Source organism: Carcharhinus amblyrhynchos, chromosome 6 (genome assembly GCF_965287045.1).
Source record: "Carcharhinus amblyrhynchos chromosome 6, sCarAmb.v2.hapA, whole genome shotgun sequence".
NCBI classification, from domain to species: Eukaryota; Metazoa; Chordata; class Chondrichthyes; order Carcharhiniformes; family Carcharhinidae; genus Carcharhinus; species Carcharhinus amblyrhynchos.
Genome location: NC_137329.1, coordinates 118,078,718 through 118,603,245, shown reverse-complemented (window position 1 = coordinate 118,603,245; position 524,528 = coordinate 118,078,718). Strand labels below are relative to the sequence as shown.

Below are 524,528 nucleotides of genomic sequence, written 5' to 3'. Positions count from 1 at the left end.
AACCCCACCCTATGGTTCCAGACAAGGTAATTCTAAAAGAATCCAGGGACTGATTACCATCTCTGGTAAAGACAAAGGAATGTAATGGCTCTTTCATCCAAAGGCACTGGGGTATAATTGCCTCGACCGACTAGTGGATTCCAATTTGAATGCACAAAAACAAGGTTAAAAGCTACCGGAGAGAGCTGCCCAGGGTCTTCTGTCAATTTGTATGTGTGTGCTATGAGAAAAATGATTAGAGGTCTGCCACACTGATGGTGATCTTGAAACTGAGGCAAGGCCCCTGCAAAAATAGTTATATTTTGCAGGAACATTTAAAACGCTCTCTCTGACTGTGAAAGTTGATCAGTCAACAGACATCACGGCAGGAAAAAGAACTGGCACCTCTCTATCAAGCCATTGAACGTCTGAACTGTAGAATCAGCTATTTGCCAGCAGAAGACAGTTACTGGAATCAACCTGAATTGACCGCAAACTACTCACAATTCAAGGACTGTTCAGTATAACTCTTTATTTACTTACTATTGGACTCAACTCTTACTCCTAATCCATGTGAATGTAGAAGCATGTGTTTAATATTTTTTCTAACCTTATTAGCAGTTAATAAACTTCATCTTAAGTCAAGAAAGCCTAGTTAAAATGGTTCATTTGGGCCTAGAAAAGGTATCCAAGGCAAAGGGAACCTTGATATATTAAACCCTTTGTTTCTACCAACAGAGAGTGGATTGAGTAAAGACATGGAGCCAGTCATTTTCTCCTCACCCAAGTTTGTAACAATTCGGGGGGTAACCCAGCCAGACATTTGATTTGATTTATTATTGTCACATATATTAGCATACAGTGAAAAGTATTGTTTCTTGTGCACGATACAAAGCATACCGTCATAGAGAAGGAAATGAGAGAATGCAGAATGTAGTGTAACAGTTATAGAGTGAGGGAGAAGTTTTAGAAGCTTAGAATGAGAGTAAGAGATAGAATTTGAAGATATGTAAGCATAGCTTGCAAGAAGTCATCTTGCTCCGGCGCTATCTTGGAGTTTGCAATAAATCGAGGGACCTCACCTAGATCAATCTCTTTTGGGGAACTTCACTTGGAGCTAGTTGTGATACTATCAAAATCCTTAATCATTTTAAGAACCTCTATTGGATCCTCCTCAGCCTTTTTTTAAGACAAAAAGACTCAACTCGTTTAAATAAAAGCAAATTACTGCGGTTGCTGGAATCTGAAACCAAAAGAGAAAATGCTAGAAAATCTCAGCAGGTCTGGCAGCGGAAGAGAAAAGGGGAGAAAAGAGCTGCCGTTTCAAGTCCAGATGTCCCTTTGACAAACCCAACCCATTTCCATCTAACTTACACAGCTTGGGACAATAAAGAGTCATAGAATCCTACAGTCAGAAGGAGGTCATTTGGCTCATCGAGTCTGCACTGACCACAATCCCACCCATAACCCCATGCATTTACCCTAGCTTGTCCCCCTGACACAAAGGGGCAATTTAGCATAGCCAATCAACCTACCTGCACATCTTTGGACTGTGGGAGGAAACTGGAGCACATTGAGGAAACCCATGCAGACATGGGGAGAATGTGCAAACTCCATACAGGCAGTCACCTAAGCCGGGAATGGAACCTGGGTTCCTAGTACTGTGAAGCAGCAGTGTCACCATGCTGCCCGCAAAGGGGCAATTTTGCATAGCCAATCCACCTAACTACACATAGAATCGGCACCTCCCTCTGCACCTGGATTCTGAACTTCCTAACTCACAGATCACAATCAGTAAGGATAGGCAACAACACCTCATCTATGATTATCCTCAAAACCGGTGCCCCACAAGGGCTATGTTCTTAGCCCCTTACTATACTCCTTATACACCTATGACTATGTGGCCAAATTCCCCTCCAACTCGATTTTCAAGTTTGCTGATGACACCACCATAGTGGGTAGGATCTGAAATAATGATGAGACAAAGTACAGGAATGAGATAGAGAATCTGGTGAACTGGTGCGACAACAATACTCTTTCCCTCAATGTCAACGAAACAAAGATTGTCATCAACTTCAGGAAACATGAAGGAGAACGTGCCCCTGTCTACATCAACGGGGATGAAGTAGGAAGGGTCAAAAGCTTCAAGGTTTTAGGTGTTCAGATCACGAACAACCTGTCCTGGTCTCCCCCCCCCCCCCCCCCCCATGCTGATGCCAGAGTTAAGAAAGCCTATCAATGCCTCTTCTTTCTCAGAAGACTAAGGAAATTTGGCATGTTAGCTACAATTCTCATCAATTTTTGGAGAAATACCATAGAAAGCATTCTTTCTGGTTGTATCATAGCTTGGTATGGCTCCTGGTCTGCCCAAGACTGCAAGGAATTACAAAAGGTCATGAGGTATCCCAATCAATCATGCAAACCAGCCTCCCGTCCGTTGACTCTGTCTACACTTCCCGCTGCCTCGGCAAAGCAGCCTTCATAATTAAGGACCCCACCCACCCCGGACATTTTCTCTTCCACTTTCTTCCATCAGGAAAAAGATACAAAAGTCTGAGGTCACGCCCCAGCCGACTCAAGAACAGCCCCTTCTTGGCTGCTGTCAGACTTTTGAATGGATGTACCTTGCATTAAGTTGATCTTTCTCTACACACAGCTATGACTGTAACACTACATTTTGCACTCTTTCATTTCCTTCCCCATGAACAGTATGATTTGTCTGTATAGCATGCCAGAAACAATACTTATCACTGTACATTAATACATGTGACAATAATAAATCAATCATGGAATTCCTGCAGTGCAGAAAGAGGCCATTCAGCCCATCACGTCTACACTGACAACAATCCCTCTTAGGCCCTATTCCCGTAACCTCACATATTTACCCTGACATTAAGGGGCAATTTAGCATGGCCAATTAACCGGCACATCTTTGGACTGTGGGAGGAAACCAGAGCAGCCAGAGAAACCCACGTGGGAGAACATGCAACCTCCACACAAACAGTGACGCGAGGCTGGAATTGAACCCAGGTCCCTGGCGCTGTGAGACAGGAGTGCTTGCCACTGTGCTGCCCAGCCCTTGGACATCTTTGTTACACAACCAGAAAGAATGCTTTCTATGGTGCATCTGTAAAAGTTGGTGAGAGCTGTAGCTGACACGCCAAATTTCCTTAGTCTTCTGAGAAAGTAGAGGCGTTGGCGGGCTTTCTTAACTGTAGTGTCGGCATGGGGGGACTAACTAGGACAAGTTGTTGGTGATTTGGACACCTAAAAACTTGAGGCTTTCCATCCTTTCTGCACTGCGGGGATTCTATGACTCAAAACCATTCCTTGCTTGCTCCAAAAAGAAAACCAAACTCAAAATCTAATTCCATGGTCCCCAGTAGAAACAAAGGGAGATCCAAGCTGCCAAACTCTTCAGTCAGTCTAATTTAGTGAATGGGGGGGCGTGGCTGCGTGGCTGAGCTCGGCTTGCGATTGGCGCTTGTTGCCTTTGTGACGTCACGAGGGGGGTTCCCCCGAGGCGCGCGCCGGACGCGAGTAACCAATTCAAGAAAATTGGCAACAACTGAAAGTAGCAATTCCAGGCTGAAGGTGTCAAATCTTCCCCGGCGCGGTGGTTCCCCCCACCTTCCCTGTCGCTGACAAGCCAAGCCTAACTTTCTGAAACAACTGCCGCCCCATGGCGAGGAGTGAGCTGGACGTACTCCCCCCCAAGCGGCAAGACAAGCTGGACTTCTTCCTCAAGAGACACTTGGAGGAGAGCGTCTTCAACAAGATCCGAATGTACGAGGCATGCATCGTGGTGTCGGAGAGGAAGCAGAAGAAAGCCTTCGAGTATGTCGTCCTCACGGACGAGTGCATCTACTTGACGCAGAACCCACCCAAGACCATCCAGGAGGCGGTCCACCTCAATGATGTCGTTGCAATTGAGCTGGTGAGGCTGTCACTTTTCGTGTCCCTCTTTTTTAAAAAAAAGAGGCGACCGTTCTTGTTGCAATTTCCAAACTTTGCTGTGATTTTTCCTTTTTCACTGGAGGGAGGGGATTGAGATTTGCAATCGACTGTCAGCAAATCGCAGGACTTTCCACTCCACGAATATTCTGTAGATGAATGTGGTTCCCCGGGGGCTGTGATGTGGGAAGTGTGTACTTATGAACATCAGGGTTCCAGCGGTCGATCGGTTCTCCCATTGCTTTTGTGTGAATAATGGTGACATTCTGCCGACACAAAAGTTAGTAACTTGCAATGAGAGATTGAAAGACGGGGTGGGGCGGGGAGTGGGGTGGACCCAGAGTATTCTTCCAAGGTTTGAAACAAAAATAGGCGTTCAAAGCCACCACACATCATGACACCAATTTTTCAACCTGAAGTTTCATCTTGTCTATTTGCACAGATGATTAGAACTAATTACAAGTGATTACACGAGCTGCATCTCTCGCACTTTACACAATAACAGAATGTTCTGAAATTCAGAAAATAAAGGAAATACTCAGCAGATCAGGCAGCATCTGTGATTTGATTTTGATTTATTACTGTCACATGTATTAACATACAGTGAAAAGTATTGTTTCTTAGTACTTTACAGACAAAACATACCGTACCTAAAGAAGGAAACGAGAGAGAGTGCAGATTGTGGTGTTACAGTCATAGCTAGGGTGTAGAGAAAGATCAACTTAGTGCGAGGCAGGTCCATTCAAAAGCCTGATGACAGCAGCAGGGAAGAAGCTGTTCTTGAGTTGGTTGGTACGTGACCTCAGACTTTTGTATCTTTTTCCCAACGAAAGAAGGTGGAAGAGAGAATGTCCGGGGTGCGTGGGGTCCCTAATTATGCTGGCTGCTTTTGCGAGGCAGCGGGAGATGTAGACAGAGTCAATGGATGGGAGGCTGGTTTGCCTGATGAAGAAAGACTGAGTTAGGGAAAGGTCTTGAATCACTGACTGCTCTTTCTCTTCAGGGAGAACTGTATTTCCAACTCTTTCCATTATATGTGACTATCTTCCAATGCTGCATCAAATCTTGATGTGAATAGAACTTACCTGACGAAGGAGCAGAGCTCCGAAAGCTAGTGGCTTTTGCTACCAAACAAACCTGTTGGACTTTAACCTGGTGTTGTGAGACTTCTTCCTGCATCAAATCTTAACAGAATAGAGGAGGCCATTCATTTCATTGTATGTGTGCTGCCTTGCCTAACTAACTCCAACAGTGAAGCCAGTTATGTCTTTTTCGAGGATGTTGGCTACAAGGAGAGGTTAAATAAAGTAGGATTGTTTTCACTGGAAAGACAGTGGCTAAGGGGAGACCTGATGGAGGTCTACAAAGTTATGAGGGGCACAGACAGGGTGGATAGTCAGAGGCTTTTTCCAAAAGTGGAAGTGTCAATCACAAGGGTGCACAGGTTCAAGATGAGAGGGGGAAAGTTTGAGAGATGTGCAGGGGGAAGTTTTTCACACAGAGTGATGGGTGCCTGGAATGTGCTGCCAGAGGAGGTGGTGGGAGCAGGCATATTAGCAACATTTTAAGAAGCTTCTGTTAACACAGAATAGAATCCCTACAGTGCAGAAACAGGCCATTTGGCCCATCGAGTCTGCACTGAAAGCAATTCCACCTTGGCCCTAATCCCTCTTATTTACCCTGACACGAAGGGGCAGTTTAGCATGGCCAGTCCACCTAACCCACATATCTTTAGACTGTGGGAGGAAACCGGAGCACCCGAAGGAAACCCATGCAGACATGGGGAGAATGTGCAAACTCCATTTAGATAGTGACCCGATGCTGGTGAAAGAAGGAAATGTTAGCCTTGTTCTTGTGAACAAAACCCCTTTCAATGCCGCCGTTACTTGTTTCTGGTGATTATCCACAAAACTGAGAGATACTTGTGTTGTAGGATTGAAGCAAGTCTGTCAGCCAGACAGGGTAGCAGTGGCAAGTGGCTCACTGACAGCTGGCTAGACTTTCTGACCAAATAGCAGATTTAGTGCTTTGATTTATTTTCTGGAGCTAATGTGCAAGTTACCAGATTCTTGTTACCAAACTCAACACATTTCCCAACCTCAGAGTGACTCAAAGTGTTTTGAAGTGTTGTAATGTACACCCACAAATAGCTGTAAGATAATGACCAGACACTGCTGTTGGGATGTTAATTGAGAAATCGATATTGACCAGGGCACCGAGGATAACTCTTGCTCTGTGATGCTGTGGGATTATTTAGAACTTCAGAGGGCAAATAGGGGACTCGGTCTAATGTCTCAACAGAAATGTGGCATCTCTGACAGTGATGGGAACCTGCAGTTGAATTTCCTGATGTTTGTGTGTCCCTGCATGAGGTGCCTCCATATCAGGAGTTTGAAGTATAAACTCCCCAGGGCAGCACGGTGGCACAGTGGTTAGCACTGCTGCCTCACAGCGCCAGGGACCTGCGTTCGATTCCTGGTTTGGGTCACTGTCTGTGTGGAGTCTGCACATTCTCCCCCTGTCTGCGTGTGTTTCCTCTGAATGCTCCAGTTTCCTCCCACAGTCCGAAAGATGTGCTGGTTAGGACGCATTGCCAATGCTAAATTCTCCCCCAGTGTTTGCAAGCAGGCGCTGGAGTATGATGACTGGGGAATTTTCACAGTAACTTCATTGCAATGTTAATGTAAGCCTACTTGTGACACTAATAAAAAAACATGTCCCCTCTCTGACCCTAAAAAAACTAATAAATAACTTAAACAACCAATGGCCTCTGCCTCTGAAAAATACATCAAGAGGGAGGGGGATGCCGGAGTGTGGCGATGAGAGGATTTTCACAGTAACTTCATTGCAGTGTTAATGTAAGCCTACTTGTGACATTAATAAATAAACTTTAAAAAATTTTATTGCCATGAGTTTATCCTTCTGATGAATTGCACATTGGGCAGCCAGAGTTAGAACGAAACTGAGTGTTTCCAGAGTCATAGAAGTTTACAGCGAGGAAAGAGGCCCTTCGGCCCAACTTGTCCATGCGCTTTTTTTTTAAACTTCTAAGCTAATCCCAATTGCCAGCATTTGGCCCATGTCCATCTATACCCATCTTACTCATGTAACTGTCTAAATACTTTTTAAAAGACAAAATTGTACCCCCTTCTACCACTACCTCTGGCAGCTTGTTCCAGACACTCTCCACTTTCAGTGTGAAAGAATTGCCCCTCTGGACACTTTTGCATCTCCTCCCTCTCACCTTAAACCTCTAGTTTTAGACTTCCCCTATCTTTGGGAAAAGATATTGATTATCAAGCTGATCTGTGCCCCTCGTTGTTTTATAGACCTCTCTAAGATCACCCCTCAGCCTCCTACACTCCAGAGAAAAAAGTCCCAGTCTATCCAGCCTCTCCTTATAACTCATTCCATCAAGTCCTGGTACCGTCCTGGTAAATCTTTTCTGCACTTTTTCTAGTTTAGTAATATCCTTTCTATAATAGAGTGACCAGAACTGTACACTGTATTCCAAGTGTGGCCTTACCAATGTCTTGTAGAACTTTAATAAGACATCCCAACTCCTGTATTCGGTGTTCTGACCGATGAAACCAAGCATGCCGAATACCTTCTTCACCACTCTGTCCACCTGTGACTCTGTCCACTTGTGACTCAGAATATCCTCTGCTCTTGTTTCAGATTCCAGCATCTGCAGAGTTCTGCTTATTTTAGTTTTATTCTAGTTGTTTCTTTAAATGATACGATTCATCAGATCAACAGTGTACAAGGTGACAAATGTCTGAATCCACACAGGGATTATGGATCCATTAAAGAACTGTTAGAGTACCTATTGCTTTTAATTATCAAACCGTTTGCAATCATAATACTATTGTGCAAACTTTAATGAAGAAATAGTGGAAACAAATTTCCGTAGTGTGGTCCTTTAAGAGGTGGGGGAGAGAGGGCCCTTTCCTGAGGATCACCCCCTAGAACTGAGATGAGGAGAAATTGTCTACACTTCCCACTGCCTCCCAAAAGCAGCCAGCATAATCAAGGACCCCACACACCCCTGACATTCTCTTTTCCACCTTCTTCCATTGGGAAAAAGATACAAAAGTCTGAGGTCACGTACCAACCAACTCAAGACCAGCTTCTTCCCTGCTGCTGTCAGACTTTTGAATAGACTTGCCTTGCATTAAGTTGATCTTTCTCCTCGCCTTAGCTATAGCTGTAACACTACATCCTGCGCTCTCTCCTTTCCTTCTCTATGACTGGTATGCTCTGTCTGTATAGTGTGCAAGAAACAATATTTTGTCACATGCATTGGGATACAGTGAAATAATAAATCAAATCAAAGTTTCTTCAGCTTGAGGTGAATCTTTGGAATTCATTGCCACAGGAGGCTGTGGAGGCCAGGTCACTGAGTATATTTAAGACAGAGATATAGATAGATTCTTGATTGGTAAGAGGAGCAAGGGTTGTGGGGAAAAGGCGGGAGAATGGGGTCGAGAAATTTATCAGCCATGATTGAATGGCAGGGCAGACTTGATGGACCGAATGGCCTAATTCTGCTCCTATAGTATATGTGGTCTTATTTAGCCTAAATTTATTGTGAAAGTTATTCCTTATTTGGCAATAAAGCTTTTTATTATTTAAAGCCATATCCAGTCACCCTCGATCTATTACACAAATGTTCTGCCTCTTGTGTTTTATTTTAAGAGTTGAGGAACTCTGAAAGTTTTTTTTTGAGCCAGGAGCCAGAGAGTGCTTTCACTGACTTGTCCGCTTTGAATAATTGATACCCCCGATCTGCGTGTTTACAGTTACTGTGAGAGGCAATAAAATTTTAATGCACAACTTGAAGGTCCCCGAGAAACCGAAATTACACCAAAAGTGCGGGGGGAAGAGAGATTGTGACTGACCCCACCCCACATCCCCCCCCAACCACCACCCTATCCCCACAACCACCACCCCCACCCCCACCAGCCACCAGCGGAATCGTGGAATCTCTACGGTGCAGAGAGAGGCCATTCGGCCCAGCAAATCTGCACTGGCAACGATCCCACCCAAGCGTTATCCCCGTGACCCCACATATTGTGATGACTTCAGCCAGGCTAATGAGGTTGGCTTGCTAGAGTATGACCTAGTCCTCATAGAACGCTGACAGAATCGTGGCAAGACAGAGTGGAGGGAAATGGCCAGCATGAAACAAACAGCCCGCAAGTCCACCGGGGGCTATCAAAGTGGCTCGCAAGAGTGCCCTGGCAACTGGCGACATGAAGAAGCCTCATGTCTACCGCCCCAGCACCGTAGCCCTGCAGGAGATCCGTCGCTACGAGAAGTCCACTGAGCTGTTGATTCGCAATCTGCCTTTCGAGCGCCTGGTGCGGGAGATTGCCCAGGATTTCAAGACTGGCTTACGCTTCCAGAGCTCAGCCCTGCAAGAGGCCAGTGAGGCTTGCTTGGTGGGGCTCTTCGAGGGCACCAACCTGAGTGCCATTCACGTCAAGCGGGTCACCATCACGCTGAAGGACGTTCGCCTGGCCTGGCGCATCCGTGGGGAATGCGCCTGAATCTGGTGTTAGTTGCATAGAAATACCTGATGAGATCTGATTGATGGTTAAATCAGGGAGCCTCCTGCTCCCTATTTAAAGCAGGTGTGTCAGACTCCCAGCCTGCTTTCAGCAGGGAGCAACTGGAGAGCCGACTGTGTACAAATGTGTGGTGTAAATAAAGTAACTTTGTGACGGGACTTTCGCCTTTGTGGAATTATTACACATATTTACCCTGCTAATCTCCTTGACATGAAAGGACAATTTAGCCAGTAGCCAATATACCTAACCGCACGTCCTACGGACTGTAGGAGGAAACTGGAGCACCTGGAGGAAACCCACACAGACACGGGGAGAATGTGTAGACTCCGCATAAACAGTCACCCAAGACCGGAATCGAACTTGGGTCCCTGGTGCTCTAAAGCAGCAGTGCTAACTGCTGTGTCGCCCCAATTTTCCAGTCCCGCCCCAAGTCAGTGGCCATTTGCATTATTTGCCAGCCCCGCTACCGGAGAACCTACTTCTGAGGGGGAAGGGGGCTTTGGCGGGACTGGAAGATCTCGCTGGCAGGAAAGGCTGGAAAATTTAGTCTTGTGTTTATTTTGCCTCTTTCCCGACCTCGTGACAACTCAAAAGTCTTCACAGCCAATGCAGTGCATGTCTTCTGTGAAGTTCAGTCACCGTTGTGATGTGGGAAACATTGCGGTCAATTTGTACACAGCAAGCTCCCACAAACAGCAACGTGATAATGACCAGATAACCTGTCTTTATCGATGTTGATTGGGGGATAAATATTGGCAAGGGCACTGAAAACTGCCTGCCCCATTTTTGGAATCCAGCCATGGGATTTTCCACACCCACCCGAGAGGGCAAACAGGGTCTCAGCTTAACCTCTCTTCCGAAAGGTGGGATCTCCCAGTGATGCTGCAATCCTGCAGTATTGCATTGGAGCATTAGCCTAGATCTTTGTGCTCAAATCTTTGGCAGGCGACTAGAATCTGCAGTCTTCTGCTCTGAAACAGGAGTGCCACACGGCTGAGCTAGAAGCCAGGATATACTGACACGGGAACGGGTGCAGAGGAGATTCACTAGGTTGGTTCCGGAGTTGAAAGGATTGGCCTATGTAGAGGGACTGAGTAGACTGGGGCTATACTCGTTGGAATTCAGAAGAATAGGGGCATAGGCAAGATAAAGGGAATAGACAAGATAGAAGCAGGGAGGTTGTTTCCATTAGCAGGTGAAACAAGAACTAGGGGTATGGCCTCAAAATAGCAGGGGGGCAGATCTAGGACTGAGTTGAGAGGAACTTTTTCACCCAAAGATTGTGAATCTGTGGAATTCCCTGCCCAGTGAAGCAGTTGAGGCTACCTTGTTGAATGTTTTTAAGGCAAGGACAGATACATTTTTGAACAGTGAAGGATGAGCAGGCGGGTAAGTGGAGCTGAAAAGATCAGCCATGATCTTATTGAATGGCGGAGCAGGCTCGAGGGGCCAGATGGCCGACTCCTGCTCCCGGTTCTTATGTTCAGGGTGTAAACATGAGTAGGGCTTGGGCTGGAGCTGAGGTCAGGAAGATACCGTCACAGGTTGCTTGCGCTTGTAGTTCATTTCAATAGAATATGAAATGCAGTGAGAAGACCTGTTGCTGAGTGTCTCTGGAAGCCTCTGTTTACATACAAAAAAGCATTTCTTAAATGCACTTCCAGAGTGAAATAACCAGCAAATGGTTAGCAGTCCTCAGCCTGGTTACGTATTTCAATTGAAATTCACCGGATACGAGTGCCTCCTTTTGTGAATCTAGTGCGGTAGAAAGTAGGAGCTGAGTGTTCCGGGCGCTGTTTCTGGGCATCCATTCTATTCCAACCTTAATTTATTCCCATTTGCGCATAATTACTTCTTTTTTGTTAGGTATCACTGATCTATGATATGTTAATCAGTAAAGAAAAGGTGGATTACTCAGTAACGTAAGTGCGGTTGTATCCATTTCCTCACCTTTTTGTTCCCAGATATTTTAAGCCTTAGCGATTATTTCCGACATTTCGAAGAATAAAAGAAGTTAGCAATGTTGAATCTTACTTTGGATTATTTTGCCTTTTACAATCGCCATGATGGCAGCAATTAAACAAACAATCTCAAAACCACTCAGCTTCTTTTAATAAAGATATTAGAGAATTGGTGCAGCGCAGAAAAGACCATTTGGCCCAGCTTCACTCTCTACAAATGAACAGTCTATTTAGTGCCATGCTCCCACCTTCTTTCTCCCACTATTCCTACACATTCTTCCTCTTCAGTTAACAGCCTAATTCCTTTCCGGACACAACATAACAAATAGGAGCAGGATTAGGCCACCAGGCCCTTTTTTTGAGCCCCCCCCACCACCCACCACCCCCCACAACCCCCACATCTTCATCTGTCACAGTTTACCCTCTGATTTCGGCTTCTCTGCCACTTGGCCATTCGCACCTTCTATTCTCTCTACGGGCTGCCATTAGCAGCCTTTCCCCCTTGTTTTTGTAGCTGTTACTCATCTTTTATTCCCTCACCCTGCAGTATAAATATCTCCCACTTTCTGTGCCTTTTAGCGTTGACAAAGGGTCACCTGGACTCGAAAGGTCAGCTCTTTTCTTTCCTTACAGATGCTGCCAGACCCGCTGAGATTTTCCAGCGTTTTCTCTTTTGGTCTCAGATTCCAGCATCTGCAGTAATTTTGTTTTTAGGCCTTTGAGCCTGTCCCACCATCCAGTACAATCCTGGCAGAGCAATGCCGGCCTCAGCTCCCTTTTCTGGGCCATTTCCCAGAGCCCTCTATTCTTCGATCAGTCAGATATCTATCCACCTCCACTTTAAATCTTTCTAATGATCTGTTAGGGCAGAGAATTCCAGAGATTCACCACCCTCTGCAAGAAGAAATTTCTACACACCTCAATTTTAAATAACTGGCCCTCTATTGTGTAGCGATGCCACCTTGTACGAGACTCTCCCACTCGTGAAAACACTTCACCATCTACCCTGTCAAATCCCCTCAGCATCTGATATATTTGAGCTCACCCCTCATTCTTCTAAACTCTAAGGAATACAGACCTGGACTATTTAGTCTCTCATGATAGGACAGTCCTCTCATCCCAGGAGTTAGCCTGCTGAATCTCCTTTGGGTTGCCTCCAATGTTACTCGGTAAGGGGACCAAAACTGTACGCAGTTTTCCCAGTGAGGTCTCACCTACACCCTGTAGAATTGCAACAAACCCTCCCTATTTTTAAACTCCAATCCCTTTGCAATAAAGGTCAAAATGCCATTTGTCTACTTCCCTACTTGTTGGACCTGCTTGTTAGCTTTTAGTGAATCATGCACTAGAACACCTAGATCCCTCTGTACTTCACTCACCTGTAGTCTCTCTCCATTTAGATAATAATCTGACTTTTGATTCCTCCTACTGAAGTGCTTGACTCATACTGGTTTGACAATGTCTCAGTTGAACCTGCTTCCTCTATACACTCAGGCAGTGTGTTCCTCTCCTTTAACCACTCGCTGCACGGAATGTTTTTTTTCTCGTATAGCTTTTGCTTCTTTTGCAAGTTATTTTAAATCTGTGCCCCCTCGTTCTTGGTCCTCTTACGAGCAGGAACAATTTCTCCTTAGCCAATCTGTCCAGCCCTCTCATGATTTTCAATATCTCCATCAAATCTCTTTGTTGCTTTCTTTTCTCCAGTTCCAACTTCTCCACTCTATCCACATAACTGAAGTTCTTTTTCAGAAGGCATTTGACAAAGTACCTCACAAGAGGTTATTGCAGAAGGTCAGGGGACATGGAGTTGGGGGTAGGGTGTTAGCGTGGATAGAGGACTGGTTGTCAAATAGGAGGCAGAGAGTGGGGGTCAATGGGTGCTAATCGGATTGGCGGTTGGTGACTAGTGGAGTGCCTCAGGGGTCGGTGCTGGGGCCTCAGCTATTTACCATTTATATAGATGATCTGGAGGAGGGAACTGAGTGTATGGTGTCAAAATTTGCTGATGACACCAAGATTGGTGGAAAGGCAAATTGTGTGGAGGGTGTGGAGAGTCTGCAGAAGGATCTAGATAGGCTGGGCGATTGGGCCAGGAACTGGCAAATGGAATTTAATGTTGGCAAGTGTGAGGTGGTCCACTTTGGTAGGAATAATGGTAGGAAGGATTATTACTTACGTGGAGAAAAACTGCAGCAGGCGACGGTGCAGAGGGACCTCGGGGTCCTTGTGCATGAGTCGCAAAAACCCAGCCTGCAGGTGCAGCAGGTGGTCAGGAAGGCGAATGGGATGCTGGCCTTCATAGCGAGGGGGATTGAATATAAAAGTAGGGAGGTCTTGCTGCAGCTGTATAGGGCACTGGTGAGGCCGCAGCTGGAGTACTGTGTGCAGTTTTGGTCGCCGTACTTACGCAAGGATATTTTGGCCTTGGAGGGAGTGCAGAGGAGGTTTACTAGGCTGATGCTGGAGTTGAGGGGGTTGAGCTATGAGGAGAGGCTGAATAAACTGGGCTTGTACTCATTAGAGTTTAGAAGAATGAGGGGAGATCTCATTGAGACGTATAAGATGATGAATGGGATGGATAGGATAGAGGTGGAGAGACTCTTCCCGCTCAGAAAGGACAGTAGGACTAGGGGGCACAGCCTCAAAATAAAGGGGGGGCGGTTTAGAACGGAGTTGAGGAGGAACTTCTTCACTCAAAGGGTGGTGAATCTCTGGAATTCTCTGCCCGTTGAAGTGGTGGAGGCTACCTCGCTAAATGTTTTTAAGACACGGGTTGATGGGTTTTTGATAAGAGAGGGGATTAAGGGTTATGGGGAGAGGGCGGGAATGTGGAGCTGAGCCACAACACATCAGCCATGATCTTATTGAATGGCGGGGCAGGCTCGAAGGGCCAGATGGCCTACTCCTGCTCCTATTTCTTATGTTCTTTGCCCCTGGAATCACTCGTGCTTCTCTTTTGCACTCTCTCCAATGCATTCACATCTTTACTAGAGTGTGACGCCCAGAACTAGAGACGGTATCCCAGCTGAGACTGACTGGTGCCTCTCACACCTCCTTGCAGTTGTACCCTATACCCCTATTAATAAAGCCTTTCTGCTTTATTAACCATTCTTCCCTCAACCTGTTCTACCACCTTCACTAACAGAAAGAATGCTTTCTATGGTGCATCTGTAAGAGTTGGCGAGAGTGGTAGCTGACATGCCAAATTTCCTTTGGACTTCTGAGAAAATAGAGGCGTTGGTGGACTGACTTAACTGCAGTGTTGGCATGGGGGTGATCAGGACAGGTTGTTGGTGATCTGGACACGTAAAAACTTGAAGCTCGATCCTTTCTACTTCATCCTCATTGATGTAGACAGGGGCACGTTCTCCTTTATGCTTCCTGAAGTCAATGACATTCTCCTTCATTTTGTTGACATTGAGGGAGAGATTATTGTTGCTGCACCAGTTCATCAGACTCTCAATCTTATTCCTGTACTCTGTCTCATCGTTGTTTGAGATCTGACCCACTACAGTGATGTCGTTAGCAAATTTGACAATCGAATTGGAGACAAATTTGGCCACACAGTCATTGGCGTATGAGGAAGATAGGAGTAGGGGGCTGAACGGGGCACTGGTATTGAGGATGATTGTAGAGGTGGTGTTGTTGCCTATCCTTACTGATTGTGGTCTGTACGTTAGGAAGTTCAAGATCCTATCACAGAGGGAGGAGCCTAACTCAAGCCATGGAGTTCGGAGATGAGTTTTCTGGGAATAATAGTGTTGAAGGCTGGGCTGTAGTCAATAAATAGGAATCTGAGGCAATAAATAGGAGTCTGTGTCCTGTGCCCTGCACACCATGATCAAAATCATTTCCTCTAGCCTTCCCTCTTCCTTCAGGTGCTGGGTCCAAAGATGGCATTGGCAAACATGGACTGGTCTGTATTTTGCTTGGCAAAGTCCTTGCCTTCTGCAGTCTGACTGACCAGAAAACTCTTCCATTACCAGTTGCCGTCAGGTGTATTGGAAGGCCTGATAATCAACTGGTTTGGCTGCAATGTGAAGATTCCTTTCATGGCCAGCAAATCCCTAAGTGGATGTGGAACCCAGAGCTTCTGGTCTAGAGGCAGAGTGGTATTACTGTGTCACAAGAGCACTGCACTAATCTTTCTAAGTATAATTGAGTGCTATAACAATGTGAAAACCAAATGTTTTCTGTTGTGTCAATTTTTATATTTCTATTAATTGATGAGGTATGGGCATTGTTGGCTAGGACATCATTTAGACAGGGTGGTAGTGAGATGTAAGTGATGATATTGTGTTTTGAGAAATATATTTATGTCATTTTTTTTGTACTCAGTTCTATGTATCAGTGCCACTTTGTGTATAGAGTCAGAGTCAGAGGTTTACAGCATGGAAACAGGCCTTTTGGCCCTACTTGTCCATGCTGCCCTTTTTTAAATGCCTAAGCTACTCCCAATTGCCCGCATTTGGTCCATATCCCTCTATACCCATCTTACCCATGTAACTTGTTTTTAAAAGGAATATTGTACCCGCCTCTACTACTACCTCTGGCGGCTTGTTCCAGACATTCACCACCCTCTGTGTGAAAAGAAAATTGCCCCTCTGGACCCTTTTGTATCTCTTCCCTCTCCCCTTTTACTGTGTACAGTTCTGGTCACCCTATTACTGAAAGCTTTTTATTAAACTGGAAGGAGAGTAGAAGAGATTTACTAGGACGCTACTGGGGACTTTAGCTTATTTCATGAATAATATTTATATATGTCCTCCCTTTGTTCTATTTCTTTCATTTATCATTTGAATTCAGCCATTCACACGGCTCCTGCGTGAAAGATAGGATGTGCCTTTTCCCGAAGCAGGCAAGGTTTTACACGTGCAGGAGGAATTTAAAAACATGCTTTGATATCAATATCAGGCAAATATTCATTTGTTTTCATCTTTTCTGGTTAACAAGCCATGCTCCAAACCAGTTCTCATTCAAGATTAAAAGCAGAACTTGCTGGAAAATCACTTGGCAGATCTGGCAACGTCTAAGGAGAGAGAAGGTATAGAGGGAAATGGGCCAAATGCGGGCAACAGGGAGTAGCTTAGTGGTTTAAAAAAAGGGGTGGCGTTGACAAACTGGGCCGAAGGGCCTGTTTCCATGCTGCAAACATCTATGACTCGATGGCCCCATGAACAAAGTTGACATTTCGGGTCAATCACCTTCTTGTGTTTGAACTGGAAAAGGTGAGAGATGTAATAGGGGGAGGGGCGGGGTGGGGAATGATGGGAATGGGAGAATTGGAAATGAGGTATGTTGGGGGTTGGAAATGGTGGGAATTGGGGTTTGGGAATGGGGAATGGCGGGAATGGTGGGGTGGGGAATGGGGAATGGCAGTGTGTGTGTGTGTTTAGTGCAACCTGTGTAGGAAGGAGGCTGGCGGGGTTTTGTGGGGGTGGTAAACACTTTCTCTGACTTCCTCCAGCTCGGATTCTGCCGTCTCCAGCATTTCCAGCCCTCTCTCTTCTTAATTCCAATTCCCAGCGTCTACAACAGGATTCTTTGGGCCAAATTCAAGTTTTCTTGGACAGTACTGGGGTGAAAGTGTCAAGCCCTAAGTGGTAGAAAACAAGCCTTTGTTCTGTTTATTTTACTGCAGTGACAATTAACAATGCTGAGTCTGGCTGATGGTCCAGAGTTTGATCAGACTGGCAAATTTCCGAATTTGATGAATGTGCCTTTCAGCCTGAGCACCATGTTTGGAAAGCTCGATTCAACGGGGCATAAATACCAACTCCAGGCTTCCTTACTTTATTACCAATTCAGCGAAGTTTCGATGCTTTAACTGATGGTGTTAAGCTTTAATTTTAAATGTGCTATGATGCAAAAAGCAGCATCACTGCCAGCCCGTACTAACGAGTTCACGATTCTTGTTTGTGACTGATTTGAGCAGGAAACGCACAAGACAGAAAGGATTCCCAGTTAGTTCCTCTGGGAGAGAGCCTTGCAGGAGAGGGGAACAGACTGGTTCGCAAGCCCAAATTGCGGCTCTCACTTAATATTCAGCTTGTTCACTCTGTATCCAGTTTACCAATTCACCCTCTCCACCCGGATAAAACTCTCGCTCTGAACACAATGTTTTGTGAGGCAATGGAACGTTCCAGAAATGGCACTTTCCTCGTGTTAATGACTGACTATCAATGAGAAGGATTCAAACACTTTGCTACTCTACATGGAGTTTACTTTTTCAGAACTCCTAAGATGGCACAGAATAGTATGTTGAGGTATCGTATCGCATACAGAATATTATTGGTCAGTATGTTGAGGCAAAGGAGCTTATTCCACACAGCGAGGGAGCATCTTCGCCCAACTTGCCAAATTCAAAAAATGCGCCTTATCCCATAGCATTTTCCCCATCTCCCTCACCACACAGCCATCATGGTGACCCAATCCCCCCTCCCCCCACCTCGCAATCTCTGCACCCACCCTCCACAAACCACGTCTCCACTCATAGGACCGTAAAACACAGGAGCAGAATTAGGCCACTCGGCCCATTGAGTCTGCTCTGCCGTTCAATCATGGCTTTTCCCCATTACCCCCTGATCCCCTTATTAATCTACCTCTGTCTTAAAGACACTCAATGACCCGGCCTCCACAGCCTTCTGCGGCAAAGAGTTCCACAGATGCACCAATCTCAGGCTGAAGAGATTCCTCCTCAACCCAACCCAATACATGCACGACCCCACCTCCCCATCTATGGTCACCCCCCCCACCCCCCATATGAGAGTGCAACCCAAGGACCCAGCCCAGCAGTGCTAGCCTGGTGGTGCCAGGTTAGTGGTGCCAGGTCAGCAGTGCCAAGTTGGCGATGCCAAGTTACTTCCTGTCTATGTCCCTTAGCACTCAGGGGCTAAATTCACCTCCACCACCACGGGATGGCCACCAGGGGGGAGCAATCAACGTGGCTGGATGTTACGGTGTAAACAATGTAGAGATGCCGGCGTTGGACTGGGGTAAACACAGTAAGAAGTCTCACAACACCAGGTTAAAGTCCAACCAGTTTATTTGATAGTAAACTCATGAGCTTTCGGAAACGGTGTTGCCTTCGTCAGGTGCGTTCCTTCCGCGAGAGAATCTTCCGCACACCTGACGAAGGGACACTGTTTCCGAAAGCTTGTGGGATTACTATCAAATAAACTGGTTGGACTTTAACCTGGTGTTGTGAGACTTCTTATTGTGTTACGGTGTAAAGCCATTCCATAATATTAGAATGTATTGACTTGAACACGAATCATATTCACGGCCAAAATCGCATCGCTGGTGGGTGGGGGGAGAAGATAATGTCCTGAAATCACACCAGTGCAAATCCTATTACAGCCCTCTCATCAGATTTTGGGGCCACATTTGCATGCCTGGTGAACGGGCCAGCTAAATTCCACCCTGTGTTCTTTAAGAAGCTAAGCCTCAGACATAGAGAGCTGTTGCCTTAACAACTGGCCACTGCAGTCAGAATGTCACACGTGGTACCCGGTCTGACGGCCCAGTGCAGTGCTGAGGGATTGCTGCATCAGCGGGGGTACCTTCTTTCTGCTTACATGTTAATCTGGCCTCTCTGTAAAATATCCCATTGCGTTATTATTAAAGGACGGTGCAGCCTCTTCCGCCCCCTCCCCCTCCCCACCCCTGTGTCCTGGCCAATTTTTAATCCTCACCCCCAAAAACAGTGAACCTGCTCGTTAGATCATTGTGGGAGCTTGCTGTGCACAACGTTTCCTGTATTATACATTTCATAACACTGCCGACGTGACTTTGTCGGCAGTGAAACATTGTGGGACCTCCTGGGGGTGTTGAAGGATGCCGCATAAATGCAAGATTTTCTTTCATTAATTCTGACAAAGGGGTTTATATCCGCAATGATAACCTGTTTGTTTTCTCTGCCGGGATTGTGTTTGGAGAACTTGACGTGTAACTTCCACGTAACATGGGGCGGCACAGTGGTTAGCATTGCTGCCTCACAGCGCCAGGGACCTGGGTTCGATTCCCGGCTTGGGTCACTGTCTGTGCAGAGTCTGCATGTTCTCCCCATGTCTGCCTGGGTTTCCTCTAGGTGCTCCAGTTTCTTACCACAGTCTGAAAGATATGTGGATTAGATGAATTGGCTGTGCTAAATTCTCCCTCGGTGTACCCGAACAGGCGCCGGAGTGTGGCAACTCGGGGATTTTCACAGTAACTTCATTGCAGTGTGAATGTAAGCTACTTGTGATACTAATAAATTAACTTAAAGTACAGAAAGAGGCCCAAATGGTATATGGGTTTGTACTGCCCATGCCTCTTAATACATCATTACAGGAAGGATGTGGAAGCCATAGAAAGGGTGCAGAGGAGATTTACAAGGATGTTGCCTGGATTGGGTGGCATGCCTTATAGGTTGAGGGAGCTCGGCCTTTTCTCCTCAGAGAGACGAAGGATGAGGGGTGACCTGATAGAAGTTTATAAGATGTTGAGAGGTACTGATCGAGTGGATTCTCAGAGGCTATTTCCCAGGGCTGAAATGGTTGCTACACGAGGACACAGGTTTAAGGTGCTGGGGAGCAAGTACAGAGGAGATGTCAGGGGTAAGTTTTTCACTCGGAGAGTGGTGAGTGCGTGGAATGGGCTGCTAGCAACGGTGGTGGAGGCGGATTCGATAGGGTCTTTTAAGAGACTTTTAGATAAGTACATGGAACTTAGTAAGATAGAGGATTATAGGTAAACCTAGTAATTTCTAAGGTAGGGACATGTTCAGCACAACTTTGTGGGCTGAAGGGCCTCTATTGTCTGTAGTTTTTCTATGTTTCTATCCCACCCTATTTAGATATTTTTCTGTTCCTTCCTCCCTCTTATTCATATTTAATCGGCCAGTTTTTATATATATATTTGGATGTGGGCATCACTGGCTGGCATTTATTGCCCATCCCTAATTGCGCTTCACCTGAATGGCTCGCAAGGCCATTTCAGGGGGCATTATAGGGTCAACCAATGTTCTGTGGGCCAGAGCAGGTAAGGATGGCAGATTTCCTTCCCTAAAAGTCATTAGTGAAAAAGACATCATTAGACTTTTAATTCCAGATTTTTTTTATACTGAATCCAAATTTCACCATCCTCCATGGTGGGATTTGAAACCGGCTCCCCCAGGGGATTACCCTGAGTGACTGGATTACTAGCCCAGTGACTGTACCAAGACTCCACCGCCTCCCCTTGCAAAATTATTGCAGAGGGATTATTGCTTTACGAAGGAATTAAAAATAATGGTGAATTTTTCAGCCATTCGTGGCCCTTTTTAAAGGAGGATGGGAATTTGGCGCTCAGCCAAATCTCTGTTCGCCGCAGCGGGACTGGAGAATCCCGCCGGCGTGAACGGCTGGAAAATTCCAGCCAACACCACTGCTCATAAACAATTAAGTAGATCAGCATGAACGGTTTTGTCACTGGTATAATCTTTATACTCCTAGGTCGACGATTATCCGGACTTTCTGAGCGGACAAGATCGTGAGTCGGCGCAGCACATCCGCATTGTTTATATTTCACGGGCAGAAAAGAAACGTCAGAAGATCCAAGTTAGCCGCAATAAATATCTACCCGCCCTCATTAGCGGCAGACGGAAATTTGGTGCCCTTGTCCAGGAGGAAGGTATGTTGTAATAGTCGCCCTGAGCAGATATTGCTGTGATTAACCCCCCTGTACCTGGCCCATTTGAGCACACTGGGCTCTGCAGGATCCAACAGCACTGAGTGCGACAATATCTCATTGTTAAAATTACACTTCTAAAGCATTCTTTTAAAATTGCCACGAATCCATGTCTTGTAAAACTCTGATGTGGGGATGCCGGCATTGGACAGGGGTAAACACGGTAAGAAGTCTCACAATACCAGGTTAAAGTCCAACGGGTTTATTTGATAGTAAACGCCACTAGCTTTCAGAACACTGTTCCTTCCATTCACCTGACAAAAGAACAGCGTTCTGAAAGCTTGTGGCGTTTATTATCAAATAAACCTGTTGGACTTTAACCTGGTGTTGTGAGACTTATAAAACTCTAACAGGACGAGACAGGGTAGATGCCGGGAAGCTTATTCCCAATGGTGGGGGAGTCCAGAACCAGGGGTCACAGTCTGAGGTTTCAGGATAGACCATTTCGGATGGAGGTGAGGAGGCATTTCTTTATCCAAAGAGTGTTGAGCCTGTGGAATTCATTACCACAGGAAGTATTTGATGCCAAAACATTGAGTGTATTCAAGAGGTGCTGGATGTAGCACTTGGGGTGAATGGGATCAAAGGTTATGGGGAGAAAGCAGGATTAGGCTATTGAGTTGGACAATCAGCCATGATCGTAATGAATGGTGGAACAGGCTCGAAGGGCTGAATAGCCTCCTTCCGCTCTTATCTTCTACGTTTCTGTGTCTCTTGTCCTGTGCCTGTGTGACCTTCTCTCTGTATGTCTCCCCTCTTTCCCCCCATTTACCCTCATTCACTCTGTCTGCTTTTTAATTAATTACTACACTTCACGTGTCTCTCTCTCTCAGTCTCAGCAAATTTTCCCTTGAGAAGGCAATTAGATTTGGACTTCAAACCCTGGCCTAGCTAGTAGTGCCCGTATCCCAGGAAAGGACTCTTACACAAACGATGAAAGTGCCCTTCCACTTCCCCGTTGGATCGAGCTGTCCTGCCTTGTTAACTACACATGGTGGAATGCACCATGATTATAGGCAGCATGGTGGCTCAGTGGTTAGCACTGCTGCTGTAACACTACATTCTGCACTCTCTCCTTTCCTTCTCCATGAACAGTATGCTTTCTCTGTATAGTGTCCAAGAAACAATACTTTTCACTGTATACTAATACATGTGACAATAAATCAAATCAAATCACAGCACCAGGGATCCGGGTTCAATTCCTGGCTCGGGTGACTGTCTGTGCGGAGTCTCAACATTCTCCTGTGTGGGTTTCCTCCAGGGGCCCCGGTTTCCTCCCACAGCCCAAAAGATGTGCTGGTTAGGGTGCATTGGCCATGCTAAAATTCTCCCTCAATGTACCCGAACAGGCACTGGAGTGTGACGACTAGGGGATTTTCACAGTAACTTCATTGCAGTGTTAATGTAAGCCTACTTGTGACACTAATAAATAAACTATATGACTGGACAACCCTATCGCCGCCCCATAAGACTTACTTAATCCTGTGGATTTTTTTTAATGAATTCAAATTCCACCATCTGCTGTGGTGGGGTTTGAACCCGAGTTCCCAGAACATTAGTGCTCAGGCTCAAATCAAACGATGTCCATCCCCACAGAAACATAATCAACTATCACCCAGTAGCACAGATGGCAGTATAGTGGCACAGTGGTTAGCACTCCTGCCTCATAGTGCCAGGGATCCAGATTCGATTCCCAGCTTGGATTACTGTCTGAGGGGAGTCGGCATGTTCTCCCCGTGTCTGTGTGGGTTTCCCCTGGGCGCCTCAGTTTCCTCCCACAGTCCAAAGACATGCTGGTTAGGCACATTGGCCGTGCTTAATTTCTCCCTCAGTGTACCCGAACAGGCGGTGGAGTGTGGCAGTGTAACAGTTTGAATCAGAGCCAATCAGGGAACCTCTTGCTTTGTATTTAACCAGGCGCGTCAGTTCCTCTGGCACTCCTAGTGCAGAACGTTAACTGGAAGACTCCGTGTGCTGTTGCCGGACTTGTAAATAAAGGGATTTTGGTGAAGGGACTTCTGCCTCCGAGGACTCTGGGAATGGGGGGTTACGAACGAATGGTCTAGTTGGACCAATGAGTGGCACAGGCTTGGAGGGCCGAAGGGCCTGTTTCCTGTGCTGCACGGTCCTTTGTTTCTTGACTTACTACAGGCGACTAGGGGATTTTCACATTAACTTCATTGTGGTGTTAATATAAGCCTACTTGTAACATTAATAAATAAACTTACCCTGATCACACCTCTAGCCATTGTTTGGGGTTAAAAATTAGCCTCATTGTGTCCATGCTGCACCTTTGAAACAGCTTTCCAATTACTCACCCCCCCACTCCCTTTACCCCGAGCGCAAAACTGACTGCTAGCATTCGATAAATGTGATTGGTTTGGATACTAGCAATGTTTTTTGCGATTTTACATTTACAAATAAAGCCCAGCTTCACGCAGTTAAAATCCCCGTGCTGTATTTGCAATAAATAAATCCCAGCTTTGTGGATTTGGTTGTGACAGCACAGTAAAATGCGTAAGCATCAAAAAAAAAGCCAACGTGCTGAACTTTAGTAATCTCTCACCACCATTAAACCAATAAAACTCTGCATTTTATCACCTATTTTCTCCTTGTCAGTGGTTTTTCTTTGAAAGAAGATGGTTTATTGGAAGGGATTTTTGACAGCTTTGCGCAGGACCAGAGAGTCAGGGTGACACAGTGGTTAGCACTGCTGCCCCACAGTGTCAGGGACCTGGGTTCAGTTCCCAGCTTGGCTCACTGTCTGTGTGGAGTTTGCACATTCTCCCCGTGTCTGCGTGGGTTTCCTCTGGCTGCTCCAGTTTCCTCCCACACTCCAAAGATGTGCAGGTTCAGTGGATTGGCCAGGCTAAATTGTCCCTTAGTGTCAGGGGGGACTAGCTAGGGTAAGTACATGGGGATCGGTCCTGGTTAGGATTGTGGTCAGTGCAGACTCGATGGGCTGAATGGCCTCCCTCTGCACTGTAGGGTTCAACGATTCTATAGTACGGCATGAATACTTTAACAAGACTTCACTGTTCCAATGCAAAGTGGAAAGCTCATTTCCATAGTCTCTTTGCTTCAAATAAAAACATCCAGCATATGCCAAGAGCAGTCAGAGTGGGAGTTTGATCTATTACAGTCCGTGCACATTTATCTGTGGTCGATTTATAGAATCATCGAACCCTGCAGTGCAGAAGGAGGCCACTCAGCCCATCGAGTTTGCTGCGACCACAATCCCACCCAACCCCTATAACTCCATATATTTACCCGAGCTAGTCCCCCTGAGATTAAGGGGCAATTTAGCATGGCCAATCCACTGGCACATCTTTGGAGTGTGGGAGGAAACGGGAGCATCTGGAGGAAATCCAGGTAGAATGTGTCTGAGTGGAGTTTGCACGGTGTCCCAAGCAGGGCATCGAATGGGAATTGGGGCGAATGGGATCTAAGGTTATGGGGAGAAAGCAGGATTCGGCTATTGAGCTGGATGATCAGCCATGATCGTGGTGAATGGCAGGGCAGGCTCGAAGGGCCCAATGGCCGCCTTCTGCTCCTATTGTCTACATTTCTTAGCACCAGGGGCCCAGGTTCAATGCGGTAGCGGTGCTAATCACTGTGCCACCCTCTATGATACTTGAAGACTGGATGGATCAGGTATGCTTGAACAGGCACAGTCTGAAGGGACACTTTGTGTGGAGGACATTGAAATTAGGTGCTACTGGGAGAGCCCATTTGAAGGAACTTCCTCCAGCCCATGCAACTCTCCAAGATAGCTACACTCCTTCAATCCGGGCCTCTTGCGTATCCCCAATTTTCCATCTCTCCACCTGTCCTTCAGCTGTCAAGGCCCCGAGTTCCAACAGTCCCTCCTGAAACCCCTCCTCCTCATTTTAAGGTGTGTTCTAGTTCATTGAATAAAGGAGGAATCCGGAGTCGGTCTTTCCTTAATGTGGGTTTTAGTCACAAAACCCAGACAGCACAGGTTTGGCTATTCCTTTCCCACCACAGAGTTGGAACCGGTTCTTGTGTAGAACCGTAGAATCCCGACAGTGCGGAAGACCCTCGCAGTCCCACCCCACACCTCTGCTCGTGCCCCTATCCCCGTAACCCCAAGCATTTACCATGGCTAATCCACCAAACCGTAAGACCTAGGAGCAGAATTAGGCCACTCAGCCCATCGAGTCTGCTCCGCCATTCAATCATGGCTGATATTTTTCTCATCCCCATTCTCCTGCCTTTTCCCCTATAACCTCGATACCAGAACTGCACGCGGTATTCCAAATGTGGCCTAACCAAGGTTTTGTATGACTGCAGCATGATTTTCCGACTTTTGTACTCTTTTTCCCGAATGTTACCCAGTCCAATCTATCTCTTCCCCTCAATCAAGTCACCCCTCAGCCTTCTTTGCTTCAAGGAAAATAACCCTAATCGATCCAATCTCTCCTCATATCTATACTTGTCCAGCCCTGGCAACATTCTTGTAAACCTCCTCTGTTTTCTCTACAGAGCAATTACATCCTTCCTGTAATGTGGTGAGTAGAATTGCGCAGAATACTCCAGTTGTGGCCTCACCAGTCTTTTATACAATGCAAACATTCTATCCTTACGTTTATTTTCTCTCCCTCTGCCAGTGAAGGAGAGAATTCCATATGCCTTCTTTACAACCTTGTCTATTTGAACTGCCTTGAGGGACCTGTGTACTTGTACGTCAAGATCACTCACTTCATCTACCCCTTGGTTGGTATGTTCCCATTTATTGTATATTCCCTATGACTGTTTGACTCCCTAAATGTATTACCTCACACATCTCCATGTTAAAACCCAGCTGCCACTTTACCACCCCTCTACTAACCCATCAGTATTTTGGATATTATAGTTTTCCTCTACATGGGCAACTAGTGTGGATAGAGTAGAGGATAGCTATAATCAGTAAGGATTCCTCAGTTTCATTGGTTAATGAGACACACCCTACTTGCCATGTCCCAGATCCCGAGTAGAGAGGGTGTGCTGTTTTGTTTCTAATCAATACACATTGCAAAACTCTGCAGAAAGTCTTGTGTTAATGTAGTGAATATCTGGTATTGTTTGTTTGCCACTGACTACAAAATCCAGATCATTATATGTCGAATAAAAGATTTATATATTCATATATATATACCCCAAGATGTGTCAGTTAGGTGAATTGGCTATGCTAAATTGCCCCTTAGTGTCACAGAATGTGCACATTAGCTGGATTGGCCATGCTAAATTGTCCCTTAGTGTCCTAAGATTTGTAGGTTAGATGGATTGGCTGTGGTAAATATTTTGGGTTATGGGGATAGGGCAGATGAGTGGGCCTCGGTAAACCGCTTTGACAGAGGGTTGGTGCAGACTCGATGGGCCAAATGGCCTTTTTCTGCACTATAGGAACTCTACGATTCTGTGATTCATCGAAGTACCAAAGGACTGTTGCAGGTGCCAATCCTTCAGGTGAGACATTAAACTGGGGTATCTGCCCCCGCAGCTTTCTGTGGCAAGGAGTGCCAAAGACTCTCAACCCTCTGAGAGAAGAAATTCCTCCTTTATCTCAGTCTTAAATTGGTGCCCCTTTATCCTGAGACTGTGCCCTCTGGTCCTGGACTCACCCACGAGGAGGAAACATCCTCTCAACATTTACCCTGTCAAGCCCCTTAATATTCCTGGATATTTCAATGAGATCACTTCTCATTCGTCCAAATTCCAATGCGGAGAGTCCCAACCTGTTTAACCTTTCCTCAGAAGACAATTCCTCCATAGAAACGGAGAAGGTAGGCGCAGGAGAGGTCATTTTGAGCCTGCTCCGCCATTCATTATGATCATGGCTGATCGTCCAGCTCAATAGGCTAATCCTGCTTTCTCCCCATAACCTTTGACCCTGTTTGCCCCAAGTGCTACATCCAGCCGCCTCTTGAATGCACTTAATGTTGTGGCATCAGTTATTTCCTGTGGTAATGAATTCCCCACAGGCTCACCACTCTCTGGGTGAAGATATGTCTCCTCACCTCCGTCCTAAATGGTCAGACTGTGGCCCCTACCATACCGGAGATCGTCCTAGTGAATCTTCTTGGAGTTGCCTCCAAGTGGAAAAAAAAGGGTGGGATTTTATGGCCTTGTTTGTCCTGAAACTGTAAAATCCCACCCAAGGTCAATGGGCCTTTCCATGGCCTGCTGATCCCCATGGTGGGCAGGGCGGTAAAATTCCGGCCAATATCCTTCCTCAAGTAAGGGGATGAAAACTGCTCACGTTACTCCAGGCTGGGTCTACAGGAGGAGAAATAGGGACAGAAATCCCTCCATCCCCGCCCAAAAATACCCCACCAAAAAGCCTACATGTGAAACGTAGAAAATAGGAGCAGGAGGTGGCCCTTTGAACCTGCTCCGCCATTCATTATGATCAAGTATGTGGGGTTATGGGGATAGGGCTGAGGTGGGACTGTGGTCGGTACAGACGCGATGGGCTGAATGGTCCCCTTTTGCACTGTAGGGATTCTGTGATTCTGTGGCTGTGAAATAGTATGTAGACCTGTTCCACAGGATGGGAATTGATAAAACATACGTGACTGTTTCATTCAAGTATTAAAATTAATTTGACAAATGCTGCTTTCTCTAAGAATCAACAAGGTTTTTTTCTCTCTAGTTCTGGTAAGTAGCAACACCCAGGAGGGCATCAGCACATCGGACATACCGAACACAAAGCAATTCAGACCTCTGAATGAATTCTCTCTCAGGTAGGAATTATTACAATCCTTCTTATTACAATCCTTCTTATTACAATCCTTCTTATTACAATCCTTCTTATTACAATCCTTCTTATTACAATCCTTCTTATTACAATCCTTCTTATTACAATCCTTCTTATTACAATCCTTCTTATTACAATCCTTCTTATTACAATCCTTCTTATTACAATCCTTCTTATTACAATCCTTCTTATTACAATCCTTCTTGATGCAGATTAAGGGACTAATCAAACATGTAGATTGTTTAAATAATATTCCCTGGGGAGACCTTTTCATTAATAGAAACATAGAAGAAAGGAGGAGGCCATTCAGCCCTTCAAGGCTGCTCCGCCATTCATTACAATCATGGCTGATCTTCCAGCTCACGAGCCTAATTCTGCTTTTTCATCATAACCGTTGATCCCATTCATCACATGTCTATACCCAGCTGCCTATTCAATACATTGAGTGTTTTGGCATCAACTACTTCCTGTGGTAATGAATTCCAGAGGCTCACCACTCTTTGGGTGAAGAAATGTCTCCTCACCTCCGTCCTAAATGGTCTACTCCAAATCCTCAGACTGTGACCCCTCATTCTGGACTCCCCCACCCTCAGGAACAACCTCCCTGTCTAATCCTGTTAGAGTTTTATAAGTCTCTGAGATTCCCCTCTCATTCACTTGAATTCCAGTGCAAACAATCCTAACTTTGTCTATCTCTCCTCATACTTCAGTCCCACCATCCCCGGAATCAGCCTGGTAAACCTTCGCTGCACTCTCTTGAGAGCAAGAACATCCTTCCTCAGAAAAGGAGACCAAAACTGCACACAGTATTCTAAGTGTGGCCTCACCAAAGCCCTGTATAATTACAGCAACACATCCCTGCTCCTGTACTCGAAACCTCTCGCACTGAAGACCAACATACCATTTGCCTTCTATGACCGCCTGCTGCACCTGCACGCTTACCTTCAGTGACTGGTGCACAAGGACACACGAACGGTATTCCGACTTGGAGTGGTTCTGGAATCTCTGGACAAGGGAAATCAGAGCAGGAATACACTAGGTGGTCCTTTAACACCTCTGCTTTTCAGTAAGACCATAGTTGATCTCCTGCCTAGACCCCTTAATCCCCTTAGTTTCCATAAATCTTTCCTCTATCTTGAACACATTCGATGATTGAGCATTCACACCGCGAGGGGGTAGATAGATAATTCCACAGATTCACAACAGCCTCTGAAGAAATTTCTCCTTGTCTCAGGCCACTTGTTCTGAGACTGCGACCACTCCAGCCAGGGGAAAATAAGCCTCTCGGCACCTAACCTGTTCGGACCCTGTAGATGCTGTCAGACCCGCTGAGATTTTCCAGCTTTCTCTGTTTGTGCAGTAGTTAGCCCCATAAAGGGGTGTGCATCAGAAAGGTCACGTGATCCGACCAGCCAAAGGGGAAAGGGTGCGGGGGGATCTTGGGGCAAAGTGCTGGTTTTTGCAGCCAGATTGATCTTGGAGCTGAGAATGAATACATCGACTGTTTGGAGTTTATCTATTGGTGTCACAAATAGTTTAACACTTCAATGAAGCGAAAATCCCTTAGTCGCCACACTCCGGCACCTGTTCAGGTACACTGAGGGTGAACTCAGCCTGGCGAATGGGTACCTACCCCGCACGTCTTTTGGACTGTGGGAGGAAACGGGAGCACACGGAGGAAGCCCTCGCAGACACGGGGAGAATGTGCAAACTGCACACAGACAGTGACCCGAGCCGGGGATCGAACCCGGGTCACTGGTGCTGTGAGGCTGCAGTGCTAACCACCGTGCCACCATAGTCAGCTCTTTGACGTGTCCGCTAGCAACGAGATGCGTTCGTGTAGGGGCGCATGCCTACTTTCATTGGAGTGTCGATACAGTGTGAGCTGAGGTTAGGCTGAACATTAAGATAAAAGCAAAATACTGCAGCTGAAGAGAGAAAAGAGCTGACCTTTCGAGTCCAGATGACCCTTTGTCAAAGCTTTGAGAAAGGATTGTCTGGACTCGAAACGTCAGCTCTTCTCTCTCCATCCAGAGGCTGCCAGACCTGCTGAGATTTTCCAGCATTTTCTCTTTTGGAAGCTCTCTCTCTCTCTCTCTCTCTCTCTCTATCTCTCCGATTCTACCCAAGCTGAAACGTCTGTACATTTTTGAAGGCAGTGCGACCGATGGTGTCGCTACATATTTGATCAAAGCGACGCTGGTTTTACATTTTTAAACCCATTTTAAATAAATGCAAATCGCTGCTATTCAAAGTTGGCTTTTCAGTTCAAAACGAAATGTGTCGCTGAATAAGTTTGCGCCTATTGCTGACGATCCTGTGAAGATGTTGTGATGGAAACCCTTATCTCCAACAGGCAGCACTGCCTGGCGACAACCGTTACTATAGCAGGGATATCAAGGCCCTTACCCTTTGGCACCAAACTACCCCCGAGATGCATGAATTATGTTTGCGTTCTTGTTCGCAACCCCCAATGTCAAGCTCTACATGTCGAGGCAATGTTAGTCTTTCTCCTTGTTGCTGTGGAAACCAGGCTTATCCTCTCAGGAAGCCCCATTGATCACGAAAGAAAGAAAGAATCCTTAATGTGATAACGCACACATACATAAGCACAAATCACCGTGATCCCTCAGTATCTGTAGATAAGGCAGCTTCTGGTTGCTAAGCAGTGCCTGGTTTAAAATGTAGAATCCTGGAGTGGTCTTTTATATTAATTTAAGCAAAATACTGGATAGATGGGCACTTCAAATTTTTTGTCATTTAACATTTGTAATATAACAGAGTCCTAGAGGTTTTCAGCATGGAAATAGGCCCTTCAGCCCAATGTCCATGCCAACTGTTCCTTTTAACAACTAACTTAGTACCAATTGCCTGTGTTTGGCCCAAACGGGTGGCAAAGTGGCACAATGGTTAGCATTGCTGCCTCACAGTGCCAGGGTCCAAGGTTCGATTCCCGGCTTGGGTCACTGTCTGTGTGGAGTTTGCATGTTCTCCCCGTATCTGCCTGGGCTTCCTCCAGGTGCTCTGGTTTCCCCCCACAGTCTGAAAGACGTGCTGGTTAGGGTGCATCGGCCGTGCTAAATTCTCCCTCAGTGTACCCAAACAGGCACCGGAGTGGGGCAACTAGAGCATTTTCACCGTAACTCCATTGCAGTGTTAACGTAAGCGCACTTGTGACACTAATAAATAAACTTAAACTTTAGACTGGTAAGGGGAACAAGGGTTATAGGGAAAAGATGGGAGAATGGGATTGAGAAACATTTCAGCCATAATTGAATGGCGGGGCAGACACGATGGGCCGAATGGCCTAATTCTGCTTCTGTATCTTATGATCTTGAGCCTCTTCTGTCACTCATGACTTATTGGTATCTTAACTCTTAAGGTGACCTGATAGAGGTTTATAAGACGTTGAGAGGTATACATTGGGTGGATTCTCAGAGGCTATTTCCCAGGACTGGAATGGTCGCTACGAGAGGACACAGGTTTAAGGTTCTGGGGAGTAGGTACAGAGGAGATGTCAGGGGTAAGTTTTTCACTCAGAGGGTGGTGAGTGAGTGGAACCGGCTGCCGTCGGTGGTGGTGGAGGCGAACTCATTGGAGTCTTTTAAGAGACTTCTGGATGAGTATATGGGATTTAACGGGATTGAGGGTTATAGGTAAACCTAGTAGGTAGGGATATGATCAGTGCAACTTGTGGGCCGAAGGGCCTGTTTGTGCTGTGGTTTTCTATGTTCTAACTCATTTATTTCCTTTTGTTCCATGTCTATTAATACTTTCAACTAACAATAATCTCAACGGTGACAATGGTAACAATCACCTCAACTGAGTCCAGCAGTCTCAATAGCTATTGCGTGTGTGAAACAGTGCTTCCTGACATCAACCCCAAACAGAATGGCTGGGACTTTACAACCCTTGCCCGGGCGAAAATCCTGCCAATGGAGAATTAAATTGGGGCGGTAAAGTTCTGGCCAATATCTCAGGGTATTCCACCTTGAACTCCTTTTATTTTAACACATTAGAGAGCTGGTTGATAAATATATTCAAAAAGGATTTGAAGCATTTGACCATGCAGAGAAGCAGGGTCAGCTTTTCCCTAACTAGCCTCAGAAAGGCCTTTCTAAAAGGGGAAAGTGGAGACCGTAACCCAAATCCAGATTAAGCTGACACGTACTTTTCTCACCGCACTATCTGAAAGGTAAGTCAATGATTCACGTGACGGCGCTCAGAGAAACCCAAGTCCTCTCCGCCTGGATTACCGTCCAGAGACACGGCCACTTTTCAGATTAAATTGGCTCTGTTTACAAAGTCGTGTGAATCCAGCCGTGTCACTGAGCACAGACACTAATTATGCAAAAGGTCGCAGGCATCAAATGCCAGCTAGTTATCCGTTGCGCACAACGTGGAAGAGACGGACACTGGTTTGAGGAAGAGTACTTCAAAACCTGATTATTGGCCACGCTAATCGTAATATTCACTGCACACCCACTTTCTTTTGTTGCTCTGAGTTTGATGCCCTCCCGTCCCCTCCCCTCCAAGTTAAACGCTGACAGGGTGATTTCTTTAGAAACCCTACAATGCAGAAAGAGGCCATTTGGCCCATCGAGTCTGCACCGACCACAATTCCACTCACACCCGACCCCATATCCCTACATATTTTACCCGCTAATCCCCCTAACCTATGCATCTCGGGACACTAAGGGACAATTTTTAGCATGGCCAATCAACCTACATCTTTTGGACTGTGAGAGGAAACCCACGCAGACACGAGGACAATGTGCAAACTCCACACAGACAGTGACCTGAGCCGGGAATCGAACCCAGGTCACCGGAGTTGTGAAGCAGCAGTGCTAACCACTGTGCTACCGTGCCGCCCAAACTTTCCCTTAGTGTCCCAAGATGTGTAGGCTTTCTTTTGGAAAATCTTGTAAACTTCAGCCTTTGCATCATACTTCCGTGTCTGACTGATGGTTTCTCACTATTAGAATCATAGAATCCCTACAGTGCAGAAGGAGGCCATTGAATCCACACTGAGTCTCCGACACAGCATCCCATCCAGGCCCTATCCCCATAACCCAACATATTTATCCTGCTAATTTCCCTTTGGACGTTCTAGCATGGCCAATCCAGCTAACCCGCACGTGTTTGGAGTGTGGGAGGAAACCGGAGCAGCTGGAGGAAACCCACGCAGACACAGGGAGAACGTGCAAGCTCCACACAGACAGTGACCCGAGGCCAGAAGTGAACCAGGGTTCCTGGTGCTGTGAGGCAGCAGTGCTAACCACTGCGCCACCCTTGTTCAGAGAAGATTCTTTTTTTTTCCCCTCCTTGGAGGGAAGGTTTTGTACCCCCCACATGAGAGTGTGCCTGGAGCCAGGCTGTTGAGAAAACTCACACGGCTGGCTAGTTTATTGTATCCAAATAAACTTACCAGAAGGTAGGAACGGCAGCCAAGATACGCAAGCGGCACGGTAACCAATGGAGGATAGTTGGAGTTTTCCGGTCAGCCTGTGAGTCTCCTCAGGGTGTCGTGCAGGAACTAGGCCACAGGCTGTGGGGCCTAGCATTTCAGGCCCACTTTGAGGCCCTCCACACTTGCCTGGCCCCAGCTGCGTCCACAGATGGTGGATTGGCTGCTGCTGAGGCCATTTTCTAAATTATATTTTTTAGAGGTAAATACAGCAACTCGAGAAGCAAGGTTCCCTCCACGTGGTGTACAAGGCGGGAAAAGTGATGTGTAGCCTGCCGGCCGCACTTCCGCCGAATTTCTTTTCCTGCCGAACTTTTAGAACACTCCGGAAAACAAACCCCGGAAGCAGGTCCCACGATGTCATGATGGAGGGGTGGACTCTGAATGAGGTTATGGAGCGGGGCTGGTGGGGTGATCAACACTCCTGGTATCCACTCCTGGTATTCTGTAAATTTCAATACGATCCTCCCCTCATCCGTCTAAACTCTATCGCGCACAGACCCAGAGCCCTCAAATGTCCCTCATACGTCATGGGGAATGGTCAACACCAGTGGTTAGCACTGCTACCTCACAGCGCTCTGGACCCTGGGTTCGATTCCCGGCTGGGGTCATTGTCTGTGCGGAATATGCACGTTCCCCCCATGTCTGCATGGGTTTCCTCCTGGTGCTCCAGTTTCTTCCCACAGTCCGAAAGACGTGCTGGTTGGCCACGTTGGCCATGCTCATTCTCCTCAGTGTACCCGAACAGGTGCTGGAGTGTGGCGACAAGGAAATTTTCTCAGTAATTTCATTGCAGTGTTAACACAACTCTAATAAATACACTGAGGGACTCACCTCCTACTGAAGAAATTCTCCTTCATCTTGGTTCTAAAGGGTTGTCGCTTTATTCTGAGACTGTGCCCACAGATCCTAGTCTCTCCTACCAATGAAAACATCTTCCCTATCCACTCCTGGTATCCTGTAAATTTCAATAAGATCCTCCCCTCATCCGTCTAAACTCTATCGCGCACAGACCCAGAGCCCTCAAATGTCCCTCATACGTCAAGCTTCTCACTCCCAGGATCATTCTGGTGAACCTCCTCTGCACCCTCTCCAAGGTCAGCACGTCCTCCCTTAGTTACGGGGCCCAAAATTCCTCGCAATATTCCAACTGTGGGCAGTTTTCAGCCCTGTACCAAGGGGCTGAATGGCCTCCTCCTGTTCCCACGCTCCTTCCTGAGGAATATTCCTCTTAATTGACCAGCCTGTTTCTCGCACGCAGGGAGAACGCAGCAGAATCCGGGGAGCCGTATTCCACCCGGAAGCATCCGGCCTCCTTCCCGACCTCCGCCTTGAAGAATTTGAAACTGTCAGATCAACGCAGCGCAGAGCGCTCCGTATCCGCGCCTCCGAACGGCCGCCCGCTGCCAGAACCCCCGAAGGAAAGTTCGGCAACCGTGCCAGCACCGAGAGCTCCTCCTTACAGCTCAGTGTCCACGGAACAGTTAGCAGGAAGTCCTTACAGCTGGCACAGGAAAGCTAAGGAACATCGATCGGATGCAAGCGACACCACACCAGAGCCAGACAAGAGGATAACCAGACAACACAAGCAACAGAAGTCCGAGCTTCACCTCTACATCATCTCTATGTCCTCGCTGATCTTCCTCCATTTAAAAAGTGCGTGGAACAATTATATGATTGTAAGTACAGGGGAGGCTCTGGTATTTTGCTGCCTTAATTCATCTTCATCTTCATTAATGCTTCGTTTCTTTTAATGTACGCCACAGCGGTCGACACTAATGCAGGATCCAGCGTATGCAAGAATAAATGCAACATTATCTCCGGCTCGAGGGCCCAAATCGCACAGGTAACTCCTGCTGTTTTTGGTTTGATTTTATTATTGTCAGGTGTATTAACATACAGTGAAAACTATTGTTTCTTGCGCGCTATACAGAGGAAACATACCGTTCATAGAGAAGGAAATGAGAGAGTGCAGAATGTAGAGTTAATCATAGCTCGGGTGTGGAGAAAGATCAACTTAATGCAAGGTAGATCCATTCAAAAGTCTGATGGCAGTGGGGAAGAAGCTGTTCTTGAATTGGTTGGTGTGTGATCTCAGACTTTTGTATCTTTTTCCTGATGGAAGAAGGTGGAAGAGAGAATGTGAGGGGTTCTTAATTACACTGGCTGCTTTGCCAAGATAGTGGGAAGTGTAGACAGAGTCAATGGATAGGAGGCTGGTTTGTGTGATGTATTGGGCTACATTCATAACCTTTTGTAGTTCCTTGCGGTCTTGGGCAGAGCAGGAGCCCATACCAAGCTGTGATACAACCAGAAAGAATGCTTTCTATGGTACATCTATAAATGTTAGTGAGAGTCGTAGTTGACAGGCCAAATTTCCTTTGTCTTCTGAGAAAGTAAAGGCGTTGGTGGGCTTTCTTAACTATAGTGTCAGTATGGGGGGGACCAGGACAGGTTGTTGGTGATCTGAACACCTAAAAACTTGAAGCTCTCAACCCTTTCTGTTTCATCCCCATTGATGTTGTGAACAGCTGTGGTCCCCTTATTAAAAAGAAAGATATTCTGGCATTGGAGGCAGCCTACGGAAGGTTCACCAGGTTGATCCCAGGTTTTCATACATGGAAAGGATGAGTAGGTTGGGCCTGTACTGATTGGAGATTAGAAGAATGAGAGGTGACCTTATTGAGACATATCGGATTTTCAGGGACTTCACAGGGTCGATGCTGAGAGGCTGTTTCCCCTTGTGGGAGAGTCTAGGACCCTGAGGGCAGAATCTTAACAAAGGGATCATCCATTTACGACAGAGATGAGGAGGGATTTCCTCTCTGAGGATAGTCAATCTGTGGAATTCCTTGCGGTAGAGAGCGGCGGAGGTGATAGTGGATGCCTTGGTGGTTATTTTCCAGACGTCGCTGGATTCCGGGGAAGTGCCGGATGATTGGAAAACGGCTAATGTTACGCCGTTGTTTAAGAAGGGTGCCAGGCAAAAGGCAGGGAATTATAGGCCTGTTAGTTTAACGTCTGTGGTAGGTAAAATGTTAGAATCCGTCATTAAGGAGGAAATAGCGAGGCATCTTGAAGGGAATTGCTTGATGGAGCAGACGCAGCACGGTTTCATTAAAGGGAAGTCGTGTCTGACAAATTTACTGGAGTTCTATGAGGATGTGTCTAGGGCGGTGGATAGAGGAGTGCCGGTGGATGTGGTGTTTCTAGATTTTCAGAAGGCGTTTGACAAAGTACCTCACAAGAGGTTATTGCAGAAGGTCGGGGGACATGGAGTTGGGGGTAGGGTGTTAGCGTGGATAGAGGATTGGTTGTCAAATAGGAGGCAGAGAGTGGGGGTCAACGGGTGCTATTCGGATTGGCGGATGGTGACGAGTGGAGTGCCCCAGGGGTCGGTGCTGGGGCCTCAGCTTTTTACCATTTATATAGATGATCTGGAGGAGGGAACCGAGTGTAGGGTGTCGAAATTTGCTGATGACACCAAGATTGGGGGAACGGCAAATTGTGCGGAGGGTGTGGAGAGTCTGCAGAAGGATCTAGATAGGCTGGGCGAATGGGCCAGGAAATGGCAAATGGAATTTAATGTTGGCAAGTGTGAGGTGGTCCACTTTGGTAGGAAGAATGGTAGGAAGGACTATTACTTACGGGGTGAAAAACTGCAGCAGGCGACGGTGCAGAGGGACCTCGGGGTCCTTGTGCATGAGTCGCAAAAACCCAGCTTGCAGGTGCAGCAGGTGGTCAGGAAGGCGAATGGGATGCTGGCCTTCATAGCGAGGGGGATTGAATATAAAAGTAGGGAGGTCTTGCTGCAGCTGTATAGGGCATTGGTGAGGCCGCAGCTGGAGTACTGTGTGCAGTTTTGGGCGCCGCACCTGCGCAAAGATATTTTGGCCTTGGAGGGAGTGCAGAGGAGGTTTACTAGGCTGATACCGGAGTTGAGGGGGTTGAGCTATGAGGAGAGGCTGAATAAACTAGGCTTGTACTCGTTAGAGTTTAGAAGAATGAGGGGAGATCTTATTGAGACGTATAAGATGATGAATGGGATGGATAGGATAGAGGTGGAGAGACTCTTCCCGCTCAAAAAAGACAGTAGGACTAGGGGGCACAGCCTCAAGATAAAAGGGGGGGCGGTTTAGAACGGAGTTGAGGAGGAACTTCTTCACTCAAAGGGTGGTGAATCTCTGGAATTCTCTGCCCGTTGAAGTGGTGGAGGCTGCCTTGCTAAATATTTTTAAGACGCGGGTTGATGGGTTTTTGATAGGAGAGGGGATTAAGGGTTATGGGGAGAGGGCGGGAAAGTGGAACTGAGCCACGACAGATCAGCCATGATCTTATTGAATGGCGGGGCAGGCTCGAAGGGCCAGATGGCCTACTGCTGCTCCTATTTCTTATGTTCTTATGTAGAGGCTGGGTCATTAAGTATGTTCAAGGTTGCGATGGACATCAGTAAGGGAATCGAGGGTTATGGGGATAAGGTGAGAAAGTGGAGTTAAGAATGGCCATATCGGAATGACAGGGCAGACTCAATGGGCTGAATGGCCTCTGTCTGCTAAATCATAGAATCCCTACTTTGCAGGAGGAGGCCATTCTGCCCGTCAAATCTGCACTGACCACAATCCCGTCCAAACCCGATTGTGATAAGCCCTCATATTTATCCTGCTCGTCCCCCTGAAACTAGGATTAATTTAGCATGGCCAGTCAACCTAACCTGCTCGTCTTTGGACAGTGGGAGGGAACTGGAGGAAACCCACGCAGACACGGGGAGAATGTGCTGACTCTGCACAGACAGTGACCCAGACCGGGAATCAAGCCCGGTTAGGCACTGCTGTGAGGCAGCAATGCCTAGTCACTGTGCCCCTAGTCTTAGTCACATTGCCTAAACACACTAATGTATCTGATGTAATCCGTAGTGACGTTGATTTTGAGAGTTTTCCTGAATAATTTCAATCACCATTACTTAAAATATAAATAAAAAGTTTCAAATCTGAATTTTAAATCATATGCTAAAATAATTCACACAGTGTGACACCTGCTATAGAAATGTCACACACTGGAGAAAAATAAGGTTTACAGATCATCATAGAAACCCTACAGTGCAGAAAGAGGCCATTCGGCCCATTGAGTCTGCACCCACCACCATCCCACCCGGGCCCTACCCCCATATCCCGACATATTTACCCGCTAATCCTTCTAATCTATGCATCTCAGGATTCTAAGGGCAATTTTTTAGCATAGCCAATCAGCCTAACCCGCACATCTTTGGACTGTGGGAGGAAACTGGTGCGCCTGGAGGAAACCCAAGCAGACATGGGGAGAATGTGCAAACTCCACACAGACAGTGACCCAAGCTGGGAATCGAACCCAGGTCCCTGGAGCTGTGAAGTAGCAGCGCTAACCACTGTGCTACCGTGTCATGCCTAATTTAATCTTTCAGGGATTCCCAAGGGATCTTCAGACCTCAGTTATTCATTTAACCAAAACTGTGTATTTTTGGGGGAAATAAGAATATTCAAATATGGGTAACATGGTGGTTAGCACTGCTGCCTCACAGAGCCAGGGACCCAAGTTCAATTCCCGGCTTGGGTCACTGTCTGAGCAGAGTCTGCATGTTCTCCTGTGTCTGTGTGGGTTTCCTCCGGGTGCTCTGGTTTCCTCCCACAGTCTGAAAGACGTGCTGGTTAGGTGCATCGGCCATGCTAAATTCTCCTTCAGTGTACCCAAACAGGCGCCGGAGTGTGGCGACTAGGGGGATTGTCATAATAACTTAATTGCAGTGTTAATTTCCTATTTCCTATTTCTTAATGTCAGCCTACTTGTGACTAATAAATAAACTTCTTAACTTTTTCAAATTAGGAGCAGAAATAGGCCATTCATTTAGGGGAGCTGATGGCCTAGTGGTATTATTGCTAGACTATTAATCCAGAAACTCAGCTAATGTTCTGGGGATCCTGGGTTCGAATCCCATCACGGCAGATGGTGGAATTTGAATTCAGTTTAAAAAATAATCTGGAATTAAGAATCTACTGATGACCATGAAACAATTGTCGATTGTCAGAAAAACCCATCTGGTTCACTGATGTGCTTTAGGGAAAGAAATCTGCCATCCTTACCCGGTCTGGCCTACCTGTGACTCCAGAGCCACAGCAATGTGGTTGACACTCAACTGGCCTCAGGCAACCGGGGATGGGCAATAAATGCTGACCCAGCCAGCGATACCCATGTCCCACAAATGTATAAAAAAAAGTAATTGAGTTCCTTGAGCCTACAGTGCCATTCAATAAGATCAGGGCTGGTCTGAATGTGGCCTCAACTCCATATTGCATCTACCCGCCCCCACCCCCGCCAGAACCTTTGACTCCTTGTCAATCAAGAATCTGCTTTGCAAATACTCTTTGACGCTGCCTCCAAAACTCTCTGAGGAGAGAGTTCCGAACGGTCACGATCCTCTGAGAGATAAATAATTCTCCCCCTCTTCTCTGCCTGAACTTGGAGATCCCTTATTTTTAAACCGTGTCCCCTAGTTCTAGCCTCTCCCACAAAGAGAAACATCCTCTCAGCATCCGCCCTGTCAGGTCCCCTCAGGATCTTATTTGTTTCAATAAGATCATCTCTCATTCTTCTAAACTCCAATGGATACCTAGAAACATAGAGGATAGGAGGAGGAGGAGGCCATTTGGCCCTTCCGGCCTGCGTCACCATTCATCACGATCATGGCTGATCATCCAATCAAAGGCTTGCTTTCTCCCCATAATCTTTGATCCCATTCGCCCCAAGTGCTATATCTATCCGCCTCTTGAATACATTCAACGTTTTGGCATCAACTACTTCCTGTGGTAATGAATTCCACAGGCTCACCAGTCTTTGGGTGAAGAAATGTCTTCTCGTCCCCATCCTAAATGGTCTACTCTGAATCCTTGGACTGTGATCCCTGGTTCTGGACACTCCCACCATCGAGAACATCCTCCCTGCATCTACCCTGTCTAGTCCCGTTAGAATTATATAAGTTTCTATGAGATTCCACCCTCGTACATCTGAACTCCAGCAAAAACAATCCTAACCTAGTCAATCTTGCCTCATATTTCAGTCCCGCCATCCCTGGAATCAGCCTGGGAAACCTTCGCTGCACTCCCTCGAGTGCAAGAACATCCTTGCTCAGAAAAGGAGACTAAAACTGCACACAATACTCTGAGCGTGGCCTCACCAAGGCCCTGTATAATTACAACAACACATCCCTGTTCATGTACTTCAAACATCTCGCGATGAAGGCCAACATGACATACAGTACCAATCTTTCCTCATTAAGCAACCTTCCCCTCCCAGGAATTAGTTGAGTGAATCTTTCTTGTGCAGTTTCTCATGCATTTATATCCCTTCCTTAAATGAGGGCGGCACAGTGGTTAGCACTGCTGCCTCACAACACCAGGGACTGGGGTTCAATTCTGGCCTCGGGTGACCATCTGCGTAGAGTTTGCACATTCTCCCCGTGTCTGCATGGGTTTCCTCCAGGTGCTCTGGTTTCCTCCCACAGCCCAAAGATGTGCAGTTTAGGTTGACTGACCATGCTAAATTGTCCCTCAATGTTACAGAGACTAGCAGAGTGGATATGTGGGGTTATGGGGATAGGGGCCTGGGTGGGATTGTTGTCGGTGAAAACTTGATGGGCTGAATGGCCTCCTTCTCCTTTGTAGGATTCTACGATTGAAAACAGTGCCTGATATTTTGGATATAGATTTATACATAAATGCCTGACATTTTCCATTGAATTCCTTATTGGCGGATTATAACTCTGCCACAAAAATGGAAAATGCTGGAAAATCTCAGCAGGTCTGACAGCATCCGTGGGGAGAGAATAGAGCCAACGTTTTGAGTCTGGATGACCCTTTGTCAGAGCTCTATTCCCTCTCTGCAGAGGCTGTCACACCTGCGGAGATTTTCCAGCATTTTCAGTTCTTGTTTCGGATTCCAGCATCCGCAGTAGTTTGCTTTTGTTTTTCTTCTCATCCGCGGCTCCCTTGATGATGATGCGCTCCCTGTGTTAGCCTGTTAAGTTGACTGGATTTGACAGGGCGTTGACAGCTTTCTGTGCACTCTCTCTGATGAGCTCGATCTGTCTTGTGCCAGCTCAGAGGAAACGAATAAGCTTTTCAACCAGCTGACTGCGGAGTTACTGCACAGCAATAATCTCCTGGAGCGCAGCATCTGTCTGGTCCAGGAGCTGAAGACAGCAGCACGCAGGAATTTCACTATTAAAAAACTCTTCTGGAAGGTAAGACTTTTCTGTCATCCCCTCAGCTTTCCTTCACAACAGCTGTATTTGTAAAGTACCCAGTGCCTTTTTGTTTTAGTGTCATTCGACAAGAGGACAGCACTGGTACAAATTTTAAAATGCTTTTCTTTTATTGAACAAGAACTTAAAAGAATTATAGAATCCATCGAATCCCTACAGAGCAGAAGGAGGCCATTCAGCCCATCGAGTCTGCACCGACCACAATCCCACCTAGGCCCTATTCCCCTAACCTCATGCATTTGCTCTAGTTAGTCCCCCCTGACACCAAGGGGCAATTTAGCCATGGCCAATCCACCTAACCCGCACATCTTTGGACTATGGGAGGAAACCGGAGCACCCGGAGGAAACCCACGCAGACACGGGGGAGAACGTGCAAACTCCACACAGACGGTGACCCAAGCCGAGAATCGAACACGGGTCGCCTGGCGATGAGAGGTAGCAGTGCTAATCAGACAGAAGCAAAAAAAAAAGCAAACTTGGAGACTAGTTTCTCAGCCAGTCCCTCTACAGCGGAATTTAAGAAGTGAACTGAACTCGAACAAATACACCAAAATCAAAAATATATTTCAGTTCTTAGCTCGTTATTGGGAGTGTTTCTCACGTGCTGTCTCCAACCCTTATCTCATTATTAGCAGGCTCCATCGAGATGAGCAATCCTCACAGCTGCTGTTATGGGAAACTGTTGTTTGCCTGTATTGTGTACCCTTCAGGAATGCAGCCATTTTTTAGCTAACCCATCATGCCTTCTGATTCTACATGTAGTCAAGTTAGCTACAATTGTTCAGCCTAACCCCTACAGCCTTGCAGTTAAATGTAATTGTGCCTCGGCAGAAAGACCTTAAAATGAAGCCTTTGTGTAGACTGAAGCATACACAGGATCCCTCATTCAGCTGGACGGCTGGTTTGTGATGCAGAGCGACACCAACAGCGTGGGTTCGATTCCCAAACCTGCTGAGGTTATTCGTGAAGGCTCTGCCTTCTCAATCTTACCCCGTGCCTGAGGTGTGATGATCCTCTGGTTAGATCACCACCAGTCAGTGTATGGTTATCTGGGACTATGGTGAATTTGTCTTACCTTTTACTTATGTATTTTTAACAGCCCTCTCATGTTGCCCTGCCCCCTTTAGAGACTTCTGAGACCGCCCCCCCCCCCCCCCCCCCCAACCAAGATTCTTGGGGCGGGATCTCGTGGCTGCACTCACCCCAAGGGTCAGAAAATCTCTCCCCAGGTCAATGGACCTCTCCGTGGTCTGAAGGAAACCAGCGATGATTCTTAAAAATACAATCTTATAACCCATTCTGCCTTTTAAATCCTCAGGATTTCCCTCTGCATTTTGGAGCCTGCGACTTAGCTGGTGCAGGTCGTTACTGCCTCCTCGAGAAAGAATGCGCGTTTATTTAGTGTCTGCCCTGACCTGTGTATGAGCCAAAGCCTACAGCTAGTTGTTGCTGTAATGTAGGAAGTGCAGGAACCAATTTGCGTGCAGCAAGCTCCCACAAACACCAATGTGAGGATGAAAAGATCATCTTTATAAAAGTGGTCTTGATTGAGGGCTTGGTCAGGACTCCAGGGGTAACTCCCTGACCCTTCTTCAAGATCTCTCCATGAGATCTTTTATACCTGCCTCAGAAAGCAGACTGGATCACCGTTTTAGTGGCCAGAATTTTCAGGATGGCGAGCGCCCGGCACCTATCACCATGAGAGATTTCACCCTTTCCACAGTTCTTCCTCATCATCGGTATATACTTTTGCTGAGCGCCGTGAAAAAGCACCTTGAAAGTTCTCTGTTTCTCAATTATCCCAGTATCAAGTTTTTGCTCCCAGTCTACCTTAGCCAACTCAAAGAACAAAGAAAATGACAGCGCAGGAACAGGCCCTTCGGCCCTCCAAGTCTGCACTGACCATGCTGTCCAACTGAACCAAAGCCCCCTACCCTTCCGGGGACCATATCCCTCTATTCCCATCCTATTCATGGATTTGTCCAGACGCCCCTTCAAAAGTTACTATCGTATCTACTTCCACCACCACCCTTGGCAGCGAGTTCCAGGCACCCACCACCCTCTGTGTAAAAAAAAAACTTGCCTCGTACTCCTCCCTCATTCCGTTGTAGTCTCCTTTGACACTGATATTGGATTTTACCTCCATCTGTATTTTAAATTCTAGACACTGTGACCGCCTCTTTTGAGAGGATCCCTAACTGTAAGGTCATCAATTATTCCTGTCTCATTACAGAGGACCAGATCAGGCTGATTTTTAATAGTCAGGGAATCAAGGGTTACGGGGATAAGGCTGGAAAGTGTGAGGTTGTCCACTTTGGTAGGAATAATAGTAGGAAGGACCTCTACTTACGTGGCGAAAAGCTGCAGCATGCTACGGTGCAGAGGGACCTGGGGGTCCTTGTGCATGAGTCGCAAAAACCCAGCTTGCAGGTGCAGCAGGTGGTCAGGAAGGCGAATGGGATGCTGGCCTTCATAGAGAGGGGGATTGAATATATAAGTAGGGAGGTCTTGCTGCAACTGTACAGGGCATTGGTGAGGCCGCAGCTGGAGTACTGTGTGCAGTTTTGGGTGCCGCACTTACGCAAGGATATTTTGGCCTTGGAGGGAGTGCAGAGGAGGTTCACTAGGCTGATACCGGAGTTGAGGGGGTTGAGCTATGAGGAGAGGCTGAATAGACTGGGCTTGTACTCGTTAGAGTTTAGAAGAATGAGAGGAGATCTCATTGAGACGTATAAGATGATGAATGGGATGGATAGGATAGAGGTGGAGAGGTTCTTCCCACTCAGAAAGGATAGCAGGACTAGAGGGCACAGCCTCCAGATAAGGGGGGGTGCAGTTTAGAACAGAGTTGAGGAGGAACTTCTTCACTCAAAGGGTGGTGAATCTCTGGAATTCTCTGCCCATTGAAGTGGTGGAGGCTGCCTCGCTAAATATTTTTAAGACGCGGGTTGATGGGTTATTGATAAGAGAGGGGATTAAGGGTTATGGGGAGAGGGCGGGAAAGTGGAACTGAGCCACGACAGATCAGCCATGATCTTATTGAATGGCGGGGCAGGCTCGAAGGGTTAGATGGCCTACTCCTGCTCCTATTTCTTATATTCTTAAGTGGAGTTGAGGATTATCACATCAGATCAGTCATGCAGACCTGATGGGCCGAATGGCCTATTTCAGCTCTTATGTCTTATGATGTAATGTTGTTGCGGTCCCTTCAGTCCCTGGAGCAGGGCTTGAACCTGTTACCTTCTGACTCTTTGAGACGATCGTTCTGCCAATTGAGGCACAGTTGACTCCCGTGGATAAATAAGAAAGCGTGTTAGCCCCGAAGTATTTTGCATCTTCCTTTTTGTTTGAACGTTAGATTTTCACTAAAAGGCTTTTGTTCTGTTTTGACTTGTCCGCAGTCAAACGACGTGTATCCCTTTCTTATCAGCAAACTTCAGGAGCACTTACCAAAGTCCGAGAACTCCGGCACCCATCAAGACAAGCGCAAACTGGTAAACGACCTACAGTGAGTAACTTGAAGCCAATCCTTTCCTCAAACATAGAACAAAGAACACACAAAGAAAATTACAGCACAGGAACAAGTCCTTTGGACCTCCAAGCTTGCACTGACCACACTGCCCGCCTTAACTAAAACCCCCTACCCTTCCAGGGACCATATCTCTCTATTCCCATCCCATTCATGTACTTGTCAAGACGCCCCTTTAAAATCACTATCGTTTCTGCTTTCACTATCGTTTCTGCTTCCGCTACCACCTCTGGCAGAGAATTCCAGGCACCCATCCATTTGCAACAAATTCTCATTACTCTTTTTCAAATAAAGATGTGTGGGTTAGGTGGATTGGCCATGCTAAATTGCTTCTTAGTGTCCAAAGATGTGCGGGTTAGGTGGATTGGCCATGCTAAGTTGCCTTTTAGTGTTTCAAGATGTGTAGGTTAGGTGGATTGGCCATATTAATTTGCCTCTTAGTGTCCAAAGATGTTCAGGGTAGGTGGATTGGCCATGCTAAATTGCCCCTTAGTGTCCAAAGATGTGCAGGCTGGATGGATTGGCCATGCTGAATTGCCCCTTGGTGTCCAAAGATGTGCAAGTTAGATGGATTGGCCATGCTAAATTGCCCCTTAGTGCCCAAGATATGTAGGTTAGGGGGATTAGCCATGCTAAATTGCCTCTTAGTGTCCCAGGATTTGTAGGTTAGAAGGATTAGCGGAGTAAATTTGTGGCGTTATGGAGATAGGGGGAGGGTAGGCCTGGGTAAGATGCTTAGTTGGAGATTCGGTGCAGACCCGATGGGCTGAATGGCCTCCTTCTGCATTGTAGGGATTCGGTGATACTATGAAGCCATAGCTCATTATTGAGGGAAGACATAAAGCAACAAGTCTTGCTGTAATAGTACATGGCCCCAGTGAGAGTGTGCTTGGAACGATATGTACCATTTTGTATACGGCAGTGGGTTTTAAACCGATAGGCCAGGCTCCGCACGGTTGCAGATCTCAGAGTGCCTGTGAATAATGTCTTGGGAAAGAATTGGTAATCTGAAATAAACATAGAAAACACTGAAAATACTCGGCAGGTTCTGGCAGCATCAGGGGAGAGAGAAATAGAGTTAACTTCAAGGTTTAACACAGATGTCAGAGGGACGTATTTTACACAGAGGGTGGTGGGGGCCTGGAATGCACTGCCAAGCAAGTTGGTAGAGGCAGACACGCTGGGACCGTTTAAGACTTATCTGGATAGTCACATGAACAGACTGGGAATAGAGGGATACAAGTGAATGGTCTAGTTGGACCAATGAGCGGTGCAGGCTTGGAGGGCCTGTTTCATGTGCTGCATTGTTCTTTGTTATTGTTTCATCAGAAATAAGAGAGGTAACAGGTTTACACGTTTCTATAGACAGCGTAGAAACAGAAACAATGTTCCCGATGGTGGGGCATCCAGAACCAGGGGTCGTAGTTAGAGGATAAGGGGGTAAACCTTTTAGAACTGAGGTGGAGATGCCGGCATTGGACTGGGGTGGGCTCAGTAAGAAGACTCTCATCACCAGCTTAAAGTCCAATAGGTTTATTTGGAATTACGAGCTTTCGGAGCGCTGCTCCTTCCTCGGAAGGAGCTCGTGATTCCAAATAAACCTGTTGGACTTTAACCTGGGGCTGTGAGGCTTTTAGGACTGAGGTGAGGAGTTTCTTCACCCAGAGAGTGGTGAATGTGTGGAATTCACTCCCACAGAAAGTAGTTGAGGCCGAAACGTCTGATTTCAAGAAGAAATTAGATAGAGCCCCTGGGCCTAAAGGGATCAAGCGATGTGGGGGCAAGGCAGGGGAACCAGGATATTGAATTCGATGATCAGCCATGAATGGTGGAGCAGGTTTGGAGGGCCGAATGGCCTGCTCCTGCTTCTCGTTTCTATGGACGGGATTTCCTGACTGCGCTCGCTCCGAGACCAGAAAATCCCACCCCAAGGGCAACGGATCTTTCTATGGTTTGCCCCCTTGCCCGCTCCGATTTCCGTAGCGGGCGGAATGGGAAAATCCATCCCGATATTTGTAAAGAAGTACAGAGGCGGGAAATAGGGGAAAAGAACGGAAGGGATAATGGCACAAGGCCAAAGAAAGTGGCAGTGAGAGAAGTAACAAAATGAAGGATGGGTCTAAAGGAGATGGGAATGGGAACATTATTACCGCCATCTGATGTCTGAACCGATGGGGGAAGGGCTGATGAACATGATGTGGTCGGAACGCTGTAAAGTGTCTGGCGGAGAGATTAGGTGCTGTACCTGAATCATTGTGCTGAGCTTCCTCGGAAAAGGGTGAGGACGGAGAGCTCAGAGCGGGAATGGAGCGGAGAACTAGAATGACAAGCGGAGCTGAGGTTCCGAGTCACGTTCGCAGATTGTGCGGAGGTAGTTCCACCAAGGGGACAGGTTCACTGAAATACGATTTCTTCTTGTCTGCTTAGGTTGTGTATCTTGATCGTAGAGACATTAGGCGTCATGTTCAGGGAGACGGAAACAGAACCAACGCGTCTGACCCTTCTCAATGCTAAACGGTATGTTTGACACCAGCGAGTTACACCCAGTGAGAAGAGAGCCGGATTGACAAAAGCCCACATTCGAATGGGTTTCCTATCTGAAATTTATGTCACCTTTAAGTGATGGAAAGCTTCCCACTCCTCTGGATGTGAAGGTTGTGGCGCAGTGGTAATGTTACTGGATAATTAATCCTGAGGCCCAGATTAATGTTCTAGCAACGTGGGTTCAAATCCCACCAGGGGAGCTAAATTTAAATTTTATTCATAAAAATCTGGAATCAAAAGCTAGCGTGGGTAATAGGAAAGATAAGGTAGCCCCAGATGACCATAGGCTGGTGATGATTTGCCCTGAGGGTCACCACACCTCAGGTGAGGGGCAAGGTTGAGAAGGCGGAGTCTTCATGAATAACCTCAACTGGTACGGGAATTAGCTTCCTGTCAGGACTATTTGGGGGTAGGCGTGATTGGGAGCTCGGAACTGGCCAGGGAGTGAGGACATTGGGACTTGTCTGGGAGGCCAGCAATCGGGGGGGGGGGGGGGGGGGTGTAGGGAATGGGGGGTTGGCAAGGGCAGCAATGAGGAGTCGCAGGGCTGGCCGGCGATTAGGAAGCCAGCAATGTAGGGCTACTGTGCATGCATCAATCCCAGCACTGACAGGTCAGCACGTGCACGGTGGCGCACTCCGCACTAAGCTGCTGGCCTCTTGAGCGAGAATAGGCTCCGCTCCTGGATTTTCACCATGAGTCCCACGAGGGCGCTCTGCAGTGCTCAGAGTGTGGGAGATTCAATCTGAAAATTCCGCTGAGAAAAACAGCAGGAGTTACTCCCGTTTTCAGGAGAATTTTTTTGGGAGAATCCCAGCTGATATATTTCTAACTGAGTGCTCTTTTGTTCTCACTTACCAGAGGTATGTCTGTTATGAACTTGCTGAAGATTTTATTGAATGGACTGCAGATTCCCAAATTGCCGGGTATCAATATGCCAACAGCATATGAAATCTCTGCCAACTCTCAAGATCTCGAGGTAAGCCTTAGTGGTTTCTAGCCTTTGAACTCTGCGCTCCTCCAGTGCTGGTCTCTTGTATTGCTTGATTTTAATTGCTCCAACATTGGCCTGGTTTTCAACTAACTAAACCCCTTAAGCTCTGAAATTCAATCTTTAATCCTCTTTTGAAATGCTTCTTAAAACTTATGTCAGGAGGTTTTTGTTTTAATTTATTCATTTGTGGGACACGGGTGTTGCTGACTGGCCAACATTTATTGCCTATCCCTAGTTGCCCGAGGACAGTTGAGAGTCACATTGCTGTGGTTCACATGTAGGCCAGACTGGGTAAAGACGGCAGATTTCCTTCCCTGAAGGACATGAGTGAACCAGATGGGTTTTTCCGACAATCGACAATGATTTCATGGTCATCAGTAGATTCTTAATTCCAGATTTTTTTTTAATGGAATTCAAATTCCCCAATCTGCCGTGACGGGGTTCGAACCTGGATCCCCCAGAACATTAGCTGAGTTTCTGGATTAATAGTCTAGTGATATCACTGGGCCATCGCCTCCCCTTGTGTTGCAGTGGGTAGTGTCCCTGCCTCTGTATCAGAAGCTCTAGGTTCAAGCCCAGGACTTTATGTTATTAAATATTAAACAGGTTGAGTCTCAACTTGTAAATCCTTCCAACGCACACCAATAGCAGGCGGTAAGAGTGGGTGAGAATCCTGCTAAGCCGTGTGATGGAAAGAAATTGGAGTCCCAACCAACACTCTTCGTAGTTCCCGACTGTAAAGGTGGATGTTGCCACAGCGATGGCCGAGTGGTATTACCACAAGGCTATTAATCCAGAAACTCAGCTAAACTTCTGGGGATCTGGATTCGAATCCCACCACGGCAGCTGGTGGAATTTGATAAAAAAATCTGGAATTAAGAATCTACTGATGACCATGAAACCATTGTCAATTGGCAGAAAAGCCCATCTGGTTCACTAATGTCCTCCAAGGAAGGAAACCTGCTGTCCTTACCCAGTGTGGCCTACACGTGACTCCAGAGCCACAGCAATGTGGTTGTCTCTTAAATGCCCTCTGAAATGGCCCAGCAAACCACCAGTTCAAGGGCAACTAGGGATGGGCAATAAATCGTGGCCAGCCAATGATGCCCATTTCCCTCAAATGAATTTAAAAAATGGACCTTTTGGGGCCAGGCCTTGTTGGCTGCATGACTGGTGTGGATCCCAATGGTGACAACAGTTCGGGGGTTCAATACCTGCTCTGGCTGGGATGGATTTGGAACATCTCCTTGCCCTACCTACGGCAGAGGTTGTGATGCCATGGGCCGGGCCTGCCTTTGAGCAGAGAACTGAAGAACAACAACAGGTTTTTTCTTACCCATCGGAGCTAGTGTCTCCTTGCGTGATTCACTGTTAACTTGCCCCTGCCAATTGGGAAGGTGCAATAGAAATGAAAGCGTTTGTTGTTGTTGTTGTTGTTATCGAAAGGGTGGTGTCCAAGGTTCCACTCTTTGTGCCAGTAATCTCACTGGAATCGGGCTGAACACAGCAGGGAGTTTTAAACCTCAGCGAGTTACGTGCCAAACTACACGTGAGAGTTTCCTCCACCCTAGACGCTGGTGCAGGAATGCTTCACCCAAATCAGGCTCCATTCCCAGGTCATCATTGAGAGATTCCGCCCGAGGTGCAGGTTTGATGGCTAGGCCAGTTTACTAGGCCCATGGACACTCATTGGCACATTCCAGAAGTTTCCACACATCAACAATTTCAATTTACAAAGAAACTCCCCTAGTGTATAGAGATGGATGTTGGAAAAAGGGGGGTTTGGGGGGAGTTGTCTTCTGAGTCACTAAATAATTTTGCAATCAGGTTACAGACAAGTGAAGGGCTCTTATTGTTGTTAATAATTTATAGCTGCACGGTGGGAGGGGTAAACCCATTCTCGGCTGTATTAATAAAATTACACCAGGTTACCGCTCCCAAATACACCGGGCGGGATTTTACAACCTCCCTCAAGTGAGACCAGAACTTCCCGCCCGAGGTCAATGGTCATTTCCGTTGTCCGGCCCTCGCCCACTCCGATTCTGAGGTGGGCGGTGCAGCTCCCACACTCAAATCATACCTTTTCAAAGGGGAAAAAGAAACAGTTTTTCGCTGCCTGATTGCGTTGGGTCACCGATTGTGATTATTTTTTATCACGAATGTTTCCCGTAACCCAACCAGCACAGCGTTTTAATTACTTGCAGAGGGCAATGGTTTTAACATACTTAATAAGTTGGAACATAAGAACTAGGAGCAGGAGTCGGCCATCTGGCCCCTCGAGCCATTCAATAAGATCATGGCTGATCTTTTTGTGGACTCAGCTCCACTTACCCACCAGCTCATCGTAACCCTTAACCCCTTTACTGTTCAAAAATGTATCTATCCTTGCCTTTAAAAACATTCAATGAGGTAGCCTCAACTGCTTCACTGGGCAGGGAATTCCACAGATTCACAACCCTTTGTGTGAAGAAGTTCCTCCACGACTCAGTCCCAAATCTGCCCCCCCTTTATTTTGGGGCCATGCCCCCTGGCTCTAGTTCCAAGATCAGTTTGGCCGGAGGGCGGGAGCAGTTAAAGGTGTGATTGTGTACGTGCAGACAGGAGTGATGGCCCCAGGGTGGGGTGATGCTCTACGGTTAGATTGCCGAGCTGCTTATGATGGAACTTAACAGTATCCTGGGCCTTCACAGTTACAGAGACTACTGCTGGAGTACAGTGACGCAGTGACAGCCGTTGTGTATGAAACGTTCCTCATAACTCACCAGGTGAGTGTGTGACGTCAGACTATCCATAAGGCCATACGATACAGCGGCAGGATTAGGCCTTTCGGCCCATCGAGTCTGTTCCACCATTCAGTCATGGCGGATTTGTTTCTCAACCCCATTCCCCCACCATTTTTCCCCCAACAAGGAACAAAGAAAAGTACAGCACAGGATCAGACCCTTTGGTCCTCCAAGCCCATAATGCCCTAACCAAACTATAAAAAACCACCTGCCCTTACTCAGTCCGTATCCCTCTATTCCCTCCCTAGTCATGTACCCATCCAGGTGCCTCTTAAATGCTGCTAATGTGCCTGCTTCCATCACCACCTCTGGCAGCGCGTTCCAGGCACCCACCACTCTCTGCATGAAAAACATCACCTGCAAATCTCCCTTAAATTCCCCTCTCTCACCTTGAACCTGTGCCCCCTTGTAATTATCACTTTCACTCTGGGGGGGGAAAAAGCCTCTGACTATCCACCCTGTCTCAGCCTCTCCATAGTTTTGTAGGCCTCTATTAGGTCTCCCCTCAGCCTCTGTCTTTGACCCCTTTGCCAATCAAAAACCTATCCGTCTCTGCCTAAATACATGCAATGACCTGTTCTGAATTCCACAGATTCACCATTCTTTGGTTGAAGAAATTCCTCCTCATCTTGATTCTAATAAGTTGTCTCTTTGCTCTGAGGCTGTGCCCTCGGATTCTAGTCTCTCCGACTAATGGAAACATCTTCCCCACATCCACTCTATCCTGACCTTTCAGCATTGTGTAAGTTTCAGTGAGATACCCCCCCCCACCATCCTCCTAAAATCCATTGAGTACAGACCCAGAGTCCTCAAATGCTCCTCATACGTCAAGCCTTTCATTCCCGGGATTATTCTCATGACCTATCGAAGCTGTGTATCTCCAGTGATATTCATTATCTCAGCCTCTCACTTTACCATCTGTATATCTATGATGTGAATGCACACACATGTATCTATGATATGTATACACACGCAAACGTATATGTATACAACACACGCATCTATGAAATGTATAAGGACACATGTTTCTATTATATGAATACGCACAAACATATTTGTATCTATAATATGTAGACGCACACACATGTTTCTATACACGTACATGCAGACATGTGTATATATGATATATGTGTGTGGGCCTTTAGTTTCAGCTCCTGTTGAGTTTTTTCCTGCTCACTTACATTTCTGCACAAAATGTCCTTTTACCTTCAATCCTGCTCCATATTCAGAAAGCAAACTAATTCCAAAGCTTGACTTCTCCGCTTAATGTAAGGGCATAAAGCCAGAATACTCACGTCAGTTGCTGTGGCAACCTGGGCAATAATATCTGTTACTAGGAGAGATGTAACAGACCCTCTACTCTCAGAAGTCTTTATCCTCTGGACAGCTATTTGATCTGTCGCATTTGGAAAGAATTAGAATCAGATTTAATTGTAGGAAAATAGTGATCCGTTGCTGTTAAAATTGGCTAAAAGACACAAAGTAACAACTGTTTTGTTTCCAAAACGAAAGGATTTTGTTTCAAACTTATTTATGATTTGTTGTAATTCAACATTGGCGAACAGCAAATAACTTTTATTAAAGCTGAAACTGTTACATGCAGCAGTTCAACTCCATCTGTAATACTTTAGCTTGGATCAGTCTGGATCGAGCCAGCTGACAATTGAAGCAAGGATGTCTGTTAGTGGAAAGATGTTGAAGTTACTTGCCAAGTCCTGACCTGAATGCCAAGTAGAGTGTGTCTCCGTGTTCTTCTTCATTCCAGTGGGACAGGCTTGAGGGCTGACTGGCCTACTCCTGTTCCTCTGTTCCAGTGTCAGGGCGGCCAAGGTGGGGTGAGTGTGATTTTTGGAGCTTTTATGATTTTTACCACAACCCTAATCCCCACTCCCTGCCCCTCCCCCACAGACCTTGACGTTGGCTGCCCATCATGTCAATCATCGCGGTGTCCCCGCCTTCTCATGGACACTGGGACTGGGATTCCCTGACCCCGCCCCTGGCTGGGATTCTCCAGTCCTGCTACTGGGATTCTCCAGCTTTGTCTGCAGCTGGGATTCTCCAGTCCCACTGCTGGGATTCTCTGACCTCTTCCGTGGCTGGGATTTTCAGTCCTGCTACTGGGATTCTCCAGTCCCACTGCTGGGATTCTCTGACCTTATCCGCGGCTGGGATTCTCAGTCCTGCTACTAGGATTCTCCAGTTCCGCTGCTGGAATTCTCTGACCTCATCTGTGGCTGGGATTCTCCAGTCCTGCTGCTGGGATTCTCCGGTCCCGCGGCTGAGATTCTCCCACCTCACCTGTGGCTGGGATTTTCCAGTCCCGCTGCTGCGAACGGAAACTTGACTCAGTGCCAGCTGCGTTGGCCGTGCTAAATTCTCCCTCAGCATACCCGAAGAGGAGTGTGGCGACTGGCGGATTTTCACAGTAACTTCATTGCAGTGTTAATGTAAGCCTATTTGGAACACTAATAAATAAGCCCTAAATACTGGCCCAGCCAGCAGTGGCCACACTCCGTAAAATGAACAAAACAAATGAAATTATGTTTCTATGAAAAAGGAACATTTTTCTAGTAACTACAGGAAATGCTGGAAAGCCTGAGCCTGTTCCTGATGCTTAACGATCTCCAGAGTGTGAAGATATAGTTTGTAGATCAGATTGTGGGGTTTGTATGAGTTACTCCTCTACGCAAATGGCCAATAATTGTTGGTTATCTTTACAACAGCTGATGAGGGAGATGCTTGATTGTTGGCTGAACAGTCACTGGGGAAGGGACACCGGTTTAAAGTGATTGGCGACAGAACAGGAGGTGACTCAAGGGGAAACTACTTATCCTGAATGTGTCGGCAGGATTTGGAATGCAGGGTGGGGGACACAGATTCAGCAGAAGCTTCAGGATGGGAGTCGGTTGTATTCTTGTGTGAGGAGAGATTGACTAGGTTAGGGTTGTTTGTGCTGGAGTTTGGACAAATGAGGGGGGGGGTATGTCATAGGGACTTATAAAATTCTAACAGGACTAGACAGGGAGGATGTTCCCGATGGTGGGAGTGTCCAGAACCAGGAGTCGCAGTCTAAGGATTCGGGATCGACAATTTAGGATGGCAATGAGGAGACGTTTCTTCACCCAAAGAGCGGTGAGCCTGTGGAATTCATTACCACAGGAAGTAGCTGATGCCAAAACATTGAATGTATTCAAGAGGTGGCTCAATGTAGGTTGTGGGGAGAAAGCAGGATTAGGCTATTGAGTTGGACGATTGGCCATGATTGTGATGAATGGCGGAGCAGGCTTAAGGGACAAAATGGCCGCCTCCTGCTCTTCTATGTTTGAACGAGAAAACATGGAGAATGTGAATTGTGAAGCTGATGCTGAGAGACTTCGGAGGGACATTGACAAGTTGGCCAAATGGGCAGATACCTGACATGAATTTCAATGCAGTGAAATGTGAGGTGATGTGTTCTGGAGCAAGAAACATGGGGAGACAATACAGTCTCAATGGTACAACTGTGAGGGGAGTACAGGAGCAGAGGGATCTGGGGATTCAAGTGCATCATTCTCTGAAGGCAGCCACGCAAGTTGAAACAGTTGTTGAGAAGGGTTATTGGGTTTATAAATTGAGGCTTGGAGTATAAAAGCAAAGAAGTGATGCTACACCTCTACAAATCATTGGTCTGACCATATCTGGAGTATTGTGTTTAGTTCTGGACACTTTATTTAAGGAAGGATATTAAAGGCCCAGACAGAGAATGCAAAGGAGATTTGCTAGAATGAGACCAGGAATGAGGAATTTTTGACACAAGGGAAGATGAGAGAAATTATTCTCCTTGGAACAGAGGAGATTAAGAGGTGACATTGAGGTGGTCAAAATGATGAACAATTTTGACTATTGAGAAGGGGTATGTCAGTGACTAGGGAATCACAATTTCAAGATGGTCAGCGAGAGAGCTCGGAGTGACCTGAGGAGAAACTTCTTTACTCAGAGTTGTTGGGATTTGGAATGTGTTGCCTGGGAGATTCCATCAGAGGTTTCAAAAGAGAGCTGGACGCATATTTGAAAGTGTTTAATTTAGAGGATTACAAAAGTAGGGCTGGGATTAGCTCTTTTGGGAGCCCGTGCAGACACAATGGGCTGAATGGTGTCATGTGTTGTTAAATTCTATGATTCCATAAAATAAAATACAGGAAGATGGGGAAAGAGAGGGACACTAAATAGACTGGTCTTCCAAAGAGCTCGCACAGATTCAGAGGGCAGAATGGCCTCCTTCTGTGTTGACCTGTTTCACAATTCTATAAAAGCACAATGAAGTCCCACTGATGGGCAGATTCTAGGTTGGTTTGTTCTCTTGGTTTGAGTGGGCTTCTATCATGGCAACAGTCAGCACCACGTTTAGCCTTGGGCTGGCAATAGGAGAACGGGTAAGGTTCCCTCTTCGTCTGCTGGTCTTTGTATGCTGTCCCGTAACTTGTGCTGGTACAGATCATACACAACAAGTAATGAGTTGGACCAGATACTGAACAGGAGCCAACACCCCTCAGGAGAAAGGGGAAAGAAAATGGACAAGATCATAACTTTTGTTTCTCAATCTCAATCGTAATGCATTTTGGAACAGGTTTAACTCCACTCTCTTAACTTTCCCTTTGCAGGGAAACTGGGGGTTGACTTCGGGGAACTTGATGACAGTCGGATGGTTGATGGCTGCTCTACAGAAACTTCCCTCCATGGTAAGCATTGCTGGGTGTTTGTTATAAGCTCCAGGGACACTAATCCCTCCCAGGTGGTTTGAGTGAAAGAGCACACAACACTCTATTGGCAATGGATGTTCCGAACATGATACAAACAAAATGCTTGAGTTAGTGGATTGGTAAGAGAAATTATAGGAACTGCAACATGTCTGATTTTTGGAAGAGATTCTGGCCTGTTCCGTAAATGATATCTGCATCATTTTCAAAAATAATAAAGCTCAGGAAATTAAATCTGGGGACCTTACCTTGAGGCTATAATGTTTTTGAGAAAATGTGGATTCATCATAGTAAGACATAGTCAGAGAGATATTTTGACATAAGCAAACTATCTTTATTTCCCAAAGTTTCCCTGTTGTACTCCAAGATCTTCCATCTCATAGGCTCCCTCGTACACGCTTATGCACTCCCCGTGCACTCAAGCTCCTCATACACATTCTTCCCCACAGCCTTCCTCCACAAAGCAATGGAGATCAATAAACGTTAGACCCAAGTACATTTAACATGTTCTCGGCAGGAGCAGCAGACAATCAAAGACTAAGGGAGTGCTGACCCTTGTGCCTAGAATACTGGGAGGTGGTGGCATAATGTTATTGTCACTGGCCTAGTAATCCAGAGACCCAGAGCAATGGGTTCAAAATCCCACCAATGTAGATGGTGAAATCTGAATTCAGTTCAAATCTGGAATTAAAAGTCTAATGGTAACGCCAGGTTAAAGTCCAATAGGTTTATTTGGAATCACAAGCTTTCCAAAGGAAAAGCTTGTGATTCCAAATAAACCTGTTGGACTTTAGCTTGATGTTGTGAGACTTCTTATTGTGGCCATCCCAGTCCAACGTTGGCATCGCCACCTCACGTCTAATAATGACCATGAAACCATTGTTGATAGTCATAAAAACCCATCCTGTTCATAAACATCCTTTAGGGAAGGAAATCTGCCATCCTTACCTGGTTTGGCCTACATGTGATCTCCAGCTCCCACAGTGCCTGTTAGTCACAGATATCTCTCTTTATAAGTACTCTAAGTACTTCATTAAACAGTGTCCTTTACCTGTGTAACTGCACAATATAGTTAACGTGCCATTAACAACACACTCCCTCCTGTTCCAGAAAGAATTTTTAAGTGTAAGTTTATTTATTAGTGTCACAAATAGGCTTACATTTAACACTGTAATGAAGTTACTGTGAAAATCCCCCTAGTCGCCACACTCCAGCACCTGTTAGGGTACACTGAGGGAGAATTTAGCACGGCCAATGCCTCTAATCTGTACATCTTTCGGATTGTGGGACGAAACTAGAGCACCTAGAGGAAAAGTTCAAAGTTTATTTACTTGTCACAAGTAAGGCTATGTTAACACTGCAATGAAGTTACTGTGAAATTCCCCTCGTCACCACACTCCTGCACCTATTTGGATCAATGCACCCTAACCAACACATTTTTCAGACTATGGGAGGAAACTGGAGCACCTGGAGGAAACCCACACAGACACAAGGAGAATGTGCAAATTCCACACAGACAGTGACCCAAGCCAGGTCCCTGGCACTGTGAGGCAGCAGTGCTAACCAATCTGCTAAGCAACTTTAGAGATAATTCTTGAAACATTACTAATAATGTATATATTTGTGATAATGTGTATATATTGTAATTATGCACATATTGTTATAATGGTTATTTCCACATGTATATTTCTGCTGTGTATATACTTCTATTGTAATATATTTCTATTGTAACAAATCCATTTCTAGAGCGTATATGTTTCTGTTCCAGTTGCTTTTCATTGACCACATGGTGAAACACATCATTAAGATGGTGCTGCCCCCAGTGTACATCATGAGTCCCACTCAGGCCTTGCTCCTTTTCCAACAATTCTACATCCTCAACACCTGCATCCAGTATAGCAGCAACTTGGTGGAACACATCCGGAATAAATACAGTGAGGAGTTCAGGTAAGGGAAGGACCCAACTCGTCTCTCCACTCAGCACATCCTCAATGGGGCTGCAATTCCTTGTTGGACGTGCTATTGGGAGTTTGCGATTGCCAACAAAACCTGGAGTTGCACTTCTCAAAACCACACCCTCTTATTAATGGGCCTTTCATTCAGAAACAGCCTTCATAGAATCCCTACAGTGATGAAGGAGGCCACTCGGCCCATCAAGTGCGCACCATATTGGGGCAGCACAGGGGCGCAGTGGTTAGCGCTGTTGACTCACATCTCCCGGGACACGGGTTTGATTCCGGCCTTACTGTCTGTGTGGAGTCTGCACATTCTCCCTGTGTCTGCATGGGTTTCCTCCAGGTGCTCTGGTTTCCTCCCACAGCCCAAAGATGTGGGGGTTAGGTTGATTGGCCATGCTAAATTCTAATGTCAGGGGATTAGCGGAGTAAATATGTGGGGTTACGGGATTAGGGCCTTGGTGGGATTGTGGTCAGTGCAGACTCAATGGGCCGAATGGTCTCCTTCAGCACTGTGAGGATTTTATGATTCTATCACCAACAATCCCAATCCCACCCAGGCCCTTCCTCCATTGTCCCACTTACGTACCCTTCAAATTCCCTTGATATTAAGGAACAATTAAATATAGCCAATCAACGTAACCCACACATTATTGGAGGGTGGGAGGGAACTGGAGCACCCGGAGGAAACCCACGCAGACGCGAGGAGAATGTGCAAACTCCGCACAGACAGTGACCCAAGGCCAGGAATCGAACCCAGGTCCCTGGCACTGTGCCGCCGCGGCGCCCCATGAAGCCAACCTGTTGTTTGCCTGATTCAGGCACGGCACAGATCCCCAGTAGCGAACCGGGCTGCACCACAGTCCCAATGTCAGGGGTCTCCTCTGTAAAGCCCACAGACTCTGTGGGCAGCCGTATCCAAGTGCTGTCCCTTCAGCGACAGTTGCAAACAAGCTGCATTTTATATAACACAGTGCAAAACATTCCAAGGCGTGCTGCCAAACAGAATCCGACACTGAGTCAAATAGAGAGAGTCAGACAGTTGACCAAAATCTTGGGCTGGGATTTTCCACTCCCGCTTTTGTCTGGCGGGTTCGGCAACAGGAACGGAAAATCCCGCAAGGTGTCCAGATTCCGTCTGGCGCCGAATGTAAACTTGTGACATGATTGTCCCTTCCCCCTGCCAAACCAGTCTCCCATCCATTGACCCTGTCTACACTTCCCGCTGCCTCGGCAACGCAGCCAGCATAATTAAGAACCCCAGGCACCCCGGACATTCTCTCTTCCACCTTCTTCCATTGGGAAAAAAGATACAAGGGTCTGAGGTCACGTACCAACCGACTGAAGAACAGCTTCTTCCCTGCTGCCATCAGACTTTTGAATGGATCTAAGCGATCTTTCTCTACACTCTAGCTACGACTGTAACACTACATTGTGCACTCTCTCATTTCCTTCTCTATGAATGGTATGCTTTGTCTGTATAGTGCTCAAGAAACAATACTTTTCACTGTCTACTAATACATGTGACAATAATAAATCAAATCAGTGACGTAGCGTATTTCCCAATGTTGATACATCTGCATATCAGGCCTCTGAATGGCCACACAGTTAGAGGTGTATAAGGGATATGGATAGAGGATTGAGGACACAGCCGCATGGGGCACCAGTGCTGAGGATGGTCACGGAGGAGGTGGTGTTGGACGCTGCTCCTAAATCAGGTGAGTCGCCTGATGAAGGAGCAGCGCTCCGAAAGCTTTGTGATCCCAAATAAACCTGTTGGAGTTTCATCTGTTGCTGTGAGACTTCTTACTGGGAAAATGTTGCCCTTGGTCAGAGAGATGGATTTTAAGGAAGGAGTGGGGTGGGGGGTGGGGTGGGGTGGGGTGGGAGGGGGTGGGTGTTTGAAGCTTAGGGAGGGGCTCGAGATGAGGCAGCTGAACGGACGGTCTCCAGTAGCGGCGAGCTAAGGAAATCGGGCCAGAGGCCAGAATTGGGAGAAATTTAATATAATATCCAAATCAGGATGGCGTGTGATCGGGAAATCAAGGGAATGATGTTGGGATTGTAATGTTTTACTGATTTGTTTCTTTCTCTTTGCGTGCTTGTTGTAGGTATTACATCCAGAGTGCCACAGTGGAAGCAATGCTCCCAGACCATTACGCTGTTACCCAGCCCACTATCTGCCTTGTCTGCCAAGTGCTGAGCTCCATCCTCCACAAGCTGGTCTGAGCATCCGTAAGGATTAAGCCGGCATTCGTAATGAGCGCTGGATCCTAATGAAGCAGCTGTCAGTGTAAAAAGTAGCAATATTTTCGCAGGTACTGCGAATGCGACTGGATTTATTGAAGCCGATAAGGGTTTTTCAATCCCATCCGTAGATTGAGAGTTCTTTGTTAAACTGTTCTTTGAAACGTTGAATTATAAAGAAGACTAATTTATGAAATGATAAAACCTGTGATATCGTTGTTGTTGGCTGGGTGGGGAGGGGAAAATGCAAAAATCAAACTTCATCTAATAGTTAGGGACAACTCACAAAGTGCTACGTATTTTTACACTAAACGTAATATACATTGGTATTTTTAAAACTCAAAACCTTTTGGACATCCTGCAAGATTAAGCATAAAATAAGAGGCTTATTTTTGTGTTTTTTAAAAAAAACTCATGCAGTTTATCAAGTAGTGATGAGAAGGAAGATGGTTTGCCACGATAAATGTTCTCAACGTGAGAAAGGGGGCATTTTGTGAGCTTGTTCGACAAATCCCGTTATGGCAGTGAGTGAGATCTTTTGAATAGATTTATATATACCTAATCAGCATCACGCCATAGCTTCCCGAGGGGGGGATGGAGGGAATGGGGGATAAGGTGGGGCTGTGTCCTGGGGGCTGTTCCTCCCCCTGCCGGCATGACTCCATGCCGATGGGAATCAGTGCTGTTCTCCAGGAGTCAAGACTTATCATGGCGAAGCTCTAACTTTAAGGCTTTGTTCTGGAATCCCCTATCAGATGACTTATTTCCTACGCCACCAAACCCTTTAATCATTTAGACCTGGGACTTGCTGCCGGTGGGGGAAGCTATAGAAATGGTGTGGGGGAGGAAGGAAACAAAGTGTGAGCCTGCGAGAGTTTCATTGCCTCAGCGAATTCTCCCGTTTTTCTCGTTGGGACTGAGTTCAGTTTCTTGTTGGGAGCCATACTCGCTGGAGTCTAGAAGAGTGAACGATGATCTCATTGAAGCATGTAGGTGGAGAGGCGATGGCTTAATGGTATTATCACTAGACTATTAATCCAGAAATGTTCTGGATGGTGTTCTGGAGACCTGGGTTCGAATCCCGCCGCAGCAGATGGTGGAATTTGAACTCAGTAATTAAAAAAAATCTGGAATTAAGAATTGTCGATTGTCAGAAAAACCCATCTGGTTCACTAATGTCCTTTAGGGAAGGAAATATGCCATCCTTAGCTGGTCTGGCCTATATGTGACTCCAGATCCACAGCAAGGTGCAAGTGCTGTCTGAAATGGCTGAGCAAACCACTCAACCGAAGGCAACTGGGGATGGTCAATAAATGCTGGCCAACCAATGACACCCATGTCCCACAAAGGGGAAAAAAAGAGAAATTAGCAATGCTTGAAGTCAAACTACTCAAACCAACTTCTCCCCCTAACAAATATTTTTGTTAGGTCACCATAGAAAAACTTATAACATTTCTTACTTTACTCACTGATGGAACGTATTCTGGATGTAACGGTAAGCAAGTGCAGGAAGGCAGGTGTCTCAACCTTGGAGGTTAAGCATAACTTGGAGGGACAGGCGTAGAAGGTCTTGGGAAAAGAGAGATTTGCTCCGGCTGGCTGCATAACTTTGTCATGATGTAGAGATGCCGGCGTTGGACTGGGGTAAACGCAGTAAGAAGTCTCACAACACCAGGTTCGAGTCCAACCAGTTTATTTGATAGTAGTCCCACAAGCTTTCGGAAATGGTGTCCCTTCGTCAGGTGTGTGGAAGGTTCTGATCAGAGAAGAGCATATAAAGGCACACACAGTTTACAGAATACTGATTAGAATGAAAGTCTTTACAGCTAATCTGCTATTCAAGTCTTAAAGATGCAGACAACGTGAGACTCATATGCAGACAGTGGAGACTCATTGTCTGCATCTTTAAGTCTTGAATAGCAGGTTAGCTGTAAAGACTTGCATTCTAATCAGTATTCCATAAACTGTGTGTGCCTTTATATGCCCTTCCCGGATCAGAACCTTCCACACCCCTGACGAAGAGATACCATTTCCGAAAGCTTGTGGGATTACTATCAAATAAACTGGTTGGACTCGAACCTGGTGTTGTGAGACTTCTTACTGTGCGTAACTTAGCCCAGGGAGTGATGTACACAGTCAGTCCACACTAGAAATATGCCACGCACCATATTGGTTGAACTCAACAAGGTGTTTTGTATGGAATCGATGGAGGACAGGGTTTATTGGGCTGTGTTGCAGCCCTGGTTAAATAGCCTGCCAGCACCCATTGTACTGCCCAGGCCCACAAACAAATGGTTATCATTAGGGGGTGTTGGAGCTCTATTGCTGCTTGTGGGGCCTGTAACCCACTATAAATCACTGCCTCAGTGCAAGGTCAGAGATCAGCAAAACATACAGCACTTACAAAGATTGTGGTGTGTCCTTTACTGACTGCACATTGACTCTGTGTATCTTTTTATATCACTAAAATAATTGTTTTTGTTTTTATGCTCATTATGTACTGTTGAAGTAAATTTTTTTTAATGAAAACATGACACTTCTGTTGTTCAAACATTATTTTGTTGCAATAAAGATAATACAAAGACTTATCTTTAATGTACCTGTTGTGTGTTTGTGTAAGATTCTTCATTTGTGTTTAGCTGTGTGATACATGATCTTGTGTCACGTCACAGCCGGTTCCTGAGAATTTAGACACCTTTGCACTAATAACTTAAGTTCAGCGATGTGAAGAACATAATTGGACCGGGATAGGCCATTCAGCCCCTCGTGTCTGTCCTGCTGTTCTGTAAGACCATAGCTGGTCCTGAACCTCAGATCCACTTGCCTTCCCATATCCCTTGATTTTCTTAAGTGTCCAAAAATCTATATCAACCTTGAGTAGACTCCAAGGGCAAGTTAGAAACATAGAAAATAGGAGCAGGAAGAGGCCATTTGGCCCTTTGAGCCTGCTCTGCCATTCATTATGATCATGGCTGATCATCCAACTCAATAGCCTGATCCTGCCTTCCCCCCCATATCCTTTGATCCCCTCCCCCTCAAGTGCTATATCTAACTGCTTCTTGAAGACATTCAATGTTTTGGCCTCAACTACTTTCTGTGGTAGTGAATTCCACAGGCTGACCACTCTCTGCGTGAAGAAATGGATGGAAAGGGTTTGGTTTAGGTTAGATGGTCATTGCTTTTTAACTGGTCGGTGCAACATCGTGGGCCGAAGGGCCTGTTCTGCGCTGTAATGTTCTATGTTCTATGAAATTTCTCCTCATCTCTGTTCTAAACAGTCTGCTCTGTGTCCAGTGACCCTTGGTTCTGGACACCCCAACCATTGGGAACTTTTTCTTGCATCTACCCCGTCCTGTTTGAAATGTTCCAGTGCCATCTGCCATGGGAGTTGTAGTGGGCAAGTTGGAAAATCTGATGGACAAACAAAAGATCTCTTGGCTTTGGGCAGAAATTTCCAGTCCCAAAGTGGGCAGGGCCAAAAAGTCCTACTCAATGACAGAGATTCATTAATCCTCTGGTGTGGAGAATTTCAAAGTCCTACAGAACCATGGATCAAACGCTGGAAAATGGGATTAGGATAGATGCTTGATGGCCAGCCCAAACACGATGGGCTGAAGGGCTTCCTTTTGTGTTGTAAGACTCTATAATTTACTTCACCTCAGTCCAAAATGATTGACCTCTTATCCTGAGACTGTCTTTGCACAGCACAGTGGTTAACATTGCTGCTTCACAGTGCCAGGGATCCGGGTTCAAACCCCGGTTTGGGGTCACTGTCTGTGCCCCCATGGGTTTGCATGTTCTCCCCATGGGTTTCCCCCAGGTGCTCCGGTTTCCTCCCACACGCCAAAAATTTGTGGGATGGGTTGTTTGGCCATGCTAAATTGTCTCTTAGCGTCAGAGGGAACTAGTTAGGGTAAATGCATGGGGTCATGGAGATAGGACCAGGTGGGATTGTTGTTGATGCAGGTTCGATGGGCCAAATGGCCACCTCCTGCACTATAGGATTCTATAATTCAACCAGGGAAACATCTCTCAGTATCTATCATACCAAACCCCCTGAGAATCTTGTATGTTTCAGATTTGCATCAATCTAAACTCAGTCCAGAGAGTATAGGCCCACCTTACTCCGACTCTTTTACAGGACAAGCCAGCATATGAGGGCTAAATAATTGAATTGTCAGATTCATAGAACGTATAGCATGGAGACAGGCCCTTCAGCCCAAACTGGTCCAGGCTCACCAAAAAGCCCATCTAAGCTAACCCCATTTGCCTGCATTTGGCCCATATCCCTTTCAACCTTTCCTATCCATGTATCTGTCCAAATGCCTTTTAAATATTGTCAATGTCTATGTCTCTGCCTCAGCCACTTCTTCCAGCAGCTCATTCCACATTCATACCACTCTCTGTGTAAAAAAAGTTGCTCCTCGGGTTCCCATTAATTCTTTCTCCTCTTAAACCTATGCCCTCTAGTTCTCAATTCCTAATATTGGGAAAAGGATTAAATGCATTCACCCTGTCCACACCTTTCATGATTTTATACACCTCTATAAGATCAGCCCTCAGTCTTCCCATGCTCCAAAGAAAAAAGTTCTAGCCTGTTCAATCTCTTCCTATAACTCAGTCCTTCAAATCCTGGCAACATCCTTTTAAAACTCTTCCGCACTCTCTCCAGTTTAATCATATCCTTCCTATAGCAAGGGGACCAAAACGAAACATAATACTCCAGGTACGGCCTCACCAATGTCCTGTACAACTGCAATGTAACATCCCAATTTCTATACTCAATGCCTTGACTGATGAAGGCCAGCATGCCAAAAGTCGTCTTCACTGCCCTATCTACCTGTGACTCCACCTTTAGAGAATCTTTCACCTGAACTCCAAGGTCCCTCTGTTCCACGATACTCCCTAAGGTTCTACCATTCACTGTGAAAGTCCCACCTTGATTTGACTTTCCAAAAAGCAACCCCCCACATTTATGTCTTGAACTCCATTTGCCACTTCTCAGCCCACTCCCCCAGCTCATCAAGATCCTGCTGCAATTTTTGATAACCTTCCTCACTGTCTACAATACCACCTATTTTAGTGTCATTTGCAAACTGACTGATCATGCCTTGTACATTCTCATCCGAATCACTAAAATCGATTATTCGAATGGGAAGGACTCCATTCTGTTTACAAGGTTACTATGTACACTTTTATACCATTTATATAATTTGGGAGGAGTTTGAGAGAAGATGATCTGGTTATATTTCCAATAACACTCAGAAGTCTCACAACACCAGGTTAAAGTCCAACAGGTTTATTTGGCAGCACAAGCTTTTGGAGCACTGCCCCTTCACCAGGTGAGTGGGAATTGTGCTCACAAACTCCCACACAACTTCCCCTCACCTGATGAAGGGGCAGTGCTCCAAAAGCTTGTGCTACCAAATTAAACCAGTTGGACTTTAAGCTGGTGTTGTGGGACTTCTTACTGTGCTTACCCCAGTCCAATGCCAGCACCTCCACATCATATATTTCCAATGTCATACTCACCTCTCTTTGCCATGCTTGTCGGGAGATGACTTTATAGAATTAAGCTGTATCAACCACTGAAATGTGGTAATGATATTGACCCATTGTGTACTGTGCTAACATCAGCGTTCCTTAATAAAAACCAAAGATTTATGAAACACTATTGGGCTCTATCTCTGACTGACTTACTGCAGGGATGCCATGGTTACACTGAACGAGGATTAGACTGAGGAAACATCTCTTGCTTGTGTTCAATATCATTCTTCCACCATCCGATTCAGTCGCTTGAATTGGAAAGGAATTACAATGAAGTGCTTGGAATTGTAGATAAGTGCTGGATTCCTGCTTCCTGTCCTCCCACACAAGATCTTGTCCATCAATGTGCAGAGAACGCTATCTGCAAAGCTTCTCTAATGGAAGCTTAATCATTTCAGCAGAACAAAAGAGTCAGTAATGCATCCATGAATATTGGCCCATTTAGAGGCTGTGGACACTATCAACCAGTTTGGAATACTGAGAGAGATTTGCTTTCACTGATTCCTGAACAGGTCAATCTGATGCATTATAGAACAGTTGCAAGCTACACTGATGGTTCCTTATCATCCTGATTCCAGGGCTTAGAGGGTTAAATTCAGGTTGCATGAACTTAGTATGTACTCCCCTGGGGATGGAAAGTAGAGGGGTGATCTGATCGAGGTTTTGAAATGTTAAAGGGATAGGGTGGATAGAGAGAAACTATTCCCTCTGGTGGGGAAAGCAGGAATGTTAAAATTAGAGTTGGCTATTTAGCAACGTGTTACTAATCTAGAACTTGTAGCCACCACCTACAAAGGCAGGTGGGTGTTGCGGCAGCTGGAGTCTTCAGGACTGAAATTGATAGATTTCTATCAAAGAAAAGGGTAGAAAAACAGGGAGAACATGCAGACTCTGCAGAGAGACCCAAAACTGGAATAAAATCCGGGTCCTTGGCGCTGTGCTCATTTCCTTCGCCTGCAGCATGTTCTAGGGATCCTATTGTTACAACCAGTCCCAGGTGAGAATCCCCAATGGCTGTTGATCCAGGTGAGACCCCACGATTTGTCACCATTCAGCTGGGATACCCCCAGATAAACTTACCCCCTCGGGTAAGTTTATTCAAGATATGGAGATGCTGGCGTTGGACTGGGGTGAACACAGTAAGAAGTCTGACAACACTCTCCATTCACCTGACGAAGGGGCAAACCCCGAAAGCTTGCAAGTTTACTATCAAATAAATCCGTCGGACTTAAACCTGGTGTTTTCAAGTTTATTCAACCCACTCTCTGCTGGTAGCAACAACGTTTAATCTTTCCCTTGGGTACCTTTTCCAGATTCAATAGTTGGGTGGAATTTTCCAACTGCGCTCGCCCCAAATCCGGAGAATCCCACCCGAGGTCAATGGACCTTTGCGTGATTTCGTGGCGGATTGGACGAGAGAATTCCCCCATTATATTTAAAAAGGATCCAATTTAACCAAGCTTTCTTGAGTTAAGGTAAAAGTTAATTAACCACTAAAAAGGTCAGGTGAAATGGTAAAACACATGCATCTGCATTCATACAGATTAAGTTATGTACAATAGTAAATAAATATTTTTAAAAGGTTATACAGAACAATCCTTGAGTTGTGAGAAGTAGATGATGCTGGCTGATTCCGGGAGTTGACTTTTGTTGGCAAGTAGCTGATTCTCTGGTTCAGATATCCTGTGGTTTGGCAGAAAGATTTGTTATTTTTCCAGCCACGATCTTTCTTGCTGGCTGATTAACTCCCAAACTCAGAGGGTTTTAGATGTTCCTGCAAAATATGGCAATTTTGCAGGGATCCTGCTGCAGTTCCAGCATCAACTTCAGCGTGGCAAAATTCCAGCTGCTGTTTCTCACAACACACTCACTCAGACTGACAGACAGACACCGGCAGACAAGCAGCAGCAGGCTTTCAACCCCCTTCTTTGTACATTGCAAGAGGAAACTCGTCTGTCTGGGCAATTACACCCAGGGTCTTTGAGATGAAACAGTCCTTATGTTCCTTTCTCTTTGATGTAGAAATGCCAGCGTTGGACTGGGGTAAGCACAGTAAGAAGTCCTGGTGTTGTGAGAATCCTTTTTCTTTACCAGAGATAGTAATCAGTCTTTGGATGGTTTCACAAGTAGTTGGTCTGACAGCACAGGGAGGGGTTCCACTGTCCCTTAGAGAGAAACCCAGTAGCCATTTCTGTGGAGTGTACATTCTCAGCCATCATCAGGGTTTGAGGCCATTTTAAAATTTAAAAACTCAGGTCTTTTCTAAAGTCCAACATTTTCATGTATAATTCCAGGGTTTTTTCTTCATCATTGTGACACTATGCAGCATAATCTTACATTTCTCAGTGACAAAAGAGGTCATTTACAGTGTCACCAAGCGGCACAGACTTAGCAATAACCTGTTCACTCATGGGTTCCACCAGGTTCACTCAGTTCCTGACCTCATTACAGCCTTGGTTCAAACATGGTCAAAAGAACTAAACTCCAAAAATGAGGTAAGAGTGATTGCCCCTGACATCAAGGCCACATTTGACTAAGTGTGGGATCAACTAGCCCTAGTAAAACTGGAGTCAATGGCAATCGGAGGGAAACTCTCAACTGGTTGGAGTCATACCTGGCAGAAAGGAAGATGGTTGGTGGGAGGTCACTCATCTCAGCTCCAGGACAGCACTGCAGGGGCTTCTCAGGGGAGTGTCCTAGGCCCAACCATATTCAGCTGCTTCATCAATGACATTCCTTCTATCATAAGGTCAGAAATGGGGATGGTTGCTGATGGTTACATAGTATTCAGCACTATTCGTGACTCATCAGACAATGAAGCAATCAATGTCCAATTGCAGAAAGACCTGGATAATATTCAGGTCTGAGTGGACAAGTGGCAAGTAACATTTGTGCCCACAAGTACCAGGCAAAGATCAACTCCAAGGAGACAGAATCTAGCCATTTCCTCTTGACAATCAATGACATTAGAATTAGAGAATCCCTACAGTACACAAGGAAGCCATTTGGCCCATCAATGCTGCACCAACTATCCGGCAGAGTATCACACCAAAGTCCTTTCCCCTAATCCCATGTATTAATCCCTCTAACCTACAAATTATGGAATATTAAGAGGCAATTTATCATGGCCAATCTACCAACCTGTACATCTTTGGAGGAAACCCACGCAGACACAGGGAGAACATGCAAACTCCACTCAGTCACCCAAGGTTGGAACTGAATCCTGGTGCTGAGGCAGCAGTGCTAACCACTGTGCCATTCTTATTACCATCCCTGAACCTCCCACTATCAACATCTGAGGGTTACCACTGACCAGAAGCTGAACTGGATTAGCCATATAAATACTGTGGTTATTTAGGAGGCTAGGAATACTGTGATGAATAACTCACCTCCTGACTCCCCAAAGCCTGTCTACAATCTACAAGGCACAAGTCAGGAGTGTGATTGACTAATTTCACTTTGCCTAGATGGGTGCAGCTCCAACGCTCCAGAAGCTTAACATCATTCAGGACAAAGGAACCCACTTAATTGGCACCCTATTGAGAAACCGGAACACCCTCCACCATCGACACACAGTTGCAGCAGTGTGTACCATCTACAAGATGCACTGCAGGATCTCAACAAGTTTCATTAGGCAGCCCTTCCATTGCCATCTAAAAGGACCATTACCATCTAGAAGGACAAGAGACACATGGGAACACCACCATCTCCTTCAAGTCACTCAACATCCTGACTTGGAAATATATCACTCTTCCTTCGCAGTCACTGGGTCAAAATCCTGGGACTCCCGCCCTCACAGCCTACACCACATGGACTGCAATGGTTCAAGAAAGCAGCTCACCACACCTCATCCACTTACGTCGCCCTCTATCTCTGGTCTCTGACTTTCATTGACCACTGTGAAAGCATCTGTTCAATATCTCTGCCATTTCCCCATCCTTTTCATGATTTCTCCTTTCTCTGCCTCTAAGGGACTGATATTTACTTTCAATGAATCATAGAATTCCTACAGTGCAAAGGCAAACGCTCAGCCCATTGCATTAACTCAAACCCAGGCTTACCCCATAACCCCACATATTTACCCCACTAATCTCCTTAATTTGCACATCTTTGGACATTAAGAGACAATTTGGCAAGGCCAATCCACCTAACCTGCACATCTTTGGACATTAAGGGGCAATTTACCATGGCCAATCCACCTAACCTGCATACCTTTGGACATTAAGGGGCAATTTACCATGGCCAATCCACCTAACCTGCATATCTTTGGACATTAAGTGGGCAATTTATTCCGGCCAATCCACCTAACCTGCACATCTTTGGACACTAAGGGGGAAATTTACCGTGGCCAATCCATCTAACCTGCACATCTTTGGACACTAAGGGGGAAATTTACCGTGGCCAATCCATCTAACCTGCACATCTTTGGACACTAAGTGGGTCAAATTCCTGGAATTCCTAATAGCATTGTGGGTCAACCCACAGCACGTGGACTGCAACGATTCGAAGGAGGCAGCTCACCACCACCTTCTCAAGGGCAACTAGGGATGGGCAATAAATGCTGGCCAGCCAGTGATGCCAGTGTCCCATAAATTAATTTTAAAAATACTATGGGGCAATTTAGCATGGCCAATCCACCTAACCCGCACATCTTTTGCTACTCTCCCTTTATTCTCTTGTAAAAGCTCTCATAATTTTTTTTTATATTCCTTTTATGTTTTCTAAAGTACTCCCAATCCTCAGATTTACCACTATCCTTTACAAAATTATAAGCCTCTTCTTTTAATCTAATACAGTCTTCAACACCATTAGTAAGCCATGGATGGCTATTTCTTATTGATTTTAAGTGGAATGTATTTTTGTTGAACATTTTGAATTGTTTCTGTAAATGCTTCCCACTATTTACCTCAATACCTTTTAGTCTAATTACCTAATCAACCTTAGCATTTCCCTCATAACCGTGACATTGGCTTTGTTTCGGTTTCTTGTTTTTAGTTGGAGTATGTTGCTTTCAACCTTAACATCAAAACAGAAAATAGGAGGAGTTGGCCATTCGGCCCTTCGAGCCTGCTCCACCATTCATTATGACTATGGCTGATCATCTAACTCAGTAACCTGTTCCTGCTTTGCCCCCATATCCTTTGATCCCTTTTGCCCCAAGAGCTATAACTGACTCCTGCTTGAAAACACACAATGTTTAGGCCTCAACAGCTTTCTGTGGTAGAGAATTCCACAGGCTGACCACTCTCTGGGTGAAGAAATGTCTCCTCATCTTAGTCCTAAAAGGTTTACCCCGCTATCCTCAGACTATGACCCCTGGTTCTGGACACCCACCATGGGAGTGGCATGGTGGCCCACTGGTTAGCACGACTGCCTCACAGCGCCAGGGACCCGAGTTTGATTCCCAGCTTGGGTCACTGTCTGTGTGGAGTTTGCATGTTCTCCCTGTGTCTGTACAGGTTTCCTCCGAGTGCTTCGGTTTCCTCTCACAGTCCAAAGACGTGCTGGTTAGATGCATTGGCCATGTTAAGTTGTCCCTCAATGTATCCAACAGGCGCCAATGTATGGCAACTATGGGATTTTCACAGTAACCTCATTGCAGTGTTAATGTATGCTGACTTGTGGCTAATAAATAAATAAAATTGGGAGAACATAAGAACTAGGAGCAGGAGTAGGCCATCTGGCCCCTCGAGCCTCTCCAGCATTCAGTAAGATCATGGCTGATCTTTTTGTGGACTCAGCTCCACTTACCTGCCTGCTCACCATAACCCTTAATTGCTTTACTGTTCAAAAATTTATCTATCCTTGCCTTAAAAACATTACCTCAAATGCTTCACTGGGCAGGGAATTCCACAGATTCACAACCCTTTGTGTGAAGAAGTTCCTCCTCAACTCAGTCCTAAATCTGCTTCCCCTTGTTTTGAGGCTATGCCCCCAAGTTCTAGTTTCACCCGCCAGTGGAAACAACTTCCCTGCTTCTATCTTATCAATTGCCTTCATAATCTTATATGTTTCTATAAGATAGAGGGAGCATCCAACCTGTTAGAATTTTATAGGTTTCTATGAGATTCCCCCCTCATTCTTCTAAACTTCAGCAAATATAATCCTAACCAACTCAATCTCTCCTCCGCGTCAGTTCTGCCATCCCCGTATCAGTCTGGTAAACCTTTGCTGCACTCTCTGCAGAGCAAGAGTGTCCTTCCTCTGACCAAAACTGCGTACAATAATTCACGTGCAATTCGATTGTATAATGATTACTGTTTCTCAGCAGAACCTTTACGATGAAATTATTAATAAACCTTGCCTTGATGCGCACGAGCTTTATCCCTAGTTCTTTACTCAGAGAGTAGTAAGGTCGTGGAATGCCCTGCCTCCAGCAGTTGAGAGGGGGTTGAGCTATGAGGAGAGGCTGAATAAACTAGGCTTGTACTCGTTAGAGTTTAGAAGAATGAGGGGAGATCTCATTGAGACGTATAAGATGATGAATGGGATGGATAGGATAGAGGTGGAAAGACTCTTCCCGCTCAAAAAAGACAGTAGGACTAGGGGGCACAGCCTCAAGATAAAGGGGGGGCAGTTCAGAACGGAGTTGAGGAGGAACTTCTTCACTCAAAGGGTGGTGAATCTCTGGAATTCTCTGCCCGTTGAAGTGGTGGAGGCTGCCTCGCTAAATATTTTTAAGAAGCGGGTTGATGGGTTTTTGATAAGAGAGGGGATTAAGGGTTATGGGGAGAGGGCGGGAAAGTGGAACTGAGCCACGACAGATCAGCCATGATCTTATTGAATGGCGGGGCAGGCTCGAAGGGCCAGATGGCCTACTCCTGCTCCTATTTCTTATGTTCTTATGTTCTTATGTTGTGGACTCGCCAACTTTAAGGTTCAAATGGTCAGTGGACGGGCATATGGATAACATTGGAATAGTTTAGGTTAGAGGGTCATTAGATTGGTTCTACTGGTCGGCGCAACATCGAGGGCCAAAGGGCCTGTACTGCACTGTAATGTTCTATGTTCTAGTTGGGATTGTTCCAGCACATTGTTCCAGGAAACTGTCATGAAAGCATTCTGCAAACTTATTTTCCCGGACTAGCTTTGGCAGTTTGACTTCTCTATTCCATATGAAGATTAAAGTCCCCAGAATTATCACATTGCCTTTGTTACAAGTTACAATACTTTCTTGTTTAATATTCTTTCCAGCGATATAATTTGTCAGGCAGCCTATAACTATTCCACCAGCATTCCTGACCCATGCTATTCCTAATTTCTGCCCATGCTGATTTGACTTTCTGATCTTCTGAGCCTAGATCCTTTCTCATTATTGTCCTTACATCGTCCTTTACTATCTGGGATAGCCATAGAATCCCTACAGTGCGGAATGAGGCCATCCTGCCCATTAAGCCTACGGCAACAACAATCCCACCCAGGATCTATCAACATAACCCCACGTATTTACACTGCTAATCCTCCTGACGCAAAGGGTCAATTTACCATGGCCAATCTACTCAACCCGCACATCTTTGGAGTGAGAGAGGAAATCAGAGCACCCGGAGGAAATTCACGCAGACATGGGGAGAACGTGCAAACTCCAAACAGAGAGTGACCCAGGGCTGGAATTGAACCTGGGTCCCTGGCGCTGTGAGGCAGCAATGCTGCTCCTATTTCTTATGTTCTTATGTTTATGTTCTAACCACGCTTACACCACTCTATGTTTCTATTCTACATTCTGTTCCTCCTCTTCCATTTTGTCTTTCTTTTCAAAATGCTCTGTATCCTAGAATATTCATCTTTTAACCTTGGTCATCTTGTGTGACATGGTGAGTTAGGCAGAGTTAATTGGGGAGGGGGTGAGTGATGTTAATGAAGGAGCGGGAGGAGATGCCAGTGAGAGGAGATTAATCAGTGAAGGTTGGTTAATTTTGGTGAGGTCAATGAGGGGTGTTAATTCTTGGGGGTGAGGAATAATTTTCAAGGCACTGAAGGGGGTAATTTAGGTCACTCCCTCTCCCTGGGTACCCGGTCTCTGGTCTGTATTTTCTCCCCACGCGCCAGTCTCTCTCACTTTCTCCCCAAATCCTTTGGTTTGAGTGAGGGAGTGGGAGTTAATGAAGGATGTAATTTTAGTGGTATCACTGAGGTTGATTTTATCTGTATTAATATTGGGAAGGTCAGTGAGGGATTAGATTTTTTGGAGGGGGTTCATTGGGGGTTAAATTTTGGGAGGACAGTGGGGGGAGGCTAATTTTGGTAGGTCAATGAGAGACGTCAATTAGGGGTTAAATCTAGGTCAGAGGTTAATTCTGAGAGTTGATAATATTGGGAGTAAGACAAAAATGGGGGAAAATATTGGGGATAATTTTATTGATTGGCCAATTTGGGGGTGTAATTCTAGGAGATAATATTTTGTAGGAGGATAAGTCTGGGGACAGAGTAAATCTGTGGGAATTATTTGGTTGGGGTAATTCTGAAGTAAAACAGGGCAGGGATAATTCTGGGAGTACTTTTCGTGAGGGGGTAATTTGGAGAAGTAATTCTTTGTGCAAAGGTATTTTGGGGGGTGCAATTCAGGGGGACATGGTAAATTTGAGGGCTATTCTGAGGGGCATATATTATGGGATAAATTAAAGTGGGGGTACATTATGCAGGATGTTTTGGGGGTTAATTTTTTGTGTGAGGTGTAGTTTTGGGGGTTTTGTGGGATTATTTTTGGGGATGATTTTTGTAGGTTGAGTGCAATTTTGGGAGGAAGAGGTAATTTTCTGGGGCATTTCTTTGGGGAGGGTTATTTATTTTGGGGGTATTTTAGGGGAGGGGATAATTTTTTGCGTGGCATTTTTGAGGAGGGTAACTTTGAGGGAGTATTTTTGAGGATGCACTTTTGAGAGGGGTAATTTTGAGGGGGTAGTTTTGAGGAGGGCAATGTTGAGGGGGTAATTTTGAGGATACTTTTGGGGGTAATTTTAAGGGTTGGTTTTGAGGATACTTTTGGGGATAAATTTGAGGGGGGTAATTTTGAGGGTATTTTTGGGGGTAATTTTGGGGAGGGGGTAATTTCGAGGATACTTTTGGGGTAATTTTGAGAGGGGCAATTTTGAGAATACTTTTGGGGTAATTTTGAGAGGGCAATTTTGAGGATACTTTTGGGGTAATTTTGAGAGGGGCAATTTTGAGGATACTTTTGGGGTAATTTTGAGAGGGGCAATTTTGAGGATACTTTTGGGGATAATTTTGAGGAGGGGCAATTTTGAGGATATTTTTGGGGGTAATTTTGGGGAGGGGGTAATTTTGAGGATACTTTTGGGGTAATTTTGAGAGGGGCAATTTTGAGGATACTTTTGGGGATAATTTTGAGGAGGGGCAATTTTGAGGATATTTTTGGGGGTAATTTTGGGGAGGGGGTAATTTCGAGCATACTTTTGGGGTAATTTTGAGGAGGGGCAATTTCGAGGATACATTTGGGGGTAATTTTGAGGGCGAGTAATTTTGAGGAGGGGGTAATTTTGAGGAGGGGTAATTTTGAGGGTGATTTTTGTGAGTTTGGTGTAATTTTTTGGGGGGAGTATTTACATTTTGGGGGTATTTTTGGAGGGGTGATTCTGAGGGGGTAATTTTTTTTCTTGAGGGAGAGTTGAGGGTGCGCCCTGGGCGGGCTGCTCTCTGTCTCTGTCTCTCTCTCCATCTCCGGGCGGAGCTCCTCGGGCCTCGGGCTCTCCCGCTGCCGCTCCCCGGGATGGGTGAGCCCGCGGCCGGCCCGGTGCCGCTGGAGCAGGCGGTGCTGGAGACCTTCTTCTCGCAGCTGGGGATCTGCTCCCACGACCGGGCCAAGGACTACGTGGAGCGGGAGAAGGAGAACAGCCGCAGCGCCGGGCCCGCCTGGGCCGCCAGCCTCTCGGCGCTCGCACACCTGGCAGCGGCTGAGAAAGCCTACCAGAGCCTGGGCTTCCTGGGCCAGAAACTGGGTAAGGAGGGGGGGGGGCTAGGGAGGGGGGGAATGGAGAGTGAGAAAATGGGGGGGTGAGGGGGGAGGGAGAATATGGGGGGGGGAGAGGGGGAGGGAGAATATGGGGGGGGGAGGGGGGAGGGAGAATATGGGGGGGGAGGGGGGAGGGAGAATATGGAGGGGGGAGGGAGAATATGGGGGGGGGAGGGGGGAGGGAGAATATGGGGGGGGGAGGGAGAATATGGGGGGGGGAGGGAGAATATGGGGGGGGGAGGGGGGAGGGAGAATATGGGGGGGGGAGGGGGGAGGGAGAATATGGGGGGGGGAGGGGGGAGGGAGAATATGGGGGGAGAATATGGGGGGGGGAGAGGGGGAGGGAGAATATGGGGGGGGGAGGGAGAATATGGGGGGGGGAGGGAGAATATGGGGGGGGGAGGGAGAATATGGGGGGAGAGGGGGGGAGGGAGAATATGGGGGGAGAGGGGGGGAGGGAGAATATGGGGGGAGAGGGAGGGGGAGAATATGGGGGGGGAGAGGGGGAGGGAGAATATGGGGGGAGAGGGAGGGGAGGGAGAATATGGGGGGGGAGAGGGGGAGGGAGAATATGGGGGGAGAGGGAGGGGAGGGAGAATTTGGGGGGGGAGAGGGGGAGTGAGAATATGGGGGGGAGAGGGGGAGGGAGAATATGGGGGGAGAGGGAGGGGAGGGAGAATTTGGGGGGGGAGAGGGGGAGTGAGAATATGGGGGGGAGAGGGGGAGGGAGAATGTTGGGGGGAGAGGGAGAATATGGGGGGGAAGGGAGAATATGGGGGGGTGGGAGGGAGGGAGAGTATGGGGGGGTGGGGGGGAGGGAGAGTATGGGGGGGTGGGGGGGGAGGGAGAATATGGGGGGGTGGGGGGGGAGGGAGAATATGGGGGGGGAGGGAGAATATGGGGGGGTGGGGGGGGAGGGAGAATATGGGGGGGAGAGGGGGAGGGAGAATATGGGGAGGGAGGTGTGGGAGAATATGGAGCGTGTGAGGGGAGGTAGAATTTGGGGTGAGGGGGAGGTAGAATTTGGGGTGAGGGGGAGAATATTGGGGGTAAGAATATGGGGGGGCAAGGGGAGAGAATGGGTGTGAGGGGGAGAATGTGGGGTTGAGGGCAGGGGGAATGGGGACAGAGGAAAATGGTCGTGGAATTTTAAGCCTGTGTTTGCACCAGATTTTCATACAATTTTGAAAACTCTCATGCTGGAAGCTAGCCACTTCCCCAGTTCAAATTAATCATCGAATCCTCACAGTGTAGAAGGAGGTCGTTCAGCCCATCAAGTCTGCACCGACTCTCTGATAGAGGCTTGAACTTTCCTGTCCTGCCCGCCACGGGAATCATAGCGGGTGGGACACGGACCATGGAAAGGTTCATTTAGATCTGGCGGTAATATCCAGTTTTGCGGCGAACACAGCTGGAAACCCCACCCAGGCCCTCTCCCACGCCCTACCCTCCTAACCCAAGTATTTACCATCATAGATCCAGTGTAATTTTGGTTGCAGTTTGGGGACGCCACCCCAGTGTTGTTTAAGAAAGTGTCATTGGGTAAACTGGGGCAATGCCGGTGCCCATTGCTGACACTGGTTGTGTGTCCATCACATTTTCAGTTCCCTTGCTCTTTCACTGTTGACCTGCACGTGGGTGCTCGCGTAGTCTTTAACTCAAGAGCCACAGACCCACTTAGCACATGTCTGGAAAGAAAGTAAATTGGAAGGGATCTTTAATCCATATTTATTTTAATAATGTTTTGGAATTCGACAAATGAAAAATCTGAGATATGACAGCTGGTAAGTGTAGCAGGCTTGGGAGCAATAGGTGGATTTGGACCTGTGGTTTCCAAAGCAACTGAAGATCTGCCTTATGTCTCAGTCTGTTGTGGCTGATTGATTAGTCAGCTAGCTCTTTCTCATTGTATCATGGGGCTAAAGAGCTGAATCAGGGCAGATTAGATGGATTCTCTCTTATTTGCCTTGGTCTTTTTTGGGGGAGCAATTCATTAACTGCTCCACTGGTGTTTTGACTCAACTGTCGGATGTCGATTGAATATAATTCATCTATTTTGGGAAAGAGCATTTGAAGGCTGATAGCACTCAGTGTAAAAGCTGCAATCAGGTCCCGTCTGTAATGTGGGAGGTGAAGGAAAACCAATATCAGATTGACCGCAAATCACTTTGCCATTGACATGTTGCATTCACTTTCTGGAGCTAGCCAGTGGTTACTGTCTGAAACAGAGCTGTCCGCAGTCGGTGTTAAAGTACAGTAAAAAGTAAAGTTTATTTACTAGTCACAAGCACTGTCACCCTCTGGCGCCTCTTCAGGGTACACTGAGGGGGGAATTTAGCATAGCCAATGCATCTAATCAGCACATCTTTCAGACTGTGAAAGGAAACCAGAGCGTCCGGAGGAAACCCACACAGACACGGGGAGAACGTGCAATCTCCACACAGATAGTGACCCACGCCAGGAATCAAACCTGGGTCCCTGGCGCTGTGAGGCAACAGCACTGACCACTGAGCCACTGTGCCGTTTTGAAAAGGCCACCAGTACCTGGTGATTTCCTAATTCAGAAAAAAAAACTTTAAATGTAAATTTTTTTCTCAGAAATGTAGAAACCAGACAGTGCAGAAAGGAGGCCATTCGGCCCATCAAGTCTGCACTGACAACAATCCCACCCAGGCCCAATCCCCGTAACCCCACATATTTATCCTTCTCATCCCTTTAACCTACGCATCCGGGGACACCAAGGGGCAATTTAGCATGGCCAATGTACCTAACCTGCACGTTTTTTGGACTGTGGGAGGAAACCAGAGCACCCAGACGAAACCCATGAATCTCGGGGACATGCAGATTCCACATAGACAATGACCCAAGCCGGGAATCGAACACAGGTCTCTGGAGCTGCGCTATCTCCCCTAAGCAGTTGAAGGGAAATAGTACGTGGCTAGAGTCTTCTATAGAAGCAAGGAATGTGTTTGATATAATGCCTTATTGTGTCCCAAAGTGTATCATAATTTGCCATTATTTTTGACATGGCAGCTAATTTCCTACAAATGTAAGTTAGATGACTTTAAAGAAAAGAAAGACTTGAATTTACTGGATGTCTTCACAGTGAAGTACTTTTAAAGCTCAGTTAGCAGCCAATTTGCTCACAGCAAGCTCCTACAAACCTTAATATAATATTCTCCGAAGGAGGGTCATAGAATCCCGTAGTGCAGGGGGAGGCCATTCTGCCCATCGAGTCTGCACCGACCACAATCCCACCCAGGCCCTCTCCCTCTGAGAGTCAACCACATTGCTCCTAGCGAGTTCCCCTGACACTGTAGGCCATGCATTTACCCTAGCTAGTTCCCCTGACACTGAGGGGCAATTTAGCATGGCCAATCCACCTAACCCACAGATCTTTGGACTATGGGAGGAAACCGGAGGAAACCCACAGACAGTGACTCAAGCTGAGAATTAAACCCAGGTCCTAGAGCTATGAGGCAGCAATGCTAACCACTGTGCTACCTCGTTGCCCTTTTGTTTGGAGGCTGGGCCATCCAGAAACATTAGCTCTATTCTCTCTCCATAGATGCTGTCAGACCTGTTGAGATTTTCCAGCATTGTTGAATTTAATCCCTGATGCTGGCTGTTGGAGGAATCTTCTTCTGGACAGTGGGTTGAGATCTCTCGTGTTTATATTTGAGGTAGAATTCATTACTGCAAAATACTGAAAGGAAGGTGCAGAGCTATGAAGAAGAGGCATAATGTTAGGATTAGAATCAAACAGCACAGACAGAGGCCCAAGAGTTATCCAATTTGTCCCACTTCCTCTCGCTGTTTCCCCCATAGTCCTGCAGAATGTTCCTATTCAAGGATCTACCCAAATTGCTTCTGCCAGTCTAGGCAGTACATTGCAATTAGTTACAGAGAGCTGGATAGCCCCAGTGGATTGAACTGACTCCTTCTGTGCTGTGAACTCTTTTTTAATTCATTCGTGGGACATGGGCGTCGCTGGCTGGCCAGCATTTATTGCCCCATCCCGAATTGCCTGAGTCAACCCACATTGTAGTTGAGAGTCAACCCACATTGCTCCGAGCTAGTTGCCCTGACACTGTAGGCCAGACCAGGTGAGGACAGCAGATTTCCTTCCCTAAAGGACATTAGTGAATCAGATGGGTTTTTCTGACAATGGTTTCATGGTCATCAGTAGATTCTTAATTCCAGATTTTTTTTGTTGTTGAATTCAAATTCCACCACCTGCTGTGGGGGGTTTCAAACCAGGTTCCCTGAACACTAAGGGACAATTTAACGTGGCCAATCCACCTAACCCGCACATCTGTGGACTGTGGGAGGAAACCAGAGCATCTGGAGGAAACCCACAGAGGGAGAACTTGCAAACTCCAGACAGCCATGCGTGTACACACACTTTTAGGTGGGATTCTGACTTTGAGGCGTTCAGTCATAATCCCACAGAGGGTGGCTTCACACAATTGGCTCCTCAGCTAAGCACATACACCAAATGTCTGAACCTGTGGTTCTTGGAGTTGACGGGGTTGAGCTATGAGGAGGGGCTGAATAAACTAGGCTTGTACTCGTTAGAGTTTAGAAGAATGAGGGGAGATCTCATTGAGACATATAAGATGATGAATGGGATGGATAGGATAGAGGTGGAGAGACTTCCCGCTCAGAAAGGACAGTAGGACTAGGGGGCACAGCCTCAAGATAAAGGGGGGGCGGTTTAGAACGGAGTTGAGGAAGAACTTCTTCACTCAAAGGGTGGTGAATCTCTGGAATTCTCTGCCCGTTGAAGTGGTGGAGGCTGCCTCGCTAAATATTTTTAAGACGCAGGTTGATGGGTTTTTGATAAGGGAGGGGATTAAGGGTTATGGGGAGAGGGCGGGAATGTGGAACTGAGCCATGACAGATCAGCCATGATCTTATTGAATGGCGGGGCAGGCTCGAAGGGCTAGATGGCCTACTCCTGCTCCTATTTCTTATGTTATGTTATGTCATGTTCTCATACTGAGCAGGATTACTATTGCAACAACACTTTGTAGTCATCAGTAGGGTAAAACTAACCTGTCTCACGACAGTCTAAACATAGCTCATGTTTGTTATTAGTGGGTGAACAATCCAACGCTTGGTGAATTCTGCTTACTCTGACCTGTAGCATTATCACCAGGAGTTTGGTAAAGTGCACTGTTGGAGAGAAAAATGAAACAGTGGTGCAATCAGTACTGTGTGGCTTTGACAAATGCACCTTGCTTACAGTTATAAATCTTTCCCTTCTAAACTTGGGCAGTGTGTGAAATCAGCAGTTTGAGTTATTGGACAGCAGATGGAGTCACTTTAGGCAATGAATTAAAAGCATCACGTAAAGCACTCTGAATCTTAAATGTGGCATTTTTCTTTATTATATTGGTACCACTCTACTGCATGACAACATCTCTTAAGAGATTAAGAGCTTACGTGCAACACACTTTGGTCAAATTTGCTAGTTTTAGCTGTCAAGTTTAATTTTCTTTGTCTTATTCCACAGTGCAGAACAAAGTGGATTCAAACCCAGGCTACAGAAGTAAAAGGACCGTTGTGTTGAATCACTGCGTCATGCAAGAAACACACATATCCACGCCCCTCCCGTCCCCCTTTCCCCTTCCCCCAAACCCCCAAACTATGCTCCTAATACTGGCCAGTGCGTTTTAAGTCACAGCTTACCCTCTGATTTCAGCTTCTCTGCCTTTTGGCCATTCGCACCTTCTATTCTCTCTATAGGCTGCCATTAGCAGCCTTTCCCCTTGTTTTTGTGACTGTGGCTCATCTTTCATTCCCTCACCCTATACTACAAATATACAGTAAAGTATCTCCCACTTTCTATGGCTTTTAGCTTTGAGAAAGGGTCATGTGGACTCGAAACATCAGCGCTTCTCTCTCCTTACAGATGCTGCCAGACCTACTGAGATTTTCCAGCATTTTCTCTTTGGTTTCAGATTCCAGCATTTGTAGTAATTTGCTTTTATCCAGCATTTTAAGAATTGCTTCATGTTCTGTCCGTAACTGCATGGGTTTCCTCCGGGTGCTCCAATTTCCTCCCACAGTCTGAAAGAGGTGCTTTGGCCATGCTAAAATTTTTCCTCAGTGCATCCGAACAGGCACCGGAGTGTGGCGACTAAGGGATTTTCCCAAAAACTTCATTGCAATGTTAATGTAAGCTTATTTGTGGCATTAATAAATAAATTTCCTTGTGTGATTAGAGATATTGAGGTTGTTTTCCCCCCCCAAACCAGGCCAGGATAAGAGAAGATTTGATGGAGGTGTTCAGACATATAACTTCTTGAAGTGAAACCAAAACTCAGGTTGCTCCTTTCTTACTACAGAAGTATATATTATTCCTATTCCTAACACCCACAAATACAACTTACTTAAAATGATCTCTATTTCTGGGCATAGATAAACTTGGTAAGTTGACATAGTTCCTGATGACCATAGACTGTTCTTCCCTTTGAGCTGGTAATTTAACCTGGGGATCACCACACCTCTGGCAGGAGGCAAGGTTGAGAAGCTGGGGCCTTCATGAATAACCTCAGCCGGTACAGGAGTTGAACCCATGCTGTTGGTGTCGCTCTGCATCACAAACAAGCCATCCAGCCAACTGAGCACTCACTCACGCTCTCGCTCACTCACTCACGAGCTGTTTCAAAGGTTATACCTTTAGGGAAGGACTGAGCAGATTGGGGTCCTTTCCGGAAAACAGAATGCCGAGGGGGTGTCTGAATAGAGACCTATACAAATTGCAAAACGGTTTGGCAGGGTAGATGTAGAGAAGATGTTTCTACTTGTTGGTGGGAGCCCAAAACGAGAAGTGATAAATAGACAATAATCACAAATCAATCCAGCAGGGAATTCAGGAGAAGCTTCCTCATCCAAAGAGTGTTTAGAAGGTGGAACAGGGATGAGTGGCACGGGTATATTAAGGGGAAGGTAGACAAACACAGGAAAGAAAAAATGGAAAAATATGCTGATAGACTGGGATGAAGTAAGATGGAAAGAGGCTGATGTGAAGCATAAACACGAGTATGAACTGGATGGGCAGAATGGCCAGTTGCTGTGCTGCAAAATTCTGTGACATTCTTGATGTGATTTTTAAAATCATTTCCTCTCTTTGTTCCCCCACCCCCTTCCCTGGCTGAATCTGTAGGTGGCCAGTCGTTTTTTAGTCGGAAGGATTCCATTCGCTCCATCTACACATCCCTCCACAATGAGCTTCGCAAGCTGGTCACCACTGCACGGAACTCGGCAGCCGGCACCTCTCCACATCTGGAGGAGCTCCTCTCCCACCTCTCTGAGCAGCTCTGCTTTTTTATCCAAGCCCGAATGGAGATTGCTGACTTCTACGAGAAGATGTATTCCCTCAGCACGCAGAAGTCCATCCATTCAACGGAGGTGCTTCACACACTGGAGTCGATTCTGCAGAAATACAGCTCCAGGTCGGTGGTAGACAGCGGGTCTTTTTCTAACTAGTTTATTTATTAGTCACAAGTAAGGCTTACATTATCACTGCAATGAAGTTGCTGTGAAATTCCCCTAGTCGCCACATTCAGGCGCCTGTTCAGATCAATGCACCTAACCAGCACTTTCAGACTGTGGGAGGAAACTGGAGCACCCGGAGGAAACCCACGCAGACATGGGGAGAACGTGCAAACTCCACACGGACAGTGACCCAAGCCGGGAATCGAACCCAGATCCCTGGAGCTGTGAGGTAGCAGTGCTAACCATTGTGTCACCGTGAGACGGTGGAGGTGGACTGATGAACAATATAGAACCATTGGTGGAAAGATGGCACAGTGTTTAGCGCTGTCTCACAGCGCCGGGGACTCGGGTCTGATTGCGTCGTTGGGTGACTGTGTGGAGTTTGCATGTTCCCTTGTGTGGGTTTCCTCCGGGTGCTCCAGTTCCCTCCCACAGTCCAAAGATGTGCATGTTCAATAGCAACATTTAAAAACATTTGGACAAGTACATGGATGGGAAAGGATATGGGTTAACTGTCGGCAATTGGGACTAGCTGGGAGGGCGCCATGGTTGGCATGGACCAGCTGGCCCTAAGGGCCTGATTCCTTTATTGCTCTATGACTCTAGGTTAGGTGGATTGGCCATACTAAATGTGTGGGTTTACAAAGATGGGGTTGGGGGTGGATATGGACAAGATCCTCTGACAGAGGTCGGTGCACGCATGCTGGGCTCAATGTCCTCCTTTCTGCACTGTAGGGATTCTATGGAATCTATGATTCTATGGTAAGTGATTACCGATGGCTGCATTCGCACGAGAGTTTGATGAATAATAGAAAGATTAATGCAAAAATGAAAAATCGTCAATTAAAAACAATTAAAAAAAGAAAGATTAACACTTCAATTCTAAAGGCTGGTTAGACTTAAGCTGATGGCAAAAGAACCAGTGATGTTGTGAAGACAATCTTAATGTACAGTAATAGTTAAAAAAAAATGCTGGTAAAACTCTTCACTGTTCTAACCTGCTGAGTTTTTTCAGCAGTTTCTGTTTTTAATGGTGTGTCTCCAGCTGCCGTGGTATTTTGTTCTTTTCACAGAATGTATGGTTAGGATTTGGAATTTGTTGCATTGCGGTGTTAACGTAAGCCTACATTCATCTTTTAGCGTCCACCTGAAAAAGGTAGACGAGGTCTCAGTTTAAGCACTTACTCGGGAGTAGTCTATGTATTGAGGTCTCTGGGCAGTGAATTGAATCTACACCCTTCCAACTAAGGAGCAACATTGCCTCCCACATAGCCCTGGCTAATACTTACATAGTGGCCACCTTGCCACTCACGGGCGTAGCCAATTGCAGATAAGACTGGGCTTTGAACCCTTGGCGACCTGGTGGGATTTGCAAATCAGACTGATGGAGCTACTTGTTCAAGGGTTAATTTGATACAGAGGGAGGTTAAGTTGGTATTCCAGAGCTCTAGAGGGGTGAATCCATGTGGGATTTTTAAGTGTGTTCATTTTTATTTCCTTAGGTTCCATCACCCCATCCTGAGCCCTCTGGAAAGTAGCTTCCAGCTGGAGGTGGACGTATTAACACAGCTGCTGAAAGCTCAGGCTGAGATCAGTGAATGGAAGTTCCTCCCTTCACTGCTCAACCTGCACAGCGCCCACTCCAAACTGCAGAGCTGGGGCCAGACCTTCGAGAAGCAGCGCGAGACCAGGAAGCACCTGTTTGGGGGCCAGACCCAGAAGGCCCTTCAGCCCCCCCATCTCTTCCTGTGGCTGGGCAAGCTGAAGAACGCTCTCTTGGCCAAGTTCACCTTCTACTTCCACGAGGCACTGAGCCGCCAGACTGCTCCCTCAGAAATGAAGGCCTTGACCGCCAAGACCAACCCTGATTACTGCGGCAAGATCTCGAGTTTCATCCGGAAATACGACGCTGAAAATGTCTCCCTGATCTTCGACAACCGAGGGTCGGAGACCTTCCAAGGACACGGGTACCACCACCCGCACTCGTACCGGGAAGCCCCCAAGGGAGTGGATCAGTATCCGGCCGTCGTTTCCTTGCCCACTGACAGACCTTTAATACACTGGCCCAACGTGATCATGATTATGACGGACCGGGCGACGGAGCTGAACACGCTGGACAAAGTAGTCCACTTCTATGATGACAAGGTTCAGAGCACCTACTTCCTGACGCGCCCCGAGCCCCAGTTCACCATCGTGGTCATCTTCGACTCCAGAAAGTCGGAGAAAGACTCCCACTTTCTTTCCTTTCTCAACGAGCTCTCCAGCTCCCTGAAGAACTCCAAGCCGTTTGCGAGCTTGAAGCCAGGGTCAAAGGGCTGACGCCAACAGCTCTGGCCCAAATGAAAGCTGCTGCTGAGAAAAGACTGGCAGGAGGCAGATTCTGCTCCTGGTGAATTCCAGAGTAATCCACCACACTTGAGTCATGTCTCCATCCGTTACTAAGTGGAGGTGGAATTGCTGCTCCCTCCTTGTGTGCAACTGGGGGATGTTTCAGTCCATTATCTTGCACTCGGCTAAGAACTGCACAAGCTATTTACCAAGGACGATTGCTGTAAATTTAATGCTAACTCATGTAAGGATACAGTCCACTTAAACAAGTTATAGATGTGAAATAAAAGCACTTGAATCTGATGCCAAGATTGTGCTTTAATCCTAATTGATATTGGAACAGTTAATCAAATGTTTTTTTAATTCATTCGTGGGACACGGGTGTAGCTGGATACACCAGCATTTATTGCCCATCCCCCTAGCTGCCCTTGAGAAGGTGGTGGTGAGCTGCCTTCTTGAATCGCTGCAGTCCATGTGCCGTGGGTTGACCCACAATGCCGTTAGGGAGGGAATTCCAAGATTTTGACCCAGCGACTGCGAAGGAACGGCCGATATGTTTCCAAGTCAGGATGGTGAGTGGCTTGGAGGGGAACCTGCAGGAGCCGGTGCTTCCAGGTATCTACCGCCCTTGTCCTTCTAGATTGAAGTGGTCGTGGGTTTGGAAGGTGCTGTCCAAGGAGCCTTGGTGAAGTATTGCCAGGTCACTTAAATCTAAAACACACAACTCTATCCTGTTTCTATATGAGGCCTTGGACTAGACCCCACCCAAACCAAGGGTTCTCAAACATTTTGCTTCTGAAACACCAACTCCAATATTTTAAGAATTCTACAGGCCCTGAATCACAAGTACTTTTTCTGTCCAGAAACTAGTACCACAGTTAACCACATGGTTATAATTATTTTTTGTTTACTTACCTAATGGGTGACTAACTGGTTGAATGAAGATGGGTTGAGGGATCAAGCTCCTCAGTAATTATCCTGATCTCCAATCCCATTTTATTTGCACGGAATTAGTTTAGTCAGACGTGTAAGCTAGCAGACTGCAGAACAATAGAAGTGAAATCTGTCACTTTTCCACTCTTCTTTAACTCTGAAGATGAGTCATATGGATTTGAAACATTAACTCTGCACCCCTCGCTGCCAGACCTCCAGCATTTTCTGTTTTTATTATTTATGCACTGCAGAACAGTCCTGGCACGTTCTGACTGGAAAGTTTCTGAGCTTGTGGCAGGGCTAAACATCCCAAGGAATTAGTCCCAGCTTTCATCGTAATGGTGCCTTTTGAAACATGTGCCAAACGCAACAGGACTAGACAGGGGTAGATGCAGGGGGGATGTTCCTGATGGTAGGGGTGGGAGTTCCAGAACCAGGGGGTCACAGATTGAGGATTCAGGATAGATCATTTAGGACGGAGGTGAGGAGACATTTCTTTACCCAGAGAGTGGTGAGCCTGTGGAACTCATTCCCACAGGAAGTAGTTGATGCCAAAACATTGAATATATTCAAGAGGCAGCTGGATATAGCACTTGGAGTGAATGGGATCAATGGTATGGGGAGAAAGCAGGATGAGGCTATTGAGTTGGACAATCAGCCATGATCGTGATGAATGGCAGAGCAGGCTTGAAGGGCCAAATGGCCTCCTCCTGTTCCTGCCTTCTATGTTTCTATGTAAGCTGGTAAAAGCAAAATACTGCGGAATCTGAAACAAAAACTAAAAACACTGGAAAATCTCAGTGGGTCTGACAGCTTCCATGGAGAGAGAACAGAGCCAAGCTTTCAAGTCTGGATGACCGATTTGCAGCCAGTGGATGAATGGGCTTGTGTAGGAAACCCAGGCAGAGTAGAAGCAGATGGCAGTTCATTCTGCAGCAACAAAGTGAATGCAGCTTCTCCCACACTCACTTGAAGAATTATTAAATTGAAATGCAGTTTTAATAATAATATGCACCAGTGGCACAATGGCAAGCATGCTGCCTCACAGCACCAGGGACCCTGGTTTGATTCCCGGCTTGGGTCACTGTCTGTGTGGAGTCTGCACGTTCTCCCTGTGCCTGCATGGGTTTCCTCAGGTTCTATGGTTTCCTCTCACAGCCCAAAGATGTGCGGGTTAGGATGGTTGGCCATGATAAATTGACCCTTAGTGTCAGGGGGACCAGCCAGGGTAAATGCATGGGGTTATGGGGATAGGGTCTGGGTGGGATAGTGATTGATGGGCCAAATGGCTTTCTTCTAGACTGCAGAATTCGATGCTGAAAGTGATACAACCTGTAGCCCAATATAATGATCAGACTAACAATGTCCCTCGCCTTCTATCAGTATTATTAACTTCCAGGTGTTGCATCAATTTCCACATTTATTTATTAGCAGCTTTACGTGGAGATTATTTCATCCTCTTTGCTCCTGTTGCCAACTCTGGGCTCTAATAAATTGTCTTCAATTGACAATGTTCTCCTGCAGTATCAATTGTTATTGTTGGAAATTTGGCATTCTTGCATTTATTCTGATGAGTGCAAGGTGAAAAGCTCCAGTAGCATGCTGTTTTCAGTAGTACTCAAGTACTATATCGTCAAAAGCTATGATAGGTGTAGAGTTTAGCAGAAGATGATCATTTTCCCCAGGAAAAAGATATGAATGTCAGAGGTCAAGCTTTCTCTGGGCTGGTTTTGTGTACCTTCTAGTGACTACGCATAAAAGACAAAGGACTGAAAGGTCATTCTGGTGGGATTATATGAAAAACTGTAGGAATTCAATCCGCTACCATGGCCTAGATGGACAGAAAGTCCTGTTTTTGTGTTGTACAGGCAATTGTTAGGGTACCAGAGACTAGAAAGAGTGCAGAAAAGATTTACTAGGGATGCTACCGGGACTTGATGGTTTGAGTTATATGGAGAGGCTGGATAGACTGGGACTTTTTTCTCTGGGGTGTAGAAGGCTGAGAAGTGATCTTATAGAGGTCTATAAATTAATGAGGGGAGTAGATCAGCTAGATAGTCAATATCTTTTCCCAAAGATAGGGGAGTCTAAAACTAGAGGGCATAGGTTTAAGGTGAGAGGGCAGGGATACAAAAGTGTCCAGAGGAGCAATTTTTTCATACCGAGGGTGGTGAGTGTCTGGGACAAGCTGCCAGAGGTATTAGTAGAGGCGGATATAAAAACTATTTAGACAGTTACATGGGTAAGATGGGTATAGAGGGATATGGGCCAAATGTGGACAATTGGGACTAGCTTCGGGTTTAAAAAAAAGCACGGTATAGACAAGTTGGGCCGAGGAGTCTGTTTCCATGCTATAAGCCTCTATGGTCCTGTGACGATGATTCTACCAGATCAGAAACCCCAAGCTATATTATGAAGTCAGTCCAAACTCAATAATTTTTCTATTTTGGCATTAATGTGAGGGTACAATGTTTCACTCCGGGCGTGATTGTACTGACAAACCAAGGAGTTTTAATCAAAACAAATCCTACAACATTGTTATGTTTAACCATAACAAATGAAGTAACTTAACCTTTAACAATTGAACAATGCTTAAACATGACAAGATACAATTCTTAACGGCAATCCTATCACTATGAGTTCCAATCAAGCAGGGTGGCACGATAGCACAGTGATTAGCACTACTGTCTCACAGTGCCAGCAACCCGGGTTCGATTACCAGCTAGGATCACCGTCTGTGAAGGGTCTGCACATTCTTCCCGTGTCTGTGTGGGTTTCCTCTGGGTGCTCCGGTTTCCTCCCACAGTCCAAAAGATGTGCTTGTTAGGTGCTTTGGCCATGCTAAATTCTCCCTCCGTGTATCCAACTAGGTGGAGCTGGTGACTAGGGGATTTTCATAGTAACTTCATTGCAGTGTTAATGTAAGCCTACTTTTGACACTAATAAATAAAGTTTAAACAAAATTTCTCTTATAGACTTAAATCCCTCTTTACAATTAGTGAGTACAACTCAGGCATACTTGCTTGTGACTTAGGTTAAAAGTCCTTGAGCTTTAGAAAGTCTCTAGAGAGAGAGTGACACCCGTTTCTTCTAGCAGGTCCAGGCAGCAACTGCTTGTATTTTAAAATGAAAATGAAACTGCTTTTTTCTGCAAGCTTAGCTCCTCCCATTAGGGACATGACAATGTCCCTGTCAGTCAATCTAATCAAAACTCATATGACCTTGCATACCTACTCTAAAATCCCAGGAGAGCCTAAATAGACAAGAAGTCTATTAACTCTACAAAGTAATACATTCCTAGCTAAAATCAATTCCTAGCCTGCATTCTTAGTATCTGCTGCATACTTACCAGACGATCAATTCTTGTAATAAAAAACTTCCTCTTAAAGCAACCCACATTAAACATAAAATATATCAAAATAGCACAGTTTTATCGCAATGTAATTGTATATAATCATGTGAAGATGGCAAACACTATCTCCCCATGGATCAGCCTTCTTTAACTGAGAAGCTGTCAGTGATGGCTGCTGTTAATTTTATTGATCCCTGTATCTGCAGTATGACTGTATTTGGCATTACAAGGATCAATGGGGCACTGGGAACAGTACCGCCCATAGTCTGATGGAAAGGGTCAGATGACTTGAGACTAGAGTTAGTTGTGGACTGGACAGAGACCTGTGTAGAAGCAAGCATGGAGTTGGCTCATAGCTTGGGCTACTCCAAAGATAGGGGAGTCTAAAACTAGAGGGCGCAGGTTTAAGGTGAGAGGGGAGAGATACAAAAGTATTCAGAGGAGCAATTTTTTCACACAGAGGGTTGTGAGTGTCTGGAACAAGCTTCCAGAGGTAGTAGTAGAGGTGGATACAATTTTGTTTTTTAAAAACTATTTAGACAGTTACATGGGTAAGATGGGTATAGAGGGATATGGGCCAAATTGGGCAATTGGGACTAGGTTCAGGTTTTAAAAAAAGGGTGGTATGGACAAGTTGGGCCGAAGGGCCTGTTTCCATGCTGTAAACCTCTATGATTCTATGACATGACTCGACCAGATCAGATGTGAACATAGCTATGTGTTTTCAATAAAGGAAGTTCAGTTTTGCAAGACTCAGAATCTCTTCGTGTGACCGACTGAACAGGCATACAACAATTTGGTTTCTGCTTCATTAAAACCCGAGAACCCCCATTTACCCTTTTTAAACGTTAGACCATCTCCTGTACTTGCGGTCCTGATTTTAGAAACCTATTGCTTGTATTCAATCTTCCTGTTACCTCATTCTATTGGGAATTTTGCTTTTTAGCTTACACTTACATTTGTTTGCTTTTTTCCACAAATAGAGTACATCCATATCAATCCATCTATTCTAAGTGTGAGCTGTGTGGAATCATTTATTCATTAGGTTTCAGTCGTGTTTTGTGTTTGTCATAATATCACTTCCTTAGCGTGGTTAGAGAAACGGGCTATCCAGGGCAGGCTAAGAGAAGATTTGATGGAAGTGTTCAGATGTATAAGCAACTTTTTAAAGTCAAAACAAAACTCAGGCTTCCCCTTTCTTATACAGAAATATATATATATATTAAACTTAAAGCTATAGCTTATTTCTAACAGCCATAAATACTAGTTACTTAAAATGACGGAATGATAGCTGAGTCATAGCCACAGAAACAAGGGGAAAGGCTGCTAATGGCAGCCCATGGAGAGAATAGAAGGGGTGAATGGGCTAAATGGCAGAAAAGCTGAAATCAGAGGGTAAGCTGCGACAGATGAAGATGTTGAGGAGGAGGGAGGGAGATGAGCACCTTTGGTTTATACGCAGTCAGGACCCTGACCTTCCAGTTGCTTGCTATTTTAACACACGGTCCTGCTCCCATGTTCACATCTGTCCTTGGCCCCTGCTGCAATGTTTGAGTGAAGCTCAGCACAAACTGGCACCTCATCTTCTGGCGAGGCACTTTACAGCCTTCCAGTCTCAATGTCGAATTCAACAACTTCAAATGATTAGATAATTGACCCCTTTGTTTCCATTTTATTTATTTTTAACTGTTCTCTACCTTTTATTCCTTTATTGTCTTTCTTTAGTCCCCCCCCCACTCTTTCCCCCTATTTTATTCTCCCTTTTCCTTACCTTTTCTCCCCTTTTTCCCTTTTTTTTAATTGTACCTCTCTCCCATCCATACCTCCAGCCCCCCCCATCTTCATCCGTCACAGTTTACCCTCTGATTTCAGCTTCTCTGCCGTTTAGCCATTCACACCTTCTATTCTCTCTATGAGCTGCCATTAGCAGCCTTTCTCCTTTGTGGCTGTGACTCATCTTTCATTCTCTCACCCTGCAGTATAAATATCTCTCATTTTCTGTGCCTTTTAGCTTTGACAAAGGATCATCTGGACTCGAAACGTCAGCTCTTTTCTCTCCTTACAGATGCTGCCAGACCTGCTGAGATTTTCCAGCATCTTCTCATTTTGGTTACTTAAAATGATCTGTATTTCCGGACATCACAGTTAAACATGTGGAAATATAAATCAGGGGACAGACGAAGTGTTAAGCATCTGCTAGGACACTGGATATTCGCCACCAATTTCTATATTTTGGGATTTACTGCTGCCTGCGTAACTTGCCTTCAGAAAGTAAGTGGAAGGAAAGTAGAGTTATTAAAGAGAGTGCTAAACCAGTCACGTGGAACCCACCACAAATAGAAAAAGCTCCAGCTAATGGTCGGGGAAAGGACAAGTACAAACCTTTCAGTCAACCCTTGTTTTAGTGTGTGTATGTGTGCAGCTTATTGCAATTTGCTCAATCTCATGTGCTTTCCCACCATCTTAAAGAAATGTCCCAGGGTTGGGCTAATGGATTTTCACTGAGGAGCCTCCTCCAGTTGGAAACAAAAATAACTCCATGTAATGGCTGGTTCTGTCTGCCTTCAAGTCTGAAAATGCTACATCCTTAACATTCTCTGGAATGTTCCCAGCACACCCGCCACGGGAATCTTAGTGGGCGGGGGAGCGTGGGGTGAACCATGCAAAATCCCGTTGACCTCGGGTGGGATTTTGGGACGAGCGCAACCGGAAATTCCCACCCTCTGGTCTTGCTTTCAATTCCCTCCATGACCTATCTCCTCCCTATCTCTCTAGCTCTTGAAGCTTTTAAGATTGTTGCACTCTTCCAATTCTGGGCACCTCCCCAGTTATCAGTGCCCCACCATTGGCTGGTGTGCTTTCAGCTGTCAAATTGTCAAATTCATTTTCCTTTCCATTCTTGAACAAGGGTGAAAAATTTCAAATCTTCTATCCTTTTGTACTACCCCAGTGCCTAAGGAGGATCAGAAGATTGTGACCAGCGCCTCCGCCATTTCCACAGTCACTTCCCTCAGCGCCCAAGGTCTTATCACTAGTGGTGTATCCACCGGTGGGAGACTCTTCCATCCCCAGTTCTCTTGGCGCAATAGTTATACAGCTCACCAGTGGTGGGTGTTAAAAGCAAATGGTGACAAGCAGATGACCCATCGTGTTACTACCCATTGTGTTAGTACACGGTAGCACAGTGGTTAGCACTGCTGCTTCACAGCTCCAGGGACCTGGGTTCGATTCCCGGCTTGGATCACTGTCTGTGTGGAGTTTGCACATTCTCCCTGTATCTGCGTGGGTTTCCTCCGGCTGCTCTGGTTTCCTCCCGCAGTCCAAAGATGTGTGGGTTAGGTTGATTGGCCATGCTAAAGATTGCCCCTTAGTGTCCTGAGATGCATAGGTTAGAGGGATAGGGTGTCGAAATTTGCTGATGACACCAAGATTGGGGGAACGGCAAATTGTGCGGAGGGTGTGGAGAGTCTGCAGAAGGATCTAGATAGGCTGGGCGAATGGGCCAGGAAATGGCAAATGGAATTTAATGTTGGCAAGTGTGAGGTGGTCCACTTTGGTAGGAAGAATGGTAGGAAGGACTATTACTTACGGGGCGAAAAACTGCAGCAGGCGACGGTGCAGAGGGACCTCGGGGTCCTTGTGCATGAGTCGCAAAAACCCAGCTTGCAGGTGCAGCAGGTGGTCAGGAAGGCGAATGGGATGCTGGCCTTCATAGCGAGGGGGATTGAATATAAAAGTAGGGAGGTCTTGCTGCAGCTGTATAGGGCATTGGTGAGGCCGCAGCTGGAGTACTGTGTGCAGTTTTGGGCGCCGCACCTGCGCAAAGATATTTTGGCCTTGGAGGGAGTGCAGAGGAGGTTTACTAGGCTGATACTGGAGTTGAGGGGGTTGAGCTATGAGGAGAGGCTGAATAAACTGGGCTTGTACTCGTTAGAGTTTAGAAGAATGAGGGGTGATCTCATTGAGACATATAAGATGATGAATGGGATGGATAGGATAGAGGTGGAGAGACTCTTCCCGCTCAAAAAAGACAGTAGGACTAGGGGGCACAGCCTCAAGATAAAAGGGGGGCGGTTTAGAACGGAGTTGAGGAGGAACTTCTTCACTCAAAGGGTGGTGAATCTCTGGAATTCTCTGCCCGTTGAAGTGGTGGAGGCTGCCTCGCTAAATATTTTTAAGACGCGGGTTAATGGGTTTTTGATAAGAGAGGGGATTAAGGGTTATGGGGAGAAAGTGGGAAAGTGGAACTGAGCCACGACAGATCAGCCATGATCTTATTGAATGGCGGGGCAGGCTTGAGGGGCTGGATGGCCTACTCCTGCTCCTATTTCTTATGTTCTTATGTAAATATGTAGGGGTATGGGGCTGGGGTCTGGGTGGGATTGTGGTCGGTGCAGACTCGATGGGCCAAATGGCCTCTTTCTGCACTGTAGGGTTTCTAAGATTTGCTCCTACAATCCAAAGATGTGTAGGTTGGGGGAATTGGTGCTGACCTCGGGTCAGTAGTTTTAGCTGGGGGAAGGGTAATTATGAGGCCATTAGGAGAGAATTAGGAAGCATTGGTTGGACTAGGAGATTACAGGGACTAGGAACGTCTGAAATGTGGAGTTTTTTCAAGGAGCAGCTACTGCGGGTCTGTGATAGGTATGTCCCTGTCAGGCAAGGAGGAATTGGTAGGGCTAGGGAACCGTGGTGCACAAAAAAAGTTGATTTGTTGGTTAGGAAGAAGAAGGAGGCTTATGTTCGGATGAGGCTTGAGGGCTCGGGTAGTGCAGTAGAAAGCTTTAGATTGGCTAGGAGGGAGTTGAAGAGGGAGTTAAGAAGGGCTAGAAGAGGGCATGAGATGACTTTGGCTGATAGGATTAAGGAGAATCCTAAGGTGTTCTATAGGTATGTCAAGAACAGAAGGTTGGTTAGGGCAAGATTAGGGCCAGTTACAGACAGTAGGGGGAAGTTGTGTGTGGAACCGGAAGAGATTGGAGAGGCATTGAACCATTATTTCTCTTCGGTGTTCACGCAGGACGATATGAATGTAGCTGAGGAGGTCACTGGGGTGAAGGGGTGTAAAATAGAAAGTATTGCAGTTGATACAGAGGATGTGTTGGATATTCTAGAAGGGTTGAAAATAGATAAGTCCCCTGGTCCAGACGGGATTTACCCTAGGATTCTATGGGAGGCAAGAGAGGTGATTGCAGAGCCACTGGCTCTGATCTTCAGGTCGTCGTTGGTCTCTGGTATAGTACCGGAAGATTGGAGGACAGCGAATGTTGTCCCATTGTTTAAGAAGGGGAACAGAGACTTCCCTGGGAATTATAGACCAGTGAGTCTTACTTCTGTAGTGGGCAAGGTTTTAGAAAGAATTATTAGGGATAGGATTTATAGTTATTTGGAGAGTAATGAATTGATTACAGATAGTCAGCATGGTTTTGTAGCGGGAAGGTCGTGCCTTACTAACCTTATTGAGTTCTTTGAGAAGGTGACCAAAGAGGTGGATAGGGGTAAGGCAGTAGACGTGGTATATATGGATTTTAGTAAGGCGTTTGATAAGGTTCACCATGGTATGCTTCTGCAGAAAATGCAGATGTATGGGATTGGTGGTAATTTAGGTACTTGGATCAGGAATTGGTTAGCAGATAGGAGACAGAGGGTGGTGGTTGATGGTAATTATTCATCATGCAGTTCGGTTACGAGTGGTGTGCCTCAGGGATCTGTTTTGGGGCCACTGCTGTTTGTAATCTTTATTAATGATCTGGATGAGGGTATAGTTGGGTGGATTAGTAAGTTTGCTGATGACACCAAAGTCGGAGGTGTGGTAGATTGTGAGGAAGGGTGTCGAAGTTTGCAGGGTGACTTGGACAGGTTGCAGAGCTGGGCCGCGAGGTGGCGGATGGAGTTTAATGCAGAGAAGTGTGAGGTAATCCATTTCGGTAGGAATAACAGATGTGTTGAGTATAGGGCTAACGGGAGGACTTTGAATAGAGTGGAGGAGCAGAGGGATCTGGGTGTATGTGTACATAGATCCCTGAAAGTTGGGAATCAAGTAGATAAGGTTGTTAAGAAGGCGTACGGTGTCTTGGCGTTTATTGGTAGGGGGATTGAATTTAGGAGTCGCAGCGTCATGTTGCAACTGTACACAACTCTGGTGCGGCCGCACTTGGAGTACTGTGTGCAGTTCTGGTCCCCACATTACAGGAAGGATGTGGAGGCTTTGGAGAGGGTGCAGAGGAGGTTTACCAGGATGTTGCCTGGTATGCAGGGGAGGTCCTATGAGGAGAGACTGAGGGATTTGGGGTTGTTTTCACTGGAAAGAAGGCGGCTAAGAGGGGATCTTATAGAAACATATAAGATGATTAGAGGTTTAGATAGGGTGGATGGTGATAGCCTGTTTCCTCGGATGGAGAAAGCTAGCACGAGGGGGCATGGCTTTAAATTAAGGGGGGGTAGTTATAGGACGGATGTCAGGGGCAGGTTCTTTACCCAGAGGGTGGTGAGGGACTGGAATGCCCTGCCTGCTGCAGTTGTAAATGCGCCTAGTTTGGGGGCGTTTAAGAGATTGGTGGATAGGTTTATGGACGAAAAGGGATTGGTTTAGATTAGTGGGTCAATGTTTTTTTTTAAAAATAAGACTGGTCGGCGCAACATTGTGGGCCGAAGGGCCTGTTCCGCGCTGTAATGTTCTATGTTCTATGTTCTATGTTAAATTGTCTCCCTAGCATCCCAGAATGTGTAGGTTAGGGGGATTAGTGAGGATAAATGTGTGGGGTTATGGGGACGGGGGCCTGGGTAAAATGTTCTGTCAGACTCGATGGGCTGAATGGTCTCTTTCTGCATTGTAGACATTCTATGAAATGACCAGGTGATTCAAGATGTATTCAAGAGGTGGTACTGGGGGGGGGGGCGAATGGGATCAAAGGTTATGGGGAGAAAGCAGGATTAGGCTATTGAGTTGGATGATCAGCCGTGATTGTAAAGAATGGTGGACTAGGCTTGAAGAGCCGAATGGCCACCCCCTGCTCCTGTCTTCTACGTTTCTATGACGGAAAAGCGAGCTCGCCAAAAGAAAAACCATCAGTAAAACCTCGGGCTAAACTTTAATAACCTGCGCCAGCTGCTGACGGTATGACCACTCACGAGTTAGCCTCTGCAGCCATGACAGACTATGTTACGTGCAGAAGAGACATGCACCCCAGGTGCAGTCCATCACCACCCAGACAGACGGATTTATCCACATTAAGCGCTCCCAATTTTCCTGGAACACTTTAAAATCTGCACCCTTAAGAAACAGCTAATCATCTCATTCTCCACAAAGCCAGTTCGAAAAACAAAGCTAATATTTATTGAGATGTTTACCATTTAGCGGTGACTAGCTGTTGCCTTTGCACGCATTACAGCTCCCTGAAGCAGAGGGACAAGTTTTGCAACGGTCAATGTTTAATTAATCTCTCTCATTGAGTAAGTGGTTATTTCATGTTGGAACCAGCAGTGCTGTGGGTTCATCCGCAGTTCAGAGCACCACTAGTTATTCCTTTAAAATGGCATCATATTTCTCTACTTAACAAACTAAAAGCTAAAGGCTGTCACTACAGTAATAAAAATAGAAATCGATAGCAACATCCTATCTAGCAACATCAGACTCAGTTTACACTTTCATTACAGAACAGATTTGGAGTGAGTTGCTCAGTCTCAGAGCTTAAGTTGTACCTCCCTACTCACTCCCACCTCTTGAACGTGAGATTGTCTATTGGACACACAATGATGTCCAACATGTCAGCTTATATAGTTAGGATTGCTGACAAAAAGAGACAGGCTGTCAAAATTTGTCATCTTGCACTCATCAGGACAGCCTCAAATTTCAAAGGGAACAACAATCTATACTGCATGAGAAAAGCATGCTGGTTGTTTGGCAAGTTAGCTCTGATCTATCAAGGCAAGGGTAATGCACCAGAGAACTACTGTTTCCATTTTAACTTTAAAAAGCTCCAATGGCTGGACATATTCCTTATGCTTTCTGAGGACAGGCCCATGCATCTGACCAGAGCTAGTTTCTAGCAAGCATAAGTGAGCCTTATTGTGTGCACAACCGATAACTTTTGCCAACGAATCTCATGCAGTATAAATTGTGGCTCGCTTTGGCATTCATCAGGCCAGAAATTTGGTATTCTGACCTGATGAATGCAAGACTGAAAGCTTTGATGTCATGCTTCTTTTTCAGCAAAGCTCAAGTACTTCATTTGTGATTCCTCAAATACTGAAACAGTCCACGCATAGATGCAGCAAGACCTGGATAACACTCAGTCTTGAGCTGGTAAGTGACAACTAACATTTGCGCCTGACAAATGCTGGATCATGACTATCTCCAACAGGGGATAGCCTAACCATCTGTTTGTGGCATTCAATGGCATTACCATTGCTGAATCCTCCACCACCATCATCCTGGGGGGTTACCATTGATAAGAAACTTAAATGGACCAGGCAAATACATACCGCAGTTGTTCAAGGAAATCAGAGGAGGGAATCCAGCTCCCACTGACTCATCTCCTGACTCTCCAGAGATTTATCACAGTCTGCAAGGCATGGATTCAAGAGGTGACTCGCCCAACACCTTCTCAATGCCATCATAGAATCTCTACAGTGCAGAAGGAGGCCATTCAGCCCATCGAGTCTACACCGACCACAATGCCACCTAGCCCCATAACCCCATGCATTTACCCCAGCTAGTCCCCCTGATACTAAGGGACAATTTAGCATGGCCAATCCACCTAACCCGCACATCTTTAGACTGTGGGAGGAAGCCAGAGCGCCCGGAGGAAACCCACGCAGGCACAGGGGGAAGGTGTAGACTCCACGCAGACAGTGACCTGAGGCCTGATTTGAACCCGACTCTCTGTTGCTGTGAGGCAGCAGTGCGAACCACTGTGCCACCATGCCATCACATTAGCGATGCACACTAAATCATAACTTTGCCAGCGATGTCCACATCCAGTAAATGAATCAAAGCAATGCTCATTTCTGTTTGTAGCCTTCCAGGATTCTCAGCTTAGTCACTTATGGTCAAATGAATAAAATGAGCCATTCCTCTTCCGATGAGGGGAATTTGCAACAGATCCAGAAGTCATAGAATCCCTACAGTGCAGAAGGAGGTCATTCAAGTCTGCACTGGTCACAATCCCACCCAGGCCCTATTCCCATAACCCCACATATTTACCCTGCTAATCCCCCTGACACTAGGGTTAATTTAACATGGCCAATCAACCTAACCGGCACCTAAAACCATAGAAAACTTCCAGCTCAGAAACAGGCCTTTTGGCCCTTCTTGTCTGTGTCGAACCATTTTCTGCCTACTCCCACTGACCTGCACTTGGACTGTACCCCTCCACACCCCTCTCGTCCATGTACCTGTCCAAGTTTTTCTTAAATGTTAAAAGTGACCCTGCATTTACCACTTTGTCTCATTCCACACTTCCACTGCTCTCTGTGTGAAGAAGCCCCCCCCCCACCAAATATTCTTCTTTCACCCTTATCCCATGCCCACTGGTTTTTTTTTCCTCCTCTAGCCTCATATTTGGCATGCGCGAGGAAACCAGAGCACGCGGAGGAAACCCACACACACACGGGGACAACACGCAAACTCCACACAGACAGTGGTCCCAGGCTGGATTTGAACCCAGGTCCCTGGCTCTGTGAGGCAGCAGTGCTAACCACTGTGCCACCCAAGTCATCAGGGGCTCTGGCTGTGACTGCTGCTTTGGATGTGATTATTCAGAACAGGACATGATATAAATTAGAAGCAAACATTTGAACATTTCTAGTCGGTCATCGGAGAGACAGCAAATGTCAGGAGTTTATCGGCTGACGTCAGTGTTACAGAATTGATGCTGCCTCTGGGGAGAGACAAACGCTATTGATAATGCAGGAAAACAAACTAAAGACTGTGGACTGGCGATGTGGGACCATCAATCTTTTAAATGATGTCCTAACTTTTGGCCTGACTGGATTAATTCAGCTTTAACCATGTATTTTGTTAATGGTACATTGTGGAAGAGAAATTTGATACCTAATTTATTGATAAAACACAAGATTCATAAACAAACAAGGTTGAAGATGTAAAGATTTCAGTGCTGTGTTATTGTGTCAGTCAAGGTGAGGGATCGCATTCAAAACAGCCATATGGAAGCTGAGGTTTATCACAATTAGATGCAGAGTAAAGCTCACGCTGCTATTATCTCTGCATTGCATCTACATGTCAATTTCGGAAGATTAGACAACAGGCTGACTTGTGACCTCCCCGCAGCAAGTGAGATTGCCAATTAACGCAATGCTATGCTCGTTCCCTGCTCACTGCAAACTGGGTTAGGGTTGTACGTGAGGCCGTTACAATCAGTGTTTACTCCCACCAACCTTGGCTGAATTCAGGTTCTTATCCCAGAAAGAATGGTGCACTGTTGGCCTGCTCATTCCCCGCTGGAACTTCCGAGACTGGTATTGGTAAAACATTAATCACATGTGCTGGCAGAACTCTGGTTAAATTGGAGGCTTCGACCTTGAAAAAACTCAGTGACAGATTCATTTACTATTTGGTCCAAAGAGTGGGTCAGTGCAGACTTGATGGGCCGAATGGCCTGCTTCTACACTGCAGGGATTCTATGAATTTACTTATCCGGAAGCCATTTGAAAAGTAGGAATATATATGAAACAAATCATGGTAGATCATATGTTTAACCAGAATAAAGATAGAAAACCAACGTAAAATATTTTTCCATCACCAACATATACTGGGAACACTTTCTACTTGAAGAAGGTTTATTCCTTGGAACAGTAACATTAAACAATGGGTGTCCTTCCTTGTCTTCTGTATTCATGGTGGGACAAATGGAATTTAACTGGGTCAGAGCTATTGCGTAGGTTGTGTATAGTGTTGTGCATGTCTGGAATGCAGTAGATTCCATTCATTTGTGGGACATTGGCATCGCTGGCTGGGCCAGCATTTATTGCCCATCCCGTGTTGCCTGAGGACAGTTTAGAGTCAACCATATTGCTGTGGGTCTGTAGGCCAGGCCAAGTAAGGATGGCCGATTTCCTTTCCTAAAGGGCATTAATGAACCAGATGGGTTTTTCTGACAATCGACAACGGTTTCATGGTCATCAGTACATTCTCGATTCCAGATTTTTTTTATTGAATTCAAATTCCACCGTCTTTTTCTTACTCAATCCTGGGATATGGGCATCGCTGGCTGGCCAGCATATATTGCCCATCCCTAATTGCCCTTGTTCAGAAGGCAGTTGAGAGTCAACCACATCGCTGTGGCTTTGGAGTCACATGTAGGTAAGACCAGGTAAGGACAGCAGATTTCCTTCCATAAAGGACATTAGTGAACCAAATGGGTATTTCCAATAATCGACAATGGTTTCATGGTCATCAGATTCTTTATTCCAGATATTTTTTATTGAATTCAAATTCCACCATCTGCCATGGTGGGATTCGAACACAGGTCCCCAGAGCGTTAGCTGAATTTCTGGATTAACAGTCTAGCGATAATACCACTAGGCCATCACCTCCCCTTAACGTATGTTGGAATTTGGCTCAAGCCAAGAATTTGATTTGATTTTTAAAAAATTTGATTAATTATTGTCACATGTATTAACATACAGTGAAAAGTATTGTTTCTTGTGCACTACACAGACAAAGCATATCATTCATAGAGAAGGGAAGGAGAGAGTGCAGAATGTAGTGTTACAATCATAGCCAGGGCGTAGAGAAAGATCAGCTTAGCACAAGGCAGGTCCATTCAAAAGTCTGACAGCAGCAAGGAAGAAGCTGTTCTTGAGTTGGTTGGTGTGTTTATTTTGGTGGTAGGGCCTGGGTGGGATTATTGTTGGTGCAGACTTGATGGGCCAAGTGGCCTCCTTCTGCACTGTAGAGGCCCTGTGATTCTCTTTTGATGCAGTCCAAAGCCACAAGTGAGGCCTGTTTAATAGTGCTCGCAAATGCACATATAATAAACAACGAGGTTCTAAGGGATGAAAGAGGAGCCTTTGAATAAACAAAGTCCAGAAAGATGGAACCAACTTCCTTTATTAGAAAGATACATCTAGAACAAACCAGGAGATATACTGAAATTGGTAATGCTACATGCCAGATGTACAGTACTATACACAAAAGTGCATTGTCACAACTGATTAACAGTACATTGTCAACAAACTGCATCTCTCTCTTCTGAACTGCAGAGCTGGTCAATGAGTGGAAAATGGAGGTGCAACAGTACAGAACAAGGCTCAAGTTCCTCCAAGAGTTTAAAGGCACTTCCACATGTACATATCACAGGTGTGCACCACATGTACATGTTACAGGTGTACACCACATGTACATGCTACAGATGTGTACATCACATGTACATGCTAAAGGTGTACACCACATGTACATGTTACAAGTGTATACCACATGTACATACTACAGGTGTACACCACATGTACGTGCTACAGGTGTACACTACATGTACACGCTACAGGTGTACACCACATGTACACGCTAAAGGGGTACACCACATGCACATGCTACAGGTGTACACCACATGTATGTGCTAAAGGTGTACACTACATGTACATACTACAGGTGTACACCACATGTACATGTTACAGGTGTTCACCACATGTACATGCTACAGGTGTACACTGACACAATGGGTTAGCGGCTGACAATTAGGAAACTACCTGTAACTAAAATGGCAGCAAAAAGGTTCAGAGTTTGTCATGTCAGTGGTAGTTACCATTCCATGTGTCTGTAGCTGTTGTTTGTTACTAATCCACTTAAACTGCAGTGTTAAGAAGCTTGGCCTTGGATTACTCATTCCCTATAATTGCACCCAGACTGATCATCTCCATTGTACATTATTTTTGCTGAATTGAATCCATCGGGAGCATATCTCGCAATCCAGTATAATCGTTATTTGAATATACAAATCCTGGGGAGCAGTACAAAGTTGCAGCATCCACTTTGGCTAATGTACATTTTTTTTTCTTCTTAAATTAATTTAAGTAAACTCTATAACTACGTGTTCTTCAAAAGTACAATCGTCTTCTCTCAAAAGACCACGCAAGGTGGAAACTGTAAAAAGTCTCAAAAAAGTACTAAATTTAGTCAGTTAAATCAATGGCAGACAAAAAAAAATGAAGGTGCGAATAAGTTAAATATCTAGATCAGTCACTGCGGATTGGATTATACATAGCTTTTAATGACTTGTAATCTTTTGAGGTTGTTCTTGTAAAAAAGAATAGGCAGTATGTTGAAAAGGTTGAGTAGGCAGACTGTGGCACTGTTGGATTAATCTACCAGCGCACTGTGCCACAATGTGGTCGAACACTGGCAATGCTTTGGTGATTCCCAAGAGTAGCATCCCTGTCTGAAGTCACGATGTGGAGATGCCAGCGTTGGACTGGCGTGGGCACAGTAAGCAGTCTCACAACACCAGGTTAACGCCCAACAGGTTTTGTTTGGTAGAACGAGCTTTCGGAGCGCCGCTCCTTCATCAAGTCACTCACCTGATGAAGGGGCAGTGCTCCAAAAGCTCGTGCTACCAAATAAACCTGTTGGGCGTTAACCTGGTGTTGGGAGACTAGTTACTGAGTCTGAAGTCAGGTTTGGATTAGAGAGGCTTGATGGGGGGTTTCTTTTGCACCTTTCGCTTGGGAAGGAGCAGGCAGCAGTAGTGAGCCAGCTTTCCCATATTTAGCCGGCCATGGATGAAACGAGAGTGCAGGAAATGGGGAGATGTTGGCACCATCTCGGGAACAATTAGAAATGGATCGGAGAGGCCCTCCTGGTGGGCAAGCTGTGTTTGTGAACCTGTGCTACCCGGGCAGGACTGGGCACACTGAGCCTGGGACAGGGAGTGGGGACTTCAATCGTTTGCTGGCGGGGACCTGTTTGAAAATTCTAGCGATTATAAAGAGTCACCAGGCAGTACCCCTGGTAGCAGAACCCCAAGAGAAAACACTGCGGGGAAAAAGTACTGTGATATTAACAAAATTTACAAACGTGCAGTTGTAGAACGGTACTTATCGGTTGCTAAATTGCAGAAAGGCATTGGGCATGTGGCAAAGGTGAAGAGTGATGCATCCTCACCACAGTCAGCGCATGCTTTGGGTGGCACAGTGGTTAGCACTGCTACCTCACAGTGCCAGGGACCCGGGTTCGATTCCTGGCTCGGGTCACTGTCTGTGCGGACGTCAGCAAAGGTTTCCTCCGGGTGCTCCCATTTCTTCCCACAGCCCAAAGATATGCGGGTTAAGTGGATTGTGAAAATTGCCCCTTAATGTCAGGTATGGTAAACACATGGGGGTTATGGGGATAGGACCTGGGTGGGATTGTGGGTAGTGCAGACTCGATGGGCTGAATGGCCTCCTTCTGCACTGTAGGGTTCTATGATTTAGAACAGCCTTAATCCCAAGGCCAGCTAGTGGAGAAACACACTAATCTACTTAATATAACTTGGCTCTGCACCTTCTCCTTTCCTTCTCCCTGATGTACTCTATGAGCTGCTTTGTCTGAATAGTGTACAAGAAACTATACTTTTCACTGTATCCCAATACACGTGACAATAATAAATCAAATCGATTCAGTGCAGGGCACCAGCCCACATCTTCCCTGGCATAACCTGATGCCTTCAACATTCATCTCGTTATTCCCCTCTGGGTTATAATGAATTGGTACGCTTACCGGTGACGCATTGATGAATGTTAAAGCACAGGGAACAGAAAGCTCGGGGTTAGTGGGCGACTCTATTCCTATTGTTTGTAGGGATCCCTGTGCCTTGGTCAGCAAGTGTAGGACTTGTAATGGGGGCTGGAACAATTCCAAACCGTAAAATATTTATAACAAAATATAAAAAGAGTAATCACATGCACTGATTTGCCCGCAATGTGTGTGTGTGTGTGTGTTTTTTCTCAAATTATTACGGTTTATTTATTTGTGGGAAATAGGCATTGGGGCCTATACACTGGGCCAGCATTTATTGCCCAAGGGCAGTTGGGAGTCGATCACATTGCTGTGACTCTGGAGTCACACTTGGCCAGACCGGGTGAGAACGGCAGATTTCCTTCCCTAAAGGACATTGGTGAACCAGACGGGTTTTTCCGACAATGGTTTCACGGTTATCAGTAGGTTTTTAATTCTAGATTTTTGTTATTGAATTCAAATTCCACCATCTGTCATGGCAGGATTCGAACTCGGGTACCCCAGAACATTAGCTGAGTTTCTGGATTAATAGTCTAGCAATAAGACCACTAGGCCACCCCGGCATTATTTTCAGTTTTACCGCGGCTGGGGGTGTTTTAAACAGCTCGTCTCCTCTCACTGTCCACCCCCACCTTGATAAATATATTTATCCTCGCTAAATATATTTAAGACACGGGTAGATAGGTTTTTGGAAGACAAGGGGATTAAGGGTTATGGGGAGAAAGCGGGAAGGTGAACTGATCCACTTCAGATCAGCCATGATCTTACTGAATGGCGGGGCAGGCTCGAAGGGCTGGATGGCCTACTCCTGCTCCTATTTCTTATGTTCTTATAAGCAGCGCATCTCCAATGTGCTTCAGATTAAATGGATTGAGTGACACAAGTCACGCTGGAGGAAAACCAAACACTATTTCAGGTGGTGGGACAGAAGAAGAGGAAATATTGGTGCTAAAACGTAAACCCAGGAAGTCTTTTGTGACTATGTAAACATGAGCATTTATATATAAACAGGAGCAAAGTGGAACACAAGATCCTGTATCCTAACTGGAAACTGGAGGTCGGCTGCTCCCCTGTGGCAGAGAGGAGGCAACCTGAGATGAGGGGCAACTTGACGTCAGCCGATGGAATCGGTCGGCCATTTTCCATTCCAATGGAAATTCATGTGTAACATTGGCTAATGTCGCATGAGGAGTGGTTGAAGCCTCTGTACTCATTGGAGGTTAGAAGGATGAGTCTTATTGAAACTTACAGGATACTGCGAGGCCTGGATAGAACGGACGTGGAGGACTCCAGGTGACTTTGGAATGTTTCCAATTTGCCAGAGATAGGAGATGACATTAGTGGGGGGGGGGGGGGGGGGGGGTGCGGGGGGTGCGGGTGCGGGGGTGGGGGGCGTTGCTTGAAAGCAGACAGGTTGGGTGCTAACCAAAACCTAATTGTAGAGCTCGGGGAATGAGAATACAAGAGTGCGCCAAATTAACGATACCCTCAACGATGGTATCTGACATGGTTCAATAAAGAAAGTAACTTAGTGTGGGGCGTGGGCAATATGAAGGGAATAGATAAGATAGAGGCAGGGAAGTTGTTTCCATTGGTGGGTGATTCTACTAGAACTAGGGACCATGGTCTCAAAGGCAAAAGGGAGCAGATTTAGAACTGAGTTGAGGAGGAACTTCTTATCACAAAGGGTTGTGAATCTGTGGAATTCCCTGCCCAGTTGAGGCTACCTCATTGAATGTTTTTAAGGCAAGGATAGATGAATGTTTGAACAGTAAAGGAATTAAGGGTTATGGTGAGCGGGCGGGTAAGTGGAGTTGAGTCCATGAGAAGATCACCCATGATCTTATTGAATGGCAGAGCAGGCTCGAGGGGCCAGATGGCCGACTCCTGCTCCTAGTCCTTATATGTGTGAATTTACAAAGTGTTGGGAAGAAATGAGGCCGATATTGACCTCACCACAAGGGCCTCCACGTTCCATATTTAACTTGGAATATTTAACTTTACCGGCATTCTGATCTTTAGTCAACGACACATGCAGCTTGGGAGAGAAGGCCGAGGTGTGCAGATAGGCAAGGAAGTTGGCGGAGGATCTATGTTTGAAATTACCGTGTGGCCAGGAAAGGCGGCCAAAAGAGAAAACGCTGGAAAATCTCAGCGGGTCTGGCAGCACCTGTGAGGAAAGAGTTGACATTTCGAGTCCAGATGACCCCTCGTCAGAGCCCAGAGGGTCATCGGGACTCAAAAAACGTCAGCCCTTTCCTCTCCTCGCAGATGCCGCCAGACCCGCTGAGATTTTCCAGCACTTTCTCTTTTGCTCTCAGGTTCCAGCATCCGCAGTCATTTGCTTTCATCCAGGAGAGATGGCGGCAGTTTAACGGGCCGTTTGTCCGATCGACTCTCTCCCATTCGTTTCCGAAGCCGTAATAGCAAATCGTGGCAATAAGGCCGGAGGAATGTTAAAAAAGGGAAACGCAAACAAATGGAAAAAAGAAATTAGATAAAACAGGAAGAAGGCGTCATTAATAAAAATCAAGCGCCCAGCCACGCTGTGGCTGTTCTTCCAGGAATTGTAAAACTGAGGCGGAAACTCCTTCCGCCAGCTCCAGGCAACCAAAAAAACTATCACATTTCCCCCCCCCTCCTCCTTTCTGTCCAGAAGACGGGGAGTCCTTTCCTTTTTTTGCTAACTTTTTTGTATAAAAAAAGTCAACTGTTGCAGCATATGTTTTCAAGTCTAGTTAACATTGGTGTGAGTTCCACATACAAGTGGTCCAGCTTTAAGTGGAAGTCAAATGCCCTTGTTAATTTACTACTGAGACAGATATTCTAACACTGAAAGAATACATCTCCAATTATAAATGTTAAAATATCAACATTCTTATCCGTGTCCTTGGCCGTCCACGTTTATCCAAAGATGATTTCAAGTTACATCAGCTTCTTTACATGGTGCAGGATTTGTCCGTGGAGCCCTGGACAGTGGGGGGAGGCCCCACGCTGGGGTTGGTCTTGGGAAGAACCACGGGCTTGGGCCTCAGGGCGGGCGGCTTAAGCTGCAGGCCCATCCGCGGCGACAGCACGGGCTTGAAGGTGCTCATGGGGTCACTGGAGGAGCTGGTGCTCCGTCGGATGGAAGGGTCGACGCTCTTCAGCACCACCGAGTGGTGGGGGCTCCTCACCTCCGAGGGGCCGAAGGGGGGGGCCGGCGAGCTCTTCTTCTGCTCCAGGGTGTCCAGGACCACGTCGGGGGCGTGCTTCGCCGTGCTCTGGCGCTCCAGCTCCCGCAACTCGTTCAACGCGCTGTTCATCGTCTCTTCAATGTCCTGCCAGGGAAGCAAAGAGAAAGAGTTCTTCCTGTTAAAACGTTTTGAGAATAGCGTTGGCTTTTTTTTTGATAAAACGAAAGCTTCATTTACCATGCCGGGCTATCCGAAAGGTTGCAAAGGTTTGGTCACAGACATCTAAATGGCAACTGGGCCCATTTTTTGATGTCTGTGAATGTAACCCTCTGGATCATTCTTCAACAAGAACTTGCATTTACACAATTTAACGTAGTACGGTGTTTCACAGGAATGTTATTAAAAAATTTGACATGAATAGTGGAGGAAAGCTGCCTAAAAACTTAGTTCATGAGGTAGGGATTCTCCTTAATGGGCAAGAGAAGGGTTTAGAGAAGGAATTCCAGAGTGTCGAACCTTGGCAGCAGAAAGCCTGTCCTACAGTGGGAAATGTTTTAAAATGGGGATGCTTAGTGGACCAAAATAGGAGAAGCACAGAGATCATTAGGTTGCCACTGGGGCTTGGTGGATTGAATAGAGAGGCTGGATAGACTGGGACTTTTTTCCCTGGAGCGTAGGAGGCTGAGGGGGTGATCTTACAGAGGTCTATAAAATAATGAAGGGCATAGATCAGCTAGATCATCAACACTTTTTCCCAAAGTTCGGGGAGTCTCAAACTAGAGGACGTTGGTTTAAGGTAAAGGGGAGAGATACAAAAGGGACCAGAGGGGCAATTCTTTCACACAGACGGTGGTGAGTGTCTGGAACGAGCTGCCAAAGGCAGTAGTAGAGGTGGGTACAATTTGGTCTTTTAAAAAGAATTTAGGCAGTTACGTGGGTATAGAGGGATATGGGCCAAATGCGGGCAACTGGGACTAGTTTCGTGGTTAAAAAACAAAGTTGGCATGGGCTGAATGGCCTGTTTCCATGCTGTAGACATCTGTGACTCAATCTAAGCCACAACCATGCCTTGTCTTCTTTGATACCAGGATAAAGATAAAATCCACATCAGAAAGGTCAGGAAGTTGCAATCTGAGATTTCGCTATTAATCATAGAATAGAAACAGTACAGAAAGAGGCCATTCGGCCCATCGAGTCCGCACCAACCACAATCCCACCCAGGCTCTACCCCCATATCCCTCCATATTTACCCACTAATCCCTCTAACCTATGCTACTCAGGACACCAACAGCAATTCTTAGCATGGCCAATCAACCTAACCCACACATCTTTGGACTGTGGGAGGAAACCGGAGCACGCAGACACGAGGAGAATGTGCAAACTCCACACAGACAGTGACCCGAGCCAGGAATTGAACCCGGGTCCCTGAAGCTGTGAAGCAGCGGCGCTATCCACTGTGCCATCGAGAGAAGTAAAGTTCTCGAGAGAAAGTAAAATTCCAACCACACCAAGACACACTGGGCGTGAGGGAGTGCTATCAGCGAAAGTCATGGACGCTTGAGTTTCTGAATGGAAAATGGTGGTTTTTACATCAACTACTTCCGCACCAACAAAATTAAAGCCTCAGTGCACATTCCACAACTTCGGAGAAGGGACCAGAAGGGCCCTGTCTTCCAAATAGCACAGTTTTCGTACAGGCATTAAGTGTCCTGACCAAAACTGGTGCAGGATATACACAACAATCATGCGGTCATCAGCCTGGGAAATAAGATCGAAAGAACACAAGCGATAGTGTTAGAATGTAACCAGCGACAACCTTGTATTGGATGCAATGTGACCAATGGGAACAAGATGTAAGGGTCAGCTGACCCAGTAAACCATGGAACCAATTACAGAGTGATGTAATAGTCAGCTGACCTGCTGATTCACTCTAAATAAGGAAGTATGCAGAATTGTGGAGAGCTTGGATTGGCCCAGGGCGAGGCCCCAGGTTTGGAGTAATGCTGTTTCTTTATTAAACCCTTTCTTTGATTTATAAGTTGGAGTTAAGTTTTAGAACAAAGAACAGTACAGCAGAGGAAACAGGCCCTTCGGCCCTCCAAGCCTGTGTTGCTCATTGGTCCAACTAGACCATTCGTTTGTATCCCTCCGTTTGTTGTATTTTCATTAGCTGCACTTTGAAGAGTTCCTTCTGAAGAAGCGAATCAGAGCTTGAGAAGATGAAACAGGAGCTGGAGTAAACCATTCAGCCCCTTCAGGCTGCTCCTCCATTGGCAAAGATCATGGCTGATCATTGACTCGACACCACTTCCTTCCCCTATGCCCATATTCCTTGCTTCCCGCGGGTCCCAAAACTCCATCCATTTCGATCTTGAATATAGTCCACAACTGAGCCTCCAGAGCTCACCGGAGGGGCAAATCCCAAAGGTTCACGACCCTGTGAAGTGAAGACATTTCTCCTCTCCTCAGTCCAAAGTGTCCGACCCCTTTATCTTGAGGTCGTGACCCCGCCCCCTCCCTGGAACTTTCCAGTCAGGGAAACGAGGCCTGTGACAGAAGCCTTTGCCCAGGAAATTTCCATGACAACCTACATTCTTCAAAATTGGTGGCGAACACCCCCACCCCCTCCCCCTTCCTAAAGGATAAAATTGAGGCCTTTGATATTCTGAAATGAAAGCCAGGATCAAACAATATCCCTAATAGCTTCCTGGTAGATAGCGAAAGTCCCTTTGAATAAACATGTTTAGGTTGACTTTCCATTCACAACACTTATGTGTTTGCTTTTTGGCCAAGTGTCTGAAATAAGATCCAAAAGAACAGCAAACATTAATACGCATTTCAAGGTGGACATAATTATTTGGACTTCCTCTTGTCAAACTGGTTTTTGAAAGCTGTAATGGTTTTCAAAGATATTTCCTTCCCAGTCCTGTAATTGCCCTCCACCCATTCCATCCCAGTGAACACAGAATAACACATCGACACACTCCATCCCAGTGAACACAGAATAACACATCCACACAATCCATCCCAGTGAACACAGAATAACACATCCACACATTCCATCCCAATAACACAGAATAACACATCCACACATTCCATCCCAGTGAACACAGAATAACAAACCAACACATTCCATCCCAGTGAACACAGAATAACACACCAACACTTTCCATCCCAATAACACAGAATAACACATCCACACATTCCATCCCAATAACACAGAATAACACATCCACACATTCCATCCCAGTGAACACAGAATAACACATCCACACATTCCATCCCAGTGAACACAGAATAACACATCCACACATTCCATCCCAGTGAACACAGAATAACACATCCACACATTCCATCCCAGTGAACACAGAATAACACATCCACACAATCCATCCCAGTGAACACAGAATAACACATCCACACATTCCATCCCAATAACACAGAATAACACATCCACACATTCCATCCCAATAACACAGAATAACACATCCACACATTCCATCCCAGTGAACACAGAATAACACATCTACACAATCCATCCCAGTGAACACAGAATAACACACCAACACATTCCATCCCAATAACACAGAATAACACATCCACACATTCCATCCCAGTGAACACAGAATAACACATCTACACAATCCATCCCAGTGAACACAGAATAACACACCAACACATTCCATCCCAATAACACAGAATAACACACCAACACATTCCATCCCAATAACACAGAATAACACATCTACACAATCCATCCCAGTGAACACAGAATAACACACCAACACATTCCATCCCAATAACACAGAATAACACATCGACACTTTCCATCCCAGTGAACACAGAATAACACATCTACACAATCCATCCCAGTGAACACAGAATAACACATCCACACAATCCATCCCAGTGAACACAGAATAACACATCCACACTTTCCATCCCAATAACACAGAATAACACACCAACACATTCCATCCCAATAACACAGAATAACACATCCACACATTCCATCCCAGTGAACACAGAATAACACATCCACACAATCCATCCCAGTGAACACAGAATAACACACCAACACTTTCCATCCCAATAACACAGAATAACACACCAACACATTCCATCCCAATAACACAGAATAACACATCCACACAATCCATCCCAGTGAACACAGAATAACACATCCACACAATCCATCCCAGTGAACACAGAATAACACATCCACACATTCCATCCCAGTGAACACAGAATAACACATCCACACATTCCATCCCAATAACACAGAATAACACATCCACACAATCCATCCCAGTGAACACAGAATAACACATCCACACTTTCCATCCCAATAACACAGAATAACACATCCACACTTTCCATCCCAGTGAACACAGAATAACACATCCACACATTCCATCCCAATAACACAGAATAACACATCCACACAATCCATCCCAGTGAACACAGAATAACACATCCACACAATCCATCCCAGTGAACACAGAATAACACATCCACACAATCCATCCCAGTGAACACAGAATAACACACCAACACATTCCATCCCAATAACACAGAATAACACATCCACACAATCCATCCCAGTGAACACAGAATAACACATCCACACAATCCATCCCAGTGAACACAGAATAACACATCCACACAATCCATCCCAGTGAACACAGAATAACACATCCACACATTCCATCCCAGTGAACACAGAATAACACATCCACACATTCCATCCCAGTGAACACAGGATAACACATCTACACAATCCATCCCAGTGAACACAGAATAACACATCTACACATTCCATCCCAGTGAACACAGAATAACACATCAACACATTCCATCCCAATAACACAGAATAACACACCAACACATTCCATCCCAATAACACAGAATAACACATCCACACATTCCATCCCAGCGAACACAGAATAACACACCAACACATTCCATCCCAATAACACAGAATAACACATCCACACAATCCATCCCAGTGAACACAGAATAACACACCAACACATTCCATCCCAATAACACAGAATAACACATCCACACAATCCATCCCAATAACACAGAATAACACATCCACACAATCCATCCCAATAACACAGAATAACACATCCACACATTCCATCCCAATAACACAGAATAACACATCCACACATTCCATCCCAGCGAACACAGAATAACACATCCACACATTCCATCCCAGTGAACACAGAATAACACATCCACACATTCCATCCCAATAACACAGAATAACACATCCACACATTCCATCCCAATAACACAGAATAACACATCCACACATTCCATCCCAGTGAACACAGAATAACACATCCACACATTCCATCCCAGTGAACACAGAATAACACATCCACACTTTCCATCCCAGCGAACACAGAATAACACATCCACACATTCCATCCCAGTGAACACAGAATAACACACCAACACATTCCATCCCAATAACACAGAATAACACACCAACACTTTCCATCCCAATAACACAGAATAACACACCAACACATTCCATCCCAATAACACAGGATAACACACCAACACATTCCATCCCAGCGAACACAGAATAACACACCAACACATTCCATCCCAATAACACAGAATAACACATCCACACATTCCATCCCAATAACACAGAATAACACATCCACACATTCCATCCCAATAACACAGAATAACACACCAACACTTTCCATCCCAATAACACAGAATAACACACCAACACTTTCCATCCCAATAACACAGAATAACACATCGACACATTCCATCCCAGTGAACACAGAATAACACATCCACACATTCCATCCCAATAACACAGAATAACACACCAACACTTTCCATCCCAATAACACAGAATAACACACCAACACTTTCCATCCCAGCGAACACAGAATAACACACCAACACTTTCCATCCCAATAACACAGAATAACACACCAACACTTTCCATCCCAATAACACAGAATAACACATCGACACATTCCATCCCAATAACACACCAACACTTTCCATCCCAGTGAACACAGAATAACACACCAACACTTTCCATCCCAATAACACACCAACACTTTCCATCCCAGTGAACACAGAATAACACACCAACACTTTCCATCCCAATGAACACAGAATAACACATCCACACATTCCATCCCAATAACACACCAACACTTTCCATCCCAGTGAACACAGAATAACACACCAACACTTTCCATCCCAATAACACACCAACACTTTCCATCCCAGCAAACACAGAATAACACATCCACACTTTCCATCCCAATAACACACCAACACTTTCCATCCCAGTGAACACAGAATAACACACCAACACTTTCCATCCCAATGAACACAGAATAACACATCCACACATTCCATCCCAATAACACACCAACACTTTCCATCCCAATGAACACAGAATAACACATCGACACATTCCATCCCAATAACACACCAACACTTTCCATCCCAGTGAACACAGAATAACACACCAACACATTCCATCCCAGCGAACACAGAATAACACACCAACACATTCCATCCCAGTGAACACAGAATAACACACCAACACTTTCCATCCCAGTGAACACAGAATAACACACCAACACTTTCCATCCCAGTGAACACAGAATAACACACCAACACTTTCCATCCCAGCGAACACAGAATAACACACCAACACATTCCATCCCAGTGAACACAGAATAACACACCAACACTTTCCATCCCAGTGAACACAGAATAACACACCAACACTTTCCATCCCAGTGAACACAGAATAACACACCAACACTTTCCATCCCAGTGAACACAGAATAACACACCAACACTTTCCATCCCAGCGAACACAGAATAACACACCAACACTTTCCATCCCAGCGAACACAGAATAACACATCCACACTTTCCATCCCAGTGAACACAGAATAACACATCGACACATTCCATCCCAATAAGACACCAACACATTCCATCCCAGTGAACACAGAATAACACACCAACACTTTCCATCCCAGTGAACACAGAATAACACATCCACACTTTCCATCCCAGCAAACACAGAATAACACATCGACACATTCCATCCCAATAACACAGAATAACACACCAACACATTCCATCCCAATAACACAGAATAACACATCGACACATTCCATCCCAATAACACAGAATAACACACCAACACTTTCCATTCCAATAACACAGAATAACACACCAACACATTCCATCCCAGCGAACACACCAACATTCAGCCTCATAACGTTCACCAGATTGACTTTGGGGATGGAAGGGTTGACGTATGAGGAGAGATTAAACACTTGGACTTGTACTCGTTGGAGTTTGAAGTTTATTTATTAGTCGCAAGTAGGCTTACATTCTGCAGTTAAGTTAGTCGCCACACTTGGTTCAGGGACACCGAGGGAGAATTTAGCTTCTAACTCGCACATCTTTGTACTGTGGGAGGAAACTGGAGCACCTGGAGGAAACCCACGCAGACACGGGGAGAAGGTGCAGACTCCGCAACGACCCAAGCCGGGAATCGAACCCGGGTCCCTGGCGCTGTGAGGCAGCCGTGCCACCATGCTGCCCGTGCAAGGGTTAGAAGGATGAGAGGGGATGTGATAGAGGTATATAACATTTTAAAAGGGATTGATAGAGTAAATGTAGACCAAATGTTTCCCCTTGTGGGGCAATCTCGAACAAGAGGTCACAGGTATAGGTTGAGAGGCGATAGATTTAAAACTGAGATGAGGAGGAACTACTTCTCGCAGAGGGTGGTGAATTTGTAGATCTCGCTGTACCGTTGCCCGGTGAATCATAGAAGGAGATAGATATATTTCTGATTTAAAAACCAGGTTAAAGGGACCTGGGGAACAGAAGGGAGGTGGATTGGAGACGAGGGACAGATCAGCCACGATCAGATTGAATGGTGGAGTAGACTCGAAGGGCTGAATTTGCCGACTCCTGCTCCTAATTCCCACCTTCTTATAATATGAACCCCTTTATTTCAGAGACTTCTATAATAGGCAGCGTACATTCACTGCTGTTCCTAATTACAAACCCCTGTGAGTAGGAAGACCTGAGGAGTATTTTTATTCTTGCGTGTCGTATTCAAGGTTGTGGCTGACGGTCTGTGGAGTTGAAAGAATTCTTGATTAATTATCTAACGTTACATCAACTTCTGCCTCATCCCACCTGTTCCTAATTTAAAGTATACACGGTCTGATTTTTTTGTTTTGTGCCGTTAGAATGGGACCACAGAATCCCTACAGTGCAGAAGGAGGCCATTCGGCCCATCAAGTCTGCACTGACTCTTTCATAGAGCATCTTATCTAGGCCCACCCCTATAATCATAAACCCGGGCATTTAGCCAATCAACCTAACTTACATATCTTTGGACACTAAGGGGCAATTTAGCATGGCCAATCCACCTAACCTGCACGCCTTTGGACGCTATGGGACAATTTAGCATGGCCCATCTACATAACCTGTACATCTTTGGACACTAAGGGGCAAGTTAGCATGGCCAATCCTCCTAACCTGCACATCTTGGGACACTAAGGGGCAACTTAGCATGGCTAATCCACCTAACCTGCACATCTTTGGACACTAAGGGGCAAGTTAGCACAGCCAATCCACCTAATCCGCACATCTTTGGACACAATGGGGACAATTCATTATGGCCAGTCACCTAACCTGCACATCTTGGGACACTAAGGGGCAATTTAGCATGGCCAATCCACCTAACCTGCACATCTTTGGATGCTATAGGAAAATTTGGTATGGCCAATCACCTAACCTGCACATCTTTGGACACTATGGAACCAGCATGTTCTATGAACCAACATGGTAAAGGTTAAAACATATAAGCAGATGAGTAAAGTAACAATGCCTTGCACAGACCTGGGCGATCGTTTCAGGGTCTAGAGGCTTATGCTCAGTGAAGCTGGTGTATTGCCCGGAGGACGTAGACCTTCTGATTGGTGGACTCTCAATCTTTTTGAGTGCCTCGTGACGGCTGAGGTTGGAAAGGCTGCCAAGGCCACCTCGGCGACGTCGCTCCGGGCTGTCGACCGGTACGCCGCGATTCTGGAGGAACAGGCGGGAGCTGAGGTGGGGGGGCGTAACCAAGGGGCCACCGTCCCCCGAGCTACTTACTAAGCCATGGGCCGGGCGCACTGCACAGTGCCCATCGCTGACTCTCAACGGGCGTCGAGCCGTTGGCGGTTCCGGCCTCCTCTTCTGTCTAAGCAACAAAAAAAAGACAAAAGACAGGCCATTTTAGTCACTTTGCACAAACGGGGCTCGATGTGATGGGCGGAATTCTCCGCCCGTTCACACGGGTGGGATTCTCCAGTCCTGCCGGCATCAGACCCCACCGATGGGAGCAATGGGAATTCTCATTGATAGCAGCGAGACTGGAGAATCCTCCCACTAACAAACAATGCGCCACCTCCCGCTGGCAGGAAACATGCGGCTCGAAGGCCGAAGAATCTCGCCCTTTAATTTAGGTATTCTTCAGGTTTACAAATCCACTCTGGCCTTTAATAAACGGAAGTGATAGCCACTCCCTGCCAGAATCTTCATTTGCCTTTAGAACATCAAAACAATTCACTTGACCTCGAAGGACGTGGAAGGCGCTACCTCAATGTGGGTTCTATTTTGAAAGAATCCGAACGCGCTCAAGAAAAGGATTACGCTATGAAAGAAACGTCACACTGAAAAGGATTAATTACAGGGCAATTTGGGTTTTTTTTTTGAATAATTGTTGAGGGACATTCTCCGCTCTGGAGAACATTCACTCAAGTGCCAACAGAGTGTGGCTGTTACTTCCCCCCGTAATCCTGAGATATTTAAACATATGTCAGAGGGAGGCCTATCACCAGGAATTATCGCTAGGCTATTAATCAGCTCATGTCCTGGGGACCTGAGTTCAAATCCCGCCAGGGCAGATGGTGGAATTTGAATTCAATAAAAAATATCTGGAATTAAGAAGCTACTGCTGTCTAAAGATGTGCGGGTTAGGTTGATTGGCTGCGCTAAAATGGACCCTTGTGTCAGGGGATTGGCAGGGTAAATATGTGGTGTTTCTGCAATGGAGTGTGGGTAGGATTGTGGTCGGTGCAGACCCGATGGGCCGAACGGCCTCCGTCTGCTCTATGATGATTCTATGATGACCACGAAACCATTGTCGATTGTCGGAAAAACCAATCAGGTTCACTAATACCCTTTAGGGAAGGAAATCTGCCGTCTTTACCTGGTCTGGGCCTACATGTGACTCCAGGGCCACAGCAACATGGCTGACTTTCAACTGCCTTTCATGGGCAACTAGGGATGGGCAATAAATGCTAGGCCCAGCCAGCGACACCCATGTCCCATAAATGAAAAAAAAAATCAGGATTATAATATCCTGACTGAATCAGATGGGTTTTTACGACAATCGGCAACGTTTCATGGTCACCGTTAAACTTTTAATTCCAGATTTTATTGAATTTAAATTCCATCACCTGCTGCGGCGGGATTCGAAGCCGGGTCCCCAGTCTCTGGATTAGTATTCGAATGACAATACAACTCCTCCACTGCCTCCCATTTCCCAATGCTGCCAGCCAACGGTCAGAATGTTAACTCTGTTTCTCTCTCCACAGCTGCCGTCGGACTTTCATCTGTTTTAAATTTCAGATTTCCGGCAGGGAGGGCATTTTGCTTCCGTATCAATGGCATCCGACTAATTCGCTGGCGCAGGAACTCACCTCGCGGCGTAAACATCTGGAATCCGATCAGTCGGGGAGCTGGTGTCATTTTTGGAGGACAGCTTATCTTCGGCAGTTGGTCCACTGCTGGTCTCGCTGTCAGCTTTCTGGCTCAGTGCATCAGAGAAGGTGTCGTCCCTGAGAGATAAACAAGCTCAAAGTTTCGGGAGATGATACAAGAACAGTCCTCCAACAGTCACCTGATGAAGGGGAAGCACTCCGAAAGCTCGTGATTCCAAATAAATGTGTTGGACTTTAACCTGGTGTTATGAGACTTCTTCCCTGCTGCCATCAGACTTTTGAATGGACTGACCTCAAATTAAGTTGATCTTTTCCTGCACCTTCGCTACAACTGTCACACTACATTCTGCACTCTCTCCTTTCCTTCCCTATGAACATAGGACGTAGAATATAGAACATAGAACATTACAGCGCAGTACAGGCCCTTCAGCCCTCGATGTTGCGCCGACCAGAGGAACCAATCTAATGACCCTCTAACCTAAACTATTCCAATGTTATCCATATGCCTATCCACTGACCATTTGAATGCTCTTAAAATTGGCGAGTCCACAACTGCTGCAGGCAGGGCATTCCACGCCCTTACTACCCTCTGAGTAAAGAACCTACCTCTGACATCCGTCCTATATTTATCACCCCTCAATTTAAAGCTATGTCCCCTTGTGTTAGCCATCACCATCCCAGGAAAAAGGCTCTCGCTGTCCACCCTCTCTAATCTTCTGATCATCTTGTATGCCTTAATTAGGTCACCTCGTAACCTTCTTCTCTCTAATGAAAATAACCTCAAGTCCCTCAGCCTTTCCTCATAAGACCTTCCCACCATACCAGGCAACATCCTGGTAAATCTCCTCTGCACCCTTTCCAATGCCTCCACATCTTTCTTATAATGCGGCGACAAGAACTGTACGCAATACTCCAAGTGCGGCTGCACCAGAGTTTTGTACAGCTGCAACATAATCTCACGGCTCCGAAATTCAGTCCCTCTACCAATAAAAGCTAACACACCGTACGCCTTCTTAACAACCCTATCAACCTGGGTGCCAACTTTCAGGGATCTATGCACATGGACACCGAGATCTCTCTGCTCATCCACACTGCCAAGAATCTTACCGTTAGCCCAGTACTCTGTATTCCTATTACTCCTCCCAAAGTGAATCACCTCACACTTTTCCACATTAAACTCCATTTGCCACCTCTCAGCCCAGCTCTGCAGCTTATCTATGCCTCAATATATAAACGGTATGCCTTGTCTGTATAGAGCGCAAGAAACAATACTTTTCACTGTGTACTAATACATGTGACAATAATAAATCAAATCAAATCAGACAAGCATGGACAGGTTGGGCCGAAGGGCCTGTTTCCATGCTGTAATCCCCTATGACTCTATAAAACAAGTCAGACCCAAGCTTCTCCAGTTGATTGGTTGCCAGTTAGCCAATAAGAGCCATTGTTGGGGGAAGGTGAGAAGCATCACTTACGTGTCCTGCACCACGATGTATTGATGGGGGACTAGCCCATCCAGCCCGTTGTGTCTCCCTTCCCACCAGTCCTCGGAGGCTCTGTGGTACAGGAGTAACGAAGCGCCTTTCTTAAACGACAGCTCTCGAGCTGACCGCCCAGCGTAATCGAACTTGGCGATTGCTTCAATGGGCTCGCCTTCTGGAACAGAGCAGAATACAATGCCTCAGTTACGGCAAAGGTTAAATCATGACATGACACCCAATTGTCTTCCCCAAAGCTAGGGGGGTTAAGCAGGCATATGGGGTCACTTGCTTTTGCCAGTCATGAGTTTAAGTTTATTTATTAGTGTCACAAGTAGGCTTACATTAACACTGCAATGAAGTTAATGTGAAAATCCCATAAGATATAGGAGCAGAATTAGGCCATTTGGCCCATCGAGTCTGCCCTGCTATTCGATCATGGCTGATACGATCCTGATCCCCATTTTCCTGCCTTCTTCCTATAACACTTCAATCCATTCCCAATTAAAAATCTGTCTAACTCCTCCTTAAATTTACTCACTGTCCCAGCATCCACCGCACTTTGAGGTCGCGAATTCCACAGATTCACAACCCTTTGGGAGAAGTAGTTTCTCCTCAACTGTGTTTTAAATTTGCTCCCCCAATCCTAAGACTATGACCTCTCATCCTACAATGCCCCACACGTGGAAGCACCCTCTCCACATCTACTTTATCCATACCTTTTATCATCTTGTAAACCTCAATTTGATCTCCCCTCATTCTTCTAAATTCCAGAGAGTATCGGCCTAAACTGTTCAATATTCTTCATACGACAAACTCCTCATCTCCGGAATCAATCTAGCTGCCACACTCCGGCGCCTGTTCGGGGACACTGAGGGAGAATTTAGCACGGCCAATGCATCTAACCAGCATGTCTTTCGGACTGTGGGAGGAAACCGGAGCATCCAGAGGAAACCCAAGCAGATACGGGGAGAATGTGCAGGATCCACACAAACAATGACCTGAGGCCGGAATTGAACCCGGGTCCCTAATGTTGTGAGGCAGCAGTGCGAACCACCATGCCACCGTACCTTATAAGAGCAAGGAGGTAATGTTGGAGTTGTGTAGAGCGTTGGTGAGGCCACAGTTGGAGTACTGTGCACAGTTCTGGTCACCTAATTATAGGAAGGATGTATTGCACTGGAGGGGGTACACAAAAGATTTACCAGAGTGTTACCTGGGATGGGGCATTTGAGCTATAAGGAGAGACTGGATAGGCTTGGATTCACAAGGGGTGGGCTTCACTGTGTGGGCCACCATAGACTGCACATCCCTAACTGTCCTTGAGAAGGTGTTGATGAGCTGCCTTCTGAGCCGCTGTAGTCCATTTGCTCACAGCACTATTAGGGAGGGAGTTCCAGGATTTTGACCCAGTGGCAGTGAAGGAACGGCCGATATATATCCAGGTCAGGGTGGTATATGGCTTGCAGGGACACTTGCAAGTGGTTGTGTACTTATACATTGCCTGCATGGTGGTTAGCATTGCTGCCTCACAGTGCCAGGGAGCCGGGTTCGATTCCCGGCTTGGGTCACTGACTGAGTGGAATTTGCATGTTCTCCCTGTGTCTGTGTGGCTTTCCTTTGGTTTCCTCCCACGTTCCAAAGATGTGCAGGTTAGGTGGATTTGCCGCGCTAAATTCTCCCTCAGTGTCCCAAGATGTGTCGGTTAGGGGGATTAGCAGGGTAAAATCTTGGGATTACAGAGATAGAGTGAGGGATGGGCTTGGGTAAGATGCTCTGTTGGAGGATTGGCGCAACTTGATGGGCCAAATGGCCTCCTTCTGCACTTTAGGAGTTCTATCTGCTGCCCCTGTGTTTCTAGGTGGTAGAAGTTGTGGGTTTGGAAGGTAGTGTTGAAGGAGCCTTGTCAGTTGATGCAGTGATGAAGAGAGTGGGTGTTTAAGGTGATGGATGGGGTGCCAATTAAACAAGCTGCTTTGTACTGGATGGTGTTGAGCTTGTTAACTGTTGCTCACATTGAGGCAAGTGGAGAATATTCCATCACACTCCAACTGTACCTTGTAGATGGTGGACAGGCATGGTGCAGTTACTCACTGTGGAATTTCCTCTGACCTGCTCTCGACCAGCTGAGTTTCTTGTAATTGCCAGGATGTTGATAGGGGGGTACCAGTGATGGTGCAGACATTGAATGTCAAATTCTCCTCTGCGCTACAGCCCCATTGACCTCCTGTCTTCATCAGAGAAACTACATGCGTAAATATTTCACCAGGGAATCAGATCAGTAAAAATCCAGGTGACCCTCTTCCATCACTCTCTAGCCGAGTTAGCCTGGTTTGGATCTCTTACTCGATCTCAGTAGCACGGTGGCACAGTGGTTAGCACTGCTGTCTCACCAGGGACCTGTGTGGAGTTTGCATGCTCTCCCCGTGTCTGCATGGGTTTCCTCTGGGTGCTCTGGTTTCCTCCCACAGTCCAAAAGATGTGCAGGTTAGGTGCATTGGCCGTGCTAAATTTTCCCTCAGTGTACCCGAACAGGCACCGGAATGTGGCAACTAGAGGATTTTCACAGTAACTTCACTGCAGTGTTAATATAAGCCCACTTGCGACTAATAAATAAACTTTAAACTTTAAAACAATTATACACAGAGACACTAGGGGGACACGGCGACATTGTTACTCACACACGAACAAAGTAGTGTTAAAATGTTCCAAAAATAGGTAAAAGTCAAAAAGCAAAACTGGCATCTATTGATAGTCTATTATTTCTCATTCCCCAACATCAGGTACCGTACCTCACATCACTGCCTCAACAAATGGCAGCTCGGGAGGCACTGCAGAGGAGCAAGAGAGAAGTGGGGGTCAGGAAAAAGGGTGGGAGAGAGAAAGAGAGAGAGGGGGAAGAGAGAGAGAGGGGGAAGAGAGAGAGAGGGGGAAGAGAGAGAGAGGGGGAAGAGAGAAGGAAAGGAGAGATGAGGAGGGAAAAGAGTTGGGGGGGAGTTGAAGAGAGAGATACAGGGGAAGAGAGAGGGAAAAGAGGGAAGGAAAGAGAGGCTGCTTAGCATACAATGTTCCAACAGAGGTCACTTTCCAAACCGTTAGCTCACCAGAAGTGCGGTGGTCTGAATCAAATCAGATCAGACAGGAGAATGGGTCCAAAATGATGAAGGGTTATGAGGCAGGAAATAAGGGGAAAGGGCTTCCACTAGCAGGATTTCACAACCACAGATTGGAAATAAATGGCAAAAGGAACAGGGGGGAAAGTGAGGAGAAGGTTACAGGAGATTATGGTTGGGAATGAATTGCCTGCTAGAAACAGATTGAATCATAACTTTCAGAAGGGAAAGGGTTAAAGGTTTGAGAAGGGAAGGGTGGAGGGTAAAGGGGAAATGGAACGTGCAGGTGACTGGGATTCATTGGATAGCTTTTTCAGAGAGCTGGCAAGGGTGTGATGGGCCTCATGGCCTCTCTCCTGTGCTGCATCACTCTGTTTGTATCAGTCCTTTGTCCATTTGTGACTTGGTCTTTGGCGGGGAGGGGGAGTGCCTCACCAACCTGCCCGTTTTCTCCGTGCTGCCAACTAGCTCCAGCCTTCACGGGCACTGCTTCCGAAACCAGGGCCTTGCCGCTGGCCGGATCGAATGGATTTGCCATAGGAATTCCGCCATGGGGACGCCAGGAAGTCCCACTGATGGAGACCCATAAGCTGGTATTACTGGTACTTGCTGTTCTCCCTAATCGTTTTGTGTGTGTGTGTACGGTGCATGAACCTGGGCAGGAATCGGACGCCGGTTTCTCAGCGCCGCCTGTGTCACAGTGCTATCATCTTAAATCATCCTCGTGTGGACGATGGAGAAGGCTGTGCTTTGGCTGCAGGTTGTGGGGGACACTGGGGCACATGGGTGCTGGAGACAGCATCTTTTGGGGCTTCTGGCTGTTCGAGAAGCACGTGTTAAGAGTGGGTGCCGCTGGGGTAGAGTCAACAAGGAGATTTAGATTAAGATGCTGGACTAGCAAGGCAGAGGGTCACAAATTCCAATCTCTCCACATGGAACTTAATTCAATTAATCTTGGAATTAACATCGCAGAATCCCTACAGTGCAGAAGGAGGCCATTCAGCCCATTGCGTCTGCACCAACTCTCCAAAAGGAGAGTCCCACCACCTCGCCCTTTCCATGTAAGACAATGCATTTATCTCGGCTAATCCATCTAAATGTGGAGATGCAGCAACCGAAGAGGAAAGAGTTGAATTGGACTCTTCCGGAAGGCCGCTGCCCTCGACTTGACGTTTGCCCCAACCGTCAGGAGGTGGGTCAACCGGATTCCTCAACTGCACTCCCAAGACAGCCCCCAACATCATCCAAGCACAACGCAATACCATGCGTGTTCTCAAGACCAACCGCAATGTCATCAAACCAGCAAAGGAGGGGCCATCGTCATACTGAACAGAACGGATTACTGCAAAGAAATGTACTGACAACTGAGCAACGAGGAACACTACAGACAGTTACCCGCAGATCCGACCAAAGAACACACCCGTCAACTCAACAAGACCTTTGATCCGGACCTTCAGAGCACCCTCCGTGCTCTCATCCCACGTACTCCCCGCGTTGGAGATCTCTACTGCCTCCCGAAGATACACAAGACAAACACACCTGGCCGTCCCATCGTATCGGGCAATGGGACCCTGTGTGAGAATCTCTCCATCGAGGGCGTCCTGAAACCTATTGTACAAAGAACCCCTGGCTTTTATCGCGATACTATGGACTTCCTACAGAAACTCAGTGCACGTGGAACAAATAAACCAGGAGTACTCCTTGTCACAATGGATGTCTCGGCGCGCTACACCAGCATCTCCCACGATGGTGGCATTGCTGCAACTGCCTCAGTACTCAACGCCGACAACTGCCAGTTTCCAGATGCAATTTTACAACTCATTAGCTTCATCCTGGACCACAATGTCTTCACCTTCAACAACCAGTTCTTCATCCAGACACACAAAACTGCCATGGGGACCAAATTTGCACCTCAATATGCCAACATCTTCATGCACAGATTTGAACAAGACCTCTTCACTGCACAGGACGTTCAATCGATGCTCTACACTAAGTACATCAATGACACTTTCCTTCTTTGGACTCATGGTGAACAATCATTGAAACAACTATATGATGACATCAACAAGTTCCATCCCACCATCAGACTCACCATGGACTATTCTCCTGAATCAGTTGCATTCTTGGACACATGCATATCCATTAAGGACGGTCACCTCAGCACCTCACTGTACTGCAAGCGCACAGACAACCTCACAATACTCCACATCTCCAGCTTCCACCCTAAACACGTTAAAGAAGCCATCCCCTATGGACAAGCCCTCCGTATACACAGGATCTTCTCAGGTGAGGAGGATTGCAACAGACACATCCAGATGCTGAAAGATGCCCTCATAAGAGCAGGATTTGGTGCTCGACTCATCGATCGACAGTTCCTACGCGCCACAGCAAAAACCACACCGACCTCCTCAGAAGACAAACATAGGACATGGCAGACAGAGTACCCTTTGTCATCCAGTACTTCCCCGGAGCGGAGAAGCTATGACATCAACAACCTCTGCAAGACGTGCTGGATCATCGCCACTGATGCCATCATCTCACGTGAGAACACCATCCACCAGGTACACGATACATACTGTTGCGACTTGGCCAACATTGTCTACCTAATACACTGCAGGAAAGGATGTCCCGAGGCATGGTATATTGGGGAAACCATGCAGACGCTACGACAACGGATGAATGAACACCACTTGACAATCACCAGGCAAGACTGTTCCCTTCTTGTTGGGGAACACTTCAGCGGTCACGGGCATTTGGCTTCTGATCTTTGGGTAAGCTTTCTTCAAGGTGGCCTTCATGACACACGACAGCACAGAGTCACTGAGCAGAGTCAGGTTCCGCACACATGAGGATGGCCTCTACCAGGATCTTGGGTTCATGTCGCACTATCTGTAACCCCCATGACTTGCCTGGGCTTGCAATTTCTCACTTACTCTCCTGTCCGGAGACAATACACATCTCTTTAACCTGTGCTTTACACTCTCTCCACTCACATTGTCTGTACCTTTAAGACTTGATTACCTGTAAAATCTCACATTACAACCATTATTTTGTAAATTGAGTTTGTGTTTCTATATCCTGTATTTGTGAACTGAAATCTCACTCACCTGATGAAAGAGCAGCAAGTGCTCTGAAAGCTTTTGCTACCAAATAAATCTGCTGGACTTTAACCTGGTGTTGTGAGACTTCTTACTGCGTTAACCCATCTAACCCGCACAACCTGGGACACTAGGGGCATGGCCAATCTGCACATCTTTTGAGTGCGGGAGGAAACCGGAACACTTGGAGGAAACCCACGCAGACACGGGGAGAATGTGCAGACTCCACACTGACTGTCACCCCAAGGCCGGAATTGTTCCTGGATCCCTGGTGCTGTGAGGCAGCAGTGCCACTGTCCTTAAACATCTGTCACACTGTGGGTGTGGTGTGTGTAATCTGCATGAATCCTCACAGCATCTTAGAATCCCTACAGCACAGGAGGCAGTCATTCGAATCTGTACCTATCACAATCCCACCACAATCCCACCCAGGCCCCATTCCTGCACATTTACCCTGCTAATCCCCCTGACACTAAGGGGCAATTTAGCACGGCCAATCCACCTAATTTAGCCCGCAGATCTGTGGACTGTGGGAGAGAACCGGAAACACTCGGAGGAAACCCACACAGACACAGGGAGAAGATAATCTTGAAGATGCACTCCAACAATTGGCCAAGACTTCTTCAACAGCATCACCCAAACTCCCCAGGACAAAGGCAGCATCCTCGAATTCTGACCCAGAAACTGTGAAGGAAAGCTTCACCGGCACTGGGTCCAATTCCTGGAGCTCCCTACCCTGTGGGTGGGGATGGACACCGCGCTGACTGCAGTGTTTCAGGAACGTGACTCGCCATGCTCCCCCCCCGCCACTTCTCAAGGGCAGCTTGGGGTGGACAATAAGTGTCAGTCTTGCCAGGAATATCCCAGGAATGAGAACAAAAATTGTTGGCTGAGAAAAAGAAAGGTTTTTCCCAATACAAAAGTGCAGCGACCTCAGGATGAAGAGATTCCTTTGGATTTCTGCTTTGTGTTGTTCGTTTTGACAAAACACAATAAGTTAAATTAGACAAACCGAGGGACAAAGCAAGACGGGCAGCTGTTGAAAAGGGGGACAAAAAGCATAAAGGGAACGCAAAACCAAAAGGTGATTAAAAGGGTCAATATCACACTCCATGGCTGCAGTGTGCAATGAGTATGGAGGGACTGAATGGTGCCTGTGGGGGTCTGTTGTAGACTAATTGACGGAGGCAGATTACTATAATCAGAGCCAGAACTCCATTACTGCTGTATCGGGTAACTACCAGGACGGTGATAAGGACAGTCAATGGCCTTTTTGCCTCCAGCAATTCCGATGTTCAAAGTGCCTTTAGAACAAAAACAAACTGGCAGTTTGGCTGTAACGAGTCCTGCTTGTGCTGTATGAGTCAACGCAAGTTCAGCAGATGATGAGCAGCGAACATTAATGCGGGAGTGCTTTTTCCAATTTGGCACAGGTCCCATCAGATGGGATCAGGCCAATTCATCACTGCCGCTGGTCAGCAGAATGAATTCAGCTGCTGTCACTTCAATCAATACGGTTTTCAATTCCGCCCGGTGCCTCAATATCGCTACTCTGAGAGGGATCAATGAAAGGACAGGTCACCCATCTCAATCACTTCACATACAGTTCTCCTGAGTTCCTCTCTCTGGGTCCTTGGTGGTGTAACAGATACTCCCATCAACCAGCCCGCAAACCTCCTCCCACCCCCCCCAAAAGTTCCTGAACAAAAGGATTTATCTGAGGACATTAGAATCCGTCCGGAACAGGATCTGTCTAATAGTAACAGGAACCTGTCCACCACAACATTTTCTTGTTGGTAACTCTGGGCTCCTAAACTGTCAACTGCAGAGGAAGGAGGCTGCATTTTGGAAATGTGGCCCACGGAGACCGCAAACAACAGCGTTCAAACAAGATGTGAGCTAGTCATCTCCATCATCACTGCTGCCCCCTCACAGTGCCAGGGACTCGTATTCAATCCTGGCCTCGGGTGACTGTGTGGAGTTTGCATGTTCTCCCCATGTCTGCATGGGTTTCCTCCGGGTGCTCTGGTTTCCTCCCACAGTCCAAAAGATGTGCAGGCTAAGTGGGTTGGCCATGCTGAATTGCCCTTAATATCCAAAGTTGTGTAGGTTAGGTGGATTGGCCATGCTAAATTGCCTCTTAGTGTCCCAAGATATGTAGGTTAGCTGGATTGGCCATGCCAAATTGCCCTTAATATCCAAAGATGTGTAGGTTAGCTAGATTGGCCATGCTAAATTGCCCTTAATGTCCAAAGATGTGTAGGTTAGGTGGATTGGCCATGCTAAATTGCCCCTTAGTATTTTTTCATTCATTTGTGGGACATGTGCGTCGCTGGCTGGCCAACATTTATTGCCCATCCCTAGTTGCCCTTGAGAAGGTGGTGGCGAGCTGCCTTCTTGAATCGCTGCAGTCCACGTGCTGTGGGTTGACCCACAATGGCTTTAGGGAGGGAATTCCAGGATTTTGACCCAGCGACTGCCAAGGAACAGCGACATATTTCCAAGTCAGGACAGTAAGTAGCTTAGAGGGGAACTTGCAGGCGGTGGTGTTCCCATGTATCTGCTGCCCTTGTTCTTCTAGATGGAAACGGTCACGGGTTTGGAAGGTGCTGTCTAAGGATCGTTGGTGAATTGCTGCAGTGCATCTTGTAGGTAGTACACACTGCTGCTACTGAGCGCCGGTGATGGAGAGAGTAGATGTTTGTAGATGTGATGCCTTGGTGTCTCAAGCTGTGACGTGTAGGTTAGGGGGATTAGTGGGGTAAATACATGTGGCTTTGGGGATAGGGCCAGGGTAGGGTTAGGGGTTAGGTTAGGCCTCTCTGTTGGGAGAGTCAGTGCAGATTCAATGGGCCGAATGGCCTCCTTTGGCACTGTATGATTCCGCCATTCTATAAAACAAATGGTGACTGTATTTAAAAAGTGATCTCTTCATCCTGAAATGTTTAGGTGTCTGGAGAATGCGATAAGAACATGTATAAGGGCAAAACTGTTCTTTGGTGTGGGTTGAATCCCAGTCTAAGCCACTCCCTGTTGTCCCGTCGGAATCAAGGGCGATCATTTGGGTCACTCCCACTACTACAGCATCCAATGACGCGGTCCTGAATGTGGCCCCTGGCAATGGCAGGAAACAAAACTGGCTGTTTACATTCCATCCAATGTACATTTCCTGCACTCGAACTGCCTCGATCTGCCGTCCCCAGGCCTCGAGGCTCACCCGAGAGCGTCTGAGCCATTTACCATCAGAGGCCGCTAATTTCCAGCACGCTGAACTCTGCCTAAACGGGGGTTCGATTTCTTTTCCTGCCTGATTTACGTCCCTCCGTGGTTTGAGGATAAGGGTAAACCTTGAACAACTGAGGTGAGGAGAAATTTCTTCACCCAGAGGGTGGTGAACGTGTGGAATCCACTCCCACAGAAAGTAGCCGAGATCAAAAAACACTGTGTGATTTCAAGAAGGAATTAGATTTAGCTCTTGGGGGTAAAGGGATCAAGGAATATTTGGGGGAAATAGGGAGTCAGAATGTGGAATTCGATGATCAAGCCATGATCGAAATGAATGGCTCAGCAGGCTTGCAGGGCCGAATGGCCTATTCCTGCTTCTATATTTCTCCACCACCCCACCCCGCCCCCATGCCCATGTCAAACACAGGCTCGGACTTTGCTCTCCCGCACCTCAAATCAAAACGTGGCCTTCCTCTCAGCGTCGTCAACAACAACAACAACTTGCATTTACGTAGCGCCCATTTTACAGGAGCGTTGGGAAGCGAGATCCGACACCCAGCTGCATCAGGCCATTACGTGGCCATGTGGCCTCGGTCAAGCAGCGAGGTTTCAAAGAAGCCTCAACTGAAGGCCGCGAGGTGGAGAGTTGGGGAGGTTTAGGGAGAGAATGCCAGAACTTACGGCCTTGGAAGCCAAAGGTGCTTCAGTTAGCGGTGGAGAGGTTGGAATCGGGAATGCACAAAATGCTGGAATTGGAGGAGTGCCGATATCTGGGAAGGTTGTGGGACTGGGGGATGGTTAGTGAGAGATAGGGAGAGGGCAAGGCCATGGAGGAGTAAGAAGCCTAGCCTGTGATTTTAATTTTTTATAAATTCCCACTTTGGACAGAGTTCTTGTTTCATAAGAACTAGGAGCAGGAGTAGGCCATCTGGCCCCTTCAGCCTGCCCCGCCATTCAGTAAGATCATGGCTGACCTTTTTGTGGACTCAGCTCCACTTACCCACCCGCTCACCATAACCCTTAATTAGAACATAGAAAACTACAGCACAAACAGGCCCTTCGGCCCACAAGTTGCTCTACCTATTAGGCCTATCTATAACCCTCAATCCTATTAAATCCCATGTACTCATTAATTGCTTTACTTTTTTTTATTCATAGAACATGGGCATCGCTGGCAGGGCCAGCATTTATTGCCTATCCCTAGTTGCCCGAGGGCAGTTGAGAGTCAACCACATTGCTGTGGGTCTGGAGTCACATGTAGGCCAGATCAGGTAACGATGGCAGATTTCCTTCCCTAAAGGACATTAGTGAACCAGACGGGTTTTTCTGGCAATCGACAATGGTTTCATGGTCATCAGTAGATTCTTAATCCCAGATTTTCTTTTTTTAAGTAAAATTCAAATTCCACCATCTGCCATGATGAGATTCGAACCCAGGTTCCCAGAACATTAGCTGAATTTCTGGATTAATAATCTAGTGATAATAACACTAGACCATCATGTTTACTGTTCAAAACATTCAATGAGGTAGCCTCAACTGCTTCACTGGGCAGGGAAATCCAGATTCACAACCCTTTGGGTGAAGAAGTTCCTCCTCAACTCAGTCTTAAATCTGCTCCCCCTTATTTTGAGACCATGCTCCCTGGTTCTGGTTTTTACCCGCCAGAGAAAACAACCTCCCTGCTTCTATCTTAACAATTCCCTTCATAATCTTATATGTCTCTATACGACCTGCCCTCATTCTTCTGAATTCCAATGAGTATAGTCCCAGTCTACTCCGTCCCTCCAGGGAGTTTCGTCCCCCGAGAATGTAGGTTGGGAAGTCTGGCTTGGCGCTTAAGGGCACTGCCCCCCACTCCCCGACCCTCGCAATAGGACCTTTCTGCGCATTAATTTCGATGTTAGGAATCTGTCCCGCACTATGCAAAGAAAATCATGTCCCTTCCTTTATCGAACCCGAATTCATGTTACAAAACTAGGGAGAAGTGCCCATTAAAATTTGGCTCCCAGCTGTTCCCAAAAGCAGGTTTGCTAGGCAGGAACGTACCATCTTCGCTGGTGTGCGCCTCTGTGCCAGCGTCAAGGTCAACATCCTCCAGTGTGCCATGTTCACTGTAGGGACTGTCGCTGTTGGACAGAGTGGGGAAAACAAAACACAGGTTACTTGTGTAGGCAGCCGCAGAGTGGTCCTGATGATACAACCCAGTTACCTCAATCATTTTCATTCAATGTCTAATTTGAAGGTTATTTATTAGTGATACAAGTAGGCTTACATTAACACTGCAATGAAGTTAGTGTGAGAATTCTCCTAGTCGCCGCCCTCCGGTGCCTGTTTGGGTACACCGTGAAAGACTTTAGCATGGCCAATGCACCTAATGAGCATGACTTTTGGACTGTGGGAAGAAACCGGAACACCCAGAGGAAACCCACACAGACACGGGGAGAATGTGCAAACTCCACACAGGCCCAAGCCGGGAATCGAACCTGTGTCCCCGGCGCTGTAAGGCAGCAGTGCCGACCACTGTGCCACCCCTCAAGTGAGGAGATAGAACATAGAACATAGAACATAGAACATTACAGCGCAGAACAGGCCCTTCGGCCCACGATGTTGCGCCGACCAGTTTTTTTTAAAAAAAAACACTGACCCACTAATCTAAACCAATCCCATTTCGTCCATAAACCTATCCACAGATCTCTTAAACGCCCCCAAACTAGGCGCATTTACAACCGCAGCAGGCAGGGCATTCCAATCCCTCACCACCCTCTGGGTAAAGAACCTACCCCTGACATCCGTCCTATAACTACCACCCCTTAATTTAAAGCCATGCCCCCTCGTGCTAGCATTCTCCATCCGAGGAAAAAGGCTATCACTATCCACCCTATCTAAACCTCTAATCATCTTATATGTTTCAATAAGATCCCCTCTTAGCCTCCTTCTTTCCAGCGAAAACAACCCCAAATCCCTCAGTCTCTCCTCATATGACCTCCCCTCCATACCAGGCAACATCCTGGTAAACCTCCTCTGCACCCTCTCCAAAGCCTCCACGTCCTTCCTGTAATGTGGGGACCAGAACTGCACACAATACTCCAAGTGCGGCCGCACCAGAGTTGTGTACAGTTGCAACATGACGCTGCGACTCCTAAATTCAATCCCCCTACCAATAAACGCCAAGACACCGTATGCCTTCTTAACAACCTTATCTACTTGATTCCCAACTTTCAGGGATCTATGTACACATACACCTAGATCCCTCTGCTCCTCCACACTATTCAAAGTCCTCCCGTTAGCCCTATACTCAACACATCTGTTACTCCTACCGAAATGAATTACCTCACACTTCTCCGCATTAAACTCCATCTGCCACCTCAGATAAGACACCTCAGGTAAGATACCTCATAAGATACCTCAGGTAAGACAGATTAGGCAAAGAGGTAAGGAGCATTGTAGAGGAGAGTAAGAAGGGTGCCAGGCAAAAGGCGGGGAATTATAGGCCGGTTAGTTTAACGTCTGTGGTAGGTAAAATGTTAGAATCTGTCATTAAGGAGGAAATTGCGAGGCATCTTGAAGGGAATTGCTTGATAGGGCAGACGCAGCACGGTTTCATTAAAGGGAAGTCGTGTCTGACAAATTTACTGGAGTTCTATGAGGATGTGTCTAGGGTGGTGGATAGAGGAGAGCCGGTGGATGTGGTCTTTCTAGATTTTCAGAAGGCGTTTGACAAGGTACCTCACAAGAGGTTATTGCAGAAGGTCGAGGGACATGGAGTTGGGGGTAGGGTGTTAGCGTGGATAGAGGATTGATTGTCAAATAGGAGGCAGAGAGTGGGGGTCAACGGGTGCTATTCGGATTGGCGGATGGTGACTAGTGGAGTGCCCCAGGAGTCGGTGCTGGGGCCTCAGCTTTTTACCATTTATATAGATGATCTGGAGGAGGGAACCGAGTGTAGGGTGTCGAAATTTGCTGATGACACCAAGATTGGAGGAACGGCAAATTGTGCGGAGGGTGTGGAGAGTCTGCAGAAGGATCTAGATAGGCTGGGCGAATGGGCCAGGAAATGGCAAATGGAATTTAATGTTGGCAAGTGTGAGGTGGTCCACTTTGGTAGGAAGAATGGTAGGAAGGACTATTACTTACGGGGCGAAAAACTGCAGCAGGCGACGGTGCAGAGGGACCTCGGGGTCCTTGTGCATGAGTCGCAAAAACCCAGCTTGCAGGTGCAGCAGGTGGTCAGGAAGGCGAATGGGATGCTGGCCTTCATAGCGAGGGGGATTGAATATAAAAGTAGGGAGGTCTTGCTGCAGCTGTATAGGGCATTGGTGAGGCCGCAGCTGGAGTACTGTGTGCAGTTTTGGGCGCCGCACCTGCGCAAAGATATTTTGGCCTTGGAGGGAGTGCAGAGGAGGTTTACTAGGCTGATACCGGAGTTGAGGGGGTTGAGCTATGAGGAGAGGCTGAATAAACTGGGCTTGTACTCGTTAGAGTTTAGAAGAATGAGGGGAGATCTCATTGAGACGTATAAGATGATGAATGGGATGGATAGGATAGAGGTGGAGAGACTCTTCCCGCTCAAAAAAGACAGTAGGACGAGGGGGCACAGCCTCAAGATAAAAGGGGGGCGGTTTAGAACGGAGTTGAGGAGGAACTTCTTCACTCAAAGGGTGGTGAATCTCTGGAATTCTCTGCCCGTTGAAGTGGTGGAGGCTGCCTCGCTAAATATTTTTAAGACGCGGGTTGATGGGTTTTTGATAAGAGAGGGGATTAAGGGTTATGGGGAGAAAGCAGGAAAGTGGAACTGAGCGGCGACAGATCAGCCATGATCTTATTGAATGGCGGGGCAGGCTCGAAGGGCTAGATGGCCTACTCCTGCTCCTATTTCTTATGTTCTTATGTAAGAGGTTGAAGGATGGAATCCCAAAAGGATGGGTACAGAGCAAAGGGGGCCTTGCCAAGGGGGCATAACCTTCAGATTTGGATCAGGCTGTTCAGTGCTCATGCCAGGAAGCATTTGCTCACTCAAAGGGGAATGGAACTCATTCCCCTCCCTCCTCTCACACACACACCTTACACCCCCTCCTCCATTCTCTCCCCCTCCCGCCTTCCTCTTTGCTCCCCCTCCCTCATCCCTCCTTCCTCCTTTACTCCCCCCCCACCCCCCCCGCCACTTTCTCAACCAAACTGAAGAGAATTTGTTTGGCAGTCCCTGCATTTCAAACTTGCCACGGCCTTCCCCTCACCACTGCTTATCTCTGTCACCTCCTCCAGACCCATAATCTTCTCTGATCCTCCGACTCTGGCCTCTTGTACGTCCCGTCACTCTCTTTTCCCACCCTCATCTTCAGCTGCCTTCTCCAATAACTTACATTGACATTCTAAAAATCCATTTGTGAGGTGTGCCACTGGCTGGGCCAGCGTTTACTGCCCATCTTTAATTGCCCTCAAGTCAGACTAAAGGGATGTTAGTAAACTAGATACATTTTTATGACGATTGACAATGGTTTCACAGTCATTTGGCTTTTGAGTCCAAATTTTTATTGCATTCACATTTCACCATCTGCCGCAGTGGGATTCGAACCCGGGTTCTCAGAGCATTACTCTGGGTCTCTGGGTTACCAACCCAGTGAAACACCACTGTAAGGCCATCAGTCCCCAATAACACCTTTAACTAATAAAACATCCCAAGCCTTAATCAGTGCTGGGACCTTTGTTATTTGTAATATCTACAAATGACTTGGAAGAAAATATAGCTGGTCTGATTAGCAAGTTTGCGGATGATACAAAGATTGCGGATAATGATGAAGATTGTTAGGGTGGCGCAGTGGTTAGCACTGCTGCCTCACAGTGGGCAGGGACACGGGTTCGATTCCTGGCTTGGGTCATTGTCTGTGTGGAGTGTGCACAGAGAATGTGCACAGGAAGCATTTCTCCCTGTGTCTGCGTGGGTTTCCTCCAGTTTCTTCCCACAGTCTGAAAGACGTGCTGGTTAGTTGCATTGCCCATGCTAAATTCTCCCCCAGTGTATCCGAACAGGCGCCAGAGTGTGGCGACTAGGGGATATTCACGGTAACTTCGTTGCAGTGTTAATGTAAGCCTTACTTGTAAACTTTTAACTTTACATAACTTGGAATACAGCAGGATTGGCTGGGAAATTGGGCGGAGAAATGTCAAATGGAATTTAATCTGGACAAATGCGAGATGATGCATTTTGGTAGATTCAATTCAGGTGGGAGCTATAAAATAAATGGCAGAACGTTTCGGAGCATAGACACACAGAGAGATCTGGGAATACAGGTCCACAGATCCTTAAAAGTAGCAGCACAGGCGGAAAAGGTGGTGAAGATATGGCATGCTTACTTTCATTGACCAGGGCATCACGAATAAATGTTGGCAAACTATGTTTCAGTCGTATAAAACCTTGGTTAGGCCACATTTGGAATATTGTGTCCAATTCTGTTCGCCACACTACCAGAAGGACATGGAGGCTTCAGAGAGAGTACAGAAATGGTTTAGCAGGATGTTCCCTGGTATTAGCTATGAGGTGAGATTGAATAACTGGGATTGTTATTCCTGAAAAGACAGAGGCTGAGGGGTGAAAAGGCGATGAAGAAAGCATAAGCTGCCACTTTTAAGGATGTGTGGAGCTGTACTCCTAGAACCCTCCGTGTGTCTATGCTCCTGCTCATATTAACAATGATCTCATTGCTTAACACCGAACAGCAGGGTTCAGGGGAGAGAGACTGGGAAAGAATTGGAGGGGAGAGATTGGGAAAAGATTGAGGAAGAGATTGGGAAAGGATTGGGGGAGAGAGACTGGGAAAGGATTGGGGGAGAGAGACTGGGAAAGGATTGGGGGAGAGAGACTGGAAAAAGATTGAGGCAGAGAATGGGAAAGGATTGGGGAGAGAGACTGGGAAAGGATAGGGGGATAGAGGCTGGGAAAGAATTGGAGGAGAGAATGGGAAAGGATTGGGGGAGAGAGACTGGGAAAGGATAGGGGGATAGAGGCTGGGAAAGGATTGGAGGAGAGAATGAGAAAGGATTGGGGGAGAGAGGCTGGGAAAGGATTGGGGGAGAGAGACTGGGAAGGATAGGGGGATAGAAGCTGGGAAAGGATCGGGGGAGAGAGACTGGGAAAGGATCGGGGGAGAGAGACTGGGAAAGGATCGGGGGAGAGAGACTGGGAAAGGATTGGGGAGAGAGACTGGGAAAGGATTGGGGAGAGAGACTGGGAAAGGATTGGGGAGAGAGACTGGGAAAGGATTGGGGGAGAGAGACTGGGAAAGGATTGGGGAGAGAGACTGGGAAAGGATTGGGGAGAGAGACTGGGAAAGGATTGGGGGAGAGAGACTGGGAAAGGATTGGGGAGAGAGACTGGGAAGGATAGGGGGATAGAAGCTGGGAAAGGATTGGGGGAGAGAGACTGGGAAAGGATTGAGGGAGAGAGATTGGGAAGGGATTGGGGGAGTTGGGTGGTGATTTTAACTTACCAATAGTCATCGCCAGCCATACACTTTTCATACACGGGTCCTTCCAGGTCTTTCGAATCGGGGAAGATCAACTCATTGTGGATGATGATGGTTTTAATCAGCTCGTTGACGTGGGCTTGGCACGAGACCTGATCCTGCGAATCGGGGACAGGCATCAGTGTTGGGCCGAAGCAGATGGCCAGATTGTATGGATCCATCATATTCTCATCGTTGTATTGAGAGAGGCTGCCAAGAGACACAAGACAATCAGCGAGAGATCAGGCATGGACTTGGGAGATTGGCTGGAGTTATTGGAAAGACACTGAGTCGCAAGCACAGTTACTGGACCGTAGCTAAAGCTTATGTGACCGCAATCCACCCAAATGTTATGAAGCGGTCCCAAATTCACAAAGTCTATTCGACTCGGTTCAAAGGTTATTCTGCTTTCCCCATTCCTGCCCAAACCCTCTGATATTCCCGCATTCTTTCTCATTTGAGGAAAGCCCTCGACAAAACAAAGATACAAAATTGTCATGAAGCAAATTGCTTCTCTCCCAGCCAGCTTCAAAACGCTGGCAAGCACAACTCCTCCAACGGGGGATTTGCAAAGGGAGGGCACTCCACCAGGGGAGTCGCCAAGGGATTCCGCTGACAGGGGGGAGAAGTAAAGGGGTCCTCCATTAGGGGGAGCAATGGAGGGTCCTTCCACCAGGGGGTGCAGTAAAGGGGGTCCTCCATTAGGGGGAGCAGTGTAGGGTACTTCCACCAGAGGGAGCAGTGAGGAGGGGGGTCCTCCATTAGAGAGAGCAGTGAAGGGAGCAGTGAAGGGGGTCCTCCACCGGGGGAGCAGTGAAGGGGGTCCTCCACCATGGGGAGCAGTGAAGGGGGTCCTCCACCAGGGGGAGCAGTGAAGGGGGGGGGTCCTCCACTGGGGGAGCAGTGAAGGGGGTCCTCCACCAGGGGGAGCAGTGAAGGGGGGGGTCCTCCACCGGGGGGAGCAGTGAAGGGGGGGTCCTCCACCGGGGGAGCAGTGAAGGGGGGGGTCCTCCACCATGGGGAGCAGTGAAGGGGGGTCCCCCACCAAGGAGAGCAGCGAAGAGGGGGTCCTCCACCAAGGGGAGTCGCGAGTGGGTAGATCCTCTATTAGGAGGTGCCATGGAGGGGGGCGGTGTCCTCCACAGGAGGCGTCACGGGGGAGGGGAGACCTCCACCAGGGGAAGCTCTGGGGAGGGGGGATGGCCCTCTGCCAGGGAATGGGGGAATCCATGAGGGGTGGGCCCCCATCAATGGGAGCCCTGGAAGCGGGAGGGTGAAGGAGGGTGGGGGAGGCCACTGCTGGGGCGGGGGGGAAGTTACTGATGTTATAAATCCTCAGCCAATCACATTTGTGAGCAGGTCAGTGGCCAGTTTAAATGACCTTTGCACCTTAACCTGGTGGGGTTCATGTTCTCACGGTGGGTGCTCCATTTTTTCACACGATCGAACTGACTTCAAACCTCCCAGGATTCCAATATCCCACTGCGTTAAGGGTAAGATTGGGTGTGGCTGCTCTGTCTGTCACACGCACACACAGGTAAAGACTTTTCTAAATATCGGTTAAATAGGATGTGACAAAACAAAAAACAAAGAGCCATCCATACGAGACACACGCAAGGCAGTTGGAAAGATTGGCGTGCCATCTGGGGATTGGGTGAGAGGGAGCAGCTGTTTGTTACAGCGCTGTGTGTGTACATGAAGCTTCCAGTCTGCTGCGATATTGTGAAGCTCACAATAATTAGAACCAAACACTGACCGCTTCACAAAACCCTCAGTGTGCAACAGCAAAAGGATATCAGCTGCAGAGTCCCCATTCTCACTGGGCAGGTCAAGGGAATGGAGGTTCTCGAGGTCTGTTTTGTTTTTATAGAATCCCTACAGGTAAAGAAGGAGGCCATTTGACCCAACAAGTCTGTACTGACCACAATCCCACCTAGGCCCTATTCCCATAACCCCACATATTTACCCTGCTAATCCCAAGGGGCAATTTACCATGGCCAATCGATTTAACTCGCACATCTTCTACCGGAAGTTAATCTTTCTCTACATCCTAGCTATGACTGTCTTGCTACACTCTGCACCCTCTCCTTTCCTTCCCCCCCTGTGTGCTCTATGTATGGTATGCTTTGTCCATATAGCGCACAAGAAACAATACTTTTCACTATATGCCATTACATGTGACAATAATAAATCAAAATCAAATCAAATAATAGAATCATAGAATCCCTGTAGTGTAGAGAGGGGGGCATCTCATCAAAACTTACAAAATTCTAACAGGACCAGACAGGATAGATTCAGAAAGAATGTTCCCGATGGTGGAGGAATCCAGAGTCAGGGGGTCATAGTCTGAGGATAATCCTTTTAGGATTGAGATGGGGAGAAATTTCTTCATCCAGAGAGCATTGAAAGTGTGGAATTCACTACTACAGAAAGCAGTTGAGGCTAAAACATTGTATGTTTTGAAGAAGCAGTTGGGTATAGCTCTTGGGCGAAGGGGATATGGGAGGAAGGCGAGATCAGGCTATTGAGTTGGATGATCAGCCATGATCATAATGAATGGTGGCGCAGGCTCAAAGGGCCAAATGGACTTCCTGTTCCTGTGTTTGTGTCTCCTGTCGGACCAATCAAGGAGTAGGATGGGATATACTTTTATAAAGCATTGCACAGTACTTACAGCACAGAAAAAGGCCATTCAGCCTAGTTAGTCAATGCTAGCGCTCCACACAAAACTTTGCGCTTTGTAATCTTAAAATCTATCTGTACTTGTTGAAATAAGGGGGCACTGAAGGGGTATTGTATCATCATCTAATTTTTTCATGTTTATTAAATGTGTATTTCTTGTTGTTAAAGCTGATTAGTGTTTCTGTGACTCTGACCCTCCACTTTTTCTAAAATAAAGTTCAAATGAAGCTCTCTTGAGCCAGGGTTTCATTCTAGAAGCATCCCGTCCAGTTATTACATCAACTGAGATCGTAATGACGTTCAGTGACTCTCAGCCTCCACTGCTGTCTGGGGAATAGAATTCTAAAGAATAGCAATCCTTTGACGGAAAAAAATTCCTTGAGCGAGTGACTCATGGGGCGGGATTTCCCAGCTGCACTCGCCCCCAAACTGGAAAATCCCACCCGAGGTCAATGGATCTTTGCATGGTCATCATTCTGTCAAGACCAGGAAAATCCCGTCCCTTATAGAACAAAGAAAATTACAGCACAGGAACAGGCCCTTCGGCCCTCCAAGTCTGCACTAACCATGCTGCCCGACTGAATTAAAACCCCCTACTCTACTGGAGATCATATCCCTCTATTCCCTTCCTATTCATGTCTTTGTCCAGATGCCCCTTAAAAGTCACTATTGTATCCGCTTCCACTACCTCCCTCCTGGCAGTGAGTTCCAGGCACCCACCACCCTCTGTGTAAAAAAAACTTGCCTTGTACATCTCCTCTAAAACTTGCCATTTGTACTTAAACCTCTGCCCCCCAAACAATTGACTCTTCCATCCCGGGAACAAGCTTCTATCTACTCTCTCCATGCCATCTCTAAGCTGCTCTCCCCCTTGGAAGGAGCTCAGCATCCCCCCCTGTGTAGCCTCCTCATAATCTTACATATTTCATTAAGATTACCTCATCCTTCTAAACTCCAACAAAAATAGGTCTTTCCTCATAAAACAACACCTTCGTCCCAAGAATCGGTTATTTCACCACGCGACGCCTCATTAATGCCTCCCAGGCAGATCATTTACCAGGAAGCTGGCAGTCCCTCGGGAAATGAACCTCTCAGTAACTTTGCCAGAAACCTAAGGGGCATTTGTGAATGAGCAGAAGATAGCAGAGGCAATACTCACTGGTTTAAAAAGGCAAAGAGGTATCTCATCACAATAATCACAGACCGTGGCAGGGTCAGTAGGATCTTGCGGAGGTGGAGAGCTCTCTCGTAGAGACTCTCTATTCCTGGAAGGCAAAACAAGACTGTCTTGGCATTCTGAGCACGTAGCAATCCAAGAGAAAGAGACGGCATGACTGGTAAACATAATATTTTTCTAATATTTGTAGCCAGTGTCATAGAATCATATAGAATCCCATCGAGTCCGCATCGACTCTTTCACAGAGTATCTTACCCAGGCCCTCTCCTCCACCCTATCCCTGTAACCCCACACACGGCCAATCCATCTAACCTACACATCTTGGGAAACTAAAGGGCAATTTAGCGTGGCCAATCCACCTAACCTGGATTTTGGGAGGAAACCCACGCAGACATGGTGAGAATGTGTCAACTCCACACAAGGCTGGAACACAAGTCCCTGGTGCTTTGAGGCAGCAATGCTAACCACTGCGCCATTCTGCTGCCCAGAGATCATGGCCGGTCTGACTGTCACCTCAACCCCACATTCCGATAACCTTTTACCCCACCTTGTTAATCAAGAATCTATCCAGCTTTGCCTTAAAAATATTCAAAGCCTCTGCCTTTCGAGGAACAAAGCTCCAGAGACTCATGTCTTAAACGAGTGACTCTTTATTTTTAAACAGCGGCCACCCGAATTCTAGATTCTCCCACAAGAGGAAACATCTTCTCCATATCCATCCTGTCAATACCCCTCAGGATCTTGTGTGTTTCAGTCAGGTTGCCTCTCTTCTAAACCCCAGCAGATAGAAGCCCAGCCCTGTTCAATCTTCCCTCAGTAGACAATCCGTCCATTCCAGGTATTCATCTAATAAATCTTCTCTGAACTGCATCCAATGCAGTTATATCCTTCCTAAAATGAGGGGACCAATTGTTGCCATCATTATCATCTTTATCTGATGTGCAGTGGTTCTGTGTTCAACTTAAACTGGAATTTACAGACTAGAAACAGGTTGTTGGGCAAACTGGTCTGGGCTGTACTCATTCACTAAGGTTGCCTTATAGAGAATCATTGAATCCTATGATGTAGAAGGGGGCCATTTGGCCCATTGATTCTGCACCGACTATAATCCCAGCCAGGCCCCATTCCCACAACCTCATGCATCCTTGTGAGCTCGTTCCCCTGATACTTAGGGGCAATTTATCATGGCCGATGCACCTAACCTGCAGATCTTTGGTCTGTGGAACACAACTAAAGCATCTGGAGGAAACCCAGGGAGAACGTGCAGACAGGGACTCAAGCCAGGATTTGAACCCGAGTCCCTGGCACTGAGAGACAGCAGTGCTAACCACTGTGCCACCCACACCATTGTCACGTTGTCAGTTGTCACAGACATAACGATTTAGACGAGCTGTTTTTTAAATCCCAGATTAATTATTAATTGGATTTAAATTCCCCCCAAGGTGGGACACATCTCCCCAGATCTGTACCCTGGGCCTCTGCGTTACTAGTCCAGTCACATGATCACTACGTCGTCACCATGTCCTCCATAATGCTACCATACCCCCACAATCTCACTTCTGGCTCATCACCGAGTGTGGAATCAGAGATACTAGACTTTTTTATTCATTCGTAGGGCACGGGCGTCACTGGCTGGGCCGATATTTATTCCCCATCCCTAGTTGCTGGAGGGCAGTTGAGAGTCAACCACATTTGCTGTGGCTCTGGAGTCACATGTAGGCCAGACCAGGCAAGGACAGCAGATTTCCTCCTCTGAAGGACATTAGTGAACCAGATGGGTTTTTCCAACAATCGTTTCATGGTCATCGGTAGATCCTTAATTCCAGATTTTTTTTCTTGAATTCAAATTGCACCGTCTGCCTTGGCAGGTCCCCAGAACATTAGCTGAGTTTCTGGATTAATAGTCAAGCAATAATACCACTAGGCCATCAGCTCCCCTTGCGACTATTTGTACAGTTTGTTAAATTGCGCTCAGCCTGCCTCTTTTTGCAAAAGGATTCGTAATAGTTGATTAAAACCAGCAAGTTTAATTTTCACTTCTAATGCGAGCGCATTTCTTTGTATCAAACAGATTGCCTTTCTCAACACGTGCGGTTTTCAATTCGTTTTAAAATGTGTGGTCATTTCATTGTATATTTGTCGAGTTGGGAGTATATTTTCAAAGTGGAAAGAAGTTTCTTAAAACAACATATTTATTTAAAAACCTCTGCCTGTTTTCCCTTCCATCTGTTTTTATTTATATCTCTGGTGTATGTGGCACTCATACTGTCAGCTGAATAAATGAAAAGTTAATTTTAGTATCAAGGACATAAGTACTTTAATTCTTGCCTGTTTATGGTGTCTGAGGCCTCGTGTGGTGAATGCTCTGGAAGTGGTATTTATGGATTTTGTCCTGTGTTTAGAATGTTGCTTAATATAAAGGGAAGACCCTTTCTTCTTCGGCCTCTTGGACCAGCTTTGGTTGCCTCAGTGGGTCGTTTCCAGATGCTTTATTTTCCCCTCAGTTGGTTTAGTGTCTTTATTTAGCTTCTCCCACTTGATGCCCTGGCAGTTAATGAGCGAGGGGAGAGTGGGTGGGATTTTGCTTATCACTGCTGGGTAAGAGGGAGGCTGGTTTCTTTATTAATGTCACAAGTAGGCTTACATCAACACTGCAATGAAGTTACTGTGAAAATCCCCTCGTGGTGACACTCCGGCGCCTGTTCGGGTAACACTGAGGGAGAATTTAGCACGGCCAGTGCGCCTAACCAGCACATCTTTTGGACTGTGGGAGGAAACCCAAGCAGACATGGGGAGAATGCGCAGATTCCGCACAGACAATGACCCAAGCTGGGAATCGAACTTGGGTCCCTGGTGCTGGGAGGCGGCAGTGCTACCCACTGTGCTGTCTCCTCCAGCTCCGTACATGGTCACGGAGCTTGTACAGTGAGTATTGGAAATTTGGAGTGCTCATAACGGAAGCTACCCTCCCCACCATTTAAATTGAAGGAGCGTCCAATGTCCTTTGATCCGTAACCAAGCACGCTGGCCTTCCCACTATACTCGAAAGGAAAATTGGTTTGGTGGGTTTTTTTTAACACTTTTATGAGATATGGGCGTTACTGGCAGGGCCATCCCTAATTGTCCTTGAGCTGATTGCTAGGCTATTTCAGAAGGCAGTTAAGAGTCAACCGCATTGCTGTGGATCTGGAGTCACACATAGTCCAGACCGAGTAAAGATGGCAGATTTCCTTCCCTGAAGGGCTGTAATGAACCAGATGGGTTTTTATGACAACCAATGATAGTTACATGGTCACCATTACTGAGCTTCCAATTCCAGATTTTTTAATGGAATTCCAACTCCACCATCTGCCGTAGTGGGATTTGAACCCATCATAGAATAACAGATTTATCATTGAATCCCTACAGTGCAGACGGAGGCCATTCAGCCCATCAAATCTACATCAGCCACAATCCCAACTAGGCCCAATTCCCATAACCCCATCCATTTACCCTGCTAGTCCCCCTGACACTAAGGAGCAATTTAGCACGGCCTATCCATCTAACCTGCATATATTTGGAATGGGGGAGGAAACCGAAGCACCCAGAGGAAACCCACGCAGACATGGGGAGAATGTGCAGAGTCCACACAGACAATGACCCAAGCTGGGAATCGAACCCGGGTCCCTGGCGCTGTGAGGCAGCACTGTGCCACCACGCTGCCCATCCCCAGAACATTAGCCTGGGCCTCTGGAATGTCCTAACAGGTGGCTTTTTGACTGATAATGGCTTCTGTGAAGTGCCTTGCAACTTCTGTTTTCGCTACCTGGAAAGGCGCTACACAAATGCAAGCCAGCCTTTTTATGCTTGTCAATGAGGTATCCCCAGAGGTGGGTTTGGTCTGTGTGAAGCTGCAGTCTCACACTGCACGGGGATAGCCACAGGAACACAGAGTGTTGGAATAGAACTTGCTAAGGTTAATCAAGGAAGCACAGGATTATTTCAAAACTACTGCTTGCTATATTCCTGTGACGGATCTGCGTGACCAGCTGTGTCCCAGAAACATTCATTCCAAGAAAATTAGCCTCAGATATTTCCGTCACCCACAGCTTGTCACGTGACTCGGAGGATTAGGTTACCAGTGATATATTAGCTCCAGATGATATCTGGTCTGCCACGATAAATGTTAAATGGCATCTGTCTGTCTGAACCAGCCTTTTCATCAGTGCGTACAGTTGATCACCAAGTATACAAGATCACAGTTCTAGCCCTACATCTGGTAGTCTAACGTACAAGGCAAAGTTGATATGATTTGACAGGCAGACCATTTATATTAGGAGGATTGAAAGAAAGAAAAATAATCCCCAATTACGTTGCATGGTTTACAACTGGGCGACACGGTGGCACAGTGGTTAGCACTGCTGCCTCACAGGGGCCCGGGTTCGATTCCCAGCTCAGGCCTGTATGGAGTCTGCATGTTCTCCCTGTGTCTGCATGGGTTTCCTCCGGGTGATCCGGTTTCCTCCCACAGTCTGGACGATGTGCTGGTTAGGAGCATTGGCCATGCTGTGAAAATTCCCTTGTCGCTACACTCCGTTTGGGTACACTGAGGGAGAATTTAGCATGGCCAATGTACTGAACTGTAATAAGTCTTCGGATGCAGAAGTCCCTTCACTAAAATCCCTCTATTTACAATTCCAATAGCAGGACACAGAGTGCTCGCAGGCAGCAGTCTACCTTCGGGAGTTCCAGTGGAACTGACACCCCTAGTTAAATACAAGGAAAAGACTCCCTGATTGGCCCATTAACTGGAATTCATATTCCAATAGGCCAACCTCAATGGTCTGACTGACGTCATTAGAATAACCCGCACATCTTTTGGAGAGAGAAAGGGAGAGAGAAAGGGAGAGAGAGATAGAGAGGGAGAGATGGGGGGATGGAGAGAGAGATGGAGAGAGAGAGGGGGAGGGAGAGAGAAAGGGAGAGAAATGGAGAGAAAGATGGAGAGACATAAAAATAGAGATATAGAGAGAGTCTGGAGAGATAGTGATGGAGAGATAGATACAGGGAAGATAAGAGATTGATAGATAGAGATTGAGATAGAGATGGACAGAGATGGAGAGATAGATAGAGATGAAAAATCAGATAAATGGACAGATAGAGATAGACTGATAATTGGACAGAGATAGAGCGATAGATAGAGATGAAGAGACAGATAGAGATAGACAAAGAGAATTGAATCAGCATTCACTGCCATTTGAGAAAGAGAATTCCAGACCTCCCCTACTCTCGACACGGTGGCACAGTGGTAGGAAGAAACTGGAGCACCCGGAGGAAGCCCACACAGACATAGGGGGAGAATGTGTAAACTCCACACAGACAGTGACCCAAACCAGGAATTGAACCCAGGTCCCTGGCGCTGTGAGGCAGCGGTGTGAACCACTGTGCCACCATGCCAAGAGTCATGGAGGTTTTGGAACTCTCTTCCTCAAACGGGGACGGATGCTGGCGCAATGTTTAGGCGTGAGATAGACACGTTTTTACTGAGCAGGAGTGTCAAGGGATATGGGTCTTGGGAAGGTACATGGAGTTAGGCCACAGATCAGCTATGATCCTAATGAATGGCAGAGCGGGCTCGAGGGGCTACATGGACTATCCCTGTTCCTAAGACGTTCTGAGCACAGATGAAAATGGAAGGCCTGTATATGGGCCTGAGCACAGCACTGCTGAAGGTAAACAGCAGCAAGAAGGAAAAGGGACTCTCTGTGACTTAAGGATGGAAACAAAAGCAGACTTTGCCTCACTAATCACATGCTCCAGTGGCCTCGTGGCACAGAATCCTGGGCTGAATGTCAGAAGTGTAAACACTCTTTTATTTGGGAGGTCTCAATCTTGCTGCGCTTGGTGGGCGGGTATTTGTTGAGGGGGAATTACTCATTGTGAAAGGTATATTGCCCATCTCCAGCGCTGTGAGTCTCGCTTGTCTCTATAAAACCAACAGTAAAAGCCAAGGGGATGTTTGTTGTGAGAGAGGGAAGTGCTTTACAAGCCAATTGGAGGCACTCAGCTCCAGAGTGTGTTTGAAACCCTTTCTGCTGGGGACTTTTACAAATTTGAGCCTGGAGCTGTGAAACGCTGGATTGCTGTTGACCACTGGCACTGGAATACTTGTCTGGAATGTGCGCGCCGTTCAGGACTGTAGATAATCCCTCCTTTGCATGTTTCACAGCAGCTTTCGAAAAAAACATGCCAAGCCAGCGCTATCTGTGCACCGTGTGAACAAGTAACAACAATTTAATAGCGTGAGAGAGAGAGAGGGGGAGGGAGAGAGAAAGGGAGAGAGAGGAAGGGAGCAAGAGAGGGAGAGATGGAGAGAGAGATAGAGAGAGAGTGAGAGAGGGGGAGGGAGAGAGAAAGGGAGAGAGAGAGATAGAGAGAGAGAGGAAGGGAGAGAGAGAGGAAGGGAGAGAGAGAGGGAGAGATGGAGAGAGAGATAGAGAAAGAGATGGAGAAACATAAAAATAGAGATATAGCGAGAGAGAGAGAGTATGGAGAGATAGAGATGGAGAGATAGATAGAGGGATAGATAAGAGATTGATAGATAGAGATGGATAGATAGAAATGGAGAGATAGAGATGGATAGACAGATAAATGGACAGATAGAGATAGACTGATAGACAGACAGATAGAGATAGAGCGATAGATAGAGATAGATAGATGGAGAGATAGATAGAGATGGAGAGATAGATGGAGATGAAGAGATAGATGGAGATGAAGAGATAGATGGAGATGGAGAAATAGACAGAGATGGAGAGATAGATAGAGATGGAGAAATAGATAAGGATGGAGAGATAGATAAAGAGAATTGAATCAGTATTCACTGCCATTTGAGAAAGAGGATTCCAAACCTCCACTACTCTCGGCACGGTGGACAGTGGTTAGCACTGCTACCTCACAGTATCAGGGACCCACGTTCGATTCCCGGTTTGGGTCATTGTCTGTGAGGAGTTTGCAAGTTCTCTCCGTATCTGTGTGGGTTTCCTCCAGGTGCCCCAGTTTCCTCCCACAGTCTGAAAGATGTGCTGGTTAGGTGCATTGGCCATGCTAAATTCTCCCTCAGAGTACCCGAACAGGCACCAGAGTGTGGGGACGAGGGGATTTTGACAGTAATTTCATTGCAGTGTTAATGCAAGCCTACTTCTGACACCAATAAACTAAAACGTTGAAAATCCAGCAAATAGAAGTCCAGATCCCACATTGGCAGTTGTGAGAACTGGGTTTTGTTGTTTCTAAAATAAATTTATACGTTAAACACCATGAAGCGAGTTGGTTTCTGCAAAACCCCAAATGGGTTGCCTAATGTTCTATTATTCTATCCCTATCAGATACGGAAACCTGAAGTGTTTGATTCACACATGATAACAATACCACCAATATGACTGGCTCCTAATTACCCATTTGAGATTATGGTATATGATTTATTCTATCAAAACCTCTTCTAAGCACGGTGGCATAGCGGTTAGCACTGCTGCCTCACAGCGCTAGGGACCTGAGTTCAATTCCCAGCTTGACTCACTGTCTGTGCGGAATCGGCACATTCACCCCATGTCTGCGTGGGTTTCCTCCGGGTGCTCCAGTTTCCTCCCACAGCATGAAAGGTGTGCTGGTTAAGTGCACTGGACACGTTAAATTCTCGCTCAGTGAAAGAGAAAGAGAGGCAGAGAGAGAGAGAAAGAGAGGCAGAGAGAGAAAGAGAAGAGAGTGAGAGAGAGGGTCAGAGAGAAAGAGAGGTGGTGAGAGAGAAAAAAAGGCAGAGAGAGAGAGAAAGAGGGGCAGAAAGAGAGAAAGCGAGATGGAGAGAAAGCAAGACTGAAAGAGGTGGAGAGAAAGAGAGAGAGACGGAGGGATCGATAGAGAGCACGGAAGGAGGATGAGGATTAACAAATACTTACGGACACAAGGAATGAGCTCATTAAATCTTTCCTTAGGAAAGAGTGGGTTTTCCAATCCTCTGAAGTAGAGCTTCAGAACTCCAGCAACTGAGTTGATGTCATGTTTGTCCTGGTCATCTGCTAAAGGATCTTCACCTGTTCCAGAACAAACACAGGAATCAGTGCCAAGAGTACAGCTTCCACTGGCGAGCAGCTCTGTACAACACTCCAATATCATTCAAACTGTGGCCACTGTTCAGCTGGATGTTGAAGAATCCACAACGGTATTCAACAAAGAACAGGCCACTTGCCGGGTTTCTTGGCCAACATTCTTCCCTCAACCTTTAATAGCTAACTGGTCATTCGTTTCACTTGCTGCTTGTGGGATCTTGCTGTGTGCAGATGGGCTGTCATGTTTGCCTGCATAATAACTATTCCTACATTTTCATAATTGAAAATTACTGGGTTTAAAACACTCCTGAATGTCCTGACGTTGTGGTAAGGCATTTTCTGAATGTAGGTCTTTTATTTTATAACATTTCTAACTAAGCTGTCAGTTTGAATGTCAGGTGCCATGATCTTATTGAATGGCGGGGCAGGCTCGAAGGGCTGGATGGCCTACTCCTGCTCCTATTTCTTATGTTCTTATGTGTCCCAGCAGGTGAAGAAGGGACATATTAGTCAGAATATTGTAACAAATTCCTTTTGTCAGACTGGGTAAACTCGGCAGCAACTCGCTGCTGAAACATTGGAAGGTAACTATAACTGATGTCTAAATACTTTGTTAACAGGTTGATGAAATAGGGAAGCCCGGTAGCACAGTGGTTGGCACTGCTGCCTCACAGTGACAGGGACCCAGGTTCGATTCCTGGCTCGGGTCACTGTCTGTGCAGAACATGCACGTTCTCCCTGTATCCGTGAGTTTCCTCCGGGTGCTCAAGTTTCCTCTCACAGTCCAAAGATGTGAAGATTTGGTGGATTGGCCATGCTGAACTGCCCCTTAGTGTCCATAGATGTGCATATTAGGTAGATTCTCCATGCCAAACTGCCCCTCAGTGTCCATAGGTGTGCGGATTAGGTGGATTGGCCATGCTAAGTTGCCCCTTAGTGTTCGAAGATGTGCAGATTAAGTCGATTGGCCATGGTAAATTGCCCCTTAGCATCCAAAGATGTGCCGATTAGATGGATTGGCCATGGTAAATTGCCCCTTAGTATTCAAAGATATGCAGGTTAGGTGGATTGGTCACACTAAATTGTCTCTCAGTGTCTACAGATGTGTACGTCAGGTGAATTGGCTATGCTAAATTGCCCACTAGTGTCTGTAAATGTGTAGGTTAGGGGGATTTGTGGGAAAAATGCATGGTGTTACGACAAGAGCGTAAGGGGGTGTGAATGGGTAAGATGCTCTTTGGGAGAGTTGGTACAGAATTGATGGGCTGAATAGCCTCCTTCTGCACTTTAGAAATTCTCTCAGGTTGAACTTCGTAATATTTCAGAAACGTCACCCATTGAGAGTTCAGACAGTGTAACTTTCAAACCCTTGTGTTTGTGCGGGGAAGAATGCCCATTAAGATTAAAAGCAATAATGATAAGAAAGGACCTTTAACCCTCCTCACTGCTGGTATTACTTCAACTACTGAAGAAATCTCTGAATGACAAGTAGGAAAATAAACGGAAATGAATACACTCTGCATCAGAAAGGTGTGGAATTGCTTTTTGTTCCACTGGTGACACAAACGAAGCTGGAGATAATGAGGAGTAAAATTGGGCTGGATACGAAGTGAGTGGTTGGTGTGATTCAGCTCGATGGGTCAAGCTTAAAATGACCCAAGCCTTCTCTCGGTTAATAAACCGTAGCTGAGTTCTGAATGCTCTACAGCAGCAAGGGTGGCACAGTGGCAAACACTGCTGCCTCACAGCGCCAAGTTCGATTCCTGGCTTGGAGGTTTTGCCTCCCCGTGCCTACGTGGGTTTCCTCCAGATGCTCTGGTGTCCTCCCATGGTCTGAAAGACGTGCTGGTTAGGCGCATTGGCCGTGCTAAATTCTCCCTCAGTGACAGATGATAGATTTGAACAGGTGACGGAGTTTGACGACTATGGGATTTTCACAGTAACTTCATTGCAGTGTGAATGTTAACCTACTTGTGATACTAACAAATAAACTTAAACATCGCGGTTCCCAATCTGTGGTCCGTAATGATTGAAATGCGAGTCTTTTACAGGTGATCAAGTCTTAAAGGTACAGACAATGTGAGTGGAGACAGCATTAAGGACAGTTTAAAGAGATTGTGCTTAATGCTCTCTCCACTCACATTGTCTGTACCTTTAAGACTTGATTACCTGTAAAGACTCTCATTCCAACCATTATTTTGTAAATTGAGTTTGTATCTTTATATGCCCTGTTTGTGAATGGAACTCCCACTCACCTGATGAAGAGGCAGCACTCCAAAAGCTAGTGGCTTTTGTTACCAAATAAATCATTGGACTTTAACCTGGTGTTCTCACTGTAAATAGGATGCGGACAGATGGTTGCTATTGCCTTGCACTGAATCACTCAGAGTTTCTCACCTCGTTCAAAGGAATTTTTGATATCGTTGACTTCTGCCTGTGATCCAGGAACTCGGAAGATCCCCTGGTGTTGAAGACCTGCAGAGGATGGGTGGAGAGTGAAATGAAAATGTTGTCCAGTTGTGGCTAATGCAAGGGGGACAATATCACTGCTTCAGCAATAAAGAATAGGACCGGTAACTTGGTGACTACACTAAGAAAACAAGTCGAAACACGAGCATCATTGGGCTATTTCCCCCTTCAAACCTGCTCTTGTCATTCAACAAAATAAAACCATGGGTGGAATTTTATTTGTCCCAGGGGTTATGACCCTGCTGGGGAGCTATACTCACCTCCACGCCCTCTGGCGGGTTCAATCTGCCAAGGTCAGAAGTATGGCGTAAATATTATTCTTCAGCGTGGCACAGCGCCAGGGGCACGGGTTCGATTCCCGGCTCGGGTCACTGTCTGTGTGGAGTTTGCACATTCTCCCCATGTCTGCGTGGGTTTCCTCCGAGTGCTCCTGTTTCCTCTCACAGTCCGAAAGGTGTGCGGGTTAGATGGGTCAGCCATGTGTCAGGGGGAACTAACTAGGGTAAATACATAGGGTTGTGGGGATAAGGCCTGGGTGGAATTGTGGTCGGTACAGGCTCGATGGGCCAAATGGCCTCCTTCTGCTCTGAAGGATTCTACATTTCATCGTTAAATAGGCGTAAGCTAGAGTCCCAACTTTGAAAGTTATGTCATTGGTAGATGGTGGGGACACTCGATTAGGGAGGGAGAACTAAACAGTGACTTACCGTATAGATTGATAAATCGAACGCAACTTTCCACAATTAAAGGAATGGCTTGTCCAGAGTCCTGGAAAAGGAAGGTTTAAGGAGATTGTAATTCTCTATCGAGATTAGGTCTGATCGCAGAGCATCCTGTCTGCTCCCTGTACGTCACACAAACTGGGGCAGGTTATACTGATTTCTGGTTTCTCAGGTAGGTTTGAGTCTTTGGACAGACGCTGCCCATCAATGTGAACATCCTCACTGCAGAAATGCACAATTTCCACTTGATTTGGGTTCTGCAAAATGAGGCACTTTATCTGGGACACTTGAGTAGCAAAAAATGGGATTTTCCGAGCCAAATGCCATGATACCTGGCTAGCTCACCTGATGAAAGAACGGTGCTCCGAAAGCTCGTGCTACCAAATAAACCTGTTGGACTTTAATCTGGTGTTGTGAGACTATTTACTGTATCCGGGCATCAACAGGGCACGGGGTGTTGGTGCACACTTGCCCGCTTGGCACATCCTCAATCAAGAATGGGTCAACTTCATTTTTTCTCTAAAACGAGGAGCTGCTGAGATACTTCAGCATGCCCGAGGCTAAAGAGGCACAGAGAGGGGTGTCCCCAGACTCACCCGCGGCATGACTGGCGCAGGGCTGCAAAGGAGTGAGACACAACCGTGCACTCTCACAGCTGGAGCACTCTATGGGATGGGCAGGACCAAGTGGGATAGGCAAATAACAAAAGATGCCTTGTCGAAACAAAGGTCGGAATGACAATTGTGAAATAAAATCCCAGTCTCATCAATCTCCTTGATGGGCTTCTTTATTCATTCGTGGGACATGGGCCTCGCTGGCTGGCCAGCATTTATTGCCCATGGAGATGAGGAAACATTTCTACACCCAAAGAGTGGTGAGCCTATGGAATTCATTATCACAGGAAGTAGTTGATGCCAAAACATTGAACGTATTCAAGAGGCAGCTGGACATAGCACTTGGGGTGAATGGGATCAAAGGTTATGGGGAGAAAGCAAGATTACTATTGAGTTGGATGATTAGCCACTATCGTAATGAATAGTGGGGTAGGCTCGAAGGGCCAAATGGCCTCCTCCTGCTCCTATCATCTATGTTTCTAAAGGATATTTAGTGAACCAAATGTGTTTTTGCAACAATCAAAAATGGTTTCATGATCATCAGTAAACTTCCAAATATTTTTTATTGAATTCAAATTCTACCAACTGCCATGACAGGATTTGAACCCGAGTCCCTGGGATATTAACTGAGTTTTGGGATTAATAGCCTAACTTTAATACCACTTAGGCCACTGCCTGCCCAACTCTGTAGGCCAAGGCTCTTGGAAAAAGTGCACTTCAAATAACTGTAGTCCAAAAAAGCATGAGATACCAGATTCATTTGGCTTAACTCGCAGATAAGTTTGGGTTAGAAGTCTTGTTAATAAGAGAAGCAATGCAAGTAGGAAAATTAAGCTCAGTCAAAAGTCAAATGTTTGCAAGAGTCCTGTGATTGGGGACAATTTTCTAATTCCTTTCCACTTGGTAACGAATGGCCACCCCCAACTTTGTAAACATTTATCTGACAAAGCAACCTCGCCTGGAGACCTGAACATGGTTCCTCTCTCCATAGAGGTTGCCCGACCAGCCGAACACTTTCCAACATCTTCTACTCTTAATTCCAGATTTGCGGCAGCCGCAGTGCGAGGATTTTCATTTAAATATTTCTTGTGCGGGAATCTTGCCATCAAGCATCTTAAATAGGTGTTGAAGAGGAATGTGGCCCAATGTATTGTGCCTTTACTATTAGGTGGATTGGCCATGGGTAAATTGCCCCTTAGTGCCAGGGGGACTAGCTAGGGTAAATGCATGGGGTTATGGGGATAGGGCCTGGGTGGGATTGCAGTGCAGACTTGATGGGCTGAATGACCTCCTTCTGCACTGTAGGGATTCTATGATTCTATGAAGCGGAAAAACTCCTGTTTTTAACAAGTTGGGAGTTTTCGGAATTGAAAAATGGGCCATTGCCTGAACCAATATGAAGTTTGATGTATCTCCTGATTTCCCTGACAAGGATCCACCCCTTCAATTGCTTAGTTCTTGATCGAGTGTATCCATTTCATGGACAAGGTGGCTAAACCGTGGGGACAATAACATTGCTGTTACCGTAAGTGCTGAGAGAACAAGTCAGAGCGTTAGACTTGCTTCAATTATAAGAGACCCTTAGCCCCCCACACTTATCGTTCTGTCTCGACAACATGGAGGACGCAGAAAATTCACACTTTCCATAGAAAAGAAAGACAGTCTGGGTTAGGTGGATTGCCCATGCTAAATTGCCCTGTAGTACAGGGGGACTAGATAGGGTAAATGCATGGGATTATGGGGTTGAGCCTGGTTGGGATAGGGCCACCAATGGGGTTATGGGGATAGGGCCAGTGTAGCCTTGATGGGCCAAATGGCCTCCTGCACGGTAGGATTCAATGACTCTATGCAGCACTGAAAGGGACTATTTGGCCCATCTAGTCTGTACCAGTATTTATGCCTCACAGATGCCTCTTCCCACCCTACTTTGAACTATTCCTTCTTCTCAACAGAACAGAATTCAGTCGTGTAACATCTCCCACAACCCTCCTCACTGGACTGATGCAAACATTCTGGGTTATAATTTGCTCATTCGCCGCATTTCAAGCCCCAGGTGGATAACGGGAAGCCCGGCGGCTTTCTCCGGAGCACTATACCTGGTTCCTGGTGTGAGAGTTCCTGCGTCCTCTGCTAGAAGCAATGTTATGAGTGGAGGACGAAAAGAAAATAGTGAGACAGACAGCAGCAAATTCAGTGCAGATACAAGGTACAGGCCAGGGCCCCAGTCAGCCGGTTGAATATAATGGAACTCCTTGTGGGACAATTTCCTTGCCTTCTTTTTCAAAGGTTTAATGAAACAATCGGCCCCCACAATCCCCACCCCCACCGGACTCAGTTTACAGGAACAAACCATTATATTCGGATCGAGGACAGAGTAGGCAGTCAGAATATAGAGGGAGGTTCTTCCTCAAGTTCAAGAACATCATTGCTTTTGCAGTATCTGCGTTTAACCAGAGGTGGCAGTCACTCCACTGGCTGAAAGCTCGTTGGAAACCTCAGGATGGCGCAGTGGTTAGCACCGCTGCCTCACAGCGCCAGGGACCCGGGTTCGATTCCCGGCTTGGGTCACTGTCTGTGCGGAGTTTGCACACTGTCTGAGTGGGGTTTCTTCCGGATGCTCCGGAGTCTGAAAGACATGCTGGTTAGGTGGATTGGCCGTGTTTGAATTCTCCCTCAGTGTACCCGAACAGGGGCTGGAGTGTGGTGACTGGGGGATTTTCACAGGAACTTCATTGCAGTGTTAACGTATGCCTACATGTGACACTAATAAATAAAATTTTAAGTAATAATAATAAATACATTAATCGACTCCTGTTGCGAGTGGGTGGGCAAAATTCCAGCCACAATGTCCAAATCCATCTCATTTTTGTACAATGGGGTCGAACAAAAGCTGGGGGAGGGTATAGGGGAGTGGAGTGTGGGGGGAGGGACGGGCGGTGGGCACACATTGGCAGCAGCAGGTGGAGTCGCTCACAATTTCATCAACAATGACGTCTCCCCACGTCTGTGGTTTCTCCAGTTGGAAAAGCATGCAATTCTTGACTCGAGGAAGCAGATTACAAAACAAGAGACAGAGACGGGGCCCCAGCGAGAGAATTGAACATAATGGTGTCCCTCAAGCTTCTGGATCTCAACGGGCAAGCTTCAGGCCCAGAATGGCCAAACGTAACGTGCCCGCCCTGAGCAAAAGGTGAAACTTGAGGAACGGGGGAGGGGGGGGGCATTATGTTCAGGCCAATGAAGAAGGAAGGGCTCTCCGCCACCACCACCACCACCACCACCACCACCACGACGTCTTGTGCCAGTACCTTGACGAATGTTTCCAAATCCCCATTAAACAACTTAGCATTATATTCTGAGCGGGGTCGGGATTTCCTGGCTTTCTGAGGTTTGGGAGGCACGTTTGGAGGCCTGAGAAAGAGGACGGAACAAAGTTTTGAAATCAGCTTCAAGTACCTGCTTACTCACTGCGTCGCGGGGGTGGGGGGGGGGCGCAACTTAAACCAGCAACGTTGTACGTCATTGAGAACCATCCAAACGGGATCCAAACGGGGAGGGCAACCACGAGACATCCAGCAACCCACTGGCACGTGAAGCTTTAACGGTTTGGAAATGTACATTGGACACCGGGATACACTGGGACAAATCACTTAACCATCATTCTTTCAAAGCACCACAGTACAATATGTAAGGATTGCCCCTTCTAGTCTACCAAGCCATCCATTAAGCTGGTACATCCTAGTACTGGTACCTAACTGTCCCACATCCCGTTAACATAAGAAATAAGAAATAGGAGCAGGAGTAGGCCATCTAGCCCTTCGAGCCTGCCCCGCCATTCAATAAGATCATGGCTGATCTGTTGTGGCTCAGTTCCACTTTCCCGCCCTCTCCCCATAACCCTTAATCCCCTCTCTTATCAAAAACCCATCAACCCGCTTCTTAAAAATATTTAGCGAGGCAGCCTCCACCACTTCAACGGGCAGAGAATTCCAGAGATTCACCACCCTTTGAGTGAAGAAGTTCCTCCTCAACTCCGTTCTAAACCGCCTCCCCTTTATCTTGAGGCTGTGCCCCCTAGTCCTACAACAGTCATTAGACCAGCAACACTAAGTTGCTCATCAGAGTCCTGTACAAAAGCAAATTTATCCCCCTTTATCATTAAAGCCCTCACCAGATAGTACTGGAGAAAAATGGGGCAGGAATTTCCAGCCCTTTCCATCGCCGTCATAGAATTGCTACAGTGTCGAAGGAGGCCATTCAGCCCATCAGTTCGCAACCAATCACAATCCCATCCAGGCCCTATCCCCAAAACCCCCACATATTTACCCTGCTAATCTCTCTGACACTAAGTGGCAATTTAGCACGGCCAATCGACTTAACCCGCACATCTTTGGACTATGGGCAGCAGGTACAGAGGAGGTGTCAGGGGTAAGTTTTTCACTCAGAGGGTGGTGAGTGAGTGGAATCGGCTGCCATCGGTGGTGGTGGTAGGGGCAAACTCGTTGGGGTCTTTTAAGAGACTTCTGGATGAGTACATGGGATTTAATGGGATTGAGGGTTATAGATAGGCCTGGTAGGTAGGGATATGATTGGCACAACTTGTGGGCCGAAGGGCCTGTTTGTGCTGCAGTGTTCTATGTTCTATGAAACCGGAGCATCCCGGAGGAAACCCACACAGACACGGGGAGAATGTGCAAACTCCACACAGGCAGTGACCCGAGGCCGGGAATCGATCCCGGGTCCCTGGCGCTGTGAGGCAGCGGTGCTAACCACTGTGCCACCCCATAATCCTCCTTTCCCACTGAAGGCAACCCCTCCGCTACCATGACGGGTTCCCCGGCGGGCAGGCGGGGCAGCCACACGAAACGGCGTAGGATCCTTTGCTGCTGGAAAACATGCCACGAGGGCGGGTACGGAAAACCCAGCCTCACGGTTTTAACCCGGGGACAGGGGCTAACGGTACGGTGACGGGAAGGGTAAATGGTCTTCAAATTAGTGCAAGGCCATTCCGGGCTCATACCGGGAAGCACTTCATCGGAACGCCTTAGAAATTTGGAACTCTCCGGAAATCTGGAAGTCTTCCAGCCAAAGAGCTGCAGAGGCTGAAGGGGCAATTGAAAATTTCAAAACTGGGGATTTTGCCAGGCAACCTATTAAGGGGTGCCAAACCAGGAAGTTCCAGAACTGTCCCGGAGTGGGAGTGTTTCAGGCAGGCCTACAGGCCCTCCCAGCCTATCTGGGTGCTGGTGCCTCTAAAGACAGCCCTGTAGATGGATTCTCCCCCCACACAATGGTGGCCTATGCTACTTCCTCTGGTTATCGTCCAATTTTTTCAAAGATTTGGTGACAGAGTGTAATGGCTTCAATCAGGCCATTGAGGTTGGCCTATTGGAGTATGAGCTCCCTGATTAAGGATCCAATGGAAAAATCTAGCACGAGGGGGCATGGCTTTAAACTAAGGGGGGGTAGTTATAGGACGGATGTCAGGGGTGGGTTCTTTACCCAGAGGGTGGTGAGGGATTGGAATGCCCTGCCTGCTGCAGTTGTAAATGCGCCTAGTTTGGGGGCGTTTAAGAGGTCTGTGGACAGGTTTATGGACGAAAAGGGATTGGTTTAGGTTAGTGGGTCATTGTTGTTGTTTTTTTTTTAACTGGTCGGCGCAACATCATGGGCCGAAGGGCCTGTTCTGCGCTGTAATGTTCTATGTTCTATGTTCTATGTTCTAATTGAAGAGCCAATCAGGGAGTCTTGGCTTCGTACTTAACGGGGAATGTCAGTTCCTCTGGCACCCCCGGAGGTAGACCGCTGACTGCAAACACTCTGTTAGAGTCTGTAAATAAAGGGGATTTGGTGAAGGGATTTCTGCCTCCCCAGACTTATTAGAAATGCCCTCTCGGTTACCTACCCTCCATAGCAGGCTGTCGCTCTCTCGAACAGGCAGGCCTCTGAGTGGACCTATATCGAGAGCTCGCTTGCTGCCCTCAAAAGGTCAGGGGACCAATCTCCACGGCAACTGAGAAGGGGGAGAGGGGAGGGGAGGCCTCTTGTGAAAATCTCAGATCAGTGACTGTTCCTCCCCGGGTGTGGCCTCAGGATTCGGAAGGTTCCGGCTCCTGTTTCCTGCCTCCAGACTGAGAGTTCAGCAGCTGGGCTAGGCCCAGATTCTGAGACGGTGGCTGACGTCGCCTTCTCATTCACATTCACGTATGCGCAAACGGGCTACGGGACGGCGAGAATTACTTTTAACGAGTCGGAGAGGTGTTTTAATTTGGTGTTCGGTATTCTGTGGGAAGGTGCAAACTTGCTGCAGCTCGTGTCAGGAATAGTGAAAGGACGATGCCACGTCCCGTATTCCTGACATAAATCCCAACAAGCGATGGTGTTTTATCCAGTCACACTTTTTTACAAGCCTAAAATTTCATCTTGAGAATGGGCCAGGACTGAGAGGTTTAAGCTAGACATCGATCAGTTATCAGCAACATAGAAAATAGATGCAGGAGTAGGCCATTTGGCCCTTCAGGCCTGCTTTTTTTTAAATATAGCATCCCTACAGTGCAGAAGGAGGCCATTCAGCCCATCGAGTCTGCACCCAGGCCCTAACCCCCACATATTTACCACGCTAATCCTTCTAACCTACGCATCCCAGGACACTAATGGGCAATTTAGCACAGCCAACCCACCTAACCCGCACATCTCTGGACTGTGGGAGGAAACCGGAGCACCCAGGAAAAAAACCCACACAGACACGGGGAGAATGTGCAAATTCCGCACATACAGTGACCCAAGCCGGGAATCGAACCCGGGTCCCTGGAGCTGTGAGGCAGCAGTGCTAACCACTGGGCCATTTAATAGGATTATGACGAATCCTCAATTCAATACCATACCCTGTTCTCCCCCCATACCCCTTGATAACTTTAGTGGCTAGAAGCCTATCTATCTCCTTAAATATATTCCAGAATTACGTGCTAAGGAATGAGTATGTGGCTTTACATTGTATTTATAACTTGCCCCTAATGACTGAAGTGGTTTAGAAAGACAAAAATCTTGGACACTCATTTTAAAGGATGGAGGTTGGGGGTTTATCTGGATTTTGGTCTATTGGGCATCACCAATCACACTTCCTGATTTTTATTTTGACTTAATTTGCTCACTTGTACCTTCAGCAGACAGCGAGTCAGGTCCTTAGTACGCAAGAACTGCCTATCTCTCCCCTATACCAAACCACAGTCACTTCCTGGCCAACGTCACAGTGTGCATTTTATTAACCCAAGATTACGACGATATTCTGTTCTGGTCAGATGGAGAAAATCGTAGAATCCCTACAGTGCACAAGGAGGCCATTCGGCCCATCGATTCCATACCAACCACCCAGGCCCTATTTCTGTAACCCCGCACATCTACGCTGCTAATTCCCCCTGACACTGGGGTCAATTTAGCACGGCCAATCAATGTAACCAGCACATCTTTGGACCGTGGGAGGAAACCGGAGCACCTGGAGGAAACCCATGCAGACATGGGGAGGATGTGCAAACTCCACACAGACGGTGACCTGAGGCCGGATTTGAACCCGGGTCACTGGCACTGTGAGGCAGCAGTGCTAACCACTGCACCACCGTGCTGCCCTCAAAGATGTTTGCCGGCATTAGGTATCATTGGGAAGGGTTGTATTATCTGGCTCCTGTGAGGTGACAGCAGATACCAACATTGTGCTTCACATCAGAATCTGGCAACGAGAACACAAGGTCAGAAGTATGGCATAAATATTATTCTTCAGTGTGGCACAGTGGTTAGCACTGCTGCCTCACAGTGCCAGGGACCTGAGTTTGATTCCTGGCTTGGGTGACTGTCTATGTGGAGCTTGCACATTCTCCCCATGTTTGTGTGGGTCTCCTCTGGGTGCTCCGGTTTCCTCCCATAGTCCAAAGATGCACACATTAGGTGCACTGGCTGTGCTAACTTGTTCCTTGGTGTTCCAAGATGTGCAGGTTAGGTGGATTGGCCATGCTAAATTGCCCCTTAGTGCCCCAAAATATGTAGGTTTGGAGGGATTAGCTGGGTAAATGTGTGGGGTTATGGGAATATGGCAGGAGTGGACCTGGGTAAGGTGTTCTTTTGGATATTCGGGAGAATGGCTTCCTTCTGCACTGTAGGGATTCTATCATCTCTTACGATACCAACTGTCTCTGAAGGGATCTCCACCCAATGCTCATTAAGTGGTTGAGATGTCTGGTTGCGACTTGTTTGGCAATGGAATCGAGATAAATAGCCTGGGCACTAAGTCCACCAAAGATCATGAAGATTCACTTGCGATCATGTTAGTTCCCAGTATCCTTAAGAGTTCGAAGTGAGCTTTTCAGTGAGGTCTCTCTTCCCCGTCCTCTCCCTGCAGTGAGTGGGACTGCTCTCACCTGGTTCAACTCTTACCCATTGCAGTGCAAGAACCTCCGGAAATGGCTTCTCCCCTTGGCTCTGCACTCCTATATTTGGAGTCCTTGAACGGACTAAATCCTTGCCCCCCCACCCCACCCCAATCTTCCAGCTGGCCACATCACCCACAACATCAGACCGCAGATGGATACTGGTGGCAGTCAGCCCTGCTTCACTTCCACCTCTCTCTCAAGCAACATTGCTTCTTGTCTGAGGAACCATCAATTCCGACACTGAAACATTGGGAAGATCAAAGCAATTGCCTTCAGCCTCTGCCATTAGACTGTAAATCTACTAAAACAGTGGGTTGCCGTGCCAATGCTGGATGCTAACATCAGGAGACTCTCTAATTCAAACTCTGCTGCTATTAGCACTTCCTGAGCACTTCTTTTAACAGAGCTTTAAATAACATGCACACAAATACTCAGGCACAGGCGTGTCCGCATGCATGACAGATGTAGACGCATAGCAGTGTAGCTGACACACACGCACACAGACAGAAGGATACAGGCGCACAGACTCATACACACATGCTCAGGCACACATGCACAGACATGTATCCACAGATACACACATGGACAGACACAACATGCACATACGAACAGGCTCACAGACACAACATGTGTGCAGACACAACACACACGCAAATACAAGTGCTCACAGCCACATGCATAAACACGAGCGTTCATGGACACAGATGCACACAGACACGTGCGCACTTGCTGACACACAGACGCACGCACTGACACACACATGTGCACTCACACACACAAAAATGTGTGTGCATACAGACACACGCACAAATACAAAAGTCTGAGGTCACGTACCAACCGACTCAAGAACAGCTTCTTCCCTGCTGCTGTCAGACTTTTGAATGGACTTACCTCGCATTAAGTTGACCTTTCTCTACACCCTAGCTATGACTGTAACACTACAATCTGCACTCTCTCCTTTCCTTCTCTATAAATGGTATGTGTTGTCTGTATAGTGTGCAAGAAACAATACTTTTCACTGTATACTAATACATGTGACAATAATAAATCAAATCAACACACACACACAATTCACACACACACGCTCACATACACAGATGCATTGACACAGACATGGAAACAGATATGTGCGCTCACAGACACACAGATACACATATGCATGCCCACAGCAGACATGAACATACACATGCACACAGGCACACCTGCTCATGGGCACACACACATGCAGAATGCACATGCACAGACACGCATGCTCCCAGACACAGAGGCATAGGCACAGACATGGCCACATATGTGTGCACACAGACACACAAACACAAACGCACGCCTCTCACACACACAAGACAGTTTTAAATTTCCCCGAACACACGGCAGAACAGTTCCCTACCTCGTGGTCATGAAGTCACTCTTCTGGCCTGGAGGAAGAAGGAAACAGGTTTTGATTGTGGAGTTGTGTTGGGGGGGGGCAGCAGGAAGTTGTTGGCGAGAGAGTCCGGCAGGAGCAGGGCAAGCGGCCCAGACCCCCCTTCCTGCTCACCATGTTCGAATCCCCGACTCTGAGATGGCGACTTAAATGTAACACAGCCTCATTTAACACAGCAACAACTCTGACTGAGCGATAACAGAGAAATTATCCAAAATTAGTGGATAAACAAAGTTACTCCAGGAAAACAGCACTCGACAGATACACTGTCAGCCGAGTTTTATTGAGATACAGCACCACATTCTGGGTCCGGCCCACAGAATAGAAATATTCACCGAACCTGCTGCCCTGTGCTCTGCCTCAAGGGTAAGCAGCCTTGTTAAAAATACAAAGCTCCTTTTAAATTGGTTTCAAGGGGGCCTGTGATTGTGTCTGCGCCCAATACTTAGTATGCAATCCTTGGAGAACGCAAGGCAAAAGGTGGGGGGTGCGTGGGGGTTTAGAAGTGCAATGTTTAAGATGGTTAAAGGATTATCCTGATGTTGTGAGACTTTTTACTAAAGGATTTGAATGAAACTAATTCATAGGGTGGTTGGAGAAGTTAAACCGAAGGGGCAGAACCTCAAATTTAGAGTCAGGTGGCACAGTGTTTAGCACTGCAGCCTCACAGCGCCAGGGACCCGGGTTCGATTCCCGGCTTGGGTCACTGTGTGGAGTCCGCACGTTCTCCCCGTGTCTGTGTGGGTTTCCTCCATGTGTTCTGGTTTCCTCCCATTACGTTGGATAGATTGGCCATGCTAAATAGCCCCTTAATGTCCAAAGATGTGCAGGTTAGGTGGATTGGCCATGCTAAATAGCCCCTTAATGTCCAAAGATGTGCAGGTTAGGTGGATTGGCCATGCTAAATAGCCCCTTAATGTCCAAAGATGTGCAGGTTAGGTGGATTAGCCATGCTAAATGTGCAGGCCCATCCAGATACGAGGGGGAAGGGAAGATCCAGGCTAAGAAACTCTTTATCGTGAGGTCAGAGCTGACCTTATGGGCCAAATGGCCTCCTCCTGCCTGTAGGGACTCTATGTGGGATTCTAATGTCAGATTATTCAGCAGTGATATCTCAAAGTGGCAGGCAGTGGTGTAGTGGTATTGCCACTGGACTAGCAACCCAGGGTAACGCTCTGGGGACCTGGGTTTGAATCTCACCACCCCAGATGGCGGAAGTCTAATGATGACCGTGAAACCATCGTGATAGGAACCCAACTGGAAATCTGCCATCCTTACCTGGTCTGGCCTACAGCGATGTGGCTGACTTATCAACCACCCTGTGAAATAGCTGAGCAAGCCCACTCACTGGAAGGACAATTAGGGATGGGTAACAAATGTAGGCCTTGTCGGCCATGTTCCAAGGAAGTGCGTATTTTATAAATCAAATTAACTGGTGGAGCAAGTCCGATGGATCGGGTGGGTCCCCACAACCGCCCCCCCCTCACTCTTTATACAGATGCAACTTTGGAACCATTTTGGGAAGATTGTTCCAGAAGACAAAAATGGGCCTTGACTTATCTGGCATGTTGGCATTGAGGCTTCTGGTGGGTGTGGGTGAACACAGTAAGAAGTCTCACAACACCAGGATGTGGGTGAGCCAGACATTGGCAGTTGGTGGCACCCAACTAGCATAAAGGAGACTTAACAAAGCACAAGATAGGTTTGTAGGTCCACTGAAAAGTGAGTTACCTTCTCCTAGTGTCCGGTGTAACAAGTCGTGCTTTGCCTGAAGCTTCATGATGAGGTTGCTGCCCTCAAGGTATTCTTTAAATTTCTGTTGGGAACAGAATCCAGGAATGTTACACATGAGGGGCCTGGATTCCGATCGTTTCCGACAACGAGGGAGCCGGAATAAATACACACCATGAAGTAGAACTGTTCCGTCTCCTGCTGATTGGCCCGTCTCTTCGCGATGCTCGGTTTGCTCAGGTATGTCTCCGACACAGTGGATTTGACGGACTCTGTGGACCGGCTGTGCTGGAAACACTCTGAGACGTCGTAATCCTCGATGGTCACCATGTCCTGTATTGTCTGCAGAGTTGCTTCCATCGTCTTTTTAACCTGGAGGAAAGTTGAAAGAACCTAACGGTTACACGCGACTCCTTTTGGAAGCTCAGAGCTCCCAAAACGCTCGGCAGCCAATGAAATCCTTTCAAAGTGTGGTCACTGTCATGAGAGGCCATGACAGGATAGATAATGAGTTTCCAGCCGGGTGGAGAGGCTAGAACTAAGGAGGCAGAGTCTCAGGATAAGGGGTTAATCATAGGATGAGATGTTGGCCGTAGGATGAGGGATTGGCCATTGACCGAGCGGTTGGCCATAGGATAAAAGAGTTGGCCATCAGATGAGGGGTTGGCCATCAGATGAGGGGTTGGCCATAGAATGGCCATCAGATGGGGGGGTTGGCCATTGGATAAAGCGTTGGCCATAGAACGAGGCATTGGCCATCAGATGAGGGGTTGGCCATTGGATAAAGGGTTGACCATAGAATGGCCATCAGATGGGGGGTTGGCCATTTTGAATTGGGATAATCAGAAATTTCTTCATTCAAAGGATTGTGACCTTTTGGAATTCTCTACTGAATTATGGGTGATTATGGGTGCTCAGCTGTTGAGTTTATTTAAGGAGATCGATAGATTTTTTTGGGCATTATAGGGATCAACTAATATGAGAACAGGATGGAAAAGTGGGGTTGAGGTAAAAGATCAGCCATGATTTTACTGAATGGTGGTACAGGCTTGAGGGGCCAAATGGCCCAAGCCTACTCGTATTTCTCCAGTTCTTTGTGTAATATGACCCTGCTGCACCCTGGGACAAGGGCACAATTTTTAATTATGTGACAGGTTCCATAGTGTCCTCAGCTGCTTCACGGAAGCATGAGGTTCAGGGATTCCGAGGGGGGCAATGCCTGAGGGGCGGCACGGTAGCACAGTGGTTAGCACTGCTGACTCACAGCACCAGGGTTCTGGGTTCGATTCCCGGCTTGGGTCACTGTCTGTGTGGAGTCTGCACGTTCTCCCTGCTATTGAAGGGACCTGTGGCCAATTGCGAGCCCCACAATGCCCAGAAATATTGCCCTCGCCGCCCAGCCCGATCGATGGGCAGAGTGAGCCAGTAAAATTGCAGCCAGAGAATGCTTAGGGTCTGGAATGCACTGACTAAAAGGGGTTTCAAAAGGAAATAGGATAAGAACATGAAAGGAAAGCATTCAAAGGGTATGAAGAATGGGCCAGTGGGAGGGGTTGGGGGAGCCAAATTGCATACAGGGAGCCAGTATAGACTCAATGGGCTGAATGGCTCCTTCCGTGTCTGAACCACTTCATTTGGAAGACCACTCAATGTTATCTGGGGAAATAAAGTGCGATCACTGGTTATAGGCAAAGACAGAACATAGCAAGATCCCACAAACATCAGTGAGGTGATCTATTTATTAATGTAGTTGGTTGACTGGGACACCACGAGAAAGTTCTGTTCAACTCTGAATAGCGCCATGGGAAATTTGACATTCATTGGAGCAGGGAACTAGATCCTTAATGTTTCAGCCAAAGGACGGCATCTCTGACAATGCAGCACCCCCTCAAAACGGCACCGGGGCGTTCATATTGACCATGTGCTCAAAGCTCTGTGTGATGGCTGAACCCGTCAGCTCAGAGCCAAGCACGACAGCACTCGACACACCTTGCCTGGGATTTTCCAGCCCCATCGCGGTGGGCTCACCCCGTGGCAGAGGCAGCGAGCCAGTCTGCTGACTTGGGCGGGACTGGAAAATCTAGCTGATGGGAGAGGCCGGAAAATTCCGGCATTGCTTTTGCATCATTTCCTCATCTTTGGCCACCTTGGAGATGGGCAAGGAATGGGAGTGTTTGAGCAGTTGGGAAGGTGCCTCATTGGATGAGGACACTATGGATCAATGAGTCTTAAGGCAACAATCAATTTGGGGGAAGGGGATTCTTTTAAACTATCCTCGACTCTTTGAGATTTCCATACTGTGGGCAAAGAAAAAATGGCTACAACGATTTAACAACAATAATGGCAATAGTGGAGTGCGGAAAAGATTTACTAGGATGCTACTGGAACTTGATGGTTTGAGTTATAAAGAGAGGTTGGATAGACTGGGAGCATAGGAGGCTGAGGGGTGATCTTATAGAGGTCTATAAAATAATGAGGGGCATGGATCAGCTAGATAGTCAGTACTTATCCCAAAGATAGGGGAGTCTAAAACTAGAGGGCATGGGCTTAGGGCGAGAGGGGAGAGATACAAAAGTGTCCAGAGGAACATGTTTTTCACACAGAGAGTGGTGAGTGTAGTAGTAGAGGCGGGTATAATTTTGTCTTTTAAAAAACATTTAGACAGTTATGTGGGTAAGATGGATATAGAGGGATATGGGCCAAATATGGGCAATTGGGACTAGCTTCGGGGTTTAAAAGGAAGGGTGGCATGGACAAGTTGGGCCGAAGGGCCTGTTTCCATGCTGTAAACCTCTATGACTCTATGAGTGGCTTTAAAATGGCTTTTCAGACTGAGAGTTAAGCATGCTGGGATTTTTGGTCAACTTATAAAGTCAGATGCAGGTTGTCAAATTGCTCTGGTCTGGGAGCTGTGATCAGAAGCTTCCCAGATAAGGGAAGTTACTTATATTAACCGAGACAGTGTGGCTTTGATTTTTATGGCTATTATGTGTGGTACATGTCAAATGAACTAAGTATAATGGCAGCGTTTGTAAGTAATTTCACTGGATGTTCGAGCCATGTGGTTGGTTTCTGATTACACAGTTGGCTGGATGACAGAGAATCTTCTGGAAGCGAGTGGAGAATTGTGGATAAAAAGACATGTGAGCCTTTGTTTGCCAATGAAGATGCCTACCATCGCAAGAGGGCGTGTACCCTGAAGGATGCTTCAGAGAAGTAGAAGATAGATTCTATATCGAGGATATTTCTTGGCCAAGGTTTTCCTAAACTTGGTAGTATCAATTTTCAGTTAGATAGTTAAAGTTAATGTACAGTTAAGAGTTAAAGTTCAGTTGAAGTTCAGTGAAGAGTTAATAAGTCACAACTGTTTATGTTTGAGTTGGTACTAGAAGTAAAAAAGATTGTATTATTGTCCTTGTTTGTCTCATTAAACTGGAAGGTGTTTAAATTAAAGCTGCGTAACATTCTTGCTCATCCACTGAGCAAGGAACTGCATTCATCACCCTAAAGATATTTCCCCAACGGCAGAGGAAACTATTCAGGGTCTTTGACTATTAAGAGTTTGAAAGCAATTCCCAGGGGGTTTGGGCTTGAATCTGGAACCTTCTGCTCCAAGGGCGGGACACAGCCAAGCTCAGCACTCTGCAGAGTCAGAGCCACGGGACTGATTCATTCATAATCTTCCTCAATGCTGAAAATCTTCCACGGCAGTGATTTATATCAATGGAAACTGGCCTCTGACTGGAATGTGGCTGTACACACAGACACAGAGAGGGAGAGAAAGAGTGAGGAGAGACAGAGTTGGAAAAAGAGAGACGGAAGAGAGAGGTGGGGTGGAGGGTGTGAGGAGTGAAAGAGACATGGGGAGAGGGGGAGAGAGAGAGAAAAAGAGGGGGAGAGAGAGAGAAAGAGGGAGAGAGAGGCGGGGGGGAGAGAGAGAGAGATGGGGAGAGAGGAGGAAGGACAGAAAGAGAGATGGGGAGAGACAGAGAGATGGGGGGTGGAGAGAGAGAGAGATGGGGGGTGGAGAGAGGGAGAAAGAGAGATGGGAAGATAGAAAGATTGAGAGATGGGGAGAGAGAGAAAGGGAGAGAGAGAGGGTGAGAGAGAGAGATGGGGAGAGAGGGGGTAGAGGGAGGGTGGGGGGGTGGGGAAGAGGGGGAAGAGAGGGGATAGAAAGAGAAGGGGGAGAGAAGAAAGAGGAGAAAGGGGGAAAGAGAAAGAGAGAAAGGGGAGAGAGAGTGGGGAGAGAGAGAAGAGAGAGAGGGGAGAGAGAGAGAGAAGAGAGAAAGTGGGAGAAGAGAGAAGGGGGAGAGAAAAAAGAGCAGAAAGAAAAAGGACGGAGGGGGGAGAGACAGTGAGAGAGATAAAGGAGAGAGAGAAAAGGGAGATGGCAGAGAGAGAGAAATAAAGATTTGGGGGGAGAGAGAGGATGGAGATAGAGAGAGAAAAAGGGGGGAGAGAAAGAGACAGAAAGGAAAAAGCATTTTCAGAACAAGGCAAATGGAAGCAAAAAGCAGAAAATAAATTGCCAGAATAGCACCGGGATGATGAGAATTAGGGAAGGCCAAAAAAAATTGATGGCCGATTTTTCCAACAATTGGAGCTTCCATCTCCTTGTCCCCTGTGTGTATTTGTGAATCACAACTCCAGAAAACATCCTGGAAATAACTGCCCCAAAATGACTATTTAACAGAATTTCCACCAGACCCCACTCACTTGGACTCCACACAAATCAGCGTTACACAATATCTCGCCCATTGTTTCCTCATTTCCAGCAGATATTCCACATTCAAATCAACTTCCTTTGCTAAAATTGGCAACCCGCAGAAAATCTGAACAATTCTTGAGCCATCTCCCCAGATGTCCTGAATTATGTCCAGCTTGCAAAACATGCTGGAAGGGCTGTGAATGTTATCCGAAATTCTAAGAGGCAGCCTTTTCCAGATGAACAGATGTTCTAAAGGGACTTTCAGCACTCAACTGTTGGATTGAGTTTATTCAAAGACACAAAGGTAATAAAACAACATGAAGAAAGATTCCCCGCCATTTATCTCAGTGTATTTCTAAGAACCTACCTCCTCATTCTCGATCTTCAGTGTGGTCAGTCTGGACTGCAGCTGCTGATACCTCAGCATTAATTCTGCCTGGACAGGCTGCTGGGCACTGACCTGGCACACCTAGCAACACAAGCACAATCTCACCAGAAAGCTCCAATATTATCACTTCATCAATAAAAGCTTCAAGCATTCAGGCAAATTGAGCACTTTCCAACTGTGCAGAATTCTGAATGACACTCAAGGACTCCTGCCCTCCCTGGACTCTGACCCCCTCTCTTGTCCGACCCCCGACCTCGCTTGACCCCCGACCCCTGCCCTTGCTGGACCCCCATCCCCGCCCTCACTGTACGCCAATCCCTGCCCTCGCTGGACCCTGACCTCCCGCCCTCGTTGGGCACTGAACCCTGCCCTCGCTGGACCCCGACCCCTGCCCTTGCTGGACCCCCACCCCCGCCCTCGCTGGACCCTTACCACCTCCCCCCCCCCCGCTTCGCTGGTCACCGATCCCCACCCTCGCTGGACACTGACCCCCGCCCTCGCTGGACACTGACCCCCGCCCTCGCTGGACACCGACCCCCGCCCTCGCTGGACACTGACCCCCGCCCTCGCTGGTCACCGATCCCCACCCTCGCTGGACACCGACCCCCGCCCTCGCTGGACACCGACCCCCGCCCTCGCTGGACACTGACCCCCGCCCTCGCTGGACACTGACCCCCACCCTCGCTGGACACTGACCCCCGCCCTCGCTGGTCACCGATCCCCACCCTCGCTGGACACCGACCCCCGCCCTCGCTGGACACTGACCCCCGCCCTCGCTGGACACCGACCCCCGCCCTCGCTGGACACTGACCCCCGCCCTCGCTGGACACCGACCCCCGCCCTCGCTGGACACTGACCCCCGCCCTCGCTGGACACCGACCCCCGCCCTCGCTGTATCCCAACCCCCGCCCTCACTGGATCCTTACCCCCACCCTTGCTGGACCCCAACCCCTGCCCTCGCTGGACCCTGATCCCCCCCCCTTGCGGGACATCACCCCCACCCTCACTGTATCCCAATCCCTGCCCTCGCTGGACACCGACCCCTGCCCTCGCCTGACCCGCAACCCCTGCCCTCGCTGTATCCCAAGCCCCACCTTGCTGGACCCTTACCCCCGTCCTCGCTGGACACCGATCCCCGTCCTCACTGGACCCCCGTCCTACCCTTGCTGTACCCCAACCCTTGCCCTCGCTAGACCCTGACCCCTGCCCTCGCTGGACCCTGACCCCTGTCCTTGATGGACCCTGACTCCCGCCATCATTGGACCCCCATCGCACTCTCGCTGTACCCCAAACCCCGTCCATGCAGGACCCTGACCCCCGCCCTCGGTGGAACCCAACCCCCGCCTTGGTGGACCCTGACCTCTGCACTCGCTGAGCCCCAACGCCTGCCCTCGCTGGACCCTAACCCTCTGCCCTCGCAGGACCCTGACCCCTGCCCTTGCTGGACCTCGACCCCCATCCTCCCTGGATCCGGACCCCCATCCTCCCTGGATCTGGTCCCAGTTTTTGCCGAGGTCCACAATAATTCATTTTCCGACTGAGGTTATTCAATACTGATCAATCATCCTGCCTTACTCTCACCCCCCCTTCCCGCCTCCCACCTCCCTGTCTCCCTCCACTAGTCTCTCGCTTTCTCTCTCCAGCCCTGATCTGCCATCTGTACAGTTCACCTACACGAGCCCTGGTTAATCCAGCATTGGATTGGTATCCCTTACCTACTCTGACCTACATGTGACTTCCGACCCAGAACAATGTGGTTGACTCTTAAATGCCCTCTGAAACTCAGTCCAAGGGCAATTAGGGGTGGGCAACAAATGCTGGCCAGGATAAAAACAATGTTTGAACCTGCCTCCTTCTCAAACTCGGGGAGTACAATCCTGATCAGGAACAGGCCCCTTAGCCCACCAAGCCTGTGCCGATCACGGTGTCCTATCTAGACCAACCACCTGTATCCCTCTATTCCCTGTCTGTTCCTGTATCTATCCCGATAAATCTTAAATGTCACCAACATGTCTACCTCAACCACCTCACTTGGCAGTGCATTCCAGGCCCCAAAAACCCTCTGTGTAAAAAAAAAATCTCCCCCGCACACCTCCACCTCCCCCTTACCTTGAACTTTGTGCCCCCTTGTAATTGCCATTTCTGTCCTGGGGGAAAAGCTTCCAACTGCCCACCTTATCCGCGCCCCTCATAATTTTATAAACTTCTATCAGGTCGCCCCTCAACCTCCGTCTTTCCAGGGAGAACAATCCCAGTTTATTCAATCTCTCCTTATAGCTAATACCCTCCATACCAGGCAACATCCTGGTAAATCTTTTCTGTACTCCCTCCAAAGCCTCCACACCCTTCTGATGGAGTGGTGACCAGAATTGGACCGAGTGTAAAAAGACCAGTGTAAGATTCGCCCTGCGGGTGCCCACCTCATCTCCCATGTGTGGCTGGAAGTCAAATTTCACTGGTGGGCAGAAGGCGGTGTGGTACATCTCCATAAACCTCTGCTTGTCGCTGCGAGGGTCCAAGTTGTCCACAGCGTTCTCTATGATGTCCAGGCCCTCGTGCCTGGATGTCTCCAGGTTGTATTCAGCAGACAGGAACGTCCTCAGGGCCCGGTTTAGGCTGGCATGGTAACCCAGATCACAGCACTAACAAGGCAAGACAGCAAGAGAGAGAGAAAGAGGAGGCATTGTAATTCCAACCCAAATTCTGCACCTTGGACCCATAACAGGGGGCTTAAAACCACTTCACTAGGTGCTGCACTATCGAAGACCACTCTCTTGATGTCAAGCAACTTGTAGTGTAAAAATGGAGTCAAGTAGGCAGTCCTGTTAATCAATGAGGGAAAATGTTGAAGACGAGAGCCAGTTTATCCAACAAGCTCTCAACAAATTGATTTCTCTGTTATCACAAGTTGCAGTCAGAACTACCACTTCAAATAGAATAGGGGGGGTGATGGCCTAATGGAATTATTGCGAGGCAATTATTATTAACTGAGCTAATGTTCTGGGGACCCGGGTTCGAATCCCACCACGGCAGATGGTGGAATTTGAATTCAATAAAAAGTATCTGGAATTAAGAATCTACTGATGACCATGGAACCATTGTTGATTGTTGGAAATACCCATCTGGTTCACTAATGTTCTTTAGGGAAGGAAATCTGCCGTCCTTATCTGCTCTGGGCCTACATGTGACTCCAGAGCCACAGCGATGTGGTTGACTCTCAACTGCCCTCCAAGGGCAACTCGGGATGGGCAATTAACGCTGGCCAGCCAGTGACACTGGTGTCTCACCAATGAAAAATAAATTTACGCCATAATTCTACTGCCCCGCCCGCCATGGGAATCAGAGCGGGGGAGGGGTGGACCATGAGAAGGTCCATTGACCTCGGGCAGGATTTTCCAGTCTTGCGAGACCCACACAGACACGGGGAGAATGTGCAAACTCCACACAGACAGTCACCCAAGGCCGTAATTATACAAAATGCTGCAGCTGAGGGTCTATCAATAATACATCCCTACATATAGGGCTGAATTCTCCAGCCGCGCTGGTCTAAAAGCCAGAAATTCCCGTCAATGGGCTTTCACATTGCCCGCAAACCAGCCCGCCGATGGGAGAATTCCGGCCTCAGGTTTCCACGCTGACGTTGTCCAAAATTTCATGTTCGATTTTTCACATTGTTTATCCCACAGTTTCACAAATTCATACATCCTATTTCTAAACCGCGAACCCAGGAGGTAAGATCAAGGAACGCAATTCAGTCAAGCCCACTCTTATCGTAATGATTATCCATCGTGTAAATTATGGGTAAAATCGTCTTGCAGGAACACAGAGTATTGCAACACGTGAGCCAGTTTATGAATTCTAACCTGCATTCCTTCTAGTGCATATCCTGTGGACAGTGAGAGCGTACAGTCAGTTTCAGAATATTCATTTTTTCAATGTGAAGTAAAAATGTAATTATGAATCCAGAAGTTCCATTCATGCTAATACGCAATATTTATTTTTGAAAGTTAATTTTGGGGTGTGGGTACAAGGCTGAAGGTTTGTCTAGGACAGCTAATTCACTTCAAAGAATCCCATCGAATCCCTACAGTGCAGAAGGAGGCCATTTGGCCCATCGAGTCTACACCGACCCCAATTCCACCCCTATCCCCATGTATTTACCCTAGCAAATCCTCCTTACGCTAGGGGTCAATTTAACATGGCCAATCCACCTAACCCGCACATCTTTGGACTGTGGGAGGAAATAAATCGGAGCACGCAGAGGAAACCCACGCAGACACGGGGAGAACATGCAAGCTCCACACGGACAGTGAGCCGGGGCTGGATTCGAACCAGGATCCCTGTGAGGTAGCAGTGCTTACCACTGTGCCACCGTGCCGCCCTCTTGCGCCAGCCCTGTTTGGATCAGATACATTTTAATCATTAATCTACACCCACAAGAAAAATGTTAATCTTTACTTTGGGAAGGGGGAAGAGCTCGGGTAAATTTTGAAAAAAAAATTCTGTTCCCTGAATTTAAATAGACAGAAAATTGGGAACAGTGTAATTTGAATGGTCAAACATTTTGGTACAAAATTGTCTGAAAATGTACCCCAGTGTTCCTCCATAAGGCACGCAGTAAGTTAACGGGCTTCTACATGCTCTGGAATATTTTTTAAATGCAATCTCATTCAACGTACTGGATTGGGGACACTAGAGAGAATGTGCAAACTCCATGCAGACAGTGACCCAAACCAGGAATCGAACACCCGTCCCTGATGTTGTGAGGTAACAGTCCTAACCACTATGCCACTCTCATCCAAATCGACCATTGTGACCTTCTGTTCTCTGCTCCCTCATATGACAGGGCAGACCGGATGCAGGGATGCTGACTGGGGGAGGTATGGGGGGGGACAGGTGGGTGGGGGGAGGGTGTGGGGGTGGAGGCGGGGGAGGAAGTATGAGGGTATATCCTCTGGGTGGCCGTTTCCTCCCACAGTCCAAAGATTGTCCCTTAGTGTCCCAAAGATGTGCAGGTTACGTGGATTGGCCATGCTAAATTGTCCCTTAAGTGTCCCAAGATGTGTGGGTTAAGTGGATTGGCCATGGGTGAATGTGTGACTTATGGGGATAGGTGGGGTAAGAGAGCTTGGGTAAGACATTCTGTCAGAGGGTTTGTGCAGACTTGAGGGGCTGAATGGCCTCCTCCTGCCTAGAGATTCCATGATTCTTTAGGAAAATTGAATGCTGCAACTTTTAAGATGGGGGGAAGTTGCTGGGGTTGGTGTTGCTGGGGTAATAATCCAGAGGCCCAGGCTAATGCTCCTGGGACATGAGTTCAAATCCCACTACAGCCGGTGGAATTTAAATTTGAGCAATTAGTTCAAATATGGAATTGACAGCTGGCCCCAGAGAGGGTGTCATCGATTGTCATAAAAGCCTGTCTGATTCACTAAGGTCCTTTAGGAAGGGAAATCTGCTGTCCTTACCTGGTCTGGCCTACACGTGACTTCAGACCCACTCTCAGGTGTCCTTTGAAATGGCCGAGCGAGACGCTCAGTTCAAGACCACGGACAACTCAAGGGCACGGACAACTCAAGGGCACGGACAACTCAAGGGTATAGGCAACTCAAGGGTACAGGCAACTCAAGGGTATGAACAACTCAAGGGTATAGGCAACTCAAGGGTATGAACAACTCAAGGGTATAGGCAACTCAAGGGTATAGGCAACTCAAGGGTATAGGCAACTCAAGGGTATGGACAACTCAAGGGTATAGGCAACTCAAGGGTATAGGCAACTCAAGGGTATAGGCAACTCAAGGGTATGGACAACTCAAGGGTATAGGCAACTCAAGGGTATGGATAACTCAAGGGTATGGACAACTCAAGGGTATGGACAACTCAAGGGTATAGGCAACTCAAGGGTATAGGCAACTCAAGGGTATAGGCAGCTCAAGGGTGTGGACAACTCAAGGGTATGGATAACTCAAGGGTATGGACAACTCAAGGGTATGGACAACTCAAAGGTATAGGCAACTCAAGGGTATGGACAACTCAAGGGTATAGGCAACTCAAGGGTATGGACAACTCAAGGGTATGGGCAACCAGCTGGCCCAGCCAGTGACGTCTGTGAAAGAATTGTCAAAAATGGACTCGCAGCTCTAAAAGGAAACCTATTTGCCATTATCCGCTTTCAGTTGATATGCATTTGTAAATGGCACAATTGTCTCCCTCACAAACCTTTCATGACATTAAACTAGAAAGAGTGCAGAAAAAACTTACTGGGATTCTACCAGGACTTGATGGCTTGAGTTATAAGGAGAGGCTGGAGATACCAGGACATTTTTCCCTGGAGCATAGGAGGTTTAGGAGGTCTTAAAGAGGTCTACAAAATAATCATAGAATCGTAGAACCCTACAGTGCATAAAGAGGCCCTTCGGCCCATCGAGTCTGCACCGACCACAATCCCACCCAGGCCCTACCCCATATATTTTACCCACTTATCCCTCTAACCTACGCATCTCAGGACACGAAGGGGCAACTTTGTAGCATGGCCAATCAACCTAACCTGCACATCTTTGGACTGTGGGAGGAAACCAGAGCACCCGGAGGAAACCCATGCAGACACAAGGAGAATGTGCAAACCCCATACAGACAGTGACCTGAGCCAGGAACTGAACCCAAATCCCTGGAGCTGTGAAGTAGCGGCGCTAACCACTGTGCTACCGTGCCACCCCAATGAGGGGGCACAGACAATGAGGGGCACAGATCAGCTAGATGGTCAATATCTTTTCCCAAAGGTGGGGGAGTCTAAAACTAGAGGGCATAGATTTAAGGTGAGAGGGGAGAGATACAAAAGTGTCCAGAGGGGCAATTTTTTCACACAGAGGGTGATGAGCGCCTGGAACAGGCTGCCAGAGGTAGTAGTAGAGGTGGGTACAATTTTGTCTTTTAAAAAGCATTTAGACAGTTACATGGGTAAGATAGGTATAGAGGGATATGGGCCAAACATGGGCAATTGGGACTAGCCTAATGATAAAAACTGGGTGGCATGGACAAGTTGGGCCAAAGGATGGGTGGCATGGACAAGTTTCCATGCTATAAACCTCTATGACTCTATAACACTGGCAGGGCAACAGAGCACCCACTGACAGGGGAGATTTTATCATTGCGTTTCTCTCCTTCTCGACTGCATGCTACGAACCTAGGCTCCAATGGCAATTATCAAATTAAAGTTACTCCTCAGAATAGCGACTGAGTCAAAAAAAAGTGTGCACATCAGCAGTTTGGAACCACTTTAAAGAGAGATCAGGATTGGTGCTATTTATATGCAGCGTAGTGTGTTTAAAAGGGCTTCACATTACCCTGTCACTCAGAGCTGCTTAACTGCTGGGTAATTTACGCAAGATTTCACAAATGGATGCAAGCAAAGGCATTTTTTATATTGGCGCTGATTTAACTTGGAGATGGCTGAGAGGAGCTAAGTGCCATAAAATCTGACCTTCAACACTGATTTATTTTGTAACAAATACTTCCAGCTGGAAATAAAAAAAAAACTTAGTTCAGCACTGAGGGAACACTGCAGTGTCAGAGGTGCTGTTTTATAGTTCCACAGAATACAGTGAATCTTTTTACAGTGCAGAAGGAGGCCATTGGGCCCATTGAACCTGTACCAACTCTCCAACAGAGCACCCCACTCAGGCCCAACACCCCCCACCCCCAACCCCGTGCTATCCCCATAACCCCACACATTTAGCATGCCTAATCCACCTAACCTACAGGTCTTGGGACACTAAGGGGCAATTTAGCATGACCAATCCACCTAACCTACACATCTTGGGACACTAAGGGGCAACTTAGCATGACCAATCCACCTAACCTACACATCTTGGGACACTAAGGAGCAACTTAATATGACCAATCCTCCTAACCTACGCATCTTGGGACACTAAGGAGCAATTTAGCATGACCAGTCCACCTAACCTACGCATCTTGGGACACTAAGGAGCAATTTAGCATGACCAGTCCACCTAACCTACGCATCTTGGGACTAGTACTTAGCATAAGGGTCTGGCGCAGAGAGGGTTAATGTGGGATTGGATACCTCACTGCCCACAGTGTGAAGGAGCACATGAGGGCAATCTTGGACTGGACAAAGACGAGTGTAGAAGCAAGCATGGAAGCTCCGAACTTAGACCTTATCTCCTATATATGTACATAGCTGTGAGCGGTTAACAAACACTTGATGGATTACTGCACCAGACTAAGAACCTCTTGATGAAGCCTAGCATGAACATTGTACAACACCTAAGAGCAACTAAAGAGTAGTGAGTAAGAGCGCAAGATGTGGAGAAATGAGAGGAGGACCTCCCTTAGGCCGATCACTCTCCACTCTGCCTAGACCCCTCAGATTTTGATATTTCAGGCAATATTGTCTGGATCTCTTGTTTTTACCTGCTCAAGGCACCCTTGCTCCAACTCACGAATAATCTGTTCATTATCAAGATACATCAATACACCTGAAGAATTATAACCAGCTTATAACCAGCCTTGTAGATTTTGGCGAGGTGAAATAAGACTTGGGCCAGGATTCTCTGGCCTCCCGTCAGTGGGCTTCTTGGCAGCGGGAGGCAGCACGCCATTCGCTAGCGACGGGATCAAGGAATCCGCCATGAGCGAACAGCCGGAGAATTCGGGCCTAGGTAAAGATTTACCTACAAGGTTAGGCCATTCGCGTTGAATCAGACTCCAAATATATTTCGCTCCAGATGAATTTCAATTTCCTTACATTCTCTCTTCTGTGTACTCACGTCAATTACGTCAGAGAGGTCATGGATGTAATACTTGAAAACAGAATTATTGCTCGCTTCCAGTGTCAGCAGATATTCGTTTCGTGCCTTGATGGATTTCAGCTTATTTTCTGAGTACTTGGCTTGTCGCTATCCCACATAAAATGAAAAAGAAGAATGGGTTAACGGAAGGGCTTAAGATGAGGGTACAGTTCATCCATCAAAGACACACGCGCACACACAGACACAAAAAGCAGGACACAGAAAATCTTTAAGAGATTCCAATCAGTTGCTATGGCAACTGGATACCGCAGGGCCTAATTTTTCAGAGAAAAAGCCAGGCCTGGCAGCCAAACCTACAGGAGGCAGCACTGTCTATAACTGCCTAAAACGCCACACCCAAGAACCAAGATTTGGAGTTGTACAGAATGTTGGTTAGGCCACAGTTGGAGTACTGTGTGCAGTTTTGGTCACCTCACTATGGGAAGAATGTGTTAGAACTAGAGGGGGTACAAGAGTGGATTTACCAGGATGTTGCCCAGGATGGGGCATTTGAGCTATAAGGAGAGACTGGATGGGGCTTGGATTGGTTGTTGGGGGAGAGGTATGATTGAGGTGTGTAAGTTTATGAGGGGTACAGACAGGATAAATAGGAAACAGCTGTTTCCCTTGGTTGAGGGGTCAATCACAAGGGGCAGAAGATTCAGAGGGGATTTGGGGTAAAAAAAAATCACTCAGAGGGTAATGGGAATCTGGAATGCACTGCCTGGGAAGGTAGTGGAGGCCGGAAACCTTACAACCTTTACAAAATATCTGGATGAAACATCATAACATTCAAGAATATGGGACAAGTGCAGGAAAATGGGATTAGTACGACTTCATTGTTAGTGTGGATTCGATGGGCCGAAGGGTCTACAGAGAAGGGAGAGGGAGTTGAAGAGATGGACAGGTTTAGGGTGGGGAATTGCAGAGTTTGGAGCCTCAGAGGGTAGTGAATCCATGGAATTCTTGTCCGCAGAGGGCTGTAAAGGCTGGATCGTTAAGTAAGTTCAAGGCTGAGATAGAGAGATTTTTATTCATTAAGGGAATCGAGGGTCATGGGGAGAAGTTATCGGGAAAGCGGAGTTGAGGATTATCACATCAGATCGGTCATAATCTCGTTGAACGGCAGAGAGAACTCGATGGGCCGAATGGCCTACGTGTGCTCCTATGTCTTCTGGTTGTTGACACAGAAGCCGATGAGTGCCTTGCGATCAGTGTTGGAGATAAGTGTGGAAGGAGACAGGGAGAAGGGTTTAAGAAGAGAATAATGTTGAAGAAATACACTGGATTGATTGGCCGTGCTAAGTTGCCCCTCAGTGTCAGGGGGAATCACATAGTGCAGAAAGAGGCCATTCGGCCCATCGAGTCTGCACTGACCACAATCCCACCCAGGCCCTCCCCCCATATCCCTATACATTTACCCACTAATCCTTCTAACCCACACATCTCAGGACACTAAGGGGCAATTTTAGCATGGCCAATCAACCTAACCCGCGCATCTTTGGACTGTGGGAGGAAACCGGAGTACCCGGAGGAAACCCACGCAGACACGAGGAGAATGTGCAAACTCCACACAGACAGTGACCCAAGCTGGGAATCGAACCCAGGTCCCTGGAGCTGTGAAGCAGCAGTGCTAAACACTGTACTACCGTGCCGCCCAATAGTGAGGGTAAATGCATGGGGTTATGGGGGATAGGGCCTGGGTGGGATTGTGGTCAGTGCAGACTCAATGGGCCGAATGGCCTCCTTCTGCACTGTAGGATTCTACGGTTCTTCTCTGAAATGGAAGCTAGGATTAGTTTTGCTCCAGATGTGAGCTGGTTCTGACAGAGAATTGTAAGGTCAGCCTGACTCCTGCTGATAAGCCATGTCTGGCGATGGACGGTTAAACCAGCTACAATTAAACCTCTGCCTTTCGGATATCAGAGATTGGGGGATGTGAATCATACTGGGGGAATGGCCAGGACGGGTAAGAGTAGGTTTTATGCTGAGGTCAGCTGGAACTGACTGAATGGCTCTACAAAGAGCCAGGATAGACTCGGTGGACTGAATGGCCTCCTTCTTTGCAGTAATGACTTTATTTGGCTGTTTTTACAAGCGCCAGTGACTTGATGTTGCCGGCGTGGTAACTGGACCAGTTCCAGGTGATAACCACGCATGTGCCCACTGTAAAGATGGCAGCTGCGCACACAACTGCACGTGTGCAGGGTTGGCAACGTGTGCAGCCTTCCGGCAAATCTTTGGCTTTTATGCAACCTAAATGGAAAACTGTCTACCGAGGACTCTGAATAAAAAGCTGATCTACAAATGTATTAAAAACCGTCAACCACGCGGGGATGATGGTCAGTATACAGGAGGTGTTATGTACTGAGGTGGGATCTGCACCATTCACATTGCTGAGCTGTGCATTGGCCTGGTCCTAGGAGAACATGTCCCATTTTAGCAGGGCCCCTCTACAAAAGGTTGTGAACAAAGCCTAGTCCATCACGCAAACCAGCCTCCCACCAACTGATACTGTCCACACTTCCCACTGTCTTGGCAAAGCAGCCAACATAATTAAGCGCCCCACACACCCCGGACACTCTTTCTTCCACCTTCTTCCATTAGGAGAAAGATACGGAGGTCTGAGATCATATACCAACGGACACAAGAACAGCTCCTTTCCATCAGAGTTTTGAATGGTCCTACCATATATTAAGCTGATCTTTCTCTTCACCCTATTTGTAACTGCAACACTATGATCTTCCCCCTCTCCTTTCCTTTCTTCCTATGTATTCGATGGACGGTATATTTTGTCCCTATATAGCACGCAAGAAACAATACTTTTCACTGTATACCAATACACGTGACAATAATAAATCAAACCAAATCAGATGTTGCCCTACCTTCTCCTTCATTTTCTCGATCTTCTTCACTGAGCTTCGCCGCTGGTGTTTCTCTTCCAGCCGGATGCTGAAGACGGGGTCCCTCCCGATCTGTTTCTCCTCCTGTTTCTCAGCCTCCTTCAGCTTGCTCTCTGAGCTGATGCTCTCCGTGTGATACATGTGGTACGTCTTCATGACCTGTCGTGGCGACACAGGCAACATGAAGCAACACTTCCAACCTAAAGAGCATGCTCTTCGATAGCACTTCCCGCAATTCCTCGGGACATCCCAAAATACCTCACCGCCAACGAAATGCTTTGGAAATTTAGCTGCTGGTACAAAGCAGGAGGCATTTTACACACACACACACACACACACACACACACACACACACACACACACACACACACACACACACATGCACGGCAGATGGTAAGATTTGACTTCAATAAAAATCTGAAATTAAAAGTCTTAATGATGACCATGAAACCATTGTTGATTATCAGAAGTACCCATCTGGTTCACTAATGTCATTTAGGGAAGGAAATCTGCCATCCTTACCCGGTCTGGCCTACATGTAACTCCAGAGCCACAGCAATGTGGTTGACTTTTAACTGCCCTCTGAAATGGCCCAGCGAGTCACTCAGTTCAAGGGCAATTAGGAATGGGCAATAAACGCTGGCCAGCCAGTGACACCCGTGGCCCATGAAGGAATAACAAAAGACTTTGTAACCAGCCTAATTGATGCTTGATTACTTATTTAGATTTGGTGGGCAGACTGCTGATTGTGGCACCCATCCACACTCCATATTAAGGGGACCACCCCACGGGGCGTGAGTAATAAAAGACAGCCCATTGCCTTTCAAGTAAGATGTTTTATTCAGGTGCTGACTACCCTCTCAGGTGGGTGAAAAGGGTTGGGGGGACGGGGGCACTGGCCTAGTGGTATTATCGCTAGACTACTAATCCAGAAACTCAGCGAAAGTTTGAAGCATCCGGGTTTGTATCCCAGCACGCCAGATGGTGGAATTTGAATTCGCTTTAAGAATCTACTGACGAACATGAAACCATTGTTGGAAAACCCCATCTGGTTCACTAATGTCCTTTAGGGAAGGAAATCTGCTGACCTTACCTGGTCTGACCCACGTGACTTCAGAGCCATGGCAATGTGGTTGACTCTCAACTGCCCTCCAAGGGCAGCTAGGGATGGGCAATAAATGCTGGCCAGCCAGTGACACCCATGTCCCACGAATGAAAATAAAATCCCAGGGTACAATTTTGAAGAAGTGCACAGGGGTTTTACTCAGTGTCAATGCACGTCGCTCAAACAATACCCCAAAAACATCCCGAGTCCCTGAGTCCTTTCTGACTGGTGGCGAGAATTCAATGTGTGCATATTGTGGGTAGCACGGTGGCACAGTAGTTAGCATTGCTACCTCACAGCACCAGAGGCCCAGGTTCAATTCCCAGTTGGGTTACTGTCTGTGCGGAAACTGCACGTTTTCCCTGTGTCTGCATGGGTTTCCTCCGGGCGCTCCGGTTTCCTCCCACAGTCCGAGACACGTGCTGGTTAGGCGCATCGGCCATGATAAATTCTCCCTCAGTGTACCCGAACAGGCGTCGGAGTGGGGGATTTTCACAGTAACTTCAATGCAGTGTTAATGTAAGCCTACCTGTGACAATGATAAATAAACATAACTTATTGGGGCCAAGTTTTGTATCATAGAATCATAGAACCCTATAGTGCAGAAAGAGGCCCTTTGGCCCATCGAGTCTGCACCGAGCACAATCCCACCCAGGCCCTACCCCCATAAATTATACCCACTAATCCCTCTAACCTATGCAACCCTGGACACTAAGGGGCAATTTCTTAGCATGGCCAATCAACCTAACCCGCACATCTTTGGACTGTGGGAGGAAACTGGAGGAAACCCACGCAGACACAAGGAGAATGTGCAAACTCCACACAGACGGCAACCCGAGCCAGGAATCGAACCCAGGACCCTAGAGCTGTAAAGCAGCAGTGCTAACCACTGTGCTACCATGCCACCCTGTATTGCTATATTATGCAATGGTGGCTACACTCCAGAAATGCTTATTCAGCTCAAACGCACTTTGGGATTTCCCGAGGTTTTGAAGAGAGCGATACAAAATACTATTTTTTCCCTCTTTGCCAGGTTTAATAGCGCAGACATTGTAACATATTCGCTCTCAGAGGGAACTGATTCCAAAAACAACCATTTACAGACAGTGTTAGCACTGTTCAACCTTCTCAATGTTTTCCAGTATCTCTGGGCTCCAAGAGAATATCTTGGACACAGCGGTGACTAATAAAGCTCTGTGAAAATATTTACGCATATTAGCGTGTCAAAGGAGCGGTAATTAAACCATGCACCTTGGGCTCCCACCCAGATACAGAACAAGAAGGGAAAATAACAACAAACATTCCAACATAAAATGGCCCGGGAGTTAACTCTGCAATGTACTGGCGACAAGCCAAACTTTTCACTTTATTCATGCTAAAATTACAGCCACACACTTCATCTGCACTGGGTACAGTAAGGGACCCTTGCTCAGGATTCCGTAGTCCAAATTTAGAATCAGATCACATTTTCATGCTTTGATTCATCTGTTAAATCGGGAGATTTGTGGACTCAGTGTCTTTTCCCCCGATTGTTAGTGAACCAGCCACAGAGACAGCTCGGAATCAGCAGAAACGGCTACAGTGGGAGTACGGCGAAGGTTCCCCACGCTGATTCCTGAGATGGTGGGACTGTCATTTGAGGAGAGAGTAAGTTGGTTAGGAATACATTCAACGGAGTTTAGAAGAGGGGATCGCAAAAAAACTTATAAAATTCTGACAGAGTTAGACAGGGTAGATTCAGGGAGAACAGAGTCCAGAACTAGGGGTCATAGTTTGAGGATAAGGAGTAAATCTTTTAGAACTGAGATGGGGAGAAATTTCTTCACCCAGAGGGTGGTGAATGTGTGGTTGAAGTTGAGGCCAAACATCGTAAGATTTCAAGGAGAAATTAGATATAGTGCTCCAAAAGCTTGTGCTACCAAATAAACCTGTTGGACTTTTACCTGATGTTGTGAGACTTCTGATTATTGAAGATGGCAGTTAATAAAGCATACTGTATTCTGGACTTTATTAATAGGGGCTCAGAGTACATGAGCAAGGAGGTTACATTAAACTTGTACAAAACACTAGTTTGGCCTCAACTGGAGTATAGCGTGCTATTCTGGGCACTACACTTCATGAAGGACATTGGACAGTATGCAGAGGAGATTCATAAGAATGGATCCAAGAATGAGGAACTTCAGTTACACAGACAGATTGGAGAAATTGGGGCTTCTCCTTGAAGAAGGGAAGATAGCGAAGAATCCTGATAGAGATATTGAAAATCATGAGAGATCGGGACAGAATTGATAGGGAGAAACTGTTCCCATTGGTGGAATGATCGTGAACTAGAGGGGGCAGGTTTAATATGATTGGGAAAAAAGGGAATGGCGGGCGACCTGAGGGAAAATACCTTCACACAGCGAGTGGTTAGGATCTGGAATGCACAGTCTGAGAGTGTGGTGGAGACAGATTCACACAGCGAGTGGTTAGGATCTGGAATGTACTGTCTGAGAGTGTAGTGGAGACAGATTCACACAGCGAGTGGTTGGGATAGGGAATGCACTGTCTGAGAATGTGGTAGAGATAGATTCACACAGCAAGTGGTTAGGATCTGGAATGTACTGTCTGAGGGTGTGGTGGAGACAGATTCACACAGCGAGTGGTTAGGATCTGGAATGTACTGCCTGAGGGTGTGGTGGAGACAGATTCACACAGCGAGTGGTTAGGATCTGGAATGTACTGTCTGAGGGTGTGGTGGAGACAGATTCACACAGCGAGTGGTTAGGATCTGGAATGTACTGTCAGAGAGTGTGGTGGACACAGATTCACATGGTGAGTGGTTAGGATCTGGAATGCACTGTCTGAGAATGTGGTGGAGGTAGATTCATACAGCAAGTGGTTAGGATCTGGAATGCACTGTCTGAGAGTGTGATGGAGACAGATTCACACAGCGAGTGGTTAGGATCTGGAATGTACTGTCAGAGAGTGTGGTGGAGACAGATTCACATGGTGAATGGTTAGGATCTGGAATGCACTGTCTGAGAGTGTGGTGGAGACAAGTTTATTTATTTGTCACAAGTAAGGTTTACATTAACACCGCAAAGAAGTTACTGTGAAATTCCCCTAATTGTCACACTCTGGCGCCAGATTCACATAGTGAGTGGCTAGGATCTGGAATGCACTGTCTGAGAGTGTGGTGGAGACAGATTCACACAGCGAGTGGTTAGGATCTGGAATGCACTGTCTGAGAGTGTGGTGGAGACAGATTCACACAGCGAGTAGTTAGGGTCTGGAATGCGTTGTCTGAGAGTGTGGTGGAGACAGATTCACACAGCGAGTGGTTAGGGTCTGGAATGCACTGTCTGAGAGTGTGGTGGAGACAGATTCACACAGCGAGTGGTTAGGATCTGGAATGTACTGTCTGAGAGTGTGGTGAAGACAGAGCCAATAACGACTTTTAAAAAGATTTGATGTATTATCTGGAAAGAAAGCCCAGACAGGTGTTACTGAGAGATGGCGAGGGAATGGAACAAGGTGAACTGCTTCTATGGAGGGCCACACAGACACAGTGGGCCACACGGCCCCCTTCTGTGCTGTAACCATTCTCTGATTCAAGGTCATCCTTATTCTAGGGAAAGGAACTCCTGCCTCTTCAACCTTTCCTGACAGGTAGAGCCTCTGTTATCCCATTGTAAATCTTGATTGCACCTTCCCCAGTGCCTGCATATCTTTTTGATAATATGGACAGAGTACGTTGATATAGTTTGCCAGCTGACTGATTTAACATGGATTCAACCATTTCAGTCTGGGAAGAGAGGGTTAAAAATTAATCCAATCGATCTTAAACTGAAGACATGGCTTGAGATTAGAAAGAAGCATGAGATGTAGGAGCTGGAATAGACAATTCGGCTTTTCGAACCTGCTCCGACATTCATTTTGATCATGGCTGATCATCCAACTCTGTATCCGCTTTCCCGTCATATCCAATACAGTCATATTCAATTTTCCCTTTCATCCACGATGGATAATAAGAGTAATATTCCAGTATTTTCTCCTGATATGAGATTATACTGGAAGATTCAATAACTTTCTAATGATCTGAATATTTTTTGATTCATTCATTGGCCGTGGGCATCGCTGGCTGGGTCAGCACTTGTTGTCCATCCCTAGTTGCCCAAGGGCAGTTGAGAGTTAACCACATTGCTGTGGCTCTGGAGTCACGTGTAGGCCAGATCCAGTAAGGATGGCAGATTTCCTTCCCTAAAGGGCATTAGCAAACCAGATGGGTTTTTCCGACAATCGACAAATGGTTCATTAGTCGATTTTTAATTCCAGATATTTTTTATTGAATTCAAATTTCACCATCGGCTGTAGTGGGATTCGAACCCGGGTCCCCCTGGGCATTAGCTGAGTTTCTGGATTAATAGTCTAGCAATAATACTACTAGGCCATCGCCTCCTGTATTGACAGTGCTAGAGAAGTTTAAGAATATAGTTTAATCTCATATGAGGATCTCAATTTCCAACACTGAGTGAGGAAAACACGCTTAGCGATTGATACGATTTGAGGAATGAAGTGTACACATTCCTGACACATGGTGCTAGATTCTCAAGTTATTTTAAGATACGCAAGATTTAAATTGTTGCCTTCCGAAGATGGTGGCATAGTGGTATTGTCATTTGACTTGTAATCCAGAGACTCCAGGCAAGATCTGGGGACCAGGGTTCAAATCTCACCACGGCAGCTGGTGAAATTTGAATTCAATAAACAAAATCTGGAATTAAAAGCCTACCAATGACCATGAAACCATTGTCGGTAAAATCCCTCTGGTTCACTAATGTCCTTAAGGGAAGGAAATCTACCGTCCTTACCAGGTTTGGCCTACATGTGACTCCAGAGCCTCAGCAACGCGGTTTGACTCTCGAATGTCCTCTGATATGGATGGCAACTAGGGATGGGCAATAAGTGCTGGCCCAGCCAACGATGCCAACACCTCATAAATGAATTTTAAAAAATCCTACCACAAAACATTAGAATTCACGCTCTAAACCTTTGCTTTTCAAGTCACTTTCCTCCTTTAAGGCAATCCAAAAAATCTACCTCCTTGACTAAACCTGTTTCAACGTCTGCTTCAATTTGGTGTCAATGTCTGTCTGATGACGCTCCCCTGCATTGCCTTGGAATGTTGGGACTACTTCAAAGGTGCTATATAAATGCAAGCTGTTGTTCTTGTAAACACTGCTGTTTATGATTCCCCAGCCTGCAACGCCAAGGCAGGTGTTAACTCACTTCAGTTGGAGTTATATAAATGACATTGATTGACTATGTGGTGGGGGGTGGGTAGGGTTAGTGAGTTTGCAGATGACACAAAAATCGGACGGGTGGTTAACAGTGAGTGTCTTGGGCTACGAGAAGATATTGATGGAATGGTCAGATGGGCAGATAAGTGGTAGATGGAATTTAACCCTGGAAGGTGTGAGGTGATACACTTTGGGAAAAGTAATTTGACAAGAAAGTACTGAATGAGTAGTCGGACACTAGGAAGTTCTGTGGAACAAAGGGACCTTGGCGTGTTTGTCCACAGATCTCTGAAAATGAAGGGCACGTTAGTAGGATGGTGAAAAGGGCATAAGGGACACCAGCCTTTATCAATCAAAATATAGATTACAAAAGCAGGGAGGTCATGATGGAGTTGTATAGAGCTTTGGTGAGGTCACAGCTAGAGTAATGTGTGCAGTTCTGGTCACCACATTATCAGAAGGGTGTGATCACACTGGAGGGGGTGCAGAGGCGATCCACCAGGATGCTGCCTGGGATGGAACATTTAAGTTTTAAATAGAGATTGGATAGACTTGGGTTGTTTTTGTCAGAGTAGAGAAGACGGAGGGGCGACCTGATCGAGGTGTACAAGATTATGAGAGACATGGACAGAGTGGATAAGGAACAACTGTTCTCCTTAGTTGAAGGGTCAGTCACGAGGGGATACAGGTTCAAGGTGAGGGGCAAAGGAGGTTTAGGGGGGATTTGAGGAAAAGCTTTTTTACCCAGAGGGTGGTGACTGTCTGGAATGCGCTGCCTGGGAGGGTGGTGGAGGCGGGATGCCTCACATCCTTTACAAAGTACCTGGATGAGTACTTGGTACGTCATAACATTCAGGGCTTAGGATTAGGTGGGAGTTCAGGTGCTTCTAATGTGTCGGTGCAGACTCGATGGGCTGAAGGGTCTCTTCTGCGTTGTATGATTCTATGATTGCAACACCAAACTAAAGCAAGCAGGAATTCAATGTAACCGCAGGAAACGCCCACACAGGAGAAGGTTCAGTTCATTGTAATGTCGCTATACGGTGGCACAGTGGTTAGCACTGCTGCCTCACAGCACCAGGGACCCAGGTTCAATTCCCAGCTTGGGTCACTGTCTGTGTGGCATCCAGTTTCCTCCCACAGTCCGAAAGGTGCACTAGCCGTGCTGAAGTCTCCCTCAGCGACAGCTGCCCGAACAGGCGCCAGAGTGTGGGGATTTTCATTGCAGTGTTAATCATAGAATCCCTACAGTGCAGAAGGGGGCCATCCGGCCCATCGAGCCTGCACCGACCACGGTCCCACCCAGGCCCTATCCCCACATAATTATCCTGCTAATCTCCCTGCTAATGTAAGCCCACTTGTGATGCTAATAAATAAGTAAAAATAATATTTCTTTCACTGAAACGGGCCCATGTTCACAATTGAAAGAAGGATTCTGAATAACAAGGGCTTCACAATAAGTTCCAGCTCTCGCAGGCACCTTGCACGCAAATCGCCCTGACTTAGTAAAGCCCTCTCTGATGTCCATGAGTGATTTTAGGGAATGTTCTGTCTCAGTCAGTCTGTGAGCACGCACCTCGCTCTGCCATGCAGCATTCTATACAACAGCATGCCTCGGTGTTAAAAGGTTATTTTAAAAATGATTAACAGAAATAGGACACTGCGGAAGCAGGATACTATTTATAGACTCCAGTGGGTTCAAGAATTATTAATGAATTTCTATTTTAACCGGTTATACGGGGATATAGCCACTGAAGTCTCCCTTGTTTTACATTCTCAGCGTGTACACTCCGGGTTTTGTTTTTTGGGACGGGAGTCTCGCTGGAAAGGTCAACTCATCTCCGCTTGCCCTTGAGAAGGTGGTCGTAAGCTGCGTTCAGTCGCGACGCTGGATTTGTCAGGCTGCAATATGAAGAGATGCATGAACCTCAATCAAATGGCCGGACTTGGAATGTGCCCCTGAAGTGGGGAGGAGGGTACCATGGATTATTTAACGACGGATACATCGGTCATTGAGGTTGCCCCTCCTCCCCCCCCACCTCCACCCCAGTTCCTGTCCCCAACACTGACATATACATTGTCCAGTGGAGGTCACTTTGGAAAGGGGGAAGGGGAAAGGGGGGGTGCAATAAGGAGAGGCCACACTGGCCAATTTGCCCCTGTCTAGCCACAGGGGGTTAACCAAAACCACAGTGAAGTGCAGCATCAGCAATGATAGAAGACCCTGTGTCGTTATCTGAGGGAAAGTAGTGTCCTGGCCAACATTCCTCCCCAATGCCCCCATAAACAGGCCATTTGTATGCCATTCATTCGTTAGTTCTACAATTGTCCACTCAACAGCGACTTATTAAAGTCACTAATTATTAAACTTACAATCGTAGAATCCCTACAGTGAAAAAGGAGGCCATTTGGCCCATCGGGTCTGCACTCACTCTCGGAAAAGGGTCGCACCCAGGCCTTTTCCCATAAACCTACATATTTACCCCGCTAATCCCGCTAACCTACACATCCCGGGACGCTTAAGGGGCAATTTCCCATGGCCAATCCACCTAACCTGCACATCTTTGGAGAGTGGGAGGAAATCGGAGCACTCGGAGGAAACCCACGCAGATATGGGGAGAACGTGCAAACTCCGCACAGACAGTGACCCCCAAGCCAGGAATCGAACCTCAGATTCCTGGCGCTGTGAGGCAACAATGCTAATCACTGTGCCACCCACTGCCATTGTGCTCGCAGCACCTGGGGGTGGGGGGGGGAGGGTGCTAGTCACATTATCCAATCTGTGCAAACAGATTTCCAGCAGACTTTAGTGGACACTTGGCCTAACTGCACTGTATCTCTTCATGCGTCAGCTAATTTTAAAGTGAGCCTCGCCGCCTTCTCAGGGGCACCATTTACAAAAGTGGGCCGCACCACCCGAGTTTCCGACAATTCACCAAGACACGGGCCGGGTCCAAAAGAGTTCAGACGATGGAGAATCAAAAGGGTTTGCACACATTGAAAGCAAAAGGCTCAGGAATGAAAGCCTCTTAATTTCTTTCGATTACGTTGTCTTCCCTCCCCTCAGCCTCTGAGGGGGCTGTAGGGATTATCCATAGTGGACGAGAGCAGATACGTCGCAGAATCCCGGCAGCTGAGGAGGCCGGAGCCAACTCGACTTGGCTGCACAGCGATAAGATATTCGCTGAGGCTGCAGAAGCTTGGGGATCTTCTCGTTTGTTCCGGAATCATCATTAGTCGTGGAAATTTCCAGGAAATCAGTTTCTCTTTTGCTTACTCACTGTTTTTTTTAATTCCCATGGAATGTTTTCACCCCGAGCTTGTGCGCTAAACACGGACGATTTAGTTACATTAGGCAACGAGGACATTTGCAGAGAGAAATATCAAAACATTTTATCCTCTTGCAGTGGCGGCCTTCTGCCTCATAAAAGGATGGTGGGCGCCGTGGTTAAGGTTGTCATCGACTTCAGGAAGTGTAGTGTAGGGCAATGTCCCTGTCTACATCATGATGTGGGTATGCCGGCGTTGGACTGGCGTAAACACAGTAAAAAGTCTGACAACACCAGGTTTTAGTCCAACCTATTTATTTGATAATAGACTCACAAGCTTTCGAGGGGACTGCCTCTTCGTCAGGTGAATGGAGAGAACTCTCCATTCACCTGATGAAGAGGCAGTCCCCTCGAAAGCTTGTGAGTATATTATCAAATAAATAGGTTGGACTAAAACCTGGTGTTGTCAGACTTTTTCCTGTCTACATCAACAGGGATGAAGTAGAAATGGTCGAGAGTTTGAAGTTTTTAGGTGTCCAGATAATCAACAACCTGTCCTGGTCCCCCCCACGCTGACACTATAGTTAAGAAAGCCCACCTATGCCTCCACTTTCTCAGAAGACGAAGGAAATGTAGCATGTCAGCCATGACTCTCACCAACTTTTACAGACGGACCATAGAAAGCATTCTTTCTGGTTGTATCACAGCTTGGTATGGGCTCCTGCTCTGCCCAAGACCGCAAGGAACTACAAAAGGTCGTGAATGTAGCCCAATCCATCACACAAACCAGCCTCCCTCCACTGACTTTGTCTACACTTTCCTCTGCCTCAGCAAACCAGCCAGCATAATTAAGGACCCCACGTACCCCAGACATTCTCTCTTCCACCTTCTTCCTTTGGGAAAAATATACAAAAGTCTGAGATCACGTACCAGCCGACTCAAGAACAGCTTCTTCCCTGCTGCTGTCAGACTTTTGAATGGACCTACCTCGCATTAAGCTGATCTTTCTCTCCACCTTTGCTATGACTGTAACACTACATTCTCTCCTTTCCTTCTCTATGAACGGTATGCTTTGTCTGTATAGCGTGCAAGAAACAATACTTCTTGCTGTATATTAATGCATGTGACAATAATAAATCAAATCAAATCATTGTCAGCTGGGGTCCGATGACCCCGCTGTGACACGGCGATCTGTGTCACAGTTAATGCAGGGAACCAGAGTGAGTTGGGAAGATGCATGGTTCACTGGTCTTGGTGAAGGCCAATAGACCATTTACCTTCTTCACCGCCTGCTGCACCTGCATGCTTACCTTCAGCGACTGGTGTACGAATTCACCCAGGTCTCGTGGCACATTCCCCTCTCCCAATTTATGGCCACTCAGACAGTAATTTGCCTTTCTTTTTTTGCTACTGAAATGGTTACCGTCACATTTATCCACATCATACTGCATCTATCCACTCACTTCAACTTGTCCAAATCACACTGAAGCATCTTTGTATCCCCCTCACAGCTCACTGTTCCAGTTCTCCCTGCGTCCAGCTGGCTCCCAGCGCTGGTGAAAGGGGTGGGGGTTGGGGGGGAGTGAGTGAGTGAGAGTGGGAGGTAAGGGTGAGGGAGGTTGGGTGAAAGGTTGAGAATGGGAGGGGGGGGGAGCTGAGAGAGAGTGATGAGGGTTGAGGTGCGGTTGTCAGAGAGAGGGGATGAATGTGTGTGTGTGTGTGTGTGTCAGAAAGAGAGAGAAAGAGGGAGGGGGAGAGAGAGAGAGAGAGAGAGCAAAAAAGAGGGAATGAGGGAGGGGAGGAGTGAGGAACAGAGGGAAAAAGAGAAAGAGGGAGAGAGAGAGAGAGAGGTAGACAGAGAGAGGAGAGAGGGAGATAGAGGAAGGGAGGGAGGGAAAATGAAAGGGAAAGAGAAAGGGATGGGGAAAGGGAGAGAAAGGGGGAGGAGAGAGAGGGAAAGAGGGAGAGAAAGAGAGAGGGAGAGCAGAAACGAGAGAGGGAGAGGGAAATAGAGAGGAAGGGAGGGCAGGAGAGAGGGAGGGAGTGAGAGAGTGGGAGAGAGAAAGAGAGTGAGAGAGATAGAGTGAGAGAGAGTGTGAGGATGTGTTCTTGGCTCATTCCCACTCAGAGTTCCCATTCACCCTCAGCCCCTGCACACTCCCACCCACTCTCATTGAGAACCCTGAGACTAGGAGTGAGCAGGACACACACACACACACACACACACACACTCACACACTCACCCTTTCACACTCAAATATTCATCTAAATTTAAAGGAAAAATGAATTTTTTTGCTCAGCAAGTTTCTTTTTCCTCCACAAGTTCATGCAGTGTTAATGTAAACCTTACTGTGACCAATAAATAAACTTCAAAAACTTTAGTTAATTTGAAAGAGAGTTTGATGTTGTGCAAACCTCAAGTTTCTGCAGTTACTCAGCAACCCCCATCCGGAATAGGAGAAACATGGAAACGTAGCCCCTCATGTGAAAAGGCTGGATGAGCAATGTGTTAATGCAATCCCTCATCTGGGATTGGGGCTTTGTCTCTTATACAGAAAAAGAGGCTGAAGGATTTATACAAGAACATCTCAGGGAAAATGAGTGTAAAGGCACTTTGATTTTCATCATCTCCTACATACGCACCCTCAGGTTCTTTTATCCCAGCCGAACAATGCTGGATTCCCATTTCGAGTCTAACAGGCCATCTATTGCAATGGAAGGAAATTTATTCAGGATTTCCCTGCCGTCCAATAACCACGTAAGTCACTGTACTGCCTGCCCGAGGCAGGCACTTTCTCCAACTCTTGGGACTAGCAGTGGAGAGTAGGGTGTTTATCATTGCCTGCTCCCCAGTTGCCCAGTTACCTTCCCAGAAGACAGAGTGACTGCAGCTGAGAAGCCAGGCCAGAGTGTAATCCACTCTTTTCCATCATTATTAGTTAACACATGAACTTACACTGTGCACGTTCTGCCCAAGTATTTCCCTGTCAGCCCCGTGTGAATGTTGTGACATATTACACTGAGCAGAGAGAGCTTTATAATCCCTACAGTGCTGAAGGCGGCTATTTGGCTCATTGAGTCTGCAGCGACTCTCCGAAAGAGTGTTCTCCCCAGCTCGTATTGCTACTCTCCCAATTCCCAGCAATCCCCTGCATTTTACCATGGCCAATTCATCCAACCTACACATCTTTACACACTTAGGGGCAATTTAGCGTGGCCAATCCACCTAACCTGCATATCTTTGGACACCAAGGGGCAATTTACCATGACCAATCCACCTAAACTGCATATCTTTGGATACTATGGGACAATTTAGCATGGCTAATCCACCTAACCTGAATATCTCTACATGCTAAGGAACAATTTAGCATGGTCAATCCACCTAACTACATATATTCAGAGTGTGGGAGAAAACCAGATCACCCAGAGGAAACCCTTGCAGTTCTAAAGAGCTGACGGACAGTGTTTCTATGTCTAAACACACCACACGGTGTGGCACTGGGGAATTCAGACTAGGAAGGTGTAGCTCTAGTCTCTCACTAGCACTGGGGCAGTACGATGGCACAGTGGTTAGCTGCCATAGTGCCAGGGACCTGGGTGGAATTCTAATGTTTTTTTTATTACTGAATTCAAATTCCATGATCTGGCCTGGCAAGATTTGAAACCTGGGTCCCCAGAACATTTGGATTAATGGCCTAGCGATAATAACACTGGGCCATTGGCTCCCCAGATTTTATTTTCTGAGTTCTAAATTCTGTGGCGGGTTTTGAACCCAGTTTCCCGGGCATTAGCCTGGGCCTATGAATGACTAGTCCAGTGGCATTAGCACTGAGTCAACATCTTCCCAAGCTGGTGGGAAGCAGATTCAAAAGGAAATTGAACATAAACGTGTGGGGAAAGAGCAAGGGGAGTGTTTCATTGGAAAGAGCCTGGATAGACATGACGGGCCTAATGGCCTCCTTCCAAGTTGTGCTGATCTATGATATACAGCATGACTGGCCATTTCACAGTGCCGTTAAGGTGCAGAAGGAGGCCATTCAGCCCATCATGTCTGTACCGGCTCTCCAAACGAGCATTATAACTTAGTGTCATTCCCCTGCCATTTCCCCGTACCCCTCCCTCCACATTGTTTCTATTCAAGCAATCATCTAATGCCCTCCTGAGTACCTCGATTGAATCTTCCAGGCCGCGCATTGCAGACCTCAACCACTCACTGTATGAAGAAGTTTCTTTCTCACCTCACATTTGCTTCTCCTAGCGATCGTTTTAAATCTGTTCCCCCTTGTTCACGGTCCTTTGACGAGCGGGGACGGTCTCTATTCTATCCAGCCCCCTCATGATTTTGAACACCTCAATCACATCTCCTTTTAGCCTTCTTCTCTCCAAGGCGAACAGTCCCAACCTCTGACGGGAGGTTCCTGTTGTCTGCCTGAGGGACAAGGCTAGGGGAGGCAATGGCCTAGTGGTATTATTGTTGGATTATTAATCCAGACACTCAGCTGATGTTCTGGGGACCCGGGTTCGAATCCTGCCATAGCAGAATTCAATAAACAATATCCGGAATTAAGAATCTAGTGATGACCATGAAACCATTGTTGGAAAAACCCATCCGGTTCACTAATGTCCTTTAGGGAAGGAAATCTGCCATTCTTACCTGGTCTGGTCTACATGTGACTTCAGGCCCACAGCAATGTGGTTGACAATAGGGGCAATTTTTTCACACACAGAGTGATGAGTGTCTGGAACAAGCTGCCAGAGGTGCAGTACAATTTGTCTTTTAAAAAGCATTTAGGCAGATATATGGGCAAAATGGGTATAGAGGGATATGGGCCAAACGCGGGCAATTGGGATTAGCTTAGTGGTTAGAAAAGGGGGCGGCATGGACAAGTTGGGCTGAAGGATCTGTTTCCATGCTCTAAACCTCTATGACTCTCAACTGCCCTCGGGCAATTAAGGATGGGCAACGGGGGCAGGAGAATGGGGATGAGAAAAATATCAGCCATGATTGAATGGAGGAGCAGACTCGATGGGCTGAGTGGCCTAATTCTGCTTCTATGTTATAAATTCTAGCAACGCCCATGGCCTACAAATGAATAAAAAAGAAGGCCACGGGGCAAGCTTCTGCCTCCAGCATAGTAAACCAGGAAGGAATTTGAAAACGTGAGCAAGAATTTATGAATATTTAATTAAAAAAAACTTAGATAAACCAGCGCCCTGGTGCAAATGAATCATCCATGTATTTTCATTAATAATACAAAACACATAAATCCTCCCTGGCCCATTCTTTCAGAGATATTAATTATGCTAATAAGCTTAACACCAAGGAAATTACACTAAGCAAATCAGGCAATTTTCTTTCTCCCAAAGCAGCAAAATGAGATTTTCTTTTCCCCCCCGTAACAAAATTCGAGTATTTGATTTGTAATTATTATGTTTGATGACAATCGTCCTGATCAATTTCACAACGGCGCCTGAAATATACTCTTAATTGAAAAAAAAAACACCCTCTCCCAAACCGTGTGCTGAACGAAAAACGGTATTACACCCCCGCACATTTTACTTGTCGAGTCTGGTGTCTTTACACAGGTCGATGAGACAGATTTCCGTTTCAAATTAAACCACCGTGATCAGTGCCAGCAAAAGCAGGTCGAGAGCCACTGGGGCGGGGGGAGGAGGGTGGAGGGAGGGGGTGGGAGGGCTGGGGGGGGGGGCGGTGGTTGCGGAGACGGGAGTGGGGGGGGGTGGATTATTGGCGAAGGCAGAGTTCCGAGATCGATCTCGAGCGCCGAATGTTAATTTAGCATCGCTTGCAAAAGGTGCAATCAACATAATCGAAGCGCTGGAGCGTCGTAAATCAGCGCAGCTTCCCCCAGCGACTGTCTGGCCTTTGGATTTATTCATTCTCAGATGAGCCAGATCGCATCCCCTGACTCCCAGGCAGCTCCTCCATTCTGCAGGCTTGGCGTCGAAATTACAGCCCGTGTCTGGAGCCAGGAGCCGGAGTTGGGGGGGGGGGGGTAACTCAGAACCAGTAAAGAGGTGCTTTTCGGAAGGGGTGCCCGTCATGGGTTTACGCTGAGTTTTCAAGGTCGTTTCACAGGCCTGGCTCACTGCTGCGCTCAGCGCAGTCTCTATACGGCCACTGTGGCAGCAGTAACTGACCCTGAAGTTTGTTTAATGATGTGTGATTCAGGATACCACGCAAGGACTGGAAACCTAGCAACACTCCATAGGAGCAGTATATGCCCCATATCACCACCAATTATTTCTCTATAAGAGCCACTGGATTGGGTCATTACAATGACTACAGTAGCTTACATCTATATGGCGTCCTTAAGGTAGCAAAACATTCCGAGGGTCCCCACAATAACATTACCAAACAAAACGTGGCACTAAACCGTCTGAGTGGCACAGTGGTTAGCACTGCTGCCTCACAGCACCAGGGACCCGGGTTCGATTCCCGGCTTTGGTCACTGTCTGGGCAGAGTCTGCATGTTCTCCCCATGTCTGTGTGGGTTTCCTCCCACAGTCCAAAAGATGTGCTAGTTAGGTGCATTGGCCCTGCTAAATTCTCCCTCTGTGTACCCGAACAGGCACCAGAGTGTGGCGACTAGGGGATTTTCACAGTAACTTCATTGCAGTGTTAATGTAAGTCTACTTGTGACACTAAACCAATCTGATTAAGTGTCCCAGTGGTGGATGTTAGAATGTAACTGGTGATGACGTTGAACCTGTTGTAATGTGACCAATGATGACAAGCTGTAAGGGTCATCTGACCCAGTAACCATGTAACCAATGACAGAATGAAGTGATGATCATCTGACTCATTATAAATCAGAACCTGTTGGGAATCATTTGGAATTGCCCAGGATGAGGCCCCAAGTTTGGAGTAATGAAGTTTCTTTATTAAACTTTTTCTTTGATTTATAAGTAGGAGTAAGTTTTGTTATATTTTTATTGTCTACACTGGAAGAGTTCCTTCTAGATCTTGGTCTTCTGGATCAACAGTGGAGAGTGAGAACAGCGGGAAACCTGGCGGCTGACAGTGGCGGGGCTGGAAGATCCTGCCCTGAGCCAATGGCGGGCTGCCTTCATTCAAGGGGGGTGAGCAGAAAATCCTGCCCATTAGGTCAAATGTACTAAAATCTCCATGGTCAAAGAGGTAGGCTTTAAGAAGTGTAGGTAACGAGGAGAGAGAGAGGGATGGAGAGATGTAGAGAGGATAATCCTGAGCTCCAGGCCCCAGGCAGCTGAAGGCTTGGCCATAAATGGCGGAGCGATACAACATGAGAATGCTTCAGAGACTGCAATCAGATGAGTGAAGATATCTCGGAGGGTTGTGGGGCTGGAGGAGATTACGGAGATAGAGAAGGGGGAGGGTGTGGGAAGGGGGGAGTGTGAAAGCAAGGGGAATTTTAAAAATTAAATTGTTGCTTGATGGGGAGCTCGGGGTGTCACAGAGGAACAGGACGAGGTGCGAGTTAAAACACAGGCCGAGGATCTTCCACTCCTGCTTATAGCAGGCCATCATCAGAGACGGTTTGTGGGACCTGCCAAAGGACTGTTGACGTTGGGTGGGACTTTCCTGAACTGCTCAACAATCCTGGCCAGAGTTAGCAGAGTTCTGGATGACCTCGGGTTTACAGAATGTGGGAGACTGGCCAGTTCTGTGTCGGAACAGTCGAGTGTGTAAGGCATGGATGAGGCAGCCGGTGGGCTGAGTGAGACATTAATTGAAAGAAAGAGTCTTGTACTAAAAATATTGCTGGCAGAAATTAGTGGCCTAGTCAACTGGTTACATAATCGGGCACTTACACGAAATGCATTATTGCTGTAACAATTCCCACTTCCATTGACTTGGAGTTAATTGTCCCCATGTTCTTTCTGGAAACACTGGCCCGCTGACAGTCAAGAGTTGCATCAGAAGTGACTGCTAATTGCTGCCAACGCGATACGCAGCCCAAAGTAGACAAGAATCAGATGAACCAATGTCCCCGTCACTCACCTTGGGCAGGCCCACCACACCCGCGCTCCCCTCACCCCACACACACACACACACACACACACACACACACACACACGCCCCACCACCCTGCCCAGGCCAGAACAAGACGGATATTTGACGGCTAGTTTACCGAGGCGGATCTATCGCCACGAGTGTTCCTTACCGTGTACAGCTCATTCAGAACCTTCATTAAGTCTTCGTGTAGCTGGAACCCAATCTCTTTGCTCTGCAATGAAGAAAAGGGACATTTTTCATTCTCGGTTGCCGAGCTCGCAGGCGGTCACTTCACACGGACAGAAAAAATCAAGGCCAAAATTCATCCTCCGTCAGAACACCAAACACAAGCACTTCAACAAAGAGGTTCGTTAAATAAGTGTTAAAAAGGATCAGAAAATATTACACCATCAGATATTAGAATCATAGAATCCCTGCAGTGCAGAAGGAGGCCATTCAGCCCATCGAGTCTGCTCCGGCCACCACCCCATCCAGGCCCTATCCCCATAACCCTCACCTATTTACCCTAGCTAGGCCCCCCTGATACTAAGGGGCAATTTAGCATAGCCAATTCACCCAACTCATGCATCCCTGGACTGCGAGTGGGAACTGTGCCACTGTGCCGTCCCCAAATTCACTGACACAAACTACAATATGTTTCACATTTATCAGATCAATAGAAATCATTATTAATTGGGCACCATTATCATGGGCAGCACAGTGGTTAGCACTGCTGCCTCACAGTGTCAGGGACCCGGGTTCGATTCCGGCCTCGGGTGACTGTCTGTGTGGAGTTTGCACATTCTCCCTGTATCTATGTGGGTTTCCTCTGGCTGCTCCTGTTTCTTTCCAAAGATGTGCAGGTTAAGAGGATTGACCATACTAAATTGCCCCATGGTGTCTAATGATGTGTGGATTAGCCATGGTAAAGTGTGTGGGGTTATAGGGATAGGGCAGGGAAGAGAGCCTGGGTCTGTTTGGGAGTGTGTGCAGACCTGATGGGCTGATTGGCCTCCTTCGGCACTGTAATAACTCAATGATTATTATACGCTCAGCAATGCTTAACAAGGATGATGCTCTTGCTATGCTGATGAAGGTTCTACATCTTTAAGAGCTTGTCGCCACTGAAGCAGAAGTGCGTGGACAAATCAAGCAAATAAGAAAAGACACCCTTTACTCTCACTAATTGGAAGCATTCAATTAAATCACAGAGCAAGTCAGGTTGGTTTAATCATTCACATCATTTACATAAATGTGCACTTCCACCAGAATCAGAGAAACCCTACAGTGCAGAAGGAGGCCATTCGGCCCATCGAGTCTGCACCGACCACAATCCCACCCAGGCCCTTCTCCCATAACCCCACATATTTACCCTATTAACCCCCAGACACTAGGGTCAATTTAACATGGCCAACCAACCTAACCCGCACATCGTTGGACAGTGGGAGGAAACCGGAGCACCCGGAGGAAACCCACACAGGCACGAGGAGAAAGTGCAGAGTCCACGCAGAGAGTGACCCAAGCCGGGAATTGAACCCAGGTCCCTGGCACTGCGAGGTAACAGTGCTAATCATTGTGCCACAGAAGAGCTGCAGTGAATCAAGAAGACACCTTCTCTAGGGCAACAAGCCTTGCCCTTTAACAATGCCACTGCCTGCCCCGTTTAATCACAATACCACTTGTGGGACCCTACTGTGTCTCATTTGCTACACTGAAATAGTGACTACTCCCCAGGGTTGTAAAAGGATGAGGCGGCACGGAGGCACAGTGGTTAGCACTGCCGTCTCGCAGCGCCAGGGTCCCGGGTTCAATTCCCACCTCAGGTCACCGTCTGTGTGGAGTCTACACATTCTCCCCATGTCTGCATGGGTTTCCTCCGGGTGCTCCAATTTCCTCCTACAGACCGAAGATATGCAGGTTAGGTGGATTGGTCACGGCAAAAGTGTGGGTTCGCAGGGATAGGTTGATGAAGGCTGTGGAGGCCACGTCATTGAGTGTGAGTGTACTTAACACGGAGATAGATAGGTTCTTGATTTGTAAGGGGATCAACGGTTACGGAGAAAAGAATGGGGTTGAGAAACTTATCAGCCATGTTTGAATGGTGGATCAGACTTGACGGGCCGAATGGCCTAATTCTGCCCCTATATCTGAATGTTTGAATTCTGCAAACAGATTGCTGCTAACTCCCCCATCAGGATTTATGGTTAGTCATTCTGCCTGACACTAACAACATCAATATTCTAATAATTGGCAACATTGGCAGCTTTTACAGAAAGAACACTTGAATCTTCCATTAAGTTTCCTCACACCATTGGCAGCTGTGCCTACAGCTGCTTATTCCAATCTCCGGAATGTCCTTTCGTAAACCTCTCAGTTTCTCGCCCTTTTCCTCGCTCTCCACCTTTCAGCCGCTCCCTAAAACTTACATCCGGCTGCCTGTCTTAATATCTCCTCATGTGGCTTGAGGATAGAATCTCTACTGTTCAGTAGGAGGCCATTCAGCCCATCATGCCTGCACCGACTGCCATCCCACCCAGGCCCTATCCCCATTACCCCATGTATTTACTCTGCCAGTCCCCCTGACACCAAGGGCCAATTTAGCATGGTCAATCCACCTAACCTGCGCATCTTTGGACTGTGGGAGGAAACCGGAGCACCTGGAGGAAACCCACGCACACACGGGGAGAATGTGCAGACTCCGCAGAGACAGTGACCCAAACTGTGAATTGAACCCGGATCCCGAGACTTGTGAGACTGCAGTGCTAACCACTGTGCCACCGTGTCACCAAAAGACAGTAGGACTAGGGGGCACAGCCTCAAGATAAAGGGGGGGGTGCGGTTTAGAACGGAGTTGAGGAGGAACTTCTTCACTCAAAGGGTGGTGAATCTCTGGAATTCTCTGCCCGTTGAAGTGGTGGAGGCTGCCTCGCTAAATATTTTTAAGACGCGGGTTGATGGGTTTTTGATAAGAGAGGGGATTAAGGGTTATGGGGAGAGGGCGGGAAAGTGGAACTGAGCCACGACAGATCAGCCATGATCTTATTGAATGGCGGGGCAGGCTCGAAGGGCTAGATGGCCTACTCCTGCTCCTATTTCTTATGTTCTTATGTTCTTTTGCTTGTGGTCACTTACTGACTGATTATTTTGCTTCTTTTAATTGTCCACACTTAGAACACTACAGCACAAACAGGCCCTTCGGCCCACGAGTTGCGCCGATCACATCAACACCTACCAACCTACAGACCTATCTATAACCCTCAATCTCATTAAACCCCATATACTCATCCAGAAGTCTTTTAAAAGACCCCAGCGAGTTCGCCTCCACCACCACTGACGGCAGCCGATTCCATTCACTCACCACCCTCTGAGTGAAAAACTTACCCCTAACATCACTTCTGAACTTCCCTCCTTGCACCTTAAATCTGTGTCCTCTCGTAGCAACCATTTCAACCCGGGGAAATAGCCTCTGAGAGTCCACCCTATCTATTCCTCTCAACATTTTGTAAACTTCTATCAGGTCGCCTCTCAACCTACGTCTCTCCAGGGAAAAGAGTCCCAGCTCCCTCAACCTAACTTCATAAGGCATGCCTCCCAGTCCAGGCAACATCCTTGTAAATCTCCTCTGTACCCTTTCAATAGCTTCTACATCTTTCCTATAGTGAGGCGACCAGAAACATCATAGCTGATGTGTAGGAGTTTCTTCCGACTGTTAACGCTGCAAGCTATGGTGCTGATACCAGATTGTGTAACCAGGTAGCAGGTTAAAAAAAAAATTGAAATAAGCAAAATACTATGGGAACTAGAATCTCAAACAGGGGCAGAGGATGTGGAAAAAAACTCAGCCAGTCTGGCAGCAGCAGTAAGGAGAGAAAGCAGTGTTAATAGGGTGGGATTTTCCAACCTCACCCGTGGCTGGGGTTCTCCAGTCCCGCTGCTGTGAATGAAGATTTGGCTGAGCGCCAAATTCTCTGCTCCCACTGGCAGCAGGGCGTGCAAGACTGGAGAATCCCATGTTTTGAGTTCTTTTTTGGTTCTGGAGAAGGGCCAAAGGTTCCCGAGACGTTAATTCTACTTTCTCCCCCTTGCTGCTGAGTTTTTCCAAAGTTCTCTGATTTTGTTTTGAGGTTAAAAAGACTGACAGGGTCCGAAGAGAGCGAAATGTATTTTGCACAGCTTACCCACAAGGGATTGTTGAAAGGCCAACGAAGAGAAAGAAATGTGTTTTTTTTCAAGGTGCCATTTTTACCCTCAGGATGTCCCAGCCTGCTGCACACTCCATTGGGTCGCCAACCCTCCAGGATTGGCCTACGATCTCCAGTAATCGAAGATCAAACTCTATGACACCCTGGAGACAAACCATCATTTCCTCCAAATGTTTCTTTACCAGGTCGAAAAATATTGAAAATTAGGGGAAATAAGGTAGTTTGCAGGAAGACAACCATCATCCAATTGGGGAATGACTCTTTTTGCGTTCCAATTGGCGTAGGAAGGCAGTGCGTCACGAGGATCGATGTGCTGGCTGACTAATGGCTAGAACATGGAGGCAAATCACGTGACAAAACCTCCAGGAATACATTTTGTTGGCAATCCTACACACCCACCCTGGGGCGGCACGGTGGCACAGCGGTGGCACTGCTGCCTCATGGCGCCAGGGAACTGGGTTTGATTCCCGGCTTGGGTCACTGTCTGTGCGGAGTCTGCATGTTCTCTCTGCGTGGGTTTCCTCCGAGTGCTCCAGTTTCCTCCCACTGGCAGAAAGGCGTGCTGATTAGGTGCACTGGTCCTGCTAAATTCTCCCTCAGTGTACCCGAACAGAGTGTGGCGACCAGGGGATTTTCACAATAACTTCATTGCAGTGTTAATGTAAAACTATTTGTGACACTAATAAATGAACTTTAACCAATTGCTTTTGGAGTGCGGTCACATGTGACCAATTTGTGCATGGCAATGTCCTACAAACCGCAATCAATCCAATAAATAATCAGTTTTTCCATTTGGCTTAGTTTTGGTGACGTTGGCAGAAATCAGGCAGAACTCAACAGTAGTTCGTGGTCCCGGTACATTCGCCTCCACCTCGGCTCAACATGCAGAATATGGCAACTCTTAACAACTCACCATAGCTCTTGGGACCAAAGGGATGGGGGAATCTAGGATCAAGATACTGAATTTGATGATCATAATGAATGGTGGAGTAGGCTTGAAGGGCCGAATGGTCTCCTCCGGCTTCTAATTTCTCTGTACAGAACCTTAGTTAGGCCTCATTTAGAATATTGTGTACAATTCTGGTCGCCACCAGCAAGATGTGGATGCTTTGGAGATGTTCATCTTTGGATTGTACAAGTTAGATGGATTGGCCATGCCAAATTGCCCCATAGTGGCCCAAGATGTGTAGGTTAGGTGGATTCGCCATGTGTGGGATTATGGGGATAGGGAGGGGAAGCAAGCCTGGGCAAGATATCCTGCCAGAGAGCCCCTGCAGATGTGATGGGCCGAATGGCCGTCTTCTGCACCGTGGGGATTTTATGATTTGTGATCAAATGATCTGTCACTGGGTCTTCACGTATTCAAATTGCCGTGTGGCAGGAAATCTCTGCATTCCCGTACCCGCCAGTGGTATAATTCTCTGATTGCAGGGCATAGTCAAGGAACTGATCCTCCACAGCATCTCCCGACTGTATCAGAATCCCACCCACCTTGTTCCCGCCTCGTGTGGGTTGGCAAAATTCTCCCTGGTGGGCCAAACGGCCGGGTTCAATTCTTAACTGCATTCAACGCAAGTGTGGCAGTTCAACTTCTGTGTGTGCAGTGACCTAGATAAGAATCGCTTCCAACGAAGGCATAATCATTAGGATTCTAATTTACAACTCCGCAAATAAAATTCATCTGCTCGAGCCATCCGGGATATCTTTTCCCAATTATCGTTTTTTAAACTGACAGCACCCAAAAGGCCACTGCTTGACATGGATTCTTCTGAATAATAATTGTGTCGGGACGGTGGCACAGTGGTTAGCACTGCTGCCTCACGGTGCCAGGGACCTGGGTTCGGTTCCCGGCCTCGGGTCACTGTCTGTGTGGAGCCTGCATGTCCTCCCCGTGTCTGCGTGGGTTTCCTCCGGGTGCTCCGGTTTCCTCCCGCAGTCTGAAAGATGGGCTGGTTAGGGTGCAGTGGCCATGCTAAATTCTCCCTCAGTGTACCCGGAGTGTGATGACTAGGGGATTTTCACAGTAACTTCATTGCAGTGTTAATGTAAGCCTACTTGTGACACTAGTAAAGAAACTTAAACAAACAAAAAGAACATGATAAGTGAATACACTGTGAGGCGATGACTGAAAGCTGGGAATTGGTGGGATTTTGGGAAAACCTGTTGGAACACTCATCCCCATATGTCTCATTGGGCCTGGTGAGTTTGTGAATACTTTAAAAATACAGATTTTCATATATTTATATTATGTGTCTTTTTTTTCTTTATTCAAATGTGGGACATGGGGTATCACTGTCTGGCCAGTATTTATTGCCCATCCCTAGTTGCCCCTTGAGGAGGTGGTGGTGAGCTGCCTTCTTGAATCGCTGCAGTCCATGTGCTGTGGGTTGACCCACAATGGCGTTAGGGAGAGAATTGCAGGATTTTGACCCAGCGACTGCGAAGGACCGGTGATATATTTCCAAGTCAGGATGGTGATGGCGTTCCCATGTATCTGCTGCTCTTGTCCTTCTTGATGGAAGTGGCTGTGGGTTTGGAAGGTGCTATCTAAGGAAACTCAGGGAGTTGCTGCAATGCATCTTGAAGATAGTACACACTGTTGATCTTTGATATGTAAATATTAATAAATACGTACTCTCTGGAACTCTGAAACTTTCTACAGCCACTCTTTCCCAGAGCCTCACCCAGGCCCCCCAATCACAGCTTCACCTCTAACCCCTCAGAGCTCACTGGCTTTCCAATCACAACCTTGCGAATTTGCTCACCTTCCAACCACAATTCCCCCTTTCCTCCCTGTTGTCTGCCACCATTCACACATTTTCTTTTGAGTTTTGATGCTAAACCAACACCAACGCTTCTACCTTCTCAGAAGACTAAGATAATTTGGCATGTCTGCTGCAACTATCACCAACTTTTACAGATGCACCACAGAAAGCATTCTTTCTGGTTGGATCACAGTTTGGTACAGCTCCTGCTCTGCCCAAGACCGCAAGAAACTACAAAGGGTAGTGAATGTAGCCCAATCCATCATGCAAACCAGTCTCCCATCCATTGACTCTATCTACACTTATAGCTGCCTCAGCAAAGCAGCCAGCATAACTAAGGATCCTACGCACCCCAGACATTCTCTCTTCCACCTTCTTCTGTCAGGTCTGAGGGCACATACCAACTGACTCAAGAACAGTTTCTTCCCTGCTGCTGTCAAACTTTTGAATGGATTTACCTTGCATTAAGTTGATTTTTCTCTACACCCTAAGCTATGACTGTAACATTACATTCTGCACTCACTCCTTTCCTTCTTTATGAACAGTATGCTTTGTCTGTATAGTGCACAAGAAACAGTACTTTTCACTGTATGTTATTACATGTGACAATAATAGAACAAATCAAAGTCAAATAAACCCCGTGACTTCCTTCAGCCGCCTCGACTTAAGACTGTAGCGGGGTCCTTCCTCTCTTCTGCAGTGCAACACGAGAGATCGGAGAGTGAAAGGTGGAGCGGGGAGATGGAAAACCAGAGGGGGCTTCACCTGACGGATGGGGATGAGGGAATAGTGGTGAAACTGAAGTTCCCCACACACAGCCAATCCAGGGCGAGTGTGGGAGTCATTATTTCCACTTGGGTGAGAGAATCAGGTGACACAGTGGTTAGCACTTTCTGCCTCATAGCGCCAGAGACTTGGGTTTGATTCCCTGCTTGGGTCACCAGCTATGTGGAGTTTGCACATTCTCCCCGTGTCTGCGTGGGTTTCCTCTGGGTGCTCTGGTTTCCTCCCACAGTCCAAAGATGTGCGGGTTAGCTGGATTGGCCATGCTCAATTGCCCCTTAGTGTCAGGGGGACTAGCTCAGGCAAATGCATTGGGTTATGGGGATAGGGCTTGGGTGGGTCTGCGGTTGATGCAGGCTTGATGGGCCAAATGGCCTCTTTCTGCACTGTATCATTCTATGGTAACCACTAACAGATCAAATAAAGAATTTGGGAAGAATTTCCTTTACACTGAGATTAGCAAAGACAGGGGAAGGGTGTAATGGAATCTGGGGCAGGGCAGGGAGAGGTAATTAGAGAGCGCGGTGGCTAAAATGGTGTGCAAACACCAGTTGGGCCAGTTAAGAGTTTCAGTGCTGAGGATTCTAGGTAATTCTGAGGAGGAGATTGATTTTTTTCTGTAAGTGCTTTGGGACTGCCTGGTATCTAATGAAGCAGCTGGATTCTGGGTCTGATCCTCAACAGAACGTGAGCTTGAAGTGACACGTCTACTATTTTTAAACTCTAAAGTCGGTCACATGTGACCATCAGGTGCCCACCTGGGACCCCCGAGGCAGATTTGGAAACCACGATATTTCTACCCTTCCACTTTCAAGTAGACAGCTCCTTTGAAACAGCATATTTCTTTTATGACCCCATTACTTTGAGAACATAGCGGAAGACGGATGCCTTAAGTCTCTGATTCCCAGCGGGGAGGCCTCGCTCGGGGGGAGGGGGGGCCGCGTGGGCTGGAAGAAGGGGGTCTACAGTCTTTAAGCTGCACCCGGTCTTTTTCAACATCTCAGGAATGCACGTTGGCAGAGTACCCTTCACCTGAAAGGGACGGCAAGAGTGACCCAAAGCCACTCGACAGGGGGACATAACATTAATAACACTCTTGCGGCTATCGGCAATCCATTGTGTTGAGTGAGGATGATTCTTCCTTCCAGATGGCTGGGTTGAGAAGCTGAGCTGGTTTATCTTAGCCTCACTCAGGCACTCTCGCAGTGAGGACGTTCAGTTATAGAGGTGATGGTAGACGGTTGGCAGCTGCCCTCTCTTTCCATCTCTTTCTCTCTCTCTCAACGTCCCCGCTCGGCGGTCGATCTCGCTGTTTGTTTGAAGGTCTTGACCCCATTTTTGATGATGGATCACCACTTCAATCACAACTGGGCATCTTTATTGGCGTTGGGTGGCCCGACCCTCATGGGAGGCTATGAGGTAGCCTTTGAGACATTTTCTTTGCTCGCTGCCTCCCCTCCCCGTGTGAATGGACTCCCTGGCATAGCTCCGGGTAGAGGGCCAGAGTGAGCACATTGACAAACAACCCATCCATCTCAGCTGCTGTGAGGTTATCATGGCCATTTATACAAATGTATACAATAAATGGCAGAACCCTGAGAAGCATTGACATACAGAAGGATCTAAGTGTACAAGTCCACAGCATATCGTACATAGAGAAGGAGAGTGTCGAATGTAGTTACAGTCATAGCTAGGGAGTAGAGAAAGATCAATTTAATATATGGTCGGTCCATTTAAAGTCTGATGGCAGCAGGGAAGAAGCTGTTCTCAAGTCGGTTGGTATGTGACCTCAGACTTTTGATACAAACAGAACAAAGAACAAAGAAAATTACAGCACAGGAACAGGCCCTTCGGCCCTCCAAGCCTGCACTGACCAAGCTGCCCAACTGAACTAAAATCCCCTACCCTTCCAGGGACTCTATTCCCATCCTATTCATGTATTTGCCAAGATGCCCCTTAAAAGTCACTATTGTATCTGCTTCCATGACCTCCCCCAGCAGCAAGTTCCAGGCACCCACCACCCTCTGTGTAAAAAAACTTGTGTATCTTTTTCCTAACGGAGGAAGGTGGAAGGCAGAATGTCTGGGGTGCGTGGGGTCCTTAATTATAGAATCACAGAAACCCTACAATGCAGAAAGAGACCATTTGGCCCATCGAGCCTGCACTGACCACAATCGCACCCAGGCCCTACCCCATATCCCTACATATTTAGCCACTAATCCCTCTAACCTATGCATCTCAGGACTCTAAGGAACTTCTTTTTTAGCATGGCCAATCAACCTAACCTGCACATCTTTGGACTGTGGGAGGAAACCGGAGCACCTGGAGGAAACCCACACAGACACGAGGAGAATGTGCAAACTCCACACAGACAGTGACCCGAGCCTGGGATCGAACCCAGATCCCTGGAGCTGTGAAGCAGCAGCGCTAACCACTGTGCTACCGTGCCGCCCCATGCTACCGTGCCGCTGGCTGCTTTTCCGAGGCAGTGGGAAGTGTAGACGGAGTCAATGGATGGGAGGCTGGTTTGCATGATGGACTGGATTACACTTATGGCCCTTTGTAGTTTTTTGCAGTCTTGGATGCAGCAGGAGCCATACCAAGCTGTGATACATCCGGAAAGAATGTTTCTATGGTGCATCATTAGAAATTGGGTCGAGTCAGAGCGGACATGCCAAATTTCCTTGCGCTAAGTCCGTCACGCAGGCACGGGCCTCCGACAACATGGGCAGGAGTCTGGGCCTCACTCAAGCAAGACTGGAAGTTTCCGCCTGATGTCAATGGGCATTTCTGTTGTCTGTCCCTTGCCCGCTCCGATTCTGTGGTGGGTGAGTGGTAGAATTCCAGCATATAACTACAGTCTTGATGGCAGCTATTTCTGCTCAGAAGGGCAGTGGAACGTAAAGGTCTTGGCTATTTAAAGCAGTCTGTCTTTGGAACAACTTCAAACCAATATCGCAAAATGGATAGATTACAATTTGCAAACTATTAAATGGGTGATGAAGATACTTGAATGCAATTCACACCATATTTCAAAAGAAATATATAAAAATCAATACCTCGTAGGAAAATAACCGGCTTCAGCGAAGATTGGAACGAAAAGTCATTGACGAGGAGGTAATGGAACGGTTGATATTTTTGGTCCGCTCATTTTCAATCATAATCTAATTACATGCTCCAAGAATTGCATTGTCAAGAGATTCGGACTGGCTAGGATTAGATAGATCGACCCAATTCTCAAGGTCAGTTTGGAATGTCTCCAGTGCAATCCCATCTTGCACATCTGCCATCCGGAGCTCGGCTGCCCCCCTCCCCGGCCATTTTCCCCCCCATCGATGGTGTGCTCACCGACCCCCCCAGTTCGGCGCCTCCTCAATTTTAAAATTCTCATTCTGCTTTCCAAATCGCTCCAGAAGTGTAACCCCCTCCCACTCTTTGTGACCTCTTCCCAACCTTAGAAATATCCATTAGTAACCTCATCAATGGTGACTCTCACCAACTTTTACCGATACACCATAGAAAGCATTCTTTCTGGTTGTATCACAGCTTGGTATGGGCTCCTGATCTGCTCAAGACTTTAAGGAACTACAAAAGCTCATAAATGTAGCCCAGTCCATCACGCAAACCAGCCTCCCATCCATTGACACTGTCTACACTTCCTGCTGCCTCGGCAAAGCAGCCAGCGTAATTAAGGACCCCACGCAGCCTGGACATTCTCTCTTCCATCGTCTTCCATTGGGAAAAAGATACAAAAGTGTGAGGTCACGTACCAACTGACTCAAGAACAATTTTTTCCCTGCTGCCAACAGACTTTTGAATGGACCTATCTCACATTAAATTGATCTTTTCCTACACCCTAGCTATAACTGTAACACTACATTCCGCACTCTTTTATTTCCTTCTCTATGAACGGTATGCTTTGTCTGTATAGCGTGCAAGAAACAATAATAAATCAAATCGAATTATCTAGCCCTGAGCTCTGAATTCGCTCCTTAAACCTCTGCACCTCCTTTAAAACAGGCCTCAAAGCCTACACTGTTGACTGAGTTTTTAGTCACGGGTCCCACTGTCTCCTTATCTGGCCCAGTGTCACATTCTCCTCCTGGGAAACAGTTTAGAAGTTTTGTACAATGATAAAAACATGATATAAACGCAGGCTGTTAAAAGCTGTAAATCCCAACAAATATTCAAATGGTAGAGGATTAGTGTGGGAGGAGGTGGGGACTGGTGGTGTTGCCCTGGAGTTGACAGCATTCCAACTCTATATCCAAATGTGAGGCGAGTTTTTGAGGGATTATGGAGGTCACGGTGGTTAACACTGCTGCCAGGGACCCGGGTTCGATTCCCAGCTTGGGTCATTATCTGCGTGGAGTCCACACGTTCACCCCGTGTGCCTGTGTGGGTTTCCACCGGATGCTCCGGTTTCTTCCCACAGTCCAAATATGTGCTGGTGAGGTGCATTGGCCATGGTAAATTCTCCCTCAGTGTACCCGAACAGGCGCCAGAGCGTGGCGACTAGGGGATTTTCACAGCAACTTCATTGCAGTGTTAATGTAAGCCTTGTGACTAATAAATAAACTTTACTTTAGCTCTGTTCACATTATGTTGAATGTTCAAAATTCCATTGGCCCACAATCTGGTGCTTTATCAGATGGTCATATTTGACTTTGCGATTACGCTGTTGTTTTAGTAAAGATACATCGCAGGTTTGTGCAATTTCCCAGTCAGCTAAAAATCAATCATTTGTTTGCAGCTTTTCAAGCAAATAAAAGGTGGAAAACGCTTAAAATAATCAACAGGCCTGGCAGCATCTGTGGAGAGAGAAACAGAGTTAAAGCTTTAAGTCCATCACTTCCTTTATTCAGTTCAAAGACTCATACTGGACTCGAAACATTAACTCTGATTCTCTCTGGTTTGGCACGGTGGCGTAGTGGTTTGCACTGCTGCCTCACAGTGCCAGGGACGTGTGTTCAATTCCAGCCTCGGGTCACTGTATGGAGTTTGCACATTCTCCCCATCTCTGTGTGGGTTTCCTCCCACAGTCCAAAGATCCGTGGGTTAGGTGCAAAGGCCATGCTAAATTGACCCTGGTGTCATAGGGATTAGCAGGGTAAATATGTGAGGTTTGATTTGATTTATTATTGTCACATGTATTAGCATGCAGTGAAAAGTTTCTTGCACATTATACAGACAGAGCATACCGATCATAGAGAAGGAGAGGAAAGAGTGCAGAATGTAGTGTTACAATCATAGCAAGGGTGTAGAGAAAGATCAACTTAATGCGAGGTAAGTCCATTCAAAATTCTGACGGCAGAAGGGAAAAAGCTGTTCTTGAGTCGGTTGATACATTACTTCAGATTTTTGTTATCATTTTCTCAACGGAAGAAGATGGAAGAGAGAATGTCCGGGGTGCGTGGGGTCCTTAATAATGCTGGCTGCTTTGTCGAGGCAGAGGGAAGTGTAGACAGAGTCAATGGATGGGAGGCTGGTTTACGTAATGGATTGGGCTACATTCACGACCCTTTTGTAGTTCTTTACAGTCTTGGGCAGAGCAGGAGCCCATACCAAGCTGTGATACAACCAGAAAGAATGCCTTCTGTGGTGCCTGGTTTGCGTGATGGACTGGGCTACATGGGAATAGGGCCTGGGTGGGACTGAATAGCCTCCTTCTGCACTGTAGAAATTCTATGGTTCTTTCTCCACAGATGCTGCCAGATTTGATTTTGCTCCAGCGTTTTGTGGTTCTTATTTCCGATTCCCAGTATCCAAGGAGATTTGTTTATATTTCCATGAAAATATCCATGTGCCCTGTTGCAGCGAGCATCGAATACGCCAGCCAAGTGATTTCACAATGATTCAAGCTACCCTGAGAATCAGTGAGAGTGTCTGGCACGAGTCTCATTCTCCTTAACTGGAAGGATGAAGCAAACAAGCATCAGAAAATGCATCTCCGAGGAATCGCTGGTATAATGTTCACAGCTCTCTGTGCAGATGGTTTGACCAAAAATCGTTATCAGCGTTAATGAAAGATGACAGAGGCACAGAAAACAATCTATGACCGAGGGGGAAATGTCAGCAGGTCTGACAGCATCTGTAGAGAGAGAATAGAGTCAACGTTCCGAGTCTGGATGACCCTTCATCACTTCACCCGACAAAGTATCATCCAGACTCGAAACGTTGGCTCTATTCTCTCTCCACAGATGCTGTCAGACCTGCTGAGATTTTCCAGCATTTTCTGTTTCAGATTCCAGCATCCGCGGTATTTTGCTTTTATTAATAACTAAACTTGTTTGTTACCCGGGGCACGAATACCGCATGCCTATTAATTTACTTTACAGTTAGCTATTTACCCGTGAGAATGGAGAATTTCAATAACAGAAAAAAAGTTAATGTTCAGAAGAGAGGCGAAACATTGGTTCCATTCTCTCTCCACAGATGCTGGGAGAGGACGGCACGGTGGCACAGGGGTTGGCACTGCTGCCTCACAGTGCCGGGGACCCAGGTTTGACTCCAGCCTCGGGTCACCAGCTGTGTGGAGTTTGCACATTCTCCTCATGTCTGCGTGGGTTTCCTCCGGGTGCTCCAGTTTCCTCCCACAGTGAGAGCTAGGTTGATTGGCCACGCTAAATTGACCCTTAGCATCAGGGGGATTAGCAGGGTCATTTGTGAGGATAAGGCCTGGGTGGGATTGTTGCCAGTGTAGGCTCAATGGGCCAAATGGCCTCCTTCTGCGGTGTAGGGATTCTATGACCTGCTGAGATTTTCCAGCACTTTCTGTTTTGGTTTCAGATTCCAGCATCCGCAGTATTTTGCTTTTATCGATTTCAGCGGGGAGTGCCTTCACATGATGCACCTTTTCTGATGGCTGTAGATGCCAAGTCTTGCGAGGCAGGCTCTGCTTCAAGTGCCACCCATGATGCTCCCAAGTGGGCCTAGGGGTTGTTGTGACGTTGGTGCCTGCTACCAGGCCACTGGCCCACCGTGGTGCTGCACACAAGCCCACAGGAGGTGTCAGCGAGCTTCTCCAAGGTGTGATAATAGATGCCCTCGACCTTCATGTCACCAGATATGTATTATCATTAGGCCTGAGGGGAGGAGAAATTTCTTCACCCAGGGAGCGGTGAATGTGTGGAATTCACTATCACAGAAAATAATAGAGGCTAAAATGTGTGATTTCAAGAAGGAATCAGATATAGCTCTTGGGGCTAATGGGATAGGGGGGATATTAATTTGATGATCAGTCATGATCATAATGAATGGTGGAGCAAGTTTGAAGGGCCAAATGGCCTCCTCCTTGCTTCTATATTACCAGCTTTGGCCTAGCAATTGACACATAGCAGGTGTTTGGACATAGGAGAGGGAGATAGAGGAAAGAAATCAGTAAATCAATAGCAACCAGAAAATTACTTTGATGGGCTTATTCAGCGAGACCATTCAAGAATGATATATAAAAAAAATCATAAGAGTGAACGTACTTTATTCAACCTGATTTTTATGAGATTCCCTGCTGCAGAGAAACACAAAGGTACAAGCATTAAACACAGTGATTAGCACTGCTGCCTCACAGCACCAGGGGCCTGGGTTCGATTCCCGGCTTGGGTGACTGTCTGTGCAGAGTCTGCACATTCTCCTCGTGTCTCCCCGGGTGCTCTGGTTTCCTCCCACAATTCAAAGATGTGCAGGTTAGGTGGATTGGCTATGCTAAATTGCCCCTTAGTGTCAGGGGGATTAGCTAGGGTTAATGCATGGGGTTAAGGGAATAGGGCCTGGGTGGGATTGTGGTCGGTGCAGTCTCGATGGGCTGAATGGCCTCCGTCTGCGCTGTATGATTCTATGATTAAATGCCAATGGGTCTTCATGCTGTTGTGAACCATGTATAACTTTAAGTTGAATATATATGCATATTTGCATGTTAAGGGAGGTAAAAATGGTATCAATTTCATTTAGGCTTTGTATATGGACTGTAGTACCTGGGTGTCTGGATGCATTGGTGACTGAAAGGTCAAGGTCTTCTGGGTTTGTTGTATTTACACATTTTTAATGAGGTTTTACAACCCCTGTCGGTAAAGAGATGAATGTTCAGAAATTCACTGCAAGAAAACCATTTACAAGTGTGCCAGTCTCAAGTGAGAAGCCTTTGTGTCAAGCTAGTTGTGACCTTTCACAGGTTTTGTGCGTCCGTAGAGATGTTGCTCAAGTAGAGGATTGGTTTGGACATTGAATCACTTTCTTGTATTTGTATTAAAGTCTTTCGGAATGTTTCTTTTTTTAACCTGGTACAACACAGTTTGTTTTTCTTGCCTTAATGAATATTTTATTCTGCGTGTTAAAAGTTCATCAGCAGATTCCTGTGAATTTGTTCAATCATTTTCCTCCATAGTTTCTCATGAAGAAAGTGAGGATTTATTGAGCCAGGTTTTCCAAGAGGAAAAAGATACCAAAGTCTGAGATCACGTATCAGCCAACTCAAGACAGCTTCTTCCCTGCTGCCATCAGACTTTTGAACCTTATATTAAGTTGATCTTCCTCTACACGCTCGCTATGACTATGATACTACATTCTGCACTATCCCCTTTTCTTCTCCCCTTTGTATTCTATGAACAGCATGCTTTGTATAGCGTGCAAGAGACAATAATTTTCACTGTGCACTAATACATGTGACAATAATAAATCAAATCAAAACAAATCAAAAGGTTTCATTCTGGGATCTATTTGCTTTTTGTTGCTATTCGTTCATGGGATCTGTGTGCTGCTGGCTGGCCAGCACTTATTGTCCATCCCTAACTGTCCTTGTTCAGAGGGCAATTGAGAGCCAACCCACATTACTCTAATTCTGGAGTCCTGTGTAGGCCAGACCAGGTTAGGACGGCAGATTTCCTTCCCTAAAGGACATTCGTAAATGAGATGGGTTTTCCCCACAATCGACAATGGTTCCACGGTCATCCGTAGATGCTTAATTCCAGGTATATTTTTCACTGAATTCAAATTCCACCTTCTGCCGTGGCAGGATTCAAACCCGGGTCCTCCAGAGCAGCTTTAACTGAGATTGCAACAAGGCAAGAACGTGTGTTATCTGCAGCCAGATCACATTGGCAATGGTGTAGCAATCCTTAAAAAAGCGGCTGGTTCGCTGGCAGAGGGATAACCGCACTCGTATACCACAGTTACCAGTAACAAAACATCCAGAACATTAAATGTCACTCAAGCACATTAATTGCGCTTCACGAGTGAGAATGTAGCAACTTTAATTCCATCATTCACTGTCATCACTGACTATTATTAGGTTTCACACCATGGGCCCTGCTATTTAATTTCCTGGCTCCCTGCAGTAACTAATGAAGTAGACCGAGCCTCACAGAGTCTCATTCCATCTACGAAAATACATCACTGACAGAAATGAATTTCCTTCCAAACAAGGATGATCTCCTTCATGGAAAGTTTCCATCTGATCATTTTTATGAGATAACAACCCAAAAATTAGCCCCAGCATCATGACAGTCACCAGAATAACTAGACATCTCCGCTTTTGCTTGAAGCATTTAACAAGAGAATGCGCCTCTCCAGTGGCAGGTGGGGAAATCAGGGACGGCACAGTGGCTAGCACTGCTGCTTCACAGTTCCAGGGACCAGAGTTCGATTCCCGGCTCAGGTCACTGTCTGTGTGGAATTTGCATGTTCTCCCCGTGTCTGTGTGGGTTTCCTCCGGGTGCTCCGGTTTCCTCCCACAATCCAAAGATGTGTGGGTTAGGCTGATTGGCCATGCTAAATTGATTCTTGATGTCCTGGGATGTCTAAGTTAGGGGGATTAGTGGGGTAGCAGGGATAAGGCCTAGCTGGGATTGTTGTCAGTGCAGACTCGATGGGCAAAATGGCTTCTTTCTCCACTGTAGGGTTTCTATGATTTTATGAGGTTCAGACTTTGCAGCTCACATGAACTACTGCACATTTTTCCTGTTTTACCTTTGACAGGTAACTGGGGCAGCTACGAGGGCTGGTCTTGTAAGAGCAAAAGGAAAGAAAAATGCTTCTTTGATGAAACTGTTCCGTACATCTCACGCTATGAACAGGATCATGAATACTGGTATCTGGGTGATGGGGCGTGGATTAGCATGCTGCCCAATCAGTTTTCATTCCCTGGCTTCCAAGGATGAAAGGGTTGATGAATGAGGAGCGATTAAACAGTTTGGGCTTGTACTCATGAATCATCCACAGTCATAAAATCCTACAGTGCAGAAGGTGGCCATTCAGACCACTGAGTCAGCAATCCCACACAGGCCCCATCTCAAGCCCATGCATCTACCCTAGCTAGTCCACTTGACATGAAATTTAGCATGGCCTATCCATCTAACCTGCACATCTTTGGAATGTGGAAGAAAACCACAGCACCCGGAGGAAACCCACGCAGACACGGGGAGAACGTGCAAACTCCACATAGACAGTGACCCAAGCCTGGGGTCGAACCCGGGTCCCTGGCACTGTGAGGCAGCAATGCTAACCCGAGTTTAGGAGCATGAGAGGGGATCTTATCAAGGTACATGAAATACTAAAAAGAATTGATAAAGTAAACATAACCTAAATGTTTCCCCTTGTGGGACAATCTAGAACAGGAGGTCACAGGTATAGGTTGAGAGTCACTGGGTTTAAAACTGAAATGAGGAGGAACTACTTCTCACAGAGGCTGGTGAATTTGTGGGACAGACTTTTGAATGGACCTACCTCATCTGAAGTTGATCTTTCTCTACACCCTAGCTATGATTGTAACTGTACATTCTACACTCTCTCCTTTCCTTGTCTATGAATGGTATGCTTTGTCTGTATAGCACGCAAGAAACAATACTTTTCACTGTTTACTAATACATGTGACAAGAATAAATCAAATCAATTCCCTTTCAAAAGTATCGAATCCGCTTCCACTGCCCTTTCAGACAACGCATTCGAAACAAAACAATATGCCCAATTTTTAAAAAAATGATAGGAACATAGAAATTAGGGACGGTCATGTGAGGCGAGAAATGTCCTTCCCCGTACAAATCCATGCTGCCTGTCACTACGTACTGTCTCCTCATCTCAATTTTAAATCTCCCGCCTCTCAACTTCTACGCCCGACTTCCTCATTCCCACTCTGACTCATACACAATCTGTTTGACAATTGTTAGCACAGTGGTTAGCACTGCTGTCTTACAGTGCCAGGGACCCGGGTTCGATTCCCAGTTTGGGTCACTGTCTGTGCGGAGTCTGCACATTCTCCCTGTGTCTGCGTGGGTTTCCTCCCACAGTTGAAAGATGTGCAGGTCAGGTGCACTGACAATGCTCAATTGCCCCTTGATGTCGGGGAGCTGGCTAGGGTAAATCTATGGGGTTACAGGAATAGGGCCTGGGTGGGATTGTGGCCGGTGCAATGGGGCCAAATGGCTTCCTTCTGCACTGTGGGGATTCTATGATTCTGTGGATCGTGAGAAGTTTAATACTGGTAAACTCTGGACAATGATGTGTTACCTTTTTGAAGAGCCGAGTTGAATCCTCACTGATTTGCATGAAGCGCATGATAACATTGTTCAGGTAGATGTCACTCAAAGTTGCGTGATCTTTGCTTTCTCGCCTGACCTGGTTCAGTAGCAGATACCAGCAATTTACCGGGGACAGCAGATTCTGGTCCTTCCTAATTGAGAGAAAAGCAACACAGAAAACATTTCACTCAGCGATATCTCCACGTTTTGTTTAGTATTCACGCTACAGTAAGTGCGTGTGAATAGATAGACTTCTCCATCCTGTACTGCAGTGTTACAGCAGACATTTAATAATGAAGACATTTAACTTCCCTTGTTAGGAATCAAAAAAGCAGTAAAACCATTCCCTGCAGCAACAAAATCATTCTATTGTGCGCTGGGATAGCGTGCATCATCAATTGCCACTATTTAACTTCCATCCACATCAGACAGATTTTGGGAAAGGCCAATGTTTTTTGACTCAGGGCCAAATCCAAAGTGGCTCATTTGGGAGCAGTTCTGATTCAACAACATCTTGCATTGATACTGTGACATTAATAGAGCAAAACATCCCACGATGGCCTGTTCAACCAAACAATGCAAAGAGGGGGATGTTTGGAGCAGTGGGCAGCAGTTAGCTCAAATACTTGGGGTTGGATTTGAGTCCTGAAAGGAGGAGAAAGAGGCGAGGAGGCAGAGGGCTTTGAGCAGGGAAACGTCAAGAGTGCTCGGAGCCAGATGGGGAAAGGCAAGGGATGGTGCAAGAGGTCGGAGGAATGGAAAGTTCACTGGAATGAGAGTGGAGCAGGGCAGGAGGTTATGGGAATTAGGATGGGGGTGGGAGGCCATAAAGAAACACAAGGACAAGAATTTTAAACCATGTGGGGGTGGGGGGGGTGGGTGGGTGTGATCTTACAATCTTACCAGTTCATCATGGCAATCATCTCCCCAGAGATAGGGGTGCATGTGTAATAGCGCCCTCTAGCAGTCTGCAGCCAGCTTTCCAGTGTTCCCGGCATAAGGAGGCTCTATCCACTCTCCCTACTGGCGGGAATCACACTTTGCCTCATTTTTCTCCTAAGGGACATAAGATAGTGTCTGGAAGCTTGCCCAAAAAATGGGCATGATTCCCTCCCGTTTGCACACTTGTTTGGCACTCAGAAGTTTTTTGGTAAGATTGCCCCCATAGTGCTTTGGGGATTAGTAGCCATTGAAGGAAATTTGAGAAGGAGCATGTGGAAATCTTTTAAGCTTTAGTTAATGTTCCCTTCTTAAAGATACAAAGATGTGACCAAATGCGTGGGCAAATGACGCAGATATTGCTCAACCTAAAGTCAATGTAAAGAAGATTTCCATTGCGATGAAGTGGGTTTACAAAGTGCATAAGGGGTTTCTGCACTTTGCAGAAACATGTCACATGTTAGCCACATGTCAGTGGTGGGAGGTGTGCTGTCAAGAGGTGGCACCTGTCAGAAGAGCAGGGCTCCTCCTGCCTGCGCTCTCAGGTGGCCATAAAACCTCCCATGGGACTTATCCAAATTGACACAAGATCCAAGGTAATGCTGTAGAGGTCTGGGTTCAAATCCTACCACTGCAGATAGTGAAATTAGGATTCAATAAAAATCTGGAATTAAAAGTCTAATCAGGACCACAAAACCATTGTTGATTTGGTGTAAAAACCCATCTGGTTCACTAATGTCCGTCAGGGGAGGAAATCTGCCTTCCTTAGCCAGTCTGGCCTACTTGTGACTCCATAGCCACAGCAACATGGTTGACTCTTAAAATGCCCTCTCTGGGGCAATTAGGGATGGGCAATAAATGCTGGCCTGGCATTCATGAATATGAAAAGAAAATTCTTATTTTGGTACGACTTGCATTCAGTTTTTTTTTGAATGAAGTCAATTGTTTAAATGAATGTGCATAGGTGGCAAATATAGATACCAGAAATACCATTCTCTAAAACTGAAGTCAGATCGAGAAGAGGAATGTCTCCCACGCTCCCAAAGAATCAACAATGCTGACTTGTGCATTGCCCATGCTGCTTTCTCTCAATCTCACCCCTTTGGATACCGATACACCCTAAGCTTGACACACACTCAAGAACATTATTTGTGATTAATTTTATGACGTGTGGAATTTTATTACTGCTTGCACAGATCCTGCATTTGTTTCCCAGCTGTGGAAAAAGCTAACTTTTCTTTTAATATATGCGATGATATTAACTGTGAACTGCAAGAAATGATTCAACTTTACATTGTTTGGGGTTTCACCCTTTTAACTCCCCAGACGTCAGCACCCCGATACCTAGCCCAGTGGTCATTTCTCATGAATGTCTTTGAACGAACATTGTTAGAATCATAGAACCATAGACATTTACAGCATGGAAACAGGCCCTTCGGCCCAACTTGTCCATGCCCCCCCTTTTTATAACCACTAAGCTAGGCCCAATTGCTCATGTTTTGCCCATACCCCTCTATACCCATTGCACCCATGTATAATCAAAATGCTTTTTAAAAGATAAAATTGTACCCGCCTCTACTACTGCCTCTGGCAGCTTGTTCCAGACACTCACCACCCTCGGTGTGAAAAAATTACTCCTCTGGACCCTTTTATTTCTCTCCCTGTCTCACCTTAAACCTACACCCTTTAGTTTTAGACTTCCCTACCTTTGGAAAGGGTATAGGCTATCTAGCTGATCTATGCCCTTCAACAAGATGTCCCACCTCCTGTACTGAATGTTCTGATCAAGCATACCACTCTGTCCACCTGTCACTCTACTTTCAATGAGCTTTGAACATGTATCCCTAGATCCCTTTGTTCTATAACTCTCCCCCACACCCCACCATTAACTGAATAAGTCCTGCCCTGTTTCAATTTTCCAAAATGCATCACCTTGCATTTATCTAAATTAAACTCCATCTGCTATTCGTCAGCCAACTGGCCCAATTGACCAAGATCCCGTTGCAATCCTAGATGACCATCTTTACTCTTGGCGAGCGATTTGACCAGGATTCCCCTCAAGGTGGGGCCTGGAACTTTTCCTTCCACTTTTAGACGCATCCATAGCTCGGATAACAATCTGGAGCAGGAATCCCTGGTCAATTTGTCCTCCTTGCCCAGGGACACAAGGCTCGATATGGTGCCTTCATCATTACGGTAGCTAATGGTGGTGGCATGATGGCACAGTAGCATGCTGCCTCACAGCACCAAGGACCTGGGTTTGATTCCCAGCTGGGTCACTGTTTGTATGGAGCCTGCACGCTCTCCCCGTGCCTGCGTAGGTTTCCTCCAGGATGCTCCAGTTTCTTTCCATAGTCTGAAATACGTGCTGGTTAAGTGCATTGGCCATGCTAAATTCTCCCTCAGTGTACCCAAACAGGTGCTAAAGTGTGGCAACTAGGGGATTTTTCACAGTAACTCCATTGCACTGTTAATGTAAGCCTAATTGTGACACTAATAAATAAATAGAATCTCTACAATGTAGAAGGAGGCCATTCAGCCCATCGAGTCAGCACCAACTCTCTGACAGACATTCTTACCCAGGCCTTCTCCTTCACCTTATCCCGTAACCACACACATTTACAATGACTAATCCATCTAACCCACACACCTTTGGACGCTAAGGAGCAATTCGCCATGGCCAATCCACCCTAACTTGCACATCTTTGGATTGTGGGAGGAAACTGGAGCACCTGGAGGAAACCCACGCAGACACGGGGAGAATGTGCAAACTCTGCACAGACAAGTCACCCAGGGTTGGAATTGAACGCGGGTCCCTGGCGCCGTGAGGCAACAGTACTAACCACTGTGCCAACCTGCCGCACAATCCTCCGCCCCACTTAGCTATTGGGAACGTATTTAAGAGGAAGTTAAATAAATGCATGAGGGAGACAGGAACAGAAGGTTATGTAGCCGATATTTTGGCCTTGGAGGGAGTGCAGAGGAGGTTTACTAGGCTGATACTGGAGTTGAGGGGGTTGAGCTATGAGGAGAGGCTGAATAAACTGGGCTTGTACTCGTTAGAGTTTAGAAGAATGAGGGGAGATCTCATTGAGACGTATAAGATGATGAATGGGATGGATAGGATAGAGGTGGAGAGACTCTTCCCGCTCAAAAAAGACAGTAGGACTAGGGGGCACAGCCTCAAGATAAAAGGGGGGCGGTTTAGAACGGAGTTGAGCAGGAACTTCTTCACTCAAAGGGTGGTGAATCTCTGGAATTCTCTGCCCGTTGAAGTGGTGGAGGCTGCCTCGCTAAATATTTTTAAGACGCGGGTTGATGGGTTTTTGATAAGAGAGGGGATTAAGGGTTATGGGGAGAGGGCGGGAAAGTGGAACTGAGCAGCGACAGATCAGCCATGATCTTATTGAATGGCGGGGCAGGCTCGAAGGGCTAGATGGCCTACTCCTGCTCCTATTTCTTATGTTCTTATGTAGATTGAGCTGGATGAAAGGATGTGGGAAAAAGTTCATGTGTAGTTTAAACACTGGAATAGACCTGTTGGGACTAAGTAACTACTTCCTGCGCTGTAAACTTGATGTTGATCTGTGATAAAATATTGGATAGAATTAAAAATAGATCAAAGAGATGCTAAATTAGGTTGGCATTACTTCAAGTTTACAAGGCAGCTGGTCCAGCTGGGGCTGTACCCAAGGCCACTGAGGGAAGCAGGTGTTGGAGGTAGTACAGGTTTGATCACAATTTAGCAATCCTCTCTGGATGCTGTAGAGGATGCAGAAATGGCAGTGTTATAGCCTTATTCCAAAAGGGAGGGGAATGAAACCCTGGTAACTACCAGGTAAGCCAGTCTAATCTCTCCCTTGCTACCCCCTCCGTGACATTTTAATGATGCGAATACCCAGACCCTCAAATCTCATCGGTCTCCATCTGTTTCTAGATTCCCACCATTTAGAAAACATCGTTTTATCTTTATTGGCTTCCAAAGTGGGTGATTTTCACAGTGGGTTTTCACGGTAGCCTTACTGCAGTGTTAATGTAAGCCTATTTGTGGCACTAATAAATAAACAGAAACATTTGCCAACATTGAAATCCATCGACCAGGGTTTCTATTTATTTATTAGTGTCAGAAGTAGGTTTTACAATGAAGTTACTGTGAAACTCCCCCAGTCGCCACACTCTGGTGCCTGTTCGGGTACACTGAGGGAGAATTTAGCACGGCCAATGCACCCTAACCAGCATGTCTTTCAGGCTTTTGGCCAAGATCAAGTGTAGTTTTGTTGTCACTTGGTTGAAGTCAGTGAGGTTCCACTGATGCCCCATTTGAAGCAATTTTTTACAGTGGCGTCTCGGCCTTTTGGCTAAGATGCAAATGAGATCAAGCCTTGGAGGAGATGCTCCAACCACCTTGGATCATGTGGATCAAGCCCAAGACAGGAAGTCTTGTCCGCTTGGATCTGGAATGTCTCACTTGCTGAGACTTTGAATTGGACTTTGATTGGACTGTATTGGATATAAACAAAAAAACCAGCACGTCTTTTGGAGTGTGGGAGGAAACCGGAGCACCCGGAGGAAACCCACGCAGACACGGGGAGAATGTGCAGAGTCCACACAGACAGTGACCCAAGCTGGAAACTGAACCCGGATCCCTGGCGCTGTGAGGTGCTTACTATCAAATAAACTTGTTGGACTTTAACCTGGTGTTGTGAGACTTCTTACTGTGAGGCAGCAGTGCTAACCATTGTGCCCAACATCTCTTTGTAATCTGATGCTTTCAATCACACTGTGTGCTATACTGCCTTTCTCATCGCCAACTCTGAATCTGTGACCATCATGCCGTCTAAATTGTTGCTCAACATGGTAACTAGATGATGCCACAACACAGATCCTAGTGGGAGTCACCCCTATCCCTACACTCCGACACCATCCACTCAGTAAGAAGTCTCACAACACCAGGTTAAAGTCCAACAGGTTTATTTGGTAGCACAAGCTACAAGCTTTCAGAGCTCTGCTCCTTCACCAGGTGAGTGGGGGTTCTGTTCACAAACAGGGCATATAAAGACATAAATTTACAAAATAATGGTTGGAATGCGAGTCTTTCCAACTTGCATTCCATCTCAAAAGACTCACATTCTAACCATTATTTTGTAGATTGAGTTTGTGTCTTTACATGCCCTGTTTTGAACAGGACTCCCGCTTACCTGATGAAGGAGCAGCTTTCCGAAAGCTAGTGGCATTTTCCATCAAATAAACCTGTTGGACTATAACCTGGTGTTGTGAGACTTCTTACTGTGTTTACCCTAGTCCATCTCCACATCACGATCATCCACTTAGCCAGATTCCCAACAAGTGCATTAATTCGCCTTCAACTCCATAAGTTTTAACTTTGGCTAACACTCCTTATAAGGGATTTGATTTTTATGGGATGTGGGCGTCGCTGGGTAGGCCCAGAATTTCTTACCCACCCCTAATTGCTCTTGAGAAGGCGGTGGTGAGCTTTCCTCTTGAACCACTGCAGTCCCTACGGTGTAGGTACACCCTCAGTGCTGTTAGAGAGGGAGTTTTATGATTTTGTCCCAGCCACAGTGAAAGATATATTTCCAAGTCAGGATGGTGAATGACTTGGAGGGAAACCTCACTGCCCGAGTTGGTGGTGAAGGCAGAGACCCTAAACTCTCGTAGAAAGTATCTGAATCTGCACCTTAAGAATCCTAGAATCTCTACAGTACAGTAGGAGGCCATTCAGTCCATTGAGCCTGCACCGACAACATTCCCACACAGGCCCTATCCCCCCATAACCCCATCCTACTAACATTACAATCCTACTAATCCCCCTGACGCTAAGGGACAATTTAGTACGGCTAATCCACCTAAGCCACATACATTTGGAATTTGGAGGAAACCACAGCACCCGTAGAAAACCCACGCAGACATGGGGGGAGACAGTGACCCAAGGCTGGAGTTGAACCCGGGTCCCTGGCGCTGTGAGGCAGCAGTGCTAACCACTGTGCCACCACGCTGCCCCCTGTAGGTGCTATAAACCACACATGGGCTGGGTGAAGAATGGTGAGATTAGAAAGGACACCTGGATGTACTTGTGTTGGCATAGAAAAGATGGGCTAAGTGGCCTCCTTCTGTGCTGTATCTTGTCTATGGTTCTAAGAAAAGGCATGTTAGTCTTGAAACGTCAACTCTTGTTTCTCTCTTTCTATCTGCCAGACCTGTAGAGTATTTCCGGCATTGACAATATTTTGCGTTTGAATTAAGCCAATGTCTCCTTGTCCCTCGGGGTATTGGTCCAAATGAAACCGCCCTCTGCTTCTCTGAGTGGGAACACTCCTTGATTCGATCGCCTTGGGATGAAACAGCTCCTCAGCATTTGATGTTGGCGAGCCGCATTTCACATTCTGGTTTGTCGAGTTTGAATATGCATCCAATTAACACCCAACTCCTTGTCAGACAGTTAAGTGTTTTTTTCCTGTTTATTTATAGACTTCATTTGCCCAGATTCTCACCTACTTAATGGAAACATATTCCTTCTGGGACAACAAGGCTAATCAGACTATTGTACTGAAAAGCACAAGTCAGTTCATACGTCGCACTGCAAGGGGAACATGCATGGTAAATGAGGGTAAATGCATAGGTTATGGGGATGGTGCCTGGTAGGGACTGTGGTCGATGCAGATTCGATGGGCCGAATGGCCTCCTTCTGCACTGTGGGATCCCATGATCTTAGGATCATCGTTCCTGCAATGGGAAAGCTGAAAAAGTGCTGGATTCCCAAAGACTGGCGACCCAAGATTCGTAATAAAATATACTTTATCTACTGGCTGTGTAGTAACTCCATGCTTCTCTTCTGCTCCCTCTCCAAAGAGAGCTCCACAGCTCCCATCGCGTGACCCTTTAAGTAGCATCAACATGTGACCATTTGGTCGATAGAAATAAAAAAGGATTCGAAAGTTTTTATTTGTTAGTGTCACAAGTAGGCTTACATTAACACTGCAATGAAGTTATTGTGAAAATCCCCTAGTCGCCACAATCCAATGCCTGTTTGGGTACAGTGAGGGAGAATTTAGCATGGTCAATATACCTGACCAGCATATCTTTTGGACTGTGGGAGGAAACTGGAGCACCTAGAGGAAACCCACACAGACACAGGGAGAACGTGCAAACTCTGCACAGACAGTGACCCAAGCTGGGAATCAAATCCAGGTCCCTGGCGCTGCGAGGCCGCAGTGCTAACCTCTGTATCCCGGTGCTGCATTCTTTAATTCTGCCTCCAGGTTCACTTTGATTTGGTTTGATTTGATTTATTATTGTCACATGTATTAGTATACAGTGAAAAGTATTGTTTCCTGCGCACTATACAAAGCATACCGTTCATACAGAAAGAAATGAGTGAGTGTAGAATGTAGTGTTACAGTCATAGCTAGGGTGTAGAGAAAGATCAACTTAATGCAAGGTTCAGAAGTTTGACAGTGGCAGGGAAGAAGCTGTTCTTGAGTAGGATGGTGCATGACCTCCAATTTTTATATCTTTTTCCCGACGGAAGATGGAAGAGAGATGTCCGGGGTTAATTATACTGGCTGCTTTTCTGAGACAGTTCAACAGATACCAGTGCACAAAACACAACTGAGCTTGGCAGACCTAACAGACATGTCATATTTATTCTTGAGATGTGGGAATCGCTGGCTAAGCAAGCATTTATTACCCATCCCTAATTATCCTTGAGAAGGTGGCAGTGAGCTGACTTTATGAACCATTGCAGTCCACGTGCTGTTAGAAACATAGTTCCAGGATTTTGACCCAGTGACAGTGAAGGAATGGCGATATATTTCCAAGTCAGGATGGTGTACGGACTGGAGGGGAATCTACATGTGGTGGTGTCGACTGCTGCCCTTGTTCTTGTAAAACTACAACAAGTCCACACCTCCCTGGCCCTACACTCAACCCTGGAACATTTACATAACAAAGACACCTATGTCAGACTCCTATTTATTGACTACAGCTCAGCCTTCAACACCATTATCCCAACAAAACCCATCTCCAAACTCCTTGGCCTGGGCCTCGGCACCTCCCTCTGGGACTGGATCCTGAACTTCCTAACCCACAGACCACAATCAGTAGGGATAGGCAACAACATCTCCTCCACAATCATCCTCAAAACCAATGCCCCACAAGGGTGTGTCCTCAACCTCTCAATGTACTCCTTATACACCAATGACCGTGTGGTCAAATTCCACCCCAACTCCATTTTCAAGTTTGCTAATGACACCATCATAGCGCGTTGGATCTTAAACAATGATGAGACGGAGTATGGGAATGAGATAGAGAATCTGATGAACTGGTGCAATGGCAATAATCTCTCCCTCAACGTTAACAAATCAAAGAACCATAAGATATAGGAGCAGAATTGGGCCATTCAGTCCATCGGGTCTGCTCTGCCATTCAACCATGGCTGATATGATTCTCATCCCCATTCTCCTGCCTTCTCTCCTTAACCCTTGATCCCCTTATTGATCAAGAGCCTACATATCTCTGTCTTAAAGATGCTCAATGACCTGATCTCCATAACCCTCTGTGGCAATGAGTTCCACAGATAGACATTGACTTCAGGAAGCGTAGTAGAGAACATGCCCCTGTCTACATCAATGGGGACCTAGTAGAAATGGTCAAGAATTTCAAGTTTCTAAGTGTACAGATCACCAACAACATTCGTGGTCCCTCCGTGCCGACACTATAGTTAAGAAAGCCCACCAACGCCTCTACATTCTCAAGAGATGAAGGAAATTTGGCATGTCCGCTACAACTCACACCAATTTTTACAGATGCACCACAGAAAGCATCCTATCTGGATGTGTCACAGCTTGGTATGGGCTCCTGCTCTGCCCAAGCATGCAAGAAACTACAAAAAGTTGTGTATGTAGCCCATTCCATCATGCAAACCAGCCTCCTGTCCACTGAGGCGGGTACAATTTTAAAAAGCATTGAGAGAGTTACAGTGGTGAGATGGGTATAGAAGGATTTGGGCCAAATGTGTTAAAAAAAGGGACAAGTTGGGCCAAAGGACCTGTTTCCATGCTGTAAATCTCTATGTGGAAGACTTTGAAATGAAAAACAGGATAGATCTCATTAACAAGCTAACAGCGTGTGAACATTTATCTGTTAGCAAGTGTAATATCGTACGTTCAACGTAGTGTTTGAGACAGAAATGCAAAACAGCTACTGGATTCGAGATTTGGGTCAGGCTGACTTCAATGCAAATGAAACAGAAAATGGGCAAATCCATCAACTGGTAAAATGACAGATGATCAATTGTGTTATGGAACCAATTTACACTTCTGAGGGAATGTGCTCCGCTTGACAAATGGAGGGAGCCATGGACCACTAAAGAGGCAACACAAAATGAAAAGAAAAAGCGCAAAAACAAGGCAAATATCTTGGTGAATGGGTGCGACAAAAAGATCAGCGATAGTGACAAAACAAATAACTAAGGACCACAGGAAGGAAAGAAACACCACAACCAAATTCAAGATCAAGGAAAATATTTACAGATATAGTTGATAATGTTGATCCGCAACAACTGGGTTCTTTAGCCTCACAGCATCAGGGACCCAAGTTCGAATCGCGGCTTGGGTCACTGTCTGTGCGGAGTCTCACGTTCTCCCCCGTGTCTGTGTGGGTTTCCGCTGGGTGCTCCAGTTTCCTCTCAGTCAGAAAGACGTGTTTGGGTGCACTGGCCATGCTAAATTCTTCCTCAGTGTACCCGAACAGGCGCCAGAGTGTGGCGACCAGGGGAATTTCAGAGTAACTTCATAGCTGTGTTAATGTAAGCCTTACTTCTGACTAATAAATAAATAAACTTTAGGAAAAGGTGAAAATGCTGAATAAGTCCTGTGCGTACTTCCAGTCGAAGATGAGGTCACCTATCCTGAGGAAATTAATAGTGAATCAGGGCTCAAAATTGAAGTAAACAAGAAGAGAGCAGGACTAAGGACTGACAAACCCCCAGGGACCAGGGTCTTAACAGAGGAGAGATGAGAACACTGCAGGTGAGGGGAGATCTTATAGAAACATATAAAATTATGAAGGGAATAGGTAAGATAGAAGCAGGGAGGTTGTTTCCATTGGTGGGTGAAACTAGATCTGGGGGGCATGGCCTCAAAATAAGGGGGAGCAGATTTAGGACTGAGTTGAGGAGAAACTTCTTCACACAAAGGGTAGTGAATCAGTGGAATTCCTTGCCTGGTGAAGGTTACCTCCATTGAATGTTTTTAAGGCAAAAATAGATAAATATAAGGTATTAAGGGTTATGGTGAGTGGGCGGGTAAGTGGAGCTGAGTCCACAAAAGGATCAGCCATTATTGAATGGCGGAGCAGGCTTGAGGGGCCAGATGGCCTACTCCTGCTCCTAGTTCTTATGTTCTAATTCTCATATTCCAAAAGCTCTCTGATTTTAGGAACCATTCCTTTAGCTCGGAATGTCACTGGGCTATTTAAAGCAGCGTGACAGGGGCAAAGCAGGGAATTAAAACACAGGGAAATAGAGAGAGCCTACAATTCAGGACAGGGTGAACGTTTCAGCTGTTCAGCACTGACTTGTAAAGAGTGGGTGATGCCTGACAAACTCAACTGATATGTTTTAAGAGGTGTCTAAAGTGGTGTGTGGTGGCGTGGCCCCTTTAAGGGGCAATGCCTGAGGACCATGTGATTGGACCGGATCCTATGGAGAGGCGGCGCAGGAAGCGGAGCCAATTGGGAGCAAGCATGCGTGTACAGTGCCGGGAGGAACCTCAGTTGGAGTCGGGGAGCAGTAGACTGTATCCATCTCTTTATCTGACCATTGCTTCTAGGTATATACTGATAGTATTGCAATAAATCCTTTCTCGCTTGGAAGTCACAGCAAGTCACCCTCAAGTTATTAGACAGTGGATTGGGGGAATGTTGATGGATGGTATTTATCTGGACTTTCTGAAATTCCTCGTAATAGACTGTTGTCTAAAGTTAAAGATTGACCTAGTTAGGAAGATTGCTGAGTGCGGGTAGACAGGGGTTAGGGATGATGGACGGGCAATCTAATTGACAGGGAGTCCCGCAAGGATCGGGATTGGGGCCACAACTATTCATCACACTTAGCAATAATTTTGACGATGGAATAGTAAGTCACACATCCAAATGCACCAACATCAGAAACGGCAGCACTGTGAGCGAGCTACGATGGAAGCATAAAATCGCAAAGGTAAATGGTGACGTCAGTTCAATGGACAAAACTGTGGAAAATGGCTTTCAATGCAGGCAAATGAGAGACTATTGTGTACTCCAAAAGAATAGAGCAGGGTGTGCTTTGTGTGTGTAACACAAGAAACAATACTTGTTTCTTCAAAACGTAGAAAGAGTTATTAGGAACCGGTGAGTTATTAAAAGTTAGTAAGATAGGAAGAGGATTTTTGGATCAAGTTATAACATCATCACCAAATGGTGAACAGCTAAGAACAACTGAGGTACAGCGAGAGTTGGGGGTCCAGGTGCACAGATGATTAAAACCTCATGAACAAGTGCAGAAGACACTCAAAAAGAATGGAATCCTGACTATTAATTTTAAAGTTAATTTATTAGTGTCACAAGTAGGCTTACATTAACACTGCAATGAAATTACTGTGAAATTTCCCCGGTCGCCACACTTGTTTGGGTACACGGAGGGAGAGGTTAGCACGGCCAATACACCGAGCCAGCGCGTCTTTTGGACTGTGGGTGGAAACTGGAGCACCTGGTGGAAACCCACACAGACACGGGGAGAATGTACAAACTCCACACAGGCAGTGACTCAAGTTGGGAATTCGAACCCGGGTCCGTGGCACTAAGAGGCAGCAGTGCTAACCACTGTGCCACCATCAAGAGGACTGGAATAAACGGGGCCATTACGCTTCTCCTTCAATGCAACCATCACACGTGGTAGCAAGTTCCACTTTCTAACTATCCTGTGGATCAAGGCTTTTTTCCTGAACCCTTTATTGGTTGACTTCTGAAGACTCCTGTTTTTGATCTGAATGGTGCAACGATAGAATCCCTACCTCTGGGTGAGAAGCTCTGGGCTTTCAGTCCCACTTCAGGACTAGGTGGACATAGAAGGTATGTTTGTAATGTAACCAGACAGGGTGATTATCAGCCAGTAAATCCTGCCAAAATATCTGAAGGCAGGGTTCAGGGTGGGAGAAATTCCTGGTCAGCCGTACAGTGGAAGGCAATAGAAACCACTGCAATAATCATGGGCCAATCCAATGCAAGTCTTTGATCGTCAGTGCCCTCTTAGGGCACTTTTTTTATTCATTTGTAGGACACGGGCATCGCTGGCTGGCCAGAATTTATTGCCCATTCCTAGTTGCCCTTGAGAAGGTGGTGGTGAGCTGCCTTTTTGAATCATTGCAGTCCATATCCTGTGGGTTGATCCACTATGCCGTTAAGGGGAGGAATTCCAGGATTTTAACCCAGCGACTGTAAAGGAACAGCCGATATATTTCCAAGTCAGGATGGTGAGTGGCTTGGAGGGGAACTTGCAGGTGGTGGTGCTCCCATGTATCTGCTGCCCTTGTCCTTCTAGATGGAAGTGGTCGTGTGTTTGGAAGTGTCTATGGATCTGTGGTACCTGAAGGGAGCAGTTTTGGATCACTTTTGCTCAGTTTACTGTATAAATGCGAGTTGTTGCAGATGGAGTACGAGGTTATTGATTATCAATGTACTGACAGTTACAAAACCCCACTGGTTAATTCATTTCTGATCTACATTGGCCTTGTTGGTCCTGTCAGCTAACTGGAGATTCAAGACTTTGGGCAAGGCTCAAAGGATTCACGTTATCTTTCTCTCAATTTCCTTTTTTCTAATTAAAACATGATTTAAGTCTTTTAACATGTTCGACATGAATTTCGATACAACGCAGACTCTTAATCACAGTCCCAGAGACAACATGAATATAAAACTTTGAACAAGATGGGAGATCAAAAGGATTCTCCCTCCCTCTGGATAAGTGGGATCAATTTCCAGTGAAACTAGTTATGCCAATTAGCATATTCAAAATCATTCTGTACCAGCGTTCCGTAAAGAAGTCGCAAATTTGAATATAGAGGCTTAAGTCACAGCGTCACAGAATTATTACACTGCAGAAGGAGGCCATTTGGCCCATCATGTCTGCACCAGCTCTCCAAACGAGTATCGTGACTTAGTGCCATTCCCCTGCCTCTCCCCCATTCCCCTGCACGTTGTTCCTGTTCAACTAATCATCTAATGCCCTCCTGAATGCCTCGATGGAACCTGCCTCCACCACCCTTCCAGACGGTGCATTCCAGACCCGTATTACTCGCTGTGTGAAAAAGTTTTTTCTCTTACCACATTTGCTTCTTTTGAAAAATCACTTTCAATCTGTGCCCTCTCGTTCTTGATCCTTTTACGAGCAGGGACAGTTTCTCCCTACCTACTTTGTCTGACATTGGAGGTCTAGTGGCACAGTGGGTAGTGTCCCTGCCTCTGAGTTAGAGGCTCAGGGCACAGGTCCCATCCCAGGACCGGATGGCCGAGCAAAGTGCATTTCTAACGCGTTCAAATAGGTTGAGTGTCAACCTCAAAATCTTTCCAAACATGCCAACGGCTGGCTGTAGAAGCAGGAGAGATGCCAATGCTTGATATTGTTGTGAAGTTGAGTTTGTAAAGATATAAAGAATATTCGTAAAGATCTAAAAGAATTGTAAGAAAAAATGCTAGAGGAAAAGAAAGTAGTGTGTGGTCCCTTTAAAAGCTGGTTTTGAGTTCAGTGCTTGGATGCAGAGTACACACAGACTCTGAGCTGCAACATTTGTTTCGAGGGCCAAGCATCAGGATTGCCTTGGTAACAGGCTTTTGCATTTTAATAGCCACTCAATTTAAAAAAAAGAGAGTCAGTTATTAAGAGCCTATCAGATTTGAATTTGCTGTTGTTGATAACTTCAGACCAACTGTGCTGTAAGAAAATTATGAGGTCACTGCCAGTATAAAGGCCAGGGCAACAGCCACCTCAGATGAAAATCTCAAGAATCAGAGCCAGGGCCAGATCAATTGAAACAGATAAGGTAGTTAAGGGCAGTTAGTTTTTAATTCTGCCAGCTTCAGATATGTCTTGAGTGAACTCACCAAGAAAAGAACCAAATCAGGCAGTGCTTACAGATAGTGGACAACTATAGGAGAACTCTAAATCTAATCTAAATCTAAATCTAAATCTAAATCTGGGATGAAAGCACTTTATCTGAATGCACGAAGCATTCGGAATAAAGTGGATGAGCTGATGGCGCAGATCGACACAAATGGATACGATCTGGTGGCCATTACAGAGACGTGGCTGCAGGGTGACAGGGAATGGGAACTGAATGTACAGGGCTATCAAGTGTTTAGGAAGGATAGGCAGGAGGGAAAAGGGGGGGGCTTGGCTCTGCTGATTAAGGATAGCATCACGGTGGTAGCAAGGGATGATATTGGAGCCAAGGAGCAGAGGGTGGAATCGTTGTGGGTGGAGATTAGGAACAGCAAAGGGAGGAAGACGCTGGTGGGTGTCGTCTATAGGCCCCCGAATAATGATCTGGAGATGGGGCGGGCTGTTAACGCGCAAATAAGTGCGGCGTGCAGGAATGGGACGGCCGTAGTTATGGGGGATTTCAATCTGCATATTGATTGGTTGACCCATGTTGGACGTGGGGGGCTCGAGGAAGAGTTCTTGGAATGCTGCCGGGATAGTTTCCTCGAACAGTGTGTGTTGGAGCCGACGAGGGAGCGAGCTATCTTGGATCTGGTGCTATGTAATGAAGCGGGTAGAATTAGGGACCTTGTGGTGAAGGATCCTCTTGGGGAGAGTGATCATTGTATGGTGGAGTTTCTGGTGCAGATGGAGGAGGAGAAAGTGGGTTCCCGGACACGCGTCCTTTGTTTCCTGCTCCTATTTCTTATGTTCTTATGTTCTTTTCCAAGCCATCAGACCTGGTTGTATATAGTTTTTTTGAGACCGACTAAGATTCTGTTATTACTGTTTTAGTACTGAATGATCCTTGTCTTTATTTGAACAGCATTTCAGCTGAACCATCCTTTGATTAAAATATTACCGTTTTAGTTAAAGTTCTTGGTTGTTTGAAGACAATAGCTTGTTAATTATTCACTTAAAGTTTTTATATTAATGAGCCTCTAAATGTTACGGAAGAACAGTTAACACCTTACACTGTGAGGTGAAAGGGGGTTAACCTCTGCGTCGTACCAATGTGGGGTGGTGCCCTTCAAGCCAATGAGCCGCTGGCGACGGACTAGCGTGAAAGCTGAGGAGGCAAAGCTGCTTCCCCTTATTCCTGACTGTGGCCATTGCTGGAACCATCCCGCAGGAACTCAACACAGACGGAGTCAGCTCCCTACCCGGCCAGGAACAGCCACGACCTGTGGAAACTTGGTGTGGGACAGCTCGAGAGTAATTACAGTCGTCAGTGGAAATCATCGATGCGGAAAGTAAATTTCAACACATTCAACGCTTGATGCCAGAGCAGATAATGTGAGCGTCAGATTCCCTGAGTTCAAAACACTGATGAGAGGACACCACATTCGTGCTTCACACTCACCCCCCCACCCCACCCCCCCACCCACCCCACTCCCCATCCCCCCACCCACCCCACTCCCCATCCCCCCATCCCACCCCCAACCCCCTCACCCCCCCCACCCCACCCCCAACTCCCCCACCCTCTCCCTACCCACACCCCCACCCCGTACCAGGACTCAGTTTCCTCCGTAATATGGCAAAGGGATAGGTGCGATAGGCTAACTATTGCATCCATTTATCGAAGGGCAGCACGGTGGCACAGTGGTTAGCGCTGCTGCCTCACAGGTTCAATTCCGCACTCGGGTCACACTGTCTGTGTGGAGTCTGCACATCCCCCCCCCCCCCCCCCCCGTGCCCACGTGGGTTTCCTCTGGGTGCTCCAGTTTCCTCCCACACTCCAAAGATGTGGGGGTTAGGTGGATTGGCCATGCTAAATTGCCCCTAAATGTCAGGGGGATTAGCAGGGTAATTATGTAGGGTTACGGGGATAGGGTCTGGTGGGATTGTTGTCAGCGCAGACTCAATGGGCCAAATGGCCTCCTTCTGCACTGCGGGGATTCTATGTCTGAAGGTGGTACACGAGGAGGTGAAACAGGCTGAGTAAGGTTGTGACAATGCAACTATATAGAAATTTATTTCTGAAACCCACTCTCTTACCGATCCTGCACAGAAAAGTCAGGAAAGAGCCAAAGAGCTTGAGGCAAAAATAAACCTTCAAATTGTAAAGAACCCATCTCAGCTGAAGTCGAGGTCAGCCAGAAGTTCAACTCCATTAGGAGAGAACTCAAAAATTCATCCTTCCCAAATTAGTCAAAAAACTTCAATACTGCTTTTACCATGGTAACGTCAAGGGTACCTGAGCAGCGGCAAGTATTTAGAGACAAGAGTGATGGGGAACCTCAACAAGGAGATGAGGGGGGAAAAAAAAGTTGCCCATTTAACATCCACACAAATTGCCCCTGAACCTGATGTCAGCTGGGAACCAAATCAACTCTGCAGTATAGTGAGCGAAGCCCAGTCCATCACGCAAACCAGCCTCCCATCCACTGACTCCGTCAACACTTCCCACTGCCTCGGGAAAAGCAGCCAGCATAATTAAGGACCCCACTCCGGACATTCCCTCTTCCAGCTTCTTCAGTCGGGAAAAAGATACAAAAGTCTGAGGTCACGTACCGACCGACTCAAGAACAGCTTCTTCCTCGCTGCCGTCAGACTTTTGAATGGACCTCCCTTGCTGTAAGTACACCCTAACTATGACTGTAACACTACATTCTGCACCCTCTCCTTTCCTTCTCAATGAATGGTATGCTTTGTTTGTATAGCGCGCAAGAAACAATACTTTTCACTGTATGTTAATATAGGTGACAATAATAAATCAAATCAGATCAAACAGAGATCAGTAGATATTACAGAATAATCACTGCAGAGAAAGCAACTATTCATAGAGTTAGAGGGCAAAGTTTTCATGTCCCACCAGCCATGGGAAGCGTAGCAGGCGGGACACAGATCGTGCAAAGGTCCGTTGACCACTGGCAGGATTTTCCCACCTTGAGGCGAGCACTTGTGGAAAATCCTGTCCATGGAGTTTTTACAGCACAGAAAGAGGCCCTTTGGCCCATCATGTCTGCACTGGCTATCAAGCACCGATCTATTCTAATGGTCCATAACCAGGGATCCCGGTTCAATTCCGGCCTTGGGTGACTGTGTGGAGTTCGCACATTTTCCCCGTGTCTGTGTGGGTTTCCCCCCACACTCCAAAGATGTTCAGATTCTGCAGGTTAGGTGGATTGGCCATGATAACTTAGTGTCTAAAGATGTAATATATTAGGGGGATTAGTGGGGTAAATACATGGAGTTACAGGAATAGGATGGGGGTGAGGGTCGGGATAAGACATTTTGTCAACAGAGAGTCAGTGCAGATTCAATGGGCCGAATGGCCTCCTTCTGCACAGTAGGGATTCTATGCAACCATCAACAACGTAATAGTTCACCAGCCTTGCTTTTGAATTGGGTGTAGCCTCTGCAAAGAGTTGGCGCAGGCACAATGGGCCTCCAACTGCGCTGCGCAACTGGACCAAACACGGTGTTAAGTGTCACTAGATCCTGACTTGCTAGAATTGTAAGACAGAGGTGGCAATGCCAATGGGTCATCTGGTTATTTCCCCCTGGTGAAACAACTGCCCCATTTCTCGCTGGGTGTGTCCAGGTGGCAGGAAGGGTGGGGAATTCTGGCTAGTTCTGTATTTGCAGGCTTTCTGGGACCCATGCATTGGGAATCAGAGGAAAATTTCGTGCAGAGTGAAAAGGAGTTTTTGCTCCAACGTAGCACAAACTCCTGACTCTTTTCATACATGCTCCCAGAAGGGACATGTGCAACTTTAGTACACCATTTCTTAATGGTATTTACACTTCACTGGATGAATGCTTCCACCTACTCACGCAGTGAGACTGATTAGGAAAACGACTTGACACATACGCTTGTATAAAGTAATGCATTTCTCTTAAAATAGAATAAAGTACCTATAAATCATTTAGAAAGCTCTTAGTCAAAATAGCATTGCTACAGCAAGTGTAAGATTTTATATTTAAAAGGCACTCCAAACTTCAGCAAAACTTTGAGTCATCTCAACAACTTCAACCCATCCTGAAGCTCATTCTGGGGGCAATCTTGCTTCCGAGTTAGAGGCTTCTAGGTTCAAGTCTCACCCCAAACACTTGAGCACAGGCCAACTTTCCCAGAGCAGTCTTTCAGATGGGTGGCACAGCGGTTAGCACTGCTACCTGGTTCGATTCCAGCCTTGGGTGACTGTGTGGAGTTTGCATGTTCTCCCCCCACCGGATCTGCATGGGGTTTCCTCTGGGTGCTCCGGTTTCCTCCCATTAATTGCTGCTTAGCGTCCAAAGGTGTATCGATTAGGTTTTACAATCGTGACTACACTTCAGAAGTGCTTTATTGGTGCTTTGGAACAGCTTGAGGTTGTGAAGTGAGTTTTATGGATGTTGTTTATTTATCTCTTTTGTTTGCAATTCTCCCCATTTCCCTGAAATTCACAGACATAGCCCAGTCCATCACACAAACCAACCTCCCATCCACTGACTCCATCTACACTTCCCACTGCCTCCAAAAAATTCAGTTGTGTTTTGTGCATTGGTATCTGCTGAACTCTCTCAGAAAAGTAGCTAGCACAATTAAGGACCCCACGCACCCCGGACATTCACTCTTCCACCTTCTTCCATCAGGAAAAAGGTACAAAAGTCTGAGGTCACGTACCAACCGACCCAAGAACAGCTTCTTCCCTGCTGCCATCAGACTTTTGAATGGTCGTATCACATATTAATCCTCCTCTTTGTCCTAGCTGTGACTGTAACACTACAGAATCACAGAATGCGACACTGCAGGAGAGACCCTTCAGCCCATCGAGTCTGTGCTGATGCAGCAACAGCCCTGACCTGCCCGCCTAATCCCACTTGCCAGCACTTGGCCCATAGCCCTGAATGTTAGGACGTGCCAAGTGCTCATCCAGATACTTTTTAAAGGATGTGAGGCATCCCGCCTTCACCACCCTCCCAAGTAGCACATTCCAGACCCTCACCACCCTCTGGGTAAATACGTTTTTCCTCCAATCTCCCCTACATTTTGCATCCTGTCCTTTTCCCTATGTGATCTATGAATGGTACACTTTGTCTATATAGCACAAAACAAACAATACTTTTCACTGTATCTCAACACATGCGACAATAATAAATCAAATGAAATCTCAGGGGGCAGCATGGTGGCACAGTGGTTAGCACTGCTGCCTCACAGCGCCAGGGACCCAGGTTCGATTCCTGGCTTGGATCTCTGACTGTGTGGAGTTTGCACATTCTCCCCGTGTCTGCGTGGGTTTTTTCTGGGTGCTCTGGTCCCCTCCCACAGTTCAAAGATGTGCAGGTTAGGTGGATTGGCCATGCTAAATTATCCCTTAGTGTCCCGAGATGTGTAGGTTGGGAGGGATCAGCGGGGTAAATACTTGGGGTTATAGGGAACAGGTCTGGATGGGATTGCTCCTTAGTGTCAGGGGGATTACGTGGGGTTACAAGGATAAAGCCTGGATGGGATTGTGGTCAGCGCAGACTCGATGGACATGTTTGGACTGTGGGAGGAAATCGGAGGAGACCCACGCAGATACGGGGAGAATGTGCAAACTCCACACAGACAGTGACCCAAGGCTGGAATTGAACCCTGGTCCCTGGCGCTGTGAGGCAGCAGTGAATCATAGAACCCTACAGTGCAGAAAGAGGCCCTTCAGCCCATCGAGTCTGCACCGAACACAATCCCACCCAGGCCCTACCCCCATATCATACCCACTAATCCCTCTAACCTACGCATCCTTGGACACTAAGGGGCGATTTCTTAGCCTGGCCAATCAACCTAACCTGCACATCTTTGGACTGTGGGAGGAAACCAGAGCACCCGGAGGAAACCCACACAGGCACGAGGAGAATGTGCAAACTCCACACAGACAGTGACCCGAGCCAGGAATCGAACCCCGGTCCCTGGCACTGTGAGGCAGCAGTGCTAACCACTGTGCCACCGTGACGCTGGCAGGGGAGATAGTTTATTAGCCATGTCGGACAGCCCAAAATTCAACACAACCACTAAAACCGCTTCACCCTTAAGGCCCAAGGTTGGTGGCTTCATCAGAATAAAAATGTAATAGGATTTGTCGGATCTAAGCTTCCCTCTGCGGCAGGGGTGGCTGCTGCCCAGGAGAGCTACTCTGCTTCTGTGAAAACGATTCAGAGTCAGTTAATTCCACAATCCCCAAGTCAAATTTGCTGAGCGTAAAAGCCAATCAGCCTCGATTGTAAAACAGCTTACGAAACATAATGCTCTCTCGCGCTCCCGAAACAAGCTGCCTTTTCAGTTACAGAGCCGGCTATCGCGGTACAAGTCTGGGTAAAACGTACCTGGGTAAAGGATTTGCGTTAGGCAGAGATTGTTCGCCTTCGAGCGCAGGTGATTTGGGGTTTGGGGGGGTGGGGGGTAGAGGGGGGTTTGTTGGGGGAATGGGATGGGGGAGTGGAGGGGAATGGGGAGAACGCTTTAATAGCAATGTTCGAAACTGTGAAGGGTTTTTGCGGAGGAACCTGAGGAATTAAGATAATTTGGTGCCACAAAATTGGGGCGGCGCGGTGGTTAGCACGGCTGCCTCACGGCGCCAGGGGCCCGGGTTCGATTCCCGGCTCGGGTCACTGTCTGTGTGGAGTTTGCACGTTCTCCCCCGTGTCAGCGTGGGTTTCCTCCGGGTGCTCCGGTTTCCTCCCACAGTCCAAAGATGTGCGGGTTAGGTTGATTGGCCGTGTTAAATTGACCCTACTGTCAGGGGGACTAGCTAGGGTAAAATGCATGGGGTTGTGGGGGGGGGGGGGTAAGGCCTGGGTGGGATTGTGGTCAGTGCGGACTCGAGAGGCCGAATGGCCTCCTTTGGCGCTGTATGATTCTAAAACAAAAGTGAGGAGACAGGAGGAATGTTTTTTTGGATGCAGTGAGTTTTGAAGTGGAATGCAGGAGGTGGGATTTTTCGGCTTTTCCCGCGGATGGGATGCACAGGTCACAACCCCACTCCCCCCACCTCTCCTTCACCCCATGTAATTCTCCCACCCCTCCTTCCAGTTGAGGGGGGGTGGGGGCGCTGGTGGGCTGGCCATACAAAACAGCGGAAACATTGGCAGGACAGGAAGATCCCACCGGCGGCCAAATGACAAAGACACTTCCGCCATTCGAAAACCCGCTGCTGATAGGGGGAGGGGTTGGGTTCCAGTCCTGTGGTCTGAAAAGGCGGTGGAAGCAGACTGAATTGTAACTTTCAAAAGGGAATGGGATGTTCACATGAGAATTGGGATTACCGATTGGGATTATATTCACTGGAGTTTAGAAGAGTGAGAGGGGATCTCATTGAAGCTTGCAAAATTCTAACAGGGTTTTAGACAGGGTAGATTCAGAAAGAATGTTCCCAGTGGTGGGGCAGTCCAGAACCAGGGGATCATAGTTTGAGGATAAGGAGGTAAACCTTTTAGAACAGAGGTGAGGAGGAATTTCTTCACCTCGAGAGTAGCGAATCTGTGGAATTCACTACCACAGAAAGTAGTTGAGGCCAAAACATTGTCTGATTTCAAGAAGAAATTAGATATAAGTCCATGGGCTAAAGGGATTGAGGCATGTGGAAGGAAAGGGGGATCGGGATATTGAATTTGATGATCAGCCATGATCATAATGATTGGTGGAGTAGGCTGTAAGGGCCAAATGGCCTCCTCCTGCTTCCATTTCCTATTTATGCATGGAAAGGAGAATCAAACTACAGAGATATCTAGAAAAAGCGGGGAGTGTTATTAATTGGACAACTCTTTCAAAGAGTTGGCACAGGTACATTGGACTGATCGATTCTCCATTAGAAAGAAAAAGCAGCTGAATTCACATTGTGACTTGCACCACATAGAATATTTTCCAGCTAATGATGTCCCCTTGAACTACTATCCCTTGTGCAATGTGGGTAACACAACAGCAATGTGATCATAAGCCAATCATCTGCTCCTGTTTTAAATCGATTGAGGGGTGAATGTTGGCTGGGACACAGGGGATAATTCCCATACTCTGAGATAGTCCGTGGGATTTGCCAAATGTCAGGCAATGACCATCACCAATAAGAGACCTTTAACCACCATCCCCTGACATTCGATGATGTTACCATCCCTACTGCCCTTGGGGTTACCATTGACTAGAAACTCAACTGGACTTGCCAAATAAACACAGTGGCTACAAGAGCAAGTCAGAGGCAAGGAATACCGTGGCGAGTAACTCACCTCCTGACTCCCTAAAGCATATCCACTATCTACAAGGCCCAAGTCAGGAGTGCGATGGAACGCTGTCCACTTGCCTGGATTGGTGCAGATCCAACAATACTCAAGAAGCCCGACACCATGCAGGACAAAGCAGCCCGCTGGTACCACATCTATAAATATCCCTTCACCACCAAAGCTCACTAGCAGCAGTGTGTACCATCTACAAGATACACTGGAGCAACTCACCAAACCTTCATAGGCAGCACCTTCCAAACCCATGACCACTTCCATCTAGAAGGACAAGGGCAGCAGATACATGGGAACACCACCACCTGCAAGTTCTCCTCCAACCCACTCACCATCCTGACATGGAACTATATCGCCGTTCCTACGCAGTCGCTGGGTCAAAATCCTGGACTTCCCTCCCTAATAGCATTGTGGGTTAACCCACAGCACTTGGACTGCAGCGATTCAAGAAGGCAGCTCACCACCAACTTCTCCAGGGCAATTAGGGATGGGCAATAAATGCTGGCCTTGCCAATGAGGCCCATACCACATGAATGAATAACATTTTCCATGTCTGCCTGAGAGAACAGACATTTTAATACCTGATTTGACAGTGCAGCACTCTCTCTGTACCATACCATGCATCAGGTTAGATTTTTGTGCTCCAGGTCTCCACTGTGGGACTTGAACCCACAACTCTATGACTCAACTACACAGTTGCTTAAAACAAGCACTAAAGTTTGCTGCTAAGTGTGCATCGGTTCCCAAACAATTTAGAAATCAACAGACAAATTAGCCTGATTTCCAATAGCTTCAATGAATCAGCAATCACCCTTCAGTGTTCAGGGTGACACGGAGGTTAGCACTGCTGTCTCACAGCTCCGGGGACCTGCATTCGATTGCCTGCTTGGGTCACTGTCTGTATGGAGTCTGCACATTCTCCCCGTGTCTGCGTGGGTTTCTCCCGGGTGCTCCGGTTTCCTCCCGCAGTCCAAAGATGTGCGGGTTAGGTGAATTGGCCGTGCTAAATTGCCCCTTAGTGTCGCAGAATGTGTAGGTTAGAGGGAATTAGTGGGGTGAACCTGTAGGATTACGGGGATAGGGCCTGGGTGGGCTTGTGGCCGGTGCAGACTCGATGGGCTGAGTGGCCTCCTTCTGCACTGTAGGGACTGTATGAGTGTTACATTACCAGCAGGAAAGCAGTTGCCACCTTGAAAGAAGCCACGAAACTGCCGTGTGATTAACAGCGACAGCACACACTGAATGCCTGACTCTCTCTCATTGTTAAGACTCTCAGCTGGTGCACCGGCGAGCAGAAGAAAAGATAAATCAGGGTGTTTTTAACCCCGGGACCCTCACGCGAGGGTGGGGGGTGTGGGGGAAACGCTCTTACTTGTACTGCTGATGGTCCTTGGTGCTGCGTGTTTTAGCCATGAATCTTTCGGCCAGCTTCTCCAAGTTTCGGGAATACTCCATCTCGATTTCAGACTTCTTGCGAAAGAAATCCTGGAGGTCTTGGAGGAGCTGAACCCTCATCTCCGTCTGCTGCTCCAAGCATTTCAGCTGTTCGACTAACTGAGTGCGGATCTCTGAAAGATAACATGCAGGGAACCGGTTAACCAGTACATTTTTTTTTGTGCATCTCTAAACAGACAGCGGCACCGATGGGTACAGTTAGTACCGTAACCATCTACTGGGATCTTGGTTTTAAAGTTCCAGAGTAAGCAGTTTTGAAAGAAAAGACAGAGAGAACACAAAACAATTCAACTATTTTTTGCGCAAAACACATTCCCCCTTCCAACTCATGCTGCTCCTTTTGACCACCCGTGTCTCAGTGTGAAGTTATATTAAAACAACTCTCTCAACTGATACCATGCTCAGATGCTAATGAACTGCAAAATATCCTTCCACAGCAGCCCACAGGAGTGCCCGCAGTTGATAACTCCACTCAAGTAAGCAACTTTAGACTGGCGACTGTTATTCACTTTGCGGGAACATTGGTAGCAGCTTATTAAACATTAATTCCCTTGGCACAGGGGGTTACAGAACCAGCGATACCTTTAAGCTTCCCCGCAAAGTGTTTTGCGTGCCTCATTATCCTCTCTCTGCCAGTCTTATCCTGCAAACGGTGCTGGCTTTGACTCCAGCAAGCCCAGGCTCAGCTTGGCAACAGAGGAGAGACCAAATTAATAGAACACAATAAAACGAGGACTAAGGTTACTGGTCGGAGCCCAACACGTGACGGGGGGTGGCCGCGTACCAGAGGAAAGGAATGACTATTTGAACTCTCCAATTGCCGGGGCTTTTGAGATGAACTTCACTTAGCCGGTAATCTCCGAACAAAAAGGCAGACGGTCCAAGTGCCAGTCAACAAGCAGCTACGCGGCAGAGAAAGAGAAAGGGTGGACTGAGAGGGACAGCCCTCATTGCTAAAGCAGGCAATGGCCTTCCAAAGGCTGGGAATGCGCTGATGCAGCAACACTGTCTGAATTGCAATGGAGAACACAATAATTGAAGAGGAGGTTGTTGACATTGACAGTTCACGCTGGGCTGCCACTTCAAGTACAACTTTATCAAAGGAGGAAGACAAGTCTCGCACACGATTCACTTCTGTTCCAATTAAGATACAACACATCTTTATTCCAGCACAAGCAGCAGGTTTCGCTGCAAAACAACAAGTTATATAAGATAGACTTATGTCCTGGCCACACACGGTAACATTTCCTGCTCACAGTTTTCGCCAAGTGCACTCCGTTTTCAAATCGCCCGGTGCTACAAGCTCACTGAACGTGTTCGTCCCTTATTTGTTAGTGTCACGAGGAAGGTTTACATTAACGCTGCAATGAAGTTACTGTCAAAATCCCCCAGCTGCCACACTCCGGCTCCTGTTCGGACACACTGAGGGAGTATTTAGCACAGCCAATGCACCCTAACCAGCACGTCTTTCAGACTGTGGGAGGAAACTGGGCTACCCGGAGGAAACCCACGCAGACACTGGGAGAATGTGCAGACTCCACACAGACAGTGACCCAAATTGGGAACTGAACCCGGGTCCCTGGCACTGTGAGGCAGCAGTAATAACCATCATGCCACACTGCCACACTGAGCCATAGAAAAATTACAGCATAGGAGGAAGCCAATTGGTCCATCTTCTCCATGCCAACCCAAGGACACCTAGGTGCCCTTCCTAATCCCACCCTCCTGCACCTGGCCCATTGCCCTGTACTCTACAGCACTTAAGTTGCTGATCCAGGTAGTTTTTAAAAGAGTTTAGGTCTCTGTCTCCAGCAGTGAATTCCAGATCCCCACCGCCCTCTGCGTTCTTCCTCATGTCCCCTCTACACCTATTGCCACTTATCTTGAATCTGTGTCCCCTGGGAATTCGCCACCAAGGGAAAGAATACTATCCTGTCCACTCTTTCTTTTCCCCTTATAATTTTGTCCATCTCTATCAAGTCATCCCTCAGCCTTCTTTGTTCCAAGGAAAATAACTCCAATCTACCCAATCTCTTCTCACAGGGCACTTTTCTAACCCTGGCAACATTCTTATAAAACTCCTCTGCACTCTCTCCAGAGCAAGTCCATCCTTCCTGCAATGTGGTGACCAGAACTGCGCACAATACTCCAGTTGAGGCCTCACCAGTGTTTTATACAATCCCAACATTCCATCCTTACTTGTATATTCTATACCTCTGCCAATGAAGGAGACAATTCCATATGCCTTCTTTACAATCTTGTCTACTTGAGGTGCTGCCTTAGGGAACTGTGTACCATAGAACCATAGAATCCTACAGTGCAGAAAGAGGCCTTTCGGCCCATCGAGTCTGCACCGAACACAATCCCACCCAGGCCCTACCCCCATAATCCCTACACATTTACCCACTAATCCCTCTAACGTATGCATCCCAGGACACTAAGGGGCAATTTTAGCATGGTCAATCAACCTAACCTGCACATCTTTGGACTGTGGGAGGAAACTGGAGTACCTGGAGGAAACCCACGCAGACACGAGGAGAATGTGCAAACTTCACACAGACAGTGACCCGAGCCGGGAATCGAACCCAGGTCCCTGGAGCTGTGAAGCAGCAGTGCTAATCACTGGGCTACTATGCTGCCCATGTACTTCTACGTCAAGATCTCTCACTTCATCTGCCCCTCTTTGTATTTATTGTATATTCCCTAAGACTGTTTGACCCCACTAAATGCATTACCTCACATTATGTTAAAACCCAGCTGCCATTTTACCGCCCACTCCACCAACCCATCTACCTTGTTCTGGAGGTTACAGCTGTCCTCTACACTATCCACTACCTGGCCAATCTTTGCGTCATCTGCAAATTTTCCAATCATGCCCCCGACATTCATAGTTAATGTATAACACAATTCTCCAGCCTTGTCCACGGCTAAGATTTTCCAGACCCACTGAGCGCCAAATTCTCCATTCACGCTGGCAGTAGTAGAGGGGCATGCGAGACTGGAAAATCTCAGCCTTGAAGGGTAGCATTCTAAGCTGACCCTCCCAGTGCGGTACATCTTTCAGACTATGGGGGGAAATCGGAGCGCCTGGAGGAAACCCACGCAGACACGGGGAGAATGTGCAGACTCCGCACAGACAGTGACCCGAGCCAGGAATCGAACCCGGTTCCCTGGTGCTATGAGGCGGCAGTGCTAAACACTGTGCCACCGTGCCGCCCCCAAATCTCACAGAACAATGGGTAAATTAGAAACATCCTCATTCCAGAAAGCTCGAGTGAACTGCGTCTTTCATTAATAAAAAAGAAAGTATCACAAGTTAAAATGCCAGCCAGGACATTAAAACAGGTCATAGCTGAAGCCTCTGTATTCGCATTGTGACGGTGGGGGGGATACTAAATGTCAGGACTTTCTGCTGACATAGTAAATACTTGAGAAAAATGGACCAGACTCAGAGATTCGACACTGAGTGGAGTTCCTGCGAGGGCAGGGCAGAGGGTAAAAGCCACACTGCTGTCTAAACAAACATGGCACCATCATCCCTCTGTTTGCCTTCAGTGAATCACGTAAGTGGATCAACCCTAGCTGCTGAGCACGGACTCTGAAACAATTGCCCGGAGCTGATAATCGCAAAACTGATACATCTGTCAACTCATCAATGTTACATGGTCATCACCCCGACAGATTTAACTGCAGTGGCAATTTGTCTTCATTCATTTTGTGGGACGTGGGCAGTGCCGGCTGGGTCCAGTATTTATCGCCCATCCCTAACAGCCCCCCAGTTTCAGGGGCCGTTTGAGAGTCAACCGCACCATTGTAGCTCCGCAGTCACATGTAGGCCAGACCAGGTAAGAACAGCAGATTTCCTTCCTCTAAAGGGGAGGCGATGGCCTAGTGGTATTATCGCTAGACACTTAATCCAGAAAGTCAGCTAATGATCTGGAGACCCGGGTTCGAATCCCACCACAGCAAATGGTGGGATTTGAATTCAATTTTAAAAAAAAAGAATCTGGAATTAAGAATCTACTGATGACCATGAAACCATTGTTGGAAAAACCCATCTGGTTCACTGCTGTCCTTTAGGGAAGGAAATCTGCCATTCTTACTCGGTCTGGCCTACACATGACTCCAGAGCCACAGCAATGTGGTTGACACTTAGCTGCCCACTAGGGCAACTAGGGATGGGCAATAAATGCTGGCCAGCCAGTGATGCCCATGTCCGATGAATGAATGAAAAAAAAGAACGTTAGTGAACCAGATGGGTTTTTCCGACAATGGTTTCATGGTCATCAGGTGGCACAATAGTTCGTCCTGCTGCCTCACAGCGCCAGGGACTCGGGTTCGATTCCCGGCTTGGGTCAATGTCGGTGTGGAGTTTGCACATTCTCCCCACATCTGCGTGGGTTTCCACCAGGTGCTCCGGTTTCCTCCCACACCCCAAAGATGCGCAGGTTAGGTGGATTGGCCATGCTAAATTGCCCCTTGGTATCAGAGGACTAACTAGGGTAAATGCACGGGATAGGGCCTGAGTGGGATTGAGGTCGGTGCAGACTCGATGGGCCAAATGGGCTCCTTCTGCACTGTAGGGATTCTACGAATAGACTTTTAATTCCAGATTTTTATTGAATTCAAATTTCACCATTTGCCGCGGTGGGATTTGAACCCAGGTCTCCAGATATTGCCTAGCGTCTCTGGTTACAAATCCAGTGATAATACCACTACCCCACAGTCTCCCCTTCTGTACCATTCTTACAAACCCTCACAAAAATCGCCCAAAATTCACCAAAATTTGGGTTCAGCGCTCAGTAACATGGGATTGGTCCAATCAACTCCAACCCATACATTTCTGAGTCTCTCGCTAACAGCACTGCAGGTGTACCTACACCGCATGCAGCGGTTCAAGAAGGCGACTCATCACCACCTTCTCCGGGGCCAGTAGATATGAGTAACGAATGCTGGCCTAGCCATTAGTGCTCACATCCCATGAACATATAAAATACAAGGATAAGTAATAGCGGGCAATGTGCCAAAGGGCGGGGAATAGGTTTGCAGTCCAGGTGTTTACGAACACTTACAAATCGCTTCCTCGGTGGCAATCTGCTTTGGTTACATGGACTATCCAGCAAGGCAACAGGCCATTCTGCCCAGCAGACCAATGCTGGTATTTATGTTTCATGCAAACCTTCTCTCGCTCCTCTCCATTGGACTCAGTCAATATTCCCTTCATTATCCTTTTCCCCTAATCACACTCACCCAACGTGTCCATTTGCTCCTTTTTCTCTTGTCTGTTTATCAGGATTCCCCTCAAATGCTCTCATCTTCACTGGGCGGCACGGTGGTACAGTGGTTAGCACTGCTGCCTCACAGTATCAGAGATCTGGGTTCAATTCTGGCCTCGGGTCACTGTCTGTGTGGAGTTTGCACATTCTCCCCATGTCTATGTGCTCCGGTTTCCTCCCAAAGTCCAAAAGACGTGCTGGTTAGGTGGACTGGCCATGCTAAGATTCCCCTTAGTGTCAGGGAGATCAGCAGGGTAAAGACATGGGTATAAGATGATAAGGCGTGGGTGAATTGTGGTCAGTACAGATTTGATGGGCCGAATGATCCCCTTCTGTAGAGATTCTATGATCTCACGTTTACAGAGCATACCTTGGCACTATCATTAAGCGCAGCACCAAGAGCAGACAGTGTGATTGCTCCCACCCCCTCTGCTAACCCCCCTCCCACACCACAGCGACACTGGATTAGGGTTACCATGATTCTTCATCTTGCTTTTCTGTCAACATCTTTCATTGAAAGTTAACACCTTTTCCCGTTCAAGTTTGCTACCTCAGCCATTGTACTGCAATGATAGGCCTGGGGTGTTGGGTGGCACCATGCAGGAGAAGGTGGAGAATAAGACTCAGTGGCACCATGTGGGATGGGGGAGGGGCTGGGTGGCACCATGCAGGGTGGGGGGGGGGGGGTCTGACTGGGTGGCACCATGCAGGGTGGGGGGGGCTGGCGGGGTAGAACCATGTGGGTTGGGGGGGGGAGCGGCTGGGTGGAACCATGCAGGGTGGGTGGGAGCTGGGTGGAACCAAGTGGGGGGGGTGGGGAGGCTGGGTGGCACTCTGCTGGGAAAGGTGGGGAACAAGACTGAGCGGCACTATGTGGGGAGGGTAGGGCTCAGTGACACCATGTGGGGTGAGGGGGCTGGGTGGTACCATGTGGGGTAGGGGGCTTGGTGGCACCATGTGGGTTGGGGGAGGGCTGGGTGGCACCATGTGGGGTGGGGGAGAGCTGGGTGGCATCATGTGGGCTGGGGGGGACTGGGTGGCACCATGTGGGGTTGGGGGGGGGCTAGTTGGAACCATGCTGTGTGGAGGTGGGGGGGGCTGGGTGGCACGATGCGGGGAAAGGTGGGGAACAAGACCAAGTGACACCATGCGGGGAGGGTAGATCTCAATGGCATCATGCAGGATGGGGGGGGGTGCTGGGCGGAACCATGCGGGGTGTGGGGGGGTGCTGGGTGGAACCATGCGGAGTGCGTGGGGGTGCTGGGTGGAACCATGTGGGGTGTGGGGGAGGGGGGGCTGGGTGGAACCATGCGGGGTGTGGGGGGGTGCTGGGTGGAACCATGCGGGGTGCGTGGGGGTGCTGGGTGGAACCATGTGGGGTGTGGGGGAGGGGGGCTGGGTGGAACCATGCGGGGTGTGGGGGGGTGCTGGGTGGAACCATGCGGGGTGCGTGGGGGTGCTGGGTGGAACCATGTGGGGGAGGGGGGGCTGGGTGGAACCATGCGGGGTGCGTGGGGGTGCTGGGCGGAACCATGTGGGGTGGGGGGGAGGGGGGGCTGGGTGGAACCATGCGGGGTGCGGGAGAGCTGGGTGGAACCATGCGGGGTGTGGGGGAGGGGGGGGGGGGCTGGGTGGAACCACGCGGAGTGTGGGGGGTGGGGGGCTCTGATAATTCTCCACTGTTTATATATCTGAAGCCAGCCTGCATCAGCTGACTGTGGACCACTCCAAGGACACTTCCCTCGTGTAAGGAAGCAGTGTATCCAAAGCTACGACAAGCACTGCCAACGATTCCCACGGGAAATACCGAATCTCTCACACACGGACATTAATGAAAACGGGACAAGTAATCCTGGAGTGAAACTCAAACCCCGAAAACACGGACTCAGGGGCAAAAGTGCTGCCCGTTGAACCCTGGGTCGAGTGTGAGACTTGGTTTGTGATCACGGGAGTGTGAAAACCATGACTTTGCTCGCAGCAAGCTTGTGAGTAGATGAACGAGATTGAGTGGCCTCAACGCGGGCAAGAGGCAGAAAACTCTCACCTGATTCTGCTGCAATGTTCAGTGAGATACAACCTGGCAATCTAATGGTCCAGTCAGAGGGTGAGCTGCAGTGCTCCTTATACAAGCTGATTTAATCAGCGAAGGTTGTCACACATCACCATCCATCAACACGTCTCCTGCCAGCACCTCATTAAAACACTGAGTGAAGGCAGAATTAAATGTGGCCCCCATCCCCACCGAACTCCACCTCCCTGTCACACAGGATCCTTCAAGGACACAATCACACCTCGAGGTTTAGAAAGTGCCCATCGGCGCCCTTGAGGTTACGAGGTCACCTCGGGGACACTGCGCATGAAACACAGCTCAGCCAAGGTGTGAAAATGAGGGAGACGGAGAAGAAGGAGAAGGGTGGGAGTGAGAGAATCGGAGGAGGAGGAGGAGGGCAGGAATGAGGGAAGAAGAGGGAGGCAAGAGAGGGGATGAACAGAGCGAGGGAGGAGGAGTGAAGGAAGGCCAAGGAGTAAGGGCATGTTGGGATGAAGTTTATTTATTAGTGTCACAAGCGAACATTGCAGTGAAGTTATTGTGAAAATCTCCTAGTCGCCACACTCCGGCACCTGTTCGGGTACACTGAGGGAGAATTTAGCATAGCCAATGAACCTAATCAGCGTGTCTTTTGGACTGCGGGAGGAAACTGGAGCACCCAGAGGAAATCTACGCAGGGAGAACGTGCAGACTCCGCACAGACAGTGACCCAAGCCGGGAATCGAACCCAGGTCCCTGGCGCTACGAGGCAGTAGTGGGATCAGACAGTTCTGAAGAAGTCATGTTGGACTCGAAGCATTTACTTTGTCACTGAAAGTGAGTGCGCAGGTACAGCTGGCAATAAAGAGGCAAATGGTACGTTGGCCTTCATATCAAGAGGATTTGAGTAAGAAGATTTGAGTATGGGGTATGTTTGCTGCAACTGTACAGGGCATTGGTGAGGCCACACCTGGAGTATTGTGTGCAGTTTTGGTGTCCTTATCTAAGGAGGGATGTCCTTGCTATAGAGGAAGGGCAGTGAAGGTTTACCAGACTGATTCCTGGGGTGGCAGGTGTGTCATATGAGGAGAGACTAAATCGGTTAGGATTATATTCACTGGAGTTTAGACGAGTGAGACAGGATCTCAGAAACTTATAAAATTCTAACAGGGTGGGACAGGGTAGATTCAGAAAGAATGTTCCCAATGGTGGGGGAGTCCAGAACTAGGGACCATCGTTTGAGGATAAGGGGTAAACCTTTTAGAACTGAGCTGAGGAGAAATTTCTTCACCCAGAAGGTGGTGAATGTGTGGAATTCACTGCCACAGAAAGTAGTTGAGGCCAAAACATTGATTTCAAGAAGAAATTAAATATAGCTCTTGGGGTGAAAGGGATCGAGGGATATGGAGGGAAGGCGGGATCAGGATATTGTATTCAATGATCAGCTATAATCACAATAAACGGTGGAGCAGGCTCGAAGGGCCGAATGGCCTACTCCTGCTTCTAGTTTCTATGTTTTTCTCTCCACAGACGCTGTCAGACCTGCCGCGTTTTTCCAGCACTTCCTGTTTTTATTTAACGGCATGTTGGCATCAGATAACTCTACAAATCCGTCAACTTGGTTCCCAACCAAGACGTTCGAGTGCGGCGACTAAGGAATTTTCACAGTAACTTCATCGCAGTGTGAATGTCAGCCTACTTGTGACACTAATAAATAAACTCTCCAACTTCGAGAGTCAATACTGGGCAGGACACCAGAGAGTAATTCCTGCTCACCTTCAGCAGCGATGGCAGTGGGATTTGGTTTTACATCTCATCAAAAAAGGGGAAGGGTCCAAGGGTGAGGGAGGGGCACAGTGAGTGGGAGAGGTAGGGAGGGAGGTAACTAAAGCGGGTCGATTGGGTCGGGGAGAAGGTGGTGGTGGAGAGAGGGATACCCAGTGCAGGGGCTTTGCACAGTAACAGCAACCAGACAGCGACACAAAAATATCAGTGTGTGCAAAACATTAATCACGTAACAATATCTTCATAAATATTCCAGCCGTGAATCACAACCGAGTTTCATGAATCACCATTAAACAAGCTCAGGTGTCAGCACTGCCCAATGTCACATCAATACCAAGCAGCAATCAAGTTCCTCCATGGCAGGAGACTGAATCACAGCAGTTGTAAATAAAAGAGTTTAAAGTGCTTCCACTCTTCTTATAACCTCAGCATGGTTCCCAATGATTTGATCCGGATGTATTTTAACTCGCAATCTCTTTACAAAGACTTGTGCACATGCACTACATAAACATGATAAATGGCAGAAGTTTGATCATTGCGGAGTCAAAGTACAAGATTTTGATTTGATTTGATTTATTGTTGTCACATGTATTAACATACATGAAAAGTATTGTTTCTTGCGCGCTATACAGACAGAGCATACCGTTGATAGAGAAGGAAAGGAGAGGGTGCAGAATGTAGTGTTACAGTCATAGCTAGGGTGTAGGGAAAGATCAACTTAATGCGAGGGGTAAGTCCATTCAAAAGTCTGACAGCAGCAGGGAAGAAGCTGTTCTTGAGTTGGTTGGTACGTGATCTCAGACTTTTGTATCTTTTTCCTGACAGAAGAAGGTGGAAGAGAGAATGTCCGGGGTGCCCGGGGTCCTTAACTATGCTGGCTGCTTTGTCGAGGCAGCGAGAAGTGTAGACAGAGTTAATGGATGGGAGGCTGGTTTGCGTGATGGATTGGGCCACATTCATTGCTTTTTGTCATGATAGAGTTATGCTCCTCTGGTTTCTCTTGATCCTATAAATATTTTTGGGGAGGAGATACGGGTCCTTAGGTTTCTGTCTGTGGTTCGTTGCTCAACACTTAACCACTTCCTCAGCCTCTCTGACTGGGGAGGTGCGCCGTCTGATGTGGTATTCATTGCACAGATACACAAAGCCCGATGTGAAATGGAGTTTAATCTCAGCCAGGCAAAACAGAAGGTGCTAAAGTTGACATTAGTCTTTCTGGCTGAGTAAAGGGAGAGGTGGTTTATTAAGCTCAGGCCAGCTAGATATCTCTTTGCAAATCACTGCAGACAACGGGACGACATGGTGATACAGTGGTTAGCGCTGTGGTTTCCACTTCATCCAAGAGCAGATAGTCACTTCCTGTTTTGTACTTTTAATAGGCCGAGTTAAAAATACAGTCTTCAAGTGAATCCACAGTGGGAAGGCCGCTGACAGAGTTATTTCATTACAAGCCAAGACATTCAGTGTGGCCCTACTCCCCAATCAACAGCATTGTGGGTGTACCTCCGCCACATGCACTGCAGTGGTTCAAGAAGGCTGTGAAGGGACATGGAGAAGATGTTCCCACTAGTAGGAAAATCTAGAACCAGAGAACACAACCTCAGGCTAAAGGGACAACCCTTTAGAACAGAGATGAGGAGGAATTTCTTCGGCCAGACAGTGGTGAATCTGTGGAACTCTTTGCCGCAGAAGGCTGTGGGGGCCAGGTCATTGAGTGTCTTTAAGACAGAGATAGATAGGTTCTTGATTAATAAGGGGATCAGGGGTTATGGGGAAAAGGCAGGACAATGGGGGTGAGAAAACTATCAGCCATGTTTGAATGGCAGAACAGATTCAATGGGCTGAGTGGTCTAATTCTGCTCCTATGTCTTATGGTCTTATCACCACCTTCTCAAGGGCAGTTGGGATGGACAGCAATTGCTGGCATTGCCCATATCCCATGATTTTTTTAAAATCCTGGCCATGGGCACAGTGGTTAGCACTGCTGCCTCACAAAGCCAGGGACCTGGGTTCGAATCCCAGCTCAGTTCACAGTCTATGTGGAGTTTGCATGTTCTCCCCATGTCTGCATGGGTTTCCTCTTGGTGCTCCAGTTTCCTCCCACAGTCCAAATGACATGTTGGTTAGGTGCATTGGACATGCTAAATTCTCCCTTGGTGTACCCAAACAGGTGCCAGAGTGAGATTTCCACAGTAACTTCATTACAGTGTTAATATAAGCCTGTTTGTGACAATAATAAATAAACTTTAAACTTTTCCAAAGCCCTGTGCTAACTGGTATTGACTGGTTGGGCTCAAACTCAATCAAATCGCCGGTCAGAATTGGTCAATGTCCTGAAGAGGACGCATGGTTTGTGGAGCGCTACCTCCACTTGACCTTGGGGGCAACAGTGGTCTCATTCTCATTGTGAGTCTGTGGATTCAGGCGCCACCCAGGGACTGAGTGGAAAACCTAGGCTGTCTCTCCAGTGCAGTGCTGCGGGCGTGCCGTACTGAGGGAGTGCTGCTGTGTCAGAGGCACTTTCTTTCAGGCCAGAGGCCCCAGCTGCTCCGTCAGTTGTGTACAAAAGATCCCATGACTCCATTTCGAAGAGAATCTGGTGAATCACCCCCAGTTTCATGGCCAACAGTTATTCCAACAGTTATCACTAGTAGCAGGTTATGCATCCTATTGTTGTCGTGGGGCCTTGGGTACAACCTGCTGCCCCGTTTCCTACATTGCAAAAGTGACTACACTTCAAAAGCACAATGGCCAGGAATTTTAGGATGACCGGTTTCACTTCCCGCAATCCAAAGAGTTTGCGGAGAACACATCCCTACCAATGGCCAGCAGCCGTTTAACCCTCCAACAAATGATAATTACCTCGAGGTGAGACTCCCGTCCCTCACTTGAGAGGAAGTCCCACCTCAGAGGGCTCTCGAGCCCCCTACAGCGCCAGAAGCTGCAGTGGACAGGACTGGAACTGCAAGCTATCCCCCGAACCGAATTGCGGGATTTTTTCCAACCCTTCCTGCTGGTGCGATCTTCCGATTTTGCCTAAGACAACACCCCCCTCCCACCTAACACGCTGGTTTCCCCAAGGGTGGGAGGGCCAAGCCATGCAAAATTCCAGAAGTTCCCAACTTGCCAATGGCAAGTTGCCTCTGCCGCTGGAAGACATAGGCCGGAAAATCCCACCTTAAGTCACAGGAATCCGGAACGAGGCATGTCTCGGGAGTCTCTGGGCAGGAGGTGTGCAGAGGAGGCCCAGGGCAATGGGAGTGGGTGCGGGGGGGGGGGTGTGGTGTTTATGGAGAAGCTGGGGCGGATGGGTGGTGCACTGAGGATCGACAGGGGCAAGACCTCCTTGGGTGGTGGATGCCGGACGTTGTTGGAAGCCGTTGATGGAGGCCCACCGACCCCGCTTTCCTGTCCGAGACCTGAACAGGGTTAATTTTTAGCTCCCCCCTCCCCGCCCTAGAACTCCCCTCACCATCCTGAAAGTTGAGCCTGAGTAGGAAACAGCCTTTAGGTGGTCAATAATTGGCCATTTAAAGGCTTTAACTGTACTGAGAGTGGGCCGACCCAGGCCTCAACCATCCAAGAGCAACGTTGCGGGCAGATCATAGATCACAGAACCCTACAGTGCAGAAAGAGGCCTTTCAGCCCATCGAGTCTGCACCAACCACAATCCCACCCAGGCCCTATCCTACATCCCCACATATTTTACTCACTAATCCCTCTAATCTAAGCATTTTAGGACATTAAGGGGCAATTTTAGCGCGGCCAATCAACCTAACCAGCACATCTTTGGACTGTGGGAGGAAACCGGAGCACCCGGAGGAAACCCATGCAGACACAAGGAGAATGTGCAAACTCCACACAGACAGTGACCCCAAGCTGGGAATCGAACCCAGGTCCCTGGAGCTGTGAAGCAGCAGTGCTAACCACTGTGCCACCGTGCTGCCCAAATTTTGAATTCAACAAAATGAAAATCTGGAATTAAGAATCTACCGATGACCATAAAACCATTGTCAATCGTCGGAAAAACCCATCTGGTTCACTAATGTCCTTTTGGGAAGGAAACCAGTAGTCTTTACCTGGTTTGGTCACATGTGACTCCAGAGCTACAGAGATGTGGTGGACTCTCGACTGCCCTCAGGCAACTAGGGATGGGCAATAAATGCAGGCCCAGCCAGCGACGCACATGTCCCACGAATTATTAAAAAAAGCTGCCTACAAACCTGCTGGCAGGGGATGTAAAATTCTGCCTTATCTTTAAAATAAACTTTATCTAGTAATCAAAAATAGGCCTACATTCACACTGCAATTAAGTTACTATGAAAATCCCTTAGACACCACACTCCGGCACTGGATGGGTATACCGAGGGAGAATTTAGCATGGTCAGTGTACCTAACTAGCACATCTTTGGACTGTGGCAGGAAACTGGAGCACTGGGGGAAAACCCATGCAGACATGGGGAGAATGTGCAGACTCTGCACAGACAGTGCCCCAAGCCAGGAATCAAACTCGGGTCCCTGCCACTGTGAGTCAGCAGTGTTAACCACTGTATCAGCGTGCCCTAATCTAGAAACACTTTATTAATGGAAATCTTTAGTTCCAGCAGGGCTAATATAACAACCTTTCCAAGTCAGCCCACCCTTGGTTACTAAACATCACACAGAGAGTGGGTAGATTGAGAAAGAACCACAGAAAGACCATGATGATAGCTAACACATACGCAGACTAGGCTGCCCGGAGAAGCTTTGTCTTACGCTGAATTAAAATTCCACACAGCGAAACGGTAAACAGTTCTGCAAATAATGTTGCATGTCACTGGTGTCCTGGTATCTTTGTGTAATCTCTCAGGACCGTAACAGCCCTGATAACTTCCATGGAGACATTTTTGTGAACTTCACACTGCCATAGACAGATTCCCATTTCTTCACTTCACCCAAGAGCAGATGGACACTTCCTGTTTTGTATGTTTATAAATAGGCAGAGTCAAAAATACGGTTTTCAAATGAATCCACAGTGGGAAGGCCGCTTACAAAGATATTTCATTACAAGCCAAGATGTAAAATAAATTACCCTGACAATATTCAGTGTGGGTGTACCTACACCACATGAACTGCAGTGCTTCAAGAAGGGTGGCATGGTAGCACAGTGGTTAGCACTGCTGCTTCACAGCTCCAGGGGCCTGGGTTCGATTCCTGGCTCGGGTCACTGTCTGTGCGGAGTTTGCACGTTCTCCTCGTGTCTGCGTGGGTTTCCTCCGGGTGCTCCGGTTTCCTCCCACAGTCCAAAGATGTGCAAGTTAGATGGATTGGCCATTAAAATTGTCCCTTAGTGTCCTCAGATGCGTAGGTTAGAGGGATGAGTGGGTAAAATGTGTAGGGATATGGGGGGTAGGGCCTGGGTGGGATTGTGGCCGGTGCAGACTCGATGGGCCGAATGGCCTCTTTCTGCACTGTAGGGTTTATTTGATTGATTTCTAAGAAGGCTGTGAAAATCCCCTAGTCGCCACACTCCAGCACCTGTCCAGGTACGCTGAGGGAGAAGTTAGCACGGCCAATACACCCTAACCAGGACATCTTTCGGACTGTGGGAGGAAACCAGAGCACTCGGGAGAAACCCACGCAGACACGGGGAGAATGTGAAGTCTCTGCCGAGAGACCCAAGCCGGGGATCAAACTCGGGTCCCTGGCGCCACCTTTTCAAGGGGAGTTAGGGATGGGCAGCAAGTACTGGTATAGCCCATATCCCGTGATTTTTTTTTTCAATCCTGGCCATGGGCAGCGTGGCGGCACAGTGGATTAACACTGCTGCCTCACAGCGCCAGAGACCCGGGTTCAATTCCCGACTGTCTGTGTGGAGTCTGCACATTCTCCCCGTGTCTGCATGGGTTTCCTCCGGGTGCTCCGGTTTCCTCCCACAGTCCGAAAGACGTGTTGGTTAGGTGCATTGGCCATGCTTCATTCTCCCTCAGTGTACCCGAACAGGCACCGGAGTGTAGCGACTCTGGGATTTTCATTGTAACTTCATGGCAGTGTTAATGTCAGCTGACTTGTGAAGCTAATAAATAAACTTCAACTTAAAACTTATCCTTCCTCAAAAACATACACATTTTAATTAAATGCGAGACTTTCAAATGAACAAAAGCTGTAGGTTTGATAAATCAATGTCCTTTTTTCAGAGGTAGCTCACAAAATGTGTGGGCTGGCAATCCAGCTGTTCAGTTTCTTTCCTTCCAATCTATTATTGTTGGAACAGTGACAGGCCAGAGGTGATTTGGTGACAGTCAATGCCGCGCTCAGTTACTCTGTCTTTGATTGCTTAAGCCTGGGTGCGGGCTCAGAGCAAAGTAAGCAGATGCCACAGAAGCTACAGCTGTCAGCGTGGACACCGACATTTTACAATTGCAGAGAGGTTTATAAACTCCAGTCAATAAACCTTTTGCACACAACACAGAATAATAGAATCCCTACAGTGTAGAAGGCGGCCATTCGGCCCACTAGGTCTGCACTGACCTCCAACAGAGCATTACCCCACTAATGCCCCTATCCTGCATATTTTGGGGCTGTGGGAGGAAACCGGAGCACCCGGAGGAAACCCACGCAGACATGGGGAGAACGTGCAAACTCCACACAGATAGTGACCCAAAGCCGGAATCAAACCAGGGTCCCTGGTGCTGTGAGGCAGCGATACTAACCATTGGTGAGAATGGGTGGCACGATTTCCAGATCCTTAGTGACTAATATCTCTCTGCACAGCTAAGATCACTCAAATATACGACAGTGAAGGGATGGGACAGTGTGGATGGAAATGGAATTGTTGTTTCCAGTATTCTGGAACAAAGGGAGATATAAAGAAGATTCAGCGTAAGGGATTTCAGAAAAATATAGACTTGTACTTTGCAATGTGAGTAGAGTTTTATTTTAACGTTATAGCGCTACAACTTTCCAGAAACGTCATCGTAATTTTGCTTCCGTATCATCGTCAAGGAGCCCACGTAACCTGGACTTCCATCAGGAAAAGGATACAAAAGTCTGGGGTCACGTACCAACCGACTCAAGAACAGCTTCTTCCCTGCTGCTGTCAGACTTTTGAATGGACCTACCTCGCATTAACCTGATCTTTCTCTATACCCTCGCTAGGACTGTTACACTACATTCTGCACTCTCTTGTTTCCTTCTCTATGAACGGTATGCTTTGACTGTGTAGTGCACAAGAAACAATACTTTTCACTGTGTGTTAATGCATGTGACAATAATAAATCAAATCAAACCAGTATTGGGAAGGAAAAGAGGTCCTCTTTTTTAATAGAAATGTTTATTTTGCGAGTTCACGGCACTGGATATGAGTGACAATGATGAGGGGAACGAGGGGGTGGGGGGAACGCGGGGGGGGGGTGGGGGGAACGCGGGGGGGGTGGGGGGAACGCGGGGGGGTGGGGGGAACGCGGGGGGGGTGGGGAAAGCGGGGGGGTGGGGGGAACGCGGGGGGGTGGGGGGAACGCGGGGGGTGGGGGAACGCGGGGGGGTGGGGGGAACGCAGGGGGGGTGGGGGGAACGCGGGGGTGGGGGGAACGCGGGGGGTGGGGGAACGCGGGGGGGTGGGGGGAACGCGGGGGTGGGGGGAACGCGGGGGGTGGGGGAACGCAGGGGGGTGGGGGGAACGCAGGGGGGGTGGGGGGAACGCGGGGGGTGAGGGAATGCGGGGGTGGGGGGAACACGGGGGTGGGGGGAAACGCTGTGGTGGGTGGAATGCTGAGGTGGGGGGAACACGGGGGGGGGTGGGGGAATGTGGGAGTGGGGGGAACATGGGGGGTGGGGGGAAAACAGGGGGTGGGGGAATGGGGGGTGGGGGGAACACAGGGGGTGGGGGGAACACAGGGGGTGGGGGGAACGTGGGGGTGGGGGGAACGTGGGCAGGGGTATGCATAAATATGAGGATGAGGGACGCGGGGGTGGGGGTGGGGTAAACATGGGGGGGGGAGGTGTGGGGATGGGGGGATTTTGGGAAGGGGATCAGGTCTATTTCTGTTTCCTTTCTCACATCTTTTACAACTGAAAAACAGGAAGCGCGATCTCAGATGGGTCGCGACTGGCAATGTTCTAAATATACTGCAGCCACTTCTTTCAGTAATTCTACTCCATGTTTCCGTTTCCTTCCTTGTCTCAGATTGTGGCAGCTCACAACCCTTTCATCCTTCCATGTGACGAAGCTCTGTGTTGTGTCGGAGACCCCTGGACTGCAGCGAGAGGCCAAAATGGGGCGGGGGGGGTCCACAGAAAATGCATTCCAAAACAAACACCAGCTACAAACCACAGCACGAGTGTGTGAGGGGAGTGAGTGTCTGAGAGAGAGAGAGTGTGAGTGTGTGCATGAGAGAGTGTGTGTGAGAATGTGTGAAAGTGTGTGTGTGGCTGAGAGAACGTGTGTGTGTGTGTGTGTGTGTGTGTGTGTGTGTGTGTGTGTGTGTGTGTGTGTGTGTGTGTGTGTGTGTGTGTGTGTGTGTGAGAAATGTGAGTTGTGTGTCAGAATGTGTGACAGAGTGTGTGAGTGTGAGCATGAGTGAGAGTGTGTGAGCATGCGTAAGAGTGTATGCGTGTGAGTGTAAGTGTGAGAGTGTGTAAGAGTGTGTGAGAGTGAGAGATTGTGAGTGTGAGAGAGTGTGTGTGTGAGTGCCTGTGAGTGAGTGTGTGAGAGTGAGTGTGAGTGCGTGTGTGTGAGTGTGTGAATAAGTGTGTGTGTGTGTGTGAGAGTGAGTGTGAGAGAGTGAGTGTGTGTGTGAGTGTGAGAGAGTGTGTGTGTGAGTGCCTGTGAGTGAGTGTGTGAGAGTGAGTGTGTGTGTATGTGTGTGTGTGAGAGTGTGTGAATGATTGTGTGTGAGAGTGAGTGTGAGTGTGTGTGATTGAGTGTGTGTGTGTGTGAGAGTGTGAGTATGTGAGTGTGAGTGTGTGCGAGTGAGTGTGTGTGTGTGCGAGAGTGTGAGTATGTGAGTGTGAGTGTGTGCGAGTGAGTGTGAGTGTGTGCGAGAGTGTGAGTATGTGAGTGTGAGTGTGTGCGAGTGAGTGTGAGTGTGTGCGAGTGAGTGTGAGTGTGTGAGAGTGAGTGTGAGTGTGTGAGAGTGAGTGTGAGTGTGTGTGTGTGAGTGACTGTGAGTGTGTGTGTGTGAGAGTGACTGTGAGTGTGTGAGAGTGAGTGTGTGAGTGTGTGAGTGAGTGTGAGTGAGTGAGAGTGACTGTGAGTGTGTGCGTGTGAGAGTGAGTGTGAGTGTGTGAGAGTGAGTGTGTGTGTGTGTGTGAGTGAGGCGCACACGCAGAGGGTGAATTTAATGCCCTTCCCTGTGGGGAGTTTGATGATGGGGGGTGGTGTAATGAGGTGGGAGGGTGGGCCCTGCCATCTTCCTGTGTCCACCTTAATTCAGTTCTTGGCAGAAAGCCCACACACTTCCTTCCTAATCCACCACCAACTCACGCCCTTAAGCGGGTAATTAATGTCCCCAGAAAAACCTTCTCCTGCCAGCATTAGAGTGAACCCAGTGATGGACAGGGACCGTGCCTTGTGGGGTATACTACATGCTGTTTCCCAGCTGGGTTGCTCGTTGTCAGGTACTCAGCCTCTGACAGTGAGGGGCTTGGCATTGGGTTGGCAGCATCCCACTGCCCTTGAGACCAATCTGCCCTCATCTTGTGACAGATGCCACCATTCACCTGGGCCGGGGATTCGGGTGGGCCTGGTACTGGCAACTCCTGCCTCCCCAGTGAGAAAGAGGGATTGTGAGGGAGAGAGAAGGAGAGAGACAGCATGGGGGAAAGGGGGAGAGTGAGTGGACGGAGAGAAGGAGACAGAGAGAGTGTGGGAGAGAGAGGTGGCAGAGAGAGAGTGAGAAAGAGAAGGGCAGAGAGAGAGAGAAACGCGAGGGAGTGGAGGGGGGGATGGCAAAGCAGCATTGTAAAAAGGGAGAGAGAGAGAGTGAGAGGGGGAAAAGTGAAGTGATTTCGGGAGAGAGTTCCAGAGCCTAGGGCCCAAGCAAGTAAGAAACCGGGCCTAGTCAGCTCCTGTCAATCCTGTCACACCAGCTCAGGTAGGTAACAGATGCTGCAATGAGACTATGGTGCCCATTGCCATGGTAACAGCGGCTGGGAAATGAGATTAGGCTAGAGATAACGACACACAGCAGCGATCCGTATGTTACCCCCAATCAAGACGTGTCTTTTAAACGTGGAGAGAAGTTGAGTCCACACAATGACAATTAATATACACCAATCAAAGAAAAGCGAGAAAGCAGCGCCAATGTTTCTGGTTCTTAAACAGCACAGTCTGTATTTCATACTTGGGGTGGCAACCACTGAGAGAATTTTCAATAAAATGTTCAGCGTATAAAAGTAGATGGACTGATCTTTCTGAGTGGAATATAATCATCTTTTCTCAATTGCATTTTCACCTTAACTAAAACGCTCTGAAACCCAAAGTGCCTCTGCAGATTTACACTGGATAAAATTGACAACCCGAACAAAACGTTACTCGAAGGCTGGCAAAGAAAGAATGCCAGCCTTTCGATTCATTGCTAAATGCCATTAAAGTCCTGACAACCTTCCGAGATCTCTGCGTTCCTCCAGTTCTGACCCCTCGCGCACCAACAGATTGTCACCACTCCACCACTGGCAGCTGTGCTTTCCCGCCCTAAACATCTCCATCTCTCTCCTGCTTTTCAACACTTTCTTAACTGGCATATCGTCAAACTTACATTTGAGATCGCTCCTGCGAAGCAATTCCAAACTGAAATCCTCTGGGGCGGCACAGTGGTTAGCACTGCTGCTTCACAGCGTCAGGGGCCTGGGTTCAATTCCCAACTTGGGCCGCTGTCTGTGTGGGGTTTTGCACGTTCTCTCAGTGTACCTGAACAGGTACCAGAATGTGGCGACTCGGGGATTTTCACAGTGACTTCATTGCAGTGTTAATGTAAGCCTACTTGTGACATTAATAGACAAACTTTTAAAAAAACTTTTAAACCTTTTTAATCTCTCCCCTCTCACCTTTTAACTTTTGCCCTCTAGTTTTAGACTCCCCTACCTTTGGGAGAAGATATTGACTATCTAGCTGATCTATGCCCCTCGTTATTTTATAGACCATTATAAGGTCACTCCCAAGCCTCCTACGCTCCAGGGAAGAAGTCCCAGTCTTTCCAGCCTCTCTTTATAACTCAAACTATCAAGTCCCAGCGGCATCCTCGTAAATCTTTTCTGCACTCTATCTAGTTTCACAACATCCTTTTTATATTGTGTGTGGAACAGTCTGCAGTCTGAGTTAATAGCCTTTTAAACATGCATTGCAAACTTGAGTGTTATTTTTATAATCTGTTGTCTTGCCAGATGTGAATATTCTCACAAATTCTCTGGTATTGGAAATGAGAGACTGTCACAAAGAATATTTACTTTGCAAAATCAGATAACAACAAGATTCTGGGAGGTATCTTCTCCCCGTAGACATTGAGGCTTAGATCTTACAGTCCCACCCGCCACGGGATTTGGAGCGGGCGAGAAGCGGAACATGGAAAGATCTGTTAACCTCGGGTGGGATTTTATGGTTTCGGAACAAGCAAAGCCATAAAATCCCGCCCTGAGGTTAACTGACCTCACTGAAGGAAAATTTACATGGACAATCCACCAGTACATAAGAACATAAGAAATAGGAGCAGGAGTAGGCCAACTAGCCCTTCGAGCCTGCCCCGCCATTCAATAAGATCATGGCTGATCTGTCGTGGCTCAGTTCCACATTCCCGCCCTCTCCCCATAACCCTTAATCCCCTCTCTTATCAAAAACCCATCAACCCGCGTCTTAAAAATATTTAGCGAGGCAGCCTCCACCACTTCAACGGGCAGAGAATTCCAGAGATTCACCACCCTTTGAGTGAAGAAGTTCCTCCTCAACTCTGTTCTAAACCGACCCCCCTTTATCTTGAGGCTATGCCCCCTAGTCCTACTATCCTTTCTGAGCAGGAAGAGTCTCTCCACCTCTATCAGACTGAGTGCCGGGGGGAAACCCACGCAGACACGGGGATAATGTGCAGACTCCGTGCAGTGACCCAAGCCGGGAATCGAATCTGAGCCCCTGACGTTGTGGGGGGGAGGGGTAGCAGTGCTAATCACTGTGCTACCATAGGATCCAGAGGGGCAATTTTTTTCACACAGAGGGTGGTAAGTGCCTGGAACAAGCTGCCAGAATAGAGGTGGGTACAATTTTGTCTATTAAAAAGTGTTTAGACAGTCACACGGGTAAGTTGGGAAGAGAAGGGTGTGAGCCAAACGCGGGCAATTGGGAGTAGCTTCGTGGTTAATAAAAAGTGGTTGGATGGACAAGTTGGGCTAAAGGGCCTGTTTCCGTACTGTAAACCCCTATGACTCATCTCCTGCACTTGTTACTTCCTTCATTCTGAACTTAGCCTGTGCCTAAAAAGAAGCAATGCTATTTCGTTGCAGTAGGGGAATTATTGCCGATTATTTTAGTCCGAAGGAAACCTTATCTCCAGCTTATTCTCAGCACAAGGTTCCTGCACACTTTGTAGACACTATAATAATTCTTGATCAGATAGTTGGGGAAAATGTTGCTTGCTCAATAATGCATCATTTAATTGCACCGCGTGAGATGTAATCTATTTAAAGAATATATTACATTTTGAATACTTTTTAAAAAAAAGGTGTTCTCATTTAAATTCTCAAGGGACTGATGATGACGAACAAAATCTAATTGAGTGTTTTATTTACAGTAGCGCTGAAGTCCTGTGATGCACAGCTACCTGAGCAATTAAATCATCTGTATTTTAGGAAATTTGTAATGAATTTTTAATTAGCTCAGCTGTCAAACGCAGAGCCCGAGGTTTTAATTAAAGCTGGTCAGCCGATTGCTCTGCTGGTTCTATGGGGGCCTGGTTCCGAGGAAAACTCAATGCTGGCTCACGCTGACAAACACGCACACTCACGCGCTCCCTCAAGGGTCCTGCGCTCGCACGCGCTCGAGGGACCCGCGCTCACACACACTCGAGGGCCCCGCGCTCACACGCGCTCGAGGGTCCCACGCTCACACGCGCTCGAGGGTCCCACGCTCACACACATGCTCATGCTCTCACACACTTGAGGGGCACGCATTCGCACACTCACAAACGCACACTCCTACACATTCACTCACAGGTCGAATTGCACTTATTTTCAGCTGGTGTTAATTGGATCGAGCTCTGCTGGTTCCCCAGTTTTTGTCTGTGGGAGCTCGCTGCCTCAAACTGGCTGCTCTGTTTCCTGCTTTCCAACCGTGCCCACATGTCAAAGACCCTTCATTGGGCTGCAAAGTGTTTCGAGAAGTCCGATGGTTGTGGAAGTTGATATATAAATGCAGGCCCTTTCTTTCTCTTTCCAACAAGTCAAAACTGTCGCCAGTGACACTTAGGTTGCAAAACAAGCAAATTAAACAACATAACACTTCCTTAAAATACAGGACACCATGAAATACTACTTTTCCCATGTGACCGAAGGCACCTGAATAGCCTTCACACTCTTGTAAAGGGTAAAGTCGCCATAGACCCAGAAAAGACCCCCCCGCCTCGTCTACCCCATGAGGGGGGAGAGCTGACGGGTGGGGCTTTAACCTGAGGGTCTCGGGTGAAGGGTAGGGTGAGAAGGCAGGGCGTCCGTGAATAACCTCAGCTGGTTCTGGAATTGAACCCATGCTGTTGGCATCACTCTGTATCACATAGCAGCCATCCAGCCAACTGAGCTAAACCAACCCCAATACGATTGTAGAGACTGGCTGACTGCCTCAGCCCTCTGACAAAAAAGCAGAACAGAAGCTTCCTTCTATTTTGAGACATTGCATCTCTTTAATATTTAAGAATAGGTTATCTTTCAAGTAAAGTTTTCAAAGCTGGGGAGGAAAATGCACTCAGAAGATTATTAAGGCACAAAGTCCTGATTATATTTAATTAGAGACAAACTACATATTTGCAAACAGCTTTAGTTCATTATCCGCTGAACCGAATTCTCGGGAGTGAATAAGTCTGCAGCATTTTTCAAATATTTTCAAGTTGCTAGAAAAGAAACGATACAATGAAAGGCGCATGTTTATGAATAATAATGATCTTTGCAACTGGTTGGGTTGTGTTGATCAGACTGAGGGGGAGATCTGATTGATGCAAAATGTTGGGTAGAGTTTTTTAAAAACTCTTTATTGCCCATTCCTGAAGGCATTTAAACATCAGCCGCATTGCTGTGGCTCTGGAGTCACATGTAGGTCAGGCCAGGTAAGGACGGCAGATTTCCTTCCCCAAAGGGCATAAGTGAACCAGATGGGTTTTTCCGACAATGGTTTCATGGTCATCAATAGATTCCTAATTCCAGATTTTCATTGAATTCGAGTTTCACCATCTGGTGGGATTCGAACCCAGGTACCCACAGCATTACCCTGGGTCTCTGGACTCCTAGCCTAGTTTCAATGCCACAACGACACCTGCTCCCCCCTTGGGAATGGGCATGCAGGGTGCCACATCCATTGTCGTCCTTCAGTCACATGCCAAGCAAGTGTATCAGTCCACTGGTGGCATCGCCAACTGGGCCAGCATTTATTACCCATCCCAAAGTGTCCTTGAAATGAGAGGCTTGCTCAGCCATTTCAGAGGATAGTTAAGTGCCAGCCTTAATGGCTGCAGATCTGGAGTAGGCTAGACCGGGTAAGGACAGCAGATTTCCTTCCCTAAAGGACATAAGTGAACCACATGGCATAACTATAAGGTTCATGGTGGGAGATGTAGGAGGGATGCCCGAGGTAGATTCTTCACTCATAGAATGGTTGGGGTGTGGAATGGACTGCCTGCTGTGATAGTGGAGTTGGACACTTTAGGAACTTTCAAGCTGTTTTGGATAGGCACATGGAGCACTCCAGAATGATAGGGAGTGGGATAGCTTGATCTTGGGTTTGGGCATAGCTCAGCACAACATTGAGGGCCGAAGGGCCTGTACTGTGCTGCACTGTACTATGTTTTATGGCCTTTTACCACAGTTTCATGGTCATCATCACCGAGACTAGCTTCTTTCCCCAGGATTAGTAATTGAATTTAAATTCCCATCAGTTTCCATGGTGGGATTTGAACCTGTATCCAGGGTATATCAACCTGGGAATCTGGAGTCCAGTGACCTTGTCACTACACTGCGATCTACAATGTAGGGTAGATCAGGAACAATTCCTTCTCTGGTGGGAGAAATCAAGGATGAGCCAGACCATTTGGCCAAGGACTCAAAAAACACTTTTCCAACACATCATCAGCAACCTTCCATCAGGATTATTACGCAGAAAACTAATCCAGAGACGATGTCTTCAGGTGTTTTTGTTTCATTTATTAGTGTCACAAGCAGGCTTACATTAACACTGCGATGAAGTTACTGTGGAAATCCCCTAGTTGCCACACTCCGGCACCTGTTTGGGTACACTGAGGGAGAATTTAGCACAGCCAATCCATGTAACCAGCACATTTTCCGGACTGTGAGTGGAAACTGGAGCACCAGACAGTGACCCAAGCTGGGAATCGAAGGTGGGTCCCTGGCGCTGTGAGGCGGCAGTACTAACCACAGTGCCACCATGCCACCCACACTGGTGCTAGGCATGTGAATGAAGGGCGACAATGGATGTGGCAGCCTGGATGCACCTTTGCAAGCAGTGAGCAGACGGCATAATGGTATTGTCACTAGACTACTAATCCAGAGCCCTAGGACTGATCTGGGGACCCAGGTTCAAATTCCACCATGGCAGATGGTGATATTGGAATTCAAAAAAGAAATATGATATTAAAAAATTGAAAATCACCATGAAATCAATGCCAATTGTAAAAACCCATCTGGTTCACTAATACTCTTTAGGGAAGGAAATCTGCTGTCCTTGCCTGGTCTGGCCTATATGTGACTCCAGGCCCACAGTACTGTGGTTGACACTGCTATGCCCTCAGGGATGGGCAATAAATGCTGACCACATCCCACAAACATGAGGTGAGGCAATGGCCTAGTGGCTAAACTATGAATCCAGAAATTCAGCTCACGTTCTGGGGACCCGGATTCGAATCCCGTCACGACAGGTGGTCAAATTTGAATTCAATAAAAAATATCTGGAATTAAGAATCTACTGGTGACCATGAATCGAAGTGGGAAAAACCCATCTGGTTCACTAATGTCCTTCAGGGAAGGAAATCTGCCATCCTTACCCAATCTGGCCTACACGTGACTCCGGAGCCACAGCAATGCGGCTGACTCTGAAATGCCCTCAGTGATGGGCAATAAATGCGGGCCCAGCCAGCGACACCCACATCCCACAAACAAACTAAAAAAAGACAATTAGTTCCTAACTCTTTATGAATATTACAACAACATGATATGTGTCAGCTGAGTCTTTATTTCTTTGTGTTCAAATCTCTGTAGTGGGAAATTAAACTTTTGACTGGGGTTAAGCGTATTGAAGTACAGAAACATTTTCCTAATTATTTCAACAGGAACAAATCTAAATAAAGCCCATAGGTCAGAGACAACTTTCGCACAGCTAATTATAACTGGGCTGTTACCACTATGAATGATTGGAGTGCTGAATCTATTAGACCTGTAAACCAGGGACCTAAAAACACAACCTGAAGAGACACAACCATGATTTGATTTATTATTATTGTCGCATGTATTAACACAGTGAAAAGTATTGTTCCTCGCACACTGTACAGACAAAGCATACTGTTCATAGAGAACGAAAGGAGAGGGTGCAGAATTTAGTGTTACAGTCGTAGCTAGGACGTAGAGCAAGATCAATTAATGAGGGATTGAAATAAAGCATTGTTAGCGGGTTTAGAAGAGTTAGAATAAAGTTTTAATGGTTCATAGAATACTGCAGTGTAAAAGGAGGCCATTCGGCCCATTGAGTCTGCACCGGCCACAATCCCACCCATCCCTATCCCCATATCTCCATACATTTACCCTAGCTAGTCCCCCTGAAACTAAGGGGCAATTTAACATGGCCAATCCACCGAACCCGCACATCTTTGGACTGTGGGACAAAACTGGAGGAAACCCATGCAGACATGGGGAGAATGTGCAAACTCCACACAGGCAGGGACCCAAGCTGGGAATTGAACCTAGATCACTGTGTATTGAATCACCGTGCCGCCCACGGAAGCGTTTAGCAGTACAGAACAAGAGTAAAAGGATAGAATTAGAGGGTATGCTGGCCACAGCTCACAAGAAGTCCCCTTGTTCCAGCATCATCTTGGCTCCCACTCAATGTGTAGTGAGGGAATGTGGAAGGAAGTGAGGGGGAACGTTTAACCTCCTGGATCTTATTTTATCGAAAATTGAGCAAACAAGGCCCCAGATTTCTGTAACTGCAAATGCATTAATTCTCTCAAATCTTGTGGGAAGGAGATTATTTTTCATCCCCCACATCACAAGGTAGAGTATCAGTTATCTCTTGCTGTCTGTTGTTGGTGCAACAAGCTCCTGTCACAGTGGAATAGAGTTACTACCTTCACTGGCACTGATCTCACCATTTTCATATTAACACACTAAATGTTAACCTGAACTCTGGGGGTTTCATCTATTTCCTCACCCACGATCAAACTACAAGTTTATGACTCATTTGAACTTTAAAAAAAAATTCAAAACAAATACTAGAGAATAACATTGAAATGTAAATAACGTAGAGCCGGAAACAACGGAGCCTTGCGAAAAGGCTCTATGCTGCAGGAGCAAGCTGCTTGGGAAGCATGAGACACGATTTTTAAAATTCAAGGCAAGATTAGGTCAGACTGTAGTGGCAACAAGATGTCCTGGATGTGATATCTTTCCATGACAAGAGAGATTGAGCGTGCATACAAAGTTCAAGTACTCACCTGAACTAGTTTATTCTAGTTTTGGTTCATATACATACACAAATTGCCACAAGTGGACGCTATTACATCTCTCCCTCTTTAATGAAATGTTACACAATGTTCCAGTTCTATACAACTTATATACTTGCCTCCTTTTTTCATTTTTTTTACAAATCTAACTTAACCATTGGCACTCTATTCTTAAGAGGATGCCTCCTTTCCTAACCCAAACTTTCAAGACTTGGGGAAAGACCTGAACCAATCTGATTGGAGGAGAGGTTTTCTCAACTGATTGCAATGTTGACCTTCAATTGAATTTTCTACTTCAAGAACAGCATGGTGGCACAGTAGTCAGCACTGCTGCCTCACAACGCCAGGGACCCGGGTTCAATTCCAGACTCACTGACAATGTGGAATTTGCACATTCTCCCCGTGCTTGCATGGACTTTCTCCGGGTGCTCCAGTTTCCTCCCATAGTCCGAAAGATGTGCTGGTTGGGTTCATTGGCCATGCTAAATTGCCCTTTACTGTCTCAAGATGTGTAGGTTAGGGGGATTACTGGAGTTAATACATGAGTTGTGGGGATGGGTTGGGGTAAGATGCTCTCTTGGAGAGTTGGTGCAGATTGGATGGGCCAAATGGCTTCCTTCTGCCCTGTAGGGATTCTTTGGCTCTATGTCTATCTGACTCAGATCAGAAATGGGTTCTGGCACAGCTTGTGCTCGAGTAATTACTGGAACTGTACTCGCATCCTGACTTCCAATTCATCAGACACGTCCAATTCTCTCCAACGTCCTTCTTTGTGAGCTTCTGAAGGTAAAATATGACCTGTCCATACAAGAGAAATTCTGAAGATTCCTTCAAATTCCACAGATGTGTTTTTGGGAGGAAAACCAAGGGTTACAACACAAGCAACAGCACGAAGCAGTAACAGTAAACTAAATCCTGATTTATTTGCCTTTTCTTGTCGAACCTTAAAGTTGGCCAAAAGTCAACCTACTTTGTAAGGTGTATTTTGTGTGTGACAGTCAGATCTTTGTGGGCAGCTTTTCCATATATTTTATCTGGGTGGGGATTTTTAGCACAATATTTGCTGACTTGTTTTGCACTCAAGAAAGCCTGTCTGACTGGGTTCTTTGCAAGCCGCACATAAAAAAAAAGAGTTAAATACATGTGATGAATCGACACATTCAACATTTTAAAATTTGAAAAAATTATGATCAAAACGGGGAAGAGGGGGAAAGGGGAAGGTGGGGCAAAGGGTGGGGCCTTCCACCATTCCTTACGTGGATGTTACAGATCTCATCTTTCCTCCAGGGCCAAAGTACTGGAACTCCCCCATTGAATAGGACTGTGGGTACCTACACCACATGGACTGCACTCATTCATAATGCTGAGTGGGACCCTCCGGCCCCGCTCACCCCCAAAACTGGACAATCCCACCCGAGGCCAATGGACCTTTGCAAGACCTGCCGCAGCCACCCTGCCCGCTGCGATTCCCGTGGCAGGCGGGACAGGAGAATCCTAGGTTGAGAGTCCTAGATGTAAGTCATCGGTGTGTGAGCTGACACAGACTCTCAACGTGTTGCAACCCATTGCTTCAACCTTGTAAAAAAAGGCCCTAGAACGCCACAATAGGGGTTGTCTGGATTGTCTGTCCAAAGGAAGGTGTCTCAGTAATTATAAAACCATTTGCAATAAGCCACGGCTGGAAGGAGGTGACTAACACTCAGCTCTGACAGAAGCTAAGTGATGGCAGCAAAACAGCAGGCAAAGTGATTTCATCGCTAGCCACACAGTTTGCTGAGTTTGGCATTAATTAGCAATTCTGAATTGAGCCTAAACAGGGTAAAGATGGCTGTCAGTGAGCACGTTTCTGTATAGGATGAGCACAGGACTTGTGGAAAGAGACTCTGGGGACGATTTTACCATTTTCTTTCTAAGTGCTGGGCAGACTTGAAACTGGGAGAGTTTCAGATCCGTCTTTTGGACATATTTTCAGGCCCTCCCCGTACGCACTCTGCCTGCAAAAATAAGAGCAAGTCTGTTGTTGACTGCAGGAGTTTGAGGGCAGGGCTCAATGCACCCGAAACCCTGCAGAGGGAGATAGTGCACATGTGCAGGCCTCTGATACTGCACGTGCGCATTAGCAGCAGCAGGGGTCTGACAAAAAAGAGAGAGCTGTCAGGATCCTGTTTGTCCAGGCTGCCTGAAGCAGCGCCCCCCCCCCCCCCCCACAGCCCCAGCAATCGCGGGGGTCTGCGGCCTGAGATAATGCTCCCACCGCTCCCCCACCGCCCAGACCGATCGCTGACCCGCTGCCCTCTCCACACTGATTTGTTGCAGAGTGGCAGCAGGCCCCTACCCCATTAGTCCCTCCCTCATTAGCCCCTTCCTGTTGGTCCCAACCCATTAGCCCTGCCCCCAACGGGCCCACCCCCTGGCACTGCCTGGTGAGCATTGCCCAGGTGCCTTGGGGGGCATTGCCAGTCTGGTACTGTCCAAAGGGGCACAATCCCTTGCCCTCAGCCTCCCTGGAGGTTCTCAATGGCCGACTTTACCACCGCATTGTGACTGAAATGGGCACAACACTATGGTAAAATCAAGTTAAATTTGTACAGGTGAAAACATTGGAGGTTCAGGCCCCATTCTGCAGATGTGAACATATATAACAGAGATTGAGACTGCCGCACTGTCAAAATCACCTTCTTTTGGATGAAGATTTTAAGCCAGGGTCACTTGTCCATGTGAGATGTATACGGTTCCATGGTAGGACTCCTGAAGAGAAGCGGGCCTCCCTTGGCGCCCTAGCCAATATTCATCCCTCAGTCAACACCACTAAGATCAGGTTATCTGGTTATTAGTTATATTGCTGATTGCAGGAACGTGCTATGCTCAAATTGGCTCTGTGTTTCAGACATTATCTTACAGATAACAGTAACTTGGGGAGGCAGTGACCCAGTGGTATTGTCACTGGAATCCAGTGACTCAGGGGACCCAAGGTTCGAATCCCACCATGACAGATGGTGCAATTTGAATTCAAGAATAATCTGGAATTAAGAATCTACTGATGACCATGAAACCATTGTTGATTGTCGTAAAAACCCAACTAGTTCACTGATGTCCTCTAGGGAAGGAAATCTGCCATCTTTACATCTGGCCCACATGTGACCCCCACACCCACAGCAATGTGGTTGACTCTTAAATGCCCTCAGGGATGGGCAATAAATGCTGGCACAGCCAGTGATGCCCACATCCCATGAACAGATAAAAAAAATCTGCACTTCATCATCCAGATACGACGGGCCAAAGGGCCTTTTCCTGTGCTGTAGACCTCTATTTCCCCGGATGGAAAGTGCGTTGGGACATCCCAAGGTCATGAAAGGCACTATTTAAATGCAAATCTTTCTTTTATTCTAATGGCCAGTTATTTATGGGGCTGGCCCAGGATATCCCTTAGTTAGGCTTGTCTTTGTGAAGTGCATCACACTACTGTTGTGTCAAACTGTAACAAAACTGGAAACCAGATACCAGATTGCATCCTGCCCACCGCAGCGTGGGCTGGCTTGAATGTGGCCGTCCATGGCACCCAAATGTTTAACCTCCCACAGGGTACTAGAATGAATGGTAGAGACAGAGATAGCTGAGACTGACCTGAAATGGATCAGTCAAGCAAGTACCAAGTTTCAAGCTTATTTATTAGTGCAAAAGTAGGTTTACATTAACACTGCAATGAAATTACTCTGAAAATCCCTTAATCATCCCATTCCAACCTATTCAGGTACACAGAGAATTTAGCAGATCCAATCCACCTAAACCAGCATGCCTTTTGGACAGTGGGAGGAAATCAGAGTACCTGGAGGAAACCCACACAGACACGAGGAGAACGTGCAGACACCACACAGACAGTGACCCAAGCCAGGAATCGAACCTGGGTCCCTGGCGCTGAGGCAGCAGTGCTAACCACTGTGCCACTGTGCTGCCCCAGTGCTTCATTTCATAGCAGAGTGTCTAAATTCTGGACTGATAACCAAGAAGCCAGGATGAATACTCAGACACGAGTTCAATTCTTACCACGGAGGCTTCGGAAATTCAGTAAATCTGGAATATTCTAGTCTTATTATTAAGAGCCTGCCAAATTGTCATACAAGTGCTTCTGGTTCCCCCTGGCTCTTTAAGGGAGGGAGGAAATCTGCCATCCTAAGCTGGTCTGGCTCACACTGGACTCCAGACCCTCTGAACTGTGCTCCAAAGTGGCCACCCTGTCATGTCACATTGCTACACAACAGCTCTGCGGACAGAGTTACACCACACGGACAGCAATGTTATCAAGAAGGCAACACACCACGACATCCTCAGGGACAATGAGGGAGGGTCATAAAATACTGGCCTCATTGCATCCCAAGAATGACTTCTAAGGTGGTTTTGTTTAATATAACGAATGATAGGAGAGATAGAGAAAAAGAGTGATGTGCAAAGATTTGATTTGATTTGATTTATCATTGTCACATGTGTTAACATACAGTGAAAAGTATTGTTTCTTGCGCGCTATACAGACAAAGCATACCGTTCATTGAGAAGGAAACGAGAGAGTGCAGAATGTATGTTACAATCATAGCTAGGGTGTAGAGAAAGATCAACTTAATGCAAGATAGGTCCATTCAAAAGTCTAACAGCAGCAGGGAAGAAGCTGTTCTTGAGTTGGTTGGTACGTGATCTCAGACTTTAGTATCTTTTTCCCGACGGGAGATGATGGAAGAGAGAATGTCTGGGGCGCGTGGGGTCTTTAATTATGCCGGCTACTTTGCCGAGGCAGCGGGAAGTGTAGACAGGTCACTGTATCCTATATTGAATAATCTCAGGAAACTGCAGAGTATTAAAAGATGCCCTCTGTGACAGTGTAATAACTGGCACATATAGAAGCATACTTATCTGAAATCTGATCCCAGGAAATGCTGCATTGATAAGTGAGCGGAGCTACATGATACTTCAGGCGCGCAAGTTCCAGCAGCAAATCTGCTTTGAACAGGAAAGGATCAGTTTCAAACCCATTTCCTAATCGCATAAGGCCCAGTCTTTCAGTCTAGCATCTTGAGTTTAGCCAATAAAGCTGGGAATTTTTCATAGGTACATTTTCTTCAAGCGGTCAGTCAACAGATGGCTCCCTTTGTGTCAGAGTGAAGTCCTAGCCTGTTTTGTTTCACATATTCAGCACACCACTGACATTCAAAGACTGTTCATATGCTAATATTGCTGCTCAGTGTACATTGCCCACGGAGTACAAAGACAGCCCCCACTATGTAAAGGTCAGTGTGTTATGGGAAAATAATCAGCAGAGCTTTTGGTCTTGGTTATGTGACTACGTTGTCTCTTGCCCACCTTCTTGTCCTGTTCCCCACCCGCCCACCGCATCCCCCCCCTCAACCACACAACTCCCCCACAAATCCCTCCCCCCCCCCACACAAATTTTCAACAGCCCTCGGAATGCTATACCTTCTTCTCATCAAAAGACTTTTAATAAACCTCATGGTGCAGGGCAAAAGGCAAGAAAGGGCCTTGTTTGTATTCGGGGTAAAATTCGCCGCACCAGCTGAGAGACCAGCGCTGTGTTTGCGATAATAAAAACAGGAAAATGCTGGAAAAACGCAACGGGTCCGGCAGCACAGTTAACTTTGAGTCCAATATGACTCTACTTAGTGCGTTTGTGTGTGCCACGCTGCACTCAGGGAGGCCAGGTTGCTGTGCCAAAGTGCATTTTTACAGGCATGTTATATCCTGGAGCCACAGACGACGTCTCTATTTTCTAAGGAGACTAAGGAAATTTGGCATGACCGCTAAGACTCACACCAATTTTTACAGGTGCAGCATACAGAGCATCCTTTCACAGCTTGGTATGGCTCCTGCTCTGATCAAGATGGCAAAAAACTACAAAGGGTCGTGAACGTAGCCCAATCCATCGCACAAACCAGCCTCCCGTGCATTGACACCGTCTACACTTCCCGTTGCCTCGGAAGAGCAGCCAGCATAATCAAGGGCCCCACACATCCCGGACATTCTTTCTTCCACCTTCTTCTGTTGGGAAAAAGATACAAAAGTCTGAGAACACGTACCAACTGATTCTTCCCTGCTGCCATCAGACATTTGAATGGATCTACCTTGTGTTAAGCTGATATTTCTCTACACCCTAGCTGTGACTGTAACACTATATTCTGCACCCTCTCTTTTCCTTCTCCCCTATGTACTCTACGGATGGTATGTTTGTCTATATAGATGCAAGAAACAATATTTTTCACTATATACCAATACATGTGATATTAATAAATCAAATGCTAAGTTGACTATGACTCTACGTCCTTTCCTTCTCCTCTATTCTATAAATGATTTTTTTTAATTCATTCATGAGACATGGGCATCACTAGCTGGCCAGCATTTATTGCCCATCCCTAGTTGCCCAAGGGCAGTTGAGTATCAATCACATTGCTGTGGCTCTGGAGTCACATGTGGGCCAGACCAGATAAGGATGGCAGATTTCCTTCCCTGAAGGACATTAGTGAACCAGCTGAGTTTTTCCAACAATCCACAATGGTTTCATGGTCATCAGCAGACTCTTAACATCAGATTTTTTTTATTGAATTCAAATTCCACCATCTGCCGTGGCGGGATTCGAACCCGAATCCCCAGAACATTAGTTGAGTTTCTGGATTAATAGTCTAGCGATAATACCACTAAGCCATTGCCTCCCCCAATTTTGTCTGTACAGCTCACAAGAAATAATACTTTTCATCATATTCCAATACATGTGACAATACTAAATTAAATCAAATTAAACATTCCTTCCACAACATGGCTGACAAGGAATCTCTCCTGCTCTTAGCACCCCCTTTGTGGTGGGTGTTGGGAGGATTGCCAAGTTGATATTCAACCTGATTGGGAGCGTTGCGAACATACCTTCCTTGGCCAAGCCCTGGAGGGGGACCTGAACCCAGAGCTTCTGGCTCAGAGGCCGGTGTGTGACACAGTGCGCCACAAGACCTCCTAGGGAGTGTGTGGTACGGAGCAATAATTCAACGGTTCAGCCTCACATCGGAGTCTGCAACCTTCTATCTCTCTGATTCTGCTGCTGTGCAGGAAGTAACACAATTAGTAGTACTCAGTAAAGGATAGCAAAACAATCACCTCAGAACATGGACCCAACTAGCGAGGAAGTTCTCGCATTGGTGAACTCGATTTCAAACATTGCTGGTTTTATCACTGTTACAGCAAAAAGGAACTTAACAACCATTGTAACACTTGTCAGGAGGAAAGCTTGATCGACAGGCTCCAAACGCAAAGAGAGTTGAGCTGTGCGACGGTTGCTAGGGAAGAGCCCTTGGTGATGACAGGAAAAATGTGGAATACACTTGCAGAATACCAAGGAGCTGTCTTAAAATATTCCGGCCTTATGACTTTAACCCATGATGAAAGGTGTATAAGATGGTTAGAGAATTTGATAGGCAAGATAAAGAGAAACCCTTCCATCGCCTGGATATGAATATTCAGGAATCTGCATAGTCAGGGAAGGATGATTTCAAAAGGAAATTGGATGGGCACTTGAGGGAAATAAGCTTGCAGGGCCGTAGGGTTACAGCAAGGGGGGAGTCTCTGGTTCCCAGAGACAAATCATTTTATTCCCAAGATTTGCTTTGGTGTGTTCTTTTAAAAATCAGCCCAACTAGTGTGCGTTAGAGCTGCACGGTGGCACAGTGGTTAGCACTGCCAGGGACCCAGATTCAATTCTCGGCTTGGGTCACTCTCTGTGCGGAGTATGCACGTTCTCCCCATGTCTGCATGGGGTTTCCTCTAGGCGCTCCACTTTCCTCCCACAGTCCAAAAAACGTACTGGTTAGAGTGCATTGGCCATGCTAAATTCTCCCTCAGTGTACCCGAACAGGTGTCGGAGTGTGGCAACTAGGGAATTTTCACAGTAACTTCATTGCAGTGTTAATGTAAGCCTACTTGTACAATAATAAATAAACCTTAAACTTTACAGTCATGGCAATTCGTGGGGGTAACGCACTTCAGAAAATGAATGCTAAACATCAAAACATAGAAACTACACAACACCAAGAAACAGTTGCTTTCTGCACTGTCTCTCTTCCCTCTCCTGTCACCCATCAGTCCTGCGCCCGCAGATCGGCATTGGCTCCTAGTTCCATTTTAAAATCTTGATCTTCATTTTTAAATACTTGCGTGGCCTCATCCCTCTCTGTAACCCCCTCCAATCCTTCAAGACCTCAAGTGCACCTTCAATTCCAGTCTCCTGGGCCTCCGCCCATATTCATCTCTCCACCATCAGCGGCTGTGTCATCAGGTGACTAGGCCACGATTTCTGGAATTCCCTCCATCAGCATCTCCACCTCGCTCTCCTGTGTCGGGGCAGGCTTAGAAGCAAGCTTTTTGGCAATTAGCCCGGTATTCTGCCCACAATGGAACACCCACGCACACTTCTCCTCTTCTCTGTCTTCAATGGGCGACCCCTGATTTTTAACCAGTGACCCACTTACAGCACACAAAATGAAACAACATTTGACACTGAGCCAGATGAAGGGATAGCGACGTAGGAACATGGGAACTAGGAGCAGAAGTAGGCAGATTCAGTCCTGCTCCACCATTCAAACAGATCATGGCTGATCTCTCCCTGGTCTCAAATCCACCTCCCTCCTGCTTCTGAGATCCCCTTATCCCTTTTTTTATTAGAAATATATCCATTTCCTTCTTGTAACCATTCTATGATTCAGACTCCACCGCCCTACGGGGCAGCTAGTTCCACAAATTCAACACCCCTCTGTGAATAGTTCCTCCTCAATTCAGTTCTAAATCTACTGCCTCTCAACCTATACCTGTGGCTTCTTGTTTGAGATTGCCCCATAAGGGGAAACATTTGGTCTACGGTCACTTTATCAATCCCTTTTAAAATTTTACATACCTCGATCGGATCCCCTCACATCCTTCTAAACTCCAACGAGCATAAGCACAAACTGTTTAATAGGATACTAGGAGAGGGGACCAAAAGGTTTGGTCAAAGAGGTAGATTTTAAAAAGGAGGAGATAGGGGTGGAGCGAATGCCAGAGTTTCAGATCCAGGCAGCTGAAGGCACAGCTAAACCAGAAGGGTGCCATGAAAATCGGAAGTGAGCAAGAGGCAAGGATTGTGGAAAGTACAATGGGTGGGATTTTCTGCGGCCCACCCCCTCCAGCAGCGTGTTTTCCAGCCATGGGGGCATCTCACCATTGGGTCTCACAGATGTCTCTGGGCATCTCTGCTACGACTCACCAATTTTTACAGATGCACCATGAAAAGCATCCTTTCTGGATGATTCACAGCTTGGTATGGCTCCTGCGCTGACCAACTCCACAGGAAACCACAAAGGGTTGCGAACGTAGCCCAATCCATCACGCACACCAGCCTCCCATCCATTGACACTTCCTGCTGCCTCGGAGAAGTAGCCAGCATCATTAAGGGCCCCGCGCACCCAGACGTACTGGTTGGAATTTTATCGTCCCGCCCATCATGGGAATGGGAGTGGGTGTGGGGCGGACAATGCTCAAGTCCGTTGACCTCGGGTGGGATTTTATGGTTTCGGGATGAGCGAGGCCTTAAACCATGCTCACTCTCTTCCACCTTCTTCCATCAGGAAAAAGATACAAAACTCTGAGGTCACACACCACCCGACTCAAGGACAGCTTCTTCCCTGCTGTCGTCAGATTTTTGAATGGACCTACGTCGCATTAAGCTGATCTTTCCCTCCAACCTAGCTAGGACAGCAACACCATAATCTGTACCCTCTCCTTTCCTTCTCTCCTATATACTCTATGAATGGTATGTTTTGTCTGTATAACACGCAAGAAGCAGTACTTCTCACTGCATCCCAAAACATGTGACAATAATAAATCGAATCAGAATGGTATTGTGTGCCCTGTCCTCCATTACATGTGAAATTAAAAGATGCACCCACCAAACCACAGGATGTTTGAATCCAGTACAACATTGAAGATCTTTATAATGAACACAGGACAATTGATGAATGGATTTGCTGTCCTGGCCATGAGTGGAGCAGTCAGATTTTTTTTTAAACATGCCAGTGTGGTCACCTCCACAGCGATACATCCCTTATTTTTACAAAGATCTCCAGGCGCCACTGGTGGTCACCTCAACTGCGATCCATCCCTTTTTTTGAACAAAGATCCCCAGACACCACTGGTGGATTTTGCACGTTAATTGTCTTTGGAGACAAATCCCAATTTTAACCATTCTTCAGACACACTTCAGTGAGAGGTTCTGCCGTGTTTGAGAGCGCGGGGGCCGACTTGTTACCCACTCTGCAGCGCTTCACGGTTGCTAAGTAATGGGAGCTCCAAGAGTGATTTATTCAGCAAGATTTGTAACCACGAGCACTCATTTTGATTTGCTTTTCGCAGCCTTCCAGAGGAAGTGCCCTTGTTTCTTTTCCCTCGCCTTGCAGCGCGATTTATTATATTAATGTTCTCACTCAAAGTTGAGACGTTATTTTAATATCGGGCTGGATTGCGTACGAGTACACATTCTGTCTTCTTAATAACCTTTCTTGTCAGTCATCCGCTGTGTAGACTACTTCATCATTCGGTTAGTTGAAGGTAATATCAACGTGAGCAGATGTTTTCACAGCCTCATTGAAGCCCATTGGCCCACGGTTTGAAAGGCAGACACACTGGCACGAACGTAGAAGTGGATGCTGGCGATCAGAAATAAAAATAAAAGCTGCCAGAAATACATGGCGAGTCAGCAAACATTTTAGGTCAGGATGACTTAATTCCTTCCTTTATTCTTCCATGGGGTGTGGGTGTCGTTGCCCACGCCAGAATTTGCTGCCCATCCCTAGTTGCCCTTGAACTGAGTGGCCATGCAAAGTTTATTAGTCACAAGTAAGGCTTACATTAACACTGCAATGAAGTTACTGTGAAATTCCCCCAGTCGCCACATTCCAGCGCCTGTTTGGGTCATGTAGGAGTCAACCATGTGGCTCTGGAGTCACATGTGGGCCAGACCAGGTAAGGACAGCAGATTTCCTTCCCTAAATAGTATCCCTAAAGTGCTGAAGGAGGCCTTTTGGTCCATTGACTCTGCATCGACCACAATCCCAACCAGGATCAGTCCTCATAACCCCATACATTTACCCTAGCGAGCACCCCTTAACACTAAGGGGCAATTTAGCATGGCTAATCCACCTAACCCGCACATCTTTGAACTGTGGGATGAAACCTGAGCACCCAGAGGAAACCCATGCAGACACGAGGAAAATGTGCAAACTCCACACAGACAGTGACCCGAGGCCAGAATTGAACCCGGGTCCTGGGCACTGTGAGGCAGCAGTGCTAACCACTGTGCCGCCACTAAAGGATATTCATGATCCAACTGGGTTTTTAAACAACAATCAATGATAGTTTCATGGTCACTATTACTGAGACCAGCTTTCATTGTGCAGATCTTTGTGGGGAGTTTACACATTCTCTTCGTGTCTGCGTGGGTTTCCTCCAGGTACTCCAGTTTCCTCCCACAGTCCAAAGATGTGCAGGTTAGGTTGATTGGCCGTGCTAAGAAATTGCTCCTTAGTGTCCAGGGATGCGTAGGTTAGAGGGATTAGTGGGTATAACTTGTAGGGATATGGGGGTAGGGTCTGGGTGGGATTGTGCTCAGTGCAGACTCGATGGGCCGAAGGGCCTCTTTCTGCACTGTAGGGTTCTATGGTTCTATGGGAGGTGGTGGCTTGGTGGTATTATCACTGGAGTAGCAATCCAGAGATCTAGAGTACAACTCTGGGGACACAGGTTCGAATCCCACCACAGAAAGTGGCAAAATTTCAAATGAATACAAATCTGTTTGAGGTCTAATGATGACCATGAAACCATTGTCGATTATTGTAAAAACCTATCTGGTTCACTAGGGAAAAGGAAATCTGCCAACCTTACCTGTTCTGACCAACATGTGACTCCAAATCAATGAAGTTGATTCTTAAATGTCTCCTCAAGGGCAATTAGGGACAGGCATTAAACACTGACCCAGCCATCAACACCCACATCTCATGGAAGAATTTATAAATACAGGTTGGAGGAACTGCTGGTGTTCCCTGTAGGGAAGAGGGGGCTGGATTCAACAAAGGTGTTGAACACCATGAGGGGTGAGGAAAGAATAGCCAGGGGTGGGCCCAAACGGCCTTCTTCGGCACTTTTTGATTCTACGAATATAAAAGTGTAATGAAAACGCTTTTCATAAAAACCCTACAGTGCAGAAGGAGGCCATTCTGCCCATTGAGCCGACACTGACCACAATCCCACCCAGGCACTATCCCCGCAACCCCACATATTTACCCTGCCAATCTCCCCTGACACGAAGGGGCAATTTAGCATGGCCAAGCTGCACATTTGGCAGCAAGGTGGCACAGTGGCAAACACTGCTGCCTCACAGCGCCAGGGACCCAGGTTCAAATCCGGCCTCCGGTCTCTGCCTGTGTGAAGTTTGCGCATTCTCCCCGTGTCTGCATGGGTTTCCTCCAGGGTGATCCAGTTTCCTCCCACGCTCCAAAGGTGTGCGGGTTAGATTGACAGTGCCAGGGAGATTAGCAGGGTAAATATGTGGGATTACAGGAGTGGGGTTTGGATGGGATTGTGGTCGGTACAGACATGATGGGCTGAATGGCCTCCTTCTACACTGTAGGGATTCTATCATCGGCTGTGGGAGGAAACCAGAGCACCTGGAGGAAACCCACGCAGACATGGGGAGAACGTGCAAACTCCACAAAGTCAGTGACCCGGAATTGAAGTCGGGTCCCTGGCATTGTGAGGCAGCAGTGCTAACCACCGTGCCGCTGCCCTTTGGTTACCATTTCTAAGTTGAGGATCACCTGCAGAGCATTGCCATTGACCACGCGAGACTTGAAAGCTCAGGGGAAGCGATTATCATGTTATTGAATAATGAATAAATGACTGGAAGCTCCTAGTGCGAGGCAAGAAAAACTCCAACTTTCCCTTTCAGACTTTAAGAAAAACAACTAACGATGGCTAGGGTTTCTGTAATTATATTCATCAGCATTCTGAAGCAAAACTGAATAAATATTCACTGCTGTGACGAAAATTGGATACGCACAGGTGCCGGTGAATGTCATTCCACTCCAAGGTGTGCTTCTTGTTTCTGACAGAAATCCATCTTCAACTGAAGATTTCAAAATATACTTCCATGTTCCAGCTCATTTACAGCAAACCAGATGGTTCCCATCATTTAAAACCACCCGAGAAGGGGCAATACTGACTAACACGTGAATGTACTATAATAACTTCAATCAGGCCATTGAGCTTGGCCTATTGGAGTACGAACACCCTGATTAAGGATCCAATTGGAGCGCCAATCAGGGAGTCTTTGCCTTGTATTTAACCGGGAGTGTCAGTTCCTCTGACACCGCCGCAGGTAGACTGCTGACTGCGAGCACTCTTGTGTTCTGCCGTTAGAGTTTGTGAATAAAGGGACTTCCGCTTCTGAAGGCTTTCTATATTAGGGTGACCCAGTCACCCTGTTATAGAAAGGATATTATTAAACTAGAAACAGTGCAGAAAAGATTTGCCAGGATGCTACCGGGACTTGATGGATTGAGTTACAAGGAGAGGCTGGAGAGACTGGGACTTTCTTCTGTGAAGCGTAAAAGGCTGCAGGTTAATCTTATAGAGGTCTATAAAATAACCTGGGGCATAGATCAGCTAGATAACCGATATCTTTTCCCAAAGGTAGGGGAGTCTAAAACTAGAGGGCATAGGTTTAAGGTGAGAGGGGAGAGATACAAAAGGCCCCAGAGAGGCAATTTTTTCACACAGAGGGTGGTGAGTGTCTGGAACAAGCTGCCAGAGGTAGTAGTAGAGGCAGGTACAATTTTGTCTTTTAATAAGCATTTAGACAGTTACATGGGCACGACGGGTATAGAGGGATATGGGCCAAATGTGGGCAATTGGGACTAACTTAGGGGTTTAAAAGAAAAGGGCAGCATGGACAAGTTGGGCCAAAGGGCCTGTTTCCATGCTGTAAACCTCGATGACTCTATGACAATATCACACGTACTAAATTATCTTCCCATTCCTTTAGTAAGCCCATATTTGCATTGATTAATTGTAAACATTTAAAACACAACTTAAACAATGACAAGTTGCATTTGTATAGCACCTTTAATGTGATAAATTGTCCCAAAACACTTCACAAGAAATGTTAATGAACAAAGTGTGAGGCTGATTCATGTGAGGTGACATTCAACAGGAGACCAGAAGGTACGTCAAAAGGCATGTTTTAGGGCTTAAAGTTGGTAAAGGTAAATCGCCATAGTCCCACTTGACCATAGGCTGCTTTTCTCTTTGTGGGGGAGAGCTGACTGGTGGGTGATTTAACCTAAAGGAAAGTTTATCTGAGTCACAAGTAGGTTTACATTCACACTACAATGAAGTTACTGTGAAAATCCCCTAGTTACCACACTCCAGCGCCTGATCGGGAGAGTTTATCATGGCTAATGCATCCTAACCAGCACGTCTTTCAGACTGTGGGAGGAAACCAGAGCACCCGGAGGAAACCCACGCAGGTACGGGGAGAATGTGCAAACTCTACACAGACAGAGGCCCAAGGGGGAATTGAACGCGGTTCCCTGGTGCTGTGAGGCAGCAGTGCTAATCACTGGGTCACCGCGCCACCCCAGATTGAAGGATAAACGTTGAATGAAACACTGGGATAACTTCCCTACTCTTCTTCAAAATGGTGCCGTCGGATCTTTTACATCCACTCGAGTCGGCAAATGGGTCATCGGTTTACCGTCTAATCCAAAAGACAGGACCTCTGACAGTGCAGCACTCCCCCCTCAAACCTGTGCCCAATCCCCAGAGGGGTACTTGAACCCAAATCTTGTGACACCAAGCTACAGCGATACCAACTGAGTCACAGCTGGTGGCCCGATGGAAGGATCTTGAGGAAGATGGAGCTAAGGAGAGGAAATGGATCTGAAGAGCAGCTGAGCTCTGATCTACTTCAACGGCGAAGAAGACTCAAGGTACAGGAAGATCTACACCTGTTCCTATTGGCCGGGTCTTACTCTTGCCGCTGGGTTGAGGGAGGTGGAATGAGAAATCGGCTTTGGACGGCAGTTGGCTGTTTCTCGGTGGGAAGGTGGCCAACTGGCCTTGGGAGGAGTAAACTGCTTGTCCAGTTGGTCGTTGAGGCTGGGCCGCCAGGAAGGAGAGGGGTTACCCTGTGAACCGGAAGTTGATCAAGGGTCAAGTCCCTCCCTCCGGCAGTTTAACAGTTCCTGACCCTCTCGGACTCCCCTCATTTCTTACGGCGACTTAAAAACAGTGGCCAAGTCCAAAGCATCCAAAGAACTCCAGCGGCAGTCTCAGTAGAGCCACCAGCCCGTTTCCAGGCACCTTCATTCACTCTCATGCCGTCTCCACATATGGGGTGTAAATCACCACCAAACATTTTCCCGTCCGAGTGCCGAAAAACGGGAGTGGGTGACGAACAGCTGCCATCAACCAGATCCTCAAAAAGCTCAATAGCTTATTGGTTGTATCTTTTCGTAAGTGGCAGGCAAACTTCCGGGTTCAGCACCTGTTTGACCTCCTTAATATTGGAAGCTGGTGTGACCGTCTCGGATTGCTGAGCGTGTCAGCACGCCGCATTTTCCATAGAATCCCTACAGCGCTGAAGGAGGCCATTCAGCCCATCGACTCTGCACCGACTCTCCAAAAGAGCATCTTACCCCCCCCTGCCCTATCTCCATAATCCCACACATTTACCGTGGCTAATCCACCAAAACTATACATCATTGGTTATTTTAAGGACCAATTTAGCAAGGCCAATCCACCTAACTACACATATTTGGATAAGAACATAAGAAATAGGAGCAGGAGTAGGCCATCTAGCCCTTCCAGCCTGCCCCGCCATTCAATAAGATCATGGCTGATCTGAAGTGGATCAGTTCCACTTTCCCGCTTTCTCCCCATAACCCTTAATTCTCCTGTCTATCGAAAACGATACTAAAGGACAATTTACCATGGCCAATTCACCTTATCGACATATCTTTGGGCACTGAGGGCCAATTTAGCTTGGCCAATCTACCTAACACTCCACGTATTAGGACACTAAGGGGCAATTTGGCATGGCCAATCTACCTAACTTATAAACCTTCTGACACTAAGGGGCAAATTGGCACAGCCAATCTACCTAATTTACACATCTTTGAACACTAAGGGTCAATTTAACATAATAAGAACATAAGAAATAGGAGCAGGAGTAGGCCATCTGGCCCTTCGAGCCTGCCCCGCCATTCAATAAGATCATGGCTGATCTGTCGTGGCTCAGTTCCACTTTCCCGCCCTCTCCCCATAACCCTTAATCCCCTCTCTTATCAAAAACCCATCAACCCGCTTCTTGAAAATATTTAGCGAGGCAGCCTCCACCACTTCAACGGGCAGAGAATTCCAGAGATTCACCACCCTTTGAGTGAAGAAGTTCCTCCTCAACTCCGTTCTAAAACGCCCCCCCCTTTTATCTTGAGGCTGTGCCCCCTAGTCCTACTGTCCTTTCTGAGCGGGAAGAGTCTCTCCACCTCTATCCTATCCATCCCATTCATCATCTTATACGTCTCAATGAGATCTCCCCTCATTCTTCTAAACTCCAACGAGTACAAGTCTAGTTTATTCAGCCTCTCCTCATAGCTCAACCCCCTCAACTCCGGTATCAGCCTAGTAAACCTCCTCTGCACTCCCTCCAAGGCCAAAATATCTTTGCGCAGGTGCGGCGCCCAAAACTGCACACAGTACTCCAGCTGCGGCCTCACCAATGCCCTATACAGCTGCAGCAAGACCTCCCTACTTTTATATTCAATCCCCTTCGCTATGAAGGCCAGCATCCCATTCGCCTTCCTGACCACCTGCTGCACCTGCAAGCTGGGTTTTTGCGACTCATGCAATTTAGCATGGCCAATCCACCTAATCTGCACATCTGTGGACTGTGGGAGGAAACCGGAGCACCTGGAGGAACCCCATGTAGACACAAAGACAATATGCAGACTCCACACAGACAGTGACCCTGGCTGGAATTGAACCCGGGTCCCTGGCATCGTGAAGCAGCCGTGCTAACCACTGCGCCGCCCATGTTGATGGGGAATGCATTCCCTCCCTATTTCTGGCCATAAAATTCAACTGCTCTTTTCAGGGCAGCAATACTGAAATCAAAACAGAACACGCTGGAGAAACTTAGCAGCGTCAGGGAGAAACAGCGTTAATGTTTCGAGTCAATAGGGCTCTTCTTCAGAACAGGACACTGGCATAGGTGGACACATGGCTTCTCCACACAATCCGACAAAAGGATCCTGGCTGATTCAGAGAGTCGGTGCGTAGATGATTAGACAACACAAAAACCGATCAGCTGCGGCGTACAATTTGACCAGGCTTTGTGTAACTGAACACTAATCCCACTGAGCAACAGGAGTGGGCTGTAAACCATCCCTCTCTCTCTTTCCCTCTGTGTACAAACATTGCGGGTGGAGTGAGGGGAGTATTTCCTTTGTGTGCTAAGCAGCTGGGACGAAATTGTAAACCTGTTTCGATTCCACTTCACTTCACAGGCACAGGGAAATTCTTCCACTCTGTTAGAAATGATCTTGTCTTGTCAACACAGGTACAATTAGGAATTGTGGTCACAATCCAACATGAAGAAACAGCACTTTGAAGAAATTGTTTTGTTTCATTTTCCTGCAGATGCTTTTAAATGGAAGCAGGAGTAGCTCAGTCTTTGACTTATTTTAGGGTGTTCATTTTTCTGCTTTAATTATTTTTCGATGCAAGTTTAGGGTGGCATGGTGGCACACAGGTTAGCGCTGCTGCCTCACAGCGCCAGGGACCCGGGTTCAATTCTGGCCTCAGGTGACCGTCGATGCAGACATTCTCCCCGTGTCTGCGTGGGATTCCTCCGCATGCTCCAATTTCCTCCCACAGTCCAAAAGACGTGCGGGTTAGGTGAATTGGCCATGCTAAATTGCCCCTCAGTGTCAGGGGAACTAGTAGGGTAAATACGCGGGGTTACGGGGATAGGGACTGGATGGGAATTTTGTCAGTGCAGGTTCGATGGGCCAAATGGTCTCCTTAAACATTGAAGATAGGGGCAGGAAGAGGCCATTCAGCCCTTCAAGCCTGCTCCACTATTCATCACGATCATGGCTGATTGTCCAACTCACTAGCCTAATCTTGCTTTCTCCCCATAATCCCATTCGCCCCAAGTGCTGTATCCAACCGCCTCTTGAATACATTTAATGTTTTAGCATCAACTACTTCGTGCACCGTTGGGATTCTATGACTCTATTCTTTAAGTTTAAGTGGAAAATATATTATGGATTTTCCAATGCAACAGGAAAATGTGGGGTTCTGACTGAAAACTGGAGTGATCCTCTCCAGAAACACAGCCAGGTTCTTTCACCAGATTTTCTGACACTCACGTTGTGCTCTGTGCCATCTCTCTGGTGGGGTGGGGCCGTATAGAGCTGGCAAGATCGGCTCCACAGAAGCTGGGGTGCCTTTTCTTTGAGGGCATCCCAACTCGATAATGGAAAATGAAATGTGAATAATGAAAATGATAGTCTCCCCAGCCCCATACGTCCATGTAAGGTGCCACCCCCCACTTCACCGCGGAAGTATCGGGAGGGAGGGGGCATTCTCCCCTGCGCTGTGATAGTGGGCACTCCTCTCTACCCCAACATTCACAAGGGGAACCCCTCCATCCACAATGGGGAAGGGTAATCTCCCTGGCATGCCCACTGACACTGCCAGGGTGCAAAGGGGCAACACCCAACCTTGGTCTTCAACCCCAGGGACGTCTAGGCACCTCCGCAAACCCCCCCCCCAGCATTTTCTTCTGGATTGCTTTGTACCTCACACTGCCATGGGGGGGAACATTTGATGGGGCTGGAAAATACAGCCTTGAACCTTTTGTAAATATTAATATTTAAATTGATTTAAGTTCATGCTTGCTATTCTTTGACCTTTAACTTCCTCAACCATCATCACAAAAACAGATCACTATTACTGGGTTGTTTGTGGGAGCTTGCTGTGTACAAATTGGTTGCCATATTTCCTCCACACTTCCACAATACATCAATGACTACAAAGCACTTTGCCGTGTCCTGAGGCTGGGAAAGGAGTAAGGTTTATTTTTCTTCTTGTTCATTGAATCTTAAGCGACATTACATGTGGGGAGTTTTAAGAGATATATATCTTCTCTGCTGATGTGGGCTTTCTGGGGTATTACTCTCAATAAGCAAACTCACTAACAAGATGCTGGAGTTTAACTTTCAGTTTATTTATTAGTGTCACAAGTAGGCTTACGTTAACACTGCAGTGAAGTTACTGTGAAAATCCTCTGGTTGCTACACGCCGCACTTGTTTGGATAGACTGAGGGGGAATTTAGCACGGCCAATGTAGCTAACCAACACGTCTTTCAGACTGTGGGAGGAAACCCACGCAGACATGGGGACTGGAATTTTACCGCCTCATCCACCCTGGAATCTGGGTAGGCGAGGATTGCAGACGAGTGTCCTCCTTTGGCCTTGGGTGGGATTTTACAAACCTCGCCCCAGCAGTATCTGAGAGTTCTAGAATCATAGGATCCTACAGTGCAGAAGGAGGCAAACCCACGCAGACATGGGGAGAATGTGCAGACTCCGCACTGCCAGTAACCCAAGCCGGGAATCGAACCCAGATCCCTGGCGCTGAGGCAGCGCTAACCACTGTGCCACCGCCGATCAGGGCTTTTATCTCTCTTGCTTTCTAGCTGTTGATGATATGGAGAATATCAGATATTGAAGGGAGGAAGTAGACGGGGGAGATAATCATGCCGGGATTACATACCCATTCAGTGCTCAGATGGTTTGGCACAACAAGCAGAGCTCTGTCTTTATAGAAAATAGAAGCAGGAGTAGGCCATTCAGCCCTTCAAGTCTGCTCCTCCATTCATTTTGATCATGGCTGATCATTGCGATGTATTTCATTTTAAATAAATTGTGTATTCCTTGCTCATTTCAGATTATCACCATTTGGTTTTAAGCAAAATTGACGTCGGACACCTATTAAAGTTTGCTGAAAGAATGACCAAAATAGTTTAAGCGTATAGAATATGGCTTTGAAAAAAAATGAAAAGGAATAGTTTGTACAACTGCGTGCATTTGAATGTTCAGCTATCAAAAATATGAAAAACTTAAATTAATAAATTTGCATAGCCACTTGCTGCAAGATGGGGGTGGATGAGCAAACTGTAGCAGTGATCCCTTCCTGTCACCCCTCCCAGTACAGGAAATTTGGCATATCCGCTACAACTCTCACCAACTTTTACAGATGCATCATAGAAAGCATTCTTTCTGGTTGTATCACAGCTTGGTATGGGCTCCTGCTCTGCCCAAGACCGCAAGGAACAAAAAGGTCATGAATGTAGCCCAATCCATCACGCAAACCAGCCTCCCATCCATTAATACTGTCTAGACTTCGCACTGCCTTGGAAAAGCAGCCAGCATAATTAAAGACCTTACGCACCCCAGGCATACTCTCTTACATCTTCTTCCGTCAAGGGAAAGATACAAAAATCTGAGATGTCAGCGTCTGCTTAGCATAGGGAAACTTGGTATGTCCTCTACAACTCTCACCAACTTTTACAGACGCACCGTAGGAAGCATCCCTTCTGGATGCTTCACAGCTTGGTAAGGCTGCTGCTCTGACCAACACTACAAGAATCTACAAAGGGTGGTGAACGTAATCCAGTCCATCACGCACACCAGCCTCCTGTCCACTGACTCTATCTACACTCCCTGCTGCCTCGGGATCACAGTCTAAGAATAAGGGGTAACCCGTTCAGGACTCAGATGAAGAAAGACTTCTTCACTCAGAGAGTTGTGGAGTTTGGGCGGCACGGTAGCACAGTGGTTAGCACTGCTGCTTCACAGCTCCGGGGACCTGGGTTCGATTCCCGTCTTGGGTCACTGTCTGTGTGGAGTTTGCACATTCTCCTGCGTGGGTCTCCTCCGAGTGCTCCAGTTTCCTCCCACAGTCCAAAGATGTGCGGATTAGGTTGATTGGCCGTGCTAAAATTGACCGTAGATACATAGGTTGGAGGATTGGTGGGTGAAATGTGTGGGGGTGGGGCCTGGGTGGGATTGTGGTGGGTGCAGACTTGGTGGGCTGGATGGCCTCTTTCCGCACTGTGGGGTTTCTATGACTGATTCTCCCACAGAAAGCTGTTGGGGTCAGTTCATTAGATATATTTAAGAGGGAGCTGGACATGGCCCTAGTGGTTAAAAGTATCAAGGAGTATGGAGAGAAAGTGGGAGTGGGATACTGAAAGTGCGTGATCAGCCATGATCATATTGAATGGTGGTGCAGGCTCGAAGGGCCAAGTGGCCTACCCCTCCACCGATTTTCTATGTTTCGAAGAGCAGCCAGCATAATCAAGGACCCCACGCACCCCGGACATTCTCTCTTCTGTAGGGAAAAAAGGTACAATAGTCTGAGATCATGTACCAACCCACTCAAGAACAGCTTCTTCTCTGCTGCCTTCAGACCTACCTTATATTAAGTTGATCTTTCTCTACACTCTAGCTATGACTGTAACACTACCTTCTGCACCCTCTCCTTTCCTTCTCTCCTATGTACTCTATGAACAGTATGCACGCAAGAAGCAATGCTTTTCACTGTAAACATGTGACAATAATAAATCGAAACAAATCAAAAATGTTACTTCAGCCGACACGGAGTGAGATAGAACCCAGTGGGTTATAGGGGAGTAACGTAGCAATTCCATTCCCCCCAAACCCCACCTCCGCGTCCAGCAATAGTTTAAGAAAGCAGACCATTGCTGAATTGTTTTGGAAATCCTTTAAGATGGTCTTGCTCTGCTGTGATCAATAGTATTGAGCATGCAAGCAGGTTTTATTCCCCACAACCTGTCACAGACGCTGCAAACCTAATCCCTCGGGAATTGGTGTAATGTTCCTGCACCAAAATAAACCGGGGTTGCCTGGTGCCGGCCAATCCCTCATCTGTAACCGAGCAACACTGATGACCTGCTGGCTACCAGCAAGTCCTGGCACCACCGCTCTCAGGCCCTGTCCGTACCTAGGCCTCTGCACAGCTCTTATGTCATGTATAACTGGAGTGGGTCCCTCAGCACGGGAAAAATTAAACCCTGGGGTTGATAGAGAGGGAAAAAGAAGATATAGAAACATAGGAACAGAGGAGGCCATTCGGCCCTTCGAGCTTGTTCCACCATTATAACAATCATGGCCGATCGTCCAACTCAATAGCCTAATCCTGCTTTCTCCCAATAACCTTTGATCCCATTCTCCCCAAGTGCTACATCCAGCACCTCTTGAATACATTCAACGTTTTGGCATCAACTACTTCCTGTGGTAATGAATTCCTCAGGCTCACCACTCTTTGGGTGAAGAAATATCTCCTCATCTCTGCCGAAAATGGTCTACCCTGAATCTTCAGACTGTGATCCCCTGGTTCTGGACTCCCCCCACCATCTGGAACATTCTCCCTGCATCTAAACTGTCTCGTCCTGTTAGAATTTTATAAGTCCCTATGAGATCCCCCCTCATTCATAAGAACATAAGAACATAAGAAATAGGAGCAGGAGTAGGCCATCTAGCCCTTCGAGCCTGCCCCGCCATTCAATAAGATCATGGCTGATCTGTTGTGGCTCAGTTCCACTTTCCCGCCCTCTCCCCATAACCCTTAATCCCCTCTCTTATCAAAAACCCATCAACCCGCTTCTTAAAAATATTTAGCGAGGCAGCCTCCACCACTTCAACGGGCAGAGAATTCCAGAGATTCACCACCCTTTGAGTGAAGAAGTTCCTCCTCAACTCCGTTCTAAACCGCCTCCCCTTTATCTTCAGGCTGTGCCCCCTAGTCCTACTGTCTTTTTTGAGCGGGAAGAGTCTCTCCACCTCTATCCTATCCATCCCATTCATCATCTTATACGTCTCAATGAGATCTCCCCTCATTCTTCTAAACTCTAGCGAGTACAAGCCTAGTTTATTCATCTGACCTCCAGTGAAAATAATCCTAACCTAGTCAATCTCTCCTCAAACACCAGTCCTGCCATCCCCGGTATCAGCCTGGTAAACCTTCGCTGCACTCCCTCAAGAAAGAACATCCTTCCTCAGAAAAGGAAACCAAAACAGTACACAATATTTTAGACGTTTCTACCTGCCGGGAAAACTAAAACTAGAAGCCAATAAACAGATAACTAACTAATCCGAGAATATTGGATAAACACCTTTACCTAGACAGTATCATCACCATGAATAGCTGATGTGAAGATATAGATGGCTTTGAAGGGAAGCTTGATAAGTTCATCATAGAATCCCGACAGTGCAGAAGAGGCCATTCTGCACCGACTCTCTGACAGAGTATGTTGGCTAGTCGCTCTCCCTATCCCCATAGCCTCACCTGCTTACTCCATTAACCTCACTAATCTACACATCTTGGGACACCAAGGGTCAATTAACCATGGCCAATCGCCTAACCCGCACATCTTCAGGCTGTACGAAGAAATTGCAGCACCGGGAGGAAACCCATTCAGACCCGGGGAGAATGTGCAAACTCCACACAGGTTACCCAAGGCCAGGATTGAACCTGCTAACCACGGTGCCACCGTAACACCCTGAGGGAAGAAGGAATAAGGTGAGATGAAGCCTGCCGAATTCATTACCACAGAAAGTAGTTGATGCCAAAACATTGAAGGCATTGAAGAGGCGGCTGGATATAGCACCTGGGGCAACTGGGATCAAAGGTTATGGGGAGAAAGCAGGATTTAGGCTATTGAGTCGGATGATCAGCCATGACCGTGATGAATGACAGAGCAGACTCGAAGGGCCGAATGGCCTCCTTCTGCTCCAATCTTCGATGGTTCTCTGTAAGTAGGGCCATGCACAAAACAAATGCAGGCACAGAGTTACTGGGCTGAATGGCCATGGCATTGCAATTTGATGCAATGCTTATTAAGCCCAATTACCATTTGCCAGGAAGTTTCAAAGCTTCTTATCTCTCCGTTGCATGTGACAGGCAGGGTACAGTGGTGTAACTCGTGTACAGATGCTTCCTGAACCTGAATGAGTTAGTGCTTGGAGTGTCGTGATCTTGTACTCAGCACCAACTGGCAGCTACATATTTCCCATTGTTTAAAGAAATAGAATTACGCAGGCGAGGAGGCCAATCTGCCCACTGTGTCTGTGCCAGCCCTCTCCATTAGCCCTCTTCTTGTCCCCTTTCCCCATTCCCTCACAAATTTGTTTTTATTATCAACAAGTGAAATTCGCTTGAAACCGATGAATTTCACTCCTCTGCCAGTGTTTCTGGTAAGGGACTTGAGTAACTTGTCAGGGGGAAGAAAAAAATAGAATCCCTATAGCACAGAGACCCCATCGAGTCTGTATCGACCACAACCCCAACCAGGCCCTGTTCCCGTAACCCCACATATTTACCCTACTAATCCCCCTAACATTAGGGTCAATTTAGCACGGCCAATCATCCTAACCCGCACATCTTTGGACTGTGGGAGGAAACCGGGACACCCGGAGGAAACCCATGCAGACACGGGGAGAACACGCAAAGTCCACATAGACAGTGACCCAGGCCAGAATTGAACCTGGGTCCCAGGCACCGTGAGACAGTAGTGCTAACCACCGTGCCATCCGTAGATGGTGGAACTTGAATTCAATTTTTTTTAAAAAACCAGGAACAAAGAGTCTACTGATGACCATGAAACCATTGTCGATTGTCGGAAAAACCCACCTGATTCATTAATGTCCTTTAGGGAAGGAAATCTGCCGTCCTTACCTGGTCTGGCCTACACGTGACTCCAGAGCCACAGCAATGTGGTCGATTCTCAACTGCCATTGGGTGACTAGGGATGGGCAATAAATGCTGGCCCAGTCAGGGACACCCATGTCCCTCAAATGAATAATTTAAAAAATTACTGTTGGTGCAAAATCTGAAACCAAAGCACAAAATGTTGGAAAATCTCAGCAGGTCTGACAGCATCAGTGGAGAGAGAATAGAGCTAATGTTTCGAGTCTGGATGATCCTTCGTCAGAGCTCTCTTCTCTCCCCAGTAAAAAAAAAGCTCATTTGTTACCAAAAAACGCTGGAAAATCTCAGGTCTGGCAGCATCTGCAAAGAGAAAAGTGCTGATGTTTCGAGTCCAGGTGACCCTTTGTCAAAGCTAAAACTGGGCGATATTTATACAGCAGGAGACGAGAATGAAAAATGAATGATTGCCACAAAAACAAGGTGAAAGGCTGCTAATGGCAGCCCAAGGAGCGAATAAAAGGGTGCGAATGGCCTTTCATTCCCTCCCCCGCCGTATAAATATCTCCCACTTTCTATGCCTTTTAATTTGACAAATGATCATCTGGGCTCGAAACGCCATCTATTTTTTCTCTCCTTGCAGACGCTGCCAGACCTGCTGAGATTTTCCAGCGTTTTCTCTTTTGCTTCCAGATTCCAGCATCCGCAGTAAATTTGCTTTCCGTCGAGTTCATTTTTCACACTCCGTACCAGCACGCCTGGTCGAGGACACTTATATTTACCTCCTGTGAGCAAAAAAAAAATAAAGAGCAAAAGAAGCAAGTTGTCTTCACATCCCTCGACGTTGCAATGACGCCAGTGTTGCTTTGTTCAACGTACGACATATTCTCCCACCTCCCTAAGGTACGTTCCAGGTCTATCTTTGAAACCACAGCAATGAAACGCTATTAAACTCGAGAATCTGCACACTGAGCGGCATGCTATGAAGCAATTATGCCGTCTAAACAGATTGAAACTGCGAATAGAAGAATGCTGCGATAAATCACTGAAGGGATCCCAATTTTAGAAAACAATAATGAAACCAATCTGTTCCACCTGTCATATTCTGCATAAATCACCCTTTATTCCTCTTTGCCCTCTGACCTGCAATAACAGCAGCAGCCAAACTGCAGAAAGCACCCCCCCCAACCCCCCGACCCCAGGGGACAGACAAGTCGAATGAGTGTGACTGAAACGTATGGCACTCAGCGCTGTAGGATGCGGCACAAGGAGATACCTTTAACTTTAAAAAGGTGGATCGGGAAATGGGTGCGCGTTCCACAGAAACCCACGCGTCGTAGAGAGACGGGGAGGAAAAGGGAAGGAGATCGTTTGAGAGCGAGCACATCAGCGAAGGGGAAGAGAGGGGAGTGGGGGAGGGAGAAAGGCGTGATGGAACCTTTGGGAGATTGGTGTCAACTCACTTTACAGCTTGCAGGCAGAAGACAAGTACGGCAGAGTCGAGGCAAAGTGTGCTTTAAGAAACATTTAGGCAAAATGCCATAGCTCACAAGGCCTCAAACTAAGCGCTAGAAAATGGGATTCGAATAGATAGTTGCGTAATAGCTGGTGCAGACACGATGGGCCGAAGGGTCTCTCTGTATGGGGTTTGCACATTCTCCTCGTGTCTGCGTGGGTTTCCTCCGGGTGCTCCGGTTTCCTCCCACAGTCCAAAGATGCGTGGGTTAGGTTGATTGGCTATGCTAAGAAATTGCCCCTTAGTGTCCAGGGATGCATAGGTCAGAGGGATTAGTGTAGGGGATTAATGTAGGGATAAGAGGGTAGGATTGTGTTCGGTGCGGACTCAATGGGCCGAAGGGCCTCTTTCTGCACTGTAGGGTTTCTATGATTCTCTGTGCTGTAAAGTCCTATGATAGGGGAGGCGATGGTCTAATGGTGTTATCGCTGGACTATTAAGCCCAGGTACTCAGCTAATGTTCTGAGGAACTGGGTTCAAATCCCAGCATGGCAGCTGGTGGAATTTGAATTCAATAAAAAATATCTGGGATTAGGAATCTACTGATGACCATGAAACCGCTGTCGATTGTCGGACAAACCCATCTCGTTCACTAATATCCTTTAGGGAAGGAAATCTGCTGTCCTTACCTGGTCTGGCCTACATGTGACTCCAGAGCCACAGCAATGTGGTTGACTCTCAACTGCCCTCGGGCAATTAGGGATGGGCAATAAATGTTGGCCAGCCAGCGACACCCACGTCCCACAAACGAATAAAACTCAATAAGAAACAAAATACCCATTAAAGGGATGTGTGGTACTTGCCAATTTTGACTTTGCTTAAACCAACACTGATTTCGTGAGGTTTCAAGAAGTCAAACTGTATGACCGTGACAAATAAACAAATGTGGAACCACCAATCTGATCATTAAGTCAGCAACGGGGATCAGAGGGACTGGTACACCATGTACACAGCTCGAATGTTGAAGGGATGACCCTCTGCACAGTTTGGACACAAGGGCAGACAGACAATTTTATTTTTTATTTATTTAGGCAAGTATTTATTTATTAGTGTCACGAGGAAGCTTACATTAACACGGCAATGAAGCTACTCTGAAAATCCCCCAGTCGGCACACTCCGGTGCCCGTTCGGGTACACTGAGGGAGAATTTAGCACAGCCAATGCACCTAACCCGCACACCTTTCAGGCTGAGGGAGGAAACCGGAGCACCTGGAGGAAACCCATGCCGACATGGGGAGAATGTGCACAGTGACCCAGGCTGGGAATCGAACCCAGGTCCCCGGCGCTGTGAGGCAGCAGTGATAACCACTGTGCCACCCACTTGCTTGCACGTTCCACCATAGTCGGAAATACATAAAATCTTAGCTGCCTGATCAAAAAGTGGCAAATAGACGAACTCAGGCAAACTCAGATCAGTGATCGGATAGCCACCATGTTTAAATATATTTAAGTCACGGGTAGATAGGTTTCTGATAGACAGGGGATTAAGGGTTATGGGGAGGAAGTGGGAAAGTGGAACTGATCCACTGCAGATCAGCCATGATCTTACTGAATGGCGGGGCAGGCTCGAAGGGCTAGATGGCCGACTCCTGCTCCTATTTCTTATGTTACCTGCTGTTTTAGATGACTAATCACTCAAGACTGTGCTATGTGCAAAAATGGGGGACACCAGTTGCCTGCAAGAAACAGGAGCAAGGAGGTGACCAAGGAGGTGGCCATTTGGGCCTTCTCCACCATTTGACAGGACCAGGGCTAATCATCTAGTTCAACCTCATCATTCTGCCTTCTGTAATCGCGATGTGGAGATGCCGGCGTTGGACTTCTTCTGTAATCATGACAATGCTTCAAAAGTAATTCATTTGTGGGAAGATTCTTTCGGACTTTTTTTTACTTTTCTGCCCTGTTTTATTTCTAGACACAGCCTCTCACAGCCAGAGGGGCCTCCCTGGGGGTTCACGTGAGGGGCTCACTGTTTATTCTCTTGGATGGGGACGAGTGTGGGGTGCAGGTGGAGAGAAAAGTGATCTGGACTGAAAACCATACAACCCCTGCCTTCCAAACATTCCAATCCTTGCCAAACGTACTCAAAAGCGCTGAGAGATTTGAAATTTCCCAATCCGACAGGAAATCCTGTCCAGGCAAGGACAGTGGACAGATCCCACCAGTGCCCTTCAGATATCAGCGCACTCCCCCAGCTCAGGGGGTTCTGCAAATGAAACAGGAAATTCTTCCTTATTTACAGCCATCCACAGGATAAAGCAACTGCGTACACAAGGTCAGGGTGTCTTTCAGCACTGTTTCCTTATCAAGGCTATTCAGCTGTTCCTTGGATGCAGGACAGAACGAAGCAGGATTTTCTGGAACAGATTCCTCCTCCCCTATCAAATGTGGACTGACCCACGTTTCACCGATACTTGCCTCCGCTTGTGAAGGCAGGATGCTTTGGCATTCCATACCCCACCTGCAGGGTACTGCTTTACAGCCCAGTGCTTAGCACAGCTGCCTCACAGCGCCAAGGGGCCCCAGTTCAATTCCGGCCTTGGGTGTCTGTGTGTGTGTACATTCTCACCGTGTCTGCGTGGGTGTTCTCTGGGTGCGCCGGTTTACAATCCCTACAGTGCAGGAAGAGGCCATTCGGCCCATTGATGTCTAAAATGACTCTCCAACACAGCCCTATCCCCGTAACCCCATTAACCTACATATATTGGGGGGCTATTTAGCATGGCCAATCCGCACAACCTACACATCATTGGACTGTGGGAGGAAACCGGAGCACCTGGAGGAAACCCATGCAGACACAGCGAGAATGTGCAGACTCCACACCAGTCACCCAAGGCTGGAATTGAACCCGAGTGGCAGCAATATTAACCACTGTGCCACCATGCTACAGTCCAAAGATGTGCAGGTCAGATTGATTGGTTGATTGTTAAATTGCCCCTTAGAGTGCCAAGACGTGTAGGTTAAATGGATTAGCATTGAAAATGTGCATGGTTAAGGGGATAAGACAGGGGAGAGGGCCTGTGTAAGACACTGTCAGAGAGTTGGTGCAGACTCAATGGGCTGAATGGCCTCCTTCTGCACTGTAGGGATTCTATGAGCTCAGGAATACGCTCAGAGGGTCACAATGTGGCAAACCTGTTCAAGAAAGGCTGTCGAAGTAACTACAGGCCAGTTAACATCAATCGTGGATAAGGTTTTGGAAACAATAATGGCCCGGGAGAAATAATCGACAAGCACTTAGTGAGGTTTGACTTATTTAAGGAGATCCACCATGTAAGGTTCATGCTTGACTTACCCAGTTGGATTTTTTGATGATGTCACAGAGAAGGTTGATGAAGGGAATGCGGTGGATGTTGTGTATATGGGTTTTGAGAAAGAGGTTGACAGAAGCTAACATATGAAAAGGCTGGTGAACCAAATTGTGGCTCGTGGCATGACAGGGTCAGTCTTAGCTTAGGTCAGAAAATGGCTCAAGGACTGAAACAGCAAGTGACGATAAACGGTTGTTTTTCAGGCTGGAGGGTGGTGAGGCAGTGGTGCTCCACAAGGGTGGGTGCCGGCACCACAGCTTTTAATTTTTGGCCATATACATATATCTTGAGTCTTGGAACAAAGAGTAAAATTTGCCGATGATACCAATGTCAAAAGATTGGCAAACAGCAAGGCTGATACAAGTTTACTGCAACAAAACACAGAATGGGCAGACAGGTGACAGATCAAAATACAGGGAAGTGTGGGGTGACACACTTTGGCAAAAGGGATCGGGAGAGACAACACAGATTTAGTTTTAAAGAGTGCGCAGGGATGGAGGGAGCTGGATGGGCAGCATGATGGCACAGTAGTTAGCACTGCAGCCTCACAGCACCAGGGACCCGGGTTCGATTCTGGCTTTGGGTTACTGTGTGGAGTTTGCACATTCTCCCCGTGTCTGCGTGGGTTTCCTCCAGGTGCTCTGGTTTCCTCCCAAAGATGTGCGGGTTAGGTGGATTGGCTACGCTAAACTGACCCTGGTGTCAGAGAGATTCAGTAAGAAGTCTCACAACACCAAGTTAAAGTCCAACTTTAACCTGGTGTTGTGAGACTTCTTACTGTGTTTACCCCAGTATCACGTCAGCATCTCCACGTCAGGGAGATTAGCAGAGTAAATGTGTCGGGTTACGGGGATAGGGCCTGGGTGGGATTATGGTCGGTACAAACTCGATGGGCCAAATGGCCTCCTTTTGTACTGTAGGGATTCTACGATCTTTGGAGTGTGGGGGGGAAACTGGGGCACCCGTTGAAAACCCACGCAGACACTGGGAGAACTTGCAGACTCCACGTGAGCAGCAACCCGAGCCCGGGGTTCCTGGCACTGTGAGGCAGCAGTGCCAACACACTGTGGCACCTCGTGTCAAGCCCCAACAGCTGTCATGTCCCTGACTGACGGGCATTCCATCTGACAGAATAATTCTGCCCCAGACTTACCTCTCCACCTACCCCATCTCTACCCACCCTCCTGTCCAGGGGCCTAATGGGCATCACATCTCATAGAACATAGAACATAGAACATTACAGCGCAGAACAGGCCCTTTGGCCCACGATGTTGCGCCGACCAGTTAAAAAACAATGACCCTCTAACCTAAACCAATCCCTTTTCGTCCATAAACCTATCCACGGATCTCTTAAACGCCCCCAAACTAGGCGCATTTACAACCGCAGCAGGCAGGGCATTCCAATCCCTCACCACCCTCTGGGTAAAGAACCTACCCCTGACATCCGTCCTATAACTACCCCCCCTTAATTTAAAGCCATGCCCCCTCGTGCTAGCTTTCTCCGTCCGAGGAAAAAGGCTATCACTGTCCACCCTATCTAAACCTCTAATCATCTTATATGTTTCAATAAGATCCCCTCTTAGCCGCCTTCTTTCTAGCGAAAACAACCCCAAATCCCTCAGTCTCTCCTCATAGGACCTCCTCTCCATACCAGGCAACATCCTGGTAAACCTCCTCTGCACCCTCTCCAAAGCCTCCACATCCTTCCTGTAATGTGGGGACCAGAATTGCACACAGTACTCCAAGTGCGGCCGCACCAGAGTTGTGTACAGTTGCAACATGACGCTGCGACTCCTAAATTCAATCCCCCTACCAATAAACGCCAAGACACCGTATGCCTTCTTAACAACCCTATCTACTTGATTCCCAACTTTCAGGGATCTATGTACACATACACCTAGATCCCTCTGTTCATCCACACTATTCAAAGTCCTCCTGTTAGCCCTATACTCAACACATCTGTTATTCCTACCAAAGTGAATTACCTCACACTTCTCCGCATTAAACTCCATCCGCCACCTCTCGGCCCAGCTCTGCAATCTGTCCAAGTCTTCCTGCAAACTATGACACCCTTCCTCACAATCTACCACACCTCCGACTTTGGTGTCATCAGCAAATTTACTAATCCACCTAACTATACCCTCATCCAGATCATTAATAAAAATTACAAACAGCAGTGGCCCCAAAACAGATCCCTGAGGCACACCACTTGTAACCGAACTCCATGACGAATATTTACCATCAACCACCACCCTCTGTCTCCTATCTGCTAGCCAATTCCTGATCCAATTTCCTAGATTACCCTCAATCCCATACATCTGCATTTTCTGCAGAAGCCTACCATGGTGAACCTTATCGAACGCCTTACTAAAATCCATATATACCACGTCAACTGCCTTACCCCCATCCACCTCTTTGGTCACTTTCTCAACAAACTCAATAAGGTTAGTAAGGCACGATCTACCCGCTACAAAACCATGCTTACTATCTCCAATCAATTCATTACTCTCCAAATAACTATAAATCCTATCCCTAATAATTTTTTCTAAAACCTTGCCCACAACAGAAGTGAGACTCACCGGTCTATAATTCCCGGGGAAGTCTCTGTTCCCCTTCTTAAACAATGGGACAACATTCGCTAACCTCCAATCTTCTGGTACTATACCAGAGGCCAACGACGACCTGAAGATCAGAGCCAGAGGCTCTGCAATCACTTCTCTTGCCTCCCAGAGAATCCTAGGGTAAATCCCATCCGGACCAGGGGACTTATCTATTTTCAATCCCTCAAGAATATCCAGCACATCCTCCTTATCAACTGTAATACTGTCTATTCTACTCCCCTGCAACCCAGTGTCCTCCTCAGCTATATTCTTGTCCCCCTGCGTGAACACTGAAGAGAAATATTGGTTCAATGCCTCTCCAATCTCTTCCGGTTCCACACATAACTTCCCTCTGCTGTCTATAACTGGCCCTAATCTTGCCCTAACCAACCTTCTGTTCTTGACATACCTATAGAACGCCTTAGGATTCTCCTTAATCCTATCAGCCAAAGTCTTCTCATGTCCTCTTTTAGCCCTTCTTAACTCACTCTTCAACTCCCTCCTAGCCAATCTAAAGTTTTCTAGTGCACTACCTGAGCCCTCAAGTCTCATCCGAACATAAGCCTCCTTTTTCTTTTTAACCAACGAATCAACTTTTTTAGTGCACCACGGTTCCCTAGCCCTACCAATTCCACCTTGCCTGACAGGGACATACCTATCACGGACTCGCAGTAGCTGCTCCTTGAAAAAACTCCACATTTCGGACGTTCCCAGTCCCTGTAATCTCCTAGTCCAACCTATGCTTCCTAATTCTCTCCTAAGGGCCTCATAATTACCCTTCCCCCAGCCCCATAAATGCCCTGAAAACACCCTCAGTATCATACCGCCCCTTTCAAATGGAAGTTTCCTCCCAAAAAGAAACACATGTTGAAGTGTGGGGGTAACTGTTGTTTCTGGACTGTGGTTAACGGTGTATATAGCTTGGAGCTTCAATGCAGGTGCTGTGACTTTATTGCTCATTTTATGCAAGTGTTGACAGATTTGAATTCCATTGTAGTTACAACACACACACACACGAACACACTCACCACCATCCTGTACCGCAGGTTTCGAGTCAGCTGCACAATAGTAAGGGATGTGAAGGGTCAAATCCTGATTAACAGGCCCAGAACCAAAACGCAATGGCTGAAATCGGTCAAAAATTGCTTTAAAGGTTTGAGGGAACTCTTTAAAAAAGAAACATCAGTCACCTTTAACTACCTCGTTAATAACTCTGCGGGAAATACCTGAGTGAAAGTTTGCCTTTCAAAGACCATTAACCCAAGAGGCCGTTTTCACATTTATAATCAACAACACGCGAATGTTTGAGGCACACCGGAGTCCAGAATCGCACCAGCAGGTTTCCGTGTCACTAGCCCAAAAGTAAACTCAAACCCCAATTTGATCTTTGGTTGAACTGAGGATTTGGTTGCAGCAATTAGTCTCTAAGTGACCCAAGAAGGCCACAATATTTACAGCTGGGCCCTTAACGGTACATACCGAGTTCCCCACATTGGACATTTGGGGGCCTAATGTTCCTCTCCTTTCGGCAACATCTGCAAATCAACTCAAGCTGTCGGTTACTAACAAATCCAGCAGAGAATTCCAGAGAAGGCTCTTTACCCAGGGAGTGTTGAGAATGTGGAACTTGCTACCAAATGGAGCAATTGAGACCGTCCGATTCTTCCAGTTGGTCCCTGCAAATTTCAATACCTTCTTCGTAGTTATCAGTTACGAGAATCATAACGTGCAGGAGAAGGTCATTTAGCCCATCGTGCTGGCTCCTCCAGAGGGCTACCAATTAGGGCTATACCCTTGCTCCTTTCCCATAATCAGAGAATCTCTACAGTGTGGAAGAGGGCCATTCAGCCCATCGAGTCTGCACCAACGCTCCAGGCAGAGCATCGCACCCAGGTCCACCCGGTCCCTGTAGCCCCACACGTTTACCCGCTAATCCCCCTAACCATACAGGCACTGGAGTGTGGCGACTAGGGGATTTTTCACAATAACATCATTGCAGTGTAAATGTAAGCAGGCCTACTTGAGACACTAATAAATAAACTTTAAAACAGGCAAACATTTAGAGACATTAAGTTCCAATGGTTTGACCACAGTATAAATTCATTGCACTCTTAATTCAGCCAGGCAAGATGTTAAGTAGAAAATTCTTCCTGTAAATGTCACTGGAAATGATACCTTTTTTTTAAAGAAAAGGTTGAATCAAAACTAATGTCAACCAATTTGCCAGCGTGAGGAGCAGGTTTAGGCTGTGTACTCCCAGGGTTTTTCTTATCTTTGGCAGGATGTGGGTGGTCTGGGCGGACGCTTATCCCTAGTTACCTGGAGCAAATGCTTTTCTGTGACAATGATTGTTTACAATAGAGGTATGGTGTGTAAACCACTTGGGGTTACAGATTCCTTTCCATGAAGCAACAACAGTTTTCACAGTCTCCTTCTCCACCTGCCAAACCACAAATAACAGGTTCATTGCACTTTGTTTCAACGTGCCTCGGTGTGGATTCGAACTCACGTCAGGCGTGCTTCAGTGGGTAACCCACCCTCCCCACCCCCGGGGGGTTTCAAATCCCACTCCAGAGACTCTCGCATAAAAAAGCAGGCCCGGCACTCCCTTCATTCTGCTCCTTCATCCATTAAGATCATGGCTGATCTTCTAACTGAAACCCATTGCCTCACAGCGCCAGGGACCCGGGTTCAATTCCAGCCTTGGGTGGAGTTTGCCTCCAGGTGCTCTGGTTTCCTCCCACAGTCTACAGTTTTTTTTTATTCTCTCATGGAATGTGGGTGTCTCTGGCTTGGTCAGCATTTGTTGCCCATCCCCAAATGCCCTTAAGGGGGCAGTTCAGAGTCAATCACTTTGCTGTGGATCTGGAGTCACATGTAGGCCGGGCCGGTTAAGGACAGCAGATTTCCTTCCCTACAGGTAGTTCCCTACAGTGAACCTTAAGAGTTTTTCCGACTATCGACAACGGTTTCATGGTGCGTGTGTGCATCTGTTGGACTGGGTGTATCCTGCCTAATGCTCAGTGTCTGTCAGGATAGGCTCTGACTCCCCACGAGCTTGCCCCGGGAACCTGAACTGGAGCAAGTGGTTAAACGAAGAGGAAGCTACATAAATGCACAAGTTCCATTCCTACCTCCAAATTGCTTGACCAGTACCATTGCCGATTGATGATCATAGAATCCCTACAGAACAAAAGGAGGCCATTTGGCCCATCGAGTCTACACTGACTGCAATCCCACCCAACCCATATACCCTCAACCCCACCTATTTACACTGCTAGTCCCCCCGATACAAAGGGGCAATTTAGCCTGGCCAATCAACCTAACCCACACATCTTTGGAGCGTGGGAGGAAACCGGAGCAGCCGGAGGAAACCCACGCAGACACAAGGAGGGGAAACTCCACACAGTCAGTCACCCGAGGCCAGAATCGAACCCAGGCCCCTGGCTGCTAACCACTGTGTCACCCAGTGATCAGTGAATCGTGCTGGCCTAATGCAATTCCCTTTCCAAAATATTAACTGATGTGGTTAAAGAGGACTATTGGTTCAAGGTAGAGCAAGAAAGAAGGGTCAGAGGACATGAACTGTAATTAGTGGAAAATAAATGTAAAACTGACCTCGAAAATAGGTTCTGTGCTCGGGGGAACAAATGCTACAGATTATTAACCACGTAAAACCAAAGTCAGCAAAACCACAAGGGTGACGCCATGAAGGAAAACTAAAACAGTTTTTATGCAGCAGCAACCATTCTCAGGTCAGTAACGAGAGTATCAATTGTAAAGTGATCAGTGAGTCACGTTGCAGCTTTGCAGAACCTTAGTAAGGCCACACTTGGCATATAATGTTCGCCACACTACCAGAAGGATGTGGAGGTTTCGGAGAGGGTACAGAAAAGGTTAACCAGGACGTTGCCCTGGCATGGAGGGCATTAGCTACGAGGAGAGGTTGGAGAAACTCGGTTTGTTCTCACTGGAGCGACGGAGGTTGACGGGCGACCTGATAGAAGTCTACAAGATTGTGAGGGGCATGGACAGAGTGGATAGTCAGAAGCTTTTTCCCCCAGGGTGGAAGAGTCAATTAGTCGAGGGCACAGGTTTAAGGTGCGAGGGGCGAGGCTTAAAGGAGAGGTACGAGGCAAGTTTTTTTTACACTGAGGGTGGTGGGTGCCTGGAACTCGCTGCCGGGGAAGGTGGTGGAAGCAGATACAATAGTGAGTTTTAAGGGACATCGGGACAAATACATGAATTGGATAAGAATGGAGGGATATGACCCCCGGAAGGGTAGGGGGTTTTAGTTCAGTCAGGCAGCATGATCGGTACAGGCTTGGAGGGCCGAAAGGGCCTGTTCCTGTGTTGTAATTTTCTTCATTCTTCCTCTTCTTCTGCACTGTAGGGATTCTATGCGCAGAGATCCTCACTGCATATTCTCGCACTATTCCAAGGTTCTCAGGAATGAATAACAACACAGGTAAAAACAAGCCTCCTTGTTTGTTTTCCCTGCTAATCCCTGAACGCTGGCTCCGATTTTTCCGTGGAATTTGCACTTGTAAATGTAAAATCTGCAGCACTATGGGGAGAGAGAGGTGGGTCCTGATCACACAGGAGCTAGCACAGGTGCAATAGAGCACAGAAGGAGACAGTTTACCCTTTAATTGTACAGCTCCGCTCACAATACCCTCTATACATTCCTCACAAAGTATTATACCAAAACCCAGAGCCACACATTTATAGTGTAATTACATTTGCAAATGTTTCTTGGAGAATATTCAGAAACCTCAAAGTCTTTGCCTGCTGAAAAATTTGACAGGCACTGAACCTGTAATAGTACATTTCATTCTTTGGAAAACTAATAGGCAAATCAAAGAAAGATTTGCTTTTAAACGAGGGCCTCACCCTCAGAAATATCCCCCAAGTATTTTGCATACTGCGCATTTCTTTGAAGTCCACTACAGCGGCACAACGGTTAGCACTGCTGCCTCACAGCGCCAGGGACCCGGGTTCGATTCCTGGCTCGGGGCAGTGTGTGTGTGTGTGTGTGTGTGTGTGTGTGTGTGTGTGTGTGTGTGTGTGGAGTCTGCACATTCTCCCCGTGTCTGCGTGGGTTTCCTCCGGGTGCTCCGGTTTCCTTCCACAATCCAAAGATGTGCAGGTTAGGCGGATTGGCCATGCTAAACTGCCCCTGAGTGTCAGGGGCATTAAAAGGGTAAACACATAGGGTTCCGGGGATGGGGCCTGGGTGGGGGATTGTTGCTGGTGCAGGATTGATGGGCCGAATGGCCTCCTTCTACACTTGGGATTCTATGAAATAAGGGAAGGTGATGGCCTGGTAGTGTTATCGCTCCGGTCTACTAATCCAGAAACTCAGGTAACATCCTTGGGGATCCGGGTTCAAATCCCGCTACAGCGGATGGTGGAATTTGAATTCAATAAAAAAAAAATCTGGAATTAAGAATCTACTGATGACCGTGAAACCATTGTCGGAAAAACCCATCTGGTTCACTAATTAAATCGGGTGCCAAGCATTCCCCTGACTCACTTTGGGGCTTTTCCTATAAATACAGCTTCCGATGTGACGCAGGGTTGGAGTTTTTAGTTCCCAGGCCCCAGGTTGAGAATGGAGCCAGGACTCTGACATCATTTATCACATTACTGCCTGTGGGAGTTTGCATTACACAAATTACCTACTCCATTTCCCTATTTTACAACAGCAACCAAATTTCAAAAGCACTTTGCATCGTCCCAAGGATGAGAAGGAACCAGCTCAATATATTTTTTCCATTTCTTTTACACTGAGTCGGAAATGACATTGCCAGTAAGGATTCATACGCAGAATCTGCACCTCAGGACTAAGGATATGTCGATTATACCTTCTCTTGTTGAAGTTTATTTATTAGAGTCACAAGTAGGCTTACATTAACACTGCAATGAAGTTACTGTGAAAATCCCCTAGTCGCCACACTCCTGTTTGGGTACACAGATGGAGCATTTAGCACGGCCAATGCACCTCACCAGCACATCTTTTAGGCTGAGGGAGGAAACCGGAGCGTCCAGAGGAAACCCACGCAGACCCTGGGGGAATGTGCAGACTCCGCACAAACAGTGACCCAAGGCGGGAATCGAACCCAGGTCCCTGGTGCTGTGAGGCAGCACAGTGCTAACCACTGTGCCACAATGCTGCCAGGTCCATTCAACTTTTCCCTCTCTTCATCTAAAATCCTCAATAACTGAGGATTACTAATCATGGCTTTGCCATGTTTTCACTATGCGGCACTTTTCATTTTAAATTCATTCGTGGGACGTGGGCATCGCTGGCCAGTATTTATTGCCCATCCCCAGTTGTCCAAGGGCAGCTGAGAGTCAGCCACATTGCTGTGGCTCTGGAGTCACATGTAGGCCAGACCAGGTAAGGATGGCAGATTTCCTTCCCTAAAGGACGTTAGTGAACCAGACGGGTTTTTCTGACAATGGTTTCATGGTCATCTGTAGATTCTTAATTCCAGATATTTTTTATAAATTCAAAATTTCATCAGCTGACGTGGTGGGATTTGAACCCGGATCCCCAGAACATTAGCTAAATTTCTAGGTTGATAGTCCAGCGATAGGCCCCAAGAATTAGATCAACCTGAACAAGGATTGAACCAACTTTCAACTCTCTTAAAATCCAACAATTTATTATCCCTTTTTGTAGTTACTGTTACACAAGAAACTTGCTACTCTTGTAACACACACAAGAGACACAGCAAAAAAAGACTTAATAACTCTCCAAACTGCAGTTACGTCAAAAACAAACAAACATCCAATTGCTCTTAAAATGATCTCCCAGTGACATTAAGTGCCAATTACCCGGAGGGTTTTATTTCTTACAATAAATCTACTTGGTGGAAATAGTCTTGTTCATGGAAAAGTCTTTGCCTGTAAAGCTGCCCCGAATCATAATTGCCATTTATCCTCCACTAGGGCCTCCTCCCATCATTCTTCATCTTCATTTTCTATTCCCTTCTGCCTCAGAATACTCGTCGAGCTTTCCCTTCAATGCATCGATACTGTTCCCTTCAACCATTCCCTGTGGTAGTGAGTTCCACATCCTCTACTCTCTGGGTTAGAGATGTTTTTTTTTCCTGAACTCCTGATAGGATAGTTCCAAGAAATCCAATGAAGCAATCACGATTTTAAGGACCCCAACCACCAGGCCCCTCAGCTGCCTCAATCCAAGAGAATACAACATAATGAAGAGGATTGGCGATGTCATGTAATAGAACATAGAACATTACAGCGCAGAACAGGCCCTTCGGCCCTCGGTGTTGTGCCAACCTGTGAAACCAATCGAAAGCCCATCTAACCTACACTATTCCAATATCATCCATATGTTCCATATGTTTATCCAATAAAATATCATCTATATGTTTATCCAATAATAATGGATATGACACAGTTAACCTGTTGAGAAGAAGCAACTCAAACTGTATCAAGAGTTATAGAATCAGAATCCCCACGGTGAAGAAGGAGGCCATTCGACCCATCGAGTCTGCACTGATCACAATCCCACCCAAGTCCTCTTCCCATAACCCCTCATATTTACCCTGCTAATCCCCCGACACTGGATTTAACTTAGCACGGCCAATCAACCCAAGTCATGCAACTTTGGATTGAGGGAGGGAGCTGGAGCACCCGGAGGGAACCCACGCAGACATGGGGAGAATGTGCAAACTCCACGTAGACAGAGACCCGTGGGCAGAATTGAACCCAGGTCCCTGGCGCTGTGAGGCAGCAGTGTTAATGAGTTTGCCTCCACGCTGCCCCTTCCTTCACAAAATATGGAGAACCAGAGTCCCACAGGATAAAGATTCACCCCAATCACATCTAGTCTGGTGAGGGCGCGCGTGTGTTCACAGGCAGGCTTCAGGCCTTCCATGACCTGGGTAGGAGCAGGAGCCTAGTGTGCATCATCATCGCAGGTGGCACAGTGGTTAGCGGTGCTGCCCCACATGCCAGGAAACCGGGTTTGATTCCTGGCCTCTTGTCACTGTCTGTGTGGAGTTTGCACATTCTCCCCATGTCTGCATGGGATTCCTCCGGTTTCCTCCCACTGTCCAAAAGACATGCTGGTTAGGCGCAGTGTACCCGAACAGGCGCCGGAGTGTGGTGACTAGGGGATTTTCACAGTAACTTCATTGCAGAGTTAATGTAAGCCTACTTGTGACACTAATAAATGTATCATAAGCCCCTGGGAATGACACTTCAGCTGAGTTAGTTAAGTTTCCTTTGACGTTTTGGCTAAGCAAACCAGCGCTCTCCCCTCTTTGTTTAATTTATTGATCTTCATGGTTTTGTTTTTATTAGAAGAGTAGAAATAGGGTAAAGCTGGCTCACTGGATGGAACGGAAGGAGAGCTGAGACACTGAACAATCCCTCTCAACAAAGGAAAAGCTCCACGTCTTGGTTCCGGATTCACCGACTGGTTTGGACCTTGTTAACAGCCAGCAAAAACCTTCCCCTGCACACCGAGAACAAACAGAATCCAAAACCGCAGTGAAAAACACAGGCCGTCATTCTTAAAATCCAATCGAAACACTTGCAGGGGAACCAGTGGCAGAGTGGTACTGTCACTGAACAACTGAATTCAATAAAGATCTGGAATCAAGAAACTAAAAACGGAACCACGAAAATATCGTCCATTGTCGTAAAAACCCATCTGGCTCACTAATGTCCTCTTAGGGAAGGAAATCTGCCGTCCTTTCCTGGTCTGGCCTACACGTGACTCCAAACCCAAACAGTGTTATCGTTGACTCTTAACTGCCCTCTGAAATGACCTAGCAAGCCATTCAGTTCAAGGGTAATTAGGGATGGACAATAAATGCTGGCCCAGCCAGCGACACTCACATCCCATGAATGAATAAAAAAGGCAAGTGTAAACATTCCTTGCTTTAACAACCTTTACATAGGCCAGATATTTTCAAGCATTAATGATTAGCAGCAATATCTGTATTTATATAGCACCTTTAGCATAATATTATGTCTCAGGGTGCTATACTGGAGCAATATAGAACAGTATGAGACTAAGTCACATCAGGAGAAATTGGATTGGATGACCCTTGTTAAAGCAGGTTTGAGGTAAAGTGAGATGTAGACAGAGTATCCCAGATCTAGGGCCAAGACTACTTATACCATCTACAAGATGCACTGCATCAACTCACCAAGGTAGCTTAGGCAGCGCCTTCTAAACCCATGACCACTACCAGCTAGAAGGACAAGGGCAGCAGATACTGGGGAACACCACCACCTGGAGGTTCCCCTCCAAGCCGCTCACCATCCCCCCTGGGAAGCATATTACCGTTCCTTCACTATTGCTGGCACCCTCTTCCTAACAGCACCGTGGATGTACCTACAACTGAGGGAATGCAGCAATTCAAGAAGGCAGCTTCCCCCACCTTCTCAAGGGCAACTCGGGATGGGCAATAACTGCTGGCCAGCCAGCAACGCCCACATCCCATAAATTGTCATCAATGGTAAAGCAATTATAACTGGAAGCGCAGACTAAAACTTAGAGGTTTTGGCAATACCAAAGTACACGCAACAATTCAAGGTGGTCATTGATGCAGGCATTGATGTGACACTGTTACATGATGATGAAAAAATAGAAAGACAAAGAACAAAGAAAATTACAGCACAGGAACAGGCCCTTCAGCCCTCCAAGTCTGCACCAACCATGCTGCCCAACTTCAATAGAACCCCGTACCCTTCCAGGGACCATATCCCTCTATTCCCATCTATTCATGTACTTGTCACTACCATGTCCACTTCCACTACCTCCCCTGGCAACGAGTTCCAGGCATCCAGGTTTACTCTGTAAAAAATCTGCCTCGTACAGCTCCTTCAAACCTTGCCCCTCGCACCTTAAATCTATGCCCCCTGACGGACCTACCAGATATTTTTCCAGAAAATTAAATATTCATCCAAAGAAATATTCAGCCATTAAGTTAGGTATTGGCATTGTAACTGTCATTCCACATAAACAAACACACAGAAAAGACCAAACATTCATACAAATGATTCCAATTATCAATCATAGAACCGGCTTCTGAAATAACCCATCTTTCTGATGATCCATGCTTAAGTGAATGTGTCAGCAGGGATGTTGGACACAATTCTGGCAGTGGCAGTTAAATCTTCTGAATGGTAGTGCTGCCATCATTCTTGGTGATTTTGATACTCAGTGCTATGTAGCAGAAAGGTAGGAGTCTATTTTGGAAGTGCACAAATGACTAGCAAGATTCACATCTGACATTTACCAATACAATAGGGTCACCACTCGCAAATCTGTGAAAATACCCAAACTGGTGTCCATTTATTCTACCTGTTCAGGATCATTCCTGTAAATGACTTAATAACCACAAGAGTGGCATCTATTGTCAGATTATCATCGGACTACTTTTCATGGAAAGACGTTCTCAAACAAGTAGTTAAGTATGGCATAAGTCATTTTACTTGGGGAATATTTGCTTTAAAAAGTTTTTGTGATGTGTGTGGCTGGATACCACATGCAATGCTGGCAATTAAACTCCTCGTGCTGATAATTTCAGCTCAAGTACGTGGATACAAAAAATCTGTTTCCATTAACGACGTATAAGATGATGAGACGTATAAGATGATGAATGGGATGGATAGGATAGAGGTGGAGAGACTCCTCCCGCTCAGAAAGGACAGTAGGACTAGGGGGCACAGCCTCAAGATAAGTGGGGGGGACAGTTTAGAACGGAGTTGAGGAGGAACTTCTTCACTCAAAAGGGTGGTGAATCTCTGGAATTCTCTGCCCGTTGAAGTGGTGGAGGCTGCCTCGCTAAATATATTTAAGACGCGGGTTGATGGGTTTTTGATAAGAGAGGGGATTAAGGGTTATGGGGAGAGGGCGGGAATGTGGAACTGAGCCACGACAGATCAGCCATGATCTTATTGAATGGCGGGGCAGGCTCGAAGGGCTAGATGGCCTACTCCTGCTCCTATTTCTTATGTTCTTATGTTCTTAAGATAGGAGCAGGAGGAGGCCATTTGGCCCTTCAAGCCTGGTCCACCATTCATAACAATCATGGCTGATCGTCCAACTCAATATCCTAATCCTGCTTTCTCCCCATAACACTGATCCCATTTGTCCCAAGTGCTATATCCACCGCCTCTTGAATACATTCAATGTTTTTGCATCAGCTACTTCCTGTGGTAATGAATTCCACAGGCTCACCACTCTCTGGGTGTAGAAATGTTTCCTCACTTCCATCCTAAATTACCTACCCTGAATCCTCAGACTGTGACTCACGGTTCTGGATTCCCCCACCATCGGGAATATCCTCCCTACATCTAACCCTGTCCTGTCCTGTTAGAATTTTACAAGTCTCTGAGATCTATCTCCCCTCATTTGTCTGAACTCCAGCGAAAATAATCCTAACCTAGTCAATCTCTCCTCATACATCAGTCCTGCCAGACCATGAAGGCAGAATTAGGGGAGTACAGATATCACAGAGCGTTGTAGGTCACGGCTGCTGCAGCCTTGGGAACACTGCTGGAGATCGGAAGAGACAAGTCCTTGGAGGGATTTAAAAACTAGGATGGAAATTTGAAAAATAATCATTCAAGTTAAAGTTAATTTACTAGTCACAAGTGTACTCGTTAGAGTTTAGAAGGATGAGGGGAGATCTCATTGAGATGTATAAGATGATGAAAGGGATGGATAGGGTAGAAGTGGAGAGGTTCTTCCCGCTCAGAAAGGACAGCAGGACTAGAGGGCACAGCCTCAAGATAAGGGGGGGCAGTTTAGAACGGAGTTGAGGAGGAGCTTCTTCACTCAAAGGGTGGTGAATCTCTGGAATTCTCTGCCCGTTGAAGTGGTGGAGGCTACCTCGCTAAATATATTTAAGACGTGGGTAGATAGGTTTTTGGTAGGCAAGGGGATTAAGGGTTATGGGGAGAAAGCAGGAAAGTGGAACTGAGCCACTTCAGATCAGCCATGATCTTATTGAATGGCAGGGCAGGCTCGAAGGGCTAGATGGCCTACTCCTGCTCCTATTTCTTATGTTCTTATGTTACATTAACACTGCAATGAAGTTCCTGTGAAATCCCCCTAGTTGCCACACTCCGGCGCCTGTTTGGGTCAACGCACCTCACCTGCACATCTTTCAGTCTGTGGGAGGAAACTGGAGCATCCGGAGGAAACCCACGCAGACACGGGGAGAATGTGCAGACTCCACACAGACAGCGTGGAATCGAACCCAGGTCCCTGGCGCTGTGAGGCAGCAGTGCTAACCACTGTGCCACCGTGCCGCCCACAGTGTTCTGGGGAAATATACCGTGTTCTGGGGAGAAAGCGTGGAGGGCACAGAACTGAGAAACCAGAACCTCTTTCTTAATCGCACTCTGAAACTTTGCATAATGATGGTATTGTAACCTAACTGGCAAATGAACCGTGGTAGCCATTTCCTGACCAATGGCAAATCACCAAGATTAGATCAAAATTGGTTTTGTATACCAGCAGCTTAAAATCATGGAAAAATCAGTGCGGCAAGTTCAAACTCTAAAATCAAATGTCATCGGAGGGACACTTAATAAAGAAGAATTTACAAAGCAGATGAGGAGGGGTCTAATTGGGTGGTTTCATATAGAGCTAGCATAGACATGTTGGGCTGAATGACCTCCTTCTGTATGGTTCTGAGAGAATGCAAGATGACGCACCTGAAGAGCTCGGCAATTTTGCTTTCAGTTGACACACTGTTGGTTTAATGACTAACACTGTAACGCTCAGTAACTCCAAAAAAGAACAATAAATATTAAAACGTTTTGGCACTGCCCCATTAAAAAGCACCAGCTGTCTTCTTTGTGCTCACCCAGTTCCGGGATGAGGGTTTGTTCTCAATAATCCTCCACTGACAGACAGTTCAGAGGCTGAGAACTGCTGCAGCAAGTTGCCAGAGTAAATTTCAGGTGTTGAGATATCGCTCGCATTCATTCAGTTCAGCATCAGGCTGTTCCAGTATGCATCAAGTGGAGGGGGCTATTGGTGGGGGGGAGGGGGGCAGTTACCTTTGCTAGATGGATAAACAAGCCAGCGCAGAGCGGGGTCCCCCCAACAGAAAGAAGATGGACAACCGGTTAACGTTGGTGGGAGGAATAATGGCCAAAAGCACCTTGGCTTCTTTCAAACTCCACCATTAGATATTTAAATAGAAAAGAGACAAAGTGCTGGAAACACTCAATAGGTCTGGCAGCACTTGTACAGGGAGAAACACGAGTTTGTGATTCAGGTTAATGAATCATATATAGAATAATATAGAAACTAGAAGCAGCAGTAGGCCATTTGGCCTTTTGCGCCCGCTCCACCATTCATTTTGATCATAGTCGATCATCAAATTCAATATCCTGATCCCCACATCCCCCCCGATATCCCTCGATCCCTTTAACCTCAAGAGTTATGTCTAATTTCTTGAAATTGCAGAACGCGTTGACCTTAGCTATCGGCCATGCTAAAATTGCCCGAGTGTCCTGAGATGCTTAGGTGGGTAAAACATGTAGGGCTATGGGGTTAGCGCCTGGGAGGGATTGTGGTCAGTCCAGACTCGATGGCCTTTTCCTGTACTGTAGGGATTCTATGATTCTCTGAGTGAAGAAATTTCTCCACACCTCAGTCCTAAAAGGTTTACCTCTTACCCTCAAACTATAACCCCTGATGGGTTTTGCACAAGTGACAAGGGAAGGCTGGGAAAAAAATAAATGATAGGGAAGGTCTGTGTTAGGGTGGAGGGAAGGAGAGTTTAACTTACAAAAGGGATGAGGAGATATTTTTCCCCTCAGAGGGTCGTGAGTCTTTGGAACTCTCTTCCTCAAAAGTGCAGTGGAAACACAGTCTGTATATTTTTACGACAGAGCTAGGTAGATTCTTGAGGCATGAGGGGGTATAAAGCTATAGGGGGGGTTTGTTGGTATAATCAGAACTGCCGTGATATTGTTGAATAACAGAGAAGATTCAAGAGTCCAAATGGCCTACTCCCGATCCTAATTTGGATTTGTGGGTTCAAGGCAAAAAGAGATGGCAATGAGACAAGGGGCAACGGAGAGTCTAGAGAAGGTGCGAAGGGCAGAATCTTCAGCAGCTGCTGCCCGGAAGCAAAAAACAAGAGATCAAAATCAACAGAAGACAGAGGAAGTGGGGCAGAAACTTCTGTCTGAACTTGCTGAAGGCCTAATCAAAAGATGACACGCTGCTCCTTGAGCTTACGTTGAGCTTCACTAGAAAACTGCAGCAGGCTGAGGACAGAAAGATCAGAGTGGCAGCAAGGTGGTGAATTAAGGTAACAGGTGACCTGAAGCTCAGGGTCGTGTGTTTGTGCATTGCATGGAGATCTTCCATAAAGAGGACACCCAGCCTGTGTTTAAGTCTCTCAATCTGGACGAGACTGTTACATCCTGAGCACTGGGGTGGCACAGTGGTTAGCACTGCTGCCTCACAGCGCCAGGGACCCGGGTTCAATTCCCAGCTTGGGTCACTGTCTGTACATTCTCCCCGTGTCTGCGTGGGTTTCCTCCGGATGCCCGGTTTCCTCCCACAGTCCGAAAGACGTGCTAGTTAGGGCGCACTGGCCGTGCTAAATTCTCCCTCAGTGTACCCGAACAGGCGTCGGAGTGTGGCAACCAGGGGAATTTTCGCAGTAACTTCACTGCAGTGTTAACGTAAGCCTACCTGTGACACTAACAAATAAAGAATACAGTGCAATATGTTGAAGGAGGTGTAAGTAAATTGCTGCTACACTTGCAAGCCTGCGCTCGGGACCTCGGATGGTGAGAAAGGGACATGGGTACCGGGGGAAGGTGTTGTCCTTTCTGTGCCGGTATGGAAGGGTGCCACAGGCAGGGCAGAGGAAAGACAAGAGGTCTTATTTATAGCTGACAATTCAAGCTCTCTCCAGATGCCTTCTTTCTCCCCTGTGTCACAATCAGGCAAGCATCAAACTGTCATCTTCTGCGGTATAAATGAAGGGTAGGCAGTCCTCAAGGCAAGGCAGGAACCATTTCACAGCCGTGTGCCTGGTGGAATCCACACAATTTATCCCCACACCTCTCATAAACTCTCTAGAACTGAAGGACAACGACCTACTATAGGATTCAGGCTGAAAATGTTAACCAAGAGACAGCCCCAGGAACATTAATTACAAAGCATTCACAACACTTAAAACAAGCTGGAACGACTGGTCTGTACCAGGGTTAATGTTCCACACAAGCATCCTCCTCCCTTATTTAAAGTCAGCTTTCACATATCCTCCTGTTCCACTCTCCCTCACGGGTAGATCTTAAGAAGCCTCCGTGCTACTTCCCCGATTCCTCCCTGTGGTAACAAATTCCACAGATGGATAAGCTAAGAGGAGAAGGTGGTGAAATATGTGACATCTCGCCAAAACAAAGCAAAAAAAAAAAAATCCCCGGAAGCAGAGTAATCTCGGGCCGCACACCTGAAGAAAATAGTTTAAAAACACAGGGCGCCTTCTGAACTCTCCCTTTGTCTCTGGCCCGTGTACTGACCCTGTGAGAAGGCCGGGGGGTGGTGGGTAAGACTCTCTTCTCTCTTCCTGTCAAGATGTCACTGAACGGCAGATCAGAGGAAGAATCAACACCGCGAAGCGAAACAAAATCAATCAGTCCAAAAGCTAGTTTTCGAAAGGAACCAGGTGGCCCTTCAGAAGGCTGACAAGCGGGACAAAATAAACTGCCCGTGTTTTGCCTACAATGATCACCTGACTGGACAAACCGTCAAGAAGAAGTGATGCTGCAGGCTGAGGCAGGTGGACCACATTCCTAACATCTGGGTGGACACCACACTCACCGCCCTTTGTGATGGGTCCATTCCTAAATGACAGGTCGGCTCAGCTTCGGGGGGGGCGGAGGGGGGGGGGGGGGGGTGCGGGGGGCACTCCCCACAGTGTCGTGAGGTCAAGGGTTCAAGCTCCAGTACAGGCCCAAACGCACACCACCTGCAGCAGAAGCTCTGACAGGCTCCCCAGTGGTTGGCGCCTCAATAGCTACATCATCCGGTCAAGGTGTCCAACCGATGTCCTGTCTGTCAGCTCAGCGAACCATCATAAAAATCCCACAGCACCTCTGAGAAAAGTCTGGCCCTAACCAATGGAACCAACTTTTAAAATCATTCCCAAAAGGACGCGAGGGTCACGGAACGCCGACAGTGCAGACGGAGACCATTCTGTCCATCAGGCCTGCGCCGGCAACAATTCCACCCAGGCCCCTATCCCCACTCGGCCTGAGACTGAGGGGCAATTTAGCATGGCCAATCACGTCAACATGAGTTACAGGAGGATGGGAGGAACCCGGAGGAAACCCACGCAGACACAGGGAGAATGTACAGATTCCGCACAGACAGTGACCCGAGCCGGGAATCGAGTCCGAGGTCCCTGCAACAGTGCCACCGTGCCAAGGTAAGAGAGTGGACTTTTTGGAAGTGCCATAATCCCTCAGTACCACACTGGAGTGTCAGCCCAAAAGAGGTTACATCTGGATGGGAGCCACTGTACAGTACAGTACAGTACTGTGGGTTATTATGACTGGATCCGCGCCATCAACAAGATTATAGCATATTCCAGCCATTACCACTGAACGGGCGCCAACAGTAGTATATACAAATGTTTACCCAACATTCCACAGTGTTAAAGTTCTTCCCTTGAGAGCAACGTGGCAATTGTCTGTAACGATTTCTAAAATATGCGGGATTATGGAGAACGACACAATTTTAGGATGGCCCATTAAGATATTTCCCCCCCATCACAGAAAATCAAAACCATCTTTCAACAGAAATTATCTTTGACAAGATGGTCCTGGTGAGATATTTCACTGGCGTGTCTAAAGATAAAAGCAAATTATAAGTCAAACTGCGACTAACTCATGGCTCCCAGCTGGCCAAGAAATGCTTCATTTTGGTGCAGGATTCCTATACATACGAGGCAGGGAGCCAAGGTCTGCACCTCGCCCTAATTCAGCACTGCAAACGCATCTCATTTTGAAAATGATATACGCAACAGCATTATCTTTCAAAGGAACGCATTTGAGGGGAGACTGGATAAACTCGTGCAGAATTATCCACCAAAAAGAGATAGAGGAGGGTGGCATCTAAAGGGAAGTAAGATGGAGGGTGAAAGGGACAGCCAGCAATGGCGCGATGATGGGAAGAGGCTTGTATGGAGCAAAGAGATCCATCGGTTCGGCCAAATGGCCGGGGCTGTGCAATTCTGTGCGAGAGAAATGCTGCCAAAATCCAATGAGCAATGAAGTCAAACAGCTGGCAATGTTTTGTACTTGGTTAAGGATGGAGGGCCCTGTGACAGAAACCCAAAAGGAAGCCAGAGAGTTGTCTGACAATTCTGTGCTTGTGTCGGGAATACATTCAGCTGTGCATTCTGCAGCGGTTAAATAGAGGAACCATTTCCAGCAGGGACTCTTTTAGCTTGGTGCAAGGACTGCTTCTGCACTTAATAAAGCGGTAACATAATGCATACTATACACACACACACACACACACACACCCACCCACACACACACACACACACACACACACACAGACACAGACACGCACACACACACACAGACACGGAGCAGCGCAAAACTGAAAAGGAACACAGTTCTAGAAGGTCAGAGTTTAAATATTCATTCATTTAGGTTCTCATTAGGAGGTGCCCAGGTTTGATTATTATTCAATAAAAATGTTCACGCGACCAACAATTTCTTTCTTTATATTGAAAAAATTCTAAAACAATACAATATATTTAATGTATCCAAAAATATATTAAATAACATTAAATAATATATTCAAAAACATTAAAATAATACATCAAACATTAATATATTAAATAATACATTACATAAAATATTCAAATAATATATTTGATAAATCCAAATAACATATTAAATAACATTAAATATATTATATTCAAAAAATATTAAATAACATATTAAGTAAACAATATATTGTAGTCAATAATACATCAAATAAAATGATCAAATAATGTATTAAATAATATATCCAGATAATATTAATTCAAATAATATATTAAAATCAATATATCAAAAAATGAATCCAAATGAAAGTTAATGTTTACAATACTCTTCATCCTACAAGACAATTCTGCGCCTGGGTAGCTTTAGCAATAGTAAATTATAACCATGGTATGTAACACCATGACTGGAATTCTCCCATGTCGGATGCCCCTCCATCGCTGCCAGCAAGAAGAGAGAATTTGGAGCTCAGCCAAATCCCCATTCCTTGCATCGGGACTGGAGAATCCCAGTCATGGGCGAGGTCGGAAAATCCCAGCCCAGTTCCAAAGAAATAATATCATCTAGAACATGCCTTCAGGGGTCAAGAAGATTCGAGTAAGAGGTGACACTTTGGTGGATTACTCCTACAGAGGGCCAGCACAGGCACAACCGGGCTGAATGGCCTCCTGCTGTGCCATTTAATCAACATTGTCTCTGTTCCATGTGGTCAATGCATTGGTGTGGACATGCTGACAGACAAACAAAGCAGGTAAAGCGTGCCTCCATTGTGGAATCACAGACGATTGTTGTGGGCACCTTCACCTCGATGTGTACATCAAAGAGATGTGTGCACATTATCCTCTGCTGCTCTGCCCTCGGACATATCACTTGAGGAATGCTCATTAGGTGGGAGCTGGATATATGCTTGAAAAGGAGAAATAATTGCAGCGCGATGGGGAAAAGAGCAGGGAGTGTGACTAATGAGATCATTCTTTCACAGAGTCATTACAGGCACAAGTGGTCGCCTTCTTGCTGCAGTGATTGAAAATGAACAGTGTAAGATGACTGGCATCAGTGATTCTTTACAAGGAAAAATGAAGAGACGAAAGAAAGAGATTGGTGATGCACTTTTCAGGAGTATTTTCATCTGATTTATTATTGTCACATGTACTAGTGCACAGTGTAAAGTAGTCTTTCTTGCCCGCTTTACAGACAAAGCATACCGTTTATAGAGAAGGAAAGGAGAGGGTGCAGAATGTCGTGTTACAGTCAATAGCTAGGATGTAGAGAAAGATCAACTTGATGCAAGGTAGGTCCATTCAAAAGTTTGACAGCAACCGGGAAGAAGCTGTTCTTGAGTTAGTTGGTACGTGACATCAAACCTTTGTATCTTTTTCCCAATGGAGGAAGGTGGAAGAGAGAATGTCTGGGGTGCGTGGGATCTTTGATTCTGCTGAAGATGGCCCAATAGTCAACTCAATACTGTAGTGGCTTTAATCAGGCCATTGAGATTGGCTTACCGGAGTATGAATTTCCTGATTAAGGATCCAATTGATGGGCCAACCAGGGAGTCTTGCCTTGTATTTAACTGGGAGTGTCAGTTCCTCTGACACCCACAGAGGCAGACTGCTGACTGTGTACTGCTGTTAGAGTTTGTGAATAAAGGGATTTGGGTGACGGGCCTCTAGGATGGGACTTGAACCCACAACTTCCCGACTCCCAGGGGAAGTGTGTTACCCACTGACCCACGACTGGGGAGATAACAATTCTAGACACAAACTCCGAGGCACTGGACTGTGACAATCCTGCATGAATGAGCTCCCAAATGAATCTCCACTCGTGACCTCAACCACACATAATGAACTGCAGCGCATGCTCGGACATTCTGTCTTCCCAAACACTGTGCCGTGAAAACCCAGAGCCAAATGTGTCAGGAAGAACAATGGGGCATCTCTGTTGCTTCGCCGAGCTGTGTTAGTCAAAATAATATCACAAACAATGAACTAATCAGTAAATCCAGAACAGCGTGACCTTGACTACAAGTAATGCAAGGAAGTAAACATCGACAGGAATAAAATCAGAGAGAAAGAGGCCATTCAGCCCCCCGTGTCTGTGCCAGTTCTTCTAAAGAACTGGTTGCCTAGTACCACCTCCACCCACCCCTGTTTCTGCCCTCCTTTTCAAATATATATCCAAATTCAGATCAACTGAAAACAACAACCAGCACGGGGCTAACTGGTGCTTATCGTGAATGTTCGTGGCGATGGGGCTTTGGTTATAACTGTTCAAGGTTTATGCACAGTTTCTAAAGGAGTATTTGTAATATCGAAGCTCAGCCCCTGCTTAAAACTGGCTGCTGGAGAGGCCACTGCAAACATCAAATGTACAACACAGCTGACCTTGAGCCACACTTAAACTCCATAATCTTGCCACTCACAAACTGACTGCCATGCTTCCTATATCGCAACGATGACCACACTTCAAAGAACAAAGAAAATTACAGCACAGGAACAGGCCCTTTGGCCCTCCAAGCCTGCAATGACCATGTTGCCCAACTGAACTAAAACTCCTTACCCTTCCATATCCCTCTATTCCCATCCTATTCCAGGTACTTGTCAAGACGCCCTTTAAAAGTCACTGTCATATCTGCTTCCACTGCCTCCCCCAGCAGCGAGTTCCAGGCACCCACCACCCTCTGTGTAAAAACTTGCTTCACACATCTCCTTTAAACCTTGCCCCTCGCACCTTAAACCTGTGCCCGCTCGTAACTGACTCTTCTACCCTGGGAAAAAGCTTCTGACTATCCACTCTGTCCATGCTCCTCATAATTTTACAGACTTCTACCAGGTCGCCCCCTCAACCTCTGTCATTCTAGTGGGAACAAACCAAGTTTCTCCAACCTCTCCTCATAGCTAATGCCCTCCATACCAGGCAACATCCTGGTAAATCTTTTCTGCACCCTCTGCATAACCTCCACATCCTTCTGGTAGCGTGGCGACCAGAATTGAACATTATATTCCAATTGCGGCCTAACTATTTTTTGCTGGCACTCCCGTAGCACTGCAGGTTTCCATCTTAATTGCCTTTTGAAGTTACTGCTTCCACTGCCGTTCCAGGCAGTGCATTCCAGACCTGTAGCAAGGTTTGTACCTTCAGCAGAATTTGTTTTGATCAACTCATTGTGAGGAGTTGCAGATATAATGAGCCACTGTGTGTTTGCAGCACTTTCTGTTCTTACCGGAGCTGTATATTACAGGTAAAGTAGCCAGGAGTCATACTTCGAAATTTGGCCCATCGAGTCTGTACCAACCACAATCCCACCCAGGCCTTATCCCCGTAACCCCATGCATTTACCCTGCTAATCCCCCCTAACACTAAAGGGGCAATTTAGCACAACCTAACCTGCACATCTTTGGAATGCGGGAGGAAACCCACACAGACACAGGGAGAATGTGCAAACTCCGCACAGACGGTGACCCAAGGTTGGAATTGAACCTGGGACCCGGGCGCTGTGAGGCAGCGGTGCTAATCACTGTGCCTCCGCGTCTCCACACACACGTGCAAGACCTCCTTCTTTCGAACGTCAAACCTGATAGGTGAAGGAACAGGGTGAATCTGGCTTTGACTGTTCCCACATGCACGCCTCTTCAGACCCTCGCCCTCTTAACAGCCATTTCGATAGCAGATTTAGCCCAGTTAAACATCCTAGAGTGCACAGGGGCACGCCAACATTGCATGATGTACATATCATCTCCTTCACCAACATGCCACTTGTGTACAGTCAGAAAGCCAGTCACATCCATTGTCTGGACCTGGCCTACCTCTGACTAATCTCCAGATACCAAAACGCTGTAGCAAATAGATGCATCATCAGACATAAAGCATGACAAATCATAATGGACTAGTTCCTTATTTGTGGTCCCATAGCTCACCGTGAGTCAGTCAGGAACAAAACTGAGATAACAACCATGAGTGGAGAAAGATACTCTTGGAAAAATAACTAATTACAAAATACCATATCGATTGCCAAAATGATCGCATGACATGGCTAATTAATATTTAATATCAGTTTCAGCCCTCAACAAGTAATGCCTGCTGAACATACTCGCACAACTTTAAAACACTGCTTTTAAAAGGCCAATTTCCCATTTCAATTTGTATTCCAGGAAGTCAATTTCAGACCAGCTGTTTCAATCCACAGGCACTGCTTTTCTGTTTCCAGTTTTCCAATAAGTTCCAGAAGTTCTGTGCTATTTGGCCTAAACCTGTGCAGGATTACCTGGTCGCTGGGTGAGTTTGCCGCTTTTTGTGAGGAACTGGGACACGTCCAATTAATCCAGCCCAGCATCACAGAATCATCCAACACAGAGGGAGACCATTCAGCCCATCGCATCTGTATTGGTTCTCTGAAATGGCTCTCCAATTAATCCCAATTTCCCCGCTTTTCCCTCCTTTCCCCCTGCACATATCCGCACGGTAGCACAGTGGTTAGCACTGCTGCCTCACAGCGCCAGGGACCTGGGTTCGATTCTGCCTTGGGTCACGGTCTTTGTGGAGACTGCACATTCTCCCTGTGCGTACGTGGGTTTGCCCTGGATGCTCCGGTTTCGTCCCAAAGCAAATAAAGCAGAGGATGTGTATTTTTTTTAAATGCAGCAAGTTGCAGTGATCTGGAACACGCTGCCTGAAGCAATGGTGTAGTCAGATTCAACAGTGAATTTCAAAAGAGAATTGGATATTAAGTTTATTTATGAGTGCCACAAGTAGGCTTACATGAACACTGCAATGAAGTTACTGCGAAAATCCCTTGGTCGCCACACTCCGGTGCCTGTTCGGGTACACTGAGGGAGAATTTAGCACGACCAATGCACCTGAGCAGCACGTCTTTCAGACTGTGGGAGGAAACCGGAGCACCTGGAGGAAACCCACACAGACATGGGGAGAATGTGCAGACTCTGCACAAGAGAGACACCCAAGCTGGGAATCGAACCCGGGTCCCTGGTGCTGTGAGACAGCAGTGCTAACCACTGTGCCACCATGCCACCCAATAATTAAGTTATTCAGGCTAAAAACAAACCTGCAGAGCTCTCACATTTACAAGAATGTTACTGGTCAGAGTACGTGCTGTTCAATCCCAAGAAAAAAAAAATCAAAAAGTACAATCCAGCAGTCACTCTGTCAGAGAAAAGCTGGGTGACTTCCACATCTGCCGTGCGGTGACAATGATTCTCCAGTTACAGACTCATTATTAGACTACAAGGTCAAACAGAGCTGATCCCTCAATAACCCTTTATTTCCCCCCACTGCTCCAGGAAGCATTTGAATGCTGTGCGTTAATAAAAGCACAGCAGGAAGCGTGCACTACACAAACACAGCTCAGTTCATTAAAAAGTGCAACCTCTGGATGGACGAACGAATACAGATGGCCACTGGCGCTCCCAACATCGGCAGGATGTACCACCAAGGTCGTTCTACCAGATGAATTAAAAAAAACCCCACTCCCATTTCCGCCTCACTCACCCTCTCATCAGGCCTGGGATTATATAATGTTATCTGAAGTTTCTAACGCCAGACATTGAAATGGCAATAACCAATTAACCGGGGATGGCACTGCTACCTCACCGTGCCAGGGACCCGGGTTCAATTCCAGCCTTGGGTGGCCATCTGTGTGGAGACCACATGTTTCTCCCCCCACGTCTGCATGGATTTCCTCCGGGTGCTCTGGTTTCCTCTCACACTCCCAAGATGTGCGGGTTAGGTGGATTGATGGTAAAATGCCCCTTAGTGTCCAAAGAAGTGTAGGTAAGATGGATCCGCCATGGGAAATGTGTGGGGTCAAAGGGCCTGGATAAGATACTCTGTCAAAGAGAGTCAGTGCAAACACGATGGGCTGAATGACCTCCTTCTCTGTTGCCGGGGCAGGTAGTGGAAGCAGATATGGTAGTGACTTTTAAGGAGCATCTTGACAAGTACACGAACAGGATGGGAATAGAGGGATACGGTCCCTGGAAGGGTAGGGGGTTTTAGTTGAGTTGGGCAGCATGGTCGGTGCAGGCTTGGAGGGCCGAAAGGCCCGATGCTGTGTTGTAATTTTCTTTGTTCTTCTGTAGAATTAGGAATTCTAATAAATATCCAAAGACGTGCAGATTGGCAATACTACATTAACCCTAGTATCAGGGAATTAGCAGGGTAAATATGAGGGGTTATAGGAATAGGGGCTGGGTGGGATTGTTGTCGGTGCAGACGCTATGGGCCGAATGGGATTCTATGGTTTTAGGATCATGGGACCTGCTAGTTTGAGCTACAACAGGTGCGAGTCGGTCGGAAGAATTCTTGCTCCTGAGTCACGTGGTTCTGGGTTCAAATCCCACCTCAGGACTCGAGTATGTAAAATCCAGAAAAAAAAAAATCAGCGGACACTCCAGTGCAACACTGAGGGAGAGGTGGTAGACCCTCTATGGAGTACGTACAAGATGCCACGGCCTTCATCCGAAGAAGGGCAGAAGAGTTATCCCTGGTGTCCTGTTCAATATGTTTCCCTTGACTGTCAAAGGCAGCTTATTTAGTCAATACCACATTGCTGGAACTTGCCTTGTGCAAACGTTCTACATTACAAACAGCGACAACATTGAAAAGGACTTCAGTAGGCTGTGAAGTCCATCGAAATGTCCGCTGTTCATAAAAAGCACTTTATAAAAGCAAACCTTCCTTACAACAGAGAATCATAGAATCCCTACAGTGCAGGAGAGGCCATTCGGCCCATTGACTATGTACCAACATAGCACCTTACCTGGCCCCACTCTATCCCCGTAACCCCCATAGAGTCATAAAGTCATAGAGAGTTACAGCATGGAAACAGGCCCTTTAGTCCAACTTGTCCATGTTGCCCTATTTTAAAAATCTCTAAGCTAATCCCAATTGCCCGCATTTGGCCCATATCCCTCTATAACCATCGTACCCATGTAACTTTCTAAATGCTTTTTAAAAGACAAATTTGTACCCCCCTCCACTACAACCTCTGGCAGCGTGTTCCAGACACTCACCACCCTCTGTTTGAAAAAATTGTTTCTTTGGACACTTTTGTATCTCTCGCCTCTCACCTTAAAGAGTCTAGTTTTAGACTCCCCTACCTTTGGGAAAAGATAATGACCATCTACCTTGCTGGGGAAATTCAGCCTGGGCAATCCACCAAACCTGCACATCCCTGGACCAGTAAGAAGTCTCACAACACCAGGTTAAAGTCCAACAGGTCTATTTGGAATGATGAGCTTTGGGAGCACTGCCCCTTTGTCAGGTGAGTGATGAAAGAGCAGCGTGCCGAAAGCTCGTGATACCAAATAAGTTGGACTTTAACCTGGTGTTGTGAGACCTCTTGTAGTGCCCATCCCTAGTCCAACACAGACATCTCCACATCATCTCTGGACCAGAGGAGCCCTTCACATTCAGGCTCTTCGTAAAGAGTAATCAATTAGACCCCACACCCCGGCTCAACACGACGGAAGCTGGGTTCTTTGTACAATGTTGTTACAATCTATTTTCGAAGTATGTCTCCTGGCTACTTTACCTGTAATATACAGCTCCAGTAAGAACAGAAAGTGCTGCAAACACACAATGGCTCATTATACCTGCACCTTCTCACAATGAGTTGATCAAAACAAATTCTGCTGAAGGTACAAACCTTGCTACAGGTCTGAAATGCACTGCCTGGAACGGCAGTGGAAGCAGTAACTTCAAAAGGCAATTAAGATGGAAAACCTGCAGTGCTACGGGAGTGCCAGCAACCCAGCATGGGCACTATGGGCCAAATGGCCTTGTTTTAAAAATTCCATCATGGGATGTGGGGATCGCTGGCTGGGCCAACATTGATTGCCTAACTGCCCTTGATCTGAGTGACTTGTGAGGTCATGTAACAGAGCATTTAAGAGTCAACCCCATTGCTGAGGGTCTGGAGTCGCATGCTAGGCAGACCAGGTAAAGAGACCAGATTTCCTTCCCTAAAGGACATCAGTGAACAAAATGGACCTTTCAGGTGAAGTCAAGTAAAAGTAAAGTTTATTCATTAATCACAAGTAAGGTTTACATTAACACTGCAATGAAGTTACTGAAATTCCCCTAGTTGCCACACTCCAGCACCTGTTTGGGTATACAGAGAGTATTTAACATGGCCAATGCACCTAACCAGCACGTCTTTCAGAATGTGGGAGGAAACCCACAAAGATACTGGGAGAACATGCAAACTGCACACAGACAGTGACCCAAGCCGGGAATTGAACTCAGTCCCCTGGTGCTTTACAACATGGTTTCATGGTCATCTTTGGATTTTGAATTCCAGTCTTTTATTGAACTCAGATTTCACCATTAGTCATGGCAGGATTTGAACCCCATCCCCGCCCCGGTCTCTGGTCCAGTGATAACACCACTACGCCTCCCATACTCTGAGCTTTTAAATAGGCTAGCTAGTTTGCTGACTTTCTTCTCAGGACCCTCCCTTCCATCTTAGAAACTGCTAATGATTTAGAAAATCATTCAAACCTCATGCAGCTTTAATGAAGCAACACATCAGTTAATATAAAGCCACATTCAAAACTTGGCAGCAGAATCTTTGCTGTAATGGAAGGTATGAGTTCCAACAGAAAACCTCAAACAGAGGAAAGTTCAACCAAGGGGGAAAACATTGCCTTTTTTTTAAATCAGGGCAGGCGATGGTGGTATTACCACTAAACTATTAATTCAGAAACTCAACTAATGTTCTGGGGACCAGGGTTCAAATCCCACCACGGCAGATGGTGGAATTTGAATTCAATAAAAAACATCTGGAATTAAGAATCTAGTGATGGCCATGAAACCATTGCCACTTGTCGGAAAAACCCATCTGGTTCACTAATGTCCTTTGGGAAAGGAAATCTGCTGTCCTCACCTGGTGTGGCCTACATGTGAGTCCAGAGCCACAGCAATGTGGTTCATTTTCAACTGCCCTCGGGCAACTAGGGATGGGCAATAAATGGTGGCCAGCCAGCGATGCCCATGTCCCACGAATGAATAAAGAAAATAAACCAAAATACTATAAGTTGATCCAATTCTGTAGCTTGACGATAAGGCACTGATCGACTGTGAGCATTGGAACAAGATTGCAGTTCCGTGGTAGCATGCTCACTTTGGTGGGTGGAAATGGTGGTGGTGGAAGGTTGTGGGTTCAAGTCTCCACCCAGAGACCCGAGCACAGAAATTTGGACCGGCACCTCAGTACTGAGGGTGTGCAGCACTGTTGGAGGTGCCATCTTCAGAGGTGAGGTCCTTTCAAGAGAACATCAAGACATCCCGCGGTGCTATTTTGAAGAGCAGGCAAGTTCTCCCTAAGTGGCTAATATTTACCCCTCAACCAACATGACTAAGAAAGACGATCCAATTATTATCCCATTACTATTTGTGAGAGTTTGTTGGGTGCCAATCGACAGACTTTGCAACAGTGCCTATGATTTTAAAATATTTGATTGGCTGTACAGTTTTGGCTGTCCTGAAGCCGTAAAAGGTGCTTTATAAATGCAACGAGTCTTTATTTTGAAACACAGACTGTCTAACTCTGGGGATTGGGGTTCAAGATGGAGGCTGAGGTGAGATCAGATAGAGGTCTACAAAATTATGAGGGGGACAGACAGGGTGGATAGTCAGAGGTTTTTTCCCAAGGTGGAAGTGTCAATTACAAGGGAGCACAGGTTCAAGGTGAGAGGGGAAAGTTTAAGGGAGATGCGCAGGAGAAGTTTTCCATGCAGCCAGAGGAGGCGGTGGAACATTAGCAGGCACATTAGCAACACTTAAGAGGCATCTGGATGGGTACATGAATAGGGAGGGAGCAGAGGGATATGGAGCGAGTAAGGGGAGAACTTTTATTTTAAGTTCAGTTAGGGCATCACTATGAATACGAGCTTGGGGGGGCCTGTTCCTGGACTGTATTTTTCTTTGTTCAAATGCAATCACACTGATAGGATGACAATTGCTCACTGTTGGACAAAACCTTAGCTCCCATTCTCTCGGGAGAAAGGTAAGTGGTTGGTGCAGAATCACATGTTTTGCTCAGGTGGGTACCCTTCAGTCAGTCCCCAGTTTCTTATCCCTGGGGAAGTAAGCGCCAGGGCAGATTCTCTGCGTGTCGTCACGTCATTCTGCGCGCTAGAACTGTTACCATTTTCCCAGGCGACGCCAGTTTGAAGGGAGGGAAGGAGCCAGCAGCTGGCTACAGCTGGGAGCGCTCGACACTGAGGCAAAGCGATAAGATTGGAGGGGGATGAGATGTGGCTCGATGCTCCTGCATACTTCACTGATGAGCAGGGGAGCACCATGGTTGAACTCTTTCGAAAAAAATAGCACGTTGCATGTTCAAGAAACTTGGATGACTATGTTAGAATGATGGAAAATTGCCTTGGAATATTCCCAGCCATCTGTTATTCACTTTACACCAGTCATAGATACTGGCCAAAAATAAAGTTAAGTTCCAAATTGTAGCACCAAGAAGATATCAATTTAGAAAGTTCAATTCAACTTAAGAAAGTTCTACATCAATGCTAAGTCTGGAGATAGAATGTGGACTTATTGTATTAAACGTTACAGAGAGGAGGCAATTCATTTGAAAACAGAGACTGCATGACAAGAAAGGTTACTATTAAACCATCTCCATGTTTTCTTCTTCATTCGTCAGTGGGATATGGGTGTCACTGGTTGGCCAGCATTTATTGCCCATCCTTAGTTGCCCACGGGCAGTTGAGAGTCAACCACATTGCCGTGACCCTGGAGTCACATGTAGGCTCAGGCCAGGTAAGGACGGCAGATTTCCTTCCCTAAAGGACATTAATGAATCAGATGGATTCCTTGGACAATGATTTCATGGTCATCAGTAGATTCTTAATTCCAGACATTTTTCTTTATTGAATTGAAATTCCACCATTTGCCGTGGTGGGATTTGAACCAGGGTCCCCAGAACATTAGCTGAGTTTCTGATTTAATAGCCTAGTGATAATACCACTAGGCCATCACCTCCCCTCCCCCTAATGAGCAAGTGGGGGGGGCTTCTTCACACAGAGAGTGGTGGGAGTGTGGAATGAGCTGCCAAATGAAGTGATAAATGCAGGCTCACTTTTAACATTTAAGAAAAACTTGGACAGGTTCATAGAACATAGAACACTACAGCACAAACAGGCCCTTCGGCCCACAAGTTGCGCCGATCACATCTATACCTACCAAGCCATAGAACTATCTGTAACTCCCAATCCCGTTAGATCCCATATACTCATCCAGAAGTCTTTTAAAAGACCCTGATGAGTTTGCCTCTACCACCACCAATGGCAGCCGATTCCACTCACTCACCACCCTCTGAATGAAAAACTTACCCCTAACATCTCCTCTGTACTTGCTTCCCAGCACCTTAAACCTGTGTCCGCTCGTAGATGGATGGGAGGGACGTGGAGGGATGTGGTCCAGATGCAGGTCAGTGGGACTAGGTAGAAAAGTGGTTCTGCACAGCCAAGAAGGGGTGTAATGTTCTATGGTTCTAACCTGCAGCCTGAGGGCCAGATGCCCATCAGGATCCTGAATACGGCCCACAAGACATTTTGTTGACCATTGCCCACACACTTGGTTGTCACATTCTGCCAGTTTCCATCGTGTAGTTTTTTTTCCCGACCAGACTGATGGAAGTGTTACGCATGTAAAGCAAGGGTGAGTGAAGTGAGATGTGTGCTGATTGCTCACAATACTGACTGTGAGAACCCAACGCTCCCTCTGTGTCCAAAGTGTCAATATTTCTTCTGTTTTTACCATTTGAAGTTGATGACAGTTCTATGAATATATAAATGACTAAGCATGTTCTATAACCAAAAGAGAAAATGCTGGAAAATCTCAGCAGGTCTGGCAGCCTCTGTAAGGAGAGAAAAGAGCTGACGTTTTGAGTCCAGATGACCCTTTGTCAAAGCATTTTCTATAACCTGTTGTGAAATATTTGGCCTGTATTAACTCTGAATAACATTAAACAAGGATCACAGCGGTTAGCACTGCTGCCTCACAACACTAGGGAACCTGGTTCGATTCCCGGCTCGGGTCACTGTGTGGCGTTCGCACGTTCTCCCCGCGTCTGCCTGGGTTTCCTCCGGATACTCCGGTTTCCTCCCACAGTCCAAAGATGTGCGGATTAGGTGGATTGGCTGTGCTAAATTGCCCCTTAGGGTCAGGAGGACGAGCTGGGGTAAATGCAAGGGGGTTATGGGGATAGGGCCTGGATGGGATTGTTGTCGGTGCAGTCTCGATGGGCCGAATGGCCTCCTTCTCCCTGTAGGATTCTATAATTCTCTCTGATCATGGTAAATCGACAAGCTTGATTCCAACCTTGTGGCCCACTGAGAGGAAGGTGGCCCACTCAAGCTCACTAACCCAGGTTTCCATCACTGATGTACCGTGTACATACGCACGACAGGAATTTTGTACTCACTTAGAGACATGCACATCAATACTTATTCTTTCCCCACCACGAGAACTGGCTGCCGTCTTGGGTCAAAACATCACGTAAAAGCAAAATGCTGCAGATGCTGGAAATCTGAAATAAAATCAAGATGCTGGAAATCCTCAGCAGCATCTGTGCAGGAAGGAGCAGAGGTAACGATTGAACATCCCATCACATTGCTGCCCTCCCTCAGCTCTGGAGTCATATCAGTGCTTTTGGGCTGATTGGTGTTAACAAATTGTCCCTAAAAAATAGACCTCCCTTAATCGGGCGCACATGAAATTCTCTAAATTTGCACCCCCTTTATTGTGGAGTCCAGGAGATGTAGACAAAAGTCGTAGGTAGGAGGGGGATTGGAATGAGGCACTCACTGAGTGTTAAAATGGGCAGCGCAGGCTTGTGGGGCCGAAGGGCCTGTTTCCTGTGCCGTGTTGTTCTCTGTTCATACGATCGTCCGGCGGGATTTTACCGGCTGTTCTCTTCACAGCCAGGTCGGAGAATTCGGCGCTTGGCCGAGTCTCTGTTCTCTGCAGCGGGGAAATCCCGCCGGCGTGGATGGCATCCAGCCATTAGGTCAGTTTTTATCTCTCTCTCTTCCCCCCTCCACAGATGCTGTAGTAAGAAGGCTCACAATACCAGGTTAAAGCCCATTAGGTTTATTTGGAATCGTGACGACCTTTCGGAGCGCTTGGGTGAGTGGAGAGGCAGGTTCCAGAAACACGGCGTATACAGACAAAGACACAATTACAAGATAATGATTGGAACGCGAGTCTTTTCAGGTAATCAAGACTTCACAGACAATGCGAGTGGAGAGAGGGTAAAGGAGGTGTGAATTGTCACAATCCAGGACAATTAGTAGGGTTCTGCAAGGCCAGGCTAAATGGTGCGGGTTACACGCAGTGCGACATGAACCCAAGATCCCGGTTGAGGCCATCCTCATGCGTGAGGAGCATGTATAAATGCTACGATGTGGAGATGCCGGCGTTGGACAGGGGTGGGCACAGTAAGAAGTCTGACCACACCGGGTTAAAGTCCAACAGGTTTATTTGGAAACATGAGCTTTCGGAGTGCTGCTCCCTCATTAGGTGAGTGGCACACCTGACAAAGGAGCGGTGCTCTGAAAGCTCGTGATTTCAAACAAACCTCTCGGGCTTTAATCTGGTTCTATAAATGCTGCCAGACCTGCTGATTCTTTTCAGTTTTATTATTGGTGAGATTCTCTGGGCTCCTGGCCGTGTGTTTTCCGTAGTGGTAGGGGGTGTCACCCCACGCCACAACGAAACCTGCAGGCGGGGGTGCACTGTTGGCAAGATCAGAGAATTCCACCAACATGTATGGCAGGAGAATTCGAACCAATATTGCTAGCTGGCACCTCTTGCCTCTTTCCTTTGGAAACTGAATGTAACCAGCAAGTGTCTTTGTCCCATTCTACAAAAATCATTTTCAGTTACTTAACACTGAGTTACTCACAGGTGTTGCCCTGGACACTCTGGTAAAAATTCAATAAATACAGAAGCCAACGTCCTTGGGTTTTTTAATCCCTTGGGATTCCCCCTCTTCAAGATCCAGGAATCCCAGTTTGAAAGACTGTCTTATAAATAACATTAAAAAAAACACATTTTCTGGGATCAATAACATAGTGGTAATGTCACTGGACAAGTAACCCAAAGGCATGGAATACTGAATAAAAGCAACATACTGAGGATGCTGGAATATGAAACCAATAGAGAAATCTTCCCCATCTCGTCCCCACCCCCAACATCTTCATCTGTCACCCTCTGATTTCAGCTTCTCTGGTGTTTAACCATTAATTCCTTCTATTCCCTCCATGGGCTGCCATTAGCAGCCTTTCCCTTTGTTTCTGTGGCTAGGACTCATCTTTCATTCCCTCCCCCTGCAGGATAAATATCTCCCACTTTCTATGTCTTTTAGCTTTGACAAAGAGTCACCTGGACTCAAAACATCAGTTCTATTCTCTCTCCTTACAGATGCTGCCAGACCTGCTGAGATTTTCCATCACTTTCTCTCTCTCTTTGGACACGGTGTTGGAGACGCGCATTCATATCTCACCGCAGTAGCTAGCTGGCCGGCTTTTAAATTTAACTGACCAACGATTGTGGAATAAGAGAGAAGCTAACTGTGAAAGAAGTCTGCCATCCTTACCTGATGTGGGGCACTTGTGACTTCAGAACTACAGCAATGTGATTGACTATGAACCGCCCTCTGTCAGTGCCAAGCAAGTCATTTAGCTATGTCAAAATCACTGGCGCTGTCCATGGATCTACACCAGGTGGACTGTGGTGGTTCAGGGTGGCGGCTCATCGGTACCTTCTCTGGGCAATTAAGAGTGAGCCAACAAATGTTGGCCTTGTCGGTGACACTCGTATTCCAAGAAAGAAGTTTTTAAAAAAATCAGTTTCACAATAATTGCACTGAAGTTGCAACCTAGCAATCTTACTTTGGTATGTAATTCCATCACTTGCTAGCACTTTCATAATAGCATGACATTTCAATACATATGCCACTGTGAATGAACAAGGCATAATTGCTATTGTGCATTACATCGCCAAACTATATGTTTTAAATATTGCACTGAGAATGAAATACTACGATTGATAAATTGCTGTCAGTTCCACGCCACCAGTTTCCTGGCTGGTGGTTCTTTGTGGTTTGAGTGTCTGCGCAGTGCCATCGATGATGTGAGAATAGAACATTCCAACTTAAAAGCAGCAGAGTTTCAGCATGGATGAGTTTAAGTTTACTTATCAGCGTCACAATTAGCCTTACATTAGTGCTGCAATGAAGTTACTGTGAAAATCCCCTACTGAGGGAGAATTTAGCACGGCCAATACCCCTAACCAGCATGTCTTTTGGACTGTGGGAGGAAACCGGAGCATCCGAAAGGAAACCCACTGTGCCGCACACTGTAACTTTCCATATTCCAGAGAACATAAGCTCGGCACAAGCCTATTGTGTCTCCTCCTGATCTAATCCTTGGAGCTATACGATGACATAGATAGGGGAGAACGTGCAGACACCACACAGGCAGTGATCCAAGCCGGGAATTGAACCTAGGTCACTGGTGCTGTGAGGCAGCAGTGCTAACCACTGTGCTGCCCTACAGGAGTGGACGCAGATGAGAATCTGTCCTTCCTGGAATATGAATGGAGCATCTTAACAACAGGAGGAGAGTAAATCCAAACATACTGACTCACTTCTTGAAAATATGTCTGCGTGATACTGCGTTAGCGATCGTAAATGTTCCTGGTGCTGGAACCAACCAAGCTGGCTAAAATTTCCATCTCCTGAATCGATTCCATTACCACACACACACACACACACACACACACACCACACACAAATCCTGGACTTTCAGTGAAGCTATTACACTGCAGCATGTGATAAAGAACCAGGTAAAAGATTGGCCACTTTGCTAATGGAGTGTTTACATTTGCTATTCATTTTTTAAAAGCTTCTGCGGTCTGAAAATGTTGGCAGATAGCAATCCCCGGTGCTGCAGGACTGACATTTAATTTGGAACAGCAATTTCTGCGAAAATATGCATCCAAAACAATCTTCCCAAATACTGACTAACGGGGCATGAGTGCACAGCAGTGCAAGGACATTGTTGAACTACTCTGAAAAACAGCCTTTTCAGCTAAACAGAACAATCATTGTCCCAATTGTGACCAGTGACACAGTGCAGTGAAAAATAAAGCACTGCAGTTAAAGCTCTGATGGTAACTCAGGGTGGGATGGAGGCACCAGTTTGGTATGTATGAATAAAGCATTGCACTTAGCTGCTTAGGTCGAAAATCTATTCACCAAAGGCAGTTTCAACATTCGCGAGCTACATGTGGTCACCATCTCCTCCGCCTGCTTAACTGGCCTGGATAGCTCAATAAAATTACGAGGGGGGGTTCTGACAAGCTTCCTCTTGTGGGTTGTGGGGAGGGAGAAGGGGGGAAGCAAATCTAAGTATCAACAATATAAGATAGCCATGGATAAGGTATTACAGGAGAGACTTCCTTTATCCAGAGAGTAATTAGAATGTGGAGCTCAGTGAGGCAAATAGATACATTAAAGAGAAAGGTGGTGGGGGAAAAGAGAGAAGGAGAAAGGAACGGAAGGCAAGAGCGAGGCTCTGATATAAACACCAGCACTGATGTGATGGCTTGAATGGCCTCTTTCTGAGCAATACAACCAATGTTTTACCCTGGTATCATTGGGAAAAGGTTCAATTCAAAGTCTGAGATCACGTAACAACCGACTCAAGGACAGCTTCTTCCCTGCTGCCATCAGACTTTTGAATGGACCTACCTCGCACTAAGCTGATCTTTCTCTACACCCTAGCAATGACTGTAACACTACATTCTGCACTCTCTCCTTTCCTTCTCTATGAATGGTATGCTTTGCCTGTATAGAAAAAGAAACAATACTTTTTACTTGATATAAATACATGTGACAGTAATAAATCAAATCTTTTGTAACATTATCTGAACATTATCTGAAGTTGAGCTACCATTGCATTTTCTATTTTTACTTGACTTTAGAAAGAAAAACCCTAGAGGTTTCTATTAGTTGCTTCCTCTCGGTGTAAAATTCACTGCTCCACACTTATGTACGAGAGGACTCGATAAGGAACTTGCTCCTGTCAGCACTGCTCCATAAGGATTTCACCAGCTTCACTTTACTCCTGGTCGTTTTATTCCAGCACTGGCTTGTTTTCTTACTGTAGTAAGAAAACAAGATCACAGATCAAAAAAGATTGAGCCTCCAGAAAGCTGGGGGGTTGATTGGGGGAGCTTGCACATATCAAGTAATTTGCAGCACGCACTCACTCACCCAAACCCTGATGCAACATGTCAGTGCAATAATAACATGCACTGTTACTTTCATCAGCTGATGCAGATCCATTGACAGTTTTGCTTTTAAACTTGAGTTAATCATAGTTTAAAGCTTTTTTCCACTTATTAGTGTCATACATAGGCTTACATTAACACTGCAATGAAGTTACTGTGAAAATCCCCTAGTTGCCACATTCCGGCACCTGTTCGGGTACACTGATGGAGAATTTAGCATGGCTAACACACCTAACCAGCACGTCTTTTGGACTGTGGGAGGAAACCAGAACACCTGGAGGAAACCGACACAGACACGGGGAGAACACGCAGACTCTGCTCAGACAGTGACCCAAGCCAGGAATCCAACCCGGGTCCCTGACCCCGTGAGGCAGCAGTGTTAACAACTGTGCCACCCTACAGGAGAGGCTACTGGTGATAATCCACCCTTCCTAGAATATGAATGGGGCATCTTAACAACAGAAGGAGGGCAAATCCAAATGTATAATGTGCTAATCATTATGGCATTGTGCTGCATAGCTACTAAGGCATCATTAATTCGAAATTAGTTAACTAGGAACTCAATTACTAATGACCTGGCTATTTTGGTATTGTTAGTCAACTGATGCCTGAGTAAAGCTTTAATGATGCTGGTGTTGGACTGGGACTGTCAGACTTCTTAGTAAAGCTTTAATTACAGACAGTCAATGACCTGGTTCAAAGACATTCCATTCTTTACAACACAAAGTGTCTGGGTGACTAACGTAGCAGTGAAAAGGTTAACAGTTTTACAGTAAGCTGACATTTCTCAGTGCCAATGCCTCTGCTCCAAGTATCTTACAAGTGGAAATGCAAGTTCCCCCTCACTAACAAACACATTTTCCCAGGATGTGAATCACAATTGTAATGTTCTTTTTAAAAAAATGCCTCCTGATCCCACATCCCTGCTTTATCCCGTTTTTTTTCCTCTCTCTTTCTCAGTGTCTAATTTCACAATGTGATTTCATCATCACTTCCTGGAAGTTTACACCCTGGAACCAGTTAATCATGTTTATTCTGGCTCTAGGCTGAATCTCCCCCCTCTCTCTCTCTCTCCACAGTAGCTCGGAATATAAATACACAGCCATCCACTGCAGACACTCCATTTAAATGATTTACGGTTCTTTTTTACAAAATGATACGGATCCCAGCAGTTTGAGGTGTTTTGCACTTTAGGATCAATAAAAGTTCAGACACAATCATTAGTACAGGGTCAGATTTTCTTGGAGGGGGAGGAGGGACTGCTGCGTTACTATTAACATTAACTGGCCCCATTCTCCAAACAATAGTAGGAGACATTGACTCCATTATTATGAGAGCCTGTAATGTTCACAGTAACTTCGTTGCAGTGTTAATGTCAGTCTATTTGTGACTAATAAATAAACTTTAAGGAGGCGGGGGGGGGGGGGGTGGCGGAAGACACATCTCAGATAAATTCAGACAATGTTCCAATTCTAGCAGCATAATTAAGGGAACACATATCCTGCTGGTTTCGACCTGTTTTGGAGTAAGTATATCTCTCTGCTCCGGAAATATTTCTGAATAACACTAGACAATAGACCACAAGGAATTTGTCAGAGAGAAAAAAAAACTAAAGCACAAAAAAAAAGCAATAACTGTTTCATCAACGACGCCTCCCGATCATTTCACTCTATTTCTCTGAAGTTAAAAGTTAGAAATGAATTGCCTGAGGCATGAATGAGTGAAGAGTAAATTCTGACCATCCCCCTTTCAGTGTTTCTGATAACTTTCCTCTGGTTCTAAAATCACTTGGAAAGGTTGTTCGCTGGCATGTTAAGTGTGTGTGTGAGACGCTGCCAACTACTGCAAGTCACTTGCCTCAATTTCCCCTAAAGAAATTCGCTTGTGTGTGTGGTGAACGCATTTGACCGCTTGCTGTAACTATTTCAGTCTGGGCGCTTTTCTGTCCGATGCTTACATGCGGGTGGGTTGCTGCTGTAATAGGATTCAGGGGAAAAAAAAAGTGCTGTAGATAATGAGATAGAAAGTTCCATTCGCCCCTGGGTCATTCCCCACCACCTCTGCTTGCTCTGTGGCAAGCAGAGGTTTCTTTTTTTTCTCTCTAATGTATTAGTGTCACATTAACATTGCAGTGAAGGTACTCTGAAAGTCCTCGCGATGGTGGGGCGGTGGGGGAGTGAGGGCAGCAAATCCCAGAATGACTGGAACCAGAGTTTCCAGCCTGGATCATGCTTTGAAAGGCGAACTTGACTGAAAGGATCAGTTAGGCTGCTTGGAAGCCCATCTCCAGGGCAGCCTTTGGGAATCACTGACCAGTGTGTTAGCCTGAACGGGGTGGAGGAAATCAAAGCATTTCTCTTTTGGTTTCACATCAATTTCTTTCCAGGGGAGGATTTGGGATGTGGAATCTCACTTTGCACTGGTTTAACAGGAATCTAGTTTAACAGGGATATATTTCTTAAGTTATAATATTTAAGCATTCTTAAATAAATCCATCAGGGGGAAAAGGGGCCAGTTATTTGATCCGATTCCAGCAAGGTTTATACATCACGTCATATCACACATCTAATCGACTCAATGGTAAATTACAAATCTCTATTTACACAAACCTCTATTTAAAAAAAACACACTCCTTTGCACATCCTTATGAAACAATTATGCATCTGCCCCCTTGTCCAAAATATTGTAAGGGGGTCAATGAAACAAGCAATGATCCCACACACCCCCCCCACCCTCACACAAATGGGGGAAAAAATGTGAATCAATCTCACCTTTCACTTGTGTCTCATACTCGGTTATGATTTCCTTATCTTTTTTATACCTGGTCGGGGTAGACATTTCTTTTTGTCCTCTCTCTCTCTCTCCTCCGGTCTTCTCTCCTTTTTTTTGTACTTCCCTCCCCTCCCCCGGGTTTAAATCCCCGCTCCCGCCGTCTTTACAACAATGTCCAGAGAATACGTGCCCAGGGTGTCACTTTGGATGCTGGAGTGCTGGACACGCAAGTCGCAATCTGACCTGTCAGCCGCTCCCCGGCTGATCCCAGGGGTTGGTGTGGTGGTGGCAGAGAGGAAGGATAGACACACACATACACAGAGAGAGAGAGAGAGAGCGATCGGCAACATGCACCATTCAGCCCTTGTTACACTGAGGCACAAGTTGGCAAAGCATTTTCCATGTAGTGGCAGCGATGACTTGTCAAGTCAGATGGAAAGTCTGCAACAAAATGTGTAAGCGGCAGCAGCTACTGTCACAGCAGGGATTCTTCCCCACTTCTCTCTCTCTCTGTCTTCTCCAAGTCTTAACACTCTTCAAGCTCAGCAAATAGAACTCATTTCACATTGATCTATACCTCTCTGCTGGCAGGGGAGAGGGAAATAAAAATCTTGCAGATTTTCATTACATACACACACAGAGAGGGGGGGGTAGCAGAATGAATGCTCTTCTCCAATGCTGTGCAGCACCTCTCACTGAAGCAGAAAAGTTTGCCTCTTCCTCCTCCTCTCCCTGAGCTTTGCAGACTCCCTGCTCCACACTTTACTCTGTCCCCTGACTCAGCTGCAACATGAGAGGCGGAAGTCTGGAGGGGGTTTGTGATCGACAGCCCAGTCCACCAATCCCCACCTGGTAGCGCTCCGGGCAACGTTCCAAATGGAACGTCTGCCACCAATGGGGGCTGGGGAGGGCGGGGCTTGAGCCTCACTTCCCAAGTTTTCGCCTGGAGTCGGCTTAAAATGGAACAAAAGGGTTGACCATGTCTCCTCGCTCTCTCCCTGCTGTAAATGCAAAGGTGGGGGGGGGGTAACTTTTCTCAGTTGGAATTGAAGTCCAGATGATCAAATTTCAATCAATTATTTTAAATGCAAGTTACCTTGCATTAAGTTGATCTTTCTCTACACCCTAGCTATGACTGTAACTACATTCTACACTCTCTCCTTGTCTATGAATCTATATAGAGAGGGATTGTCAAATTTTAAAACACCCTGTTATAATTTGATTTGATTTATTATTGTCACATGTATTAGCATACAGTGAATAGGACTGTTTCCTGCGTGCTTTACAGACAAAACATACCGTTCATAGAGAAGGAAAGAAACTACAACAGGTTGTGAATGTAGCCCAGTCCATCACGCAAATCAGCCTCCCATCCAGTGACTCCGTCTACACTTCCCACTGCCTCGGAAAAGCAGCCAGCATAATCAAGGACCCTACTTATCCTGGACGTACCCTTTTCCACCTTCTTCCGTCTGGAAAAAGATACAAAAATCTGAGGTCACATACCAACCAACTCAAGAACAGCTTCTTCCCTGCTGCTGTTAGACTTTTGAATGGACTTTATCTTGCATTAAGTTGATCTTTCTCTACACCCTAGCTATGACTGTAACATTACATTCTGCACTCTCCTTCTCTATGAACGGTATGCTTTGTCCACATAGTGCGCAAGAAGCAATACGTTTCACTGTACTCTTATACATGTGACAATGGTAAATCAAAGGAGACAATGTACTACATTCTACACTCTCTATAAATGGTATGCTTTGTCTGTATAGTACGCAAGAAACAATACTTTTCACTGTATACTAATACATGTGACAATAATAAATCAAAGGAGTGCAGAATGCAGTGTTACAGTCAAAGCTAGGCTGTAGAGAAAGATCAGTTTAATTACATTTCTCTCCTACACAAAAGCAATCTTCTTGAACCATGTTTCTAACATTCTAGGAGATGTGGCTGGTGTCTTTTTTTCTCTCTGAAAGCTGTGACTTGCCTGGAAATATGCAGGCAATCGGTTAAAGGCATTTTTTTTGAGTTGGAGGCGCAGGGGGTGGGGTGTGGTGGGGGAGGCTGGAGGAGAACAAGTTTAAATGTTCTCATTTCTGACTGGTTCTGTTTACCAAATCTGCGGTCATTGAGGATTTGGGTTTCAGATGAGCTCCGCCCTCTCACTGCTTTTCTCTCTCTCTCTCTCTCTCTCTCAGCCCCAAATGAAATGAATTGTTTCCAAGGGTTGTTGTGGGAGGCGTTGGGAACAGTGCCCTGTCCTAGAGGCGCTTTGTTTGCGGAAATGCCATAGAAACAAGCCCACCTCTTATGTAATATGTTCCGAGCAAATAAAAACCGCGTTATTGTCAAATCACTTGCAGCTGGTAAGAGGGTGAATGTTTTCACTTAACAAAGCGGCTGGTTTTTAGATCCTTTTTCTTTCTTTTTTTAAAAAAAGGCACATTATTAAATTTTAGGGCTTTTTTTTCTCTGTCTCTCCCCGTTTTGTTGCAACGGTGAATCTCTGCAAAGCATTTTCTTTTCGCTAGCAAGTGTTGCTGCGGCGCCAGCCGTGATTGTAAGGATGCACTTCCCCTGGTTTTGAGAAAGTTGTTATAAAACTGCAAAGGAATATTCATTGCACTGGCACCGAATCTGCAGTGTCCATTACAGACTGCTGTCTGTCACTGGTAGTACGTTGCCCTTCGCTGTATCTGAGCTAGGTCCAATTGTTGCTCAGTGTAAATACATTACTGCTCTTGGCTTCACACCAGGTTTTTCATGTCAATTTTAAGTTTAGCTTTTTTTTCCCCTTTGACCAATTTTTTTCTGACCAAATTAATATCATAGACTCTCGATGGTGACATTTCTAGTTTAAATATTTATTTTTTGGCGGGGTGATGTTCTCTCCTTTTCTTCTCTATGAACGGTACGCTTTGTCTTCTTTTAATTCATTCATGGGACATGGGCATTGCTGGCTAGGCCAGCATTTATTGCCCATCCTTAGTTGCCCTTGGAGGGCAGTTGAGAGTCAACCACATTGCTGTGGCTCTGGAGTCACATGTTAGCCAGACCAGGTAAGGATGGCAGATTTCCTTCCCTGAAGAACATTCGTGAACCAGATGGGTTTTTCTGACGATCGACAATGGTCATCAGTAGATTTTTAATTCCAGATTTTTTTAATGAATTCAAATTCCACCGTCTGCTGCGGCGGGAGTTGAACCCTGGTCCTCAGAACATTAACTAAGTTTCTGGATTAATAGTCTAGCGATAATAGCACTAGGCCATCACCTCCCTACTTTGTCTGTAAAGAGTGCAAGAAACAATACTTTTCACTGTATCCCAATACATGTGACAATAATAAATCAAATCAAATTATTTTATTTTTATGTGCAGGTTCATTGGCCAATTAGTGTCAGGGGGATTAGCAGGGCAAATAAGTGAAGTTATGGGATAGGGTCTGGGTGGGATTGTGGTTGTTGCAGACTTGATGGGCCGAATGATCTCCTTCTGCACTGTAGGAATTCTATGACGATTTATTAATTAGTGTCACAAGTAGGCTTACACTGTAATAAAGTTACTGTGAAAATCCCCTAGTTGCCACACTCCAGTGCCTGTTCGGGTGCACCGAGAGACAATTTAGCACGGCCAATGCACCTAACCACCATGTCTTTTGGACTGTGGAAGGAAACTGGAGCACTCGGAGGAAAACCAACACTGACACAGAGAGGCCATGCAGACTCCGTACAGACAGTGACCCAAGCTGGGAGTCGAACCCAGGACCCTGATGCTGTGATGCATCAGTGCTAACCACTGTGCCACCGTGCCACCCCTTTACATTGGCTTCAGAACTATTTATGTTTTATCCAATGTAGGATAGTCACAGAGTTTTTAAAATATCAAATTCCCCTTGTTAAAGGGGTGGCAGGAGGAGGGAGGGGAGGGGCTGGTGTTGATATCTGGGTGCTGGCCTGTTCCTATGGAGAATACAGTTAGGTTTATAGAGTAATGACATACTCCTGTAGAATGTATACAATCCAAGTCAGGTATTTCACTATTTAGTGACATTTCTAAGTAGGATATTGCTCTGTTACTTCAGTTCCTGACTCAGCACAGTGGAAACCTGTATATAAAACCATCTGTCATAGGAGCAGAAGTAGCCATTTGGCCCATTGAATCTGCTCAATGAGATCATGATTGATCTGATGTGATAATCCTCAACTCCACTTTCCCGCCTTATCCCCATAACCCTCAATTTCCTTACTGATTAAAAATCTGTCTATCTCCACCTCAAACAGCCTCTACGGCCCTCTGCGGTAAAGAATTCCACAAGTTCACTACCCTCTAAGGGTGCAGAACGTAGCCTTACAGTCACAGCTAGGGTGTAGAGAAAGATCAACTTAATATAACTCAAACGAGTCATGGCAGCAGGGAAGAAGCTGTTCTTAATTTGGTTGGTACATGCTTTCAGCCTTTTGTACATTTTTTCTGAAGGAAGAAGGTGGAGGAGAGAATGACTGGGGTGTGTGGGGTCCTTCATTATGCTGACTGCTTTTCCGAGGCAGCGGGAAGTGTAGACAGAGTCAATGGATGGGAAGCTGGTTTGCATGATGGATTGGGCTACATTCACAAATCTTTGTCATTTCTTGCAGTCTTGGACTGTGCAGGAGCCATACCAATCCATGATAAATACATCCAGAAAGGATGCTTTCTACGGTGCATCTGTAAAAATTGGTGAGAGCAGTAGCGGAATTTTGATTCTATTTCAAAAATTTCAAATTCTGCATGGTGGTGCAGTGGTTAGCACTGCTGCCTCACAGTGCCAGGCATCGATTCCCAGCTTGAGTCTCTGTCTGCTCGTTCTCCCCATGTCTGCTTGGGTTTCCTCCAGGAGCTCCAGTTTCCCCCCACATCCAAAGACATGCTGGTTAGGTGCATTGGCCATGCTAAATTCTCCCTCAGTGTACCCGAACAGGCGCTGGAGTTTGATGACTAGGGGATTTTCACAGTAACTTCTTTGCAGTATTAATGTAAACCTACTTGTGACCAATAAATAAAGTTAAAACTTTGATATTTTTAAAATGATGTGCTTTCTCCTGAACTTTGCAAATCGGAGACAAAACAATGCGCTCTGTGCCCATGAGGAACTGCAAATCACGCTTATTTTTCTCCTCTCTGTGGCACTTGTGGTTCCAGAGCAATGTGCATTGTACCAAATATTAATCTTGCTAAGCAGTAAATAGCAATTACTGGGGAGGTGCAGTCTGCTGTTCCACTGCTGAAGCTGCCTGAATTCTGAAGCAAAACTACATCAGGAGGTTGGAATTAATTAAAAACAGAAAGTTGAAATCAGTAACAGAAAAAGATTTAAATGCTGCAATTAAAAGTAGCATTTCATGGCAGCCACTCTTTGAAAGACAAAATGAAGGTACCTGAATTGTAATCTTCCTCCACATCTGTCATTCTTTTGATACGGATCTCCTACAGCAAAGATAACCTGCCCGTGATCTTTGTTTGGCTTAGATGCTGGCATTCTCAGGCAGCCATCAAAAAGAGAAAGGATGAGCAACACAATGAGAATGGGAGACAGAAACAAAACAATTATAGGTGGCACAGTGGTTAGCATTGCTGCCTCACAGCGCCAGGGACCTGGGTTCAATTCCAGCCTTGGGTCACTGTCTGTGTGGAGTTGGCACATTCTCCCCCCACGTCTGCATGAGTTTCTTCTGGGTGCTCCGGTTTCTTCCCACGGTCTGAAGACTTTGATTTATTATTATCACATGTATTAACATGCAGTGAAAAGTATTGTTTCTTGCGCCCTATAAAGACAAAACATACCGTTCATAGAGAAGGAAAGGAGAGAATGTAGAATGTAATGTTACAGTCATAGCTAGGGTGTAGTGAAAAATCAACTTAATGCAAGGTAAGTCCATTCAAAAGTCTGGCAGCAGCAGGGAAAAAGCTGTTCTTGAGACAGTTGGTACATGTCCTCAGACTTTTGTATCTGGTGGAAAAAAGGTGGAAGAGAGAATTTCCGACAGCGGCAAGTGTAGACAAAGTCAATGAATGGGAGGCTGGTTTGCGTGATGGATTGGGCTACATTCACGAACTTTTGTAGTTCCTTGCAATCTTGGGCAGAGCAGAAAGATCTGCTGGTTAGGTGGATTGGCTGTGTTAAAATGCCCCTTAATAACCAAAGATGTGTAGGTTAGAGTGATTAGCAGGATAAATGTGTGGGATTATGGGAATAGGGCAGGGATGGATACTCTGTCGGAGAGTCAGTGCAGACCCGATTGGCTGAGTGGCCTCCTTCTAATTTAGAAGGAGCCATGGTAGCAGAGTGGTTAGCACTGCTGCCTCACAGCACCAGGGACCTGGGTTTGACTCCTGCTTGGGTCCCTATCTGCATGTTCTCCCCATGTCTGCGTGGGTTTCCTCCTACTTCTCCGGTTTGCTCCCACATTCTGAAAGGTGCATTGACCTGAACAGGCGCCAGACTGTGGCAACTACAGAACTTTCATGGTAACTTCATTGCAGCGTTAATGTAAGCCTTACTTGTGATTAATAAATAAACTTTTTACTTTCTGCACTGTGAGGATTCTATGATGGGCCAAAGGGCCTCTTTTTATGCTGTAAATCTCTATGATTTCCCATTTTCCTGGCCAACATTCAGCCACTACCATCTATATGGATTAATTAATTTGTGTGCTGCTGATGTAACCTTGCTATGTGCAAACTGGCTGCTGTGTAACAACACTGACTACACTTCAAAATCCCATTGCTTCCAACACTTTGGTGCATCTTTGACCACAGTGGACGATGTTGGAAAATGGAACCTGTATTGGATCAAGTTCTCCTAAATTACTTTTAATATGGCTATATGTAAAGTTTTCTTTTCTGCAAAAGCATGCCCCCATCTCCACTGTTGGCTTATCCTTTACTACCCCAGTGTAAGGTTGCTGTGAAACTGTAAATCAAACCCATTTCACAAAATCCTTGCAGCCAAAGAGTGCAGGCAGTTTACATCTCACTACACGCCTCTGGATTCAATCTCCAGTGCCAAAGACCACTGAACATTGGGCAACACGGTAGCACAGTGGTTAGCACTGCTGCCTCACAGCACCAGGGACAAGGATTTGATTCCCGGCTTGGGGTCACTGCCTGTGGGGAGTCTGCCATTCTCCCATTGTCTGTGTGGGTTTCCTCCAGGTGGTCCGGTTTTCTCCCACAGTCCGAAAGACGTGCAGGTTAGGTGCATTGGCTGTGCTAAATTGCTACTTAATGTCCTGGGATGCGTAGGTTGGAGGCATTAGCAGAGTAAATATGTAGAGTTGCAGTGATAGGACCTGGGTGGGATTGTTCTCAGTGCAGACTTGTTGAACCAAATGGCCTCCTTCTGCATTGTAAAGAATCTATGATTCTATTATAGCCTCCAAACTTGAAACGTAGGTTTAAGATGCACCAGAATCTGACATTATATACCAAGAGTTGAACACTGTGTGTATTACATCAATACATATCAACAGGGAGATGATGGCCTAGTGATATTATTGCTGGACTATTAATCCAAAAACTCAGCTAATGTTCTGGGGACCCGGGTTCCAATCCCACCACAACAGATGGTGGAATTTGAATTCAATAAAAAATTCTGAAATTAAAAATCTACTGATGACCATGAAACCACTGTTGACTGTCAGAAAAATCCATCTGGTTCACTAATGTCCTTTAGGGAAGGAAATCTGCCGTCCTTATCTGGTCTGGCCTATGTCAGATCCACAGCAATGTGGTTGACTCTCAGCTGTCCTCTGAACAAGGGCAACTAGGGATGGGCAATAAATGCTGGCCAGCCAGTGATGTCCATGTCCCACGAATGAATAAACAAAATATTAAAATATCCCAAGGCACTTCACAGGAGTTTAATCTGATAAGTCACTGACCCGTGTAGAGCGATGGTCAAAAGCTTGGTGAAAGAAGCAGGTTTTAAGGAATGTCTTAAACAGGGATTGAGAGGCAGAGAGGTTTTGGGAGGGGATTACTGATTTTAGGGTGTAGATAGTGGGAGGCAGGGATGCGATGGTTCAGATTAGACATTTAAGGTCAATCGGTGTTTTCATGTGTATCCTTCAATTAGTGCGAACAAAGGAACCCTCTTTCCTGCTTTAGGCATGTTGCAATGCACCATTAGCATGCGAATCTGGAGCTACACAGCGATATCCAGTCTGTACAAAGCATTGGTTAACCACAGTTGGTGCATAATGCGCTGCTTTGGGCTTTCGATCATGGGAAGAATATTATAGTAAATGGAAAGGGAACCACAGAAATTCGTCAATACACTGGGAAAGTGAGGTTACAGCAACGGAGAACGGCATGACATATTGTAGCAATGCCACTTAACGGAGAAGGAATCAAATAAGAGTTTCAAAGAATAAAAAGCTCCGAAAAGAGAAAATAATGAGCTGCGGCTGGAGAAACTGCAACAGGAGGTTCTAAATTATGAATATCACTGGAAAAAGGTGGGAGTTGGGAGAGGAAATTGGTCAATTTCTGTTGCATCCTGTCCATGGTTTAAGGTTCATTTATTATTGTTACAAGTAGACTGACAGTAACACTGCAATGAAGTTATTGTGAAAATCCCCCTAGTTACCACACGCTGGCACCTGTTCAGGTACACTTGAGGGAGAACTTAGCACAGCCAATGCACTTAACCAGCACGTTTTTCAGACTGTGGGAGGAAACCCACACAGGCATGGGGAGAACATGCAATCTCCACACAAACAATGACCCAAGCTGGGAATCGAACCTAGGTCCCTGGTGTTGTGAGGCAGCAGTGCTAACCACTGTACCAAACAGTACATGGTCTTTACTATCCTTTGAAGGCTCAAAACACCATATTGACGAAGGACAGATTTTCATATGGAGAATGTTCAGAATGGGGATGTTTTTATCACAGAACTCCTGTGTTAGAAACTGGAGCACTATTTCTAGGGAATTAGATAAGCATTTGAAAAGTAAATGACGATTAATGAGTACATGGAAAGGGCAAGAACACAGGATTAAAATGAGTGACTCCAGTTGAAAAGCTGTCATTGCCACAATAAGCAGAATTGGCTCATGTGCCTTTGATTCCAAATCTCATTCCAACCCAATGATTCAATGCAACAAAAACCAATGAGGAGAACAAGCTAATCCCAAACAGCACTTGAATTAAATGATAAGAGTAATTTAATGCCCATAAGGAAACATGGACTTCTACCTTTCACTCCCAGGAGATTACATGGTTTTCATTTGCCTGGCTGAGTGTCACTCCAACAACATTCAAGATCAACACTGTCCAAGGAAAAGCAGCCCCATCACCTTAAAAAAAATCACTCCCACACTATTGACAGGCGACACGGTGATGCAGTGGTTAGCACTGCTGCCTCACAGAGCCAGGGACCCGGGTTCAATTCCCGACTTAGCTATCTATGTGGAGTTTGCATGTTCTCCCTGTGTCTGCGTGCGTTTCCTCCAGGCGCTCCGCTTTCCTCCCACAGTCCAAAGATGTGCAGGTTAGGTGGACTGGCCTTGCTAACTTGCCCTAAATGTCAGGGGAATTTGCAGGGTAAATATTTGGGGTTAAGGGGATAGGGCCTGGGTGGGATTCTTGGCTGCACTACAGAGATTCTATGATCTACTGACGCACAACGACAGCAGTGTGTACCATCTATAAGATGTACTGCAGCAACACACTGAGGCTCCTTCGACAGCTTCTTCCATACCCAGGACTGCTACCGCCTTGAAGAACAAAGGTAGCAGACACATGGAAACACCACCATCAGCAGGTTTGCCTTCAAGCTACACATTATTCTGACTTGGAACCACCCATCCTTAACTGTCAATGGATCAAAATCCTGGAATTCCCTCAGTGACAGCACTGTGGGTGTACCTGGCACCTCCGCAGTTCAAAGAAGGCAGTTCACCACCACCTTCTGAAGGACAACTAAGGATGGGCAATAAATGCTGGCCAGCCAGCGACACCCACATCCTGTGAAAAGAATAAATTAAAAATGACTTCCAGGTGGCATGGGGGGGAGGTGGTGTAAGTATCATGATTGTACTCGTGTTGGAGATGCTAAATGGACCAACAGATCCTTTCCTGCCCATAAATTTTGTACCTTTGTGGGAGATGATGTGAACTTACAATGTACAGGAAGTTCCTTGGGAAATGACTTAACATCCTATAGGGTGTGTGTCCATTGTCATACATCTGGTAGTGCTGGGGATGGTTAATTTTATATTTAGAAAGTAAAGGCTTACTGCATTTTGTTGACATGACAAGGAGGCTGAGACGCAGAGCAAGAATAAATTGCAATAAACACACTTAGCAAATCAGTTGACACTAACCAAAAGAAAGGATAATGGATAAATTACAGGTTTATTCCAGCTTATTCACAATGTGAATGCAACTACATTATTTATAAACACAGTAGTATTGGTTACAGGGAAATAAAGTGGTACATGTAATTTTAATGGCCGAACAGACATTTTTACAAATACCAAATGGCACTTTAAATTTAATACCCACTTAAAAACAAAACCGTATCAGGCAGCGTGAATAGAACTATCCACTATAATAAACTCAATTTAAATATTAGTAAGTCTTGCAATAGTGGTCGGCAGAAATGCAGTACGTACAAAATGACCGTTCTAGGTCATGGTAGATTTCTGCAGTTCACCGGTGATGGGTTTCTGTGAAAAGTGTAGTTTCTGGCAAATTCAGAATATGTTCCCACTGATTCAGGAAATTGGTTTCACGGCTTTGGCAACAGGTCAATGGCCTTTCAGGTTTGCTGAGGGTTGCTTCTTGAGTTGCCTCAGAATCCTCTTGGTTTCGTCAGTCACGTACCCACATTTTGTGTGAGCTGCAACCCAATTGTTCCTCTGTAGATTTCAAGGATTCAAGGAATGACAGTGCCACCTGCAGATAGTTAAGCAATGTGCCCAATAAACACAGGGAGAAAGAACTTTATCATAAAATCAGAGAATCCCTACAGGGCAGAAGGAGGCCATTCAGCCCATCAAGTCTGCACCGACTCTGCAACAGAGCATTTTACCTTTCCATTATCCTCTCCCCCACGCTATTAACTTTTTAAATTAGTAGGCTTACATTACGCTACAATAAAGTTACTGTGAAAATCCCCTAGTCACCACACCCCGGTGCCTGTTTGGGTAACACTGAGGGGAATTAAGCACAGCCAATGCACCCAACCAACATGTCTTTGGACCGTGGGAGGAAATCGGAGAACCCAGACGAAACCCACGCAGACACAGAAAGAACGTGCAGACTCCGCAGACATTGACACGTCGGGAATTGAACCCGCGTCCCAGTGAAATGCAGTTTTTTGTGTGCTATATAGACAAAGGTTACCGTACATAGAGAAGGAAAGGAGAGGGTGCAAAATGTAGTGTTATAGTCATCGCTTGGGTGTAGAGAAAGATCAACATATGTCCATTCAAAGGTCTGATGGCAGCAGAGAAGAAGCTGTTTTTGAGTCAGTTGGTATATGTCCTCAAGATTTTCGTATCCTTTTCCCAATGGAAGAAGATGGAAGAGAGAACATCTGTGGTGTGTGGGGTCTTTGATTATGCTGGCTGCTTTTCTGAGGCAGTGGGAAGTGTGGATGGAATCAATGGTTGGGAGGCTAGTTTGAGTGATAAACTGGGCTTCATTCACAACCTTTTGTAGCTTCTTGCTGTCTTGGACAGAGCAGGGGCCTTGCCAAGTTGTGATACAACCAGAAAGGATGCATTCTGTGGTACATCTGTAAAAGCTGGTGACAGTTGCAGTGGACATGCCAAATTTCCTTAGCATCCTGAGAAGTAGAGATTTGGTGGGACTTTTTAACTATAGTGCCAGCATGGAGGGACCAGGACAAGTTGTTGATGACCTAATACCCAGAAACCTGAAGCTCTTGGCCATTTCCACTTCATCCCCATTGATGCAGATAGGGCCGTGTCCTTTACTATGTTTCCTGAAGTTGATAACTATCTCCTTTGTTTTGCTGACATTGAGGGAGAGATTATTGTCATCGCAGTAGTTCACCAGTTTCTCTATCTCATTCCTGTACTCTGTCTCATCATGGTTGGAGGTCGGACCCACTACGTGGCATCATCAGCAAACTTGAAAATCATGTTGGAGGGGAATTTGGTCATACAGTCATAGGTGTAAAAGGAGTATTGTAACAAGCTGAGGACACCGCCTTGTGGGGCAGCAGTGTTGAGGATAATCGTGGAGATGATGTTGCCTATCCTTTCTGATTGTGGTTGTGGGTTAGGAAGTTTAGAATCCAGTCGCAGAGGGAGGAGCCGAGTCCTAGGCCATGGAGTTTGGAGATGAGTTTCGTGGAAATAATGGTGTTGAAGGCTGAGCTTTGTCAATGATTAGGAGTCTAACATAAGTGTCTTTTTATCTAGGTGTTCCAGGGTTGAGCATAAGGCCAAGGAGATGGCATCTGCCGTGGACCTGTTGCGGCAGTAAGTGAACTATAGTGGATCCAGGAAACATGGGAGGCTGGAATTGAATCATGCCATGACTAACCTTTCGAAGCACTTCATAATGATGAATGTCGGAACCACTTGTTCACATTACTTCAATGGTCACTACGTACCTACTTGTTGCTTTATTATGTACAACGCATGCTTCACAACATAATTATTTTAAGCATTTCTATAATGAACATTGGTGGGGCACGGCCATGAGTAATCCATACAACATTCCTACAACTGTAGTCATCGCAGCCAATATGTGGTCAGTTAAGAAAATACACACAATTTAAGTCCACAAAGTTTATTTAATCTTCTGGAAAAGTTAATTGTTCCCTGTCTGTTTTAGGTTATTCTCACAATAACCAGAAAAATAGAAAAAAAAAGGAGAAAATGCTGGAAAATCTCAGCAGGTCTGGCAGCATTTGAGTATATTATCAAATAAATAGGTTGGACTAAAACCTGGTGTTGTCAGACTTTTTACTGTGTTTACGCCAGTCCAACGCCGGCATACCCACATCAGCATTTGGAAGAACAGAAGAGCTGACATTGAGTCCAGGTGACCGTTTGCAGGTCAAAAATAGAAAGTTGCCCCCCAAAAGCAGAAATATACCCGACCAACCATTCAGAGCAGAACATCTTATCGAATCAGTAGGGATGTCAAGCTATCAAAACAATTCTCGATTGTTCCCTCCTCAAAAAAATGATGAATAATTTACCTGACCACAGTCTTTCCACCCTATACAATAGTCTGCATCCTCTTTGTGATCTTTGTTAACCTACACTGTGGGAAGCGGCGCTCTCTCATCATTCTTACTGTAAATGAAACCGCTTTGTAATTTTAATTCCAGACAAAAGGTTTTTGAATTAAGTGAAGTCTACCAATTGCCTCTGGGTTGGTAGAACAAGTCCAGGTCAAAGCTGTGAGCAATGACCTTGAACAGGTCAATTTGGAGTTTAAGAAATAGCTTTCAGAAATAACTTCTGTAAGTCATCAAAAATATAAAGGTCTAATAAAGCTAGTGTTAATATTTTAAAATGCAAGATTGGAATGTCTTGTTGAAGTTGTACAAGACATTGGTAAGGCCACACTTGGAATACTGTGTGCAATTCTGGTCACCCTATTATAGAAAGGATATTATTAAGCTAGAAAGGGCGCAGAAAAGATTTACTAGGATGCTACCAGGACTTGATGGATTGAGTTATAAGGAGAGACTGGGACTTTTTTCTCAAGACCGTAGGAAACTGAGGGGTGACCTTATAGAGGTCTATAAAATAATGAGGGGCATCAACAAGGTAGATAGACAATATCTTTTCCCAAACGTAGGGGAGTCTAAAACTAGAGAGCATAGATTTAAGGTGAGAGGGGAGAGATACAAAAGTGTCTAGAGGGGCAATTTTTTCACACACAGGGTGCTGAGTGTCTGGAACAAGCTGCCAGAAGTAGTAATAGAGGCAGGTATGATTTTACCTTTTAAAAAGCATTTAGACAGTTACATGGTGTAGAAGGATATGGGCCAAATGCAGGCAATTGGGATTAGCTTAGAGGTTTTAAAAAAGACGGCATGGACAAATTGGGCCGAAGGGCCTGTTTCCATGCTGTAAACATCTACGACTCTATATGCTGCAGAATGTCACTTGACATGTATAATGAAAACCATTATTATAATGTCATGAAGAGGTCAAGTCCACATGAATAAACACTGAAGATATTCAAATAGGCAGGGAATAGTTAACAAAGGTTAATAAAAGGCAAATCAGTGATTGCAAGTACAAAAACCCAGTGTACAAACATTATTCCATATTTATCGCACTTTCTTCCACATAAACAGTAGATGCTAATTCAATAAATAATTTAAAATATGAGTTAGACTTTTGTGAATCAAAGGGTATCAAGGAATATGGGATTAAGTTTAAGCTTTTTATGTTTAAATTTTATTTATTATTGTCACAAATAACATTAACACTGCATTGAAGTTACTGTGAAAATCCACTAATCGCCACACTATGGCACCTGTTTGGGGGCACTGAGGGAGATTTTAGCACAGCCAATGCACCTAACCAGCACATCTTTCAGATTAAGGCAGGTAAACAGAGTTGGGATAAGCCATGATCTTAATAAATGGCAGAATGGGCTTGAGGAACTGAATGGTCTACTTTTGATCCCATGTGATTTTCTTTCTCTGCCTTCATCCTTTTGACAATTTTAGAGAGCAAGAAAAAACATACAATGTATTAAGATGGTTTCGAGCTATTTTATGAAAACTTAATGATGAAAGAGTGAACAAAAATTGTTCATTTCAATTATGAAGAAGGATTTGACTCTGTGTGATAAGATTAATATAAATTTTCGATGCAAGAGCCCAATTATCACAGGCAGTGCTGACGTACCGAACTAGCAAAGCCCATTTCACTCACACAACTGGACAGTCCAGCAACATTTCCTGTTCTAACTACTCTGAGGAAACTACAATGTGAGAAAAAATCTTTTCACTCCAAGGGTAGTGGGAATCTGGAACACTCTGTCTGAAAGGATGATGGAGGCAGAGCCCCTCTTAACATTTAAAAGGATTTAGAAATGCACTTCTGATGCCAAGGTGTACAAGGCCAAGTGCTGGTGAATAGGATTAGAACAGGTGGTTTGTCCTTGACCAACGCAGTTGCGATGAGCCTTTTTCTTTGCTCTATATCTCTACTCAATCAGATCCTGCCTGGTATAATTCTCAGAACCACAATAGGAGCATTTCCTCTTCAGAATCACATAATTGTTAAGATTGCATTGAGTTACTCTTCCCCAAAATATTGATCTCCAAAAGCAACAGCCACAGCACAAAATTCTGCTTATGGTAAACATGAGGAGATACTAAGTTTTTGTAGAAAGAATGAAGATATAATGTAAAGAAAATGTTGCAGATTTAAAGGAGGTTCGGAAGGGAGAGACCTGAGAGTATATGCACACAAATCTTTGAAGGTGCCAGGGCAAGCTGAGAAGGCTATTTAAAAGAATCTGCTGTATCCTTGGCTTGAAGCCAAGTTGAAGTTTTAGAGGAATGCCACCATCTACAAGTTCTCCAAGACTCACAAAATCCAGACTTGGGAGACGTATTGCCTTTCGACAATTAGGAAATTTTGCATAATGTTTAAAAGCATAGTTTTGACCTCAGCTGGAGTATTGTGTTCAATTCTAGAAAGGACATCAAGGCCTTGCAGAGTATGAGAGAATGGTATCAAGGATGAGGGACAACATTTGCGTGGAGAGGCCTGAGAAGCTAGGGCTGTTCTCCCTAAACTTGTGATTCCAAATAAACATGCTAGAATTTAACCTGGTGTTGAGAGACTTCTTACTGTGTTCTCCTAAGGGCAGAGAAAGTTAAGAAGAGGTTTTGATAGAGATGTTCAAAATTCTGAGCAGAGTTGATAAGCGTAAATAAAGAGAAAGTTTCCAGTGGCAGAAATGTCAGTAAAAAAAATGGACACAGATTGAAGATGATTGGGAAAAAGAACTAGAGGTGACATAAATAGAACACTACTTATTTAGCCAGATGTTAAGTGCTGGACTGCACTGCCTTAAAGGAGGATAAGATGGTAAGGCACAGAAGAGAATGGATAAATCATTGATGGAAGTGGGAGCTGTGCATTTTTTTCCTTGGGTTTCTGTATTAACAGCAAGCTAATATAGACAGATTCCAGAATGTTTACATGTCAATTTGGTACATACAATCCTCCTAAAACATGATACGGTGTCAGTTGTCAATGGAAGAACTAAGTGAGCCTAATATTTTTCAGTTGCGCTTCCTTGGTATGCATCCAACCATCCTTTTCAAATTTGCTATATCTGCTTTTCTAATTGAATCATTTAGAGATGTGAGCGTTGCTGGCAGTCAGCAACTGCTGCCCATCCTAACTGCCTTTGATGTGATAGCGAGCCAATTTCTTGAACTGCTGCACATAGTGTGGTTAGATAGGGAGTTGCAGGCTTTTAAAGTGTCGACAATGAAAGAGCAGTGATACATTTCCAAGTCAGGATGCTGTGTGACTTGGAGAACTTGCAGATGATGGCATTCCTGTAAAGCTGTGGTCCTTGTCCTGGGTGATAGAGGTCATGAGTCTGGGAGGTGTCTTGACGAGTTTCTCCACTGCATCTTGTAGATGGTGATGTAGGGAGTGAATGTTTAGATGGTGGATGAGGTGCCAATTGAACAGGCTGCTATGTACTTGATGGGTCTTGCCGTGGGGGAATATAGAGGTGAAGATGATGATCACCCAAAAACTAGTGCGCTAAAAGCTCTGACTGCAGACTGGTACAGTTGCCTCCTCGTTCTGGCTCTGTTGTCAGTTCATCAGATTAGGGATGGCCTTCCTGCACTGTTTGAGGAGCCCAAATGTGTGCGCTACGCACACTTTGGTCATCCCATAGTGTTGGGCATATCTCTGCAACATAAATGAGCATGTGTTAAGTAGAGGTGTTATCTGCCATCTGTGCCTTTGTCTCCTCGCAGCCAGCCTCTGAAGAGCTGTGCTGGTTTAAACAGTATAATCGAATGGCGGTGAAGGTAGGTCTTGTACACTATGAATGTCTCATAGTAGTTGCCAGGAATTCACAGATAGACCTGCATGATTCAGTGGCAGTGATCATTCCCCAGCTGTACACTGATGGAGTGGTAGCCTTCCCCACTAAGTCTGCTCGCTGGCTCGGAAGGTGCTTTAATGGTTACATATGCATGTAATTGATGACAGGTTGTACTTATGACAATACTGCTGCTACTGCAGCAAAACCTTGTTCTGCTGAGTGCTGGCATCCGTAGGGAACGTAATTGAAATAAATCCTTGTCCCTGCTTGATGCTGGGTTGAAATGCAGAATAAATTATGTGGCTGCTGTCATGGAATCACAGAATGGTTACAGCACCAAAGGAGGTCATGTGGCTTGTTGTGTCCTTGCTGGCTGTCTGCAAGAACAATGCACTTAGTCCCACTCACCATCATTCCCCCATAGCCCTGCAGGCCTTTCCTCTCCAGATAATTATCCAAATTCCCTTTAGAATGTTCACTTGAGCCTGCGTCTACCACACCCATGATGTGGATGTGCCGGCGTTGGACTGGGGTAAACACAGTAAAAAGTCTGACAACACCAGGTTTTAGTCCAACTGATTTATTTGATAGTAAACTCACAAGCTCGGACAGAGGCCAGAACTCTCCATTCACCTGACAAAGAGGGAGTCCCCTCGAAAGCTTGTGAGTTTACTATCAAATAAATCGGTTGGACTAAAACCTGGTGTTGTCAGACTTTTTACTGCGTCTACCACACCCAGTCAGAGCACTGCGTAAAAATATTTTTCTTCACGTTGCTGTTACTTCTTTTACCAATCAACTTGAATCGGAGTGCGATGGTTCTCGACACTGTGCCAAAGCGGACAGTTTCTCTCCATCGATTCTGTCCAGGTCCCTCACATTGAGCACCACCATCAAATTTCCTTTCAATTTCTCTCTCCTTCAAGGAAAACAGTTGCAGCTTCTTCAATCTATCCACGTAACTGGAATTCCTCATCGCCGGTGAATCTTTCTGCACCCACTCTGAACACCTTCACATCCTTCCTAAAGTGTGGTGCCCAGAACAGAAAATAGGAGTAGGCCATTCAGCCCTTCGAGCCTGCTCCACTGCTCACTTTGACCACAGATGATCATCAAATTCCACCCCCCCTCCTGATTCCTTTAGCCAAGGGCTATATCTAATTTCTTCTTGAAATCACACAACTCTAGTTTTATACAGGATCATCATAACTTTCTTGTTTTTATATTCTTTCCTTCTATTTGTAAAGCCTGTATTCTTTATTAACGATTTTCTCAACCTGTGCTACCACCTACAATGATTTGTAAGCATATCCTCAAGTTCATCCCCTGCTACACCCGCTTTAGTATTGCGCCTTGCCATGTTCTTCCTATCAAAATAAATTACTTCACACTCCTGCTATTTATCCACCAGCCTATGTTAGCTTGAAGTTGATCACTACGACACACACATAGAAAACATTCGGTCCTTCAAGCCTGCTCTGCCATTCAATACGATCATGGCTGATCTTCTATCTCAATCACACACTCCCAGCTCTTCCCATACCCCTTGATGCCTTCAGAGTTCTGCTCACCATTCACAATACTTGCAAGTTATGCAGCATCCACAAGTTTAGAAATTGTACGCTGTACGCCCATATCTAGGTGCTTAATATAGATCAAGGAAAGCAGGGATCTTAACACTGACTCCTGGGGACCCCCACCCCCACCCCCTGCCCACTACATACCATCACCAGTCCAAAAAAGCAACCGCTCACCAGTAGCCTGGTTCCTCTCACTCAGCCAATTTCATATTCAAGCTGCAAGAACGGGCTATTGGTTCCATGAGCTTTAACATTGCTGAGAAGCCTGTTGTGTGGCACTGTATTAAATGGCTTTTGGAACTCCATGTACACTACACCAACCATGTTATCCTCAACAATCTTCTCTGTTACCTTTTCAAAAGTTCAAGAAAATTAACACAATTTGCCCATAAATCTGCACTATCCAGATTTTCTCACATGATTGTTATTTTTGTCCTGGGTTGTTTCTAGAAGTTGTCCCAGGCTTGAGCTCAAAATGATTGGCCTGCAGTAGCTTTTTGAACAAGGATACGACATTTACAATTCTCCAGTCCTCTGGCACCACCCCTCTATTTAGAGGATTGGAAGATTATGGCCAGCGTTTCTGCAACTTCCAACATTGCTTCCCTCAGTATCCTCAGATGCATTTGGTCTGGCTCTGGTCACTTATCGACTTCAAGCACAGCCAGCCTATGTAACACCTCACCTATATCAATTCTTAGCCCATTCAGTGTCATTAGTATTACGCATTTCATTATGACTTGGAGGCATCTTCTTCCTTGGTAAAGACAGATACAGAGTAAGTATTTAGTACGTCAGCCATGTGCTTCTTTTGGTCCCCAATCAGATGCACTGTTCTTTTTACCACCCTTATATATGGTTATAGAAGACTTTTGCATTACTTTGACATTAGCTGCCAGTGTCTTCAAACCCTCACATGCTTTTCATTTTTTTTCACTTCCTCCTTTGAACTTTCTACAGTCAGCCTCTTTCTCACTTGTACTGACTATCTGAGTACATTTGTAATTTACTCTCTGTCTTACTCTGTCACTTTCATCACCCAGGGAGTTTTGAATTTGTTGGTCTTACCTTTCCTCCTCACTGCAATGTACGTTGTGGCACAGTGGTTAACACTGCTGCCTCACACTGCCAGACACGCGGGTTCGATCCCCAGCTTGGGTCACTGTCTATGCAGATTTTGCAGGTTGTCCCCTTGTCTGTGTGGGTTTCCTCCCATAGTCCAAAAGACATGCTGGTTAGATGCATTGGCTATGCTAAATTCTTCCTGTGTACCTGCACAGACATCGGAGTGTGGCGGCTAGGGGATTTTCACAGTAACTTCATTGCAGTGTGTTAATGTAAGCCTACTTGTGACAAATAGATAATATTTTTTGTCTGTACCCAAACTATCTCCCCTTTGAAGGCAGCCCATTGTTCTGTTACAATTTTGCCCTCTGCTCTTTGATTCTATTAATCTGGGCCATTCTCACTGAAGTTTGCCCCCTTCCACATTAACTGTGTTTACTCTGGACTGCTCCTTTGCCATAGCTTACCTAAGCTTAAGGATATGATGGACATATTCCCCTCCTAACACTTGATCCATTCGACCTTCCTCGATCCCCAGAATCAGCAGTTACCTGTTGCAAACTGGAATGAGCCTGAGCAAAATACATGGGCACCCGGGAGAGCAGGCTGCCTTTCTGGGACAGCCTCTATGGAAAATTGCAGTCTCCAGCTGCACTGCCACTCAAATAGTGGCAGGCTTCTAAGACCATAGACATAGGAGCAGAATTTAGCCACTCAGCCCATCGATCTCTGTCTTATAGACACTCAATGACCGGGCCTCCACAGCCTTTTGCGGCAAAGAGTTCCACAGATTCACCACTCTCTGGCTGAAGAAACTCCTCATCTCTGTATTAACGGATCATCCCTTTAACCTGAGGTTGTACCCTCTGGTTCTAGTTTTTCCTGCTAGTGGAAACACCCTCTCCACGTCCACTCTATCTGGGCCTCGCAGTATCCTGTAAGTTTCAATAAGATCCCCCCATATCTACTAAACTCCGAGTCCAGACCCAGAGTCCTCAACTGATCCTTATACGACAAGCTGTTCATTCCAGGGATCAATCTTGTGAACCTCCTCTGGATCCTTTCCAAGGCGAGCACATCCTTCCTTAGACACAGGGCCCAAAACTGCTCACAGTATTCCAAATGGGGTCTGACCAGAGTCTAATGCTGTCTCAGAAGTGGACCCAGGGGCCTAATAAGAAACACAGACAGACTTTCATTTCTATATCAGCTTTCACAACCTCCGAACATCCCCATGCACATTATAGCCAATTTGTACACAGCAAGCTCTGACAACAACAATGTGGGTAGCTGTCAGACAACCTTTCTGGAAGGATGCATTTTTGCCGCACTCCTCAAAAGTGATTTGCTGAGGAATTTCCATACCCTACTGCTACAGCTGTTCCTCCAACTCTTTACAAGTGTCCAGCATTACTCTCATCTTGACTTGGGCTTTTTAAAGAGTGCAGAAGCAGAGTCATTGTACAATAAAGCACAGCCCAATGCAGTGACTCCTGAAGAGCTCTAACCAGCTGTGTCTCATAGATACAAGGAACTGAGAGCTTGCAGGCAAGTGCCTCTTTAAATACCACCCTCAAATGCCTTTTCAAACTAATACTGCATACTAATACTGCTCTGACAATTTAAAAAGACACACAGTACCTTGATTTAAATATATTCGCAAGGCTACTTCCTCCTTCAGGCTCAACTTTTGAGAGGTGCTCAGTTTAAGGTGGTAATGGGCAAGATCAAAGCAGGACAGGGCTCTAAGTGCAGAGTGTTTGCACTCGCTGCTGCTCCTTTTCTTGTGGGTGGTTCAAACCCTTATTCCTCTGTTTAAATCAGCACAGATCAAGTCATTGGTTCTTTGGAAGAGGAGCTTGAAGGGTGTGGAACCCAAACTGCAGAGCAAACATTTAAAAAAAAATTTCAGAATTGGAGTCCAACGTTCCAAATGCTCTCTTTTTGAGTGGAAAATAATGTCAAACGTTGTTCACAGAGAACAGTACCTTTCTCTCAATTTAAGGCACAGTTCCTTTACAATAATATATTTACACCAAAATGTACTGGCCCACTCAGTAAAAGCACGTGCAGTTTACAATAGTAAACAGAGGCTAGGAATTGTCTTGGGAAAGAGATCCAAGCGGTTAGAAAAACCTGCTTTCCAGGATATCAATGAACTTCTGTCTCAGCTGAGTTCTGAATTGCTTAAACCACTCAATAACAACTCTCCGTCTCTGATTTTTCTCTTGGAGACTCATCGCCTTCTCTTTTTCTAAAATAGCAGGCAACTCTTTCCAGTCTTTAACAAAAATAAATGGTGCTTTCATGAGCTTCAGAAGACGCAGAGGGGCGTTCTGGAACGCCGACGAGTTGCCACACTGTCCTGGCGTCATGACATCTTCAACGACTGGGACAGAACCATAAGAGCAAGCTTCATAAATTCTGTAGCATTCAGTGTTTATCCCCACTGGGCACAGCGTGAGGTCACTTTGCAACAAAGCATCCTGATACTTCTTTAAACTTTCACTCGTTTCCTGAGGTAACCACCTATACAAGGAATAAAAACACAGATCAGTTGCCACCCAAAGCTTTTTCAGTTCTTTGTACGTTTGTGTCAAAGACTGCTGTCAACAACTTGCCTCCACAAAGCCATCAGCACACGTACCCAATACAAGCATTAGTGCATCAAAATTATATCTGGTAAAGGCACAACACTATACAATGCTAAAATAAAAATTGCAACTTGTCAATAATTGTTCTCAATTTAAAATACGATCCATAGGCTGCAGAAGGCTGTGGAGGCCAGGTCATTGAGTGTCTTTAAGACAGAGATAGATAGGTTCTTAATTAATAATTAATAAGGGGATCGGGGGTTGTGGGGAAAAGGCAGGAGAATGGGGATGAGAAAAATATCAGCCATGATTGAATGGCAGAGCAGACTTGATGGGCCAAGTGGCCTAATGATGCTCCCATGTCTTATGGTCTTAGAAGCCTGCCATTATTTGAGTGGCAGTGCAGCAAGAGACTACAATTCTCCATAGAGGTTAGTTTTATTTGTAAGTGAGGGTACAGCACCAAAACACTTCATGAGTTTATCTCTGAAGATCTTTCTGAATTTATCCATAAAACTGTTACTTTTAAGCTGGCAACTCACAAAAGATGTTACTCTGTTCTGATTGCATCTGTAGTGAAGATAGAAACAGAACTGGACCATTCAGCCCCTCAAGCTTACTCTGCCATTCTGTTAGATCAAGGCTAATCAGTACTTTAATTTCCATAAACCTGTCTTTGCTCCACAACCCCTGACAATCTTACTCAATCTAAGAAATCTCAGTATCCTGACCAACATCCTGACAGTATGTTGGTCAGGATACTGAGAGAGGTCTTTGAATGGTGTTTACATTTGGCCTGATGTCTGATCAAGGAACTGCACGTTGACAAAGTAGCACCCTGTCAGTACTGTACTGAATTTTCTGCTTAGGTCATGTGCTCAAAGTCTTGGGAGTGGAGCTTGGGCTGACCCTGCTGTCAAACAAGAAAATTTACCCATTTTGGCCAAATTTCAATGAGGTTAGTTAAGCATGGCTTGCCTTTCCATACCGGCACACAGGAGCAGACCACTCAAGCCCATTGAGCCTGCTTTATTATCTGGGTAAGATCATTCAAAAGATGTTCTGTACTAAAAAAATTTTAAAACCAAGTAAGGTTTCTTGTCACTTTTTACAAAGATCGGGTTATACCAGCCATTTCTTTTAGTCCTTTAAAATCTCTTCTGAATTTAGCAAACTTACAAAAACAATTTTTACTAATTTCAGTCCCCATCACTTTTAAGGCACAAGTACATGTTCTCTATTTAGAGTATTTCAACTTTTAATGATAAACATTATTGCACACTAACTTCTGCTCTGCCTTGCTGAAACCCTGATATGCAATTTGCGCAAATGTTGCCCTTTTTTTATGAATAAAGATAGAAACATAGAAATTGGAGGCCATTCAGCCCTTCGAACCCGTCTCCGCCATTCACTATTTACTATTTCTTTGTACCCAAATTGCAGCTTTTGGAGCTTTAAAGTAGACCAATATTGTCTTTTATTTTGGTTGCTTTGTAGCTATGTATATAAAAAAATGTTTTGTTCTCCAAGATGATGACTGTGGTTCAGGCAGCACTATTAGCTCTGAGGAAGGGTCATTCAGACTTGAAGAGTTGGCTCTATTCTCTCTGCACAAATGCTATCAGGCCTGCTCAGATTTTCCAGCACTTTGTTTTGCTTCAGATTCCAGCACCTGCAGCATTTTGCCTTTATCTTAGCACTGCCTCTGACCAACCTGCGATGTTCACAGGGCTGTGGAAAAATGACAGGGGCTCAACTGATGGGAAAGGATAAGAAAGCAATGACCTAGACAGTGCCATCCTCTATCTGCACCACTAAAAATGCATAATAAACACATAAATTCAAACAATTCGCAACCTAATCAGTATACAGTACTATCAGGCACTCCTTCAATCTACACCTTCCTCATCAGAGGTGTTTAGATGATAACAATAGACAAGCTTACCACCATTCTGGTAGCAGCTTCAGAATTTAGGAATAAAAGGGCAGAAGTTTTCAAACTATTGAGCCTGTTGTATTAGATCATTGCTGATCTACATTTCAAGACCATTTACCTGACTTTTCCTAATATCCCTGGCTACCCATGCTGTCAAAAATGTATCAATTTCAGTCCCAAAAGCTTCAACTGATCCAGCATCTACAGGCTTTAAGTTGAAGATTTGCACTTGTGAAATGACCTGCAGCTCAGACTCAAGTCTTTACCCAATATCTCCAGGCTGGCAGTGGGAAGGAGTACTCGTGGATTTCACTTCTAAATAGTCTGGTTCTAATTTTAAAATTGTGCCCTGCTGTTCTGGATTCCCACACCAGAGGAAATAGTTTCTCTTTGCACCCACAGGGGCTGCAGCGGTTCAAGACAGTAGTTCACCACCGCCTGCTCAAGGGCAATTAGGGACAGGCAATGAATGCTGGCCCAGCCAGCGACACCCACATTCCAAGAATGAATTAAAAAAAGAATCTTTCCATCATCTTCACCAACTTAATTTGACAATTCCGTCATTCTCTCCCAGCCTCAGTCCTAACAAAGCCACAGGTATTTGAAGCGAGTGCTATTAATAAAAAGCGTTTTATCTTCAAATACCTTTTCCCCAAAAGAGAAATCGGGTGGTGAGAAATAAACCGCGTTCCCTTATCTCACAGCAGGGGCACACACTCCAGCACTCAACTCCAGTCAGATCTGCGTGATACCGCCATGATGTTGCTTCACCTGATGTCAGTCAGAGCGGTGCTGGGTATGACTGGGGGAGAAGGGGAAAAGGAGCGTAGAGAAAGAAAGCACTGTCGGAAGCGGGAGGTATGACTCATCTCAGTGGTGAGCAGAAAACAGGCAAACACAAAACAACACAGCCCGGGGAATGATCGAAGCAGGTTGTCTATAAAGACTGTTTAGAGAGGTAGTCCTGAGAACAGGAAATGTGGAGGACTTGTGTGTGTGTTTGTTGTGGAGATTATAGTATATTTTTAGAATTTTTATAACGCCTCTGGTTAAAGTTACATCAATAGGGTGGGGAGATATTGTTGATTTGTTCCATAGCCACTTAATTCACTTCAGGAACCTAATTTGTCAGGGTTTCTTCTGGTTAACTAGTGACCCCTAGCGCTGTAAAGCTTATGCACGGATGTCAAGACATTTTTTAAAAATATATGTGCATCGCTCTTGCCAAATCCCAGCTGCTTTCAGCACGTTCTGAAAAAGAGACATACGGATTCAAAACATTAACTGTTTCCTTTCAAGTGATGTTGCCAGGCCTGCTGCATTTATCCAGCCATTTTCCATTGTTATTCATGTTATCACTATCAGTCTTCCTGCTGCCCAATTGCTGGCTGGCCTCAGGAACCAGCTGAATACAGTGACGTGGAGTTGCCGGTTGCTGGAGCTCCTCCGGTTTCCCCTCACAGTCCAAAGATGTGCAGGTTAGGCTGACTGGCCATGCTAAACTGACGCTAGTGTCAGGGAATTAGCAGGGTAAATATGTGGGGTTACCGAAATAGGGCCTGGATGGGACTGTGGACAGTGCAGACACAATGGGCCGAACGACCTCCTTCTGCATCATAGGGACTTTCCGAAGGCTCGGTGAAATAATCTCCCTGGAGGGTGAAGAGAGAAAAACGCAAGGAAGGGAGGGGAAAGAGGAGGAAGAAAGAAAAGGCAAGCCCACTGTTTTGTATAAGTTAATCGTAGTTAGTGTTAGGCATACAAAAATATCTGATAAGATGTCCACCCCGTAGACTTATTTCCAATGACGAACACCCCAGCTGCTATGGCTTTCAGCGTTGAGTCATCCACTTTGGGACGGAGAGGGGTAGAGTGGGAGGCTGGCTACTGCTGTGATACTAGGGCACATTCTATTTGGACTCATGCGGTGAGCAAGTGTCATTATAGTGCTGTTTGACCTCCTGAGTATTTGCAGCATTTCCTGTTTGGATCAACCCTTTGTTTCTTTGATTCTTAATTCTGCCGAGTAACTGCTCCAGTAATAAATTTCTGGACATCACTCTGTCTCAACAATTTGATTTGTTGTAACTTATTGTCGCGAAATCAACCTGTCCATTGATTTGCGTATTTTGCCCTTGCTGGTGAGGCAGCAGGCGCTTGCAATAATGTAATTTCCTTGTATGATTAAGCAACAGAGAAATTGAGCTAGGCTAGCACAGTCTGTCAAATGTTCCCGAGAATCACACATTCAAATTAGTCAGTCAATAAAAAAACTGGAGGAGGGGAAGCTTGTATGCTCAGAGAATTTTTATTTTAAATTAATAGTGGCACAGTGATTTGCACTGCTGCCTCACAGTGCCAGGGACCCAGGTTCAATTCCGGCCTCGGGTCACTGTCTGTGTGAAGTTTGCACATTCTCCCCGTGTCTGTGTGGGTTTCCTCCGGGTGCTCCGGTTTCCTCCCACAGTCCAATGACGCGCGGGGTTAGGTTAATCGGCCATGCCAAATTGACCCGAGTGTCAGGGGATTAGCAGGGTAAATATGTGGGGTTACGGGAATACAGCTGGGTGGGATTGTGGTCGATGCAGACTTGATGGGCCAAATGGACTCCTTCTGCACTGTAGGGATTCTAATACCAACTCTGAGCCAGTTGAACAATTAAATAGGGCAAGATTGCTGCTACTACTTACTTGGCCAATTTGCATTGGACATGATCTGTGAACTGATTGCGTATGTACTGCATTATTTTTAATCACATTTAAAGCAATTCAGTTGGCGTGCACTTAAAATTTTACTGGAGTTGCATTTATCTTTTATCTGTGGTTTGTCTGGTCTGTCTCATCACTATCCACATCAGGGAAATGGTCCTCAAATTGCTACTATAGTAATTACCTTGTTTCTTAAAAGCATTATTAAAACACTTTACATAATGCACTTCTGTATTAGGATTATGATAAAGTGCCGTCATTTAGAAGCAGGGTTCTGTGATTGCATATCAGAGAGGGCGGAGGGGGGGGGGGGGGGCGGGGTGTGTGTGTGTGTGTGTGTGTGTGTGTGTGTGTGAGAGACTGACTGTGGATTAGTGTTAATGTCACTGGGCTAGTAATCCAGAGGTCCAGGCTAATGTTCTGGGAACACTGTGCAACAGGTGGAATTTAAATCCTGTTCATAAAATTTGGAGTTAAAAGTTAGTCTCAGTAATGGTGACTACAAAATCATTATGAATTGTAAAATCCCATGCCATTAACGTCCTTCAGGGGAGGAAATCTGCTGTCCTTATCTGATCTGGCCTACATGTGACTCCAGACCCACAGCAACGTGGTTGACTCTTAAATGCCTTCTGAAATGACCCAGCAAGCCACTCAATTCAAAGGAATTAGGGATGGGCAACAAACCTCACATGAAGCATCCACATTCCATGAAAGTGTAAAAAAAATCCATCTGCAAAGGATCCTTCGACAAAAATACTTTGATAAAGGGTTAGATATAGAGAGGGAAAATCTCAAGTTAGGGGCTATGGACGTAAAATAGTTACTAATGAAATCCAACAGGGATTCTAGAAGGTTCTTTGCGTAGCAGTGAGAATGGGGAATGTCTTTGAGATAGATAACATGTAGGAGAAAACTAGCTAAGTAGATCATAGGATCATAGAGAGTCCCTACAATGCAGAAGGAGGCCATTCGGCCTGTCAGAACTCACTGACAACAATCCCATCCAGGCCCTATCCCCGTAACCCCATGTATTTACCCTAGTAATCCCCCTGCACTAAGGGGCAATTTAGCATGGCATGGGGAGGCAATGGCCTAATTGGATTATCACTAGACTATTAATCCAAAAATTCAGTAATGTTCTCAGGATCTGGGTTCGAATCTTGCCACGGCAGACAGTGGAATTTGAATTCAATTAAAAAAAGATCTGGAATTAAGAATCTACTGATGACCATGAAACCATTCGTCGCTTGTCGGAAAAACCCATCTGGTTCACTAATGTCCTTTAGGAAAGGAAATCTGCTGCCCTTACCCAGTCTGGTCTACATGTGACTCCAGAGCCACTGCAAATGGTTGACTCTCAACTGCCCTCCAAGGGCAAGTAGGAATGGGCAATAAATGTTGGCCCAGCCAGCAGCTCCCTTGTTCCACAAATGAATAAAAAACAACCTAACCTGCACATCGTTGGAAATGAGAGAAAGAAATGGGGTATGTGGATAGGATTACATGAAGTAAGGTGGGAGCGGGCACAAGTGCAGAACATCAAAATTAGCATGTCGAGCCTGTTTTTGCGCTGTAAACAATTGCTTAACATAAACCCGTCAGCAGGGTCGCTAACGTTTCTTGGCTCAAAGCTTCTTCCCAGAAATCCTGCTGGCACACAGGATCTATTTTCTCAATATAACTGAATGTATCAGAAAAATAGTTACAACAAGATTGGTGACTATGTAGTTGCTATTTAAAAGCAGGGCACAAAGAAAAAGACCTACTGTTCTCTAACGGAGATAAGACACATTGTATTGAGTCTTTCCCTTTTCAACACATCCAGCAAAATTTCCCTGGAGGAGCCTTTGTAGACAGTTCCGAGGAAGTTACACAAGTATGGCCTTGAAGAATGCAACATTAGGTTGTTGAGATCCACCACGGGGAAGTTCCTGTAGCTGAAATAAGAATTACAGTGTAGTTATTAGACCTTCCTTCCAACAGCAAGATTTAAAAAAGCTTTGGATTCACAAAGTTCCTGCTTATTGTAAAGGTCGAGTGATAACATTGACAAATGTGTTTAATTGGCTATCTAGTGTCATGGAGAGTTGGGACATCGCTGCCTTTAACGGTCAAATTCCAATCACAATTAAAATTCAGGCAACATTATCCTTCTCCATGAGGGTATTTTATCCACGTTATCACTGGTGATTAGACAGTAGCAGAGGTTCCTCTGCAATCAAGAGTAACAGTGGGGTTCCAAGGCAGATCCTGTATGGAAAATGCCCTCAATATCTGGTTCCTCCAAGGGCCAAATGTAATGGGGAGATGTTAAGCTCTGTCAGCAGTTCTCCCTCACATTTCCAGCATAAAGACAAAGAAAAGCACTATTATCAAGTGACATTCACTAGAATAAATCCCGTCACTGTTGAAAATGGGAGGTTAGGGGGTGCCTGGCGGCCAGATGTGCTCCAGCTGAGAGTTTAGTACTTTTGAGTTTTTTTAAAAAAAACTTTCGATAACTGATCAACAGTGCTTGGATTCATTGGTGAATGTTTCTTGGCTTTGGCTTTGTGCTGGGAACGTGAGGGAGATTTGCTGCCAGATCTTAACATCTCCCCATTACATCCGACCCTTGGAGGAACCCGATTTAGACTGTAAGACATAAGAGCAGAATTAGTCCATTCGGCCCATTAAGTCTGCTCCGCCAATCAGCGGTGATTTTTTTTCTCATCCCCATTCTCCTGCCTTTACCCCATAACCTCTGATCCCCTTATTAATCAAGAACCTCTCTATCTCTGTCTTAAAGACCCACAATGACCTGGCCTCCACAGCCTTCTGTGGCTACGAGTTCCACAGATTCACTTTGAGGACAGGGACCATCAGAAACTCATTACAAAATGAGTCACGGACACCAGTCCATGACATAGAAACATATGAGATAGTAGCAGGAGGAGGCCATTCGGCCTTTTGAGCCTGCTCCGCCATTCATTGTGATTGTGGCTGATCGTCCAACTCAATAGCTCCATCCTGCTTTCTCCCCATAACCTCTGATCTTGTTTGACCCAAGTGCTATATCTAGCCACCTCTTGAACACATTCAATGCTTCGGCATCAATTACTTCCTGAACTAATGAATTCCACAGGCTCACCACCCTTGGGTGAAAAAATGTCTCTTCATCTCCATCTTAAATGGTCTACCCTGAATCCTCAGACTGTGACAACAGTCTTGCTGGAGTTTCAAAGTATGGCACAATCACAGCATCTTTTGCAATACATGCTGACTTATATTTTTAAAGAATGTAGTTAGATCATTTTGGATCCGTTTACCCCCCCTGTGAGGTATCCTTCACAATTAACAAGTCACTCTCCAACAAGGTAAGCAAGGCAGGAAAATGTTCCCACACCCTTGCCAAAGCCACAAGAGTCAGACTCCGGAAAGTGCACGAGGGGTCCAAATGAGGGGAACTTGTTCTCCAGCGTCTGTCCTGGTGTGCAGCCTCCATTTGGGCTTCCAACTCTGGATGGTGTACACCTAACCCTGCATCCTAGCACTCTGGCACGGCATCTAACAAGATAAATCAATCATATCTTGAATGATACCAGAATCAAGTAGTTATGACTCTTAGGCTGGGACTCTTTTCTCTAGGAAAGTTGAGGAGGTAATCTTATAGTGGGGCTATAAGATTATGAAAGAGTCTGACAGGATAGACATAGAGGAGATATTTCCATTTGTAGACAAGACCAGAACTAGGGGCTATAAAACAGCTTACAATAAATCAAATAGGCAATTCAGCAGAAACCTCTGAAGGGCCTTGTGGCTTTGTCGTTAGATTATTAATGTAGAAACTCAGCTAATGTTCTGGGTACCCAGGTTTGAATCCCGCCACGGCAGGTGGTGGAATTTGAATTCAATAAAAAAATCTGGAATTAAGAATCTGTTGATGACCATAAAATCATTGTCAATTATTGGAAAAACCCAGCTGGTTCACTAATATCCTTTGGAAATGGGAATCTGCTGTCCTTAACCTGGTCTGGCCTACACGTGACTCCAGTTACACAGCAATGTGCTTGACTCTCAACCGCCCTCAGGCAACTAGGGATGGGCAATAAATACAGCTAGTGACGCTCAGGTCCCATGAATGAATATATGAAAAAAAACAGAAATCGGTTGGAATGTGTAACTACCACATAGCTTGGTTGAGGTGAATAGGTGTATTCAAAGGAAAGCAAGTTTATGAGGGAGTAAGCAATAAAAGGATAGGCTGTAGGATAAAATGAATAGGAGTGGGAGGAGGCTTGTTTGGAGCAAAATCACCAGCGTGAATATGTTGGGCTGAATGGCCTCTTTCTGTGATGTAAATACTCTGTATTATGTTAAGAAAATGGAGAATAGAATCTACACTGTAGAAGGAAGCCATTTGGCCCATCGAGTCTGCACCGACCACAATCCCACCCAGGCCCTATTCCCAAAGCCCCATGTTTTTACCTTACTAGTCCCCCTTTCACTAAGGGGCAATTTAGATAGCCAGTCCACCTAATACCCATATCTTTGGACTGTGGGAGGAAACCAGAGCACCCAGAGGAAACCCATGCAGACACAGGGAGAATATGCAAATTCCATACAGACAGTGACCCGAGCTGAGAATTGAACCCGGGTTCCTGGCGCTGTGAGGCAACAATGCTAACCACTTTGCCACTATGTTGCTCTTGGAGACTATTAGAGAAATAAGCTAAATTTTCACCTCTTTCTTATCTGCCATTTGTGACAGAGAACAGTAAACTTACAGGAAAAGGGATCTCTTCCGTTGAGAGTAGAGAAAAATGAGGGGAAAAGCGATTTGGATTTACTCAACGCAACATGCCAATCGCTCGGGCATTTGTTTTTAAAGACTGATGGACTGTAACTTGGACTGCAACCAACATCAAAGTGAAGCCTGCAGGCTATTTTGGAGCACACAGCATTCTGATAACTCTGCCTGAAAGCCCTCCTACATATTTAATCATTCGCTATATCTCCAAAGCTCCTCTGCAGATGCAAGATGCAACGAACAAAATCTTAGTCATCAACTACTGGTATTCCATCACTTCAAGGTTAACTATAGGATACTGCACCAGTGATTAGGAGTGAAGGACATCAGCAATGCATCTTAACCTTCGTGGTATTCTATTTATTCATCAGCTGCTTAGGCAGCCAGGAATTGAAAACATTATGAGATATGGCAAAGGCTACAAAATGTCAGCGAACATTGTTTCAAATGTGTGATATTGTAGATAATGCGTTGAAATCTTACCAACAATTGTGAGAATGCCAGAATAAGTGTGAAAGTTTATTCAGATGCAGCTCCACTTCAAAATGAATGAAAATAAAACACAGTTGTGTAGCTTTGTACAAGTTAAGCACCTAAACATGTGAATATTTGCAATGAGCAGCTTTAGACTATGTTCTGCACTCGGCCAAATTCCCCTAAAGCTTCCACTGGAAGAAGAGGAACTTTGGACAAGATTCCAAAGTCAGGATAGATATAACACGTTTATATAAAGCATTCATAAAAACTTCCGAGTGCTTTACAGAGAGAGTGGACACTGAGCAGCAATGGGATGAAAGGAGTAGATGAAAGAGACTGAAGATTGTTGCCACTGAATGTTGATGAGGATGGCTGTCAGATGTTACTGAACTGAAGGAAATGGTGATTGATCCAGGATTAAAGAGTGGAAAGACTGTTAGATATATAGCAAGGACCTTAGTGTCGATAGTAGTGATAGAGGTAGAGCTGGGCTTTGTTGGCAGAGAGTTGAGCTGGGCATTGTTGATGTGCATGTTAAAACGGACCCAGCCTGGCAGATGAGACAAGTATGTAATATGGAAATGTGAAAAAGTGAGAATCTCTTCAGCAGCAAACCACACCCCACCTCTACCCATCCCTAAAATAAAATTCCTGAGCTCTTTTCAAGGTTTTAAAGAGACAGAGCAAGCACGGGAGAAAGCACATGCACGTAGGGGACTTTGAGACTTAGGAAGGGCATGGCACAGCTTCGAACCTAGAAAGCTGAAGATTCAGTCATCAGTGATGGAGCAATTAAAATCAGGGATGCCCAAGGGACCAAAACTGAAGAACGATAGACATCTCTAGGGAGAGTTGGAAAGCTGGAGAAGGTTATAGAGATATGGAGGATTTTAAACTAAACAAGGATGAGAATTTTAGGCTGAGCAGTTGCCAGACCAGGAGTCAATGCAGGTCTTTGAGCACAAGGATAACAGGGGAACAGGGACTTGGTACAAAGTTGCATACAGGCAACTGTTTTGGAAGAGCTCACATGTGTGGGTGGAAGTTGGGAGGCCGGCCGGTAAGGCACCAGAATAGTCCAGCTCCAAGTAACCAAGTCATGGATGAGGGTATCAGCAGCAGATGAGCTGAGGTGGGTAGTGTTGGGGGATGTTACAGAGTTGGAAGCAGGTAATTTTGGTGATGACACAGACGTGTGTTCAGAAACCCATCTTCGGGCCAAATATGATATCAAGGTTGCAAACTGTCTGGTTCAGTGATGGAGTCATTGCTTAGGGAATTTAGTTTGTGATGTGCACTGAAGACAATGGCTTTTGTCTTTCTACAATTTATTTGAAAGAAATTAAAGACAGTGAACAGGTTGAGAAGTAGTGCTGATGTCGAGTGGGGTGTTGTGGGTATACATGTGAAGCCTGACATCTTTTCAGATGTTAGCAAGGAGCAGCAGGCAAATAAAGAAATAAAGCAAAGCTTACAAAATTGTAAAAAAGAAAGATACAACAACTACACACAAGAGATAGACAACATTCCACAAGTTAACAGTCCACTTACGTCGCCACTCCCAGAGGCCACTGGTAAACATCCTCTTCGTTTACCCAACGGCTGTCATACACAAGAAAAATTAAATCAATGAATCCTCCGTGCTTTTTGAGGTAGGGCTCAATCCAGTTATTATCACACTTCTCATTGCCAAGCAGAACCACAGCTACATGTTGAAGTTTGTGTGCCTGGAGCAGTGTCTGTGCATAGTGCAGCCACTGGGTGGCAAACTTGATCTTTCCTTCTTCTCTGCCATTTAGCACAAGCACCACATTCTCAGTATCTAGTGGGATGCGCCCAGGCACCACAGCAGGGCCAGTGCAGAATCTAAACAGAAACAAAATATGGTTAAGTGAAACTGCATTTCCCAACCTACAGTGCTTTTCAAAAACTTTTAGAACAAAGGACTTGTTTAACAGCCAGGAAATGTACTCGTGTTTTATCATCAACCTTGGCTAATGGAAGACTTTATCAATCGTCAAATTGTACATCATTGCGGAAGGACCTTTGAAAAAGTAAAGTTTACTTATTCGTCACAAATAATGTTTCTATGCTTTGAAAGAGGCATCCAAATAATCCGACTCCCCTGCTCTGTCCCCACAGACCTGATTTCTTTCTTTTTCAAGAATACAAATCCTTTTTGGAAGTTATGCTAAATCTGTTTCCATCACCCTTTCACGCTGGATTGTAACAAAATAATCTCATCTTCCCTCTGGTTCGTTTGCCAATGATCTTAAATCAGCGTCCTCGAGTTACTGACCCTCCCACAAGTGGGAAATGCTTCTATCTACTTATGAAACCTTCAAAATGTTCAGGACCTCTACTGAACCGCCCCTCAACTTCTGCTGCTCCAAGGAGAACAATTCAAGAAAAGAATGAACTAAATAACAAGCAAAATTATTCCAAGAACTAAATTACTTTCATTATGATACAACAAGTTAGGTACAAAAGCATTTATCAACTTTTCCCGAGAATATGCCAAGCATATCCCAAATTCTAAATCTATTTAAATTTTATCTTATAGTGTACATTATTCATTGAATAATGTTTAAAATACATGGGTGGAATGAAAAGTACCAAAGAAACTAAAGATAGGAAACAGGGTGGGAAAGAGAGAAGTACTTTAATACAATATAATTAGATGTTTCATTAAGCGATCTTTTAACAAAAATGAGAGTATGCTTCCTGTCACTGACATCAAACTAATTACTCTTTCCTAGATTAGTTTTACCTCTCTGGACAACACTGGCACAGCAATTAGCACTGCTGCCTCCCAGCGCAAGGGATCCGGGTTTGATTCGCAGTTTATTGTCTGTGTGGAGTTTGCAATTCTCCCCGTGTCTGTGTGGATTTCCTCCGCGTGCCCTGGTTTCCTCCCACAGTCCAAAGATGTGCGAGTTAGGTGGACTGGTCATGCTAATTTGCCCCTTAATGCCGGGTGACTAGCTACGGTAAATGCATGGGGTTATGGGATTAGGGCCCAAGTGGGATTGTGGTCGGTGCAGACTCAATGGGCCGAATGGCCTCCTTCTGCAATGTAGGATTCTACAATTCTATGATTCCTAATAATTAAATTTGTGTTCACCAGTCCTCTAGCAGTGTTCCTTTCTTTACTGATTTTTAATATATCCAAATAGTAGCCTGTATCTCCTGCCTGCTTTCTATTCATTTCCCCATTAACTCAAAGGACCAAGTTTCACTAAATACAGCATCAAAAAAAAAATGCGCTTGTGTAGAAAGAGACAAAGCAGGAAACTACAGGCCAGTTGTCATAGGGAAAATTTTAGAAATTATTGAAGATGTTACAACAGGGCACTTAGATGAATTCAAGGTAATCAGGCAGAGTAATCAACATGGTTTTGTGAAAGGGGAATCATGTTTAACCAAATAATTGGAATTCATTGAAGTAACGTGCTGTGGACGAAGGGGAACTTGGAGATGTATAGTCCTTAGATTTTCAGGAGGTATTTGATAAGATGTCACACCAAAATTTATTGCAGAAAATAAAAGCTCATGGTATAGGGAGAGGGTAACATATTGGCATGGACAGGAGATTGGCTAGGTAACAGGGAACAGAGTAGGCATAAACGGGTAACGAGTTGACAAGTGGTGTGCCACAGAGCTCAGTTTTGGGGCCTCAACGTTTTATAATGTATACACATGATTTGGATGAAGGCACCGATGGTACGCTTGCTAAATTTGCTCTGGACAGAAAGATAGGTGGGAAAGTAAGTTAAGAGGACATAAACTGGCTACAAAAGGATATGGATAGGTTAGGTGAGTGGGCAAAGATCTGGCAAATGAAGTATAAGTTGAGCAGGACAAATGAAAAAGCACATCAGCTAATTGATGAGAATTCACAGAACTCTGAAGTATAGAGATATGGGTATCCTAGTATAAGAGTTACAAAATGTTAGTACGCGCGTGCAGCAACTAGTTAGCAAAGCTTTTGTTCTTTTGCAAGAGAGATTGAACACAAGAGTAGGGAAGTTATGAGTGGGCATTGGCTAAGTCACATCTGGAGTACTGTGTACAGTATTGGTCTCCTTATTTAAGGCAAGATGTAAATACGTTGGAAACAGTTTACTAGATTATCTTTTACCAGATTATTACCTGGAATGGGCAGGTTCTCTTCTGAGGAAAGGTTGCACCGGGTAGCCTTGCATCTGCTGGAGTTTAGAAAAATAAGAGGTGACCTGATTGAAACATGCAAGATCCTGAGGGGTATTGACAGGCTGGATATGGAGAGGATGTTTTCTCTTGTGGGAGAAACTAGAACTCGGGTTCAGTGTTTAAAAATAAGCAGTTGCCATTTAGAATGGAAGTGAGAATTTAAGAAATTCTCTCAGAGGTTTGAGGCGCTTTGGAATTCTTCGCTTTAAGAAGTGGTTGAGGCGGAATCTTTGAATACCTTTAAGGCAGGGGTAGGTAGATTATTGACAAGCAAAGGGGTGAAAGGTTACCAGGAGTAGACAGGAACATGGAGTTAAGATTACAATTATATCTATATATTTTATTACAATTATATTACAATTATACCAAGACCACAAGGAACTACAAAATGTCATGAATGTAGCCCAATTCATCACGCAAACCAGCCTCCCATCCATGACTCTGTCTAGACTGTCCGCTGCCTTGGCAAAGTAGCCAGCATAATTAAGGAACTCACACACCCCTGACATTCTCTCTTTGACCTTCTTCCATCAGGAGAAAGATACAAAAATCTGAGGTCACATACCAACCGACTCAAGAACAACTTCTTCCCTGCCGTTGTCAGACTTTTGAATGGACTCACCTTGCATTAAGTTGATCTTTCTCTACACCTTAGCTATGACTGTAACATTACATTCTGCACTCTCTCATTTCCTTCTCTATTAACGGTATGTTTTGTCTGTATAGCACACAAGAAACAATACATTTCACTGTATATTAATACATGTGACAATAATAAATCAAATCAAATCTGCCATGGTCTTATCGAATGGTGGAGCAGGCTTGAGGGGCCGAGTGGCTTACATTTGTTCCTAATTCATATATTCACACACTATTACATGTACAGTTACTAAATTTTCATTTTATTACGGTATAGATGGCATTGAAGTGCACACAGAATGAGCGTTCCTGACCATATCTGAAAATTTGCCCTGTGTAAAATTTGTTTGGTTACAGAGAACAAGATGCAGTTCACATAGAAGTAAACTTTACCTTAAATGCAGATTTCCAGCCTTTAGTTCCCCTTCTCTCCAGTGAGCTGTCACATCACTTGGTGAAAGCTGGCCACCGAGAATGTGTTGCCAGAGGTAAAGTCCTATTTGAAAGAGGAAGGGTTTAGAGCTGCAGAACTTAAAGCCAGTCATCATGTAACAGTGACAGTACAGAAATCACAACAATCAACCTCAGAAAGGGGCTCTTAAATGACATTATAAATGTGGACATATTTATAAATGTTTCTAAAATCTTAAACTAGAACCCTACATTATCCCATTATTCAAGGTACAGCCTCTGAGTAAAGGACGGACTTCCAACATTGTGTGTAAATGCCTAATCATTCTTTAAATCCTTCTGATGGTGGTTTTGAAAGCTAATGGAATCAAGTTAGTGCAGTGGATTTATATACATCAAGAACTAGACTGAGTCCCATTCAGCTGTTGCAGTGATGTAGGGAGCTTCCTGATCAGAATCCAGGGAACTGTACATAGAATGTACTGTATAATTCCAAATCCTTCAAAATAGATTTTGCTTTTCTAGGCAATTCCTTTACTGATATTCTAGAAGGTGGCTGAGTGCATTCTGGCCAGCCCCTGCTTTCTTGTCCAAGCAATCATTATCCATAAGTAAAAACAGAAAATGCTGGATAAACTCGGCAGGTCTGGCAACATCTATAGAGGGGAACTTTCAGGTGGTGGTGCTCCCATAAATCTGCTGCCCTTGTCCTTCTAGCTGGCAGTGGTCGTGCATTTGGAAGGTGCTGTCAAAGGAACCTTGGTGAGTTGCTGCAGTGCATCTTGTAGATGGCATAGACTGCTGCCACTGTGTCGCTGATGGAAGGAGTGAATGTATGAAGGTGTGGGAGGGGTGAACGGCACTAGTGGTAGATGGTTTATAATTTATTTATTGGTATCACAAGTAGGCTTACATTAACATTGCAATGAAGTTACTGTGAAAATCCTCTAGTTGCCACACTCCGGTGCCTGTTCAGGTACAGAGGGAGAATTTAACACAGCCTATGGACCTAACCAGCATGTCTTTTGGACTACGGGAGGAAATCTGGAGGAAACCCATGCAGACACAGGGAGAATGTGCAGACTCCGCACAGACAGTAGCCGAAGCCAGGAATCGAACCCGAGTCCCTGGCGCTGTGAGGTAGCAGTACCACCCACGTAGGTTGTCAGTTAAGTAGATTACTTTGTCCGGTATAGTGTTGAGCTTCTCGAATGCTGTTGCAGTCACACACTTGGCAAATGGAAATTATTCCATCACATTCCTGATTTGTGCCTTGTAGATGGAGGACACATCTTGGGGTGATAATAGACAAGTTATTTGGTGGAGAATTCCTGACTTTTGACCTTTTCTTGAGCCCACAGTCTTGATATGGCTGGTCCACTTCAGGTTCTGGTCAATGCTAACACCCATTAAGATTAAATAAAAGCAGAAAATACAGATTAAATAGGGAACATCTGGAAAAATGGGCTTTCTGTTGCCATCCTCATTTAAATCAAAGACGTGGCGTTCAGAAGACAATTTAGTCTAATTTGTTGATAATACTAAACTGGAGGAGGAGGGGTGGGTGGGCAATGGGATCATAGATAGCTCAGAACTCTCACAGTAAGTTGCAGGATGAAAAGAAAGTTGTAGTATTGTTTACAGGTTTCAGGAAATACTTCAGACTCTGCCTTTAGAGGTGAAGGCTTAGATCTCAAATCAGATTAGTTAAATTGCCTTGAGTATTGCCTTCACGTAAGAGGCATCTGTCACCTATGTTCTGCAAAGCCAATGTTTGCTTTCGTATCTTCAGGCTACTTATTGATGCAAAGTTAATGCAGGAGACAAGCTCTTTGTTCAGTTGAAGCCAGCAGCTGGAGGCTGCAACTGGCCTCAACATTTCAGCTCCAGCCATTGTGCGACAAACATTCTGCTTCCTTCTCAAACTTATTGTTGCAATTAGTGGCTAATAAGTGACTCACCTCAGGCCTCTTTTATGCACCTTCTATAGCATGCTTAAAATAGGGATAGAGGAGAGAAAACAAAATACTAGAAAGAGAGAGATGTGGGAGAAGAGAGGAAGAGGCAAGTTAGGTAAGATTTAATTAGCTCGATAATGACATCAGAGCAAGGTTCTTGCCCAAAGGATCAATCAGAGGAAACTAGACAAAATGAAGAAAATGAGCAGCTCAGAAAGTACAATACCACACAGTACAAAGATCTCAGAATCCCGACAGCTCCGACCAGAATCCCAGCCAGGCCCTCTTCCCGTAACCCCACACATTTACCCTGCTAACTCCCTGACATTACGGGGCAATTCAGCATGGTCAATCCACCTAACCCGCACATCTTTGGAGTGTGGGAAGAAACTGGAGCACCCAGATGAAACCCACGCAGACACGGACAGAACATATAAACTCCACACAGACAGCAAGCAAGGCTGGAATTGAACCTGGGTCCCTGGCTCTGTGAGGCAGCAATGCTAACCACTGTGCCACCATGCCACCCAATCTCAATTCACATCATTGTAAAAGAGAAACTTGACTTCCTTCCTAAGAAAGATGCTTTGATAACTTATTCAGAAATGCAGCACGTATAATTCCCATGCAAAGTGGAAAAAAATCACTGCAAAATATATTCTCCCAGTACTTGCAATTACTTGAAATATAAGCTTTGTCACCAGTTGGGAATAGAGCATTGATATGGTACCGTGGAATATTTCTGAAGATGATTTACCAATTGCAGCTTTGCCCCAGATCTGCACCTTCTTCTGTCTGGATCGATTTTGTAATATTTGTTTCTGAAATCCCTGCAGTTGAGCTTTATGCTGCAAAGCGTTCTCCATCTTCTCATCCTCTTCCCATGGATTCCATTCACTGGCTTGTCCTGGCTGTTGAAAATCCCTCTGTTCATCAATCTTCTGCCACGGACGGGTGCTGCCTGCAAATTATTTAGCACAATATAAACAAAAACTCTACTGTAGCAACTTGGAAACAACAGCTGTTTTGTTGACAAACTCAAATGGGCTTGCAGAGCACTAAAAACAGAATACCTGTTCCCAAAACTAGAAAACAATGTCCACATTTACCATAAATATACTACCGCCCTTGAAGGGAGTCAGTATCTCCAGTTTCCACCATTCGCATCCTCAGGCGCCAATCAACTTTACATACTGACAACCTTCCTAATATCTCATCTTATCAAATTTTAGCCTATTTAGTGTCTCAAATACCTCCCTTCTCACTGTGACTTTCGCAGCATCTTCCTCTTTATCAAAGACGTCTCACAGCACCAGGTTAAAGTCCAACAGGTTTATTCGGAATCACGAGCTTTCACAGTGCTGCTCATTCATCTGAAGGAACAGCGCTCCGAAAGCTCGTGATTCTGAATAAATCTGTTGGACTTTAACCTGGTGTTGTCAGACTTCTTACTGTGCCCACCCCAGTCCAACACTGGCATCTCCTCGCTTGAAAAAGACAGATACATATTAGTCATTCTGTAGTTTCAGTCATTTCCTCTGTTTCCACACATAAACCTCAAGTAGGCTTACATTAACACCGCAATGAAGTTACTGTGAAAATCTCCTACTCTCCGGCGCCTGTTTGGGTACACTGACAGAGAATTTAGTACGGCCAATGCACTTAACCAGCATGTCTTTTGGGCTGTGGGAGGAAACCTACGCAGACACATGGTGAAACTCCGCACAGACAACGAGCCAAGCTGGGAATTGAATCCGGGTCCCTAGCACTGTGAGGCAGCAATGCTAACCACCGTGCCGCTGTATGATTCTATGATTAAATCTTATACTATGACCACTGCCCCCTACTGATGTCTGATTCACCCCTCCCAGCTCATTCCTCAGAACTGGGAATGCTTCCCTCCTAGTTGGGACTAAAATGCTGCTAATCTAAGAAATTCTCCTGAACACACTTCAGAAACTCTCCCCACTCTCTGCCCTATACATTATTACTGTCCTAGTCTATATCAGGATCATTAAAACCATCCATTAGCATCACTGCATAATTCAGAAATGCTGAGGCCGTTTGCAGCCGACCTGTTGCTACCTACAACTGAGCAAAGACCAAGCCTCCAAAATTAACTTTGTAATCCTGTGCTACAAAGGCAAACATTTTTTTCCCTTGCAGCCGACAGGTGTCTCATTGCAATACTGGAGGCAATTTAACTTATTCCATTTAGAATTCTCTATCTGGGCTATTCCCTGAGGCACAAATGCAACACTGAAACCCTTCTGTTCACTTCACCTCCAGCTACTATACAACAAAACATGCAGGAAACAAAAACCCTTCCCAACACTTACTAGTAATGGAGCACTGGAGAAGGGTTCTTTGTCAAGATCTGAGAGATTAGGGATGAGAGGTCAGCTCTTTGGAAGACAGGCAAGAAGAATTGACAAAAATTACACACACATTTGACAAGAAACCAGAAAAAGAAATGCCTGGGGCTGCAAGGCAAGAACCAACAGATCTTTACACAGATTGGTAGCTCTAACAGTGATTGGACCAAGGGTAGGAGCAGCGATAAACTTGACTTGGGATGTTTCAGGCTGATCAGGATTCTGGGTGCAATAAGCAGAATCACTCAATTTCCCTGTACGCCACACTGAAAATAGCTTAAACATACTCTGAACACTAGCCAAAAGATCGTATGCATTCAACTAAGAAAAAACAGACACCGACCAATTTTTAGACAGATCAATTTTATCCAAGAATGTCCTGCTCTCAAAACACATGGTAGCGTGGTGGTTAACACTGCTGCCTCATAGTGCCAGGGACCCGCATTTGATTCCAGCCTTGGGTGACTGTTTGGAGTTTGCACAGCGTCCCCCTGACCGTGTGGGTTTCCCTCAGGTGCTCCAGTTTCCTCCCACAATCCAAAGATGCGCAGGTTAGGTGGATTGGCCATGCTAAGTTGCTTCTCAGTGTCCAAAGATGTACAGGTTCGGTGGATTCGCCATGTTAAATTGCCCCTTAGCGTTCAAAGATGTGTAGATTAGGTGGATCAGCCATAGGAAGTGTGTGCAGTTACAGTGATATTGCAGGGAAGGAGGCCTGGATAAGATACTTTGTTCGGAAGTAGGTGCAGACAGATGGGCCAAGCGGTCTCTTCTGCTCTGGAGGGATCCATGATTCTATGACCATCATTAGAAGAAAGCAGTTTTACAGTTTAAAGAAAAGATAGATTAGAAATATTACATCAAAGCAAAAAATATAGGTAAAATATGCAAGTCGCTGACGCACAGCACCATGGCAGAGGCCATAACACCCATTCACACAACTGATGTGACATCACACCAGAAGATCAGCTCTTGCATACATGGTACAATTCACCAAAGTGACAAAATTGTAGTTTGATAGGATTAATATTACTGCTGATTTTATTTGATTAATATCAACCTGAGATAAATATTAATCCCTTCAAAGATTGTGACGATTTCCAGACACATTTTGGTTTTCTAAAATAAATATTTTCTCATGTAATATTCATATTTATAATGAGAAAATACATCCACTTTGGTTTCTGGAATGCAATGATAAATTTATGATACAGAATAAAATTATTGCACATAAATTATATTTAGTTGCAAAATAACAGCAAAACATTTAGAGATTTCAATAAAGTTCCTTTTCATTCTAATTGAGATTTTTCTGTGTGTGTGTTGGTGTGGGTGGGGGGGTGGTTGATCCCATAAGTGGTCCATGGGCTTTGTCACCACCTGCAAGTGGTCCATGGACAAAAACGTTCGAGAAGCGCTGATCCAATTCAAATCAAAGACTTGAATTCAGAAATTCAAATTACTCTCATCAGTTGGTTGGACTAAAACTGGGTTAAGGTGAGGAAGAGCATTAAAACCAAAGACAGCCTACAATTTTTAGCATAAGCACGACATAATATGTAAGTGGGAAGAAAAACTGTTAGCAAATTTGAATACCAATGCTGGGATTTTCCACTTCCATTCATGGCGGGCAATTGGAAAATATCACAAAAAGGCCCAAGATGCATTTCCGGGTGACATAAATGCAGGACGCAACTGCCCCTTTCCCCTGCACCCACCCCCCCCCTCCCCCACATCAATAGTAAGAAGTCTGCCAACACCAGGTTTAAGTCCAACCGATTTATTTGATAGTAAACTCACAAGCTTTTGAGGTCCCCCCTTTTCGTCATTCACCTGACGAAGAGGGGAACCTCGAAAGCTTGTGAGTTTACTATCAAATAAATCTGTTGGACTTAAACCTGGTGTTGTCAGACTTCTTACTGTGTTTACCCCAGTCCAACGCCGGCATCTCCACATCATGTCCCCCAATGGCAGCTGTGTTCCCACCATCCTCAGGAACATCATTATAATAAATTTCCATAGCATTATAGTAGTTACATGCCAGAATCATTTCACCTTGTTAAATTTAACGCACAGGCTACAGTGCATAGTACAGACTGAGTGAAGGTTGTATGCATATACATAGGGGCGGGGATGGAATGAAGACAACCACAAAACTAATGGAAGAACTGATGAGCAGTTGACACCATTTAGCTTGAGCTCAATTGACATGCTCGGAGTCAGGCTAGTCACACAATTATGCCCACTCAAGCAGCACCCATGTCTTAAAGTGCCATGATTACTGCTCTATATTTAACCCCTCACACACAGACTACTGAACCATTGGGTGACTAGGTAAGCTTGAGGATCCCCTTAAAAAGGTCCCCTTCCTTTTTGGGGGGCTGCCCCTTTTAATTTGTTCCGAAATTAATTTGAGTTTGTTTACTTGTTTGGTGCCTTAAAAGAGCTCCCCTTAGAAAGGTGGCCATGAAACACTGCCTGAGGGGTGCACACCTATTCCCTTGCTCAATGTTAAAGCACCTATTGAGACTGTCCCTCAAAGTCTAAGAAAAGTACAAGGACTTGGAGTGCTGCTTAGGACAATGCCTGCGGCTGAGATGCAGTCGAGTGGCCAGAGGTGTCTTCACTTGATCATGTCATGCGAGGTGAGAGTGCTGTGAGGTTTTGCTCAACCCATCATGAACATTACATACTGGACGTTCATGTTGAACAGGACTCTTCGACATGCATAAAGGAACCTTATCATAAAATCTCTACAGTGTAGAAGGCAGCCATTCAGCCCATCAAATCTATACTGACCACAATCCCACCCAGGCCCTATTCCCATAACCCCACAGATTTACCCTGCTAATCACCTTGACACAAGGATCAATTTAGCATGACCAATCAACCTAACCCGTCCATCTTTGGACTGTGCAAAGAAAACCGGAGCATCAAGAAGAAACCCATACAGGCAGGGGAACAACGTGCAAACGCCACACAGTGACCCAGGGCCGGAACTGAACCTGGGCCCCTGGCGCTGTGAGGCAGCAGTGCTAACCACTATGCCACCGTGCTGCCCAAACCTTGAGAAACAGTTCCAGGCGATGAATGAACAATGAGTGGTCCTCAGCAGACATATTATGACCGTCAAGCCCCTCTCTTTGACACGATAACGAGAAAACCGTCAGGAAGATGGAATCTGGTAATCTCATCGTCTGCCTTATCGTTTATACAGTAAGAAGTCTCACAACACCAGGTTAAAGACCAACAGGTTTATTTGGTAGCACAAGCCACTAGCTTTCAGAGCGTGCCCCTTCATCAGATGAGTGGGAGTTCTGTTCACAAACAGGGCATGTAAAGGCACAAACTCATCGTTTACAGACAGGAAAGAACAAGTCGCGATCGTTGAGCATGGCTCACCAAAGGCAGGAGCAGAACCTTCAACAGCAAGTAGCAGCAGGCACTCCACTGTACTTAGAGTGATGGCAGAGAGCCATCACTCGTAGGTGCTTTACTAGATACAGGGTCTACAATAAGCACTTGTCATTCCTGCAGATGATCGAGAACCTGTGTCGCCAAAGACTGCACATATGCAGAGAAATGGTTGGTCACATTCATCTTCTGCCACAGGATTTGACACCACAGAGAATTACAGGGTCTCCACTGCCAGCATCTGTATTGCTGCATCCAATTTTTATGCTAGTCGTTTCTTCCAGGGCTCCACACGTGGCCTCTGTAGAATCTCGTAAGCCTCCACATACAAAAGCATCCAGGAGGTCCCAGACCCAATCTTCAGAAGCGCACCTTTGTGCATTTTGTCAGGATTCTGATCAGAAACCTCAAGCTATTATGAACTCTGCCTAGACCCCAACAATTTTCTATTTCAGCATTAGTTTGAAGATATAATGTTTCATTCCAGGTGCAATTCTACTAACAAACCAGGGAGCGTTTATCAAAACCAATTTTATTCAACGTCAGTTTAATCACAGTAAATGAATTAGTTTACCTTTTAACAACTGAACAATACTTAAATGTGACAAGACACAATTCTTAACTGCTAACCAACCACTATTAAATCCAATTCAAGCAATATTTCTGACAGACTGGAGGGAGAGGGGTATTGGGGATCATTAGGGTTTTGGGGAGATTATTTGGGTCTTGGGGATATTATGAATGGGTGGGGTACTTAGGTGGGAGTTTATTTGGGTTGTGGGGGTATGATTAGGGGTGTCACCCCATTCCTACCTGTATCCTGCTGCCTGGGGACAAAGAATTTGCGTTTCAGGGGGTATTTGGGCTGGGGGTTTATTAGAGATTATTTGGGGGGGGGTATCTGAGGGGGTCAACTGGCTCCTACCTATACCCCACTATCTGAGATAAGGTATTTGTCGATTTATTAGGGATTATTTGGGGAGAGGGGTATCTTAGTGGGTCTCCCAGCTCCTATCTGCACCCATGCAAATGTCCAGGGCAGGATGTTTGGGATTTGGGGTTATTTGTGTTTTGCAAGGTAATTAGGCTGGGGGGGGGGGGGGGGGGGGGTTTGAGCTTTGGACGTGTGGCTGGTGGGGGGGGGGGGTGTCTTGGCTCCTACATGTACCCCACTGTCTGTATTTGGGTTTTTGGGTACTTGGGGTGGGGGTTTATTAGGGATTATTGTGGGAAATATCTCAGGGAAGAGGGGTCTCCCAGCTCCTACCTGTATCCCTCTGTCTGAGGACGGGGTATTTGGGTTTTTAGGGGTTTATTAGGGATTATTGCAAGGGGTGTTTTGGGGGGGGGGGGGGGGCAGTCCAGGGGCGCGTGTGTGGGGGGCAGGGGCAGTCCGGGGGTGGGGCAGGGCAACGCAGGGGTGCGTGTGTGTGGGGGGGGGGGAGCAGCGCAGGGTTGCGTGTGTGGGGGGGGGAGCAGCGTGGGGGCGGGTGTGGGTGTGGGGGCAGTCCAGTCCAGTCCAGGGGGCGGGGGGCAGTCCAGGGGTGTGGGAGGGGGAGGGGGAGTCCGGGGGAGGGGTGGGGGAGGGGGAGGGGGAGTCCGGGGGTGGGGGTGGGGGAGGGGGAGGGGGAGGGGGAGTCCGGGGGGTGGGGGTGGGTGAGGGGGAGTCCGGGGGGTGGGGGTGGGTGAGGGGGAGTCCGGGGGGTGGGGGTGGGTGAGGGGGAGTCCGGGGGTGGGGGTGGGTGAGGGGGAGTCCGGGGGTGGGGGTGGGTGAGGGGGAGTCCGGGGGTGGGGGTGGGGGAGGGGGAGTCCGGGGGTGGGGGAGGGGGAGTCCGGGGGTGGGGGTGGGGGAGGGGGAGTCCGGGGGTGGGGGTGGGGGAGTCCGGGGGTGGGGGTGGGGGAGGGGGAGTCCGGGGGTGGGGGTGGGGGAGTCCAGGGGGGGGGTGAGGGGGAGGGGGAGGGGTAGTCCGGGGGGTGGGGAGGGGTAGTCCGGGGGGTGGGGTGGGGGAGGGGTAGTCCGGGGGGGGGGGTGGGGTGGGGGAGGGGGAGTCCGGGGGGGGGGGTGGGGTGGGGGGGGGGTGGGGTGGGGGAGGGGGAGTCCGGGGGTGGGGGTGGGGGAGGGGGAGTCCGGGGGGTGGGGGAGGGGGAGTCCGGGGGGGGGGGGTGGGAGAGGGGGTGGGTGGGGGCAGTCCAGGGGGGTGGGTGGGGGGGGTGGGGGCAGTCCAGGGGGGTGGGTGGGGGCAGTCCAGGGGGGTGGGTGGGGGCAGTCCAGGGGGGGTGGGTGGGGGCAGTCCAGGGGGGGTGGGTGGGGGCAGTCCAGGGGGGGTGGGTGGGGGGGGTGGGGGCAGTCCAGGGGGGTGGGTGGGGGGGGTGGGGGCAGTCCAGGGGGGTGGGGGGGGGGTGGGGGCAGTCCAGGGGTGCGTATGTGGGTGGGAGGGAGGGGCAGTCCAGGTGTGGGTGGGGTGTCTGGTGGGGGATGATTCGGCGGGGGGGGGGGGTTTGTTGGCGGGGAGGGGCCCGGTGGGGGTGTTTAGGGTCTCCCGACTCCTACCTGCGCCCCGCTGTCTGGGGGCGGACGGCCTGCCCGATCCCCGCTGCCGCTGGAAAAAGACGATGTAAGCGGCGTAAATGGAGAACAAACAGTAAAGGAAAATCAGGGAGGCCGCCGCCCGCCTCCACGGGAACCTCATGCTGCCGGTGCGGCCTGCGGGGCTGCAGCCCGCGGTACCGGGCTCTCGGGCCGGCCCATAACGGCCCGCGGGAGGGGAGAGCACAGAGCCCGCCCTCCGCCAGCACCGCCTCCTGCCGGCACCTGCCCGCTACTGTCTGCCTGCAGCCACTGCAACTCCAGATGCAGTGACACCAACTAGCTTAGTGTCTGAGTGTAAAACATGTTCACAATAACCATCAGCAGCAATTATAATCGACTACGATTTCTTTGTAGAGTCCTATAACAAAAAAAAGTTACAGTTCCTCAATCTATGTTTCTACAGATTCAGAGTGAATGTTCCCAGTGGTCCAAAACTAGTTTGAGGATAAGGGGTAAACATTTTAGGACTGAGTCATAGAGGTTTAAAGCATGAAAATAGGCCCAACTTGTCCATGCTGCCCTTTTTTAACCATTAAGCCATTTCCAATTGCCTGCACTTGGCCCATATCCCTCTATACCCATGTAACTGTCTAAATGCTTTTTAAAAGGCAAAATTGTACCCGCCTCTACTACTGCCTCTAGCAGCTTGTTCCAAACACTCACCACCACCCCTCTGGACCCTATTGTATCTGAGGTAAGGAGAAATTTCTTCACCCAGAGGGTAGTGAATGTGTGGAAACCACAGAAAGTAGTTGAGGCCAAAACATTATGTGATTTAGCTGTTGGGGTTAAAGAGATCAAGGGATATAGGGGGAAGGGGGATCAGGATATTGAATTTGATGATCAGCTATGATCAAACTGAATAGTGTAACAGGCTCAAAGGGCCTGCTTCGATTTCCTGCTTCTATGAAATAAGGCATAGTGGAAAATATTCCACCATTATTGTACTGAACAAACTAAATTCAACAAGGATAAAATCTTTCTTGATAGGCAACCAATGCATTGAACTAAAGACTATATAGTTTTGCATTTACTAACACAATCAAGATGCCTCTCAGAATGCCTCTCATTGTACAAGACGTTTCTAGAATATGTGTGGCATTACAAGAAGTAGTCCCAAATTTTTCCCAGTGCCCCAATAGTCTCACTTCTCCTAGTTCCACTCAATCAAAAGCTCCAGTGTCCTTAATTTGCAAGTTGGTCTAATCAGCCTGAGATACGACTTCTACCAGCAAGGCCCATCTCAATGATGCCTTGATCCTTAAGTCTCCAATCATGATCAGTTCTGTCCCTTTCCTTTTGAACTTAAAACCAACTCCCACAAGCATCCTGCCTGGGAATTAACACAAAACAATACACTTCACCACAGTATCTGCTTTGCTGCTCTGCACATCAGTATGGGCTTCCTCTTTCTTTGTCTCAAGCTGTCTCAAATGTGAAAACAATCACTGGATATTTTATTAGTTTCTTTCCCCATGACAAACAGATTACATGGATCTATCTCTAAGCGAAGTTGTTTAACCTCACCATCCCCGCTTCCAGGTTAAAGTTTGACCTTAAGTTCGAGGAGACATTTCAAATCTTAGCCCTCTTGAAAATTCCAGTGTTTGTTACAAATTGTGAGGTGCAATCGTTCAGAAAGGGAAATCTGGAAACAGTTTCTACACACACAGGGTGGTAGAAGTTTGGAACTCTCTTCCACTAAGGGACGCTTGATTGGTTGTTAATCTCAACTTCAAGATTGTTCTTGTTAAAGAAAGGAACTAAAGATTAAGGACAAGGGAGGGAATATTGAGTTGAGTCCCAGGTCAGCCAAATGACAGAACAGGTTGAAGACTCTAAATGGCCTACTCCAGTCCATATGTTTTATTATAATGTGTTTTAATAAAGAATTAATAAAGAGTTCAAGCCCTATTGCATTGGACTGTGTTTGTGTTTTCAGAAAGCTAACTCACTTTATTTTAGATGAGTTAATTGATCTTTGCCAGAGAGGCAGCAAGGGCACAACACTTGATCTCATTGCCTCTCAGTGTGACCAGGGTTCACACTCCTGATTGTTGCCCCGAGGCTCTTTCTTTTTGGTCATTCACCTACCTCATTGCTGGGACCTAAGTGTGGACAAACTGGCTGTCACATTCACCTGCAATGCAACAGCCTACCTTTCAAAAGTAATTAATTGACACTTAAGGGAAATTTGAAAGCTGGGGAAAAATATAACTGGAAATCTTTCTTGTGAGTTTCCAAAAAAGTGGCTACTGTTAATGGATGCAATAAGCGGCGTCAGACTTCCAAGTAAGATGATTGCTTGCGGCGTGAGGGTCAACGATACATTAAGCATCGGCTGGTGTAGCTCAAGAGCCCAGTCCGGTGGGGCAGTCTTTTGCCACATTTTCTGCAGAGGAAGAGAGTGGAATGATAATGGTGCCCAATTCCCTGGCCTCTGTTTTCTCTCAGCTCCTTTCTAGGCCAGCTGAGCTTCCTACCATAAATCATTGGACTCAATTTTACAGCCTCGCTCGGGCGAGACTGGAAATTCCCGCCAGAGGTCAACGGAGATTTCCGTTGTCGGATCCTCGCCCAGTCTGATTCCGTAGCAGGTGTGGTGGTAGACTTCCAGTCATAGAGCCTCTACAGTGCAGATGGAGGCCATTTGGCCCTTCAGGTGGAATTTTCCCATCCCACCCACCACGGGAATCATAACAGGTGGGATACGGACCATGCATTGACCTTGAGTGGAATTTTCCAGCCTTGGGACCAGCTCAGCTGGAAAATCCCACAGATTGTGTCTGCCCTGATCCCTGACAGGGTATCTTATCCAGGCCAACCCCACTGTCATCCCCATATTTGAAAGTTTAAAGTTTATTTTATTTATTAGTGTCACAAATAGGCTTACACTGACATTGCAATGAAGTTACTGTGAAAATCCCCAGCCTCCCACCCCTTGACTCTGTCTACACTTCTTGCTGCCTTGGCAAAGCAGCCAGCATAATTAAGGAGCCCACGCATCCCAGTTATTCTCCCTTCCACCTTCTTCCTCTGGGAAAAAGATACAAAAGTCTTGGGCCACATGCCAACCGACTCAAGAACAGTTTCTTCCCTGCTGCTGTCAGACTTTTAGAACATAGAACATAGAACACTACAGCACAAACAGGCCCTTCGGCCCACAAGTTGCGCCGATCACATCACCTACCAACCTACAGACCTATCTATAACCCTCAATCTCATTAAACCCCATATACTCATCCAGAAGTCTTTTAAAAGACCCCAGCGAGTTCGCCTCCACCACCACTGACGGCAGCCGATTCCATTCACTCACCACCCTCTGAGTGAAAAACTTACCCCTAACATCACTTCTGAACCTCCCTCCCCGCACCTTAAATCTGTGTCCTCTCGTAGCGACCATTTCAAACCGGGGAAATAGCCTCTGAGAGTCCACCCTATCTATTCCTCTCAACATTTTGTAAACTTCTATCAGGTCGCCTCTCAACCTTCGTCTCTCCAGGGAAAAGAGTCCCAGCTCCCTCAACCTAACTTCATAAGGCATGCCTCCCAGTCCAGGCAACATCCTTGTAAATCTCCTCTGCACCCTCTCAATAGCTTCTACATCTTTCCTATAGTGAGGCGACCAGAACTGCGCACAATACTCCAAATGAGGCCTGACAAGGGTCTTATAAAGTTCCAGCATTACCTCCCGACTCCTAAACTCAATCCCTCGATTAATGAAGGCCAGTACACCATACGCCTTCTTGACCACCTCCTCCACCTGCGAGGCCGATTTAAGAGTCCTGTGGACCCGGACCCCAAGATCCTTCTGCTCCTCAACACTACTCAGACTTCTGCCCTTGATAGTGTACTCGTTCATCCCGTTGGTTCTGCCAAAATGGACGACTACACATTTATCCGCGTTGAAGTCCATCTGCCACTTCTCCGCCCAGTCCTGCATCCTATCTATGTCCTGCTGCAACTTTTGCCATCCTTCCAGATCATCCACAACACCACCGACCTTCGTGTCATCAGCGAACTTACTTACCCATCCCTCCACTTCCTCATCCAGGTCATTTATGAAAATGACAAACAACAAGGGTCCCAGAACAGATCCTTGAGGCACTCCGCTGGTGACTGACCTCCATTTTGAATGGACTTACCTTGCATTAAATTGAGCTTTCTCTACACCCTAGATACGATTACAACACTACATTCTGCACTCTCTTGTTTCCTTCTCTATGAATGTTTTATCTGGAAAGCGCGTAAGAAACAATACTTTTCACTGTATGTTAATATGTGTGACAACAATAAATCAAATCAAAAATTGCCACATTCCAGCCCCTGTTTGGGTACAGTGAGGAGAATTTAGCATGGCCAATGCACCTAACTAGTACGTCTTTCAGAAAGTTGGAATACCCTCATTAATGGGAAGTGGTAGCTTAGTGGTATTATCGCTAGACTATTAATGCAGTAACTCAGCTCATGTTCTGGGACCTGGGTTCGAATCCTGCCATGGTAGATAGTGGAATTTGAATTCCCCAAAAATCTGGAATTAAGAGTTTATTGATGACACTGAAATCAATGTTGATTGTTGGAAAAACCCATCTGCTCATTTAGGGAAGGACCTCTGCCGTCCTTACCACTCCTCTAAGCAAGTTTCGCTCTCTTTGTCCAAAATAGGTCCAATCTTGCCTCTTACTACCAGCTTACTAAGTTTAAGTTCATTTATCAGTGTCACTTACATTGACACTGTAATGAAGTTACTGTGAAAATCTCCTGGTTGCCACACTCTGGTGCCTGTTTGGGTACACTGAGGGAGAACTTAGCACAGCCGATCACCTACCCAGCACATCTTTTGGACTGTGGGAGGAAACCAGAGCACCCAGAGGAAACCCAAGCAGACATGGGGAGAACATGCAGACTGCTCATTTAGGGAAGGAAATCTGCAGTCCTTACCACTCCTCTAAGCACATTTCACCTTCTTTGTCCAAAGTAGGTCCAATCCTGTCTCTTATTTCCACCTTACTAAGTTTAAGTTTATTTATCAGTGTCGCTTACGTTAACACTTAGGTCTTACGAGGAAAGGTTGAGGGAGCTGCAGCTTTTCTCTTCAGAGTGGAAGAGAATGAGATGTGACTTAATAGAAGTTTACAAGATGATGAGGGGGATAGATAGAGCAGACGCTCAGAGACTATTTCCTTGGGTGGATGTAGCTGTTATTAGGGGGCATAACTATAAAGTTCATGGTGGGAGATGTTGGAGGGATGTCTGAGGTAGATTCTTTATGATGTAGAGATGCTGGCATTGGACTGGGGTAAACACAGTAAGAAGTCTCACAACACTAGGTTATAGTCCAACCAGTTTATTTGATAGTAATCCCACAAGCTTTCGGGGTTACTTGTGGGATTACTATCAAATAAACTGGTTGGACTATAACCTGGTGTTGTGAGACTTCTTACTGCAGATTCTTTATTCAGAGAGTGGTTGGGGTGTGGAATGCACTGCCTGCTGTGATAGTGGAGTCAGACACTTCAGCAACTTTCAAGCGGCTATTGGATAGGCACATGGAGCACATCAGAATGATAGGGAGTGGCAATGAAGTTACTGTGAATCCAGAGCCACAGCAATGTGGTTGAATCTCAACTGTCCTCCAAGGGGCAACTGGGAATGGGCAACGAGTGCTGGCCAGTTGGCGACACCAAAGTTCCACAAATGAATGAAAGAAAGTCAGGACACTCAGTATGAAAACATACAATTCTTTACCTGAATACATACTTCCTCTTCAAGTATTGTTGTGAATGTTTATCTTGAGAAGAGCACGGAACTGAGAATATTCTGTAACAGTATTCCCCTTCACATTTCCTTTCGCCTAGTCAGATGATTTTTTTTCTCACTCCCGTCGTTCCAGAACCTGTTACGACAAGTTCACAAAGGCCGACATCAATTTCCTGCAGATCAGTTTCCAGTGATTTGACATCTTTAAGTCATTTGTGTACGTTTACAAAGAGAAATGGTTTCACCATTCAAATAGATCTTTCAGTTCCAACCTTGGAGAGATTATTTTGTGACTACCAATAAGACATAATTACAATACTTAATTACTAAAACGATTGTGAGCAGATCAGCTTCAGGAATTGAATTAAGGCACCCTGACATTATTGTTTTTGCTGCTCAGTCTCTACAAAACAATCATTGTGTATTATGCCATGGTCCATACTTATTTCACAACCAGCATCATTAAAACACAGTTTGTTTGGTCATTTGCCTCACTGCTGAACATTACGATGCAGATATTGGTTGCAAGTAAATAGCCAACATGTATTAATGGGGCGGCACAGTGGTCAGCACTGTCGCCTCACAGCACCAAGGACCTGGGTTCGATTCCCGGCTTGGGTCACTGGCTGTGTGGAGTCTGCACATTCTCCCCGTGTCTGTGTGGGTTTCCTCCGGGTGCTCCGGTTTCCTCCGACAGTCCAAAAGATGTGCTGGTTAGGTACATCGGCCGTGCTAAATTCTCCCTCAGTGTACCCGAACAGGCGTCGGAGTGTGGCAACCAGGGGATTTTCACAGTAACTTCATTGCAGTGTTAATGTAAGTGATACTGATAAATAAACTTCAACTTAGTAAGTTGATAGTAAGAGGCAGGATTGGACCTATTTTGGACAAAGAGGGTGAAATGTGCTTAGAGGAGAGGAGCCAGGCTGGAATATTTACTGAATACTTTGTATTGGTGCTGATGAAGGAAGGAGATTCAGACAAGTTATCAGCAGTACTGGAGATGTTAAAGTTAAAGTTTATTTGATTAGTCACAAGTAGGCTTACACTAACACTGCAATGAAGTTATTTTATTATTATTACAATCTTCTCAGCAACACCGGGAGTCATCAGAATGGTAGTGAGGCACTGGTTGGATAGGGCTCTCTTGCCAGGGTCTTTAGGGACCTCAGTATTGGTTTTCCTCCAGTATCGTTTGGGCCCTACATTGACATCGATTAGAGATGATCGGACAGTGGTCTGTCCAGCAGCTGTAGGCTGCTGTCACGGCTTATACCCACAGTAAATCACAACTTAAAAACTCCCCACCACACGGGAAATATTTAATCCAGTGCTTCCATGTCAGTATCACACCTGGTTACCATAGTTAAGAGCATCCTGATTAATGAACATTGCAACTAAATCTGATTGGCGATGTTTAAGTTTATTTATTAGTGTCACATATTGGCTTACTTTAACACTGCATTGAAGTTACTATGAAAACTCCCCAAGTCGCTACACTCCGACGCCTGTTTGGGTACGCTGAGGGAGAATTTAGCATGGCCAATGCACCTAACCAGCACATCTTTGGGAGGAAACTGGAGCACCCGGAGGAAACCCACGCAGACACGGGGTGAACGTGCAGACTCCGCACACACAGTGAGCCAAGCCGGGAATTGAACCCCAGGTCCCTGGCGCTGTGAGGCAGCAGCGCTAACCGTGCCAACCGTGTGGTGGGATGAAAGAAACTGCTTAGCAAAACAAAAAATTCTGTGAAAAATGACATACACAAAACAAATCCACATTTGTGACTGGCAGCGAAACAAACTGAGTAGGAATCTTTGAGCAATTCACATATGGAGATACAACCAGAGTCTGTAGCTCATGTCAAGTGTGCTCAAGTTGCCTTTTCAGATCTTTCTCAGGAAGATCTCTGATGTTTAACACATAGCTAAATCATTACCCACATTCCTACAGCAGTATTATGATCCAGTCTTCTTTTTCCAGTTTTTCTTTTATGTGACATGAATGTTGCTGGTCAGGCCAGCATCTTTTACCCATCTGTGATTGTCCTAAAGAGGGCGGTGGTGAGCTGCCTTCTTGAGCTGCTATGAGTGGTGCAGGTACACCCATAGTGCCGTGAGCGAGGGACACAATAACAATGAAGGAATGGTGATATAGTCTCAAATCAGGGTGGTATGTGGCTTGAAGGAGGGAATGTTGCAGGTGCTGGCGGTCCATAAGGCCTTGTCCTTGTTGATAGTTGAGGTTTTGGGTTTGGAGAATGGAAGTGATAGATGTCTACCTAAATCATAACCTAAATCCAACTATTTCCTAAACCAGGTAAAGTGATCTTGCCCTTTCACTTTAGTACCTAGAGGATAGAACATGGGTGAATGAGGGTGGCACGGTGACACAGTGGTTAGCACTGCTGCCTCACAGCACCAGGGATCCAGGTTCGATTCCTGGCCTCGGGTCACTGTCTGTGAAAAGTCTGCACGTTCTCCCCTGTCCCTGCGTGGGTTTCTTCCGGGTGCTCCAGTTTCCCCCCCGGTCCAAAAGATGTCCTGGCTAGGGGCATTGGCCATGTTAAATTCTCCCTCAGTGTACCCGAACAGGCCGCCAGAGTGTGGATTTTCAAAGTAACTTCATTTTAGTGTTAATGTGAGCCTACTTGCGACTCTAATAAATAAGCCAAACAACATGCCATTCATCGCAGCATTGTAAGCAGAAAGGGAGCTGGATGGCAGATGAAGATACTTGCAATGCTGAACAGAGAGAATCTAAAGAACTCGTCATTTGTTTGAAGAGATTAGCTGTGGTGATCTCAGGGGCAGGGCAGAGAAGATACTCCTTTGCATTGTTATAGCATCTGAACACTTCCTAAGGATATTAAACATTTAAAAATATTCATAAGTATTGTTGGAATCCAATGTTACGTAGTCCTAGAGTTAGTAAGGAAACAAACTTGTGTTTCATGGTGCGTACAGCAAAACTTCCAGCCACTTCCCATTAAATGTGCATTTTTTACACTGTTACTCCTGTTGCGTCAGGAATACCATAAGTCATAAAAGTAATGTAATACACCAACCGAGTTGGGAAATTGTAGAATGTTGAAGTATCTGCTGTCTTGTATAATACAACACTCCTCGTATCGAAATTTTAAATGCAGTTCATACAATCCCTACAGTGCAGAAGGAGGCCATTCAGCCTATCGAGTCTGCACCGACCACAATCCCACCCAGGCCCTATCCCCGTAACCCCACATACTTACCCTGTTAATCCACCTGACACAGTAAAAAGTCTGACAACAGACACCAGGGGTCAATTTAGCGTGGCCAATTAATCTAACCCGTACGTCTTTGGACTGTGGGAGGAAATCGGAGCAAACCCACGCAGACTCGGGGAGAACGTGCAGGCTCCGCACAGGCAGTGACCCAAGGCTGGAGTTGAACCCAGGTTCCCTGGCGCTGTGAGGCAGCAGTGCTGACTGTCGCTATGTCACTCCACTTTTGACTAAATGGAGATGATAAAAGAATTAATATGCGAGTTGTGTGGGAGGTATTGAATTCATTATACAAAGCCATTGCAGATGTACAGAATTGTCTTGTGAGGGGAACCATAAAATTTTAATAACAGATAGAAGCAGAATGGAGAAATTAGATTGTAAGCAGGGTAAAGTGGTGGGTGTCAAGGCAGATGTGGAACATTATGTTTGATTGACGGTAACCCTCATGAAGTAACTCTTAACAGCGGTTGCAAACAGAATTGCTTTGAAACAGTCTAGTATATTGAAAAAGGTAAAGTGTAATTAGAAGTTTGCTGGACTCAGAGAGTAGCTGAAACAAACTAAATTGAAGAACAAAAACTCTTGACAATTGAGGTTGGCGTGATTTATGCTGGATATAAAAAGAAAGCATTGTAGCAGAGAGATTGAGGAGTTTACAGGAATTCACCATACCAAGTCTCTATGCAGCACCCATTCATCAGTTGTTGGCTGTGACGTTAGTGCCAGTTACCCCTCCACCAGCCCAGTCCATCATGCAAACCAGCCTCCCATCCGTTGACTCCATCTACACTTCCTGCTGCCTCGGAGAAAAGCACCCCGGACATTCTCTCTTCCACTTTCTTGCGTTGGGAAAATGATACAAAAGTCTGAGGTTACGTACCAGCTGACTCAAGAACAGCTTCTTCCCTGCTGCCATCAGACTTTTGAATGGACCTACCTTATATTAAGCTGATCTTTCTCTACACCCTAGCTATGACTGTAACACTACATTCTGCACCCTCCTTCTCCCCTATGCACTCTGTGAATGATATGTTTTGTCTATATAGCGTGCAAGAAACAATATTCTTCACTGTGTCCCAATACATGTGAGAATAATAAATCAAGTCACTCATGTTAAAAAAAATTATTAAATAATATTATTTGTCACATTGTACTGTGGATGTATTGTTAGCGACTCATTAAATTAATTAGTTCAATTTCTGAAATACTGAGAAATTGCAATATCTTAGAGATTGTGATTAATCATGTTTTCCTTTACACTGTGTGACAGTTGCATAGCTGTTATTTGTTACAGAATCACGGAGTGAAATGACTTGGAAGAGAGTATTTGGATCCCTGTGTTGGCTTATTGATAGGACAATCCAATTCGTGTTTTTTCCCTGTCAATTATGAGAGAGAGAGAGCATTATAGAATCCCTACAGTGCAGAAGAGGCCCATCGAACCTGCACCAACTCTGACAGAGCATCTCACCCAGGCCCTGTCCCCCACCCCTGCAATCCCACCCATTTACCAAGTCTACTCCCACCTAATCACATCTTTGAACGCTAAGAGGCAATTTAGCATGGCCAATCCATCTAACCCACATCTTTGGAATGTGGGAGGAAACCGGAGCACCCGGAGGAAACTCACGCAGACACAGGGAGAATGTGCAAACTCCACACAGACAGTGACCCAAGGCCGGAATTGAACCCGCGTCCCTGGCGCTGTGAGGCATCATGGCGTCTCCCCAACTAGTCCCAGTTGCCCGTGTTTGGCCCATACCCCTCTAACCCTTTCCTATCCACGTATTATGCAAATGCCTTTTAAATGTTGCTACGGCACCTGATTCAACCACTTTCTCTGGCAGCTCATGCCATATACGCTCCAACCTTTGCATGATGAAGTTGCCTCTCAGGTCCCTTTTAAACCTTTCTCCTCTCACCTTAAGCACTTGCTTTCAATTCCCCTTCCTTGGGACAAAGACCATGGGGCGAATTTTTCCATTCTGCCCACCACGGGAATCGGAGCGGGCGAGGGGCGGACCTTGGAAAGGTCCATGGACCTCGGGCAGGATTTTCCAGTTTCGGGGTGGCCAGAAAATCCAGCCCAATGTGTGTTCATCCAATGTGTGCCCCTCACAATTTTATACACTTCAATATCTTCTCATTCTCTTATGTTCCAAGGATAAAGTCCTAGCCTGGCCAATCTAGAACATAGAACATTACAGCGCAGTACAGGCCCTTCGACCCTCGATGTTGCGCTGACCAGTGGAACCAATCTAATGACCCTCTAACCTAAACTATTCCAATATTGTCCATATGCCTATCCAATGACCATTTGAATGCCCTTAACTATCTCCCTATAACTCAGACCTACTGGTACTGGTAACTTCCATGTCAATCTTCTTTGTTTATTCCCCTTTCTTTTGAAGATACTTAACTTGAAAATATTAAAAACAGAAGAATATTCGGCTGCAAGACTATTGCTGCAAGCATGCTGGTAATTAAATAATTGCTGAATCAATGGAGCATGTAGCCACAATGAGGTTCTTTTTAGCATGAGAAAGCTCTCAATGCCAGGAGCTATAAAACAACTGGTACACTTATAGCTGAGAGTTCACTATTGGAATGGCCCACTAGGTTTCACAGTGTTTTGCTTTGCCAGTTTCTTTTTTGAATTCAGCACAGTTTAAGACTAAAAATGAACGTGCAGAAAGCTGGGACTCATCCAAGGGCAGAACTGAAGCTTCAATTACTGGATTTTGGGAAATCTTTTCCCATGGCGAGATTCCCGATCTGGGTGTGAGCACTCATGAATTCGCAGCCACACTGCTGGGATTTTTTGCTCCGTGTTTGTGATAAGTAAGAATAGGCTTGGGTAGAGTGATGGTCCCAGTGTACAAGATCATTGATTAATCTGCAAGAAATACACTTCAGTTAAACGTATTATTGTCTCTACATCCAGATCCGAGAGACAACGCAGCCTGTCCAGTTAGAATCACAAGTCATAGAATCCCTACAGTGTAGAAGAGGCCATTTGGCCTATCAAGTCTGCACCAACTCTCCAATCCCCCAGCCTAATATTGTAATCCCATAAATCCGTGCATTAATCATGGGTAATCCACTTAACCCACAAATCTGGGACACTAAGGGACAATTTAACACGGCCAATCCACCAAACCTGCACATCTAGCTTTGACAAAGGGTCACCTGGACACGAAATGTCAGCTCGTTTCTCCCCTCACAGGTGAATCCAGACCTGCTGAGATTTTCCAGCATTTTCTCTTTTGGCCGCACGTCCTTGGAGTGTGAGGGGAAACCTGGAACACCCGGAGGAAACCCATGCAGACACAGGGAGAATGTGCAAACTCCACATAGGCAGTGACCCGAGGCCAGAATTGGACCCGGGTCCCTGGCGCTGTGAGGCAGCAGTGCTAACCACTGTGCCATTGCACAAGCCAGGTCTGGTCAGGGGCTAGTCAGATTGGGAGGAAAATCGGAGGGAGTTGGATGATGAGGTTGAGTTGGGTTAGAGAAGTGCAGGGGAGGGAGTAATTGGAGGTTTGGAGGAGTTAAGCTTGGGGGAAGTTGGGGAGTGCGGTGGACTGGCCAGGTTGTGTTGGGGGCTGCTTGTGGGGGGGATTTGGGCAGTAGGAGCAATCAGGCAGTGGACTTTTTTATGGAAATACTCACTTAGAATCATAGAATCCCTAAAGTTCAGAAGTGGGCAATTGGAACTAGCTTAATGGTATAAAAAAGGGTGGCATGGACAAGTTTGGCTGAAGGGTCTGTTTCCACGCTGTAATTTTCTATGATGTAGAATTATAGAATTCCTACAGTTCAGAGGGAGGCCATTTGGCCCATCGAGTCTGCACCAACTCTCTGACAGAGCATCTTAATCAGACTGCATGATCCTGGTAACCCCTCATATTTACCCAGCTAATCCCCGTAATCTGCAAATCTTGGGACACTAAGGGGCATGGCCAATCTACCTAACCTGCACATCTTGGAGTGTGAGAGAGAACCGGAACACCCGGAGGAAAATGACACAGGGATAACGTGCAAACTCCACACAGTCACCCAAGGCCAGAACCCGGTGTTATAAGGCAGCAGTGCTAACCACTCTGCCACCGTGCGGCCATCTCCTCCCACTCTCCCTATTCATCATTTTGAAGCCTAGAAAACAATTCTTGTACAGTGGCATAGCAGCAATGCGCCACACACAATCAAAGGAGGAGAAATCCAATTGCAAATTACGTTTGTTAACCTGTAGATGGAGGCAGATAATGTTCAACTGGCCAAATTGCCTACTCCTGCTGTTAAGCCCTAATACGAGGGAAGGAATACTTATGTCCAATTTAACTGGATTGGAAAGTTTGCAGCTAAATAGCCAATAAAAACAATGACATGCATTTATGTAGCACCTTTAACTGAATGAAAACAATCCAAGACACATCACATAAGAACATAAGAACATAAGAAATAGGAGCAGGAGTAGGCCATCTGGCCCTTCGAGCCTGCCCCGCCATTCAATAAGATCATGGCTGATCTGTCGTGGCTCAGTTCCACTTTCCCGCCCTCTCCCCATAACCCTTAATCCCCTCTCTTATCAAAAACCCATCAACCCGCTTCTTAAAAATATTTAGCGAGGCAGCCTCCACCACTTCAACGGGCAGAGAATTCCAGAGATTCACCACCCTTTGAGTGAAGAAGTTCCTCCTCAACTCCGTTCTAAACCGCCCCCCCTTTATCTTGAGGCTGTGTCCCCTAGTCCTACTGTCTTTTTTGAGCGGGAAGAGTCTCTCCACCTCTATCCTATCCATCCCATTCATCATCTTATACGTCTCAATGAGATCTCCCCTCATTCTTCTAAACTCTAACGAGTACAAGCCCAGTTTATTCAGCCTCTCCTCATAGCTCAACCCCCTCAACTCCGGTATCAGCCTAGTAAACCTCCTCTGCACTCCCTCCAAGGCCAAAATATCCTTGCGCAGGTGCGGCGCCCAAAACTGCACACAGTACTCCAGCTGCGGCCTCACCAATGCCCTATACAGCTGCAGCAAGACCTCCCTACTTTTATATTCAATCCCCCTCGCTATGAAGGCCAGCATCCCATTCGCCTTCCTGACCACCTGCTGCACCTGCAGGCTGGGTTTTTGCGACTCATGCACAAGGACCCCGAGGTCCCTCTGCACCGTCGCCTGCTGCAGTTTTTCGCCACGTAAGTAATAGTCCTTCCTACCATTCTTCCATTCACGGCAGTGTTAGATCCATAAACCATAAGAAAGAGGAACAGGAGTAGGCCATTCAGCCCTTCAAGCCTGCTCTGCCATTTAGTGGTTGACCTAACGCTCACCAAGTCCTGCCTTATCCCTTTAATCCTTACCTCCCTTACTAATTAAAAACCTACCAACCTCACCCTTGAGACTGTTCAAAGACTCCATGTCTTCCAGGAGTGAAGAATTCCAAAGGTTCACCATTCTTTGAGAGAAGAAATCCATCTTAGATAAGCACACCCTTATTTTACGACTATGCCCTCTACTTCGACACTCTCCCATGAGCGGAAACATCCTCCCAACATTTACCCTCTCTAACCCCCTAAGAATCTTAAGTGTTTCAATCAAACACCTCTCATTGTTCTGAACCCCCGGGGTTACAGACCCAGTCTATTTCATTGTTCCTCATATAGTCCCTCCATACTGGGGATCATTGTAGTAAACTTCCCCTGTACTGTCCCCACTGATAATATATCTCTCATTAAATAAGAGGATCAAAACTGTACACAGTATTCCAGATGTGGCCCTAGTACTTCATACAATTGCAGCATTTGTTATCAAACAAATTCTGACACAGGTCAACATGTGGTTATATTAGGGAGGGACTAAGGCGGCCTTCAAGACACACAACAACGCAGAATTACCAAGCAGAAACTGATAGCCAAGTTCCACACACATGGGGACGGCCTCAACCGGGATCCTGGGTTCATGTCATACTATCTGTAACCCCCACGACATGCCTGGGCTTGCAACATCTCACTAACTGTCCTGTCTGGAGACAATACACACCTCTTTAACCTGTGCCTAACCCTCTTTGCTCTCACGTTGTCTGTACCTGTAAAGACTTGATGTTAAGACTGGCATTCCAAGCATTATGTTTTAATTGAGTTTGTGTCTATATCTGCCCCGTTTGTGAAACAAATCCTCCACTCATAAGAACATAAGAACATAAGAAATAGGAGCAGGAGTAGGCCACTCATCTGATGAAGGAGCAGATCTCCAAAAGCTCGTGTCACCAAATAAACCTATTGGACTTTAATCTGGTGTTGTGAGATAACTTACTGTTCTTGATTGGTAAGGGGGTCAAAGGTTACGGGGAAAAGGCAGGAGAATGGGGTTGAGAAACTTGTCAGCCATGATGGAATGACTCAATAGGCCAAATTGCCTAATTCTGCTCCTATGTCTTATGGTCTGAGAGAATTGTTTTAAGGAGCATCTTAAATGAAAAAAATTGAAGTAGGAAGAGAATGGCAAAGCTTAATTCCCTAGGCAACTGATGATGTGGGCCCAGTGATGGAACAATAAAAATCAAAGATATGCAGATTGCAAGAACTGGAGGAGGAAAAGATCTTTGCGCAGGTTATTGGGCTGGAGGAGATTACAGAGATCGGGAGGAGCCAGGTCACGAAGAGACCTGGAAACAAGGAGGAGAATGTTGTAATGTGAAACAATTAAAATGCTGGACCAAGGGTCAATGTAGGCCAGCGGGCACAGAGTGGTGATGGGTAACTGAAAGAGAAAATGCAGGAAAATCTCAGCAGGTCTGGCAGCATCTGTAAGGAGAGAAAAGAGCCACCGTTTTGAGTCCAGATGACCCTTTGTCAAAGATGATGGATGAATAGCCACAAGTAAGGACACAAGCAAGAGTTTTGATTGAGGTCTCTTGCTTGGCTCAGTGAGGGAAACTCTGTCACAATGAGAAAACGAAACAGAAACAAAACAATTACGGATGGCACGCTGACACAGTGGTTACCACTGCTGCCTCACAGCACTAGGGACCCTCGTTCAATTCCGGCCTGGGGTCACTGTCTGTGTGGAGTTTGCACCTTCTCCCTGTGTCTGCGTGGGTTTCCTCCGGGTGGTCCGGTTTCCTCCCACAGTCCAAAAATGTCTGGGTTAGATGAATTTGCCGTGCTAAATTGACCCTTAGTGTGAGGGGATTAGCAGGGTTACGAGAATAGGTCCTGGGTGGGATTGTGGTTGGTGATGGGCTGAATGGCCTCCTTCTGCACTGTAAGGATTCTATTCTTTGCTTTGATTCTGGGAATTTAAAGAACACGAAACCTGTCAGGGGATTTTGCTACTTTTATCATCAGCATCTCTCTCATGTCCTGGATATATAACGTATGGTAATTTAGTCGGAAGGACATTCTGCACAGGCCCTTTGATCTCGTACAGCCAGCTTTCGGTGATAGATACTTGACATAATGGGTGTTGATCCGCTCCCTTCTTGTGTGAACAGATACCATGGTGATATTTTGTGCCCCTGTCAGAAGTGTTTCCTAATGGCGCCATCACTTTCCTTGCTTGACAACTTCAGAAACCCAAAGATAATTGAAGATCAACTCACGTTAATGGGCTGTGCCACAACTCTTCATCAAATAGTCAACTTTAACGTCCAACCTGCTCAACCTTTCCTTCTCAGATGATCCCTTCACCCCAGGAACAAGTCGAGTGACCCCTTTCTGAGCTCCTCCAGACATCAGTATTATAAGGGTAAAACATTTAAAAGAAATCTGCAATTGTTTTATGGTGTGACGTTTAAGTTGCTAAATTAGAAACGAAAAATACATATAAGCATTGAAACTAGAAGCAGGAGTAGGCCATTTGGCCCTTCGAGACTGCACCACCATTCATTACGATCATGGCTGATCATCAGAATCAATAACTTGATCCCCCCAATCCCCCCCAACCTTTGATCCCTTTGGCCCCAGGAGCTATATCTAATTATGTTGAATTTAGTTTGGTGCAGTAAAAGTGAAATATTTTCCACCGCGGTTTATTTCATTGAAACACAGAAACTAGAAGCAGGAATAGGCCATTCGGCCCTCTGAGTCTGTTACGCCATTCCTTATGATCATGGCTGATCATCAAATTCAATATCCTGGTCCCCCCTTCCCCCAATTATCCCTTGATCCCTTTAGCCCCAAGAGCTATATCTAATTTCTTCTTGAAATCACACAACATTTTGGCCTCAAACACTTTCTGTGGTGATGAATTCCACATGTTCACCACCCTCTGGATGTAGAAATTTCTCCTCACCTCAGTTCTCAGTTCTCTATCTTCAAACTATGACACACCCCACCTCGGTTTTGGACTCACTCACCATCGGGACCATTCTTTCTGAATTAGGTTTTTGATTGATTTGAGTTATTATTATCAAATGTAACCGGACAGTGAAAACTATTGTTTCTTTGTTTCAAATCAAATCAAATCAAAAATATAATTCAGAAAGAATGTTCCTGATGGTGGGTGAGTCCGGAACTGGGGTGTTGGGGCAGGGGGAAGGGAAACAGGGTGCGGGTGTCATAGTTTGAGGATAAGGAGTAAAACTTTTAGAGCTGAGGTGAGGAGAAATTTCTTCATCTAGACAAAGCATACCATTCATGGAGTACATCGGGGAGAAGGAAAAGAAAGGGCGTAGAATATAGTCATAGCTAAGGTGGAGAAAAAGATCACTCTATCCTGTCTAATCCTGTTAGAATTTTATAAGTTTCTATGAGATCCTATCTCACTCTTCTAAACTTTACAAAACAAAAATATTCTGGGAGCCAAATTGAATAGTCCGCAAGATTGACAAAGGGGCATGATTAACCCCCATATGTTCAATGTAACACAGGCATACTTCATGTTACCCACTCATTTGAATGATCAGGCATTTCAAGAGATAAAATTAATAAAAGATGATTAAAGTAATCCAAGGATTACAGCAACATGGTGGCAAAGTGGTTAGCACTGCGCTAGTGACCTAGGTTCGATTCCGGGATTGGGTCACATCACTGTGTGGAGTTTGCATGTTCTTCCCGTATCTGCGTGGGTTTCCTCCAGGTGCTCCGGATTCCTCCCACAGTCCGAAAGACGTGCTGGTTGGATGCACCGACCCGAACAGGCGCAAGACTGTGACAACTAGGGGAATTTCACAGTAACTTCATTGCAGTGTTAATGTAAGCCTTACTTGTGACATTAATACTTAAATTTTACCTTTAAAAAGATTATGGGAAAATTTCAAGGAATGCCTGTCTCCTCAAGCCAGCTGGTTTTATGTGTTTTTAACTGACATACTGTGACACTAACACATCATAGGAATGTAAGAAATAGGAGCAGGAGTAGATCATATTGCCCTTTAAGGGAAACACTGGCCTAGTGGTATTATTGCTAGACTATTAATCCAGGAACTCAGTTCATGTTCTGGGGGACCCAGGTTCGAATCCTGCCACAGCAGATGGTGGAATTTGAATTCAATAAAAAATACCTGGCATTAAGAATCTACTGATGACCGTGAAACCATTGTTGATTGTCAGAAAAACCCATTTGGTTCACTAAAGTCTGTTAGGGAAGGAAATCTGCCATCCTTACCTGGTCTGGCCTACACGTGACTCCAGAGCCACAGCAATGTGGTTGACACTCAACTGTCTTCCAAGAGCAATTTGGGATGGGCAATAAATGCTGGCCAGCCAGCGATGTCCATGTCCCACAAATGAATAAAAAAACTTTGCCATTTAATAAGATTATGGTTACACAGAAAAATAGAAACTAGAAGGGGAGTAGGCCATTTGATCTTTCGAGCCTGCTTCACCATTCATTTTGATTATGGTTGATCATTGAATATCCTGATCCCTCCTTCCTCCCATATCCCTTGATCTCTTTAGCCCCAAGGCCATAACTAATTTCTTCTTGAAATCAGACAACATTTTGGCTTCAACTACATTCTTTGGTAGTGAATTCCACACATTCACCACCCTTTGGGTGAAGAAATTTCTTCTCACCTCAGTTCTAACCCTCAAACTATGACCCCTCGTTCTGGACTCCCCCACCATAGGGAACATTCTTTCTGAATCTACCCTGTTAGCATTTTATAAGTTCCTATGCGATCCCTTCTCACTCTTCTAAACTCCTGTGAATATAATCCTAACCGATTTAATCGCTCCTCATGTGACAGACCTGCCATCCCAGGAATCAGCCTAATAAACTTTTACTGTACTCCTTCTATAGCAAGGACATCCTTCTTCAGATAAGGACAGGAAAACTGCACACAATATTGCAGGTGTGGTCTCACCAATGCGCGAGACAATTGCAGCAAAACATCCCTATCCCTATACTCAAATCTTCTTGCTATGAAAGCTTGATCTGATCTTAGCCTCATCTTCATTTTCCTGCCTATTCTCCACATCTCTTGACTCCCCCTATTGTTCAAAAATCTTTTCCAGCCTTGAATATATTTAATGACTCAACCCCCACCGCTCTCTGGAAATTCCCAACCCTTCTGAGAGAAGACATTTCTTTCCATCTCCCTCTTAAATGAACAAACTCTTATTCTGAAACTATGACTCTTAGTCCTAGATACCTCATAGAGTCATAGAATCATAGAAGTTTTCAGCAGGGAAACAGGCCCTTCAGCCCAACTTGTCCATGCCACCCCTTTTTTAAACCCCTAAACTATTCCCAATTGTCCGCATTTGGCCCATATCCATCTATACCCATCTTATCTCTGTAACTGTCTTTTAAAAGACAAAATTATACCCATCTCTACTGCTACCTCTGACAGGTTGTTCCAGACACTCTGTGTGAAAAAATTATCCCTCTGGACCCTTTTGTATCTCTTCCCTCTCACCTTAACCTATGCCCTCTGGTTTTAGACTCCCCTACCTTTGGGAAAAGATATTGACTATCTAGCTGATCTATGCCCCTCATTATTTTGTAGACCTCTATAAGATTATCCCTCAGCCTTCTATGCTCCAAAGGAAAAAGTTCCAGTCTACCCAACCTCTCCTCACAACTCAAACCATCAAGTCCCAATAGCACCCTAGTAAATCTTGTCTGCACTCTTTCTAGTTTAATAATATCCTTTCTATAATAGGGTGACCAGAACTGTACACAGTATTCTAAGTGTGGCCTTACCAATGTCTTGTACAACTTCAACAAGACGTCCCAACTCCTGTATTCAATGTTCTGACCAATGAAACCAATCATGCCAAATGCCTTCTTCACTACTCTGTCCACCTGTGACTCCACTTTCAAGGAGCTATGAACAGGTACCCCTAGATCTCTTTGTTCTATAACTCTCTCCAATGCCCTACCATTAACCTCCATGAGGCAAAATGTCTCCTCAGCATCCACCCTGTCAAGCCCTCTCAGAACCATATATGTTTCAATACTGGATGGGATTCTCCAGCGGTTTACACCCCCAGGATTCTCCAGTCCCACTGCAGTAAATGGAGATTTGGCTGAGCGCCACGTTTTCCGTCCTCGCTGACAGCGATGGCAGGGTGTGAACAGCCGGAGAATTCCACTCATTCTTTTAAACTCCACCGAGCACAGGCCCCAACCTACTCAACCTTTCCTTATAAGATGATGACTTCACCGCAGGAACGAGTCTAGTGACCCTTCTCTGAACTCCTCCAAACATCTATACTATAATGGTAAAACTTTTAAAATATCCGGAATAGCTTTATTGTGTGGTATTGACTTTGCTAAATTACAAGCAAAAAAATACAACTTCACAAAACAAAAATATTATGGGAGCTAAATTGGATAGCCCTGAAAAACATGCACGGGATCATGATTAACCCACACATGTTCAATGTAACACAGGCTTACTCAATGCCGCCCGTTCATTTGAATGATTGCTACATGCAGATACCACTAAACATACTATATATGTTCTATACCACAGGACCAGCAGTGGCTCAATAAACAATGGAACTAGGTAAAGTTTTTAAAATTTATTTATTAGTGTCACCAATAGGTTTACATTAATATTGCAATGAAGTTACTGTGAAAATCCCCTAGTCATCACACTCCGGCGCCTGTTCAGGTACACTGAGAGAGAGAATTTAACATGGCAATGCACCCAACCAGCGCATCTTTCAGACAGTGGGAGGAAACTGGAGCACCTGGAGGAAACCCACACAGACATGGGGAGAACGTGCAGGCTCCACACAGACAGTGACCTAAGCTGGGAATCGAACCTGGGTCCCTGGCTCTGTAAGGCAGCAGTGCTAACCACTGTGCCACCGTGTCACAGAGATAGTAATGGAGGTCAATGCCAGGTGTCAAACCTGAGAACCTGGATGCAATGCTGCAAGAAATTCGATGACCTCACACCAGAAGCCAAGATCAGTGAAGCATCTTCAGATAACATATCCTGCACCAATCTCTGTTCAAATCACCACATGCCCAGCACTCATCTGCCAGCAATTTCTATCAATCAGTATTCAATCCGAACATTCCGCTTAGGGCAGGTGGGATGTGGGAGACTTGCTCCCCTCTTTTCCCTGTCCCTGATTAGTTGCAACAGGTTTTTTTAAAAGCATTTGCTCGCCAATTCATTGAGCGTTTAACTGTTTCAGTGCTCTGACTGTAAAAAACACACGCACACGGGTTTTCTTCGCAGTTTAAAGAATAGTATTTATTGTCCTTAACACGCAATCAAAATAAATGTTAAAAATAGTCTGATATACACACACACATACATACACAGACACAGACACACACACACACATGCATGCACATACACAGACACACACACACACATATGCATACGCACACTCACAGAGGCTGACACACACGTAAGTTGTAAGGTGGGAGAATAGGTTCAGCGGTTAAGTCTAAAAAGGCCAGTTGTAGATGGATGGTGTAGATTGATGACATGCATGGCTTCAGACTCAGCTCAATGGTCTTTCTGAATCTTGTATGGGGATGATTTAAAGATGCTGAGAGATGATTTACATCATTGTTTCTGGAGTCAGCAGCTACTGTGTTGATACTTAAAACACTGTCTGAGGTATGAAGATGGGCAGGGCTCAAGCTTGCAGGGTGGTTGGAGAGAGAGAGAGAGAGACAGAGAGAGGATGTTCACTCACGATCCTTCTTCTTCTGCATCTCTTTCCGGTCTCTGCACTAGAGAAAAAAACAAATTTTTTTTAACACACAAGTGAGGGTTAGTTGGCTCATCGCACAAACTGCTCACTGATTGACCTGTTACCCAAACGTGGTCATAGCTAGTGGATTCCAGGTCGATTGTTTAGATTATCAGGCATAGAGCTCTGCTAGTCAAATGTAAACGTAATCTAGAGGGGATCTTGACATGGCGTATTGGGATTCTAGTTATGGATTGGCAGAGAGAGGGAGGGATACATAATCGAACGGGAAATCCTGCCAGTGTAAAATGCAACTTGGGCCTTTTGTGAAACTTTGTGCCCCTGTCGTTATTCACACCCTCTGCGAACGTGGATGCAGAATCCCGATCAAGGTTACTAGAATATGGAATTCCTTCCTACAATAAGGTGACAATACGGTAATATAATTAATGAATGGAATTTGGGGTAAGTGTTTATAAAGGAATAATAGAAGTGGAAACGCAAATGGAAGTTTTCTCATATCCAATGATTCTGTCTCAATGCTGATCTCAGTCTCTCCTGTTATTGTTTCCGCCTATGTCGCCAGGGGAACAAGTTAGCAATGGCTCCAACACAAATGGGCCTTTTCAATGCTATAAATTCTACGATTCTAACTGAGATCAGATAAGTCAGCGTAGATCCCATGGCCTCCTGAACCCGTGACCTACTGAACCCCTGACCTCCTGGTCAGCTTGTCTTAATTTACCCGCTGGCTTTCCGAAGCAAATCGTCGCGGGAGTGATATTTTTATTCCTGTCGATCCAACCTTTCCTCAGTTCCTCTGCAAAAATGATTGGCTGGCTAGAAAGGAAACATTTTAATCCTCACACTCACCACATCATGCATGTCTTAAATTAGACGGGGGCTGGGGGGGGCTGGGGGCCGGGGGTGGGCTGTTCAGTTTAACTAACAAGAGATCTATTCATGTAAACAGAGACATTTCTTTAAGGAATAAAAGCTGATGGATGGTAATGTCCAACTTAACTGTGCCGGAACATGTCAACAAATATATGTTTACCATTTCTTTAATTGGTTATTCTTTGTAAAAATGGCTAATCTATAGAGAGGCACAGAAGATCAAAAGGACTAAGAGATGTGTGGTTTATCAAGATCTGTATGAGACAGGAACCATATAACCATACATCATGGATCTCCTAATTCTGCTTATGTCTTATGGTCTTATCATAGAAAGGAAATGGTCTATCATTGTATGGCCTCTTGTATGTTCGTGGGATGTTTTAAAACATTTCCCTGTTGTTATGTATGTAAATATGTTAGGAAATTTATGTGAGGCCTTCCCCTATGGACTAAGGAGGCATAAAAAAAATCAAGAGGTATGTTTGATAACTTGAACACTGGAAGTTGTTTATTGAAAGTTTGCATTCATTCACATTCAGGTCTGAGACTGCCCACCAGGGTCCCATATTGGGGGAAGCTAATTGCCCATGGGTAAGTTGACCTGCACTCTTAAAGGAGCAATCCACTCCCCAAACCCCAAAATACAATCTGTATCCACATTTTACTTAAAGCAAGATCTATTCTGGTGGTCTTACTCCGATCTACACGGATAAATGGGTCACTGTCTCACCTGGAAGACCTGAGGTCATCCAAAACTCTGCGGCCCATCAGGTTGGTGAGGGCAAACTGGCTGAATTACCACACTAATCATGCCATAACTGACCGTAAATGCTTAATGCTGATGCCAGCGGGCCCATAATGGAGGAGTCACTATTTCCCCAACCACCACCGCAATCTCTCATCTTAAGGATAACGAGTCATTAACGGAAAAGAAACTTCTGGAAGGAGTACAGAACGTAACCTTTGTGGTTCGTAATGGGAATTTTTGATTAGGTAAACAGTGCTCTGAAAGCCCTGGTGTACACTGCCTCACAGATCCGTGAGGAAAAATGAAAATATGAAACACAGTTTGGAAGTACAGAGATTGCCTCAACTCCAGATTTCCCATTGAGCATCTAACAGCTGTTCTTCATAATTATCAAGGCAGCGTTTCCTCCATGAGTCAAAACCAGTTAAGGTATCCTTAAGATACCTTGTCACACCATATCGGTAGCACAGTGGTTAACACTGCTGCCTCACAGCACCAGGGACTTGGGTTCAATCCTGGCCTTAGGAGAGTGTGGAGTTTGCATGTTCTCCCCATGGCTGCTTGGGTTTGCTCTGATTTCCTCCCACACTCCAAAGGTGTGTGGGTTAGTTTAATTTTTTTTTGTTTCTATCCCAATTCAATCCAATCAAGTCCAATTCAGATTCTCAACAAGTTGAGACATTCCCGATCCAAGCTGACGAGACAGGGCTCTCACTTCCTGTCTTGGGCTTGATCTACATGATCCAAGCTGATTGGTGCAGGCATAGCTCCTCCTCCAAGGCTTGATCTCATTTGCATCTTAGCCAGAAGGCCGAGACGCTGCTTTTAAAAATTGCTTCAAATGAAGCTGAAATGTAACCTAATGACTTCAACCAAGTACAGCATGTCGATACTACACCTGATCTTAGCCAAAAGGTTGAGAAGCGATTGATTGGCTATGTCAAATTTCCGCTTAACATAATAATACGTGCTGGGGGTTACAGCGATAGCCCAAGATAGGAGGTGAGAACGCTGTCTTGTCAGCTTGGATTGGGTAAGATGCCCTGTCGGAGAGTCAGTGATGGGCCAAATGGCCTCCTTCCATACTGTAGTGATTCTATGCTTAATGAGCCATTTGTGTACATTGTGTGCACTCCATGCAGGTCACTGTGTACATTTGTAGCTATGTATTGTGATGTTGCAAGAGGTTTGGGTTAGGCAGGGTTCCAAGACACAACATAAGTATCCAGAAGTCCAAGTCCGAAGAGTAAACAATTTATCTATTGACCCACGTGAAAGCACACAGCCAAGTTCATAGCTGTGAAACTGGAAAAGGTTCTAGTTAGCGAGACTGTTCTCACCTAGTCCTTATTCAAATCAGGCTCATTGTCCACAAAGCACACAATGAATTTGCAAACAGCAGATAACTCACACAGGCATTCACCACCTTCCTAACTTTCACCCTAAGGCTTCCTCTTTTAGCAGGACTCAGCACTCTGCTTATATAGTCTGATAAGGATGCACAGCTGATCCTTGCTCGCACTGATTCCTTATCGGTCTGTCATGTGATTTCCGGTGGCCATCTTGGTGGGCGAGGCTGCACTCAGCAGCCATGTTGGATGAGGGAGTTGATATGACCTGGAAAATGGAGGGGCGAGTCTGGGAAATTCTCCAGCCCCTTGTGACATCATAGTATGGGGGCGGGGGGGAAACAGTTGTGACTCAGTTTGTTGCATTGGCCCCTCAGGTTGGGGGTTCAAAGTCCCACACCAGGCCTGGAACATTAAAAAAATCAAGGCTGGTGGTTCCAGTTTAGTATTGAGGATGCGCTGCCCTGTCAGACACGCTGTCTTTTGGATGAGGTGTTAGAACAAGGCCCCTCAGGTACATGTAAGAATTTCCATGGCAGTTCTTCGAAAAGGAATATGGACATTATTCCCAGCCTTCTGCCCAATATTTATCCCTCAATCACCATCATAAAAAAACAAATTATCTGGTGCTGTTTGTGAGAGTTTGCTGTATGCAAATTGGCTGAGTGTTCTCAGCAGTGACTGCATCTCAAAATCAATGAACTGGCTGGACAGTGATTTGGAATATTGTGACAGACAATATATAAATGCCAGCCTTTCTTTCTTTTTACTCTGTACAACTGTCCCAGCGGCAAACCAGTTCCAAGACATTTCACTTAACGTGCTAAAATATCTTTGAAAAGATTTTGTGATTACAAAACTTAATTGCAAAATGATCTGATGTTTTTGTTTACTTGTACAACGCACTCTGTAGCATGTATCCACCATCAAGCAATCTGTAAGTTACATTTGCGTAACGCAAGTGTCTGGCAATTACTATCTTCCAAAAGACAGGAATGAACCATCTCGTTGGCATCACTGGGGATTCAGTGATCAACATCTTGGGGGTTTAGCATTGACCAGAAACTGAACTGTACTGGCCATACTGTGGCTACAAGAGGCTGGGAATTCTGCACAGAGTAACTCACATCCTGATGCCCCAAAACCTTTCCACCATCTACAAGGCACAAGTCAGGAGCGTGCTGGAAAAATCTCCACTTGTTTGGATGAATGCAGCTCCAATGAAGCAGCCTGCTTGATTGGCACCCGATTAATCACCCTCAACATTCACTCCCTCCAGTACCACTGCACAGTGCCAGCGGTCTGTACCATCTACAAGGCGCACTGCAGGAACTGACCAAAGTTCCTGTGACAGCACTTGCCAAACCCACCACCTCTCCCACCAAGAACATAAGAACATAAGAACATAAGAAATAGGAGCAGGAGTAGGCCATCTGGCCCTTCGAGCCTGCCCCGCCATTCAATAAGATCATGGCTGATCTGTCGCTGCTCAGTTCCACTTTCCAGCCCACGGTTCTGTCGGAATATTAGTTCATTCACCTCCACCGCGCAGCATCGAGATGCCAATTTCACCAGACATGTGCCCAGGTTTCCATGTAGATCCACCCCTGCTGAGAGAGTGGAAAGTTTGCTATCTGATTGGCTCTCTAATTCTCTGCGCTGGTAATAGTTGGAGGTCTTGTCAAACTGGGATTTGTCAATCTGTTGTTTCATCTCGATCGTTTCACTCAAGCCCGTCGCTACTTCTGGGGTCAGTGACCTTTTTGCTTTTGGAGTTATTTGAGTGCGGGTCTGGGTGGGACTACTTCCCACGCCTTCAGTCAGTGTGTTCCTCACTCAAGAATTGCCTTACCTATGTCTGTTTCTTGACAAGTCTTTGGGTGATTCTCACATGAGAACATAAGAAATAGGAGCAGGAGTCGGCCATCTAGCCCTTCGAGCCTGCCCCGCCATTCAATAAGATCATGGCTGATCTGAAGTGGGTCAGTTCCACTTTCCCGCTTTCTCCCCATAACCCTTAATTCCCTTGTCTATCAGAAACCTATCTACCTGTGACTTAAATCTGTGACTCACTGATCCATCAGCCTTTCTACTTCAATAGGATAGAAGGGAAGCAAATGCATGGGAGCACCACCACCTGCAAGTGCACCCCCTCTAAGCCACACACAATCCTGATTTGAATCTATATTGTTTTTCCTTCGCTGTCGCTGGGTCAAAATCCTGGAGCTCCCTCTCTAACAGCACAGTGTGTGTACCTACACCATGTGGACTGCGTTGGTTCACCACTGCCTTCACATTTGGTATGGGCAATGAATGGGCGGCACAGTGGTTAGCACTGCTGCTTCACAGCTCCAGGGACCTGGGTTCGATTCCTGGCTTGGGTTACCATCTGTGTGAAGTTTGCAAGTTCTCCTCGTGTCTCCAGTTTCCTCCTAGAGTCTAAAGATGTGCGGGTTAGGTTGATTGGCCGTGCTAAAATTGCCCCTTAGTGTCCTGAGATGCGTAGGTTAGAGGGATTAGTGGGTAAATGTGTAGGGGATATGGGGGAAAGGCCTGGGTGGGATTATGGTTGGTGCAGACTTGATGGGCCAAATGGCCTCTTTCTGCACTGTAGGATTTCTATGATTGTATGAATGCTGGCCTACCTAGTGATGCCCACAGCCCGTGAAAAAAGTTAACAAAATGGCGGTGTTTTCCAGCAGTCCCCCACCGGTGGGGAACTCCAATCTCGCTGATGGTGAGCCACCCCTTGCGAGGGAACCCATGGCGGAGGCTGCGAACAACAAGAAACAGCGGTGATAGTGGCGGGACTGGAAGATCCCACCAACGGCCAATGGCAGGCCACTTTACCACAAAAATCCCGCCCCCACAGAATAAATTATACGGTGGTTGCCAACTCTTCAAGTTTGGAATTAATATAGTTTCACAGAAATCATAACAGAAGCCATTCAGCCACTTATACCTGTACTATCTCTTCAACCCTAGCTGCCCGCTACATTGCCGTATTTTTACATTGTTCCATGCAGCATATGAGTCAAATTCTATTTTAAATTCTGCCTCAAAATCCAATTATAGTGAAAGAATTCCACATTTCAATAATGACCTGTGTGAAAACATTCCCACTAACTTTCCCTTGTGATGTTCCACTGACCTTATGTTCTCTTACTCCGAATCTGCCAACCAATGATATAAATTGGAAAAATAAAAGTAAGGCATTAAATCTACCTCATCAGATGCATATCAAGTGGCAAAACTGCTGTCACAGTGACTTATAACCCGTATTTTTGGACCCATATGACTGAATCTTGACGTTTACAAGCCGGTTAGATGCGCAGGCACACAAACTACATCAAAAATGTTGCCTTGAAGCCATCTGACTTGTGTAGCTGGTCTAGTACCTTCCACCCGACCACCAACACCTAGAAGGACAAAGGGAAACAGACACATGGGAACACAATCACCCAGAAGTTCCCCGTCAGGCCATGCACCATGCTGATTTGGAAATATATCTCCATTCCTTCATAGAAACAGGAGTAGGCCATGTGGCCCTTCGAGTCTGCTCTGCCATTCATTTTGCTCATGGCTGATTATCAAATTCAACATCCTGATCCCACCTTCCTCCCATGTCTCTTGATCCCTTTAGCCCCAAGGGCTACATCTATTTTGTTCTTGAAATCACACAATGTTTTGGCCTCAACTGCCTTCTGTGATAGCGAGTTCCACACATTCACCACCCTCTGGGTGAAGAAATTTCTCCCCACCTCAGTTCTAAAAGGTTTACCCCTTATCCTCAAACTATGTCCCCAAGTTCTGGACTCCCCCAACATCGGGAATATTCTTTCTGAATCTACCCTGTCTAACCCTGTTAGAATTTCAACTCTCACTCTTCTAAGCTCCAGTGACTATAATCCTAACCGACTAAGTCTCTCCTCACATAACAGAACTGCCACTCCAGGAATCAGCCTTCACTGGCGGCACGGTGGCATCACGTTAGTGACTGCTGCCTCACAGCGCCGGGGACCCGGGTTCGATTCCCGGCTTGGGTCACTCTCTGTGTGGAATTTGCATGTCGTCTGCGTGGGTTTCCTTCGGTTTCCTCCCACAGTCCGAAAGACGTGCTGGTTAGATGCATTCGCGATGCTAAATTCTCCCTCAGTGTACCGGAACAGGCACTGGAGTGTGGTGACAAGGGGATTTTCATTGCGGTGTTAATGTACGCCTACTTGTGGCACTAATATATAAACTTAAACTGTTTTTGGGTGAAAATCCTGAAACTCCCTCCCTTGAGGCACTGTGGGTGTTTGAAGAAAATGCATGAATAAATAAACAAAATTCATATTTATTTAGGATACTATATTTTAAAATTGAGAAAGTGCACACATATCCATGTACGGTCATCTTTACCCAAAAGCCTTAAAGCATATTGATGGATAGCAAAAGACGTAAGACAGACTTTTGTCTGTACCACACGTAAAGTAACATTCTTTCAAGTTTTCTTCACATTAAGGAAAGATCAGAAAAGCTCTAAAGTAATTTTCAAAAGAATTTTAAAAGCTTTTAGGATGGTATTGTCTCTCCTTATCTGTCCCAAACTCATTCTTAGATCCCACTTCAGTAAGTTGGAAAAACAGACTTTAAAAAATCTATTCCTCTGTTAACGGTTTAAAACCAAACCTATATAAAAAAAAATTGGAAGTAAACAGGAAGGATATTAAGGACACTTCAAGAACATTGCGATCATATATCAGGCTCCCAGCCTGAAGAATTAAATCATTTTAACCATTAAATGATAGAATCCCTACAGTGCAGAAGGAGACCATTCAGCCCATCGAGTTGGGATGCCATGGTGGCACAGTGGTTAGCTCTGCTGCCTCACAGTGCCAGAGACCCGGGTCTGATTCCCGGCTTGAGTCACTGTCTGTATGGGATTTGCACATTCTCCCTGTATTTGCGTGGGTTTCCTCCTATAGTCCTGGTCAGGTGCATTGGCCATGCTAAATTCTCCCTCAATGTACCCAAACACTGGGGATTTTCACAGTAATGTCATTGCAGTGTGAATGTAAACCAACCAGTGAGTAATAAAATAACTTTAAAGCTTTGAGTCTGCACTGATTACAATTCAACCCAGGCTTTATCCCCCTAACCCCAAACATTTACCCGAGCCAGCCCTCCACCTACACTAACAGGCAATTTCGCACGGCCAATCCACCTGACCCACACATCTTTGGACTGTGGAAGGAAATTGGAGCATCTGGAGGAAACCCACGCAGAGATGGGGAGAACATGCAGACTCTGCACAGACAGTGACACAAGCTGGGAATCGAACCCAGGTCCCTGGCACAGTGAGGCAGCGGTGCTGACCACCATGCCACCCGTGAATAATAAAAACATAATTGAGAGGAGTTCGGTAGAGCGGCAACATTTGTTGTTGTTAAAGAATATTGTTAGCTGGATTAGAAAGGTATAACTGTTCCAGTTTCCTTTTCGATCATCAGAAATACTGTAGAAGGGAGAACTCTTCAATGTTTCTGCAGTTGTTGGGGGAATTGGACATGGTAAAGCAGACAGTTTCTGTATCCAAAACATCAACAACAAATTCACTTGGGAATAGTATTTTTAAAGTTTTACTGTACCCTGTATTAGAGCAGATTTCCAGCCACGCCATGTCCTACACAGAATGCATTTGAGCTGATGGGGGCCAGAGAATTGTGGGGGAGTGGTTTAGTGCGTTTGGCACCGATGTGAAACCTCTTCCCACCCACTGCTCCTTCTTGGGGTTCGAATCCAGATCTTCCGTGCTCCCAGGATTTTTTCGACATTTGGGTGCAAGAATCACTTCTGCTCTCCACAAATGGAGACTGGATTTGATAGCCACACCAAGTGGAGTGGGCCGGGGGGACGAGGGGTGCTTAGAGGCCATTGAATTCCCTGGTAGTCAGGAACATGTTTGGACGTTGCCCATTTGGCAGTGCCAGCCTGGCAGTGCCAACCTAGCACTGTGTTGTGACCACTGCCGGGGTCCCTCTCAGAACTGGTGCAAAACTCACCATTCTCCCAGAAGATTAATCAATGAGGTAAAAGTACAAACTGATTCGCTCGTCCGACATGACAGTTAGTCATTTTTTTGTGAAAATTCTGCCCAAAGTTTTTTATCTTTTATAATCAGTAACATTGCGATGTACTTATCAACTTTCAAGTGTATTTGAGCGTGTTCAATTGTTCTGCAATAAACTTGTAAATAAGTCGATAATATATAACATCTCTGGTCATCTTCTGCACACAGAATCGGAAACCATCTCTCTTGTATTTTCTGAAAGGGGGAAGATATAGTTTTTGAAGAGATTTCCCCAGACCCTAATAATATCCAGGTGGTTATAACTTGGCCAGCAACGGAACTAACAGGCTATCTGGGAAAAAGTCATTGCTTTCCTTGGGGGAAATGTGATTCACTTTCTCAGACCCAATATTAGTGTCTGTGTGAAGTTGCTGCCCGAGATTCAGATAAGGGGGACTGTTTAGGGAATGCTCCCATTCTAGAGTAGTCTATAGTTAGGGTTGGAGTTATAATCCAGTTCAAAGGGCACTCCAGGGTGTGTTCCTGAAAAGGAGTTGAGGCCAAAATATTGTGGCCGGAATTCTATTCCCCCACTCCACCTGCCATGGGAATCGGAGCAGGCGAAGGGCAGACCATGGAAAGGTCTGTTGACCTTGGGTGGGATTTTACAACCTTGGGAGGAGTGAGGCTGTAAATTCCCGCTTGTATGTTTTCGAGAAGGTGTTAAAGTTTTTAAGTTTATTTATTAGTGTTGCAAGTAGGCTTACATTAACACTGCAATTTATTGTGAAAATCCCCTAGTCGCCAGACTCTGGCGCCTGATCAGTTGCACTGGAACAGAATTTAGCATGGCCAAACCATCTAACTGGCACGCCTTCCCGACTGTGGGAGGAAACCGGAGTGCCTGGAGGAAACACACGGGGAGAACATGCAGGCTCTGCACAGACAGTGACCCAAGCCAGGAATCGAAACTAGATCCCTGGCGCTGTGAGGCAGCAGTGCCAACCACTGTGCCACCATGCCACTCATAGATGTAGCTCTTGGAACAAACGGGATAGAAAGTAATGGGGGGAAAAGCTGGATCAGGCTATTGAGTTGGATGATCAGCCATGATCATAATGGATAGTGGAGCAGGCAGCTGGAAGGGCTGAATGGCCTATTCCTGCTCCTACTTTCTATGTTTCTATGTCCTTCATTGCAGTCGAAGCATACGGTTACAGTTTGGCTCCGAATGTCTATTTTAGTTTTATAAGTGTAGAATGAGTGTTTACTGACAATGCTACTAAGCTTTGAACCTCTAGAGGCACAGAGCCTGACCTCAGTCTGGAGGGATAGGCTTGGTCTTCACTTTGGGTGATCCCACTCAATGCTTTATAAGGACAAATAGTCCAATTGTCAAACCCAGCCAAGAGCTCAGGGAAAGCAGATGTCCCCACGAGCGATTCCAACTGCGGAACAAACTGCCAATCAGCTGATGAGTTTGGTTCTCAGGGTTGAAGACCTGGCACCCATCCAGGGTCCTTTGCATTCCCTGATGCCCTGGCCATTCTACCCACTGCTGTACAAGTTAACGCTCTGTTTGACACTGGTGTTGATTACACCATCTTAGCTTTTACATTTCTAGAACCCATGTGGGAAGAATTAGAGAGACCGATTAATCAATTAATTTCAGGACAATTTACACAGTCTAGTCTACAACTTGTTGACTTTTATTGTCTTCCTAACACTGTGTAATGTCATAAACGGCATTCCAGCCAGCCTTGAGGCACCTGGCTTAGTTTGTTCCTTATTATATATCAGCCTAATATAAAATGTTTCCTGAGAATTTCCTTCAGTCCTATGGAAGTTTCTACAGAGCATGAAGATGTACAGTTAGATTACACTTGTCTAGAGGGGAGAGAAAAACATCTCCTCGAACAATTCCTTATCCTATACTATACTTAGTTACAAGGACATCCTTTTCAATGTGGTAAATTAGATTTTGAGTCTCATTTCCTTAACGCTAGTTGGCACCAGCCTCACAGACAATGGCGCATTCACATCATAAAGGTAAATTAGGCCTTCTTACAACCATTAGAGGCTCAGGAGAATAAGGTGTGTCCAGGTTAAAACACCTTTCCAAACTAACTTGCCTTTGCTTAGCGTTTCTTAACCTGATGGTAGATGGAGTTTGGTTGTTGATTATACATCCCTAACTAAAATCTCTGCACCTCATTCAACTCAGCAACAGAATTCTGCTGCACCTCTTACTGAGGTCAGAGGGAGAATTATAAATCACATATTGACCACGCAAATGGCTTTTGGTCTCACCAACTAGTTGAAGTTAATTGGCCAATAATGACAATGACAACCTCTGATGGATTTCGCAATATGGATGGACTCGCTCCCCATGGGGTTCATTGCATGGATGAGATCTACCTTTCCCATGGTGATCTACAGGGTCATTTCAATGTTGTTGGTGTTTTCCAGCAGCTCACTGCTGCTGAGGACTTAATCAACATTAAAAACTTTGTCAGAGAGAAGGTTGCTTTTTTTAGGCCTTCGTATCACTGGAAAAGGCCAAACTGATCTCTGGAATGGCAGGACTGACATATGAAAAGAGACTGGATCGAACAAGCTTGTACTTACTGGAATTTAGAAGAATGTGAGGGGATCTCATAGAAATACATAAAACCCTGGTGGGACAGTTCATCTAGATGCAGGAAGAATGTTCCTGTTGTTGGGGAAGTCCAGAACTAGGGGTCACAGTCTAAGAATAAGAGATAAGCCATTCAGGACTCAGATGAGGAAGGGTTTCTTCACTCAGAGAGTTGTGAACCTATGGAATTCTCTACCACAGAAAGCTGTGGGGGCCAATTCATTAGATATGTTCAAGAGGGAGCTGGATGCAGCCAAAGGGATCAAGGAGTATGGAGTGAAAGCGGGAGTGGGATACAGAGAGTGCGTGATCAACCATGATCATATTGAATGGTGTTGCAGGCTCAAAGGGCCGAATGGCCTACTCTTGCACCTATTTTCTATGTTTCTGTGTTAATCTGTTCCTGTAAGGAAAAACTAGCTATGATTCTGTAAGCTAAGACATTGAAGAATCTACAAGCCGGTTTAGAACTTCTAAACTTTGCTAGGCCTTTGACACGTACCTTTGAGGAGTTCTCAGTTGAGATGACAAAAGGCCCACTTATTTTTTCCCCAGATGACTTTTCCAGACGACAGAAATTGTGTTGTGATGTGTAGAAAGTCATCGACGTGGAACAGAAAGTCTATGTCGAGGCTTCATCTAAGGTATGAGTTGCTGATTTTTTTTTACAAGAAACATAGGCCCGAATTCTCCCATCCCTCCCGCCACTGGAATTGTAGCGGGCAGTGGGCGGACCATTTAATGGTCCATTGAAGTAGGACGGGAATCTCCGGTTTTGAGGAAATTGCAGCTGGAGAATCCGCCCACATTTCCAGTTCAGTTTCTGTCCGCGCTCACCCCAAAGCTGGAAAATCCCACCCGAGGTCAATGGACCTTTGCATGGCCCGGAGAAAATTCTCCTTGGAGAAAATTCCACAAATAGAGTTATAGAGTTATACAGTGCAGAAAAGGCCCTTCAGCCCATCAACTAAAGTCGTGCTAATCCTATTTTCCAGCACTTGTCCCATATCATTAAATGTTATGAATTTTTAAGCGTTCACCTAAATGCTATACAAAGGCAACTTCCTGCTTCCTAATCTTTTTACGATGACCAGTAATTATTAGTACAACCCTAAACTTTCACAAATGTCCCTTAAATAATTTTTGATAAAGTGGGAAGGGTCCTATTGCTACCGCTCGATCATCATATTTAGTTGTCCAGAGGAAGAATATCAACCCCGAGCATGAAACGCAAAGATTTATTACATGTAAATCTCCAAACAAAATGCATTTCAGGTGAATTAATAACATGGATATGACTTTAATATCTCTTTCTTTCTTCTGTAAGTATCATTGTAGTGTAATTTTTGCTGTCTCTATTAAAAATTACCTGAATGTGCACCTGAATTGCAATAATCTACAGCTACGGACCAAGAGCTGGAGGAGGGATGAGATTGGATAGTTCTTTTTTGGCCAGAAAAGGCACAATGGACTAAATAGTCGTGGTTATTTCTTGTTTCTACACCAACCAAGTACATTGACTCACCAAAGCTTGTCCACATCTACAAGATACAAGTTAGGAGTGTGATGGAATACTCTCCACTTTCCTGGATGGGTACAGTTCCAACGGCATTCAAGAAGCTCAACACCATTCAGGATAAAGCAGCCTGCTTGATTAGCACCACATCCACAAACACCCACTTCCTCAAAAACTGATGCTCAGTGGCAGCAATGTGTACTATCTACAAGATTCTCTGCAGAAACTCGCCAAGGCTCCTTAGACAGCACCTTCCAAACTCATGGCCACTTCTATCTAGAAGGACAAGGGCAGCAGATACATGGGAACACCGCCACCTGCAAGTTCCCCTCCAAGCCACTCACCATCCTGACTTGGAAGTACATTGCCATTCCTTTGCAGTCGCTGGGTTAAAATCCTGAAATTCCCTCCCTAATGGATCAACCCACAGCACATGGACTGCAGCAATTCAAGAAGACAGCTCACCACCACCTTCACAAGGGCAACTAGGGATGGGTAATAAATACCGGCCAGCCAGCGACACTCATGTCCCATGAATATATAAAATAAAAATGCGGACTTGCCAAATCAATCCATTTAAAGATGACAGTATCTTCTGCTGTTGTTTTTCTTTCAACCCATAACAAGGGACAACAGCATGCAAAGTTCTTGCATTTAAATATTTCATTTCCACTTATCTTTAAATGCTGACTAAAAATGGATCTATGAGCAGAATCAGTACAGAAATCTGCTTACGTCAAACAATAATGCGCAGTGAATGGCGATTGATAAAGTGGTCTGTCAATGCTTATGTGAAATTACAAACTGAATGCAAAAATATTAGACCAACGCACAGTGGCTCAGTAGTTAGCACTGTTGCCTCACAGCGCCAGGGACCCAGCTTCAATTCCCGACTTAGGTCACCGTCTGTGCGGAGTCTGCATGCTCTTCCTGTGTCTGCATGGGTTTCCTCCCATAGTAGGAAAGGAATGCTGGTTAGGTGCATTGGCCATGCTAAATTCCCCCTCAGTGTACCCAAACGGGTGCTGGAGTGTGGCGACTAGGGGACTTTCACAGTAACTTCCTTGCTGTATTAATGTAAGCCTACTTGTGACACTAATAAACAATATACTTAAGCTTTCCTGTCGAGCATTTCACTTTTCACTGCTGTCGCTCGAGATTAATACTTTAATACAACATGACCTTAAAGGGAGGGAGAAACATAATGCGTTTTTGGCAAGATCAGGACAGTGTGTTGCATTACTAGATTGGACAAATTACAGTAAACAGTCTTGATATTTGCCTCAAAATTTGTCTCCCAATCTGCGTGTTTAATCAAACAACCTCCGTGGCTTTGTGACTTTCCATGTCATGTTAGAATCACAGAGTCATTGAACCCCTACAGTGCAGAAGGAAGCCATTTGGCCCATCAAGCCTGCACCGACAATAATCCCACCCATGCCCTAACCCCATAACCCCATGTATTTGCACTGCTAGGCGCCCCCCCCGACACTAAAGGCCAATTTAGCACGGCCAACCACCGAACCCACACGGTATTCTCCAGCATCTCCGTACGAAAGGTGGCTTCTTTCATTCTCTCCTACACTTGCCAGATGTACATAACAGGAGCGCTTTCATCATCCTCCTATTTTTTTCACGGAATAGTCAATTATGAGGAATGTTGACTCAGAAATAATGTTAAAAACCTGCGTCAACAGAACGTCCTTCCAGTCATTAGGCAAGAAAGGAGTTCTAACTAAAAAGCTTTCAAGTGTATTTATTTGCTTTCCGTTAGCTGATGAAGTGAGCAGCTAAAATGTATTTTTTAAAAGCAATTTTGTCTGACGGGGAGCCTTAAAAATAAATCAGTGACTCCCAAAAACCTCGAACATTCTGTACAAGACCTTTCAGTAGGAGAAATTGTTTTTATTATTTAGACTATTCACACGGTGCTTAACATGCCAATAAAAACCTCTTGAAGGCCACCTCAAATCAAAACCCTGCCTACATTTCAATCTAACTGAGTAGAAAGTCATTCAATAAGATGCTGAGGTACCTGGAGAAGATGTCTACATGTATCAGCTGATGCACAATCCAACTGATTGAAGGATTTGGATGAATCTAATATATCCTCACTAAAATTTTTCTCATGCTGTCTCCATTCAAAGACTTGCTACTGTTCTGAATTAAATCTGGAGTTAATTAAATAGTAGGCAGCATCGTTCAGCAATGGCACTCAATGGGTAGCATTCTTATCTTGACTTGATTTGATTTGATTTGATTTGGTTAGATTTGCTATTGACACATGTATTAGTATACAGTGAAATGTATTGTTTCTTGCCTGCTATACAGACAAAGCGTACCATTCACAGAGAAGGAAAGGAGAGAGTGCAGAATGTAGTGTTACAGTCATATCTAAGGAATAGAGAAAGATCATCTTAGTGCGAGGTAGGCCCATTCAAAAGTTTGACAGCAGCAGGGAAGAAGCTGTTCCTGAGTCAGTTGGTATGTGACCTCAGGCTTCTGTATCTTTTTCCCAACGGAAGAAAGAGGAAGAGAGAATGTTCAGGATGGGTGGGGTTCTTAATTATGCTGGCTGCTTTTCCAAGGCAGTGGGAAGTGTAGACAGAATCAATGGATGAGAGGCTGGTTTGTACGATAGGTTAGGCTACATTCACGATCTTTTGTAGTTTCTTGCAGTCTTGGGCAGTGCAGGAGCCATACCAAGCTGTGATACAACCAGGAAGAATGCTTTCTATGGTGCATCTATAAAAGTTGGTGAGAGTCAGAGCTGACATGCCAAATTTCCTTAGTCTCCTGAGAAAGTAGAGGCATTGGTGGGCTTTCTTAACTATAGTGTTGGCATGGGGGATCAGTACAAATTGTTGATGATCTGGACACCCAGAAACTTGAAGCTCTCCACCATTTATACCTTGTCCCCATTGATGTAGACAGGGACATGTTCTCCACTACGCTTCCTGAAGTCGACCACTATCTCCTTTATCTTGTTGACATTGATGGAGAGACTATTGTTGATTATTGATGGGCAATAAATACTGGCCAACCGGTGAATCTCATGTCCCATGAATGAATAAAAAAAACCCAGAGTTGAACACAAACTCTTGGCTGACACACCCAGTATCAGTTTGGAGGGAGTACCTCACCATTGATGCTTGAAGGGATCATTAGAGATCTTGGTGCTAACATCTAGTACCTGGATTAGAAAGTGCCCCATTCCCAAAACCTGACATCCTTTATCCTCATGGAATCCCTGCACTGCAGAAGGGCATTCAGCTCATCGTCAACAATGAGCCAATGTCCCGAGTCTCGATGACCCTTCATTGGGTCAGCCAGACTCAAAACGTTGGCTCTATTCTCTCCCCACAGATGCTGTCAGACCCGCTGAGATTTTCCAGCATTTTCTGTTTTAATTCAAAAAGATATTTTATTTGAAAACTTAATTCTTTTATCCATGTGACCCATCATTGCCTTTGTTTCTGGGGTTCTACCAGGGATATGTAAATGGTATCCAGCAAAACTTGTTTCAGTAGATTGGCTCACTGGTGGCACAGTGGTTAGCACTGCTGTCTCACAGCACCAGGGGTCCGGGTTCAATTCCTGGCTTGGGTCATGTGGAGTTTGCATGTTCTGTCCATGTCTGCGTGGGTTTGCTCTGGTTTTCTCCCACAATCCGAAAAATGTGCTGGTTAGGTGAATTGACCATGCTAAATTCTCCCTCAGTGTATCTGAACAGGCGTTCCAACGTGGCAACTCGGGGATTTTCACAGTAACTTCATTGCAGTGTGAATGTAAGCCTACTTGTGACTAATAAATAGACTTTACTGTGTTGAACAGTCATAGGGGATTGACCTTAAGAGAAGTTCAAGCCAAATAATAGATGCTGTTTGACGTGGCAGAGTCCAGTGAATAATTTAGCAGATGATGACAAGAAGTCTAACAGAGAAGCAATTCTTATTGGTGTCCTACTGGAAGCTGATATTAGCACCACAGGGACCAGCAAAGGGGAATGAGTCAGAAGAAAAGGAGTCCTAGATACTGGAGAGAAGCTGAATGGTTTAAATAGGCTAATTTAAAGGTAAAAATGTTACTGATATATCTGTGGAATAGCTGGGACATTGGCTATGCAAAAGCCACTGTGGGACTTTCAGAATGGAAGTATTTTAGCAGCTGTGAAAATTAAGGTTTGATTTCATTTGATGTGATTTATTATTGTTATGTGTGTTAGTATGCCGTGAAAAGTATTGTTTCTTATGCACTTCACAGACAAAGCAGACTGTTTATAGAGAAGGAAAGAAGGGAGTAGTGTTGCAGTCATAGCTAGGGTGTAGAGAAAGATCAACTTAATGCGAGGTAGGTCCATTCAAAAGTCTGACAGAAGCAGGGAAGAAGTTGTTCTTGAGTCGGTTGGTATATGACCTCATTTTGAATCTTTTTCCCAACGGAAGAAGGTGGAAGAGAGAATGTCCGGGGTGTGAGGGGTCCTTAATTATGCTGGCTGCCTTTCTAAGGCAGCGGGAAGTGTAGACAGTATCAGTGGGTGGGAGGCTGGTTTGAGTGATGGACTGGGCTTTGTTCACGACCCTTTGTAGTTTCTTGCAGTCTTGGACAGAGCAGGAGCCATACCGAGCTGTAATACAATCAGAAAGAATGTTTTCCATGCGGCATCTGTAAAAGTTAGTGAGAATTGTAGTGGACAGGCTAAATTTCCTTCGCCTCCTGAGAAAGTCGAGGCGTTGGTGGGCTTTTTTAATTATAACGTTAGCATGGAGGGACCAGGAGCGGTTGTTGGTGATCTGGACACCTAAACACTTGAAACTCTTGACCATTTCTACTTCACCCCCATTGATGTAAACATGGGCACGTCCTCCACTATGCTTCCTGAAGTCAATGACTATCTCCTTCACTTTGTTGATATTGAGGTATAATTCCAACATCAACAATCTTACCCTGATTCAACTGACACTGAAGAAAATCAGTAAACTTAAAGTGTTAATCTCAAGTAAATAAATTATCATTTTGGAAAGAAAAAGATCTTCGATATAAAAACAGAAAATTCTGGAAACACCCATCAGGTCATAGCAGAATGAATAGGGGTGGGGATTTGCCACCCCCGATTTCGGCAAGGGAGCAGGGTTGGAAAGCCAAAGGAGGTGGAGAATCCAATGGGAGTCCCACAATGGCATTCCCGCCAGTGGGACTTTCTGTGGAGTTAGGCCCCACTCTCCGCCATTGACGTAGTGGGGCTCCCACCGTGAAAGGTCAGGAACCCCATGACCAGACATTTGAATGTCAATAGCAGGTCTCCCTGCTGCAATGTCCCCTCACATGACGAATTCTGCTCTCCTCGTTGACATGCAGAGAGTGGGGGTTTGGGGGGGTGGTGCTGTTCATTTTAATGTCTGTTCTGAAAGACAGCACCCCTGACAGTGCAGCACCTCCTCATGTTATACTATATTATCAGCATGAATTTGTGATCCCAAGAGTGAGAACCTGGAAAATGGAGACTCAGAGGTACAAGTGATATCATCCAGCTAACATCAGGGAGTGGGGGTGGGGGTGGGGGTGGGATGAAATACATAGAGGGGGTAATCTTACCAAAAGAATTCTAAGTCCCAAACGAGCGTGAACTTGGGAGACATTTGTGCCCTTTTTTTGGGTGACTTAACAATCAAATCTTACTTGACTCCGGCAAAAAATACTTAGGCAGGGCCTAAATCACCTGAAAGCCAGATGATAATAGCAGAGCACGCAATTGTGCATGTACAGGCTTCGGTGATCCATGAGCACGTGTACCTGTCACTGCCTCTGATGCTATAGCCAGCCTTCATGGTCCAGCACGCCCAACCTCCACCCCTGCTACAGCGGGGCTCCGTGGCCGATCGTGACACTCCCTGCACAAAGGATTGCCACCGGTCTCCCCATCCCACCCCCTCCACCCCACCCCCCCCAGCCTTGAATGATCGTGAGATCACCACTCCCCCACCTGGAACGATCGGGAGAGGCGAGAAATAGGGCGCAAACCTGATTTCTTAGCTCTCTCACCATCTTACCAGCTCTTCCAGCCCTCAGCTAGCAGGGCTCAATGGTAAGAGCACCTGTTTAACCTCACATAATGACAGGATGAGATCTGGGAGATTGTCGTTCATTCTTATACAGGGTTAGCCCACCTGTCGCACCTTTACCCACCCATTTTTAGAAGTGTATAAATGGAAAAATGTGCCTGTCCTTACACAGACACACACACACCACACACACACACACACACACACACACACACACACACACACACACAGACACGCACACACATGAGGGTGCTGCACCACCCAATCAAAAGCAAAGTGAATTGTACCATATAAAAGTGGATCCAGTAAGGAATGGGACTGGCATGGTGGCACAGTGGTTAGCACTGCTCCCTCATAGTGCCATGGACCTGGGTTCGATTCCGGCATTGGGTGACTGTTTACGAGGAGTTTGCGCATCGTCTCCGTGTCTGGGTGGGTTTCCCCCGGATGCTCCCGTTTCCTCCTACAGTCCAAAGATGTGCAGGCTAGGCGGACTGGCCATGCTAAATGGCCCTTTAGTGTCAGGGGGATTGGCAGGGTAAATCCATGGTGTTGCGGGGATCTTGATGGACCGAATGGCCTCCTTCTGCACTGTAGGGATTCTATGACTGTATCAGTGGACATTATTTCACCATCTCTCGCAACAGGCACTTTGTACAGAATGTGCAGCAAGTTGAATCCTCAGTTTTCAACCATATGGTTTTGCTTTGAACTCTAAGGGGTTATCGAGCTGGTGTACGCACACACCACTGGACTGACTGCACCATTTCCCAAACTAATGGAAACAAAATCTTTCTGATAGGATATGTCCAGTCTAATTGCAATTCTTTTCAACACCTATCGTATCTGAGTGGCTTTAATAAACCCCATTTTAAATCTGTTTAATGACCTGGATGAAAAATGAGCCAATAACCAAATCAGATAAGAAAGGAAAATGCTGCCAACTCCCTAGATCGGAAATAGTAAATTGAAATTGCTGCAACAGTTCAGCACTGCTAGCAGTATCGGAGGACAGAGAGAAGCAGAATTAATGGGCTGAGTCTTACTGGCCCCTGGGTACCAAGAGCAGAGATGGGGGGATCGGTGTGAAGAGAGGGGGTACTAAGATTGCAGGGGTTAAGGCCCCAGTTAAAGGGCTGAATCACAGGCAGACAGAGACCCAAGCCAGGAATCGAACCCTGGACCCTGGCACTGTGAGGCCGCAGTGATAACCACTGTGCTACCGTGCTGGCCATATTCTCTGATTTTATTGCAGATCTCTGCCATCCGCGGTGCTTGGCTTTTGTTTTAGAGTCTGAGAGATAAGCCTGGAGATAATCCTGTTTTAAGGCTACAGGGGAATCTGCAGCCTTGTTTCCCGCAATTATTGAAACTAACGTCAACCCCCCACATATTCCTGAGGGTTTGGAAGCGCAGATCACGGGGCGTGGCAGTGTGGCACCCGGGCACGTCCTGCTGTGTGAGAGCGGCTCGGTACCTCACAGCCCCCACCAACCAGCTCACCCCTCCTTATCTCTCGCACCCCTTCCCTAGCTGAGGATCAGCTTACACAGTGCAGACTAGGGGTGGGGTGGGGGTGGGGTGTGAGGTACCCGGGTTAGAGTTACACAGGGTGTGAGGTACCCGGGTTGGAGTTACCCGGGGTGTGAGGTACCCGGGTTGGAGTTACCCAGGGTGTGAGGTACCCGGGTTGGAGTTACCCGGGGTGTGAGGTACCCGGGTTGGAGTTACCCGGGGTGTGAGGTACCCGGGTTGGAGTTACCCGGGGTGTGAGGTACCTGGGTTGGATTTACCCGGGGTGTGAGGTACCCGGGTTGGAGTTACCCGGGGTGTGAGGTACCCGGGTTGGAGTTACCCGGGGTGTGAGGTACCCGGGTTGGAGTTACCCAGGGTGTGAGGTACCCGGGTTGGAGTTACCCGGGGTGTGAGGTACCCGGGTTGGAGTTACCCGGAGTGTGAGGTACCTGGGTTGGATTTACCCGGGGTGTGAGGTACCCGGGTTGGAGTTACCCGGGGTGTGAGGTACCCGGGTTGGAGTTACCCAGGGTGTGAGGTACCCGGGTTGGATTTACCCGGAGTGTGAGGTACCCGGGTTGGATTTACCCGGAGTGTGAGGTACCCGGGTTGGATTTACCCGGGGTGTGAGGTACCCGGGTTGGATTTACCCGGGGTGTGAGGTACCCGGGTTGGAGTTACCCGGAGTGTGAGGTACCCGGGTTGGAGTTACCCGGGGTGTGAGGTACCCGGGTTGGATTTACCCGGAGTGTGAGGTACCCGGGTTGGATTTACCCGGGGTGTGAGGTACCCGGGTTGGAGTTACCCGGGGTGTGAGGTACCCGGATTGGAGTTACCCGGGGTGTGAGGTACCCGGATTGGAGTTACCCGGGGTGTGAGGTACCCGGGTTGGAGTTACCCGGAGTGTGAGGTACCCGGGTTGGAGTTACCCGGGGTGTGAGGTACCCGGGTTGGAGTTACCCGGAGTGTGAGGTACCCGGGTTGGAGTTACCCGGGGTGTGAGGTACCCGGGTTGGATTTACCCGGAGTGTGAGGTACCCGGGTTGGATTTACCCGGGGTGTGAGGTACCCGGGTTGGGGTTATTTCACCTTGGCATCTCAGCCACAGAACCATCTTCTTTGAGATTTTCTTCTTGTTGCCACAAAGCTTCAGGAAATTATGGAACTATTTCCATATGGTGACCACAGGAACCATAATGAGACTATGATTCTATAATGTTTGGGAAATTGTAATCTCAATGTTCCTGGTTTAAATTGATAAATGCACCATCAGCAACAGGGCCCATTGGTTCCGAAATGATTTATTGTTATATGTAAAGCAGGCAACAAACCTTTGCATTCGTTACGTGACCACCATTCAATTGTGAATGAGGAAGGCCATTCGGCCCATCAACATTCATCCAAGTGAAAAATGGCTACCCTCCGGCAACTAATCATTTCTGAAATGATTCCAAGGATTTTTTTTTGTCTCTTCTATGTTTCCAGGATTCTATTCCAGAGATTAATCTCGCTGCATGCGGACAATTAAATTGCTCTGAGAGTTTGGAGAAGCACTTCTTTAATTGAAGACTGAATGGAGCAAAGCTCCTTCTGTTGAGCCTCAGAACAACAGGTTTGAACCTGGCTGCACCCTAGAGCATGGTCTGGAATTTTCCGGTCTCGCACGCCCCGTTAATACTGCCAGCAAGAATGGAGACCTTGGAACTCGGCCAAATCTCCATTCACTGCAGCGGGACTGGAGAATCTCAGCCGCGGGCGAGGTCGGAGAATGCCAGCCATGGTCCACAAAGTGGCAAAGCTCAGCCTGGAAAGCATATAGTGCTGTAATTCCCGGGGAACATAAGGGTTGTCAAGAACTCTATACTTTCTCTTAAATTCATTTATGGAATGTGGACATCACTGGCTAGGCCAGCGTTTATTGCCCATCCCTAGTTGCCCTTGAGAAGATGGGGGTGAGTTGCCTTCATGAACCCGCTGCAGTCTCTGAGGGGTAGGTACACCCTCAGTGCTGTTGTTGGGGGGGGTGGTGGATTCAGGATTTTGATCCCGCAACAGTGAAGGAATGGCGATATATTTCCAAGTCAGGATGGTGAATGGTTTGGAGGAGAACCTACAGATGGTGTTTCCAGGTATCTGCTGCTCTTGATCTTATGGATGGTAATGGTTGCATGTTTAGAAGTGTGCTGCCTAAAGAACCTTGGTGAGCTTCTGCAGTGCAAGTTGTAAATGGTATACACTGATGCTACTGTCTGTTGGTGTTGGAGGGAATGAATGATTAGAGAGTGGTGGGTGAGTGGAATTGGCTGCCATCAGTGGTGGTAGAGGCAAATTCGATAGGATCGTTTAAGAGACTTCTGGATGAGTACATGGGACTTAATAGGATTGAGGGGTATAAGTAAGCTTAGTAGGTAGAGATAAGATTGGTGCAACTTGTGGGCTGAAGGGCCTGTTTGTACTGTAGTTTTTCTATGATTTTGTTATGGATGTCGTGCCAATCAAACGGGTGTTTTGTCCTGGACAGTGTCAAATTTATTGAGTGTTGTTGGAGCTACAAATCAAGTGGAGAGTATTTTTTAATTTTTAGGTTGTTTGTTGTTATATGAAAATATTCTGCAGGTTTATGGGGTCATACCTCATAAGAAGATGCCACTTGGTTTATTACCCCTGTGCTATCCTCACCTCAGCTTTTAACCCACAGCCCAAATAAAATAGTCGGATTAATTCCACCACCCTTTTGGATAGGATTTTCTAGATTGGAGCAACTTTCTGGGTGAAAATTTCCACTATTGGATTAAACATGAGAAAACTCAATATTCGACAAGGAAAATCTGCCTGACCATTGCAATTATATCCACATCCCTTTGGAAGTGCATGTGCATAAACTGAGCTAACACTGACTGGGCACGATAAGTGGGGAGGCGATGGCCTAGTGGCATTATCGCCAGACTATTAATACAAAAACTCAACTAACGTTCTGCCACCTAGGTTCGAATCCCACCATGGCAGGTGGTGGAAATTTGAATTCAATATAAACATGGAACTAAGATGACCATGAAACCATTGTCGATTGTCATAAAAACCCATCTGGTTCACTAATGTTCTTTAGGGAAAGAAATCTGCCGTCCTTAATTGGTCTGGCCTACATGTGACTCCAGAGCCACAGCAATGTGGTTGACTCTCAACTGCCCTTGGGCAGTGACAAATGGGCAATAAATGCTGTCCAGCCCATGTCCCACGAATGAATAACAGAAAACATACTGTGACACAGCTGAAATCTAGATAGGAACGCAAAGATCACATAAAGCTCGGATATCTGAAAGAGTAATAGAAAAATGCCAGACCCACTTGGCAGTCATTCAATATCTGTGAAGAGAATTGGTGAGTTTGTGTGTCAGCACTGAAACTATTTAATGTCTGCCTTTCTACATTCAGTTTTTGAGTTTTACTTTCTCTGTCAAATCTTTCAGCAGGATGGACATCTGGGCAGGCTCCTTTATCTAATCATTCAGGCCATGATAACACGCAAGGATATGTGATGTGACCTCCCGTTACAGCCCTGTACACCGTGTTCTCTCTGGTCAGATTCTTTCAATCCCATCCTTCAGAAAGTCCATTGCAAAGATTGCAAAGAATGTCCACCTGGCCAGCTGAGGAATTTTCAGGGGAAAATAAGCTCCTTCTGAAGAGGCAGGGACTCAGTTCAAATCTCTCTTCCTTAGCTGTGTAAACTGACGAGATTTAACCCAGCCCATCGCCGTGAGAGCCATGGTAGCTGGGCACACATGATCATGTGATGGACCTCCAGCCTGGAACCTTGGCAGTGCCAGAATGGCACCCAGGCACTGCCCACCTGGCACTGGGCAGTGCCAAGGGGGCGGGGAGAGGGGGGAGGGCCCTATGAGGAGGTGGGGGGAGCTGTGCACGTGCAAGGGGGGGGTTGGCCGGGCCAGGAAATGGAGGAATCGGGCAGCAATCGGCTGGGCTAGAGGTGCAGGGCTTGGGAGGGGAGGGAGGGGTGATCAGCCAGGGAGGCCTGCGATTGTTGTGGGGTTGGGGCGAGGGGGTAGATAGTGGCCTGGCAGATCTCTCTGGGTTCTGTGATCTGCATTCTACACATGCGCAATTGCACCTCCTGGTATAACCAGCTGGCTTCCTGGTATGTTTAGTCCCCGCCCACTGGCAGGAAACAAATTGTTCTTTTTTTTGCCCAAAGTGGCAAAAAAAATCTGGAACTCTGCCGTTTTAAGCTCATGTGGCATTCAGAAATTTCTTGGTAAGATTGCCCCCGCCGTTTTTCTCACCAGAACAAATGCTACTAGCCTTTTTTGGTCAGATTTTTTGCCGGTTAACTCTGTTTATCTCTCCACTGCTGTAAATACAATGTACTTCCACAAGATAAAAATTGCCAAGGGAGGAGAGGGAAGAGATGAAAAATGGTCACAGGAATCTGGGCTTGGACATGCCTGTACACCTATCAGTAGATTGGAATGTCAAGACACAAACTTCAACTGGTAAGTGTGCTCCCTTATATTGTCAACACATATTTTTTTAAAATCTGGTCGTAATTCTTGTAAGAGGTCTCACAACACCAGGTTAATGTCCGACAGGTTTATTTGGTAGTAAAAGCCTTTTAACCTGGTGTTGTGAGACTTCTTACTGTGTTTACCCCAATCCAACACCGTCATTTCCACATCATAATTCTTGTGACAGCACTGAGCGGCATGATAGAGTGCTAATCTGACTGATGGGTTTAATAGCATTTAATTTATATTCTCTGACAGGTTAATTCAAGAACTCAAAACCTTGTTTACACAACTTTCAAAACAGAAGACAGCTTAACTGACAAATCTTCACCACATTATTAATTGAATAAACGTTGAATTAATATAATAGCTTTCAGATGGAAACAGTTGGGAAATATAAATGCTATTGATGTGGGGATGCGGAGTGAATCACTGTAGCCTTATTCACGCCTTCAACTGTTCTCCATTATAACACCATCTCCACCAAGTATATATTTTTTCCAATGGCAACAATAACACCACATGTGGGATAAATTAGGGCAAGATTTTAAGTATCAGCACAGGCCACCTCAAGAGAATCGATGAACTACCAAAAGATGAGCCAAACATTGCCTGCCAGTTTGGTTACTCATTATTACCATATTTGATCTGCTGCTGTAGTACATAAATGCCCACCCTGATTAACACATGGTAAAACTTGATATTAGGCCGCCTGTTTCGTGATCAAAGCATTGCAGTCCAAAAAACCTCACATTCAGTCATATTCAACTCCCCACCACCACCCAAAAGGTGCAAGCCAAACCCTGTGATGAATTACTCTCCACTTGCCAGAATGGTGCAGCTCCAACAACACTGAAGATGCTTGGCACCGTGCAGGAGAAAGCAGCTCGCTTGATTGGCAGCACATTCATTTAATTAAACACCCTTCCCTCCATTACAAAGGCTGCGCTGTGCACTATCCACAGGATGCATTGTGGCATTGCACTGAGGCTTCTCCCAAACCCGTTACCTAAAAAGGCCAGGTTCCTCTCCAAGGCACACATCATAGAACCACACGATCCCGAAAGTGCAGGAAGAGGCCATTCGGCCCATCGAGTCTCTGTCAGAGCCTCCCCTCCCCTCCAGCCTTTCCCGTAACACTGTGCACTTCCCATGGCTAACCCACCTAACCTACAAATCGCAAGAGACTAAGGGGCGATTTAGCACAGTCATTCCAACTAACCTGCACATAAAATCACAGAATCATTGAATCCCTACTCTACAGAAAGAGGCCATTCGGCCCATCGAACATGCACCAACATCATCCCCACCCTATCCCTGCAACCCTATGTATTTACCCTGCTAATCCCCCCAAAACCAGGGTCAATTTAGCATGGCCAATCAACCTAACCCGCGCATCTTTGGACTGTGCAAGGAAACCAGAGCACCTGGTGGAAACCCACCCGGACACAGGGAGAATGTGCAGACTCCACACAAACAGTGACCTGAGGCCGGAATTAAACCCAGGTCCCTCAGGCTGTGAGGCAGCAGTGCTTAGCACTGTGCCACCATACCGCCCCTCCTGTGCCACTGTGCTGCCCTCCAACTTAGGACTGTGAGAGGGAACTAGAGCTCCCAGACGAAACCCATGCAGACATGGGCAGAACTTGGGGCAGCATGATGGCAGAATGGTTGGCACTGCTGCCTCACAGCACCATGGACCCAGGTTTGATTCCTGGCTTGGGTCACTGCCTGTGCAGAGTCTTTCCTTCGGATGCTCTTATTTCCTCCCACAGTCTAATAGACATGCCGGTTAGGTGGATTGGCCATGCTAAATTCTCCCTCTGTGTACCTGAACAGGCGCTGGATGTAGCAACTAGGGGATTTTCACAGTAGCTTCATTGCAGTGTTAATGTAAGCCTACTTGTGACACTAATAAATAAACTTTAACATCCACACAGTCACCCAAACCCAGAATTGAACCTGGGTCCCTGACGCTATGAGACAGCAGTGTGAACCGCTGTGTCACCCAGACTCAGACAGATATTGGCATTCCCTCTTTGTCACCCTTTCAAAGGCAGGCAGTAAAACATCTTTGCTGTTGTTGTTTATTTTGAGAAGTTTTTGGTTTAAAAGTGGATACCGGATCTTCAGAAATATTTAGCAGAACCATCCTCCGGACTTTTTTTTTGAGTATTTTTTGAGGTGACGTATGTTGGTTTCTTTTTACGAAGCGTGGCCCACTATAAACATCAAGACTGAAAACTAGCAAAAGGTCACGCAACCTCAGAAGAATTGACAGCTCAAACACGTGGCCTCAACACAGAATGTACAATAAACAAAGCCAAGGAGTCAGACTGAAAGTGAGATGTTGACTTTCATTCCTTAAGCAGTAAGTACGTCCAGCCCAAAGGTCAATGGCTGAAAATAATCACCTTGAAGTCAGGTTTACAACATGGTGACAAAGGGACATTGTCAATGTTTGAAAGCTGCAGTATAAACACGGGCTTATAAAATCCAACATTTGGCCCATCCAACCTTCACCGATCACAATCCCACCCAGGACATATCCCCATAACCCTATGCATTTATCCTAGCTGGTTCCCCCTGACACTAAGAAGCATTGGTACGGAGATGCCGGCGTTGGACTGGGGTAAACACAGTAAAAAGTCTGACAACACCAGGTTTAAGTCCAACCGATTTATTTGATAGTAAACTCACTAGCTTTCGAGGTTTCCCTCTTCTTCAGGTGAATGGATCCTTCCACACACGTTGTCGGCCACTTTAGGACTTGAACAGCAGGTTAGGTGTAAAGATTCGCATTCTAATCAGTAATCTGTAAACTGTCTGTGCTTTATATGCTCTGTCTGAGGCCAGAACTCTCCATTCACCTGACGAAGAGGGAAACCTCGAAAGCTAGTGAGTTTACTATCAAATAAATCGGTTGGACTTAAACCTGGTGTTGTCAGACATTTTACCAAGAAGCATGGCCAATCCACCTAACCCGCAAGTCTTTCAGAACATGGGAGGAAATCGGTAAAACCCACACAGACACGGGGAGGATGTGCAAACTCCACACAGACAGTGACCCAAAGCTGGCATCGGACCCTGGAGCTGTGAGGCAGCAATGCTAACCACTGCACCACCTGCCGCCCTATGGAGGACAAATGCAGATTTAAGATGCTTGAGGCACTTATTTTTGGAGAACGTAATTTAACAAAAATACGATCAGCCAAAAACGATGGGTGGGTTTTTCCAGCCTTGTCTTCCGGTCCTGCTGAAGGTGACCCCCCACCCCCCACCCTGCCTCCCCATCCCTGCGGTGGCTTCACCAGGGACAGGATGGGGGTGAGACATACGAAATTCTGGAGATTTCAGTGGGACTGGAAGATTCCACCGGCAGCCAATGGCAAACAGCCTCCACCTCTGGAAACATGGCACTGTTGGGGGGAATGGGGTGGAGAGGGAGGAGGGCAGTGGGGTGGGGGAGGGGGGGAGGGGTGTGATTCTATCGGGTGGGGGGTGAGATGGAAAATCCCAGCCTGCGATTCACTCAGTGATAAAGTAAAGTTGTCCCTTCACGGAGAGAAGTACACTCGAATGACCCACAATTTGGCTGCTTATTTACAGATATCAACTCTTGCTTAAGTGACTTCTTGTTGTGAACTATTTGGAAACAAACAGATTTAAAACGGGGGTACGTTTGGCCGCAATGTTCCCTTCTTAAAATCGGTTTGGTTCCCTGAGCCTGAGACGACTCTGATTCCTGAAGGAGAAACTGGATCCGGACAGATCTTGGAATCCAGCCTGGAAACGCATCATTAAAAATGTTTATATTGCTGAAAATTAATGCTTGGAAGAAAAAGAATGATTTTCCAGTGCCAGAGTAAATACAGTCGCTCTCCCTACAGCCATATTTCACTCATTTCCTTAAATACTTAAAGCATTTACCATTTTCCTCAGAGTCACAAGTATTCTTTCACTTTTAACACTGCTACACTTATGCGCTGACTGTGGTGCTTATGGCAACAAACCCAACTGATAGAATAGTTTCCACTGCAATACACGGTCAAAATGTTAACTTTTTGTGCAAGTGATACTTGCAGTGGCGTGGATAATGTTTAAAGCTAAAATGTTTAATGTTTAAAGTTTATTTATTAGTGTCACAAGTAGGCTTACATTAACACTGAAATGAAGTTACTGTGAGAATCCCCTAGCTGCCACATTCTGTCACCTGTTCGTGTACACTGAGGGAGGATTTAGCGCGGCCAACGCATCTAACCAGCACACCTTTCGGAGGAAACCGGAGCTCCCGGAGGAAACACACGCAGACACGGGGAGAAGATGCAGAGCCCGCGTAGACAGTGATCTGAGCCGGGAATCAAACCTGGGTCCCCGGGGCTGTGGGGCAGCAGTACTATCCAAAGACATAAAGACATATAACATAAAGACATCACTTCATTCGTGTCTCGCTGATGGTTTACATTGATATGTATGTTATATGGGTTCAGTTGAATGCCAGTGATGTGTCAGCCTGGTGTGGAGTCTGCACGTTCTCCCCCTGTCTTTGTGGGTTTCCTCCAGTTGCTCCGGTTTCCTCCCACAGTCACAGATGCACAGGTTTGGTGGATTGGCCATGCCACATTCATTTAATTATTATTGTCACATGTACTAGTGTACAGTGAAAATATTGTTTCTTGTGCACTATACAGACAAAGCATACTGTACATAGAGAAGGAAAGGAGAGAGTGCAGAATGTGGCGTTATACTCATAACTAGGGTGTAGAGAAAGATCAACTTAATGCAAGGGAGGTCCGTTCAAAAGTTTAATGGCAGCAGGAAATCGTGTCCAAACATACCAAACAAATAGTGTTCCTTAGTGTCCAAGCATGTGTGGGTTAGGGGGATTAATCATGGTAAATGCACAGGGTTACAGGAATAGGATGGGGGGTGTGGGTATGGGTAAGATGCTCCTTTGTGGAATTGACGCAGCCTTGATGGGCTGAATGGCCTCCTTCTGCACTGTTGGGATTCTCTGGAGAACTCCAGGATGTTGATAATGTGAGTCAGTGATGCTAATGTCCATTGAATGTCAAGGGGCAATGGTTAGATTCTCTACTGTTGGACATGGTCTTTGCATCAATAATCATTAAGGGGGTACTTATGTTATTAATCATCTGAGTTTAATGGCCAATTAATGTTCAAATCTGCCAAGTTATTAAAAGTAACAGGAAGGCTAAGGGTGTGACGCTGTTTGTGTGAATTCATGGTGGAGAGACATAAACTGAGCTGTATGATTGGACTACTTCCAACTCCACAGCTTACGCCTTCACCCTGTGAATCGACTTGTTGATTTGTGTTTTAATAACGGCCTGTGTTGTTAACAAGTCGTTATTTTTCCAGCAAGGTTCTGCCCGTGATGATTATTTATTTGAGTCACAATTAGGCTTACATTAACACTGCAATGAAGTTACTGTGAAAATCTCCTAGTTGCCACACTCTGGCACCTATTCGCATACACTGAGGGAGAATTTAGCACCTACCTAGCACAATTGGGAGCAAGAAAATTTCTCATATAAAAGCAAAATACTGCGGATGCTGGAATCTGAAACAGAACCTGAAAATGCTGGAAAATCTCAGCAGGTCTGTCAGCATCTGCAGGGAGAGAATAGAGCCAATGTTTTGATCAGGGTGACCCTTCATCAGAGCCACTGAAGAAATATGAGAAATCTTCTCATATTGGTCTGCAAGCTTGTAAACCTCCACTGGTACTTCATAGAATCCCTACAGTGCAGAAGGAGTTCATTCAGCCCATTGAGTCTGCACTGACCACAATCCCGCCCAGGCACTATTCCCGCAACTCCACACATTTATCCTGCCAATCTCCTGACACAAGGATCAAATTAGCATGGCCAAACCACACATCTTTGGACATTGGGAGGAAACCGGAGCACCCGGAGGAAACCCGTGCAGTCACGGGGAGAATGTGCAGATTCCACAGAGATAGTGACCCAATCCGGGAATCGAACCTAGGTCCCTGACACTGTGAAGCAGCAGTGCTAACCACTGTGCCATCATGTTGCCCTAATCTTTGGATTACTTTGATTATCACAGAGAGAAACAAGCTCAGTTTCTGCTTGGGAGCTCCTTCGCACTCTGAAGATTGGTGAATGGGATCTGCCAGAAAATAGGTCTCTTTCTCTAAAGTTCTGCTGTTTGAAGTTAGATCTTTCTCTGGAGGCTGCTGCATGGGAGTCAGATGGTAGATATGGCAGTGACAGAAGATTGATATGGAGTGACACCATAGCACAGTGGTTAGCACTGCTGCCTCACAGCACCAGGGTTCGATTCCTGGCTTGGGTCACTGTCTGTGTGGAGTTTGCACACTCTCCCCGTGTCTGCGTGGGTTTCCCCTGAATGCTCCGGTTTCCTCCCACATGCTGATGGTTAGGTGCATTGACCCGAACGGGCGCTGGAGTGTGGAGACTAGGGGAATTTCACAATAACTTCACTGCAGCGTTAATATAAATCTTATTTGCGATTAATAAATAAACTTTAACGTTAGATGTCTGGATCTCTTGCCCAAATGTGTTAAAATGCTGGAAACATCACAGCCACATGAGCTATATGTTTTGTGCTAACAGGTTCCAAAGGATATATGTCTGTGGGGATATTGCTTAAATTGGAACTATAGAGATAGATAGCTGTGAAGAATTATACTTTGTCGTGTTTAAGTATTTCAACTGGTAAAAGTTATGCTAATTCTTTTTGTTATATTTTAGTTATGTTCTTAAATAAAGTTTATCTTAATAAAAGCTTCCTTGTGGGTTAATACAATTAACCTGGAATGAAACACCTTAAGCTCACACTAATACCAAACGCAAATGAAGTTAGGGTCTAGGCTCACATCATAATGATGAGAGGGAATCTTATTGAAACTTACAGGATACTGTGAAGCCTGGGTAGAGTGGACATGGTGAGGATATTTCTACTTGTAAGAAAAACTGGAACCAAAGGGCACAACCTCAGGCTAAAGGGACGATCCTTTAAAACAGAAATGAGGATTGGTGAATCTGTGGAACTGTTTGCTGTAGAAGGCTGTGGAGGCCAGGTCATTGAGGGCCTTTAAGACAGAGATAGATAGGTTATTGATTGAAAAGGAGATCGGAGGTTATGAGGAAAAGGCAGGAGAATGGGGATGAGAAAAATAGCAACCATGATTGAATGGCAGAGCAGAGTTGATGGGCTGAGTGGCCTAATTCTGCTCCTATGTCTTATGGTCTCATGGTCTTAGAATATATCTTGGAGTTTATGATCTTGTCCCCAACAATTGATATATACTTGAAGGGGAACGTTTTTACATGGCTTGGGGGAAAGAGCAGGGAAGTGGGATGAATTGGTTAGCAGAGGCTCAAGTGGTGGAATGGCCCTCCTTCTGTGCTCCAAGACGATATGGCTCTGTGAAAGTCTTTGCAAAAGTTAAGGCAGCAGTTGGGGAAAAATTAGACCAAATGTTTAAAATGTGGAGATCGCTTGAAATAAATGTAAACAGATTGTTGAATTCCCATTCAAGGCCACAGACCTGAATAAACAAGTCTCAAGTGTGACTGGCAATGGGAAGAACATTTCCTTCACAGAACTTCATCCAAATGCTCCACTCCCATGACAAACAGGGAGTTAATGTTGAGATTGAAGGCTGTGGGGATAAATGTGAGCAGAGATTATTTTTGGTGTTGCAACCAAGGAAATGTCATCCAGGAAAGGGAACTCTGGCTCAGAGATTCAAAGTAAGGAATTGAGGCAAACAAATATTGTGAAGATTTCTTTTGGTCATTTAAGGTGGGAGAAATGATCGACCGGACTTTCTTGAAGGATTAACCAACCAGGGAGGCACCCACAGATTCACCGGTCAGCCAGAATGTGTGACCCCACCAGCATCCCACAAAATAGTTTGGAAGAAAAGCAAATACTTCTGCTGGTTTCTGTCGGAACAGGTTGAGGAAAGGCCAAGTCCACACAATCAGAAGGCAAGCCATATCTGTTGCAAGGTTGTATGTTTGTCTCAGGAAATGGCCTTGAGGCTTGTATGGTTAAACAATAACTGTTTATTAATCGCCATGTAACTATGCACAATATATCATAGAATTCCTACAGTGCAGAAGAAGCCATTTGGCCCGTCAGGTCTGCGCTGACTCTCTGACAGAGGCCATCTCCCCGCCCCACTCGATCCTTGTAACCCCATACATTTTCCCATGGCTAATCCATCTTTGGTACCAAGGGACAATTTAACACTGCCAATCCTAACCTGCACATCTTTGGATCATGGGAAGAAACTGGAGGACCCAGAAGAAACCTACGCAGACAAGTGCAAACTCCACACAGACAGTCACCCGAGGACAGAATCGAATCTGGGTCCCTGGAGTTATGAGGTACTAGTGCAACCACTGTGCACCACTGTGCTACCTTTAGGATGAAGGATATAGGATATGGTCCTGACTAAAGTTAAAGTTTATTTATTTGTCACAAGTAGGCTTACATTAACACTGCAATGAAGTTCCTGTGAAAATCCCCCAGACGCCACACTACGGCATCTGTACGGATACACTAAGGGAGAATTTAGCATGGCCAATGCACCCTAACCAGCACATCTTTCGGACTGTGGGAGGAAACCGCAGCATCCGGAGGAAACCCTCGCAGACACGGGGAGAACGTGCAGACTCCGCACAGCCACTGACCCAAGGCCAGGAATCGAACCTGGGTCCCTCATACTGTGAGGCAGCAGTGCTAACCACTGTGCCACCGTGCCACCGTACCGCAAGTCAGGTGCTGAAGGTATGACTCACTACTACACCCAATTACTTCTATGTGACTCTCTACATCATAATGTAGGCAGTATGGGCTTCCCCAGTCCCATACCTTTACCTTTACAGTCACAAACATCCTAATTTTATAATGTTCACAGGAAGTGTGGGTAGGAGGGAGCATGTCAACATAGTCATTCTGATCGTCTGATTCCGAAGCGTGTGCGTGCAAATTCCTCCGTCAAAAATGTCCAATTGCAGAATCTCCCTCACAATTCCATGCTGTCCGCTCGACTTGACTGTGGAAAGTGGAAAACCAAATCAAAACGTGCTTACGTTTCATGGGTGGCATGGTGGCACAGAGGTTAGCACTGCTGCCTCACAGCGCCAGGGACCCAGGCCCGATTCCGGCCTTCGGTTACTGTCTGTGCGAAGTTTGCAAGGGTTTCCTCCCACAGTTCAAGATGTGCAGATTGGCCATGCTAAATTGCCCCTTGGTGTCCCAAGATTTGCAGGTTAGGTGGATTGGCCATGCTAAATGGCCATTAATGTCCAAAGGTGTGTAGGTTAGATGGGTTAGCCATGTGTGGGGTTATAAGAACAGAAGAACATAAGAAATAGGAGCAGGAGTAGGCCATCTAGCCCTTCGAGCCTGCCCCGCCATTCAATAAGATCATGGCTGATCTGTCGTGGCTCAGTTCCACTTTCCCGCCCTCTCCCCATAACCCTTAATCCCCTCTCTTATCAAGAACCCATCAACCTGCTTCTTAAAAATATTTAGCGAGGCAGCCTCCACCACTTCAACGGGCAGAGAATTCCAGAGATTCACCACCCTTTGAGTGAAGAAGTTCCTCCTCAACTCCGTTCTAAACCGCCTCCCCTTTATCTTGAGGCTGTGCCCCCTAGTCCTACTGTCTTTTTTGAGCGGGAAGAGTCTCTCCACCTCTATCCTATCCATCCCATTCATCATCTTATACGTGGGTTACGGGGATAAGGTGGGAGAGAGGGCCTGGGTATGATACAGAGAGCTGGTGCAGACTCGATGGGCCAAATGGCCTCCATCTGCACTTGTAGGGAATCTATGATTCTATGAATATATATTAAGGCTGGCCAGAGTTATAACAGGATTAATTTTATTTGAAGTATTGACATGTTGCGTGAGCATTCCAGGAAGATCTGTCAACACCTCTTCACTTTTTATGTCTCCGAGTGTTTTTTTTAAATGCTTCCAAATACCAAGGCCATTTTAAGATGGATCAAAGTCTCAGCAGCGAAGTCAATATTTTTATAAAAAGTTTACCTTTCACTCTATTTAACTATTATGAATAGCTTTCATCTGTTTCTTGTCAACTCAAAGCACTCTTTAGTCATTCAGAAAGTGGAATAATATTCAATATTTTTCTTTTAAATTATTTATGGCTGTCTCCAGTGATTGAATACACAACACAGTGTCATCTAGATTGTTTGTCTTTGGAATTATTAATGTGCAAGCTGTGATTTAGTTGCTAGCATTCTGGTCTCTAAGTTAGAGAGGTACTGGATGCCAGTCCAGCTCCAGGGAATGAATGTACAAATGAATGCTCACACCCCAGTGCCACACTGAGGGTGTGCTGCACTGTCAGAGATATCACGGTGTGTTTATTGGAGAGGTTATGTGAATATCAGTTCTTCAGCATGTGAGTCAAAGCAATACCTGAGGGCTTCTCTAAAGTTCAAGAATTCAAAATTTCAACATCAATTCTAATGGTTAACATTAATCTAATGGAGGTGATGGCCTAGTGGGATAATCGCTAGACTATTAATCCCTTAACTCAGCTAATGTTCTGGAGCCCCAGGTTCAAATCCCACCACAGCAGTTGTGGAATTTGAATTCAATACTAAACATCTGGAAGTAAGAATCTACTGATGACCATGAAACCATTGCCGATTGTGGGAAAAATACATTTGATTCATTAGTGGTTAGCACTGCCAGCTCACAGCGCCAGGGACCCAGGTTCGACTCCCGGCGTGGGTCACTGTCTGTGTGGAGTTTGCACACTCTCCCCGTGTCTGCGTGGGTTTCCTCCGGGTGCTTCGGTTTCCTCCCACCCTCCAAAGATGTACTGGTTAGGTGGATTGGCCATACTAAATTGCTCCTTCATGTCAGGGGGACTACCTAGGCTAAATGCATGAGATTATGGGGATAGGACCTGGGTGGGGTTGTGGTCGGTGCAGACTTGAGGGGCTGAATGGCCTCCTTCTGCTCTGTAGGATTCTATGATTCTATAATGTCCTTTAGGGAAAGAAAATCTGCCATCCTTACCTGGTCTGACCTACATGTGACTCCAATGTGATCAACTCTCAACTGCCCTCCAAGGGCAACTAGGAGTGGGCAATAAATGGTGCCCCAGCCAGCGAGGGCCATGTCCCACAAATGAATAAAAAATTGTGGCCTGTTCAAGTACTAGGTTGAACTGTTTTGTTTTGTTTTAATTAAATGTTTAACAACAATATTATAGCATTACTGAAGACAACTTATAATTAGGCACTCACAGGCTTTTCACGCTGAAACTTCAACCCAGCTAGTTAGCAGCAAAAGCATGTTCCTACAAGTTAGATCAATACATTTATTAACAACACCTCCTGGATGGTGAATATTCTGCGACAAAAATTCCCCAGCAAAACGTGGATATTTAATCGGTGGACGTTGATGAAATGCCCTTGCACCTCAAAATAATAATAATGAAAAAGAAATGAGCTTCTTCATTCTGTGAACAAGACAAATGGGGAAGAATCATAGTGCAGAAAGAGACCATTCAGCCCATCGAGTCTGCATTGGCCACAATCCCATCCAGGCCCTATTCTCATAACCCCACACATTTACACTGTTAATCCCCCTAAACAGTAAGGGGCAATTTAACCAGCACATCTTTGGACTGTGGCAAGAAACCGGAGCACCCGGAGGAAACCTACTCATACACAGAGAAAATGTGCAAACTCCACACAGAGGGTGACCCAAGCCTGGAATCGAACCTGGGTCCCTGGCACTGTGAGATAGCAGTGCCAACCACTGTGCCCACTGTGCTGCGCCAGGAAGGCTCTCTCTTCTTCTGCGTTTGAGACAACTGGATTTGAAGAAATACAGAGAATGAAATATAAAGGAGTACTCCCTGCCAAAACGTCATCTCCTGCTCCCAAAATGTCCCACTTGTACCAATTAATGAAGAGAAAACTGATCAGATCCCGACTGGGACATGTCCCCCAGAAGTCACAGGTGGACAAGGTGGTGAAGAAGGCATTCAGCATGCTTGGTTTCATTGGTCAGAACATTGAATACAGGAGTTAGGGCATCTTGTTAAAGTTGTACAAGACATTAGTAAGGCCGTACTTGGAACACTGTGTACAGCTCTCGTCACCCTATTGTAGAAAGGATATTATTAAACTAGAAAGAGTGCAGAAAAGATTTACCAGTAAGCTATCGAGATTTGATGGTTTGCATTATGAGGAAAGACTGGATAGACTGGAACTTCTTTTTCCTTGAGCATAGGAGGTTTAGGGATGATCTCATAGAGGTCTAAAAAGGGGCATAGATAAGGTAGATAGCAACATCTTTTCTGAAAGGGAAGAGCATACGTTTAAAGTAAGGGGAGAAAAAGCAATTTTTTTCACACGGAGGGTGGTGAGTGCCTGGAACAAGCTGCTGGGGTAATAGTAGAGGCAGATACAATTTTGCCTTTGGAAAGCATTTAGACATTTACATGGGTAAGATGGGTATACAGGGATGTGGCCCAAAAGCAGGCAACAGGGATTAGCTTAGTGGTAAAAACTGGGTGGCATGGGCAAGTTGGACCAAAGGGTCTGTTTCCATCCTGTAAACCTCTATGACTCAATAACTTAAAGTCTAAAGCTTTTTTAATTTTACTAGTTTCAAGTAAGGCTTACATTAGCTTTGCAATGAAGTTACTATGAAATTCCCTTAGTCACCATTGTGCAGGTCAATGCACCTAATCAGCACATCTTTCAGAATGTGGGAGGAAACTGGAGCACCTGGAGGAAACCCACGCAGACATGGGGAGAACATGCAGACACAACGCAGATAGTGACCCAAGCCGGGAATTGAACCCGGGTCCCTGGTGCTTTGAAGCAGCAGTGCTAACCACTGTGTCACCCTAGTAATGAACCCAGTTTTCCTGTATTTGTTGCACCCAGAGAATTGAACAAGACTAATCAAGTGGAAAGTTTTCCCTAACCTACTTCCATGAAAAGTAATTTAAAATGTACACTCTTTTAAAACACGCTTGCCTGCATACTTTGGGCAGCATCTTCAATTAATTGAGGCTTGCTAAGCCATGGCTTCTTGTGGTAAAATGGGTAGCGTCCCTGTCTCTGAGCCAGAAGTTCTGGGTTCAAGTCCCACACCAGGACTTTATAGAATTATAGAATCCATTTGACCCATCGAGTCTGCGCCGACCACAATCCTATCCAGGTCCAATCCCCATTACCCCACACATTTACTCTGTTAATTCTCTGGCACTAAGGGTCAATTTATCATAACCAATCTGCCTAATCTGCACATCTTTGGGAGGGAACGACAGCGCCCACAGAAAACCCACATAGACATGGGGAGAATGTGCAAACTCCATACAGACAGTCACCCAAGGCAGGAATTGAACCTGGGTCCCTGGAACTGTGAGGCAGCAGTGCTAACCACTGTGCCACCAAGGAAGGTGTGTTCCTAGTGCGTTTGAACAGATTGAGCGTCAACTTGCAAATCCTTCCAAACAGGCCAATGGCTGGCGGTAAGAGCAGGAGAGACTCCTGGTAGCCATGCTTGATGTGAAGTGATGCCCCTCAAGATCTAAGCAACAGACTAGAGACCTGTTCCGGGTATTACTAGCTATGGGAACAGGTGAATGTCTGCCTTAGTGCACCACTCTAACACTTAGAGGTTATTTTCTCCCCTGGGAGAGTCTAGGACCAGAGGACCTAATCTCAGAGTGAGGGGGCGGCCCACTGAAGACAAGGGTGAGGAGGAACTTTTTCCCGCAGGGGTAGTCAATCTGTGGCATTCTTTACCATGGAGAGGCTGAGTCGCTAAGTATGTTCAAGGGTGAGACAGACAGATTTTTTAATCAGTCAAGGAATGAAGGGCATTGGGGATAAGGTAGGAAAGTAGAATTGAGGATTATCGTATCTACATATCAAAAGTGATAGAGGAAGAGAACTGGAAAACCATGATTTATGCTGCAATTTTACTGTAGGGCAGAGCGAGGATACCACAGCAACTTTAGCCAGAATGGGGCATTACGCTCACATTATTGGTGTTATTCTGAACCACAAGTTCACCACCTAGTTGACTGAGCCCCTTCGTCAGCCCTTTCTATCCCCTCAATGAGGAACTTCAGTTTCCCAAGGATCCTCAGGTGCCTGCTAGTGTCCTGCTTTAACAGATAGGCTTTGAACAAAAACATTTGCTCCAGTTAGTAACATAATTATTCTTGTGCATTCTGTGGTTAACACTTTAGCACAGTCAAGGTGGCACATTAAGCAGTTGCACTCCACATTCGAGTAATAAGTTAAACTGTTGAAGTGTTTATGGAATTGGAAGTTATTGAGTAGCAATTGCAGACTGTTCACCAAAGTAAATGAGAAACATAGAACATAGAACATAGAACATTACAGCGCGGAACAGGCCCTTCGGCCCACAATGTTGCGCCGACCAGTCTTATTTATAAAAAAAAACACTGACCCACTAATCTAAACCAATCCCTTTTCGTCCATAAACCTATCCACCAATCTCTTAAACGCCCCCAAACTAGGCGCATTTACAACTGCAGCAGGCAGGGCATTCCAGTCCCTCACCACCCTCTGGGTAAAGAACCTGCCCCTGACATCCGTCCTATAACTACCCCCCCTTATTTTAAAGCCATGCCCCCTCGTGCTAGATTTCTCCATCCGAGGAAACAGGCTATCACCATCCACCCTATCTAAACCTCTAATCATCTTATATGTTTCTATAAGATCCCCTCTTAGCCGCCTTCTTTCCAGTGAAAACAACCCCAAATCCCTCAGTCTCTCCTCATAGGACCACCCCTGCATACCAGGCAACATCCTGGTAAACCTCCTCTGCACCCTCTCCAAAGCCTCCACATCCTTCCTGTAATGTGGGGACCAGAACTGCACACAGTACTCCAAGTGCGGCCGCACCAGAGTTGTGTACAGTTGCAACATGACGCTGCGACTCCTAAATTCAATCCCCAAACAGAAGTGAGAATGGAGACTAACAATGAAAAGAAATGAGAATTATTAAGCTAAGTGATAAATAAGGTCAGTACAACCTGAAAACTGAAGGTGATTTGATAGACGAACAATCATGGCACTCAAAGAACACCTTTAACTGTTGGGTGTGAGGGGTGGTATATGGAAACATGGATGTTTATAGCACAGGGGGCAACCATTCTTATCTGAGACATGAAGGATTCTCAGGGGCGTTGACAGAGTTGACACTTATTTTCTCCCATGGGAGAGTCTAGGACCAGAGGACCTAATCTCAGAGTGAGGGGGCGGCCCACTGAAGACAAAGGTGAGGAGGAACTTTTTCCCTCGGGGTAGTCAATCTGTAGCATTCTTTACCATAGAGACGCTGAGTCGCTAAGTGTGTTCAAGGGTGAGATGGACAGATTTTTTAATCAGTCAGGGAATCAAGGGCATTGGGGATAAGGAAGGAAAGTGGAGTTGAGGATTATCATATCTGCTCAGTCATGATCTCATTGAATGGTGAAGCAAACTCAATGGGCTGAATAGCCCATTTCCACTCCTATATCTTATAGTCACTCAGCTCAGTGTATCCACGTGTCTTTGCTACATCAATACATGTCCTATGGTGAATACAAGGTCTGTACCAAATCAAACCTGATACTTCACCCATTCAAATTCAGGACTTCTGCCTACGTCTTACTCAGATAAACCATTTATCCACCTTCTGACCCTAAATCTCAAATTGAGAAGTATTCTGTTACCAGTTTACCTGGGAGACACCAGGACCCTATGACCCTGGCCCAGGAATTGAGCACTGCTTTGTGTTCAGGCAGTGGAGTGGGATTCAGGCACACCACTGCCTGACTCAGGGATGGGCTGGTACAGTAACACAGTGGTTAACACAGTGGCCTCCCAGAGCCAGGAACCCAGGTTCAATTCCTGGCTTGGGTCACTGTCTGTGTGGAGTCTGCATATTCTCCCCGTGTCTGTGTGGGTTTCCTCCAGATGCTCCAGTTTCCTCCCACGCTCCAGAGATGTGTAGGTTAGGTGGGTTGGCCATGCTAAATCTCCCCTTAGTGTCAGGGGGACTAGCTAGGGTAACTACATGGGGTTATGGGGATAGGGTCTGGTTGGGATTATGGTCAGTGCCACAATTCTCTATGAATGGTATGCATTGTCTTTTTTTTTATTCAGTCATGGAACATAGGGCTGGCTGGCCAGCATTTATTGCCCATCCCAAGTTGCCTTGGAGGGCAGTTGAGAGTCAACCACATTGCTGTGGCTCTGGAGTCACATGTGGGCTAAATTGCTTAAGGATGGCAGACTTCCTTCCTAAAGAACATTAGTGAACCAGATGGGTTTTTCCAACAATTGACAATGATTTCATGGTCATCAGTAGATTCTTAATTTTTAATATTTTTAATCGAATTCAAATTCTATCATTTGCCATGGCGGGATTCGAACCTGTGTCCCCCAGAACATTAGCTGAGCTGGGCGGCACAGTGACACAGGGGCTAGCACTGCTGCCTCACATCTCCAGGAACCTGGGTTCGATTCCTGGCTTGGGTCACTGTCTGTGTGTTGTTGGCACATTCTCCCCATGTCTGTGTGGGTTTCCTTCGGGTGCTCCAGTTTCCTCCCAACGATGTGCTGTTAGATAGATTGGCCATGCTAAATTGTCCCTTAGTGTCAGCGGGATTAGCTAGGGTAAATGCATGGGGTTATGGGGACAGGGTCTGGGTGGGATTGTGGTCTGTGCATTCTAGATGGCCTGAATGGCCTCCTTCTGCATGGTAGGGATTCAATGATTCTTGAAGGGAACAGTTATTAGCATCCTTCTGTGATTGAGAGGATTTTTAATTTCAGAAACATAGGTGCAGTTTCATTGTCTCTCAAACCTTGGCTGAGTGTTTGCATGTATATTTACTTCAAACAGCCCAGTGAGAACAAAACAACTTTGCTTTATAACTTGTTAATTGCTCATGTTTTTCTGAAAGTTGTAGAATGGATAGGAGCTTTTCGTGCTGTCCACTCATTTGCCCTGTAAACAACTCACTCATTTGCCTGAAAGAGGGATTTGCAGATAGCTGCGAATTATTGCTCAGTCACCAGCAGCTGTGGCGGGGATAAAGTTAAGGCAATTGCGACAGTCAACAATTTTCTGTGTGATATTGAAACCATGGATGTGTGATAGAAATGTAACCCTAGACTTATATTCTCACGCTCTATCTTGTTCTTGAATAACACTGCTGGTGTTCTTAGCGTCAGTAGACTCACAACACCAGGTTAAAGTCCAATAGGTTTATATGGTAGCACAAGCTTTTGGAGCGTTGTCCCTTCATCAGGTGAGTGGGCTAGGTGAGGTGAAGGAGCAGTGCTCCAAAAGCTCATGATTCCAAATGAACCTGTTGGACTTTAACCGGGTGTTGTCAGACTTCTCACTGTGCCCACCCCTGTCCAACGTCGGCATCGCCACATCATTTACATTACACACATGTAGGCTATTGGTCACAGCCAAATTAACACCAGTAAATAGAATTGACTACTAAAACTAATCCCGCATAAGAAACATGACACAAATACATTTCTCAAAGGCACAGTGTCATCGCATCTCCCCCCTTAAGAAAGAAATGAGCCATCACGATGCAAAGATGGCTTTATTGTTTAAAACCTCCCATTTTACACTATTAGTGCTCTATTCTAGATATATATTATATATGTATATATATATATGTATATATATATATACACATATATACTCACACATTTTATTAAATTTAAGCACACAAAAAATACAGCATTCTAATCCATTTCAGTCCTTTCTTTCACTATTGAATATTCCTTCTTTCATCAAAGTTGTGCTGAAGCATCGGCCATCACGTCCTCACTTCCTTCTTCTCTCGACACCCTGCTATTATTCAGCTCCTTCCTCCTTGTTTTGTAAAAAAACTCCATTAGTCCTTCATCCTGCTTTGATTTCAAGTCTGAGATCAATTTTGTCATTATGCTGAATAAGTACTCACTATGATGTCCTCAGAGATCTAGGCAGGATCAGGACGATGAATGTTACATTGGATGCAAACTGGCACAAACCACTTTGAATGTAATTTCTAATTCCCCTCACTGAGTCCAACCAGTTCTTTTGTTTTCAGAATCCACCGAACCAACACATCTTTGGATACTAAGGGGGAGGGCAATTTAGCATGGCTAATCTCCCTAACCTGCACAGCTTTGATCTGTGGGAGGAAAACAGAGCATCCAGAGAAAACCCAGGCAGACATGGGGAGAATGTGCACGCTCCACACAGACCCGAGGCTGGAATGCCACCCATTCTGCCATCCTGCTGTCCCTACTTCTTAAGAAGAAAGAAAGCTGAGGGTTGGTTAGGATTTTCAGTACAAAGTTAGTTTGATTGACCATGCTAAATTGCCCGTTAGTGTCAGGGAGATTAGCAGGGTAACAATTTAGAGTTACAGGAATGGGGCCTGGGTGGGATTGTTCTCGATGCAGACTCGGTGAGCTGATTGGCCTCCTTCTGCACTGTAGGGATTCTATGATTTTATGAAGTGCCCTAAATAGCTGTTTGATGATTTTAATGATGTGGAGATGCCGGCATTGGACTGGGGTAAACACAGTAAGAATTCTCACAACACCAGGTTAAAGTCTAACAGGTTTACTTGTTAGCAAAAGCCAACAGCTTTCGATGTGCTGCTCCTTCATCGCTCTGAAAGCTCGTGGCTTTTGCTACCAAATAAATCTGTTGGATTTTAACCTGGTGTTGTGAGACTTCTTACTGATGACTTTAATGCATGGTTATAGCAGATCGCTTCAGAGGAACACATCTTTTCTTTCATATTGAATTCCTTAGAAAATAGTCTTACTTTATTTTTTATTTACTGTAATAATTCTGGGACAGAAATGTTGAAAATCAAGTCCTTTTGCCCATCTGGGCTTCCTGCAGACTTGTTTCTTGCCAAAAATTCCATCCTTAGATTAGGGCTCCAAGGTAGATGCAAGGGTTTAGGATCATTTCTGGAGTCAATTGGAGTCTGATCAAAAGTTGAAGAACCCTCTCAAGGGTTTGTGTTCGTGTACCATGGGAATACTTCCTTCTGGCTCTTCTGGCAATTCCGAATACATTCCAGTTATCCTTATCCAATCTGGCAAGTTTTACATCTATTGTTTCATGTCTTGACTGAAGATGGTGAAAAATATTTTAACTTGTTCTGAAGTTTATTTATTAGTGTCTCAAGTAGGCTTACATTGACACTGCAATGAAGTTACAGTGAAAATCCCCTAGTCACCACACTCCAGCACCTGTTCAGGTACACTGAGGGAGAATTTACCATGGCCAATGGCATGAGGCAGCAGTGCAAACCACTGACATCCTTGTGTACGGTAGGGATTTTCTGATCTTTGGATTGTGGGAGGAAACCAGAACACCCGGAGGAAGCCTGCACAGATACGGGGAGAATGTGCAGACTCCACACAGACAGTGACCCAAGCCGGGAATCGAACCCGGCTCCATGATGTTGTGAGGCAGCAGTGCTAACCCACTGTGAAATGTTTGATCAATGCTATAAGATGAATGACTATAAGCGGTTTTCTCATCAGATCATTGGGACATTCCTTGGTCTTGGAAAATCCCTCACTGAAGTTTCAGATGTGCCAGTATTCCCACGCCAAAACCATCATATTAGACAACAGAAAAAACAATACTTGCAAAGTAGTTTGCGATATGTTTAGTTTTAAGTTTAAGTTTATTTAATAGTATCACAAATAGTCTTACATTAACACTGCAATTAAGTTACTGTGAAAATCCCTAATCGCCACACTCCGGCGCCTGTTCGGGTATACTGAGGGAGAATTTAGCATGGCCAACACACCTAACCAGCACGTCTTTCAGACTGTGGGAGGAAACCGGAACACCCGGAGGAAACCCATGCGGATATGGGGAGAACATTCAGACTCCACACAGACAGTGACCCAAAGTGGGAATCGAACCCGGGTCCCTGGCACTTTGAGGCAGCAGTGCTAACCTCTGTATCATTGTGCCACATCAAGCTCAGCTGCAGAATGGTGTTTGCCAAGTCTGTTCTTTGAACATTTAATCAGAAAAAGAAAAGTTGGCCAGCATGATGGCATAGTGGTTTGCACTGCTGTCTCACGCCTTTGGCCATGGTAATTTCTCCCTCAATGTACTCTAACAGGTGCTGGTGTATGGCGAATGGGGGATTTTCACAGTAACTTCATTGCAGTGTTAATGTAAGCCTACTTGTGACACCATTACATTTACTTCCAGAGGTTCTATTTAAGAAAGAGAATTAATATAAAATATTAATAACCTTGCATCTGTCACATTTCACACCTGTTGTATCAGGGTTATCACTTATTTCCTATGTAAACTAGTCACAGTGTAATTGCAACCTCCCACAAGAGGTGGTGCTATAGTGCCATATCGCTTGCATCTCCAAACTCCTCAGCCTGTAGTGTAGGGAAGCTCCACTTCTCCAACTAGGTCTACTTGTTTTCTTTCAAAGTTACTGTAGATTTTGCAGTTCAACTGCAAATTCAAACAATGTTATATAAAAGCCCTAATCAGAAGGTATGACTTTGAAATGGGGACTGAAGATTTACCTCTCCACACCCTGGTCCTATTACCCTCTGCTATCTAGACTCAATTTATCTGAAAACTATCCTTGGTGATTATCATCAAAAGATCAGTAGGTACATATTTAATAGTTTGCTGTTTAATAAAATGTTTTACAATTCAGGTGGCATGGTGGCACAGTGGTGCTGCCTCACAGCATCAGGGACCTGGGTTCAATTCTGGCCTCGGGTGACTGTGTACGTGGAGTTTGCACATTCTCCCTGTGTCTGTGTGGGTTTCCCCCGCGTGCTCCAGTTTTGTCCCACAGTCCAAAGATGTGTAAGTTGGATGGATTGACCATGCTAAGTTGTCCATTAGTGTCATGCGGAGTAGCTAGAGTAAATATGTGGGGTTCCAGGAGCAGGGCCTGGGTGGGATTGTGAAGGCAGGGTCATTGAGTGCATTTTAGACCGAGATAGATCAGTTCTTGATTAGTAAAGGGATCAAGGGTTATGAGAGAGAATGGGGTTCAGAAACTTTTCAGCCATCTTTGAATGACGGAGCAGACTCGATAGGCTGAATGGCCTAATTCCGCTCCAATGTCTTATGGGATTGCTGTTGGTGCAGGCTGAATGGTCCAAATGGCCTCCTTCTGAACAAAGAGAACAAAGAATACAGAACAGAATATAGAAGGTCGGTGGTGTTGTGGATGGTCTGGAAGGATGTCAAAAGTTGCAGCAGGACATAGATAGGATGCAGGACTGGGCGGAGAAGTGGCAGATGGACTTCAACGCGGATAAATGTGTAGTCGTCCATTTTGGCAGAACCAACGGGATGAACGAGTACACTATCAAGGGCAGGAGTCTTAGTAGTGTTGAAGAGCAGAAGGATCTTGGGGTCCGGGTCCACAGGACTCTTAAATCGGCCTCGCAGGTGGAGGAGGTGGTCAAGAAGGCGTATGGTGTACTGGCCTTCATTAATCGAGGGATTGAGTTTAGGAGTCGGGAGGTAATGCTGCAACTTTATAAGACCCTTGTCAGGCCTCATTTGGAGTACTGTGCGCAGTTCTGGTCGCTTCACTATAGGAAAGACGTAGAAGCTATTGAAAGGGTACAGAGGAGATTTACAAGGATGTTGCCTGGACTGGGAGGCATGCCTTATGAAGTTAGGTTGAGGGAGCTGGGTCTCTTTTCCCTGGAGAGACGAAGGTTGAGAGGCGACCTGATAGAAGTTTATAAAATGTTGAGAGGAATAGATAGGGTGGATTCTCAGAGGCTATTTCCCCGGGTTGAAATGGTCGCTACGAGAGGACACAGATTTAAGGTGCGGGGAGGAAAGTACAGAAGTGATGTTAGGGGTAAGTTTTTCACTCAGAGGGTAGTGAGTGAATGGAATCGGCTGCCGTCAGTGGTGGTGGAGGCGAACTTGCTGGGGTCTTTTAAAAGACTTCTGGATGAGTATATGGGGTTTTATGGGATTGGGGGTTATAGATAGGTCTATAGATTGGTAGGTGTTGATGTGATCGGCGCAACTCGTGGGCCGAAGGGCCTGTTTGTGCTGTAGTGTTCTATGTTCTATGTTCTATGTTAACAAAGAAAATTACAACACAGGAACAGGCCTTTCATCCCCCAAGCCTGCACTGACCACGCTGCCCATCGGAACTAAAACCTCCTACCCTCCTATCCCTCTATTCCCATCCCACTTGTCCTGATGTCCCTTCTGCACTTGTAGGGATTCTGTGGATTCTGACTGGACCCTTCCGCAAGTTGTTTTCTTTCCAGCTAGTGGATAAAGGTTATGCACTGACCTTGGAGCCAAAACTTCAGAAATGTGGTAGATTACCACCAAGCGTCAATGAGCATCACACTGACGCTTTCAGCCCTGCCGATCATAACTAATTAAACCTTCCCATCCATCTGCTTTACTTCCTCGTGTTAATCCCTCTTTCTTTCTCAAATGAGGTCAGGGACCATTCAGTTTACTGCTCTTAAAATGCACTCAGCAGTTTCGCGCTTTGGTTCCATGGCTTTGATGTGCCATTATTTTATCCTCCTCCGCTAAAACTAACTGACTTTTGAAAGCAACTTACGCAATTAGATTCGCTTGACATATAAAAGTCAATTAGCAACTTCATGAATTGAGCTCACAGGAAGAAAATGATGAAATTGATGACCTGGATACAATCCTAGTCCCTGTAATTAACCCACATAAATATTGCTATTCAGTTTGCATAAGTTATTTATAATAACTAACCTTCCGTGATTCATGTAATTTTCTTAATGACATGTTTTTGTTCTTTGTTTTTCAATAATTGCCACCAATAGATCTTTGTTCCGTTTTCAGAACCATGTAAAACAGTCAACATCACAGGCGAGATTTTCCAGCCTCCCAGCCGTGCGTTTCCCCCCAGTGGGAGGCGACGTGTTGTTTGCTCGCGGTGGGATTCTCTGGTCCCGCTGCTCTCAATGGGAATTCCCATTGATGTCACCCCATGCCGATGGCAAACTTAAGGGGGGGGGGGGGGGTGCACTTTGGGTGGGATTGGAGAAACCCACCGCTGTGAACGGCCAGGGAATTCCGGCCCACCTTCTTGACATCTGTTGAAGTTCGCTCCTGCAGTAAACTAAAGGCTATTTATGAGAGAATATGCAATTTGCGCTTATGCCGTTTGACTTGTGATAATTAATTAATCTGAAGCAAAGAATGGCGTGGCAACACCGTGGTTAGCACTGCTGCCTCACAATGCCAGGATTCTAGGTTCGATTCCCGGCTTGGGTCACTGTCAGTGTGGAGTCTGTACATTCTCCCCGTGTCTGCGTGGGTTTCCTTTGGGATGCTCCGGTTTCCTCCTACAGTCTGAAAGACGTGCTGGTCAGGTGCATTGACCATGCTAAATCCTGCCTCTGTGTACCCAAACAGGTGCCGGAATGTGGCGACTCGGAGATTTTCACAGTAACTTCATTGCACTGTTAATGTAAGTCTACTTGTCACACCTATTAAATGAACTTAAAACTTTAAACAGCTATAAAATAAATAAACTCAACTTTAACATGAAGGAGCATCAGATGTGATGTGCTGGGAGGTGAACATAAGAACTAGGAGCAGGAGTAGGCCATCTGGCTTCTCGAGCCTGCTCCACCATTCAATAAGATCATGTCTAATATTTTCATGGCCTCAACTCCACTTACCTGCCTGGACATGACAGAACTCTTGTGGTTCTTATTACTTTGGAATGTTGTCACGAGGCTATGCTTCTTTATTTTTGAAAATATTGGGTGGGGTTTTTGTGGCCTTGCTCATCCTGAAACCAAAAAATCCCACCCGAGGTCAATGGATCTTTCCATGGTCCATGCCTCGCCTGCTCTGATTTCTGTGGCTGTAAAATTCCGGCCATGATTTTTGGAATTTCAATGGAATGGAAATTTTGCAATTTGAACTGAGATGGAGCGAACTGAAAGTGTGAATCAAACAAATCACCCTTAGCGCTGTGTGAAGACAGAGACATTTGCCATAATCCAGACACCCATCAAAACCCATAACTGTTAAAGGAAGGGACACTAAAAATGCGAAGTATTGAATATTAAAGAAATGGCTGCCACTGACAGAAAAACCCAAATGCTCTTGGAAATACACAATAGGTGAAGTATTTCAAGTCAAGGCTCTTCAAGAGAGAGATTAAATGCGATACAGATGGTGTCAAAATGTTCCCAGCAGAAGGAACAGGCTCAGGGCTCGCCCTCCTTTGGAATAAGGGTGTTGCCCAGTTCGAGAAGCCAACTCCACCAGAAACCTTCAATGAACTGAGAGCTCGTGATAATTACAACATATCCCACATCTGACTGCATCCAAGAAACAAGCTAACTGAAATCAGCAGCGGTGTTAAAAATGTGCAGCTTAAGCTTAATCAAAGGACATGTAGCTGTATATTATTTAACTATTTTCATTGGAGTCTAACTCCCCTTTTTCCTAACGCCTGTGTGTGTGTGTCTATGTGTGTGTGCGCACGTGTATGTATGTGTGTGTGTATGTGTGTGTATACATGCATGCTTGCGGGCGTGTGTGTGTCTGTGTATATGTGTGTGTGTGCATGAGTGTGTGCGCATGTGTGTATGTGTGTGTGCGTGCGTGTATGTGTGTATATACGTGTGTGTATGTGTGCACGCATGCATGTGTGTGTGTATGTATGTGTGTACATGTGTGAATGAATGCGTGTGTGTATGTGTGTGTGTGTGTGTGTATGTGTGTGTGTATATGTGTGTGCGTGTGTGTGTGTGTGTGTGTGTGCGCGTGTGTGTAGACCTGAATGCTATATGAGGGTTGAATGCTGGATGTTGCATTTTTATTATTTTTCTTTGGTGATGGGAGCAAAAGAAAGATAGTTTGACAGATTTAAATTTGTATTGCTAAACTTTAGAAGTAAGGAACAGTTTTAAGTGTGTTTAATTTAATGTTTCTGTGGAGGGGAGAGTAAAACCTATAGATAGATGCATGCTGGACGAAGGTGTTTGTATGTGTGGGGGTTGGTTTGGTTGCAGCTGGGTTTCTATTGTGCTTAGAGAGGGTTACAGAGTGAAGTGAGGACAGTGGGATCAGAATAGTTAGGTGATTTGACTTTGACTGGCGTAGACTTTGACTGGCGCGTTCTGTGCTCCGTGACTCTAAAAGTTTGATGCCATTTTAATCAAGTCTGGGAGAGTTAAAGCAGTTGTGAACATTTGTATAGCAGTCAAGGCAAATAAATCCGAAAGAGGGTGCTGTAAAACCTGGACGCTGGATCTGCTGTTAAAAGCAGAGTGGAACCTTTGTTGAAAAGAGTCATTTGGAAAACATGATCTGGATTTCAGAATCCAAATCATTAAGGGAAAACATTATTGTGAGAGAAGATATTAGCGTGTGTTTTTGGAGTGGAAATTAGAAATTCCCACATGACAATCAGCTGGGGGAATTCTGAAGAGAAATCCATAGATACTAGCTGGGGTTCAGAATTGAGTGTGTGTATTAGACCACAACCAACCTGTATGCTTGAAAGGACTTAGTATTACTGACAGCATTGTACCTTAATATAGGCTTTGTGATCTGTTAACTTTAAAACTTGTGTTTTTATTGTGAAGCTAAGGGAGTAAAGAAGTATTATATCATAATCCAATGTTTCATGTTTAATAGATACTTTTATTTTCTTGTTGTTGAAGCTAATTAGAATCCTGTGACTCTGTTCCTGCAAGGTTTCTAAAAAAAAGTAAAAGTTCTGAGCCATTCTGGGATCTTCCAGTCCACTTATAACACCAACTAAGATCATAAAACTGATTAATAATTTTGCCCTTTCTTTGACACAAAGGTGACACGGTGGCTCAGTGGTTGGCACGGCTGCCTCAGAGCGCCAGGGATCCAGGTTCAATTCTGGACTCGGGTGACTGTCTGTGTGTCTGTGCACATTTCCTCTTGTCTGCATGGCTTTCCTCTGCGTATTCCAGGTTTCTTTCCACAGTCCAAAGATGTGCAGATGAGGTGAATTGGCCATGCTAACTTGCCCCTTAGTATCCCAATATGTGTAGGTTAGGTGGATTAGCCATGATAAATGTGTAGGGTTATCGGGATAGGGAAGAGTGGAGGGTTTGGGTGGGATGAATTTTTTGGACAGTCGGTGCGGACTTGATGGTCCAAATCGCCTCTTTCTGCACTGGAGGGGTTCTATGGTTCTAAGCCATGAGGTGCACCATTATTAACAAGAATGACAAGAATTCCTTGACTTGGGGAGTATTTACTTGACATTTATGGTTAAAAATCAGCAAGGGTTAGTTGCCAAAGGGATAGTTCAGTTGTGTACTTTTGACCAAATAGGTTTTTGGGAGGTTGGTCTGTAAGCCTGCTTTAACTGTGTAACCTTAATCTTGTTGCTTAATATTTAAAAACATTTTTTTTAAATTTTAATGTTCTCAAGACGTTACTGGAGTTCTGTGCTTTTAAGGTCAGTAGCTCTTCCTCCTCATTTTCACAATGAGAGAGAAGGATTATGATCAGTGAGATAGACTTTATTCGGGAGTCTGGTTTACTCAGCAATACCATCAGCTGAGGCCAAAACAAATTCTATTTTTCAATCTTTAGGTTTCCTTTATGTCTCTTTGTTTCCTCCTCTTCATCCAGTCACTTTTTCTCTCTTTCTGTACCTCAATTTAATTTGTCTTCTCTTTCGTTTCTGTTTCCTTCTCGACCCTTAACTCTCCGCTTTTAAGGAGATAACTATTAACCATTGCTCACTCAGGTCCCAGGTGCGTTGCCAACCTTGTCTGTTAAAACTGCTGCCTCACAGTGTCAGGGACCCAGCTTCGATTCCCAACTTGGGTCACTGTCTGTGCAGAGTCTGCACATTCTCCCTGTGTCTGTGTGGGTTTCCTTCAGGTGCTCCGGTTTCCTCCCACAGTCTGAAAGTTGGGCTCTTAGGTGCAATGGCCATGTTAAATTCTCCCTCAGTGTACCCAAGCAGGCCCCAGAATTTGGCAACTATGGAATTTTCACAGTAACTTCATTGCAGTGTTAATCATAGAATCCTTACAGTGCAAAAGGAGGCCATACAGCCCAACGAGCCTGCACCGACTACAATCCCACCCAGACTGTATCCCTGCAATCCCAGATATTTAGTCCCCTTGAGACTAAGGGGCAATTTAGCATGGCCAATCCACCTAATCTTTGGAGCATGGGAGAAAGTGGAGCACTCGGAAGAAACATATGCAGACACGGGGAGAACATGCAAACTCTGCACAGACAGTGACCCAAAGCCGGAATTGAACCCAAGTCTCTGGAGCTGTGAGACATAAGTGCGAAGTGCTAGCCACCATGCCACCCAAATGTAAGCCTACTTGTGACACTAATAACTATAGTCAAAATTAAAATTTAAACATAAACCTTCCTTTCAGTGTATGCAAGACAAACATTTTTTCAAAGAGAAAGGTGAGAGATAAAGTCTAGATGAGGTTACATGCAGTGAGATGCAAGTGATGTGTTGACTTATTTTTCCAGATTTTAAGACTGATGGGCATTGAATGGCTTAGAAGCAGCCTCACGAATGGCAGCATTTAGCAAAATATTTTAATAAGCTAAGGACACACTTGTGTGTTCCCATCCTGCGCCCAGTTGAAGCTGCTTTATCATGCCACTTTGACATTGCGGTGCCAACCCGTGGGAATATGAGTCTTACTTCTGCAGAAGGTTGATACCCAAACAAGTCACTGCTGGAAATAGATATTGGGAAAAACGTATTTCTTACTCTCACCAGTTATTACTCAACGATAAATATTTGTGGTTCAGAGTGGCGGCCTTTATAATTCTGTAGTATGCTCTCTGAAACGTGATTGGCACTTAAATTGGTTAGTGTAGAGAGTGGGATGCAAATGAAAATAAATGAACTGATAATAAATATAGACGCCACAGATTTTTTTTAATCGTGCATTTAACTTTACTGGGTTCTAGATTTAGTGCAAGTTAATAGGTAATTATCCGTTAAATACCAAAAGAGATGCCTCCAATTCCAATTCCAAACATTTACGGCTTCCAAACACCCTACAAGAAGGAACTCAACTCAGTTAACTCAATTAAATATTCCATCCCTTTTTATGGAGAGTCACCAATGGTGACTCCTCAGATACTGAAACAGTCCACATCCATATAACCTGGTCTTGGGCTGATAAATGGCAAGTAACATTTGTGCCACACAAGTAGAACATAGAACAGTACAGCACAGTACAGGCCCTTCGGCCCTCCATATTGTGCCGAGCTATGTCCAAACCCAAGATCAAGCTATCCCACTCCCTATCATTCTGGTGTGCTCCATGTGCCTATCCAATAACCGCTTGAAAGTTGCTAAACTGTCCGACTCCACTATCGCAGCAGGCAGTGCATTCCACACCCCAAGCATTCTCTGAGTGAAGAACCTACCTCGGACATTCCTCCTATATCTCCCACCATGAACCTTGTGTGACATAAATGATACTTGTCACTTGTGCAATCATCTTACGATGAAAAGAAGGTCTTTGATGAAGCAGCTGAAGATGGTTGGGCCTAGGAGACTCCCCCGTGGAACTCCTGGAACTAAGATGTTTGACTTCCAAAAACCACAACCATTTCATTGCGTTAGATATGACTCCAACATATGGAGAGTTTTCCCTCTGATTCCCATTGACATTAACTGCAGACAGGGAGGATGGCATGGGCGTGATGGAGTCATCCGTCTACTATGGAAGGAAAATTGGATGTGCCTTCCTCTCAGCCTAACTTTCCCCTCTGTGCTTCACTGGGGTGGCACCTAATACCCAGGCAGTAAAAAACTACACTTAATAAAGGAATTGAGGGGCACATTTCTACAAGAATCCATGCGGAAGAGCTGTGGGAATTCTGGAAATGTGGCCTTCCTGCTATTTACTCTGGGACAATGGCCCAGAACTCCCAGCCACCTGACGAAGGGACAGCCTGTTCCGAAAGCTTGCGGCATTTGCTACAAATAAACTTGTTGGACGTTTAGCTGGTGTTGTGGGATTTCTTTCTGTTTTACCCCAGTCCAACGCCAGCATCTCCACGCAATGGCCTCACTAGCTTCTGATGATAGGTGAAAGGTCATCGCTGCGGGTGCATCACCATTAACCGCTTTTTGTTTGGTGACTGCTCAGAATATCTTTATTGCAGAAAGTGTGGAGTTTAAGAAGCAAAATTGCACACTTGCAGGAAAAAAATTCTTTTTCATGTGTCTTGACAAGTACAGGAGTAGGATGGGAATAGAGGGATAATAGAAGGGAAGGGGGTTTGAGTTAAGTCGGGAAGCATGGCCGGTACAGGCTTGGAGGGCCGAAGGGCCTGTTCCTGTGCTGTAATTTTCTTTGTTCTTTATTATTTTGGGAGAAAGGAATTTTGGATCTTGCATATTTTAAGGTTTATCTTTTCTCACTAGGGCAGGATAACTGTAAACAAACATCAAAGTCTTCTTTTGGCTGCCAAGATCCTTATTTTGTGAAACTTCAGTCAAAGCTGAGCTCTTGACTTTATTAGTTTCAGCTAATGGTAGCAACTTTCACAATCATCCAATAAAAGATATTTTTACAGGTTTAGTGCCTTGAATGGTTTCCTGAGGACAGTGATGGTCATCTGTCCTGTAAGCTGTCTCACTATTGTATATTTCTCATTATTGTATGTGGGGTGGCACGGTGGCACAGTGGTTAGCACTGTTGCCTCACAGTGCCAGGGACCCGGGTTCAATTCCGGCCTCGGGTCACAATTAACCTGTTGGACTTTAACCTGGTGTCGTGAGACTTCTTACTGTGCTTCCTCAGCCAGAGCATAGAATATGGGAGCCGGGAGATCTTGGTAAACTTCATAAAACATTGGTTAGGCCACAGATGGAATATCGTGTGCAGTTCTGATCAGGGAGAACAAGCAAACTCCACGTAGACAGTCATCCAAGTCTGGAAGTGAACCCGGGTCCCTGGTGCTGCGGCAACAGTGCTAACCACTGTGCCACAAGTGCCTGGGCCTTAGTATAGTTCTGGTGTGCAGAAGTGCTCCTGTCAGTGTCCTGGGACCTCTCTGCCTTTGCCAACTCCTCCTGCAAGTGTAATGTGCCCAGAACACTGCGCACGACCCATGGAGCAAACAGCATAATGCTCACCAACGTGTGAGTATCTGCGCTAGTGTCTGGTGCCGAAAGACAGTGTGACGCAGACACAGGAGCGATATGCTCCTGGGTATCCAACAGGGCTTCCTTAGGGTCACACGCAGCTGGTATGTTTGTCACTCCTGCATCATCACAACATCAGTGAATTCAATCATTATCATCACCATGCATGCTGGATAACCTGCCGAGGCGATGCAGAGATGCTGCAATGGTGTTATCTACATTGGTGCTTCAGTGGGCACTCCGTGGGGGACAGCTCACCTTCTGATTAGAGGAGCCTGTCCCCACAGCACACAAACCTGGGACACTTACCTTTATCCCCGACCCCAACTCCCGAGGACCAGAGGGGAAGCTTGGCTTGTGCCATCACTCTTGCTCCAAGTCCCGGCACACCCACCAGCTCAGCAGCACTCCGTGACATTGTCTTCTCCTGACAGGGGACATTAGGAAAGCTCAATAGCCTTCCATCTTCCTTTAGGGTCATTCCAGACGTCCACTCCCCCTACACGGGCTTTTAGCGGGGCCGTTTTACTGTGACACACTGCGCCCTCCCTCCCCTTCCCTCCACCACCTCTAATACATTGCAACCTTTTGTGCTGACAGTCCAGCCCTATAAACGTCATAGAACAGTGTGGAAGAAGGCCATTCAGTCCATCGAAACTGCATCGATTCTCCGACAGATGCTGGACAAGTTTGATTCCCAGTTGGTTCACGGGCTCAGACCTCTGAGTGTCCAGGGGAATGGGCTACACCCCTCAGCATAGTCCATACCATTTCTGCACTTACTATTGCCAACCACAGAAAGTGGTAGAAATCTAATATTGAAAGTGATGTACTGAAGTTTACGAATGGCAAGGAAACTTTGTATCAGTCGAAAAACAATGAACATGATTGTGTTTTGATGGAAGGTGCAGAACGCGTACTCACGCCGATATTGCGATGAGCTCTGCGCCGGAAGTGTTGGGGTGGATCACACAGGAGCTCTCACCAGCATGGCTACAGGCAGGGTGTGGCAGAACTGTCTAAAGCCTTCATGTTGCAGCCCCTGTCATCCCCACAAAGTTACACAGGGCTGGCTTTCCCAGCCGCACTCGCCCCAAGACTGGAAATTCCCGCCCGGGGTCAATGCACGGTCCACCTCCGCCCGCTACGATTCCCGTGGCGGGCCGGAGAGGAAAATTCCATGCTCTCAGGAGCTGGCACGAGGACCCTGGCGTATCGACTCGCTCACTCTTGGTCTGAACGTGACTGACAGTTGGAGAAAGCTCTAGAAGGAATGGTGTCTATACTGCTGTCCAACACGCCAAAGAAAGCCCAAGCCTACACATTGCTGAACCTGGTGGGCCCAGTGGGCTGTAGGGAAATTGGGATTGTTCTCATTCTGGGAGATGGAAGACAAAAAACATCCAGAGGCTTTATTAAAGAAATTTGAACAAATATGAGCGCCTGCAAAAAAATGTCTTGGCTTTAGAACCATAGAGCCCTACTGTGCAGAAAGAGGCCATTCGGCCCATTGAGTCTGCGCTGACCGCAAACCCACCCAGGCCCTATCCCCATATATTTACCCACTAATCCCTCTAAACTATGCATTCCAGGACGCGAAGTGGCAATTTAGCATGGCCAATCAACCTAACCTGCACATCTTTGGACTCTGGGAGGAAACCGGAGCACCCGGAGGAAACCCACACAGACACGAGGAGAATGTGCAAACTCCACACAGACTGTGAACCCAAACTGGGATTTGAACCCAGGTCCCTGGCACTGTGAGGCAGCAGTGCTAACCACTGTGCTACCATGCCTCCCCTTTGATTTGGATTTATTATTGTCACATGTATTAGTATACAGTGAAAAGTCTTGGTCCATCGAGTCTGCATCGATTCTCTGAAAGAGGCCAGGCAGATTTCATTCGCAGTTAGTTTATGCACTCAGACCTCTGAGAGTGCCCAGGGGAATGGACCCCGACTATATCCCTCAGCATAGGTCCATATGTGACTGCAACACTACATTCTGCACTCTCTCCTCTCCTTCTCTATGAACGGTATGCTTTGTCTGTATAGCGTGCAAAAAAAAATACTTTTCACTGTATTTTAATACATGTGACAATAACAAATCAAATCAAATCAAAAGCTAGTGTGTAGAGAAAGATCAAATAAGTGCAAGGTAGGTCCATTCAAAAGTCTGACAGCAACAGGGAAGAAGCTGTTCTTGAGTCGGTTGGTACGTGACCTCAGACTTTTGTATATTTTTCCTGCTGGAAGAAGGTGGAAGAAAGTATGTCCAGGATGTGTGGGGCCCTTAATTATGCTGGCTGCTTTGCTAAGGCAAAGGGAAGTGTAGACAGAGTCAATGGATGGGAGGCTGGTTTGTGCGATAGATTGGGCTACATTCATGACCTTTTGTAGTTTTTTGTGGCCTTGGGCAGAGCAGGAGCCATACCAAGCTGTGATACAATGGGAAAGAATGCTTCTTATGGTGCATCTGTAGAAGCGGACATGCCAAATTTCTTTAGTCTCCTGAGAAAGTAGAGGCATAGATGGGCATTCTTAACTATAGTGTTGGCATGGGGGCATCAGTACAGGTTGTTGGTGATCTGGACACCTAAAAACCTGAAACCTGTCAACCATGGATAGACAAGTTTTCAACACTGCCAATTAGAAACCCGAGGAATCCCATGCCTCCCCGCGGGAAAATCTGGCAATAAAGTGGGTATTTGGTACTCCCACTGATGAACTGGTAAGAAACCGGAGAATGTGTGGGACACACAGCGATGCTGTACAAAGGCAATTCCACCACCACCAAACAAATCTGCCATTAATAATAGGATGATCAGCCTCAGAGGAGCACGCAAGCATTAAAAAGAGAGACAGAAGTCTTCTCAGTACAGAACTCATCCTCCCTGAACTGCAGTGGCCAGCACCCACATGAAAAGGAGCACATGTTTAGCATTCAGCATGTGTCGCAATAAGTGTGGCAAATGGAAACACATTGTCAAGTGTTGCAGATCGCATCAACTTGTCACTACTGCAAGGCGCGGCGCAGCTGGCTACCTCTCCAATGTTCCAAGTGAATGAGCTGGAAGTAAATCGAAACCTCCAACCCCTGAAAGCATTTTACTGCGAAAGTATCAACCTCATCATTGAAAAGGGTGAAATATTTACAGCACTAATCAATTCTCACAATAATGCCAGAACGGAAGGTCAAAATCGACACGGGGACAAAATGCAACGTTTTGTCAAAGCCGCTTCTGAGGAAAATCGAGCCGGGTGCTGCATTAGAATCATAGAATCTTACAGACTAGAAGGAGACCATTCAGCCCATCGAGTCTGCACTGACCTCAATGCCACCCAGGCCCTATTCCCATAACCCCATGCATTTATCCTAGCTAGTCCCCCTGACACTCAGGGGCAATTTAGCCAAATCACCCAACGCGCACATCTTTGGACTGTGGGAGGAAACCGGAGCACTCGGAGGAAACCCATGCAGACACGAGGAGAATGTGCAAACTCCACGCAGACAGCGACCCAAGCCGGGATTTGAACCCAGATCCCTGTGAGGCAGCAGAGCTAACCACTGTGCTGCCCTTATTAGATTCCTCCAACACAGTATACCTTCTCAGCTATGGTGGACAAACCAGATGCGTGATTTGGAAGGCATGGTCACCTTGAACTGCACAGCGGGCAAGTTCCACTTCCATGTAGCCAACCGGGACCTCAAACGCCGCTGGGTCTCTGGTGACACTAAACTTAAACTTTAAACTTTAAGAAATAGGACCAGAAGCTCACTCCCACGAAATGCAGATTCAGATTCAGCTTTGGTGGAATGCCCTGTGTAGCAAAGTGTCCCTCCGGTTTTATGATAGTATCATGGAGTTGCCTGAATGAGTGATCCACTTGTCAGGTAGCTTTGAGTTAATCAATTCTGCGTGATGACAGCACTATCATCAACGTCCTTCTCACAATCTGGAATTAAGAATCTACAGATTCTTAATTCCATGAAACCATTGTTGATTGTTGGAAAAACCCATCTGGTTCACTAATATCCTTTAGGGAAGGACCGTCCTTATGTGGTCTGGCCTACATGTGACTCCAGATCCACAGCAATGTGGTTGACTCTCAACTACCCTCCAGGGGCAACTAGGGATGGGCAATAAATGTTCACCAGCAGGCGATGTCCATGTCCCACAAATGAATTAAAAAATACGAAATAAATAGCAAAAATTCTAACCAATATCCAAATTAAAATGCTATTTACAAGTCAGTGAATTTGTTTCCCTTGATTATTTTGGCCATTTTGTAGTTCCACTTGCCCCTTCCATGTAACTCATTAAATGGGTGGGATTTTCCTGCTCGCCCCAAGGCGAGGTTAACCGACCTTCGCATGGTCCGTGTCAATTTCCCGTCCCGTGGTGGGTGGAATGGGAAAATTCTACCCATTGTCTTTCCATTCATAAAACAATCCCAAAGTAAGTTTTCACCTTCACAGTCTGGATGGGATTCTGATGGAGGAAATCAGCTGCCCGCATAAACTCTTCCCAACTTTCATCCCATTGAATATCGAGGTTTTTTTTATTATTCATTCGTGGGCCCATCCCTAGTTGCCCTTGGAGGGCAGTTGAGAGTCAACCACATTGCTGTGGATCTGGAGTCATATGTAGGCTAGACCAGGTAAGGATACCTTCCCTAAAGGGCATTAGTGAACCAGATGGGTTTTCCCCAACAATGGTTTCATGGTCATCAGTAGATTCCTAATTCCAGTTATTTTTTAACTGAATTCAAATTCCACTACCTGCTGTGGCAGGATTCGAACTGAGGTCCCCAGAACATTCCTTGAGTTTCTGGATTAAGAGTCCAGCGATAATACCATTAGGCCGTCACTTCCCTATGCTTGGCATGAGAACCATTTTCACCCAACACATTTCCCTCTCAAAAAAAGTAGAACATTAATACATCAGCTAGAACATTTTTTAATATGCTGGGTATCTACCAATCCATCTGGAAAAAAGATTGCATTGTAGGGTTGTTCAGACAAGTTTAATGCTTCCAAATTATAAACACAATGAAGTCAATTACAATACACCTCTCAGTATTTGTCCTTCTACTTAATCACACTGTCATAATTACGACAGAGCAATTAAGTTCAGTCCCTTGATACATCAACACACAAACACTCACTGACACACCAACTCAATTTGCCAAGAACATTCACACTTCTATCAAAATTTCCAAACTTTTCTTTAAAAATTCTCACTTGTAAATGTTCCGACCACAGCCCACTTCACTTGTTTGGAACTAAATTGAGAAATAAATTTCTGAGCACACAGTAAAATACAAACACATTTTACACAAAAGTTGTGGGGCAAAATTTATCGTGATGGTCTTCCCAACAACAATGTCAACAAGTTGCAAAATAGGAGAGTCCATCTGCTCTCAAGATGTTTATCCCCTTGGATTCACACAATGGAGGAAAACATTGTTTCTCTGTGGAATTTGACAGTGGTTTTCTCAAGGTCTCCATCAAGACTATTGGGAATAGGGATGATTCCTTCATCTGCCGTTCCCAGGGGGCCTGATCATTTGCATTGAGCATACCCTGGGGAAGTGTGGGTTGGCAGCTCACAATTTTCCACCTTTTGGTTTATTCACTCAGCAATTATCACCCATTCCTGATTTCCCTTGAGAAGTTGATGGCGAAAAGTCTCCCAGTATCTTTGCAGTCTGTGTGTTTTAGGGTCAACCACAGTGCTGCTGGTATGGGAACTCCAGGTTTTTGACCCAGTACCAGTGAAGGAACGGTGATACCAGGATGGTGGGTGCCTCGGAGGTGGTGCTGTTCACTACTGTCTTCTTTCTTTGTTCCCCCAGGTGGCAGAGATCAGGGTTTTCATAGAAATCATAAAATCCTACAGTACAGAAGGAGGCCATTTGGCCCATCGAGTCTGCACCAACAACAATCCCACCCCAGGCCCTCACAGCCCCACACATTTACCCCGCTAACCCCTCTAACCTATACACCCTGGGACACTATGGGCAATTTAGCATGGCCAATCAACCTTGCCTGCACATCTTTGGACTGTGGGAGGAAACCAGGGCAGACGTGGGGAGGATATGCAAACTCCACACAGACCGTGGCCCAAGCCAGGAATCGAACCCGTGTCCCTGGAGCTGTGAAACAGCAGTGCTAAACATGATGCCACACTGTGGTTTGGAGGGTGCTGTCAAAGTGTAACGACTTTAATCAGGCAATTGAGGTAGACCTGTTAGAATATGAACTTCCTGATTAAGGGCCAAATTGATGGACCAATCAGGGGGCCTGTTGTTTTGTATTTAACCAGATGTGTCAGTTCCTCTGGCACTCCGAGTACAGACTGTTAACTGAAAGCACTCCGTATGCTGGTGTCAGACTTGAAAATAAAGGGATTTTGGTGAAGAGACTTCTGCTTCCAAGGACTTGTTTTGTCTTGGATGGCATCGAACATCTTGGGAGGGGATTTCCGGCTGTACTTGCCCCAAAACCAGAACATCCTGCCCAAGATCGACAGACTTTCCATGGTCCACCCCCTCACTCGTTACGATTCCCGTGCTGGGCAGAGCGGGAAGATTTGCCCCCTTGGGTGTTTTGGCTTCGGTTTGGGTGTCTGAGCTCCTGCAGCAGTTGCCACGTGAACCACATGAGGTGGATATCTGGGTGAAGTTGGTGGATGGCAAGTCAGTCACGAGTTTGAACCGTACTGTCGGAATACCCTTCCCCTTGGCAAATAACACCACCTTAAACATCACTAACTCTGGAAAGATCTGCATGTTTTCTGCCCAACTCTCCTTCTACCTCTGTTGAATGATCAATGTAATAGCTATCACTGGTGAAAAAGCAAGAAGCACAAAATAAATGTACTTTATCCAACTGTGTTGTAGATATCAACTTACACAAAGTCACTAAACAGTGTAAGCAACAGTTTCACAGTTGTGATGACTTACTTCAATTGCAGCGATAGTTTGGTGAGAATCTATTTCTTTTCCAATTTAATTTCTCTCAGCTCGGTGATAATTAAAGATTGTTTCCTGTTGCATTTTTTTTAGCTTGTCTTTGGTCCTCGATGTTGGTGACATTATTATCTTTGTTACGATCTCAAAAGAAACCTTTAACTTTCTTTTAAAAGGAAATCTAAACTCCAAGCTATGTACTAAAAGAATGAAGCATCAAGGTTTAAAACTGAAGACATTTTACTGTACAAGAGTCAAACATAGCAATCACTAAATACTATCTTAGATTCCTTTTGATACTCTCAAACCAGAATCAACATAAATCAAACGTGAATTAACTCATAAATTGTCAATTATGAATAATACATTACATATTAAATGGCAGAAATAGCAAAGACAGAGCTTACAAAGTGACTCAGCAGTCCACACAGCTTATATGTTGCCACTCACAAAGTCTTTCAAAAGCCCTGATTTCTTTACAAAGGATGTCAGCTTCTCTCCTCTTAGGATTCAACCTGAGTCCCAGTGGGCAGTAACGTACAACCAACCAGACTTCTACAAGTATGCTCCTCACCAAAAGATGGCTCACATCCGCAGAACCTCCTCACCTCAGTCTGGATGGTGTAAGTCTACTAATGTTATCTTCAAGTAATGTAAATAGGAGCACGGTGGCACAGTGGTTAGCACTGCTGCCTCACAGCGCCAGGGACCAGCGTTCGATTCCTTTTCGGGTCACTGTCTGTGCAGAGTCTGCGCGTTCTCCCCATATCTGCGTGGGTTTCCTCTGGGTGCTCTGGTTTCCTCCCACAGTCCAAAGGTTAGGTTGATTGGCTGCGCTAAATTCACACTTTGGTGTACCAAGATCTATAGGTTAGGAGGATCTAGTGGGGTAAATAATGAGGTTATGTGGTAAGCCTAGTTAAGGGTTGGGACAGATTCAATGGGCTGAATAGCCTCGTCTCCACTGTAGGGATTCTATGATGATTGTATGAAACCCTTCCCTAATTTTCAACAACTCTGTGAGGCCATCTCTCATCATTCTTCCATTTTTGAGAGAAAACAGCCACAGCATGTTGAGTCTTTTGCTGGTAAGTATCTTCTCTCAGTTCTGAAAGCATGATTGTGCATTTTTCTGGTTGTTAAAAACTGATGAGCAGTTTTGTGAGCCACATTGATAACAACTTTTAATGGCCATGAGAATAATGCCGTGCCCATGACTGCCTCCTTCTGATTTACCCACCACTTAATCGCGCCAGTCACTGGCGAGCTCCATATAAATGGCTCCCCAGCACTTGTTCCACAGCGACTGCAGTGGATGGCAGCCAGGACACCAGTGCCGTGATTCTCAGAGGGAGCCCTCACCAGATTTCTCGAAGGAGAAGCGGGATACAGTCTACCCCTGCTCCGTGAGATGGCCTCCCACCAAGGTCACCACGGTGACACAGTGGTTAGCACTGCTGCCTATCAGCGCCAGGGACCTAGGTTCGATTCCCAGCTTGAGTCACTGCCTGTGTGGAGTTTGCACATTCTCCCCATGTTTGCGTGGGTTTCCACCGGGTGCTCCAGTTTCCTCCCGTGGTCTACTACATTTTGCACTGTCATGTTTCCTTCTCTATGAATGGTATGCTTTGTCTGTATAGCATGCAAGACTTTTCACTGTATGCTAATACATGTGTCAATAATAAATCAAATCAAATCAGTCTGAAAGACATTCTGGTTAGTTGCATTGACCCGAACAGGTGGTGGAGTGTGCTGACTAGGGGAATTTCACAGTAACTTTTTTGCAGTGTTAATGTAAGCCGTACATGTCACTAATAAATAAACTATACTTTACTTGTTGCCTGGGATGCAGTGGCTGCCCTGGTGAGTGCATGCTCACTGCAAAAAAGGATAGGACAGCAGTGGTACAAGGAGGTGAACGATCTTCAGCGTTCAACCAGAATAAGTGAGCCTTATTCAGTCTTACTCTGGGCCCCTAGCTCACCCCTTCCGACCTCCACCTTCCTCTCTCACCCACCCACTTGAAGGTGAAGGTGCGAGGTTCATGCTTATATGATGCTGTTTTAAATGTCGCCCATGTACATCACACAGTCTCCAGCTCGATACTCAGTGTGCCCTCAATATTTGGCGTGAGTGCTTACTAATGGTATACTGACGCATTCAAATTAGACTCATGTCCTTCCCCGGGTGTTCCACATCACTCCACCAGCGAGTTCAGTTCACAGTCAGAAATCACCAACTCGCCGGCAAGAATCGCACTTCTCCGACCTCTCCACATTTAGAGCCCGCGCGCCATTCCCGTGCATGACTAACGCAGACTCAAAATCCTGCCCTTGTACACCAATCACTAAAGGCAAGCATGCTGGTACAGCGAGCAGTTAAGAAGGCAAATGGCCTACAATGGGAGAGGCCTTCAGTACAGAAGCAAAGACATCTCACTGCAGTCGTACAGAGCCTCGGTGAGGCCACACCTGAAGTAATGTAAGGGGTTTGGCCTCCTTACTGAGGAAAGGATATACTTGCCATGAAAGAACTAAAGAAAATTACAACACAGGAACAGGCCCTTTGGCCCTCCAAGCCTGCACTGACCACGCTGCCCATCTGAACTAAATCCCCTTTAACACTTCCGGGGACCTATCCCTCTATTCCCATCCTATTCATGTATCTGTCAAGACGCCCCTTAAAAGCCACTATCGTACCTGCTTCCATTACGTCCCCGACAGCAAGTTTCAGGCACCCACAACCCTCTGTGTAAAAACTTGTCTTGTACATCGCCTTTAAACCTTGCCCCTCACACCTTAAACCTGTGTCCCCTAGTAATTGACTCTTCCACCCTGGGAAAAGGATTCTGATTTTCCACTCTGTCCATGTCTGTCATAGTCTTGTAGACTTCTATCAGGTCGCCCCTCAACCTTGGCCATTCCAGTGAGAACAAACCAAGTTTCTCCAACCTCTCCTCATAGCCAGTGCCCTCACACCAGGCAACATCCTGGTAAACCTTAAGAAGTGCAGTGAAGGTTCACCAGACTGATTCCTGGGATGGTAGGAGAGATTTGATTGACTAGACCTGTATTCATTGGAATTGTCACTGACAGGGGACTTGATTTGATTTGATTTATTATTGTCACATGTATTAGTATACAGTGAAAAATATTGTTTCTTGCACGCTATACAGACAAAGCATACCATTCATTGAGAAGGAAAGGAGAGGGTGCAGAATGTAATGTTACAGTCAGAGCTAGCGTGTCGAGAAAGACAAACTTAATGTGATGTAGGTCCATTCAAAAGTCTGATGGCAGCAGGGAAGAAACTGTTCTTGAGTCAATTGGTACGTGACCTCAGAATTTTGGATCATTTCCCGACGGAAGAAGATGGAAGAAAGTATGACGGGTGTGTGGGGTCCTTGATTATGCTGGCTGCTTTTCCGAGGCAGCGGGAAGTGTAGGCAGATGGGAGGCTGGCTTGTGTGATGGAATGAGTAACATTCATGACCTTTTGTAGCTCCTTGCAGACTTGGGCAGAGCAGGAGCCATACCAAGCTGTGATACAACCAAAAAGAATCCTTTCTGTGGTGCATCTGTAAAAGTTGGTGAGAATCGTAGTGGACACGCTGAATTTCTTTAGTCTTCTGAGAAAGTAGAGGCATTGGTGGACTTTCTTAACCATAGTGTCGGCATGGGGGTACCAGGACAGGTTGTTGGTGATCTGGACACCTAGAAACCTGAAGCTCTCGACCCTTTCTACTTCGTCCCCATTGATGTAGACAGGGGCATGTTCTCCCTTCCTGAAAATTCTAACAGGATTGGACAGATTGGGTGCAGCGATGTTGTTTCCTTTGGTTGAAATGTCTAGAACAAGGGGTTCACAGATTCAGGGGACGGGGTAGACCATTTAGAATTGAGATGAAAACTTCTTTACTTAGAAGGTGGTGGACTTGTGGAATTCTCAACCACCCAAGGCTGGGAGGCCAAGTCACTGAATATATTTAAATATGTTACAGATAGACATCTGGACTCTAAAGGCATCAAGGGATAGGGGGAGTGTGCAGGAGTATGGCATTGAGATCAATGTTCAGCCATGATCAAAATGAATGATAGAATGTGCTCAAAGGGCCGAATGGCCTACTCAATTCTGTTTTTGTAAGAAGATGGCAGCTCAAGGAGTTCTTGTATGGATCGAATATAATAATTTGAAAACCTGAGTAAATAAAGTGTTGTTTGTAGATGATGTTGCTCTATTCCTTGGACAAGGGATCAGTAGTTATTTGCTTAAAAATATTATCTAATAAAGGACTCAGGGAGTACAAATATATGACTACACTTCATAATGAAGTGTAGGAGGAACCAGATCCCTGCAGACATTGGGTCTCACTGGTTTTCGCTTGTATAGGTCAAAAGAAAATTGAAAATTGTAGAAATTTCCATATATAAATTAGAATCTTGAATGTTCTGGGATTAGAAGTTCCCTTACATCAGGACATCCATAAGCATGAAATTGTAGTTTCTTCCCTCAGCCCAAATCAGCCTGGCTGTTAAGATCCTAGTAAAAAGTCTGACAACACCAGGTTTTAGTCCAACCGGTTGGACTAAAACCTGGTGTTGTCAGACTTTTTACTGTGTTTACGCCAGTCCAACGCCGGCATACCCACATCATGTTAAGATCCTGCCAGACCTGATCTCTGAAAATTCTCAAAAACAATTGAAAGCATTGCAATCAATGAAGCTCAGTTTGTAAGAAGTGTATATATTTATTATCTCACTTGTGCCCCCAAAATAAGATATTATACACAACTTCATCCCTAAATAATGGCATGTAGCGGAATAATGAGCAGTTCCATGCTACCTCTTACAAACACACCGGAGACAACAATATTTGGGGTTGAGATAAAACAGCTTTTGGGTGGCATAGTGGTAAACGCTGCTGTCTCACAGTAAGTTTCACAACACCAGGTTAAAGTCCAACAGGTTTATTTGGTAGCAAAAGCCACTAGCTTTCAGAATGCTGCTCCTTCGTCAAGTAAACCTCACAGTGCCAGGGACCCGGGTTTGATCTTGGCCTTGGGTGACTGTCTATGTTGTTTGTACATTCTCCCCATGTCTGCATGGGTTTTCCCCAGGTGCTCTGGTTTCCGCCCACACTCCAAAGGTGTGCCGTTTGGATACATTGGCCAAGCTAAATTCTCCCTCAATGTACCTGAACAAGTGCTAGAGTGTGGCGACTAGGGGATTTTCACTTCATTGCAGTATTAATGTAAGCCTTCTTGTGACAGCAGCAAATAAACTTTCAAAAAAAACCTTCCCCTTGGTATCCAAAGGTCTTTCAGCTCTGCCTTGAATGTATTTAATAACTGAATAACCACAGCTCTGTGGGATAGAGAATTTCAAAGACTCACAGCTCTTTGAGTGAAGAGATTTCTCCTCATCACAGGCAACCCATGATGGAGAAGTTTGATCGTTACCTCAACTCCAACATCCCACGCAATCACCGTATCCTTCAAATTCTCCTCACCTCAGGCCTAAGAGGTCACATCCCCTTACTGTATCCCCATATTTCAGAATCCGCAAACTTCGGCAAAGATCTTCTCAACATGACAAACTCCTGAAGAACTCTTGTACATTTCAATTCGATCGCCTCTGATTCTCCTAAATCACAGGGAATATCGGCCGAGTCTACTCAACGAAACACTGATGTGAGATATAGAGTGTCCCAGGAAATTAGCAGCAGTAAGACCTCATGCCACCAGCTGCAGCAAGTTCACCTGAACTTTGAAGATAAATAACATAGAGGAAGATTCTAGTTTTGCAACAGATACAAAAAAGATACGAAAATCTGAGGTCACCTTAAAGTTAAAGTTTTATTTATTTGTCACAAGTAGACTTACATTAACACTGCAATGAAGTTACTGTGAAAATCCCCTTGTCGTCGTGCTCTGGTGCCTGTTCAGGTACACTGAGGGAGAATTTGATACAGGCAATATACCTAACCAACACATCTTTCAGACTGTGGGGGAAAACTGGAACACCTGGAGGAAACTCATGCAGACACAGGGAGAATTAGCACAGACAGTCACTCAAGCTGGGAATTGAACACGGGTCCCTGGCACTGCGAGGCAGCAGTGCTAACCGTATGACACCGTGCTGTCCACATACTAACCAACTCAAGAATAGCTTCTTCCCTGCTACCATTGGACTTTTGAATGGACCTACCTCGTACTTTCTCGACACCCTAGCTGTGACTGTAACATTACATTCTGCACTCTCTCCTTTCCTTCTCTGTGAATGGTATGCTTTGTCTGTACAGCACGCAAGAAACAATACTTTTCACTGTATGTTAATACATGTGACAATAATAAATCAAATCAAAAAACTGGGCTCACTGGGTGAAGATTTAGTTCCAGCAAAACATTTGGGAGTTAGAAATGGGTCTTGAGCAGTGTCTGTCCTATGCAGTGCCTGATATTAAATTCCATTCAGTGAAATATTCACTGGAGTTCAGAAGAGAGAGAGAGGATTTCATAGAAACTTATAAAATTCTGACAGGGTTAGACAGGATAGATTCAGAAAGAATGGTCCCTGTGACGGGAGAGTCCAGAACAAGGGGTCATAGTTTGAGGATAAGGGGGTAAACCTTTTAGAACTGAGGAGAGGAGAAATTTCTTCACTCAGAGGGTGGTGAATGTGTGGAATTCACTACCACAGAAACGTTATGTGATTTGAAGAATAAATTAGATGGGGCTAAAGGAGTCGAGGGATATGGGAGGAAAGGGCAATCAGGGTATTGAATTTGATGGTCAGCCATGATCAAGATGAATGGCAGAGGAGGCTCAAAAGGCTGAATGGCCTATTCCTGCCTCTTGTTTGTATGTTTTTATGATTCTATGAAATTCATTGAAATAGCCAAGCATGGTGTACAATGGGTGGTAAATCAGATATCAGCCACCTTACGTCACAGTACATGAGTGGCACAGTGGCACATTGCTGCCTCACAGCGCCAGGGACCCGGGTTCGATTCCAGCCTTGGATCACTGTCTGTGTGGAGTTTGCACATTCTCCCCGTGTCTGCGTGGGTTTCCTCCCGCAGCCCGAAGCTATTTACCATTTATATAGATGATCTGGAGGAGGGAGCCGAGTGTATGGTGTCGAAATTTGCTGATGACACCAAGATTGGTGGAACAGCAAATTGCGCAGAGGGTGTGGAGAGTCTGCAGAAGGATCTGGATAGGCTGGGCGAATGGGCCAGGAAATGGCAAATGGAATTTAATGTTGGCAAGTGCGAGGTGGTCCACTTTGGTAGGAATAATGGTAGGAAGGACTATTACTTACGTGGCGAAAAACTGCAGCAGGCGACAGTGCAGAGGGACTTCGGGGTCCTTGTGCATGAGTCGCAAAAACCCAGCCTGCAGGTGCAGCAGGTGGTCAGGAAGGCAAATGGGATGCTGGCCTTCATAGCGAGGGGGATTGAATATAAAAGTAGGGAGGTCTTGCTGCGGCTATATAGGGCACTGGTGAGGCCGCAGCTGGAGTACTGTGTGCAGTTTTGGTCGCCACACTTACGCAAGGATATTTTGGCCTTGGAGGGAGTGCAGAGGAGGTTTACTAGGCTGATGCCGGAGTTGAGGGGGTTGAGCTATGAAGAGAGGCTGAATAAACTAGGCTTGTACTCGTTAGAGTTTAGAAGAATGAGGGGAGATCTCATTGAGACGTATAAGATGATGAATGGGATGGATAGGATAGAGGTGGAGAGACTCTTCCTGCTCAGAAAGGACAGTAGGACTAGGGGGCACAGCCTCAAGATAAAGGGGGGGCGGTTTAGAACGGAGTCGAGGAGGAACTTCTTCACTCAAAGGGTGGTGAATCTCTGGAATTCTCTGCCCGTTGAAGTGGTGGAGGCTGCCTCGCTCAATATTTTTAAGATGCGGGTTGATGGGTTTTTGATAAGCGAGGGGATTAAGGGTTATGGGGAGAGGGCGGGAAAGTGGAACTGAGCCACGACAGATCAGCCATAATCTTATTGAATGGCGGGGCAGGCTCGAAGGGCTAGATGGCCTACTCCTGCTCCTATTTCTTATGTTCTTATGTTATGTTCTTATGTGCGGGTTAGGTTGATTGACCATGATAAAAATGCCCCTTAGCATCAGGGGGATTAGCAGAGTAAATATGCGGTGTTACGGGAATAGGGCCTGGGGGGGATTGTGTTTGGTGCAGACTTGATGGGCCAAATGGCCTCCTTCTGCACTGTAGGGATTCTATGATACACTGCAGGAGCTAAATAATAATCTGCCTCTTTTATCTACATCATTCATCGTCAAAGTTCTAAGATAAATCCACCCAATTTTCCCAAGGCCGTGTTGTTTGTCAATATCTATAAATTATACCATTGTGAAGACAATGTATAAAACCCTGTTGGCCTATTCAAGTTTTTGTTTTAGATTAGTTCTGTGCTCCTTCATTGAAAAAGTAACAGCATCGTGTGGCGAAGAGGAGATACTACAGGGATTATAAATGACTGCAAGTAACTGCTCAGGTTGTGATTCTCCACTGTTAGAAATTGACATCTTGTCCTCAATCTCCTTACTATTTTAATGAAGTTATTGCATGTACAGGTTAATTGCTCAATAAACACACTGCAGAAAGGTAAGTCCAGTGTTTCATAATGTAAGTGCTCTTTTAATGATGTATTAACATTTACCTCTGGTTCTATAACTATCAATCAAACACTATGGCCCAGAAAGTGAACAGTTGTAGGATTGGAATCCCATTCCATCATGTTAAGCTTATTTATTAGTGTCACAAATAGGCTTACATTAATGAAGTTACTGTGAAAATCCCCGAGTCGCCACTCTCCGGCGCCTGTTCGGGTACACTGAGGGAGAATTTAGCATGGCCAATGCACCCTAACCAGCACTCCTTTCAGACTCTGGGAGGAGACCGGAGCACCCAGAGGAAACCCACGCCGACACGAGGAGAACGTACAGACTCAAGGCGGGAATCGAACCTGCGTTCCTGGCGCTGTGAGGCAGCAGTGCTAATCACTGTGTCATCGTGTCGCCCCTGTAAATTGTTTCAGCAAGTCTGAACATATTATATGTAACAGAAAGGTTTAATTTTCTCGTGACGAAGCAGTGGAGAGAATAAAGTGGAGCCATTCACCCATTCACATCGGGTTATCGTACATTTGAAAGAGAGTTAGGGCAAAATGTTCCCGTTCCGCCTGTCACGGGAATCATAGCCAGCTGGACGGGACCATGCAAAAGTCCATTGACCTCTGGCCTTGGGGCGAAAGTGGCCAGAAAATCCTGCCCTTAGACAAACGAAAGGGAATAATGCGCAGGGTTATGGGAAGAGGGCAGAAAAATGGTACTAAGTGATTACTCATTCGGAGAGCTGGTGCAGACACGATGAGCCAAATGGCCTCTTTCTGTACTATAACAATCCTGCTTTAGAGATTTTAGATTTTAATGCTCATGCAGACCTTGATTGATGAAAAAGAAAACATCAAAAGCCCCAACTGATTAGAAGAACATGCTCGAGGGACTGTCAGGTGTCTTCCTGATCTTATGTTCTTGTAAATGTTACCACTTATCGAGCTGGACCTTTCAAAAGATTAGGAATCAAAGCCTCCTACAGGATCCACCAGAGAACCGCCAATGCAGATAAGCAGAGAATGGATAAGTGCTATGAAGTGCCCTTATCAAATGGTGAATTTGATTTGTTGTTGCATGGTTACAAAATGATCCATTATATAACCAGAAACAATGTATTGGGGGTTATTTCCTTTATACTGTTGACTTTTTTCCGCGCTTACGATGCAGATGCTTCATGTTTTGGTGTATGTGGATGGACTAACAATACTCTCTCTGCTTCAGGTTCCTTCCTCCTGCCAAGGGTTGCATGTGATGCTATGCCAGTTGCTTCTACTGCAAACAACAGTCTTTCTGTGACTGGGTTTCATGGTTACTAGGGGATGAAGCTTGGCAAGGTCCCAATCTCTTCCAAGGTGACTAGCTGGAGTCCACGTCATCCGCAGTGGACTCCTGGATGTTGCCATACATTTTACTGGTGTTCGCTTTGGCTCTTGTTATCTAGGTCATCTGACGCTTCCATCATTCCAGACTTTTGTGCACTTTTGTGACACCCCTCATCCACCCCAGACAAAGCTGATGATAGGGTCACTTGGTTTAGTTTGTCACCTCAGCTGAGATGCCAGGTTGTGCCCACAAGTGTGCATTACCCGCTACTTAGAGAGCTGAGGACACAGAGAGACACCAATGGACCTTAGGTTTAAAACCGGGGTGTGTGGTTGGTGGTAGAGTCATAGAGCTTTATAGCACAGAAAGTGGCTCTTCAGCCCATCAACTTTGCAGCAGTCATCACGCACCTCTCTATTCTAATCCCATTTTCCAGCTTTTCATCTGTAACCTTGTATGACACAGACATAATTATCCTCTCACAGTAACCCCTGTATAACCCCAGTATGTTAAGCTAGTGAGAATTGGTTTAAACCCGATCTGTGTCCTGTAACAGGGTGGCACTGTGACACAATAGTTAGCACCACTGCCTGTCAGTGTCAGGGACCTGGGTTCGATTCCAGACTTGGGGTCACTGTCTGTGTGGAGTTTGCGCATTCTCCCCATATCTGCATGGGTTTCCTCTGGGTGCTCCGGTTTCTTTCCATACGCCAAAGATGTTCTGGTTAGATGAATTGGCCATGGTATGCTCACAATGAGTAGTGAAGGAAATTAGTGGGGTAATTACATGGGTTTAAGGGAGTAGGGCATGAAAAAAAAGGTGGGTCGGTGTATACTTGATGGGCCAAAAGGCCTCCTTCTGCGCTGTAAGGAATCTATGATTTTATGATATGATATAGCGCACCCATCATGGATTTAGAAAGACCCTCTCACCTTTTCACATCCTTATTTACAAGACAAAAGATAATTCCTTTGCCAGCTTCTCCATTTCACATCTGTGTTCTACAACATGAGAAATTAGCTGGAGTTTTTCTCGCATTGAGGAGAAGGGCAAACGCAAAGGAAGTGTTCAAAATTCAGTGATTTTCAAGTGAGTTTCAAGCAGATAACACTGATTTAATCTAATTGAGCATTGGCCTGTGTTACGTGCTCAGATTTCCATGGTGGTAATGGAACCTACAAACTTCCGATTTCAACACTAAGAACACTACCAACTGAACCAAGTCTGATATCAGACTGGAGCAGCTTTCACCCTGACAAAACTCTAGCCATTCAGTTGTGCACAGTGCCCTAATTGGTTTTAAATCAGAACAGTAGGCCTTATGCCAGCTGTGAAGTTTACTTATTAGTCTCACAGGTAGGCTCACATTAACACTGCAGTGACATTACTGTGAAAATCCCCTAGTCGCCCACACTCGGGCATCTGTTTGAACACGCTGACGGAGAATTTAACATGGCCAATGCATCTAACCAGCACGTCTTTCACTCTGTGGGAAGAAACCAGAGCACCTGGAGGAAACCCACGCAGACACAAGGACAATGTGCAGAATCCACATAGACAGCGACCCAAGCTGGGAATTGAACCCAGGGCCCTGACGCTGTGAAGCAGCAGTGCTAACCGCTGTGCTGCTCATAAGAGATGCAGGCGATTGTGTGGGATGTTGAAGTTAGGGTAACGATTAAACTTCTCCTTGGAGAAGGCTCAAAGGACCACATGTTCTGTTCCTGCTCCTATTTCTCACATTCTGACATTTTTATGTTCTAATGGCTGAACAGTGGAAATCCATTCACAACAGTGCATAAGCCATGACGTAGCAATACTATTACAGCATAATGTACTCCTCCCACGGACACAGCTAGCCAGGGTCTTTTTTTAATGAAAGATAATTGGTTTTATGGCATCTGAAATTACACTAAAAAATAAATGCAGGCATTTTCCTTTTTAACACACAAGACACCGTCAGCAACAACTAGACCAACACTACATATATTTTCACAGATCCATCACAGTTCAGTAAATGCGTGATGATGAAAAGCTTCAGCTCCAGACTGTCATCTACTGGTTAATTAAGATGTTCCTGTTATGTGTCCTTTTGGTCGGAACTTTACGCACTGAAATTTAATTCTTAATGGGCTTTGACACAAACACAAAAAGTATAGTTCTAGTGGGTAAATGCAGAAATCAATTTGTTGTTCTGATAAACAAGTAATATCTTTCATATTTAACATAACTCTTTATAAAATGTCTCATTTTGATTCACACATTCACATATTTCAATAAATGTAGAAGGCTTACTTAGGAACCAAAGGCAAAATTTTGCGGCTTGTTCTCACATCATTATATTCCAAATGGAATAAACCTGTTTGAAATTACAATCAGCAACTGGAAGTTATGACTATTGGTACATATGCTGTGTATATATTAAATGTACAACAAGCTGGGGGAAGTTAATACCACACAAATACAGGAAATGGCAAAATCCTTAAGAGTAGTGATGGGCAAAGGGATCTGGGTGTACAGGTACACAGGTCACTGGAAGTGGCAATGCGGGTGGAGAAGGTAGTCAAGAAGGCATACAGCATTCTTGCTTTCACTGGCCGGGACATTGCGTTTAAAAATTGGCAAGTCATGTTGCAGCTTTATAGTTGGGCCACACTTGGAATATAGTGTTCAATTCTGGTTGCCACACTACCAGAAGGACGTGGAGTGGAGGCTTTGGAGAAGGTACAGAAAAGATTTACCAGGATGTTGCCTGGTATGGAGGGCATTAGCTATGAGGAGAGGTTGGAGAAACTTGATTTGTTCTCACTGGAATGACGGAGGTTGAGAGGAGACCTGATAAAAGTCTGCAAGATTATGAGGGGCATGGACAGCGTGGATAGTCAGAAGCTTTTCCCCAGGGTGGAAGAGTTAATTACTAGGGGGCATAGGTTTAAGGTGCAAAGGGGTAAAGTTTAAAGAATATGTACGAGGCAGATGTTTTACACAGAGGGTGGTGGGTGCCTGGAGGTCGTTGCTGGGGACGGTAGTGAAAGCAAATACGGTAGTGGCTTTTAAGGGGCATCTTGACAAGTACATGAATAGGATGGGAATAGAGGGATATTGTCTCCAGAAGGGTAGGGGTATTTTGTTTACACCATGGTCAAGTGGATATTGTGATGGTCAATGACAAAGAAATGGGCAGGTGCAGCACTGTTGATGAATGGGGAATTTAGGGTTAGTTTGCTGTTTCATACTTGGATGAATTCTTCACTGACAGTGGAGGGAGAAAGAGGCTGTCTAGGTTCCCCGATTGCTTCCTTTTCCTCATGTTCCTGCTCCTGAACTGCTTGTGGTATAGCTAGGGTGCAGAGAAAGAGCAGCTTAATACAAAGTAGGTCCATTCAAAAGTCTGACAGCAGGGAAAAAGCTGTTCTTGTGTCGGTTCATATGTGATCTCAGACTTTTGTAACTTTTTCCTGATGGAAGAAGGTGAAAGAAAGTATGTCCAGGGTGCGTGGGGTCCTGGGCTATGCTGGCTGCTTTTCCGAGGCAGTGGGAAGTGTAGACAGAGTCAATGGATGGAAGGCTGGTTTGCATGATGGATTAGGGTACATTCACAACACTTGGTTGTTCCTTGTGTGAACGAGTGAAGGTGCAGGGATGAAGACTGCTAATGAGCAGACCAAAAAAGGGAAGGCTGAGGGAACTACATTTGTGAACTGAGCTGCAGTGACACGGCAGCCTCACAGCACCAGGGACCTGGGTTCGATTCCCGGCTTGGATCACTGTATGGAGTTTGCACATTCTCCCTGTGTCTGCATGGGTTTCCTCTGGGTGCTCCGGTTTCCTTCACAGTCCAAAAAGTGTGTTGGTTAGATGCATTGGCCATGCTAAATTCTCCCACAGTGTACCCAAACAGGTGCCGGAGTGTGGCGTCTAGGGGATTTTCGCAATAACTTCATTGCAGTGTTATAGTAAGCCTATTTGTGACATTAATATAAATTTAAACAACAGTACTTCATAAAAGTTCTTATGTATGAGGTTCAAATGGAAATCGTGTTTTGCATTATTACAAAATGAAGAACCGGATTAGTGGTTTTGCAGTCACAGTGACATGGTTAATTCATGTCTCTCGCATGTAGTCCAGCGACTGGATGCAGTCGGGGTACTGTCTGTCCTGTACCACAGTGCAGCCTGCACGCAAAAAGATTGTGTTCAAGGTTAACGTGCGCTCAGCAACTTAACTAAACAAGCAATGCATATGTTCAAACTTTCAAAAGCAGGAGAACTGCAATGTGTCACCAGTGCAAAGGAAAACAACAAACAGTTTGAACTGCCAACTCTATTTCCAAACAGAGGGATAAGTCAATACATACACTGAAGCAACTCTCAATAATCTGTTCATTCCCGATGCCCTGGGCATCAGTTTGCCTGCTTCTCTCTGCTTAGAGTGTCCATTAGTTGGCATCAGGAGCATCTCTCTCTGATACCTGCACACACATTATGTGGTGCCAGGGTGGCGCAGTGGTACAGCACTGGGGACCCGGGTTCAATTCCGGCCTTGGGTCACTGCCCATGCGGAGTCTGCACATTCTCTGCGTGTCTGCGTGGGTTTCCTCCGGGTGCTCCAGTTTACTCCCACAGTCCAAAGATAAGCAGGTTAGGTGGATTGGCCATGCTAAATTGCCCCTTAGGGTCCGGAGATTAGCAGGGTAAATATGTGGGGTTACGGGAATAGGGCCTGGGTGAGTTTGTGGTCGGTCCAAGTTCAATGGGCCAAATAGCCTCCTTCTGCGCTGTGGGGATTCTATGACTACCCCTCCTCAACTAAATAAATCCAGTGAAGTCCGGAGGGAGAATTGCACTGCCAGAGGAGTCAACCTTCAGATGAGCTGCTAAAGTGGATGGTATTGTTATGAAGAAAGTGACAGAATCCCGCCTGATCTCCTGGCTGGTTTTCAGCAAACTCACAGCAAAATCAGATAATTGGGTCATTACCACATTGCTGCTTGTGGGATCTTGCTGTGCAAAAAAATGGCTGCCATTTTCTTATATCACAACAGTGACTACAAATGAAAATAGCTTGAATAGGGGATTTGGGGAATTCTGAGCCTGTGGAAGGCTCAATGTGAACGCAAGACTTGCTTCTTGGATAGTGACAGACACATTGTTTCTCTCCCTGTTTGCTGGATCAGGTGAGGTTAGATGATGGAAGAAGTTGTTGATTATAAACAATTACCCTGGTTCATCAATAACACCTAAAAGTTTAAGTTTATTTATTAGTGTCACGAGTAAGGCTTAATTAATACTGCAATGAAGTTACTGTGAAATTCCCCTAGTCGCCACACTCTTGCACCTGTTCGGGTACACTGGGGAGTATTTAGTATGGCCAATGCACCTAACCAACATGCCTTTTGGACTGTGGGAGGAAACTGGAGCACTCGGAGGAAACACACACAGCCACCGGGAGAGCGTGCAAACTCTGCACAGACACAGGTTTTGTGAAGGGGAGGTCGTGTCTCACGAACTTGATCGAACTTTTCGAGGAAGTGACGAAGATGATTGATGAGGGTAGGGCAGTGGATGTTGTCTACATGGACTTCAGTAAGGCCTTGGACAAGGTCCCTCATGGCAGACTGGTGCAGAAGGTGAAGTTGATGGGATCAGAGGTGAGCTGGCAAGGTGGATACAAAACTGGCTCGGTCAAAGAAGACAGAGGGTAGCAGTGGAAGGGTGCGTTTCTGAATGGACGGCTGTGACAAGTGGTGTTCCTCAGGGATCAGTGCTGGGACCGTTGTTGTTTGTAATATATATAAATGATTTGGAGGAAAATGTAACTGATTGATTAGTAAGTTTGCAGATGACACAAAGGTTGGTGGATTTGCGGATAGCGAAGAGGATACAGCAGGATAGAAATCATTGGAGACTTGATCAGAGAGATGGCAGATGGAGTTCAGTCAGGCCAAATGTGAGGTAATGCATTTTGGAAGGTCTAATACAGATAGGAAATATACAGTAAATGGCAGAACCCTTAAGAGTATTGATAGGCAAAGGAATCTGGGTGTACAGGAACACAAGTCATTGAAAGTGGCAATGCAGGTGGAGAAGATCGTCAAGAAGGCATATGGCATGCTTGCCTTCATTGGCCGGTGTATTGAGTTTAAAAATTGGCAAGTTATGTTACATAAGAACATAAGAAATAGGAGCAGGAGTAGGCCATCTGGCCCTTCGAGCCTGCCCCGCCATTCAATAAGATCATGGCTGATCTGTCGTGGCTCAGTTCCACTTTCCGGCCCTCTCCCCATAACCCTTAATCCCCTCTCTTATCAAAAATCCATCAACCCGCTTCTTGAAAATATTTAGCAAGGCAGCCTCCACCACTTCAACGGGTAGAGAATTCCAGAGATTCACCACCCTTTGAGTGAAGAAGTTCCTCCTCAACTCCGTTCTAAAACGCCCCCCCTTTATCTTGAGGCTGTGCCCCCTAGTCCTACTGTCTTTTTTGAGCGGGAAGAGTCTCTCCACCTCTATCCTATCCATCCCATTCATCATCTTATACGTCTCAATGAGATCTCCCCTCATTCTTCTAAACTCCAACGAGTACAAGCCTAGTTTATTCAGCCTCTCCTCATAGCTCAACCCCCTCAACTCCGGTATCAGCCTAGTAAACCTCCTCTGCACTCCCTCCAAGGCCAAAATATCTTTGCGCAGGTGCGGCGCCCAAAACTGCACACAGTACTCCAGCTGCGGCCTCACCAATGCCCTATACAGCTGCAGCAAGACCTCCCTACTTTTATATTCAATCCCCTTCGCTATGAAGGCCAGCATCCCATTTGCCTTCCTGACCACCTGCTGCACCTGCAAGCTGGGTTTTTGCGACTCATGCACAAGGACCCCGAGGTCCCTCTGCACCGTCGCCTGCTGCAGTTTTTCTCCACGTAAGTAATAGTCCTTCCTACCATTCTGTTGCAGCTTTATAGAACCTTGGTTAGGCCACACTTGGATATAGTGTTCAATTCTAGTCGCCACACTACCAGAAGGATGTGGAGGCTTTGGAGAGGGTACAGAAAAGATTTACCAGGATGTTGCCTGGTATGGAGGGCATTAGCTATGAGGAGAGGTTGAAGAAACTTGACTTGTTCTCACTGGAGCGACAGAGGTTGAGGGGAGACATGATAGAAGTCTACAAGATTATGAGAGGCATGGACAGAGTGGATGGTCAGAAGTTTTTTTCCCAGGGTGGAAGAGTCAATTACTGGGGGCATAGGTTTAAGGTGCAAGGGGCAAGGTTTAAAAGAGATGTACTGAGGCAGATTTTTTTACACAGAGAGTGGTGGGTGCCTGGAACTCATCGCTGGGGGAGGTAGTGGAAGCAGATACAATAGTGACTTTTAAGGGGCGCCTTGACAAGTACATGAATAGGATGGGAGTAGAGGGGTATGGTCCCCTGAAGGGGAAGGGGTTTTAGTTAAGTCGGGCAGCATGGTCAGTGCAGGCTTGGAGGGCCGAAGGGCCAATTCCTGTGGTGTAATTTTCTTTGTTCTTGGATAGTGACCAAGCTGGGAATCGAACTTGCGTCCCTGGTGCTGTGAACCACTGTGCCACCATGCCGCCCAGGGATTGGAGATTGACTGTACTAATTCCTCCCCAGCAACTGAATCCTCCTGATTGATCTGCCATAACACATCCCTTGCTGAATTACGTCAACATTCATCACCTCTGTGATTCAGAGCAACACAATAATGCTTGCTAAATATTGATGATCTGAAATTAAAATCCCACAATATATTCCTGGTCTTGTCATTTCAAGTTACTCACCTTTGCATACAAACATTCAAATTAGGAGCTGGAGTAGGCCACTCGACCCATCGAGCAGCTCCTATCATTCAATAAGATCATGGCTGATCTGATTGGAACCTCAACTCCACATTCCCAGCTACCCAATGATAACGTTTCACCTCCTAATTAATCAAGAATCTATCTAAAAATGTTCAAAGCCTCTGCTTCCACTGCCTTTTGAGGAAGAAAGTTTCAGAGATTCATATGCATCTGACAGAAAAGAATTCCCCTCATCTCCACCTTAAATGGGCCATCTCTTATTTTTAAACAATGGCCCCTACATTTGGGGCAGCGCGGTGGCACAGTAGTTAGCACTGCTGTCTCACAGTGCCATGGACACGGGATCAATTCTAGCCTTGGGTAACTGTCTGTGCAGAATCTGCACATTCTCCCTGTATCAGCGTGGGTTTCCTCCAGGTGCTTAGGTTCCTGCCACCGTTCAAAAATGTGTGTGAGTTAGGTGGATTGGCCATGCTAAATTGCCCCTTAGTGTTGGGGACTAGCAGGATAAATACGTTCCAGTTATGGGAAAGGAGCCTGGGTGGGATTGTTGTCAGAGAAGGCTTGATGGGCTGAATGGCCTTCCTCAGTACTATTCTATAATTGTATTTGTAGATTCTCTCACAAGATTTTGATTTATTATTGTATCGGGATGCAGTGAAAAGTATTGTTTCTTGCGCTTTATACAAGTAAAACATACCGATCATAGAGTACATAGGGGAGAAGGAAAGGAGAGAGTGCAGAATGTGGTGTTACAGTCATAGTAAGCGCATAGAATAAGATCAACTTAACAGAGTTGGAATACAGTTTTGAAAGCACAGAACGAGAGCAAAAGATGGACTTAGAGGGTAGGCTGGGAAAAGCTTGCAAGAGGCCACCACGCTTCAGCGCCATCTTGAGACATGAAGGAAACTTGAAGAATTATCTTCTTCACATCAACCCAGCCAAGACCCCTCCAGATCTCATACGTTTCAGTCAAGCCACCTCTTACTCTTCTAGACTCCAGCAGATACAAGCTCAGCCTGTCCAGCCTTTCCTCATAAGACAACCCACCCATTCCTGATATTAGTCCAGTAAACATTCCCTGAACTTCTAATGCATCTACGTCCTTCTTTAAATAAGGAGACCAGCACTTAACACAGTACTATCCATATCGGAAGACCACAACATGCAGGTAAAAGTGATTGTTGCCACAGCAACTCGGAATCCCTGAGTGAACTCAGTCGATTAAGTATTTGTAAATATCAGTGTCTAAGAAATTGGACTGCGTGCTTAATCCTAACACTATGTAAATATATTGAAGTACTTCAGAGTGCAACATGACCAATGTGTGTAGTTTGTAAAGAATTGCACTCCATGGAATGAAAATATTGAAATGTTCGTAATGTTCTCATTACTGATCTGAAGCATCTCGGAATACATCTTGATCCCTGAAGAGAATGTGAATATTATTGCACTTTACTGTTCGAACAATCTAAAATGTTTTGTCAACTCCAGACTCTAAACATTGACTCTGTTTTCTCTCTCCACCGATACTGTCAGACCTGCTGAGATTTTCCAGCATTTTTGGTTTTTGTTTCAGATTCCAGCATCTGCATAATTTACTTTTATGAACACGTGTTTTGTAATGTATTTTATATGAAGAACGCTACATGAATTACCATATTTTATGAATTAAAGCTTATTTATTAGTCACAAGTAAAGCTTACATTAACACTGCAATGAAATTACCATGAAATTCCCCCATTTGCCACATTCTGGCACTTGTTCAAGTCAATGCACCCAAACAGCACATCTTTCAGAATGTGAGAGGAAACCACAGCACCCAGGGGAAACCCAAGCGGACACAGGGAGAACAAGCAAACTCCACACAGGCAGTGACACGTGCGGGAATCGAACCCAGGTCCCCAGGGCTCTGAGGGAGCAGTGCTAACCACTGTGCTATCATGCCTGTATAATTACAGTAACACTACATTCTGTACTCTTGCCTTTCCTTCTCAATGAATGGTATGCTTTGTCTGCAAGAAACAATGCTTTTCACTGTATGTTAATACATGTGACAAGAATAAATCAAATCAAATCAAAGAATAAGGTATATTTTTGCAAAAAAAACTAAGAAAATGAATGCTTTTTGAGGCTCCTTCCCCAATTAACATCATTGGTGGAGACCTGCAATGTTGAGGTGGTTGATGGGGAGATGGAGGGAGGTTCCATCTCCAGCCATTAGTTCCCCAACATCCATCCTTGTTTCGTTGTGCCTTCCTCCACCAATGGGTAAGCAAAATGAATCTTTAACCAATTGGATGATGCTTGACTGTCAACCAAACAACTTTTCCTCCATTTTTAATATCCTTATATCTTGTAGGAACATTATGAGCGGCACGGTGGCACAGTGGTTAGCACTGCTGCCTCATAGTGCTAGGGACCCAGGTTTAATTCTGTCCTTGGGTCATTGTCTGTATGGTGTTTACACACTCTCCCCATGTGGGTTTCCTCCAGGTGTTCCAGCTTCCTCCCAAAGTCCAAAGATACGCGGGTCAGTGGATTGGTCGTGCTAAATTGCCTCTTAGCGTTCAAAGGAACTACAAAAAGTTGTGAATGTAGACCAATCCATCACACAAACCAACCTCCCATCAATTGACTCTGTCTTTGCTCCCTGTTGCCTCGGAAAAGCAGCCAGCATAATTAAGGACCCCACACACCCAGGATATACTTTCTTCCATTGGGAAACAGATACAGAAGCTTGAGTACCAACCAACTCAAGAACAGCTTCTTCTCTGCTGCCATCAGACTTTTAAATGGACTACCTCGCACTAAGTTGATCTTTCTCTACACCCTAGCTATGACTGTAACACTACATTCTGCACCCTCTCCTTTCTTTCTCTATGAATGGTATGTTTTGTCTGTGTAGCGCACAAGAAACAATACTTTTCAGTGTATACAATACGTGTGATAATAATAAATCAAATCAAATCAAAGATATGCACATTAGGTTGATTGGCCATGCTAAATTGCATTTTAGTGTCCAAGGATGTGTAGATTAGGTGGATTAGTCATAGTAAATGTGTGGGTTACATGGATACGGTTGGGGAAAGGACTTGAGTTAGGTATTGTCAGAGTGTCAGTGCAGACTCGATGGGCCAAATGGCCTCCTTCTTCACCGTAGGGATACTATGGCAAAAGGAAATGTTTAAGGAAAATAACAAACAGAACAATAATTTTTAATGTCGTGATGGTTTTGCACAGGGTCGCACACAGCAGTGTCCTGGATTTTGATCTTTAATTCCTGGAGACTCCAGGCCAATCCAGGAAGGGGGTTGGGAAACCCAAAACTGCTCCAGCAAATTCAGTCTTGGATTTAACAAGAACAGATGGTGAAAAACACAAGTGTTAATTGGACATTGTGTGTAACAACATACACCTGGGGAAAAAAAACGCATTTTACAGATGCTTTTATGTCAGGCAAATAGTAGAAAGAGCCTTTTGGCAGTCAATCTTCTACAGAAGCAAAGTTTTAAAATTCTGAGATGGTGATGCCACCTAGGTTTGTTGTACAAGTTATTGTGAACAAACAGACCGACACACAGAACCATAGAAAAGTGACAGCACAGAAGGAGGCCATTCAGCCCCTCTTGTCCATGCCAGCCCAAGGACAGTCAGGTGTCCCTTCTAATTCCACCTTCCTGTACCCAGCTCATAGCCCTGTAGCTTACAGCACTTAAAGGTGAAAATCCAGCTACTTTTCAAAAACAGTTTAGAGTCTCTGTCTCCACCACCAGCTGGGGCAGCAAAGTCCAGACAGCCACCACCCTCTTTTTCTTCAACATGTCCCCTTTACACCTATAAGAACATAAGAACTAGGAGCAGGAGTAGGCCATCTGGCCCCTCAAACCTGCTCCGCCATTGAATAAGATCATGGCTGATCTTTTTGTGGACTCAGCTCCACTTACCCACCTGCTCACCATAACCCTTAATTCATTTACTGTTCAAAAATTTATCTATCCTTGCCTTAAAAACGTTCAATGAGGTAGCCTCAACTGCTTCACTGGGCAGGGAATTCCACAGATTCACAACCCTTTGGGTGAAGGAGTTCCTCAGTCCTTAATCCCCATTATTTTGAGGCTATGCCCCCTAGTTCTGGTTTCATCCAACAGTGGAAACAACCTCCCTACTTCTATCTTATCGACTCCCTTCATAATCTTATATGTTTCTATAACATCTTCCTTCATTCTTCTGAATTCCAATGAGTATAGCCCCAGTCGACTCAGTCTCTTCTCATAAGCCACCCCTCTCAACTCCGAAATCAACCTAGTGAGTCTCCTCTGCACCCCCTCCAGTGGCAGTACATCCTTTCTCAAGTAAGGACACCCAGGTCCCTTTTCTAATCCCACCTTCCTGCACCCAGCCCATAGTCCTATATCTTGCAGCACTTAAAAGGTGCAGATCCAGGTACTTTTTGAAAATAGGTTAGGATCTCTGTCTCCACCACCAACTCCGGTAGCAAACTCCAGACACCCATCGCGCCCTGTGTAAAAATATTTTTCTTCCTCATGTCTCCTCTACATTTATCTTGAATCCATGTTGGAAATAGCCTCACTTTTTAATTCCAACCACCGTTTAAAACATTGAGCTAACTCTCAGGATAGGAAGCGTCGTTAAACCTAAAGTCAGGTAGAGTCTTGCATTGAATTTTGTTGGCTCACAGATTCCATTCACAAGTGTCCCGCAGAAGTTAGGAAGGAGCCGTGTGTTCTCCCAGGTAACCTCTTGCATTAAGAGTCAGCCCAGCTCAACTAGGTGTGGACACCACAATCGCTGCTGCTTTTACTCCAATGGGATTAATTTCAGGAAGGATACTTTGGTGAATGATTCCAAGTCGCACTGGGGAAAGTTTCCTGTGTGCAAATTGATCACTGTGTTTCTGACATCACAGCAGTGGCTATGCTTCACAAGTTATTCAGTGGCTGTGGATATTCTGGGATGTCCCGTGTATGTGAAAGGTGCAGCAGAACATAAGAACATAAGAACTACCTCGCTAAATATTTTTAAGACGCGGGTTGATGGGTTTTTGATAAGCGAGGGGATTAAGGGTTATGGGGAGAGGGCGGGAATGTGGAACTGAGCCAAGACAGATCAGCCATGATCTTATTGAATGGCGGGGCAGGCTCGAAGGGCTAGTTGGCCTACTCATAAGAACATAAGAACATAAGAAATAGGAGCAGGAGTAGGCCATCTAGCCCTTCGAGCCTGCCCCGCCATTCAATAAGATCATGGCTGATCTGTCGTGGCTCAGTTCCACTTTCCCGCCCTCTCCCCATAACCCTTAATCCCCTCTCTTATCAAGAACCCATCAACCCGCTTCTTAAAAATATTTAGCGAGGCAGCCTCCACCACTTCAACGGGCAGAGAATTCCAGAGATTCACCACCCTTTGAGTGAAGAAGTTCCTCCTCAACTCCGTTCTAAACCGCCTCCCCTTTATCTTGAGGCTGTGCCCCCTAGTCCTACTGTCTTTTTTGAGCGGGAAGAGTCTCTCCACCTCTATCCTATCCATCCCATTCATCATCTTATACGTCTCAATGAGATCTCCCCTCATTCTTCTAAACTCTAACGAGTACAAGCCTAATTTATTCAGCCTCTCCTCATAGCTCAACCCCCTCAACTCCGGCATCAGCCTAGTAAACCTCCTCTGCACTCCCTCCAGGGCCAAAATATCCTTGCATAAGTACAGCGCCCAAAACTGCACACAGTACTCCAGCTGCGGCCTCACCAGTGCCCTGTACAGCCGCAGCAAGACCTCCCTACTTTTATATTCAATCCCCCTCGCGATGAAGCAGTCTGGACTCTACTAAAACTGCACACTTCTTTCAAAGGAAATCTCCCTGTGACCACATACAGCAACATCCCCACCCCAACCACCACACATGTACATACACACCCCACACACACACACCCACATACACCCATACACACACACAGAAACACCCCCAGCCCAACCACCACACATGTACATACACACCCCACACACACACATGTACATGCACACACACACAGCAACACCCCCACCCCCAAACACCACACACGTACATACACACCCCACACACACACCCCCCACACATACACACACACAGCAACACCCCACCCCAACCACCACACACACACACACCCACACACATAGACATAGTCCCTCCAACACACACACACACTGACCCCCCCATACACACACACAGTGACCTCTCCACACACACACGCACTCACACTCACCCACACACACATTCATACATACTGACCCCTCACACACACAGATACACACACACACTCACATACCCTGACCCCACACACACATCCCACACACACCCCACACAGACACACACACACAGTCCCTCCAACTGTCCCCCAGACATGTTCCCCCCCCAACACACACACACACAGCCCCCTCACACACACACACACACACACACAGCACCCCTGCCATATACACCCCCCACACCCCCCATTGCCTACCTCACTCACACACACACACACACTGTTCTCTGTCCCCACACACACCCACACAGTCCCTTCCCATAGCAGACACATACAGATATGTGCCAGAGATAGGAGCAGATTAAACTCTGCCCTGGAGAGGAATGTGACGCCGGGGTTAGAAGCATGAATCCCAGAGTGGAGAGTGGCGGATGGAGGGTCTGAAACAGCCCCAGACCGAGACCACATCCTGCCTGGGACACTGCGGGGTGGGTATTAGTCACCGAGACATTCTCCGTACCCGCGGCTGCTGGAAGAGTCGGAATCGTTCAGAATAGTTCAGGGGCAGAGAGAGGGTGGAAAAAAAGATTCGATTTCTTGCACTTAACCTTCCAGCTCACAAAATAAATGAAACGAGCTCGTTCGGTGAGAAATCTATTCTCTCCTGCCAGCCTTCCTGTGAAGACCCACCCCCACCCCCACAGTCGGGTGGGAGTTCCAATGATGCTGTCTGATTGATGGGATTCTTTAGGAGATGTACACTTTCCCTGGCCACAACAGCCAGACTGTGTGTGTGTGTGTGTGTGTGTGTGAGAGAGAGACCCTGCCTCCCTCCTTAACCCAACCCCTCACCCCCCACCTCCCCCCCAAAAAAAACCCCCAAAGAGCCTCTCTCAACACACTCACCCCCGGGGGTCGCAGCATGCAGGACACAGGGAGCTCAGGAGAGGGTTTGGGAGGCTGGATTGGACCCTGTGTGAGCCACAGCTACAACCTGACTGCTGCCAACCACAGCCTGACTGCTGCCAACCTCAGCCTGACTGCTGCCAACCTCAGCGACCCTTTCGCCAGGAATGAGAACCTGGCCAAGACTGAGATCTCAGTGCTGGGTATCATCTTCCTCCTGGCCGTGACTGGCAACCTGACAGTGCTTCTGGCTCTGTACAAGACCAAGAAGAAGAGTTCCAGGATGCACCTCTTTATCAAGCACCTGAGCCTGGCCGATCTGGCCGTCGCAGTGTTCCAGGTGCTACCCCAGTTTATCTGGAAGATCACCTACCGCTTCCAGGGTCCGGACTTTCTCTGCCGCATTGTCAAGCACCTCCAGATCTTCGGCATGTTCGCCTCCACCTACATGATGGTGATGATGACTGCCGACCGCTACATTGCCATCTGCCACCCCCTGAAGACCCTCCAGCAGCCCACCAAGAGGTCCTACATCATGATCCTCAGCACCTGGCTAGGCAGCCTCCTCCTCAGCTGCCCCCAGTACTTCATCTTCTCCCTCCGGGAGATCGAGGAGGGCTCCGGGGTCTACGACTGCTGGGCGGACTTCATTCTGCCCTGGGGCATCAAGGCGTACATCACCTGGATCGCCGTGGGGGTCTTCGTGGTGCCCGTCCTCACCATGGTGGCTTGCTACACTTGCATCTGCTACAACATCTTCAAGAACATCAAATACAAGACCAAAGCTGCCTCGGAGACCTCCTTCAAGAACGGCCTCATCACTTCTGGTGTCAACAACGTGAAAACCATCTCCAAAGCCAAGATCCGGACAGTGAAAATGACTTTGGTTATAGTCTTGGCTTATATTGTGTGCTGGGCTCCCTTTTTCACAGTGCAGCTGTGGTCTGTCTGGGACGAGACAGCTCCAAAAGACGGTAGGTGCACATTTAAATAGGCAATTTCCTTTCTCAGTTGAAGTGTCACTTCTTGTATTTTTTTCCCTACACCTTATCCTACCTTCCAGACAAGTGGCCCCAATTATACAGCCGTTCTGGGGATTAAATAAGCTTGGGGACACAGCCATATTCAAGTTCACTCCTCTGTTTAGAAGTCGTCCCCTTTTCTGAGGTTTACACTGAAAATTAGTTTGTGGAACCGTCCGACTAGAAGTTATCACTTTTTTTTGAGGATTGCAATGTAAATCAGCTTGTGGAACCATGAAACTAAGATTAGGTTTAAAGTTTTTATTTATTAGTGTCACAAGTAGGCTTACATTAACCAAAAGAAAATGCTGGAAATTTTCAGCAGTTTGGAGTCCAGATGAGCCTTTGTCAAATTGACAAAGGGTCACCTGGACTCAAAAGGTTAGCTCTTTTCTCTCCTTACAGATGCTGCCAGACCTGCTGAGATTTTCCAGCATTTTCTCCTTTGGTTTCAGATTCCAGCGTCCGCAGTAATTTGCTTTTATTCAGGCTTACATTGACACTGCAATGAAGTTACTGTGAAAATACCCCTAATCGCCAAAGTCTGGCACCTGTTCATCGGGTCCACTGAGGGAGACTTTAGCATGGCCGATCCACCTAAGCAGCATGTCTTTCAGACTGAGGAAACAAACCAGAGCACCCAGAGGAAACCCACGCAGACACTAGGAGAATGTGCAAAATCCACATAATGGCCCAAGCTGGGAATCAAACCCAGGTCCCTGGCCCTGTGAGGCAGCATTGCTAACCACTGTGCCACCCAGATTTAAAATCTGAGATTGAAAGTTCAGAGTAGGCATTAACTAGCACGAGTAATGGTAAGATTTTTCTCTTAAACTGAACTGAGTAACCTTAAAATATAAGTACAATGATGTTTGAAATATATTTTAATCTTGTATATTTCATAGTTAATAAGCTTATTGAAAAAGACATCATGTTGAAACTTTGCATCTTGCAGTCATCAGGTCAGATTTTAAAAATCCTGATGAGGGCAAGGTGAAAAGTTTCAGACCTGCTAAGATTTTCCAGCATTTTCTGGTTTTGTTTCAGATTCCCGCAGTAATTTACTGTAACTGACAACAAAACATGCTTGTTACCTGGGGATGAATGCCTATTAATTTATTTGAGAGCTGGATTTGTGCCAGCGAGAATGATGAACTTCAATAACAGAAAGAAATAAAGTTAATGCTCTGGAGAAGAGATTTAAAGCATCAACTCTGTTTCTCTCTCCACAGATGCTGCCAGATCTATTTGAGTTTTTCCAGCATTTTCTGTTTCTTTTTAGATTTACAGCATCCACACTATTTCACTTTTATTAAGATTTGTACTCACATTGCATCCTTCACACTGCAGACACCGCTTGATACTGGCCCCCGTTCTGGAGCCCATCTGGGAGTTATACTGTTAGCCCCTCAACAAGACTAAATTGAACTTTTAAAATGCAGAGCCCCGTGCACAGTATGTTGGTGGATGTTAGTGAAGAACAGTCTGTCCTGTTGGTTCTCTCTTAATAATGAGCGCTGAAAATTAATTTACAGATTGGGAATATCATTGACAGGAGCAGCATTGGTTCTTCTTTCTCATTCCATGCACTAAGGTGGACTTTAGTCTGTTTTCATAGCAAGTAATTTTCAGCACAGGTCACTGGTCAGCACAGTGGCACAGTGGTCAGCACTGCTGCCTCACATCTCCAGGGACCTGGGTTCTGTTCCGGGCTTGTCTGTGTAGAGTCTGCATGTTCTCCCTGTTTCTGCATGCATTTCCTCCGGGTGCTCTGGTTTTCCTCCCACAGTCCGAAAGATAAGAACATAAGAAATAGGAGCAGGAGTAGGCCAACTAGCCCTTCGAGCCTGCCCCGCCATTCAATAAGATCATGGCTGATCTGTCGTGGCTCAGTTCCACATTCCCGCCCTCTCCCCATAACCCTTAATCCCCTCTCTTATCAAAAACCCATCAACCCGCGTCTTAAAAATTCTCCCTCAGTGTACCCGAACAGGCTCTATAATATGGCAACTAGGGGATTTTTCACAGTAACTGCATTGCAGTGCTAATGTAAGCTTACTTGTGACACTAATAAATAAACTTAAATTAGTAAGAGGCAGGATTGGATCTATTTCGGACAAAGAGGGTAAAATGTGCTTAGAGGAATAGAGCTAATCCAAAATACTTACGAAGTACTTTACATTGGTGTTTACTAAGATAGGAGATATTGACAGGTCAGCTGTAGAACTGGAGATGTTAAAGTTACTTGTGACAAGTTGGGCCAAAGGGCCTGTTTTCATGCTGGTCTGCAGCCAGGGGCTTATAGCTTACGGGATGCCACTTCTCAACGAGTGCAGCTGACCAGGAGTCTCTCCCACTCTTAATGCGTACCATTGGCTTGTTGGAAGGATTTGCAAGTTGACACTTAACCTGTTTGATCACGTTATGAACGCATCTGCTTGACCATCAAGTTCTGGGTGGGACCGGAACCCAGCGCCTCTGGCTCAGAGGCAGGGACACTACCCACTGGGCCACCAGACCTCCTCCAGCATCTATTGCCCGTCCCTACTTGCCCTTGAGAAGGTGGCAGCGAACATAAGAACATAAGAAATAGGAGCAGGAGTAGGCCATCTAGCCCTTCGAGCCTGCCCCGCCATTCAATAAGATCATGGCTGATCTGTCGTGGCTCAGTTCCACATTCCCGCCCTCTCCCCATAACCCTTAATCCCCTCGCTTATCAAAAACCCATCAACCCGCGTCTTAAAAATATTTAGCGAGGTAGCCTCCACCACTTCAACGGGCAGAGAATTCCAGAGATTCACCACCCTTTGAGTGAAGAAGTTCCTCCTCAACTCCGTTCTAAACAGCCCCCCCTTTACCTTGAGGCTGTGCCCCCTAGTCCTACTGTCCTTTCTGAGCGGGAAGAGTCTCTCCACCTCTATCCTATCCATCCCATTCATCATCTTATACGTCTCAATGAGATCTCCCCTCATTCTTCTAAACTCTAACGAGTACAAGCCTAATTTATTCAGCCTCTAACCTTGACTAAAACTGACAAACTTAATTGGGCAGGTAAGAGTCAATCATATTGCTGGAGGTCTGAAGGTCACATAAAGACTGGATTAGATAAGGATGATAGATTTTCTTCCCTATAAGAGGTTAATGCACCAGATTGGCTTTTACAGCAATCTGATATTCCATAATCATTCAATCGTTGATCTATCTCTCCGGATTACTTGTCCAATATTCTAGTTACAATGCTACCATACTCCACAAAGGATGGCAGGGAACTTTGCAGTGTTTAAAATGATGGTTTCACACCAGTCGCTGTCCAATTGAAGCCTAAAACAGTGTTGGTCTCCCTCTGCTATGAAGCCTGACATCCTGTGCCGAAATTTGAAGAGTGCTTCCCTCCGACAGTGGCTCAGACCACACTTGGAGTAGCATGCACAGTTTTGGTCACCTTGCTTAAGGAGCGACATCCTTGCATTGGAAGCAGGTCAGAAGAAGTTCACTAAGCTGATACCCTGGAATACGGGCTTTGTCTTATGAGCAGGCTGAGCTATACTCACTGGAGTTTAGAAGAATGAGAGGTGACCTTATTGAAACGTACAGAATTCCTGAGGTGGCTTGACAGGGTAGATGCTGAGAGGATATTGCACCTCATGGGGGATTCTGGAGCACAGCTTCAAAATATGGGCACTCAGAAGATTATTAGTGTTTTAAATTCTCTTCCCCAGTGAGCAGAGGAGGCTGGCTCTTTGGTTATATTCAAGAGTGAGCTAAACAGATTTTTGATTGACAAGGCAGTCAGGGGTCAATGTTGCGAGTGTGGGGGGATGGGATTGGCAGGAAAATTGGAGTTAAGAACACAAGAAGATCAATCAGGATCTTAGTGAATGGACCAGCTGACTTGAGGGGCTGAATGGCCTTCTCCTGCTCCTATTTCTTATGTTTCTAGTTTTTATTAGCAAGGCAGAGCCAGAATTCCAAGCAGAGACTATTTGAATGACCATTTCATATCTGCAGCCGATTAGTATGCAATGTATTTATTTGATTGACCACAAAATCATTAGTGAAATCATGGAACCAAGAACAGGAGTAGGCCATTTGGCCCTTCATGTTTGTTTTGTCATTGATTTAGATCATGGCTGAGCTTCAATCCAACTCCAATTACTTGCCTTATCTCCATATCTCTTGATATCCTTAACCAAGAAAAATCTAAACATCTCGACAATCACAACCTCCAAGACTCTTGGACAGAGAATTCAAGATTTCCACCATGTTGGTAAATGGAATTAGTCACATCCTGATTAACCTTTTACCAGAATTGCTGAACACAGGGCTTTTAAAGTTTATTTATTATTGTCGCAAGTAGGCTTGCATTAACACTGCAATGAAGCTACTGTGAAAATCCCCCAGTTGCCACACTCCGGGGCCTGTTCGGGTACACATGAGGGAGAATTTAGCATGGCCAATCCACCTAACCAGCACGCCTTTGGACTGAAGCAAGACACAGGAAAGCAACAGTTATGATACCAAGTTATAAAAAAAAGGGCAGATTGATTAAACTAATGAATGGTAAGCCTACAAATTAACTTTAACTTTACTTTGGACAGCATGGTGGCACAATAGGTAGCACTGCTGCCTCACAGTGCTAGGGACTCAGGTTTGATTCCTGGTTTGGGGAACTGTCTGTGCAGACAGTCTGCATGTTCTCCCCATGTCTGCATGGGTTTCCTCCGGTTGCTCTGGTTTCCTCCCACAGTCCGAAAGGCGTGCTGGTAAGGTGCATTGCCCGCACTAAATTCTCCCTCAGTGTACCTGAACAGACACTGGAATGTGGTGACTAGGGGATTTTCACTGTAACTTCATTGCACTGTTAATGTAAGCTTACTTGTGATGCTAATAAACAAACTTCAACTTTGATAACCTAATAAATAATAATCCTTCAAATTTAATGCCGGCTATGAGTTAGAAAATAGAGAACATTCTGAAAAAGTGGGGAATGATTTTAACACGCACTTTCTGTGACAAAAGTGCGGGTTAAATGGTAATCTTTGAGGCTAATATTTTTAACTTTACAACAATTTACTGCTTCAATTAACTCATGAAGGCAGCTGGCAGCAGTTGGCAAAAAGATACACAATACTTGTATACTTGGATGGAGTCAGCATGTGTTAGCTGTTCAGGTATCAGCCCGTACTTGTTACTGATGCAGGAAATTAAAAATCATCCAGTGAAAATTGATGGTTCCAAACAATCAGAATAATGGGTGGCACAGTGGCACTGCTGCCTCACAGCGCCAGGGACTCGATTTCAATTCCAGCCTTGGGTGACTATCTGTGTGGAGTTTCGCCATGGCTGTGTGGGTTTCTTCTGGGTGCCCCAGTTTCCTCCCACAGTCCAAGATGTGTGGGTTAGGGATTGCCCCACCTCAAACTAGTGCCCTATGGCCATATGGTGCCATATGGGATCCATTGCATCTACCTGGGCAGGTAGGTAAGATCTCGATTTCACATTGCGACAGAAAGAAAGTGCCTCTTATAGTGTTGCTGTCCCTGGGGACTGCACTGGAGCATCAGCCTTGATTTTTATTCCTGAGGCAGGAAGCAGGACTTGCATCTAGTGACATGGAAACAAGTGATTGCGACTAACCCAGCCAGGCTGACACTTAACACTGCAAGAAGTCTCACAACACCAGATTAAAGCCCAATCACTTAATTTGATAGTAAACCCACAAGCTTTCGGAAATGCTGTTCCTTCATCAGGTGTGTGGAAGGTTTCACACCTATTGGACCTTTCACACCTATTCACACCAATATAAACCTATTGGACTTTAACCTGGTGTTGTGAGACTTCTTACTGTGTTTACCCCAATCCAACGCCAGCATCTCCACATCATGCTTAACACTGCAGTCGGGTTTATTCAGGCTAGCTACACCTTTAGAATTTGCATGGCAGTCCCAGGGCTCTTTACTTTAAAGACTACAACAATCTGCCCCATTAATCACGGGGAAGGAACAGTTTTAGCACACAACATGTTAGCTTGTTTTCATGGGATGCGTGGCTTTTTGATCCACTCTGTCTAATAATCTGATTCAAATAAATTTCCACTTGTCAGTTTTGTACCTTTTTTACATAAAATTCAAGCATCAATTCCATCATAAATCCATATCGCGAACAACTGCAATTTGAAATATTAGGTGCATTAATTCTTGCACGTAATGATGTGGAGATGCTGGCATTGAACTGGGGTGGGCGCAGTGAGAAGTCTGACAACACCAGGTTAAAGTCACACAGGTTTATTTGGAATCACTTGATCCTAAAGTAGGGACAACACGTTGGCACACTGGTTAGCACTGCTGCCTCACAGTGCCAAGGACCTGGGTTCCATTCCTTGCTCGGGTCACCACCTGTGTAGATTTTGTACCTTCTCCCCATGTCCATGTGGGTTTCCTCCGGGTGCTTTGGTTTTCTCCCACAGTAAAAAGATGTGCGGGTTAGGTAGATTGGCCATGCTAAATTGTCCTTTAGTGTTGGGTGGATAGAATCATAGAGATCCTAAAGTGTGAAGGAAGGCCATTTGGCCCATCGAGCCTGCACCAACAACAGTCCCACCCAGGCCCTATCCCAAAGCCCTACATATTTACCCTGTGAATCCCTCCAACCTATACATCCCAGGACATTAAGGGGCAATTTAGCATAGGCAATACAGCAGGGTAAATGTATGGGGTTACATGGATAGGGCCTGGGTAGGATTGTTATCGGTGCAGGCTCGATGTACTGAATGGCCTCCTTCCATACTGTAGAGATTCTATTCTATGATCATGAGCTTTTGGAGTGCCACTCCTTCATGATTCCAAATAACTCTGTTGGGCTTTACCTTGGTGTTGTGAGACATGCATATAATGTGAGCCTTCTGTTTTTCCCTTCCATCCAGTTCCCCATTTGGAATGTAAACTTCAGTACTTTTTCCAAACACAACCTAAATCCCGTCTGATTATGCCGCCGGATACACTTTCGACAATATTAAAAGCACATGTCCGTTAGGAATTTATATCTCAGTGCAAGTAGGAAAGAAGTTTATTTTCTGTCAACTTTATAAAAACGGATTGATAGCAACTACAGCACATTCTTGTAAAATTTCCATTAGTTTATCCCCAATAATTTCTTATTCACTTCTAAAATGTTGACTTGACACGCTGCCAATCTTCAGTCAAAGTGTGAGGTAATTCACTTTGGCAGGAATAACAGATGTGTAGAGTATAGGGCTAACGGTAGGACTCTGAATAGTGTGGATGAACAGAGGGATCTAGGTGTATGTGTACATAGATCCCTGAAAGTTGGGAATCAAGTAGATGAGGTTGTTAGGAAGGCATACGGTGTCTTGGCATTTATTGGTAGGGGGATTGAATTTAGGAGTCGCAGCGTCATGTTGCAACTGTACAAAACTCTGGTGCGGCCGCACTTGGAGTATTGTGTGCAGTTCTGGTCCCCACATTATAGGAAGGATGTGGAGGCTTTGGAGAGGGTGCAGAGGAGGTTTACCAGGATGTTGCCTGGTATGGAGGGGAGATCCTATGAGAAGAGACTGAGGGATTTGAGGTTGTTTTCGTTAGAAAGAAGGTGGCTAAGAGGGGACCTTATTGAAACATATAAGATGATTAGAGGTTTAGATAGGGTGGACAGTGATAGCCTTTTTCCTCGGATGGAGAAAGCTAGCACGAGGGGGCATAGCTTTAAATTAAGGGGTGGTAGTTATAGGACGGATGTCAGGGGTAGGTTCTTTACCCAGAGGGTGGTGAGGGATTGGAATGCTCTGCCTGCTGCAGTTGTAAATGCGCCTAGTTTGGGGGCGTTTAAGAGATCCGTGGATAGGTTTATGGATGGAAAGGGTTTGGTTTAGGTTAGAGGGTCATTGCTTTTTAACTGGTCGGCGCAACATCGTGGGCCGAAGGGCCTGTTCTGCGCTGTAATGTTCTATGTTCTATGTTCTATGCTCTATATGGGATCTTGCAACTCATTTGCAGTCACTCCAGGGCCAATTAATTTTGAGGGTTCTGTTTGGAAGGTGGAAAAAACTGAGCTTGAGCCAAAATCTAAGTGCGTGAGTTTTAAAGCAAGGGAAAGATAAAATGGATAGAATGAGATTTATCAAAGTAAAAACTTCAGAGGGAGGATAGGGAGGGAACTACAACTTGAGAAGAAATGTTTAGAACTTTGTCATTTTTAGATACAATAGCATTTTTAAGTCATAGCCTGGGATTTTCTGGCCTTTTCCCATCAGCGGGGTCCTCTAGTCTCGGTGAGGGGAGTCACTGCCCCCTCCTTCACACACCTCCCCCCTCCCGTGGTACAGTGGGTGAGCAACGCGCATGGCCATTGATTTTGGTGGGACTGGATCATCCCAGACAATCCACGCTTTTGTTTTGTGGCTTGGATTAATGTTGTAATGCCATGTAGTGCACACACATGTTGTCCTTGCACATGTGACCCTTCCCTTGGAGAAACTAACCATGTCACAGGAATTAAGCAGCAGGCATCTGTTTGACTGAAAATAGTCGCACTCTCGTCCCCTAGTCCAAAGGCTATGGACTCAAATTCCCACCTGAGGCCTTGAGCACATGACCGAAGCTGACTCTCTGGGCAATGAAAAAGATGCTGGCTGGAATTCCTGGATGAGATACACCCTGCTCCCGCTGTCAGCGAGAATGGAGAATTTGACCCTCAACCAAATCTCTATCCCCTGCAACGGGACAAGAGAATCTCAGCTGCGGGCAAGGTCGGAGAATTCTGGCCCGCTATCTTTCAGATGTGATGTTTATCTGTCTGTCTGTAGCAATATTCCAAGACATCCTCCTGATCTCCTGCCAATATTAATCCCTCAACTAACAATGGCAGATTCACTGACTCAGTCATTGTTTGTGGGATGTTGCTGTGTGCAAAATGACTCCTGCAAACGTCAATATAATATTGCAAATGCACTTCAAGCTATGGAGCGTTTTGGGATGTCTTAAGTACATAGAAGAATGTAGGTTTACTCTGATGACTGCATTCACTTACAGCAAGCTTCAATTCCAAATGCTAATCTTTTCTTTGTTTTAGCAAAGCATATGGCTTACATATGTAAGCTAGCACAGTAGTGAAGCTTCCCCTTATATCTGTATTACTTCACTACTGCATGATATTTGTCCACATGCACAGCTGTATGACTTGAAAATTAACAAAATGTATAATTAGCCAAGAGATCAGAGAATTGGACAATATGATTGGGGGGCGGCATGGTGGCAGTGCTGCCTCACATCACCAGGGACCCGGGTTCAATTCTGGCCTCAGATCACTGTCTGTATGGAGTTTGCACATTCTCCCCGTGTCTGCGTGGGTTTCTTCCTGGGTGCTCCGATTTCCTCCCACCATCCAAAGATGTGCAGGTTAGGTTGATTGGCCACACTAAATTGCCCGTGAATGTCAGGGGGATTAGGAGGGTAAATGTGTGGGGTTACGGGGATAGGATCTGGGTGGGATTATTGTCGGTGCAGACTCAATGGGCCAAAGGGCCTCTTGATTCTAAGATTCGATTCCCACAAAAGCCAATGACATTCCGAGGGTTAAATCAGCGCTCATGTGAAATAATTGCTGTGTTAGTCTATACTCTGTACACATAATAAAAGACAAAGTAGACTGAAGTAGACCCAAGTCCCTATCATTTCAGTGGAATCTTTGGTATGTTGACTGCCTTGGTTTTACCATCAATGTCAATTGGAAAAAGAAGAGTATTTTTGTCAGATTTTACACATTGTTTGGTGTTTCCACTGAGCACAGGCTCTTTCTTGAAGTTTTTTGCAAATATCAACTGCTGTTTGGAATATTTCAACTCTGTCTGGTGTTTTACCCAATTGACAATATTCACCTATAGATGCGTATCAATCTCAGGGAGCATGAGAGCTGAGCTGTCTCCTGCCCTCCACAAATCCACAAATTTGCACTTTCAATAGTTGTCACAACCCCGTGATTACAATTGAGAACTTTCACTATTTTCCCTCACCATTTGCGTTTTGAAGCCAATTTTACTTTCCTTTGCTCTCTCACTGAGATCGGGTGAGATTGGGTGATGGAGCACCTCCAGAGAGTACGGACAAGTTAATGGGTGGGATTTTCTGGCCTCATTCACCCCAAAACCAGAAAATCCCGCCCGAGGTAAATGGACCTTCTCATGGTCCATCCCTCGTCTGTTCTGATTTCCGTGGCAGGTGGGATGGTAAAATTCACCCAACATTTCAGGTTTGGACCCTTCATCAGAAAGGCTCAAACCCGAAATATTGGCTGAATTCTCTGATCTCACCCATGGCTGGGATTATTTGCTGTGAGTGGAGATTTGGCTGAGAGCCAGGTTCTCCGTTCTCATTGGCAGTGGCAGCGGGGTGTGCGGGATCGGAGAATTCCAGCCGTTACCTTGCGCCCTTCTCTCCATCAAGGCTAGGGATTTCTCCTCAGACTGGAGTTTGAACCATGGACTTCCCTAATCTTTTATATCTCAGTTATTCACTGAACAAGCTGGGTGAGCCATGGATCAAGTCTGGCACAAGCATTATTTGAATTTTCCTTTTGTGAGGCATTACACCGTAGAATCATAGAATTCCCAATAGTGCAGAAGAAGGCCACTTGGCCCATCGAGTCTGTACCAACCCTCCAACAGGGCATCTTATCCAGGCCCCATCCCCGTAACCCCACGCATTTACCCCACTAATCCCCCTAACCTTTGGTCTTTGGGAGGAGACCGGAGCACACGGAGGAAACCCACACAGACATGGGCAGAACGTGCAATCTCCACACGGACAGTCACCCAAGGCCGGAATCGAACCTGTGTCCCTGGCGTTCTGAGGCAATGGTGCTAACCACCGTGCCATCGTGCCACAGGTTTAGCATTTGGCAAATTACATAGGAACTGCAACACAGAAACATATCCAATTGGTCCATGTGGTGTTCATGCTCAATGCAAGTCTGTCAGTATAAGCTCAGATTCCATTATCCCTCAGACACCAATCTGAATCCCTCTCCCTCTCCTCAACTACTCTTTGTATTAGCAAGTTCCACATTCTCATTGATAAATAACATGCTCCTGAATTCCTCATTAGATTTATTAGTGACTATCATAGAATACCTACAATGCAGAAGAAGGTCATTCGGCCCATCGAGTCTGCACCGACCACATTCCTGCCCAGACCTTATCACTGTAACTCCACATATTACCCTAATCCCCCTGACACTAAGGTTAATTTAACATGGCCAATCCACCTAACCCGCACATCTCTGGACTGTGGGAGGAAACAGGAGCACCCAGAGGAAACCCAGGCAGACATGGGGAGAGTGTGCAAACTCCACACAGACAGTGACCCGAGGCCGGAATTGAACCTGGGTCCCTGGCGCTGTGAGGCAGCAGTGCTAACTAGCGTGCCATCATGCTGCCCTCTATTTATGGCCCCTAGTTTTGTATGGTTATGGCTGCCACCACACCTCCTCCCCCCACCACCTGACCAACCTCACTCCAAATGGGAACATCTATGCCTACACTGTAAAATATTTTCATAATCTTAACGACCTTGATCAGATTACCCCTCATCCCAGCCTGGTCAATCCTTCAGATCCGTAATAACTTTCCCAGATTCTGTATATGTAGTGTTCCAGCTCTGAAGGAATCTGCAGCAAACTGGGTGCGCCTCCAGCAATGTTTTCACACCACTTTGCTTTGGTGTCAGACCTGGCCCTGATTCCAGCTTCAGACCATATTGATATAATATCTGCTGTACTAGTGTGACATGAAACCATTTCACACTGAACCTGCAGCTGTAACATGGATACTACTTTATAAAACCAACTGAATTAAAGTTGAAGTTTATTTATTAGAGTCACAAGTTGGCTTACATTAATACTGCAATGAAGTTATTGTGAAAATCCCCTAGTCGCCACACTCCAGCACCTGTTGGGTACAAAGAACAAAGAACAAAAAAAATTACAGCACAGGAACAGTTCTTTCAGCCCTCTAAGCCTGCACCGACAATGCTACCTGACTGAATTAAAGCTCCCTACCCTTCTGGGGACCATACCCCTCTATTCCCATCCTAGTCATGTATTTGTCAAAGTATCCCTTAAAAATCACTATTGTATCTACTTCCACAACCTCCCCTGACAGTGAGTTCCAGGCACCCACCACCCTCTGTATAAAAAAATTGCTTTGTACATCTCCTTTAAACCTTGCCCCCCACACCTTAAACCTGTGCCCCCTAGTAATTGACTCTTCCACCCTGGAAAAAAGCTTCTGATAATCCATTCTGTCCATGCCCCTCATAATCTTTTATCAGGTCGCTCCTCAACATCCGTTGTTCCAGTGAGAACAAACCAAGTTTCTCCAATCCCTTCTCATAGCTAATGCCCTCCATACCAGGCAACACCCTGGTTCTCCTTCACCGAGGGAGAATTTAGCATGGCCAATGCACCTAACTAGCACATTTTTCAGACTACTGTCACTTGAGGGCAAAAGCTGGACCTTTAAACTTCTATTTCTGTTATCTGATCATGTGTGACGCACAACGGTAGCAATATATATCATCTATGGCTGGCATGGTGGCACAGTAGTTAGCACTGCTGCCTCACAATGCCAAGGACTCAAGTTCAATGTGTATGGAATTTCCACGCCACACCCATATCAGCATGGAATTCCTCGGGTGCTCCGGTTTCCACCCACAGTCCAAAGATGTATTGGCCACGGCAAATTGCCCCTTAGTGTCTCAAGATGTGTAGGTTAGATGGATTAGCCATTGTAAACGTATGGGGTTGTGGGGATTGGACAGGGAAGAGGGCCAGGGTAAGCTAATCCGTCAGAGAGTCAATGCAGACTTGATGGGCCGAGTGGCCTCTTCTGCACTGTGGGAGTTCTATGATTCTATGATCTGTAGGATGCACTGCAGCAAATTGTCACACCTCTCTCTTCCAAATCCACGACCTTTCTCATCCAGTGGAACAAGAACAGCAGAGACTTGCAAGTTCTGGTCCAAACCACTCACCATCCTGACTTGGAACTATATTGTCATTCCTGTCACTGGGTCAAAATCCTGGAACTTCCTCTCTAACAGCAACGTGGGTATACGTACACAGTGTAGCAGTTCAACACCAGCTTCTCAAGGGCAATCAGGGATGGGCAATAAATGCCTAGGCTATGACAGTCGCATCCCACAAATGAATCAAACATTGCATCAGAAGTAGAGACAGAGAAGATAGGAGCAGGAGGAGGCCATTTGGCCCTTTCAGCCTATTCCACCAATCATTGCAATAGTGGCTGATCATCCAACTCAATAGCCTCATCTTAGGGAGATAGGGATGTTCTCTGCTTCTGTAGTTTGCTTTTGGGTTTGACACATGTCGCTGAATAACTGAAGTCCCAGCGGTAAGGATAATTGGAAACCATTTTCTCTTCTAGCGTTTTAATGAGAGTGAACTCCCAAGAGAAGTTCAGTAACCTTTGCCGCTGTTCTTTGCAGACTCTACGGACACAGTGTTTACCCTCACCATGCTGCTCGCCAGCCTGAACAGCTGCTGCAACCCCTGGATCTACATGTTCTTCAGCGGCCACCTCCTGAGCGACATTGTCCACTTTTTCCCCTGCTGCCACAAAATCACCCAGAAGCTGAAGAAGGAGGATTCGGAAACCAGCATCAAGAGGCATACCCTGCTGACAAAGATCAGCCACAGGAGCCCGACTATCAGCTCACACAACGTGAAGGACAACGACACCCCCTGCCAGTCATTCCAATCCTTGCCCATGGGGACCTGAGCCGATGTCTCCTCTTCACCCTCATTAGAATTGTAAATATCACCTTTAATTGCACTGCCACTGAGGTGGTGATCAATGATCAATTAGCCAAAGCTTACTCTTACATTCGCCATACTTCAGTAACCCAAGTGGCAAGATGGGAGGGACTGAATCTTAAGTATGACCAGCTGCACTTCAGGAGCATCGCATTTATTTTTTGTTGACTTGATTTTTAGTAGGAATAAAATGTTCAGTCTTGAGGCTGTCGTGTCCAAATGGTGATCATGTCTGTATTGTAAAAGAGTGGAAAAATCTCAGCAAACATCCCCAACTTTTTATCCCCCCATTATTCATTCATGGGGTGTGGATGTCGTTGCCAAGGACAGCATTTGTTGCCCATCCCTATCTTATTGCCTTTGAGGGTGGCATGATGGCACCATAGTTAGCACTGCTGCCTCACAGCACCAGGGACCAGGGTTCGTTGGGTCACTGTCTGTGAGGAGATTGCACGTTCTCCTCGTGTCTGCGTGGGTTTCCTCCAGGTGCTTCGGTTTCCTTTCACGGAGCAAAAATGTGCAGGTTAGGTTGATTGGCCATGCTAAAATTGCCCCTTAGTGTCTGGGGGTTAGTGGGATAAATAGTGGGGATATGGCCTGGGTGGGACTGTGGAAAGTGCAGACTTGATGGGCTGAATGGCCTCCTTCTGCACTGCAGGGATTCTATGATTCTATCAATGGAGTGGCTCGCTAGGACACTTGAGGGTAGTTAAGAGTTAACCACATTGCTGTGGGTCTGGAGCCACATGCAGGTCAGACAGGATGGCTGTGGGTCTGGAGTCACATAGAATAATAGAATGTTTACGGCAAAGACGGAGGCCATTTGCCCCATTGTGTCTGTGCCGGCCGAAAGATGAACCATCCGGCCTAATCCCACTTTCCAAAGTGTGATCCCTCGCCCTGCAGCACTCGAGGTACACATCCCAACACCTTTGAAATGAGTTGAGGGTTTTTGCCTCTTCCACCCTTTCAGACAACGAGTTCCAGAACCCCCACAACCCTCTGGGCGAAAAGGAATTCCTCATGTCCCCCTGGTTTTTCTACCAGTCACTTTCAATACTCAAGGAAAGAGGCGCTTCCCATCCACTCTATCCGGGCCCCTCACAATTCTGTACATCTCAATCAAATCCCCCCTCCCTCTCCTTAGTTCCAAGGAAAACAACCCCAGTCTATCAATCTTTAACTGCAATTTTCCAGTCCTGGCAAAATCTTTGTGGACCTCCTCCGTGCCCCCCTCAAATCCAATCACATCTTTTCTGTAACGAGTGGATCAGAACTGTATACAATACTCACGTTGTGGCTTAACTACTGATTTACAAAGTTCCAGAATAACCTCACTGCTTATATTCTATGCCACGGTTCATAAATGAAAGGATTCCATAGGCCTTTTCAACCACCATATCAGCTTATTTTCAGGGATCTGTGTAAATGTAGGCCAGGTCAGGCAAGGATGGCAGATTTCCTTCCCTGTAAGACATGAATAAAGCAGATGGGGTTTTAAACAGCAATCAGTTAAGGTTTCAATTTCAGATTTTTTTTTATTATGGGTGGCACAGTAGCACAGTGGTTAACACAACTGCTCTACAGCGCCAGGGTCCCAGGTTCGATTCCTGGCTTGGGTGATTGTCTGTGTGAAGTTTGCTCATTCTCCCCATGTTTGTGTGGGTTTCCTCTAGGTGCTTCAGTTTCCCCCACACTCCTGTGATAGATTGGTTAGCCTTGCCAAATTGCCCCTTCGGCCAGAGTTTTACCCCCCACATGCCACAGAATTCGGAGCGGGCGAGGGGCGGAAGATGGAAAGGTCCATTGACCTCAGGTGGGATTTTACAGTGTTTCAGGATGAGCAAGGACGTAAAATCCCGCCTTTAACGTCAGGAGGATTAGCAGAGTAAATACGTGGGGTTACGGGGATAGGGCTTGAGTGGGATTGTTACTGGTGCAGGCTTGATGGGCTGAATGGCCTCTTTCTGCACTAGAGAGATTCTATGAATTGAAATTCCAACAATTGTCATGAGGTTCGAACTATCAGTGATGATGAGCATGAACAGGTCTTGCTGATAATCTCTGTGGTTTCCAACGTTGTAATTAAGTTGGTCTTGGCAGTTGACTACCAGTTAGTTGCAGTAATATGAGAGGGGTTCCCTCCTGAATATAACCTCGGGTGTGTGGTCTCATGGCTAGTGTGGCAGCAGTCAACACTCTCAGCATTCAATTATGTGGCTCAGATTGCCAACCAAATTGCCACACTGTCATTTGACTTTATGTCCCCTTCTGTGCACTCTGTTTAGCAAGGGTGGAGAGGCTGATGATGTGTAGCAAGTAAGAGATAAACCACAAAGAGGTCTAAATATGTAGTCAGAAATTGGAAAATAGAAATCTTCAGCAGGAGCATGGTCCGATCTTCGGGATCAAATGAAAGAAAATTAATAGGACTTATATCGAGAGGAGGGCAAATGACCTCCTTCAGAAATGTTACTGTGAAGGCAAAAAAGTAATTGATGAAAGAGAGACCTTAGTAATAGACTGGGAGAAGACAGCAGACAGACACAGAGACTGACTCATGAGAGAAAGAAACATCAGCACAATGTTGTGGCTTGAACATCAACTAAGAATACGGCTGAGTGTGACTGACAGGTGTAAATAGATAGTTACGATGGGATTAATGAGAAAAATAACCTATTTAGTGAAGTCACATTACGGTCCTGTTGACTTGGACACGGGGACACTATTACATTGTGGCAGAATGCTGCTTCACTTCAGGTCACCTTTGTCCTAATGCGGGAGATGCCAGCCAGGTACAGAGGCTGTGGAAGGAGATGGACCGCCCTGGGGCGCCTCCTCTTCAATCATTCAGAGTAACATTACTGGAGACCTGGGAATAGGTGCTCTCAACCTGGTCATAACAGAAACAAAAAATTTACAGCGCAGAAAAAGGCCATTCAGCCCGTTATGTCTCTGCCGGGATATATGGCACAAGTGTTTGAGAGAGAAAAGGAAGAAAATATCTTTGAAGCGACTTGGAAAAATGTAAACACAAATGTGTGTGTGTGTGTGTGTGAGTGTGTGTGTGTGTGTGTGCATTCGTGTGTGTTTGTGTGCACTTCTATGTCTGTGTGTGTGTGTGTGTGTGTGTATGCATGCACGTGAGTGCATGTGTGCATGTGTCTTTGTGCATGTATGTGTGTGTCTGTATGCATGTATATGTGTACATATATGTGAGTGTGGCTGCTGTGCATGTATGAGTGTGTATTTCTGTTTGTGTAAATGTGTGTGCAATGTGTCTGCATGTATGTGTGTCTGTATATATGTGTGCAGGTGCATGTGAATATCTGCGTGTGTGCGTGTGTTCGTGTGCATGTAAGTGTGTGTGTGTGTATGTGCGTGTGTGTGTGTATTCATACGTGTGTATATGTGCATGTGTAAGTGTGTGTCTGTATGTAGGTGTGTATATGTTTGTGTGCATGTGCGGATATGTGTGTGTGAATGTCTGTTTATCAACATCTCACTTACTTTCTTCAGATCACCAAAAAGGTTATATTCCAGCCCCACGCAGCCCTGAGAAGCTTTGTAAATACATCTGGAAGAAAGTACGAGAGTGATTTAAAATTCTCGAATGAAGTATATTTCCTGTTTAAATCTAAGATATAAACCTGTGAAGCATATACCTCTTTAACGTGTTTATTTGTCCAGCTTCATCCTACCATCCTCTTCACCCATCCCCCCAAGCTTGCCTTCATCGAAAAACACATGAATAATTTTGGAATTCAATCTTTAAGCTGCCTTTAGCCATTTGGATATTGTAAATAAAGTTCCAGTTTGAGAACGATTGATCTTGGAGTCTGTTTCTGTTGATATTTAATATCAGTGAATAAAGGATTTATTTGGCTGATTAGGTGGATTTGATAGTGTGAAGTGCTCTTAATTATGAGCAGTAGCTAATGTGATTTTTTAAAATTCATTTTGCGGTATGAGGGTGTCACTGGCTGGGCCATTTATTACCTGTCCCTAATTGCCCTTGAACTGAGTGGCTTGTGAGACCATCTTGGAGGCAGTTAAGAGTCAACCACACTGCTCTGGAGTTACGTGCAGGCCAGACCAGGTAAGGACAGCAGATTTCCTTCCCTGAAGGACGTTAGTGAACCAGATGGGTTTTTATGACAATCAACAATAGTTCCATGTTCATCAGTAGATTCTTAATTCCAGATTTTTACTGAATTCAAACAGTGGCACAGTGGTTAGCAATGCTGCCTCACAGTGCCAGAGGAGCTGGGTTCGATTCCCGGCTTGGGTGATCGTCTGCACATTCTCTCCATGTCTGCGTAGGTTTCCTCCGGGTGCTCCAGTTTCCTCCCACAGTCTGAAAGGCGTGCTGGTTAGATGCAATGGCCATGTTAAATTCTCCCTCAGTGTGCCCAGAGTGTGGCGACTAGGGGATTTTCACATTGCAGTGTTAATGTAAGCCAACTTGTGACAGTAATAAATAAACTTTTAAGTTTCACCATCCATGGTGGAATTCGAACCTGGCCTCCAGAACATTATAATGAGTCATTGGATTACTAGTCCAGTGACGCTACTAGTACACCAGCTCCTCCCCTGGATAGGGGTGATTACTGACCATTTACTTTCTGCTTCAGTGTTAATGGCACAGTGCATTTACCCATGGAGGTGCTGTGATTCTGGGCTTGCAATGACCAAAAGAAAACATGAGAGAACATTTAATCAGTCTGTCAACACTGACTTGATCGAATCACTAGAAGATCACAACTCAAGCGGGGAGGAAATGGGAAATTTGACCCTGCCAGAAAAGGTGGTGGAAGCAGTCATTCAAACATTCGAAAGAAAATTGGATATATACTCAAAGGACAAAAACTGGCAGGGCGATGGAGAAACAGGAGGTAAGTGAGATCAACTGATTAATTCTACCAAAGAGCTGACACAGGCACGATGGGCCGAATAGTCTCCTTCTGAGCTGCACCTTTCTGTGTGAAAAGACACGTCGTAAAGAATTCCGAACATCTCCAGGCTTGATTCCCAGCTGATAATATGTATAGTGATTGGTAAGGGGGTTAAAGGTGTGACGCTACTGTGCCTTTAAGGATTTTATTCTTTAATCATGTTCTCTGCAGTTTGTAAGCAAGTCTTTTGTTTTTGTTGCAGCACTGGCTGCCGATTAGATGTCCTTTTATTGCTGCTTAATTGGTTTAAATTGGGGTTTTGTTTATTCTTAATCTGGCTTTAATGCATTTTCTGAGGGTTTACGACTTTTTGGAGTGCTGTGGGAAGAATGGTTGACAGGTCAGGGGACAAGAGTTCTTTTACTTTCAGTTTGGGCTGCTGGCTGTTTTTAGTTGGAGGGTGTTTGGACTTCAGACTGAAAGGCTGTATTTCTGTGCCTCTCTCCCTGGTGTTAAACGGTCTGCTATGTTGGAAGCACTTTTCTTGCCTTTCTGAAGTGAAGAGTTCTGGTGTTGGTGGTTTGCTGGCTGGAGGTCAGCAGTGGATCTATCTCTGCTTTGAGGGCTGCTGGAAATTACAAGGCTGGGAAGTCAGGGTTTCAATTCTATCCAAAGGACTAATTCACAGCAAGTATTGCTGAGCTGCAAAACAACATGAGCATTCGTATTTTCTGCGCTAAATCTAGGGCAAGTGTATGCTTATAAGGAGGTTTGTTTGGTTAGGACAATGCATTTAGCTGTTAAAGTTTATACAATATCATTTTTTTTCTTGTTTGTAATTGGTAAAAGTTATTACTAACTTTCTTTCTATATGTTAACTGTATTCTTAAATAAACCTTGTTTGATAAAAGCTGCCTAGTGGATCATTTGAATCATATCTGAACTGAAACATCTCATGCTCACCCTAGCCAAATTCGAAGTGCAAAACTTATGACCTAGGCTGGCTTCAAAAAATACCTTAGAATTTCCAACCTGGATTATTACAAAGGTTCATAAATTCATAAGACATAGGAGCAGAGTTAGGCCATTCAGGCCATCGAGTCTTCTCCACCATTCCATCATGGCTGATGCGCTCCTCATCCCCAATTTCCTGCCTTCTTCCCATAACCCTTTAACCCAATACCAACTAAAAATCTGTCTAACTCTTCTTTAAATTTACTCACTGTCCCAACATCCACCACACTTTGGGGTTGCGAATTCCACAGATTCACAACCCTTTGGGAGAAGTAATTTCTCCTCAACTCTGTTTTAAATTTGCTACCCCTTAGTCTAAGACTATGGCCTCTCATCCTAGTTTACAGAGAAAAGGCAGGAGAATGGGGTTAAGAAATGTATCAGCCATGATTGAATGGCGGAGCAGACTCAATGGAGCCCGAATGGCTTAATTCTGCTCCTACGTCTTATGGTCTAGCGCTACCAGCTGGGCTTCTAAGCCAACCTGGAAGGTAAATTAAAACAGGAGAGTTGCACATTGCTCATTGTCATGGCAACACAGATGCAAAATAGTAGCATCTGTGTGCTGTTTGTTGTCTGATTCACTGATGTAACCCAAATGCAAGAAAGACATTAAAATGATTCATTTCATTATCTATTCATTTGATTGCAAATTACATAAATGTACCTAACATTTACCTTTCTGGCTATTGTAAATCTAAAGATACACATCTCCATGGGTAAGTATGCTGTGTCATTTGACCCTGAGTTTGGAGATGTGGGTGTATTTATTAAAAGTCTTTTCCAATTATCAAGATTTTTTCATTCCTATTCTGCCTCCAATTATCAGAGCAATAATCATTTAAACACAATAATCTTAGCTTTTCATCCTATGATTGAGGTAATGTTTTTTATAGGATCCCTACAGTACAGAAGGAGGCCATTCAGTCCATTGAGTCTGCACCGACCACAATCCCACCCAGGTCCTATTCCCATAACCCCACATATTTACCCTGCTAATCCCCCTGATACTAGAATCAATTTAGCATGGCCAATCAGCCTAACCTGCACATCTTTGGGATGCGGGAGGAAACCGGAGCACACAGAAAAAACCCACGTAGACACAAGGAGAATGTGCAGACTCCACACAGACAGTGACCCGAGGCCAGAACTGAACCCGAATTTCTGGCCACTGTGAGGGAGGACTGTTAACAACTGTACCACCAGGCCGCCCCAAACATTGCGAGTGTGGTATTTTTCTAAAAAAAAAGTCTTGCCTGGTAAATCTGATGAATGCTTATTGAAGAAGCGATTGATCAGATAGATAAATGAGATACATTGGAAGCACTTTGTACTTCAAAAAACATTTGATCAGGTGCCTCACGGGTGGGCATTTTAAAATTCTTAAATCCCATCATGTCTTTACCTTCCCTATTCCTGTACAATTCTCTGAGGTACTTGACCCTACTCTAATCCTTGGCCATCCTGAATTTCAGTTGCTGCACCATCAGTGGCCATGCCTGTAGCTTTCTAGGCCTGAGGGCCTGGAACTCCTTCCTTAAATCTCTCTGCCTCTCTACCTCACCTCCTTCCTTTTGGAAACTCCTCTTGAACTAGGCCTTTGGTTATCTGGCCTTGCTTCGCCATATGTGATTCAGCATCAACCGGGCTGAAACACTGTAGGACCTTTCTCACTAAGGGTGTGCAAAGTCTGCATGATTTAAGTTCATTGCTCAACGTTATATGGGTGGCACGGTGGCACAGTGGTTAGCACCGCTGCTTCACAGCACCAGGGATCTGGGGGTTCAATATCCAGCTTGGGTCACTGTCTGTTTGGAGTTTGCATGTTCTCCCCGTGTCAACGTGAGTTTTCCCCCAGTGCTCAGGCTTCCTCCCACAGTCCAAAGATGCGCAGGTTAGGTTGATCGGCCATGCTAAATTGACCCTGGTGTCAGGGGATTGGAGGGTAAATACGTGGGGTTACTGGAATAGGGTCTGGGTGGGATGGTGGTCAGTGCAGAATCAATGGGCTGAATGGCCTCCTTCTGTACTGTAGGAATTCTATGATTTAATTCTGTGATCATAATTTGTTTTCTAATGCCACTTTTAAGTGATTTGAGACATTTTATTACATTAAAAGCGGATGGTATAGTGGACTGCTGTCACTTGAGAGCAAAAACTGGACCTTTAAACTTCTATTTCGGTTACCTGATCATGTGTGACAGCACGGTGACACAGTGGTTAGCACCGCTGCCTCACAGCACCATGGATCCAAGTTTAATTCCCGGCTTGGGTCACTGTCTGTGCGGAGTTTGCACATTGTCTCCGGGTCTGCTCCGGTTTCCTCCGGGGTCCGTGGTTTCCTCCCACAGTCCGAAAGACATGCTGCTTTGGTGCATTGGCCGGGGGAGGAGGTGGAAGCAGATATGATAGTGACTTTTAAGGGGCGTCTTGACAAATAGATGAATAAGTTGGGAATAAAGGGATATGGTCCCTGGAAGGGCAGGGGGTTTTAGCTCAGATTGGGAAGCATAGCTGGTGCAGGCTTGGAGGGCTGAAGGGCCTGTTCCTGTGCTGTAATTTTCTTTGTTCGTTGTTAAACTTTTAATGTTTCAGACACAATTTTCGGGTTCCTGCTGGAGTGGCAGCGTTATTTTCATGCCAGGCCTCTGATTTACTAGTGCGTAGTTCAACAATGGCTTTTAAACCCAGCCAGAACTGTAACACCCTGCCTTCCTCTACTGGGGGAATTTATCCACCTCCCCTTCACCTGTGTAGGTCAATGTTCACCTTCTCTAAAGATTTGATAAAGGTTTACATTGTATTTCATGTCAACGCAATGTAGAGTGGTCAGGGTAAATTCAATAGTAACATTACCAATGACGAAGTTTAGATAGCCAGGATGGAATTCTCCGACCTCGCCTGTGGCTGGGATTCTCCAGTCCCGCTGCAGCGAATGGAGATTTGGCTCACCACCAAATTCCCCATTCTCATTGGCAGTGGTGGCAGACCACACTGGAGAACTCTGGCCAGGATCGTGAGTCAGACGTAGTGTTGTTGTTAGTCATGGACGTAAGCAGATGGAAAGTGGTTTTTATCAGTTTTGTTCTCGCAAGGGAACGCAGACAGGAATGTGCACCAAGCTGACACAAGGCGGTGACTCAGTGGCAAGCTACGCTTACACATGCCTGTGAGTTTCAGAATCAGTAATCTGCCAACTGCACTGTAGAGGCTGAAGAAAGAAATCTCCTCGATTTGATTATGTTAAGATTCAGAGTACAACAATCCGAGGAATAGGATTAGATTTATGGTAATCTAATCCTTGATCCACCTCTGATCCAAAACCCAATAAGAATCTGATGATCTAGGATTAGGCCCAATTCCTGGCATGGTGGCACAGTGGTTAGCGCCACTGCCTCACAGTGCCAGGGACCCAGGTTCAACTCCCAGATTGGGTCATTGCCTGGTCTGCACATTCTCCCTGTGTCTGCATGGATATCCTCCTCCAGGTGCCCTAGTTTCCTCCCATAGTCCAAAGATGTGCAGGTTACATGCATTGGCCATGCTAAATTGCCCCTTCTTGTCCTGGGACATGTAGGTTAGAGAGATTAGCTAGGGTAAATGCATGGGGTTATGGGGATAGGTCCTGGGTGGGGTTGTGATCAGTGCAGACTCGATGGGCCGAATGGACTCCGTCTGCACTGTAGGATTCTATGAACTTCTATCTGTGGTTACGGTGGCACAGTTGTTAGCACTGCTGCCTCACAGCACCAGGGGCCTGGGTTCAATTCCAACCTTGGATGACTGTCTGTGTGGAGTCTGCACATTCTCCCAGTGTCTGCACGGGTTTCCCCCAGGTGCTCTGGCTTCCTTCCACAGTCCAAAAATGTGCAGATTAGGTAATTTGGCCTTGCTAATTTGTTCCTTAATGTCAGAGGGATTAGGAGGGTAAAGCAACCCCTGTGTATATTATAGAGAATGGCAGTCCCTGTGTATATAGCCTCAGCTATTTACCATTTATATAGATGATCTGGAGGAGGGGGCTGAGTGTAGGGTGATTTGCTGATAACACGAAGATGAGTGGAAAAGCAAATTGTGTGGAGGGTGTGGAAAGTCTGCAGAGGGATCTGGATAGGCTGAGCGAGTGGGTGAGGACCTGGCAGATGGAGCATAATGTTAGCAAGTGTGAGGTTATCCACTCTGGCAGAAATAATAGTAGGAGGGATTACTATTTAAAAGGCGAAAAGCTACAGCATGCTACGGTGCAGAGGGACCTGGGGGTCCTTGTGCATGAGTCACAAAAACCCAGTCTGCAGGTGCAGCAGGTGATCAAGAAGGCGAATGGGATGCTGGCCTTTATAGCGAGGGGGATAGAATATAAAAGCAGGGAGGTCTTGCTGCAACTGTACAGGGCATTGGTGAGGCCGCAGCTGGAGTACTGTGTGCAGTTTTGGTCGCCGCACTTGCGGAAGGATATATTGGCCTTGGAGGGAGTGCAGAGGAGGTTCACTAGGCTGATACCGGAGATGAGGGGGTTGGACTATGAAGAGAGACTAAATAGACTGGGTCTGTACTCGTTGGAGTTTAGAAGGATGAGGGGGGATCTTATAGAGACGTATAAGATAATGAAAGGGATGGATAGGGTAGAGGTAGAGAGATTCTTCCCACTTAGAAAGGATAGCAGGACTAGAGGGCACAGCCTCAAAATAAGGGGGGGGGACAGTTTAGATCGGAGTTGAGGAGGAACTTCTTCACTCAAAGGGTCGTGAATCTCTGGAATTCTCTACCCATTGAAGTGGTGGAGGCTACCTCGCTAAATATATTTAAGTCACGGGTAGATAGGTTTTTGACAGACAAGGGAATTAAGGGTTATGGGGAGAAAGTGGGAAAGTGGAACTGATCCACTTCAGATCAGCCATGATCTTATTGAATGGCGGGGCAGGCTCGAAGGGCTGGATGGCCTACTCCTGCTCCTATTTCTTATGTTCTTATGTAAAAGCATAACACCGTGAATGCTGGAATCTGAAACAAAAACAGAAAATGCTGGAAAATCTCAGCATCTGGAGGTAAATAACATCTGTAGGGAGAGAGAACAGAGCCAACATTTTGAGTCTAGGTGATCCTTCATCAGAGCTGATGAAATGTGTGGTTATGGGGATAGGGCCTTGGTGGGATTGTTGTCGGTGCAGGTTTGATGGGCCAAATGGCCTCCTTCTACTCTGTAGGGATTCTATGATTCACCTTCAGCTGCTTCATCAATGACCTCCTTTCCACCATTAGATCAGAAGTGGGGGTGTTTGTTGATGATTGCACAATGTTCAGTATCATTCATGGCTCCTCAGATACTGAAACAGTCCATGTCCAAACGCAGCAAGACCTCACAGAGGTTTACAGCATGGAAACAGACCCCTTTGGCTCAACTTGTCCAAGCCGCCCCTTGTTTTAACCCCTAAGCTAGTCCCAATTGCCTGCATTTGGCCCATATGCCTCTATACCCCTCTTACCCATATAACTGTATAAACGCTTTTTAAATGATAGAACTGTACCCGTCTCTACTATTACCTCTGGCAGTTTGTACCAGACACTTACTCCTCTCTGTGTGAAAAAGTTGCCCCTCTGGACAATTTTGTATCTCTTCCCCCTCACCTTAAACCTATGCCCCCTAGTTTTAGACTTCCCTACCTTTGAGAAAAGATATTGACTATCTACCTAATCTATGCCCCTAATTATTTTATGGACCTCTATGAGATCATCTCTAAGCCTCTTATGCTCCAGAGAAAAAAGTCCCAGTTTATCCAATCTCCCCTTATAACCTAAGCCATCAAGTCCCGGTAGCATCCGAGTAAATCTTTCTAATTTAATAATACCCTTTCTGTAATAGAGTGACCAGAACCATACACAATATTCCAAGTGTGGCCTTATCAATGTCAAGACATCCCAACTCCTGCATTCAATGTTTTGACCAATTAAACCAACATGCTGAATGCCTTCTTCACCACG

At 46.1% G+C, this 524,528-nt stretch overlaps 5 protein-coding genes across 11 annotated transcripts; 3 read left to right on the top strand and 2 right to left on the bottom strand.

Moving 5' to 3' along the window:
* The first annotated feature begins 3,632 nt into the window (after window positions 1–3,632).
* On the top strand, window positions 3,633–61,013 carry c6h12orf56 (chromosome 6 C12orf56 homolog). The gene is made up of 13 exons (XM_080191752.1): window positions 3,633–3,916; window positions 20,941–21,118; window positions 27,831–27,921; window positions 34,664–35,081; window positions 35,169–35,248; window positions 41,527–41,671; window positions 45,094–45,200; window positions 47,649–47,738; window positions 48,627–48,744; window positions 51,450–51,524; window positions 56,183–56,260; window positions 58,047–58,225; window positions 60,345–61,013. Exons 1-13 carry the CDS (start codon window positions 3,662–3,664, stop codon window positions 60,460–60,462), a joined length of 1,932 nt encoding a protein of 643 aa, XP_080047878.1. The 5' UTR covers window positions 3,633–3,661; the 3' UTR covers window positions 60,463–61,013.
* Window positions 61,014–75,671: 14,658 nt separating this feature from the next.
* Window positions 75,672–86,131, top strand: kics2 (KICSTOR subunit 2). The gene is made up of 3 exons (XM_080191751.1): window positions 75,672–75,980; window positions 83,169–83,457; window positions 85,003–86,131. The coding sequence occupies exons 1-3, from the start codon at window positions 75,752–75,754 to the stop codon at window positions 85,817–85,819; spliced, it is 1,335 nt and encodes a 444-aa protein (XP_080047877.1). The 5' UTR covers window positions 75,672–75,751; the 3' UTR covers window positions 85,820–86,131.
* Window positions 86,132–107,161: 21,030 nt separating this feature from the next.
* Window positions 107,162–340,429, bottom strand: srgap1a (SLIT-ROBO Rho GTPase activating protein 1a). 3 transcript variants are annotated; one of them, XM_080191293.1, is made up of 22 exons: window positions 340,318–340,429; window positions 243,034–243,229; window positions 218,271–218,433; window positions 199,194–199,256; window positions 181,352–181,528; window positions 178,446–178,574; window positions 172,077–172,298; window positions 169,636–169,737; window positions 164,732–164,929; window positions 164,558–164,642; window positions 162,791–162,818; window positions 156,292–156,394; window positions 152,355–152,415; window positions 151,576–151,653; window positions 149,029–149,163; window positions 141,080–141,185; window positions 137,224–137,448; window positions 131,786–131,865; window positions 120,301–120,481; window positions 118,805–118,942; window positions 116,958–117,300; window positions 107,162–108,164 (listed from the first exon to the last, which is right to left on the bottom strand). In XM_080191293.1, the coding sequence occupies exons 1-22, from the start codon at window positions 340,382–340,384 to the stop codon at window positions 107,784–107,786; spliced, it is 3,261 nt and encodes a 1,086-aa protein (XP_080047419.1). In that variant the 5' UTR covers window positions 340,385–340,429; the 3' UTR covers window positions 107,162–107,783. The 3 variants fall into 3 exon arrangements, with proteins under 3 accessions (XP_080047419.1, XP_080047420.1, XP_080047421.1); XM_080191294.1 differs by lacking the exon at window positions 156,292–156,394 and adding an exon at window positions 155,080–155,113; XM_080191295.1 differs by lacking the exon at window positions 156,292–156,394 and adding an exon at window positions 155,080–155,110.
* A 10,302-nt stretch (window positions 340,430–350,731) lies between these two features.
* rxylt1 (ribitol xylosyltransferase 1) lies at window positions 350,732–388,329 on the bottom strand. Of its 5 annotated transcripts, none has more exons than XR_013886848.1 (7): window positions 388,111–388,328; window positions 380,528–380,731; window positions 377,795–377,897; window positions 374,102–374,416; window positions 369,051–369,221; window positions 361,685–362,572; window positions 350,732–351,263 (listed from the first exon to the last, which is right to left on the bottom strand). XR_013886848.1 is itself a non-coding variant. In XM_080191290.1 (6 exons), exons 1-6 carry the CDS (start codon window positions 388,247–388,249, stop codon window positions 362,170–362,172), a joined length of 1,329 nt encoding a protein of 442 aa, XP_080047416.1. In that variant the 5' UTR covers window positions 388,250–388,329; the 3' UTR covers window positions 359,111–362,169. The 5 variants fall into 5 exon arrangements, 3 of the variants coding, with proteins under 3 accessions (XP_080047416.1, XP_080047415.1, XP_080047417.1); XR_013886849.1 differs by lacking the exon at window positions 350,732–351,263 and adding an exon at window positions 359,111–361,214; XM_080191290.1 differs by lacking the exon at window positions 350,732–351,263 and having other exon boundaries at window positions 359,111–362,572; window positions 369,051–369,215; window positions 388,111–388,329.
* Window positions 388,330–497,750: 109,421 nt separating this feature from the next.
* On the top strand, window positions 497,751–515,702 carry avpr1aa (arginine vasopressin receptor 1Aa). The gene is made up of 2 exons (XM_080191288.1): window positions 497,751–498,747; window positions 512,313–515,702. Exons 1-2 carry the CDS (start codon window positions 497,790–497,792, stop codon window positions 512,603–512,605), a joined length of 1,251 nt encoding a protein of 416 aa, XP_080047414.1. The 5' UTR covers window positions 497,751–497,789; the 3' UTR covers window positions 512,606–515,702.
* The last annotated feature ends 8,826 nt before the right edge of the window (window positions 515,703–524,528 follow it).

Coding starts and splice junctions, on each gene's coding strand:
- c6h12orf56 (XM_080191752.1), top strand. CDS start 3,662: ATGGCGAGGAGTGAGCTGGACGTACTCCCCCCCAAGCGGCAAGACAAG. Junction 27,922..34,663: donor CTGAATGAATTCTCTCTCAG/GTAGGAATTATT, acceptor TCTCGCACGCAG/GGAGAACGCAGCAGAATCCG. Junction 56,261..58,046: donor TACAGAAACTTCCCTCCATG/GTAAGCATTGCT, acceptor TTTCTGTTCCAG/TTGCTTTTCATTGACCACAT.
- kics2 (XM_080191751.1), top strand. CDS start 75,752: ATGGGTGAGCCCGCGGCCGGCCCGGTGCCGCTGGAGCAGGCGGTGCTG. Junction 75,981..83,168: donor CTTCCTGGGCCAGAAACTGG/GTAAGGAGGGGG, acceptor CTGAATCTGTAG/GTGGCCAGTCGTTTTTTAGT. Junction 83,458..85,002: donor CTGCAGAAATACAGCTCCAG/GTCGGTGGTAGA, acceptor TTATTTCCTTAG/GTTCCATCACCCCATCCTGA.
- srgap1a (XM_080191293.1), bottom strand. CDS start 340,384: ATGTCTACCCCGACCAGGTATAAAAAAGATAAGGAAATCATAACCGAG. Junction 156,395..162,790: donor AGTGACTTCATGACCACGAG/GTAGGGAACTGT, acceptor CCTCTTTCTCAG/GCCTCCAAACGTGCCTCCCA. Junction 149,164..151,575: donor CAAAAATTCCTTTGAACGAG/GTGAGAAACTCT, acceptor GTTCTGGAACAG/GTGAAGATCCTTTAGCAGAT.
- rxylt1 (XM_080191289.1), bottom strand. CDS start 388,249: ATGAGGTTCCCGTGGAGGCGGGCGGCGGCCTCCCTGATTTTCCTTTAC. Junction 377,898..380,527: donor CTGGGGCAAAGCTGCAATTG/GTAAATCATCTT, acceptor TCTTTCAAATAG/GACTTTACCTCTGGCAACAC. Junction 369,222..374,101: donor TGGCCTCTGGGAGTGGCGAC/GTAAGTGGACTG, acceptor TTCTTATTTCAG/CTACAGGAACTTCCCCGTGG.
- avpr1aa (XM_080191288.1), top strand. CDS start 497,790: ATGCAGGACACAGGGAGCTCAGGAGAGGGTTTGGGAGGCTGGATTGGA. Junction 498,748..512,312: donor CGAGACAGCTCCAAAAGACG/GTAGGTGCACAT, acceptor TGTTCTTTGCAG/ACTCTACGGACACAGTGTTT.